The sequence below is a fragment of the Struthio camelus genome, chromosome 1 (assembly GCF_040807025.1).
Source record: "Struthio camelus isolate bStrCam1 chromosome 1, bStrCam1.hap1, whole genome shotgun sequence".
Taxonomy (NCBI): Eukaryota; Metazoa; Chordata; class Aves; order Struthioniformes; family Struthionidae; genus Struthio; species Struthio camelus.
In genome coordinates, this window is record NC_090942.1 from 138054905 (window position 1) to 138609370 (window position 554466).

Genomic DNA, 554466 nt, shown 5'->3' on the forward strand with positions numbered 1-554466 from the left:
TGCATCAAAAGTTTCAGCACGTTTCAGAATTAGACCTGTGCCTGAAGCTGAGGTCAGATTTCTAACTGGACGCTGCTTGTTTGGACAATGTGTCATTGCAAAAAACACTGCAAAACCCTTCCCAAAACTGTCCAAGAGGAGTCTTGGAAGTAGTTTGGCTGCAAATTCAGCTGAGGTGTTTTACAATTGGCTTTTTTTTTTTTCCTTTTTTTTCCTCCAAGGCAAAAAACCCAAAGGTGCTCTTCTGGCAACATGTCATGAAAAAATAAAATAGAATTTTCCCAAGTTCACAGGTCTAGCCACAAAAAGGTAGTGTCCATCGAAAACTGTTCCCTTGCTCTCAAGTCCGTTCTTCCAAGAACGTTTTTACAAGCAAGCCAAGTGCATTTAAAAGCAGACGTACAATAATGCATCTCCAGCTCATTTTCATACACAAGTGCAAAACTGTAACCTACCAGAACTTTTATTTTAATTGTACATTCACATTTCTCCATTTATGTGGGTGGCTTGTACACTGTCAAGTAACAAAGTTACATAGTTCTACTCTTTTACTGTGCATTGACTTCAGCCATCAAAGAAAATTATAAAACTAACAATGAACAACTTTTCCATATATCTGTAGTCAGGCTGGGAAAAATTATGTGACTTTTCCTCATCCCACCCCCACCCCCCACCCCCGTCGGCCACCAAATTCCCCTGACTATTAGGGTTTTCTTTTTAAAATAACTGCTAATATTACTTAATATTTTAAAACTGTTTCATATGTGTCTCTACTAACGAAAGTGGCATTAGCTGTGCCCTGGGCTGTTCTGCTCGCTTACTCTTACTTTCGTTTTCACAGGAGTTAGTTTAGGCACATCGTTACTGGCTGTTCAGCAGCGCTCTCTGACAGTGCTGTTGGACGGTATAATTTTTCTTAGCCTGGTGCTCTTAACATTTTAGGATCATCACAAATCAGTTGTAGTGCTTTACAGTTTACAGACTTTTGCCAAACCTTTTCCATATAATGAAAGCAATCCAGAAATGACAAAAATGCCGCAACCAATTAGCACGTACAAACATTTATTTTGAAATTTCCATTCTAACTGTTATGAAGAATTACATCAAAGCACTTTATGGCAGTGAAAATAGCTCTTACCCCTCTGACTCATCCATTATTCCATTAAAGCTGCAAAATGTGCAATCTGCTTGAAAAATAGGTTGCTTTTTATTCAGTTTTTCATGAAAAGTCAAAATTTGATAACAAAAAACAAAAGAAAAAAGCCCAGCTTATAGGGAATCTACATCTGATCCTCTCCCCCTTCCCCCAAAAATAACTTACAAAGATAGTTTAAAGTTTTAAATGAGTTTAAAACCAAGTGCATCTTTTTTATTATTTTTTTCATAATAATCTTAAAATTCTAAAAACCCATAATTTACTTTCTTGGAAAAAAGGCAGCAAGCCGTTGCTTTTTGATTGGAAGAATATGTATTTCTGGCGAGTTCATTTTCTTTAACTTTACACTCCTGTTTTTTACGGGCTTCCTAAGAGCTTCTGCGTTATCCCTAGGCTCCGGCTGGTTCTTCACGTCGTAACACTGCAGCACAGAGTCCTGGGGCATGTCCCTTTTGAAGGAAAAGTTTTTAGTGGATACTCCCGAGAGGCCTTTGATCTTGCCACAGAAAATAGTGGGCACAGCATCTTTGACGGACACTATCACTTTGGCTGTCTGTGACGTGCTTACTATCTCGATATTATTGCCGGCCTTTGGCTCACAGGCTGTTCTGCCCGCCTGGTCCACCAGCCACTTCTGCTGCTGTCGCAGGAGCTCGGCCGAGCTGTTACCCATGATCCGGCCGTCGACCTTGGCTGAGGTTTCGTGTGGTTTGGAAGAGGTGAAGGGGGTTGTCGCGCTGGAGAGCTTGTCCAGCACGGCATGAGCGGCACTGTCCAGCATGGAGCCGGAGCAGATGGCACCGGCTGCTTCAGCGTGGCCCCCGCTACTGCCCGTCTTGCGGCACGACGCCAGCGACAGGTCCAACGCCCCGTCTTCTGGCGGTACCTGCAGGCTGGCCTCGCTGGCCTTGAGCAAGGGTGCCGTTTTCATGGAGAGGTCCAGGGCCTCGTTCTCGTTGCTCATCTTGATGACCGTGTGGCGATTGAGCTGGGAAAACTCCCGCTGGTGGATGAAGTCGAAGGGCTTTGATTCCTCTTTCTCCAGGGGGGTCTGGGTGCCCTTGCAGGAATGCAGGGTGAACAGCGGCGGTTTGGGGTAGTCCGGGGCCACCTTGGCTTCGGCACTGTGAGGTACGGGGATGGGGATGGGGATGGGGATGGGCACCGGGACAGGCAGGGGCACAATCACGGGGTAAGGGACCAGCAGAGTGGCTGGCGGGACCAGCGGCGACAGCGGTGAGCTGAAGGCCTGGGGCGGGAGGGACGCGTAGTCGGGGGGTGGCTGGCAGGGGGCAGAGCCCAGGGTGCCCGGCGAGGGAAACAGATCCTGCAGGACGGCGGCGAAGCCGGGCGTCTGAAACACCGGTGGCAGGACAGGCTCCGGGGCTTGGCTGGAAGGCTTCGGATCCAGGAGCTGGGGCTGCCCAACGGGGGCGGAGGAGCCCTGGAAGAGATTGCTGTGGAGAGGGTTGGCGGCGCAGGGAGCACCCGGGGGCAGCACGAGGGGCGAATTCAAATGCTGAAAGACGTGCTGCTCCAGGAGGACAGGCAGCGGGACGGGGCCTTGGGTCGTCATGACGTAGGGCGTGCTGCCGTTGGCCGCCAGCTGCGGCGTGGCGCTGCCGGCGACCTGCAGGTGAATGGGCAGCACCACGGGGCTGTCCCCCAGGCAGATGGGCTGCAGCACGGTGGCGGCCACCTTGAGCGCCACCCCGCTCTGCGACTCGGCCGGCGGCGTGAGGATGGAGGGAGCGGGCACCGTCACCAGCGGGGAAAGCGCTTTCTTCATCAGGTCCGTCGAGTTGATGTTCCAGGCCTCCGCCGTTATCAGCTGCGCGACCCCGTTTTCGAGTTTGTTGTTGGCGATCGTGGAAGGCGAGCTGGTAACGTCCATGGGCAGGTTTTGGGTGTCCTTGTACAGCTCCTCCATTTTACAGGGCTTGTGAGACTCTGCAGACTCCAAGTTTACATTGCTGTCACCAGGACCCGCAGTGGCTCCGCGCTGCCAAAAGCATCTGCACAGACATAATTTGGCCTGCAAAACAGAAACACATTTTAGGCACTGCATAAATCTCCTTCTTAAAATAATATTTGCAATTGCCTTTAAAGACCCTATCACCAAAAAAAACCTGTTAAATGTTTCCACACTTCAGCGTAACGGCTCTATACTACTATACAGTGTATATACATATATGCTGTATATACATACAGCCGTGAGTGTTGTACGAAGAGTTCTGAGGAACTTATATTTAGCCGTAAACACAGATAATTTAAAAGGACTCGAGAACTGACTGCAGGCAAAGGGAAAAAACCCTCCTGTGTGCAGCGTAAAACAAGGACTCGGGCAGTCCATTTTACATTTTTAAACAAAGCTTCACGTAATGACAGTGTATGGCAGAGTCGAGAGACAGTGCACTGTTTTAACTCAACAAACGCACAAAAACAAACATTCCTAAAAATAAACCGCTAAGAAATGTTCCGCTGTGGGCAAAGGGTCCTTCGTTCCCCCAAAAATAATTCGTCCCTTTTTGGTCCTTGCAGGCTTCGCTAAAATAAAGCAGCCAATCCCCGCGCGCTCTCCCCAGCACCTCAGAAACTGCAGTTCGCAGGGTAACAAAGGAGCCCGGCCGCGGCGGGCTGCGCCGCTGGCACGTTCGGCAACGCCGCCGCGCTGCTCGCTGCGAGAAAACCAGCCAAACAAAACAAAAAAAATACGCCCCCCCCCCCCCCACCCCAAACACTCGCCCTGCTCCAGAGCTAGATGAAGACAGGAGTATGAACCAGACACCTGATTAATAAAAGATACAGAGACTAAAAATCAAAGCAACTTTAAATTTACTTTGACAGCCTAATCCTTTATCTGAACTATGCAAATGTTAGTTAAAAAAAAAAAAAGAGAGAGAGAGAGAGGCACAGATCTTTCCTGTTCAGCAGCTCTGTGAAATATTCAGTGTATTTCCTAAAAAGATCCTCCCCCCGCCCAAGAAAGTGGCAAATTAATGGTGACGTGCGTTCATTTATTTAGCAGGATAAATGATTTCCGCCGCGAGAGCTGCCGTACGCAGAATTTGCGTGGAGGAGCGCCTTGCCGCGTTGCACAAAACGTGCCACTCCTGAAGTGAGCAGCGCATCCTGCGATAATAATCACCATGGAAACTTGTCCATTTTTAACTCTGTTACCATGGGAAAGCACCAGAGCCCCCCCCAAATTTACATTTTCACCTGCACACGGCTGAATTTGCCTACCTAACACCGACACACGCAGTGTCAGCGGCAGGCTCGCGAGGCCTATCAGACCGAGGCTCTCCCCCCCACGTCCTTCAGCCGGGTTTGTTATTAAAAACGATAGGAAAGGGTGCGCGGCTCCAAAACTGGACGTGGTGGGCGCCTGAGCCTTCAGATGCTGCTCTGCCTACAGGCACACAAATAGTTTCACTGGATCTGCTACTCGCGCAGATTTACTTGCTTGCATACAGGTTTGCAGCAATGGCACTATGGCCTGCAGACTAAGAGGGGACGGGGGGAAAAAAAAACGAACAAAGGCTAAAAAATGGCCAAGGCTAGGAAGCGGGAAAGCTCGGAGCCTCTCCTGAGACTTGTAAATCCTTGGATTTGGCAGCAAGATGCCACAGCGAGCGCGAGACTACAGAAATGTCGAGCGTTAATAGCTGGGGCTGGCTGAGTAAAATTCTAATAATTTATCAGAGGCATTTGATTTCTTTTAAAGGATTTTTTTAAAAGTAAACAGATTAGTCATTTATTTTCCACTACTGCTGCTGGCTTCAGGAGAATAACTCATGATTATCCTCAGCTCATGAAATGTTCTGAAGAAAATATTCTCAAATAGAGGCTTGAGGGTTTTTGTTTGTTTCCTTTTTCAGCTTTCGCCAAAACAGAATACGGGGAGGCAGAGCCTCCCAAGCTCAGCAAACAGGAAGGGAAAAAAAAAAATCACATATTCAAAAGGTGACAGAGATTTGAAGCCCACCCCCACCCCCCCAAACCAAAAAAAAAAAAATTTGAGCCATCTTGTTTTGAAGAATAAAGAACAAATATTTCTAAAAATAAAGGCAATGAAGCAAATGCTCAGCAGATTCAAGTCGAAAAAAATAAACATTATTTCTGTTAATGAATTAGAAAGCCATTTTATACTTCTCTTATATAATTTCCCTCTTTTTATAAAAAGCATTTAAAAATCTTTAGTCTCTGTAGCTTACCTTAATATCTTCACTCATCTAGGTTCTGTAGCACAGGAAAATATTTTACAAATTACAAATTAGCTTGGCTGGTTTTGATATTTTTTTTTTGTTTGTTTGAAAAGCGTGAGATCTCTGTGTTTTCACAGAAAATTAATGATCTAGTAGGGACAGGAAATGACCTTCTATTCCCATGATAAACCCATTTAACATTGAGAAATAGAAAAATTAAGATGAAAATTATGCTGTTGTTAGAGACTTGGGGGATTAGCACGCTGTACAGACCCACGGAGAGAGACAGATAACCACAGACGATGAAAGTATAAAACATCATAAAATCCCCCATTGCTGCTTTAAAAAGCTACAGGGCTGGAGGCAGAGGAAATATCTCGATGAGGGAAAGAGGAGCTCATCTATCATGATCAGACACCTTGAAGAGATGCCTGTGGGTTTCTTTTTTTAAGGCATAGTCAAATACTGTTTTGCACGCTGAATCCTATGCGTCTCTGGGCTATCTATCTGTTTTGCTGAAAGCACTCCTGGCCCCGCTAGGGTCCCGCACTGCCGCCGGGAGGGCCCACAACGCTGCGGGAAGGAGCCAGAGAGCAAAGGTGCGCTGCATCCCGCCAGCGGCTGGAAGGGAAAGAAGAAGAAGGGTTTACGGCTTTTTTTTTTTTTTCTAATCTTTCCCCTCATCCTTTCCGTCTCGCTAGGGGCTAGAGGGAAACGGCACAGCCCTGCCAGGCAGGACGGGGATTTCAGGGTGCTGCCAAGCCCCCGAGCCCCGCACCCATGAGGGTCGCCGCTTGCTTTGGGAGCTGCTCACGCTCGTGCTGGGGCAACAGGAGGGGAGCAGGATGGAGCTGCTTGCTGGGGGGAAGGGAGGGGAGGGAGCCCCTTCCCTAAATAAGAGCCAGGGCTGGACGTTGCAGAAGCAGAGCAGTTCCCACTGCCCTTTCCTATGGTTTGGCTCTGCCTTCCAGTTTCGGGCAACCGGTAATGGTTCGAGTCCTGCTTCCAGCTGAAATTCAGGCGTCCCCGAAGGCAATGGGAAGGCTCTGCAGCTCCACGTGGGGCTCCAGCTCGAGCCCCTGCACGGCAGAGCCCTGAGAAAGCCTGCTGGGGAAAGCTTGTACAGGGTAAACCAAGCACGAGGCTTGCCAAGGTGGGAACACGCTCAGAGCACCTGGAGCAGCCTTTTCCCAAGCCTGGATTTAGGCAGGTGGGCAGGCTGAATCTCCAACTCTGTGCTCCGCGCTTCTCTGCCAACATTTTTCCTCCGATTGACATAAACTGTAAAAGCTCCTAAAACACCAAACCTCTACCTACCCGATGTGGAAACACACTTTTCCATGTTTCCAGTGCGTTTTGTTCCTGAGTATGTGCTTGCTACAGAGGAAAATAATACACACCCAAAAGGATTTCATGATATTCCAGTGCAGCGTTCGCACCCCCCCACCCCACCCCAGCCGGCCATTTCTCAGCAGCAAGGTGCAAAGCAGAGCAGAGGCCCAGCACAACGGCCCACCGCGCTTGGTACAACCGTCCTCGGCGTCCTCCGCGGGCAGCCCCACGCTTGCTGAACACCTGCCACAGTAAACCCGCATCATCGAGGTCAACAAGCAGGCAGAGGGCAAAGGATCCACGTCCCTAGTCCTCAGCAGAGGAAGATCTGGCACCAGGAGCTATTGTGAAGTTGCTCAAAGAGATATTTTGTAGTTCCTGTACTCCTTTTTTATACTGGGTATACTGACTACAGGCTCCCAAAAACGTAAGTCAACAAGGAGATGACAAACAGAAATGTCAGTATTAACAGTAATAGCTATTATTGCTGAACTATATTTCTATTTTTATAAAAATCAACCAGGAACGTTTCTACTTTTTTTTTTTTTTAAAGATTGTTACTTCCCTGTACATTAAAATATTAAGTTACCCAGTTTTCAAAACAAGCTTCATGGAGCTAATCCAGACAGAGGAATGCAATATAACTTAGTGAAAATGCCTTAGATTTCCTCTGTCCACCATACCTCAGTGTTTGAAAACCAATTAATTTCACTTTCCCTACTTACCTATTTAATATTTAATTTGTTACTTGTTTTAATTGAAAATAAGTGTACAACGCTGAAAAGCGACCTGTTGTGACTAACTCGGGTTTTCCCACTGGGGTGGTGATAAGAATTAAGTTCACGGTACTATGCAGTGACATGTGTAACTATGCGGGAAATAATATGTTAGCTGTATAGGAATGCCATTAAAAGGGGTGGCGATAACTCTAGCACTTTCTTGTTAAATCTCCTGCTGATGGCTGCGCAATGAACTTTTGTCAAACGTGCCTTACAGTGGAATCACACATCATCTCCAGCATCTCCAAAGAGTGAGCATGCAACAACCTATACTTTGCTTGGTTGTATGTACGTACCTCGGCTTGTATGTCATTATTAACACAGAATTCAAATTACATTGTGCACGCTGGTCCCGCGCAACCCGCTTGGCTGAGCAGCCACTGCCACATCATGCTCAAAACGCTGCCGAGGCACATCCAACCTGCTCTGAACATTTGCCCTGAGATCTGAGTTTCTCTCAAGGCTTCAGAGTTGGGCCTCCCCGTTTGGCATGGTCTTACCTGCCAAAGCCGGTCTCGGCTTTCTGCATGGTTAATAAACAAACATGCGGGCAACTATGAGGATGCATACTGACGCAGATCAAGAAACTAGAAATCACCTTCCATCTTGGGATTTTTTTTTTTCTGATAGTTAGAGCCATCCAAAAATAAAGGGGGGGGGGTTATCATATTGTTATTCATATGCTGGTGCTAGAATAGAAAAAGTATGTATATGAATAAAAAGAATGTTCATATACCAAACAGAGGAAGCTATTACTGCACACATAACATGCAAGTTGGAAATAAATACATTACATGGATGAACTTTATGCACCCAAACCCAATGTTATTTCATCTGAGAAACCACACCTGATTTCAGCAGTGTTCGCTTCTCAAATTTCCTATTGCTTCACACAATTTAAGGCATCTGAGACTGACAATTCCAGCTCCCTTTTATGTAGCATACTCCTCAGATACCAAAGGGAAGAAGAGTAACTGACTCATAAATAACACTAAACTAACCTTTTCGCCTTTCTTGCACCATTTGCAATGCTGTGTTTGATGTCAGCTTGCAAACCTTGGTGCTAGGCTGTCCCCTGAGGCCGGCGCTCAGGCCCAGAGGCAATGATGTGGCCACTCTGGCAGCCTGGGCACAGAAGTGGGTTGGTGGGACCCTCCCGATGCCCAGTGGAGGAGGGTGACCCCTTCGAGATACAGGGCAGATGGAGCTGAGGAGACCCAAAGGACACCTGTCAAGGCAAGCCACCTTCCCCCTTGAGGTGGGCTGACAGATGGACCCCAAACTCAGTCCCATCACCTCTGGACAGGGGATTGGATGCCATCACAGTTGTGCTCGAAAGACAACTTGCTGGGGGGGGGGGGGGGGGGTTGCACTTCTCCAGCCACTCAAGGGGCACCGCGGAAACACCCCAGTTACGCTCTTGCCCTCCCCTAGGTCCCCGTCATTCCCTTGGGTCAAATATCCAGCAACTTATGGTTAAGACCTAGGTGGCACCACTCAAAAGGAAGACGCAATATGCATCAGAAAGACAGCCACAATTTACTCTAGTGCCACCCAGAGTGAGGACTGAGGGCTATACAGGGGCACCCCCTCTGGTATAAAAGCTACACCCACATCCTTTGCTCCCCATAGCGCTGCACGATACTTGCATTCACCAGGCAACCTATGCACCGGCCCCTGCGTTATTTTTCAGTCCATGGACGCCGCGTTACAGATGAGACGGACGCTGCTGAGGGGCAGCTAAAATATGAGCATCTCCCTAGACAACTTCAGAAGATGCCACAGGAATAACGACGACCTTAATGCAACAGGTATGCTTTTATTTTCCCAGGGCCATGGCTGCATTATAGATCCTTCCAGGAGGCAAACCTATTTGTGTCAAGGCTCCCATCCAGGCTGTTAACCCCTAGGGGAACCACCAGGAAAGGAAATCATTACAGCAGTACGAAATGGCACGTTATAGATGGTACATTGACAATACGTATACACTGCTTAGGCACAAAGGATGATCGTTCTCGAACGCGCTAGTTCGACTGGCTGATCGTACTTCAGTCTTTTCAATAGTTCAGCTGAGAAACACAGAGGAGGCCTGCCTATTGCACAGGCTAATCGCCTGCAAAGAGCTGCCTTAGAGTAATATATTTGCTAACTATATTGCTGTTGTCAACAGTCTGTAGTTCGCAATCCATTCTGGGGAGGAGAGAACTCACTTTCTTCTCATTTAAAAACAAATCAGGCCAATTTAAAAAAAAATCCCATCACAGATCTGAAACCAGTGTCTTTACTCCCAAGGGCACTATATACAAGACAGACAATAAATGCTGGGGAAGGAACAGAGCAGTTGCCTGATAAATTTCAACCTGTAGTGAATTTTTATACCCAATTTGAAAACCTTGGACAAACTACATTTACAGTGGAAACTGTGACATACCCCACACTATAATGGAGATAGCACATGCCGCTGTACTGCCAGACGCATTTTCCTTCCCTCCGCTCCATTCGCCACCGATGCGGGTAGCCGGATGAAACAGTCAATGATGGAAGGTCTCCTGTTCTCGACGCAACCGCTACTCACATGGTATATTACATATACAGAGGCAGTATAAAAACATGACTACTTTGAAATTATTTGAGATTAATCTTGCAATTCCCGAATGCTCAGGTGTCTCGTATCTGTAGCACATCCGAACTCCTGCTGTTGCGGTGCCCTAAACTAACATGCTAGGAAGAGCCTTGCAGTGAGTTTCCCAGAATAAAACCTTTCAAACCATGTGGGTTTTTTCTTCTACCACAGTTTAGTACAAAAACACCTAAACAACAGCAGTTTGCTTAGCCTGCAGTAAGCTGAACATCCGCTCTGAGGGCTGAGGTAGTGTCGGAAACGTGATGTAATAAGCCTGACATACGAAGGACAAATACAAATTTGCCAGCCGTAATTACTGCTGCGTCACGTGCTGCGCGCGTGTTGTGACGCTCCTTCAGCCTGGCGGGCTTTGCCGACCCACGGCAGCTTTCGGGTTCGGGATTTCTGCCCAAACAGGGACAACGAACGAGTTTCTGCTTTGGAAAATGTTCCTAGGCCATTGCAAAAGTACCTTTTACAATCACTTAACGTTTCGGGCAGTGTGCTGAAGTCTTCTTCCGCAGCATGACAAAATCCCTCGGGGCCGGGGGAGCGGGGGGCCACAGCAGGGTGCAGGGTGAGTGCCGCGGCCCCCCTGGATGATCAGGCCTGGAAGCGACTCCAGCAGCAGGGAGGCGAAGGCAGCACCAAGGCGGTCGTGGCCGAACGCCTGCCTGGGACACACGCCACTCGCCTCCTGGCCCTGCAGCCCCGCGAGCTCCCCGGAGGAAGTCTAAGGAAGTCTGCATTAAAATGACAGTGGGGAAAAACTGGACTTGCTCCAGCGACATCTCCTGCATTGGCGTTCACGAGATTGACTACACCTTGACCTCCATGGTTTTCACACACGCAGTGTCCCACGTGTTTACTTTTCCATTGAGCTCGCAGGAAGAATGCAGACTCATGCTAGCATGGGAAGACTGCTTAGACTTGAAAAGAGAACTGCATGATTTTCCTATGGGAAAAAAATATTTTAAACAATTTTTCCTGCCATTAAATATCCCATTTAACTGATTATTTAGTATCGTTTTCAATCAAAACATTAGATTCGCCAGCAAAGCAAAGCAAAATGAGCTGTTTTGAGAACACAGAGCTAAACAAAACAAACAAGAGAGCCGTTACTTTACAGTAAATTTTAAAAACCATGTATTTTGTTTTCCCAGCAATCGATACACCAATGATAACAGGAGGAAAAGGATACCAATTAAATGTAATTGCCAGTCCCACTTCCCCCAGAACCCGAAACAAAAAGCACTCAGTGTCAGTCTGATAAAATATTTGCTTCTTTGCCAGTCAAGAGCTTTATTAAACAGTCCTTAAAGCATTTCAGTTCTTACAAAGGATTTCAAAGTTTCATGTCAGTTAAATGACTTCAAAGCCTCATTAGTTCCACGACGGAGGTTTATTCTCAGCACAGAAACATTCAACTCACTAGTTTCTCCTGACCCACTTCACTGATCCCAGACTCTGAGATATTTTTACTAAAAATGCATTTGATCTTTTCCAATATCCAGATGAGAATTTGTAGCAACGCTACAAAGCCCACTGTTCATTCCCTCTCTCTTCTTGCCTACCTGAACCGGTTTTACTTCTAGCTATAAGGGACGAGGACCCCTGCCAGACCAGTTACTAAGTCTCAGCTGACGAGTTAGCGAGGTAAAGCGAAAACCACTTTTTTAACTGCTACAGCAGTTCGGCAGGCAAAACGTCTGACCATGCCCAATTACACCGATACAGTTTCAACAACACGAGCCGTCTCTCCCGGGTACTCCTGGAGGGGTAAAATACCTTCACCAGTCCAAAACCCATCAACACTGCTGAGATGCTGCTGGCACCACGCACAGACCGATAGACCCAGCACCTGATCCCAGCCCTCGCCTTGGCCCCGCGAGTCAGGGTAAACACTGCAATCCTTTTCACAGCCCCTCCTCACGACAAGCCAACTCAAGCCAAAAAACACTTTTTCTTGGTGAAGACAAGACCAGAATGAGGGTATAACCTCTGTTGCTGAGTGGATTGCCTTTAAGCTTGCCTCGCTTTGTAGACCTTCTTCAGACACAAAGGAAGAATAAGCAAAACCCAGTCTGACTATATTTTAAAGTCATGGAGGTTAGAATAGCGAATCCTGAAACCTCTGTAACTGATCTTAAACCAACCTAAAGCTAAACTTTCACATAACCTCTCATTGTCCTAATATACCTTCTGGCTTAAATAGATAAATAATAAGAAGAAAAGCAAAACCAAGTAAGAGACTGCACCTTCTAGCTTGCAACGCCTGTTTCAGCCACTACTAACGTTAATATGTGAGACCACAGATTAGACCATGCACGGGACAACCTACACGCACTTGCGCCATCCGACTTGCTGTGGTAAGCCAAAACGGCCAAGCCCCTCTCCTGCCTGCAGCTTTGAGGGATCAGGCAAGCAGCAGCACTGATGGTGCTTTGCTCTCCAGGAAAGGATAAGCACGCATTTCAGGTGTGCCAGACTCTAGGCCCTCGCACATCAGACAATAGAGCACCAAAAAATTCCTCGAGTCCAGTCCCAAAGACAAAACGCAGGGACGGGCTAAAGAATTTGGGACTAAATAGGCTCTTGGCTTCTCATGTGGGACAGGGTCTTATCTGGAAATGCAGGCAGACAGTAAGGTGCAGGAATATCGGGGTGCTATTTGGAGAGCGGAAGGGCAGACAATTCTTGCCTCCCCAGTGCAAAATGTGTTTATTTAATACTTCCATCCTTCTCCACTGACATTAGTAACCAAGTGCCCTTTCAACTTGCCAGTTGAGGATCAGGTTTTATAGTCATAGCCTCAGATTTATTAGACTGACTCTTCCTCTCCCCCATCCCATCACTTTGCTAAACGAAGCCCTACGTTTCGTCGGCTACGTGATGGCACTAATCCTCAGCAGAGTACGACCACGTCAAATTTCAAGCCTGCCCCATTCTTGCACCACCCTATGTAAAAACGCATGGATGGAAAAACTTTCAAGTAAAAACACCCCTGCGTTTTCATCCATGCAAAATTCATAAGCAGCTGCTGCGATTTTGTTTAAAAAGGAGAAGGAAAAAGGTAGGACCTCTACGATGTGAGGAAAAACGCAGCATTTTTTCTTTTAATTTCACATCCTTTCACATACTCACTTTCATCCCCGTCTGCTGTACTGAGCACTTCCTGGTCTGATTCTGAGAAGCAGACAAATGACCTATTCTCTCTGTGGTGCTGTGATGCACGAGATGTCAGTCTTTTGATTGAATTCAAGATAACGCCAGTGTGAGATGCAGCATTACAGTGCTGATGGATGTTATGAGAAGATCTCACAACTTTTCAACATGTTTTCACCCACAGAGAGCAATTTTGCCCTCCTAGAAGTCCATATGCTTAACTGTGACATACAGATATCTCTAACAACAAATAATACATAAGTAACAGGAAATGCTGAAAAACTGCCTTGTTAGACCAGACTGCCCTTGAGTTTCTATCCCTATTCAGTTAATCGGTCCAGGTTACCTCTAAAGCCTACGAACGCACCATGTGCAAATGCACCACGGCCTGCAAGTACTTCCTCTCCCTAATACCTTTTCCCGTCTCCATTTGATTGTGAGCTCTTCCGGGGCAGGGATTGTTTTGGCATGTGATTAGCACAAAGCCGAGACTCCAGCCAGGACTGCAGTTACTGCTGCAATGCAAATTAGTTATCAGTTGCGAGTAGGGGTATACACACACACACATGCGCACGCACACCTACATAGGCATTACGTAGCTGTTTTCCCTTTCATTCCAGTTGTTTGCTACCACTTGCAATATTGTTCCTTCAGTATGCCTGCTCCTGCCTTTCGAGTGCAACTAACCTTTTTTTAGAGCACAAGCTCTATCATGTTTCTCTGCTGCCAGAGCATTTATAGCCTTCCTAAGTGTGAACATTATTGTCCAAAATTTAATAATTGGATGCTATATTAATAGAAACCTTCCAGCCAGTTCAAAGGAATTTTCTCCAGCCGGATATCCTGGCTCAGACTGATACGCTGTTCATGCTGCACAAAAGTGAGCTTATTCTACACTGTGCTCAGAATATACAATCAAGTAGTAATGCTCTTTGTGACCAGAGATACAGACTCTGACAATTCATAAAAACGGTTATTTCAGGAAACGTAGGCAGGGCAGCCAGGCTTGTAAAAATAGCGCTGTTATTGCAGGTAAAAGCAAATATTATTTTCCTGATGCTATGAACCAGTCAACATGAAAATATTTGGCAGATGTGTATTGTAAGAGGAAACAAAATCAGTACTACCCACACTTTTCCATCAAACCTTTGGAGACTACATACATCATTATGAATGCAGTACCAAATTTTGTTATTATCACTTCCCCTATCTTAATGATGGCTGCGTGGCACCGGCATAGAAGTACCCTGCTGTAGGATATAGAGTCCCTGACATATTTACTGCAACATTCTTCACAAGCAATTTCCATTGTGATGTGTGCTATTACGTGTTCTGAAAAACTTATGGAAACTGCAGGATAGAGAACGACAATTACATCTTTCCCAGATGAGACTACTACATTAATGGATCAGCGTAATCCATCATCATAGATTGTAAGTCCTCTGGGAAATGTCACCAGGCCACTCCAATAAATCTGACTGCGGGATTTTGTATTTGGCTATTCAGTTCAGCCTTAGGAAGCAGTTTAGAAACATGTTCTGTCGTGTGATTATGGCTCAGCTCTCCCAGTGAAGTACAGTTGTTATACATCCACGAAATTCTGGGTTCAGATCTGCATGAAAATGCAGAAGAGCTCAAAGAATTTAAGCCTTGCATTAATTCCATACATTTGCAGTTTTTCCAAGATATACCATTAAATCCATTTTGGTACACACACTGTAGACCATAAAGCAAGAAAGCTGATTCCACAGCTCCATTCATTTAACAACGACGACAGGAAAAGAAAGCAAAAAATAAAGAAGAACAAAACTAACAGATTAAAAAAAATACCTGTAGGCAGGGCAGACTGGTGCGGTTCTGGCAGCAAAAAATTTTACTCCACTCGTTCTTATTCTTCAGGCCACTTGGCACAAGTAGTAGACTGTCTGTTGTGAAAAGGTAAGGTGACGCGCTACTGCAGAAGAGCATGCTTCGCACAGACTCTTCCTTCAGCAAAGCCAAACAAACAGCATACAAATAAAAATCTCCTTGGCTGTACCATGTCCTAGCTTATCCTCATAACAACAGAATAAGACCTGAGGCTGTATTCTCTTGTCTCACCCATTAATACAAACACAGGAGCTGTATAAGAAAAGGCTGAAAGGAAGGTCAGTCCCATAGAAGCCCTTTTGTGAGGCCGCTGTGAGTGAGTGGTACGAGGGCACGTTTGTCTCTCGCACTTTGTGTGTATTCCGTCCCAGGCAACGATATATTTTCCTGACATGCCGTTCTTGTATCTGGAGCTAAGCATTTCCTCGTACAGTACTGGGGGTGGGGAGTCTTAACTGCATTTCGGTTCCCTGGTTTAACCATTTCAAACCCTCTCTTCCCTTAGAAAACACCTTCCATTACCGGGTGCCCCCCACCCCAAGCCGACTGGAAGAGAAACAGCGATGTGCTTGTGCCTTTTTCCCTCGTTCCCAGGTATCCCAAACTGGGGTAGAAAAAGCACAGCCCGCTCCTACCAGCGCACAAACTACTGCAGTTCTTACGGCCGTGACTATCCGCCTACAACCTGAACGAAATGTAACAGAGCCAGGGAGATTAAAAAAACCGAGAGGAAGTGGTTTTAATTACATAACAATTGCAGGGAATAAAAACCCTCTACAGCCTGTATAAGCCCTAAGAAACCGTACTCACTTGTCTTGCCTCAGGCAAATCCATATGTTGGAAGGCATGCTCAGCTATAAAAATTATACCTTCCTTGCAGATAAAAACAGCAGGAGTGCCTGTGAAGTACAAAACGCTCAATTTTTTTTTTAGAGGGGAGTTACAGAAAAAAAAACATGCTAACTTGAGGAGTTGCTGTTGGCAAAAGGGGGAGGGCTGAGGCCACTCAGCCTTGCCCCGAGCCACACAGTCCCCCCTCCACAGCCTCTGCTCCAACGCGTACCACACCTTTCACTGAGCTACTTCAGCTCTCTAACTCAGCCCAAACCATCCAAGACTTTTCTTTTCCTGGGTGATTCCCCTACCAGATTGAGCACGAGCACGCATCCAGGGTAAGCTGTGAAGGGCAAAGCCAGCAGCCAGGAGGAAATTTTGGGAAGAGCTTTTTGGTGGCAGCAACTTGTTAACCAGGCTCCAGCCACCTTGGTGAAGCTTCACCCTTGGAGGCACCGCTCTGAAACAACCAGCGTCGCCCTCGCTGCCTGCAACGGGGCTCAGCTCCTGCCCAGGCCTCCCGCAAGTGTCCTCCGCAGCCCAGGATTACAGCTGCTCACCTGGGACGGCAGCGGGCACCTGCTCCCTCTGGCGGGGCGGTGAGTGCCAGCTGCAGGGCCGTGCTGTTCTGCTCCAGAAGGCTCTTACTGGTGCGTCTTTGGTGGTATTATGGCTAAAAGAAATCCAAAATCTGAAATATAAAAGGCAGAGCAGGAACAGGCCATTTTGCAACAAGGGTTGCAAAAGAAGCCAAGAGAGCTAAGGAGGCAACCAAGAAAACCTCTGTTTTTACTGCAGGGCTCCCACAAACACAGCCCCAAAGCAGAAGTCTGTGAATGCAGTGAAAGCTGCTGCTCCTCATGCTGGTGGACGCGCTAATTTGCCAAGCTGTTGGCTGACCTGAATAAACATCTGAATAGCAAAAACCAAGCCAAGTTGCACGGTTAACTGTCGCCTGGCTAGCACAAACCCTTTGAGATCCCATCTGAATCTTCCCAAGAAAGGCGGCGTGACCCATAGTTTGAGAAATTGAGTAGACCCTTGCTTGAGCTGGCCTGCTGCAGTGGTTACAGTTAGGAAGGCAGGGTACCAGGGCAGATATGAACGACTGTAACCCAGGAGACGAGCTTTCTGCTGAGACAGTGAGCGTGATGGAGCCACTGTTACCAAAACTGAGAACCAACATTTTTCCAGTGGGGAATATGGCCCTAGCCCATAATGACTACCCTGTCTTTCTGTGGCTCCCTCACACAATGATGGCACAAGTAGCTATGGAGAGATCTCTGTTTGGTATACGTCTCAGAAAACAGTTTGCACGTATTAAACTTTAGCAGTCGTCTTTAAAGCAACACAGTCAGCTGTCGGGTGCAGAACTTGCCTTTATTCCGCCAGGGCGACTTGGCCAGACCCTCACTTACAAAGTTGATGCCTGCACACAAGTCTTCACAGGGTACATGATCTTTGATAGCGGGGCCCAGTGATTTCTCATGTACCTACCTCGCCATCGCCAGGTGGCTTCAACATTCAGTGGAAATGCAGCACACAGCCAAAGTATGAAAACTCAATAGAGTGTATTGACTTTTTATCTGGCATTAGCAATTTTATAGCTTCATGCCAACCAGAGTAAGCATGAGAGTGTGCTACTACCAAAAATTAATTAAATGGGGAAAAAAAAAACCCTTCCAAAGATTCCGCAATAGCACAGTACAATAAACGCCTGGTAAACCCTTCTCTGTCTTTATAATGATTAAAGCTGAACTTGCGTACTGCACTGTAAAGGTGTTGATTAAAATAACGATAAGGTTCTGTCTTTCCACAGCTTCTCCTCTCCCTTTGCAAGTTTGAACAGCTTGAATTCAGCTACAGGGCAATCAGAGAGAAAACCCAAATCCTTAAGCATTCTTTGCATCCAAGGATCAGGCTCCTTAGCTAGTATAAATTGTCCTCCGCTGACAATTTGGTCTGGCATGAACTTTTTCTTCTAAACTAGCGGTCAAGGGGTGAATGAAAGCAGCCACCCAGAGGCAGCCGAGCAACAGCAGGTTGGAAGCAGCGTCCCGGCTCTGGGCACCACCCGGGGCCAGGGACCGCAGCAGTGCAACAGCTAGGGCCCTCGCGTGAATCATCAGCCAAAGGAGCAGCTCGGCGCGCCGTGTCTCAGGACACGGGAAGCGGGGCGCTGAAGGCTGACTGTTTTGGTTTAATTGTCTAAACAGGCACTGAGGGATTAGGTCCCGTTATGCCTCTCGCTCTAATTAAGGGTTGTTTATTATCGGATTGTTCCTGATAGCGTATATTTCTTCTTTCTGTAAACAGAGCTGACATTTTGGTCTAAAAATTCACAAAACAAAAGGAATGGAAATGTCCGTGTTTGAGCAAGTTATAGAGTGTGAGAGATGCCATACAGCCCTTCCCACAAACATGGACCCCAGTCCTGCACGGGGACCCTTGGGAGCAGGGTGCCAGCCCCACAGCAAGCTAGGCATGCAAACGTTAACAGCTCCCGACCGACAACATACTGAGGGCTGGAGGTTTTTTACATGCCGATTATGACCAAGATAACATTTTCTAAGAAGAGATTTTTGTCAAAGCATTCATTCTTTGAGTAGTAGTTATGTGTAACCAGAGCTTAAAGAGATAGTTGGACTGAGTACGCTCCAAAGTCAGAGCAAAGCTGTTATGTGAGTGTCCCGGACATTGCTAATGCACACAAAGAAAGGGCAGAAAAAAGGGTCAGAGAGGAAAAGCATTCACTTGTAGACAGAGAAACACTCGAAGAACACCTGATGAGATGGGGTTTGGATCACAAAGTGAAGCAGCTGAATCCAGTAATTCATCAAGCAGGGATAACAGCTTTCTCGGTTAAAACAGCTAGCTGCTCTTTTAGCTCAAGTGCTAGTAGACTGTGCTATGGGGCTGCTGGCCACAGCTCTCCTACTGCTGGCAAGGAGCGCCAGCTGGCACACAGCAGAATTTGTTTCTACCCCCTGTTCTTGAAGAAAATACCTGGAACGAGTATCTGAAACAATGGGTAGAATCCAGTTTGGTGCCGTTCAACCAAAATTGTTTAGGCCCTAGGATGGGTTTACCTCAATCTAGGTAAACAAAGCCGTATGTCCTTGATAGAGTCAATGGAGGACAGGTGTCGCGCAACAGCTGTGAGGGTCAGTGTCCCCTCTAAGCCTTGGATTTAGGTGGGTAGTAGGCTCTGGTTGCATTGGACTGGGACTAGATCCTGGTCACTACGTTAAAATGGCACTAAAGTTGCCAACTCAGGCACTGGGAAGAAAGGAAATGCAATCCCTATAGTTGCCTGTATGATCTTGATTTTATGTGGCTGCATAATGATATATTCTTAAATACAGCTACCCCTCTTTTTCCAAAAGGCCTTTTTTATGCTGCAAAAGGACAGACACGGAAGGGAAAAAGGGAAAAGGTTTTTTTTTTTTCCCCCATAGGCATCTTTGTAACTTTCAAGTGCATGCCTCCAAACTAAGCAACACTCTTTTCATGCAGATTTGTACATGTAATTTAAAAGAATTAAAATTAGTCTATGAATCTGCTTTTAATGATACAATACAGTAGAATATAATCTGTAGAATTATTTTAGACTTTCTCTTGCTGCATCTTACAAAGGCAAGCATACTCCAGTTGCAGTAGCTGCATTTTTAAAATGTGTTTATCTGGGTCACTGCTACTTACAGTGTAAGAAGATTTAGCGAATCCAGTTTAGCATCAGTCTGGTGCAAAGGAAAAATTTCTTTAATTAAAACCAAATGAATGATATTGTTTGGTATATTCAAATATGAATACTTTCACATTGCAGTATTTGGACTGATTCAAGAGTAAAATAGATTACTCGGCAGATTTCATTTGAAGGCGGTTTAAGGAATTTTTTTTTCTTCTTTGTCACAAACTATTTAATGTAATTGGCAATTTCAGTTACAGGAAAGAGAAGTGAGAGCACCGGAAAATCAGGATGATTTTTAAAAGAAGTGGTAACATTTAAAATCATAAGCCATAAAAGAATTTGATTTCTGATAATGGCGATCCATTGACATGCTGGAGCACAGCTGTTTATATTCCAAATTGCCCAGAGAGGCTGTATTTCTTTCCCACATAGCGCTGACTATGGGAGACTGGGAGAAGGAAACCCATTTTGATAGCGCTACTCTCGTGCTCTCATACTTTCCATTAAGATCCAAATAATATCCCTAATTTCTATTGATCGCATACAAATTCATAAGACAGGAGAGGCACCTAACATAGTCCTCGTGCATTTCTATATCATTCACAGATATCGTTTGGAAAATGCAAAAAACAGTTAAGGTGGTGTTGGGGGAGGGAGGGAAGCTACCATTCACGCAGGAAATGACGTACGAGGTTGAAAGGCCACGGTGAGTTAAAAGTCTAAAAGTGTCTTTGTGACATGAGAACAACATCCCTTAGCATCACACTGTCAGTCAGATGATATGGAAATGACTCAGAAGATGAACAGACTTCAAAGCTTCACAGATTACTATTTTAGCTGAAGTCTATCTGCTGTGGAACAGAGACAATTTGCAAGCAGAAAGCTTCCGCTTTGCACCCGCTAGCCTCTTCCAGAGGAGTCCGTCGCTCAGAAACAAAAGCTTTCCTCCTCTTTTCTCCTTCTTCTGGTCGAAGGAGGAGGGCAGGCAAAGCAATAGCTGTCATTTGCCATTGCTAGCCTGCAGCTCCCAGAGGTGTGATGCTGCACGGTGCTTGGAGCTACCCATCGGGCCCCAGGGGCTGTCGCTGCCAAGGACTTGGGCAGCAGTGTGGGATGCTCAGCACCTGCCTTCATCTAGCCCGCAATTTCTGCTCCAGAAAGCTAGCAGTTGTCCTGCAATTACCAGGGTATTGGTGTCACAAAAGCACGAGGTTACAGGAATCATATTACTGTGATCTGTAGTTGTTCTTCAGCTCCAAACAGCAGCAACACAGCATGGAAAGGGATGAGCACGTAGTTGCTACTTTGATCCTGATATCAATCTGATGCTAACAGAGAGTACAAGAAATGTGAATTATAACATCTTTCCCATGTCAAAAACAAATAGGAAGGATGATAGATTCTCCTCAAATTACTGGGGGGAAGAAAAGGAAAGTAATAACCTCTAAAAACCCTGAAGTTTTTACTTAAGTTTTTTTTCATATATGGCAGATGTTTTTTTCAGTTGATGAAATACATTTTTTTTTCAGTTCTCCAAATCTATCTTTGGCTGATGGACAGTACTCCAGCTATTTACTGGACGTGGTGATCTACAGCTCTAGCCTTTGGCATTCCTGTTTGATTACAAGAAGCCAGCTTCTGGCACATTTAGTGATACCGAAGCAGTGGTTGCCTTACAGTCAGTGGGGCAGTTACAGATCAAGACACTGAATGAGTAATAGACTCACTATCTGGCCCCTTAGTTAGAGCAGATTTATTTTATCAAACTGTTTTTTAGAGATTTATCACCTCCTTTACCTTCCTCTATATACACAGCGAAGAAAATCTGTTTTAAACATGATAGGCAGAGTTTCCGTCAGGGAGTAAATTTGGGGGTAAAATAAAGAAAAAAGGAGCTATTTTTAAGGCAGAGCTGATCATCATGCTGCTCAGTGAAAACAAGTGTCTGAACACAAGTACCGCTTAGCATATTCATAAGACCAATCTGCCATGTGATTCTTCAGATGATCTGAAGTCACTGGAGCTCCTTTCCTTAAAAATATGGCTCTAAGAAATAATTAAATATAGGTTTGGGCTTTGTGCACATAGGCATGACCACTTTTTCCTCAAGCACCTCAGAAGTCTGCTACTGATCCTTAAAGAAAAATGCATTCTGTGCTAATATTAGGTCATGCAGGTTGTGCAAAAGCCCACATTCAACTTGGTAGGAACTTTGTGTAATATTTTCAGAGACCTGTAGTGGATCAGTTCCCGAAACGCAGACAACTTTGTAAGTAGCTAAGACACCAGTCCCACTGACAGCAGCTGCATGTCTCAAAAAATGAAACAAAGGGCAGAAAGAGAGGGTTAGGATACAGAGCTTCTGACATCTGTATTGCAGAACTTCAAGGACCTCTGGGTTGTCTCCAGATCAAAGGACCACTTGATAGCAGTCACTAGACGCCTTCTAGCAGAACACTACCATTCATCTCATCCTTTGCATATCCTCCTAAGAAAGGTCATCTCCGTTGACACTCTTCACAACCTATTCCTAAGAGTAGCTGTAATGGAAGGAAGTGGTAGCACATGGCGGCCTGGCACTGGCACAGAGATTCGGGGACCCAGTTGTGGGGACACACACGACATCTGCTACAAAAAGAGAAGATGGTGCAACAGGGTCCAACACACAAACAGCTCTGGGCATCGAAGAATCAGAAGAAAATGCATGACTGTTGTAGGAGAGATGGAGGGGGAACTGAGGAAACCGAGAGCTGCTGACAGAAGGCATGAGGTGAGGGAAGCTGTAGGAAGCACCTGAAATAGAGGGAGGTAGAAAACTCACCTTGGTGGGGAAGATATAGACGGAATGGCAATAAACAGGTACTGATTTGTGCAATCTCCTTAGCTTGCAAAAGCAAGATCCACTAAGGGATGTCGATTGGTCTTTCTGAAAGAGTAGCCAAACACAGATGAAAAATGTCTCTGACCACAAGCGAGAAAGTGATATATCTCCATAACTTTGAAAGTTGAAGAAACAGAGCCACAGAATAGTCCCAGAGGTGTCCTGGCCACACTGCAAAAACCCAGGTCATGCCAACAGGTCTCCTTTTACAGACTTCCATGGGCTCCCCAACATCAGGGTATGAAGGTCCGACTCTGGATTCAGGGCCTGAAGGAGGTGGCTGGCCAACAGAAGCAAGTTTCTATGTGGGGTCTCAAGGCATTTCCACAGTATGATTTACAAAACTGCTCTCAGCTAACATCACAGAAGTTGAGCTCTCACTGAGTACAAATATATTGAGGGCAACATTTAAGGCTCTTGAAGAAAAATACCCTACTTTCTATCTATAGTCACTTCTACATACAAATCCTCTTGCACTTTGTCTTCTAGAAGGAAAGAAATCATGCTGAAGCCATCCGTAAGCAATAATGTCTGGAGCTGACTGAAAACCAACGTCAGATGCATGTTGTCATTTACTAAGCCATTAAGAAATTCCTTATCATTGCCTTGAAGCCACAATTTCCTGTGGCCTACTTATAATTACTTTGTGCTTCAAATTCTCAAATCAGCAAAACAGCAAAAATGATTAGAAAATGTGAAGCCAGTAAACATGCAAGGCAAATATGTCCCAAGCTTTATGGACAAGGGTTGATGAAATTTAACAGTAGGCCTAGAGTCTGAGAAATAAAGTCCACAAAATGATGTCAAAAAAACCAACCAAACACAAATATTCTTTGGCCCAAATTAACAAGAGCCTGAACCAGCCAAAGAAGAGTCAATACAGATTTTCAGATTTATTACTTTGATGTAAGAAAATTCTTTGGATAGTGTTGCTTGCTCAGTATAACCACAGAAATTGGAATGGCAAATACTGCACTCCGATTTGAGGACCGAAAGGTTGTCTGATTTCATTGTGCTGGTTAATATAACAGTGCACATACTGGCTCTCAGAAAGCTATTTTCTAAATTCAGATCAATAATCAGATAACCAGAATGAATATTCACCTTCTACAAGAACAGCAGGTTTGTGTATATCCATGTGCGCGCATGCACAGGTGCACACACTCACACACACATCCACTTACATTCTCTTCTTCCATCTTTCAGGTCACAAGAATACGTGCTAAAAAACATTGCTGTATCCCAAACCAAGACCTCTGAATTTGCAAGATGCCTGGCCTTTTACGTAACATATATTTCTGCTAATTGTACCCTCCTCTCTCACAAAAATAAATTCAAGCAGAATTGCTCAGTAAAAGTTCAGTTCAATCGCTTCTTATTCCAGACCTATGAAGGTGTAACTTCACAAAGAGTTTGCAATGACACAGTTGATGGATAAATCACTGAAACGCCCAAACATTCAATCTAACACTTATGTTAAGTACATTTCTTTTTTTTTTTTCCCCTCTCTCTCTCTGTCTGAGTAGAGCATGATAAATAATTTTTTAACTAAGCTTTCCTTTCACTCACCATTTCGGAGGCTTTGCAACAGAAGCACAGGAACTAGAATCTATGCACTGACTGTTACCTACAGCATCCATGGGAGAGGACGTTGACCGGAGAGTAAAGGATGCACGCCAGTACCCGCAAAGGAGAGGAGGGAGAAGTGAGGAGTCACACATGGCCAAAGAGCAACAAGGAGCTCCCTCCTCCAGCACACCTCTGCAAGATGGAGCTTCATATCCCCACTCCCACCCCTGTCTTGCGTAACTAATCCCTCTTGGCCTTGTCCAGAAGTCTTGCCCTGTTTACTTTCCTCTCTGTCCCCCACATCACAGTTTCCACTTCAGGGTGGCCACTGCAGGGGACCAAGGTCCTGGCACCTGTTTTGCACACTCAGCAATACCTCAGAGAACTAAAAGGCGACATAACCATTTAACATGAAGAACTACAAAACTGCTTAGGGCTGCAGCCAGTGCAACAGCATCGAACCAGGTGAGCTCTTAGGTGCACGTGGACCTAGGAAAGGCGGATGGCAAGATCAGCCTTGAGTTATAGGTTATTCTGTGGGAAGTCTGCAACCCTTCACTGGAATCAGTAATATGCCAAGTATGCAAGAGGAGAGAGGACGACAGTGTACAGTCAATGACATGCTGGCCTATGAGTCATTTGTCTACCTGTCCTCAACAATGGCCTTGCACAACTTGAGTCCCCAGGGGATTGCAGCAGTAAGTCTCTGTGGGGACATATCTGTGACATATCTTCTCTCAGCTGAAGGGACAGGACAGTAGCTGGAGAACAACGAGTGTGTGGATGCATTAATGTAAAAAAGGTTGGGAGAGGACACGGAAATTGCAAAAGAAGCTCCAAGGGCATACACCCATTTGCTACAGCGGGTGTTAAAAAAACACTTCCAGGTATGATAAATAAACCAGGCCACATCCGGATTTCTGAAAAGCGCTGCAAAAGCTCGCAGGGTGATCCTTTACCTTGTCCTCCTCGATCACTGTCACCACAAACAACCACCGGCTCTTATCAGCAGAGATGTCTCTGCGAACAAGCGACTTTAGGACATAGTGTCCTTCCCCAGTTCCTTGAACCCTCTAGACAATTTACGACACTGTCACTCATATATACTCCCTGCTCATTTGGACAGTTCTTTCCTCTACATTTTACATTTTGATTTTTAAACAAATGTCCTAAAAAACTCTTTTGAGACTGTGATGTTAAGCCATTTTATTGATATTCTGGTTCACTTCTCAAAATATTTGCAGATTATAGGATAAATAGTATTTGCTTTTATCCTTTCTTTGGGAGATAACAGTTTGGTAACTTAAACATTAACCAGATGAAAATTTATTGGTTATCATTGGGAAAAGCAGTTCCTTTACAAAATTAGCCTTTGACCCAGTTAGTCTTTCATAAACAAGCAATGAATTAAAATTTCTCAGCAGATAGAGATGTTTGCAGTCCTGGTATTGACTTGTACAAATGTTAAAAGGTGTAAAGATAACAAAACTACATCATCCATATTTTACAACGTAAAGACCAGGGATGAAAAACTACTGAAAACTTCCCTAATGAAATGTCAAAGCCAACTAGCTTCACTAAAGCTAATCCGCAAATCTTGATGACAGTGCAGATTACCCAGCCTGCTAAACTGGCAAGCATCCAAGGAAGCTCATCTCCCAGGGATTGCACCTCCATTTAGGTTCACCTTAGTCTGAATTATTTGGAAGAACCCCAGAGGAAACAAATTTCAGCTTGCATATTTCATTCCCAGGACTTTTCCTATCCTACCAAATGTTTAAGTATCAAGCAACAACAGCACGTATACACACACCCGCAAAGCCCCAAATATTGACACTGATTATGCAATGGCCAATCACCGACAGATATCAGACAGAAAGCTGTTGACAGATGCTGCAATATAAACCTCCTAAGAACCTTAAGGTTTGGCAAAGAAATCCCTTGTTCTTCATCTACGCTGCCCTAATGCTTGGATCTGAAACACACTCAAAATGAAAGATTATTTTTTCTCACACTGGCTATCTATAGAAGATCCTTTTTATAATTCTCCGGGTTGTGCCGCTCCCGAAAGTCAGATCCAGCAAATCAAAACATTTTATTGTAATTTCGTATTGTTTACTTTTGCAAGCCAGGATCTTGGCAGAGATGAGCGTTTCCTCTAGGGACGAAGAGGATGGGGGCGGGAGGGGGGAAAAGGAGGGAGGCATGGAAGGAAGCACATTAATGCAGGCTTCCTCATTGTCTGTTTTAATAGGAACACTGGCTGAAATACAAAGGAAAATTAGCTAAACAGACCTTTGCTACAAATTCAGACAGACCGGAGGATGGGTGTGAAGGTGCAGCAGGGCCAACCCGCGCAGACATCCACAACAGACAGGGATCTGGCACGGCCACAGGAAAGCGCCAGTGCCTCCTTGCCATCACCCTTCTCTGCCCAACACGCTGTTGCTTCATCAGCGAAACTGGGGAAGACTGTGGGCTCCCCTTTGGGACAGGGGACAGCCCAAGGAAGGTGGCTGAGGCTGTCCTTGGGGGAGAAGGCGAGCAGGGGGACAACCTTAGCACCTTGGCTGAGCGCTGGGGCGAGCAACTCAAACTCCCCAACCCCAAGCTGGGGGCAGGCTACTGGCAGAGGAATACAGCGCAGCCCGAGCGTTGCTTTCCCTGAGCCTTACTCTCTTCTTGCTGGCTGAGCACTGGTAAAGGCACAGTGTTGCCAGCTGTCAAGAGGCTGTTACGAGTTTCGCGCTGCTTTCCTCCGAAAGGCCCAGCTCTTGGAGCTTACCGAATACGTAAAAGCAGCAGCTCTCCTAGGAAGAGGGAGAAAAAGGAGAGCTTTCTTGCACCCAGCCTGCCAGAGAAACTTGAAAGCAGCAGTGATTCCAAGCGCGTTTATTTTTCACTGGGTGGTTTCCAGGGAGATTTGACTCATAATATTCAAATGTTTAGGTAAGCAACATTTAAACTGATGAGAGCACTTAACAGCTCTAGGCTAGAGGGATAAAGCGCTTGTATTTTAACAAATTACACGGACAACTCTTACGTTTATATCGTTTCGTTCTGAACACGAGCTGCTCTTCCTGTTTGCTGCTGAAGCCATGGGCCTCTGAGCAGTATGTGGGAAACAGACGATGCAAGGAGAGTATGCCTGAAAGGGATTTTACTTATCTAATTTTGTTCCCGATTGTCCATATCAGGGGCCCAGACCTTCTCACGGTCTTTAAGTCCAGCTTCCTTCTGCTGCTTCGACCTAGACAAAGATCCAGGGCCAGATATCTGAAATGGGTATTACGCCTTTTAGTCATAATTTGACCTGTCCCCCGGGGTTGCCCGGCTGCGGGTAGGCAGAAGGGCAAAGGCATGCCCTCTGAGGCGTGCCGCTGTCGCTGCGCGCTGTCTGGCCAGCCTTGGCAGAGCCGCGCCGCCAGCTCTCTGCCAGGCATAACAAATCTCCCTGTCCTTCGGCATCGTCTTTTTCTCCCTCTCAAGCTTTGTTTAGGTAGGGAAAGTGGTTCACAAAGACCCTTACACAAACTCCTCCCAACAACAATCGAGTTTCTATGCAAAATGATTCACTGATGTTTTAAAAAAAAAAAAAAAATCACACCAACAGGAGCTCTCTCTTATTTTATTACCGACTTTCCACAAAGGCACTGAGGCTGACAATCGCTAATGCTATGTCTGGCATTAACTCGCCGTGAATACCTCTCAGCAATAACAACTGATAGTAGAGCTCGGAGCCTACACATCATGCTCCTGTTTGTACATAAATTCCTTTTAGAAGGATTTCAGCGTCCTCGCACTGGTTCTACCCAAGCATTTAGGCCGTTAAAGTCAAGTCAGCCAGACAGAACGGTGCCATACAACTACAAACAACACGGGACACTTTTTTATTACAATATATTGCACTATTATTTCCAAAAGCACTGACAGCAATACACAGCCTGTAAAAATATATGCTCATCATAAAGAGGTTAGATACTAATTCCTGCAGCTTAATTTTTTCTTAAGGGCCCCAGCCCATTTTTCAATTAAGGCAGGATAATATTATTAATCACAAAAAATTGCTGATGCGTAGAATTGTTTCCTTTCTAGCTAGCATCGGCTGAGAATCGTCAAGACACCGTGCCTCTGACTTATTCTAACTTAGCCGCAGTACTGAAGCTGCACCGTGCCTTAAATCCTGCGACCAACCTCTGCCGCGTGGAGCGGCGCAGTCCTAGTGCTGCTGGCGGCACCATCCCCTCCTCCGCCCACTTCAGTGCGCGCGGGCTGACAGGAATAAGCCTATGGATGCAGATAAAAACGCATTTGTCCCAGGCTCTCCCCTTCCCCTCGTTCCCGCGGCCAGCTTCGCAGGGCAAGCCCGCGCCGGGAGCACGTGTTTTTAACAGGCTCTGGTAGGGGCGCGTTGCTTGGGAGCCGTGTGTCAGCACCTCCCCGATGACAGAGGAGACGAATTTCTGCCCCCTCCCTCGCCTTTCAGCGCTACAGGGCTTTCCTCGGCTGAGGTGGTCAGCGGTTCTTCGCTTTAATGGTTTTTCCCTTCCTCTGCTGCTGCCAACTTCATAGGGAAGCTCACCTTCAGACCCGGCCACTGAAAGCAGCACGAAGGAAAGAGAGGAACTGAAAAAAAGTCATAAAACAGGAAGCTCAGAACGATGAAACCTCTCCTGTCCCGGCAGCCAACGGGGGAGACACCTTCGCTCCGGCTCAGTAGGCTCCAGCAAGGCCGCGAGCGAGCTGCCTCTTGCCCTGCCGTTGCCGCACCGGCCCCGCCACGTGCCGCCTCGGTGAGGCCAGCCCATGCGGCCGGCAGCTCGGCGGGATGACGGTCCCCTGCCCTGCTCCTCTGGCTGCCCAAACCGGGGTCCTCCTGCATCGCTCCCGGCCCGAGCGCTCGCGTTCCTCCCCCAGTGGGCTAAAGGCGCATGTTTTGGGATGGGATTGGCGTGCGCCGTGGTTTTGCCCCTGTACGGAGTACGTGCCAGGAGCCATTCGCTTACATGCGGCCAGAAGCGTGTAAGTGAGGAGTGTGGTCGCCCAGGTCCGTCCCCAGCCGGCGGAGGGACCCCCTCCAGGCACTTTTCCCAAGATGATGGAGTCTCTCCAGGGGCTAGAGCAAGCTGGCTCCTCGCTCAAGTGCCTGACTCCTATTTCAGTGGCACGAATCCAGACCAAACGCCTTGTCTCCAGCCATGTGTCCAACCCTCTTCCCATCTATGGGCACTTTCCCTCCTACACATCGCTATGTCATATATTCCCTGGCTTCTGCTGAGATTTCACACTCCCCCGCTCACAGGACCTCCCACGATCAAACTCACGGCAGTTATCTCCTTTGCAGCTCAACCTTTGCTCACTGCCTGGAAAACTTTAAGTATCACTCCCGACTTGTGTGCCCCTGCCGTTCATCTCCTCCCTCCCAGGCTCCCTTAATCCCTTGTCCTGGAAATTGTAACCTCCTTATTTTTTTCCCCCCAGAGTGACCGATCTTCTCACAGCTTCAGAATCCTCTTTCTGTTTTTCCCCAATTGACTGTTTTAACACTACTGCCAGTTACCTGCAGCCTTGTGCTGCTAGTTTCCTGACATCATAAGATACTTTCTTATCCAAAGCTGCTTTTATAGATACATAATAAACATACATACATATATAAAAAAAATACACATACACACATACATGGTGTATAACTGTGGAAGATGGGCATATATAGAGAGATACAGATATAGAAATAAAAGCCCATCTTCCACCATTTTATTAACTCGTGTAAAGAAAGAAAGCAAAGTGCTGGGAGCATCTTGTAGAATGTCCCACCTCTCACAGTCATTGCTTCTTGGCAAAACAGCAGCATTTCGCTCTCAAGTCTGCAGAGGCAAATCGGATAAATAGAAACTGAGAGTTTCAGCCAAAAAGTCCTTTCTGACACAAGTCGCTCTTCTTCATATGATCAGTCTTATTAAGATCAATGAGGACCAGCTAAAGCTGCAGGACAGAGTTTGTGCATGTCTCTTTGCTAAGATGTTCAGCATTATTCTTCCTCGTGAAAAGGAAAACTAACCCTGTACCACTAAAGCAATAAACATAGTGGGATTAATGGTCAGCAACACATCGAATACCGTTTTCAACAGTTCCATAGTTAGCAACTACTCACTGATAGTAATTGTTACAAAAAACTGAACTGCAAGAGAGAGATTTTCATGTTATATATACATACATATATAAAATAAATCCATGTGTTTGTACGTAAATATCACTTCATACAAACCCAAAGTATGTGAGGTTAAAGCTAATGGGCTAGCTTTGTTGAGCATCTCAAAAAAATCAAATTAACTGCAATGAAATTCAAGGCACAACTCAGGATTCATTTCATTACTATCAGAAAATTCAATCTCTGAAATCTTACAATATTAAGCTAAAGCAATGATCTTTCTGTTAAAGTTCTTTCTTTTTTCATTGCAAGGTGAGAAAAAGCTAGCAGGCCCTGTGAAGGTGAGGGTGGGGATTCCTGCTGGATACTACTGAAAGCTTGGAAAACGATCAATCAATTACTTCTATATAAGAAAAAAAATAATAAGCATCCTTTCAAACAAACACTAAAATACATTTTGCAGAATGAATTCTACTTCTTGTATCTATTCCCACATCACGCTTTTTCTTGCAAAGATTAACTACATAAACACACACATATATACGCATAACCTATATTTAAATGTAAAAGACAAATCCATTAGGGAGCTATTTAAATCTACTCATTGCTGCAATAACTAATCATCTTATCTCTGCGTCATACTGAAGGTGGGAGAGTCAGAAGTTCAAGTAAGATGCCTACATTTAAAGCAATGTTCTAATGAATCTGCCTTTTTGCTTTATTTTACAATAAATACTCCTTAACCTTACTGCAAGACCTAGATGTACAGTACTCACTGCAATTTCAGCTTCCTTTTTATTCCTTCTCTTCAGGGTTTCCAGCTATGTTTCTCTGCAGGAGTCAAGTGTGGTTTTAATAAGGCAGATGAGGCAGGGCTTCTCAACTGCTTTTGATAGAGGTGAGGTGGTCAGCTCTTTATCGACTTTCTGCAGTACTGCAGCTACGTACCGTACAGACAATCTTGCTTTATGAGCATGCACCAGACAGGAAACGGGCCTGGAAATTTCCAGTCGGTGTTGTTTGATACACTGTTTGAAAAGCTGCACAATGTGCATATAAAGGAAATGAAGGAGAGCCTTTTCTGTTGTTGTTGCTAACCCAAACTGCAGTCACTAAACGTATCTAGGAATGACTGTTGAGAAGCCATTTTAAGAATTAACATGTTTCAGCAAAATAAAGAAAAATCAATGTTGATTATTTTGTACAAGTAAGAAAGTGCTGCATTTCAGAGATCCTTTTCTAAATACTTTGAAAAAGGCTGAAAAATAATGCGGGAGGTAGCTGCTAAAGGATTTTATAATCCCTTTCTATCTAATTAATCACCTACAGTACATATATGTTGTATGCAGTACACAATTGCACTTGTAAACACACATATTCACAAGGGGATGTGGAAAAAAGGGAAGAAATCACAGAATGGTATCATGTAACTATTAAGGTTTTATTGATACTAGCAGAGCAACTGCACACTCACAAACTACACACATCTTTCCAATCAAGTGGCAATAAAAAACATGCATCCTTCTTCAGCTACATATATTACTTCTGCTATTTACCATGTTCCGATTTTTTTTGGGGGGGGGGGGGTTGCAGGAGAGGTCTACTGCATATCCCTTCTCCACCTCACATGTACACTGGCAAGATATATTCCTCTGCTTCTGGTTCTAGCACGGGAACTGGGAGATGTACGTTCATATCCTCTGCCGTGGACTGCTCACTGCCAAATGGGGATAATACCTTTCTGCCCCAGGGGAGAGTAGTGATGGTGTGTAGATCAAAGATGGCAAGGTTCAGACACTTTGGTAATGGCACCCATATAAAAAGCTAAAACAGATGTAGTTACTATGAAAATATCAGACGTGTATACGCACTCGTGGTGCTGACTGCATGACGAGTATGAATCCAGTCACCAACTCGCACCTTGAGAAATGCTAACCGCAGAACTCCTGGTGTCAAATAACAGAGGAGTATGCAACTTCCCACCCCTTGAACCATACCTGAATACCAAAGGCTGCACGGTATTTATCCTGATTTTACTTCTTTCAGCTAATTGCAAAGCTCTGGGGAATCTGCTAATAAAGTTATACACACACAAGCACTCAAGAATCTTTAACAGCAGTCTTCCAGCTATAGTGTTACGATCAGAACATGTGCCCTTATTTCACAAAGGCCTAACTACATGCTTAAATTCTACCAACTTCAGGGGGACATAAGGATTTGCTTAACTTTCATTATATGCTTAAGTGTCTTTTCTCAATAGATATGCTCTCCTGCATAAGATTTAATGTATACTTTAACATATACTAGTCATTTGTTTTATAGTTACCTGGATAATATGTCTTTCCTTTCCAAGTACAGCACTGGGCCACTTATACTGTAGGGTATTATTAGATATAAACGGAAGGGAACACTAAAAATTGGGGAAGGCTTTTCTACTTTTTAAAGTTAGTGATCTGAAAAACGTTAACAATGATAGGTAGATGACTTGGCTGCACACTGCAATATTACTTAAGCGCTCCCAAATTTTTGTCTACTAAATAAACATCAGTGGAGGGCTATACCCCATAGTCTTTAATGGAATGCAATGACATGAAAATAACCCATTGACCAGAACATTTTCACACTGTGTTCTGCATTTATATCTGAAATGCAGCTATAGGGAACTAGCATCTTATGAATTAACAGATGTTAGGATCTTACAACACAGACACTGCTTTAATTCAGATCACTTTGCTGAATTAGGAGGCTAAAAGAAACATAGATGCCCACGTTCTCTCCTGAATGGCTGTCTTGAACTGACCCAATTTTTACTGTAGTTTAGCTGATCTGTATTTCTTACGTGTCCCCCATCTGCAGCTCCCCAAAGCGTGTTCTTACAGCAGTTTGCCTTATTTTTCTGAATGAGATGCTGCTTACCTAATGGATCTCATGAATTTCCTTTTCTGATATTAATTGCTGACCACTTCATTTTTAACCCTCTTGACTTGGTAGAATCTGGAGAACGGCCTGCCTCTGCTGCTTGTGTGTGCTCTGGGTCTGGTGGGCCATAGATGCTTAGAGTTTCTAGAGATTCATATATAAATATATTGATTTCATTAATATTACAGGCAAGTTTCACTCTTTAGAGCATAACCTCAACAGTTAAAACTATTAATGGTTTCTTCAATTTTTAAGATCAGCACTTGTCTGAAACACTCCAAGAGAAGGAACAGACTGGCATTGTCTTTAGGTCTTTGCTGGCAGCAAAGCGGATTATTCCGATCATATTCTGCAGGGGTGCAGTCAAATGCTGTTCCAGGCTATGGGCCAAAATTTACCCCAGTGCCTGTACTCAGTTCCCACTGGCATTGATGATAACTCCACAATGGACTGAGAGTAGCGAGGGGACAGAGATGTGCTAGCTGCTCAAATAACGCAGTCTATGCGCTGAATAATTCATTTTAAACTGTTGCACAGATGTCAAAATGTTATTGCTGATTTCTGTCCAGCAGAATGGGCGTTTCTTCTCCTGGTATGAGCGTGTCACTCCCAGTAAGGTTAGAAAAAAAATCGAGGGACGTCTCAGCAAGACAACAAACCCTATATATGGCATGCCTGTGAACGTAAAATGAAACTCCCGAATGCTGCTTATAGCCCACCTTTTACTCTCCTTATAAGGATTTTCCTGAGGATGCACTCATTCATTGCCTCTTTAAAGAGTTTCAGAAAAGCACATAAAAACATCATGTGGTTACATACATTTAAGTATTTAAGTCCCCAACAATCAAGTCAACACCCAGTATTTTCTGTAAAAGTCCCACAAGAGGCCTCTAGGTACAGACAACTCGGGAGTCGCAGGCAAATCTGGAGGACAAACAAGCCTATGTAAATGAGAGTAAGCAGATCTATCCTGCCAATTTTTTCCCTTGGCTGCAGCAAGAGAGCCCCACGGTATAAGTCAAATGCTTCCTGAAAAAGAGAAGGTGTTTTCCTATGTCTCCTCTCCCCCTAAATCTGGAGCAGCCAATCCTTTCAGCTGGGCTTACCACCTGGATTGCTCGGGGGCCTAATCACCACGGCACCTGCCAACATCTGTCCCCAGGAGTGAGGTGGGACTTCTTTGTGCACAGGGGTGGTGGCATCAAGGGAGGCAGCCCTGTGTAAGAGGAGGTCTGGAAGAAAAGTGGGAAAGATGCTGGGGAGCCACGGGCTGAACCACTTGTCCTGGCAGATCAGAGGCTGGCCATCTCTGCCATGAGCCCAAATAGCAAAGGCACCCCTTGCGTGCACGCGTGCCTCCCTACTAGGGAAGTGTCAGCTAAAAACTGCAATTTTCCACTGGCTTTTTCATGTCAGCTGGTCTGTGTGGAAACAGACCTAGGCTTAATGAGCTCTAATTTGTTTTAAATCCATAGGATTCTTTTTAATAATTAACAGTCGCCATCGCTCAGCGAAGTCATTCCTTACCCCTGACTACTTGCTATTAGGAATGAATTCACTGTGAAATATTGTTAAAAGGTGGAAAGCAAGTGACATAATTCAAGTTTTAATTAAAAATGTATATATATCACACAAACGAAGAGCAGGAGAAAGGATCCTAACTGAATAAGCAAAAAAAAAAAAAAAAAGTACTCTTTCTAATCATCCTCTTTATTCTTTTTATGCTATTTGAATTCTTGTAATTGGTTCCTCTTACTGGATGTACTGTGCCCAGAACGTATATAACATTTTTCTCTCCGAGATTCCAGGAATACAGAATGTGTCCACATCATTACAGCAAATATTACACATGCTCACACACTAGGGTCCAGGAACTACAATTAACACATTAAGAAATAATAACTGCCAAGGGAGCAACGAAAGATAAACAGCATGTAGCTGATGTAGCAAGAATTCTGGATGGAAAAGGCCTGTCTCTTGGGTAACAGGCAACAGAGAAAAATCGAAGCACTGTGCAGTCCGGCCCTGCCATTAAGCTAAAAAATCCTGAAAACTGGTTGAACAACTGTTTATACATTAATTCCTTGAAATTTAATTTCACTAAAAGTATTGCTGGCTTTAAGCTAGATTTTGGTGGAAACTGAAAGCTTGTGTTTACAAAGAAATAACCATCATCTCCAATTTGAAGATTTAAATTGATATGGTTTTTGTGATTTAAAAATTGTCCTGAATATTTTTTTTTAAAACAGAAGCCAGAAATATTTATTGAATGACTTTTTTCCCCCCCTGCTTGCTGACATCCATTTTGATAATTTGGGATTTTTGTTTAAAGAGCTGGAAAAAGATAAGAGTTTCCATATTTTTCTAAGTATTTTTAATCAAAAAAAAAAAAAGTAAGCTTCTGAGTTGTTTAAGTTTAAAGCTTCCAGTTTGAAAGTGTTTTGTGCAAGTAGACCGATAAAACAAAAAATTACATAACAAAATTTTATAACAAAAACAAAATATTACAAAAATAAACATAACAAAAAATTACAAGAGAATGTCCACCATTTGGATATTATTTGGATATACATTTTCACTACTGTAACAAAAACACAAATCACGGACCATGTCTGCCCTTTCGGATACCAGCCCGAGTTTTGCCCCTGCTTTCAGCTAGAACATCAGAAGGCCTTAATACTTTATTTTTCATCAAAATTTTTAAGGCAATGGAAAACATGGCACAAACAAGGTTTACAAAGTGCTTTGTCTCATTTCTTTCCAATCCCATTTCCCACCTTAGAGCTGCACAGTCACAGAAAATTCAGCAAGAATACTGCTATTATAACCCCTTTGCTAAATTCACACAAATCCCTCCAGGGAAAAAGGGAGGCAGAAGAGGCCACAAATATGAGGGCAGCATTAGCAGTTGTGCTAAAACCCACCTTTTGGGGAAAGAATTGAGAATGCTTCTCAAGCTGGGGAGATGCCTGTTATCCATTTGGTGACTCTGGCTCAGTGTTTTTGTGAAAGGCATGATCCCCCACGCTGCCCTGAAGCATCTCTCATCAGTCAAATAAGACATTTCAGCAAATAACATGGCACTTTGTAAAAACATAATTGTTTTTATTTTCCAATTTTCCATGTTTTGTGTAGAGTGCTGCTGTGTTCAAGTGAACTGAATAAAAGCATAAACAGTAAGCACCATCTGGAGAACATTCTTCCAGCATGCTGAGAAATAGCAGCCGCCTGTGCTCTACCTGCTATAAATAAATGTCATTAAAAAATGTCCAAAAAATTGTTTGTTCCTATTTGATGGAACTGCAGCCAGATAAATTTTACTTAACCCAGTATTAGGGTGACTACTATCTTCTTGACCAAAAACAAAGTGCTTTTTTTTTTTCCCCTCAATCATTTATGTTAATATCTGTACTACTAACAGAGTATCAATCCCACACATTATTCTAATAACAGCATCAGAGGTTGCAACTTAACTGAGTAACACATGAATAAGATATTCAAAATCTGACTGCCTTTAGATTCACAATATGGTGATATCCCCGAATCTGCTAACAAGAAAAGGGGTAAAATTATTCTTCTTCTAAACTGACAGTATATCACAGAGTAGAAAAAAACGACATTTTTTTTTTCTAGCATAAAGCCACTCCAATCTCCTCCTTTGCTGCTCTGCTGAAAAAAATATACAGACTAAGTTGGCTGTGGGGTTTGGATGAGGCTCTGTGAAGGGTCAATGTTTGCTGTGTTTGTTTAATCACTGCAATTAGAGCTATGCAAATAATGAGATTGTTTGCTCTGGTGGCCAGGCTGAAAAAAATGAAAAGGAAATGTTTGAGTTGAGCATTTTAAGAACTATTTTTATTTTGTCTTTTGGTAAAAGGAAAAAAATAAAAATGCCTTGTTTGTTCCACTCTGAGGACAGTGACGTCTTGAGGGAAAAAAAAAAAAAAAATCAAAAAAAAAAATCAACCCCCCCCCCAAAAAAACCCCAAGCAAATTTTAAATGAAAAAGACATTTTCACACTGAAAAAAATGTTTCAGCAGTTTACATTTTTTTCCTCCTTTTTTTTTGCCAGAACATGTGGCCAATGTTTTCAGCTCCCCAATCCGGATTCTTTGGAGAGCCTACTATTTTTTTTTTGGGGGGGGGGGGGGAAAGGGGGAAGAGTTTGACTGTTCCTTATTCTAACCTCAGACATATTTCAGGCCTTTGTTTATGGGCAAAGATTGAGAACTGCAACTTTCTCTCTTGAAAGGCATCACTTCCAGTGTTTAGCATTTTTGATGTCAAATGCAGACCCAGAGCGCATGGAATTCAAAGGGAATCTTTCCATTGATACATTAGGCTCAGGAGCAGCGCACTGCTTGCCAAAACGAGTTGCATAGGCACAGTTACCAGAATAACAGCACTACCTTTTCTCAGTTCTCAACTGCACAGCTAGAGCAGACAAATCAAAATTATACTGGCCCACTTATACTGGGCCAAAACTTCACTCCAGTAAAACCCATGTGATTTTGAACTGACAGCTAATGAGGTAGATATTTGGCCCCTGGTTTTGGAAAGAGATAGTACTGATCTGAGGAAAATTACTGGGGGGAAAAAAAAAAAAACAACGCCAGCAAGAATAAAAGGACTAAATTCACAGTGATTATGTTGTACAGCGTAGGAAAAAAAAAAAAAAAAAGGGGGGAGGTGGTGAATTCTCAGAGGAAATTTGACTCCAGCACCCTGTGCACTGTAGGATGCATGGTCTCCTCTTGGAGGCAACGTTGCCTTTTTCCCCTGTAAGAGAGGGTTCAGCTGTTTGTACTGTAATGTTTTCCTTTTTTGAAGTGAACACTTCAGTCAGGTTTCAGGTGGGGAGCGAGGTACAAGCACGGCTGAGGAAGGGCGAACGGTGAAGAGGCTGAAGCTGCCCACAGGCTTGGAAAACCCGAGTACCACAGCACTGACCCCCTCCTAGCCTGCCCCTTTGGAAAAAAGGTATCAGTTTTGGTCTTTTACAATAGCAACAACTTACAGTTGTCTTTAAACAAACCGAAGTCAGAACCGACTCTGGCATGGTACGGCTCTTCCCAGCACCGCACAGCCTCTGCAGCCTGCACGAAGTAAGGATGTGCTTTGCTATAAAATACAGGGCCAAAGGAGGTGCAGGCTGGTGCAGGAGGCAGCCTGTGGGAGGCAGCCTCCATCTTCACTTTGGCTGCTGCCCGGCTGATGAACCACCAACCTCAGCGGGAAGAACGAGCGGGTGTGAGATTTGAGTTTTCTTCTTCTTGTCCATTAGTACATTCACAGAGTGGTTCCTCTACAGCCCCCCTTTCAACTCCGTCACTGTTCCCACTGAAAGCGAAGGAATCATTTCCATTATATTTTATTTTTTGTTTTCAGAAGGACTCAATGTGCCAGAAACTGTATGAATACAAATGAGGGTACAGTTCCTTCCCTGACAAAATCATCATCTCAGACACAGCAAGGGCAGGAAATGATAATGTGGTTATGGTTCACATTAGCCATATTTTCCTAATATAAATATTTTAGCTCCATTTATTTACAGAGTCCGCTCACACTAGTTAGATGAGACTTTGCAAAGAGGTACTTGAACTGTCTGGAAATGAAGCCATTTGACTATTGATTTTGCCAGGATGATGTTCTGTCTACATGAATTAGGTTTTGCTGGAGCAGGTATGGAGGGAAGTCAGGTGGTTGGTGTGTGGGGGGGTGTGTGTGGGGGGGGTGTGTGTGTGTTGGGGGTGGGAGGTGTCTTTGTTTTGTTTTTGCCTTTGGTCAAATTCAAACAATATGCAGTAACAAGAACTAAATGTCATTTTCCTCCCATCCATCTTAATTTGGCATCCATTTTAAAGCTTACCTTTGACCTTTTAAAATGTTAATACACTTAAGCAGATATAAAAAAACACAAAGCTCCTAGAAAAATTAATCATAGCCATATCATGATGTTAGTCTAAAAATGTAACATCAGTTGTTTTCCTCTTTAATTTTAAGAAGCATTTGTCATACTCAGGAGCAGTAACTACACCACAATTAGCTGTTATTTCTTTTATAAATATCTGTGTTAAAATGTTATAACAAAATCCTACCAGCAGAAGCAGCACAACTTACTATGAATTCTTTTGTTCCATAACTGCCTAGAATCATGGAAAAGGTCCTGAAAAGGACCTTGAGAAGTTGCCTAATGCATCCTTCTGCCCCAAGGCAGGATCAGCTATATCTAAACCATTCCTGACAGGAAATCTTATTTAGACTTCCTTAAAGTAACAGCCTTAAATAGAACAGGAAAAAAATGCACAAATCAAAATATACACAAATATGAAAATACAAAAAGACAAGACTGTGGTTTAATTAGCCCTGACCTAAATGACACCTCTCCGACCTCTGACCACTTCATATTCTTTAGCCAAAGAGGGCAATAAGTTCAAAAATGGAAACTATTAAAAAAACCCAACCAAATAAACAAAACAAACCTTCCTTTTTGAAAATAATAGGCTGCTAGCTTGAAAACCTTAGCTCATTGGAAATTCAGTGGCACCTCTTCCTCAAGAAAAGCAGTTTCTGAAGTACCAGGTTCCCAAATATTTGGCCTTTATGCTTCAAAGCCAAGAGCTCTTCAGCTCCACCAGAGAACAAATAGGAAGAAAGAGCGTTGATGAGCCTCTCCAATAACTAACACACACATCTAAGATGCCTGGAGCCTACTCTTGATCAATGGCATTGACCTGCTCCTTTGACTTGACTGTTTCAGAGGGCTTTTGAATTGGGGGTGGGAGGCTGTATTAAGTCCCCTCGGGACAGTCACTGCACAGCTCTGAGGGTACGTCCTACGAATGTGAAGATCCATGAGCACTCAAACATCCTCTGTTTTAGCCTACTCTCCTGTAGCATCTAACAGCATTCAGGTGAGGCCCCAGCAATTTAATAATCCCCTGCAGAAGGGGGAAAATTAGCGTGATAGCCATAACGTATCCTGAAAGACAAGTGATGTCTTCATGGCTAAACTCATGTGGGAAGACCCACGACTACCTGAGCATCCAAAGATCGCATAAGGACCTAAATGGCAAACCTAAACAAAAGGCAGATACATTCCCTTAATGCGTGGGGATGTAACTCCTTACAACTGCTTTCTTCAGCCTACCATTACTGTAGTACCAGCACAACCCTACCTCGGCCATCCGGTCTTCCTTAAACTGAACGGCTGCTTGGGTGAGACATGAGATACAGAGCCAGATACTACCAGCTCAGTGAAGAACACTACCCCTTCTAATGGATCTTGCATGCACAATGCAGAAGAGCAACAAACTGACTGCTTATTGGGAAAATCCTGACTAAAAGGATTGTTGCCCTTTCTGTTTGCTTTGCAGTAGCCTTGTGTGGATCCAGCTCTACAGAAAGCAATCCACCATCAGCAACCGGAAAGAAAAATGTGTACCCCATACACAAAAAAGTATTTCACATTTCACTTCATTTTCCACATCTTCTACCCTCACTGCCCTACTGGATCATTTAGTTTAATGCTCCTCAAATTCTTTTTTTTTTTTCCTTTAATCAAAACACCACCTAACCCCTTTTTTTTTTTTTTTTTTTAAAGTCCAAGGACTATTTGGTGCAGTATTGTTGCATAAGCTTTCAAATAAAATCAAATTTTTAAAAAATCTACTGAGTGAGTACACATTTCTCACTTCACCATTCCCGACTCTATGACATTATTTGTTTGCTGGCTTGCAAGAGAATGCATGTATGTGGTTGTCATACTTTTTGCAACTGTTTTATTCATCATCTTCTGATATTCATGGACCACAAGTTAAGTAACACTGCTCTAGTTAAACAGTTTGTTCACTAAGCATAGATAAATAACTGATGAGCTACAAAAAATTGCTATTGTTGGAGGCAATCACCAACTAAGTTGGCCATTCAACCACAGAAGCTTTCTGCTCTAAAAGGTGACAAGCAGCTATGCAATGACTACTATTATTTTCTCAGTAAATTCAGAAGAAATAGGACATTGCAGTTAAAAAACACAGCAAGAGCAATTAGCCACTACTGTCATTAAGGATTCAGAGGCTGAAAAAGAACAGTTGGTGCAATGCAGCTGGAGTGGTTTTTCAGAGTAAAGTGATTATTCTCTGGCCGTTAATGAATTATTTTTCACTGGAATGCAAGACCGGCATTCCTCCAAATAGCCTGGCTTTGCTGTGAAGACTATGCCACCCAGCAGAGCATACGAGAGCCATTGCTCTCTTGGCCCTCCTGGTAGCAACTGCATATCTCTTACTGCTTTGTTTCTACGTCACGATAAAAGCAGAGAAATAATTAAAACCTTGAAGCAAATATAGATGCTGGAGTAGAGACTGCTCTCCGGAACTAGCCTGAGTTTGGAGCTGCACTGTGGGATGCTCGAGGGGTGCCTGCCTTCATCGGTCCCCCTGAAACTCAGTGAGGTGTAGTGTCAAACTTCCTTCACCTCTTTGGCCCATCGGAGTTTAGACCCAAGTACCAGCGCCAAGATAACAAGTCTCTGACAAATTCTTAGATGACCGATGACTGTTTCTAGGACACTGTGCCTCAGCAGTGCCTCACTATAGACTTGCAGGAAAAGCTATGGATATGGTTATTGCTGGGGCTTGTTTAGAGATCTTTGCACTTGCCATGGGGAGGAATCCAAACCCCCCTCCCCCCCAGCCCAGCTTGCAATTTAACCAAATAGCAGCCAGCTTCCTTCTCCTGTTGTAGCTGCACTCTGGCCCGTTTGTCACAGTATGCTTCAGAAGTGGTGCAAGCAATACAGGCATCAGAAAGCCAAAAAGTCAATGGGCAGTTCATGCCGTGGAGACTGAAAGGGAAAACAAAACTATCCCAGGATCTTAGGTTAACTCTTGAGAACATTTAGCCTCAATATGATGCCTCAAAGAAGTGTTTTCCAAACAACTATGCACACTACTAACTAGCAAAAAAACCTGTTGGAAACAGTATGTGCAGTTTGGCAGGGTCCAGTTACTCGAGCTTGAAGCCAGCACTCAAGCACTTGAGGTTTCCCACAGCATCCTGCTCCCCCTGTGACAGCGGGAAGGGGCTCCCACTTCTCTCGCCCTGTGAAGTACTGCAAAAACCCACAAACATGACCCTGTAAATGCACCCAACCCCTGTTACAGTGTCGCTACGCAGCTGCTGTACGTTAACGGATAATGTGGACAGACCTGTTTGAAAGAGAAAGCCAGAACTAACAAGCAACATTGAAATGCTGTTGACAGAGAAGCTCCTGCAAGAGTGGCCAATCTACCGAGTAACTTGTTCTGCGTCCTAGGAAGGATGGACGAAATTGAAAGTCTATGGAATGGAAATTTCTGAGGAGAGCTGGGAAAGGTTAATGATCCTTCCTAGCCTAGGAGCTCTCATAAAGCTACCTCCTTTTTGGAGGTAGAGTCTTCTGGGACGTTTTGGGACGAAGGCTTTGAGGGGAGAGCTTAAAAAAAAGGGGGGGGGGAGGTAAAGGGGAGAGGGTAGGATTTTTTCTTCCTGAAGATAGTATTGTGGGCTTGATAGTAAATCTAAGCAATGCTACCAAGTACTTTACTGTATTGTTATTCTGTAGATGCCGTTTCTGGAGCATAACCCAGCGCAGTGTGATCTCAAAACAAAGCAATTCACAGCTAGCATCACACATTGTCAACTGAGTCCTTCCACTAAAAATAAAAAAGCAAGTACCCCCATAAATCATTTATCCATCCCAGTTTCATAACAGGAATATTTGTCAGCTCCCATTTTGCTTCTCTTTCTCTCACTCACTGACTGCTCCACAAAGCCACCATTTCAGCTGTCTGTGCATACAGACCGGCGGGCACGCTGAGCCAGTACAGCTACTGCATTCTGATTCTTCTGCCTGTAAAAAGAAAGTTAACCAGTCTTCCCCAAAGCCTCTGCAATGCTGGCTGCTGCAAAGCCGATGCCTCCTGGGTCTGAAAGGCTGAACAGGGGAGCCATAGCGAACAAGCAGGCTCCGGTGGGGTAAAAATGGTTATTCAGTACATATTTTGAATGGCATTTTTTAAAATATATTTTTCATCAGTAGCTCTGAGGCAACTATTGCATGTACTTAGCTACTGTAACAATCACGTGATTTATGTAGAAGTAATTGGGGTTAAACTATCTGCCACATCAAACTCTTCACATTTGGCCCCATCTCTGGGACCTAGAAACATCTGAAATAAATAAAGCCATGTGTCATTTAACAGGGTCTGGGCTTAATTAGGATCATTCTGATTTTTATGGGAGGAATCTTGTACTGCTAGCTTTATATGGCTAGTCCATCACTGGCAAGGTTATCTGCTTTTCTTCTTAGTACCTACATGAAAATATCTCCATTTACACAAAGCTTTTTTTTTTTTTTTTTTAAATCCTCTGACCAGCCAGATGACAACCACTCCTTATCTTTGGCTGTCTTCCATGCTAAAATAAGAATCCTGTTGTTATACCAAGGGAGCTGCAACCTTCCACCTCAGTTCTCTGTTGACTTGCACACAGCTGGCTACACAGAAACACCGAAGGTACCATTTTTTCTGGCCATTTTTCTGTTCTGTTGTTATAATGCACCCTCTAGTTATGATGCATATTTCCAAGTCACACCAGGCCTCTCTTGTGCCATGTTTGTTTTACAAACATCAAATGACAGTCTGTGTCCTGAAGAGCTGATGATCCTCAGCCCACCCTCACTTCCGTAACTTCCCTCACCTGATGTAGCCAAGCTGATATGTCGGCAAGCACACAGCAAAATATCACTCAAGCTATGCAGGGCGATTGATTAGCAGCACAGAATGACTGGATTAGAAGAAGGGTACGATTAGAGATTGATGAATTGTGGTGAGGCTGTACTACTCTGTACTACTGGCTCAAGCATTTGAATCTCAAGCCCTATCCCCTCAGACCAGCATGGTAAGGTATCGCCTATACTGGTCTTGAGACTTCTGTGTGCAAGGCAATTGGGCAAGGTAAAGGATTTGAGTTAGCATCTGAATTGAAAACACTGTAAACACAAGCCTTTAGCAGGTCACCAGCAAAGAAAATGAAAACGGAGGCAGGGAACGGTTAAACAGTTTGCCCAAACCTACACCATAAATTTGTGGCAGAAGCAGAGACAGAAGCCAGATTTTCTGAAAATCAGTTCCTCAAGCAGAAGATGAGCCAGCCCTCTTTGTTACATGCAAATGCATTTTTCCCCTGTAATTCACACTGGTGCAGGCTCTACTCGGCTGCAAGTTTCCAAGCCTGCTCACAGCGAATGTCAGCTTCCCAAAGTTGAAGCGTGTTCAGCGCTACCTGCTCATCACACGCGTCATGCCTTTTACATGACTAACCCGGCTGGCTCAGTCCTCGAGCCTGGGCTCATAACACAATCCATGCATGCTACAAACACTTATCGCTTGTGTTTCTGGTAGAAAGCTATCAGGACCCTGGAAAAACCATCATTCTAGTGATGCGCAGTCAGACTCAGATAGCTCCCGCTACTGGAGCCCCTCCAGAATTTTACACACACATGGAAACTCAGCATCACCCCAGAGCCGATTCTAGCGTTTATCCGCCTCCCCCCACCCCCCGCCCCGCTTCAAATTTGGCTTCAATCATATCGCAATGTGAAATAGATTTTACTGTCTCAGTGAGACTCCTGTCGGAGCTTCTGGCAGAAACGCTACAAAATTGATCAGAGACTCCAAGGGCAAAACAGAGAGCGTGTATAAATTGAGCAGACAGCCCTAGAAGAGTTGTGCAGGAAAACGTGCGTGCTATTGGCAGCCCGCTGGACCAAGTCCGCGCTGTAGTTATGGCTGATTAATCAGGGTCACTCGTATAGCCATCTAAAGGGGGAAAAGGCTTTTCTAAAACTACACACAGAAAGCAAAATGGGAGTGTGCCGATTTTCCTTTCTATACTAATGTTATGCCTGGAATACTCCATTCAGTAGCATACATGGGAGGAAACCTTTATTTCAAAACGTTAAGTCAATTGACACGACAGGTTACTAGTAAAAATAAGAATATTCATGCATTAAGTTTTAATGGAAAAGATCTGAAAAATTCTTCACTAACCAGATACTCTTCCCTCTTCAACAATAATCCCTATTAGATAACATACGTATTTTGGATCTTGCATTATAACTATTCTTTAAAAACAAAGCTTTCTGATGAGAATTGCATCTGAGGAAAATAACGTAAACAACAGCAAATAAACCTAAGCAAAACCAATCTCTTAAAAAAGGTGGGGGGGGGGGGGAGGAGAGAAGAGATGCGGAAAGCTGAATCACTGTATTGCAGCTCCCGCACACAACACTTGGATTCTGCAGCCTCTCTCCCTTGACAGATGCAGAACTTCTTTAGGAAAACGCTTAGGCGCGCTTAAAAACCCAACACGACCTGCGAGCGGCAGGCAAGCCGCAACAGCCTCATCCAGAAACAGCCCTCTCCACGCAGACACCAAGAGCACAGGTGACAATTTATCATCCCGGCCACCTTCGCTCAGGACCTGTCCACCAACAGCCAGAATTCCTGCCACAACTTCCCGAGGCGTGAAGTCTGCCTAGCGATCTGCTACCGACTAGGAAAGATACCCGAATGACCACCTCACTGCCAACCTTTAAATACACCCCCTTCCCCCCCCCCCCCCCCCGTTTTTCATCTCCCTTTAGCTCACGCATCCAGGCACTTAAACCGCTATTAACCGGGGTGTTTTGTTTACCGCGAGAGCGAGGCAGGACTCGTCCCGCCTGCCTCAGACACACACGGGGACCCCCGCGGCACAGCCCCGACAACAATTTTGGGGAGCTGCGCGGGGAGGGGAGGGGAAGGGCGGCTGCGCCCCCCTCCGTCCTCCGCACACCCTCTCGCCCCGCGCCGCCCTCCCAAAATCCGACAGCGCCCGGGACATCTGCAAGCGAAACACAAAGCAGCAGCTGTTTGGCAACATCTTCTCACCCTGGGCGGCCGCGGCGCGGGCACGCCGCTTCCCCGCCCGCGCCACGCCACGCCACGCCGCGCGGAACAATGGTGGCGGCCCCGCACCGCACCGCCCCCCGGCCCGCGGCCCCGCACCGCACCGCCCCCCGGCCCGCGGCCCGGCCAACCTGTCACCGCGCCGCCGCAGCCCCGTCTGCGCGGCCGGCGAGCGATGACGGCGCACGGCCCCCGGGTGTGCGTGTCTCTCTGCCTGTCGGGCTGTGCGTGGAGTGGGTGTGCTTGGGGGTGCGTGGCCGCGGCAGGACGACACCGCCTGGCGCGGCGCGGCGTTAACCGTCCCCGTCCCCCGCGCGCGCGCGCCGCCCGGCCGGAGCCGCCCCACCCCGCCGGCACCTACCTCCGGCCGCCGGTGGAGGGGGCGGGAGCCCCTAGCTGGGCTCCATGGACCGCGGCCCCTGCTGCTGCTGCTCCTGCTGCTGCTGCTCCTGCTGCCGCCGCCCCGCGCCTGTCAGCCCCGGCCGCCGCCGCCGCCCCGCGCTGGGGACGAGCCGCCCCGCCTGCCCGGCCCCGCGTCCCGCTCCGCTCCGCTCCCCCCGCCGGCTGGGCGGGGCGGGGCGGGGCGGGGCGGGGCGAGCGGCGGGCGGGCGGGGCGGGCGGGGCGGGTGCGGCGTCTCCGCCCCCCCCGCGGCCGCACATGCCGGCGACGGGGGTCGGGGGGGGGGAGGGGGGAGGAGAAGTGTCACGGGCGCCGCCGCCCCGCCCGTTGGAGGCGGGAGCGCTGCGGGCGCCGCGTGGGGTCTGCGCCCGCGGGTGTGCGTGGAGTGGGGAGCGAAGGGGGTGCGTGTGAGGGGCAGGTTGGGGTGGTAAGGGGGGGTGTGTGTGAGGGATGTGGGGGGGGTGTGGGTGTGTGTGGAGTGGGGAGCGAAGGGGGTGTGTGGCGTGTGTGTGGTGTGGGTGAGGGGAGCGGTGGGGGTGTGCGAGGGGTGTGTGCCTATGGGGGAGGGGGAGGGGTGCTTGCGAGGGACGTGGGTGTGCTGGAGGTGTGCGAGGGGCGTGGGGGGGCGGCGGGGGGTGCGGGTTGCGTGTGAGGGGGGTGTGTGTGAGGCGGGTGCGGTGGTGTGTGGAGGGGTGTGCGTGAATGTGTATACGTGGGGGCGGCACGCGATGTGTCTGTGTGCGGGGGGGGGTGCGTGTGCGTGTGCAGGGGTTCGTGGTGCGGCGGGTTGTGCGCGGCTGATACAGGAGGGGTGCGTGAAGGGGGTTGCGCAGGGTGCGTGGGGTTGGTGTGGGCGAGGGGACCGCTCTGTGGGGACGGGGCTGCGCGTGTGTGCAGGGTGGGCAAGGGGCTGTGTGCGCTTGTGTTGCCTGTAGGGGTCCCGGTGTGGCCAGGGTGTCTTTCGGGGGGGGGGGGGGGAAGGCAGGAGGCTGCTGCGAGAGAAAATCGGGGGGAAACTTGGGAGCAGCCCCTGGGCAAGGGGGGAGCCGCAGTGGGCCCGGCTGCAGCGGTGGCCGGCCCCCGGGCTGGTGCAGGCTGTACCTCAGGCTGTACCTCAGCTAGCGTCACCGACACCAGCCCCAGTGTTTGCAATAACAACCCTGACCGCCTGACTAAATGTCTGGGAGGAGGCTGCAGCAGCCAACTTCGCCCTTTCTAGTAAATCTTACGGATTTTACTCCATGCCTCCTTGAAGTTTTGACCTTGTGTCCTCTCCATATACCTGCTATCCTCAGATTGACCATTTTTCTCATTTGTTTTTTCTTTTTTTTTAAGTTTTCCCTCTTTCTTGTTTTTTCTCTGGTCTTTTCCACCCTTCTTCTTCATTTGTCATTTTATCTCTCTCGTCCTCATTTTCCCGTAAGACCCTGAATATCTGATCCTTTAACCATGGACTGTCAGTTTTAAAATGGTTTTGTCAATGGCACACAGTGTTTCATAGATTTCAAATTGCTTTTAGAGTTGCCAGCAGCTTATTGGAAGGTGCAGTGCATTAAACTAAATCCCTGTCTAGTATTACATAATATGCCCTCAATTGTACATAAAAGATGATTGTAATTCCATCTGGATTTCTGTTGATATTAACAAACCGCTCAAGATTTCCTTTTGCGGTTTATTGTACATTTCAAAACCTTTGCCTGGTTCTGGATCAAACAGATTATGATTTAAGAAATACTAAAGCACATGCACTCATTGTAGGAATTAGCAAAAGAAAAAAAATACTTAGTAGGTCGTCTGCCTAATCCATCCGCCAAAAGAGGGTAGGAATGTCCCAGGTAGTATAATTCATGGTCATTTGTCTAGTTTTGTTTCAAATGCCCCAAATATGTGGCTTCCTCGTTCCCTGTAGGAATTTAGGTCAACCTGCCTGAGAGTGAATTGGGTAGCATCTCAGGATTTAGTATCTGCTACTGTTACTCTCAATTTTTTTCCAGCAGCACAACTCTGTAGATGCAGCTGGTCATTTCTTTCTTGCTCATCAACATGGCAAGGTTGTGGTGGTCGCTTTCTCCAGGTTGAGAACCAGCAACCAAGTGCAGCTAGGAAAATGTCAGCTCAGTGCTCGGCCATGGCCAGAAGAGTGAGTCACGTGTTAGGAATTGTTAGCAAACCAATGGAGAGGAAAACAGAGATTTTATGCCATGCTGTAAATCCGTGGTGCATCTGCATCCTGAATACTGTTGTAGCTCTCGTGTCACCATCTCAGAAGGGGCATGGTAGAGCTGGAAACAGTTCAGAGAAGGCCAGCAGTAATGATTGATGGTTTGAAATGGCTTTCCAATTAGGCAAGCGCAGCCTAGAAATGAGACAACTGAGGGGAGATATGGTAGAGGTCCCTAAAATTGTAAGTGGCATGGATGGAGTGAATAGGGATGGACTGCTGTGCCTTCCGGTACAAGAAGCAGAGACCATCAAATGAGGCCAAGCGGATGGCAGGTTCAAACGACCGTAAGGAGGAGCTTCTTCACTCGAGATACAGCTGTGGAGCTCCTTGCCATAGGATGCTCAAGAGTTCAAGAGGAAACTGGACAAACTTAACGGAAGGGAAACCCACTGAGGGCGGCTAAATCACAGCTTGAAAAAAGTCCCCTAAGCCACAAATGGTTTGAGGCTGAGCTTGCTCTGTTCTTATACCTTTCCGTACGCGTCCATTAATAGGCATTGTATACATCTCGGTAGTAAATACTCCTCTTTGATTTAAAATCATATCTGAGTTAATTTGATGCTGCTCACAATTTTCTTAATGCTGGTATTCTGTAAAATGTGCTACTAAAAAGGGTAAGTGGCTTTCTGGAAGATGTCGGTAGAAGTAAGTGGTGGAGTCTTGTAAATATGTAGAGGGGCGGCTGGGAACATTTGCAACCAAGTGGGCTGTGTAGGACAGTAGGCAGGACTGTTAGGAAGACATGGTCACTCAACACGAAAAGCAGCGGTTTTGAATAGTTGAATTTAAGAGTGTGAAAATGTTCTGTTTTGGAAGAACGGAGCAGTTAATGTCACAGGATTGCCAGCTGTCACAAGTGTTTAGATTGCATTGCCACCTTCTATCACGAACTGGAAAGGATGTTGTTAAATGTGTTTACTAAGCCACACGCGGACTGCTCTTTCACTGTGTGATGTATCAGCCGTAGACTGGAACATGCCCAGTTATGGACAAGTCTGTTGTAATCTATGCACGCTATTGGAAAGCGTGGAGAAGATGACGTCTAGTGATGTCACAAACTCTTAATAGTAAAAGCCTGTTATTCAAAATTATATTCTTAAAGAAGACGCCTGCTAATTTCAGTGAGAGAATGGCAATGTTGTGCATTGTTGTACGGCAATGGCAATGCGCAGATGCACTGCGCGTTATGGAAGTTTGAGGTGTCAAAGCCCACTGGAAAAACCTTCCTTATGCATTGAGTCACTGAAGAGATGGTTGCAAACAAGTTTCTCTCACCCTTCTAAAATGTGCCAGAAATAATCAAATCTAGCAGTGGCCTGGGGACAGTGACCTTAATTTAAAATCAATCAAAAATCCCTCTGTCAATGACAGTTGATTGCCCCATTCACATCTCAGACTGATGCTCTCACAGGCCTGCCATCGCCGATGCTATTACACAAGCGGGTAAGCATTATGTCATCTTCTTGTCTCTCCATCTTGCTGTCTTTGAAGTTGAGACAGCATGGCCTCAAACACTTCTCTGTGTTACTGGGAGAGGAATTTTTTTATTCATTTGTTTATAAAACTCTACAGGTATGCCTCAGGATGCCTGTTTTATCCACACAATTTCTCCAGAGCCTGCTAGTTTAACAGTTTAAATTTTGATATAACGTCAGAAGAAAGACTTGCTCTGCTCAGGTAGGTTGATGTGCAGGAGGCAAGCTACAGTAAGCATGCGAATGAAGGAGCCCAAACTGTGTACATGAGCAACCTTGTTCAAGTGACTCACGGACACAAATCTTTGTGGGAATGATCCCATTTACTGTTTTCATGAACTAGAACGTACCTAGGCACATAAAGGTGGTCACCATTTGCCGTTAGGTATCTAAATTGGCGTTCAAGCATATGGCACTCGTGGACTCCTATATAAGCTCTGTTGTAGTTGGGTGATTATCATAATTGTTTATACAGAATTTACACGCACTGTATATACTGCCTATGCAGAGAAGCATACCAAGGACTATTAGTATTTCCTTTTGCAAAGCACGTAAAACAGTCAGCTGTATCATTCATCTTTCCCTATTGCTCAATCTCCTAGAAACACTTTGATCCCATGACGATACTATACAGTAGCAAAATAAATGCTGTCAGGTGTGATTATTAATATAACAATCCCGGATGCATTACAAGCTCTAAATTGGATTCACAAATTCTGTATAAGCATCCACACTATAAATTTTAGTTAGGGAGAATTCACAGACGGGTGCCTCCTTACTCTCTGTTGTAAACTTCAGAACATTGCAAGAGTGCTCGTAGTACGTAAAATGGAAATTCCGAGCAGAGGCAAGATTTGTGGTGACAGAAGTAATTTCCAGTTTTTCTCTAATAAGATAGAGTCAGTAGGAAGCCCATAGCAGGGCTGAATTGTGTACTAAGCAGCTTTAAAATTGTTGAAGGCATTATCTATTATAAGGAAGTTTACAAAGCTCCATCTCCATTACGCGCGTTTTCGTGAGGTCATAATCCACTTGACCCTCGTGGTTTATTTCATCACTATTGTCCCTCAAAGGAATTATAACCTTTACCATTACCACTTTCTAAATATATCAAGAGGTTTTAGTGACATTATAATAAATCACCCAGCACAGCTTTGTTGCTGGTAATGTGACCATAGCACCTTCTGATTGTTGATGTGGTGATTGTCAGCCTGGTGTAGCACGCTAACAGGTGTGAATGTATTTTGGCTTTCGTTTTACATTTTAAAAATACCTTTTTTCTGAGGTCATCTGAAACTGAAGTGCTGGCTTTTTAGACATTGTTTCTGGGACCAAACATGAAAAGCATAAGCTCAAGAATATTGAAATCAAGCACCCTGACTTCAGATAATGCTTCCTCTCGCAATTATTTCTCTTTTCAATGAAAGGTATGAATGTTCATTAGAAATCAGAGCATAATTTGATTATCCTGAAAGCAATCATTGAGATGAACAATGATATCATGGGTAAACCAGCTTCATTAGCGTGTGGCTGTTCGAAAGGATAAACCATGGGGAAGCTAGAGAGAATTTTAGATAAAAGTAGTGCATATAATTGTGTAGCTTTTATAGTTCAATCTGTTTTCCAGCAGGGAATAAGTGGGCCCCATGTCAATCCCTCAAGAGATGTTGGTAACATCTTAAAGAGAATTTGCTACATAGAAGAGGTGCTGCTGAAGCCAACTTGCAGTTGCACTTAAAGACCAGCCAAGATCAGAACTTGGCCTCAAAACTATTGAGGCAAGACATACTTTGTGAAACTGTCACTGGGATCCAGTCAAGCTGCTTCTGGATCCAGCAAGCCTTTGGCATTGCTGTTAATTAGGCTTGCTTGTTGGAAGTGCTGATGTTCGACATTGTGTGAGATTCTTTGCACAAGCAGTTCCAAAATAAGTTTGCTTATCTGACTGGTTTGATGCCATGGGGCAGGTCTGGGCATACGATACTGTTTCAGTTGATGTACAGAAAAACACTTCAGACCAAAAAATTCTCACCTGATGAAAATCTGGAAATCTGTCTTTGGGGAAGAAAAGGAAGAGTTCTCTGTCTTTATTTTGCAATTCTTTCCACTGTGTCATACAGGGATACGGGGGTGCACTTTAACATCCCCGACCTCCTCACCAACCCGCAGGCTATGGTGTCTACGGTGTATTAATTTGCATCTGAGCTAGTCATTCTTTTCATCCTTTATGGTCAGTGGAGAGAAATAGGCACTTTTAGGAGGCAATTCATTTGACCTTTCTTAGACATCTACTTTAGGAAGAGATAAATCACTCCCCCAAAGTGTCTGTGTTTCTCTATTGACTGTAAAAGGAGTAAAGGGCAATTAGTTCAGATTCAGGTATCTATATTGCAGGTTATCTACATACAATTAGAAGAATCCCAATCTGTTTTTCTACAATGCTGCTGTCACAATGGCTGCTGAAATGTTTTGCAAAGATGTGTATTTATATATAATAATGCCCTTATTGTATATAAAATAATGTATAGTATGTATATAAAATATTGTGTTTTTCTCCTTCTCTTACAGTCTTTAATTCTATTTTGAGAAGAGTTACGTTAGCAGGGTCTGCATTTTGTCTCAGAATTGATCAGGTTGGCGCTCCCTTCAGAACTACCAAGAAATTGGCAATTTTTGCCCTTTTTCACCCTCTAACTTTCCCCAAATACTTATTTGATTTAATTTACAGGTAGAGGAAGGGCATATTTTACACCAGGGAAATAAATATGGCTTTGTAAACATCTCTCATCGTTGTATATGACTAGAAAGCAAAGCTGAATACTCATACATTTTTTCGTTTTTATTTGATCACAAGGCAAGATTTTAAATAATGTTAGTAATGAAAAATCTGTAGCCGTGAGAGTCACTGTAATGCTATAAGCACACTAAGCCAGTGTACAGTACATCTCAGAAAAGGCCCAAGGCTCAGATGTCTATCTCTATGTTCTTGTATTCCCAATAAGCAGTGAATAATGCATTAGTTTTGCTTCAAGCATCCTATTTTGAATACGCTTTCGCCAGAATTATTAGCTTTCGTGTAGTATATATTGTTAACTGAGGTCATGCTCTGTGCCCATCTAGTGCTGCACAGAAAGGATTCAGTAGAAATTCTGCCTGTTGGATGTCGCCACAGGATCACAGGCTCCAGCTGGAGCCAGTGGAAATCTCCCTACCAACCCCATGGGTCTTTCACTCAGGCCTAAAATATTTAAAAAAATAGGAAGAGGGAACCATTTTTACCATGATGACGTGGGAGGACTTCTGTTGCTCTTCTCAGATTGCACTGCGGGGACCCGACCTGAGACCACACGTCTCTGTGCAGAGGCACCCCTGACGTGTGTGGGTTGACTGCTGTTGAGAACATCTGAAGCCTAGTAATAGCAAGTAACCCCTGAAGCTATCTGGCAGTTGGCTAGGGTGAGGATAGCCTGAAGACTTCTGTAAAGACTTAACTCCTGCTGAGGGCCACCAGTGCCCCAGTGCTGATGATGGCCCCAGTCATCTGCTGGGCAGGAACTTGTTTGAGAAAAGGGCTGCGGAGTTGGCTCTCAGGGATTAGAAGATATTCTTGTTCGTAGTAACGCTGTAGTGCTTTCTCCTTCAGCAACTGTGGTGAGCTAAAAAATGAATAAGCTTGCAAGGAGCTATTAGGAAAACATTATTTAAGATGCAGGATATCATTTGCAAAGGAGTAGGCATTTACCCATACATGCACACACACACATGCATACACACATACACAAACATGCACACGCACACACACATGCACACTCACATCTCTTACTTAAGTTCACACAGCTACCCCTGGTGCAATGCAGCCAGCTGTTAAATCCAAAATAGCAACGAGTGTACATCATACGCCCTCTATATTAACATTTGAAAGGGACCGTTCTCTAGGAGGATGGGAATTTGACAGGATATGAATATGTCTGAGACTCTATTAGGCACTAATTCAGCAGGACTGGCTGAATGAGATGAAGAAGCAATGAGGAGGAGAGAATCTCTTCAAATTTGAGCTGATTGGTAATTTTGATGAAAGCCCTTTAGTCTCATTCAGTGACTGTTAATTACCTCTGGAAATTAACATTTATTTTTCTGTTCAGGAAATGTTGTTCAGCTGCCAATATGGAAAGATTAATTAAATTCTTCCATGGATGAAGGTGAAAGTAGGGTCCTTGCGGTCAGTGTACATTTTGGCTGTGGAGCCTGGAAGGAATAACATGACAAACCCCCTCTTGAAAAGAGCAGTCCAAGTCATTTCTCTTGTCTTTTCAAAGGATAAATTTTGGGGGGTGAAGTTGGCATGCCAGGCACTTTCGGTGGAGAACGTGGGTGTGAAGGTGCTGTGAAGGGTGAGGGGCAATGGCAGAGATGACTGGAGTTAAACATTTGAAGAAAATCAGGGGCCTTTCCGCATGCAGGAGGGATTAGCAAAATTCAGGACAAAGGTGTCTCTGCTTAAATCAAAGGGAAATCCTGAGTTTGGGCCCATCTGCACAGAGTATCACAAAAGTTAATTGAGTCACAAAAGTAATAACTTGAATCTCACGTTCATAAGCTGCTCACAAACATGATAGCTTCCTCTACCTGTTCTCACGTATTTGATCGTGGCTCAGCCTTATAAGCTGCTTTTGTCAGTGTTAATGATGGCCCTTCCACTGCTCAGGGGTTTATTTCCAATATCCACCATTATGCCATTCACTCCTGCTGTGCAGGAAAAAAATAACATAAAATCGAAGAACAATGTCTCAGGGAAACTCCCATACATATTTGGCTTGGGCGTTTGAGTTCCTGACTTGTAGCGGCAAAATGAAGTATCTGGGCATGGTTGATAAAATCAGACAACATCATAAAAGGAAAGGAGTGCTCTGTTCCTCAATTTTTTTCTGAAAGGAAGTCTTTGCATTGAATTTTAATGATGGATTAAATAGATGGAATGTCACTTAGAAGCACAATGGGAAGAGAGATTTCAGGCCGCCTCTGTTGCACCAGCAGAGAGGAAATGAAGCAGTTCAGAAGAGAGTCAGGAAGGCAGATAGGTCAAATAGGTAGATTTTTCAGATGCTAACCTCGCAGAGAGCAAAACCAGAGGAGAAGCCAGCTGCGGTCAGTCAGACCCCACAGGGCTGCCACCTCCAGAGTTTGCTCACACTCTGCAGCGCGCGCCATGCATCTTATGGGGAGCTGGTCTGTGCTCCCATCTCCTGTACCTGACCAGCCTTGCCAGGAGCTTGATAGCTAGGATGGGAAAGTGATAGTGGGTTGTGTGCCAGCCTTCCCGCCTGCAGCCCCCTTGGCCACGCAGCCAGCCCCAGGGCAGGCAAGGCTGGCCTGTGCGCTCAAAAGGAGCCCCCAGGACCTGGCACTGGCCAGGAAAACCAACAGACATCTGGTCACAGGCTGGTACGTTCTTCAAATATATACCAGGATGAGGAACAGGCCAACGCAGCAATGAAAAATGCATCCCTCACTGACTTGGCTTGCTTTTTGCAGAAGGAACCCTTTACGGCATGGGATATGCTACAGATTTAGCAGACAGCGATATTTCCTGCATGTGGAAGAGTTACCCTTTGAGAAGTCTGTTATGGATGAGTCTGCTCTATGGATGAAGAGCCTTTTGGCTCTTCACTGTTCCCTCCCCACAGGGAAGAAGGAATAACACCTTGGCCCGCTGAGGAATCTCATACAGGCTACAGATTTTACCGCTAGTTTCCTTTATAGTGTGTTTTTAGGTCAATATACGAAAGCACAGCAGCATACCTGTCTGTTACAGTTTGCATAAGCTTTCATGTAAGAGGTTGCTGCCAGCCATTGACAGCATCTTTTGCTTACAATAAATGTAGAGATTAATAGTTGAGAATCTGTTCAGCTGAGTCAGTGGCAGGGAGGGGGATTGAAAATTATGAAGGCGGGCAGCAAAAAAAAAAGCAGAGGTGATATGAACAGAGGAGATAGGATGGAAAAGAAGAAGAAACTTGTATATATTCCTTTGGTGGCCAGTCTCAATACAAACAAACAAAAAAAAAGGTTGTGACTACAGAGCCTAACCAACTCAGACCCCTCTTTGCAGCCTTTGAGAAAGAAATATGTCACTTGCAAAACAAAGATAGCATTTCCAAAGAAAAAGAGGGAATATCTCAGTTAGGCTCTTATGAAAGTTTCCTGTTTCTTTCCCAGCTGAGACTGTTTACCAAGTATGACCCAATTTTGCAAGTGTTTTCTTTAAAACTGCATTTTTTGACAAACTCGTTATTCACCAAAACTATTCCCCCAGCCTAAATTAAAAAAAAAAGGAAAGAAAAGAAATCAGTGGACTGAAAAGAGTCCAGCAGGCTTTGGTTCAGGCCTTGTAAAGCAGCAAATAAACATTTTCTGCATGCGTCCTAGGAGAGCACGTGATTCCTCTGTCCTCCGCAGTCTCTGTGTAGAAGAAAGGAAATGAAGAGCTAAACAGACAGAGAAATACCTGGTCAGATTTATTTCATCTTCAGTTAAGAAGGGAAGCTAGACCTCCTTCAGCCTCTGGCCGTGGCATCAGGCTGTCATGATTACAGTTACAAGATCTTTTTTCTTTTTTCTCCTGAAGTGCATTGAAAAGGTAGGTAAATAGCTACATATACAAAAGAAATGAATGCACAAAAGTGAAACAGACTTAGAGAATACCGAGGATGCCTAAAATCATTCTATCTCATTTCAACTTGCTTTTAGCTTGTCTGCCTTCAGCTAATCATATTATGGCAAATAGGAACATGGAGGTGCTATGATAACAGCAAATGTGATTTTAAGGCTGATGAAGCTAAAATGCTGTGTTTGAAGTCTAATCATGGTGAGTGACAGAGAAAATGCCTATTAGATATATGCTAGATGAGCAGGGTATCCAGTTCCTAAAAATAGTGCTGTTTTTAATACCTGGAAAATTCAGGCTTGCATGCTGCCTTTTGAAAGAGAAAGATACATAGATACACAGCTATATACATATATATGTCAACGCTTGCTCTGAAGGAATGGTTGAGACTGAATCGGAGATGCACATGCACACGCTCTTATATATGCTTCTTGCTATAGCTCCCTCTTCATAGTCCAGAACGGTTCATCCTATTATTTGCCTACTTTATTTACTCTATTATTTGGCCTTCTTAAAGCAGCCTCCGTACTGTTCTGCAAAGCCCAGAGAACATTGGCTTTCTCCAGTTGTTGGGGTTTTGTGATAGCTCCTGCAAGGGCAGCCAGTAAGTGAGTAATACTCTGAGCCTAGCACCCAGTGTCATCATGATTCCCCGAGACATTATTTTATGATGCAGATGCACTCTGACCTCAATAGCATGCGATATATCAAACGTGTAATGTATGCAAAAATGATCCCAATAAGGGAGGAGGTAAATAAATTTATTATGATTTTAATGATATACAATTTAAATGTCAGCTTTGCTGAGCAATTAGGGTCTGAAGAGAGTGACCTTTGCATAGAGCCCAAATTGTCCTGAGGCATGTTACTTCTCTATGCATTTATTACTGCCTTATATGATAAAGAGTAGCTGCTGTGACCAAGTCCATCATTTGTGTTATGGACTTTTTTGTCTGAGGCACACAAACAAAGCACGGCCCTGCAGATGTTTTGCCACAAGATTACCGTGTGAGAGGGAAAGAGCATTGTTTGCTGAAATGCACTAGGCCAGTCAACCAGGGACGTATACGTCCGATCTCGTGTGAAATGCTTTGCCTGTAAGCATGCCGTTGTCCACTGTGCTCCACATATGGGGAGATCAAGCCCCCATAGCTAAGCATTGGTTAAGCAGCTCCTTCTACACACTTTACCCTGGAACAAGCAAAGGGCTAAATTCATGACCCTGGGCACATACATTTACCACCCCCAAACGCACACATGCACAGGCAGGTGCTGAAGACCTCTGCCAGGACAGGAGAGAAGAAAGGGCACCAAACCCTCGCCCACACCACAGCAGCAGCACAGCCCTTCCCACCGCTGCCGCGGTTTTCTGTGTGGCCAGTGAGGTCTCCAGAAAAGCCGGGGCAGAAGGGCCACAAAATCCATTGAGGCGTGGGAACATCATCTTCTCCTTACCTGTCCCCCGGTGTTGGATTCTGCCACGAGCCTGACAATTTCCGGAGGGGGCAGAGCACCTAGCTGTTCTCAGGGCACCGGTCCCCTGAATCAGGTTGCAGATATTTTATTTATTTAGTCCATTATTTAGTGAGGTGTGGCCCTACTGTTCTCGTATTATTCGCCGCTGCCATTTTATAGCAATTTGCAATGTAGTCTGTTTTGCAGAGAAGTGACCCATACGAGAGGCCGTTCCATATGTTGTAGGTGAGGCAGCAAAGGAAAAAAAAGATCACGTGAATGAAGACAGCAGCTTTCAACACCCTGCACATCCACTAGTGATGCTGACAGATGGAGTATGTGAACTACACACACCTCAGGTCTAAGGCTGTAAACAGCACAAAGTGCTACCTTTACAGCTGAGGGATTTTTGCATGTGGCAAAATGTAGTTGCAAGCAGGAAATATTAAAATACAGAACTCTGTTTTGGCAAGGCAGAACGTTATGGTAGTGTAGTGATGGACAAGGTCTACCCTCCAACTGCGCCTTTATAAGGGCTTCCAGAAATGCTGAACGTTGTGTGGCATCTGTTAGTTTATGAACAGTGTAATGCACCACGAGAAAGAACAATGGAGTATTTTCCCCTCTTCAATATTTTCCCTTCAATATTTGTAAAAGGTTAGTGTTCCTAAAAGCTACCAGATGATCAGTATGAGAGGTCCCCGAGTGTCGAACGGCAGGTCACCAAGGGCAGCAGCAGGACTGACCTTTCCATTTTGCCGAGGTAGCCCTTCTCCAGACTGGATGGTCAGCCCTAGCAAGGGAGATTCAGACAACCTCCATGTCTAATCCAAGCTTGGTTTTATTGCTATAAAGGCTATCAAGCTCTGGGCAGATGGCTAATATTTTCTTTCACTATCAGTCTCTGCTGGATTCAGACCAATGACGTAAATATAAACAGCTCTGGCTCTCTATCATCAAAGCCTCCTGCCATCAGCTCTCTCAGAGAGGTGTTATTTAAATGAACTAGGAAAGAGGGCATGAGTGAGTAAAACAAATCAATTTACCACACGGACTGGAGAACTGATCTCTTGAACTGAAAGTACTCAGTTTTGCCATTGGTAGCTCACATCTCTGAGGGGATTCAGTTCTGTGTTTACTACCTGTCTGTTCGGTGGCTTTGCGGGGTGGGAGAGGTGTTGGAGTATTTAGGACAGTGTGTTTTAGGCCATCTGGAATGTTTGAGCCACATACGGAGATCCTGCAGCAATAAATGATCGGATGGTTGCAGTCCAAACGTGGTGGTCTGAGGAAGTCTATATTTCCATGATGTGGGTCCATGTTTGAGACTGATTCCAGTGAATCCAGGAAAGATCCAAATAATCAATTGGCAGCTTAATAGTGCTTTTGTGCCGCTTCTTTCAAATGTGTCCGTACGTGTGATATATTACTCCCCGTTCAGTATCTTCCTCGCTCTCCCAGTCTTTGATGGGTTAAGCATGCTACTGTGGGGCATTCAACCTCAGCATAGTTTAGGTAAGGGTAAATTTACTCATGTGCCACTTACTATCACTCTCATCTCCCTACCACGCAGCATTTGGAGAAGAGGAGCTGGTTCCACCACTGGTGCAAGCTGCCATTGCACGGAGATGTGGTTGTGATGGCACATGTGCTGAGGGACTGAACCTACAGGGATGCCAGCCCTCATAATCCTCCTGACCCGGTGCGCCGCACCTCTTCAGTGCAGTGCTACCCTCCTTGGCACACCACCTCCCGCATCGCCCTCCTCCGCATTCTCATGGCTGACTTTTCCTGAGCAGCTGCATCACCAGGAGCAGCAGCAGCTCGTGAAGTTTGGGCACGCTTGACCCTCGTCACTTTGCTGTGACTTTGCACATACCATGGGAGCCAACAGAGACATTAGGAGTCTATGTTAGGAACCCCACTGGAGTTTTTTCCACTCAAAGTGTGTAAAAAAGGGAATATAATGGGGTAGAAGAGGTATGTTTTAGATCTAAAAAGGGGTACTTCCCAGGCTTAACTGTTTAAAACCTCCACTTTTGAAAAAATCGCTAGTTCCGGACTGGAGGGACTCCTAAATCATCATTCCCAATTGGGAGGGAGATCTTAAACCAGAGTTTTCTGTAGTATGAATGGAAAAAAAAAACCCTCTGATCTCCAGCAACATGTTCTAACTCAGGAACCTTTTCAGGTAAGCAGCAGTCCCATATTTTGCTGGAGAGGTTTTTCATTTTCATGGCTTTCAAAAGGGATTTTAGCTCGCTTGTTTTAAATGTCACATGTGTCAGATCCTCTCTTTTTGGATTTGTTTGTTTGCTGTACCAAATGTTAGCACATAGGGATGGGATGGCAATGGCATTATTCTGGCTCTTATTACGTCTGAAGCCTCTATGCACCTGCTCTAGAGCAATGGCTTCAGTTAGGAGAAAAATGGTAACATCTGCAGATTTCTGGATCATGCCTTAAAAATGATTCTGAAATATTATCATGGATTAATGTAGTGCTGCCATAGACAGCCTGTGTTTCAACGATCTCTGAAAAGAGAAAGGAATAGTTCATAGGGAGTAAACGAACAGGGAGACTGCTAAAAAAAGAAAGCATGCAAATTACAGGGTGAGATACTCAATACTCTCGTTTAAAATATTGAGTCTAGAAAGTCTGAGTTGGGGGGGGGGGATGTTCTCATGTAATTCTGCAGGAATACCCAGGTTTATACATTTACATTTACAGCATTCCAGGGAATATTTGGAATTCAGCCTATGTGGCTTTTTGGAGGTAAAATAAACAGAGGGAAAATCATAGAGTGAATACACTTAAACAAGGTTAACTTGGATCCAGGCTTCTGAGAGCCTGGCGTTTTCTTTCTAGCCAGAATTTTCTAAAAGCACAGGCTTTTATAGAAAGCACACACAGAATCCTTCTTTCCGCCGCTGGTGTTTTCTCCCAGCCGCCTGTGCTTTCACTGTGCTGCTAGAATAGCTTGAAGACAATTGGAGGTTATTTTTAGACTGACTCACTCTGTAAAGCTGACATTTGTAGGTTAGGCGTACCAGTTGCTCACTGCTTCTTCTTCTTCATCTTCCTTACGCATTCCTCTTCCAAACAGTCGGATGTTCCTCTCCCTCTGCACCCCCCCCCCCAGTCTTCCCCCATAAATATCAAAGTACTAAATCCACGTTGTGTCTGTCAATATTTTCAGCCGTGCCGTCTTAAAAGCATCATTCGAAAGGCAGAGTCATTTCACGTACGTTCACACGGCTGGACAAACTCAAGACACCGTGGCGCTGCCACACGTGAGATTCACCCTAAACCGAGCACATCGCCTTCAAAATCCCTTTAAAATGTACAGCTCTTGGGAGAAAACAAGCCGGCGTGGCTTGCTGCTCGATGAGATGCAGTACCTGGGTTTTGCATGGCCTGAGCCTCTCCGAGGACAACACCCCCCACAATCCCTTCCTTCGCTCGCTAGCACCCAGGAGAAAGCAGGCACAGAAAGGAAGGTGGCTGCCCGTGCCGAGCTGCCGCGGCAGCCGGTGAAGCCACGGCCAGGAGGCGGTGGGGGACGCGGGGAGGCCTCCCCCTGCCCGCAGATAAAAGGATGCCCAGAAAGCTGCGGTATTTGGCCCACGCTCCTCAGGCTCGCCTTTTGGCACGCTTTTCTTGTTTGATGGCACTGCTGAAAATAGAGCTATGTTTAAAGGTAAAGTTACTGGTGTGTCCTGTAGCAGCTGCCCCTGAGGAGCTGCCGGAGAGCAGAGCTGGGTACTCCTGGCGCGAACTTCTGAAAAAGAGGAGAGGTGGTGTACTGAGTGGGCAGCAGCCCATGGGGGCTAGGTGGGAAATCCCTGGGCTGGGTTTGGTTGCCGGCCTGGAGAGCTGGAGAATTCCTGCTGTATAATAGACTCCACGCTGTAATTATTCACCACACTTAAGCCTTGGCACTTAGCAGCATAGTGCATTTAAATCACTGAGCTTTCGACTCTGAACTCTCCGAATCTACAGAATTTACAAAAACACAAAGACCTTCTAAGCCAGAAGAGGAAAGATGGGTTGCTAAATCAGAATTCAACAGCAGATTAGATTATGAAACTGCCATTAACCTACTCTATATTATAATCTCAAATCCTTCGAATACGTTTGGCATGCAGTAGTGCAAACATTACTTTTCGACTTTAAATTAAGGCTGAACTGAAATCCTTTTTCCAGTCAACCTCTTTCTTTTCCTGGTGCTTTTTGGGGACTAATTTTAAAGTTAATATCTTCATGCAAATTGCAGCATAAATAAATCCAGGCACATAATCTTTTAGGGCAAAATGCATTCTCTCCAGTATAGAGCACACGTGGGCCCTGTGCCAGGTAAAATCTAGCGTGCAGTCTAGTGAAATCCATCCTCAGCCACCACATGAAGAAAGAGCTCTGCCGCCCGTCTCAGTGCAAAGCTGTTGTTACTGTGGTTTAGGAGCAAAGGGGTGACCACCGTCCCTCCACATTGTTTGTGCTAAGTTACTAGGACCATTTCTCCCTTCTCTGCCCTGCCCATGATAATGCCTATTTCCAATGCAGTCCATTTAGGACAACCTCAAAATCTTCTTCCAAACTGCTGAGGAGGGGGGATGAAATGCATTGCTGCCGGACCCTCATCTCCTCCCATATGACCCAAGTGTGTGAAGTGCCTGGGAGACACTTGGTTGGTCCTTTATGTTAGTATCACCTTCATTTAATGCAGCACTTTGTCTTTCCAATTTAGGATTTCTTTACCAGGAACGGGCTCTGTTCTCATCCTACTGAAAAGGAAATTCAGAGCATGACCAAAGTAAGAGCAGCTGGAGGTAGGACTGTTGGAAGAGCAGAACAGCTCAGCAAAAAACACGGATGAGGTTTAAATAGTCTTCAGAGTGAGGCATTGCTGAGCCGAGGTGGCCAAGAGGAACAGATAGTGGCACGGGTTTGGTCAGAGCGAAAGTATTTACATTAATCTGCACATTTCTGCTTTCTATTCCTGTGCTATCATCAGTTCAGCATGCCTTTCTCCCAGTTTGGAAATACCTTCTCTTAAAATAATGAAAACAAAAAAATTGCATTTCTGCTCTTCTTACCCCTCTTCCTTCTGTTGGTTTGATGTCGAATAAACTGTTATTAGAAACTCTACGTTTTAATGAGATTTGTATAGTCCCGGCAACCTAGTGCCCTGGATTGACACAGGAGAGCACAACGTGACAGAAGCAGTGTGTCAACTAAGTCAGCAAACGTGTCCTGGCTCCTGCTTGTAGAAGCTGAAGCTGTTGTAGCTCTGGCATTTTGGAAATATTCAGGCTCAGGAAGTAACGCTGTGCGGAAGTGGGGGAGCGTCTCTTGCTCTTATCTCGACTGGAGAGGAAATCTGAGCACAGTAGTGGGAGGTGAGGTCCCTCTGTTCATTTTTCCAGCAGTAAGCAGTATTGCGCTTGTGCTTAATAAACGTACACCTGTTATCTTATTTCCCAGAAGTGCTCACTGAGGTGCTCAAGACCCCACAAGGGCACGAAAGCATTCTCTGTCTACAATAGCAAAATAATATTGCAAAGGTCATGCTGATAGGGTCCCTCTCACTCATCACTACCTCTGGTTGCCCAGAAACACACCTCCTGAAAATTCAGATTCTAAAAGCAGCTAAATGAAAATCAAAAGCAGAAATTAAGAAAGAAGGAAATGTGTTAACCAGTTAATTAAATTATTGATGCTACTTTGTTGGTTCTCACCCCACAGTCAGCACTGGTTCAGCAAAATGTGTTTTCAAGAGAAATGATGCTAATTAAATACATCGTAGAATAGTTCAGGTAATAATTAGCAAGGCATGAAGTACCCATTCGTTGGGATTTTTTTTGTCAGATCCGCAGCTGATTTATATTTTTGTTTGTCTTTGTCTGCCTTAACCTTAGGCTACCTAAAAAGACTTTCACTAAATGTAATGTCCAGATCCCCCCTGGTTTAAAAAGCAGTAGAAACCCGAGATACGACCAGCATTCATTTTCTATTATGCAAATATAACTTCACAGTATGACACATCTGTAAGGCTTCATTTGGTCCCCCCCGGCACAGTAAGCATCTGCAGCTTTAATGCCTTTGATATACTGTTTTTGATTAGATTAAAGATGATATTTATAGTAATTTCAGTAATGTCATTAACTGTCACTGGAGTATCCTCCAATATTTTGTTTCCTCCATATGTTTTGCAGAAGAGCTAATGAAATTTGACTGTCTTTAGCTTGGATATAATAGTGTTGTTTGGGAGCAGGGTTACATGGGATCAGTCACTACTAGTCAAGGGAAGACTGTGACAATCTGGTGGTTTCTGCACAGTGTACACAACAAACGTGCCCTTTGCGCCACTGCAGCAGTCCTTCTTTCCCCATTGTTCGAAAGACAAGTTTATCTTCCTCATAAATTGGCTGCAAATGCGCTACTTCTTCAAGCATTCCTTTTGGCAATCTCCTTTACCTGTCCATTCGCTGCAAGCAGGCTGAAAAAAAAAAATCTTCCAGGCCATAGAAACAAGTATTCACTACAGGGCTGTTATTTGGCTGTCCAGGAGAGGATTCATTCAGTTCTAATTTTTGTGCCCCAATTCTGCAGGGAGAGGTGCACTCACACAGTCCCACTTGTGCCCGGGACCTAAGGGGGTCTTGGGCAAAGGGCTCCTCTCACAGGGTCTTGTAGCTGTTGCGCGCCCAAGGAAATGCAAGTTTGGTGGTGGATACCAAAAGGAAAGAGGGCTGAGGAAAGATTGCAGCACCGCTTTGCAAGGTAGAGAGGAGGAATTGTATCTAATACCTGAGGGTGGGCATGTAGGCAGCCGCATGGGTCTGAGCGCTGCGTATGCCTTGTCTTTGCAGTCAGGTCGGGGAGAGGTGGAAGCACAGAAGGACGGATGGATGGAAGAGGGGTATATGGGTGGATGGAAGAGGGATATATGGATGGATGGAAGGAAGGATGGGCAGATGGATGGATGGACAGACAGAAGGATGGAAGGATGGAAGGAAGGAGGGATGGATGGACAGATGAACACAAGGATGAACAGAAGAAGGAAGGAAGGTCAGACTGGAGGATAAAACTTATGATGAGAGACTACAGAACACTGGGATATTAACAATGAGAGGAAAAGTCCTAGGGAATATGATCACAGGCAATAAATACCTGCAGTTTAACAGTTTAAACAAAGGTGGGGAATTATTTATGGTAGGACAGTGAGTGTTGGCCAAAGGTCAAGGAAAGGAAAGCTTAGGTTAGACTTTTTTGGGGGAAAGTGCCTGGTATGTAGCAAAATTGCCAGGAAAAGAGGTTGAGGTACATGGCACATTGCTGTGGCCATGTGTGATTAGAAAGACTGTGAGTTGGAGCTACATGGTTATAGCCCTGAGGGTGGGTAGAGAGAAGCTGGGCATGCTACCAAGAGATTTTCTCTTGTTCTGATCCGAAGCCTCATCTTGCAGAGCACAGACACTTGCAGCTGTCTGAAGGCACTGCACTGTGGCTGTGTTCAGTTACTTGTGGGATTAAACACTCCAATTTTGGGATCGTTCTAGCTTCGAGGCACTTAAAGTTCCAAATACACCATGTTATTTGAAAGACTGTGTATAGTGCTGGCATTTCTGGTTGGCAGTAGGAACACTGGAATCAAATTATTACTGGAGAATTTTGATGTATAAATATTTGCTCCCCAAGAGAAGGCGAACATTCCTTTTTTCTCTTTTTAATATGTGTGAGGGATTTTGTTTAAGTAAAATAGATTGCTTGACTTTGCATTAATCCTTCAGATTCATTTCACAGAAAAAAATGTAATTAAATATATATATATATTCCCCAAGAGCATTTATAGAAAAAAAAATGGACAAGAAAAATATATAGATAATTTGGAGTACTGGTCTTAACAGTGCATTCTCAAATAGTGCATGCCGAATATTTGACCCACTCTAATATGGTTGTAAGCAGAGGGCAGATTGAGCCCCAGTGTTTCGAGAAATCTCTACAACCTTCTGAACACTCTGGCATTAGGAGCAGTGGGAGTGCGTACCACCCGGTGCCCCCTCTGGTAGCCACTAGAGCTGATGGGTATTTCAGACTGACAGCGCGCTGAGGGGGCCTGGGCATGGCCTCTTGAGCCTTCCTAGAACAATGTTGCTTTGATGCAATTAGCCAAAAAGTCATTATTGTTAGGAACTTGTTGTGCTCCATGATTTAATGCAAGTTTTGCCCCTAACGTGAACAGATGAAATCACTTCTGGTTTAAATAGGAATGCCATGAGCCCATCACATGACAGCATTGGAGCTGCAGTCTCTTTGCGCTGACTGTTGTCAATGTCACGTTTCTGGGTTTAGTTCTGGTGAATGCCCATTCTTCGTGCCTGGGTTGTCCCATCAACTCGTAAGGTTTCTTTTTAGACGCCTCTTGATGTTCACTGCAAAGAGCAGTTAGTATCTGGGTTCGAAAACAAACCATTAGCTTGTCCGCAAGTTCTTTAGCTGTCCCGGTGATCTCCATGAGCTTCTCACTCCCTGGCAAGTATTCTCATTATGGAATAAGAGGCTAATTTCCTATTTCTCCCTTGTCCATATGGCCTTTTAGCACTCCTAATTGGAATCCTGCATTCTCTCCTATCACAGGAAGACCTTCAGGCTTGAGGCCAGCTAGTATAAGCCTCCGTACACATGCAAACAGAACCATGGCTTCTCTTACATGAGCTCATAAGTGCTGTGTCACATTGACAATAAGCTGATACGTCTTCACTGGCGGTGCTGCGTGTTCGTGCTGCGGAGCGCAGCTTCCTAACTGCTTTTTTTCAGGTTCTTTCTTCTTTCCCTGTGCTTTCCGTTAAAACCTCCCTATTTACCTCTAGCTTCCAAGAGGGGAGCGAGTGGTAGCCACCTGGGGGTGTCTGACTTTGGGAGAGGCTGGATTCGCTCGGTTTAGCTCACACGGGGCTAGACTGCCACAACCGCTACGGGACCTCCGATGGCCTGTGCCACATCCCACACGGCGACTGCTGCTGTGGTGCGGAGAAATGTGTGATTTTTGTGCCAGTACCTGCTGTGTGAATGGGGTCAGGGATGAGCTGGTGGGGCCGGAGCTCTGCTGCCCTCTTTGCTTGGGCAGGTGATAGCAGCAAGTGAGCTATTGCACAGCGTAAGGGGAAATAACTGCCTTGCTACCCTGCATGAGAGGTGGGTTAGGGAGGAGCTCTGTCCCCTGCTCCTGGTTTGGGCCGGGTGCATTCCTGGGGGGCTGCTCTTCTTGACCCCCTGTGAAATGAAGGTGCAGTGTAGGACAAGGCAGCAAAACCATCCAACTCCACATCTGCAAATCACTGCTTACAGAGTACATCATGTCAGCTGAGAGTGGAAGGAGTTTGACTGATGCAAAGACTGTTGTTTCCTAAGAGTTCAACTATGTTGCCTGAGCCAGGCCTTGATTTCTTCTGGGGCGCTGCTCTAAGCTAGGAGCAACACTCTGGTCATCATTATTTTGGTTTGTTTCTTTTAGCCTAGAAATATAAGCTTGCCAGGAGATCATAATACAAATCCTTGAAACCAACTGAATTTCTCTGGCTTTATACTAGCATAACTTGAAAGCAAAAGATCATCTAGTCTCTGATCAGTCTAACGGCTACTAGTGATTCTGTTCCAAGAAGCAGATCCCTTGGGAACGGCATATTTTTTTCAATAAATCCATAGTCCTCCACCAGATCTCTGCACAAAGGTAAATAGGGCAACCAGCTCCTTTTTTTTTTTTCCAAATGCATTTTGCATTTATGAAAATGAGAATGTAAAATTGAAATCCTGCTTACACACTGTCAAATACAATTGTTTACTTTTCTGAAAGCTGTTCCCCCTTCCTGAATTCTGCTTCAAAAGGTATGCAATATATACTCATATTTTTATATATACTCATATACATATGAAATATATTCACGTGAGTATATTTCTTCGTATAGTCATATTTTGCAAATGGCTATTACATTACATTTGTGAATACTTTCAGTTAATTTGTAGGACATATGGCACTGTCTGTCTATCTAGCTATCTGTCTATCTATTTATCTAAACTGCGTGTACATACCTGCAATTCTAGTCTCATTTACTGCTGGCTTCCTCCTTGCATTTGTTCTTTCAAACCTGCCAGGTTCTAATTCGCTGGCACTTTCTTGTTCCTTTTTTATTCGTCTGAATCCCTGAAATACCTATCCTAGGACTCATTAATTCCTCCCCCATACAAACCCTTTCAGGTAGTTCAGCCCCAAAGGTGTAGATTTCTCAACTTTGAGCCTGTTTAACACACCTATTTTCTCAGAAGTTGCTTCCACTTCAGGTCAGTCCACGCATAGCCAGAGTGATTCGTGCATTTCCAATACACAGGAATACAAAGAAATACTAAATATTAGGGTTTTTGAAATGAGAGATGTTGATTGTTTTCAGATTCTTCAGTTCTCCTTCCTGATTAACGTCTCATATGGAAGAAGTTTATGTAAAGCTGATGTTCACAGGCTCTGGAATATGCAATATCACTCTCCACCAAACAATTCTTGTCAACACCTAAAGTCTTTTTCTTTGTTGAACTCTTGGTGAAAATTGTTGGAGCTCATGTTTTAATGTTCCCTCTTCCGTTATTTATAATAAACTGAGTTACGAGTGACAACTTACCAAAACATAGTTCCAGTTCTTGGTAGATCTTGTAATTTTCTGTGTACTTTAAGCATGAAATTTGCTCTTTTTAAAGCAGAGGATGCTTAGCCTAACAATCTCAAAATGTAATTAAAACACAATATAGGAAAATTTTATAGCTGTCCACCAGATGTCCTGAAGAATTTCTCTAAGGAAAAAAGATGTAATCTGTTTTCAACATCCTCACAGCTTTCTGGAACATTCAACCTTTTGAGCTGGCAGAACTTACTATCTACCAAAGGCAATTATTTTGGGGAAAATTTGAAGAAGAGCCTTTTAACATCTTCTTTTGTCTTTCTTTCCAGCAGAGCCTGCAAACCACTTTCCAGGCCGTGTAAGACATTCCCAGCCACATCAGCTTTGTTTGCTATCAGCAACCCTCAGCTTCTTACCCCTCATCATGTTCCTCATTAGCTTGTGTCATGGGCTGATTTATGGCCGTCCCCTTCAGCAAGGCTATCCCACTTCTCACAGCCCGGTTGGGTAGTGCACAATACATTAGGAATATCCAGCCTAATCTCTTTGGGAAAGTATTATCACATGTCATCAAGATGTAGCTCAGTTTGCCATGGCAAAATGCCTGCTCTCTGGTCCTTCTAGCGACGTGGGCCACTGGACCTTGTCTGCAGGCTCACTAGAGGGGCAATTTTCAGGGTTACCCTTCGTTCTCTAATAACTGGACAAAAGCAAGCTTTTTAGAGTGAGGCAGTTTTTCAGCACAGCCCGGGGTCTGACGGCTCCCAGCTCAGCCGGCGCGCCGCTTGCTTTTTCCATACAAGAAGCTGAACGCTGCAGCTTTGTTCTCACAGTGCCGAAGAGGACTTTTATAGCACATGAGTCATAACTAGAAAACTAGCCCCAGCCAATGTAAACCCCAGCTTGCGCACACTCACATAATCTCACACATTATCTCTAGATCTGGTCAGGAACCAGGATTTTGCAGTTCAAGCATTTACAGTGCTGGGGGGAGGGAGCAGCACTAAGCACTTGAATATAGCGCAACATGCTTTGGTTTCCCAGAAAAAGAAAATCCCCTCCAAAATAATTTTTTGGGCTGCCAAGACATCATGTTTTGGTGTGTTTAACTTCCTTTTTGTTTTCACTTGCACACCAAGGCATATTTGTACATGAAAAGGCTAACGCAGAAACATCAGATCACATGAGCTGGAACTGAGTTGAAATGGACGGTTAAAATATTTTCTCATCTGTCAACACTGATGTCACCATTACCCCACAAAACATCTACCTGCAACTGCTTTTTGACAGAGTATTTTTGGTGTTCTTTTCCCTCTAGTCTTTAATTCTGTTCTGGTTTTTTTGGAGTCCTCAGGTGTGTGTATGTGTTTGGGATTATAATAATTTTGGCATGAGCTTCTCATCTGCATGCTACACATGGCAACCGCTGGCAGATAGGCAACTGAATTTACACCTTATGGTCTACACATGATGCCACCGTGACTAGACTGGCAGGACATGCCAAGGGCAGTTGGCCCTGTGGTTCAGGGAGCTCCCACTAAATCCGTAGCCTCTTAGCATGTTTGGAAATCCTTCACCCCAGAAAAGCTCAGGGACCTCCAAGCTTCCGTGATAATCTTCTGATTATCCAAAATCACACTTCTGCGGGAGCCTGCAGCAAACCACTTGTGCCTGTACAGGCTTGGGATAATTCTGGAGTTAACCTCTTTGCTTGGGCATCCTCATCTGCAAATTGAGGAATAGCAACACACTTCAGAGGGGTAGTAGGCTAAGGATTAACTGCTATGCTGCTTTGAAGCACTATATACATGCCAAATATTATAATCATCCTAAATGTGAGGCCAGGATAATCCATGTATTTTTGCAGCCCCAGAATCCTATTTGGTTTCATCTGTTTTAATTAACAAATTTAATTTCACATTATTAGGGAAAACAAGAATAAAAAAAATAGAGCTTGCATATGCTTTATTACAAATTATTGTTATCAGCTGCCCCGCAGGACTCCAGTCGGCACTAAATATGAACAATGGTTAAATTACAGGGGTCATGGAATGAGCACAATCAAAATGCAAACACTTTTCTTTTACGTGACACAGGGAAAAAAAAAAAAAAAGAAGACGAATCCTTGGAACCTCCTTGGAGCCACTAGGACTGCAGAGAAATGTATGAAGTAAACTGTAAAACTGATTACTAGGCTCAAAAAGGCTAACATGCAATTTGTGTTCTTTTTATGTAGATTAAATGCATTCACTGCAGCTCATAGAGCTTAGATGCTCAGCAGGGATTCAGAGGGCTGGGTATCAGTCAACCACAGCCAGCCGCTAAACCACAGGGCAAAATCTGCTATTGTACATTAGAATAGTCACTTAATCTATCTTAATGGGTGAAAAACCCATGGGACAAATGTATATTAAAATCAGCAAGTTAGTTGTAACATTTAAGAAATGCTGTAAATATTTTTCGAGATAACGAAAACATTATTAATGAGTCAGAAATCCTCTTGAATGTCTTTACATTTAGCTCTTGAAAATGCAGCTGCCTATCAGTTCATGTCTATTGATTGGGAGGAGACCCGAAGGCATGAAACACACGCCGTAAGGCTGTGCATAGAATAAACAAGGCAAAAATCAAGCAGGATTTCCTTTGGCGATCTGAAGGAAATTGCATCTGATTGGTTTCTGGTAAGCACACGAAATGTGCTGCTCAGACTCCTCTGCCTCACACAAAAAGCTGCGGATGCAGCTACCCGGATACGGCTGCTGGCAACAACGGTAAAACCAGCTTGTAGAAAATTACCCTGACGAAGAGAAAGTAGTGGCTCATGTGAGGCCCTTTCCCATCCACAGCAGAACACAAAAAGCCCAACCTTCTGCTACCCTTTTTTCCAGGATTTGGGGTTATTGGAAACTGAGAAGCAATAACACAACCTAATCCTCAGCTTGAAAAGATTCCTGTTTATTTTGCTTATGTCTAGGGTTTCCTAGGCCTCGTCTAGCTTCGATTCTCCTGACAGAAGGTCTTCTCCCCCCACTACTTATATCCTATTTAGAGCTAATTGAGCCTGCCTGCCATCACAGCTCAGAAATAATTACTTTGCCATAATTAGTCTTAAATCAGGATTTTTACACCTGTGCTGAGGGAAGCTGGCCAAAACACCCTGGCATTCCCATACCTGGCCCCAGAATCGCTCTGTAAGCAAAGACCACAGCCACTGCACAGAGCGTGGGCGCACACGGGTACAGGTAGAGGGACTGGAGGTGCCCTGTAAACTGGGTCCTGATGGTATTTTGGAAAATACTCTCTAAAATCAAACCCTCCTGAAGGCTTCAAGGTCCGTTTCACCTTAACTGGATGTAGGATGGGACTTTCATCAGCTGTCTCCTCTGTCTGCCTGCAGGTCCCCATCAGACGCTGCTGCGGGAGAGTCTTTGTAAGTCAGAAAACTGCCTTTTGTGCAAACCCATGCTCCAAAAGCACAGTCTGAGACGGTCGCTCTGTGGGCGACAAGCGAAACTGCGGGGTGGTGGAAACGCATGAGCCATGGGTAGCTACCGGACATTTGGTTTGGTCTTCAAAACACCATCATCGACAGGAATCAGGAAAGCATCCCCTCGGCCCTGCATGCTGGCTGAGCTGCAGCGCTGGACCGGGCAGGAAAAACCATGTGACCTTGAAGGCCAGGGTAATAGAAAGCAAATGAAATTCAATAGTATTGAATGCAGGGTCTCGCACTCAGGGACTGAACAAGCATTTCTGACATAAGCTGGAGGCTCGTGTGTCATAAATTACACACAGGGCAGAAAAACCTGGGACAGCTACTCAGGCACAGGACGGCTGTGCGTCAGCGGGGCAATGCAGCGGTACAAAATTCAAATGCTGTTCCAAGAGGAGTTAGGTAAGATATTTCCGATGGGGCTGGGGAAATAGTAATGCTGTTGTCCAGTATGCTGGTGAGAGATAATGTTGTATGGTTCTTGTTACCCACCTGTGAGGAAAACTTTCTCTCTCTGGGCTAACAAGCAGCAGCTGCTGGATGAGTTTCTCCTATGAGGAACACACACGTATGGTCTACGGCACAGTGTAGTTTTCACACTACAATATATGCCCACATGTATTAATGGACTCACACATTTCAGATAGCAGCATTACAGCACAAAAATCTCTTTTCTTCACTCACTGTGGAGCCACCCCCCATCCTTCAAGGTCATCTCTCTAGGTGGGATATAGGCACTAGCTTCTTACTTCTCACTAGTGGTTCAGCTATCTGACATTATCAAGCTGATGCACAGGTTGGTCTGCTTGGTCAGATATGGCCAACCAAGATGGAGCAAGGCTGGGGACAGATGCCAGCACAGGACTAGTCAGGAGCAGAGAGAGCTGATTATGTGGGTCAGGCTAGGCACCTTTACCTAGGTACGCTACAGCCACATAATGAAGACAGTCCTAGTCCTAGAGAGCTTGCAGTTTTCCACTAAGGCTGTCCTAATTCTCTGTTTTATTTAGGTGAAAAAAAAAAATGCTGAGCTGCTTTACTCCTTGTTTTCTGTAGCATCCTGTTTCCTACATGCCACGTTAAAAGCAGGTTTCCAGTATGGCAATTGCACATTGCCCATAGGTCGCATGGCAAGGACACATTTCTTTCATTCAGACTATCCTATTTTCAGCATAACCTCCTAATCTTTTCCACCTATTGGTCATAACCTTCCATGAACAACAAACAGACTATGAACGGTTGTGAAGTTTGATTTCCTCACCGCTTCCATAAGGTCGCTGAATCACATACATCACATATCGACTGCATCTGCTCTGCCGTTTAATTTTGTTCAATAGCTGTATCACACATGAAGGTAAAGTCTGCCTCAGTACACGATCTTGACGATCAGTTAAAATCATTGTTATATTTTAACCTTAGAAATCTGTGAAGTCTGCATCCTCAATTCTACTGGGAAATAGGCATTACTGTAATTTATGATTAATAACCCACTGCTTAGCCCGTTGCTACACATCAACGTGTCATGAAAAATATCCTGGGATTATTAGACTATAGTATTTTTGGTTCCTATTATGTCAAAGAAGGGAAAGCTCTGAATCACATAAAGGCTTAGGTGGCTTTCAAAACCTTAGCTGTTTTGCAAGAGGTACTGAGTTTTACGTCCATTTTTGGAAAAATAATAAAATTGGCATTTCTATCGCACTGTTCAAGTATTAAGTATATTTTAAGTGTGGGATTTCTCCTGCATGTGAAATTTATCTTCCAGACATCACTTCCTTTGCTATCGTAACTGGAAGATGAAATGATAAAAGACCCTGAATTACACAGTCTGAGATATTCTGGCTAATGTCTCTATTTTAAAAGCCAATATACACAGTGGTATTTACAGCTCTTGCCTGGAGAATGGTTTATCATAATTTTCTTTTATTAAAGAAGTTTGAAGTAAATCTCACCCATTCTCGGAGGACATGAAAGTCCCCAGCGCTAAGGAAATTGCATGGATTCAGCCTTCCTTTGTCTGTATTGGTGAGGACACTGATCTTCATTTGACTCTGAATATATGCCCCTGTATAAGCCCGCTAGATGCCACCAAGGTCCCTTCAATTCCCCCAACTTTTGTTTACCTTCAGGTCACGGCCGTTGTCGTGCTGCCACAGACCTCCAAGTGTTCATTGGACACAGATCAGGTAATAAACGTTACTGTTGAATTACAAGGCATCCCTTGGCTTTCATGGTCAGAAGCGCTTCTGGACTGTGTTTATATCTAATGTGGACAGAAATAGATGACAACAGCTTATATGCACAGTCACTAGTAACGGATGCAGTAAGCTGCAACAAGTTTGAGAACACAGATGATTCGCATTAAAGTTTGCTGCCGGTTCTTTGAATTAATAATGCTACATACTTAAATGCTATCATATTTTTATATATTGCTACAAATTCACTGCTGCCTAATTCTTCATGGTCATTGCTACATGGTAAATCATGGCCTCTGAGACTTTCTGATCCTGAGAGCACCAGGCTCTAACGCATGGGCTAAAAGAGAATTAGCTCTTCGCAATAGAATCAAAAGCACAAAATTGAATCAATTTGACTTCATCCAAGTAAATTACATGGGTTGTGCTACATTAATGTAAATAAAATGTGTACACAGTGGATGATGGTGATGCTGCAGAGGCCAAACATGTTAGGGTAAAACAGGCAAACTTAGGTTAGGAAAGCTTTAAAAATACTGTTCAGCTTTTGTATCCTTTTACTCGTAAAGGCAAATGCTTCTCTTGCTATCAATCCAGTTATCCGTGGCCACAGAAAACCAAAAAAGCTCCTCTGAAATGAGCCAGAAAGAAAGGTCTCTCTTCCTTAAGTCCTTTCCTGGGAGCTCTTCCAGGTCTAAAATGAGTGTCCCTAGGAAACAAGAAAGCTCTCTTTCCCAGTGGCCTTTCATTTCTCTCTCTGAAGAATTAAATTTGAACATTGCATGGTCTGATTCTGTGGTTTCCCCTATTGTGCTTGTGCTGAGAGGCTGCCACAGCAAAAAAGGAAGGACTTTGCACCCAATTTGCACTCCTGTATGTGGCTGCAGGACAGAAAACCTTAGGCTAATGGTGATATTTTGTATTAAAAAACTATTAACTGGTCTAGGACCACATCTTGCTCATCCTGCTTTCTGGACAGGTCGCATTCTGTGGAAATTCCCACATCTGGAAGAAGGAGAAAAATCCTCTAGCAGGTGGCAGGGTTTTTTTGGTGATGGTGGGCTTTCTGAGTTAGGGTTTTTTTTGTTTTTTAAATGGTGACTGTTCAGAGGAATGTTAGAGTAAATCCTGAGAGATGGAATAAAAGTCAGAGGGCAAGGGAAGCTGTTGGGGGTGCAATACAAATTAATTTAGCACATTGCTCTGCAATTTATCACATAGGTCTCACCTCCACATCTGTGGTGCGTGTTATATATTTAGGGATAGAGATGAGACGTAGTCAGCAAATGGCTTCCCTGTTCTTCGCCCTGACAAGTCAGTTTTATTAACTGGAAGTTATTTACTGACACACGGCACTTCTGCCAGTGAGAGCCAGCAGTGTTTTGGCCCGCCGATTCTCCCCGAGGTAGGGTTATGCTGCAGGAGCCGCGTCTCCATGAGAACCACGTCTGAAACGGGCTGCCTCGTGCCAGCCCGATAAACAGATTGGGAATGCCTAAGTGCTCAAATTTAAACTTTTTCAGGAAGCACCTAGTGCTGTGAAAATACTGATGAAAGCACGAAGCAGTGTTTGTGAGCGGCTTGAGGGTGACTGGACTCGGCAATGTGCTGGGTATTTAACTATTTAATTGCTGCGAGTTTACCTTCAGAAAGCCAGGGTGTCACTGCACAGCCCCCCGGCACTTCCAGCACGTGGGCAGCAGGGTCCCCGACTGTGCTGCCATTGGGGCGGGAAAAGGGAATATGCTGGGGAAATTCCCACCCGGCTTCCTCTTGGGAATCTCAGCCAGCGGAGCTGATGGCTAAGGCTCCGTGCTGGGGGTTTTGCAGGTGAGTCGCAAAAAGGAGAGCGCCTCGCCACGAAATCTGCATGTAAACGGGGCACAAGGGGTGGGCAAAACAGGCTGAGAAATGGGTTGGGAAAGTGGGGGAACAATAAAAGGACCGGAGTCTGCAGAAAACCAGAAGTCACAGCTCGTATATGCCTAACCAGCCCCAGATGGCAGAGATTTGCAGGTATTGTGGCTGAGGAAAGTTTTCAGGAGAAATGTAAAGAAAAGGGAAAAGATAGCTGTGTGAAACCTGAAGGTCACTTTTCCTGTGCACGAAGGAACGTATGGAAGTGCCTGAGTGGGGGACGGGCATGCTGGGAATAAAAGCAGACCGAAAGACAGAAAGGAAGAAGAAGGTCAATGGCTTCATAAGCTAAAAGACATTAAAGACAAGAGCCCATCTTTCTGTATGACAAACGGCCACACAACCTGTTATGAGCCTCATCCTACTGCAGCATTGCAAATGAGTGACAACCAGCTTGCAGGTGGCAGTTGGGGCACTGCTGCCGCCTTTTTTCCCCCTTCCTCCTTAAATCTCTGCTCTTAATAGAAACAAACAAACAAAAGCTTCCTGTTCTCTAATCTATAAAGCTTTGTTAAAGCGCTGGCTTAGAATCAGAGGCTTTTACTGAGCAAAACTTTGTTTCCTTCGACTCCATTTCATTCCTATTTCAATGCGAAATTTTATTAATTTCTTCACTGGAAATTCAGAATGAACTGCCTTTAGAATATGGCCCATTTTCTGGATTATTGAACACCCCAGGGCTTGTGGTATCGTGCTTAAATCCATCTGTGGCTATATTTATTACAATTCTTTTTTTTTTTTTTTTTTTTTTTTTTTAGCTTGCTTGAACTCTGAAAGGGGGGAAGGTCAACTGATGCAACCTCATAAAATCCCAGTGCAAATGTAGGGACTGTCAAGAAATTTCATAAGTTTAGGATTTCTGGCATTTCAAAAAGAAATATTGATTGTCCTTTCCCCATTTGCCTGGAGCAGGTGAACGAAGAAACTTCTGAAGCAATAATTTATTGTGTCTTTACCGATTCACTGAAGCATTTATGAATATAGCCCAAAGTCTCTTGACATTAGCCGCTTGATATGTTATCACACTATTTCATACAGAAACTCGGAGAGCAAACTTGGCGCTCTGTTCAAAGTCATAAATGCTAGACAGCCCTGTGCATGGTGAAATAGGCTACCAGACTGTGAGCCAGGGAGGTTTTAAGGCTTTATTTAACCCTTCTCTGACCCACAATGCTCCATTCTGTTGCATCTATAAGACATGCTTTGGCACCTGCCCATGCTATAGAGTGCCCTAGTCCGCTTGTCTCTGAACAGTACCTGTATTTAAGTGAGTGAGGACATGGGGACGGGCTGGGCACACATTCTGTGTGGCCTGAGACAGGAAGGAGGGGGTGAGACAGGGGTGGCAACACTCCCAGGCAGCGGAAGGCCTGTCCTGAATTTCGTTTTGAAGACATTTTAATCATCGGTCAAAAGGAGGTTGTTGCAAACTGGAAGTTGCAGCTGAGAAGGCAAAGGAGGAAATTGTTTTAATTATGCTGAGAACATCGTGATTAAAAGCGGTGAGAGAGGTAGGGGCTCAGGGTGAAGGACAGAGGGAGATTCCTGTCTGTCACGTCTATTAGTAATCCTAACGTGACATGGTAGTGGCGGGCACATGACTGATTAAGTAAGACAGTCAAGTAATTACAGTGTTTAAGTTGGCCAAGTTTGGGAGGAGATGCTCCTGCGGCCTTGAGACTACCAAGCGCTGGTGTCTCCTGCAGTGGGAGTCAGTGAGATGCACAGGGCAGGATCAAGCCCACTGCAGGGAAAGGTCCAGCATATGTTGGGCATGACTCTGCTCTCTTCCTCCTTGCAGTGACACTGACTTTTGGCCACGGCATGGAGGCTGAAATGAAGATACTCATAGCCATTTCTCATTAACAAACTCGTTTAACTTACTCACATCACACTACAGGGGACCTCAAGAAACCTGGTGCTTAACGACAGCAGGAATCTTCAAAAATTGCATCCTAAAATCCCGAGCCCACTTATAATGCTAATCAAGCCCATTTCAAAACCAAATTACTTCAGTCAGAGCACAGTCAGGTTTGAGATGGCAGCACTGAACGTGCAGTCATAAACGTCAGTCTGATTTGGTAACGTATTTATGCCCACATTGAGCTGGTGCAAGTCAGCAGGTAAAGTACAAAGTGAAGGCTGAACTGGTCCACAAATGTAAAAGATTTGTGCTCACTCACACTGGAAAAGCAGTGGAAGAGCCCAGAAGAAAAGCTAGATCAGTGTCTGAACTTTGGCAGGGAGATCATGCTTTCCCTCTGCATAACAAATATAGATCTGAAATCCTAACTGCTGTTATCAGTAAACTGTAACTATATAAGATCTGTAGGCCTAAGTAATCTGAGCCCAAGAGCAACAAAAGAATGGGCAGAAAAGGCCTCTAAACTGTCTTTAAGCACTGGGGAAATCCTCCAAAGATAGGAGAGGGAGTGAGGAATAAAAACAAATGAAGATAAGACCAAGAAGTCCCTAAAAGCTAATGTTGGGCCAATATTTTAGAAGGCCAATAGGATGATGCAAGAAACACTAAACCAGTTATAATGGCATGGAAGCCAGGCAAAGTCATGGGAAAGGCTGATAGGGGATGCAATCAGAAAAAATTAAGAGATGGAAGTGTGATTAATGATAATCAACACCATTTTATGGAAAACAAGTTTTGTCAAACATACTTGGTGGAATATTTTTTGTGGCATTGCAAGTCTGGAGGATACAGATGACTGCATTGCTATAAAGTACCTGAATTTCTGTATTTTAGGGAAAAAGAGCACTATACGAAGCAATGCAGGCAACATTCAAACTAGTTAACTGATAGACTGAAAAAAAAATTGGAAGTAGGGAAAAGTAGGGAAGGGCAAACCCACAGAGAGTGGTTGTAGTGGGAGGCTAGTCTTGATCTAATGTTGTCTAATATAGTTTTTAAAACCTGGAAAGACCTGCATGGTGAGGAGTGCTGAGGTGAACCCCATGCACTTTCATATCGGCCTAGGCACAGCTACAAATTTAGATATAAAGGCAGTCGATTAGAAATATAAGATGGAGGGGTTGTATTCCGGAAAGCAGTGACACTAAACAGGCTCGGAAGTCATATGAGATAAATAATGGAATATGTTGCTTCCAGGGTGATACTTTAGCTGGAGGGACAAAGTGGGTTCAAGAACATCTAAGCAAGCAGAAACAGAGATATGGTATCATCACTGCATACAATGAAATTATCTGTCTGTGAGAGCATTGCCATAATGCTGAGCCCTGTCCTGGTGTCCAGACATCAGAAGCAGTCAGGACGACTTGGAAACGTCTAGGAGTGAGCCACATGCTTTCCCGGTGGAGCATGCAGAAGCGAGAGCTAATTAGTTTACATGAGAGAACTTTAAGATGAGGCTCGATAAGAATCTCTGAGTCCTGCTTAAGAAGAGCTTTCTGATGGCAATGAGCTCCCTAGCATGACACAAAAGCATAATGAGGTCCAGTGCTTGGAAGCTAAAGCTAGACACATGCAGAATAGAAATTAGGTGTACTCTTTTTTTGCACAGTTTGGCTAACCACTGGAAGGTGTTATTCAGAGATGGGCTTGCAGCTCTAGTCCTTAAACCCGACTGAGAGGCCCTCAGGAGAAATGCTCCTCTGTGAGACAGACTTATAGTCTCACTGCAGATGCTCTTGGGTGGGATTGTTTAGTATCTCCATGTAGTAGCAGAACGACAGGCTAAACGCTGTGCTGAGGCAGACCCCAGAGTCCTCTTGTTCCTCTTTGAAGCTGTGCATGCAGCAACTGCGGGCAGTGGGCCGGTAGCTGTGGGGGGGTAACGCCAGGCCCAGAGGCCAACAAACAGAATAAGTGGGAGCAAACTGTGGTAGATGCACTGCTGTCGGTGACAGACCACTTTCCACCACCACTAATAAGACACACTGATGGATGCTGCTACCAGTCTGCTTTTCATCTGCATTAGAGAACTGGATGGGCCTGAAAACTGTAAGAGAAAAGTGAGATGGATAAATGATTTTCTTTCCACAATCACTGTAGAATGAATATGCACTCAGTTGTGTAAACTCCAAGTAATGCTGAAACAGGCATTTCATAAGATAAAGCTGAAGGGCTTGGAAACAATGAAAACATTTGAGCTCTGTTCCCTCCACCCTCTCTCCCTGCCCACACACATATCCGTTCAAAGTTAAAAATGTTCTGTGAAATAAAGTTCTACATCAATGGTCTCACTTCCATTAGCCTCGCTAGATAAGTGGTATTGCCATGGAAAAAACCTAATGACAAAGTGCTTTTACTACATAAAATAGTTTACTCCGTTTATGATATACTTTAATATATAATGTGCTGAAGTAATACGCATACACCTGGGGACACACAAAACGTGCTCTGGACCTGGAGAATGTGCAGAAACATGCTCCAAAATTTCTCATGACAGAGCCCAGCAAAATGGTTGCTAGTGTGGCATTAGTGGGATCCATACCAGAAAAGCTCATTCCAACCACTAACGGTTTGCAGAGCTGCTTCTCAAATGACTAGTTAGTTTCTTTCCACAAAATAAAAGTTCTTGGGTCTGTAGGTTATTGCCTTAGACAAATGCTGTAAAAGAATGGTAAGAAATGAGCTACAGAAAGTAGGAGCAAACAGACGTGCTAGCATATGATATGCACAGCTCATTTTAAACAACTCGGTCTTAAAGTGTATCAGTTGTTTTTAATGATTATTTTGGTGCACAAAGGCGAAAGCCACAGAGCTCGGTTTTCTGTGAAAAAACCTCCTCAAAAGTTCTCCCCTACAGCCTGGGCTTCTCCCTCGGCAGCTACGTGGTGGGGAGCGACATGCCATACTCATGGTCACTAAATAGCCCTGGTACTGAACTCAGCAAAGACATCAGCTGCCTCCGCATCCTGCAGAGGGCTGCTGTCCTAAGCACATACATAACTGGCAAGTTGTAAGCAAGGCTTTCCATCAGCCACTAATAAAATAGGGAACTGGTGATTCCTTTAGGCTAAATTTTGAGTGATTGGAGGGCTGTTGAAGCATGCTACACTGGAGCAGACAGATAGGAGGGCAGATATGGTTGCATCCAAAGAGCATCTCCAAATGACCAACCCTCATCACAGTGGAACTAATATCTGCTGCATCTTAAAAGCAAAATGTTTTTTTCTGCATATGTATAGAGACAGATAATAAAATGTAGGTGTAAACAAGTGCTCATTGTCTTATTGTCCATAGATAAATAAGTTCAAAGTAGGTCTGGATTCATAAAGCAACACTCTGCTAATCTGTATTCGAGTCTCAAGCGTATTATCTGTAATTTACAACCAATTTAAATGGCATTAACAGTCTTCCCCTTATGGGAATTTAAATTTGCATCCTACCATTGAATTAAACACTGATTGCATATTTTCTATAGGGGACGTAATGCTCTTTGAAGCTTGTTTTGAATAATAAAGCATCTATTCATGCACATGGTGCAATGTGTTTCTTTGTCCTGAGCGTAATTGAAGTAAAATGTGAGTTAAAGGGATTTTTCCTCTAGCCACAGGTTTGTTGATTACCATCTATTTTCATCTTTTCAACATTTTAAAAAGGGAAAGAAAAATACAGTAATCTCTTCCTGCATTTGGAGCCTCATTTACCACTCAGCACTTCCCTGAGAGCATCTGGGCTGAACAATCAGGAGGTCAAGTTTCAGCCCATCTTTGGAGGAGGAGAGGAGAAAGAAACACAACAGTCCCCCACTCCTCTGCAAAATAAAAATAAAAATACTGCAAACAAAAAGCAGAGGGAAGCAGACCACACCACGTCTAACCCCAGGAAAAAGAGCCTGGCAACCTGTCGGGGAGCTAGCTGCCTTACGCACTCGCAACCGTTACGGGGCAAGAAAGCCACGACAGGAGCATTCAGCATCAAGGATGAGAAGAGAATGGCATAATAGTGCTGTTTAATTTAAAAGGAAGGAATAATTGAAGTAAAAAATAAACCGGTGACTCACTCCTAACTAGATTTAAAAGGCAAACGAAGAGCAACCTCAGGGAAAGAGGGCTGGCTGATGGCTGCATGGGCAGATTTTAGGAGATTTTGCTTTTTCCTAAAGGTAACGTTCACTTTTAGGCGTAAGCAGGCCTGTGTCCAATGAAGCTGCAGCTGCTTTAACAGCCCTGATGTTTGTGATCCTGGCATTTACCCAAAAATGACGGAGAGGACAAAACATAGTTGATATATTTGGCATTTGTGCACTGCTACAAGTACTGGTTTAGAGTGATGGCTTTTATTTTTCAGTATTCTCTGGTTTCTGCTTTCTTGAAAAAGTGGGGGCAACCTCTGCATAGTTTTCATTCAATTTGCATGATTTTTGGAAGCCTTTAAAAAATAGAAGAATTTCATGATGATTTGTGTCTTTCCTCGTCTTAAAAGGTGATTTTATAGCTCTGCGAGGGACAAACACTGCCTAAAAACTGACAACTGCATTTTAGGGAGAGCCAGGGAGAACTGTGGACCGTGGCCTCGATCCCAGTACGACTGAGGGTCAGACAGTAACTCTAACCATATCTCTGCTCTTACACAGTTGCACAAGATTTCTTTATGGGCTGTCTCAAATTACTGCAGGTAATATTGTTTTGGTGCTGCAAAACCAAGCACCACCAATGCCGTTGATGCAAACCCAGCAAACATTAAAGATTTCTGGAGCCGCGTTGCTGGCTTTCTGTAGAGACAGCGAGGGACAGCAGTACTCTCTTTGTTGCTTTCCAAAACGGTTTCAATCGCATCATGTGCACACAGGAGTTAGAGGACGGCCCCTGGATACTGTGAGGCTAATTGCCATTTTGTTCAATTTGCCTAAAATGAACGTTTCAGCAATGAGAAGCTTTCCTGTTAAAGCAGCCTGCTACCACTGGTAAATAGGTATGTGTAGAATAGCCTGGATCCCGACTATTAAACATGGAAATACCCATCTGCAGGCTGCAGCCCCCAAGGGCACCTTGTATTAGCTCTGTGCCCTTGCTGCTATCTGCACCGAGAGCGTAACACGGCGAATTGCACCACTGTCACGGAGGCCAGAGCACGAAACGGCGCCGAGGGGGAGGTCTTGCCGTTAAGAAGCCTACGCAGCGCAGAAGAAAACATTTGCAACGCTCAGCCCAGAACAAACCTTAAAGTGAATTAGAGTTTCATGACTTTTAACCTCGGTTTAGGAACACAATGAGTAATACCGATTGCTAGCATAGAGCGATTCATGCTCCTGCCGTCTGAGGCGAATTTTAGCCCCCTGCCACTGCTGGCTGCCTCAGCACCAGCGCACAGGGCAGCGCACCCCAAAGCCTAGGGCTTGTCACTAGGGGACATCTGAGCACAAGGGTGTCCCACACACCCCTGCCCCTTCCCAGGGCATCGCTCCCTCCCACACAGGGGTGGGTTGGCACATCTCCAGCACCTGAAATCCTCTGCCGAGAGCCCCCGTAGCCCGTCCTTCTGTGCACAGAGAGAGCAAGGCTCATTCCTCCTTCCAAAATGTGGCTGGAGGCGGTGTAGAAATGGGAGTGAGTGGTTTTCTTTGTAAATTCTCAGGGTGGAAGTTCACGAGCTTTTTTGGAAGGCCCCAAATCCCCCTGTACGGAAGCAGATGCACCACGTGGCTCCGTGAAGGGCTACGCTCTGCCTTGCTTCCCGTGCTGTTGCTCGCAGCCCTCGTGCACACGCGTAGCTCCTGGCCTCCTCAGGAGGGGATGTGCGTGCACCATGCACTGCTCTTGGTGCTCTCACGGGGAGCTGAGTAATCCAGCAAACCTGAAGCCCTTCTCCCCGCTTTTCTATAAGAAATATAGAAATTATCCAAGAGGTCAAGCCTTATTTACTTCTCACGTATGACAAGTCCAAGCAGGGAATGATGAAGTAAGTGTTTTCCATCCACGAGCAGTCAAGGACAGCGTTTAGCAACTCCAGTAGAGATTAACGTTTTGAAAAAAACTCAAACTCAGGAATTTGAAAAGAGCTGGCTGAGGACCCCGTGCCTTGCTTTGTGTTTGATACACTTGGCAATACAGGGAGAACAGAGGGACAGCACTGAAAAAAAAATAGATGTCTCATCAGGAGCAGAGGTTTCTGCTGGGGCTGCTCAGAGCTCCCTGCACAAACACTCCCCAACATGTTCATTAGCGATGTGGAAATAAATGCGAAATCCCTGCTGATAAAATACGCGGTTCATCCAAAGAAAGCTGGAAGGGTAAATAAGGCAGAAAGGCTATCTGAGTCGCACAGGAAGCTGCACCTAGACAAGCAAAATGTGTTTTACTGCGGTCAAATGGAGGGGGAAAAAAAGGGGGAAGAAAAGCACACTTCTGAGAGCGATACCTAGAAACTAGGGAACATCCTGGGAAGTTCAGTCACCTTGAAAAAGTACTGGAGGTCACAGAGGGCCAACAGCTTCACGTGAGCCCCTGGCCCGATGGTTTAGGAAAAGCGCTTGTGATCTGCTGCCCGCGGAGGGCGTGCGTGTGTGTGTGCGCAGGCGCACAGAGCGCGGGGAGAGCGGCTTTTATCTCCGAGTAAAGACATTAGTGATCTGATCCCCCAGCTCCCTGGGCAGCTTTGGTTTCCACGTTTTCAGCAGGATTTCGCCGCGCTTGGGAGGGCGCGTTGAGGGGGCTGCGGCGAGGCCGTCGGGCAGGGACGCGGCCCCTTCGTTGCGTTTCGGAGAGGCGGCCGAGGGCTTCCTGACCGCAAGCACCAGCCCTTCCTCAGATGCAAACACCCGGTCCCCAAAAGCTCGTTAGCTGAGAAAGGCGAAGCAAGAATGAATGACTGGAAGCTGCAGTCCAACCATTTCAAATGAAAACTTGGCAGGCTTTTTCTAAACTGTGAAGGGTTTCTAAGCCCTTGGATTGATTTGCGCAGGAGAATGATGGATTGATAGTTTCTGGTGTCTTCTAACTAAGATGGGATGCTTTTCTCAAAGACCTGCTTTACCGACTAGGATTTACGAACTGCCATAGGATAACTAGGTGACATTTTTATGGAAGGCTGGCTTTAGGAGATCTGATGAGCTCTGCTGGCTTTAAACTTTATTCGTCTATGAAATTGCCACACTGCTTTATCATATATTATGAATAAATAAACAAGGGATGGGGCTGAGCTCCCACAGCAAACCCCCTCCGCCTGCTTTCCAGGCCTCTGCAGCGTGAATGTGTGTTTAAAAAAAAAAATAGCAGGACAAAGGTGACAAAGCAGACTCAAACATCACCATTACCATAGCAACAGTGGCATTAGCCTGACACAGCAGCAGAAACCAAAATATACCCTTGCACAGAATATCACCCAAGTCAGGAAATTATGAAATTCTAGCCCTATATTGCACACAACATAAATAACCAAAATTTAAATGGCTGTATATTGCTCAATAAAATGGCTAATTGCTATTTAAAAAAGGGTTTTCTGCAAATAAATAGGATTTTAATAGTCTGTAAAATCGATTTCCCTTGACACTAACAGCAAAAGAAAAAACAACCACAATTTGTGTACATACTAACCGTATGTAATTGTGTCTTTGCTGAGAATCTGAAACTCTTAATGCATTAATCTTGTACGGACTCTCCAACTGTCCTTTCACCGTGGCTTTTGAGAGCCTGCCAGCGGTGCATTAAGCGACGTGACTAACATCTGTCACATGTGGTTTGCGCTCTCTCTCATCTTCTCTCCAGGGAAGAACTGTGTGTGTAGGAGAGTATTTTGCATTGGACCGTTTTTTTTTTTTTTCTTTTAACGTACATGCCGGTATGTGTTTAAATGAGAAAGTTCAGGCCACAGAAATATACTGTGTGCTTAAAGACAAAAAGATTTCTTGGTCCCCTGTGGGATTTTGTACCGCAGTCTCAGACACAAAAGGACTCAGGAAAGTCTCTCTCTTGCCCAGATGAGTTTATGAGAGACAGCTCTCTCAGCTGCAAGGAGGGGATCTTTGCTTAGCGTTGTCATTATCTTGGTGCTTTATGGATGTGTTTAAACGATGGGCTACAGGACTGCTTCCCCGTGCATGGCCTGTGTGTCCGAATGGGATCCAGATGTGCACGGCTGCGCCCTGCTGCCTGCGCGGAGCTGCAGCAGGTCTGCTGGATGCAGAGATCGGGGACCGGCACTGCTGGGCACACTGCAGACACTGCAGCCATGGTGATATTTTAGATATGTTGGGTGCTAGTTAAGTATCGAGACCTTCAGGCTGACTGTTTTGTCTTTGGGATGCCAGGACAGCGGGAAGCAGACAGCGTTTTATGTCCTTGCACCAGGCTGGTTTCTGAGATACTCTGCTGCAGTTTGCTCTGCCCGCAGAGCTTTCTTGATGTCTCTGCGCTGGTATAATGCATATATTCGTGTCCAGCTGGAAGCTACCTGCACAGCCCAGGCTCCTAATGAGAAGAAAGCAAAAAAAAAAAAAAATCCCAGGGAAACCAATGTGAGACTAAACAACCTTCCACTGCAGCTCTCAGGAGCTGGGGCAGACCCTGGTGGGTGTGGATGAAGCCCTGGGGCCCAGCTCCCCGTTCGCCTGCCGAGCAAGCTGAGGGCATCGCCGAGCTCGGTGCCGGCTGGACGAACTGGGCCAGCTCCTGCGAGCTGGCTGTGGCACCTGACCTCCTCCTGGTGTTTCCCGCACCTCCGTTGCCTTTCTGCCCAGCTGCCCCCTCTGCCCAGGCTCTGTCCATGCCGGTGTGCCAAGCTGCAGCTTTGTGCTGGCCCTGCCAAAAGCCTGTCCCTGTTCCCATCCTTTTACCTCCACTAACGAACCCTAAGCACAAATGCTCCTTTTATCCTTGGGCCTCTCCTCACCCCTCCTGGAGAAGACCTGGTTGCATCCCCCAAGTGCCCATCCTCATTGTCTCTGCCCTTTTTTCCCTCCTCGCTTCCCCTCCCCTCTCAGTCTCCCCATGAAACAAAACCCTTTCGAGCAATGCTTGCTGCCGGGGACTCTTGAGAGGGCTGGACGCCAGGTCTTAGGCTCGCTGAGGCAGAGATCGAGTCTGCTGCTGAACACGGTCCGTGCGCAGTCAGCAGGGCGGGAGGGTGCTCCCCTGCTAATGTGAGGAGCGGTACCGGAGGGAGAGATCAGTCCAGTCTCCCTGTGTAATCAAACGAGCCCAGACCTGGAGTAGATATCTGGTCATAAACCAGCAGTCCTCCCCCAACAAAACAAAGAATAAGTGGCAGTAAAGGCGGATTTTTTTTTTCCCATTTCAAACCAGAAAATTGTCAGCCATCTGCAGGTGCTATTCATCATGCAATACCCACCAGAAAACCTTTCAGAAATGGAAAAATAGCAGAGAGTTGGCCCCCAGTTACCCAGCCACAGCTTTCTAGGGGAAGAAGGCGGTCCTGATTACTGCCCAGCCATGGAAAAAGGTGGTGCTGGCCCCTACAGCAGTGACTGAGCTACCCAAAGGCAGATCCTGCCAGTGCGTCACCTTGCAGATAACCCCACCGCCCTCAGGAGGATGAGGCAGACGCTATGGTAGCAAATCCAGATAGCACGAGGAGCTATTATCCAGCCTATCCGGCTGCTAAATATCCTCTTTCATAGGATCTTTTTTCCCATGTTGTGTGCCCGTGTGCCTGTATTTAAATTGGTTTCTAAAGAACTCTCTTCATTTTGTTTAAGTTCTGCTTCATAACTAGAGATTGTTCCGCTTCATGTGTCTGACTGAGACAGATCAAACGGGTTTCATCCTGCACAGACAGGGATTTATGTTGCCAGGATGCTTGCTATGCTGAGAACAAGTCTTACAAGTGTTTGATGGAGGCAATGCGCACAAATGTCTGTAAAAAGACAGTATCTTCAAAACATATAAATCCTGAAGATCTTTTTCTGAGACACCTATAGCTTCCTATACATTTAAGATTCATTTTTTTTAATGTGTTAGCTTGAAATGTGTTTTTATTGTAATGAGATTGTAACATATCACTTTTATTTGCAGTTACATCCCAAGCCATCACTGGCAGCAAAATGAGGAAAGGAGGTCACTAAAGTTGACTTATAATAATTGTAGTAAGCTCCTATTGGTCACTAAACCTAGTATCTTCAATACTTTAAATAATTTCCATAATCAATTAATTCTGTGAAATGACTTTTTTTTTTTTTAATAGATAAACCAGAGGCATTGTCCCTAAGGGGATATAAATTCTTTCAAAGACTCAGCCCTACTCAGAGGCTTACTGCAGAGTACTGCCTCCTCAGGGAGACAAATACCATGTCCTCTTCAAAGTTATGTAAAGATAATTTCAGCTCTTGGTCAAGGAATTAGTAATCAGCCCATCATAGATGTTTAAGCTGCTTCCACTTCCTTTAAGAAACATCTGCTTCTCAAACAGATTACCGTAGTCAGTAGAAATGCTATTTTTTAATCATCTAGAATGAAAAAAGGAACATGAGCTAAAGGGGAAGAGAAAACAGTTGCTTTTCCCTCCTCTGCATGGAGTACAGAAATGCCTGGAAGGAGCCACTCAGTAAAATTCAGCCGCCCTTTCTAGGAAGAGAGATATCTGCTCAGGAATGCAGTTACAGCACAATCCACCCTTTCAACCAGGGGTGGTCAAAACCACTTGGAAATGGAAAGACTTCCAAAAGGAGAGTTATTTAAATCCTTTACAATTGCCCATTTCCTCCTTTTTTCTCCTCTATCATGTCAGACGTTGCCCACTTGTACTCATTTGAATTGCCTTTTAGTAGCTGAAGAGCGCACAGTTCATACTGCAGGCAGGCAGATGGGGAAAAAGCAATGATAATGTCTGCCTTGAGAAGCAGCTTATTTCCACCGACAGTTGGTTAATGCAAAGCACCTCCTTGGTTTCCAGAAGCCGAGATTTCTTTTGTTCCAGTTGGCAATATAGCTACAGGCTTACGAGCTTCTACATTGTTGTTCCAATTAATGGACCAGGAAAGAAAACAGAAAACCAAGGTTTATTTGATTTCCCTTTTTGTGGATTTGAGGGCCAGCCGTACTAAAAGCGATGCCATTGCCGTAGTTTTGGAGCTGTGGCTGTAGGACTTCCTGGCTTGTGGGGTGCGGGAATGGGGTCTCCCTCCACCGTGCCAGCTCTGCCCACCTCCAGAGGCTCCTTGTTCCTGGTGCTGGGTGCGTGCGTGAGGCGGGAGGGAGGAGAAACGAAAGAAAGAAATAGATTTCAATATCGTTGTTGGTGCTTTGTGCTTCTTTGGTGAAAATAAGAACCCACAATGAGGTGCTTTAATTGGCAATGGAGGAGTGTTGATGGAGGTCTCATACTCCATGCCCTGGCGACCACCAGGCCAGCACAGAGGAAGGTCAGCCAGGGTGGTAAAGGGGAGAGGTGACGGGAGCCTAAGTGCTGCCTACAAAACATGTGCTCTGGCACGTGTGGGAGGAAGACGCCAAAGCTGTTGCCCCCCTGCCACTGCCAGCGGTCCTCACTGTCTGTTCAGCAAAGCCGTGAACCCCAAATGCTGCTAGGATGGAGGAAAAATGCTCATTTCCCACATCAGCCTTGGAAAACAAACTTCACACTCTTTTTCTAGACACTTCAAAAGTAAAGCAAATCATTACTGAGTATGAAAACCAGGAGCGAAAACAAAGCCAGGCCAGCCACTCTCCACCTTTGTACTTTTGAGACAAGAATTCAAATGCACCTTTTAAGTGAGAGTAGATTAGAATGTAGAAATCCACATAAAAGGGTTTCTTCCGATGTTATATTGTGCTCCCTACCCTTGGAATAGTTTATTCAGTACTAAAATCAGCATTTTTACTGATAAGGGGAACAAAAGGTATTTATTGAGCTCCAGACAGTGAAACGTAGTGGCTTGACATATTAGATATACGGCAATGGTGTAATACCCAGCCTGCCTTGCAAAGAAATAGGCGAAGAATTTTCTAACTGTTCCTGGTTCCTCATTCCTGTACCACAGAGGATAAAAAAGGAAGCAGATAGATACATAATTTATACATTATATACCTTTCCTTGGGGTTTCCCTTAGTTCAATATTTTTGAACATTTTTCCATTAATGTGCTCAGAACTCATAGGGAACCTGCCACAGCATTTATTTCCAATTATTTTCTCTCTTTCATGGCTATTCAGAGCTTTTTAAATGTATAATACATTGCAAGGGCCCATAACCTCAGAGAAAGACGTCTGAGAGGGAGGAGACAAGAGTTCCTTCTTACAAGTTCCTTCTTACCCATGAGCTATGAGTATGGGGTGAAATATCTTTCCTTTCCAGTCCGTTCCTTTATGGAGAATAGAGATGGGGGAGCATTGCCGCCTTTTCTCCCTGGTGCACCTCCTTGAGGAAGGTCTTTTTTCGGTGGCATCACAGCAAGGAAGCTGCCAGGGTTCAGCTCCCCTCCTCACCCCACTAAGCAACCTTGTGGGGCAGCCTGCTCCACTACCCGCCTGTCCTCATGGGGAAAAAGCATTGCCTTAGACCCAGTCTGACCCTCCCATCTCAGCTTGCATCTGTTGTCGCGCATCCTCCTGCTGTGCACCACTGAGAAGAGCCCAGCTCCAGCTCCTCAGTGGCCTCCTGTAGGTACTGGGGGGCTGCTGCTAGGTCACCCCAAAGCTGTCTCTTCTCCAGGCTGAACAAGCCAAGCACCCTCAGACTTGGTGTAAAACAATGCATGGATACAAACTACCACCACCACCAAAACACAACCTATTTACAGGAACCAGCAGTTACCCTCTGATATCTCCATCAGTGTTTTTCTAAAACATCAGCATTCCAGAGATAGTTAGACGAGTAATTTTCAGTTTTGTTCAGCTTGACATCCTTTACACCGTCTTCGGATCTGTAGATCCTGCCTCAAAATTTCCCATCCAGCTAAAACCCTTCTATCTTTGATGCTATGTAGGAAAAGGAGCACAGTCTTGACTCAATAGCCTGCCAGATCCCATAGTGCAGGACCTGCAAATGGGATCATATAATGCAATACATTAACAATTTTATATTTTTCATTGACCAAAAGCATCTGAAAACTCCATTTTAGCCTGGAAATTACCAAGGCAGACTTAAATGGTTGTCTTTTTAAACACATGAAATGACAATCAATCTGTTCTCAACCCCGTCATTATAATCTCATAGAGATAAGGAGGATAATGCACATAAGGAGGATGAAATAAAGAAAGTATTTTGGAAATAATCTTTAACTAAAAAAACAACAACAGCTACAGTCATATCAAGTGAACCCTTGGAAATGTATGCAAATATCTGAAGGATGGAAAATGAGACACAGTGCTGGTAAGTGAATGAAGGGAAGTCTTTAAATGGCTTAATAATAGGAACACATTGGGAAGCAGTGAGGTTAATACAGAAATGACATAAAGCAGTGGGGGGTCTTGGACTAGATTTATTGTGCATACTAATTGGAGGACATTGAATACCAGATAATAGCTGAAAGATGGGGCTGTGCCTCTGTCAACATCCTCCTGTTCACAAAGGATGATCTGGCAGAATTTAATAGCTTCACAATATCACTGAGAGTGACACTTTAATAGGTAACAAAATGCTGTACTTCAGCACCGTATAGGAGGAAACCACAAGAAAGAGAAAGTGTAAGTGAATTTAACTGGAGGCCAGGCTGACAACCTCCAGATTTGAAAGCAGCACAATTTCCCCGTCCTTTCTTAGCCAAAAAAAGAACCCAAGCGCAGCATTTATCTAAAGTGATATTAAAACAAGCTTTAAAATAACAGCAGCAGCAACTGAGACCACAAATGTCTTCTAAGTCTTTTGATCCTCATAACCTTGTGCTGACTGAGCCCAAACACTATCTCATTAAAACCTGAAAGTTAATTAAGTAGGAAAAGGAAGCTGTCCTTTCTGATCTTGATTTTCCAAGCTGAAGTAAATGCAGAAATTACACAGATGACAAATAGATTTGCTTTTTCTGTGGTAACACTTTATTAACAATTTACAAAAAAAATCACGGTGCCATTAGTAATGTAGGAGAAACCACAGTTTGTGAGTGTGAGCCAAAGCTTTGCAATACTTGATCTCTCAGTTGCAATGCAGATTGCTGAGTAAGGAAACTATTTGTGAGGAAAGGCACTTTACGAATATTTTTCCACAGAGCTTACAATATACCAACACAGAAATACTGTTTATAGCGGTGAAACGGCAATCTCAGAATGGACGCTTGATGGTCTTTTGAAATTTTGTTCCTTAAAATCAAAGTGTGGTGCCTGAGGCAATATTTCTATCATTAACGTCAGGCACCTAAAGCAGGAGGCTAGGGTCCTGCAAGGGTCTATGGAGGAGAGGCTGGGCTTTTGACGTGGCTGCCCCCACACAGACACCTATGGCCATTTGAGATGCCCCGAAGTATCTGAAGCAGCTGGTGGGTATGCCACAAGACCTGGGAGCGCAGTGCCACCTGGGACCCTGGGCGAGCCGTCTAATGGCACCTCCAACTGTCCTAGATGCCTGTCGATGGGCCACTGACTTGTGCTGTGCTTGGCAGTTCAGAGTATTATGTTACCTCTCCCGTCTCAGCTACCTTCTCTTTGCCATTGGCACTTTTGGGGAACCTAGGGGAGCTGGTCTCAGCTCCAGGCTCAGACCCCTGCTTTAGGGGTGCTCTAGGGGACCCCTGCTCTCTCGTGAGCTGGTCGTCCAACCTCCCATGTGATCGGTGGGAACCAAGGGTAGGATCTGCCACTGGAGATGCTCTAGGGTACCCAAAGCACCTGCATGAAGCCAGTGGGCATGGCACAGGGCCAGCTGGAGACCTGCAGCCCCTGGAGCAGCAGCTGGAGGGTTTTAAGGCTACCCTGGCCAACTCAGCTAGCGCTAGATGTTTTCCAACTGCTTCCTTGCCGGTACAGCCAGTACAGCGCCAGAGGCCTGTGCAGAGGACACCTAGAGTCTGTCAGCTTAATTCATCCCTAGGCTGTTTGGTGGATTTCCTAAATGCTCACTGACCGTGGGAGCTTAAAGGCCACGCTCACATAAGCCACACTGTGAACAAGTTCTGGATGTCTAAGTGGGAAATCGAATCTCATCTTACTCTTCGATCCTAAGCACTTTAATTAAGTTAATGCAATAGATACTCCTGCTGCCCCAGTTCTTTCTTCTGTGGGTTCCCCTTTCAGTGTCAAAGAACTACGCATACTGTTCACTGTGCTATATTTATTTTTTTAAAACGCTACGGAGGTATGTGTGAGCACATGTGTGCCTGTTGGCAAAATCTCATCAGAGCACTGAGATGTGCATGGTGTGTTGTGCAACTCATCATAAATAAAGAAAAGGCACTAGCCAGCACTTGTCTGAAGAGGCCAAAGCATTTACATCTTTCCCCATCTGCGTAATAGGGAAAATCATCTTCCAAGTGATTTTTCCATGAGGTTGCACACAGTGAATCAAAGAGAGGAACACAACTCAGGTGGCATGGCATTGCAGTCCTGTGACCCCCTCATTCATGCTACCTTCTCTGTGCAACTTCACCCTTGAATCTTTATTGCCTACTTATTTTTAGGCATCAATTTTTTAACAGTTGCACAGTGTTCTACATCTGATGGGAATCAGTGAACTGTATGAGCTCAGGGCAGCAAAGAGGAACGTTAATAAAAAGCAAATTTATTAGTGAAGGATGTGGCAGGACAGTGTAAAATGCACTTGGTGAGATACTTTGCCATGCAACTAGAAACCATCCAGATAAAGGAGATCAGATATATATCTGCCAAGGCACATTACCAGGATAAGCTGAGCATGTAATCTAGGCAGATGACCCCGCATGGTACTTTTTAAACTATTTCCATTTGTATGAAAGCACAGGAGTCCGATAAGATGTCTGACTGAGCATCTATTTTGCTTAGGCCACATGGCTGTGCGCAGACCTATAAACACAAGCAGGGACAACATGACAGGCCAAGGAGGACTTTTTCAAGGACGCACAAAAAAACCCCTAACTGTACAGGAGTATTGGGTGCCCTTTGCCAGTGGCACAGGTTTTGTTCCTCGAGTCTGAGATCTCTGACCTAACCAGGATCTTCATATTTAGTATAAATTTTGGAAGCGCCCATGACTGACAACATATAGGAAGCCATACGAGATGATTTAACAATTCCTTCAAGAACTGTTAAACTCAGACTCCACAGAACTGGAAAACATCCCACAAAATCCTTGTCACGGGCTTGTGCTAAATTGATACATTTATTGCTTATTATGGAAATAACAGTGCTCATGAAATGCTCTCACTTTTGTGCCTGAAGCTTTCTTCTACCCGTGGAAAGATCCTATTTGTAGTTTCTGTAGCTGGGAACCTTCCCACAGGTTCAGCCCTCAGAGCCAAGAGCAATATAGGAAGACAACCAGATCTGAAGTTTGGCTTTTCTCCCCCCATATCGAGATGCTGACTCACTCTGTGCCCTTTGTAAGTCTCTCGACCTTCTCATGTCTCGGTCAAACCAGCTGCCAAACTGCGTAATAGGAGGATCTCACTGAGAGCCATATGTTGCTGCTGAGCTGTTTGGGGGGAAATTAAATTAAAACAATCCTCAACAGTTGTTTTAATGCCATCTCTTGTTTACCTGAAATCTTGATCTCTAATTACCGTTATGGTATGGGAAGGTACAAGCATATGATTTTCAGTAAATTGAGGGACATCCCTGAACTCAGGAACTGCTGCTGCTGCTGGGCAGTGCGGGTACTGCTAGCTCTGGGACATCTCTCAAGAGTGAAATGAGAGCAATGCAGAAAGATTCAGGAAAAACGGTGGTTTTATTTGCTTCAAAATGCAGCTGAAATCAAAAATTGTAATGCATTTCATTACTGTAGAGCTTCTCTTTCTCCAGAAAAACACCTTTAAGCCAGTGGCTGAATTCAAAACAGATATTTTTTTACTCCCTCCCTCCTGCTCCCTACCTTTCCCTGCATGGATGGTTATCATGATAAAGAAATGTCCAATTTGCAAGACCCAATCTCACCCTCAGAAATCCTAATGGGCAGATTGTCATTACTGTATGACTCGGAGAGCTGTCAGATTAGGGATCTAATTCAAAGCACAGACAAAAATTCCCAAGGAGAAATGGGTTTCTCTTTACAATGAGAAATCAAGCAGAGCTCTTGGGTGCTTGTCAGTCTGCGTAGGGGTGTATATGAAATGTCCAAAGCACCCCGCACCTCCACCGTCGCTAGGCTCAACCCCTTGACGCGGAACTCGGCAGAGTCAAGAGACACAAGCACCGTCAGTCCTTTGCTGAGAGTTAAGGCTTGGGAGCAACTAATATGAAAATATACTTAACACAAAAGGAGAGAAAACATATTTATTTGTTTTGTGGGAGCTGGCAGAGTTAGGCTTTTAATTACAGAAGCCCTTTTGGGAATCTTGAGAGAGTACAACACTTGCCAGCCTGAATAAGAGACCTTCAGTTTAAAAACAACCCCCCAAATCATAGTACCTCATTGCGCACACATGTTTTCCTCCCATGCCTTTGCATTGAATATTCCAGGGAGATGAGAAGAAGAACCCTACGGCATACGGAGAAGCAGCTACTACATGCACAGAAATGCTTTCCTTCTAATGTTGTTTTATGTATGATATTACTTGTTCGTTTGCAGCCATTAGCACTGAGATATCATTTGTACAACGCTGTTTTATCTCCTCCCTTTTATTAGCACTGAAGTTTGATTTCTCAGCTAATGTATTTTCCTCCCTTGTTATTCCTGCACTGCCCAATAATAATGATTTACACTGCGGTGAAGGCATCGGGCTCCAGCCAGGATAGTTCAGGTCCTGTGCAGAGCAGAGCTGACAGTCCTGAGCTGCTCTCCCTGGCAAATACAGCTTCTGCCCCAGAGGCGACCTGAATAGAGCAGGCAGATGTAGAGTGTGACGAGACAGAGGCACAGAGGGGCGAAAAGACACGAGTGTCAATCCGAGGTGAGAACTTCCACCTCCATGTCTCTCCCACTAGTGCATGCAGGCTTGTTAGCAAGTCTGCTTGAGTGGATTCATTTATTTGCTTTGATTTATTTGCATTGATTTCTTTGCATTTTATTTGACTGCAGCCCCTGGGCCCAGGCTGCCATAAGGCGTAGGCTTGGGAAGGGCCCACAGCAGCTGGACCCTGCCTTGCGCAGTGGGTGACTATGGGCACATCTTGGGCATGGAGCACAGCCCAACTCCCACCACCTGGTCGCATCCATGCTCTGGCCTCTGGAGAAAGAGGGCAGTGACAAGCCCACCTCTGCCCCGCCGGACAAGCGGTGAGGGGCTCCAGGGAGGGGGTGCCCCTCTGGGACACTTGTGCCTGAGTCACATTTTATTATCAACTGAGAAGGTTAGAAATTTAATTCTTTTTTCTTTTTTTTCCCCCCAAGTTTTTATCCCCTTCATTCAATCCCAGAAGCTCCAGCCCAAGGAAGAGCCACCTCTGTTCAGGCAGTGCCCGGTACCTTTGCCTCAGAGCGGTTTTCTCAACAGTGCTCCACAAAGGGCAGCCTTTGTCCAGGGTGGGATAAAGGCACTTCCCTAATTAAGTTAGCTACTTGGGAAATACAATGTTCACTAAACTCATCCATAGCCAGGCTGTGATGAGGATCACAGCTATTCTGTGGGAATGGAGCACATGTCAATTATCCCAGAATTTCAAAGCTACAAAAACCAATAGTTTCCTTGGCGAAATCTACCAGGCATGACATGACTGTTACTTGCACTGTGCACGTTTCCTAATGCAAAGAATTGGACAACCTCAAATACTGTTTCCAAGAATAGCAAGGGCAAATGAACTGCAAATTACTAAATTCCTTTTATTGCTGGGAGCTACAAAGTAATTTAAATTAGTTTCAGTCTAAAGTGAACTGTGGGGCAAGCTGGGAAAATAAAATAAGTGGTGACATTTTAGGGACACATTTTATGATCATTAAAAGAAAATATTTCATTTCACACCAACGTATTTAGTAGTCTTTGCAAAGATGTATTTGTAAAAGATCTCTGCCTTGTGTATATGCACATAGCACATTTAAACACATATGTACACACGTTTATATATTAACATAGAATATAAACTGAATAGTTTTCATTCACATAGCACTTAGCCTGTGAGGAGAAACGAACAGCAACTGAACACAAGTGAACATATGTTCTTATGGAATATTGGTATTAACATTAGGTTTTGATTACCTAATGCTTTTTTCCTTTTTCTATTTTTTAAGTTCTTGTCTTGTGAAGGTAGGTTCACTGAGCGTATAGGTAAAATAATGATCTTGTATACTGTTCTAACAGTTTCCTGCTTCAGGAACTGCTTTTGCATCCCTGCTGTGATTTTGATTAATGTCCTACCTGTGACTTCTGCAGATCTGAGCTATTTTGCTTCTGCAGGCAAAGGAAAGAGATGGAAAATAAGCTACAGCACCTGGCACTGTATCATTGTGCCTGGAACGGAGAAGTCATAAAGTGCTCTGCCTTTTCATGAAATCAAATATAACAAATAGATGCTCTCCCCTCTTACAGCATCAATGTGAAAATAACTCAGTCATGCTGAGTGGTGTTAGCTGTACAAGCTTTGCTCGTCACAACTAGAGCAGATGAATAGTAACAACAACAACAACAACAACAACAACAACAATGGAAATATTCATCCTTTCATACCATCACATTTTTTTGGTGAAGGGAGATTAAATCCTCAGCCAGCCAAAAAGCAAAGTGTGGAATTTGCCCCCTTTTCAAATAATGCATCAGCAACCCCAAACACTGAATGCAATATACAGTTTCCAAAAGCTTTCAGTCAAGTGGTGATAACTTCTTCATGGTACAAAGCACTTCTGTGACCTCAATGTCCTAAATGTAAAGCAATATAGTATCAGTGTCTTAGAAATGAGGCTGCTGTTGGGTGAATGGGTGAAGGGAGCAAGGATATAGTTTCAAAGAAAGCTTTGGGGTGATACCGGTACCGGGGTGAAGATGGAAGTGGGAGACGGGTAAGTGCCACGAAGGACTTCTGCTGGGTGGGGAACTGGCAAAATACCCTGTTCTGACAGTAAACTTGAAAGATGTAGAAATGATGCCAGGAGGGAAATTTCAGCACCTGGGTAAGGCTCAGAATGGCTTCCACAGCTGTCTGGGAAGGGATGGTGGCAGAGTGGTGAGTTTGTGCTAGGCCATCCCGTTTGAGAGGTTGGACGGAGGTCTGGCTTGTGACATCACGGGACAGAGAGCAGAGAGGGTCACAGCTTAATCCCCTGCCTCCACCCCAAGGGCTACGGAGCACCCAGAGGGGATGCAGATGAGGTGCTCCCTTCCCACAGGGAGCTCCCTTCCCATATAGCTAACCCATAAAGCCCAAGAAGACCAAAGAAAGCTCTGCAGATTTTCATGGCCCAGGAGAGGGGTCCAGGGCTCTGAAAAGCCATCTTCCCATTGCAGATGTGCTCTCGCTGGCTGGAGGTGCATAGGGTGAACAGCAGCATGTGCAATAGCCTGATTCTGCCCCCTTCGCCTGACCTCCCTTGTGTTATTTTCACTCCTTCACAGCAGTACCAAGTCTCCTACCCCTGCCTCTTCTGTGTCAATGTTAGCCTCTAGAGCTCGTAAGTTTATTTATTGCTTCGTCTGCTGGAAAAAGCCTTGATATTAGCTTACTAGTATATCAGCAGGGCTTCAGCTGGGCAGACCATGGGTGAACAATAAATGGAGTCAGGAACTCTGGGATCATAAAATACACAGTTAAAGAGCATGAAGACATGGCATCCTCCCCCTCCGGCTGAGGAGCATGTTGGGAATATTACAGGGGAACAATGACCCCTCAGACAGGATGTTTTTCCTCCAACACCTCCAGGTGTGACGGACCCTATGAACACAGCAGCCATTGAAGGCTACAGAAGGACCATGAGGGAGAGCTCCTATGTTGCCTCTATTTTCTTTGGCTAGTGCATGATGATAGGCCACGTGTTGTGAAAATTGAACACTTGAAGAAGACGTAAGACTAGAAGAGCGTAGACCATGCAGTGACCTTCTGGCCAGGTAGTAGAAAGATCACTTTTCTATAATACAGTCGGTGCAAGAGGCAGGCGAGGGACACTTTCAGCTGCGAACTATAAGCTCTTCTCTGCATTGCTCCTCTCTTCCACCACCTCAGCGCTTGCTCTGGCAGCACTTCACCGGACACGTGGCGACAGCACAGGAGCAGACTGGAGACTGTTGCAATGACAAGGTCTAGCCAGAAGCTGTGAGGGGCAATAAAATCAGAAGTTTCCTGAGTTAGGACCAAACAGAGGAAGAGAACACAGGGCAACATGCTCTGGACCCATCATCTTGGGAGGCAGAGGGGTCCTTGGCTCATTGTACTGTTACGTATCATCATCATCATACACAGAGGGACAGAGCCTCAATTTTTTGCCATGGGCCCCCAGGCATGTGTTCTGAGTGAGAAGCTCATGAGGAAGCCCAGTGCAAGAGATGAAAGAGCTATGGGAGAGATGTATGGGGAGATGGGGAGAAAGATATCAGCAGCTGGGAACCCCACGTGAGGAGGAAAAGAAGCACTGGGATTAATTTTAGGAAAAGGAAGCTGATTTTATTTTAGTTGCTCCACTAAAAGGAAGTGGAAAGAAAATGAGGGGAGACTTGGGTAGGAGCATTATTTTTACAAGTATACTTAGCTGTGTGCATCAACTGCCATAAAGCTGAGGTGAGTCTTGTGATAGAAAAAAAATATAAAAGAGACTTTTTCCTTCTCTCTGAATGGACCTGGTCCACATGCAGACAGTTAGCTGAGATAGATGTATCATAAAGGGTAATGTCAACCCAGCTGAGTTAAAGGCAGCCTTCACTTCAGCAACACAGGAAACAGCTGCCGGGGTAAGAGAGAAATGAGAAAAAATGAACAGAAATGTATTGGTGTGTCCTCAGGGCACAGTGCTTGTCCTAAGTCTGCCCTCCTTCACCTCCATCCTGACTCAAGACTCACTGTCACGTCCGGTGCTGTGCTTGTAGGCGATTCTCTGCTTGTGGCTTTGCAAAGAGGAAGCTTTATTTTGCTCATTTAAGATTGATGGGGAGACAGCAGGGAGACAAGAAGATCGTGTATATTTTTGTCTCAAGAAATATTTCTGATATATAAATTGCGTAGGCCAAGGCCCTGCAGATTTCTTTCCAAATGACTGGAGGTAGCAAATTCCTTACTTTTTTCTGCCAGCCCTGGCCAGAAGCATGGAGCCTTTGAACTCCCTCAGAACTGGCTGCCCAGACAACCTTGCCACTAAAAGAGTCAAATTGTACCTTACTAAAACTTGGATTGAGTTCAACAGCCTATGAAAAACTGGACTGATATGAGGGAACTATTTCCTAAACTAGACAGTTTTCGATTACGGCAAGCTGAATTTGTGGCAGTGACTGCAGAGTGGGAAAATGCCGTGCTACAATTTCAGTGCCCTCATCCATCTCTCTTCTGTATATTAGACGATTTAAATATAGACTATAGTTCTTTTTTAAAAATCTTAGGGTGCAAGTTTGCTTTGTGTACGTCTGTACACAATGCCCCTAATTTAAATTCTAGTTCCAAAAGTCAGTTAAAAGATATAGGGGAGTTACAGTGGGTTTAGTACTGAAGAAAATTATTCTGCAGTGGGTAAATCCAGCTGCACATCAGGCGGATGCAAGCAGAGAGCACCATTTCCAGCTGAAACAGTCCCTTTGGATTTGAGAAGAGTAGAAGGATGACAATGAATAATTTTTCTGATGGGATGAGTCTCTTGTTACTACATGTGGATGTTGAGAGAGTGGACTGTAGTTCCTTCAAATATACTTAATTATCTGAATTATATTGCAAATCTTTCTTTAATTTAGAGGTTCAACTGATTCCAAATACTATTCTGCAGTTGCTTAATATGTGAAAGCTGCAAGCTGGTCATGATTAGGCAGAAATCACAGGACACCGTTTCTGATCCCCAGATTCTTGGCACATTGATATCCCAGTGTGAATTGTCATTCCTGCCAAATGTAAGATTCATTTTTCTCTAGTCCTCAGGCAAATTCTTAAAATTCAGTTTCCACAAGCATCCATGCCAGAAAAATTCTGCTGTATGAATATGCATCCATACAAACACAGAAGAAACCATGACTTAAATGACTTTGAAGAATTCAGGGAGTTATTTATAGAAATGATTTTAATGGGATGTACTGCATCTCATATTAATGTATTTTGATTATGTTTGCACACTATTAAACAGTGTTACTGCAATGCTTCTGGATGGAGGATAGCTAATTTTGGAAGCAGGGTGGTAAGGGAAAGTCAAATAGCTCGGAAAGAGTTAAGGAGTTAATAAGAGGTTCAGTTGTTCCTATTGTGATTGATAGACGTATTTATTGCTTGTTTGCTTTCTGTAATCGTTCTGGCGCACTCGTCCCCATTCGGGTTATTGTATTTGCAGGCCAGGGAGAGGCAGATATTTGCAGCCCGGCTTTGTGAGGCGAGCAGTGATCCGGGCCGATTCGCAAGGCTGAGCTTGCTGCCGGGCTCCATCTTTGATGAAGTCGTCTTCTTCCTATTACAGGATTTTACTTTCATGCCCAGTCTGCCCCGTAATTAGGCATGGAGAACCCCAAGCAGCAGGGAAGGAGCTCCTTGGCGTGTGGGACCACCTCACCGGGGGTCTGGTGCCCGCTGCCCAGTGCCTGGGCAGAGCTGAGGTTTGGTTGGGCATGTGCAGCCGCATGCCTTGGTGGGGTTAAAACAGGTTAGGCAAAAACACGAAGTAGCCCTGAAAGGGTGGTCTTGAAAGGTTAGAGACAGAGGTCTTCCGGTCACTGCTCCCCTCCTGAGCTGCTGTGCGCTGCTTCTGAATTTGAATTTCATTTCAGGACCATGAAGATAAACTTAAAAGCAGGTTTGTATTAGGCTGAACAAATGCAAAGAAAGCAGGGTTTTTTTTAAATTTAAGATACCAGCCAAAGCGAAGTGTCTAATTTCTCTTGCCCTTTTTGGGCTCCAGCACAAACCAAACTATCTCAGCATAGTTGTTGACACCTATTGAAATAAAAATGCATGAAGTAATCTTTCTGAAGGTCACAGTGACCTCACTGCCTTAGCACAAAATTCTCACTTAAGCTGGGGTTTCTGGCACATCCTTATTTGTAGCTAGGGAGCCAGGCATTTTGCTCAATACAGTCATGATCTTCCATTGGCTTTGCTCATCCCCGCTCTGACTTGGCTGTGCCAGAAGTACAGCTGGGATGAAAAATGGCTGCTGATCAGACGAAGTGGACACAGCTCAAGGAAAATGCTGAAAAATTGCTGCATCACTTTTGAACAAAGTGGAACTAAATTGTGCTTTCTTTTTTGCCAAATTAAATAAGGAGTGGTTGCAAAGAAGTGAACGAAACATATTTTTGCTGGAGTGAGAAAACGGGGACAGCAAATAAAGGGTGATTTCCAAAAGAGCCTAGGGATTTTGAATTGTAATGAGACTTAGGGTACCTAACCTCCTTGCAGGTTATTTCAAAAACTTCATTGTAATATGTTCCTCCAACTGCAGTAGAAGTGCGGACAGCTACAAAATTTGACATCTTAAAGCTTGACTTCAACACAAATTTTCCCTTAAAAAGAAAGATTCATTTTGAATGGAGTGTAATAATTCTAATGCTAGCATTACCAGTATATTTTGGGCTAGTCTGGGTAATATAGTATTCGAATGAGGACTGAAGTGGGTCTCTCCACTGACATGTTTTTCCACCCTCCTGCATATTGTGCTGCCATTTATACTAGAATGAAATACTACCAAAAAAAAGCTCCAAACGCACTTTTGCAGCACTGCAAAAAGATCATGCTTTAGGGCAACAGGGAAGGAGGCCTGTGCTCATGTGCATGTTACCAAACTGCCCCTTTGCTGCCTCCAAGCCATGCCCCTTCCCTGTCTTGCACAAGCACGGGGTGCTCAGGGATGAGCTCACAGAAGGCGGGATGCGCACAGCTTTTTCTACAACCCGGACAACAGGGCTTGAGAGGTGAGAGAACATTCTTCTGCTCAATTTTAACCTTTCAGAAGTATTTGAAGTATTATGGAAAATGCCTGCAGCATTTCTTCAAACTAAGGGGTTTTTTAAAACCTTTTTTTTTAAGAGAATAAGAAACAAATAAACCAAAAAAATCTCCATCTCTCTTGATATATGCTCTGAATAATGAGCCCTGGAGCACAACTGCAGCTCTTCACCTTGGAAAGGAAGCATTTAAGCAAGTTGTACGCAAAAAGTAGGGTATTGTGTGGTGTTACTGATTGTGCTAAAACATACACTAAAGCAACAAGTAAATATAATGTAACTGGAGGGTATATGGTTGTTTAATAGTGCTTCACATAACGAAGACGCCAAATTAAATTGAAGCATGAGCAAAACACGCTCACGAAAGGGAGCGTGGCACGAACTAACACGAACAATAAATGCAGCGATGAAGGCTGCAGGTCGACCTTCGTGAAAAGGAGGTCGTCTCTTCTCTTGCAGCATACTATGGAGGGGGCTAGAAATGCTCTGCTGCAGTAGCAAGACCCACCTTACCAATAGGCCAAGCTTCTTGAAAGGCAGAGCCACCCTTGGGTGCACTGTGTCGACCAGGGTACTGGGTCAAGGCAGGAGGGCCCTGTTCAGGGAACCTGGCAAAAATACCAGTTCAGCTAATCAAAACATTATTTTCCAGATAACAAATCACCAACATCACTGCAGATATGTCTGCTGCCGAAGCACATTGGCGCAAATATACCAGCTGTTAGCAGCTTAGGTTCTGCTTCATCAGGATAAAACAAATACCCTCTTAGATCAGGTGAGGTTTCTCCATGGAGTTTGGTGGAATGCAGTTGAGATCTGAACAGCCTGGAAAAAAAATGCCTTGTAGACTTATTACAAAGAGTGGCTCAGAAAGTAAAACCCAATCATTTTCAGAATGTATCATTTGGTTCTGAAGTGCTCAAGAAACCTCACTTTTTTTTTCTCTACGCATGAATTAATTTGTCAAACCAGTTATCAGAAACAATTCACCTACCAAAACCATTGTTTCTGATGAACACAGAACCATACCAATGAGTTAAACTAAACTGTTAAGACAACATTGTTTTTACAGAAGAAGGAGATTTTCCACAATTACAGCCAAAAACTATACTGGAAGGGAGCTGAGGCACCTTGTCAGCAAAATCCTCTTTTTTTTGGTAAAAATAAAAAATTCTTACCAGCCACATTAATTAACATGCAATGAAGCTAGAAAGGCTGCCAAAGCATCTACAGTAGCACAGTGAATGGTCAGAAAACTTAGACAAGAACTTAGTGTTCCTGTCTCGTCATGTTTCTTTCCTCCACGTAGGTGGACGGGCTGAAATGGGCTGTGTGACCTCCTTCTGTCAGAAACTATTATTCATGTTATGCCACTAATGCCCCTGGCTAGCCTGTCTGCCAAATCCTACATTAAAAAAAAAAAAAAAGTCATGTGGGTCCCTTTCATCTCTCAGGAGTGGTCGCTGCCACAGGCCCCACCGAAGCTACAGTAATCTCAGTGCTTGGTGTCTGGCCGGTGGGGGACCAGCCCTGAGGTCCCCTTTGGTGGTCACAGTGAGGATTGCAGCGAGAATTGCAGTGGGCAGCTCAACGGCGATTGCAGCAGGAATCGCAGTGGGGATCGCTGTGGAAATTGCAGCAGGCACCTCAGTGGAGAGTGCAGTGTAATCGCAGCAGGGATTACAGTGGGGATCGCACAAGGGATCACAGCAGGGATTGCAAAGGGAATTGCAGTGGAGATTGCAGCAGGAGTTGCAGTGGGAATCGCAGAGTAGGAGACACAGCAGGAATTGCAGCAGGGATTGCAGCAGGAATCACAACAGCAGTCGCCAGCTGTAGCAGAGCTGCGGGGCTCCTGGAAGTGCAGCCGTGGTGGCTGCTGGTCCATTGTGCTGACATGGTGAAAGACGAGGGGTGGGTCGCCTCCAGAGGCATTTGGGTGATTTCCTCTGCATTCAGGAGACTCAGAGGAGCACGGAAAATTAGGCAGTGTGACTCTGTGCCGTTGCCTCCTTGGGGCAGGGGGGACCATATGACTTGTTGCAGCATCTTTGGCAAAGCCAGAGACTCCCCAGACACCAATGTGTGCGCTTGTCACCCCCGGGCTGGTGGGGCACCTGGGCAGGTTTGTGGCACCTGCAAGACCCCCAAGGGCAGCCCTGGAGCTGGGGGCCAGCAGTTCCTGGTGACCCGCATAGAGTCAGCTCTTCGCGTGGGATGCCGGTCAGCTCAAGCCTTGGTTAGGGCTGGCCCTGGATGTCTGCCCTCACTTTAGCTACTGTCTCATGGTCTGCATAAGCACTAATAAATCATTTAAAATTAAGGATGGTTACAGTTAAGCCTCTCGTTAAGTACTGTATGTATGGGAAGTGGGGTCAGCGCGGCCTTTTAAAAGGTGGTTAGGCTGGTTATGTTACCCCATGCTGGAGATTCATATTCTGAACCGGAGTTAAAAGCAGACTTTGCTCAATGGCAGGGAAGTTTATGGTCTGTTATGGCATCCTGTGAAATGAAATACAGGCCCAAGTGTGGGGAAGAGATAACTTCAGGTGTTGTAGCCTTTCAGGAGAGCAGAGGACTCCTATCTTGAGCCGTTAGCACACTCCCAGTGTTCCCAGTAACGATACATTTATCTTGTTTTCATTCAAGCTCTGAATCAGGAAGGTAATAAAAAAATAACTCTTCTGAGTGTTCTTGTACTTTGTGTGTGTTTTTACAGGAATTTACAGACACCTGAAAAGGATATTTGCAAAATGACCTATGATCCTTAACCTGCGGTACACACAATAAATCTGCCACCTTAACCATTGCCAGCCTTTTTGAATGAATGGCTGCATTATAACAGCACATGTGTACAGCTACGGGGCTGTATATCTTATTGGACCTCATTCTCCCATCAACATTTAAAAATAAAAGAAAACTTATATACAACTATCTACACATAAATTCTCTCACCGTGATTTGGCTCTCCCTTTTTCCCCACCCTTTTACGCCCTGACTGACGGCTTTATTATACAAGGGACAGTAATAAACATCCTAACTAAGCCAATGAAGCTCTTCTCTAACACGTGGATACCTCCTTGGAGGGTACTAAGTATGACCAACAGAAGAGTAATGACTTTTTCTCCCAGTTATTCAGTGTTAATGAACTAATTGGTGGTCAAAATGTAGACTTGGATAGGATAGATTCCTGATTTATATTTGGACAGCAAAATAGACTTTTGATGGAAGCAGAAACCAGGTAGCATCTTTAAAGGGAAAGATGTTCCTTGCCACTTTCAGTTCAGGATCGTATGATATGTATAACTGCCTTTTGGTTCATCAGACGACCTAAAGAAGAAGCTAAAAATAGAGTCAGATCAATCTGAAATAATTTTTATTTGTTTTTCCTCATCAAAGTAAGAACAGGAAATGGCAGTTTGTCCTTTTGGCCAAAGAACCTAAAATAGAACATTCCGATTTTGGCTCATGTCGTAAAAGCCAAGGAAATGAAGGGATGGATTAACAAAGCTGCCTGCAAAAGTCCCTTGTGCCCCAGTCCAGTGCCGAGAGCAACTGATATATCAGAAACTCAGCTTCAAATCCACCTTTGGACTGAGAGGATTCAACCCAATCCCTAGGACTATGATACAGTCATGGTGCTGCAGAGTGCTCCAAAATGAGCTCAGCCTTTTCTGCTAATGAGGTTTTGCATTAGTGACATAAAAATTCCAGAAAAAGAACTTTATAACTTATTGGTTAGGCTCCTCTGAAATGGAGAAGACCTTGGGACATTGGCCAGGAAACAGGTGCTCCACTAATAATGATCTACCCACTGATGGTATTGCCACTGCCTTCACTGTCTTAGTCAATATATTTATCTGTTCCATTTATTTCACAGGATTAGCAATACAGCATGCTTGTGTTTCCCTTTGCTGAGTTGAGGTCCCTTTCATTAACTCTCATTTCCTAAATCTGGCTATATGTATCTTATGAGATAATGTCCAGCTGTGCCCATACTCCTCTCACACATATGCAGGGATGCACTGGATGACCTGAAGGCCTCTCAGCTTTCAAGTGCTATAAAACTACAGTGAAGAACACATCATAAACAGTGAAATAGAAGGTTCCTACCATCTTGGAGTGCTGCATTTTTGTTTGACCTCATTGGATTGTTATGGTGAAAGTTCTGATTTGGGCAAAATTTTGAGACAAAATTTTAACATTTTATTTCCAAAAAAAGACGAAATTTGGAAATTGCCTATAGAATTTTTTGAAACATTCAAACCATTTTCCTTGGATACCACTGATCATTTTCTTTTGGCTACCTAAATATTTTGCATATTTTAGTATAAAAACATTGCAATCACCTTGAAGTGCAAGACTTTAGCATAGCTGAAGCATTGACAATTGACCACAAATGATCACAATTTTTCAAAACGCAGTGTTTGAACATTTTTCTATCAGAAAAAATGGTGGAAATAGTCAATGTTCCCTATGAAACAGTCTGCTTTAGACAAAATCTTGTGTGGTGTGACAAGGAACAATGCAACCAAATTTTTCGACCAGCAGTCAAGGTCAGGCTGGTTTCCCAGCAAACTATATGAGGAAAGAAATCAAAAAAACAAGCACACAAACAAATGCTGCCCATGCTGAGGGGTACCTTTACAAGGCTCAGCCATAGGGCTGAGACGATATCTTTATGCTATGTCTTGGCTTCTGGTGCAGTAAAGGGCTCGCTGGACGCTATGCTTAAGCTATCAAGGGGCTACTGCAGTTGAGGCTGTCATAAGGAGCAGAAGGTTGGCAGCTCAGGAAAAGCAGTCTATCGGGAAAACGCTGTCTGGCTGCAGTGGACTCCCTTGGTACCTTGTGGGCCCGTCTGCAAAGGAGGTCCCAGGGGAGTAACATCGCCATGTCACCTTGACGCTTTGCCATCCGGAGACCTGCTCATGCCCCTGGCATTGGCCAAATTGCAGAGATGGACAAAACGGTGAGGTGCAATGCAGGACCCACCGGTCTTGGATCTGAGGAATAACCCCCACTCCTTTTTCTGTATCGTAAGTTGACCACGTTATGGGATGGAATAGGAGAAAGCAGAAAGTCTAACCTCACTTGCTGCCACCTCAGCTTTCTGCAGTGTATCTTTAGGGTCTGCTTTCAGTTTGCCTATGTCATAGTGAAGGTCATACTATGTCACATATGAAGTGACCCCCAAAATGCCCTTTTCAGATAGAAACCCCTTTCCTCTATGGCAAGTGCTCTGACTGCTGGTTGCAGGCCATCTTGAGAGGAAGCACTGCTTGCTTTCTCTCTCTTTCTACCCTTTTTAAACAGTCAGTTTAGTTCTGCTTTAGTGTAAAAACTCCAGAAGCAGCAAATACATCAAGGAGTGGCACAGCTTTCTTGCCAGCCCTCCTTCTAGGCAAGATCATAAGAGAGTTCCCTTCCCAGCACAGATAAATTACACTCTATTTTTAAGAAATTTTCTCTGAACTTTAAGGGAAGAGGAGCTGACATCCCTCAGCGCTGGACACGAGGGTGCAAGAGAGGGCATGCACAGCACTACAGTGCATGCTCTGGGGATACTGTGTGGGACCCAGGCTGAGCCTGGATCTCTCCCCAGCCTTCGGCAGCACCTTCCTCAGCTTCCTGCGTCATTGAGAGAAGGAAAGTGGGCCAAGAAATGAGGACAAAAGCGTACTGGAAAGTAAGACGGAGGAAGAGCTCTCCAGGCGCTTCTCAGCTTCCCTGAGGAGCGAAGCCCACAGGCCGAGCAGGTGAGTCCTCCAGAGCATCTGTGGGTCTGCTCACAGGCAGCCCACGTGAAGGAAGTGTTTCCAGTGAAGATTTCCTGGCATGTGCTGCACCGATGTGCTGCATTGGGCATGTCAGGACCGCTCTGATTTACAGTATCGGCACAGGCCATCTGCAGGGGAGGCCAGCGAAAACGTGATAAACATCCCAGCCACGCGGGGCTTGCTGCAGGCACACCACGGAGGTGATTTATGTGCCTGCCGTGGCCATTTGTCCAGCATTTCTGGATGTCCAGCAGAGCCTTAAGGCCACTTGGGCTGCCAGAAAAATATCCTCAGATTCTATCTACACAACATTTCCAGGAAGAAAAATAGCCATGTCCAGGGAAAGCCATGGGAGCAATAGCCCTGCGGTCATGGTGTCACCTTCATGGTGCAGGTGTATCGCGAGGACCTGGTCCAGCAGCTTGTGCTTGCATCAACGGTTCGCTGAAACCACCGAAGAGCCTAAATGGAGTGGCCGACTGCAGGATTTACACCCCATGTGTTTTTTTCTTTCCTGGCTCAGGGCACGCATAACTCACTCACAAGCATGGCTTGACACTGGCAGGCAGAGGAAACAGCTATTGGCCAGCTGTTTTTTGGCAGGGCCTCGGCCGTCCTCCTTGACGGGGATGTGGCAGCACATGACGGCACCGTCGCCGGAGCCGCAGCAGGCGGCCGCAGCCAGCCCTACTGAGCCCTCACCTCACCAGCAGCACCGAAAAGCTTTCGAAAGCAAGTGTTTTATAATGCTATGGGGTCCTGCCTCTGAGTGACTGAGGATGTATTGCTATTTATAATCGTTGTGCGGATGATTCACAGCTTCGCACTTACACCATTAAAGGGTAGCATTAGCGCCAGGACCCTTTATGCAGCAACATTAGCAAAGGCTGAAAAACACTCCTCTGAAAGGGCTCTGTCACCTTCCCTTGATCGCGAAATGGTCTCTTACACCAACGCCATACATTTCAATTACCATACACCAGCGTTTCTACCTCTCTCCCCAACTCATAAAAATCACAGGCAATAAACACAAATCACCACCTGAAGGAATCAGTGCTTTCCTCTCGCTTTAATATACTTGCCCATACTTCAAAGAAACCTGGAGAGATTCTCATATCTGCAGTGCCCAGGCTGCCTGGTCCTAAACAAGGATTAGCCATGTGCGCACTTGGAACAATCTGCTCTTAGTTTGCTTTAACATGTTTTTTATCCCTCTAAATAATGCTCAGCCATTTGACCTGACAGCACGCTAATACATGACCTGTTTCAGGGGTTGAGGGTGGTGAAGAGGGTAGGGAAGAGCAGGAGGCTCCCTTGTTTTCTTGCTTAAAAGAGAAAATGCTGCTTACGGCTTGGAGAGGATTTCTTTTTTTTTTGGCAAAACTTTTCTTTATATTTGACTTGTTCTTTCCTAAAGGCAGATCTTTCCCAAACACGGGAATATTTTAAGATGCCGAGATATTCACAACGATTTTAAGGCTCTGTAATGAGAAGCTTAAGCAGGAACTACCAGGGGAGAAAGACAGACCCTGCTGAAAATGCGTGTAATCCCACCAAATAGAGGGAAGGTAATTGGCTTTAATCACAGTAGATGCCAATGACAGAAGAGAGGATGTAAATATTTCAGTGCCCTTCGGTGCAGCATCTCCTTCGCCCCTCGGCCGGGAAGGCGGCTGTGTCAGCCAGGGCAGCAAGGAGGTATTGCGTTAGCGCTTACTCCTCCAGCCTCTTTTTTTTTTTACCTTTCTGTATGTCCCCGCCCCGTCCCGGCCACAGCTCGAGGACCGTGATGGGAACAATGCGGGCGCTCTGGAAGAGTAAAACAAAAGTAGCCTTTCATTTGGGACTCTTCTGGAAAGCAGTAGCACTTTAAAAATTTCAAAGTGGTGCATGGGAGTTCAGCATGTGACTCCCATTAAAGTCGGTATGAGTCATGTGGCAAACACCCCCCCCCCCAAACACTTTGAAGATATACTTCAATTTATGTTTTTTTGATCCCAGTTTAAAAAAAAAAAAAGGAAAGGAAAGAAAAAAAGAAAACTATTGTAGAAGAGGACTTCAAGGACAGCTTCTCGAGAGTGATTCTCTTTCCTTATTTGCTCCTAGACATGAATCACAGAGGGGAGGAAACGCAATCAGTTAGGCTGTTATTTGATTATGGCATAGCAGCGCCTGGATAACAAAAAAAGCAGTGTGTGAAAAGCAAGTGTTGATGAAAGCTGCGTATTAATTATTTATTAAGCCTGGTGCAAAAGTACTGACTGCAAACAAAGCTGGGTGAATTTCGGCAGGTTTAAGAGCTTACCGTGAAAAAGCTGACGTGGTTAGCAGGATTCGACCTCTGCGTGCGGGGAAACGGCGATGGCCCCGGCACTGAGTCAAGGCCAACCTCTGCAGGGCCGTGGGCCACCAGGACGGCTGCAGGCGCGCGGCTGTCACTGCCCCCTTCCCAAGGAACCGCGTCTAGCAGGGCCAGGGGGCTGCTGGTGCCGTCTTTGGGGCTGGCGGCACCCTGTCCCTGCTGTTCAGCATCCCCGAGGCAGGCTGCAGCCCAGCCAGGGCTACACGGCCCCTAGAAAATAACATCTCCCCCCCCGCCCCCCACCCTCCAGCAGCCTCTCTGCACAGAAACTCGTTAAAAAGCGCCGTGAAAGATCATTCCTGCTCCTAGCCGTCCCACTGCCTGTGCCTTCGCCCTCGTATCCCCGCTCTTCTCCTCGTCCAGCCTCCCGCCCGGTGCAAGGGCTGAAGAGCAGCCTTGCGCCGACCCACATGCGTCGTCTTCCCCCTCCAAACCCGCGGCCCCAGCCCAGCCGTGAAAAGGGCGACCCAAAGACACACCTGCCGACAGCGTGGCTCAGGCTCAGCGGCTGCTTCTCCCAGGGATCCGCGGTCATACGGCATCAGCTGTCACACGCTTACCAAAACTGGGATCTCTCATTTACAGGGTATGCCAGCGCTCCCGATGAAACAAGCATAAACCGAATTTTTTCAAAATTTTCTGCGGCTTAAGGAAAAGCCTTACCTCACCCGAAATTTCCCTCTATGTTAGCAGCAGCCGCCAGTAGGTCCCCGGCCCCAAGACGGGCAGACTGGGATAGTGAAGCTCTGTGGCCCTCAGCCTGGTGTCCTCAGCCCTTGAGCAGAAAACGAGGTCAGGGATCTGCCAGGGCCCCACCGCTGCTTTATACAGGGCGCTGGAAACTTTTCCTGAAGACACTGATCCAGATCCATTCACTTCCTTGAAAACTGTCTTTCGATTAAGCGGCGTCTTCCAGCAGGAATGAAATGTGATCAGAAGTTGTCCTTCTGCTTTGTGGACTAGCTCTGCCTATGGTATATTCACTAAAACAGTCCCATGAACGCCGTCTCTGACAGTGAAAAAGTGTCTAAGGAAGAGCTCTTCGTCACAAGCTTTCTCTGGCTGCTTATACTTTCCTAGCATTGCAGTGCTCCTGACAGCCACTGAAAGCCACCTTTTTGAGGGAAAATGTTTCAGTGCTGTACTGCAAAACTTGTGTCATAGGAAAGGGTCAAAGGCCAGGTACTGGCCCCACGCATCCACTCTAACAACCCCTAATATCAAGACTGACAGCATCCACGTCTCAGCTTTGTGGACTTCAAGCCAGCATGAACTCTGCTTCGGGTTTTCTTCATGCCTAGCTGTTTCCGAGGCTGCGAAGGGGGACCAGAGGCAGCAAGGTCCCCTCTGGTCATCCAGAAGAGCGCATGGGGCAGCTTCCCACCTCCAAAATGCTCCCCAGTGTTGCAGAGCCGAGCCTCAAAGCCACAGCTGAAGGGTGCCAAGAGAGACCGGCAGCCCATGCTCTCAGTTTCTGCTGTAACGCCACGTCAAAAGCAGTGATTTTGACCTGGGCTCCCAGGTAAACATCTTCATCTAATTGATCTCAACATCCATGTCTTGATAGCCCTCAAGAAATTCATGCAATAGCTCTCTTAAAAAAATATTTCTGAATCTCACTAGCCCCTAAGGAGCCTCCATAAAAGGGGATGAAAGATTAGATTTATCATTGCAGCAGCATAATGGCAACTCTGTGAGTATTAAATAACTACAATAGACGTAGACAAGATTGTTGTGATGAATAACACGTTTGTCAAATACAAAATTCAGTTTCCAGTGAGACCTATTCACTCAGTGGAGTTAAATTCAAGGGATAAATGGAGAAAACTGGGGTGAGAAGTTTCTTGATATTTTCCTGGTGTTTGGTTTTGACAGTTTCAGAACAAGGTGTTTCAATTCATTATTTGGAGAGGATGTTTTTATTCTAAAATTCACCTGAATCAAGAAATGCAACACATTATATATTATCCTGAACCAAAGTGTGATTTTTTTTTTTTTTTAATTTAGCTACTGGACTACTGAAAAAATAATTCATTCCGATAAGGCTGAGCAAAATCAAGGTTGATAAGGGGCCATATAATGCCTTCTCCTCATGTCCCTGCCTAGCCTAAATAAAATATTTTCAGGAAATTAAAAACCTCCATAATAGCATACATGGAATATGCTTCTCTGCACTCACCTCCTCTAACATTTATTCTTCGTTTTATCTTTGCTTGTCCTTGTCTCACTTTTCATCTTCTGTGGGCTTTCTTTTTTTATAAAATAGATTTTCTTCTCAAGACAGAGTGCACAAGACTTTAATGATCAGCGGTTGAAAGATGACATCCAAAGGAAGATGCAGTACTGCACTACAGCTGATACACTAGGATGCCTCGGATTAGGTTAGATGTGGTTTTCTGAGCTAGTGAAATGCATCTGTCCAGAAAGTAAATGTCTTTGCCTTAGGCTTCAGTGTAGCCTCTACCTTTATTTCTAGATTAGAAGAATGTGAGAGGCAAAAGCAAGAGGAATGCACTTGTGTTTTCCCATCCCAGTTAAATTGCTTTGATCATCTAACTTCCCAACTATTTCCATGACAACAGATTATAGACTGACACTTTTTTTTTCCCTCCCTGGGAAGTGAATTTATAAACCAAGAATTTATGAAGTATCCCTGTTGGGAGGTGCATCAGGATTAGACAGACGTACCACACGTTTCTGAAATAACTCACGCCTGGCTGTCAAGAGAATTCGGGTACTTTGTGAAATACTGTACTTAACATTCATACCACCACTGTGTCACTAAATATCGCCCACTCACGTGGGATGCCTGATAAGTGGAGAGCAGATACAGTGCACTGTAAAACACTCACTGTATCCTTGCTTTTATGCTTTTGTTGTTTTATGGCTCTACTTTAGACACTAGCTGTTGTAGCTGAATCCATTAAAAGTTTACTAATCACGTATTACCCTTGCGTGGGAAATGTGGGGGGGAGCCCCCCCCCCCGCTGGGCTTTGCGACGCGGCGGCTCGCGGCACCTTCGCTGGGCGGCAACGTGCCCCTACCGCGTCCCAGCAGCGGGAGAGGGCAGGAAGCGCCCGCGCAGCTGGGCTTCTGAGGCCGGGAGCAACTCGTCACAGCAGTGGGTCTCCCATCAGCGCCCGTGTGGGGTACCACCGAGGGCTCCCGCGCAGAGTGAGGGTAAGCAGGAGGCAAAATGCAGCGAGCGAGCAGGAAGCAGCAGTGAGAAAGAAGCCAAACGACGTCGGCCGAGCGGGGCTGCGGCCCCGGCAGCGAAGCCCCATGGCGGCCGGGGCGAGCCGAGGGCGAGGGGGACGCCAGCCGGCTGGGCGCGGGGCCCAGAGATGGACGGGCAGTGCGCGAAAACCTCCTCTGAGTTCAGCTCTGTCCTTGGCAGTCGTGACCCTGCAGTGCTGATCCGAGGGTAAATGCTTTACAGTAAAGGAAAAAAATAAAATACAATAAAATAAAATAGAAGCCAGGCCACTCTGGGCTGCGCACTAAGGCTTTCTTAGCCTGCTGCTCCACAAGTCACCTTGGTCCTAGCGCAGCTACGAGGAGAAGCAGTTCAAAGCGCGTGCACGCAAAACGGGCGCAGGGCGCAGAGGGAAATAAAGCGGCCTTTGAGAGGCCCGGGGGCCTCCGCTAAAAGCCCCGATTTGATTTGTAGATCGGTAAGTCCGCAAGAACGATTGCTCCGAGCAGAATGAGAGGTTAACGTGCTAACGTTTCACCCCTGAAAACCTGGGTACCGCTCCTGGTTATGTCACAAGTAAAAAATTAGATTTTTTCCGATACGGGGAAAAATTAATAAGACCTTTAATGAGTCCATAAAAACATTAGAATAGCTTTAGTCACTTTCTTTTTAGTAACTATTAGGCTTGCACATTTTCTTAATGGAAGTGCAGAGCAAGAAAAGTGCTTCCTCATGAAGAAAAACGAGGAAATGGCTGCTAAAAGTGAAATAGCCGAGGATGTGGAGATGTTGCTGGCTCCTCCATCTGGGTGAAGAAACGGGACAGTCAGAGGAGCGTGAACTACTGGGTAAGGGAGACTTGAAGAGCAAGGGCATAGCTGAGACGCGCGCCAGACACTCTTTTAGGATTCTTGGATGACTCTGTATTATAGTTTTGACTCTGAACACCAACAAAACTTAACTAACTGAAGGAAAAAATATTCTGTAGGGTCTTCGCCTGCTGTACTAACAAATGCTCGTTACCTTTGCTGGGTTTGTTTCTGGCCGGTTGCATTAACGTTAGGGAAGTGTCAGAGTGTCTCCTTACCATGAACTGAGAGATGGAGGTAATGATCATACTGCTAAAATCAAAGCTTTTTTTTTTTTTTGAAATACCCTAACAGCCTCCTGCAGAAAGACTAGCTTACATCCAGAAATATCAAACTAAGGGAGATCCTTTAAACTGCTTTCTGCATCTTATTTATTATATAAGGGAGGAGGAAACCTCAGCAGGTCCCTTCCTGCCTCCCTCCTGAGGACAGACGCAGATGGCATTTAACAGCGGCCGGTGGCAGCACTGACGTTGCCAGACCTGCTGCCCAGTTGTCACCAGAGCCTCTCGGGTGCCCTCCGGAGGCATTTCCACTGGGTCTTGGGTGCTTTTGCTGGTCATACCTGTCCAGTCTGAGCAATATATCCGCAACAGAGGGGCCTGCCACTTTTCGGAGCATTTGCACAGAAAAAAGGCTCCAGGTGGTGCAGTTAGGCCACGAACGCTGCACAGCAGCTATGCGGAAAAAGCTCACAGCACCCGGGGAGCTGGGTACTGCCCGCGAGAGACAGGATAGAGTGGGAGGGTTAGTTGAGGAAACGAGGCATCGGGGACGCTTAAGACAGCAAGAAAAAAGGGGACACAGAAGTAGTCAGGGCCTCCCTGAGGAGGAGGAGAAACAGGAGGATGGAAAGGGGAGAAGAGTTGAACGGGAGGAGGACAAGGGGGCATGGAGACTGAAGGGGAGCAGAAAAACCGTCTTTGAAGTGTCTCAGCACCGTGACACCCAGGATGCTGGGCTAGCCAGAGACACCCTGCCCCTTGGAGCTCGCCGGGGTCTGACCCTGCGTGTAGCATGCAGTCCACGGCATGCTGGCTCAGAGGGTGAGGGTCCTCTCCTGGGACGAGATGATATCCTGGCTCCAGCCCAGAGTCCCTGCGGTGCACGATGGAAAAGGAGCAGCCAGGTGCTCGGTCGCACTGCACTGCTCCCTCATGCCCTGGGAGCTACGGAGAGCATGGCACCAGCAAGGATCCCAGCAGGGATTCACGAGGCGTGCATGCTGCACCCAACATTAAGTGAAAAGGCTCCCCAAGTGCGCCGGCGCTTTCTGAGGCTCAGCCACACCAGAGATTCACGCACGCGCTGGTGTGCCCTGCAGCGCTGGGGCGCTGACTGTGGCCTCTGTGCTTGCCACGAGGCGCCCAGCTCAACCAGCCCTGGAGGCAGGAACCAGGCGACCCACAGCGGCAGCAAGGGTGTCTTGCGTGCCCGGCCAGTGCTCACCCAATGCGTGTGCCTCCTAGAGAAAGCTCCAGCTTCACTGGCAGGGCTGACCAGCCTCTCCCTCCAAACATTTGGCTGCTTCTATCCATTATATCAACAGCACAGGAGTTATTTAAGCAGTAGGAGCCCTCATGCACACATCCAGCCCTGCACAACACCCCTGGCAGAGGCTGCAGCGCTACTCATGACCAAGGATACCATGAAAGCCACAGTCCTGAATCAAACCTTGTTTTTTCACATATTCAAGAATCAGGGATATGATGTCCCTGCATGTGTATACAGGGTCACCCCCTTTCTCGCACTCACTCCCTGGGAATTACTGATGTGGGCTGTCCAAAACAGCAGGATACAACAATTCACCATCGCTTTACCTTGCGGCTTGCATCTCCAGAGCTTGCCGAGCACATCCCGTCCAGTGCAAGTGTGTGGAAGGGTGACTCAGAAAGGTCCCTCAGCGCATGCTTAGGTCCGTCAGCATTTGCACGGCAGCAGGAATCCTTCACTTACAGCGATGGCAGAGCCTGTAGGTGGGCGCTGCTGCTGGCACTCAATTTGGATGTGCCGCTTGCTGCGCACGGAAGCCACCCTGGCTTCTTCACATTTGCCTTGCAGAGTTTCACTTTAGCCCACAAGGCCCTACTGCGTTCAAGATGCCAAATGTTAGAGCCCTCCCTTCCCATTTAGCATCCTTCCTCCCCCGAGAGAAGCAGCAGCCCACTGCCATTTGCCGGGCAGCAAGCCGCTCGGGCCGTACACAGCGCAGCAGCGCAACACCTGTGAATCTTTTAAACTCTGGCCTCGGGTTCTTGCGCTCACGCAGAGAAGCGGGATAAGCACAGCACGCCACAAACAATTAAATGGAGGTAGAGGAGAGCAAAGCACGGTGCAGCTCTGGAGCCGTCAGCAAGCAGATGGCTCGCTCAGCTTGCTTCGAAACAAAGCTCCAAAGTGCTGAGGAAGGCCAAAAATCCACTTTCCTAGGGGCTGGGCTTTTAAAACCTATGCTATATACACGACTGTGGCATAAATCTTAGACTTGCTAGCTTTCCCCACTTCCAGCCCAAGCCCTGCCTGCCCTCCTCGCTCGAGAGCTGGAGAAAGCCCCGCGCCACCCCTATGTACGGAGCTCGGTTAACCCGTCCCATCTGCTGCTGTGAATCAGCAAAATCCATCAGTATTTCCCCTCAGGAGTCTGGCACCTGCTAACAGGACGAGTCGACAGCCGAACCTGTTATTCCCTGCCACAAGAATAATAAGCTTGCATTTTAACAATGCTTTTCAGTGGAAAGTTTCCCAAAGCACTTCACAAACCTAGTGCAAAGTACAGAAAAGGGACTGCTCCTGCCAAAACCTGAAGCACAGTCACTCTGTTCTGGAAAATAGCAACTGCTAAATAATGAAGAGAAACAACACAGATCCTTTTAGGAAGCAAAAACAAATGGCTGGAGAAATGCGGAGAGACATGCTGGAAACTTAGCTAGAGTTAATTTGAAAAGAAGCTGTGGCTATGTAACTATCTTGGCTTTAATTTTCATTTTAAAAGGCTTCTTTTTGTCGTTTGTCTGCCAGTCAGAAGCAGGGTCCTGTTCTTTGTAAGACAATCAGCAGAGCAATTTCTGTCTTTATTTTTCAAAAAGCCAAAGAATATTTAGATCACTTAGGTGTCTTCAAGGCAGCAGGGTAGCAGGGTCAGATGAGGAATAAGGAACTTGCTGGAGCGATCTCGAACCCACTAGCGATTGTCTTCAAGTACTCTCATAGGAGGAGGGGAATTTCGGAGGCCAGGGAAGGACGCGCACCCTACAGTCGGGATTCAGGTGCAGATTATGGCCTCTGACTGTAGGTCTCCCCATCTGGGCTGGGTGCCTAAACTCCCATTTTCATCAGTGGGGACCCAGTCGATGGAGGGCAGGGAGCAATGTGGCTCACACCAAAGGGGACGCTGACAGGCAGCTCAATAGCTCTCTGGGTTATTGACTAGGGTCCAACCCCGGATACCTGGTGCCATTTGGGACTCCCTGGGGTTTTCAGGTATTCATATGGGGCTCACAGGCACGACCCATGGCCGAGGGTGCCTTTCGGGAGTGTGGCTGGAGGGCAGGGACATTTGGTGGCTGTGTTTAACCAGCTGACTCCCACCTCAGCTCTCCACCGACTGCAAAGGGAGCACAGAGACCTAGCTGACGTGCAGACACCAAGGTGTGCACACCTATGGTTAGGTGTCTTCTGCCCAAACTGCATTGTGGCCCACAGCGCTGTTAAAACCAGAAGCAGAAGGACCTCAGAGGATTATAAATGAAAAGCCCTACTAGCATTAAAGGGGAAGGAAAATCTGGACTTAAAATGCTTATTTGTCCTGGCTTAAGCTCCAAGCAGGTCCTCGCAATGGTCTGACAATTGCATACTTGGTGCCTGGGGCACAGAGGCACTGGTGAGATGTGGTGGAGCAGCAATTACTGCAAATGTCTCTGGGTTTGCAAATGGTGCCTTCAATCCCAGTAGAAAGTATTTAATCACTCTGTTATTATCTATTTCCCAGTGAATTTGATATCAATAATATCTCATTGCGTCTGGTAGGAGTCATGGATTTTTTCCAGCTAGAATGCTGCTCCTGGATCTGTAACGCTCCAGGGACAGTCACGTGAAAACACATATTGAATGCATTTTTGCATTTCCTAGAGATTATCAGATTATGGTTATCAAATCACTGGTTATGATTTAATTACTTTTCATTATCGGAGCTGCAGAGTTCTTGAACCTGAGAAACCCACTCCTTCAAAAATTAAACAAAAACAAATTGTTGAAAAATGGTAGGCTCCATAAATGTTTCTAGAAACCATTCTGGAAAAAAATATCCTCCGTGCCCTCCCCTCCTCTCACACAAAAGAAATAAGCTCTACTGTTTAAGAAAAAACTGCTTTTTCTGAAGTAAAATGCCAAGTTCCATTCTGAGGAAGGAGTTTTATCCTAAAATGCGGTGGATTTCCACACTTCTGTGGGTTTTTTTTCTTATTTCAGTAAGATCTCTCCTTTAATACTGCAGTAGATAAAGTACCTGGGAAAGGCTGTTTAATAACTGCCAAAATATCAAAGTATGTTTCTGAAAAACAAAGAGATTTTCAACAAAATGTATATTCTAGCTTTTGTTTCTTACTCTTTATTAACATGTTCAAATATTTAAACTAATCCCAGGAAAGAAGGGGAACAGAGATTAGATACCAAATTAATTGATTGGTTTAAAACAAAGACTACACTCTCGTGCTGCTTTGTGTGTCTGCTTAGCTTGTGTAAATAGTTACAGATGCAACTAACTAGCCTAAAATATTACCAACCAATAGCAACAGTGCAATAGCAAGCATCCTCAGAGATACCTGTTTGAGATGACATCTCTTTTGGAAATTGCCTGCTTTTGATTTTCTAGAATCGTATAAATGTAGGCTTAACTTAAACCTCAGGAGGTCAGCTAATTTTAATCCATCTTCCTGTCCTCAGGCGGGAGTGAACATGCTTACATTACTGATAGATGTTTGCCTTGTACAGCCCTAAAAACCTCCGCAGTCAGTCTCAGTAGCCCAGGCTGGTTCTTAACAATCGTTGTTAAATTTAACCTAAATCTCTCCTGTTGCAATTTAAGCTGATAATTTCTTGTCTTGCCTTTGGTCATAATGAAAAAATGAATAGGGTTACCTGTAGCAAGCTTGTACACATTTGATGACTCCCTAGACATCCCTATCTTCCTTTCAGTTTTCCCTTTCAGGGAACAAATTAACACAATCCTTTACTTCCTTCCTCCCTTCCATCCATCCATCCACCCATCCATCCATGCTGTGTTTCCCAGATGTCTTACAACTGTCCTTTTTGTCCTTTTTGCTCTCTTTAAGGTATCCATATCTTTCTTTACCTGAAGCTCCCAAGCCTGGGGACAGTAATCCAACTGAGGCGCTGCCACAGAAAGCTATAATGACCTCCTTTGTCATGTACTAACAGGACTGTCGCAGCTAAAAGGTTTTTTTTTTTTTTTCCATAACAGCATCACACTATAACGCGCAGATCACTTACCATGGATTTGATCTTTTTTTTTTCCTCCAGGTGCAGTATTTTTTATTTGTCTTGGTTCAAGGCTATCAGTCAATTTAAAATAAGTTTTCTAAACAGATGGGCATCCCCATTGCAAGGGCACCACTTAGCCCATGTCTCCCTAATATTCTTATGAATGTGATACACAAAAAACCATACCAGACCTGTCACAGCTACTGTACCAGTGACCCTGCCAAAGAAGGCCACCAGGTGGGTTTTTCATGTTTCATCCTCAGGAGAGGTATAATGGTTTTCCTTTCATCTCCTAGGTTTTCCTCTGTTCTAGCACCTCTCTGATATGGCTTAAGCCAGGTGAAGTGTTCCAGAGGGAAACTATCCATACGTTGGCTTTAAGGGCACTCATGAAAGATGCTAAAGAGCTGAGTTTAAGCCCTTATTCCAGATCAGCGAGACTGGAGACCTGAATGCTGTTTTAACGGGAGTCAGCCATCTCCCTGGTCTGAGACAAGTGTTTGCGTGGTGTGGAAGAAACATGTAGCTCCAGCTTTTCCTTTGTGTTCTGTGCCTGTCTGTCTGCCTGTACAGCAGCTCTGAAGAGCTTCTCTTCAGGATCCTTTCCCCTCCGTTGCTCCTGCAGAAGGAGTTTGCTACTCGGTTCATGGCTGAAGAATGCCATTAAGAGCCTGCTGGTTGGCAGCTGGTTACGTTGGGCACTGTTGGATACTACAGGGCTGTGTAAAACACAAACACAACAGACACCAGTACATGTGTAAAAGACCATATAAGCTATCAGACAAGCCATGACAGATAAATGAAATAACTATAAAGATTAATTGATGTGTTATTCTGAGAGATAAAGGTTTTTTTTCATGGAAATAGAGATTTTGAAGAGCATCTGACACAAGACTGTCAAACAGTCCCATTTCAAATGCCTTGAAGAAATTAGCACTAGAAATAGAAAAATATGAGAAACTTAATCCGGAGACATGAGAATGCAATGACCCTTTGGCACAGAATCAGAAAAGCACATCTGGGGAAAAGGAAATTCCTAGGCAAGATCAATACTTGTGTATTGTTTACCTACCATCACCATCATTTCTAATTTTTTTTTACAACATTTTGACAGAGGTGGATTTCTTAAGAGATAGATAGCTTTGAAAGTCATTCCTAGGGAAAGCCTGCTGGGTTATCAAGGCCAGTTTCTGCTGAGTTAGGAAACACTGGATCATAGGAGAAGATTAAGAGCTGGATATATGTGGATCATCTGGAAGAGATGGGAGCTATAGTGGGCATTGGAAAGTGGGGTTATATGTTTCAGGAAGAGAGAAGTGACAAAAAGAGACTTTAGTGCAAGAAAGCGTCTAAGGAAAAGCATAAATCCTTTATCACCTTCTGAAGGTCAGTGCAATCCCCAGAGTGTTTAGCTTGCCACGTTTAATTCTGAATTATTTTTTTGTTTTGGATTTTTAAAAAACCCACTCTTTTAGGAAGATGGCATTTACCAAATATTCAAAAACAGGGGCAAGCTCTGAAGTACCCTTTCGTACTGTGGTCTTGTTGGACTCAAATCTGACTCTTATTAAAGTCTAGCTAGCAGTTAATTTAATGGGAATTGAATCCAGATCATACAGAATAAAGACGGTAAAGTGAGGGCTGTTCAGTGTAGCCAGCCAGTTTTGTTTTATCAGGCTCATGGGCACTCTTCAGGTGTATTGTGATGGTGAGGCATTAGATGGAAAAGCCATGGCTTTGCTGCTATAGCAGGGCAGGGAATTAGCTTACCCAGCCCATTGGGCATGAGATGGCTGCATCAAATGAACTTTCCCATCACCTGCCTTCTTCTCCTCCCCTGAAATAGATAGCCACCTAAGCATAAAAAATATTGTTATGGAGACAGAACGTTATGACTCAGCCCCTGGAGGTACCTATCTTCCCTTACGGTATAAAGTGCCTTGACACTCACATGAGACACCTACTAAGATCAGATGATGTGAATCCTATCCTGTGTGATTTCTCTCAGATTTTCAATTAAAAACCTGTTGGTATTTCACAGCCTAATAAGGTTTAATGGATCCTTTCCAGTGACTCCAAAGGCTTGGTGTGGGCTGCAGACAGACTAGCCTGCCCCACTGAGATGCCGCACGACACTTCAGGTTGGAGCCACCGTGAACAGAAGTTCACTGCAGAAGTGGTTCAAGGGATAGGGGAGCCCAAAGTTCAAGGCCTTGCTGTGCTTGATCGAAACAAGAGACTAGAAACAAAGGGCCCATCTACACCATGCCCTGAAACACAGGGTAGAGAACTCCAACCTGGCAGGGTGTACTTCATGGCCAGTTTAAAACTGTGTCAATAGAAAGCTGTACCCAAACTGCTGGCTTGACTGGAGGCAGGGCTTGCCAAGGGAGGTGTATCAAAGGGGCTTGTGTTGGAGATGAAGGGGTGCACACGCCTGCATGTCAGACTGGGCAGTGTCCTCCTCAAAGTGTCTAAATGTCAGCAAAAGGCTCAACTCTGCTGTCTAAACAAAAGTGTTTCTTACCAGCTGGGATGTCATAGAGGCAGCAGGCCCCTGCCTGCTACTCCAGAAAGGCACAGGTCTCACATAGACGTGTTACCACATCTGCCAGTCTGATGTGGATGTCTCAGACAACCTATGTTATTGCAAATGGCTTTAGAGGCCCATTAGGCAACTGAACCAAGCCCTACAGTGCAATTGCAAATGGGAGCTTAAATATTCATCTTACATAGATCCAGGTGGCAGTATCAAACCAGATCACACCTACTGTTTCTGCAGATACTCTGTGGCTTAGCTGGCTTAGATTGGCTGTGGTACCAGCTAGAAATGATGTTAGTCTCCCAGGCCAGTGCCCTAGATTGGATTTTTGGCTATTTTGGAGTCCCTCCATGGTTTGGGCCAGAAATTGCATGCCCAAGATGGCAGTTTTCACCCCAGATCTTTTGCTTCAATAACGCAACATTCTCTAACAAAAACCTCTGTGTCAGAAAACTACCATCTGGATTTCCCTGGAGATGCTCGAGAACAGCACCGATAGCTTAATGCAAACATTATTTCTGCTGTTGCTAACAGAGGATGCCTTTTTAATTTGAGGAATAGGGGCTTATTTTTTTATGTAGCCTTTAGAGTATATTACCCCAGTCTAGATTGCCATCAGGACAAGTGCTCTATCCCTTGCTTGATCCCTTTACCACCTTGCTCCAGAGCAACACAGGAGCTGGCCACGGACTTCGGTCTGATCTTCCTACAACCCCCTCAGTAGCAAGGAAGGGCCAGGGGAGAGGAAGCAGAGGCACTGACTGGCTGCTCTAGGGGCCTCCTGGAGGTTAGGGAATGGCTTTGGGCACAGCCAAGTGGCTTGTTTGAACGTGAGCAGCCCAGGAGGGATTGTGCTTGTACTGCCATCCTTGCAGAGACGCCCAGGAAGTTCACTTTTTTCCTTTAGCTCTAAGTTGAGTGTTAACGTTGTTGTCTGCTAATGAACTGTATCTTTTTTTATCTTGCAGATGCCCAGAGATGTAAAGTTGTTCCTTATACTGCTCCCAGATGAATAGGTTTGTAAGTGGTTACTTCCTTAGCACTTTATATTCCTCAGAAAACAATTATTTTTATTTCAGAAGCTGTGAATCCTAAAAAACCTTTTCCTAGCTCAGAATTGTACCTGAAAGCATCAGTAATCTAAATTAAAAACATGATCTAATTGATTGGTTTTGCAAAAATACGAGACCCAAAATGAAGCAAGGTGGAAGCTTTCATTGTCTTGACTGCTTTAAAGCCTGAATATTTCCTTTTTAAGAGTACTTCACAATAAATACTCTTTTTAATGAATTCCAGTGATGTCTTGTGCATTGCTATAATTTTATCATAGTTGGCTAAAATGTTTTTGTTTTTCTCTTTGAAAGGCTTATATGGATGTTCAAGGTATTTGATCTTTGGGAAGGGTGATTTGGGAGGGCATCTGATCTGATGGGCCAGGCGCTAGCCAGTCCAAAGACTGCGACTCTAAAGGCCCAGGTGCTAATCTCCATTCTGTGACCTTGGGCAAGTCATTTCATCTTCCTGCTTTCTTTCCTACCTTTCATCTTCCTTTAACACTCTTAATTAAGCTGGAGTGCTACAGATAATACAGATAATAACCAATTCTTCCCTTTCATGAATTAGACATGCTCTTCTTAAAATGCCACAGAGGTTGGGCTGTGGTGAATGTGTGCAATTACTTTTAGTAAAGACAGTGGTTGTTGCACACAACCTCCCTGGATTCGTAGGAGCATCTGGATTAATTATATCCTGTCTTCAGCAATCCTCTGGAGAATGAAAATAATGAAGGGTAAATACCTTTTATTAATACAATTATGGAGCATAATATGAAAAAAGCAGAATGCATCATACATTTCAGTAACTACTTAATGGAACATAAGGACGCAACTAGAGCAAACACGCTGGCTTCAGTATGTGCCCTGCTGGCTTTCAGCTGACCGGCCCTCTTACAGACCGGCAGAGCTCCCAGACTTCCCCGGTCGCCAGCAGCACACCCCTCAGAGGTTGGGATGCGAGGTCGCCACAGGAGAGCATCCAGCAGGCCTTATGATACCGAGAACATGCAGTGAGGAGCTTGAGCTGAGTGGCAAAAGAACCAGCTGCGATGCTTTAGACGTGAAGGAGGACTGCGCTCTGCAGGCGTCCCAGAGGACCCTGTAGTCTCTGTGAGCAGCCATGGCTGGCTGCAAATTTTGGAGGGCCTGAGGCAACAATTCAGTGGCTTGAGATGTGTCCGTGAAAGTCAGTCTGCTGTGATTAGGAATGTAAAACTTTCAGTGGAAAATAATATCCCAGGTAAGCACTGTTAGTGCCTGAAGTAGACAGTGACATCTTTGTATTGGGAAAAAAGCAGTGGGAGAAATCTCGCCTGTAAAAGCCATCTAGATGCACACAGTGGAAAATGGATCACAACGGTCTGAACGTGAGAGGATGTGATGAAAGGTGCATTTTGCTTTCAAATAGATAGGGTAGATGAAATGTAAAAAATTCAGAGCCCTATTAATGCGACACCAGCACGTTTAGTTTAAAATCACAGCAATTGAAGCATTCAAGCACTCTGAGCCCCCCAGCAATGTTAATTCAGCCTCACTGCAGAGCTACACTACCAGTGGTCTGGGTGGTCTTTCCTTAATGTGGGCTCTCAGACAGACAACATACAATACATGATTATTACTTAAGAATAACTTTAACAGCACTATAAGGAGCCACTTACGCAGGACATTATTATCCAAGAAAAAAATGAGAAAAGGATGCATTGTCTGCAAGAAAGGCTCTTGAACGTAAGGAAAGTTCTGCCCTGTCTTCAATGTTGTGCTGCTCTGCTCTTTCATTCACTGAACGCAATTCACTGGACACAATTTGCTAGGAATATGTGCAATTTAAAATATTTTAAGGAATGGCTAGATTTTCACCCTCAGAGGAATTTTCAGGACACAATATGTTTTCCAGACAACAAAACGGTCTCTGTCTGCTTCTCATCCTTCTAGTGATAAGAGAGAAGAGTGAATGTATTTTGCAAATTGGAGGGTCTGATCTTTTATTCTCTGCCTCTCAGCTCATATACTTTTAGAGGTTAAAACCCTGCCAAATGAGAAATATACAACCAGTAGCAAACCCTGCCCTTTGAGCAGGGGGGTTGGACTAGATGATCTCCAGAGGTTCCTTCTAGCCTCAGCTATTCTGTGATTCTACGAAAAAGTGCACAATCTTGCTGCCAAACAGGTCCTCCACTTCTGCTATCCAAATATCATCACTCTTCCCATGTGAGTGAACCACATCAGACTCCTAATCCAGCCATCTCTGGGGGAAAATATTGTGCATCTCTACCACATAACCTGCTGTGCTGCTCTTTCCTTATTTTTTGGCTTCCTATTGTCTGAGCAGCAGGGGAAAAGAATTAGCATTAAGCCACAATTGGCTTGAATGCTTCATAAGGGCATCAAATAGACTTCTAAGGTAGCACTGACTTGTCTAGCTCTATCCACTTCAATGTGTGCCAATATTTTACACACCTGAGTGCTGTATATATTAGCAGGACCACTGGCTTTTATTTTCTGAGAGGCACATATCCTCCCATCTCTGTATTGATATATACCCTTCATATCCATGTCATTTTTATTTTTGGGTCAGTCAGAAAAGCATAGTCCACAGTGAAATATTCAGAGTGTCTGGACTGATAACTCCTTATAGATTTCATCATGGCCCTCTGAAGCTGGGCAAGGAGGGTTGCCCCAGCATGTGCTTCTCTTCTCTCTATAGAAGACAGGCCTGCTTTATGCTAGTGCTCAGCTGCCTGCTTCCTTGCCCACATCTAGGCATCCAGTCTCTTCCTCTTCTCCCTCTTGGTCGCTGTAGCCCTCCAATGCCAATTTTCCAGGTATCTTAATCTCTAAATTGCTGAGGCCTATGTGGTCCTCAGGGGCAAGTGACTTCCTTACCAGGAGGGCAGTGCATGTTCACACACTACTGTTTTCTTCCTTGGTCTATGCTGTTATCCTTGTCAAACATGCTAGTCAATCTCACCTCCATCCCTGAAAAGGTGATGGAACAGCTCATCCTGGAGGTCATCTCTAACAGCTCATCCTGGAGGTCATCTCTAAGCCTATGGAGGACAAGAAGGTGGTCAGGAGTCGTCAGCAAGGATTCACCAAGGGGAAATCATGCTTAACCAACCTGATAGCCTTCTATGATGGAATGACTGGCTGGGTAGATGAGGGCAGAGCAGTGGATGTTGTCTTCCTGGACTTCAGCAAGGCTTTCGACACTGTCTCCCATCACATCCTTATAGGCAATCTCAGGAAGCGTGGGTTGGATGAGTGGACGGTGAGGTGGATTGAGAACTGGCTAGATGGCAGGGCTCAGAGGGTTGTGGTCAGTGGTGCAGAGTCAAGTTGGAGGCCTGCAGCTAGCAGTGTCCCCCAGGGGTCAATACTGAGTCCGGTATTGTTTAACTTATTCATCAGTGATTGGAATGAAGGGACAGAGTGCCTCCTCAGCAAGTTTGCTGATGATACAAAACTGGGAGGAGTGGCTAATACAGCAGAGGGCTGTGCTGCCATTCAGAAGGACCTGGACAGGCTGGAGAGTTGGGGCAGAGAGGAATCTCATGAAGTTCAATAAAGGCGAGTGCAGGGTCCTGCACCTGGGGAGGAATAACCCCAGGCACCAGGACAGGCTGGGGGCTGACCTGCTGGAAAGTAGCTCTGCGGAGAAGGACCTGGGAGTCCTGGTGGACAACAAGTTGACCATGAGAAAGCAATGTGGCCTTGTGGCCAAGAAGGCCAAGGGGATCCTGGGCTGCATGAGGAAGAGTGCTGCCAGGAGGTGGAGGGAGGTGAGTCTCCCCCTCTACTCAGCCCTGGTGTGGCCACATCTGGAGTACTGTGTCCAATTCTGGACTCCCCAGGACAAGAGAGACATGGCACTACTGGAGAGAGTCCAGCAGAGGGCTACAAAGATGATGAGGGGACTGGAGCATCTCTCCTATGAGGAAAGGAGGAGGGAGCTGGGCCTGTTGAGCCTGGAAAAGAGAAGACTGAGGGGGGATCTGATCAACGCGTACAAGTATGTGAAGGGAAGGTGTCGAGAGGATGGGGCCAAACTCTTGTCAGCGGTGCCCAGCAATAGGATGGGAGGCAATGGGCACAAACTGAAACACAGAAAGTTCCATCTGAACATGAGGAAAAAATTCCTTACTGTGAGGGTGACAGAGCACTGGTACAGGTTGCCCAGAGAGGTTGTGGAGTCTCCTTCCTTAGAGAAGCCATCTGGACACAATCAAAAGCCATCTGGACACAATCCTGGGCAATATGCTCTAGAAGACCCTGTTTGAGCAGGGGGGTTGGACTAGATGATCTCTAGAGGTCCCTTCCAACCTCAACCATTCTGTGACTCTGTGATTCTGTGAAACATGCATGCACACAAACACAGACACAAACATAGACACAAATACACACACACACACACACACACACACACGCAGAGCTTTGGAAGGCAAAGTTAAGACCAAACACTGAATTCATATCATGAAAATAAAAGATCCCATGTTTAAAAAGCTATCATCAAAATTAAGCTGAACAGAATTCTTGTCAAGAAACAGCTAAGGTAGACAAATAATCTTAATTCTTAACACTGCACATCCCAGACAGGCTGCTACGTGCATTGCAGCAGTGCCTACAGGCCTCCCCAACTCATGAGAAAGCCTTGTGCAGGCGCACACCTAATGGCTGCACAGACAGGCCCTGGACTCTTTGATAAGCATTTCTTACCTAAGCTTGCCTTGCAGAAGAAAGATAGACCTCTCTCTCCCTCTTCCTAGCTCATCACCAACTGAGCTGTGCTCATCCCTGTCCAAACCCAACTCCTAGAGCAGTGAGGCCAAGTACGGCCTACTGAACCCTTCATTAACCCTTCTGCACGGCTGCATATGGCATAAAAGACCCTCACATTGCTCAACAGGCTTTCTCCATAATGCTAGGCTAGCAAATGTTTTGTCTACCAATAAACAAATAAAGGTGTTTCTGGCAACACAGCACCCCATGGGAAGTGGTGGGGTACATGCATCAGAGAGGGCTGGGCCTGGGACTCATCTATAGCTTGATATTCCTGAGATGCTACAACCACTCGATGAGGCACAGGGGATGGGTGTGCTTGTCATGCCCCCTGTGAGCAGTACTTGCCATCTCATGAGGAAGCTCATAGTCTGGAGTGGACAAGTGGACCAAACCCTGATCACACTGCCATTTGTTGCCCGTAGCTAGGATCTCTGCCTCTATGTAGTGTCACTGTAGGAATGTCAGACCACTACTCCTGCTGCTTAACATCAAGGGACTGGTTAGCAGCAAAACACAACACCCTTGCACTTCAACTTTATGCAGAGGCAAGAGAGGCAGTAAAAGCATCATCTTGCAAGAGACCCTTATCTTAAGAGGGAAGCTGGGAGGTACTAATAAACTGTGTTGGACGTGTGTGTCACAGCCCTCATCAAATGTCCTGAGGGCATTTCCCTGATGACTATCAGTTTCTGTGATGTCCCAGAGCATGTCTAAAGAGCTGCCAGAGGGTGCAAGCCGTGCCACAGACTAACAGGAGCAAATTTTCTCAACCACGGTCCACCTGGCTGTCTGGGTTACTTCAGCCAAACATGGTTATACAGAACATGGGAAAGAGCTGTCACAGCCTCCTGCTGGGCTTCATCACGCTGTTCAGCCTCTGCCCTAATGATCTGCCACAGAGCCCCTCAGAGGTTCCCTTAGGCAGATGACACCCACGCTTGGCCATTTTCTGAAGTGCAGACTACTCTGACTGTCAGCAGAGCCAGTCTCACTGAAAATTTTAATAGGTGGCACCCTCAAGCAAGCGCAACCAAACAGTTTTAAGTGTCTTCCATACTCAGATCCCTTCTGCTTCTCAAAAATTAAACATGATGCACAAACAACAGTGCCTAAAGCATGAGCCACAGTCAGAGCACCTGTGTTGCACTCTGATCTTTTGGAGTCTCTGAGGAATACTGTAACACCACAGGAAGTAGCTGACTAAGCCAAAACCCCAGCCTTCAAAATAGTCGGGCTACCAAAACATATGTGAACTTCAGGCTGATGCTATTCAACACACACAAAGCTAGTCCGGGTTCAGTTGTCTTTAGCCCCATGTGTAACCCACTCAATCTTCTGCTATGCCCAGGTCATTGCCACATACTTATCATGAGCTTTTTGTATGCAAATTGGTCAAGAAAAATCCATGCCAGGTTCAAATGACCGCTATATAGAGACCCTTCTGCCTTACATGCAACCTGTTTGTCCTCAGGTTGTCCTCTGCAGCATGGTAAGCCGCTCCAAGATTTGGCAGAGCATTCAGGATATGTCTGGTGAGAGAGGACTCGTCTCTTTCAGTAGGAACAAAGAAATATGCAATGTCAAGCCTTTTGTTTGCTCACCAGATTTCAGTCCACTCTGCTGCGTACTGATTTTGCTGACTGGATCCTAGCCCATCTCAGGACACTATACAGGCAAACCCCGCGGAGGAAAAAAAGCAAGAAAAACCCATCTAATATGTGGCCAAATGCAGATGCTGACACCTATTGTCAGTAAATCTTTTCTGCCCAGGCATTGATAGCCTGAAGACACTGAACACAGCAAATGCAAAAGCTGCTTTCTTGCTCAGTAAAATTCATATCTGCTAGAAAAAGGAGGCCTCAGCAGTCAGCAGAAGCCACAGCAGCTGGAGGCCTGCATCAGCTTACCCCCGGGCAGAAGACCAAAGCACAATCGTTTTTGTAGAAATCTTCTCCAAGATATGCTCCATGCTCCTCACCTGCCACAAGGACATAACTGTTTTGTTATCTGTCATTAACTGTTTTCGTGTTCTCACAAACAAACAGGCAATAATTCTCAAATAGGTGATATTCCCCAAGACTAGCCCACAGGAATAGATGAATGCATTTATTATTTTGTTTTGAAACTGAACCCGATTGATCTCTGTGTCATTGGGCTGTAAAGACAGGCTAACTAACCCAAAGGAGGTCAGTGAAGCTAAGCCGAACATGCGCTATGTAATTGATTTCCAGATTTGGTTCACTATCTGTATTACCAAAGAACAAAGGAGGAGAAAGACTTAAAATATGACACAAGACATAAATATGTCTCAATGGGATGTTTTAAAAAGTTTTCTGTAAGGCATCATCTGCTCTTTGAGCCTTGACTATTATTTCATTTTCAGAATTTATAGCCCAAATAATAACCAGATTTTCTTTCTTTTAGAAATATCCATCCAGGTTCTCAAACAGTTGGCTATCAATCTAAGGAATGAACATCGCAGAGATGGCTCTCCCAGCCAAGACCTCAAGAGATAACGAGATAACACTGTGCATTAGCTCTAAACATTCTTGAAAGTCACTATCCCTCCAAAGATCCAGTTGCTTCCCAGCACAGAGACAGCTTCTTGGTAGCTGGCAAAATTCATTCCCACAACTTGCATAGCATTTCCTGCCGTCCCTTTCTCACTTCTTAAGAAAACCAGGATGGAACAAAATAGCTTTTGAGGCCACAGTTGATTGCCATCCCCAGATGCTTTACATTCAACATGCCATCTGTGTTTTGTTTTCTTGTTAAGAGGGTTTTGTAACAGTCTTTATTATCCACTGTAAGTAGAAACAACAGCAGGAAATCATGTAGCGCCAAACAAGTATAGTGAGTGATTTGGCTTCACAATCACTGACCATCAATCTTTCACTTGAAACCTCTCCATTGCAAGCCTTTTCCATCTTTACTTGCATGTGTATGTGAGAAAGACAGAGGGTGTGAGTGTGGGGCAAAAGAACGCATTGGGAAGAAAGGCCAGAAATAGGTGAAAACACCTCCAACAAACTAAGGTATTGCAAGGTTTAATGCTGTTGCAAACATAAATATCACAAAATGCAAATTAGTTAACTCGTTGCTCATTTTCCTGCAGCAAACACAATACTTTTTTACACCTTTGGTTAGTCCAAGAAATTATCTGACTGTCCAATGTACTTTGTCCCGAGCTCTCAGCAATTTGATTAACAGCCTCATTGATTAATAGTGATTAGTTTAACCAATGGAGTTAACCTCAGAAGTAATGTGTGGTCAGTAATTTAAGTGACTAGTGAAAAAAACCCACTGCGACTGCTGTCTTGCAGCCCATCTCTCATTAAACCTTTCTTTTCATTTGTAGCATTCTGCTTTCTGTACACACCCACTGCCTCACACAAACTCCAGCTTCAGTGTCTGTACTCTTCTATATTCACTAAGTGAAGGAAAAAGGGGTAAGCAACAAGGATTATGATATCCTAGTATACAGTTACTGTAAGATTGCACTCCCTGCATACCAGGGAATAGGAAATTTCATTTTCAAGGACTCCCTGGGGGGCTGAGATAAACTACAAAAGTCACAACCTGTCATAATTAAACAGTCATGCCCATTACGCACAAAGGAAATTATGCACACTTATCTAGGTCATTGAAACATTCATATGGCAATACTATACATGAATGTCCACTAATATCCTGTAAGAATTTAGTGAAGGCATTCTCCCAGAAGCAATGCAAGGCTCTCTCGATGAAGATGCTGGAATAGCAAGGAGAGAGAGGGGGAGGGATAGGAACGGTTAATACATTTCCAGCAAGAACGTAAAAGTACTTAGATGGGTATACCCACCGTTCTCTCTCAGCCAAGTAAAGCAGAAGTACATTAATTGGATAAGCTTTTTGTATTATTATTCTGCATGGTTATGAGGCAACAGTAATGGGAGTGGTTTAAAAATAGGGGTAAACAGCATTGTTCTTCTAATGAAATTTGGGTTATTGGAAGATAGTACTGCTGCAAATTCCTACCCTCTCTTCTCTCAGATTTATAGTTTGAATATCCACTTGCTACGGGTTTATGTACATACACTGCTAAACAAGGGGATATTTTCCTATAGACACCGTCGTAGTCCATATTTCCTTTCATTCCTGATGACTCCAAGGTAGAGGGGTGCAGTAATCCCACCTTGCCCTCTGGTACTTTGCAGAAGTCAAAAATATATTTTTCCCCATTAAAAAATAGCAAGGATTGTTAGAAACGGCCATGAGTTTGGCGCTAGCATCTCCTGGGGAATTAATGACCAGGTGTCACTAATGGTTCTCAGCTTTGCGTCAACACTCCAAGTCACTCCTAATTCCCAGGACAGGCTCTGCTCCTTATTGCTTAATTAGAGCACAAACAGCTCCATGAAAATATCACTGATGGTCTGACTCCAGTCCACAAAAGAAAGGGAAATGCAAGAGTTAAGGGTTGAAAAAAATCAATCCCAGAAAGACTAACACACAGCCATCTGTGTAAGTAGGTTTTGTTTTACAGCAAACACTGTTAATAGAAATGGCTGAAAATATATTTTTTTAAGGATCTGATTCGTAGATGCTCTGCAGCTAAAAAACCTATGTTCATTTGCTTTTATTTCTAGATTATGTTTTATGTTATTTACAAGGATTTGGACTGTTGCCAAGTATGTGACAACTCTTGTATGGGAAAGTGGCATGAATTTTAAGAATGAATGAGTAGTCCTCCAAGTGTTTGTGCCAGAAGCACCTCATTCACTAGTGGTGTTTGTTTTTTTCTTGTATAAGATGTTTTATTCATCCAATCAAAAAAAAAAAAAACTTACCATACGACCAAGGAAATTTGCAACACAAACAAAGGGTCATCAGCTAGAAGAACCCACAGTCTTGACATTCCTTCAAACTATTGGTTAAAACTTTCAGCCAATAAACATATTCAGAGGAAATCAGCAGTAAGTCGTCAACCATTTTTTAATCCAAAAAGAAGGAAATTTATGATAAAATTTGAGGTAATTCCACTTGCTCTTTCTTTCAACAGGCTTTTCAAGTTCTAAAGTGTAAAATAGTTGGGTGTTTGAAGAAGTATCCCATCACTAGCTGCAGAGGTGGAAAGCTCAGCCTAATGAAGGGGGATCCAAGCAAGTCGAATTAAATTAATCATGTGGGCTTATTCTTTTAGATTCAAACTTTGTTGTTGGAAAGAGCCAAGGGTGATGTTTGTGAATATCTATAAATCTTTCTGCATGGACAAAGCAGTCCAAATTGAGCCCCATGCTCTATTTAAAATACAGCACTTGCACTGTACATCTGACTGTAGGAGAAATTTCCAGACTTGCACTAGTAAGACCTATGTCTGGATGTAGATTCAGACACATGATTTTGCTTAAGACACTTTGTTCCAGCTGCCAAAAAAGGAATTTTTATTCTTTCGTTATTTGTGAATCTGGATATACACCAGATATAACTCCACAGTAAGTAGGAACGCGACCTTTAGAACTTTTACAGAAAACCAGCGCTAAAACACAATTCAGAAGAATGTTTACATTGCATTAAAACCACCTTTCCCTCCCAAATTAGCAAACAGCTCTAGACTAAGTCACACTGAGTTTGACAAGATATTAGTGAAAATAAAACATTATTTTGCGAGGTGTTTGTCAATTGAAAAAAAAAAAGAGTTGGACCCATCAGTATTTTTAACATGTTTGGAAGATGTGCCATACCTGCTAGGAATGTTATTATTGCTGTTACCAGAGCTGCTGTGCTTCTGGCTAAACTGCCTCGGAAGGCTCACACACAGTGCATCCTGTTTCCTCTGAAAAATTGCTTAAACTGACTTTTGCTAATCCTCCTGACCAAATAGAGTGGGCTGAGTCAGGCCAGGAAGCAGAACCCATTTAATGTGAATTATATTACCTCTCACAACCCAGATATTCAGCTCAGCATTTGGAAAGTGAAAGCGGGGAGAGAAAGTCAGAAGGTATTCACAGCTACCCTGATAACAAAATCTATGTGAACTCGGTACCAACAATAACAGCAATAACAAAGAGCTTCTACTGAGTTAGTCATTTTGCTCTGTGTGTGTTTGTGTATGTGTGTGTGTGTGCAGAACTGGAAACACAGGTTTTATCAATTCATTTATAGTAAATATTAAAGATTTTGCATGTGCAGATTCATAAGTTTTGAGAGATTGCTTTGCTTCATTTCTTTCAGCCAATTGTAACTTCAGCTTTTTTGTATCCTGATATTGCAAAGTACACCACAGTCTTGCACTATAAATTATTTCCCTGTATTCATAATAGGCTTGCTTTTGAAGCGATACCTATCCAAATGTAGCAGGGTGTATTTATCAGTCAACTGTTTAATTAACTGGAAACTCTGAATAGTCACCTGGGACCAGAAACTGTTGTACAACTTAGACTGTTTGGCTACTAATATTTTGCACAAGTGATACCACCATTCTAACAATCAGTGAAGAAAAAAATAGAGCCCTCATTTTATGCACTGTATTCTCATTATTTGCTAAGCATGACGTGTTAAGTGCTAATCTTATAGTATGTCTCAACAGAAGAATAAAGTTATGAGCGTAGCATGGCTGGGCATATCTATACTTCATTGAATCTACTTAGCCTGGGTAACAAGGGGAGTGAAAGGGTGGCGTACAGGCTTCAGAATAGCGCAGCAACCCAATTATGTGCCCTCCAGAGACTTGTCAGCGGGGGCCAAAGCCTGTTCTATCACGTCCTTGCTGTTATTGTACATCTTTATAATCACACCTTCATTTTGTTATGAAGATATACTCCTAGAAAAGGAAAGAAGGCATGTTTTTTCTTTGGGGAGCTAAAAGATTAGGATACAACACCTCCTGTCTCTCCTTTCTTTTAAATCAATATATGTATCGATCGGATTTCCCGGAGGCAATGTGACAGGAGTAGGTCTTCAGGAAGGAAGGCATAAAAATGCGTAAGTAGTAGGAGGTCAGTCGTTTCCCTCAGGAAAGCTGCACTGTATTCCAAGGGCCGTAGACAGAAACAGTGCAGGGGTGACTAATGGGGCACTGACACCCAAGCAGCTGTGTTTGGGCATCGCAGCAGGGCAGAGGCCCTGAGTGGACAACGTAACTCAGAAATGCAACACATAGGGACACAGTAGCACTGTGCAAAGTTTCAAAAGTGAATATAAGGCAATTGAAGGGGGATACAGCTCAGAGGAGTCACAGAGAGGATGGCTAGGTTGGAGAGGACGGGTCAGAAAGGCAAGAGAGGCTGTTTCCCCACAGCACATTGCCCAGGCTGGAAGGGGCAGACAGCAGGGATGGCAAGTCTGTTATTGGGTTGGCCCGGGGATAAATGTGCGCCTCTTACGCACAGTTCTGTAGATTGCTGTAGAAGTGACTCCTGTTCCACCGGGTTTCTATTTTCCAGCAGCATTCCCTGGACGTTAGCATGCTCTTACAACAGACAGACTTATATGCCTTAATACATCTTCTTTTTTTTACTTATATCTGTATAAAATCAGTGTTCAAAATACTGAGCAGCTGCAACTGAGAGTTCAGCAGACCTAAACACTTCATGAAATACCAACAAAATAACTGTACATTTCAATTTTAAAATGTCCTGCTCCAAAACGAGCACAATATTTAATCTTACTTTTTCTTCAGGACACACATCATTAACTGCTAATCAACTCAAGCTTCAGAAATCCCTGAACAGTCTTCTCAGTTTTCAAAAATGTAGTCAAGAAACAAAGTACTTTTTATCCCACCCTTGGTAACAGTAACAGGTCCCAGAGGTGTCCAGGTGCAGACGCCATCACTGTACTGCACACCGAACCACGCTGCGCTGAATATACTTTGCCTGTGTTTTATGGGAGTCGCACAGAGCTGTCCAGATTGACAAACATAACAGCGCTGTAGCACATGGTGTTACATGGACCTTGGCTGTCAATTAGGCAGGGCCTGGGGAAGTCGAGCCAAGGAGTCACCAGAGCTGACTCCCATGAAGTCTCGGCAGGCGGACACAGACTCGGTGGGGGCGGCGCGCTGCGCAGCTGCTCTGGCCGGGTGGGTGGCAGAGGAGGGCTTGCTCTGCAGAGCAAACTTAGCTGTGGCATTGGGCACAGAGCAGATCCCTGTTGCTGGAAGTTTTTATTTCCCTATTACAATCTGACCAGGGAATGGTCATCCTTTGTGTGCAGAGGCTGAGCTCAGCTGCTCGCACTGCAGCGCCCGTATTTCTAAGGGGTGTGTGTGTGTGTGGGGGGGGGGGGTTGCTATTTAATTAGCCTGGTGGGATGTACAGTGCATTTTCACACAATGGGAGAACTCTGCTTTATTAAAAAGTATGTTCACAGGTGGCAAGAGGAGTAATTGGTGGATTCCCTCCCAGCATATTTCTGCTGGGGAATTTCTGACCTGGTTTCTGGAGCCTCAGGTCCCTGTAAAGGTATACTGTACATGCCCCTGCTGTCTTGAGACTACAGGCTCTTGCGCCAGAGTCTGTTCCCCATCTCCCTGATTTGTCATGGATATTTAAACAGCATGAATACAGTCTGGAAAGCAGGCAGGCTTCTTTTTGAGTCACAGCAGCTCACGTTGTGTATCTGTGACCTTGGCTACTTCCCTCCTCCTCATCTACCTCCTCCTGTCTTTTCTCCCCTTCCTTTTCGTTCTACAGCTGTTATTGCAGGAGCTTGCTGATAAAGGTACAGACGCTGGAGTCAAAATATGGCACAGTCTCTTGCACCAGATGCAAGGAGCCCCAAACTATCTGTGTTTGTGAGATGACTGCAGGATTAGATATGCAGGAGGAGCACAGTACAGGGGCATTCATGCTGGCAAAAAGAAACTCTCCCAGGTCCAGAAGCAGGTTTGGAGCATTAGCCTTCCCACTGCCTTCATGTTAATAAATCCTGTCCAGCAGGCTCAACCGGCTAGACAGCACCTGGATCTGAGCTGGCAAACCTGTGCTTCACCGTATGGTTGAATTAGCTCAGGTCTTCATGACCTCAGGCATCTTTGTACTGGACTTTAATACTTGGAGTAGATGTGCCCTCTCTGTCATTCTGCTCTTGGCCCGGTCTCCCATGGCCTGGGTCCATCTAACCTATCCTTCCTACACCTCCTCACAGTAACGGTTATGCTGCACTGCTGAGGGCATCCGCCCTGCAAGGGGTCTCAGTTTGCGCTATGTAACATACTGGCTTGTTCACCGTCATTATTATTGGTATTGGGGGTATGGGCAATCTGAAGTGCACAAAATAATGAGAGTACTGTGTTGCAGCCCTCCAGAATAGTTGTTTTATAGCCTGACTCCAAGGGGATATTGATGTGGCATGTGGGAAGTTCTAAGGGTACCAGGGCTGCCGGGATGGGGCTGGAGGACTGTGCAGCAGGATCAAACTCCTTTTGGGCTGGTCCACACTGCCTGATTGGCACTACCTCTGGCCTGGCTCCTGAGTTTTGTCTGAGAAAGTACAAGCTGGTTCACTCCAGATGAGAATCAGGTTGCAAACTGGCAAGCTGGGAACTTGGCTGTGGGCTCAGGCAAAGGAGCCAGGCTATTGAACCTGCATCTGCAGGTTCAACCCTATATCTCTGTGCCAAATGTTTCCCCAATATCAATCAATGCTGTGTGGCTCTGTGTGGAGGTGGGAGCAGGTTTTGAGGTAAAATTAATGATGTGGATGATTAGTACCAGGTACTTAAATTCAAACTTCATTTGAAGAAGGAGCTAATGGAGGGCTCTGGAGGGCTGTGCTAGTTCTGCTGAGGAGAGCTGCCTGGTGTGTAGCTTATTTTTGTGTTGGTCTGTGCCTCCGAGCTCCAGCCTAGAGGACATTACTGTTGCTGGGTTTTATTTTTGCATTCTAGAGGGACCTCTTAATGAGGCGGCATTGCCTCATAGACATCCCCTCTTCTGTTTCTGACTCATTCTGGTGTAAGAGAAATAAGGATATGGCCTAGAGGGACTAATCATATAAACAAGATTTTAGGATCTGACTCTGAAGTAATAAAGGAAAGACTAGCAATTTCGTATTATGAAACCCCAGCTGCACGAACTCTCAACTTCAGTCTAGTGCCTCTACCAGGTTCCAGCTGGCTATCAGAAATCATTTCCACTTCAGTGAAACCAGTGTTAAAACTTCCCCTTAATCCTTTTCCAAACCGTGCCCACACAATCTAGCCGTATTTATTTTTACTACAATTCAGCAGAAAAGGCAGTCTGACATCATTCTGGGAGAAGCACGGAATTCATTAGAACAATTCAACTCCGGATTCGCCCTCCTTTCATCCCCGTTCAGATGTGTCGGTCTGCGCCGCGCTCTCAAAGCACCCGTCCCTGCAGTCTGTCCCGCCAGATCCACCCAGAGCATGAGCGGGCTGACTGCCCACCCTGGCACAAGAATAAACACGGCACAGAATGAAAAAAGAAGCCTATTTCACAGGTTTTTACCACCCGTTTTGCTGAGATTTGTGAGATATGGTTATGGCTGGGCCTTCTCACCTTTCGACCGTGCTACGGTTCGTTCATCGTGAGAAGATGGAGGATATCCAAGGGGTGGGGTTTCTGAGTCGTGTTTATCCTCGTGTTCGCTAGCTGGCCCACGCTTTCAGGAGAGGGAGAACTAAACTCTCCACCGCCTTCATCCGGTAAGTGCAGATTAGTGACATTTTAGCGGTCCGGAGCGAGCACGCTCACAGGTAGATGCGAGCAGAAACGCTGCACGGGTTGGGCGCACGCGCGCCGGGGACAAGGGGGCGAAGAGGGACGGCCCTTAGCTGTCACAGCCTCCTTCCCTGAGGGTGCTCGCGGTACCCTGGGGCGCTTTCCCTATGCAGCGCCTACATCCCAGCACCCAGCAGCTTCTTTTTCTTAAAATTTATGGATGATGCTGCAACTTGCTGTGGGACAGCTGCTCCAGAGGTGGCTGTGTTTCAGTGGCAGGGGAAATCTTAACCTATTTATAGTTAAACTGTGGAAACCGTAGGGACGGTTCAGATGAAAGGGGCTATGTATAGCAAACGCAAATTGTTACTTTGCTGCTTAAACCAGCTTTTCTTCCACATCAGCTGTTTTCCTTTTTTTTTTTATCCCAAGTGGGTCAGCACGCCAATGGGCGGCCCCGCTCCTTCAGCATTTCGATACCAGAGATTTGAAACGATCAGAGACGGGAGGTGTGTGTGTGTGTGGGGGGGGGGGGGGTTGCTCTCCTTGAAGATGCCTCAGATGATGACGGGGAAAGCAGAGCTGTGTGAGGGACCGAGAGCAAAACAAGCCTTTGGAGAAGCTAGTGGGGAGGCTCCCCAGGCGCAGAAGCAAATTTGGCGGCCCCGCGGCCGCGAGGAGAGGGCGCGAGGCCCGTGGGCGCAGGGGCGGGGGGGCGCTGAAGGGAGCGCACCCGCTGGGGACGGCCATCGCTCGCGCGGCTATGAACAGCAGCGTCACAGCGGGGGCCCCGCGTGCCCCTCAGAGTCGTTAACGTCGCCGAGGCGCTGCGGTTGGCGAGGGCAGGAGATGAGGGGAGAGGGCCGAGGCCGGGGCGCAGGCCCCGCGTGCGCAGCAGGCCTGGCAACGGCCGCCTCGTTGCCTGGCAACCGCCGAGGCTGGCGAGCGGCGGGGGGGGGAGGAGGGAGCAAAAACGCGCCACTCTCTTCACTGCAGATTTTATTTTTTTATATATTTATATAAAATATATACATATACATATTTATTTATTTATTTATTTACTTTGACCTGTCTCTGCTAGTGGTGTCCCTGCTGCAGGGGGAGCCTGGAAGGTCTCCGCGCTGCCATGGCCCAGGGCCAGGGCTGCTGCTGATAGCGGGGGAGACCGGCGGCCGGGAGAGATCTAAAAACACAGTTCGCACGCGGCTTGTAAAACTCGATATTTCCTGTCTGCGTCCGCAGAAGGAACCGCAAGCTGCGAGCGATCGGCGGGATTAAAAGGGAGCGCAGTGAAAACCCCCAGGGAGCGCGAAGGGGCTGCGGCACGAGCCCCAGGTGGGAGGCAGCAAGGCCTGCGTGCCCTGGCGGGGAGGCGCATGGGGCTGAAATAACGGCCCAAGTCAAATTCAGTGCACTTCGCACCCATGGAAAAATGAACGCAGTTTGTCGGTATTAAGTGAATTACATTCCTCAGAGATCGGGGTGGGGGGGGGGGAGGCGCTGAGTAATGATGAGCTTTAGGAAGCACCATGCTTTGCTACCCCCATAATTTCAGTTCTTCCTCTCAACGGGCAGGATAGCCAAAAGAGAAAGCTGACTGCAAGGGCCTGAGCACCACACAGCGTCCAAGGCGGCAGGGAGAGGCAGCGGGGTCCAGGGGATGGATGATTCAAAGTCCAGGCTTCTCATGGCAAAAGTGGGCCAGAAACTGGCTCCTGGGGCCAGGGTTTACTTCCCTGCTGAATTATATTATTTTAACACAGCTTTGGGAAATGTTTTAGATCAACCGAAGGAAAGCAGCACAGTGCTGGATCCTGTGGCTAATCGTCATGTTTCCCTTAGAAAACAAAGGGACAGCAAGATGAATTCTGCACTTTGCTAAAACAGGGACCCACCAGATTCTGTGCTTTGAATCAAAATTGTATTCCACTCCGATGCGAAATGCCCACTCCGCCTCGACAGCAAGGATGAGTCTATTTTGGTGCTGACGACTTTGAATTCAAGTACTTTACAGGCGTCTGATCACTCAATACACATCAAAGGTCATGTGGCTGTGGTAGCATTAATGTGGCACACTCACTGTGCAGCTAATTCCATTAAATTAGTAAAATCCTTTTATTCCCAGAGTCCTCCTGCCCCCAGTGTCTTCATCTTCATAAGCCTGGGAGGATGACAGAAGGAGGATATTTTTCTTCTCTTAAAGCTGTAATTTCCTCTATTTAGAAGATAACTGACTTCAGCTTCTACAGATGAACGGTAGACAGAAAGCTATTAAGCACCGCAAAAATTTATATGCTATACCAGCACTCTCAAGTTATTTGTGCATCGCCAAAGACAGAGGTTCAGACCAATAGCTGCTTATTGGAAAAGATAGCTGCTTACAGTTATGGAAAAGATTAAACCACTCCTCAGCTTCTGGGGAAGTACAACATTCTACCCAGATTTGTAGACTATGGTCATTCAAAGATAAGTAATGACTGTGAGTGGGTCACTCCGAAGCGTGTAGGGCTTCAGAAACTTCTAGGCTTGGAGCTCTTTGCAAATCTGGCTCATTTAGGCTGCTAGAAATGAAGGCTCCCAAAATCACGAGTCACTTTTGAGAAGTTTGGCCATCATGTGCATGATGATAAATCAGTGTCAGCATATCCTGGCGTGTCAATCTTTTATTTTCCTAAAATCTAGGTCACAAATGGTAGATTTTTTCAGCTTGTTTTAGCTGGTCCACATTTTCTTTTCCTTTTTTTTTTTGGGGGGGGCGGAGGGGAAGAGGGGTAGTGTCAAAATAAGCACGCTCCTCTTCAGGGAGTATTTAGAACTGGAGACCTATTTGCAAGAAAGAAGTGTGATACGCTGGCAAAGTTTTCTGTGGAGAAGAGTAAACCATGAATACTTCATATCATTGCTGACTTTTTTTACAATAGCTATAAAAAATCCTTCAGATCCTTCTTTTTCACAAACCAGCGCCCCTCTCCCAAAACAACAACCTGAAATAATTCAGCCTCATACTTATGTCAAGCTATCATTGCTCTGCACAGAAACCCAAACAGTTGCTGCTCATGATCACGTGGGGATGGAAGCACAACAGCACGGCGCTCTCAGCGATGACTGTATGGCCGTGCCACCTGCAGGGTTTTCTGTACTGCCGCTCAGGTTGGCATAACTATGTAGTTATGCTGCCAGCAAGCTCTTCCGCCAGCTGAAGCACAACCTGATTCCAAAGAAGTGCTATAGCTCATGTCTGAGAATTGCAATGACTTTCCACAAAGTCTGTCGACGGATCAATGGCTTTTTAAGAATGGCATTGTTTCTGCTGAGTATAGCAATCTGGTATTTCCCAGTGTTCAGAACAGATTCCCCCTCACCACCCTCATTATCCTTAACGCCATTAGCTACAAAGCAGTGTCTCACTAATAACGGGTTTTTGCTTAGTACTATGAAATTATTCTTCTGTGCCATATGCCATCTGTATTCCTCTTCCAAAAACGTGCTAGGGACTCCATTAGTGTCATCCGCTGTTTATTGGGATCACAGCAAGCAGATACTGCTTGAAATGTTCTTATTCACTTGGACATATCATGTTAATATTCAGAACAAACTTCAAAACAAACAAAGAAATGAAGAGAAAACAACAGTAGGGAAGGAGCACTCCCTTTGTGTTCTAATATTCACATATTTTCTTAACAGTTTGACAAATGCAGCTTCATCCACGGTGAGCTCGTCTGAGGCGGACGGACACTAAACCAAGGGCACTAAGTATTAAACAGGAATTTCCCCTATGCTTATTTGCCTGTGCCTCAGTCCTGCTAAAACATGTAAAGCAAATAAATAAAAGCAAAGCCGTAGCCATTGTTATGCTATAAGAGTCAATAGCTACTGAGCAGTAAGGACCACAAAGAAATAAAAGGGATTCTGTGCCAGGAAGTTTAAAGGGGCAGTATCTGAAAATTGTGACTTGAAGAAAAGGCTTCAGTTTTGATGCTCAAGAGAATAGTCCATTTTAAAACCCAGGAGGGTTCTTCCTCCTGTAAAGGAGGATGGGAGCCATAAGGATTTACACTGTAGTCCCCACTTAAAAGAAACAAACAGATTAATTCCATTGCAGCACTGTTGCCCCCCCCCCCCATTCTTCCCTGGCCAGTTTCCAGGAGGAAATTAGAGTGAGGATTATTGATGCTATCTGGCTCCTATACACACTCATACACATGGAGAAAGCAAACAAGAGTGCAACCATAAAAATGGGAACCAAAAGCAGGACAAGTCCTGAATAAATCAGGTGGAGACTGGAAGAAAGATCTAGGTGGCAGACTTCGGGTAATATATGAACCCTTTCTTAAGACATATATATACAGGCAGATAGACACACATGTGCACACACATATTTATATGTACATTTAAAGAAGACACACTGAAGGAACCTAACTGCAAGCTAATAAACGTTAGGGTGATATCCTATTCACACCCCCCCCCCCAAACAGTCTCCTGTACTCTGGGCCCTGATGTAGCAGACACATATTTCCTGAATGTGTTTCATGCATAACACGTACTTCTCCATGCTTGGCACATACATTTATATGTCACGCTTCTTTTGCAAAGTTCTGCTCACCCAGAGGCAAGTATTTTCTTCTGGTGGACAAGTGACAGATCAGGCTAGTCTTTGGGCTCCTCCCAGCTCCTTCAGCACAGCTCATGTGGCTCATAGGCAAGGTCTGCTTTAAGCCATTGTAGAGCCCCATTGCCCAGCCTGCAGGTGGCTAGCCACTGGGTAAGCTTTGGCAAGAGCTGAGCAACCTGACAGCTGCTTAGCTGCTAACAGAGCCAGAGCAGCCATTTCGGTAGCTAAGCAGGCATAGAGAAGTTTGGATTATGTTTCATCTCCTCCAAATGACTCATCTACCATCTCCCTGTTCCCTTATTCCTAGAGACTACAGGACTGATGATAAGTGGCCAAAACCCTTCCAAGGAGTCCACCATCCTGAAATAAAATCATGTTGCTGAGCAGCACGAACATAGAACGGGGGTCAGAAGAATGTTTATTTTTATCCATTATCAACCATTGTGGTAAGGGATTTGCAGGTGCATTTTTTGCCTGGGACGGTAAACTCTGTGGGAGCCTTCAGTACACACCAGAATGGCAGATTACGTCCTGTGAATGAGTCCTGGGGATTCATCTGGATTTAAAGATGAAATCCTGCACACGCTTTCTATTATTCTCTGCACGCATATAGGAAGATCAATTTATCTAGCTTAATCTAAAAATTAGGTGCCCAGTCTAAACCAAGACGCCCCCTCACTGGACACTAACTCCCTCAATAGACAATGAACAGAAACAGGCACCTCCAGAAGGTGGTTCAGATCCCCTCAAGCAGCTATCCACCTAGGAGGTACTTTCTCTACTCCCATTAACAACAGAAGCTATTAAATATAAATAACTAGCCTGGCTGCTCAGCTTTCAGATGGCTGAAGTTAAAAAAAAGAGGTGAATTCCACTCACAGTGTGGAATATTTGTATTTGTTTTCTTGTTTTGTACAAAAATATATATCTATTATAACGAGGCATCTGAAAGCACACACCCACTGCACAGGAATGGACTTATTGTGTGAAGCTAAGGGAGCTCAAGACTCCTTCCTTCACATTAGCACTGGCCAAGCTGCCCATCACATGCTGTTCCATAGCCACAGCACCTGGCACTGAGGGGCTGTGACCACCTTGCATTGGGGTGCAGACCTGGCTATAGCAGTTAGGATGCATGAAACTGTCTCAGGGTCTGCCCCAGAGACAGTAGCCTTCTTATTTTTTGAAATATTTTCTTTCTTCTTACAACTTGGTTTTGCGATAAATCAAATTATTGTACTATTATCTCAATCCTTCAACATTAAACAATTCATTTTAGCTTTTGGCTTTTATGATCAATGGAAAGCTCTTAATCAAAGCTGCCAGCAGTGTGCTTTTATTTAAGGCTCATGATGATTCACGAAAATGTATATGATCTCAGTTGTGCTAATTCTTGCTAGCTATGCCCAGCACTGACAACAGTCAGGGAGGGTGACCGACTCTAGTCCACTCTGCGCACCACCAGTGCAGCTGCTGACTAAATCCCATCGACAGGGCTGTATTCTCATACTGACCCCATGGTGACAAATGCAAACACCAACCCAAGCTGCAGGGCTGCAAGTGAACCCAGGATCTGGCCCCACAGGAGCCTACATCACTGAGGGTGAATCAATCATCACCCCCCAAAAAGAAGCCAGGCTGGCAACCAGGGCCCAACGTGAGTTTGCACAGCTGGTGAACAGAGTGAGAGTAAAAAAAAGTGTTCTTTTTTTTGAATGGATCCAATTCATATATACCCATGGAAATCAATGAGAGACTAGAAATATGGAACCTCATACGAGACAAAGCGCATTGTGTGACTCCATTTCTGCCAGCTTATGGGGCAGGCAATACTAATAGTATTAATAGGGTTCACTCACTATAACCAAAACCAGTAATGACCAAGCAGCTCAGAATAATTTAATAGCTCTTCACTGTATTCTTTAAAGTGAAAATTCCAATTTAAATTTCAACTGGTTCTTATTGGCTTTGGGCAGATGGGGTAAGTCAGTAAGCAAGCACAACCAAGGGCAAAGCAAAGATTGCCTTCACACTTACTGGAGGAGATGCTGCTAAGCAGGGCTGGTCCTGCAATAGAGAAACCCAAGATGAGTCAGACCACAAGTCCCCATTACAGATCCTGCAGCTGAAATCAACTCCTGATGGTGTTTGATAAGTTATGTCAAAAATCTAGCCTGGAAAGACGAAAAAAAGGACCTGTGTTCTGGTGGTGATCTCCAGTGGTGAAATACACATTTGCAGCCACTGTGTTTGTGGGTGCAGCCAGGAATCTCTCTTGAGGCATTATCAGATTAAATCTGAGCACTTTGGCATGCCAGTGCATGGAGTTTTGTACTGTGCTACTGTGCTTCCAAGGAGGCAGACACTGTCATCCATTGTTACAAGTCTATCACCTCTGTGGAACCCTGGCCTCCTTAAAAAAAAAAAAAAAAAAAAGGAATTAAAAAAAAAGACACAATACCTCTGAACAGAAGAGCATTCTGGTTTCTGCTCAGAAATAATAATAATATTATTATTATTTTAAAATCGTACAAGAAATTGAGCAAAATCAGAGGCAAAAGCTTTAGAAGTAAATTGCTAGGTAGCTATACCACATGAGCAGATGCCATGCAATCATTCAGTAAAGCTGCCATGCAGATTGATCTGAAAAACTGGCAAGTCTTGCAGACAAAAAAATTCTAAAGAGAATAACAACAGGTCTACGATGTGAGAAAGAAGGTGGAGCTGAATAATAGGCAATACTGATAATGATTTGGGTGTGTTTGACAGTGCCAAAGAAAATTCATTTACCTTATTCTATCCACTGACATCACAGATCAAAGAGAAAAAGTAGCACTAGTAATTCTTAGAGAAGATTTTTCCATTAGGAAAGGTGATAATCAAGCATGCAGGTGGAGGTGTAAGAATTATCCATGAAGACCCATCCCGGTACCTTTTTGATGAGAGAAATAGTCTAATGGATATAAGGATGCCTTGCAATTAAGGTGTTAAAGCAAAGAGACAGGAAAATAATTCTCTTCTGAAAACAGCTGCCCCACTGATTCACTGTGTGACCATGGGCAAGTCCTGGGACTTCTTTGCATCTTAGTCATTCCAGCTGTTCAACTGGATGAAAGCAGAATGGATCACAGCATGCTCCAATGCTCAATATACTGCAGATGCTGCTGCTGAAAGAAGCATTCCTGGCTAAATAAGCTCACAATGCAAAACCAAAAGAACCAGGGAGAGCTGGGAGCACCAAACAATTGTCAACAGTATTCGTGTTGTCTCTTGAATCCTTTGTACTGTCTTAGATCTTCGTGCTCATATTATCCTGTAGCTCAAAGTACACTGGGCTGTATTAGACTAGATTTAAAACTCCTCTATCTTTTAAAGGTATTATTTGTAATAAATCACATACATATCTTCATGTAAAACAACGTGAGACTCTGGATTAGTTTATTGTACACATAGCCCCAGAATGCACACATAGCCCCCATATTCAAACCTGCAAACATGCTACTGCCTAGAACTGCCTTGAAACGGTTAATCAAGAGATAAATTATTCCTACCACAAAATATTTCTGCAAGTTGGAATCATTGAAATAGCACTATGACACATATATTTTCGAGTAAATCCCTCTTCAAGGAAGAATATCTGCCAAAGTAATAAATATTGTCTGTACTAAACTGAAGTGCACAGAAGACAGAAATATAGGTTAAAAATCTTATAAAACATTGCTGGATTTGGGAGCTGATTCATCACACCATTTAATTGTACGCAGGTACTTCCATCCTGATGCAGCAAAGCACTAATGCTTATATTTAATTGCCATGACGAGCAAAGACCAAAATAGGAATAGGCTTACCCGTTTTTAACATTCTTACTAGTTCTTCCTGTTAGGCAGATAGTTTCATGTTTTACTGAGTTGGATCTAGGCTCTAAATTTATTAACAGAAAGATTTTAAGATTCCACAGGAAATTTCAAGCACCTTCCTGAGAAAGGTCAGAGTTTCTTAGCTTCCGAAAACATCATGTAATTTCTGGAGATCCTCTGGACTATGGTTGGAGAGCAAACCGTGACACTGATTTTTAATGATGCTTTTGAGGCCACTCTGAACTGTAGCAAATGGAATCACTTCTGTCTAATCACTTGCTCAGTGACATATCGGAATCAATCAAGTTTCCAGGGGGTGTGTACCTACATCACAGACTGGCAGCTTCTTCTTCCAGCATCACTTGATGAAAGACTTCAGTGAGTGAATGGGCACTGGAGAACAGACATCCACTTATCTCAGCAGATTAGCTTTCACTTCAGCAGCATGATAAAAACACATTGCCAAGGCAGGGTGGAGTAATTTGCACCACCATTGTGCTGTACTTGCTAGGTAGGAAAAAGGTAAGCAACACCAATGCAGAAGACAATGGGGCGCACACATTTTGGTTACTGCGTGCATTTCCGGTCAGTCCTTTCCAAAAGGGATATAGAGCAATGAGAGAGGATACAGAGAAGGGTGAAGCAGATGATCAGAAGCATGGGGCTTCTTACACATGCAGAAGGACTAAAGAGGCAAAGACCCTGCTGTTACCCTTCAGTGGTCAATAAGATGACAGAGGCAGTCTATGCCTGAGGTCTATATATTACCACAGATGGCAGGAGAAGGTGAGCAGGGAGCAATTTTGCTCTCTTTCCACAAGAATTAGGAGGTGCCCCATGAAATCAGCAGGCACTAGGTTTGAAAACCAACGCAGAGAGCCTGGTTTCACACTGTGCTTAATTACAGCTCTGCAACTCATTGCCTTAAATGGCTCAGAGAAACTGAAAAAGGGATTAGAAAAGTTCATGGGGAAGAGTTCTATTGGTAGTCTCTTAAATTATATTCCAAATACAACCTCTGGCTTGGAAAATCTTATAATAGCTGGCTTGTGGAGACAGAAAAGGTGTACTAAGAGAAGTGTCACACTGCATCAGCCTCTTTTTGCATACTCTTTTCCTAGGTGTCTGCTTCCATCCACTAGATTAGGTCAAAATGCTCATCTTGAAGTAGATGAACCGCTGGTCTGCCGCAGTATTTCTGGGAGGGGGTGGGGTCATGTTCTTATGCACCTCTTAGGTGGAAATGGATCCTACTGCCACTTCTGTATCTTGTAACAGGATAAATTGCCCCAAGAAATGGTAAGAGGTGGTGTTAATCCCATTAACTCCTCTTCTTTAATAAAGCTGTTCCTAAATAAAGCTCTGGTTCTTCTGGAAACAGGTCTCCCCACAGGAAAAAAACCCCACTCTTCTATGCTCTGTAGCTTTATTGTCTTGTCTTAAGGTGGAAGAAACAGGCAAGGCATACCAACTCATTGCCAGTTTGATGGAAAAATTGAATGTACATGACCAAGAGCAACTGAATTAGCCTGTTGCAGTCCCCAACTATGGTGACTTTGAGGAGGAAATTTGGTGTCAGAGGATCTGAGTGTCAGCCCACAGGGGATATTATTGGGTCTTATACATGGCTTTCCACACACAGTTAGGTCTCAGAAGAACGTTATCATTGTAGATGCTTTCTACTCTCCTCCTTTCTCTCAGAAAAGCCGCTATCTGTAACTGTTTTTTTCTGGGCCTGAAACACAGGAGTTGTGTGTGTGTCAAGGAGCATTTTATTAATGATGCAGCAGCAGTAGCAACGAGAGTATTTGGGCTGGTTCAACGGAGAAACAGAGACTTGAAATAGGAAAACATATTATGAATCAGCAGCTAAATTCTTGCCCAGCTGATAATGCACTGCTTTCAAGGGGAGAGGGGAGAAATGTGGCTTCAGTTTTAAGCCATAGGAGATTGTGGGGGTGGGGGGCGACTTAAAGAGTGCAGTAGTTTATTTGCAGAGTGCACTACAATCTGAAGTCTCCATTCCAGCTTGGTTTCCTGCTCCTGCAACTACCTTATTAACCCCTTCCCCCACTGAAGAGATGAGTATTTTGTGCTCTGCTGAACTGCTAAAGCACAGGACACGAGTCATCACAACTGAGCAGACTTTGCCTGTTCTTCCCATTACTCAGCCTTGCTCTGAAGGAGCGTTATGCTGAGAGCTGTTGACATTAAACCTGAACATATTTTGCTGGCTGTTGCAGTGCAGGCGGCTGAAGCAGGCTCGTAATTGCAGATTTCAAGAATAAGCTTTGGGGAAGCCCTCCTCTGATTACAAATGGTGACTGCAGACGTTTCATCCAATTCAAGCACATAAAAGCTGATTTACTCAGATAATGCTGAGGGGTTACGTTTTCAAGCGCATGGCACCTACAGTCAGGATGAGACTTTTCTCAAAGAGATCAGTTCCCATGGAGGAACCTAAGGAAATAACACCAGTGCAGGCTTTCACAAGAACTGAGAAGGAAAACAGCCAGGCTTGGCCTCTTTTCGTCCCTGAAAGCCCAAAGGTCAGGCTTCTTCTGAGCCCAAGCTCAGAAGAAACTCTCCTGTTTATTCCAAAGGCCTGGGATCAGGTCTGAGGAGATGCCTAAAAGGGACCAGACATCTCAAATCTCTGGCCATGTCCATGCATGCTGTGCCAGCCATGAAGTTCTGGCCTTATCTACATGGCAGCACAATGCAAGAAGTGTCTCCAAAGCATCAGCTGCTGGTCCTGTTAATATAATGCTTCCCACCTCCACCACTGGTGTCACCATCTTTTCTCTGAGAGCAGTGCATGTGTAGCACTCCCTGTGCTGACATGAGAAAAAGCCATTTAAATCCCCTAAAGGCTGAATGAATAGCACAGGAGCTCACTAAAATGCTAGCAGTTGTTCTTTGGCAATTACATTAACAGGAGTCTGTAATAGAAAGAGAAAAACAATGAAATATATTCTCATTAATTGCTCTGTCCTTATCTGAGAGGAACAACAAAACCTTTCCGTGCTGTGGGGTTTATATTCCTCATGCTGTGACGTTCCCAGATGATACGACTTAACAATAGGGAAGAAGGGGCTTAAGCTTGCTGGTTGGCCTGGAGGGAAAGCCACATTTCAGGAAGTATTACTGCAGGCATTCCAGCTCGAGGAAAGTGTGGTAAGGTGCTCAAACTCACGACACTGCGTTTAACAGCCTGCATTCTTTCCCAGTTTCACCTTTCATTTTAATAGGCAATATTTTCTGTCCAAATAGCATTGCTGAAGAGAGAGGCATAACAGATGACAGAATTCTTTAGTGGACTTAGTCCTCCTGGGTTAAAAGAAAGCACAAAAGGCTTAGAAACAAACAAGCACATGGAAAAGAAGAAATCTCCCTCCTCTGTTTCAATTAAACAAACACTGGCAACCGGTGTCATGTAAAAACCCAGCAATTTGAGGGTCAATAAGAGAGAAGGAAGTCCTTTGTACCCATAGAGCTGAGGGTAATACGGAAAGAGGTCAGAACTTACTGGTATCCATGCATGGACACAGCAGCTCCTGGTTCTAGATCTGTTTTTTGGGACTGGAGGAGAGGAGAATCTATCTTCCTGAGTCAGGCATGGGCAGTGTGGCTCCCAGGAGGGAGCAGAGGGCAAAGCTTGCTGGAGGCAGCCAGGCTGTGATTGTAATACCACCTTTCTGCCCTACTAGACTAAACCATCTCCATCGCAGCCCTGGACAGCAACATTTATAAACATGGTGTGGAAAGGAGAAGGTCACTGGAACGGCTGCTGTGCTGCCTAAGGGTGTCAATACTGTAGCACTAGGACTGCAGTAGGACCTTGTCTCTCTGTGTGGCTCTGGCCACTTTCCCCCACTGCTGACTTGTTCTACGACCAGCAGATGTTGTGACTTAGTGGGCTATCTTGATATAGGTCTTCAGACAGAAAGCCCTGTCTGCTGCCATTGGGCTTTGGGTCCCAAAGGCAAGGGATGTAAATCCCAGAAGAAAAGGCGGCAGGCTTTTGCGTGACTGCTTTTATGGCAAGATGGTGCAGCTCTGTGTATGCCTTGCAGAAATTGCTAGGAATCACAATCTGTAAGGCCCTGGCATAGCGTGGAGCGCAGAGGCCTACTCCAACCCAAGACAGGCATGTGTAGTTGCAGCATTTCTCACCACAGATGGTCAAGGCCTTGAAGCTGGCATACGTTTATTCGCTCCAAAATACATACCTTTCTATTGTTTATTCTGCCTATAAATCCCACTCCTTCATGTAAGTTTTTGTCTGTCTGAACTAGTTAGACTGCCAATGCTTTCAGACAGGACCAAGGTACACCCTACAGTTAGTTTGTAGTAGATTTGCTCCCTGTTTAAGTATATGACTAACACAGTGGCATCCCAGTCTTACTTTGAGCTCTTTACACTACTGTAGAGCTGAGCGGCAACAGAAGTCACAAAGCTACATAGAGATATAGAGAGGATGCTTGGCAGGTCACCAAATCAGCACGGGCAGCTTTTACTTGCTTGCGTTTCAAAAGATCCAAGAAAAGGGTAAAAAGCAAAGCTGCGTGCAAATATGCCCAGATACGACCATCTTATTCCTGCCTTTTTTTGCCCCCAGTGGCTTTGGAGCTGGCAGGCAGGCAGGCAGGCAGGCAGTTGCTTCTCCACATTTCTTTCCTCCCACGTTTATGGATACCTTGATGCTAAGAGCTCTTCAGTGGCTGATGCAGCATCTATCTAACTCCATACAGTTGCTCTTTACCATCTGTATCATTGCCTCTCAGACCATGGCCAAAGGGCCTGAACTTTTCTTTGCCAGGGAATGGGCTCCTGGGCGAAGCAGACTCTCAGCTGGAAGGATCGTTTTAACCAGCTGCTCCTCTGCCCCACAGATGGAGCACAGCGGCATCCCCTTCAGTCCCTTACCAGCGCATCCTCCCCTTGCTCTGCTGGGGCGCAGTGGTTTGCTGCAGGCCAGGATCCTTTGCAGTAGCCGCTTTAGAGCCTGGGGGAAGAACTGGGGGAAGACCAGGCAGAGAGCAGTTACTTGACAACATGCACCCAAGTTCTTGTTCTTAAGCTGCTTCAAACTCACTTCCCTTCAGGATGGTTAATGCTACTGTTTTCTTGTGACGACAGAAGTGGGTGTTCCATATCCAAGGTGTCATTTTAGGACTGCCAAATGGCCTGGTGAAATCAGAACAGTCCTGCTCACTAGTGTTTTGTCCTGATAACATGAGAAGCTTTAATTTTAGCTTGTGTTATCTGGCAGCCATGGCCCCATCCTTTGTTTCAGCACCTGCCTCTGCCGCTTGGTAGTGACCAGGGTGGTTGCTCCAGCACCATCAGAGGGTTCTCCTCAGGCTCTGAAGAGGTAATTCTCCATTTGGGGTGATCTCAACTATCCCACTTTCCTCCACCCACCAAAATCACTAGCTGGATTTTGTGAAGAGCAGGTACCTGCTTTTTTTCACTTCACCCAACCGCAGTGCTCAGTCAAAGGTGCCAAGGCCACATACTGCGGGCAGTAACAGGCATGTCTCTGCACGCGTGGGAGAATGCCTGAGAGCAGGAGTAACACCCCAGCGAGCCTCAGCTCTGGGCTCTCCTGAGAGGCCTGGGGCTGCAATAATGCAGGTGGCTTGCAGGCCAGGTTGGGGATGCCCTGGCAGAGCTGTGCGCAGAGCAGTGCCGAGAGCCTGCTCTGCTTGCGTTGTGCTCCATGGATGCTTCAGGCATCTTATTTTTATGAGCTTCACGTTCCAGTGTTGCTGGGTTTTTGTTAAACACACGCTTTGCTTTGTTTTATTTTTTTCCCTTGCCAGCACACACAGCTTAGGCAAAACACTTGAATATTTTGTCTTAAGTATTTACTTCCTCACGAGCAGCCAGCCTGGCACCCAGTCAGATTCCCAAAATAATCCAGTAACGACGACTTAAGTAAACTGCCTGCAGGTGTTGCCCAGCTGTTTCATTGTGAAGAGGCCTTGAACTTTGCACCGGCCCTTTAAAGCCAGGAGCGGATGGTGCAATAGTTGCCTTTTTCCCTGCTGTTACAGCTTGATGCTCTGCTTCTACTCTGGGGCTGGGATGTGGCTGCCTGCTGCTGTGGCCTTTTTTCCGCTCTCAGCTGACACTCTGAGATCATCTCTAGCGTTGCTGTTTCTAAGATATTTTGCCATCTCTCCCCCACTGCAGACAATGGAAGAGAAAATGAAGCAATTCAGAATGGCTGCTCTGCTGATTCCCTCCAGAAGCCACCCTAAACGGAGAAAGGGGGCACAGGGGACTAGAAGAGAAATCTGAGAAATCCTAGCCCCATCAAAACCCAAAGGAGGGGGATTTTGTTCCCCGATTCAGTAAAAGCCAGAGGACCAGACTTGACATGGCTTCTATGGGAGAAAGTTTAGCGCCAGGTTTATGCTGTGCCTGTCATATGCTCAGGGATGCACTTTCATGGTGATGCAAACTTAACACTTTGTTTAACCTAACTAGCCTTAGGCATGACAGGATGACTTAAGGCACTGATTTAGGCCTTGTGCAACTGTACAGACCTGACCCCTTCCTGGGCTTTGGCTTGTACAACCCCGTAGAATCCTGTACCACCACAACTACACTGCTATTAGTAGTGCAAATTCAATCTAGGTTAAAGCAAGAGCCGTTAAATTGCTGCAAACCTACTTCCACCTACAGCTCAGCTGTAAACCTGCTCCCACTGATTCTTAAGATAGGGAGCTAGGCTAAGGGAACACTTCTGAGAGGTAAACCTCTAAAGCCAGTTTTTAAAAAGAACTTCTTTACATGAAATTTTACACATGCCTGTTTGTGTGTGCCTGCACACTACTGAAATAAGTGCTAACCGAGCTGTATTTCCAAATGCAAATAATTTTGTACACATGCACAGAAAATGTATGTACATATACATACATGTGCACACACATCCTGGGGTAGGAGGAAGGGTACTGTATAAAACTCACTGCATAAACATTAGAAGCAGATTCGATAATCACCCCCAAACACGGACCCAGACGTTCCTTCTTTGCTACTAATTGATCTAATGGATTTCATATTTGTAACCAAGCAGTGGTTTGTGTTGTTTCTTTTTGTTTACTGCTTTTGAAAAAAATAAAATACTAGAACATAACACATACCATATTTGCACATATAATAGTCATGTACCCCCAAGCAATTGCCAGTAGGGGATTACTAATAGCTTTGAGTGGTTGCACTTTGATTTAGGAGAGCAAACTCTGCGACAGAAATCCTCAGTTATTATGCGCACCAATCCAGTGATATATATACATATTTATCCATGTTAACAGGCACACAATATTCTAGGTACTGAACTGAAAACACAGCATCGTTAGGAAAGGAAAACATGATTTGCTTTTGTTCAGGCTAGAATATAAAAGACTCGTGGGGGGAGGGGGACTGAGGCAACAGATTAGTCTGGGGTGGGGATAGATCCTCCATCTCCACATACTCATCTAATTGCTGTGTAGTCCTCTCCCTTTTCAAAAGGGCATCCTTGTTTTACTCCTTAATGCTTCACTTTACCTCTATTTGTCCATCCACGCTCTTCTCCTCCCTCTCCCCGCTTTGCTGTCTCTTTTATTCCTCATTTCCTTTCCCTCTGATCTCCTACAAGTTTCAGTAGGAAGAAATCTTGAGTGAATCCCTCTTCTCTTTTTTGAGACTGTCAGGCCCAGTGGGGAAGCCAACAGCACCGCTGGCAATGCCATGCTTGTTCTGTCCACTAAAAAGAACTCAGTGCTCTACGGCTCTCAAACTAGCACCTCTCAGGAGTGCTAAATGCTCTTAATAAGTAAATAAAATGCGGGCTCTTTATCAGAGAAATCATAACAGCACCTCTGCAGCTGTTCCTGTTTCATGAGGAAATGCATACAATCAGGTAGGATTTTTTTTTTTTTTTAACTAGAAAAATTAATTTGGTATCACTCTGGTCTGTTGAATAGATAAGTATATATCTAGGCAAACTTTAAAGTATGTTTTCTGTAAGAGGTAGTAGAAAATCTCAGGAGGAGCCTCTTATAGTTGGATGCATGTGTAATGAGACAGATTTAAAAACATTTCAGTGTAGCCAATGGACCAGCTACACTATCAGATCAGTTAAATCAGATTTTTTTTTTTTTTTTAAAAGAGGTAGACTATTGATAAAGTCACTGTGAGTCAAGTTATAGAAGTCTGCTATAGTAGTTTCAGGATCAATCCAAGCTCTTCTCTAGCTAATGCCAAGCAATAAAGCATTTCTTTCTCTGTGCATTTCTGGACACAGCTATGCTCTCGTATTAGGCAAATTATCTCTAAAGGGTACCACCTCATACAGAAGATTATCTCAACACGGAAAAGCAAAAATGTCCTTGTTTCAGACATAATGAAACAAGAGCAAGGCTGCTTTACATGCGTTGTACATATAAAATGAAGGAACAGGCTTGTGCTCAAATGTTGTTTTAATTATTTTTCACTTGTAGTTCTCCATATGTTTGCACTGCAGTCAGTGAACAATGAGAGTGCTCTCCTGTGGTTAATTTTACACCTGTAAAGTCCCGTGGATTTAAACCAAGATTGCGTGGCCAAGTGGATAAAGTACCTTGCTTATTGTGCCAATGAATTCGTACGCTCTAGGGGGTTAGAGAAGATGGAGAAAGATGAGGAATTCTGTTATTTTTAGTTTTTAGCATATTTTCATTACTTTCACCCCTTTCACACCTGAGAAAAAGAAAAAAAACCAGCTTCAGTTCTTCAAGGCACACTCTTAACACCACTCCGTCTCCCCTGTGCTATGTGCAGGCAGTGATGGAGGAAGCCAGGCTTCCCTATAGGGCCTGCTGACCCTGTGGGTGCCAGAGCCAGGGGTGTGTACAGCACCTCAGGGGCACCCAGAGGCACGCTTTAGCTTTCAGCTCTGCAAGGCCCTGTCCTTTCACACGGCTCCTAGAGACTTATGAGTTGTTGTCAGGACAAAGGCAATCAAAAGACTATATGATTTTTTGCTGTTAGGACATTGGATCAAGCCACTGGGTTTTGAACGCAGAGCCTTGCAATAGGCTTCCTGAGTGACCTTGGGCAAGTCACAGCCTCTGGGCTTCAGCTCCTCCATCTGTAAACAGGAAAATAATGTTTCCTGTCACCCTCTTCTTACCTATTCAAATTCTGCATGCCGCCTAGTGAGGACTGGCTGTTATGTGTGGCGCTCACCTTCTACAGCAAGCTCAGACCTCTGTCATAGCCACTACACATTACCGTAATAGAAATTAATAGAAATAATTAGTACTCCACAATCAAGTAGATTTAATATGCCTGGAAATCTGACACTAATATATTAATAGCATAGTTTACAGTGCATCATTGGTATTCTTTGTGAGCCGTGACCTATATTCTGATATAAAGGATCTTCAAGGTTCCTTTGCAAATAAAAGTAAATGTTAATTAAAGCACTTTCTTCAAAAGGCTTTCTTTAAAATGACCTACAATTCCAATATTTATTTTATGGTGCATATAGACAGGAGGATTCACAGTCTCACAGGAAATGTCACATGAATGTAGGAAGGGAAAAAAAACTGTAAGGAAATTAATTCCCTTCTACAGCACATCACAAGAAAGACTTCAGCAGTGGGCTTCAAGTAGCCTGATGTGAGGAGGATACCTATTACAAATGGTTGAAGCATTATGTTTTTAACTGGAGAAAAGGTTTAGATCAATTTTTCTTTTTAATGTAAGGGATGGCCAGGATATACAGAAGTGAAAAGTAGTCTAACATCAGTGTTGCTTTCAAGATAGAGGTTTGGAGGTATTTTATTCTCCCTTTCATAAAGTTTTATCTCTTAAAGGAAATTCTCCTACGTAGCTTATTTCAGCTTTGAGGTTATTATCTCTTTCTACCAAGTCCTTTGCAGTATATTTTCAGTTATGTTCACAACGCACTTCATAACATAAGATCACATATAAAATGCAATGCCTTTTGGCAGACAGAAAACGTTCCTCTCCTTTTGTTCAGAACAATTCTTTTTGTGCATTTCTTCCAGTTACAGGCTTACTAAAACTCAGCTAAAATATCTAATCTCAGTGTAATATCCTAAGACATTCAGATCTCCAACAAATGTTCTTGTTTTTATTAAAAACAAAACAAAAACCAAACCCACAGTCTCTAGGGAATCAAAGACTCTGCTATTGTTCTTTCATTTCTGATGCAAGTCAGGAGATACCAGACAGTACAAATTACTAAGCCACTATTCACTAAGCTGTAATTTCTGAAACAGCTCTCCCAGCTGACCTTTTCAAGTTAGGATAATGCACATAAAGACAAAAAAAGTTCTCCGTGTTCAAAAACTGAAAGCTTTTACATAGCCAGGTAGGCTGCAAAGCTCAGAAAGAAGCAAAGCAGACTGATGTCGCAGTAGGGGAACATTTGAATTGGAGCTGATTTGGGTAAGTTTGTTCCGCAGGAAAGTGGGGGCGTGGAAAAGTGCTTCATAGATACGGGGTGTAAATAGACAAGGCGGAGGCAGACAGAGGAAAAGGCAAGGAGGCACTAAGAAAATACAGGAAATGCCTATACTCCAGCCAAAGGAGCACTTGACTCAATCCTAAAATAAGGGTAGGCAGGGCTTCACTAGTAAAAAGGCACACAGGTCTCAGGAATTGATCCAGGACAAGGCATACAATACCAAACTGCTTCTTTCAGCACTTTTTCTTTGAATACCCTAGAATTCACCAAAGAAGATAAATTATACTTTATAATATAAGCCTCCTGAGGGGATGTTGCTAAAAGGCTGTCAGCAGAAGGGAAAAAAAAAAAAAAAAGTGTTCAAAGTGTGCATCTAGGGTTAGAGATGCCACATTTCAACTCATTTGCAGCTGGAGATGAGATAAATTTGCAATTGTTCCCTTGGCTGAAGACTAAATGCTCATTACATTAAGCTATTTTGAAAAATAGCTTAATATTTTTATTCACACATAACCCATATAAAACTAAAAATTTAGCTACACTAGCAGCCTTACCTATGCTCATGAAGATCTTCAGAGATATCCCCTTTATTTGAAGCCCTGACTCAAAACCAGATTGAAACTAAAGACCAAACTCCACTTATTACTGTAGTGCTCAGAGGCTCTGTGCTCAGGAACCCTTTTGCACGGTGTTGTATATAGAAACAGAAATAAAATGTCCCTTAGCCCAAAAAGCTTATTGTCATGGTTTCGGTACCACTTTACTCTGTGAATGACAGTGTGCTTTTAGTTCATGATCACTGCCATTTCCCCGACGCTTAATTGAATAAACTTGCCTTAGAGAAATTAAGACAGGGAAACATCTTTGTAATCCAAAGTACTGAAGATGAAATTTCAACATTTTTACAAAGCGCTTAAAATTCACTGATTATTATTGTGGCAATATTCTTAGATCTGGGTGACACAGAAGCAGCCTGGGTGTTAACTCACATTCCCTAAGCAAACATTTGCAGTAGCTTAAGGCATTACCGCCCCTCTTGGTCTTGCTCTCTGCTTTCACACCGGAAGAGCACGTGGGCTCACACCTCAGCGGTTCCTGTTCAGAGCACAGAGTGCTAGTTCAGACTGGCCTTCCCAGGCAGTGTAAGCTCCCATACCAGATTGTGAACTGGAGCGGGTAACTCACACACCCAAGTTGCCTTCTGTGAGTCTGCCATGAGGATGGTAACTCCCAGGAGGAGGGTGGGAGAGCTAATTTGTCAAAGGTTGACTGAGTGCACCCCACCCCACCCCACCCCCCCATTTCCTGCATTTGTTCCCTGCCATCTTTTGATGAAATATTATACTTTTTTCCCCCCCTCATTATTTATTTCAATGAGGCTCTTACTTGCTAACTGAGACGCTGATTCTTCAGCTGTGTTTATGTTCATTTTTACTACCCTGAGTAGTCCTACATAGGACAGCAGAGTTTGAACACTTAGATGCTGTTTGTAAAAGTGGACCATAGGCACCAATATCAGTTTAATAAATTCAAAGCCAAACAAAAGCTTGAATAGATTTGCTTTCAGACTAAGCAAGACTAGTTTTTGCCCACTGTTTCTGAGAAAAGGCTTTTGTAAGACAACTACATATTTAAAATGAAATCGAGAAAAGCCACAAAAATACAAAAGGTTTTAATTGGTGGCTTGCTATAGCAAAAGTATCTATTACTGTTACTACAGTTACTAAAGGGAAAAAGGAATTACATCCCAAAGTAAGATAACCATGTAAAAACGTCTCACTTGCCAAACAGAGAGAAGTAAAAAAATTCTACAGATATCTGCATTTGTTTCTCTCTGCTTGTAGTGAACACTGAAAGTCTGTAAACTACATCCTCAACAAAGACAAATTGTGCTCTACTAGCACCTCCATGAGATCAAATAGCAGAAAAATAATCCTCACATATAATCCAAATACATGGAAAGGATTAAAATAATGTTTTATGGAACAGTATCTTACTGAAATTTAAGAATAAAAAAGTTCAATGTGTGGAAGACGAGGATTTTAATAGATTGCTGCTTTAAATGACTGAATTTGTCTTCCAAGATGGTCATGGGCATAACGTTGAAAACTAACTCATCCTCCAGAGCAGCGGCAAAAGGTGAATGGAGAATAGCTACTCTAAAATGCTATTTTTCATCTCTTCTAGAGGAAGCGGCAGTTTTGTTTACTTCTTCGTATTTTTCCCTCAGTTCAGAGTCAATAAAGTACGCGCAAAAAACATTTAAACAAGGGGAAAAATAATCTCGACAGTAATCCTTTATCATTAATTTTTCAGTATTTTCACCTTTCTGTGGCAGCAATATTTAAAAAAAATTGCCTACAGTCTGCATTTTCATACCCCAGGCGCCTGACTGCTCCACTCACTCTGTTCTCCTTTCCTATAGCCACTAAACTAAGCCTAGTAGTACCTAATGGTCAGGAATGTAACATACGCATTTAGGTTTCAGTGTTAACATAAATAGCTTCTCCAGTCCTCTTTCCTTCCGAAATTTCCTGCCTGTGTAACTGCTTAAAGGGACAGAAATAATTTTGTGGATCAGGTAACTAAACGTATGTTGCCAAATCAGAGTGGAAACTGGTGCTCTGGGCTCTAAGAGCCAGAGTAGGACATGATACAAAGACAGCTCCCAAAATCCAGCCCTAGGCCATCTCTTGTCTTCGCTGTTAACGTTTTTCAAACAGCAACACAATACAGTTCTTCAGTTTTCAGCAAGTGTTTTTCTACCTCTTTCAACTTGCAGACCCCTGAACGTTTTCCAGATCTCTGAAAGCAAACTGAAGCTTAATGAAATAGGCTTGCCTTTCTTCATCAGCTTTCATGGTTCATTCCAGTGAGGCAAAACAAGGACTGGGGAAAGGAAGAAAATAAGGTAAACAATGAAATATTGTTGAGGAGGCAATATTTCACACAGCCAAGCAGTTAGGAAGCTCAGCTGACTAGAAGGATGCTGTTACAGATGATGTAACTCAGATCTGTTCACCAAACCCTAAGTAGCCTTCTCAGTCAAAAGCTAAGAGAAGGCAACTTCAGTGAAGCAGCAGTCTGGATTCTGACAGACACTCAGACTTTGTTTTGATTCAGTTTAAAAGGTGTGACATCAGCATGCATTAACTAACTGGCATAAGAAAAATCTAGTCTGAACAAGCCATATTTGCTGGAACTTGGACTTTAACTCCTCTGGCTTGGAACTAATTATAAGTATGAACTGCCTTCTCTACACTGAGACACATTAGGCAACAAGTTTTAGATCCCCTTTCCCGTCTTAGTTCAGATAACACCTAAATTAAGCAACTTAGGGTATTTAATAGAAGACACATACCTTATTGTTTATTAGCAGTGTAGGTTTTCATCTTTGATTAGCAACTTTACTTCCAAATAGGAGATTCTGCAGAATTTCACATCTGGTTAGGCCCCTTCCTTTTCCCTGTCTTTTTGGCACTTAGTACATTTGCACTGCCACATTATTCTGAAGTCTTCCCGAGGCTCGAACTCCAGTTTGTTTCAGCTATCAAAGTGCTTTAGAATGTAGCTACTTCACATATCCAAAAATTGCCTCCATTGGACTGGCTTATTAGTCTGTGTCACACAACTGCAACCTTTCGGCTCTCAAGCTAAGCACCCAATGATACTGTTAACGTCTCCTAGCCTACAGCATTGTTATTTTTGCTTTTTGAAACCTGACACTACAAGCAGGGAGACGTCCTTCTGTGCAACCTTGGTCCCTTGCACACCTTTAAGAATTCCCAAACACGAGACCTCATGCACTCGCTTGCCTGCTGATGCCTCTGGAATTCTCTTCCCCAACAGGGCTCCCAAAGAAGATGTCACCTTCGGAAAGATAATGCTAGCAGAATAAATACTGAAGAATCTGCTAAGTCTGCAAGGCAAAGAGATACTAATGCCAATGTTCCAATCGCCCCCCACTTTTTTATTGCTCATATTCAGGCATGTGTACGCTTGTTCTATGTGTTACTTTACACAGCACCTGTAAATCTGTAACTAAAACAAAAGCTGTCTCACCTAACAAAAAAATCCAAAGTCAAACCAGGTCATTTTTAAAAGACTAAGCAGACTAAGTTTATAAATGTGTCAAGCTCAGCTAAAAGTAAAACTTTAAATTCAGGGAAAGCACCAAAATCAAATTTGCAGAATTCATTTTCTTTCTTTTGGAATACTTAAGACAGGGAGGTTTTCTGATTCTCAGAAAGACTTCTGGCTCACGGTAGGTGGTGCTATCGCCCTTCAATCTGTCCAGGAGTTTTAAATGCATAAAAAAAAAAAATAAACAAACCCCACAGTCCTCTGTTTTCAATTCCATGGAGCAGTACAGTTTATGTCACCTCACCATTCAGTAAAAGAAACAACTAATACAAAATTTCTAAGCTAAATACCTAATAAACCCATAGTTAAGATGGCATTTAAAGTCAGAAGTTCCTGTCTGACCTTATGCATAGATATCACGCATAACAAAATGCATGAGATTTCTTCTGTTGAACAAAATAAGTCAATGATGGTACAAGAGAAAATAATCACACTGCAATATATCTATAAACAAGTCACAAATAAAGAAATGCAAAAATATTTAATCCTTTCTACATTACTCTAAAATCTTATGAGTGCTCTCATCAAACAATTCAAAAAAACATTTGAAGATGATGGGAGTATTAAAGTTTTTCTAAGGAAAAAGTTATGGCTATCAAAACTGAACGCATCTATAAACTGGATAATTTAATATATACTGTGAAACCTGCAGAATTTTGTATCAGAGCCCCGAGGGCACCAAGAAGTCCTGGTTGCCCCTGGACCCCTCCCTGGCCTGGCTCCCTCTGCCTGTGAGCCCAGGAGCTCCCCATAAGGGCAGCCCTGGCCCCACTACTGACTGGACATCCTGGAGGGACCCAGCCTGACATCACAGTCTTGTCTCCAGGTCTGTCTTCGGCCCCGTCTCCTACAGGAGCCTCACGATGTTGCAGCCCTTTCTCCTGCTGCTGACTGGACCACCTTGCCTCATCTGGAGCTGTCAATGGATCCTGCCACTGTCACCACCCTAGCCCTGCTCAGATCCCGTAGGATCGTGCTGCATCAGAAAGGGCTCAGACCTGCCTGTGCTTTGGGCGCCCCGGCCCGTTCTTCCTCACAGAGGAGCCCCAGTCCTGCTGTTCCCTCACATTAAGTGCAACAAACAACTATACGGGAGACAAAAGCATACGGTGGTCCAGGTCTATAGATACACAGAAGTCACCCACACTGCCACACCACAGTTAAGGAAAACATAAAGGGAAAGCTTCATGCAGACTTACCTCTCATCTCCTTTGGAAATCCCTTAAAGGGACTGCCAACATCAGGGAACAATGTTTGCTCTGTCCATTTCACTCATTCACTCACATATCTACCCACCTTCTCTGGCAACGTGGGAAGCATGTGTGAAGAGATCTGCTGAAAAGCAGTTTCTAGCAGCGTATCTGCCATGAAGCCACCCTGCCCAAGAGTAGAGGAGGATGTGATACAGAGAGCTAACCAGTCACCTAGGATCTTAACTTTCAAAAAACATGAATATAAATAAAGTGGCCCAGCTCTACTGTACACAGGAGGGACTCATGTTGCATTAGGATCAGATATTTGGGCTACAAAGATGGAAGACGGTGAATTTTCAGTGTTTCAAATGAACAGATTACCTTATTCCTTATTCAAAGGATAAAATGGGACAATAACACAGAAGCTGCTACACCAGCGTGTGAATTAAGCCTAACCTCCTGAAAAATGCACTAGTTTATACGAGTTTCTTAAAAAAAAAAAAAAAAAAAAAAGTACCCAACTCCTACTCCTTTGTGCAAATCTCTGAATCTGTAAGTGACCTTAGCCGAACCCAAGTAAGTACATTCAAAGAGTTTGCTTTGATTTACTATATCAGTTAAGGCAGTCTAAGTTTTGAAGTCATCTCAGCACAATCGGAAGACCTCCTCAAAGCTCTAATTCTTGAAAGGAGATCAAAAGAATGTTTTCAGATGAAACTGTACCTGAACCAGAAGTCCATGATGCAAGAAATATTTGAAACACAGATAATTAGTCAAGGAGCTATATGCTACTTTTATTTGTAAAATAATTTTTTCTAAGAGCAAAATACTATAGTTTTATTTTATAAAAGTTAGCAAAATTGATACATTTCTAACAGAAACAAGAAAACTATTTCTACTTTTATTCAATTATTCAGCTCTCTTTTCAATATGGAAGCTAGAGGTATGCACCACATTAACAAATTTCAGTGCCAGACAGGTTATTCAATAAATATATCATTCTATTATTAAAATCTATGAATGACAGTGGAAAAAATTTCATATAACTACTGAAAAAATATAAGCATTTTTGGCTTCTTCTGAGGTTTCAAACTAGTAATATCTACACACAATATAAAACTATCGGCATTTACAAGACAGACTGTATATAACAGTAACAGCAGAATTTGTTGGTAGTAAACAAGAACCACCAAATTTCATATGTTACTGACCAACAGCAGTACAACATTTCTCTGAGAATTAATCAGTTGAAACTACTTCTTAAAGTCTACAAAAAATATCTGCATGGCAAGAAGGAGCTGATAGGGGAAATATTAATTTCTTATTTGATAAGGACATTGCATATCCTAACTTGCAATAAAAAAAACTGTATTGTGATCCTCTCATGTATATAATAAACACTGCCCATTTGTTATGGATAGAAGTTAAAGTGAAAACAAGTAATTTCACTCCTATTTTATCCTACTGCTAATAAAAACAACAACAACAACAACAAAAAGAAACCTTCGCCTTAGAGGACAGATCTAGTTAAATCATACTATGTACACACGCATAGTTTTGGAAGCCACAGTTAAAACAGCTTTCAGAGGTGAAGCTGATTCCTTATTGTGTCAGTCTTCTGAAGAGCTATTTTTCTGTGAAAAATATGGACATCTGAGACTAAACTCAGAGATGATGCAAATGGCAGGGCAAGTTCACGCACCAACTAGCCAACCTGTAAAAAGTGATAGGACTGTGTGACTGATGCTGGGAGAAAGAAGCAACAGGAAGGCATATATAGATTATTTTCTCTATTGAAAAAACAAAAGAAAAAACCCTTAACTTCTGTAAAACTGCTGCTGCTGAATTTCAATTTATAAACTAAATTGAGGGGGACATTAAATTGAGTATACATAGGTATTAATTTTTATTATTCTCACATCCCAGTAATTTCCAAAATGAGGGGTTTTTTTGGTTGTAATTCAGCCCATTAATAAATCTTAGTGTTGTGTAAGCATAAAGAAAGGGGAAGACAGGGATAAACTCTGAGAGATGTGCAGTGATTAAGTTAACCAGGACAGGATGACATGTCTTCAAAAATGAAACCTGAAGAGACACCAAAGTAATATGCCTAGCCTTGTACACAAGCAGCTGCAGACCTGTATACTAAAAGCTACGATCATGAGCTGGAGAAGATGTACCACTGATGCTGGTAATCTCTGACTGCATACAAGCAGTAGAATATGTGTCTCTACAATCTTAATTGGAGGACCAATGACTTGAAGCTGATGGAAACGATTCTTTAAATCTGTATCCAAATCCTCTAGATAAAAGAGTTGCAGCAGATTTGCACTTTGTGGACATCAGACATGAGATAGATACATGCCACTGAACAGTGGACCATGCCCTTGAAGATATATTTTCATTAAATTCACATCAAGAACAAACAGAACTAAGTATTGGGATGTTTGTTCCAGGTGCTTTTGTGATTTTGCAAACCAGATCTAAATCAGAGGGAAGAAAACATTACTTACCAACAACTGTACTTACGTTGTTGTCTGCCTCTTTCCTTACCCTACAAAAAAAGACTGCTATAGGAAGGGAAAAAAAGTGAGATATATATATGTCAAATTAGCTAGATGCAATAACAATTGTATTTTCCTTTCTGCATTAGGTATTATGGGTTAAAATACCCAGCTGTTGTATCAAATCTCCCTCCCCACACATAACGAGATACTCTTAACCGGCTATGAATCTTCCTCCAAGGAGGAGCATCCCTTCTCTCCCCATTCCCATCTGCTTCTGCTGACTTGACGTGCAGTGCGTCTTCTGTAATCAAATTATTCTTTCAGAGTCAATGAATCTTGAAAAGAAGGTGCCTTCGGAGGAGAGCACGTCACAAACACTAGAGGGAACAGCAGATGTCATCTCTTTGGGGAGCACAAAGCCTACTTACACAAGTAGCTAGGGTTCCTAGGTCTTCTGACAACTTTGGTCTCCTGAAATATACTATTTAGTGCTGCTGATAACTCAATGTAATAGGCTTCTGTGCGGGATTTATAAAAGCCTACTAAATTAAGATTTGAGACAGCTGTTGGCGGACTTCAGTCTGTGAGATTGATAGTGTCACTTTCATATGCCTTTATTGAAATGGGACTCTGTGGAGGACTCTTTTTGCTTGGTGGTGGCATTGCTAACAGTCTCCTGCGCATTCCAACCGTAGCCTTTTTAAGGTCATGTCTGAGACTGCGGATTGTGCTGTTTATGGCAGCCACGCATGCCTTCCAATCGTATCCAGTTTCCTTCAGATCAAAGGATGGGTAGTTCTCTTGAAGAAAGTCTAACAAGAAAAAAACATATAATAGCAAGATATCAATTATTTATGCAAGCTATATTCTCCTTATGTTTTTTTGGATGCAACTAGGCCAAAACAAGTGCATGTTACCAAAACAGGACAGCTAGGCACATTATTAGGCTTAAAGAGTCAAAAGGTAGAGGGCAGATTTCTTCCCCTTTTCCTATTTATTTTGAAATTCTTACAAGTGACCAACAGTCTAAGGATTAAAAATGAAATATACAAAAAAAAAAAAAAAAAGCACATAACCCTCACGTGGGCTGGATCCTTTAAAGCACAGAATAGCTTCGACCTCTAAGGCAGTCAACAGGAGCAAAGGAGGCTCAGCCTCGATTTCAGAATGCCCAATATTTGTCAGGCCCAAACCCTCCTTTCAAAAATCCGACAGCTACAGTCGCTAAAATGAAACACAGCAATTTAACAGAACACAGGAACAATGGTGACAGAAAAACTGCAAGAGTCCATTCCTTACTGTGCTGTAACAAGATCAGTGAGCAAATCTTGATGAAGGCAGCAAAATATGATAGATAAGGTAACACTGTTGCACCCTTCTCCCCTTCCACATCTAAAGTGAGTAGTTTTAAGAACAGATAAAAATATTTCTTATTTATTAGTGAGGACTGTCCTTGTGAGCTTAACTGAACAATATGCTTTCTCTCAGCAAGCACTTAAAAGCTCTAAGCAAGTAACAAAAAGGAATTCTCAACTGTAATTTCACATTAAAAGCATGACTGTTTCTACCTCTGATCAATATAGTTTTACCTTAGCAGAAGGAAAGGCATGGCTACTTGATACTATTTCAGTTTTGTTCTTCCTTTGCTCTCACATATCTTAACAAGTAACAATCAAACATAGTATCATTGATACAGTTGTTTAATTTCCCATTTAGCCTGCAGCTCTACATCTGGAGACCTATTTTGCCTGAAAAGCATGGGTCAGAAGGAAGAAAAGAGCTGAGAGGAAAACCTGCGCTCTCGCAGTTAGCTCTCTGCTCTGCGTGGTTTGGACCACTCAAAAGAGAAAGCTCCTCAGAGTCCTGTATTCCCAGAATGTTCCTGCAATGAACTACACTGACAAAAGATACTTAAAGGCCCGGTTGCCTTTAAGTAGCAGCCGGGCTCCCTTCCCTTCCATCCCTGAGAGCAAGTTCAGAGTTACAGCACAGACCAGTGCCTTAGTACATGGTCCACAGAACAGCTTTTTAATTATGCTTTTTCTTTTGCAGAAATCAATTAATTGTTAAGACTACTGCAAGCCTATGCTGGGCCCCTTCCTGCTCTGCAGGACCGCATTCAGGGAGTAGATGCGGTCATCCAATCAGGATATACTACAGTGTTAAAACAGGGCCAGAGGACATTCCCCCTAGACCACGTAACGCAGTCTGGTGCATCCATGCTATACATGCCCATTTGGTCTTCCTGCAGCCCTGTGACACCGTTAATACGTCTTTTGTGTGCTTCTGCAGTTTAGAATGTCATGAACGTGTGGCACGGGAGCATGTGGAGATTAAATTTAAAGGGGCCAACCCTCCTAGGTTAGTGTTGGAGAAACAAACAGTCCAGAGAAAGCCTACCTTGGCATAGTCTTGCCTATACTGTCTATTGGGAACGGTCTATGGCATTCAGTATCCCTCAGACCATGCCCAGGCATCATCCCAGAGAGTGCAAGCTGGGCCAGTGCTTGGACCAGACCCACGCCAAGGAAAATGCAAGTAATTAAGCCAAAAGGAAAACTGAGCTCGCCCATGGCCCCATTTTATCTGGCATCATAGCTGTAATCTTAGGGGCAAAACTGCCACACCCCTGAGGAGCTGTCAGCCTAAGCAGAGCTCAGAGTCCTTGGGCTGTACAATCCAGATCTTAACTACCCTTCCAATCTCCATATACTCTGGACACAAAGGAGAAGCAGTTTCAAGACCTGTTCAGAGATTCATGTTGCAAAAATGTATGATGAATCTCCCTTTGAAGAGGCTGCAGCAGAGAGCCTCTGGCCAAATATGCAACCTCACTAACCCAGCAAGCTCTCTCTCACATTGAGGTCGAAGAGGAAGGGGGAAAAAATCCTACATCAAAACAATAGCGTTGGGAGAATGTAAAAGGCGCTCCGTTATCATACTGCCTGCAACCTGGGATCCAGTCCAGTAAGTGACAACCCACAAACAAAACTTAAGAACCTTCAAAATATTTTCTCTTCATATTTATCCTAGAAAAAAAACAACAGAAACATTTTTCACAATGAAAATGAGATAGAAAAAGAGACAAATAAAGAAAAGACAGAAACATTTCCATATTGTTTGACCAAACCTTTTCAAATGCATTCAACTAAGACGGGCACAGGGCAAACGGCAGCCAAAAATCTGATGATCTTTCCCCGCCCAACACCACTGTTTGGGCCGAACATGCTTAAATCCTACCGAAGGATGCCAGCTTTTCCCCTGTGCAGTAAACCCTAGACATTTTCTACCTACAACCTGCTCCACCTTCCTTCCCACTCACTGCATAACTGCTATGCTAATTCTATTGCCACTGCCACTGCCACAGTTCTGCTTGCTTTAATCCAGCCTTGCAGGAGGGAACGACTAAGGCAAACAGAAGGCTCCCTCTAAGGAAGGAGCATGGATCACTGTTCCAAAATTCTTAATGCTGACCCAAAAATGTTGGAGAAGGCAGCATCCCTACTACAACTCCAACCATAACTTCCCCTTCCTTCGCTTCGGGAATAGGATTAGTGAATAGAATAAGGCATTAACTTCCTGAAGGCATTCTGAATTCATCTAAGGTGAGGAAATTGAAAAGTTGTCTACGTTCATACAATGGGATAGGCTGTTACATGTTTTTTGAAAAGACATGCTTCAATAAAGAACAGTTACCCGAGCTGCTCAAATAGGTCAGTTTCAAAACGCTGCCTATTCACTTGGCAGCAGCCCTTACCCTACCTATAAGCTTCTACACTACTAAATCATTTTTCCTCTCGGTTGAGCTTCTTTAGCGAACAGAGACAGCTGACCTCTCAGCCCTTAAAGGGCTTCAGCCCCCTGACTATCTTGGTGGCCCCTCTGCTGAACTCGCTCCAGTTTACCAATGTCTTTCTTGTACTCGGGGACCCAAAATGGATGCAGCACTCCAGATGTGTACTCACTAGGGCAGAGCAGAGGGGAAGGAACACCTCCCTTGACCTGCTGGCAGTGTTCTTCCTAACGCAGCCCAGGATACCAGAGGCATACTTTGCCAGGAGGGGCACACTGCTTGCTCATGTTCCACCTGGTGTCCACCAGGACCCCCAGGGCCTTCTCTTCAAAGTTGCTCTCCAGCCAGTTGGTCCCCAGCCTGCACTGGTGCCTGGAGTTATTCCTCCCCAGGTGCAGGACTTGTGAGGCTCCCCTCTGCCCATTTCTCCAGCCTGTCAAGGTCCCTCTCAATGGCAGTCCTGGGACAAACAGTTCTTGCGCTTGCAGAATGCTGTCCTTAAAGACTTGCCAGCTTTCCTGAGCTTCTCTCCTCTTCAGAGCTGTCTCCCATAAGATCCCACCTACAAGTTTCCCAAATAAGCTGAAGTCTGCTCTCCTAAATTCCAGGGTTTAACTCGATTACTTGCCTTTCTCACTCCCCTCATAATCTTGAGGTCCATTAATTCAGAGTCTCTAGAGTCAAGGCTGACACCGATTATCACACCCCAAACTATTCCTCATTGCTTGTCAAGGGCAGCAGATCCTGCTGTGCATTACGCCTGCTTGGCCCCTCTTGCATCTGTGTCAAGAAATCCCTGACGCTCTCCAGAAGCCTCCAGGACTGCCTGTGTCCTCTTGTGTTGCCCTTTCAAGCAGATGTCATCCACTTTCTTCCAACTTTTTACGCTGCTTGTACTAATATCTGATAGAGCAGTTTCAAAGACTCATTTCTGAAACGTCATGGCATGTTCATAAGATACAAAGTTAATCACTCTTGTTAATTTCCCCAGACTATCCTTTGAATAGAGATTTTCCAACATACCTCTGAGAGCATTAATTCTGTTGCAGTCCAGGGGACTCATGCCACGTTCAAGATTACCATATACATTGCTTTTCACCAGGACATCTTCCGTGAAGAGATGACGAATTAGGTAGCGAGCCGATAACTCCGGCCGAGACTTCCCCTTAGCTACATAGATGACTGAGAAAGGCAACTGAACATTGCGCCAAGGACTCCCGAGAAGTTCTAGAAAGGATGTTGGAAAGAAAAACATTTACTTCTCCAGCACTGATCAGGCTTCAGAGTGGCCATGTTACACTAAAACTAGGACATGAAATGTTTTCTCCTGAAACTACTGTACTTGCTTAGAAAGACCAGAAGAAAACTGTAACAATTGCATATATATGCATCACACTTTTCACCCTGAAAATTCTCAAACAATTTGAAAAACAATACAATAGAGCTAACACTAAACTGCAGCTGCTCTACAAACGTCACACCTCACTGGCCAGACCACCACTGAAAAGCAAGCTGAAGGTGGAGGAAAGGAAGAATTTCTGGAGAGATATTTGATCTGGTAAGTCTAGCGGCGGGTGAGGGGCAGGGGGGTGCTACTTTTGCACTTCACTACCCTAAAACAAACAAAGAAAAAAAATCCGATGGATTCAATCAGAATGCATGAAAAGCTATGTACACAACTAGATGGACTAAACCTGCTGCTCTTAAAATAGCTCGGGACCATGTAATCAAACTGCAGACAGATGTTGAAGTAGCCAAAAAAAGTCTGTTCTACAATAGCATAACAGCACTTCCGATACACTTTCAAAAAAGCTAGAAATGCAGCTTGCATTATTAATGATTGCTTTCTGTATTGTTTTCTCTCACGTGAAAATTTTATTTACTTATGTGGAATAACAGCTCCACTATTCCAATGGTGCTTAGATCCTGTAAACATTCTGAAAAGAGAATGAATATTTTTAGCTGCTTCAACTAGACTCCACTGCAACTATGACTAAGGAAAGCCAAAAGAATAGTAAATTCAGGAAGTCTGTGGAGTGAAAGTAGTCCTAACAAATCTTGGGTGCAGTAGTAAATCTGCTTGGGCCCCAGAATGATATTAACTGAATTATTTCCATGGTCAACTAACCTCAGATCATTTCCCTTGCAGCTCTCTCTACAGTCATCATATGCAATATGTGGAATTTTTTCCATTCATGCATTTGTATATTGAGCGCTTTGTTTAAACAAACAATGCAAAGGCAGCTTTAGGATTAGTTATTGTCCTAAACTGTCAGTTTTACAGAAAGATGTATTTTTCTTCTGAAATTACAATACCACTTGATAGATATTCTGAGCCAGCTCACTCCATTACAGTAGAGTATCTGTCAAATAAGAAAATGGGACAACTGTGAAATAGTTCTTGAAACAACGGGAGACTGAACAGACTATCTTACAAGTGAACTTTTCATTCTTTCAGGGCATGTGTTTTACAAAAAAATGGGTAGATGAGAACATGTGGTCTGTTTGCCAGAAAATACTCCTGTTTGCTCCCAAGAAAAAATACTAAATAGAGAGCGAGTGCCTTAAGGGGAAAAGAAGAGTCACTTAGCTCAGCAAATCCTTTTTACTACCTATTTTCACCTGCGGTACCATCTTTCTGCTTCTCACCGCTCATTTAAAATATTATACACAAACATGAAAATTTCTCAGTTTACCCATAGGTTCCAAAGACTGGAGCTTCTTGGCTGAAGGTGCTACAAAAGCTTCTGGAAATTTATCCCATCCCGAATTCTGTAGTCTGTCAGTGGTGGTCATTTTCTGAGAGTTTTGAGAATTGCCTTCGCTTTCCTCACTACAATTCAAATCTACACAAAAAGACGTATCTGGAGTGTCAGCCGATTTTTCTTCCCCTTCAGCTGTCTCCTGAAACATATAAATGAGATTAACACATATACTAGCAAAAGGCTAACAGTTTGCTAATTAGTGTTCTAGTTCAATCCCCAAACGGTACAAATTAGATTCCACAGATTTACAATATAGCTAGTCCTGCATTTCAGCCATTAAAGCCACAGGTGAAGTAGGCACTTAACATTCATGGATTTAAACAGAGCATTTTAGAAGCAGAGGTAAATGGAGTTACAGGTGTTTTGGCAGTGATATTTCAGTCACTATAAAGCCTAGAAATGCATGACTAGATACATCTGATGGAAAGTCTGTGAAACCAGTGCTAGTAGTTAACACATTTCAGCTCTCAATCAAATTTGATGCTACTTGTGAAGACATAAGATACTAAAAGGAAAGTACTGTAAATGTTGTCCACATCTCTTATTGTATGAATGCTAAACAGGACAGCAGGAAGAGACGGAGAAAGGGAAAGGGACATGCTGCCAATATTCCCGTATGGTACTGGTGCTGCAATCAGCAGACCTATGCTGAGTTATGCAAAGATAGAACCCAAGAAGTCTCTAATTAAAGCACTCATGTAAGCGAGGGGTTTAAATAGCTTACTTGAGAAAGAATTACAAGCAGTACTTAAAAACTGATCACCCTGAGATAACTTACTGAGTTTATTTTTGTTTCCGAGCGTAAACAGCGGATCATAGCGTTAACATTTGTGATACAGGTCTTCCAGTCTTTTCCATATTCACTCAAATCATAGTTCGGAAAGTTAGCTGCAAGAAATTCTGCACATAAAAGGTAGAAAGACTTTTAAGCTTCATGACAAGAAAGCAGCATTCAAGAGCTTTCTAACTTAAAAGGAGAAGGCTAATAAATGCCTATATTAGGAGCTTTCGATTTCTAGCTTTTATTAACATGAGACTAAAAAATTCATACTTTGAAGCCACGCAGCATTGCGAAATTAAGATGTACAAAAATATTTTTTGATGTGTTGTAAACAGTATTTTTATTATTCAGCATTTCCTGGTAAATTACGCTTTTCTCCTAATTCTATCATATCAACTTTTTTTTTTTTTAAAAAAAAAAAAAAAGAGCGACCAACTAATGCTGATGCTGCAACTAATTTAGGTGGTTTAAGTAACCTCCCTCACCCTTGAAACAGGAAGGGGGATATGTATAGGGATATTCATACAAAGGTGCCTGGGGATCTGGGTAAATGGCCTGACAACATTTAAAAATATGCTCTCCCCACCTTCACCATCTCTTAAACAAGCAAGAAAAGTGAATTTCAAGGATAGAGAAGAACATTTGCCACAGGTGTGCTACAGCCACATTAAAAAAAAAAAAAAAAAAAAAAGAGAAACCATGATCACCTACAAACAAGTTGTAATGAAAAATTTAGAAAAAATTAGCATGACTGAAGAACAATAAGTAAATGAAACTACGCGAAAACAGAAGCGTTTCGTCCATATCGAAGAATTCAAAATGAACACTGAAAATTATAAGGCAGATATTTCTCTCAAAACCAAAGGACAAAGCAGCGTGGAGCACATTCACTGCTCCATTTATCAGTTTAGCGCTTGTTATACAATAATTAACAGAGACCAGGACACCTTGCAAGTTAACAACTACAGAAACTATGGAAGAAGAAAGCAAGCATGTGAATTTTGGAAGGCAACATACCTCTTATTGCAGCGATTTTGTTAGGGTCTAACGTTCTGCGCCCTCGTGCGCTCACTCCCATAATGCTACACAGTAATGTTTCCTTGGGGAACAAGACACGGACCAAGTAGCGTGCTGCATACTTTGGTTTAGTCTTTTGCCGAGCTTTCATCAAATAGTTTCCAAGAACTTTTACATTTCTCAATGGGTCACCAACATACTCTTAAAAAAAAAAAAAAAAAAAAAAAAAAAGGCAGTTAAAAAGCAGCACTTCTTCAAACTGCTTCTCTTAAGATGCATCAAGTTACAGATAAGGAATTCTCAGTAAGTGTTCTCTAGTACAACGGATTACACTGTATATTACTTATCTGTGCATGTATAGAAGAAACAAAAAGCAGCTTTAAATTGGAATGCTAAAGGAAATATCTCTTCAGTTCATATTAGCCACCAAGATAGCTAACGGAAATAGTAACACTAAAGAAAATACATTAAAAACATAAGAGGTCCAAGTGTGCAGATTGGTCCATTCAGAGGCCCATTTTGCACACGTGCAGATACTGTGTATGTTTCTAAGGCAATGACCCATGAAGAATGGCACATATGGCATATCCATACATAGTACTCCTAAATCATACACTACATACAAACTTACAGATAGGCATCTTTGAGCGTTTCATCTACTATTCATTCGGCTCTTCAGCTGCATGATAAAACCGTTTTTAGACCAAAACCAACCAAAATCTCAAAACCCAGCCTTCCACACAACACAGGGCATTCATGCTTTACAAAAAAATGCAACAGATTTTAAAATGTGCTGTTATTTTTGTGTGTGCTTGTTAATTATAATGCAATAACCTATAGAATTCTTCATTTTCTGTGGAATTAAATATTTTGAAATAAACCAGACACTGAGAAATTGAGGATGGAAAGGAACTCTCACTGATAAAATGCTCTGCAGGAAGAAAATAGGTATTTCCTTCACACAAGCCCGCTAAGTTGCTTTCTTAAATGCAGAACACTTATACAAGTCATACGTCCCACTGAGCTTTACCAGCAATCTGTTTTGTCTTTTTAAACATAGGCACAGTATGTATATATTACTGATGACATGTATACAGGTCAAAATAGTTTATATTAAGAGCACTGAAAAAGAATAGGGCTTAGTCCTGAAATAACCCAAAGCACGTACTGTAAATCAAAGGCTTATGTTATTCTATATAACTACATATATACTGTACAGAGGTTTAAAGTGGCACATTAGGCATTCCTACTAATTTTATTTCAAGAATTTTAAATATTATTCCATTATACAAAGGCTTGTAAGGCAGCCAGTTCTGCTCCTTTACTTTTGTTAAATAATGACATATGCACTACTTTAGGCTATTTTTATTTATTAATGAGCAGCATTTTATTTTTCAGCCTGCTCTTCTAGGTATCTATCACAAAGAACTCACCAAGGCTAGGATTGATTGAGACTGAAGAAGACGGCAGCTCTTTACTAATATTCACATTCCCAGATGCATTTCTGTAGTTTACTAGCACAGCATTATTTCCCAAACTGGTCTCAGAAGATGGTGGCATCACTGACGATGCCACTGGTGAAGAGGCAATGTTGACAGTGCTTTCCACAACTGTAGCTGCAAGATTTGATCGTGGAGGAAGGTCAGGGATCCCGTTAGTTGCTGTGTATGGCGAATGCAATGAATGAGTAGAAACTATAGTGGGGAGTGGTGGGCTCTGCCTAAGAACAGGCTGCTGTGACTCAAGTTGAAGAGTCTGTTGAACGCGTTTTATTGTGGAGTTGACCTGAACGTGGCCCTTTTGTAGGGCAACCCTTATGACTGGGCTATGCCTTCCCTGTCCTGGTGAAGAGAGATGAAGGCTTGATTCCCTTTCCATCGATTTTTGTACTCCAATTTTTCCTTGGGGCAAGTGACTGGAACTTCTGTATGCAAAGCCAACTGGTCTCTGAAAATACGATTCAGAAAACAAATAAAAGATTAAATACTGATCTTTTTTTTTCCTTAGCAAACTAGAAAGATTGAGTTTTTGTAATTCGCTATTGGCAACAGACTCTTTAAGTAGTCATTGTCAAGAAACCAGTGCTATTCCTTTTTTCTCCTTCCCTCTGATTTCTTTTTATTCTAACTTGTAGTCCAAACACCAATAGTCTATCTGCTCAGCTTGTAGGTGTCTCAAGTTTTTTCCCCCTGATGTGCTTCCACAGTCGCTTTCTAAAAAGCCAAAGAAAGACATAATGAGGAAGACTGCTTTGTGGAGAGATTTTTGGTTTTGTTTAATGAAAAGGAATAGGCAAAAGAAAATTCAGCATTTATCAGCAATTGACCCAGTCTGCTGAATTTTAAGTGGATAGCCTCCTCTGCAGTGTAAATTTCGTTCTAACAAAGATAATTAAAACCTATTCGTTTTTTCTCCAGGCTGCCTCTTCATTCTTTACTTGCTAGCTGAAAGCATAAGAAATTCAGATCTTGTCTAAGACGGAAAATTCCGAACAGAATAAAAAAGACAAATTGAGAGATGGGCTATATTTTCCATCAATTGGAGTGCTTTTATTAAGAAAGATATGCACCCTAAAACATATGTTCTAGATGAAAATATAAGTCACTGAGCAAGATTCACCAAGTACAGTAGATACCTAGTTTTTATAGTGGTCTGATTATATTCCACCCTCGCAACCTTTAAAAATCTTTGACCTGAAGAAAGGTTTATGGGCCTGAAGGTTTGTCCATTTCTCCGTCTGAGTTAATCTAACAAGAAAATAGTACTTTTACCACAAATCTTTCTTTACATCCTTAGACCATCACAGGTACAACAATGGCAAGCCTATAAAAATTTATAGCACTCCTGACAGTAGAAATCGAGAAAATGGTTGGCAGCCTGCATCTGTTTGCTTCCCCATAACCTGTATCGCTGTATCATGTAATCTTTTTTAAAAAAAAAAAAAAAAAGCGTTCAGGTAACTTTTAACCTGGACATTATAGCAGCTGTCATCATATACGATCAGAGTGGACGATAAAAGAGCAGAGATCACAGGGACCAAGTGCAGCTGGCAGGACCAGGTTCTTCCCTGAATCTGGCTATTTTTGGATAAATGGGCCGTACAAATTTGGAGTTGTCAGGACAACAACAAAAATTCCCAAATAAAACACACCATCTTATTCGTAACTGACATGCTTGAGAATGTCACCATTTTCTCCCCTCAAACTGAACAGTCTTACTGATGTCTCTATATTTATTGACACCCCAGAATCACATCTGCCACATAAAAAGGTTTTCAGTGCTGTTGACAAAGAAAGGTCGCTACGGATTCGATGATCTTCTCAAAAAGTCATCTGCTTAGGTTTTTCCTTTAAGAAGGGTTTGTGACTTAGTTACAAACATTAATATTCTGTGTCTTCAGTTAAGAGTGGATTAAACACGTAACAAAATGTATCGAGTGTACTCTGCATCACACCTTCTTAAATAAACATAGCATTTTATTAGGAAAAAAACTATTCTACCATAACAGATATGATAACATACTGCTGAGATTTAAGAATCAATTAGTTAATTATAGCAGCCTGGGTAAGTGGTACATAAACTTTCTTCTGGCTGCAGAAGCTGAGAGATCAATGAGACAGCATGCTACACCTAGTAAAGCAGTAATGCCACTTTGAAGCCAGTCAAGCTACACCAGCACACCCAGCCCAAGAGGTAACCCAGACATCTCTCTTCCATCACTACAGATAAAGAGCTTCACAGCATCTACCACGGCACCTGAACTTGATGTGGACCACTGGCCATTCTATGAGCACTGGTTAAAACGAACACAGGAGACTGAAGTTAGGTTATAAGAAGATATCTAGAATAATCTAATTGAAATGGATGCTAAACCCACTGGTTTGCTACTAAATTTAATCTCAGTGAAAGGAGAAGGTTTTTTTTTTTTTTAAATAAGCATCAGAAAACAATGACAGAATTAAAGGAAAAAAGAACTTCTTACATCTTTAATACTCACAGGTTTGAGCAACAGTGGCTTCACACGAGTATGCTGCATTTCAGAAACCTTTCGATGAAGCAGGTCAAACTTTTTATCCAGTTTCTGAATGGCATCATACATGGCCTGAAAAAAATTAAAGTTGGAAATAATACTGTTTTGCAAGAACCTAACTTAAAGTTTAAGGCGAAATTCCCTCTCTAAAACTGGGTGAGATCAATACATTCTATATGCATACTAAAGACCGACTTTCTCACAATATGCAAGTAACAATAGTAAACATCACAAAAAGTTCTCAGAGGAGCTTACTCCTGCTACTTTACAGCTGGCAATTATCGGTCGTTCTTCCTGCTTTCCCTAAATGTTTCGTTTTCTCTAATATTTGGTACATTTCATTTTACACTGAAAAGCCACTGACAATCTCTAAGTAAGCTGGGTATCATGATATACTATTTTAAGTGACAATAAGTTTCTAAGCACGGTTAAAAGGCTCATAGGCATTCACTGAGATATTGATTTTCACGCCACTTATGGGAAATGCATTTAGAGAAATACCATCTCTAAAGTAAAATGAGATGAGGGTAACCGATGCATAGAGAGACCATCTCAGCCTTTCATCTCAGAACAAACAGTACTAAAATCAATTGAACCCACATTTTTAATAATCACAGAATAAACGATGAAGAATTTGAAAAACTACTTATTTGACTGAGAGAGCGTCTGATCTTCAGTCATCCATCCCCAAGCTCATCAAATTTTCTCTCAGAGGTTAAAAATTCATGTTGCCTTACTTATACAATCAGGTACAAACTCTTTAAAAGTATTATCCTGAAGGCTCAAGTTCTCACCCGTAAAAGCCAGATAAATCAAAGCATCCAAAGCCCACCAGTTATCAATACACATTACTCTGTGACATAGGGAAGTCCCTTCTTCAGTACTTCTAGGATTTAGCAACTTGAACTAATACTTACACAGCAATTTATCTTAGATATATACTTCATGTCATGACAGAATAAAGGAGTTAGATAAAGAATATCAATCCAATATTGAAAAGGACACTGCCAACTTGAAAATACGTATCAGGCACATGTCACCGGCTATTACTGCAAAAAATATGTAAGGCCATTAAAGTGGAACGAGTTAGAAAAAGGAAATGTGTGTCTTCAACTAACAAAAGCAATTTATTTTATTGCATGACTGATCTACAACGTAACTACAGAGAAATTCTTAAAAAAAAAAAATACATATGGCTATAAAACCACAAAGATTGCAGGATGGATTCAGTGGTAAAGAATTTAAAATTATTTTCAATTTCAGCAAACCAACTGCTAGGTTTGAAGATCACAGCTATCTTTTTAAAGACTAATTATCCCTAGAGAAAAAAAAAAAAATCTATACATCATCTGGAAACTTACTGGTATCTGAAGGAAGCGCTGTAAGGCCTTAAACACATGTCGGTGACAAGGCAATATTGAATGACTTCATGTGTCCCTAATGTATACAGGAAACTATGGGGGCAAATTTACTAGGGGGAATGGTTACTAACAAGGAAAAGGAGAAGGAACGGGGATAGCAGGCAACAAAAGAGGCTGTAGTTTCTCATTAGCACTACTTGTTAGAAGAAGCATGCTCCCAATAAGTGACAAGAACATTAGTTGCACAGTCTCACTCCATTTTCTTCCATATATTGCCAGATATATCCCTAATGAGACTTATAAGACATTTAATAGTTAGCTACAAGACACTCAGATATTATCCTCTTCAGAGTGAAAGACATTCAGCTGTACTTTGGAGTACTGTGACTCTAGTCGTTCCAGGTTCTCACCTACATAAATAAGGGATGCTTTTAGTTTTCACTGGTACAGTGATTTTCAATCTTGATGATTACTGCTTCAGAAGTCAAAAGCAAAGAGGTCAACAAAAACCAACATTACCAGGATTCTGGCACTATTCTAAAAGCAAGCCTCAAGTACATTCAAAAGCTAAGTGTATATGACAGTCAAATCTTCCCCATTACCATGAAGCCCTTTACAAATCACTGGACTTTACGTATTGCAGTAAGACTGAACATTTGAAAAGTACTCATGGCAACTGTAGGGTAAAGAGTTCAGACAGTATGAAGAAACAGATTATTTTTGATTAAAAAAAAAAAAACTATAGTTAAGTGAAAGCTAAGATTTGAACAACAGGAAATACTGAAGTAGTAGAATATCAACTACAGATTACAAATATTCCCGAAATCTAACAAAAAATTTTGTTTTAAGGTCATCTCAGAGATTAAAAAAGAAAGATACCTGGCAGTAACTGAGGACCTCCATAAGAGTTTTCTGCAGATCTCCCGTGTAGGAAGCTTCAGATACAATACTCCCCTTTTTCATTTAAAAAAATAAAAACATGTGAGCTAGTAATATCTACACAGCCTTAGGATACCACATTAAGCCAAAAATCCCAACTTCAAAGCTCACATACTATTTTATTCTGCCCCAAAACATGCATTCCCAATGCAACTTTTCAAAGTCATTCCCTCCCACCTTCCCTCCCACCTTCCCCCCCGCCCCCCCCCCCCCCCCCCAAAAAAAAAAAAGTCAAAACTTACACATTCATAGTCTGGTTCATACTCATAAATGACACTGTCACTATCTTCATATTCTCCTTCCCCCATTCTCATCTGGGAAATAACATTAAGAACTTATGTTTTGAATAATGAAAGAATTCAAAGCATAAAACTACACAGAGAACCTGTTAAGAATCCAACTCGGACACTTTCAGAGGTATTCATATTCCCTCCACTGGCTACAAAAGGGGCCTAGAAAATTAAATTTAACCCAGGCATCTCATTTACTATGTGTATGGTTAGGTCACGTGAATACCCATTTCATTTTTGGTTTAAGATTATCTTATTCTGGTTTATTATTAACCTGTTGCAAATTTATAGACTATTATATTTTTTTATTCGGTTATACTGAGAGGTCAGAACTTCATCAACTTAGGTACTACATAACCAGTTTGTATGAGACTTCATGTGGATTTTTACTCCACTTTAAACAAATCAACTCGAACAAAAATACATATTTATTTCAATGGGTATAACTCTGCACACAGATACTGTAAAAAACATCTATTCACAATCTAAAAGTAGTAATTTTTTTACTGCATGAAAACTGCTTCCAGACAGGAACCAACAGTGCCACCATCTGGTCAATTTCTACTTTTTTTTTTTTTTTTTAATTGATGGGAGCAGATCCTGTCCAGCATACATGATCAATTTTGTAATTTGGTCTTTAAGTCATATTTAATCCAGTCTAATTTTAAAAAAGGGGTTAAACATTTGTACAACTGGCAGAATTTACGCAATCTGTCCTTGGACAGAACTGTTCATGGAGTCAAATCTTTATTCAACATTAAAGTTTCAAGTCTATTATCCTAAATTACTACACAAAGACATATTTACTTCTAAATAAGAGCATCCACGTGGGAAATAGTGCAAGTCACCTTCCTGTTTGGACGAGTTGTTTTTAAACACTCATACAGTATCCAGCACACATTTTGTCCCTGCTAGAAGCTTCCAGACACTCCAGGTGGATATCCCACCCCACATTACTTCTCTTATCCAACCTCATTCCATGAGATCACTGTCAAGAAATGGCATTTCCAAAGTAGCGGCCTTAAAAGAAAGGACTATCGTTTGGCTGCACATACCACATTCTGTCCCACTAGAGTAGGGGCAAGTCGTTTTCTCTTGTTATGTGAAAACATGTAACCCATTTTTTCAGGGGTGCGAGGATTTCCTCTCTGCATACTTGCAGAATGGCTCATCTGTGATACCACTCGTTCAGCCAGCACTGATAAGCCTTCACTTCCTGGAAAAGCGGAGAGAAAGCAAAGTACATCAGCAGGTTTCTGTTACTGAAATAAACATTTGACTAGAAAAACACACACAGTCACCCACTTCTTCATTTCAAATCACTTGGTTACTTGAGATTTGTTTGCTACCATATTATTAAACATTTATTAACCCAATTTCTTTAAATTTGAATATAGGAGACTGAAATTAACATTCTTCCTTCGAAACTCTCACCAGCCTCCATTTCCATTTGCCTTGCTCTTCACTGTTGATGTTCAATTCCCACCTCCACATTCAACTATATTAAGTTACAGAACTCAAAACATCTACAAAACCAACAAACTGAAATTCAGGCAATGCACTCACAATACAATAAACGGTTCCCACTATCTGTATTTGCTCACTCCTCACCTGTCCCTTCCCCACCCTTCTTAGAAGGTTTTTTTTTTTTTTCTCTCCTCTCCTATAGTTTTGTCACTGAATGACTGTGCAATGGAAAAGATCTGGTCCTGGTCTCTTCTCTGAGGAGCTAACAGTGTAGATCCAGGATTCCCAAACTTGAGTTATTCACAACCGGTATGCAACATGCCCCTGCCTCTTAACTACGCACGGCCCAGCACACAGAAGGCATCACTCACTGCTACATCCAAGTAACATCCAAGCAACATTTGGATCTACATCTATCATCTAGGTGAAAAAACAAAAACAGACAAACAAAACCCCCAAATCCCTCATCAAACAACATCTGATAAAATTTAATTGACATGTATAACTGCAAACAAACTCAAACTGGAATACATCTAGTTTTAATGACTCTGCAGCCTTTAGTGGACTAAATGTTTCCATAATTAACTGGAAGAAAAAAAATATATATAAAAAAAAAATATATATATATATACACACACCGTATATATATATGTATCTTGAATGAGACTGCCAATCTCATTTTATCCTCAACAAACAGCTAAGCTGTAGAGTTAGACCATCAGTACATTGCAAATTGATTCTGAAGGGACAGAAAGAGAACTAAAACCAAGCATGTGAGAGAGGGCGGTTGATGCATGCTCCCGTCCTGGCCAACAGAATTTTATTTGCTTATGACAGATAAGTGCAATTCTATAGCGCCCCTTCCCTTTTCTTTAATATTTTACCTGTCATCCTCCATTTATGTTCTGACTTCATCCTGTGCTCTTCAAGGCACAGATTCTTCTCTTAAGAGCACGTGCATTGCTTAGTACATAACATAGTACGAATGCATGGCTTTAATGCTACCACTTTAAGTTTGTCACAGGAACACAGGGAAGGGGAAAGCTTGGAGAAGGTACCATTGCCATTCCTTAAAAGCATGACAAACCTCGCTATTTTAGCTTACGCAGTCTAAAAACAGTTTTTACAGTTCCTTTGTTAGAGATTGTCAATATTAGTTTAAACTGTTGTCGCTCTTCCCTCCTAACTCTTTTGAAGTCCACGCCCTTGCCAGAACACACCTTTTGAAGGCTGTTAAAGGATTTTCACAGGTATCACAAAGGGCATATTTCTATTGCTAAACCTGCTGGTCCATCGTTTACAGGTTTCTACCTCAAACTTTAAGGAAAGAACTATGGCAGCTCTTTAAAAAAAGAAACAAAAAAACCCACACTCCTCACAAAGAGCAACAGTACAAGAGAAGATGTTAAAAGACAAAGAAGGCTTAATAAGCTACACAAAACCTTGGAAGAATTCAAAGAAACAAGGAGAAAAACTTAACTAGCATAAAAGGCAGCACCAAGTCTCCACCATTCTATCTGCTGGGAAGACTTTTTGGAGCTTAGGACAAGTTGAGGTAGTATGTTGGGGGACTTTTGTGGATGCTTACAGGAAGTTCCTCCAAGTAAAAGGGGCAGCATGAGAAGTAGTACAAAGGTGTTTACTACTTTTGCAAAATAATGGAACTAATTTCATGGCCTGCCTGGAAGAAAGGAGGAACATCTCAGAAGTGAACGAGGAGAACAACAATCCAACGGATGGGGACCAACTGTAAGAACACCAGAAGCAAAGACAAGAGCTCGCGTTTTACATACTAGAGGTAGTGTCTGAGACAGGACAGAAAAAGGGTAATGTGTTCAATACCATAAACCTAAGAGATCTTTCTTTCTTTCTTTGCAGGATATATTCCTATAGGTATTTCTTGATAAGTCAAGAGTGCATTTGCCAGTATCATTTGCAAAACACAAAGCCTTTTCAATGACTCAGATACAAGTGATGAGAGCTTGGACAAGAGCTGTAGCAGAACTGGGGGATGCTGCACAGAAAACGTGCAGTAGCTAGGTTACTGTGGTTGATGTCATTTGTGATCACAACCAATAACTGAATAATAATAAGAACAAACTGCTTAGTATCTGCTCTTTTGAGTGAAGATTACGAGATTGACCTACCCCTTCCCTTCCCACCTAACTCTGGAGACTACTTCCTTTCCCAGCTAGCCCCTCCTATCTCTCCTTGCGATACATATCTAGCTGGTGCTCATCTAGGCACCCTGGAACTAGAGTCCAGGATTTAGTGGCACTCTGCGGGACACACATCGATACAGGCAAGAAAGCATGCTGAAGGCAGAAGGGGTGCAGGGCAGCAGGATTAGTGCCCAGGCACAGCAAACTCCCTCAGACTTGAAGTACTTTGAGGCCAAAGCAGAATACCACATCACCTGAAGAAACATGAGGTAGTTGGTTCAACTCCATTTTAAACTTATTTAACATAACCATAATGAGTTTATCATCTGCCTTTTACACCCAGATGTGAGGGCCTGAAGAGAAACACTAGCTAAACTGTTGCCCAGTTTTAGGGCATGAATGGATAAGTAAAAGGCATAATGGTAACATTTACAGCGTGAGGGAGAAAAAGACACAGATCTGCATCTCAGTGATGCTGAGCTTGCCCTGTCAGCTATGTATCTGTAGGCAAGAGACTGGTCTACAAGAGATCAGCCTAAGACGGTGGTTGAATAAAAACAAGCTGAGAACCTTTCTCTTCGAATAGTTAAGTTCAACAGTTACACACAAGATAAAAATATGTTGGGCTTTGGCTGTGCATCTCTACCATATAATAAGTAGACAATACTCAATGCTAGCAGTCTATAACAGAAACTGTAAAACAAGTTCAAAAAAAAGAGATCACACCCACTCTCTGCTGATAATGAAATAGTTATTTATTACCTGAAACCTAGGCAAGTAACTGTCTATGACAGTTTCCTGGTTGGATTTTTTTTTTTTTTTAAATAAACAGAGACAAAGAACAGAGCATACCATCCAAACCATCTTGCTTCTCCTCCCCTCAAATTTGTTTTCAAACATAAGCATACAAAAAAATTAGAATACGCTCTACTGGCAAGTAAAAGACACAGGCGACGTAAAGTTTTCAGAAGCACCTAATGACAGAAAACAGAGATGTGACTTGACTCTCCTGGAGAGAAATATGGATCAGAACCTCTGTAAAGTCACCTGGTTGAATAACGAGATCATAAATACTATCATTTAACTACAGACATTTTCCTTGCTAACTTGGTAATGCTGCTGCTGGACTTAACTAAATGCTCATAATAGATACGATTCCGTTCAATTCACTGTATTTTTTAGCATCCAAGATTAAAGTCTCTCAGAAGTCTTACATAATTCTTCACTAGCCTAGACAAAAATTCAGTCATCAAAGGCTACTTACAGCTAATAGTTTACCACCTTAAACAAACGTATTGCCACTACTGTACAATAGTATTGCCAGTGCTCCGCTGCACAGTTTACCTAAATGTCTCCTATTTTGGGTTAGGTTCTTCCATGACACGTATTTATCAAACATTAGCTAATTAATTCCTAGGTATACAGATGAAAGTCTCCTTGTAAACATAATATTTCAGTGAGTTCACTATTAATAAAGAGAACCTTTGAAGTAAAAAAGTAAGTAGCAGCTCATTTTTAACTTCATTGCCAAATTTTAACACACAGCCAATTTCTCAAACCTAACTTTTTAATAAAATATGTTTTAGAGATACAGGTAACAAAACATTAACGACAGCATTAAAACTAGCCACTAACCACTGGACCACAAAAAATGAACTCTAATTACCGTATGCAAGTTGAGCCACATGGTGAACATCACTGTTTACTTCAGAGTTCTGTTCCATTGACATGCAGCTTTGTGTGGACAGTCCGTTTTCTCCATCTTCCACTTCAGAATTGTCAATAATCACTGCTTCAACGTCATCCTCGACGCTCACAGAAACATAATCTATTAGCATACACAGAAAAAGAAATATATAAGACTGGATAACATTCTGCTCATCAGCTGTAATTCTAGATATGATAAAACTGTTATCTGAATTGTACCGCAGTTTAATTTAAAAGAACCAGTTTCAGTTCAGCATTTAAATGTGAAATCACTTTTAGGCACACGCAGTAAGGTCTTAACAGACACTAGCAGGGGGAGCAGCTTACTACTGCATGGCATTCCTGAAGATACTCAGTACTTCACTCTTACTACAGCATCCAACTTCAACAGGAACAGCCAATAACAAGCACTTCTGAAAATTCCCCTACCACTTACATTGAAGTACCCAACAGGGAAAGAAATACCAATTGATCTGTTTTTGAAATTATGCTTTCATAAATAAAAATGTTTAATTTGTTTGAAACACATCAGCTTGCTTAACCAAAAAAACCAAAAACCACACATGTTCTGGTATCAGAATACTTGTATTACAGCTAAATCTGGCATCTGGCAGAGGGGTTTACTCCTGATGAAACAAATTACTGAAAAGAATCATACAGTAAAGCACTAAAAGTTAGGAAGTGTAACTTACATTCAGCCAGCATGCACGCATAATGACACTAAATTATATGAACACATGCTGTATTTTCCACAGGATCTCTCCCTCATTCAGGGCACAGGATGGACTGAGGTTTAGGGATGAATCAGGGCAGTACGAGTGTAACAGTGGTTTGCTTCTTTACTCCTGTACAAACATTTCACTCCAAATCCTGCTCCCCTCCCTCTTTTCCAATTTCTCAACAGATCAAAAGGTGGGGGGAAAAAAAGCTGTATTTCACAGATCATAAAATGTTCACTCTGGTCAAAACTCCAATCTAATTCAGAAAAACTGATACAACAGGGTTTGGATTTGGCTGTCACTAGATTAGGAAAAGCTGCCTCACCAAATTGAGGTGTAAAGCTGATTTAGGCACAGGATTTAGCAAAACACTTAACCGACGTTCACTTACTGAAGTTCACTGCAGACTAACATGAGCTACTTGCAGGCTTTGATTTATCTAACAGCATCACAGGCTCAATTTTTTTGTTGATATACTTAGGGTTTTACCTATGGGAATGAGTTGACAGGAAGATGAGAAAAGTGCATCTGCAATGAAGTAGGTGTGAACGGAATCCTATCTTCCACATTCTCCCATCAGTATGCCGTGTTACCTTATGAGCTGACCTAGCTGGGTCTCTGCTGCTCTGCAATCATCTTTCTAACCATCTAGTTAGGTAATGACGCAACTTGCACGCTACTTCTGTGACTCCAAGAGGCATGAAAATTATCTATGTTCGTAATGCTTCCCACAAATCTCATGCCTCACTTAATTACTATACATGGGAAACGGGGCAGGCAAATCAAGCAGACCTGACACAAGTCTACAGCAGATACAGCAACAGGCACAGAATAAAAGATATTCTGTGCAACTAGAATGGGGCAAAGGCAAAAAAGCTCCAAGGCAAGTATGAACAGATCTCACGAGAGCTTCTGCAACTGCTTGATACTAAAAGCAAAGCTCAGTCCATCTTCCATACCCTGCACCGTTCCTTAACCAAGGAACAACAGTGGAGTTGAAAAGCTTTCAGAAATCTCCAGCCAGGAGCAATTCACAGCTGGAGGATAAATATAATTCAAATAGGGAAATACAAACAGGGCAAAGACTCAGTTTCCAAAGAGTGTTTAGTTACATTACAAAACATTTCTACAATGATATTTAACCAGTGCAGCAACAAGCACTAGTCTTGCCGTGGTTTTAATCCCAGACACAGGAGTCGGAAGTCTCCCCACACCCAGGATTTTTATCTTCCATCTCCATGGAGCATGGCTGCTCTCATAAAGGGAAAGGAAGTTATTTCCTATTCAGAATGGAACTCCTACATGGACTGTCTGGAAATTTTGAAATGAGAACTCTACATGCAACTGCTGCGTTCTGATGTCCGTGAAGGTCCATCAACATGACTGGTTATCTCAGCACTACAACATCAAGGGAAGCAGCTACAAAATAGGTAGACCCACACACTTTATACCAATCACTTCTTCCATCTCCAAAGGTACTCTACTTGCATTGGTTCTGAAGTCAGTGGACTAATTTAAATGTGATAGCTGTAGCTTGGCTACATTGATCACGAAGAGCATCTCACAGCTCAAAAATATTTTGTTTATTCTGCTTAAAAGACTTGTCAATAAATACTAGCTGGTTAAAAAGAAAAAAAAAATAGTTCTCAGGTTACTGTCCCATATATATACCTCATCCAGCCACAGGAGATCCACGTGTGATTAATTCATGTCTTGGAAAATAAACAAATAAACAAACAAACCAGAACAAGATAAAGCCATCACAATACTTTTAACTTGTGAACTGAATGGAGATACAATCACATTTCTTTTGGCAAAGAAAGTTAATAAGCTCACTGCACTAATTAACTCCACTCACAAAAGGTATCCTGACATATGGCAGAGTGTTGCCAGCAGGTGGAGGGAGGTGATCCTGCCCCTCTCCTCAGCCCTGGGGAGGCCTCACCTGCAGTACTGTGTGCAGTTCTGGGCTCCCCAGGACAAGAGAGACATGGCACTGCTGGAGAGAGTCCAGCGGAGGGCTACCAAGATGATTAGAGGGCTGGAGCACCTCTCCTATGAAGAAAGGCTGCAAGAGCTGGGCCTGTTCAGCCTGGAGAAGAGAAGACTGAGAGGCAATCTCATCAATGTGTACGAATATGTGAAGGGGCGGGGGGGGCGGGGGGGGTCTCAAGAGGATGAGGCCAGTCTCTTCATGGTGCCAAGTGACAGGACAAGAGGCAACGGGCACAAACTGAACCACAGGCAGTTCCATCTGAACCTGAGAAAAAACTTCTTCACTGTGAGGGTGACAGAGCACTGGCACAGGTTGCCCAGGGAGGCTGTGGAGTCTCCTTCCCTGGAGATATTCAAAACCCTCCTGGACGCGATCCTGGGCAATGTGCTCTAGAGGACCCTGCTTGAGCAGGGGGGTTGGACTAGATGATCTCCAGAGGTCCCTTCCAACCTAAACGATTCTGTGATTCTGTGACATGGATATTTAAAGGTTTCCAGTAAGTTTTTAAAGGGAATTACAATTACCAAAAAAAAAAAAAAAAAAAAGGCATGATTAAGAAAGTATTTTAGGTTTATGCAGTTCAAGTAGGGTTTCTACTGTGAATTACACATTATAATGAGACTTACTAAATAGGCTGGTTCATCTACTTATTGTAACAAATGGTCAGTTTAAGAAATCTCTTAATTTGTTTGAAAACTGAAATCAAAGTCATTTTAAATTTAAAAAAAATAATAACTGAACTAATTTCCTGCTCAGACTCAGTGCATGCTCTGGGTTATACAGCATAGAATATGACAAATTATATTTAGTATGGTAACTTTTAGTGAGGCACTATAATCTAAGTTAGAGTTTCCTAAAAATTGTACTGTACAGAAAGCTAGTTGTGGACAGAGCAGTGCTGTGAAATAATCAACCCTGGATTCCAAAATTGGAGGTGCTCCTATTTAACAACTATTCTCGTTATTTAGGATTCTTTCAGCATTTTTTTCTGCAGGAGCTCTTCTTCATTTCTGCACAAAACTATCAGGCAGCAGCTCTTTGTAGAAAGCAAAAGGTACTTAAACTCAGGCCTACCTTTCAAAGTGATTTACAAGCAAAACGTTCAACCGTGCCTCTAACTCTGCCTCAAAAGTTATACACTAAGCTATTGTGTTTATCCAGCAAAATAATAATTATCATAAGGAATTTACTTCCAGTAACCAATAGAGAAATATATTTAAAAGTCATTATGACTTGAAAAATCTGACGATCTTCTTCGGAAGCTCTGTCATTTGGTCGATAGCCTCCAGCTACCAAATGACTGCTTCCCTTTCCGATACTGCTCATTCACCTGTCTCCAAATCAAAGTATAGTAGTATATGCTTTGGTGAAAAGGGTTCGAACAGAAGAAAAACACGAAACAGATAACAGTCAGAGAAAGACAAACAGAACTAAGCTGCAACGCAAATAAAAAGAGAGAAAAAACTTAGTAATGAAAATATGTTGATATAAAACATCTTGAGAAAGATGTTTTCTTAAAAAACATTTTGAAAGATTTCAAAGCCAGACTGCTGCAGAGACACTATTCTGGAAATTACTAATGAAAGGCTGACCTCACACATAGAACTGAAAAGTTTCCACAGCCTAATTCTTTCAGGTATAAGGCTCCATTCATAGCCTTCAATTTTGCTATTTTCAAACATCTGAGATGAATTTTCCTGGACTAATACATTTTGTGAACACTTGAAACGTAAGGGGGGAAAAGTAGTCTACTAATTTTTCAGAAGAAACTCAAGAATAAACAAATTTGAAGTTTTTAAAAATCAAACATTAGAATTTTTCAATTAAGGGATGGTAATCTCTGAATGCTTTTGAACAAAAGCATTTACACAGGAGAACCAGTTACCTTAACTCTGTGACATACCTCTTCTATTCTAAAAAAATGAACCTACCAAGCTGTAAATATCTGAAAAGTCAGAGTGTGTAAATGACCAATTAACATCAGCTTAGTACGTCTTTGTTAATTTTTCCAAATTTTCTAATCCATCTTGGGCATATTATTAAACTCTTCCCTGGGACAGTTCCTCCTGGCTGTCAGAGATCACTAGGTAGAAACTGACCGTCTGGAAGCAAAACCTTTTCTGCACTATCCTGTGTGTCCAGGAGAAGGAGATATTTGACAGGAACCCAAGTGGAAGGGTAGGAAAGTCACAGCTAGTGGGGACAGAGCAGAAAAGATGAACTTGGGGAGCCAGGGGGAAGGAACAAAAAAACACTGTCACTGTATCCATTACAAATTACATCCCCAAACAAATCAGGCAAAGCAATCCTAATCAAAGGAATAAAGGATGTAGATTAAGGTTGATCTGGGTTAAAACTAACTCACAAAAGCAAAGACAGATAGCATTAACTTGGATCCTCTCTAGATCCTGTTTTATATCCCGTTTGATTCATGATCAAACCTAGGCCAAAACAAGAAAAGGAACTAATGCAAGGAGGAAGACAGGGACAATAGCATTATAACTTCTTTTAGCAGCAGTATCATCTTAACCCAGCTTCAAGTAATCATTTGCAACATTAATTCTACCACACTACAGACATAATTGAGGTAGTCTTTACATTTCTGCATACTATTTTACTCAAAGCTGCAAGTGCTGAAGTACAACCAGAAGTGATGCCATCAGCTGAAATGTGAAGACAGTTGAGAGACTACTTTTCCTTCTCCAAGTACATTACTAACTAATATACCACATATGCCAGTGGGATAAGGAAGGGCTTGTACTGAGCCAGACATTACCTGATGAATGCCCTTATTTATTGAGGGAGCAGAAACATGGGTAATCATGAGGTGTGGAACTGCAAAAAGGGAATGGATGATCTAAGGGGCTAAAGGAGCTGAATACCACCAAGTAGTACTGAATTCTATCCCAGCCATTACAACAGAGTTCCTGTGTACTGCTAATAAAATCTGTGCTCAGAAAAATTAGGCATCACCCGTCTAAAAGTAGGTCCTTGAATTTAGTGTACTTTTGATAATTTTGTCCTTAATCTAGACAGTTACTTACCTGGAACACAGTATTAGACAGAATACCTTACAAGAGCCAAGATGCTTATTAACATTTTCTGAACAGTTAAACAATAGTCAATTTAGAATTCTGTAGACAGAATTTGCATGACTGAAAACTGCAACAGATTTAGGAATCTGGGATCGTATATTGAGCAAATACAAACTAATTACTACGTTCAGCAGCAGTATAATGAAGTCACATTTCCTGTGGCTTTAAGTTTCATATTTGGATTATCAAGAGGCTAGTAAGAGTGAAACTCAAGGTAAAAAAAAGTCACATAAAGTATTTCTTAATGTTTAATGAGATTTTAGTCAGAGATACAGTATGATCTCAAGAATATTGTTAACGGCAGCTCTTTTCTACTGCCAAGGAACTTAGGAAAGTTTAATATCTTTCAGCTTACTAAATTACAGCCAACGGCTGTCAAGACATTGAAAAATTATTGAGGACAACGGAAAAGGAATAGACATGCAACACACTACACGCTACATTCACTTGAGGAGGACTAGAACAAGATTGCTCTGCTCCCACCCTCCTGCCTCTCATTTCCTGCCCTTTACTTCTTGCTGGCATTGCCACTTGTGCAATCGTGCAGTGAACTGGCGAAAACCTTCCTCAATCAAAAATAAAATTAGGTTTTAGCCAGAAAAGCTCCCTGAACTATGAAGACACAAAAGCATCTCAGCCATCAGAGCAAGAGGAAACTGGAACCTCTCAACTAGCACAGCAGTTGGGGCTGTGCTAGCAAAGACAAGTTAAATGAGTTTAGGCTGATGTGAGACTATGTAACAGTTATTCCTCAGGAGTGCAAGCAGAAGTATTAATATGTAATCCATACAAATACACCTGTTTCAGTACTAACTAAGATAAAGCCCACACAGGTCTAAAACACATAAGCTACACTAGACTTTGTGAAAATCATTGGATAGGTCAAGTGTCTCACTTTTAGCATCATTATCCATCTCTATTGACACTCAGACTTTGTGCTGGAGCAACTGCAGGACTTAGGGGCCTACCGGGGCTGAGGCACTGCTGTTCTTCAGCAAAGTCTTCCGACTTATCAGGATGCTCACCCGCCATTTGAAGACTAAAGAAAGTTAAAACTTTCCCCACTGCAGATGATGCAGCCGCTGCTGTCACCTACTGGCTGTGTCCCACGAGGTAACCACGCTTTGTATTCTGACCGCCACGTTACCTCTTCTTACCACACCGCTGTAACCTCGCTGAAAGACACTTGCGTCTACCCCTACAGAGGCAGCACCACGCATGGCCCCACCTCGGGCCTCCTGCACGTTGTATGCCTCTGGCCTGGGCCTAGCGGTGGAAGGAGCGACGTTGCAGAGACGCCTTGGGAGTAAGCGCCCCCAGAGAAAAACCTGAGCGACGCCGACGACCCCGGGCGCTCCCTCGCAGCCGCGACGGGGAAGAGCCCGGCCGCCGCCGCCGCCCCCTCCCTGCCTGCCTGCCTGCCTCCGAGCCGCGGCGCGCGCTCAGGCCGTTAACGGTGCCGGCCCCCTCCCCCACCCCCGCGCGGCACCTCCAACCGCCCGCGCGCGCCTCCCGCCCCCGCCCCCACCGCCAGCGACGCGGCGCCGACGGGCAGCAGGCAAAGCCAACGGCAGCGGCTCGCCGCGCCGCCGCCGGCCAATGGCAGCGGGCCGCGTAGGCGTGGCTTGGCCGGCTCGGCCAGCAGCGTTGGGGCCGTTGCGGACGATGAAGGAGCGTTTTGTAGGCTGCCGGCGGCGGCTCCTCCGCGCGGCCGGCCGGCCGGTCGCCCTGCCCTGCCCTGCCCTGCCCTACCGCGGCGGCGGCGGCCGGCAGCCTTACCGTCGGCGGACATGGCTGCTGGGGCGCGCGGGGTGGCGAAGCGCGGCGTGCTCCTCGGGCGGGTAGGGCGGCGCAGCCAGCCGGCGCTCCGGCACAGGCAGGTGTGGCCGGAATGCGGCGTTGGGAACGGAAGCGGCTTCTCCGACGTGAGCAACAAACTGTTTCGAAGCAGTGCGGCTGCGCGCTGGGCACAGGGGCGCGCCTGGCAAACGGGAGCCGGGTGGGCGGGGGCGGCGCCGCCCTCTCCCCCTGCCGCCCGCCCGCCGCTCCCGGGGCAGCGGCCTCGCCCCCGCCGCCCGCCCCGGCGCCCGAGGTGCGATGCTGGGCCGCGCCTCTCGGCGGCGCCCTGGGCCGGGCCGGGCCGCTGCGCCAACCGTCAGGGCAACCGCCAGGGCAACCGCCAGGGCCACGGCAGCGCCCGGCTGCGGCCCGAGCCCTCCGCGTAGCAGGAAAGTTAATCCAGGCCGTTGGTGGCTTTGTCTCCGCTAGCCCTTGCGGCCCCTCTCTACTCCCATGCCTGGGCTAAAGGCAGCTGGTGCCGCTTCTTGCAGGCTCCTGGCTCCCCCGGGAAACGGGGGATGGATCCGCCTTGGGCCGGTGGCCGGAGCACCTCAAGATTCACTTTTGGTGACTGAAGGCGTCTGCCGTGGTAACGCTGTTATCTCCAAGGCTCGGTTAGAGAGAAGAACAGCTTCCGAGTGTGTGTAAGGATGGTTCACGCTGTAAATGCCTCGTGGTCTTAAAAAAATAAAAGTTTTTTTGTTTCAACTGTATGAACGCGTTCTAACGGTGATGAATTATCCACAGGGGGGAGATCCTCCTGTTGCTGCTCAGATTTCATTTTGGGTAGGTAGTTTTTTTTTTTTTTTAAAACCTACCTAGGTTTTGATTGACTCAAGTTTTGATTCATTTTCATATGGATGCACTTAAACTTTCTACCAAACGTTTATAAGCATATCTTTTTCATTTTAATAGTTCAAAGCTCATATCTGAAAGATTCAGGGTAGACAGACTTCTGAAAGATTTAAAAGCCATCTTTTCTCTACCTTTAGCAGTGTTTGTGTTTGCTTCCAGTTTTGATGAGAAAGGTGGAATAGCCACATTGTATGCAGTTAATTGTTTATGTGTGGGAAAGCTTCTGTGGTACGTATGTTTATATAAAAGGACTATTTACGCGCTTAGCCTTATTTCCTCATAAACACTTTGAGAAAACCTGAAGGATTAGTTAGTGTTTTCTTTATCCTGTTACAATCTTCAGTAGATTTTAAAGCCTTTTCTCTCTTTGAAATTGATAGCAAAGCGGATGACAGGCATCTTCAAGCCCCATTGACAATCACAGGAGTGCAGTACATCCAATTTCTTGTGCAATTGGTTCTTCCCAAAAATGCATATCAGGCTTTTTTGATGCTTTACGGTTAAAACTACTGTGCTGGAAGAGCACTGAATAAGTTAATAACTTCACTTTCCCATAAAGCTTGAGATAATGGGAGAATGCCCAAGTAATAGTGAACCCAGCCAGCAAAAAAGGTGTTATCTTCCTTTTTTTTTTTTTTTACACTGCAGAAACAGAGGAAAACTTCTTTTATAATAGGACAGCGTGTTGTATGGCAGTAAGGAAGCAGACCTCAGAAAGAAAGATTTGGAAACAGGCAAGCGCTGGAAGGTGGCAAGGCTGGAAGGTGGCAAGGCTGAACGGGGAAATGAGACACAGGCTAAAAGGACAATTACAAGTGGGATAAGTGAAGTACCAGAGTAAAGGATAGGCGATACTGATGCCTATGTAAAGAAAGTATTCAGGACAAGGATAAAGAAATGTTATATTTGGGAGGAAACAGATTGAAAATATTTGTATGGATATCTGGTTTCTGTAATCTTGTGGAGCAGCGGTATTTGGAGGAGCCAGTAGAGGAAAGATACTTGGGGAAGGGCTAAGAGGAGCGCAATCTTTAGGAAGGCAAGCTAAATGAAAAGGAATTATCTGATAAACAGGAGGCCGTAACATTTCTGTGCAGAGTTACAGCATGTTGTTTTAGAAAGTCTTGGCTTGAAGATATCAAGTGGTAGGTGTCCTTTTACGTTTCTAAAAATATTATTTCAGTGGCTTACTAATCATGTGAAAGGAAGGAAGGATTTGAAAATAAAAACTGAAGGAGATGGAGCTGGGCAGGAGGCTTTAGAGGGAAGGGAGTCAGCTAATAGTTACTGCATTAAGAGAGCAAAGTCACAGTTTCAGAAAGAGTGGAAAAAACCTGATCTACAAAGCATTTATTTTTCCTGGATCGGTTTTCAAAAGAACTTTCCTGGAATTAATTTGCTGGTCAACTTTTCTGGTAGTTACGGTTATTCTATTCAATAAAATCAAAATATAAATTTATGTACTTTGTTTCTGACACTTCTTCGTTTCAGCTTTGAAACTTTGGCATTTTGTATTGTCAGACATTTCAAATGGTGAATGAAGTTCTGGACTGACTCTAGTTATACATTGGCCTTCACAGCTCCCCGTACTTGTTTTGGGCCCTGAATTGATGAAAATAACAGAAATTAAAGACAAAATTTACATTATCAGGGTTTGTTTGATGTTTCAGCTGGCTTTGCAGCGTGAAATGCCCAGAACTGGGTCACGTTATTAGCATAATATGATTTTGCCTCAGTGCTCAGAGGGTATGGTCTATATTTCATTCACTTTGCATTGGATCAGCCCTTAAAATATATACCAAAAAAGGAGGTACTTCTAAAAAGAAGTAAGAAGAAGTACTTTTAAAAACGGTAAAGGATAAACACAAGATGCTAGTAGTAGCTTAATAGTCCTGTACCAGCTTGTTAAATGTATAAACAAACTTGACAGCTCAGGAAATGAATACCTTATTCGTACAGATTTTGGATGTTCTTTATTCATATATATTCTTTTTATCCAATGATTTTTTTTTTTTTCAGCTTTGGAGGTTTGTGATAGAACCAAAAGCTAAACCAACTGACTCAGATGCGATGTGACTAGTTAGCAAACAGGCCAAGCCTCAGTTTCTACCATATTACCTTCACAATTTTCTGTCTTGGTGAAAACTATAGTGTGAATTTCCAGAGGAAACTCATTGGATGATTGCTTATTTTGTAGATGGGTGGTTTTTGAGTGATATAAAAAGGAAGCAGTCCCACTCCAAATCAAAACTGTTGCAAAACCATTATTAGAGGGCAAGGCTTCTCTTATTTGTTCAGCACAAAAAAGTTTATTTTTCTGCCTCATTAGTGAGCATCTTACAACTAAATAAGGAGAATATTGCTATAATATGGATTAACAGTCTGAACTGACTCAGGAGTTGATGCCAAATGGCATTTCATTGACAGCTGGTACTCTTCTCTTGGAACTGAGGGAGCAGTTCCTGCCTCTCCCCCTGCCTCAGCTGAAGATGACAGTGAACTTCAAAGGGAGCTGTGGAGGCAGTTATTCCCTTGCAGGAATAGTTTATGGTTTATAACCTTTTTGTGTGATGGTAGTAATAAGAAGTATTCATGTCATAGCTGGATAATGTTCTGTTAAAAACAAGCAAGCAAACAAAACCTAAACCCAGTAGCTGCCTATTTAGAGTGAAAGAGAATGAAAGCTACCACACGTGGCCATCTAGCCATAGCGCTGTCACTACCATCTCTCTCAGCTGTTTTGTACGGCCTCTTAATGCATCTTGTGGAAAAAGCAGAAAACTTCATTGTGAATGCTGACATCTTTTATAGGATACATTTGTTTCAACATAATTGTGATTTTCCAGCGCTGGAGAAGTTTAAATGGCAATGCAAGTGGATCGAGTGGAAAGATTGTATTTAGTTGCTTTTAATTGTTTTGTTACCCTGACCTTGAGCCCATGTTAGAGGATGTGGATTCCTTACAGAGGTATTTCCTCTGTTTTGTTTTGGGGGGATATAGCCAGATGATATGATGGTGAAAACCTTTCCATTCCTAAGACTGACATTTTAAGTCAGCAGAGCTGGATAACTAGCGTTCAAGAATTTAAGAGAGCCATTTGAAGAACTATCTTGACCAATAATGTTGGGCGCTAGAAAAGTTTCAGGAGAATGCTGACATGCCAGTAGTTAAAAATACAAATGGGACAAGCTGACTAATTTAAAATCTGCCAGCCTGGACTTCAATCCCAGGAAGATATCAGAGCAGTTAATACTTTTGTCATAAAGTAAAGAATGAAAGGAGGAAAACATAATTAATGCAACTGAAAATGGGTTTATGGAAAACAAAGTCTGTCAAATACTTGCCCATAGTCTTTCTGTAGAAATCAGTCCCGGAATTGCAGCCAGAACTCTGCTGCCCTCTTCCCAGGAAAGACATTTTCCCCAGGAGCTGACTTGTTACAAGGATGTGGAGAATAGATTCCTGCTGCTTGCAGGAGCTCCCAAAAGTGGCTGTGTTAACAGTGAAGTACTTCAAAGATCAAGCTTGTCACTTCGTTAAGAAAATAACTTGTAAAGCTACGTGTAACACCACTAACAGGGGACATGTGACCTGACCTAGCAATGATGAAAGGGCCAGATCCAGAAAAAACTATGATTCTGGAAACCGGATTTAAACTCCTGAAAGCCCTCACATTCTAAACAAAGGCCCCAAAGCACGTTCCTTTCTTTTTCATGATGGACGCCCAGTCCTGAAAGTGCTGTTATCTTCCTGAGTGTCTCTACCATTCATATTAAAATTCTCTGATTGCCCATGTGCATTGTACATATCCCTGCGGCTGCTGTGGCCTGTTGTTATTCAGCTTCTGGGGACAGGCCCTTTGAAAGGCCTGATCTTCCAATGTTATAATCGGGAGTGCCCCTCATTGAAAAGGCTGGGCTTCTCAAAGGCTGAATTTAAAACTGCAGTATTACGAGAGTACTGCTGTCTGTTGCCAGAATAGCCCAATGGATAGAAATAGAAAACTCACTGGACAGTGAGAATTCAACTGTTGCACCCCTGGAAGAACAGCCTATCTCCTTGCCGGCAGAATGGTCTCACTGTTCTGTCCACTGAAGATGCATTGCTGTTCTGTAAAGAACAGAGAGTCTCTCACCAGGAGAAGAATCAAGGAGATGGATAGCTTTAATCGAGCGCTCAGGCTGTTTAATTGGGAAGCTTCCAGTCTTTGCTTCTTGGACTGTATACATTTTATACAGAACAGCAGATAAAATGACCAGAAGTACTCCTGAGAGCAGGGATGAACACTCACTACTTGCAAAGAATTCTTCCATTACTCCCCTCTCTGAAATAGGATTTGTATTGTGATTGAACGCCTCTTCTTTAGTTCTGATGTAAGTGCCAACAAGAAGTGGGAATTAAGACATGCCCCACGCTTACTAACTCAAGGAGGCCGCCCCTCTTGGTTGCCTATTGTGATGGCCTGCCAACACTCTGGGAACACAATAAGAACACTGTAGGAAGGTTTGTTTGGGGGTGGGGGGAGTGCCAAAGGGGACAAAAATTTAAATGTAGCATCTATGTTTTAATGTCCGTGTGCTTTAGTATCTTCTAAAAAAGAGAGACTTAACTCTTCATAATAAATACAATCCACACACACACACACATATATATATACGTGTATATATTTGCACAGCACAATGAGATGCTTTGTTGAGAAGCAGGTTGGAACAACCTGGGAGAAGCTTGTATATGCAGCTTACTACTTCTGGTGTCTAGTTTATATGCAACTGCATGGGCCTGTCCGTAGTATGCCATGTACATGTACCCAAAGGTACACACCTAAGCCTGGATTTTGCAAAGACCACAAAAGTCACTGACTTTGCCTATGTTGTAAAGAGTTACAGTGATTTCAGTGGGTATATATAAAAAAGCCGTGGGTATTTCTTTGATAGTTTAATATTTAATCTTCTCTTCCACTGAGCATGAAAAAACATACAAGTGTGCTACAAGCAGATGAAAAACAGACTGTGCCTACCTTTGCGGGCTGAGCTCTTCCTACAGTTCTTGCTTATCTGTATTTCTGGATTGGGAGAGGCACATAAAACAACAGCAAATGACCTGTATAATCATTAACTACTTGACCATCTGGTTAAAACAAATGTTATGTAAGCTGATTCCCACTTGGACCCGACTTCAGCACCACGCCCATAAGGGAGATCTTGATATGCTTGCAAGGCCTAATTTCAAATAGCTCGGCTGCGTTCCCCAATGATGATTTTTTCCACACGCTCTAAGGCACTAGACCTGCACATTCTGGTTTCTTTCCATATGCACTTTTTAAGTACCCACATGCAGTGTTGCATAACTTCTGACAAAATGACAAATGAAACAAGTTTCATGCTGCTTATCTCCCCTTCCCCTTTTCCTGTAGATACATAATTTTAAAAAGATATGCAGGGGCTGTCACTTAAACTGCCCAGCTCTGGTGTCCAGACTTCTGAACCTCCCCCAAATCAAACTAATTTAAAATAAAGTAGCATTTACATTTCTAAGTTCTTAATTTATGGCCTGCCTTTTGACCACTGCTTGCTTTATCTGACAAAGTTCAGTCTCCGGATTCTGTACACCTTGGTGTTGTTTTCCAGCTGAATATAAGGTAGTAAGTAGTCTTTCCATTATTTTTCATCCCAGCTTCCTTTCTTTCCTGCTTACCCTCTTCTTCCCCTAAGAGACTTTGCGCAAATCCAGCAGTCTTTATATTCTGGCAAAGTTGGATGTGCGGGTAAAATTCCACTGAAAGCCAATGACAGTTTTGATTGCATACAGATTTTTCTCTTGCTTGGCCTATGAAAAAAAACGTAAGTGAAAGAGAAAACAAGATTAAATGATTTGAAAAGTGCAATGCATTGACACTTACCTTTGGAAATGCCATACCTGTAGTCTGCAGAGTAGACTTAACGTTTCATTACAAGAAAATAAAGAGAATGTGTGATTTAATTGCAGTCACGTTTATTTGCTGTTTCTATACACACTTTCTAGGTAATCAAACTTTTCCGACACATTTTTTGAGAGGGGTTCACAATGAAACTGTCACCGTTTTTACTAAAAATAAATACAAGACTTAAAGTGTTGCACAGCTCTAAAATATACAAAGGCTTGGATTTAATGTAAACTTTGAAAACATTTTACAAAAGAAACCATCTTTGCAACAATTTAAAAAGTTCATATTTACAAATATTACAAAAATACAAAATGGATGCAAGTCCATAAACCATTGTCTTTTCTGCCAGCATGAACTGGTGCTAGTACCAAAATAGTTACACTGTAACCTTCTTAATTTTTTTTTAATTCTTTAAGTCATAACCTACAGTATTTCTCTATATCTGCCACCATTGCAGCAAATGCACTCAATCACTGACCTTTGGCAAAAGCAAACGTATGCTTTATTTGCTACAACTATTCCATGTCCTCTATGCTGCCACAAAAAAAAGGGGGGGGGGAAATGTTATTTTTCAGAACACACAGCTGTATAACTTCAATAATTATTTCCATAACATCAGTGCAAACAACAGAACAATCGGCTGAAATGATGGTTCACCAGTTACCTAATGTACGCCCTGTACCCTGTTTCGAGGTGCCAGTGATGGTCCTTTTGTTTTACAGCTTGTCCTCTCCTGCCTTAAAGGCACCCTTCCCTCACTAAAGGGGTCTCCCTCCACTTGCGTTCTCTGACTCCCACATTGGTTTGGAATTCTTTTCTTGACGGTGGATTTACAATCCGTCCTTATTTGGGTTTCAATCCGTTAAACATAAAATAGGAAAAAAACCCTTTTATAGAATTTAAAAGAAGTAAAACTGTATTTTCATGTGATTGTTTTGTGGTCATTTCATATCTTCCTGCCTCACCACGCAAGTCAAAAATGCTTTTTTTTTTTTTTTTTCCAATGTATATATGTTTGTATAAGGTATCTCTGTGAAACTGTCAATTGGTAATAAAAAGTGATGTCATCAAGCAGCTCTTTCAGCTGTTTTCTCTTTAAAGTTTAGCATCATAACACTTTTAAGCACATGTAACACTTTTAAGAATAAACATGTTATAAAAGTGCTCCCGTTAAAATTGGTACGGAAAATGACTGAAGATGACAGACTAAGGATTTTCTGCCCAATATCTAAACTTCCTTTACTCATGTTCTCCAGAAAGTGTTTTGTTTCATGCTAAACATTTCCTATTAAGACATTCTCATTCATTCATTCCACTTGTGTTTAGACTTATTTTCTTAACTAAGCTATTAATGAGACTAGCCTTTTATTTCCAAAACCTTATCCAGCTTACCTTTTTTAATGCTATTTTAGACTTCCTGATTTTGAAGCCTTGGAGCTGATTTTCCACCCCTCTTCCCAACAGAAATACCACACGCATAGTGATTCTATCTCGCATACCAGACACAATCAGGCTACACAGGAGGACGGTAGGAAACCCTGAATTATATATTTCTTGTGGTCAACACTCCATGAAATCAGACATAACCTAATGGGAAATAACATTCAGGATTTGTCAAACCATTCTACCTTGCTCAAACTTTTCGGAATCGTAACAGTTTTAAGTAAAACCTTCCTCTTTAAAACATGATCTGCCTGCTTTAAAAGCTCTCAGCTTTACGCTTTACGTGACTGAAAGCAAAGAACAGTAAAAACTCATTTCACACATCCGCTTCCCGATCATTTACTTATGTTGAAGCCAGCTTTCAGTTGATCTCGTAAGTACCAAAGCACGCGCGTTCTGCCATCCTACGCACTCCGCCCTACTGCACACCACATTCCCTCTCGCACTGTTTTCTCTGCACTAACCCTTCCCGTATTGCAAAGCTTATCCTATAGCAATCATCACCAACTGCATAAATTTTGGACAAAGAGGGCCTTGTTCTCTGAGTAGCTTAGACGGGGCTACATTGCTGGAAACGATGGTGGCCCAAAGGAGAATCAGGCCTATTGGCTTTAATTTGTTTAAAAAATTAAAAGCGTAAAGCAACTTGTGGGTTGTTTCTCACTTGCACGTTCTTTCAGTTTTAAGACAAGAAAATTCAAGTAACTTCAAGTAATTCAGCTTTTATTTCCCTGCCTTCATTTTTACCAAAGCAGTTGCTTTGATTTGTCTCCTTTCCCACCCCATCCCATTCCCCCACCCTGTTAAGCATTTCTGGTAAACCCAGACAAAATCCAAACTGTATGTGGCTGGCATATGAACCAGAGCTTTCCCCTTCCCAGTTTAACAATGAATATAAATAATGCATACACATACCTATTTCCCAGCAACATTTTCACAGTGTCATTTTTGTAAATATTTAGGTAGCATGAATCTCATCAGCACAAAGAGAAAGCTTCACTGAAAACTCATCGCAGATATTTACTGATAAATTGAAAGCGCTTGTTGCATGCTTATAATTTATTTGCTTCCTTTAAGAACCAGAAACTAATCATGTTTAACGATTATAGTTACCAGGTTATGACTGTGTTATGTATCCCAATAGCCTAATACGAATATGAAAATAAGTACTATGTCTTCTTATCTAGTCTTTCTAAAGCAATCCATGTTAGAATAAAGGCCTAAGGGACACTGTCAAATGGGACTGTTAGGGGCTCTGTGTTAGAAATGACTTTGCTCTATCAGAAGCATGCTTGCCTTCCCGACCAATTATTATGGTAAAACTCACAGCTGCACTTTTCAGTTAGCTTGCTTGGAGCGATCTTTGAAAGACAAATGGTTACTTCAGTCCGTTCTTAGTTAGCCTTTACATTTCATTAACTAACATTGAGAATTTCTTTCAACTGCTAAATGTCACTTTTGAGGCTTTTCACACTGAAAGTGGTTTTTGGTGGCCATGTAAGCATTATGTTTGATTTGAAAATGGTATTCACAGAATACAGTTGCTACATTTAACTTCTTTTGTCTTTTATAAACAAAGTTGTTATGCAGTAAATCATTTGCCACATGTCCACTTTTGATAATTCTATTTACAGATTTTTATCAAAAATATGGTATTTACATATGTTTTGTTAATTTCTTCTAAATTTTGTTTCAGCTCATTTATTTTAGTGTAGAAAAATACCAATCCTCAAGACCATTTTCTTTTTTTTTTTCCCCTAGGGAAGCACTACAGTGAGGGATTTGTTTCTAGATGGGCAGCTTCTGGAAAAACAAAAAGTTGCTTTTAACTCTATGAAAAGTGAATAGCCTTGAAATCTACAGTGGCGACAGAAAAGGGAGTGGGTTAAATCAAATGAAGCTAAAAGAAAACAGACTAGACATAGCATATCTTTCTACTTTTAGAAAACGTAAAGTAATAAATAGCTACAGCTTTAGTCCTCTGTTTCCCTAGCGTCTTATAAACACAACCACGTTTAAGCATCAATATTGCCCTGCAATGTTTTTGACTGCTACAGCGTTGGCCTTTTATATTCACATCGTTACTTAACCCAAGTGGTTTCAGCGTTTTACATGTTTCACAGTCAACGGTGGGGCTCTGGAGTTCCCGCAGCCTATGCTGAACTCTGAGATGATCGGTCGTCATGAGGGCTGCCATCCGAATTCTCCGTCTCTCCTTCAGAGATAGCCTGCATCGGCGTGTTGTACAGCCTACAGCGTACGCTGTACCGGCTGCTGCTGGCTGCCGGAGGCGCCCGGGAGCGCCCCACTCTCGATGACGCCGACATGGAAAAGCTCTTGGAGGAGAACCCTTCTGCGTTGACTCTCGGGGAGCACGGAGAAAGTGGGGAAGATGCATCGGGGCTGGCTGCTTGGGGTGACTCATCCTGGTTTTGAGGGACATCCACTGACAGCTCTCCGGGAGACTTGGGCAAAATGGGGCTTTTCAGGATCTCCGTGGCAGACATCCTGTAGCTAGAATCAGACCGACTGCCCTTCTTTAGGAGCAGCAGTTTGAACTCCTCGTTGGATGTGTTGGATTTTTTGGCATTCCTGTATATAAGCCCAGGGGACCTCTGGCTGCTTATGGGAGTACCCACACTGCTGGGGGGTGGCACGGTGCTGGCAGGCAATGTGCCGCTGGCAGGTGGCTGGCTGCTGCTCCCAGATGAAGCTCTCAATCTGTTTCTTACAGAAAGGTCTCCAGAATCCTTTCTCCCAAGAACTTTCCTTTTTGATCTGTAAAAATACAAAAGAACAGACGTTCTTGTGTTACCTTCATGGAGCGACATTCAACGCTCACCTGAGATTTACAGATTCACCATCCTTTTATATTCACTATAGTTCTCTTAATTCATCTGTCAAATACTGGAGGCTAGCAGTGACTGACAGCACTTTAAACAGTAATAACTCCTGTGCAGTGAATGAGGCACTGAGTCACAGAGTCCATTTGAACTTCTCCCAGCTCTTCCAAAACGATTTACACACAACCAGCACTTTATAGAGACAACGATACGCACAGAATCTTAGGCTAGCCAAATGTTCATTGTAACCTGCTCAAATATTAAAAAACTGTCAGTTGTGAAAGCAACTGACATCATTTCAGTTGTGAAAGCAAATATCAACTGAATACAAAACACTCTAAATCTGGAGACGTGCCTTCTCTTAGGCAACTGCTCACTCCTCAAAACAGAGCTGGTGGGCAGAATGCAGAAACCACTGTGGGTCCTTTCCTTTAGAGATGTGTATGTTTTTTAGAGAGAACAGCCCAAAGGTATTCGCAAAGCATCCCACACCTGCCATAAAGATACTTGGGATGCAAAAAAAGAATGTTAAAATAAAGCAACTTTTAAAAGCTGCCTTTAAAAAAATGAACACAATAAAATAAAGAAGGTAGTTTCAGGACAGCGAAAACTGAGATGAAGAATTTCATCTTGGGTCAGCAGTTATCACGCAGTTGTCATCCCAACCAGGGGTTCTCCTGGAAATCTGACAAATAAACCTGATTGAAGTCATGGGGCCTTAAAAGGAGCAGATGTAGCTTACTGAAAAAATTAATCTCAGTGTTTCAACGAACTTAGTAAAAGTTCTGTTTGCACGAGAGGCATATCCACATGGACAGGCACGGGCAGACCCATGCTCCTCTGTTTGTACCGCACCCTGGCCACTCTTGTAGCTACCTCTGGACTGTATTAGCTCACCCCTGTACTTTCAAGGTGAGGCACTGTAGAGAGACTACAGTGCTTCCAGGACCAGCGCTAGCTGGGATACTTCTGCATGAGTCATAGCACCACACCAGCTACTGGACAGGACAGGCTTAATCCCTGAATAATCATTCTATAGCTATCATTAGCGGGCAATTGTGCAATGTAGGAGAACAGGGTTGCATTTTACAGTTTCCGCTTACTATAATGTTAGATCACCTGTGAATGACTGCAAAGAGATCCTCAGTAGTGCGTGGTTTATTTGGAGACACAAAAACATCCTCTGTCTCAGCCTGAGAATCTTCACTCAATGGTGAAATTATGGAATCGTCGCTCGGAGAAGATTCTTAAATGAGGAAAGAAGCCACGGTATGAGTCAAACCCTTGCCATGTTTTACAACAGCACTGCTATTGCAATACACAAACTCAATTCATAACTGAATTGCCAATATTGTAATATACACTTTATCCTCTAATCTAAATATCGTGTACATTGCAGCCCATAAAGTGGGCACTGCTAGGACCCAAAACCAGGATCTTCGGGTTACTGTACAGATGCTTTAAGCAGTTATGCAGCTGGGATAATAAGGCCTCTTTGTGCAAAGGGCTGGTCCTCCTCTCTTCCCTATTTTCAAATGGAATGAAGTACCAGGGAAGAAAGAAATATCAAAGAAACATATTTCTCTGAAATTATTTTTGGGTTGGCTGGTCAGCTGACAGATCAGGAGAACTCCACTACAATCTCCAGAAGCCTCCTGACACTGCACACAGGGCCAAATACTTTTCAAAGCTAGTACAAATCACATCCAAAACTGTACGACCAGTTACAATGCAGAAAGGGTTTATCACTGACCTTTCGGTGAAGGCTCTTCTGTGCTCCCCTGTGTCTCGTCTGCTCTGCTGTTGTCAGAGGCACTTTTGGTCGGAATACCTGATGCAGTGTTATTTTCCTGCTTGGAAGTTTTTTCACTGAGTGAATTTACTGTTGCTATCTCTGATTCGTAGCTGATATTCCCAGGCACATGGTGGCTTAAATCAAGTTGGTGCTTAAGCTGATCACTAATGTCAGCCCCCTCCGGCTGAGATGAGGTTTCGCCCACAGGTTCAGATTCCAACTTTTGTTCACAGCCTCCAGCAAACTCATACTGAATCTGCACTTGGTCAAGGTTGCTTTCCTGTTCTACTCCTTGGTTAGTTTTCTTTGCTTCGTAATCATTTGAGGAGACAGCTGAGCCTTTCTGAAACCCTTCTGCAGAAATGGCACAAGTCTGAGTTAGAGCATTTTCTGGCAAGTGCTCAGTGGCCACGTGCATTTGGTCTTTCAAGGGTTTAATTTCAGCCAGACCCACGTTCGCTGAAGTTACAGTTTCTTGCTCACAATTATTCTCTCCACTGAAAGAGGAGCTTTTTTCTAAAGGTGGATTTCCAGGGCCTGTTTCTGCTGGGGAAGTGTCAATATATGACATTATGGCCTCCTCAGTGGAATACTGACGTGATATTGGTTTCCTAGCCAGGAGCGGCCTCATTTTGCCTGGAGAAACATCAGTCACCATTAATGTGGTTTCTTGTACACAGAGCAGGTCTGTAGTACTAGCTTTTTGTTTCACTTCTTCAGGCTTATTAACTGATCTAAGGTGAACAGATTTTAGAACGGAAGGTGTGATAGCGAGGGCAGACGGAGGATTGGGATTTAGTGCTTCTCCTACCATGCTCTGTTTATTGTGGTTGAAAGCATGCAACTGGTGCCTGTGCGCGAAGGGTTTATTCAAGACGTTATGAAGAGCACTTAGGTCGAGATGAGTGGGAGGTATAATGGGAAGCTCTAGGTCTTTGTTTGCAGGCACAATGCCATCTTTAGACAGCGGCTGCTGCAGGGACGACTTCCTTTCTGGTACTTTTGGCTTCCTCTTGCTACCTCCGGGAGACAAAGGTCCAGAAAAGAAAGCTGTTGGAAAAGAAGAGGTTGGCGTTTCTGACTGGCTGGAGTATCCACTGGAGGGTGATGCTAACCCTGCCAACTTCTCTGGGGAGGCCAGTTTAAACTCATTATCGACAGAAGGGAGGGATGGGGTGGTGGCTCTTGATCCAGACTGAGACGTTTGGGATTCAGAGCTCTCTGGTGATTTGATGCACTCTATGACTGTAGTACCCGTAGCAGTGCTTGAATTAGATAAAGACCTGTAAGGATCATTAGATTTCAAGTCATTTAGAAGCCAGAGATCTGCATAGTGAGATTGTTCAGCACCTTCATCTTTAAATGACGGAATATCTGTGGTGTCAAACTGAGTGTCCTTTAATCCGCTGTCATTCTGGTTCCCCCAGGAGAGCTCCTGTTTGGTTGGTAGATTAGAGTTTTCCACTCTGGAAGGTGTGTTTGAAAACTCAAGCGGCAGCTTCATTTCCCTGGAAGTGTGAGACACGTGCTGCCCACTGCTTATCTTTGGTTCTTTCTTTTCAGGAAGATCTGTGCTGCTCTCAGATTTCCTCAAAGACGAGCTGCGTTTTGGTGGGGCTGGCTTTGCCTTTGGTTTCTTCAGAGAGATGCTCTGCCTTCCCTGCCTCCTGTGGTTCATGCAGTCCTGCCAGGTGCAGTCAGTGAGACTGGAGGTCACGCTCGCGTTCTGGCCACTCTCAGAGCCTGCGGCTGCATAGTTGCAAATATAACTTTTATTACCCTTGAGACCACAATCAAAGTGCATGGAGGTATAGTATCCTTCAGTATCCACGGAAAAGTGTGAGCTAGTGTCTGCCTTGTCCGATGGGCTCTTCTCTAGGAAGCTATCGTAAGTGGCCATGCTTGTGAAACTTGGGCATCCTAGGCTGTCAGCCTTTGGGCGCTCAGGGCTGAAATCCTGGCGACAGGACGCATCATGGTGATGGTGCAAGTAGTTCCACTCACTGTCACTAGTGTTGCTGTTGTTGGGGTCATCAAGTAAATCTGCTACAGTGGAGGTGAAGGAGCTTGCCCTGTGGCCTCTGACCTTATCCACGTGGTCACCAAACTGCTCTGTGATGAAGACACTGGAGTCCTCATTGGCATTGGGAGCAGTGTTCAGCGACAGCTCGGAGTCACAGTGCGAAGAGCCCGTCAGCGGAGGAGAGGCAGCAGGAGGAATGGTTTCAGACGTCTGAGAAGGACACGTGGAGCTGCTCCCACTCCAGTTCCCACTGGAGGACTGGTGGTCATCTTTCTGGTCCATGTGGCTGCTGAGCAGGACTCCTGCTGTGGAGATTGAGTGAATGGGGCTCCCAAAGGTATCCGAGTTGGATGAAATCTCACAACTTCCAGAATCTGCCATCCTTGACAGTCGTGATCTCCCTCTCTCGTTAATGCTGTGATCAGGGCTGTGCAGGTGCTGAGGACACGTTAAACCTATGGGCTGGTGTTCCTGTGAACCCTGTTTGTTCATGACCTCCTTCCCCTTTTTTGGGATCCTTTCCTGGCTTGCTAGAAAGCGTTCTGCTTCATATACTGCACTTTTGGCACTGGCATCCTGATCGCCTTCGTTGGCTCTTGCACCCTCGCGAGGAAGACTCCGTGACCGGATGCGGTTGCTCACTGTGGTAGCAAACACAGCATCCCCATTGTCTGCTAGCACCAAAATGTTGCCAGCAGAATGTGACAGAGAGGCGACAACGCTCTGCCCTCTCTGTGCTCGGATCCGTCTTCGGGATGGAGCAGCAATGAGTATTTCCTCAGTCTGACACTCCGAGTCCCGTGTACCCGACCTCCTGTTGGCAGCGCTGGAGAAGTCTGGGTTTGCATGCACAATCACATTGCGTTCTCTTGCCACCGGCGATTCATCAGAATCTAGGGTACATGTAAAGTGGGGTGAGCTACAACTTCTCACTTCCTGACAAAAGACGACCCGTAGAGCAACCCAAGAAGCATATTTTTTGGATTTTTTTTTTTATCTTGCTGAATATTGTACCAATTTATCTTTACTACAAAAAGTTTTGTAAGGCAGACCTCATCCTGGTAAGGTGGGAAATTCTCTTAGTCCTGCAATGTGATCTCAGTTCTCCTATTTCTGTAATGTGATCTCACACAGAGCTGATCTTGCCATGGTAAATATTAAGATAAACTTTTCAATTTTTGTCACTGTATTTCAACTAGTAAAGGCAGTTTTAATGAGTAACTGCCTGACAGAACACTTTTATAAACTTTTAAGAATAATTCTGTTCTGGTTATATGTCTTTTCAGAATTTCCATCAGACGCATCTTTGCTACTAAGAATATTTGCATAGTAACAGGATCTTTGTTTCACAGGTTCTCTGGTTGCTTATTCCCTACGATAAACACATTCCTGCTGTTTCTGATCAAATTTCACAGCAACTGAATGAGATATCAGAGCTATCTTCAGGTGTGAATGAACATTAAGAAATGATGATCCTGTTAGTTTAGCTTTGGGCTAATATCAATTTTACGCAACAGATGCCCAAAAGAGAGTTGCTCCTAGTTTACCTGGAAAAAACTGAGCTAAGCCACTCAATTTCATGCAAATATCCTTGGTAATAAAGAATGAAAGGAAGGAACTGAGGACAAGTGTGATAAATAAAAGGAATGTTTAGCAAAGTTTTCAGGAGACTACCAGCAGCTGTCTCTAACACGGATATCCAACTGATCAGCTGAGTGAGTTATCCGGCTGTTGTGACAGCTCATGACTTTGCTGTGCAACATCTGTCATTTCTTTACCTTAAGATCCTCTCATACAAGAAAAAACTTTCACTTAATCTAGTTACTTTTTATGCACATAACTATGGGTTTATAACAAAAATAAAACGGAAAAAAAAGGTAACTGACTGATTAACATTTACACGATAAAGAGCTGAACATGTACATCTATATTACTCGGTAAGGCCCCAGCACATTAAGGCCATATGGAGTAATATAGCTTTGCTTACTGCAGTAAATCAAAAAACAAACACATCATTCCCAAACTCCACAACCATTTATGCTTTCAAGGTTTCATGTCTTAGGAAGGCTGGCTACCAGCTCATATCCTTGCAATTTAAGTCGGTTAGAAAGCTATCTAAGGAAGATTTGTATTTATACTACACCTATTTCTTGTTGCACTCTTCTGGGGATGCCAGAGATGGTTTTCCTCCTCCTCAACTTTCGTCTCCGCTGTAGTACAGATTGTGAATGAACAAGAGAGCAGCGTATACTAGCCTCTCTGTCAAAACCAACTCCTGCAACCCATAAATAGGTCTCATTAGCCTTTAGAAATAGTAAACAAATGTTCATGGCTGGAACACAGTGGAGGTATGTGAGCTTGGATTAAGCCTGTGAATAAACATAAGGGAGCCCTTATGCAGCTCTTATGCAAATTATATTACAGTATATCACAGTTCGCTTTACATCTAATTCCAGCTCCCTCTCAGCAGTCTGGTTTGCCAAAAGTAATAGGAGTAGGAAAAAAAAAAAGAAAAAGAGAATTAGGAACGAAAATAGAGTTGAGAGCTCTCGATAGCAGGGCATTTTTTCTTATAGCTTTCTATCTATCTGTCACAGGCACAATGACAGTAACTTTTCTGCAAAGAGTAATCTGTTCAGCTATAGTCTGACTCATCTTAAAAAAACTAAGCATAAGAAAACAGTTTAGGTTGTAATGCCATATTGCAGTAGTTTGATGCTACTTAGGAGCCCAATATGCAAAGGATGCTAACATTTCAAAAAGGAAGAAGACAGCTATAGTGGGGCCAAGCCCACGGGCAAGTTTAGAGAGCATTCTTCTTTACTATTATTCATGGTAGAGAATGAAATAAATGGGCAGCTAACGTTTTTATGTATCAGTAAGTGGCCTGACGTTCCCAACTGCGCAGCACACAGCAGGACGCCATGGGAGTTCATGGTGGACAATGAGCACTTTGAGACCCAGGTCATACATTGAAGAACCTAAATTTGGATTTAGGAGCCCAAGCTCACATACACATTTATTTATAACTGTGGTCACACAGAAGAGGCAAGAACTCGTCATTTTCTTTATGCTTCCACCGCATTACCACAGGAAAGTCTCTTTCGCTTTGTTTTCTACACTGCGGTCAATATAAATGGAGGACAGCCAAACGACCAGTGCCCAGCTGTACTGGCTTTTGGCACAAGTATACCTTCGTGCTCTCTAAAGTTGGCATGGGACAGGTTGGAAAGAAATGTGCCAGGTCCATAAAAACACTAACATAAGGATTGCTGGTACAGTGGTTTGTAATCTTAAGAGAAACAAATGAAATAAACCAAACAAAATGAAAATTAAAAATCCTGATAAAAATCTCCATTTTTATAGCGTATAATTATATAAAACATAATTATACACAGACATACACGTACATATTACACTACATAACAATGTAAAACATTAAAAAGTAACTTTCTTGTAAAAGTTCTTCTTGAAATCTACTACAGTGAAATAGAGGCTTCAGACAGATGTCCTGTAACCACCAATGCCCCTGAAATAAGCAGAGGAAGAACTTTCTTTAATACGGAGCAAAAGTGCTGTAAACTCCATTAACAGTCATTTTTAAAAAGTGAACATTTCTCAGGGTTGGGAGAAGCTTAAAAGAAAAAAAGAAAAAGAAAAAGAAAAAAGAAAAATGAAAGCAAACTCTGTTCAACGAAAATCATTCAGCATCACTGCTGGTGCTCCAGCAACCGTGAGTTATCTGAACATGCTCGGTGTGCCGGATGCACAGGGTCATCGCCGAGAGGAAAGTGGCAGAGGGTATATCATCCTCCCCGTGACGCGTACAAACTATTCCCATTAGTGCCAATGAGAATGATACACATACACATCCAGAAGATTACATACCATTCTTGATCGGTAAAACTGACCAGTGGGAATTTGGTTCCAAAGTATGGCAGGTGGAGTCTAGGCAAAAATCGCTATTACTGGACAAGTTAGCATTGCTCCCAGACCTAACGCCGCGCTCTCCTCTAAGCCGCGGGACGTGACATTGGAAAACCAGCATGGCCAGGACAGGCAGGCGCACAAGTTAAGGGCCTGGGTTACACTGGGGGATGAGCAGCACCTGCACGCCAGCTCTACTGGGGGCAAACCTACCGCCCTAGCCATCCTCTCCACCGGGATCACTGTCTGGAGCGCCCGGCCTCGACCTCCACCACGTGGGCACCTGGGTGGGCGCTGGTTGGGAGCGTGGCCAGTGCCGGGTGCCCCCCGGGGCTGTGGAGCCTCTGGCTTTGCCGAGCCCCTGCGCCCTGAGGGGGGCCAGACCCTGGCCGGCCGTGACCTCCCACCCCCCTCTGGATATTGGAAAAACACAATGAAATGCAAACATTTGCTCTAAAGGCTAACTGAAACCTCTCCGCTTTTTCTTTTTTTTTTCCTGGTGATTCATATTCAAAGCTGGTAACTGTGGAAGCCAGCCCACTTTATGCTCTTACATTAATGAAAATTTGGTGCAAAATACTCTCGAGGAAAACTCAGATAAACTTTATGTTTACCATAGCCCTCTGGAAAGAGAGAAAGAGAGAAAGAGAAAAAGAGAAAAACAGCCTGGTTTTTGATTCAGGAAACAAGTTATCATCTATCACAGTTAATAAGTTATATACCTCCTGCTTATATAAACAATTTCTTCTTCAAATTAATCTCGTAAAACGTATGCAAACATTATATAAACAAAAGAAGATGCCATTACTATACCTTCAGCATAGCTGCATGTAAAGAGATCTCAGAGCGATGGTTTGCATGCTACACATTCATGACTTGCATGTTTAAAGCACTGCAAATAGTAGCCTACATTCTCTAGTTTCTCTTCTCCTGCTACACATGATAATCATATGATTAATTTCCGTGGCTTTCTGCATTATTTCAGTCAGCTACATTCAAAAAGTTAGTTGAGGTCTTTGGAAATACAGACTCTACATTATATACACAACAAAAGTACATCGCTTATACAGGGAAACAGTGTTATGTGACACTGCATAACGGGATTCAACAGCTATGGGCCAAATTAACCCCACATATAGCTTCAGTGACTTCAGTGGACATGTATGAGAGACGCATTTAGCCCACTGTCTTCTACAGTCTAAAGCCTCAAGCAAGGGTCTTTGCCCGCAGACTGTACAATCTAGTGACTTGAAATAAATTAAACAAAGTTAAGTACTTGATCTCCCTTGAATCATGCAATAAATATAAAAATAAATAGAAGAGATTTGTACCAGTGACATTGATGGGGATAATGCAAGAAGAAATCACTTGGGCGTCTTGTTTCATTTTCTCCTCTGGTGTTGGGAGAGGTAGTGCTTTACTCCAATTGGTTTGTTTATCCAGTGTAGAAGGGATATTATGTATTGGATTTTTCGGCCTCTGCCCTAACATGACATCTGTATCTTCGTCCTCTGGTGGACGGGACTGCAAATGAATACATTCAAAATCAGTGTCTACCATTCAGGCATAGGAGGCTACTTTTGAAACAAAGCGGACATACAGATCAGAAACCAATTACAGGGATGCGATGAAGAATTGTTCTGGCTAAGTCAAACAGTACAAGCTATTCTCCCATGGATAAATAGCATACAGTTAATATGAAAAAAATACCTTAACATACTGGAAACAATTCAGCGTATTTACAGTGACATTTCCCGGACATCTTTTCAGTCAGAAGGGCATGTCCTTCATGCCTGTGTATTTGCTTCAAGCACGCGCTCAGTTACTGTCAGCGTTAGACACCTGAGTCCTCCTTTGCATCTGCAACCTTTGGAACACGCAACTCTGCTGATTACCAGTGAAAGCTGGCCCCACAGCAACGTTCATTTGAGGACAAGCATCAGAAGGCCTAATGCTTTGAAAAGATCCATCCACGCTTCAGAAAATCATTTGCATTTCATTTTAACCAACTAAGAATATGACCAGAAAAAAGGTACAGAAAAACAACAGCTATAAAGTTGGAAGCAGCAGGTGTTGACAGCGTTGGCGTCAGAAGGATATTGGCCAAACAGAAGATTAGCCTCCACCAGAAGAAATGCAGAGAGTTATTTAGAAACCACGCAAATATTTAGAGCATGCTACGAAAAGCACTGCACACTGAAGATAAAGACACGGAGAAGTAAACTGTGCAGAAGAAACACAGGTGTTTTGTTGCGTTTCAGAAGCAGTATTAAATCCCCAAGCTACACCCTGTCCTGCAAAGCTGTTACCATTTCGTCTAGTAAGAGAGAAATAACCACTTTTTTATGTGGTAGCTAGCTATCCAGTCATGTTTTGAAGTCTTGTTTGTAGAAAGAAGTTTCCATTTTGTTTGGAAGAGATGGGGGGGAGAAACACTCACCTTTCCTCTGCCTAATTCTCCTCCCTTGTTCAGTTAACACATTCGTCTACAAGCCGTGACAATTCCTCAGCTAGCCTGGGAAGCCTGCCTGCCTCTCTTTTCTAAAAATAAAGTGCAATACCTTTTAGGCTGATTTCTTTTCAGTCCTGAATTCCCAGCTGCTTGACTGCCAGGGTTCCCCCTCATGACTGCTGTCTACACGTTATCGGCCAGCTTTCGTGTGGGCAGCAAGCAGGGTTAAGACAAAATCCCGCTCGGCCTCTGGTGGGGACTGTGCTCGGCAGGCAGTTGTTTACCAGCACATGCTCGCACCCAGGCTGCCCTTGCACTTCTGCCATTCCTCCTTGCAGAGCTCGCACAAATCCTGCGGGAATTCACCGTCTCAAGCTTGCCAAGGAGCATTTACGAACCAGCTCTTAGATCTTAAGGCAGCAGCTACTGTTTAAACTATCGGAGGGCGCTCGCTTACCTTGTCAGCGTGGCCTTCGGGAGCACCCCCAGACCCAAGAGAACAGATGCTTCCTCTTCCCCCTCTGCGAAACCCCCTTTTCCCCCCACGTACGATTTTAGTGAAACATTGCAGCCTTCTTTTCTCTCTCCCTGCAGCTTTTGTGCCGATCCCCAGCAGACGTGAATAGCTCATATAAACTTCAAGCACAAAAGACTTTGTTTCCTAGGTAACTCCCCCCCCCAAAAGTTTGATGCATGCACGCAAAAAAAAACCCCTACACGCACACGCACACGCACACACACACACACACACACACAGAGGGAGAGCCTGCGTTTTCTGCTGATTTCTTCCCTGAATAACAATGGCCGGCTGGACAAAGCGGGTGAAATGACCTGCCTGCCGGCTCTGTCTGCCAGAGCTCCTCTTTAGCAAACGATGGGATTAGCAACTTTCCAGAGAATAAATACAGGCTTTCGCACTGGCATCCTCTGAACCATTTCTTACCGTTCAAGGAAAAAAAAAGAAAAAACAACAGACGGTTTGGCAAAAACGTTGCAAGAGAAGGAAATGCGATTGCTAATGCTACAGAGTGTGCCCTGGGTTGGGCCTTTGAAAAAAGGCAATAGGAGGAGGTGGCCTTGTGGCCGTGAACTCCTGAAACTGATCCAAGATGAAGAATGACAGAAGGAGAAAAAAAAGTCATTGTTGTGCCTTATTGACATGAGAAAACAGCAAAGGCTTCTTTTTAACATGGCGCAGTAAAGTTAGCAAGTGAAAAGCAAGCAAGAGGAAGGGTTGGGATCCGGAAGGGAGAAGAGTGAGACAGGGCTGTTAATTGAGGAATGCTTGTTTTTCCAGTACCTTTCTACTCCATGGGGTCATGTGGCAACACTCAATTGGGGAGGGCGAGCGGGTGCTGTTAAACTATAAATGTGAAATGTAAAAAAAAAAAAAAAAGAAATTAAAAACATACACAAAATGTTTCTGGTCACAGCACATCATATTCATCTAGATAAACGAGCATCAGAGGCAAAACAAGCTGAGATTTCCACCTCTATTTCCAGCAGATATGTTTATTCCCCAGAACAGACTGCTTCTCTACAAATGCAGCCCCGTCCCATGCAACTCTGCCTAGAGAGATGTCTGGACCCATGTGAAGTCTGTGCTGATCTTGCTTACTCAGATTAGACCCAACTGCTGTGAAATTGGTTCAACCTCTGTGTGGACATGCTTCAGTTGTCCTAAAAATGCCTTAAGTTAATTTGGAGGAACTTGGACTGTATACTGACTGAAGCCCAATCAGTGCAAGGCCCTTATCCAATCACATTATCTGTTTCATAATGTAAGGAAATCTGTTGCCTGATCCATTTAAGAAATGGATGTAAATAAGGCTAGTCCTGTGGATGATTTATCAAATAGGCTGATTGTTAAGGCTTTCTTACATTACATTTTATCATGACAACTGCTAAGGTTGCAATCATTGTGTCAGGATGACAACAGCCAATTGGCTTTTTGTACCTTTTTATAATGCTTGAAAGGATAAAGTGAGATGCCCAGAATGTCTTAAGTCTCACTGAATCCCTGGAGCTCTGAAGACCTTTTACATTGGGAAATGTTTTGTATGTTGTAACGTCCTGCTTTCAAAACCTATGAGCCAAGAATGACCTCTTTTGAAACTAAATAAAAAAGATAAAGAAAACATGACTGTTGATAGCACTGAAAAGCTGTAGCAAGTGTTCCTGGCAGGAGGTGTGTGTGTGTGTGGGGGGGGCGGTTATCTGTGGCTCCCCTTGTGCCGGTTTTAGACCTGCCAGAAGATCCTATGATCGTTTTCCTCCTAATCATCATCAGCGCCACTCTGATGGATATACCACAGACCTCAGTTTGAAAGACTTTGCATTACATGGTCCCGTCTCAAAAAAAAAAAAAAAAAAAAGCTGTGTTGAGGCTTCAAAGACCTCATTCTTAGTCTCATCCTACTCTGTTCTGAGATACATAACACTTCCAGCTTTATCCTGCTCCCATGTACAAGACTAAAAGCGAGTGAAGCCTCCAAACGAGCTGTGCATAAGTCTTACAGGAGAGCAGAGGGAGAAAATAAAAAAGAATTGCTTCCAGGTAACGTTTCTAGCAGGCCAGCCAGGTTACTGCAAAACCAATTCCAAGCTGGGACAAGGTCCTTATTATGGGATAAACACTTCCATTAGTGCAGCAACAGGTGCAGAGGTAATATATCAATTTAAGCCTACTCTTCAGATATGCAAGGATGATTTCACCCTTCATCTTCCGGTCTGGTTTTCGGGAACCTGCTCTGAGCAGATTTACCACAGTTAAAAGGATCAGTTTTTGAACTGAAATTCAACTTGCCCATGGAAGGTGTCAGAGGATCTCTGTGGAGAGTTGAGCTTGGTGGAGACAGAAGCTGCTGAGGTGATGGAGTTCAGAATACAAAAAATCTTCTACATCTGCTAAGGGTTACACAGAGGACCACTGTGGTAGTGGTCCGTGCACAAGAATAAGGAGATGAGGAGGGGCCTCCTGCCCCCGAGCTCTGAGCACAGGTAGACGCACAAGCTGCCCTTGGGCAAACAACCCCTGGACAAACTGTGGGGAGCTCAGCTTTGGCCATCGGGAGACTAGCACAGGCTACAGCTGATACAAAAGCTGACTATATATCCTGTTGGTGCAGGGTTCCCATATCTGCCTGTCAGGAGTTGCTGACTCCTCTGAGAAAGCATACGTGGACCCAAAGAGATCAAAGCCTTAGGTCTCTATTTAAGCACAGCAGAACAAATTTCCTAGACTAGAGTCTCCCGTGCTTCTCAACATGAAAGCAATAAGAGCTAGGAAAATCAAGGGCTGTGAGTGTCCCTTTTTTACTGTGCCGTAGGGACAGAGAACAGGAGAGAAGGATTAAGAAGAGGTTGGACAAAAATGGAGGCAGGTCCCAAATGCAGGTTACAGGCAAAATTTCCGCTCCTACTGTCACAGTGGTGCTCCTGAAAATGCCTGTGCCATTGCTATGGCACCAAGGGGTCCCTGAGGTCTCTTACTGCCTGTTCCTACATGGTGCCCAATGCAGTGGCAGCTGAGTCCCTTTTGATTATAGCAGCAGTGTAATCATTGAAACAGCTCCTAGCTGGGGAAGGGAGAGATCTGTTTTTCTTTAAATGTTCTCGTCCAATGCAGAAGACCAGAATATCTCTAAATGTCTTGAGTAAAAACATAATTAAGGAAGAAATTATTATTATATACCCAAGGCTGTTCTGGTCTGATGGGCGAATCTGCAGTTAGGCAGTTTTCAAAGTGAATTTCTTTTATGTGCAAGTACACACTTGGCCAACAGCAATGGTGATAATCAATCTGTTAGATACAAAGCCAGAATACTTTAAAAAGGCATCTTCTTTAATGGCCTAGGATTGCTTTGAGACCAAACTGGTGTATAATTGCTTGAATGGGGATTTATTTTGCAGTCACCGACAAATGAGAGCATCTTTATTTGCCTAAGCTATCCCATCGGCTTCACTTGCAGAGGTGTCATTGCAAACGCTCTTGAATCTTTGCTTTGCAGTAAAAATCTTAGTTGCATACGCACATCATCAGATTCCTCTGTGCTCTGCATCTCTTCAGTGGTAAAGTCTTTGGTTTCTCTGCGCTACAACAAAAAAGTCAGATGTCTAAGCCTGAGCTACTCAGTTAGGCTCCCTCTATACAGAAACAGCAAGAGACATTGCCACTGAGCAGTTCAGCTCCCCTTCCTTCAGCACCTAACTTGAGGTGAGATGAATCACTTCTGAATACTCTCCTCAGTGATTTTAAGAGAAGCTTAGGGTTACTTGCAGATACCTAAGCTAGGACACATGCATCACCCTTTTAGCTAATGAAAATCTTAAACCTCATCAGTGCAGTGACAAAGAAGCAATTTTGCAGGCACAAACTTCCAGCCTGATAATTTATAGGCCAACCCCATTTATTGTCCCAGAACTGGGATCAGAAGGAGGAAATGAATGGGCCAATAACATTACAAAAATAGCATTTAATTCCCTCTTTTCCACCCCCCAAAGCTCTGAGATGCCCCTGTTGTTTAGGCTCTTCAAGTTATAAAGGAAGGCTAGTGCAAGAAGCACCCTTTGTGTTAGATGATGTATGTAGCCTACCTTATTTCTAGTGACAGCGTTACAGGAAATACTGTGATTTTGAAGTTAGTGCACAACACATATTGAACACAGTGCAAAGGCAAAGGGAAAAACATAAAACCAAGAATGAAGCAATAATTTTTCTTCAGGTAATTAAAGATGTTTTGAGAAACCTAGAGCATTTTCAAGAGCTGTAAGCATTTATCCTCAACATGTTCATCTGATCTAGACCTGATGGAGTTGATTCCTTCCCCATCCCCCTCAGCGTTAGTCTAAAAACTGTGCAGACCTTGCATGTTATCTCACAGAAATCTTGGTGGCTGACTCACAGGCCCTGCAGCACCAGGCTTAAGCTGGAGGAGCCGACAAAGCCTTGATGAGGGGAGGCGCTGGCTAACAACACATCTGTATCTCTAGAGGATTATTTTTTACTCCTGCTGCCTAAAAGTCACAGCTAAGAGAAGGGCATGTGGGAGCAATCTTATTTATGACTTCAGGCTGCTATAGCAATGGGTAGAGAAAATCTCCCTCCTAGGATGACCTTATGAATAAAGTGGGTGTTATTCACCCTGAGCACAGCATTAGCGTATAGCTTAAGCTTCAGTAAGCTTCATATATAGCCTATTTCTAGCAGCGAACAGAACACCTGCAGGAGGCCTTCACCCGAACTGAACACAGAAATAATATGTCCTCATTAACAGTACAATCTGGCTTTGCATTTGAAAACAAGCATGCGGATGTTGGAAAGGTAACATGCAGAATAAAGGTGAACTAGTGTTTAATCCCAGGATTGCCCCAATCTAAAACTGACTCCTTCCGTGGCCCTGGCTGAAACCTCCCTGTCTCAGTTTCTCTACCTGTAAAATGCAGAGCCTGCTACTTCATTAACTCACAGGAGTTCAGGAAAAAGGCATACCACACATGGTATTCCAGCAGCTGAAGGACAAAATAAAAATCTCATGCTACAGGATAGTAGGTGTTATGCTTATTGCGCACATTGTACTATGCAAGTTCATTCTGATGAATTACATCAGATAGCTTTTGTTTTTAAAGAACGATAGACAGGATTTGCACATAGAAAATGCATAGCCCCCAAAATACCTGGCCCTTAACTTGGTCGTTCTTTGCTGAGGTTAAGTACAGCTTCAACACAAGATTGTGGGAAAGTTAGTATGTGCAATTGCCTTTCCCTTGGCTAGGCAAAGCAGTCTAAGACAGACCACAGGGAATATTTCTGAATTGGCAGGGAGATGGAATAAATAACCTGATGGGTTATTTCCATTTCACATTTGCTCTAGCTAGGTCTCAGGGAGAGGCAAAACTTGCCTGGAAAACAGAAGCCTCCTGCTTCTTCACTCTTAAATCCTGGCCCAGGTTCTAATTGTAAACAAACGGATACTGAACTTTGTGCAATTGTGAATATGAGTTTCCAAGTATTATAGGTTCCTTGCTTAACTTCCCTTATTTTATTACAACAGTCCTGCCAGGAGGTTTGGGAGAAAGTGTGTTCTCATGACATCTGAATTCTGAAGCTGAGCGTTGGGCATTTGGAGCTTCACTGGACGGAGCTGGGAAAACCAGAGAAAGGAAAAACGTGAAGAAGATGAAACAGAAGTCTGAACTGCAGTTAGAATGACACAGCATCTTCATACTCAATGACTGGCCTCAGCAGTATTACAAGGAAGGTTGTCATGGGAACATGTGTAAGGAACATTTCCCTTATTTTCACAAGTCTGCACCTTCCTCAGATTATGTTTTGTTTTCTTCATTGGCAAAAATGGCTGAATGAATGGTACTTATAAATCTGTTTGGGTGTACAGAGAGACTAAGTAGGCTGGAATTTTTCAGCTTGGAAAATGAACGACTGGGATGTCCAGGAGAGTAAAATCATGCCTGCAAAAACAGATATGGAGAAAGCGAATGGGAAAGTATTATTCACTATTTGTCATAGTCTAAAAACTAGAAAGCATCCAATGAAATTATGAGGCGTCAGGTTTAAAACAAACACAGGATACATTTTCATTCAGATTGCTGAAGTCATTGTCACAGGATGCTGTTGAGGCTAAAGGTATAAATTTGCTAAAAAAATGGATTAGACAAATTAAGGGTGGACTGGTTTCTCTGTGGCTATTATTCTCTATCTGATTTCTGGCTCAGGAGCTCTGTAACCAATTACGGCATTAAAGTGGAAGGATAAATTATAGGAAGGTTCACTCTGTAATGCCCCCGTTTCCTGAAGGATCCTCTACTGGCCTCTGGGCTAAGGGGACCTTTCATCAGACAAAGCAGCGCAGTTCCTGTAACAAGTCTAGACTGTAAAGCTAGCTCCAATCATTTCTTGTCTAGGATACAAAAGATCCTATGACATGCAGTAGTTTGCAGTAGCAGTTCTCTGCTTCCTCTCCATGATAAAGTGATTGTGTGATGGAACAGTCAAAAATGGCCTTCTTGAACCACTTACGCTGCTATTAGTCATTTTGGATTATAATTTCATTTGATCTTTCTTGGAACTTGTGGCAGTTTGGCATCTTTCTCCCTGTGCAAATAGGCCACGCTTAAAAGTGACTCTTCTCTGTTATGGTTGAGTTTCTCTGTTGTTACTATAAAAACGCAGGGTCTTTGGAACGGCTGATGATAGCCACCTAACTGTAGCAAAAAAACCAGCCTAGAAGCCTGTGCTGGGCCAGACATAAGTGATGTGGTTTTCAGCAGCTTTTAGCTTTCACCGTTCACACAGAGGTAGTTTGAAGTTTTCTCAAAATCAAGCTACGTTTTTCAGTGCCTTAATGTATATCTTTAACTTGGGCGGCCAGTTTGGAAAAATCAGATCTTGTAACTTTTTAAAATTTCCAAGCTGGGAAAGTTGATTACTTTCCCAATTTATGAGACACACCTAAAGTGACTTGTACTGTTGTTTCATATTCCTTTCAGCAGCGCCTTCCCAATGCATCAGAAAAGAGGAATACAGAATAGACTGCTCTTCCACAAATAAAAATTGTTGTGGGATTTAACATCTTTAGTTCACTGATGAACAGACAATCAACTGGCATCAAATATCAAACGTAATCAACAGCCCCTGAAGCATATACACATTTGCAGGTGTCAAAAAGCTTACACTGAAAAGGGCAAGCTAGCCAGTATCAGCAACTTAAACTTTCTCTTGTAATGATATCATTAACTCATGAAGACTGGCACAATATCAACTAGCTATTAACTGTTGCAGTATCTTTTAAAAATCTCTGATTAACCCTTTACCAGATAGAGCATTCATGTGCAGTTGCATCTTGCCTTATTATCCCTTTTAACATTTGCCACCTGAACAAGGCATTCTCCAAAGAGTGGGTCAAGGCACTCTGGAGTACTCTAGCCTGGAAATAATTATAATTGCTAAAGCAGAACATTGCCAGATGACTTGAAATCAATAGCACTGCAACCTCCAAGTAACTCTCATTTGCTCCTCCTTAGGGGAACACTGAACCTGGTTAGCTTCCCAAAACAATGGGCATAAAGCTTAATATTTTCTCTCTCGAAAAGAAAAAGGTGGACTTGTTGGTAAGGCCAAGAAGTCTGTATTCAGCATGACTTAATTTTGCCAGTTGATACAGGACTCAGAGGGTTGGTCATTACTTATTATTAGTTTGTGTTACGGATGGACGTAATGTTGAAAATGCTTTGGTTGCGTTTGCACAGCAAAGATTCAGGCCTTTCACCACTAAGTATGCAATTTCAAAAGACACGCCTTGTTCCCCATATGATACTAACTAAGAGAACTTTATGTTCTATATATTGTCCAAACTATTGTTTGCAACCTATTCTGGTGCATAACCTGGGGTCATCTCTCCCGTACCTTTCAGTGAGCCAACAACAGCACTATCTTTGGTAATGCGTTATAAAGGAAAGGAAGCCTGTTTCTTCTTTATGTCTTCTTACTCTTTTCTATGCTATCTCCTAATCCCAGAACATCTTTTTCAACTGATTCGTAAGGCCTAAAAATTTAACCTGTTCAAGGCTCACAGGTGACGCTCTTTGAAATTATCCAGATAAGCAGCAAAAAAACCAGAATAGTCATGCTAATCCAAACCTTATCAGGCCCTTCATGCTTTCTAAGGAGAAACAAAACTCTTTATATTATATAGACTAACTGCAGGTTTGGTCTCCGGACAGGTGCTTTACACTGTGACTCCTTTACCATTACGGCATTTCTATATCGTTAATATAATGGATTAAGATGAATGCATTTGGATTTTTAAGCTAAGTAGGTGACTAATCAGTCAGTAGCTACATATCTATAATGTGCTCATGGCGGTAGTACTTCTGTAGATTTGAACCAATACATGGAGGTTAGATCTATCCTTACGCTGAGGGCAGCCGTAAGGCATAGGCATCACTTAAGTCAAATTCAGGCCTGACCTGTGGAATTTAAACAGGATTTAAGGAATGCAATGGATCTTAGCACAGGGGAGAATTTAGCTACAGTGAAGCTTTTATAGATCAAACACCTAGATCCATAGTGGTACCAAACTCAAAGTGAAACCAGTGGGAATTAGGGACACAATTAGAGTTAAATTTTGGGTCTGAGTGCATTTCCTTTAATAGCGGTAAATATCACTTAGTCAACCCTAACTTGATTCAAATTAGTGCAGCAGTGGCAAGTCAGCACAGACATACAGGATCGGCTCTTCAGTTGGAGTTTCCATTTGGCTGGTGCAAAAACATTGGTGAGAAATGCAGAATCTGAAAAAGTTGCATGGAAGTGGACGCTGCAGAATAAGACCATTGCCCCTCTGTGGAAACACTGGTTCCTCATGGCTGGAGAAGTGCTGCTGAGTCCATCTGCACCCACAGGAGCCCCAAGCCATTAGTCAAAGCCCTTGAATTCTTGGCTGTTAGCAGTGATAACTCCAGAACTGAAATTACAGTAGTCCCTCCTGGATGTGCTACCTTAAGCAGGAGTGAAGAGTGCAAAGGACTGTGGATCGGCGTACGAATGATTGCGTGTGTCTGTCTGCTGGGCACGTGTGAAAAATGAGAGGTTTCTTAGTGGAAACCCACCCTGGATCTTGCTGCTGGAAACTGTTACTTGAGTAACTTGGCTGATCAGTCATTTATGTCAACTGTATTTTACCTGCAAGCACTCGCTGGGATACTGAGAATCACTGTCAGACTTAGGTCCCATAATGCTAATAATGTGTTCATATGTGATAGCTGTAGTGCACAGGAAAGACTTACTGGTAGCAAGTGCCGGTCCTTTATCGCTTGCCTCTTTTGACTGCAGATTGCAGGGAAGGGAGGAAAGGGGGGAGCCACCACAGAGATGGAGCCTTGGACTTTTTGCTCTCTGTTATCACCTCGGTTTCGATGCTCTGCTTTGGAGAAGAAGAAATAAGCCATGAGTCTTTCAGAGCACTGAAAATATGTACGTGTCTTTACTAACAATGAAATTGGGAGATGACTAGGACGCAGAATCTAATGATGAAGTTTCTTCATCTCTTTTTCACTGACATTACTTATTATCATTGTTGTAATTGAAGAGGAGAAGCATATCCCAGACTCCCACGCCCCTGGAAATGCTACACTGCAGTGTGCCTACTGAAGCTGAATTCTCCCCAAATGGGACTTTACCCTTCATTCCTAGTGTCTAACTTCTAAGTGCTTGGGATCCAGGATTCCAACTGAGTCATGAAGCTTCTGTCACCTTGAAACATCGGGATGTACATTAAGGCCTGCACTTAATAACGATAAACAGTCTCAAATATACCCCTCTGAGGGGAAAGAAGAAAACAGAGTCCCAGGTAGGATCTCCTTGCTTGGCTTGACAGCTGCACCAGGTCCTGCATGCTAGCTTGGCATCTTGAAGGTTGCTGCTGTGGCAGCTCCTTGTCCAGAACTACTTCTGGTTAAATAGATAAAGAGATAATGAAATTCTGATAGAAGAAATAGGCAGGACACAACAAACATGTTTAAAGTGAATTTCAGAACATAATTTCTCTCCAAAATATGCAATCGTTTAGAAAATAAAATAAAGCAATACATGACAAAGTGCCTTGCTGCCACTAAACAGGGAGGATGGGAAGTCACCAAAACTGCAATTTGTTACTTTAAAATGATTAGGCATTTTCTGTTAGCTGCCTTCCCAGGTGGGTGTCAGGATTTTTCCTGCCCACAAGATGGCAGATGGAGATCAGCCTGCTGCTGGGACAATTGCAAAGCAGATCTGCTAAGAACAGAAAAGCCAAATTCTGCTCTAATTTTAACACTACTGTGACTGCAATTCCTCTTTATGGCTCTTTGCAGTGCTATGAACACATACGGCACCTACAAGGTGTTTCTGAGTTAAAATCTGCAGAGAGGTTCAAATGTGGTAATTAATTGGAACATTTTATCCAGCTAACAGATGCTGCACAGATCCTAGTAATCGATTATTATTATAACCTAATAATAGTAATAAATGAGCAAGAAAATGATAGCTGTTGATGCAAAACACCTCCAACACAGGAGGCTGCTGCTGAACATTTTAAAGGTGACCAGCATGGATTTTCTCCTCTTTTATTACACAGAAGAAAGAGAAGATTGCTTGCTTGCTTTTACTTACTTCCTGTTAAAAATTTTCCCTCAGGTAGGTTGCCAGTGAAAGCTAACCTTCCCCCATCTTTGGCCTTCCCTGTAGCGTGCTGTTCAAGGATCATCCAGATGTTTTCACCTAGTAAATTCCCTTTACGGCAGGGATCCAGGAGACTTTGTTTGCTCCCACTCCCTCCTTGCATCATGTTACAGTTTTTGAGGCTACAGATCCCAAGTTTGCTATCCAGTATTAGGAGGTGTTCCCTAGCTTGGAGAGAGGATAGCTACTAGATCTTGGAGAGAGGATAGCTACTAGATCAAGCCACATGGGGTATCACATCTGGCTCTCAGCTGCCACCCTTGAAGGATGCAAGTCTCCTCCAGACCTGTATGATGCTTGCAAACCCCCTACAGACATCTCAGTTTCAATGGAGCCTCTCTAATGCCACTAGGCTCCTTCCAGTTTTAGCTGTTGGGAAGTCAAGCCTTATCTGACCTAGAACTGAGGCATTGTTTAACATCTGTTTAGCACAGAGAGACAAGAAAAACATGCAGTGCCTCAATCCTTTTGGGGTAGGTGTGTGAATTTGCTCACATATACCATTCAGACATGTCCAACAAGGTTTCCAGAAGAGCTATGGAAAACCAGAGTTAACTTACTTAGTATTTCCATGGATTTTTATTTTGTTTACTTTTTTAATAGAAAAAAAAAAGAAAGTAGACTATCAAACGGAAAAGCAAAAAGTGCTTTTCAGCTCTACTCTAAATAAGCCAGAGGGCATGAGCCTTTTGAGCTGACAGAGTTTCTTCTTTCCCCAGCATGATTTGCTAGGCTGAGTGCCTAAGTACCAGCGGAGACGAGCGACACAGCCCTACCCATGTGCCTGAGCACCCCTCCGTTGCCTTCAGGGGAGCATGGCAAGGCCTCGTGCTTGCGTGGCAGCAGAGCCCAAGTGTGTGCAAGCACCTACCTCTGTGCAAGGCTCGCAGGTTCTGCTTGGCGTGGTGGTGCAGCTCCTCTACGCACGGCGGCCTTGTGGAGGGGAGGAAAATATTTCTTTGCTGATGCCAAGGTGCTCGGTAATAGACACTCACTTTGCTCTCTGCATCCAGGTTGGAGACAGCTGTAGAATGAAAACAAAACCCAAGGTAAGACTTTTAGCCCCTGTTATATCAATTTAGCTGAAAAGCAAAGGATCTTACTTGGAGTTGAAGTACCAAGAACGAGCACTGAAGATGTTACCTCTCCTCCCACTGAATAATAGTGACTATTATATTCTCGGTGTTTCTGTACTACAGAATACCACAGAGCATGTAGAGAATGCCTTTTTGCCTGATCACAAATGGCTGTAAGGAGGAAAGTAGATGCAATGATACTATATCAACATTAAATGCACGGACTAAGGAATAATAATTTTATAAATGGCTAAATGAAAACACAAAGAAGCTAAGCAATGATCACACCACAGCATCTTAAGCCATGGCAGAGAGAGGAATGGAGCCCCCATTTACCCAGGCTCCCTACCAGTTACTTAGTCTCACTGCCAGTCTGCTATCTCACTACATTATGCCGTATATTACTAATTTATGACACGGTTTGCTGGCTCATTGCCTTTCAGTGCATAAAGACAGAGATTAAGTGGCCATGCTGCTGAGCAACTTTTAACTGTAGTCTATCAAAAGGGGTTCTCTTAGCAGACCAGGATTTTTGAGGGACAGAAAATTTCAGTTCCTCTAAATCTCAAGAGACTTCCTGGGAAAGTTACATGAACTAAGTCCATTTAAGGAAGGAGAGAATTTCTCAGGAACTACAGGAACTCGTGGGAGATGAGTTTAACCTCAGTGTGTTCAGTAATTAGTTTTGCGAGGGAGAAAATACACAACTCTGCAGTCAGGAGGTCCAAAGCCCTAGGACGGCGGCAGAGAGCAGACTTGTCCCACTGTGCCCGTGGCCCACAAGAAAAAGCAATGTACTTTGTACGTCCCCAGCTCTAGTGCTGGGCTTGTTCCTCCTTCTGTAGGCTTCAACACCAAGGGTTTCTGAGCATCTCCTGCTTGGCCACGTGTGTCTCTTGTAAAGCTAAGGAGCTGCTCTATTTTGCTTACAGGCCAGCACAAAATGATTCAGGAAGACTCTCACCCCCAGAAGGAAGGATAGAGGTAACTTATAGGGGTCTCCCAGCCCAGCCGAGAAGCCAAAGAGCCAGCGTGTTTTGAATCAGTTTCTCCCTTGGGAAGCACGTTCCTCTCCCTTCACCTCATCTCCCCCAGCAGCACAGTGCACCCAGTCTTGTTCTCCTTCCTCTCTCCTACGTCTGGAAGGAGACCCAGGAGGAGCTGCAAAAAGTGGAGCACAAGTGACCTCAATCTCAGCACTGTCTGGCGCAGCAGAAGACTCCTTTCAAGGAGGTGTAAACAGTGGTTTGTAGCCACAAACCAAAAAGTGGTTTGTAGCTCTGCATTATTGACTTTGCCTGTGTGTAGCCCCCTTCTCAAGCCTCTGTCTTGTCCACTTAGAGGATGGGCATTTCACAGCACGGACCTCCCCTTATATTGTTTTTATAATTCCTGGCAAATGCAGTTCTCAGCTGCTTGCCTGGCAGAGCCCTAGGCACTGCCATGATAGAAGGAGAAGAGATGTCATGAGACACTGCTGAGCAGGAGGTGAAGTTGGAGAACAGAGCGGTTGGCAGCAGGACGGCCAAAGCAGTATATTCTCTCCAGCTATGGAATTAGCCTAGTTTGGGGCTCTTAACTCTCCAGGTTTTTGCACTCTCTGAAATGCCCTTTCTTGAGGGGAAGTGAAGGCAATATGTCAGAGAGCTGTTCTCTGGTGGAGCAGTTTTGCTCTTTCTGATTTTTTTGGTTTCTTTAATGCAAAAAACCACTCACTCAGACTGAAGGCATATTGGTGTTCGGTATTGAAAAAGGAACTGGAAATGCTACAAAGGAACTGTAAAAGTACAGTAGAAGAAGAAGAAAGAGGGAGCAGACACCAGGAGAGAAACCTAGGAACCATGCTGCCATGTGCAAGAAGTTGCCAGACTTTATAGGCTTCTGTGATGAAAAAAAAAAAAAACCAAACCCAAACCAGGTCATAAAATGTTGTGGATGTTAGAAAATGAAATTAGTGGTATAATATGGTGATGGGCCTGCTGGAGTTCAGGTTCTAAAAGCTTCAATGTCACTGAACAAAATCCAAATTCTGAGTCCAGTAGGAAGCCTCTCTTTGCTTTTCAGTGCACTTTTGCCGTTGGTTTTCACTGTTTTTGCAGTGCTACGTCCATGCAACTGGTCATGTTGTCGTACATGAATGCACTGGGGTAAGAAAAAAACGATTGGTGGTGTGGGTTTTTAGGATGAATGACAGGAATGTCTAGGTGTTAATCCTGAGCATTTACTAATTACATTGTTAACATCATAATAACATAATGTTGCCAAATGGCAAGCAGAACTTTTGACGGCTTCTCTGTCTGCCACTGCTGCAGCAGGTGAATATCTCACTATCATTAGCTGATTTCATATTTCCTTTACCTCTTGAGGGTAAGGAAGTACTATTCCTATTTCACAGACAAGGTACCAAGACACAGAGTAACTTGTCCAGATCCCATCTATCAGCCGGAGTCCTAGCACATTGCCTCTTTGGGAAGCTAAAGGCAGGACAAAAATTTCTAAGTGATAGTAATGATACTCCACTCATTCTTTATATCACCGAGGATATGTGATATTCATGATCACAAATTGTGCGCTGGAGACTAACGAAACGTCAGGCACAAACGGTTCCTTCGTGCTCCCAGAAAAAAACTGTCTAGACTGCAGCTCTAGTAGCTGTCTGTGATGGAGTTAAATTTTTAAGTGAGTGGAAAGTTTTACCTACTTACGAAATGTTCAGACACATTTCATTAGAATAGAATAGATTTCCACTGCAAATTTTAACTTGCGTAAAGCTCTCTTGGCTTCGGCAGCAGCGCTTTACAAGTGAGAGTAGGAGTTGGTTTAATATACTTTGTGTGAGGCTTAAAAGAGAAACCAAGCGAATACAATTCTTCTAGGCACCGGCTGTTCTAGGCACACATTGCTGTTCACAGATAAAATAGCACGACCTCTGCGCCATCCAAGAAGATGCACCCTTTAGCAGGCAAACCTCCAAAGTTGTGTATAGTGCTGTACCAGAAGAAAAATAAAGAGCAAATACATTGCTTATCTCCAAATGATAGGGCACTAAGAAGCTTACAGTACCTTGTGCCATGGCCCCAGCTATGTATCTTCTCTTCGTTTCCTACGGTAGCTCTGATTCAGTGTGTCAGAGAATATGCCCCACTGACACCCAGAAATATTTCACAGTGTGCCCTGAACAGTCCTTTAAAATATGGAAAAGCTGGAGTGGATTTTTCTAGAAGGCCAGAATAGAAACTAAAAGATCTGACAAGAAAGCTGCGAGGGGGTGAATGTTCTCTGTCTGCAGCGCGGGGAGAAGCTTGCAGGGAGGGAGAAATGCTGGGGAGGGTAGAAGACAATGCTGGCCCAAGGACAAGTAAGTATAAGCTTGCCACAAATAAAATTAGGCTGGATACTTGAAGACTATGTCCCAACTTTAGAGCAGCAAAGTTCTGGAACAACCTCCCGGAAAGGGGGAAGACAGTGAGAAAGCTCACCAAGAAATGACAGAGCCTGAAACGTTTCTGCAGGGGATCAAAAGACATGATGGGGCCTGTCATGAGAGGGACCAGCTTCTGCTGCGGTCTCTCCGGCTGTTATTTAGCCTGTGGTCCTCCAGTTGCATCTAGCTGGGCCCCTTCTAAGGGTTTGGGTGCAGCCCCCGGGACAATTGCTGGCAGTTGAAGCCAGCAGATGCAACTACAGGACTGGACTGCTAGCTTTCAGGACCCCTGAATGTCTTATTTTGTCTTATTACTTGCTTTCACTCAGTGATTTCCATTGCGGCTGTTTTCATAGTGCCTAGCCTGAGCGTTGCTGTAGGCTCTGAGTACCATCATCATATGCATAATAAATAAAGCAATACAGAAACTGTAAAGCCACAGTCTTTAAATTATTAACGACTGGACATCAAAGTGAATGGGAAAAACATCCTCTACATAAACAGGAAATACAGCATTTCAGGCATCACATATAGCTTGTTAATATATTTTTAGTGTGTGCTTTGATCAATTTAGAATATACAAGTGAATTGTGCAAACAATCATGTTCATTTCATTCCTGAGTTAAAGTAATTGTTTTTTTTTTGTCTTGTGGGATGACAAAACGGCAAGAGACCATTTAAATGGATTCTCCATTACATTTTGTGGTTCCATTAACGTTGGCTGGTTTCCTGACAACCAAACAGACATACTCTAATAGCTGTTCTCATGAGAAGGTTTTTGAAGGTTTCCAAATAGCTGTTCTATCAAAGTTGATCATATTTATCATTTATAGACCCTTCTCATATCCACATCCTTTCTTTCACTCTCCCTCCCACCTTTAACAAAGCAAAAAAAAAAGATCCTGCCATAGCAGAGCTGGATGTAGACGCTTGAAGGCTGTGCAGCTTTAGTGCACTCAGGCGTGCTTGTTCTAATAATAACACCACAAAGGCCAAGCAAGAAAAATTTCTGCTCTATTTATTTGATAGATGCAGGGGTTTCCCCCCTGCAACTCCGTCTGCTTCTCTAGATGCATGCCTCTCCCCATGCCTCGGCTCCTCTGTTTCTCAACTTTCTATTCTTTTTTTATGTATTACTACAGATACCATTGATACCATTAGATGTCAGGGGGAAAGAAAGAAAATTTCCTGTGCTTCCTGGTTCAGCGAGAAAGCACAGTTTGGTGTAAGGTGTGAAAAAGTGCAGAGCCTGGAGGGGATTTTAGTGGAGCAAGAGGAAGGCGCCTACACGCTGAAGGACAGAAAGCCCAGAGCTATTGTGCCACGAACTCCCACACGAGAGAAGCTGAACCTGCGGCTGCTGAATCCTTATTAAAGCATCTGCCGTCCAAAAGACAAAAATCACAATTAAAGAGGTTCAGGCGAGCGAATAAGCCTATTGCTGAGCTGAGCTATTCTCATGAGAGGTTCTAATGACTCAAGCCCACCCCTCGTCTGCAGGACCCAGAGCAGCTGGAGGCAGTGAGGGCTGCGTGCCCCCAGGAACAGCACTGCTTCTCCTGGCGGCGCCCCGGGGGCTGAGCACCTTCCAAGGCCGCTGCGGGCAGAAGCGGCGTGCGAGGCTCCATTTGGGAAGCCCTTCTTCACCAGCATTGAGGAGAGGTTGATCTGCCATTTTAGCATGTGCCCTTTTTTTGAGTCATTTTAAGTAAAAATGGTAATATGGCTCCTGTGTGAGTCAATGTAATAACACAGCTGTATATTGACCCAGCTTTGTATACATAGGCCTATGGCAGCAGCAGCAGTAGGGCTCAGTCTGATCCAACTCTTCCGCACCTGCTGCACAGGTCAATGTGATTTACTGTCTATTAAGTTCATGCGCAAAACATTGCAAGAAAATTAATTCTGAGAAAGACCAGTTCATCTCAAAGGCTAGATAATCTGGCAACACATCCAACTTCATCATGCATATTAGTGCATAAATGTTTCATTGAGGCAAGTGCTGAGTCTGATGGGAATTTTATTTATAGCCCTGAATCTCTCGAATGATTTCCCCCCCGCCACTAAGGACTTGCGACTCAGCTGTCACACCCAGGGGGTTTAAGCCTACAAGGCTGGCTAAAATCGACAGTCACTTCTCTGCTGTGCATACCCCACATTCGCACATTGTGCAACGTCTCAGCAAGTCCTGTTCTTTCAAAGCAGCTCCCTCCGCGGCTGCTGCCCTTCTCCTTGTCTCGCCGACCACATGGGGCTGCCCGGCCTGGGCAGTGGAGGACCCAGATCAGAGGGGCAGGAGCCCGGAGCTGCCAGAGCCGGGACACTCGTTCTGTTCTCTAGAGTTTGGCTCACTCCCAACCGTGCACGGTGGGCACACATCCCAGGAGGCTCCCGGGACCAGCCTTGGCGCCCTGAGCCCTCGGGGCTGCTGGAAACCCGGTGCGTCCCCCCTTGCTCTCTCGTGGGCACACTGGTGCGCGCTTCAGCTCTCCGAGACATGTGATAGCGGAGGCAGGTCACACTAGGGCCTTGGCAGGGCTTTCTAAACACGCTTCTCACAGGAGACAAGAGATACACAAATCTGAGTGAAATATTAAGCTGCATGCCAAACCCCCTGTCTTGTTCGCCTCACCCCTCCCGTGCGTTCTCAGAGATTTGTTCAGTGTTTTGACAGGATTCCCAAATCCTCCACCACATCTTTTGTTTCTTTTTTCCCTTCTTCGATGTTCTCCTCAGTGAGGACACTATTCGGTGCAGACGCTTTCTTTTTAATCCTTGCAGTGCACTGTCACAGGGCTGTAGGTGACCAATACCCCACTAAAGGTGCTCTGGTCCTTCGTTACTACTCTCTACCAGTCCAGCCTGGAAAACCTACATTGTAACGGCTTTGCCCATACTTATTTTTGCTATTATGAGAGCAGAAAGGTGGAGGTATGGAGTGGATTCCTGCAGCCCAGGCCCCGAGACACTGGCCTGGGTGACTGGTCTGAACCTGAAGCCCGGACGCTCATGTCTGCATTGCCCTCGGCGCTCACACACACAAAGCAAAGCTAGCTCCGGTGCGTCTACTCGGGTGGCAACTGCCTTCCAGAAAAAAAGGAGGAGGGACGTGACAAAATAAGTTAAGTCTTTAGCTCTACGTGGATAACAATATTAGCATAATTATTATTCTGTTCTGCACTCATGGATGGACAATTTAGCAAATAGTTCAAACTCGAGCAAAAAAGTAGAAACCTAACTGACAGGAGAAGCTGCACCTCTGGAGTCCGTAATCACAAAACTACAATCTTTTAAGCTCTTTGTATTGTTTTTTTCTTCCCCATAGCTACATTTTTCACGTTGCAACGATAGTTTCTTAGAGCATCCCCATGACATTTTGCTACCTCTAATTATGCCATATATATCTGGAAATAACAGCTATTTAGGAGAAAAATCGACAAGTGGACAAAATCCCATCCATATTCAGTGTTCAGTTACCTGGAAAGATTAAAATATTGGAAAGCATATGATTTCAATGTCATTTTCACGTGCGGATCCTTCAATTTTGCATTTACCTGGTATTCAGTTAACTGGCACAACAACAGCCATAATTCAAGAGGGTTAGGAAGTGTGTGATTCTTATACATGTAAGAAGATTATGCTGTTAAGCAATATGCACTTATGTGAAGAGCACCACATGCTAATCCCCTTCTTGGCTTTGCTGCTTTCAATCACCATCGGCGGCGTTTGAACATATTTTCAGCTGCTTTCCCTAACTCTGTCGAGCAAGTTACAGCAGCTAGAATGGGACTTGTTATTTCAAAGCGTTTCAAAGCTGTCACTGAGGGACAGACAATAACCTCTCAGAAGTACCCAGGATTTTATATATTTAAGCCTTCATTCCTGCAAAGCTCCTCTAGCCAGTGGTTTTGGCCTCTCCTTTTATTCCTGCTCTCCAGTCTATGTTTTACATGGCCTCCAGGAGCAGCTGGAAGTGAAATAGCTTCATGCTCTCAGCTACTAAATAGCAGCAAATGTAGCCATAAGACAGAAGGTTTCTTTTTTGGGCGAGGCGTTGGGGGGGGGGGGGTTCATTACTAGATTTGCCCTTCTCACCCGTGAGCCAGACTGGAGAGATGAATGGCATTTTTATTTCAGGAGCGCATGTACGCATATTATACATATCTATGAATATGCGCACGCGTGGCTGTGCGTACTCCCCAGCCCCATGACATCGGGCTCTGCAGAGGAGAAATCCCTCTGGACCTCATCCCTTCTAACGTATCGTGACAGAAAGCGCTGAAGAGAGTGCAACATACTTTTCTATTAATAAACATCTGAAATGTTCAATAATGCATGTGCAGCCACAGTGTTTCCATGGTCCTTGTTCAGCTACGGAGAGCAGGAAGCCCATCAGGCTTGTTCAGGCAGGTTAGTAAGCAAAAAGGAAAACTACAGATAAGGTCTGACTTTATTCCCAGGGCAGCTGAAGACATGTCGCTAGACAAAGTTTTCTCCGTTGTGTATGGGTGGGATAGAATTAAAATTAATCCAGTTCGTTTCTCAGACCACAGTCTGGGTGGAAAGTGACTCATGCCCCAGCTAAGTGTTTCTACCAGAGAGTGGAAGCAATACAAAAGGCAGCGCAGGCATTGCCTGCAGGGCAATGGTAAAAAAGGCAGAAAGCAAGTGAGTCCCACCAGGCAAACTTCAGGTTGCTGGCAGCTCAACTGTTCTGCAGGATGAGTCCATATTCATTTCAATTTGCTACCATGTTCCATGAGAAAATAAAAAACATATAGCCAGTAAAGTAGTGAGGGCATAAATAGTGTTAAAGAAAAAAAAAAACCCACCTACTCTAAGGTAGCTGTGCTTAATGGTAGGGATGGTATTTTAATAGCAAGGGTGATATGACATCAAACATGCACACATATATGTGTGTTTGGCTACGCACACACACCACAGCATGTACCTGGAATCAGTGCCCCAAGAGACCTCTTTCAATCCTATGTTTTTAATTAATTTAAAACACTTCTTTTAACCTCATGCACTTTCAGTGGTTGTCAACACAGACTTCTTCCCAGGCTGACCCTTCACACTACTCCCCACTCTCATTGATAGGTAGCAAGGGAATGTCTCTTATCTCCAGCAGTGTAGTATGTGGGCTCTATCATACGGTCAGTAAGCACACTTTTAGACATCCTAAGTAATTCTCTCTCACTGCTCTGCTATTTTTTCTCCTGTGCCGATTCAGCCCAAATAACTACTGAGCTTGCCACAGTTGCTCTAACAGGTCACCACAGTGCTCTCTCTTTTATCACAAAGGAGCGTGTGGTTCACTGTGACGCTGCTCTCAGAACGCATTTGCCCTGATTTCACATGCCAGCACTCAAGAACAAAGCTTTGCAAAATTCAGACAGTATTCTACCTGCCTTGGTTAATGCTTACCTTTAGGATCTTGTGACAAAACCATCCTCCCATTCCCCGACAGCCTATTTCTTCATGGACTACACTATGTGTGTTTTTGTGATAGGTCAAGCAGTGTTTCTGCAAGACAGTTTTAACCTATCTTGCCTATGCTCCTACTCGAGACATTCAATTCCCCTGCATATTTCTCTGAACTTTTAGATCTAAAGTGGTCACTTTCCAGTAACAATCTTTTGAATCTCTGCTGAAAAGAACAGAGGCTCGCACATTACAGCATCTACACCTATCAGTATCCGCTATACGATCAACCTCCCCACATTTGTCAGCACTCAGACCAGCAGTAAAACACCAGGAACTTTGAAAAGCCACAGTGGAAGATGACACTTGATGTGGGATATGTTGTGTTTGGCATATTGGAAGATAAGATTCAAATGACTTATTCCAAGTACAGCAAATATATTTCCATTTTCCTTGAAATATTCATAAACTATAACCTTCCATCAAAGGTCTAAGAGCTAGTCTTCATCAATCTCTGCACCTTCTCCATTCAGCTCTCAGGAGAGTCATTCAGCATCAATTACGCCAATAATGCTGTGATGCAAACACCTGTCTCTTAGACAAGCAGACTGAGGGCATCAACTTATTTTAAACAGGACATCAAATGGCCATCAGCAGATGACAGCATTTTGTTTACTACTGAGCTGGCCTTCATTCAAGATGATAACCTGTAAGAAAAAAGCCCTGTATCTCACTGCTTAATCTTGTTAATTCCTGATTTGGCTTTCTACAGGTAGTGATGAAGTCACTGTTTTGGAAGGGCAACACCTACCACAGCAAAAAAAAACGTTATGAAATGTGAACAGTAAAACCAAACCAAAGGCCCAGGTCACATTTTGTACCTAGTATCAATGTATTGGGGATGTTTTCCTATGAATGTTTCCCCTATTACTATTTTTAATTGTTCCAAAGATCTCACTTACCATAAGTGGACTCACAACATCTCTTATCTATCTGACCTCCAGGAAAAAAAATGCCCTTATGACTTGTGAGGAATAAATGTTACAATCAAGAGAGACTAAAGATTCAGAAAACCTCTCGGTCCCTTAGTCCCTGGGTGGGAGTCTGAGTGTCGCAGAGGCAGGAGGACAGTCCCTGCTGGAGGGGAGGAAGGGAGAAGCCTTGCCTTTCTCCTGTCCAGCTGCCCTCCAGCTTGCATGCAACAGGAGGAGAGAGAGCAGGGGGACATCCCTCTGCCACTCAGCCAGAAAGGAGGTTTGCTGGGAGGGACCTGTGAGGAGAAAGAGACTTTCCTCATTTGCACTGGTTTAACCTTCTTGTCTTCAGTGAACTGCATGGGGAGGGAGGGAGCTGGGGTCAGAAGCTGCTCCCAAGCAAAAAACAATGGAATTATATGGAAAATGAACAAGCAGGGCACCTTTTCCCTTCCACTGGCACCGCATGTAGGCTGAGAAATCAAGCCCCCAAAAGTCAGGAACAACAGCCATGTGTTAAGAGCAGAAACGGAGGCTCATATTTCACACGTTTTCTTCACCATCAGTCTTTTTCAGTGTGCCTGGCTAGATGCCCTGAACGCCGCTTAACTGCAAGTTGAGGTAAGTAGTAACATTTTTTTCCAATTATATTTAGTAAATACTATACTACTACAGCTACATGCGTTCCTTTGAATTATTCTTTCAGGGGAAGACAGAAAGTCAGTCATCTTAGAGGGACCAAAGGCAATTCTTTCCTTCCCCAGGAGAAATATTCTTGCTGCTTCTGCAGTGCCATCAGGCCCTTCCTACAGAGAGACCTCGTTCTTTCTCAGGTCTTTAATTGCTCTGGAGGTCATGCACTCTGAAGCGCCTTCCTCAACACAGCCTGGCAGCTTCTTTACTTGGGTCCGGCAACAAAAATCGTGCACGCAATTCTACTAGGTTACTCTAGTGCCACCTTGATGGTCAATGATTGACATGGCACAGGGGTGTAATTAAAGATATGACTGATTCAGTGTGTAGCTCCTCCTTTGCACCTTCCAGCAAAACTCAGACTAAATTAATACCCAAGTCCTTCGTCACCAGTCCTCTCAGATATTCTTTTATGATTTCCTTGAAAGTACAACTCTGGGCAATAGATTTTGAACTGGGTTTGTACTGCACCTTACACAGGTGGTTTCTGGCCCATGGTAGGGAGTGTCCTATTTCAACATTTCCAGGAAAACCCTCCTTCAGACAAGACCCTCCTGCAGAGTACTGAGGCAACAAAGGCCAGAAGGGTTCGGAGAACCATGCTGAGAAGCCAGCTGCAAAGAAATAATATGACTAGCTAACTTGGAGAGTTTCACTTGCTGCAACGGTATCGAATGAAGTCGTCCTTCTTGTATAAGGGGAGGGAGAGCTGCCTGAAAATATAGATTTCTCCCTCCTTCCTATGCTTTCTCACAGAAATTGATTTTAACCAAGAAATCTGCCTCGGGATGGATCCTTGTTAACCTGGTAAGGAGGAAGAGAGAGCACAACAAATTTCCCTTCCTCAAACTCTTGTTCCCTGTGCAAAACCCACTGCAATCCCAGGTACACCACAATCCCAGCACACAGACTGCAGGGCAGCAGCAGCGCTATGCACTCACTCCCAAAGGCACCGTGCACTGCCAGTGGGGTCTTCTGCCAGTGCCTGCGCTGCCCTGATGCAGGGCAGCCGCTCCTCCAAGGAAGTGTCCCTGAACCACCCCTCCTTGGGGCGCCAGCTCCTATCCAAGTACCACAGCCTCTCTCCATCCAGGCTTCTGGGCTACAGATTAGCCTCTAATGCAGAAAACACGGACGTGTGTTGCGATGAGCGGAACGGACTGTATTATTTATAGTACTTCCTATATGCATGTCTATAAAGCTGCTGAGATGTATGGATTGCTTTTTAGAAGGAACCCATCCAGAGAGTGTTTGGAAACTGCCTTTCTCAGTGATATTGCATACCTTCACTTAAAATGAATACCATAGGTCAAGGTAAGTTATTTTTTTCCTCTCTTCTTATTGTTTGAATAACATGTTCTCATTTTGTTCACCCTGAGGCACTAATATTTTCCTGAAAATCTGCATAATTTTTACTATTGTATTTCAGGTCCTCGTGTACCTAAAATGGCACACAAGCCTAAAATGGTAAATGCTAGCCTGCAAATACAAACTCATCGGTAAGAACTGTTAGCTGTATCCCCTTGCATGTACCTGCAGAGGATGCAAACCTGTTACCATGCCAGCTAGGGAGCCTCTACAGCTTGTGCTAACCCTCTAACCCGTCTTTGAATCAAGACATGACAGCCAAGATGGCATCTAGCACAGAAAATGCAGTACGCAAGCTAAAAATATATATGTTAATATTTAGCATGTTAATGTTAACACAGACTAAAATATAGACTGTATTATGTTCTTACGACTAACATGGCTTTATGAGCCAAAAACATGTCCTATTGTTTGTACTCACGTTTATACTATTAAGCAACACATTTATGCAGAAAAATTAATTGAGTTCTGATGTTTTCTTTTTTTGAACAGCCACAATTGCTGACGAGCTATAGGATTTGTTAGACGTTGCAGAGATGTGAACCATTCTCTTTTGAGAGCTTTCAGTCCAAGTATAATAGGAAAGAGCAAATTTTTGCACATTTGTAACTCATCTATGTTTGTGTGTGTATGTTGGATGCAGTACAAGGTAGTTTTCAACGCACTGTCTTCAGCACAGCAAATTGTAATACAGAGTGGAAAATAATTGCTTGGCTAACATACATATAAACTAATTATCTTTGAACTGTAGTCAGACATTTTACTTTGACCATATACTGAGTACTATACATGAAGAAGAAAAACAGAAGGCCTGGTGAAATGGATAAGTTTCATGGCATCCAGTCAAAACCATTGCAGAAATCTCAGGTGTGTGTATTTGTTAGTAACTATCAACATTACTATTTAGAAATGACACTAGCCTGGAACATTGTACAGGAAGCAGTGAGGAAAATTAAGAAAAAATAAACTGCAGGAAATATTATGCACTAAAATCTACAGGAAAAGAAATTAAAACAGGGTATACTTTCAGGAAAGGAAAAACAGAAGGAAAAAATGAGAGGGGAAAAAGGACATTGTCATTACAATTTTCAAGCAGAAAGTGTAAGTAAAAAAAATGAGGCCATCAGGTAGAAAACAACATTTGACCTTAATGTATCATGTATCAAATGGAATTGTGAATCACAGGAGAAAGTACTCCTGGGAAACTTGGTTTTGTGTGCAGGAAGCAAAGATGACAGTATTTCCAGGCATAAAGAAGCAGACAGTGGAAGGTAACCACAAAAGTAACTTTACCCAAGGGAGATCAGTCTCCCTGGAGTATTTCTGTAGCTAACAGCTATAGGCTCCTCTCTGATGTGGGGTACAAGTGAATCTTCGAGTGCTCTGAATAGTCCTGTGGAAGAGTCTAGCCCTCTCTTTCAACCATGGAAAGACTCTTAAGAAGATAAGCCACTCTAAGCCAGAGTGCCCCATGGCATCATTAAGCATGAAGAGGAGAGATCCTACTGTAATAGGCAGAGCTGAATCACCTACTCTGAAACAGATGTGGATATGCTAAGCTGCAGATGGGTTCCTACATTTCCTTGTTGAATATATTTAACGCCAAATTAAAAAATATATTGGGTCTCTCGTCTTCTGTTGAATCTGGACTCTCCTTTTCAATTTCTCTATTCTCGTGCTACTGCCAATAGTTTTTAAAACATGGGATCCAGCAGGACACTTGCAGCCAACTCTTCCAGCCTTGCCTACTCCTAGCCTCCAAGTGCTACAATGCTCAATAAAGCGAGAGTGCTCCCTGCTTTTTCTTAACATACTTGCAGCTGTCAGCTTAAGGGACTGTTTTATACGAGAGAGTCAAGGACCGTGCGGACCTCTGTGGACACCTCTGAGCTCCCAGAAAACAACATCTTTCAGGCCTTGGCTTGCCAGTGACAACCGGCAAGTGCTCAAAGACAAATGTTGCCACAAACAGGGAACAGGGGAACAAAATAGTCTTCCATCTGAACCTGAGGAAAAACTTCTTCACTGTGAGGGTGACAGAGCACTGGAACAGGTTGCCCAGAGAGGTAGTGGAGTCTCCTTCGCTGGAGATATTCAAAACCCGTCTGGACGCGATCCTGGGAAACACGATCTAGAGGACCCTGCTTGAGCAGGGAGGTTGGCCTAGATGAACTCCAGAGGTCCCTTCCAACCTAAACCATTCTGCGATTCCTTGAACCAGGGACTGTGAAAGAAAGTGAGCCAGGTCATTGCTGTGCCAGAATTCGTCTGGTTATTTGGACTGCGAGGGATAACAAGGCAGCTGCTGTTGCGGGGACCTTTCCGCTGCTATTACAGGGCAAAGGCCACAGCTAAGCCAGCTACCGAGGAATTAGATGACTTTTAACTCAAAGGGTGAGGCGTTGTCCGAGAAACTGCACAAATCTGTTCTTTTTATGAAGAGGAGAGCAAACAAGCTCAGAAACACAGGAGGAAAAAAAAGAAGCCAGACCAGGTGTCAAGTTCTGCTGTCCTTGCTCTGTCCTCTAGCGGTCCTCTAGCGGTTGCAGCTCTGTCCGACTTCACTGGAAGCTGTGGCCATGCGGGGCAGCAGGTTTGGCCCTAATTAGTGCTCTTCCACTTTACTGCGTTCTCCTCTCGGTCTCTGGTCTTTTCATGTAGATTTTCCAAACAGCCTTAAAAAAAAGAAGTGCTGGAATAGGTGCCAGACTGCTCTCGAGGCTGAAATTCTCTACATGTTGAGCAACTCAAGACAGACAACGCCCCCGGATATACCCCAACCCTGATTTGGCAGGATCTTATCTGGGGGGAGGTGGCCATCCATCTTCAATCTTATCAAATCCCGCAGCATCTGCCAACAGAGGGGGAGGGGGAGCAATCGGAGCCAACCTTTTTTATAATATGGATATTGTTCGTAAGTCAGAGACATTTTAGATACAAATACAGATCGGTTCACAGCCATCTGCTTATTTTCTATGTAGCGTCTAAAGAATTGTTAGAGTGTTACTGAGAATATGAAAACAAGCTCTTATCCCTGCTGCTGAGCTTAAAATAAAAATAAAGAAAAAAAAAAGAAAAGAAAATATAGGAATTGGGATGCAGTGAAAAGCAAAGAACCGAGATGGCATTTTCAAATGGTGGCAGTCTGGGCTGCTATTTCCGTTTGGAGACAGAGTTTGGTCCAGTAAGCAGAGCCCCCAGTCTGCAGATCTGCAGGCATGTCCCAGCTCTGGCCCTGGGCAAATCACCTCCTGCCCTTCAGAGCCCTCTACCCTTTTGTCTGCTCTTTCTACTTTTTTGCCATAAAGTCAGAGATCATTTGGGCTATCCTAATAATACTTTATTGTTGTTGTGTTTTTCAGTATTACAGTCTTCCAGATAAAAGGAGGCTTGCTGATCCCCTCCTAGAGCATACTCTGAAAAGCTGCGGTGTGTATTTCCCATGCTGTCGTTCTGAACCCACAACGATCAAGAAGAGCCTCTGCAATTTACATACAGTTCCAAAACACTGAGCTGGATAAATAACGGATGGTTCATTATCCAAAATTATCCTGCCGCGTTCAGTAAATGGAAAAGAGCCAACTTGCAGCACTGGTTGACTTCCATTAGAGACCAAACCCACGCTGCATGAAGAGACCCATGAATTCACTATCAACTATCAGATTTATTATCATAAGGGTTTTTTTAACTACTCTGTTTAAATCACAACTAACTCGGAAAATCAAGACTGTTTCCTTGACTTGCTCCATTGATAATTTCATCTTCATGTTTGTTCATATTAGCAAGTATTGATTTCCTGTGGGATGCAGTAAATCTTCTTAGCATAGTGAGGATGAGGCAATGTTTCTGTTATGCCAAGTCATTTCTAAAGTTTGAGTATTGGCATACTTAACACATTTTGATTTTATCCCCACAATGGGATTCTATGCAACAGCACAGAATAACAAACTTTTTAAAAGCACAACCACTATTTTGTTAGGAAACGGCTGTTAGGCAAAGATTACTTTGAAGGCTTGTATTCAAGTTCCACCTTTTCCCTTCTATCAGCATCCCAACTCCTTTTGTCTTTGTACTCTTTGCTGAACATTAACATTCTACAAATACTACAATCCTTCCTCATTTTACAAGGGACAGAGTACCCTCCCCTATTTTCTGTGAAGTTTTCCACATACTTCCAGGACGGGAAAGCTACAGCAAGACTTCAGCCTGTCAGAACAAAATATCTAAACATTAAAGACCCTCATTTTGACACAGAGAAAATTCCTTTTTTCCAGAAACTCCTACAGGACAGTGAGATAATTTTCAAGCTTTTAAGAAATCCCAGTTCTAAGGCTATTGAAGTCTATGGCCGCATACATGATACCTTAAGAGAAACATTTGCTAACGGCTTGGCAAGCAGATACTCATATTTCTTCCCCTTCAATACTCATCTATCTGTTTGACAGTCACTGAGTGGGATCACATTGCTCCAGAAACACTGCAACTAGAACCAGGGACTTTAAGCAATGACATAGACTCACAGAAACAAGCGTCAAAGAAGAGAGATCAGACAGTCCCTACTTTCTCATCATACTCATGAATCACTGACAGAGATATGTACACAGAACTGAACTTATTCAAGAAATCTCTGAGGTAACTCTTTGTATTCAGATATTCATTTTTGGGGTGAATGGAAATGAATTTCTCATCTGCCAAAGAAACCATCGTTTTTCAACAGCACCATTACTGTCTAGTCTGTGAAGATTACTTCAAGCAAGCAGGAAAAAAATCTCTCTTCTTTCAGCCATTTCCACACTCAGTCCAGTTCACAACCCTGGGTGAATCACAGAATCACACAGAATCGTTTAGGTTGGAAGGGACCTCTGGAGATCATCTAGTCCAACCTCCCTGCTCAAGCAGGGTCACCTAGAGCATATTGCCCAGGATCACATCCAGACGGGTTTTGAATATCTCCAGCGAAGGAGACTCCACCACCTCTCTGGGCAACCTGTTCCAATGCTCTGTCACCCTCACAGGAAAGAAGTTTTTTCTCAGGTTCAGATGGAACTTCCTGTGGTTCAGTTTCTGCCCATTGCCTCTTGTCCTGTTGCTGGGCACCACGCAGAAGAGACTGGCCTCATCCTCTTGACACTCCCCCTTCACATACTTGTACACGTTGATGAGATCCCCTCTCAATCTTCTCTTCTCCAGGCTCAACAGGCCCAGCTCTTGCAGTCTTTCTTCATAGGAGAGGTGCTCCAGCCCTCTAATCATCTTGGTAGCCCTCCGCTGGACTCTCTCCAGGAGTGCCATGTCTCTCTTGTCCTGGGGAGCCCAGAACTGCACACAGTACTCCAGGTGAGGCCTCCCCAGGGCTGAGGAGAGGGGCAGAATCACCTCCCTCCACCTGCTGGCAACACGCTGCCTAATGCACCCCAGGAGACCATTGGCCTTCTTGGCCACAAGGGCACACTGCTGGCTCATGTTTAACTTGTTGTCCACCAGGACTCCCAGGTCCTTCTCGGCAGAGCTGCTTTCCAACAGGTCAACCCCCAGCCTGTACTGGTGCATGGGATTATTCCTGCCTAGGTGCAGGACCTTGCACTTGCCTTTGTTGAACTTCAGGAGGGTCCTCTCCGCCCACCTCTCCAGCCTGTCCAGGTCCCTCTGAATGGCAGCACAGTCTTCTGGTGTGTTAGCCTCTCCCCCCAGTTTAGTAGCATCAGCAAACTTGCTGAGGGTGCACTCTGTCCCTTCCTCCAGGTCATTGATGAATACATTGAACAAGACTGGACCCAGGACTGACCCCTGGGGGACACCACTAGCCACAGGTCTCCAACTTGACTCTGCGCCATTCACCACAACCCTCTGAGCTCGGCCATCCAGCCAGTTCTCAAGCCACCTCACCGTCCACTCATCTAGCCCACACTTCCTGAGCTTACCTAGGAGGATGTGAGGGGAGACAGTGTCAAAAGCCTTGCTGAAGTCCAGGTAGACAACATCCACTGCTCTGCCCTCATCTACCCAGCCAGTCATTCCGTCATAGAAGGCTATCAGATTGGTCAAGCATGATTTCCCTTTGGTGAATCCATGCTGACTCCTCCTGATCACCTTCTTGTCCTCCAGATGCTTAGTGATGACCTTCAGGAGGAGCTGTTCCATCACCTTTCCAGGGATGGAGGTGAGGCTGACAGGCCTGGAGTTTCCTGGCTCCTCCTTCTTGCCCTTTTTGAAGACTGGCGTGACATTGGCTTTCTTCCAGTCCTCAGGCACCTCTCCTGATTGCCATGACCTTTCAAAGATGATGGAGAGTGGCCTAGCGATAACATCCGCCAGCTCCCTCAGCACTCGTGGGTGCATCCCATCGGGGCCCATGGATTTATGGATGTCAAGTTTAGACAAAAGATCTCTAACCTGATCCTCCTCAACCCTGCTGAACCCTGAACCCCCTGAAGCCCTGCTGAACCACAGCTCTGAAGTTTCAAGGACCTGCTTAAAGGCCTTTGGTCTGTCATCCTACCATCAGCCCACCGCCATGTCAATGGAGGCACGAATCCTCCTGTGGGAATGCACTGCTGAACTGAACGCCAGGCTGTACGGGATGTTGCTCCAACCCTGGCTTGTGCAGATAACCTGTCTTCTTGATTCAGCCCAGCCTCCTGTCCTTTGTAAATAAACTGCAGAGAAATAGCACAATTCCTTGCTCTATCTGAAATACGCTTAGACCCGGTGAATAGTGGCAACTGCAAGGAATTAGCTTTATTCCTACGCTTCTTATACTCAAGGCATTGGACAGCAAAGGTTCTCCCTGATTTCTGAGGCCAGTGAAAAGGCTGTCCTTGCATGCCTCGCTGCTCCAGAGCCCAGCAGGAGGTTGCTCGGACAAGGGTAAGCCCAGTGTGGCCAACTTCACAGCAGCCGCATTTCTCACTAGCTAACAGGATTTCCAGGGTCAAATTCCAGTAATGAATAAGAACTTGCATCTTGATCAGCTCCACGATACCTTTGCTTCCAGCTAGTCCAGCTCAGTTACGCATCACTTTGGAGAGTTATATAATGTAGTGTCCCACAGAAGAGACAGTCTGCACTGCTTCTTGGACCTAGGCCTACGCTTCTTTAGATAAACGTAAGCATACTGTGTAACGGCCAAGGTAGCCATATTTGACTGCAGAATCTGGTCTAGGCTTTTCACCCCTCTGAGTGTAGCAATGCTGCTTTCACTTGCATTTTCTGTTTCCTTACTCCCTTCACAGCTGATGCCTCCCTCCCTCTTTCTCCGAGAGTTCCTTCTACCAATCTGTCTCACCTCCTCCTTCCTTTTAAATTCCATTTTGCAGTGCTCCCAGCATCTTTACTGCTCACTCTTGGCGTCCATTATCTTCATATAAAGATCCTGATGTTCATGCCCTAAAAGAAGCCACTGGGTAAGAGGTCTAACATAGTTATTGCCCAATTACTCCAGCTAAGAGGTGCTGCTGAAACACATTTATTAAGGAAAGATGGGTGCAGAAGGACAATAACGAACAGTGATCAATACCACTTCAACAGTAAGAAAAGAAACGAAACTGGCAGGTTAGTAGCTGCAACACAACTAATCAATCACAAGTCTGAAGTAGAAAGGAGATAAAAATTTATTCCTTACTTTAGAATGAACCAGTTGTTGCTGATCACTTGTCTCCTACTCAGTCCTGGTCCCATAAACGCCACAGGATACACTGCGCTCTCATTAATTCCTTTTTAATGTGATTAAACCAGATAGACTTAGGATTAGCTGTCCATCAGGTACATTTCTTAGCTGTACCTAACAGTTCCAGCAAGGCATATATGTAAAGCATGCAAGTAGCTGGCTTTACTATTATAGCTGATAACAGTGAGAGTTTCATTCTGAATTTTGTACTAGTAATCTCCCAGCTTTCATGGTATAAGAACAAAGCAGAATGTTCATGTTTCATTGTACTTTTTTTACATATAAATTTCAAATTCATAAAATTTCCCAGCCTGGCAAATTATTGCATACAGGAACTCTTAAGTATAGGTGTTAGGATACCTTGATCAGTACATGGCAGCATATTTAGCACACAAGCCAGCTATACCTCTGGAAAGAAGCTAGCATCTAGCTAACTCCAGCTGTGTTATCTGAGGTCATTTTCAGCTCTCTCTGTTCTCTATGTGAAGGTTCTTTGTGTTTCGATATGACAAAATGTCTTTTGCCTTTCTACAGTACATTATACTGGTGAAGTGGTGGCAGCTACACTGACAGAACTTCATTTTAGCAGTTAGCCTATTCCCTCATGTCCCCATAAGCATCAAAGTCAAGTTGTACTGCTACATGTTAGGTAGGGCTTTGGCTGGCACAGTTCTAATGGTCAAAGATCATATACCTTTCAGAGCCTTGTCCAATATCTTTGACAAGCAGAAACGACTAGCGAAGAAAATGGACTTAAATATGCTCATTCAAAATTGTTGAGAGGAAAATAATCTTCTGGGTTTTGACTACATAAAAGTGATCTAAAAGCATGGGACACTGCTGCATTATGCTTTTCAGCCCCAACCTCTTTGTCTGCAAGAGACAGATCTTGCAGATCTGTCTTGATCTTTCCCCTACTTGACCTATTTCATAAATATTTCTCATGTCCAGGAAGTACAAATTTCCACTCAGAGAAGTTGAAAGCCTTTTCCTGAGGTCATTAGCTCTTTAGGGATACATTGCATACCAAATCCAATTCTGATAGCCCACAGACCACCGTTCATAATATAATGTTTATTGTATGTCTTGGAGGTATCATTGACTACCCAGTGTCTCTGTTTAAACCATAACTATCAGAAGATGAAAGTAGGGCTCTGCCTGCCCCCAAAAATCCACAGTTTAGAAGAGACCCCACCATGACACTGGCATAACAGTCAATCCAGGAGCTGCAAATTGGCTAGGCCAAGGAAACAACGATTTCCTTCCTCCATTTTTCAGCAAAAAGGATATTATGGGGCCACCCACAGCAGAAAAAAGACTACAGAAAGAACAAAACTGTTACTGTGATCCAGCCTTTAGTGACTTTGTTATGTCTATTAAAATATACTAGTTGATGTAGCACAGCTCCAGTACTTAAACATGGATCGTTACTTGTTTTTCCCCACACAACTTTTGCTAAAGTTGTAATAAAAGCCTGGATTGCTTTGTTTTCTCTCTCCTCCCTTTCACAGCTTGATTTTCCATGGAAAATGCTTCCTGCAGCTGGCGGGAAAACACCTCTCAGCTAATACCCTGCCTGCTCTGGGGAGAAGAAGGACCCCTTGGACGCTGGCATGGTTGGAGAGCCGTCCCTTGTGTTGATGGAGGCAGCAGCTGGGAAACAGCATCCCGCACCACCCTGATGCCTTCCTCCTGCAAGCATCACTGCCTGGAAGCAGGTCACCTCAGGGAGGGTGACTATGTTGGAAAAAGAACAAGACTGACTGAGAGGATCCAGGCAGTGAACATGACTTAATGAAAAGTTACCACCAGATTCAGGTGTTATGAAAGGGCACGGTAGGGCACGCAGAAGAAAAAACAAATGAGTCATGAAATGTAAAATTGGCGTTGTGGGAAAGCAAAGACACGTGCAGTGAAGAGAAACCCAATACAAGCTCAGAGAACGGCGCTGGAGTAAAACAAACTGACACATTAATCAGCCATTGAATAGGGTAATAAATCCAAATTGGCTAAATACTTTCTGGTACATTTATGCAGTGACGTACAACTTACAGATTTATTTATTTTTTCATTTTGCCCTTACATGAATATGCATCCGTCACTGCCAAGACAGTAAAGGACAACAGTCAGTCACATACTGAGGTAGAAACAACTTGAGGGAAAAGACTTTATTGGATCTGAGAGAACCATTTTCCTCTGAGGTATTTGCTGGACACCTCTGAAGCTGAAACAGTAAAAATTACCAAAAGCAGGTTCAGGCTGTGAGATACTTTGCTGTATCTCACAGCCTAAGGGCCGGTAAGAGCACAGCTGGAGACATCGAGCCAGGGACAAAGCCTCGCCTCTGTTCGGACTAAAAGTTTATAGCAAATTGGAAGATCTGGACCGTGACACAACCCTGTGGTTTGGACCTGTCCTGCATCGGTGACATACGTCCATGCATTACTACAGAAAGAGGAAGTGCTCGATGCTAGTGCAGGTTGAACTCAAGACTGCCATTTGAGCAGCGCGCACCCTGTGTTTAAAAGACCTTTCAACATACTCCAGAAGGGGTTCGCTTGTTTGTCTAGTCCTACAGCTGCAGCATCTACCTTTCCAAAATGTGTTAACCCAGGCCTCCAGAACCACATCCGCTACACTTTCCACTCAAACAGCACAGCCATAAATCAAGGCCTTCCTTTATATAGATCGGGAAAGAACATTTTGAGAATAACTTTATTCACCACAAACCTGGGAGAAATTCAGACCAGCAGGGAAGTAAAACTACTCGTTTTGATGAAGCTGACATCCCATCAGAACACTTTTTTAATTGTTATATGACACGCTCACTGTTTCACAGTTAATTGGAAAAATCATAAAGTCACACAGTTGTTCTGATCTGTAGTAAAAATGCAACCATGTGCTACAATTAAGTCCCCGAAACACTGCTGAATAGGGTATAATAATTATCATGGGCTTGGCTCAGCATTTGGAGTTAGACAGGCAAAAAATAGCATTTAGTAGGGTGGTGCTGAGATAGGAAGTCTGGGGCACACTAACTATGAGGGAAAACCCCTCTTTCTCTTACTGGCCTCCCTTAACACGGCCAGTTTTGAAGCAGACAGTTTGGAGTAGAGCTCTAGCAAGGGGATAAAACAAATCACACAGCTGGCATCCTTGTTGGCAAGTCACACAGCTGTAAAGCTAGGAGACAGACTTTGGTTATCAGCTGACTTGGGGCATGCCCTGAGGATCGCAGAGTGCCAAGACTGCTGGAGACGAACCACTTTGAGGTCTGCAAGTGCTACCACAATGCCGACAGTAAATAATACGTTGTCAGCAGGCCACATTATTGAATAGCAATAACTTTCAATAATAACTAATTAGTGTCACATACAGACCAGACACTTAAAGACAGAAAGTGCTATAGCTCTTTCTCTGATGGATTACAGTGCTGAGGTCAAGCTGGGAATGCTTTATTCATCTGCCGGACTGGCATGAGAAGTATCCGTATGGGAGGCAGGATCATCCCTTCAGCAGCCATGTGTCAAATTCATCACCTCCTCCAGCTCTAAGGTACTGTTATTACCGCAGCCATTCTGCCTTGACAGCATGCCCGGATCTATTTGATCACTTCGGGCTAATCATTGACTCCCTCCAGCTCCAGCTGTCCACCAGTGACCCAGCACAGTGAAAGGAGGGCTCCCAGCAGCCCTGATCCTGGGCAGGGCTCATGTTGCCCAGGAACGGCCTGGCCTCACTCCTCCCACTCTCCGAGGAAATCATGGCACCGCCAAGGCCCTGGGCCTTCGCTGAGACAAAGAGAGACCTCAGAGAAGCAAGCCCAGGCTGACTTTGGCTGGTTCGGTAATAAGGACATGATTGGTACTCTATTCTTCCAATTTTCTTGTGCATCAAACAGAGGGACATATCTGTGGTCGTTCATGTTGAGCATGTCACCTTTTCATTCATAAAAGACAGCCTGTATCTTTAATCACTTTGCCAGAATAATAGCAAAGAAACAAGCACTTGATTGCCTGTGTTATCAGACACCATTGGAAAAGTCTAGATAAGGACGCTGAGCAACCTTGGCTTATTAGTATTCCACATGCAAACGCTTCCCCATAACCCAGAGTCATCTGTATCCCAGCAACCCTTAAAATTTCATTCTCACTGAATTGCCAGATCTTTATCAAAATATAATTACAGTCTTAATTTGGAAGATAAATTTTGATTGCCTGTGCTGTGCCAAAAAAAAAAAAAATTGTCAGGTACATGAGAGCTGAGGTACAACTGTTAAATGTCAATCTGCATATTTTGACATTGGTGCATCACCTTTCTTCTTACAAAAAGTTGAGCTCTGATAACTAGCGGTAAGGTTATGTAGGGGTAAATAGGCAGGGACATGAAAAAACAGACTCATGACGCCATCAGATGAAATTTGTGACCAAACCCAGGGAAAATTTTGAAATCTGCAGCTGTATATGAAGGTTATCACTATTATGAAGATTATCTGCTATTATCATTAAGAGATGAATGACGCCTTGTGTAAACCTGGAATAAAATATTGCTCCTTCCCAAAATGAGAGGATATTGTAAAGAACTAGTCATTTCTCCAGTCGTGTTTTCTTTTCCCCTTCAAATACTGGCAGAAAACAGCACAGTATTTTACAGTTATTTCCAAAGGGTTCTCAAAATGTGAGGGTCACCAAATGGCTTCAGATTTCAGCAGATAGTTCTAGTGTTCATCTTAACTGATAGCTTTTAAGAACACTCTTAAGAATAGCCTTGTGGTTGATTCATTCCAGTGACATCTTCTGGCATTAAGAGCTTCGCTGTTACGAGGCTGAATGAAAAGGATGCTGCATGCCTGCAACGATGGTAGAGTCCTACATATATAGGCAGCCACCACCTAAATGCCTCCTGTCTGCACACTTCACAGAGCACAAAATAGCTGTTTCTCCACTTAGGTTAGCTAAGATCTTTTTTTCCTCAAAATGACTGCAGACATTAGGACGCATGCATGTATCACAGCAGACCAGAATCATCCCTCTTTACCATGTGCTGTTACAGTGATATATTTGATCCTGCTCCCATCCTCCACACTCAGTAGTATGAGGGCACAGTTGGAAATCTCATCACTTCGATCAAGCATTATTACCAAGAAATACTGCAGGACGGGGAATTACTCCTGTTGCTTCCCAGACTGATATGATTACTAGTACTTTTCCAAACTCAAATATGTAGCCTATAAAAAAAAATCCCAGAGGGACACAACCACTGCCTACTCTACCAACAGAGCCCAAATGAGAGGAGACAGCCCAGTAGGTGAGCCACTGAGGTTACCTAGTTTCTGACTTACCAGACTACAGCAGTCCAAAACCACTTCAGTTTTACCCTATTGAAATGCCAGGGGAGAAAAGATAATTACTTGGATGGCAATGGCATAAATACAATTAGATGCTTGACCTTCGTGTTTCTTGGTCACATGCACAGACTTGAACTCATTGCTAAATTTAGAACAGTGAAGAAATTTTTCTTTTGTTCCTCCCCCATACATACTCACAAGGACCATGAGTTATTTTTACTTTTTCTGCAGCACTGATGAGGATCCTTTCTTAGGACAGATGTGTTCCTATCCCTTGAAAGTGACTTCCTCAGATCTTGTGGGGGCTTTGGGTACTGAGCCTTAAACTCCTTTGTTATCTCTTTCTACAGCTTTGATCCTCATTGCATGCACTGTAAAATACCCTCTTGGACACACATGTTGGCTTGAGTTCACCCCCATGCAGCTCATGTTGCTCCCTCCTGAGAAGACCATGCGAGTTGAGAATAACGGGAACAGTAAGTAAATTTTATCATGTAAGCATACAGATGGATTATGCTGTAGACAGAAAGTCATGCCGTGTCAGAGTTACAATATGAAAAATGTGTTCCCACGTAGCAGTTCCTGGGCAGCCGTCAACTGCATCACTCAAGTGAAGTCTCTTCCCTTCATACTCCACTGCCTCAACCCTCTCCAAGAGACTACTCCAAACTAAGTGTACTTTTGACCAGTCTGTGGTGTAAGTGAACACAGTTACTAACTAGTGGTGAGACCCAAAGCCCACCAAAGTCCAGAGAGGTATTTCTACCAATTACAACATTTGTCCTCTTTGCAGACACTTCTGCACACCGGTTCCCATTTCTTGAAAACCACGTCCACCACAGACACAGCAGTGACACTTTTGCTGTATCAGTAGAAAGTTTTACAGCTGAATGGTCTCAGAGACTGAGCTGTTCTGTTCTCCTTGGTGGCGGGACCCTCTGCGGGGCTAGGTCATACTGCTGCAGCAATGGAGGGCAGCAAATGAGGCATCCACCCTCAGTTACAGAAAACGCTTCCTATAGTGAACTTTGACTGAAGCGTGACTCAGTCTGTGCTAAGAAGATCAAAATGCAAAGCCAAGCCTAATTTTGCTGCTCTAAAGTGGGACTGAGCATTTCTAGACCACCCCAACACTATTCTTATCTGTTTTTAGAAAGCTTCAAAGAAGGAGATTCCCAAAAGCTGTCGGCTGCCTGTCCCAGTGCTTCATTTCTGTTTGCGCTTGCAAAGACCTTCCTAACCTTCCCTGCTGCAAAGTCGACTGATTCCTGTGGGGGTAGCCTGCAGAAGCGGGCATGCCGGCTGCAGTCACACGCAGCTCCCCTGATCTTTGGGTAGCGGACTGCCTCTCTAGTGCCATGAATTTGCAATTTCTCACCTCAGATGAACTGAGCTGAAATAAACAAGCAGAACTAGAGCCCTGCACTTCTCCAGGCACGGGGAATATTTCAGCCCTCAAATGAGGTGGATGAAGTAATGCTTACTCCAGATTCACAGTTCTTTGCTCTTTTTTTTCTTAAATGCTTTAATTTCCTGCTGGTGGAGGGTGCCACACTAAAATCAGTGGAGAATAAAGCTCCCTATGCACAGCAGCAAATTCAGCCTAGCACTAAAGAGATGGAAAGCCTCCATATGCCATGTTGACTACTTCAGTACAGCCTGTTAACCGTTCCCTCCACCTGCCAGGCATACTGCTCCCACAGAAGCACTATCAGTGACAGGCAAGCATATATCTGGATGAAAACCAGACTGATATGAACATGTCACTTTGAAAGCCTGGCTTTTGGCTCTGAATTACATATACCAACACTAAGGCTAATGCTGGGAGGACTGAAAGAAGAAAGAGGTTACCAGATTTACTCTCCCTCTGCACCATGGCATGTTGAAGGCGAAGGAGTTCAAAATGACCTCTGAGGCCACTGCCAGCATCTTCACAATAGCTGGTACAAGAGAGCCTTATCCCTCCCAATGCTCTTCATTCAGAGCTTTCTCAGGGGGAGCAATGGGTTTCCCAAGCCTTTATCACCATCCTTCTCCTGAAGGAACGCTTTATATTCGGAAGGTGTCATGATGTTCCCATTTCTAGCCTACCTCTCTCATTCTTGAAACCTTATCTCCCAGCTTTGGGCTCACGGCTGCCATAATAGGCTACAACAGAGGCCATATGGTTATCGCATACATGTCCCAAGTTCTTAGTAAGCAAAACAAGGGTCTGGCTTCCTCAGATATCTCAGATGCTGCCTTCAGTGAGAAGACAAGCAAGTCTTACCATTGGCAAAGTAGAGGCACACCAGAGGAATATGACTTCCACAGCCAGCTGGACTCTCAGCATTACAGCCTCTGCCTTCGGACCAAACAGCACCACAACAAGCACAAACCCAAACTGCACTAGTAACACCATTAGCCAAATACTTGGAAATATAAACAGGGGATGCTCTTCCCTGTCTGCCATTTTGGCTAAGCCATTTTACCCTTTCCTGACCTATCTTGATAGCCTTATTTATCTAAAAATTGCTGGACTGCTGCTGCTGCTGGCTCCCAGAAGTGGCACGCAGAACGAGCCTCAGTGCTGCCGGCTGTCCAAGGAGCAGCCTGGCAGTCCACCGATTTCTACGAAAGACAGCAACAGGGCAAGTGCAATAGAAGGAGCAGCACACAAGCGGTTAATGCATGCCATTAAGAAATATATATGCATATATTGTCTCCAACAGTCAGAGCATCTTATGCTGCCATTTTTCCATTCAGTTTCATTAGAGTTAAAAGCCTCATAATAAAAACCTGGCAACCAAGAAAAAAGAAATTGTCACCAAAGCAAGATGCATTTCTATCTGTGCAGTTGACTACAAGTCCTTCTTCCTCTCACAATCAATATTAAATGCTATCCATTACAGACACAAATGCCAGTCGAGCCCTTTTCTTTCCACCTGTGATTTTAAAAGTACAACATTTCCCGTGGAGAGAGCTCTGTGCTTGACAGGCTCTGCATCTCCCTTCCTGACGACCAGCAAAAATGCTGCATCCTAAACTCTCATGTAATGACATGGATTCACACAGCAGATAAACATTCACAAACTACCCAGGCAAAACTTCAAATAACCTGTAAGGTATTCAACAAATCAGAGGCAAAAACTGAAGTCAGACCCTGAAAGCATAGAGAGAGAGAGAGAGAAAGAGAAATGCCCTCCGCTTGACCCAAAATAAAGGTCTACGAGAACAGCTGTGCATAGGAAAGAAAATGAATTACCATTGTGGGGACCCTCAGTCATTTAGAGCCTCCAGTCAAGGCTGAGAGCCATTCTGGGATTGCAGGTTTTTCCTCTAACTTCACTCAGCAGCTCTGAGAGGAACCAGTTAAAAATGACATCACTGCTTGTACTACCCTCCTCCCCCTCCCCATTCACTCCCTCAAAAAGCTGAAGCGCCTGCTCTCGCCCCCTGCATTGGCTCCCCGAGCCGTCCCGGTGCTGTCCAAGCTGCCCGTCCGCTGCTGGCCGTGGCGGTTTGTGTCGGTGCGGGACAGAGGCTGCACGTCTCCACGGTGCCTTGCAGCAGCCCTCTAGCAATAAGGCAGCCTGTCCCTTAAGCAAGCACAACAGCTCTAACCTCACCATGTGCAATGCATTACACAGGCAGCTCCGCTTACAGAAGGCAGAGTGTCTTCCCGAGCGAAGCAGGAGGGAGAGAAAGACTCTGCTAGTGGTTCTGCCTTTTTCCTCGTCTTCCTTAACGGAGGAGACCCTCTCGGTGGCTTGCTGCATCCTCCTTGCGTTAGGACTGCAATCTATCTTTTTTTTTTTTCTTCCCTCCCCCTCCCCGAACGTGACATCATCAGACTTCAACTCTACTTCTGTGGGGGGAAAAAAAAAAAAGCAGCCCGGGCAGAGCTACTTGGGACGAGGTCACCTAGAGGACCCAGGTGAGGCTGGAGCCGGAGCAGTGGTAGCTTGGGACCAAACACTCGGGTCTTACACAGTGTCACCTGGATTCAATAACCTTGCTTTCGCTGCAGACCTGGACACACAGCTGCCATGCTGCAGTCAGTCTCCTCTTTAGCACCACTGGCTCCACGCAGGAATAACCTGGCATTGCTGGCACGCAGGTGCCTCCGGTGCATCCCCCTGGCACCCACACTCCTCCTCGTAGCTGCGCTGATACCCCTTCCCTAGCTGCTGCACAGGATGCTGCAACACAGCCCCTCGGCCGGCACGCGGGGTCGGTCAGCACGGAGCAGGCAGCCGGCGAGCGCGCAGCGCTCACGCTCCAAACGCCCCTCCGTTTGCCAGTCTGAACACTACTAAGGGGAACCTGCTAAAAATAATGTCACCTCTGACTCACGGCCGCAGTCGCTGCAGCTCCCTGCCTGCAGCCGCGTGCCCGGCGCCGACGCGGGGCCTGCCCGGCCGCTGCCGCGGGCTCCCACGGCCTTGCTCGCCCTACCTCCGGGACCTGCTCCCGGAGCGCACCGCAGCTCGTGCCGCCTCCGCGGCGAGCCTTGCCGGGCTGCAGCGCCGGGGCTCCGCATCCACCCTCCTTCCCGCTCATGCTAACGGCAACAGAGCCGGCAGCGGTGGCAGCGGCGGCAGCCACGGCGCTGGCAGGAGAGAGGAGCCTGCGTGCATGTGCATATGTACAGCATATGTCTTTGTATACCTATTATATATACACAGAGATACATACCATTATAAATACAGCTACACGTTCTAGATCTCTTACCAAGCAATACCGCAGACGTATCAAATATTGCACTAGTAACAACGCTGGCTGGATAATGCTGCGTTTGCCAGTGTGCGCAGATTTGTTTGGGCACTACCTACAAGTGTGAAAGGCTGCACACAAATACTCCCTTGCCATTATGTTGATTGCAGACGAGTATTTGACCGAAAGCTGTAAAAGCTTTACACAAGTTGTACAAGTTCATCTAAAAGGCACACTGGTATGTAATACCCATCTCTCATAATGGTACTTCTTTGCATGCCAAAAAATGTCTTACGTGAGAGGGACTGTAGAAACCTTTCAGCGATGAAACTGCCAGTAGCCCTCTGAATTAGGAAAATGCCAGTTCATCTGGTGGTGAAACTGAGTTCCAGGGAAATGAAGTGGTATGCCTCAGGCCCCATAGAAAATCCATGTGAAAGACAGGAAGGCAGCAGGAAGTTCAAGGAAGTCAATAAAAAGCCTGCTTCAGGGTTAATTCATAAATCCCTCTCCGCTTCTTTCCTTCTCAATGGATGTGTTTTGCATATGGGCTGGGTAAGACATTTCGATCAAACACCAAAGTCATTCAGGATGAGCCATGGGTGAAAACCTGGCACATTTTGTGAACTAGGACAGAAGAATTTTGCATAACCAGGAAAAATGACGAGTTATCCCAGAAACGGTTTTCCACTGGGAAGAGTCTCTCTGCCTTTTAGCAAGTAAATGTCCCTACAAGTCCTCTTCTCTAAATCACACCTCTGTCAGGCTACACCATTTTCCTCTGGGAGCACAGTAGGCACAGGTTTCTGGGAAAAGCCTGACATCTGAGACTTAGAAAGGATGACTGTGGTGGATAGGGATATGGGACAATCTTCGAAGCTCCTCCAGTGTGAACCTCCAGTTAAATACTGAAGAGCAAGTCTTCTGCCACCACTCATCAATCAAACTTCAGTTTTCTTGCTGCTCTGATACATATATGGCAGTCAGTAGCAAAGGGGGATTCTATTTACATGTAGCGGCATCAGTAACATCTCCAGAGAATAAAATTGATTATACATCACATAATAGATCAAAAAAGAGAGAGGAGGAAAAAATGCCAATCAGCAGATAAATCTCTGTATTTCCCTACTAAATGAAGTAAGTGTTTAACCTGGTATCTTAAGGAAAGAAGGGAAGCCTGCTGTCTGTCCCCCACCTCCCATCCTCATGACTTTTTTGTTCCCTGGTCAAGTTTGCCACAATAATTTGGTTACTTTATAATAAAGTCCCTATAAATTTCAAGCAGAAGGAAGAAATCTAAATTAGTGCCATTGTCACTGAGGAGAACCAGATAAAATTCAGGTCTTTCCCTTTTCGTTAGGTACCTGCTGGGTAGCTAACTGTGGGCTAGAGGTGGCCCACTTGTCCTGGGAGAGGAAAGGGTCTCCTGCAGCTCTTGTGATGAGGAAGAGGGTTTTAAAGAGAAAAGGACAATTCACAGGAAGTCTTTACTTCTTGGTTTTCTTTGATTAATGGGACAGTTTGTTTAGTGTTTCTGTCTTCTTTTCCTAGCTCTGCTTCTCACAGGTCTATCAGCATGTTGGAGTTCAGATCTAGATGCATTTTATCCCCTGAAGAAACATCTGAACATGATGGCACTGTTTTAATCTGTAGTCTGGAGCATTAGAAAACTGCCGGTTGGTTCACTGCCTCCCAAACCAGACAAGCTCCATGCTCTTTCCTGATTGTGAGGTGTTTTTGTAGGAAAGCAAACAAAACCATCCCTGTAAGAAAGAACAAGAAAACAAAGTGCAGGACTGGAGGTGGAAAGAACCCAATATAAATAACTGAACGCTGAAACTACATCCAAAACTGCAGATCAAAGAGGAAGAAATCCTTCCAACCAGAATAAAGTGGAGTTTGCCCCCCCCCCCAATCATTTCCTGTCCTATTATATTGATATTAACTAAGAGTTTCACTTGGCAAATGCAAATTGTTTCAAATATTTGGGTGACTGAAACGAAGATCAATGTTCAAATAAATGAGCTCCCAATAACAGCACTGCCTTAGCATACGTATTTTAAAGTGAGTTGGGGTTTCTCCAAAGTAAATGGGGCAGAGTGTGCTCCATATTATATGAATTCTCCACTTGCCTCAGCAAATGCACTTCATACAGGATTTCCAATATCCTCCTTAATCTAGTACTATGCCTCCCACGAGCACAGTTTAGCAAATGTATTATACAGTATAAATAAGTGTTTCTCATTTTGAAAATTATCCAAGGGTGTGCTGAGAGTCCTGGACTACTTTTCTTCTTTGACCAGTCTTTAAATGCCATCGAGTTTGGTAACAGACATGAAGAAGTCTGCAGAAGAATGCCACACACCTAAATCCTCTGCTGTTTTTAACATTACAGAATGTTCCGAAAGGAAGAACTGACAGTCCTCCTCTTTAATGATGTCCCTACAATTTTCTAAAAATTTAAATTTCAGTATTCTTCCATTTCAAACCAAACTGGTACAAAGTAAATCAAGGTCATGGCTGTCTGCTACCTTTCCAAATTACTCCTCAGCAAAGACTGCCCTCAGTCAAATAATATCAGTCTAAACAGGAACTCAGCCTCTCTCGTTTTATTTTCCCAGGGAGGTTTAAATTTCAAAGCTGACTTGGACTACATAAAAGTTAGCTTTTAAGCAGAAGCAGTGTGAATATTCTTCCCTTCCCTCTATGTTACCTTCTAAAGAGAAGGAGGAAGAAAATAAGACCTAGTACCAGTTCTGCTGACCTGAAACAAGACGAAGAGGCAGAATAGTGTGGCATTCCCCTGAGATAAAATCTGATGGCCGTTTTTTCACTGCCTATCTTCCCTTCTGATCCACTTGACTGAGTGGTAGTCTCAAAACAGGCCACTCCAGCCTCCTGTTCCCATTTCAGTGGAGCTTGCAGTCCTAGGCAGGGGCATCCCCAAGCATCACAGCCTTCGGCAAAGGACGACAGCTTGATTAACCTTGGAGATCCTTACTCGGATTATACTTGCTTTTTATTTAGTCAGGCCCTCACAAACAGCCACAGCCCAGTAAGGTGCAGCTGGTGGGTGAGAAATGGAGAAGGAAAAGAGGAAAAGGAGGAAGGTAAGAAAGAAATCCGGAAGGGAAAGAAATGAGGGAGGAAGGAGGGAACCCATTACAATCTTCCACCTTCCATGTCTCTGTTATGCAGCTCAGATGCTGGGCAGGGACTGCATATACGATACAGCTCACATGTTCCTCATGTCACCAATGCTGGATTTAATTCACCAGTGCTGGATTTCATTTCCTTGAAGGCAGTGGCCTCAATGGCAGTCATACGCTTAATCCCAGTCTCGAAATCTTCACCTCAGGCTCCTTGTAAAGACCAGTGTTGATTTTAACATTCCTCTTTTAAGCTTTTAAAGCTCTTCAGGGAATAACCCTAGCATAGCTATTCCCTGTTTCTTTTGGTTACACGCCTAAAATGCCCTGTTGCATCCCTGGCCTGTCCCCATCTCAACCTTGACAGGCAGATCTAGGGCACCACTCGGCATCAACAGTTATCCCCCGCTGCAACGCAGTGAGGCAACGGGAAAGCAGGTCCCAGGAGCTCCTGTCTCACACTTCCCAGTTCCTCCTCACTGGAGATTTTTACACCGGTTATTGTAAATGGCAACCCGCATTTGGTCGCACACAGGCCGGAGCCATGGAGGGAATGCTGCAAATTTGGGTAGCTGTTGACAGCAGAAGAGGAGAGGCAAATTGGGGAGAATGAGCAGTAAAAAACAATTATACAGAAAAATGTCATATATTGTGGAAGCGCTGGGCTGACCGTTCCTCAGTGTGCAAGAGGGGAAGTGCCAGAGTGGTGAGGAGGGGAGATGGGCAGCAGAGAAGACACTTCAGGATAATAATATCATCTCAGAAGTGCTTTCCCCTTTGCAGAAACTGTATTCTAGGCTAACCTTCTGAATACCATCCATAGAAAACAGGTGTTGCTTTGGCACAAGCAACATAAAGCACACTGCAGGTGCTTCTCATGATGGAAAATATCACAAGTAAAGTTCTAGAAAATGCAAAAGATAATAACTATGAGCACATACACAAAGCAGTTTTGAAGGGTTGAAATATGCCCCTTCCATCAAGGAAAATAAATCACTGAGCTCTGAAAATCACAACTCCCATCTTACCACACTAAGGCAGAGGGAGCTATCTTGGCATTTGGGAGGTAAGCAGATGGTATTTCTAGGAGACAAAAGAGCACATGTATTATTAAAATAATTAAGAATAATTGGATAACCATGCAGTACAACAAACATACATCTTGAGGTTTTGGGGGATAGCACAAGAAAGATAACACCACTCAGTGGAATTAGATTAGCCCGACCGGGCTCCGCTCCCACGGTAGATGCGACTAGTGCACGGTCCTGCCTGGGGGGAGCCACGCAGGGGAACCCAGCGCTGTGCTGGAGGGACGCTCAGAGAGAGAAGACACATGTTAAGCGGCTGCCCAGAGAAAAGCTTGGAAGGAAAGACATGCGGTTTGACGACAGCCTCACGCAGCCGAAACCAGAGGAACGCCTGGGCCACGTGGAGGGTGAGCTCGGGTTTGATCGGCACCTGATGGCACTGACTTGCACCCAGAGCCCTGGCCGGCCTGGGAGTGACAGCCATCGGTGACGAGCGTCAGTGCCAGGCGGGAAGTCGTCACAGCAGCCTGATGAGGTGCACTGACTGGCACCCCTGGATATTTTACCCACCTGTCATCCTCAAAGGCCTTGTGCCTCTATCTTTCCGGCCATGGGAATTTTTTCTCACTGACCTTTTCATTAAATGTAACTTTTCAAATCTCTGAGGTTTGACACCTTCGTTTCAGAACTATCAGTTCTTCTGTCCCCAAATATCACTTGTTCTTGCAAGAATACAGACACAGCAGCCCAAAGACGAGGACAAGCATGTTAAAATTTGTTCCTGGTAAGAAAAAGAGCTAGAAACAGAACCAGCACAGAGTAAACACCGGAGGAGCCAGGCTGGTTCGGGCCAAGGGCCGTCTTGCTTGTTATCCTGTACATTTGGTGTTGTTTTTTTCTGCAGCTACAGCAACCACACAGGTTGGCGCTAACAAGGGAAAAGCTTCACAGCTATGCTGGAAGATTTAACAACCTCCTTGCTCCTCTTTCGGCCAGTTTGTTTTGTTTCTAATGCAAATAATTTTTAAAATGGGAAGCATATTCAAAAATATCAGGAGGAAACACGGTCTGGAAAGCCACCACCACCGCCAGGGTGATAATTCAGAGCAGGAGTCACTTCTGCTCACACCTCGTCACTACAAGGCCAGATCTGAAATTCGCTTTTGAGAACTGCAGCTACCTATTATCTAAGTACTTGCTGGTGAGGATTATTACAGGTTTCTGCTCGTCTTCCTTCGGTGATTACAGGGTGCTGCTCAGCGGCTTGCACGCGCCACACAAACCGCCTTCGGCCACATTTCCTACAGGCACCTGCTGCAAGCCCGGCTGGCCCTTCCTCCTCCTCTTCCCTTGGCCGCAGTGGCCAAGTGGGGCCACATCTGCCCTTAATGGATTCCCAGCCCCCAAAGTGGGGCCTCCTAATAAGAAATTATGCTAACTTTACTACCTGTTGATAGCCTGGCTGACAAAAAGAGATTACATTGCCTTTTTTTTTTTCTTTCAAATTTGCTTGTGGAGGGTCTTTTTTCCACCTGTTAAAAATACAATGTTGTACTTCTTACTTGTTTACTAATTCCATTGCCCTGTTACGTTTCCACACGGCTCTTGGGTGACACAATGTAAAATCTGTGCTTTGGGTGAATTATGATGATGTTTACAAGATTTACAATGATAAAATATGTTGCTCTGTATTTAGTAGGATCAATATATTTGCCTGGTCTTCTATCATCAGGAGCAGAATGAAAATATTTTAAAATAGGAATTATACTAGTATAAATATTTTGGGATCATAATGTACCTTTCACTCACTAATAAAGAGATTTGTTAAGGTGGCTCCATTCATTTCTATGTAATCCGGTAATGCCTCAACAGCCCTGCTATTTGGGTGCCAATTACAAAAAAAAGGTTTGCAGAAAAGGATTCTCTCATTTACCCTCCTTTGGTTCAACAGCACGTACTTAAAACACTCGATTTGTTTGTCTGAAGCTTTTGCCTAGCCATAGGTGAACATGCCAGGGTTCTTAGAAGAGGAGAATCCTGAGTTATATGAGTTTTATACTATAACTATACTATGTTTATTCTCTTTTACTAGAGTTTCTTGCCTCCTCCATCCCTCTTACAAGATTTTCTTCTTGTTTATTTCAGGAGAACTACTGGCTGTGCCATAAATATGAACGCTGGACTTACTTACTTATATTTTTTGCTTTCAGGCTTGCTGGGCTATATTTCTGCTTGCCAGGCCTCTGCTTTTCAAGCAGCCAAAGATACAGTTGTTACAGTCTAGATTAATAAATTTAGAAAGAATGTGAATTTTTTTAATATGAATAGATATACAAATCACACTCAAGTAACCTACTACCTAAAACAGTAAGTACATCATTGTCCTAATAAAATGTGTATCCCAAAAGCTTGCAAACCATCCAGCCCCAAAAGCTTGCAAACCATCCAGCATGAACTGCCCTATTCCAATGTGTTAAATCAAGGCAAACTACAATAATCTCATACTACTTGCAGTAGACTTTAGAGCAACGCTTTACCCACAAATCCAAAAAACAAACTAGTGAACTGTCATTCTGTACTGACTGCAATGGTGCAAATCACTATTACTTATCTAACAATGAATGTTGCTTGACTAAAAATAACTGAGGAGTCTGATTTCAGTAAAATACTTTCACTACTGCCTTCCTGCTTTGATACCTAGTTAAACCCTGAAGATATTTCTGCTGAATTTTACTTACAAATTACATTCATCATCTACACGCCTGTCTTGTCAGTGTAGTAGCTTGAGATGTAATACATATTAAAGTACTGCATGTGATTTTCCTGTTAGAGCGCTCAGGACATATCACTCTTACACACTGTGCTTGAGTTCCAGAATGCAAAACAATGCATCTAGTGACCCCCCTGCCCCCACCATCCAGGGAAAAGCCAAGCAATAGGATTAGTGACCTCTATAAGTAATGACCACAAAAACAAGAATCAAAATGGAATTTTCCCCAAGTGACGTTGCCATCTGTTGCCCCAAGAGAACCACCCCGATCCCTTTCAATAAACAAAGAATTTTAAACGATCATGGGAATTCTATATTTATTCCTCCATATCTGTTTTCTTCATCAGCCAGTTAAGTAGGAGTTGATTATCCTTTGCCTCGACTACATCTGTGAGCGAGGAACGCTACTTTGTGCTGCGATCAGGAAAGCACCAGCCTGCAACAGCAGGGTTAAGCGCAGTCAGTCTGGGGTTTGGGACCCCGCTGGAGAGGGCAGCGCAGAAGGCAGTGGTGAGAGTGACTCTGGGTCATGGCAAAGGACGGGGGAGAAGAGGCTGGAGAAGATACATGTCACTCTGTATTTTTCATTCTATTGCCGTTAGCTTTGTTTCTTTAATAGCAGTGTATCTCTGGTGGCTGTATTGAGAGAAGGTGGTCCTGGAGCAGTAGGGCTGATTTCCAGGTACGGCCTGTGCTCCCCAAGGAGGACACAAGGAATCCTCCCAGAGGCCGGAGGCATCAGTGTGAGATGTTAGAGGCAACTCTGCAATGCCTGAAACCTATAATTCAATTTCCTTTATATTAAGACACTCGATACCTTTGTTAAATGTTATATTGTTATATTTGGTGAACAACGTGCAGTGGAATTCCAGCTGAAAGTTAGAAACAAGAAACACTGCCATCTATGTAGGGCATCTAGAAATTGCCCTTCTGGACTGAAAGAAAGAGGAAGAAAGTGCCTAATCATGTGTCTGTGATTGAGGGACAAGGTGTTTCTTCTGTCAGGCTTTGACCACTCGTTGCTTTTGGCTGAAAAACAGCCTAAAAGCCAGGTGTCTCTGCTTGCTGAGGTGCTACTGCAAGGGGAGAAAGGTTGTATTCCATCCTTGTCCCCATCACTGCTTTAGGAACAAGAAGAAAGGGACATACCTAATCAGCTAGAAGAGAGAAATGAGTTTAAATAATTTCATGTGCTGCCAGTAACAGAAATAAACCAGCTTACAGTGGGGAAAAAAAAGTAGAAAACCTCAGCCTCTCATGTCCTGGAAATGAATGCCTGCTTTTTCAGAAATGGGCTGACTTCAGCTGGACTCTCCTTCATCAAAAAGAGAGGCAGCCCATGACAAAGTATCCTCCATGAGAGGTCATATAGTCACCTCAGCCAGAAATACTTCAACGGTGAAATCCTACCCCTGCTGGAGCCAACAGCAAAATTCCCAGTTGCACCCAAGGTGAAGCGAAGTCTTTGGCCGTCCGAGGCATGTCGGAGGTTTGCTCCCAGGCAGCAGTTGTCAAACTGTGTTACACAGGGCCATGGCAAATTGTCCGCCGGTGCTCTGCGGAGCCATCTCACCTTGACGGACCCTTCAGGCTGAAGCGTGATGAGAAGGAAACTCAACGGTGAGAAATGCTCAGTGTTAACACTAACAGGAATCTGCGACCCCCGTTCTGAAAAGTTCAGGAACTGTTGTTTATTCTCTTTTTATTCTAGTGCTGGCTTCTCCGGAGTGGAGCAGACTCCAGGAGGCTGAAGATTTTGGAGGGGTTACTAGTTGCTGAGTTTCTGATATATCAGTCGTTTCAATCCATGCTAAAAGTGCTTAGGACAGAAGACAGAAGCCTATCTGGGCAGGCCAGTGACGGAGATGTGTGTAACAGCAGTGGCAGGGCTGTAACAAGCAGTCGTAGCAATCCTCTTTGTGGGTCAGTCTTTAAAAAGCAAAAAAATGTTTGCACAGAGCCATGTGACACTATGACAGCATATCAGGCTATGTCAGTGTATAACTATCTTCCCTGAGTTTCATACGACAGCTCTGAACTTTGTGGAATTATTGATAGGCCAAACGAAAAGCCCAAGTGCCATTTAATTCTGACAGAAGGGAAAAATAATGCCTGGTACGCAGCATGATAGCTTGATGTTCTGCTTTGTCCCTTTTCATTCCTCGAGGACCAGCTCCCAAAGGCAGTAGCCAGGATAAGACACGCATCAAATAAAAGGAACGAGAAAGGCAGAGAGATTTTAAGATTAAATATTTACAAGGGAGAGTGGAAGCAGAGGGGAGGGAGGATGTATACAAAGTAAATGGTGCGGAAGAGACAGACACGGAGATATGGAATTGCCTGATGTGAAACTGAAACCCAGGCTGCTAGGGAGAAATGACCTATCCATTTCATTTATTCACCACAGTTTACAACTGGAAGCCATCCCAACAATTTATTCCAAATCCTTACTCAACTACATTGCTATTTGATAGGAAAATAGCTTCTCCCTATTAGCATCTAGGAGACCTGGCTAAACTCCTACTCATTGTAAATCTGGAATGAATTTTATTAAAGTCCTTCCTTGGTCATTGCACCCTTCTTGAAAAATACCACGCCAACAGCTACATAGACTGTATTAGCTCATACAGAGCTAATGCCTTTTAATATCGTATTGGCCACAGTGATTTAAGCTGGTTAGACAAGTTTAGTTAGGCTTTTCTTGTTTGCAAATGAGCAAAGTTGCAGGGAGCCTAGCTGCTTGCCTCTTTTCGCCTTTCCTCCACCTCCAAATGCCCTGGGGCTCAGCTGCTTTGGTCGACTGAACACGGGTCAATTCCTGCCCTCGGATGGAGTCCCACTGAGCCGAGCCCGGCCTTGGTAAGGCGCTCCAGCTTCCTGCCATATCTCTGCAAGGTTACTGCACAATCTCCATGAGGCAGGAACACAGGATACCACGCATGGGAATTACAACAGGTAAAACAATTTCTTTTTGACGGCGTTTCAGATCTGCTTCCCTGGCCCTTTGAAATATGCTTCCCATCAAAGCTCCCTGTTCGAACGAAGCCAGGGCACTCCACGGTGGATTGGTCACAGACCTCTTTGTTCTGCACCCAGATAAAATTGGAAGTGACGCTTTATTTCCATTGCAGGCCAGACATCAAGCAGAGTCATGTCCCCACTTACAGTTTATTTAAAACCATAGCTGGCTTTTTAGGGATCAAAGACAATGGGGTATTGGAGGGGGATGCTGCTGGGAGGAAGACTGCAAACAGAACAGTACAGTTTAGTTATACATGTCTTTGCCTGCTTAATGTTTGCTTTCTAAATTGCTGAAATGTCATGTGCCAAGGAAATTTAGTAAAACGTAAAAAGACACTAAGTGGTGGCCTATGAAATGGTTTCACTTTGTCAGCACTTGAGTTCTCTACGGTGACTGTCAAAAGGGGAAAGGATTAGAGTCCCATTGGGTGTAAATCAGCCCAGTCTACTAAAAGCAACGGCTGTTAGCTGACTGTAAACGCCTCTGGAAAGCTAAGCTAAAGGTTCACAAGGGCTTGTTGTAGAGCATAAAGCGGTGCTGAGATACAAAGTGCGCAGGTAGCACCAGGGCCATGGGATGGGATGTTTGGAGAAGGCAGGTTATTTTTTTATCAAAATGTGGACCCTCTTTTAAAGCCATCCCCCTGAAAACAGAAATGGGGCCCTGCGCACAGCCCCATCACCTCTAAGCTCTCCAAAGGCCGGCAGCTGCTTTTGCCATGGATAGCTAAATCTCTGCTAAAACTAGTTGGATTCTCCCCCTTTTCCCCCACATAACTGTGTTTCAAACTTACAAGTGTCACAACTGAGTTCGTTTCCCCTTATTAACTCTCACAAGTAGTCGTTGCTCCTCTAAACTACATATTTTTCTGCCCCAGAGTACCTCAGGGTATACCCCAGGGCTGAAAAAACACTTCTCGTCCAGAGCGGCTCAAACTGCTGCCTGAACGAAATGAAGGAAGGGGGCCTCATTAGAGCCGACACGGCACTCACAAAACGGATGAGGAGGATGATTAAATCAACGGAGAAACTTATAAAGGAGAAACCTGAGCAGCTTCATTTTTTCAGATAATTGTTTTCAGCAGATTTCTCATTCGATACAAGCCTCGGCCAAAGTGATATTACAAACTATTGATCTCATGCTTCCAAATTCAGTTTATTCTTCCCCCTCCATCCCAGCCCTCTACTTCCCTTGCTTCTTCTCTCAGCAGCCCAGCAAGTCCTCAGACTGGCAACTGAGATCCCGGACTTTCCCCACCACCAAGAACTGTTCTAAATATAAAGCACAGAAATCTTTTCGACCCTAAAAAACACTGCACTAAAAGCCCTGTTTGAAAACAGTCCTGCACTCAGTGTGTGCCAGATTAACTTTTGGACTGTCTCGTTGACACTTCCATTAGGTTTTCTGTCACGCACGAAGCTACTTTTCTGACCCCCACGTCCTCGTGTATTTTCTCTCAGTTAGGGGTTTCTCTCCCTCTCCTTCTGTCTCATGTGATTTTCATACCATAGGCTCACATAGACATTTTCTCAAATAGCAGAACAAATAACCCGAGGCAGCCACACAGTTAGGGCAAGACTCAGCAGAGGGATATTAACACAGCATGTGCATTTCCCTCAAAAACCCAGCACAGAAGACATAGTAACACCGAAGACTGATATAAAAATACATAAAGTATAATAAGGTAGGTGAAAGGACTTTCACCCCTCTCCAATACACAAATGACACTGTGGAGAAGCATTTGTCATCCTCTGCAAGACTTCCTTTAATGACCCTTTTCTAGTTAAGTTATTCCAAATGAGAAAAGCAAAAAGAAATCCAACCAACACTACCATATGGATATGTTCATTCCAGAGACAGGGTATGTTCCTGTGATCAAAACGCTGGAGAGCATATGAAGAGATCTGGGCTTGAGTCCCAGCTCTCACAGAGACTTCATATATGATCCTGAGCAAGTCACTTAAGGTGGGATTCAGTTGCTTAAACAAATATGTCCAAGACTATTTGAGATGCCCTAGGGTATCCAGCACATCTGTATGGGGCTGGTCGATACAAAAGAGGACCCTGGGGCAGCAGCTGGAGGCCAGGAAGGATTTATGCACCTGTATTGCATCTTGTACTGCTGAGTGTTTGCTATAGACACCCCACACAGCTTTTACAAGGCTCACAGCCCCTAAGCTAATGCACCCATTAACCAGCTTTCCTGAGCCCTAGTGCTACGCGTAGTCAAAGATAAGCTGCCACAGTGACACTGAAATAGCACCAGAATATGGCTCTTTAGACTAACTTCTTCCCTGAAAAAAGCATACTTGCATTTTCTCCTCTGACGGTTTTCTTTTTGCTCAAAAAGAAGAGTTAAAAGCTGGACATGCTCTATCAGGATGTGCCTACACAGTTTATATGCTCTAGTCCACTTACCCTTTGCGTTTAGACTCTACACCAAATCCTTCGTAGTGACTGTTTAAGAGCTGTGTTACCTCAAGCAATAGAACAGCCCACTTCTTGCATTTGTCCCTGTGATCATGCACTAGGCCTTATTAGCAAGTGCAAGAATGAGCCGTAAAACCCTGCCTGGACGCTGCATCACGATGTTTGACGTTTTGCACTGTTTGCCAACGAACTGCGACAGTGGAGTCCCACGATATATATAATGTTGCATGTTGACTGGTCACTATGCAGAAGTGCCGGCTAAGGTCGCTGTGAGACCCCATTTGCGTACTGGTCTGTTTTGCTGCTTTGTGAGGGGGTTTTGTTCCACAGGCTCACACAGGCATTGCCTAAACGCTCCACGCCAGGATCTGACCATCTGACGATGCTGGGGAAACAAACGGTGGCTAATGACCACCAACCCTCTACCGTGGTCCAGCTACTATAGCGCTCTGGATGCCAGCTGCCCAGAAGAGGGTGGATTAAGTTTGTGCCCCCACTGCTGATTTTGAAAGAGTAGCATCAGCCCTGGCTGTATTAGATAAAGATTTCTGATATTCGGCCAGATTCATAGCTTAGGGATCCACCACTGCACCTGCTGCTCGTAAATTAGCTGGGATGAGCCTTCAGTGTGAAACCTGCTTTAAGTCTGTCCCATCACAATCTTCACGCCTTGACAGGACACCCTTAAAGCTGCCTTTTTTTCTTCTCCTAATACGTTTCTGGAAAAGTTGCTTCCGTATTTAACATGCTAAACTCCACAACCACCACAACAGCTATTATTGCATCTTGGTTACAGGCTACAAAGCAGCCACAGAAACCCCACTGCCTCATCCTGCTGTACTCCTCATGGCAAGATAATCTACCCCAGTATCTTCCCTTCCAGTTACTGACACTCCCCCTTGTTGCCCCAGCCACATTATCCGCTTTCCTTTTCAGCCCTTCCTTCTACTAGTTTCATGCCACAGGATCCATGCTAGGTGACAGACACTTTAATATTCTTTATTATTATAATTGCGTCACCTGGTAATAGTTGATGCTAGAGAAATCTCTCTGTTGCACTGGGCCCAAAATCACTGGGCTGGTAGATCTGCATCTGTTTCCCAGTCCATCCCATATAAAATCTCTGGAGAAGTTAGTGGACTAGTTTTTTAAGTTCATCATAGTTAATTCTTCACCACACAGAGAGCCTCCAAACTCCACAGCGAAGTTGGCATGTCTGTCCCTGTGTGTCTTTATAACGTTGGGCGCACAACCCCCTCCCAAAATCAAGCCATCATTCCTTTGATGGTCTTCCTGGGCAGTAAAGCAAATCCCACTAAGATACACGTGCATGCAGACAGTCAGCCAGCCAGCCTTCACAGGTAATATGGCAATGCCCTTATTTCTCTGTTAGTCCAGGACCTGTTAAAATCTATTTCAACCACGGACTTGGTGTTTAACCGCACATACTCCAAGCCTGCTTTAAAGCACGATCTCATTTCAAAATTAATCACCCAAGTCCAAATTGCTGGTGAGTCTTTCAGAGAATAAAAACATTGGCAGTTGTGGTTGTTAGTGGCCAGAGGCCATTCATAGTACGTATAGCACATTCAGGGTGGTGACTGTAACAGTAATTCACTGTGCACTCAAAAAGTAAATCACAGTTTCCTCTTGACTAGTTGTGGATGTAATCATGTAAGAAGGGGAATGAAGCACTTCCATGCAGCCCTCTTTACTCCTGGTTTGCAAAAACATTTGCTTCCTCCATCTTATCAATGTCTGACATTTGCACTTCAACTGCTGTTGAGAAATTGCGACTGGGTTTCAGAGTCTAAACCAAGGCCAGGTTTAGACTCCTACACCCGCCGGCTGACTTGGACCTGCTGTTGCAGGGACAAAACTTGTGCCATTCCTGGATTAAAGGGAGCCATGGATAGCTATGATGAAGAATTGTTACAGATTAAAAAAATAATATGGGTCTGATTCGTAAATTAAACAATGCTATATAAATATCTTTGCCCACAGAAAAGTGACACAAGCGGGAAGTCTTATACAAAGCATTAAGTGAAGCTGTAACCACACAAACACTTTTCTATGGGATAAGCCACAGCATGCGATACCATTTGGTGGCAACTGTTCCCATGCTTATATGTCCATGAGGTGAACAGGGACAGCGTGCTGCTTTTCGATAGCTCCCTATGGGTGCAAGGACACTCACACAGACGCTACAGACTGGCCAGCAGGCCGTGTGTCCATCCACCCCCACATCCTCTGACTGCTGCTGTTCGCCCACATTTCATCCTCAGGCTTGTGAAAACTAGTGTATTCCCACTTTAGGTCAATGGAAACACTACCAAACTACAGGCTCTAAAAGGCATCCAAAGGCCAGACACAAAGATTTTAACAAGAAAGAGAATGACTAAATCTCTCATTTCTGAAGGCAAACACGGAACTGCTTAGTACAGAACTGCTTTAGCAACTGAGAACATTTTTAGGACGTACTGGATAAGGGTAGGCTTGAAAAATAGAAATGGGTCCAGCTGTATAGGTGGAGCTAAAGCACTGCACTGTCAGATTCACAGATTTTGCTACTTGTCAGCAGGCAAAAGAATGTAATTCAGGTGCATCAGAAATGTCAGTTCTAACAACCATACATTTGCAATCAATGACCAGCCGGCTACGCCTTCTGCCTTTCAGTGTTTTGGCCTCCAAAAGAAAACAAGCTAACTAATTCCCTACCAATGCTCCAACAAGGCCAACAAATACTGACATTATGAGAGAGAAGTAGCCCTCTGTACAGGTAAAAGTGCATTTCGAAAAAGAAAATTTCCTCTGGAACACTTCAAAGTTAATTAGACACGCATAGAAGTCATTGAGTATTTCAATACTTTGGTGGACATGACCAGCACACTCAACCTATTTCAACGGTGTAATGGGTAGGTCTGCACTTTAAATGTATGCCAGAGCCTGCCCAGCTTGCTTCATGTCCACTGTTTAGAAATAAGCTTGCAGTCTAGGCTTTTACGCCTGCCACAGAGCACACTGAAAGAAAAAGCTGAAACACAGAAGTGTCCACCTGCTTGCAGTGACCAGGCTTGAATAGACCCGCACTTACATCTTCCAGCTGCTCCTGCAGCAGCATCACGGCTATGCCAGGCCGTCACCTCCCTGCGTGTCCCAAGAGCAGCTGCGTTGCTGGGAGCCCAGGAACAGGGCGAGCGCCGGGACGCTCTGTGTGCCATGAGCTTAGGAATAATGGGCTTCAACCCACTTGCTGGCTAAGTGCTGGGTGAAAGAAGCCACTGCGTCCTGTGTTGGTCGTAAACCTCTTGCAAATCGATTTGGAGGGCTGCTGCTGCAACATGGACCTAAGGGGAAGGATCAAGTACGCAAAGGCATAACTGCACCCTCCAAATAAAGGCTCTAGTCTGGGCAGATCCTTGGGCCAGCACTTCTCTTGAGGAGAAAGTGTTTTCCCTGGACCTGTAGTCATGTGTCAGTCAAACTGAGTTTTCCACACTCATATCCAGAAGGTATGATTTTTAATGTGAGAGTTGCAACTTCCAATAGGTGTGGAAAACGCAATGCACGGTCTGGATACAATCGTAGTATTGCACAGCACAAGGTTGTTGCTGTCTCTGAGGCAGAGAGAAGAGCTAGCGAGAGCCTCCAAGAGCCGGCGCGCAGGGGGTGAGCAGACTGCCCCAAAACCCCAAGGAGTGAGAGGAATGCGCTAACGGCTGCTGCCGCCCAAGGATTGCTTGGAAGTGCAGATCTTCTTCCATGCTGCCCTTCTTCCTCAGACACCAGTGGAGCGAAGTGGCTCCCACCCCTCCCTGCCAATGCCCTGCCAGCGGTTGCAAGGGCAGTGCAATTGCTGCAATGCTACCGTGGCTGAATTAATGCAAAATCCACTGTTACACCAGCTGCTACTAACACTCTGCTATCCAACAACAACTGGGATGGTTGGCAACAGCAGAGTAAAATATTAAATCCACTGTGTTTTTGAGGGACTTCCTAACAGGCCAAGAAAAGCAAGGACGTTCAAAGCTTTCAGCTAAGCGTAGCAAGAGGTCTCGGTGGAGCGTCAGATGACGAGAAACAGATTTGCTGCATTACACAGTCATGTCAAAGGGTTGTATTGGAGCATTAGCTGATGGCAAGCCTGAATTTCTTTGCGCTCACTGGCTTAAGCCAGGCAGAGGACCCTGCAGCCATATGTTTCATACTTTGCCTATTTTCGTCTTAATTTCATGATTCAAATTTTGATAACTTGCTAATGGACTGTATCTTACTCCAGACTTGTCTCACTGCTTTTGCTGTGGAGTTCAGCATAACTATGGGAGAAGTATGGTGTCTCTTGTTATGATTAAGGGTTGGTCCTCGTATCGAATTGCACCCAGTAACTTAGAGATGCATTATTAAAACAGGCGTAGTCATAGTACAAACTCTTCATGTTAAACTGAGATGCAGGTCTTGTTTGGCTTGGAGCAAATAGATTTCAGAGACCTTTTTTAATATGGGGAATTTGACCAGCACGTATTTCTTTCCGGCCATTTTGTGCAGTTTCCCATGTGGATCCTCTATTCTATAGATTTATCCAGGAAGCACAGTACTGTTCAATTCTAAAATCCCTATTTATTATGGAAGATAGATAGTACACAAAGATAGGTACTCCAGAGTAGCTAAAGTTGGTATGGTGACATTAACCATTACATTACCTCCACTTCCTAGGACAACAGGACCTATCTGATTCATCCTAAATCTAAAATGATGCTGTTAAGGAAAAATAGGGTCCATCCCAGGGTCTACATCCCTTTAATTAGTTTAAGATTACACCTTTATGTAGCCTAGACCATATTTCTCACATAAACAAAGATTTAGAGTTGGGCTCAGTTGAACCAAAATGAGTCCTCATGAAACCAAACCATCTCCGTTTCTAGTTAAGGGTTCATCCACAATGACTTAGCAAGTATTATCTGCAGAGACGCTCCCAACACGTGCACTGCCATACAAATATTCATGCGCACCGCAAGTAGTGTGATGTAAAACTCGCCATCAAAATGGAAAGGTTTTAAAGCTGGGGTAAACGGAGGACACTGATCACAGAGAGACAGGTAGGGTTGCTTAGGCGACAGCCAGGAACTTGCTGATTTACCATAACCAGATCATATCTGAACCTCCCCAAATCCTGTTTCCAGCTGATTTAAGAAAGTGAGCCATGTTTAACTAGTGTTTCCGCGACTTACGGAGGTCTTCTATGTTCCAGATATTGTTCCAGCAGATATTGTACATCATTACACCGACAGACCGGAGAGACGGTTCTCGCGACAGGAGCCCATTAACAGCAGCAACAACATCTAGAACAGGACATTGCTCGCTTGAGCCAGAAAATGTGATTGTATTTGTGGAACTTTAATTGTACCACAATGCCAAGTCTTTAGACACCTGTGAAGAAACTTTGCATTTGCTTTTAATTATTAATTAATAGGGGGACCAGAAGTTCAGGGCAGGGAAATCAGGAAGATTTTTATAAAGAATGTCCCCACAAAGCTAAATTATGCTTTATAAGGCACAAGTAAAACGCTTAGATTCATAAACCTGTCAAGTACCAGTTCTGTATGGGCTTCCTGAAATGTTTCAGAGTGCCACTGGGAGGTGTCACTATATAGCAACACCATCCGGCCAAAGGAAAGAGCTGAACTGCGGAGCTGTGTCCAGCAAGACAGAAGACACATGTATTAATTTCATAAAGGCTATAAAGGAAAAAAAAGGGGGAGAGGGGATTAAGTCATTAACACCTGGATGCCTCACATTTCTGTCTTCAGTGCTGCCATCCACTAACAGTACTTTACGGTGATAACCTCTGCCACAGCATTAAGTGATATATTATTGTCATCCCCTGTAATCCTGTTAGTGTCAGCCTTTGCTAGTAATACATTCATGTGCACGCAAACAGACACACGTGCATCCCCCCCCCCCCAAAGGCTTACACATTAGTGTAATCTTTCCCAGACATCAATAGAGTTGACACTAATGAGGTTTAACAACAAAACAAAAACCCACCCTACCGATCCTTCAAGTTATGGAGAAAACTGCTGAAAGAGCTAACTGTCTAGCTGAACAAATCAAGTCTCATTCGCCTGTTTTATCCCTCTCTCCTGCAATCTTCCTCCCTCCAAGCATTTAGTTGGATTTCCCTTATTAAACTGATCATGCATCTGATGCAAAAATGTTTGACTGAATCTGCATTTTGCCTGGGGTCTTACTAATTTATTTATTTAATTTTGCGTTTCATTTGGCAACAAAAAATCCTGCCCACTCTGCATTTTTTTCTGCAAGGAACAGCCAAATGGAGCTATTTCTCCATGGCAGCAGAACTGAACAAATCAGAAAGCGATTACAACCCGATTCCACAGATTTTATCACCAAAGCAATTATGGTATATTAATGTTGTCATTTAAAAAAAATAACAGAACCCCCCTCCCCCCGATGGTTTGCAAGGAGAGAAGAAAAAATAAATAAAAGCATACCAGCTGACTTTTAAGGCCTGCTGCATTTCAGATAAGATTATTACACAAAGACCAGCCCTATCTTTCTCCACTGTCTGGTGAAACTATCTTCAGTCACTAAGTATGAACTGACTGCCGCGTTTGACAAACGACTAACATCCACCCATTTACCATCACTCCTTGGGGTGGGGAAAAAAAACAACCGAAAGCTGAGCACTGCCAAACTCATTCCATACCTACCAGCTACCAACGGGATTGCTCCCCCCCAATCCTCCGACAGCCCCTTTGCAGTCTGCAATAGAGCTGACCGGCTGACAGCGGAGGGCTGTTAGTACTTCATGAATCCACTGTTCGGCTAAGTCTTTCGGCCGTGCACAAACAAAAATAAAATCATAAAAATGAAATACTAAGGCATGCTTGCCAACTTGCAAAAAGCAAGGACAAACACTGAAAAGTTTGAGCACTTTGTAAATCATGTTTGATAAGAACTACCTGTTGCTGAAAGTTTTACTGCATTCTTTGGCTCCGAAAACGGAAAAAAAGAAAAAGGGAGGGGGAGACAGCCTTAAAATTAGGTGCTATTTTATACAGGAAAGCAAGCCCTGCTATGCAGGAGTTTGGGGAAAACATCCTCCCTCCACCAGCGACTCGCACTAGGAAATCCTGACAAAAAACCAACTATACCTGCATCCTTCAGCACACAGCAGCTCAGGGCCATGCTTGAACACTCTGTGATGCCTCTTAAGAAAGTAGCGCAGTGCCCAACGGGCTTCGCTTTTAGCCATAGTATTCACTGAGTCGCAGAGATACGGAAAAGCTGATGCGCTTAAACCGTGGGGAGACAGGGGCCAGGGGAGATAACCTTCGAGGAGCACGGCTGGCGCAAGCTGCGGCCAAACATCTGCACACCCTCGGGGCCCCCCTTCCAGGCAGGCGGATGGTTTAGCCCTATGCCTTGGTCCCTCTAATCTCCCCACGGTCCAGTGGGGTGGCAAATCGGGGTGGGCAGCAGTAATCCCCCCCGCTTGCCCCCTCCATCACACCAGAGGTTTAACGCTTTCCTGCCCCGGAGAAGCGCAGGCTTCTCCCTTGGTTTGTGCTTTGGCTTAACAGCAAAGATATGGGGAAACATTCCTGCAATGGTTGCAAGACATGGGAGTGTTTAAAAATTAACCCAGCCAGGAAAGAAGAAAAATCCGAACTGGCAAAATTCGCTAGCAAAAAGGGGGAAAAAAAAATCTGATTAAAATCAGACCTCTCTTCCCGGCATGCACTCACACGCTCTGCATCTCCTTCTGCCCTGAGCACAGCTGGCTGAGACTCTGCACGTCGGGCATTGCTAAATCACAGTGCAGGCACCAGCCGCTGCGCTGTCAGTGTAGAAGCCAGCAGCAGCTGACCCCGTATTTGTGAATGTTTACGCTGATCCAAAGGCTTCATATCGCAACTGCAATAGAGAGAGACAAATGACAGATGTGTCTCTTTGCAATACTTTCTAAGGTTTTCTGATCTTTGTCAGCTGAGTATTTTCGGATTCTTAATATCTGATCCCCATATAAGGAAACGATGCTGCGTAGAACAGCAAGGAGGAAAAGCTGGTTTTGAACAAGCAGTTCCTACCCCAAATCCACACACTATTCAATAGGCTGTTCCATCAGGTAATGGCACCTATGATTTTATTATTACTGTGCAGCAAAGAGAAATGTTCTCATGCAGCATTATTATTTTCATTTTCTGACCATCTTCATTTGTTCTCCTAAAAAGATTTTAAATAAAAAACTCCTAAGTTCCTTTTATGGGTCACCCCATATTATTGTTGGTAATAGTAACTGGATTATGACAGATGGACCTCCCTCCCCCACCCAAAAAAAAGTGGGAAAAGGGATTTAGGGAGAAATTTTAAAAGTATGGAAAAAAAACCACAAAAAAAGAAGTTTTCTTCTTCTAGAGAATTAGAAAGCCACTGCTTAAGGCTCGAGTTCCCCTTGTTAGGTTACCCACCTCAGTGATTACAAGAAAAGCTGAAAGGCGCAACTCGAGTTCAGAGCAGGAACTGAAGCATAGCAGAGGCTCTTTGATGCATTAAGACAGCCCAAGTCAACAGAAGGTCTGGCTGCAACGGAGGCAGCAGCCTTGGAGAACGTGACCTACATAGGAGCTTCTGCCTTCCAAACATCAATAAGTGGAATCAGTGGCTTACACAGCCGTGGACATTTCCTAAAATACTTATAATTGCAGTACTCGCAGGCTCCTTGGTCCCCTCCCTTCATGCGTAAGCCCTAGCACTGAAAGGGAGTAGACGACAGAAAAGCAGACGAACCTTTCTACAGGGTTTTACTGAGGTATGATTAGGAAGGCTTGTTTTTGTTTTAAAAAAGAAAGGTGAATTAATCCATACATCTATTCAAATGCCCTGTTCTGATCCCCCATAAAACAATGTTTCCTTCCCAAGTCAGCCTCATGAATGGAAGGAAAAGGTGCTTTACATTTTATTTTCCCTAGGAAGTAATAATAATTTTTAAAGGGTCGACATACCTCCATCCCTGCTTTCCCTTAAAATGACCCCAAGCTGCAAAGGAAAAATATTTGCTCTCAGTGCTTGAACAAACCTCAGTGAATTAAGTTTTTGTTGTTCATGGCAAGGCTGTCGTTCATCTGCACAGAATCAAACCAGATGTTGAAAACGACTGAGGGTTTGATGGCTCAACAGACCCTTCAGGCTTGGGGAAGAAGCCCTTTGGCTAAACCTGGCAGAGGTCACAAACAGCCTTATTACCTTGGGCAGGCCCAGGTTTGCAGTTTTCATCAGTGCTCACTCAGTTAGACATAGGAGCTCGAGGGCAGGTCCGACCCAGGACACCTGCGAGCGCTCCAGATGGATAATGGGGTGCTGTGGCATGGAGAAACTTCCACACAGTGTGGCCTGCTTTGAGCTTGTGATATTATTTAAGGGCAACTAAAATGAAAAAAAGCTGCCATTCAAGAGAAAATACTGTGTTCGACTAGGGTTGTGCAAAGCGTTTGCTTTCCATCAGAAAATTCACCCAGACGGCGAATGTTTGCTTTATGGCTTGTGTTGGGACCTTTCTCAGGGAGACACATACACACACACAAGTAAATAAATAAAACACACAAAAAACCCCACTCTTCATAACATTTTCTGGCCACAACAGTATTAAAACCTCTGAACCACATTTCTAACCCCAGAACCCCAAGGACGCTGCATCCTTGAGGCTTTTTTTTTTTTCCTATTTTGCCTGGGAGTTTTTCAGCCTAAGTAGCTGCAGGGCTACCTACAGCAGTTGCAATAAAGGGTATGAAGAAAAACAGGAAAGCAGAGGGAGAAGGCAAACCTGGGCAATACACGCCAGGGGGAGTCTGCCAGGAGATAGGCTGTGCTTCAAAACGGGGGGCTGAACAGAGAGCCCCTCGGGGCGAGGATATGAGCGCTGGGGTTTGCCAGGGACCGAGCGGGTGCTGGAGGAAAGAGTACGCTTTTTGCGGGCCTTCGGTTTGGTTGGTGGTAGCTTGTTTTCTCTTTCAGGTCCGTAGGCAGCCCCGCGCTCCTGACTGCATGGTCAAGACCGCAGCTACCGATCCTGCCGGCAGCTACTGCGTTGCAGCCTGCCTCAGCTCACCGAGGTCTCGTTTTCCGGTCAGCATGTGGCCCTGTTCGGGACTCAGGGCAGGCCTTCCGCCGCACACGCAGGCACGTTCCCAAACGCTAATTTTGGTCAAAGGCTTCGAATTTTTGCTCAAACTATACACGTTACCGCCCTCTTCTCTGAGTCCGGGTATTTTTCCTCCTTGCCCGCTCTGCAGGTCCGATGAAACGAGCCTGAGCGGTGCGAAGAGGGGCGCCGAGCCCAGCCCTGCCCCTGCGAGCGGCCATCGGTCAGGCGACCCTGCCGGGACTCTGCCCGTCCACGCTGACGAAGAATTGGACTGAGCGGCCCTTCTTCACCGAGTCCGCCATTTCGTTTAAACCTACGCAGGGACAGACCGACACGGGCTGCCTTACTGCCGAGCCTTCAGCCCCCTGGAGCCGGCAGGAGCTGCTGACGGCCTGCGCGGGCCTCCGGGCGGCTTCCCGGGAAGCAGGGACCGGCGAGCCGGCAGACGGAGGCTCGAACCTGGGCCCCGACCCGTAAGCGCAGGCACGTTATTTCACTTCCACGTGCCGCTCTTTCTCGTCGCGTTGGCCCGGCTTCTTCGAGGCCGGCACCGTTTCTTGCCGCGGGCCCGCGGAGGGAGATGGCGCCGGGGCCTGAGCTCAGCCGTGTTTACCCTCTGCGTGTTATCAGGAGAGAGGCAGCGCTTCACATCTTGTGCAACCAGCGAAGGGTTAAGGCTTCGTGTGACTCGGATTAGTCTAACTGCGCCCCCGGGACCGAGGCTCAAAGAGGACGCTTGGCTCTTGGTGCAAGCAAGGAAGAGGGGCCAGGAGACGACCACCCTCCCGAGACGGAGCTGCAGAGGCACCTGCAGCAAGGCCTCTAGCGCTGCAATGAGAAAACTAACCAAGGATAACCCAACCGCCAACGTGGGCACCAGCAGGCTGTCCAAGGGTCACTTCTTCCTCTCTGAGCAACACTTACATCCTTAAAAAATCCTTGCAGTTCATAACGAGGTTTGGGCCTTTCTAACCAAAATGCCCCAATACCCTCATTTCCCAGTGGTGTCCGCAAAGATGCGGTATTGCCATACTGGGTCTGCTAAACGGTTTTTTTGGCACTCACATTCTCCAAGTCCTGCTTCGACCGTTTTCCCTCCCCATGAACCGTTAGCCTGCCTCAGGGGGCCGCCGTGCGGGAGAGGTGGCCCAGCGTGCGTGCACGGCATCCCGCTCCCCTGCCTCGTGAGGAGCGGAGCTGCTCCCAGGGTTGCATGCTGTCGGTGGGAAATACCTGCCCAGCACCTCCTTTCCAAAAATTCATGCCGTTGGATGGTGCGGTGGAGTGTGGACAGCCTCCCTGTAAAACAGGGCACCCGAGCAACAAGAAACAGCAGAAGCAACAGCAGCACTGGCTTAAAAAATGCCAGAAATGAAAAAGGGGGGTGGGAGGGGCTGTTCTCTCAGTTTCTCTTTTTTCACAGAAAATGCTCGAGTAAAGCTGACATCATCCTGACACCTCCAGCACCCGAGTGGTTTGCCATTACTGCTTTGAAATAAAGGAATGCAATGATAGGCTTTCCAGAAGGAAACATAGTACCTACGTGGTGGGAAAAGGTGGCTGTGCAAATTCATTAGCACTTCATTTCAGTAGCCCTGCTCACTGCAGGAGACGTAATTGGGCTAATGAATATTACCCCTCTTCAGGCGGACTGAACCTGGTCCCCCAGGAGGCCCAAAGTCCTCTGAAGCTGTCTGCAGGCACAGCCCTCCCTGCTTCTGCCTGCAGGATGCTGGGCAGGCACAAGGCTCTGCAGTGCCTCGGCCTCCTTATTTTCATCTCTCAGTACAGATACGTCCGAATGGGATAATCTACCGTAAACTTAGCAAAGGGACCTTAAAAGCCTCTCCCGTCTCTCTCTCTCTCTCCTCTCACAGATTCTTCCCTGGGGCCAGATAATTTCCTTCTCTTAATTTCCCTTCCCATGGCACTGCCAACATCTACTGATGGTTTATCCCCACTGTTCCGTTATTCTTTAATACCCAGGCTCATGCTAAAATAGTGTGCTTTCTTGACAGAAATTCTGTGCTTTGGACAAACATCCAAAACACAGAAAATGGAGGGCAGTATTTCTATTCAGTATATCTGTGGCTGCAAGGTAGTTGCCCCTGGAGTCAGCCTTACTGCTCCTTTACCTGGCTGAGACAAGGAGGTATATGCTCTCCAGTGAGGGAGCAACCGTATCACATCCACTGGGGAGGCACGGGCAGGAAAGTCACATTATGCCCCATCTGATACTGCTGTAATGATGATCTTGCAAAGCTGCTGATCTAGCCTTATTTATTAGAATATGCATGTTAGAATTAAAAAATGCCTGTGGATTAAATATTGCTCCAGCATTGCAAGAAAGGCACATACATTTCTTATGCAGATTTGTATAGGTGTGCGTGGGTGCAGGTGTGTGTGTGTGTACAAAAGAACTGTTGATTTACAAAATCAGGTTGCCTTTGTAATGCCATGCATAGATCTCCTTCTCTCCCATCCCTGGAGAAATCAGGATGTGAAGAAGCAAAGCTTTCTCCATTCTTGATGTCTCCTAACTAGGCCAAATCACTTTGGAAGATGGCCAAAAGTTAATTTAATATTCACCGCTGACCTGTTTTATTCCTTTGAGGTTTTAGTAAAAAGTTGGGTGAAAGTCTTTTCCTCCGTTTGTCTTAAAGTGCGCCACCATTAATGCCAATCCCTGAAGCACAGTCTGCAGTGCACACAGATACGATTTATTCAGAACTAGCACTACTTGTTCTACCAATACACTCCTGCAGAAACTTGCTAGCTCCCGCTCAGATAATACTCATTAGCAATCTTAGCAGCACTGGAAAAAAAAAAGAAAGAATTAACTGCTTCCTTTTTATTTTAACACCCTGCTTCGGATCTCTTCGGAGTCATGAAAGAGATGTGGAAAACAGGTAAGAAATACCAAACTCTCAGCTCCCCTCAAGCTGACTGCATACCACTGCGCTTCTTAGACAGGAGATTATGCAGCAGAATAATCTGCAATGCAACACCGAAACTCTCGTGCTAACCATGAGTACTTGTCTTAAATAAAAAGGTGCTATTCTGGCTACTGGAACTGAGAGAGGATAAGGAGAGAACACTGCAGAGGCAGAAAGGATTTTCTCTTCTTTAATAACACATGAACATCCAAGCCCAAGTGCAATAAAGAGTGCAAATAAACTTGGAGTGAAAGCTGGCAGCTGGTTTTTGCAATTGAGGGTAACTGCAGTCAAGTTTTGCTGGACATGCTTACCACAGCTGCCCCTACAGAAGTCGTTGTTTGGACTGAATCAGGAATTTACAGATCCTGTACTCACATGTGCCTGTGTTCACACACGGTATCACTGATTAATGACACAGTAGATCCTTCTGTCTATAGACATATATACACACATATATGAAGCAAGCCTTACGCCCTTCAATAAGGCGGCCATCAGTCCACAGTAAGCCTCCTGACATTGGAAACTGCCCTAAATATCAAGCATATGCTATGTGTTGTTAATCCTCTTAGCTTCCGTTTTCTACAATAGGAGTTGTGAGTGTTCAGCTCCTTCTCAGACCTGCCAACAGAAGAGAACATATTTCTGCGCTTGCCACTAGGTGCTCGGATACCTAATTTCAGTTACTGGGTGTGACAGGGACACTGATTTTAAACTAATGATTTTGGATTCAGCCCTTCCTCTGTGCAGGGATAAACTGCTGTAGTTGCAAATGCTGGTGTCCCAACCACTTGTGGTCACTAAAGAGCTTGGTGATATGTCTCACAAAATGACTAATGATCTTTTTCTTCAAATCAAGCTGCCTTAGAAGTACAGACCCTTCTAATTTTAATTGGAATAACTTTACCAAAGTTCCTGAACAGAAACTTCGTATTTCCAGTGAGCTCTATTACCTGTGTAAAACACCAGCTGTGTTTTGTCTGCCTTGACGGCGTTTCAGATGAGGCAGTTTTAGGCAGGAGATCACTCTGGATAAAAGGCACTGTAGAAGCTAGTGTCATGCATAATTTGATGCTTGCAAAATTGTATCAATCAGAGGCAGATTTTAAAATGAACTGGAGGTGCATGCTGAAGGATACTGACAGATGCCTTGCAAGATACATTTACATACCTACATGTAAATACCTTTAAAAGGAAGGACAGGTTTTAAGCTACCCATGACTTCATTCAGACTTAGGTGACTAATCTATGGCATCTGAAAATTCCCAAGAGGTAGATATATCACCATATGACTAAATCCTGTTGAAAACCTGCCCTTTAGTGTGGAATTCAGCTCATCTAACAGCGGTTGTCTGAAAGTTAAGTGCCTAGTCTATTCTAGCACCTAGACTCCCCCACCCCCGGCTAGAGTCCATGGGCAGAAATAGGCACCTTGGGAGGGCAATTCATGTTACTTATCTTGGATGTTTACATTACAGGGGGGATGAATACATTACAGAGGGATGAATAACCATCTGCAAGCCTCCACCTCTCTGCATTGACTCTAGAGGGAGCCTAAAGCACCCTAGACTAAATAACTAACTTTTAGAGAGCTGCTATTAGTCAAGATGAATCCCACCCTTGGATATTAGCTGGGGTCTTTTACTCAGGCCCTTCTTCTCCTTGCTCCTTGGCAGAGATCCTTCTTGGGAAAGTCTCAGGCTCCCAAATCCTCAACTGAGATCCAGGTGTGCTTCCATACCACTAGCACCATTCCTCCTCTTCCTCCTCCTCCCAAATCCATTTCGGTCTCCTCAAGAGGAAATCAAACAGAGCAAATAAATAGCTGGGCAGTGCGTGTCCTATTTTCAAACTGTATGCACAGAAACTTTTACCTGATTTCATCGTTTAGTCACAGCACATAAAGAAAGATTGGAAGGCAACTTTTGCAGAACAATGGAAACTGAAAACAGAAGAGATTTACTTGTTTTTTCCTGGCTACCTCAGTTTTTATTAGACTAACCTTTACTAATCATTCCAAACACCACTTCAAAAGGTCATGCATTATATAAGCTATGTTCCTCGACTAAGGACTCAGAGCGAATATGGACTCACCAGCTAACTTGCTGCTGACACAGAGCCCGGCTCTCATTAGATTTACTTCTTTAAGCTGCTCTGATGCAAATATCCTGCAGCCCAGCATTACTGAACAACTTGTAAGAAATATCTCTTGTGGTTTCCATCAAAAACATCCAGACTAAAAGATTTTCGTAAGTCATAAATGCTAGGTTTTATCCAGATTTCTCAAGTGATGGTAAGCAAGATGTTTGCACTTATGGGATCCTGTTGAAAATTTCATTCAGCCAAAGATGTTATTTGAAAGAAAGAAAGATTTTCTTGTGTTTTCCAAATCAACACCATCATTTTGAAGCAAAGGGAAAGTGTTTTGTTTCCTCAGAAAAAATTCCTTATAAAGACATTTAGTTTCAATTTTTTTTTGGTTCAAATTTTTCTGTGGATGAAAAACAAACTAAAAATCTCTTGTGTCATCGTTATGTAATGTTTAATTAAGTAAACAACCCCTCTCTAACAGAAAGACAACTAGCTATATATTTTGGACCAAAAAATGCAGACATTTCAACAAGTACAAAGCCAAAGCAAGGAACTGCAGACACGCAATAGCAGAGTTTGTTCTGCTGGTGTTGGAAATGCTGTTCTGCTGGTGTTTTCCCTTCAAATATTAAACAGTGAATTCACTTCTTAAGGGGAATATAGTTCAAGTGATAAAGGCATCTTGCATAGGAAAGCAGAGGAGGACAGAGTATAGAGCAAGTGCAAGTTAACTACAAATCACCTCATGTAGTGTGACTTATTTATACCATACATAAATAAAATAACAACTTTCAACCCACTTAGTGACTTTTTTGTAGGGAGAGAAAGCCAACACACCTAAGTAGACATGGAATATTCAGGTTAAGTATACAAATTATTTATACTTCCTAGTTTATTTTGGAGGAGAAGAGGTCGGGGGAGGAAAGGGGAAGAAATAGAATGTACTTCAAATAGCATTATTTATCATTTCCTGACTAAATATAGCATGTGTCTCAGGAAAAGATTGACTTTGTTTTTCCAATAAGCAACAAAGGGAATTAACCCATGCTGGGTTTGGCATAAGCTGGTAAATCCTTCAAAGACGTTCCACCCCTTAAATTGAACTCCAAACTAAGCTACTGGAACTAGACGTAAAGAGAAACATTTCCCTTTTGACCATGGTTTGCCTTCAGAAAAATATTATTTTGCCTTAATGGTTGCTAAACTCGAAGTATGCTCAGGCCTTTATGGTAGAGGAGGATTGCCTACTCCCTCTTCGGTCATCAGCAACTCACAGTCAAGGAACCCAAATTAAATTTGCGAAGGAAATCAGTGCAGGATATAAACTGAGGCTAGTAAGTCAAAACAAAAGGGAGACTCCAAGAGACCTATATGTGGAGCAGTGTGAGGACCAGGAAAAAAACTAGGTGTTTCTGAAGCTGTGAGGCCCTGCATTTGTGTAAATCCAGGACTTCCCTGTCTGTTTGGTGGCAGCTGACCTTTGCCTTGTCTGCCTCCACCATTTGAGAGAATAACGTTGGCAGTGCTTTTCATTGGGAAGGGTTAGCCAGCAGCACTATTTCAGTGTGATGTTCCAGCACTTACCTCAAAAGCTATGTAAATGTGCAAAATAGTATGTTCCATTAAGTGATGAAAATTCACGTGAAAATTGAAATAATGACCTCCTTGGAACAACAACAGATATTTTACCAAGCAAAAGAACACTCGCCTTTGCACTGAGAACATCAGACTTATTTTACAGCCCTTAGAATCAACTCAGTCATTTATATTTCATCAGCTATAGCACGCTAGGGTACTATAAACATAATCCAAAAGAAGCTGCCAGCTCAGCTTCCAGAAATAAAAACAAAAAACTAAAAAAAAAACCCCAAACCCTGCTCCAAATACAGACACAGAGCAATCAAGGGGTCAGTTCCTGATGCGGAGAGACATTCGGTCCTCCTTTTCACTAGAGACAGCACCACTTCCCACAGGAAAATGGACTGCTGTGAAGGCCGTAGAAAGGTGATTGACATGTGTGCTACACAGAGAAACAAGCAGACTTCTCAGCTGACTTGACCTAGGATAATTATCTCATTTCAGTCCCAAATTTACTCCTGGCCCCAGAAACTACTGTTGCTATCCCACATAAGCTATTATGAATTATATATGTTAAGAATGCAGAGATGAAAGCCTAAGGCTCCAGATAATGTTCTTTCCACCAGAAGCCGGTCTCAAAATATCTGAAATAATTTGTATGTCAAGCTTTCTGTCCTCTCTCTGTTAGCTCTCTGTCCAACAGTGCTGTCCATGTTTGCATTGTGGTAACTTGACAGACACACAAAGAAGTAGCAAAAAAGTCTCAAGTATTTATAAAGTTCCTGTTCTAGTGTTATATTGTCCAGGCTGCCCACTTGCCTTCAAGTCCAAGGAGCCAAGGAAGGCTGCATGGCTCTCCTAATCCTACCATGTTATCAAGCCTTTTCTTCTAAATCATCAGTTCAAACACCAAGTCAGCAGTGACTGGCCATCATTTTAACTTGGTCCAGCTGCTTTGCAGTACTCCTGAAATTATTTGAACTCTTACAGAAGACATACTTGTTTCTTCCCAAACTGGGGTCTGCCCCACAACCCAAAAGGCTGCTAGCAGAAACGCACTCAGCGTTGCTGGCATGCAACTTTTGGGTTAGTTTCACCTGAAGGGGGAACTCCCCCATGCCCCAAGATGGCTCCACCATGCAAAACGAAGCACACCAGTGGGAATGGCAGCGAGCACCTTCTCAAGCCCACCTCCAGTGCTGGTGCTGGTGCACTGCTGATGCATGAGAAAATGCCACCATGGCTGGTGGCACGGCTTTTGAGGTGAAAGGAAGATTTCCGGTGCAGGCAGCACCGGAAATATACACAGGCTCCACTGATATCCAAAATACGGCCATAAATAGCATGCTGGCTATGACAGGTGTAAAAGGATGTTTTGCCATAAATAGCAGAGAAAATGGCTCCCCCTGTGCCTCATGCATGTATCCACACACAGCGTTTTGCCCGTTGACCCTGGAGCTGCGCTAGTATTTGCAGTGGATTAAAAGAAGATGGTTCTGGTCTCAGAGACCACTCTACACACTAATTTCCTTCAGCTTGATCTGAACTACTCCAAGCAATCCTATCTTCAACGTTCCTTTTGGATATTATTCCACAGGCCAAAGAAAACCTGTTGCTCAGGAAGTTGTTCCCAGGATTCAATCGACGAGTTATTGGTTGCTGCTGTGAGCAATTCCTCTCCTGTCTTGCCTTTACATGTCCTGCAGCTGCAGACTATGTCTTCTCCTTGGCTGTTGCACTGCCAAACAATCCAGACTTAATTCTTGCGAAGCACAACTGATAATCTGTCACCCTTCCAGCTCCAGTTTTGCTGCTCTTTCCTGAGCTCTAGCCAAATTGTCAATATTTTTCTAGCTACCAAGTGACTAGAATCAATCCCAAAGTTCTACCTACAGATCGAGTCTCAGAGAGACGGGAGCTACTATATCCTTTCCTGGGACTTCAAGTACCTCCATACAGAGACCTAAAACACACCACGTTTAAACCTTATTTCAAGCCAGTCAGGACAGCGCTGACCACCTTCCCGCATGCTCCTTTGACACAACCGTCCTCCACTTCCAAACACAAAAAATACGTTTCATGTTTTTCCCCAGATCCTAAACTTGTGTTTTAATAATTCAGATCTCCCTTGGTTACTTTCTGCTCGTTTTTCCAAACTGGCAAGGCCTACCAGCCTCCTTGGGCATTACTGCTCGCTGTTCTCACTGGCATTGCTGATTCTTCCCAGGTCACTGTCACTCGCAAATTCAAATTCCATGACCAGTGTTTGAGAAAGGAACTTTTCAAATAGTAAGTAAGTAAAAAAAAAAAAAAAGAATAAAATAGAATAAAAATAGACTAGAATAATAAGATAAAATAAAATGAAATAAAATAAAATGCCAGATCAAATACGACAGCAAAGCAAGTCGTGGAGCTAGGCTGAAATGACAGACTTTGCCATCTGTGTGAACACCAACCAGATATAGGAAAATGTGAACTGAAAAGGATTATTTTTTGCCTAGAGAAAATTCATTAAAGATCTCAAAACAAACGGCAATTTCCTTGCTCTTCCCCATAGCAGGCATTACTCACTGATCTTTCAGGCAAATTAAGGCATGGGGATTTTAAGGGATCGACCCAAGTCAGCACATGAAAACAATTTTTTCACATAGATATGTTTCGGTTTTTGTTCTGTAAAAGCAAAACCACACTTAATATATACATAGTTTGATTCTAGACTCTGGTATCCACATTCTCCAGAATGTGCTGTAACATGATGAATTTCAGCTAAATGCCCAGAAAAATTAATATCCATATAACAGCAGTAATAGAAAAACCCACAGCCAAACTCAGTTTAGTTTCAGAGATAAGATTTTGCTTGGACTATCTAACCTTTTTTTCAACTGATTTCATTTCTCTTTCTAATTGCTCTCTTGTTACACAATCCCCCCTCTTGGTACTGAGGTCCTACCAAGTGCTTAATTAACAAAACAAAAATTATGAACCTTTTTCCTTCTCAGACTGCTAATGAAATCGCTTCATTGACATACAAGGCTTTTCTAAAAATTATCTATTTATGGTTGGTTGTGTGCATGAGTAATGAGGTGAGTAACTGCAAAGAAAGTGAAGCAAAGCTAAAGAAAAGAAAAGAGTTTGCTTTTTTTTTTTTTTACAAGAACATTTCTTTTCATATGTGGGACTGAGAGCAAATCATTTAGTTCTGCTTACTGGGGTTTGACTTAAGCAAAGTCTCCTGTAATGAGTGCACTGCATTTCAGAATGATGCAGCCAGTTAAAAAACAAAAATTACAAAGAAAAGTGGACTCCAGCCTCTTTGGATAAAATAATCAAGAAGAGTGACAGTAAGAGAGGATTAATATTCCAGATGGTAGAACGGTCTGTAATTAAAACACAATATGCCAAAAGATTACAGCCAAACAAGAAGCCTGCCCTCATCCGCTTCTTAGTATCACTAATTGTACAGTTATTAGGCCAAACAGTCCCTTTTCCTCATTATACTAATTCCTTTATTCACTATGGAGTGCTCATGTCTTAAAGCCCAGACACCAGAAAACTGATTTATGCCATGGATAACTTGACAGAGGTAGCATCACAGAGGGGTATTTGTGCGTGACAACGACAGAGATACACAGACAGAGAAAGATTATGGCAAGGAGGAGGCTGTCATAACTCTTCCCTTCTAATCTTTGTCTTTCAGCTGCCAAGCCGAATCTTGGCCAAAACCCCCAAAAGTAAAATAAAATCCAGGCTGGGATCTTGAAGCAGTTTAGGTGCTCAGTTCTACTACACAGTACACATTTTCCTACCATGATAATCTCTTCAATGCCCCCAAAGCAGAAGCACTCTACTTGCTGGTAGGTTACTGATCTCGTACATTCCCCAGCCCCTCGGCACCTTCCCAGCTCCCCACGGACGGTCCAAAGCCCTTCGACTCACAGCCCTAATGACATTTCTGTCAACATTTTAATGACAAAAATGTCAGAGTAGAGGTGTGAATGCCACACAGTTTGTGAGGCACCTTGTAGCTGGCTAGCCTGGAGCATCTCTCTGGATGTCACATCGGATCAGCAGGTACATGGATGGGGATCCCCTGTCCTCCCTGGGATGTCTGCTCAGGGAAATCCTCAGTAGTCAGACGGTCACCGGAGGACAAAGAGGTTGGAGAGACTGAGAGGAAGGATTGCTCTGAGGAGGCAGGACAAATGTGAGAGATGGGGGAGGAGAGACCCTGGAGGGATTGTGGAGCAGCCTTCAAGCCTGGAACAGCCTCAAAGCTGTCAGCCTGCTGCTGTCAATGGCAGCAACAGTCATAGCAGGAGGCAGGAGTGTTTGAGTATCTATCCTCTCCCTCATCGGCCCACCAGTCTTCCTCGGCCCTTCTCAATCTTTCTGTCCCTCCGTTGCTCCAGCTGCCCTATGCCAGGCTTGTGGTGGCCTCTTTTCTCTCCAAGGGGAACTGCAGGAGGGATGAAGCAAACCCCTCTGAAGGTGAGCAAAAATACTTCATCTGTTGCCTCACGTGTTTGTGCTGAATACAGGAGAGGCCAGCTAAATGTATGCCATTTACAAGTCCTACCAGTTAGGAACACAGGTGGGCGGAAGTTATCTGCACACACCTTTTATAGACAGATGTTCAGACTCTCTCATGTGCCACGGGTTGCTTCTTCATGCAGACAAGCAGCAATGGGCACCAAGCATCTGCGAGGGGTCACCCACCAAGGAAAAATAGGGGAGTTTCTCCTGCGAGAAGCATATGGCCTCGAAGGCTCCTGGGTGCACAAGAAGTTGTTTGCAATTACAGAAAGAGGTCCTGTCATTGGACAGCTGGCATCATGCAGCACTGACTGCCTTCAGTATTGCTTCCAGCCTTCTTAGACATGTTGGGCAGAAAAAGATCTCCAATTCTGCTTCTCACTACCCCTTCAGCATGTCCTATCACAACCAATCGATAGCCACGGAAAAGAGGGAGGGAAGACTTGTAGATGTAAATCAGCTTATGGCAATTCCACCAGGGCACAGAAGCAAGTTCCTTTGGACCTCAGAGCTTGGAGTCCTGGAGCAAACTCTATCCTGAAAATGCACCAAGGCTCCATATCCACAGCAACGTAACACCTAAGATTTCCAGTCCATCAAAGGAAGTGTGACACCACACAGATGAACCAGTCTGGGACCTGCTTACTAGCTGTCCTTCCTAGATGTGTACAAACACACACTTAGGCTTTCAACAGGCATCCTATGCACAAGATGAAGGACACGCAGTGTTTTGTCCACATGGAAAACATGCGTACTATTTGAGTACATGTTAAAAACATTTCCCTGCTGGAGCTCTACTTTTTTAACTTCAAACATATGCTGTACTTAATCTAAACAAAGCTAGGAGAGAATGTGAAGAATTGGACATATTTCAAAGCCTCAACAGTATGGCTTTTCAAATTTCAGACCACCCTTCATCTGATTATTTGTGGGCCTAATGAAGTAATTGCAGAGTGGCGGCCTGATTTCCTCAAATCAAATGTCAACAGTCACGAATCTCCAGGAGTTTATGCAGCTTGGTAACCCAGTCATTCTGCAACAAGGGGGCCTGTACATATTTTTCATATTATGGAGCAGATGGAAGCTGTAATTCCCTCTGGAACAGAGGGATGCATTTCACCAAACAGTAGCAGATGATACACTCATTTTGGGAAATGTTTTCTACTTCTATCTAACAGATCAATGAGCTGTGGTTCAGAAGGAGCTGAAACAATCAAACATAGTTGGACAAAACACTGTAGAGCGGATGAGAAAATAAAACAACCATCTCATAACCTGTGGCTCTCTGTTTGTCTGGTGCTCAGTGTGGTTGCTCCCCACTCTGTAACGCCAACAAATTCAGTTTTTACGTATAGACAAAGAGTTCTACAAACTTGCTTGGGTTTTAGAAATGGAGATCACATTAGTGACAGCAGTATCGTGTTATTTTTCAAGAAATACACCATTTTCCACTCTGTGAGCTTTATAGGTGATTTAACCTTTCTGTGGAAAACACATTAATACACACCCACTGCAATGGCAGGATGTCTTTGGTGCCTCTGAAAGTTAGCGTGTACTTAAAACGTACAGAATACTTCCTCTTGAAGTTGGAGTTTTTGAAATCCTGCCTGCAGTAGGGTCAAGAAATCTGTCAATTGCCTAACCAAGGGAAGTAAGCTAAAAATACAAAACCTAGTTAGTCCTTTAAAAAGAAAATACACACACAGACTTGCTTTCTTTTAACCCTCTTTCAGGCATAACTGTTTGTTCTGTCAACAATTCAGAGGCTCAGAAAGGTGAGGAGCACAGGGGGCTTGGAGTATCCTCTGAGCTTGGTGAGGAGACTCTCTCGCCCAGAAAACGCTGAGGGCTTTATAATTCACTCTTTGCAACTCAGTACCTGCCAAGAGTATTATCTCCCTGCTCCGCTTCCCCCTACTCTTTAGCAAGGAGAGACTAAAGTCTGCCCTCAGGAAAATCCACTGGTAAAATTTAGAAGAACATGAACTAACAAAGGAAGACTAACCCGAGACTATGAAAATACAGAATAACGTGGTTTACGGTGGGAAGCTCTACACTGTTGTACATTTTTAAAAAGGTGTGCAGATTTCTTTCTCTTTTGTGATCCTGATTACGTCTGTTCCCAAACTCCATGGGGCTGTTTAAAAATCCATCTCCTGGATGCTTTGGTTATTTCTAATATTTTGAGTTTTGTGGAGTATTAATTTTAGTGCTTGCGCACATTGACTTAGCCCATTTCTAAGCAATACAAATTCCCCCTGGCAAACTCTGCCACTGCCTCAGCTCTGACCTACGTCTTCTTGGCTGCCTAATTCAAAGTTTCTCTTGACTAAAGATTGCCAGGCAAAGTGCAGATGCCAATCTATACACTAAGATGTAGACAAGTGATAAGTGACAGATCTAACTCCTCTCCCCAGAGGTGAAAGGCAACCAGCTGCAGCAACTATCTTTCCTGCCTTTCCTTCCTTTCTGATTGATAACAATCAGCCACTAGCCCTCTAATCCACAGCACACCGCAGGAACTAAATAAACAACTGCATTAGCACTTGCTGCAGTAAATGCCTGCTTTCTTCCCTAATTTCTACCACCAATTTGTTGTCAGAGGCAAACAACACCTCACTGGAGAGGCTTCAATATGTAATTGTGATATAACTGCCTTACAAACGAGTGGGTTATAGTGCACATTTTAAAACTAATTTAAATAAACAAAATGTCAGATAGGCTCTAATGCAATGCAAAATTTTGAAAGTCTTTACTTTTAATTCTGCTGAGCTTTTGCCAAGCTCAGGCATCCTCTAGGGCAAACAAAAGACTCTCTTCTGTGAAGCAAAAGGGGATTTTTTTTATACCTCCTTTGGCTCATTTTGAAACACCGCATGCAAAAATTGGCCTCTGTTATTTTCTAATCCTTCGAAGAATTGCACAAAAAATGTTTCTATTAATACTGTAAAACCAGATTTTGCTGCTCTGCAGACATATGCACCTTGCCTTCACTAAAAGGCCCAGACCAGAGCGGCTGCTGGGGAAGTCCTCATTTCCAAGGCTACTTTCTCCAGTGCATTAAAGGGCTCTTTCGGGAACCAAAAGGCGGCTCCCTCTGCTGGCAGCAGAGGCGATCTGTGCTCGGAAGCAGCCATCTGGCGCAGGTACGTCCGGGCAAAAACCTCCCAACTAGACACAGAGCTGGGAAAAGAGCAGCAAAGGGGAAAACAGAGCTCCATAAAGCACGTTTTCCATTGAGTGGATTTCTGAATGCACCATAAGCCCTTCCCAGAAGAGCCTTCAAACCTTTAAACTTTACAATTTAGCTTGCCTAGCATGTCTAAGCGCCCAGGAGTGTTCAGATGAGGTCGGTCCAGTCTGCTCAGTGGCGAATGCAGGGAGGGAAGGGAGGAAGAACCAGAGGTGGCGAGTGCTCTGAGTCCAGTTGCTATTTAACCATGCCCAGCTGTGCCGTGTCTTTGCAGAGGGGATGTTACCTCTACATATAGAGAGAGCTGTTCCATGAATGGCATTATCTGATGATAAGGCCCAAACCAGATATGATTAAAAGCGTTAGGAATTTCATTCAGAACTAGAAAATTGTATTCTCCTGGCAGCTAAAGGCAAAATAATTCAGTAAATTGACAAGACACCCAAAATTAATTCTAGTTTTTAGAAGATGTACCTTCTAGCAAGTTTTATTTTCCTACCAATTTGACTTTTCTTAAACATACAGCTCACTATTTATCAAGCAATATCAGAGGTTTGGAAATCTATGCAATTTTGATAAAACAGTTGAAACAAATCAGATATATGAGAAAAGTGTGACAGGATACCGATTTACTCAGCATGAAAATAGGTTTATATCAAAGTACATGACTACAGCTGAGAAGTTTTGTATCTGGAAATTTACCTTCATTTGTCTTCAATTGCTTTTGCAAATAATGCATGTGCATTTTAAAATGGCTCATTCATATATTTTGCATATATTTAATATATGCCTAACGTCTAATTGTAAAAGGGCATACAGCCCATTTTCTTGTGTGTATTGAGATACGTGTGTACTGAAGGGTTGACGATATTCTGTTTCAGACCCCAAGCATTGCTACAGCTATCACTTTGCAATGCACCGAGCATCAGCACCCTCGCTGCTTAGGGTGCAGGGGTAAACACAGCTCCTGAGTGAGGGGCCTGAACCATGCAATGAGGTGTGCACGAAAGGCACAGCCCCAACGCCCTGGAAGAAACTGCCCCCAGCATTTGCAGCAGCTCCTGCTTCTGTGGCAGGGTGCTGTTACCATAGCAAGGAGAGCTGACAAGCCGAAGAAAGTTTAAAGTGAAACCATTTCTACAGAAGTGAAAAGGCAGAGACAGACGTTTAAAAGCTCACGTTGTATCACCAAGGGCTGTAGGATTCTCATTCATATCTGCAAAGCCTGCCTGACCACTCTCCCAAATATTGCCCTTCACAAGTGGGTAATTACTTGCATGAAGATGTGATGCCTGTCTTTGCCTCTTGCTGCAATTTCCTCCTGGTGTTTTCCACTGAGCTTGATACCTAATGTGTGCACGTGTGAAGCACAGACAAGTCATTTAAAGGAAAAGGAATCCTTGGAGCAGATAGAGGTTTAAAAGTCTCTGCTTTTGAACCACACTACAGCAAGAGCAGGTGCTTCCACTCACACAGAGAGGAGTTAATTGTAAGATCAGTTCTGGCCTACAGGCTCTTTTTTATGGTTATGTCTCTAAAGCCTTTCAGTAGTCTCTGTAGTTAGCAACCGCACACACAAAGAGGTCTTTCATTAGCAGATCTCTCAATAGGAAGTCAGAGCCCTGAGTAAATGATACCTTAATGTTTGCTTTCAAAGCGAGACTGCTTGGAAAATGCTGCTTGTTGGAATACCACCGTACCTTCCTGCCCTCCTTCCTTTAGGTTGGACTTCAAGTTGCAATGACTAATATTTAGCTAGCCTCCAAAACACTGGAGACAATTGTTTCCGAGTTGTTTTGAGAAGATGCAAGGCAACAGGGCTGTGTTTGAAGAGCCCGGCTCCAGTTCCACCTAAGGACAAGGTCCTACCCCTCACCCCGCCAGGAGAGGGAAGCAGCACCTCCAAGTATCGCCCTAAGGTTGTGCAGGGAGCACGTAGGCAAACCTGACTGCCACTGAGTGCCCAGCAAGAATTCAGAGAATACAGCTGTATTACAGAGAGACAACATTTATCTGCACAAAAAATTACTCAATTGCTTCTGAAATTCCGGGATTTTTTAATGTTTAGCCTTAGATGTGATGCTGGCTTAAATCTGAGGCACGATCTGTTCATGGGATACTACCACCTACAACATAGCACAGATCAGCTCTGGTTGTAGACCTCAGTTCTTGCCTGCAGCAGCAACATCCATGACTCTGTGGCCCTAAGGAGACAATATTATTCACTCCTTTTTAATTGACCACTGTAGCTTACTACTTCTGCACCATAGATGTCTGTGTCTTTGCTTATTAAATGTGAAGCAAAAAGAGAAACACAAACAGAAATGTCTACATTTTCTACACCTTATTGGTGGACAAGTGAAGACTGAATAGTGAAGAAGTTACAGGCATTAGATCTGAAAGTATCAATAAGTAGGAGACTGAGCACTGCTAACTGACAAAGACTATCAAACCCATTCAAAAATCAAATTCGTGTGTTAAGTGAAGATGCGGTAAATATAAAAGCACTGGCAAACGGAAAATATCCCATTTCTTAAATCATATTCCCTGTCTGATCTGCTTCTCCCTGAAAAGGAAGCTCTGTTAACCCACATTAGTTAGGGCAGAGTTGTGTTTCAGTAAGTGATTAGGTACCTCTATTTTTAAAAGGCACTGTACTTTTCAAAGACTTCATATCAAAATCTGTCTTTGCGGGATAGTAAGAGAAAAGCATTGCATGAGAAATAGAAGGAAAGAATAACAAAGAATACAGTTGCTGAGTCATGTGCAAGGAGTGTTTACAAGAGAAGACCAAATATAGCCAAGTATTTTCATCGTTATTCAATTTGAGGCTTTTCTGAGATTTTATAAAATGCTTTTAGATTTACCAGCATAGATTATTAAGGTGGATTTTTTGTATCCAACCTAGTTTTAAGGATGTGACTACAAATCCTTGAAAACAAAACCAAACCAAACCAAACCAAACCAAACCAAACCAAAACAAAAAAATGCATTTAGAACTATTGAAAAAGAAGGTAATTTTCAATCACTTCTTCCATGTATTTTAGGATGTATACTATCTAATTGAACTACAGGCTGATGGAAATGTGATATAAATATTTTTATTTTACTTTTGTGAAAAAACAGTTCTTTGAGCTTGCAAATTAGCACTCACAGAGCCAGACAGCCAGGTGTTTTGTCTGTAAGAGATAGGCATCTCATCTCTCTCCCAGCTTTGTTTGACAGACGAGCACTATCCTACCACTTTCAAGGCGTATCATCCAAACAGAGATCTTCCAGCTGCACCATTATGAGCACAGAGGTAAAACGGTGCATGGGAAGTATGCATTAGTAAGGTGGTTGTCCAAAGAACACTTAGAGATAACTAAAGTTGGGAAAAGCTAGCTAAAAACACATGATACAAGTCATCCTAAATAAGAGTTGGACTGTAGTTACAGAGCATATTCTCTGTATGAGCAAAGGCAACGATGTGTGCTTTCCCCTCCTTTCCTCTCACCATATTTTCAGCAACTTATATTGGGTTTTTTTTCGACATCTTAGAAAGAAAATATTCACCCTCTGGAAAATATTCACCATTCTTTCCACTGACCATGGAGGGAGTCTAGGTGACTACCTTGGACTAGGAATCAAAGCATGGGATTGCTAAAATAGGCGATAACGGGAGAAAAATCTCTCTCTGGCTGGTTAGATGTACTAGCATGTCTTCAGTAGGACTTCACCAGCAACAAGGCCCATGCTCCAGAAGTCTGTTTGCATGATGGGCTCCTCCTCATAAGCTCTTGTATAAGGGTTTCTTCTGGAGGCACGAACCAGAAGTCTCTGGCAGGCGAACTAAAAAGATAATGAGCCTGCTCCCATATCCAGCACTGCCACCAGGGAGACTGGCAATGCATGTGTATCTCCATATGCTGGGGGCTCCTTCCACTAACAGCATGCAAGAGCTGAGGAAAATTCAGGCAGCAGAGGACAGGATCTGTAAGTATCACCTCAAATCAGCAACACGCAGGGATTTGGTTCTCCTGTTTGAAAGGTCCTACCAGCCCTGCCAAACATGGACACCCACTATGAGACCCTCCTGGATTCCCTACACAGGAGGGAGTAAGCACTGAGGCTGTGCTTTGCTAGGCTAAAAACAAATTGTCAATCTTTTGGGGTGGCTACTTCCAGGTAAACTAGCATCATGTCTGTCAGGCATTCAACAGTAAGTCCAGCCTCTGACCTTAGTTTTCATACTGCTTGAAGAAGCTACGTCTCAGCATTTCATACCTCCTTCTGTCCCCCAAAGCTGACTCAAGGTAAGTGTTTCTTTTTAGAGGCCCTCCACTCCCGACAGTTGCCTGCTCTCGACTCATGTAAGGAAGAAGTGTGGATAAGATTCATATCTAACAGAAAGTATCGTAAGACGCTTGCAAAAACTTTAGCATGTTCAGTTCTGCTCAAGACCTTGTAAATAGAAGGGAAATGTACTGAATTCCAGTGGGCAGTGATGAGAATGCCTAGCAAGTCTTTGTGCTCCAAAGACCCATCTACAAACCACATGGGACACTGCTGTCAGTCAGAGTCCAGAAGACAAAACTGTGGGTGAACTAAGTTCATGAGAGTTTGGCTTCTGATTTCACTGTGACTATGTTTTAATCCCCAAGCCCCAATGTTTCTGTCATGATATAACCACAGCCTATTACGTTCTTTACAAATTGGCTCTGCAACATTTGTCGTGTTAAAGATAGCCCAAAGTCTCAGCCATAAAAAAGCATGACATTTTGGTTCTGCCCTGATTTGCACGGGTTCAACATTTTCCCCTGCTATTTCCCATTTATCTGTCCCACCCTTTGTAACTACCAGGATGTTGCTCAGGCCTTTGTTTTTTGTCTTATCCTTTTCCTGTAAGCCTTGTCTGAAATCTTTTTCATAGCACCTCTTAACACATCTGAACCACCATATTACTGTCAGACTTTCTGGTCCTCTAGAAGCCAGCAACTTGTGTCAGATTCCCGTAAAGAAACACATCTTCCATGTTTTGCTTTGACAGCTAGGCACTGGACAGCTGAAGTCTATTTAAAAAGTGCTAAAAATAATTGTTCTTTTTGTTGTGAAAATTGGGATTAAGCCGCTGTTCTATGCTAGGAATGTGTAGGGCTTCCTGCAGGGACTCAGAGCAAGGCTATTTTTAGAGCATCCAAGTTCCATAAACATGTACTAAACAGAATTTTTTGCAATGCTTAAAGCAATGCTTCAGCAAATTTGGTCCCATCTTTGTTCTGGCTTGCTGCTTATTTACTATTGGAACATTCTCTGCCTCCCCCCTGCTTTCCCTCTGCTCTTGATGGCAAATGCATTCCTCCTGCACTTTCAAGGGATATCCCAGGGTCTGGATATCATGAACTCAGGTCTACTTTCCGTCACAAAATATATGACAAACTGCTGCCCCTTGTGAACATGAGGCAAAAGACAGTTGCAGTTTGACTGTAGCAGCAGCAAATCTCTGCTAATACCCTGGAGAGCAAAGGGAGCTCTGCAACACAGGGGACTAGGGAGATGCATTTGACAGTTTGGTGGGACTTCTTTCTCCAGCTATCAGCGCCTGGGAGTAATCCCTTCTCTTCCTCCTTCCCCACATCTCAACTATATGGCTGTACTAAACAAATATCCCAGGAAAGGGATGGAGCTGGCCACAAACACTTTTACTGCTCGCGGGGTGATGCTCCAAATCTCAGTTTTCAGTGGCCGTCTTGCCATAGGGTTGCATGCAGAACTCTTCCATTTGCTCTTTCCTGGGGAGCTGGGATATTTTAAAATTACATTCCAGGCAGCAGCAAAAACAGTAGCAGATTATGCTAGCCTTCAGCTTAATGAATCCTGTAAAACATCCAAGCAGTTTGTCTATAAAGTATTTCTGAACTAGAATGCACCCAGCAGTACATGTAGCTTAGAAAAGAGCTCTTTTCTAACACTTTCCCACGGTGGTGTTGTCAGTTCTCAGTGCCTTGGTAGGCTCATGGCTATGAATATCCTGCAGTAACTTTGGCTCCCTCGTGCTGCCATTTTTGCCCTCATGTTTCAGGCACCAAGTGGACATCCTTGAATACCTTCGAGTTTGACGATACACAGAATAAAAACACCTTCATGTCATTCACTGGTAATTTCCTTCATTAACCAAGCTGTTTGCCTGCTGTCTGGCCAGCTGGGTGTGTTTCTGTCCAGCACCTGAGGTACAATTCTCCACTTGACTGGGGACAGTGGATCCACACACTTTGTAGGGGCCATTTCTGCTCTCGCGGCTGGCCCAAACTCCTAGAAAGCCTGCTGGCTACGTCCACGCAGATGTCTCACTTCCCATCGAACGCTTTCCAGTGTAGACATTTACACAGCAAACTGACCTGCTAACATTATGAGAGAAAGTCGAACTGCTGCTCTTAAACCGAGACCTCATGGGTACGGCTGTGAAGAGAGAGTTTTGAAAGTGGGTCATCTTCACGCTGCCTGGGTAGAAAAAGCCATTCCATGGTTCATGGCCCAAGCCACTGTGCTCTCAGTCTCCTGTTTATTGATGAGGAACTCAGTGACAGAAAGCTGAATGGCCGGATGGCAGAGTAAGTCGATAAAAAGCTATGCACGAGGGCGGCAGGAGGGCTGTTCTGAGCACCTTCATTGTTCGCTCTTGAAATTACTTTGTTCAACAGTTAAATACCTGAGTCACAAGTAATGCAGGGCTTGGGTTTTTTTTTTTTTTGCATGCATACCTTATTTCATATTTTTTTCCTATGCAGCTCTGTAAACTTTTCCTTTTAACACTTCTACCTCAACTGCTAGTAACACCTGGATCACATATTTAATTTGTTTTTTATCTCATCAGCTTGTTAGCTTTAAACAACCGCCACACTCCATCAAAGGAAGCAAAAACCCCGAACAAGAACCCTATTAACCTCTGTTACCCATATAAACTAATTACCTCTAATCCCTCCCCTCCCAATTACCCCCAGAGAGGCGAACTGTTTTTATTAGCTTCCTGTTCCTCGGGAGCGAGGTCCCACCGTTCCCACGTCCGTGACCGCGTGTGACTCCCCCGGCAGCCCTCGCCCAGCAGCGCACAGCCTGCAGGGCCCAGAGGAAATGGGGGGAAGCTGCTTTTCACCACAACTTTTGGTCACACCTGGCTGTTCGGTCCACAGTTGCGGGGGTGACCTTTAGCTTCTGACCTTGGACTGCGCTTCAAGTTTTAAATGGGCTTCCCGTCTGCTGATTAAAGCTTGTTTGTTCAAAGTGAAAGGATTAAAAAGAGTAATTATAATTCTGCTAATTTATGTGATTCTTCATGCTAAACCATGCCTGCATGCATCGACATCTGTGAGCACACGTGCCTGGGACATTTTTTGTGTATTTGTTTTAAACCTGTGCCAGCAGTGAGGGAGACAGAGATTATTAACTGGCTGCTGTTAGTCCTCTCTGTGCCATATATATGTCAACACACGTGAAGGTTCTTCCTTTTTCATTAAGAATAAACTGAAAGCAGTGAGACATTTTGGGATGCTCAGCTCTTGCTCCTGAAATACTATTCCACAAGTAACTGCCGGGAAAGGTGAGAGAGACGGCGACTATCCTGTGCAGCTCCACTTATCTTTCTGGTCATCTCTGTCTTCAAATATAACCACACATCTACACATTTCCAGCGTGCTATGTACCAAATTTGCAGTGTAAGACAGTCAGATGTACATACACTGTGCATGCGGAAATGAGTAACACAGAATAGTTTGTGCTTATAGCATGCAGGCAAAGGCACTCTTGGCAAGAGTCCAACAAAACAGAAGGCAGCAAATAGGGGGAAAATGTCTGTTCCGCACTAGGAGAATAGATTTTCAATAGGAGGTCTGAGGCTGTATCCCTTCTGATGAACGTCAGGTGGAATGAGTGGATCAATTCGGAGCTCAAAGCAAGAGGGAGGTGCAGCGCTCCGGTGCCTTGGCAACACCGTCTTCGTTATATTGTGCCGAGGCAGGTGCCAGATGGACAGCCTGGGAACCGCGCGCCCCTCTCTGCAACTGGGCAGTGCAGGCAGCCGCATTCGGACCCAGCTAAAACCGAAGGCGCGGCTCATATTTATCTGAAAGGGCTTTAAGTTAGGTCCTGACTCAATCCTAAAGTTTCTTTTAGGGACTTCTCAACCTGCTTCATGGTACAGGCCAGCAGGGTTGTTTGGATCTGACAAAGTCTCAGGGGAGCCAAAGCCCTGACAGGGGTCTATGGCTGTTCTCCACCCACCGCCCGCGGCGTACCTCACGCTGCAGGACACGAACGGGGGGGCCTAGGCATGGCCAACGCGAGGGATTCGGTTAACCTCATCGTAACAACATCAGTCATAAAACTGTCCGTCTCTCTAGAAAATCTAGCTAGCGCAGCAGGCCACCGTGAGGGGCAAAAGGTATTACACTGTTTCTTCAGCTGAAAAATGTTACAGACAGGAACGGGCACCTGGGCAAGCACTCCAGAGCCCACAGGGTTTGTTTTTCTTTTATTCCATCCAGGGCTAGATGATACTCTGGTATCACCACTTAAGTAACCAAAAGCATAAAGACTTGCAGCCTTCATACAAGTGGCCCTCGTCACGGGCACCCTACCGGTGCAGCGCCACCGCAGCCGGAGCTGGTCACTGCCCGCTCCACCTGAGCTACTGAATTTGAGTTCGTTTCTTCTCGCAAACTGATCCAAATCCAGGCAGTCCCTCAACCCACCAGCTCATGTGAAAAGCGACCCCTGGAAAAACGACTGCTGGCCCTTTCTCCTCTTTGCTTTTCTCCCCCAGCCATGCTTCCTGTTTCCAGCCCGTGCCCTCCAGCACAAGCCTTGTGCCATCCTGCTTGCTGCCCAGTCAGAGGTGGCTGCAGGTGCTGGGCAGCGAGCAGGGTCACACCACCGCGGCAGGACTAATGGATGGGGCTTGCTGGACCCTTGGCAGGATGCTCCCGGTGCAGGCAGCCTCGCCGTCGCCTCTCCCGACCCCGTGGCGATCTCTCTCACGCTTCACGAACTTCCTCAGCTCATGCCTCCAAGATGCCTGTCTCCCTCTTTGGCAAATCCTGCCTTACAACATCACTAACAAACTCCATGGGGGAATGCGGCAGCAGTGAAATTAAGGCAGCGGATTAGAAATGCTAAAAAATTTCAGCCCTCTCCTCCCCCACCCCCCTGCCTGGTCCCCCTCTTTGGGAAACTGCTTTCAATCACTTTATGTACTGAAAACAAACATGAAAGGAAAAACTCTCCTCTGCCTTCAGTTGTCAGAGCAAAAACTAGAATTCCCTGAGCTCTTCTCAGAAGTGCTAATATTCTCCCCCAGGCCTTCATTATATCGCACACAGATCTGCAGTCCTCTGCACACAGACACGAAGGGAACAGCCTTAAAAACTTGGGCTGCTGTATTTATTTATTTATTTGTTCATTAAAAAAAAAAAAAAAAGCCAGTGCCAGCAAAAAGCAGTGTGGAGCCTGCAAAAAAGGGAAGCCCCTGTTCCAGTGGCAATCCAATCGGAAACGTTCAGTCACTGTTACAGGGGCACCCTGACCCAGCCACAGAAGAAATGCAGCTGCAACCCTGATCCTCCTTCTTTAGCCCAGAACCTGTAGGGTAAGTAAAGCCTATGTATGGTTCAAAGTAACTGAATTATATTTCTGTAGGGACGTAAACTTCTGCCTGCTGTGACGGAGCAAAACTGTGCACTCTGTGCTCCTTGTAAAAAATTTCCAGTGCATAAATGTTATTGCTATTCTCCCCTCAAACCATGTCAGTTTTGTCAATGACACTTTTGCCCTCAAGCTCAGGGTGATAAAATATCACGATTCTCCCCCCCCATAGGAATCTTGACTTTTAAGCCTATTTGTTCCCCTGAAAAAAAGGGCTGGTTAGTGATATTTAAAAATCTAGGCAACCTCTCAAATCACTACTAAATTTCCCATCAAAATGAAAAAAATTACTTTCAATGTGAGCAAAATGTTGCTCTCATTTCAACAACAGTGGAAGCATTTTGTTCACTTTCAATTATCTAACATTACTTCAGAAAAAAGTTTGTGTTGAAGGGAAAAGATATTTCCAAAAAAAAGGAGTAAAGATTCAGCAAGATAAAGTTTACAATGAAATTTCTTAAATTTACTGAAATACTTTAAAAAGGACTTCATACAATAAAATGAAATTGCACTTAACACATTGAGGAGAGGCTTTTCATTTTTAACATAGCAGCATTTTCAGTTGGAAAAGATTCTTGGCAGGACATTTCTGAGACTGCAAGGACAGCTTCCTCTCACAGTTATGGAGACCATTCTCTTGCTCATCTTGTTTTTCATCTATTTATAATCTGAATAGATACTGTCTAGGCCTAGCTAAAATATAACCTGAGAATGGGAAGAGAAACAACATGAACGCTCTCCTTTCTCCTTCTCAATGAACAGGTTTGACAGCCACAGTGGAGGCGCAGCATAAATATGCAATGATTGTAAATAATGGGTTTTGTAACAAGAAGAAATTCTCTTCTGTGTTGCTTAACCATTCACAACGTACTTAGCTTCACTAGAACCGGAGGACGGACGATGCAAAGAAGACCTGCAGGACAGGAATTTGCTTTGTTAGCAATATGCAAACAAGCCACTGGGTCCTTAGCCTAAGGCAAGAAGTTGCGAATCCCTTCTGTGGCCAAAGGACCTGAAAATCCAGCCCCAGACTCGACATAGCCACATTTTGCCAGCTTGTGAATTAACTTCTAGGCCTCTGCAATGCTCTTGATCAGCTCTTTATTAGTGTAGCTCCAGTGACTTCACTGGAACTACACCAGCTTTTCCCAGGATCTGGAATAAGATCGTGATACACTTACTCCTAGTGAAAGGAAATAAAGCTTAAAACCTAAGCCAAGCTTTAAAATAACAGCAGAGAGCGCTCTGATAGTCACATCCTCTGGCAGTTAAGCTTTGAAAGATCAGCAGAAACAAAACTGTGCCCACGTCTCAGCTGCTGAGGTTTGCTATCTTGCCTATCAACTCCTAGCGCCCCTAGCAGAGGGTCAGGGCAGACAAACCCTCCGGTTCATGGCCTCCTCTGAAAGAGATTTGTGTCAGGGCCCACTGTGCGAGGGATGTCTCTTTTGGTAGTCGGACACCCAAAATACAGGGCAGTTCATCCCAAATAGGACCCAATGATCATACAGCGGCAAGAGAACCCAGAGGGGCAAGAGGAACCAGACAGCAGGAGGGAAGGACTGAAGAACTGATGCAACACAGAAAACATGGAAGTGGAAACACACTTTCTGCTTTGCCTTGCAAATGGAAGGAAATCTAACAACTTCAATAAACAAACACATAATTTCTCATTAAGGAACAATGAAGAAAGGAAGTATCATTTTGGGGAGAACTATGTGGCAACCAGGCACCACACTAAACATAATGTAAAGTAATAAGGGGATGTGTGTTTAGAAACAGGCATTGGTAGTCTGAAGACCTACATTCACGTGCTTTATTTAGCTATCTATATTTAAGTAGGTCATGTGTATCTTTTTGCTCTTTTTAACTGGAGAAACTGGGAACAAGCCCCAGTATAACTGATTGCTCTTAAGTATTATAGGTTTCCTTACTAATTCTCATGTCATATCACCCACTTATAATCCCCTGCATTTTTTTTAGCATGTTACAGTCACAGGTATTGAAGGACCACACAAACTGCACCCTCCCTCCTGGAATAATTCCAGCACAGAAATAACATTTATAACACACTGCCAACAGCCATCCACATCAGCCCCCGCAATTTTTAGATCACAGTTTACAGCAGATAGAGCTTTTTTGTCTCTCACTTTATTCACACTGCCTAAAGGAGAGAAAGAAAAGGGAAAAAAAGCTCTAAAACATTACTGTATTCTGCCCTTTAAAAAAAATACTTTAACTACCATTCCAGGCAGGTTTTGCAAACACACTGAGAAGACATTAACTCTAATGTTCCATTGCTTGCATATGATGTGTATGGAAATAAAGATTCATTTGGGGGTTGCCTGCTTGCTTGGGGCATCTGTTGGGTTTGTCCACATTTATGCAAGTTACATGAATAAACTGGCATACTGATTTGAACCAAACTTTGAAAACAAGACACACGATAAGACACATGCCTAACTTTATAGCAAGGTACCTATATCACAGAAATAACAGACTTTCAACTTCCTCTGCCTCGAAGAACCCTGTAGTTTACAATTAGACCAACAGCTAAAACGTGCTATATAAATGCTAGGATATCAAACTAGAAGCCTATGTTTAGGAAGAACCTCCCACTCTTTAAAGTTAAACATATTCTTAGTGTCGTGTCTCTTGAATCAGTTGGTTGTCCCAATATTGGAAAGCACTGACTAATTTTAACTTTCCCCAGATGTCATCTCAAAGGATTAAGCCTTTTCTCCAGTGTCTGAGGCTCAGGATTTGAGTGGTACACCACTCAAAATCCCATGCACTCCCCTCATTTCTTTTGTGTCTTGATGCATATTAGAAAATGTTAGGATAAACGAACTATTTTGAAGAATGAGTATTTTGGGTACTGCCTGCTGCTGAGCATCTAATAAAACAGTCAAATTTGTTTACTTGCCTCACTGGAGTAATCCTGAGAAAATCAATAATGTACTCAAGATACAGCCATGCCATTCATGTGGAAGTTGTAGTTCAGGTAGAAGTTCAACGTGGCATCCCTCAGGCTGTTTTCCAAGCCCAAAGAATTTTTAACCATCACTACAACACCAAATGAATGCGAAGCGACACACATAATACACACCCCCCCCACCCCCCCGCAACCCACCCCTGTTTTCTTTTTTAATAGAGAAAAAAATCCTCCAAAGTTGAACAAATAACTGTATTATTTAATGATTTATATTATGCCCAGAATATGAACCCTCATCTCCAGAATATACTCAAGGCATAGGGCATCAACAAAACAACTTAATCTTATTAAAGACTCTTCTTTTGGCATACCCCCTCCCTAAAGAGTTTGCCTCAAATGACCCTCAAGCGCTGATCGCAATTTTCTCCCTCTTCTGTGAGATCAATTCTGGTTGACAACTGATTGCAGTCTCTTCAGTCTTTGATTAAGTTCGCTCTTGTAGCTGGGATACAACAGAGGTAAGGCTTGCAAGGAAAAGTAATTTCTTTTCTTAGATGAAGGCTGACTCTGGACGGAGGCAAGGCAGACAGTCTCCTAGGGCAACAGACTGCACACAAAGGTGAAATCGCTGTGGCCCTTTTGCTTACTGCGCCCATGCCAGAGCCCCGGCACACCGGGTGGCTGCTGCTTCAGAGGCTGCAACGGGCAAATGGGGCAAGAGTCCTTCTAGAGGAGAGCGCAGGAAGCATCTGCTCTCAGCGAGGGGGGCTGCTCTCCCCAGCCCTCCACATACCCCAGGGTCGCAGGAGCAGCAGACCTGTCTCTGCAGGTCTCTCCCTCTCAACTCTTCTCCCAGCTTTGGCCCCCTTTTTGCTCCAAGCCTGGCCCAGCCTTTACCTTCGAGGCAACAAAATTCATTTCTGCCTGTGCTGCTGAGCAGCTTGAGCCAGCAAAGCTAAGTAGCCCCACAGAGTTAGAAAAATTGGACAAGCTTTCAGACACTCAAGTGTTTCCCATTTGATTAAGCTACCTTCTGCAAGTAGAGTGCATTCAAATAACAGAATACCCTTTAAAACTGGCAACAAATGCACTTAACTGACAGGATATAAAAGGATGGGATGAGGAAGGGTAGATAAGGTAAATCAATAAGTTGTCAAACTGAGAAGAGCCCCGCATAAAGTGAGAAGGATTTCAGGTGTTTCTCAGTGTGAAAGGAGAGAGACAGCTAACGGGAATGACTGGTCTCTGCATTATGACCCACCCTGTAAAAGCACAACTTGGTATTAGTTTAAGTGGTACCAATGGCAAAGTGAAGTATGGCTGTCCAGCGGTTTCCTAAGCAATCAAGATTCAAAGGTCTTGAATTTAGAGGGGTTTACACCGTCAAGCATGGAAGAAGCTGAAGCTGGATTTCAAAGTCAGTCTAGTCTCATAGCTCATATAAACCCTCTAATGTGCCACTGCAATCCTGCAGGATATAGGGTAGCATTGCAGAGGACCCACTGAAAGGAAGCTGTATCAACAGCGCTTCAAATGCTTTTCTTGCAAGGTCAACATAGGGTAAGTTAGGGTACAGCATGCACAGACACCCTTACTGGAACAAAAAAACAGCTCACTTTTTCACTGCACGTAGTACACAGCTTGCCACTCAAATGGAAAGGTCAAAAATCAAGACTTGCTGATATTCTTCAAGGATGACACAAAGGAAAAGAGCCCCTGCTCTTAACCACAGCACCACAGACTCAGCAAGAAGGTTTTATTTTCCTGAGGTGGAGGGTAAGATAACTGTGATGCATCCAGCTGGCACGGTTGTCAAAGAATTTCCCCAAGGCACAGACTGAGCCTATCGACTCCACTGGGCAAGATAAACAGATGTACCAAGCACATACCGAGATCTCCACGAGTACACTAATCACGCCTTACACCATGTCTGGAAACAATCCCACTAAGGTTTCTTTCCTGGATGTGATGACCTAGATATTTGTGAGCAGCACAGTAGAAGGCAACAACGTTATTCTCCTGGAGTTGTCTGCAGAATTCCACAGCCACGTGAAGTCACTGTGCACCTAGGATAACAAATTATCCCGGCTCTTTGCAGTTAGTTATAATTTTAGTAGGCTAAAGGAAGAAGCACAGTCTCAGGAGACAGACCCAGGAGAAATCCTAAAGAAATCATCTCAGCTTATCTTCATGTCCTCCTTATGCCAAAATCTCCCTCACCCTTCAACAACCTTCTTCTTCTCCCTCCGCCACCAGCAGGGATGAAATAATCAGGTTTAGCAGATGAGCTTTATTGCCAAGAACGTCTGTTCTGAAGTGTACCTTTTCATCAGGGCTAATTGACTATTTCTAGGACGGAGTGCTTTTTAAAAAGAAGATGTGGATCTGATGCTAAAACTGAAAATAAAATAATTCACCGCTTATCATCTTTTAGCATGACAGCAGATAGGAAAACAACAGTGTCAGCAATTCCAGAAAAATTCCTGTTTCCTGATCTGTCCTTTGCTTTTCACCTTCCACGTACCTGATATTCTGCTCAGGGTTTGCTGAAGACTGAAGATTATTCATCTGAAAGTTGCAATCCCTTAATTAATGCTAATATACACCCAAGAGGATCCCATCATAATTAGTGCAGTTCTGTGAAAGTATTGGAGGAAAAAGACTGTTCTACATATAGGCTGCTGTACCATCAGATTGACAAGCAAACTGCAAAACTACTTAAAAGTCACAGAGGGCTGAATCCTGCTCTGCTTCCATGTATGTCACTTTAGTGCCGCTGTCGTAAGATACAGTGGTGCAAGCAAGAGGAGAATCAGCCCCATAATTAAGGTTGTCTGCATGCTATGAGAATGCAATTCTTTCTAGAACACTGCAACCATTCTGGTGGGTTTTGAAATGATGTAACAACTCTGACAATACAATACTGGACTGGAGCAGTGACAGAAAAACGACCTGAGTCGGTCAGAGGCCAAGTTGTACTTTCATTTGTCATTGATCTATCTGCCTTTTGCTCATTAAAAGCAACGGTGAAACTCATACTGGTTTCCATAGCACAAAATCAAGCCCATGTATGACACGTGTGACCAGCCTAAAAAGCTGCAATTAGTTGTCAGTATCTATTAGTGCTGCACAGTATCTACACACAGATAGAAAGAGATTTTGATTAAGTTTTGTTTTATTCTATGATACAAGTGCTACGTACAGCGTCCTCGTAACTGCATGGGTTACTCTTCTAATTCTGCTGCCCTAGGCAATAGCCAAATCAGCGCACAGAACATGCCTTGACATTAGATACCCATGAAGCTAGTTAGATGCACTTATATTCTGCAAGGTGCTCAGAGCGACAGTAAAAAAGGGCCATTCAGCATAAGAGAGCCAGTATGTTCAGGATTCAGAACGATTAAACCCAACAAAGACAGAGAGCACCAGTGAATATTTTAAAATAGCAGCTTGCCATGTGAACGGTGAAGTACTGATTTTGTTAACTAACTTCTAGTTAATTTACTGTCCAATGGGATTCAATAGTCAAGAGATAGCTCTTTTCATCTGCGTTAAAATACCGCAGTGGCAAACTTTGAGTAAGCATATCCTCACTGTGCTTCTGTAACAATGTAAAACCACTTGCAAAAAAAAAAAGTAGACTCTCCAAGCCAGGTCACCCTTTGACTTTGTTCCTGAGCCCCCCGAAGTGCTTGGCTGAAATCCTCGCCTCGTGGCAGCAAGAGGAAGGCTCTGCTTGGACTGCCGGAGCCCAGACTCCGTTTCCACTCTGCTAGCCCACCCTTCCTGCTTCGCTCGCTTTGTCAGTCTGCCTCAGTCCTCCCCTTTTAGCTCATGTGTTAGCACAGTCATTTCCAAATTAAAAATTAAAGACATCATTAAATCAATACAGTCTCAGGGCTAAGAAACTGGGTCCAAGCCTCACTGTTTACTCTTTTGTCTTGCTTCTGTTCCTCTGTGTTCTTGCTTTTGTGGTTTTTCATTTCTCCTGTATGTGAAATCATCTGTCCCAAAGGTACCTGATTAAGAATGGTGCACAGGCTGTACTGGGAAGAACTGAAGAACTAGATAGCAGGTAAGCAAGTGCTAATAGAGGCAAGTGAGTTTTCTGCACTTCTGTTTCAAAGGAAGAAACACTGTAGTTGTCTCATTTTCAGCCCTGCTGTAATGGTCACCTTCCAAATAAAATGACAATTGAGGCGTCTCTCTTACTAGCCAAAGATACACCTCCTCTTTTTCCTGCTGGAGGAGCACAATTGTTGGTTCAGCTTTCGGAGGACTAAAGACCTAGGTTCAATGCCAGGTTTGGACAGATCCTTCCCTAACTCTTTGTGGCATGCCACAAGGAGCAATAAATTGAAGACTGCTACTTGACCACATAGTATAGAATGGAAGACATAGAAGAATCTAAGCTACAGAGAGAACAGAACATGTATCAGTGCTTTGTCAAGCCTGGACAGCAAAGAGAAGCTGAGGCAGTTTGGTTGCTCTTAACCACTTCAGAATGATCCAATTCCTTCTACAGTAAAAAAAAAATACACTTTTTTTTTTACATAACTATATATACATGTAAAACTACGTACATGTTCTTATAAAAATTAAAATAGTCAGCATCTCTACAGTAATAAGCAGATCCAAACTTCAAACTTCTAAGCTTTTATTACTGGGAGGGAGGAAAAACATTTTCTAAGAGATGAAAGTCACAAAGGGTGTGCCTGTCTCATTTTTCTTCCGCTCCAGTTATATACAATGCACAGCATGCGGCGGTTATCTGACAGGGAGATTCTTAAAGTTCTGTGCCACTACAATGGTGAATTTGGAGGAGCATGCTACAAACAGCATGGCCCCAATTCATACTTGTTTTACTAACTCACTATGTCTATTTTTATAGCCTATTTGAGAATTCCTTGCTCTACAATGGTGACATAGTTTTAATTTATGGCAGCCAGATTCCTATTAACGTTTCTCCCAAGCAACTAGCATTTTGACCTCTGAACTTTCAGATGCTCACAAACTGTTAGGAAAAAAAAAACAAGACAAAACAAAAAATAAAGTGTGATCACCTGCAGAACAGAAAACTTAAGCAATGTCTGTGGCTACTCTATCTGCTCTTGTCTCCCAGCATTAATACTTGTAAAAGAAACGTTGTCCTCTCTGCGTGCATCTACATTATTGTTTTAGCTTACATGTGAGCTTTTGAAGCAAATCTAGTACTCATTCTCATGTCCTACATTTTGATTCACACCATAGAGTGGTCTTGGAGATTTTGAACTGGATTTTTTTTAGCTTGAAATTAAATTGGAAGATGTGCGCCAAGAGTGCACCTAGTGTTCTCCAACTACTCATTGGCATTCACCTCTCTGGTACTACACTAGAGCTAGTCCAAAGTAAAACCTCAATAAGTATAAGATGCAAACATCAGTCCTCAGCCTATCTCTTCCTTTCTTCTTGCAACGTGCTACTTGCTAACATAGGCTCATCCTCTGAAAAGAGTCTTTAACACCTGCACCTCCCCTGTGGCCTAAACAAGCATGGTCCGCTGGGCCACTGCTGGGCAAAAGCCCCAGGGCTCCACCAGCGGGTCCAGTGAGCAGAGCTGCCGGCAGGTGGATGGAGGCTTGCCTTAGTGGCCACTGCCATTCTCCTTGCCTCACCCAGTTCCTGGTCAGTCTGCCTCTCAAATCATGGCCCTTAAACATGACTTAATGGAAAACCCCTCTTTGCAACTATATAATAAAATCTGAAACATGTAACTCACATGGGATCTTTCAGAAAAACATGTTGACCTCAAGCTCCCTATGGAAAGGGTTTGGAGGCTACTGGGGCTGTCCACCACAACTGCCATAGAAGGATGTTACTAATCCAAGGAGTAATGCTAGGCTTACACTGCAAGGGATTGTTCCAAATTAATGTTTGCCTTCAACTGGAACATCTCCCAAGTTACAGAAATGCAATTTCCATAAAGACATGGTGCCCATGGATCTCTCTGGTAGAAAATCAAGTACTGCAACTACTGGCAAGTGGGATGACTCCCCACCTAGAGCTGTCTGCCAGCTAATGCTTCAGATGCGGTGGGGTGCTGAGGAGAAGCTGGGTGGGAGGGCGGCACTGACCTTTCCTATCTCTAGCGCTACAGAGTGTGTGGCAGGAAAGGGTATTGTAAGAGTATACGCACAGCAGGGCACCGAGGGAAAAATGCAGATTAATTAAATCTCAGACAAAAAAGAATGGCAATCCCTTTATTCAGGGTCAGCATTTCTGAGAAGGAGAAAACAAAACAGTTTTGCTTATGGTTCAGAAGAACATAGCGTAAAACTTATTTGAAGTTTGAGGCTAAATATCTTTTGAGCTCTCAGTAGGATTTTTACAGAGGTCAAATAATTTCTTTAAAGAAAAAAAGAAAAGGCAGGCTTAAACGCTGCAGAAAACCCATCTTTTTGACTACTCACAGAAGCAAGTGCCAGGCTAGCAATATCCTCCAGCCACCTCTTTTTGTCAGAATTCATCATCGCAAGCATTGCAGATGGCCCCTCTGCAGCTTTATAAAACCTTCAACAGAATCTCGCTCTTGTGAACTGCCTAACCTGAAACTACCTACCACAGCTGCCCAATGCGACTTCCTTACCCGGCACACGCTGGTACCTGGACATTACAAGACAGAAAGCTCCAAATGGATCAAAAGCTATACAGTGAAAATAAATATATTATTTAAAAATAGAGAGAGGCAGCAGAAATGGTATCTAAACCATGCGTTATAAACAAAAGAAATGCTAAAATATAGTACATCTTATCACGTGTCTTCACAGGATGACTTTTCCCATCAACCACAAAGTTTTGGTTGGGCTTATGGCATGCACTCAGGAACCTTCAACCACATTTACAAGTGTGTTATGGTATAGCCAAGGCCTTCAGAGTGCCTTATTTACCAATTAAATGGATGCTGGCGGGCTGAGTGCCAGCCTGTGCCATTATACAATTATATTAAAAGGTCTGGGTGATGTAGAAATTTCATCACCCGTTTGGGATTTTAACAGGCCATTTTGCTTTATTTACTAATATCAGTTTATTACAGTAGGTACTGTCATTATTGTTCAGTGAGCCAGTGCTGAATTTACAGTCAGTCCTATGCAAGCATGTGCTATTGCGTATTAATTAGTGAAGTGCTAAGTGTATCATGTGACCCATTTTTCTGAGATCTGCAATTAGCAGCTTTACAAAAACGTCTTTGAGGACCTGAATGCAAGTTAATCTTGTGGAGGAAAACAGTAAAAGAAACAATCAGCAAAACGTTTCAAACGGGATTTAATATAATACGACCTAAAATTGAAAGGCCCTGAATCTATGTGATCAGTTTTAGGATACTGGCAAAGTACCAAGTTTCTGGAATAAAAATCCCAATGGAGTACACTGCCCTTCATGTTTGCACATTTATTTCTCCATTTTGGAAGCCGCAAAATCTGACCCAGCATATTTGCATGCCTTACTGTAACACGACATCATCGTAACGGCTATAATTTGAAAACGAAAACTTGTCAGTCCTGGTCAGATACCCACTGCACACATGGCGTTTCCTTCATTAATCATTCTAAGGCCTAAAGAAAGCCAAGCGTCTTCATTTTCTGCAAAAGAAGCTGACAGATATTTTTTCATTGTGCTTGTGCACTATTCAAAATGCCTTTGCTGCTTATTATTATTTGCCTATTACAAAAGGGCAGACTCAGCAAAACTCAGCAGTCCACCTTACTCCTGCACTTAATATTATTCCCTTTGGCTAGCTCTAGGTCTTCAAAAAGGACCTAGCTGATATGCAAGTCTAGGCCCAGGGACTTCAGCTGCATTTAGTCTGGCTGAAACCCAACCTACAAGCAACTACATTTCTCCTAACAAACTCTTACATGAAACTGGCTTTTAAAAATTATTTTCGATTAATGGTGAGGGAAAATAGTGAGGATAAGTTCAGGTAAGCGCTACAATGTGGAGTCTGTCCAAATGAAATCAAACATTTTGAAGTTCTTTTCTTGTTGAAGCTGTTATCCGCTCCTGAAATTGCTGGCAGTTCCTTCCTGCCTTCTGGCACCCTTCCCCTCACCCACGAGCACAAAGTATCTTTGAGGGTTTCAAGAGAGTTGCTTCTTCCTAGCACACTCGCAGGATTTCTATCTTTTACCCAAATGAGAAATATTATGATGTGGCAAACTTCTCCCTCAGTCCACTGAGCAATAATTGAAAATAAAAACAATGCTTAAACCCCAGAGTTAAACAATACAGAGCAAGCCCAAGGAAAGGTTTCTGTAACAGTTTGGTGCAAATCAGGTTGGCTCCTGATTTTATAAAGGCTGGCTCAATTCCTAGATTCTACAGACACCTGTTAGCAGCCATTGGCCACATCTTTGGATCTTACTTCTATTACAGTGGCATTATTCCAAGAAAAATTCTCCAGTAGGTAACACAGATGGGCAATCAGCACCTACCAACTAGATCAGTGTGAATACTGTGTGCGATAACAGCTAGAACGAGGATTCACCATGTCTATCTGACATGATATTCTAGCTGACATATCAATTTAGTTAATGAGACACTCAGCTAACGTTTCCTGCACCAGAGCTGTTTACAAGCTAGGTTTGTCTCACCAGGGATACTCAATTGGCAGAAAATCCTGTCCAGATCCAGGTGATAAGTGTCACCCAGACCTTGTGGAGATCTCAGGGAGGACCTTGACAAAGTCCCCCAGATTCCTGCAGAAAACTCACATTTCTCACTGCTCTCCTGGTCTCTGAGGAGTAGCTGCAGTTAGACCCTACAATCTCAGCCATGAAAGTGATGTGAACATAGGTATAGCTAGAACCAGCACATTGTCTCTCAACCTCAACAGAATTAACCAGTAGACTTTGTTTAAAATCAAATATTTGGGGATTAGATAGAGTACGGAGCAGCCTTAGTGAACGGCAACACAGTGAAATCCAGGTCCCCTATCCCTTGAGTAGATCCTCTTCATGTCTGTCAAATGCTATGCAGGCACTGATTTGTAGTCCTCCCATGTAAAACTTTTCTTCGAACTCAAATTGTTTTACTGAGGTTCAGTAAGCCTCTCCCCTTCCTGTGAAGTTGGCTGTATGCCCATTTTGCAGATGCCTAGGCTGAGGCATCAGTAACTGCTAGCGGGGGAGCAGTCAGCCACTCTGTGATATTCCTTTCCCTAGAAAACCTTTAAACTTGATCCACATAGAGGACAGAAACATCATTTATCAGACTTGCTATTACTTCTAGGCATAGCTCCCAAGGAAAGCAACAGGAAAAAATCCTGACATTCCTTTCTCCCTCCCTACCTGCCCTGGAAGCCACTGGCAACTGAACTTAATGGAGCCAATACTCTTTGTACTATAAATTATCGCTGTCAAAGCAGTGTTGTCATTAGCTACAGGAGTGCTTCATGATGTTTGGACATGTGCCTGAGAGCAAGGATGTTTACAGATCAGTCTGTCTGAGACTGACACACTGATACTGTATAGTCTCTTACATGTTTCGGTGCTACTAGAAAACAAGGTGATGATTGAATAATAAATTATCTAGACCAGGGTAGAAAAGCTATGGCTGTGGAGCAACTCCCATGCCAACACTGTAACATGTGCCTGGCCATGAGACTGTGTTGGCTGTGGCGCTATTGGGTAACCTGCATCCCTTACTGTGATTAGACACAAGTTGATGCCTCTGAGTTCTCAGCAAAGGTGTGAGACGATGCATGTTGCCTTGCGTTTGCCTTCACGGTCTTTAGTAATAACATTCAGTCCCCTCCAGGCAAATGTTTGTAAACCCATTCAATGAACATGTCTTCAAGGCAATTTACTAGTATCCCACATTTCCATAAACTGCAGCAAACAACTTCATAGAAGCATCAAATAAGAAAGAGAGACTGGATATTTAAGATGTCTCTGACTTGAGCAGTGATCAACTGCCACACATGGACTTCTTCAATGTATTTTACCTGTACTTTCTCTTTCTTCTCAGTGTTTCCTTGTCACGCCTTCCTCCCTTAAAACACTTGCTTTTCCTATTGGAGAAATACTCACTTTTAGAGATCTCTGGGCACCTATAGTTATTGCAGAACAAGAATTTTGGATACTAAGCCCTACACTGCAATGAGGCTTTATAAGAATAAAGTCGGAGGCAGTCTACCAAGCCCTCTGTCCAGCTCACCACTACTGCAGCAGTGTTCCTGCTAATAAATTATCTAATGATTCCCATAATCCAATGATGAACTGTTCTACAGGGATTCAAGAAGGCATCTCAATGAAGCATTTTAAACTTATACACAGACAGATTATTATCACGCAAAGTCACACGGCAAATTGCTGACACTACCAACCAGGCTAGTTAGGGCATTCCCTGTTTTGGGCAGTAAAGATTATAAAAGGAGGCTTTTTTTCAGGATGGAAACTCTCTGTGGTAATTAGATTTAAATTTTCTCAAGAAATACACCTGAATACCAAAGTGAGTGTGAATTCCCAGCTGGTATCTCAACTCAAGCTACCAGAAAAAAGACCATCAGTGAGGTAAAGCAAAGAAGATGTGTGCTGGCTGAAGGGCGTATTTCCAAGGACGTTAGCAGAGTTGATATTCAGATGGAATGGTCCTTACTCACATGGCAACCACAATTTTTTCTCTTTCAAAACAAGCAAGTTATCAGCTTGAATGTTCTCGCTAGAAAAAGATTCTTATATCCTCATCTAAGGCCCACTAAAGCCAACAGAAAGATTCTTCTATCAGACAGCTGTTTTTTTCCTAGAGATTTTCAAATAGGCACACTTTATTTATGAAAGACAGTGCTCAAAGCTTCGTGAGGATAATTTCTAGCATGCTATCAGACAAAACACAGACTAAAAGGAAACATCTTCAACACTCACAAGTCTATTTTTTTTAAAACACAAACTTGACTGTTCATGTGGTTAAAATACTACCCACCCAGAATGGGGTATGCCCCATTTTGCAAAACAGCTTGTCTTAGCAACAACAGCTGTGATGAAACATCACATGTTTCAGGATGAAGGCATTTCCATCAAGGCTCTTCTGTTCAAAATGGCAAAAAAGATGTTGTAGCATTGCTCTTGTCCTTCTTCTCTCTCGCTCTCTCTCTGCCGGCTGCTAATTTGGGCTTCCCAACAGGCCTTCAACAGAAGAAGCCAAAACCAGGGGGCAGATCTTCAGTCACTGGATGTTCTTAGAGCTCTGACTGAAGTCACCGAAGCTATGACAATTTACACCAGCTAAAGATTTGCCTGCAGGGCTTGAAATGCAGTCAATTATTGTCCCTCCTTCCCCTTCCCACACAAACAACATCTTCTATCTCTTGTACAGTAATTCATTCCATACTATTGGGAAGAGGAGAGAACAGAAGGGGAGTTCCTTAGATTAAACGTTTGCTATCCAAGGCTTGGACAGAAACCCACAAAACTGTGAGAGATCAGAATGCACCACATGGAAATGATGATGGAAAACCCCAATGAATAAATATAGCAGCAGAGCCCTGCTCTAAAGAACATATTATTGTAGGTTTTCTTCTTAAAAAAAAAAATTGTAGTCGTTGCATTTTTTCTATAAACATTTCCTTAGTTCCCTGTATTCTGCTCTTCTCTCCATAAATATTTCTCCTCCCTTTACAGCCCCATATGTTCAAAAGGGAGATGGCACATTAGCAGCTGGGCCTAGTACAATTGAAGAAGTATGCAGGGGCACAGAGCGGGCTATGGGATGAATGGGAGGACTGCCTCATTTTTTTTCTTGTTGATCATCTTGTTAGTATTGAAATGAAGCTGACATGCTGTACGGCAAGTCCGTCTCAAATCACTGCAGGTTATAAAGCCACCAGTGCAGCAAACTACAGGGCGCTCAGCCATCTGTGGCAGAGCAGCCAAGTTGCCCATGCTGTTCCTGCATGGATCCCAAAGGAATTACAGTTCACAGACAGCACTGTGCAAAGACTGCTCCCTGCTTTCAGGGTCAGTCCAGCTCTGATGGGACCCAAGCCAGCCATGCACAGACCCAGCTCAAGAGTTTCTGCCCTCTAAGCAGTGGCACTCAAAGAAATTCCCACAGCCCTGGCAATGTCCCGACTGTACAATGGGATGAGACGAAGCCAAGCACCATCTGCGTCTTCCTTGTTCCCCCACTCTTCCCTCTTCCAAGGGTCTGGTTTCTGAAGAAAGGAAACTCACATGTATGTGGGGTCCCTCCACCTCGGGAGCCGCTCTGCCATCTAACGTGGTTCCTAGTCTGCACCATCAAAAGACCAGCACCATTGGGTGCACCACCAAAGGCATCTTCCCCATGGCAGCCCTGGGGAGTCCCTGTCCCAGTACTCTGGCTACTGCAAAACTGAGTGAACAAAAGTGATGGGATTTATTTCACTTGCCTAAAAGGCAGGCTCAGGTTCTTTCTAAAGTCAAGGGAGACATGCACCTCCCCAGAAGAGTTCGTCCCAGCTATTTTAGGATGGGCTGGATCGCTCTTCAGAGGTACTTGTCTTTCTCCGCTGTTTCTAGAGGACATCTTAGATACTTTTAGACAGGTAAGGAAAAACGATATTATTCCCACCCAGGTGTCAAAACTAGCTCCTTCTACTCTTGCAATTTGACTCATAAAATTAATCAGTGGAGTGAACCGACTCAGGATAATATCGAAGAAAAGGGATTAATAGGATTCAAGACAAGATAAAGGAGTCCAAGTTCCCTGCTGATGTAAAGGATGAAATTTACAGTTACTATCTGCACTGTCGTCAGGAGAACATTATACTTCTATAAAGAAAGCTTTGTATTCCAGTTCACAAGATACAGAAAATGCGTCAGTTTTGCCCAAAGTGCCAGCCTGGTAATTTCCAGTCTGGTAGTTTTGACAGTCTTATATGAATGCACTCTTTGCTCAGCAAAAAACAAGGACTGGAATATGGAGATAGCTGTATTAGGTGGACTGAGAGGATCTTTGAGAAAGACTGTGTAGGACCTGCCCTAAATGTTCTTAGTCACTTTGTGCTAGTAGTTCCTCCCTTTCTTAAGCATGAAATTCACTTATATATTCGAAAAAAGAAAAAAAAAATGGGCAAGGGGGAAGGCAGAGAAGAGGAAGAGGAAGAAATTGGCATTTTCAGTGTTCAAGCATATTTACATAACCAGGGCAAAAACCTGCATTTTAAAAATGCCCTAAATACATATTTACATGAGAGAATGCAATGATTCCAAAGAGGCTGATAAAATGCATTTTAAGTGCAGCTAACTAGATATTTACACAACCAAGACAATAATCCCCATTAAGGATTTTTTTTTACATTGCCACATTAGAAAACTGAACAGTTATTAATCCATACCACCCCACATTAACTCCTAGATATTGCATATCCTCAGGGCGTTCCAATACTAGCAAGCGAATACTGAAACCCAGAAGCTTTCTCATGAGGCAAAGAGAGTTTCTCTCTCTCTCTCTCTCTCTCTCTCTCTCTCTCTCTCTCTCTCTCTCTCTCTCTCTCTCTGGGCTTTGCTCAACCAGTAGGCTTCTTCTAAGCGACCTCCTGTAACCATAGTTTCTCTGCTGCAAGCAAACTGCCTGCATACTGCTCAAGTCACTGCTGAGCTGCCCCAAGGATAGGAGCAAGCACTTTTAAAAATCTTGATTCAGAATGTTATCTTTGAATGAATTTAGTGCAGAGGCGCATGTTTGCTTGACATGGTCATTCCTGAAGAAGATGGCGAGTGCAAAAGGCTGTGTGGCAGGGTATTCCCTTTTCTCTTCCGGAAGGAAAACCTTGTCTCCTTTGAGGCTAAGAAAAACAGTGAGCATGTGGGAACGTATGACTTGGGCTTTGACAAGGCAGAGGGAGGCACAGAGAACAGAACTAGAAAGGGTCTCTGCTGTCACCAATAACAACCTCTGAGAAACAATTGAAGGTAGTGAGCAGAAAAGCGATCTGAAAGGGAAGCTGGCTTTCCCTCCTCCATAAGTTGAAAAGATTTTATTTCCCTCTTTTCCCTTCCCTTCTCCCAGCCCCACTTCCAGTGACACAGCTATCAATGCATTCCAGCAAATGAGATACGAGATTCTGTATTCTTCTGGTAATTCTCCACTTATGATCAACATAACTATTTCAGTATATCCCTGGACACCAACATTTTTTTAAAAATCGAGTAAAAACAATAAATTATGAAACATTTTAAAAATTAATGCATGCTCCACTTTAAGTACCTGTCAAATTCATCTGCTCCTCATTCCCACAAGAAAACACCTCTTCCCAAAAATACCAAAACCCTAAAGACAGTCAAAATACAGAGCTGTGGCTCGCGCGGGAAGGACAAACATCCATCACCAAAAGTATTGGCTATCTTTCACATCTTTTTTGCATTACACCGTTTCCCTGCAACTTCCGACCTTACCCCCATCGGCAGAGTATCTGAACTGCTTCCAAAAACACACCGAGCAACATGCCAGCCATCTGTTACATGTGCTTCACCCTCTCTCTTCTCTTCTCTCAAAGGAAAGAGCTGTGTATGCAGTTGAGCGCTTTGGTAGGGTTTTGTTTCAGGGGATTAGTCACATTCGCAGATTTCCGGCCTTGATTTTACACACATGAAGACAGGCAAATGAGAAGAGCTTGGGATGGGTAGGCACAGGTGTTACCAGAATGGAGGAACCAGCCAGGCCAACTAAGGGTGACATCGCTCCTGGGATTAGTCAATAAGCTTGTATCAGTCATGTCCATGATGTTTTTACAGCACCTTCCTCTGCTGATTGAACTTTCTCAAGCCTTTGTTTTGCATTAGCTAACTTCAACTGCTATTACTCTTGGGCTCCTCATAACACTCTTTGACATCACCTCACTGTGAACTTCTAGAAAAAATTTTCCTTCTCTGACAACAGGCCATCCTACTCTTGTTCCCTTTATAATCCTCTACACGTTCTGCTCTCATTCCAGCTTCAGCTTAGCAAACCCCATCTGCGGTGATACCAGCCTTAATCAGTGGAGAGTCTAATAGGCAAAAAAGACCAAACATGGCAGGGGACTCATCATTTCAAGGCTACCGCCTCTTCAGCATCTCCAGGCACTGCTGGGATAGAGAAGGACACTGGGGACACAAAACAAACTCACATCCTCCCTGAGAGCAGTATCTCACTGTAATGCATACAAATAGCATTACAGGCCACTGGACCATGCAGAGCACAACACTGCTGAAAGATTTTTTGAGGGTTTCACCTCCTTTTCAAAAGAAGTATAGAAAAACAAGAAGTCTGGCTATCAGCATAATCCATGCTGCCTGATAGGCAAACATTTTCATAATCAGTTGAGGTAATTTCTTACTCAAATTAAGCAAACAACATTTTTCACACACATAAACACACACACCACTCGGGGAAACAACCTAAGCTGTGGGTATTCCTCCTAACTGCTTGCAGACATGAAAGCTGCTGCATAGCCTTGCTGTGGATGCTCCTGTCTGTCTGAGTGCAACCAATAAAGGGCCATCAGAACTGAGGCAGAGCAGAAAATAACAAGCCTCAGCAGGGTCATCAAAGCAAAAGATTGATCAAGGAAAAGGTTAGGCAGGCAACGCAAGCGGACTGAGAAAGCAGTTGTGCTTTCAATAGCGTACATTTCTTGGGCCATAAAGCTGACACTGAGACTGCACACTACATTCCAGTCCGACACATTTATTGGAGAAGCAGAAAGCTAATGTTTGCCTATTAACAATTGGTGTCCTCTATAAATCACTGCAGGACCTCCCTTGAAGCATATTACCTCTCCTTTATCTCACAGGCATCAAAGAACCCTTTGCCCTATTCAAATTGTTGTTTGGACATTAAATCAAAACATTGCCTTTCAGGGAGAGGACTGGTTCACAAAAGCCAGATTAGAAGTCATACAATGCCAATATGAGGTTGAAAACATCGCTTGAGGATCTGCATGATTTGATGCCAACTTGCTATGACTTTGTTGCAAAGATTGGACTTTATTTCTCTTTCTGGAAAGCACATTTGTCAGTGCTCTGGGAGAGAAAGTACAATAAAAACAAGTGGCTCTTCAGGATAGGATAGATGCACAGATTTGCCATTTTTTCAAATGAACAGCGATTAACATTTTTCCATCCTTTTCCTATGAGTTGCCCAGATGCAATTTCTCCTGCAGAGTTAATATACAACTAGAATGGCAGAATTTAATGGTATAATTATAATTTTGATAAATCTGAGTTATGCTAAAAAACTGAGAGTGCTATTTTTTCAGCTAGAAAGCATCCTTTATAATTCTTGTGTTATTCATGGGAACACAAACTGATGAGCAATTGTCATGGGGAATGGGGAGGGAAGTGTAGCGAGGAAATATTTCTAGGCACTTTCTAATCATCTGGATTCCAAGGACTTGGTCGGATACATTCCCTGATGAACTTATTGCTGCTGTGGTCAGTGTCCTCTTCTACTGGCAAAGAGCAAAAATGTGGCCCGTTTAGTGACATGGTAGGAAACTGCAATAAATGATGGCCTGGGAAGGTAGGGGAAACCCACAGGGTGGGCAAGGAAAGTGAGGGCTGCCGGTGGCCCCGGGGCCTGGACATAGTCCATCCAAAGGTGTGACGTTTCATGTTCGTACGGTAGTGATTTCCATGTGCCCTGCTCTCTCATGGGGTGGTGGGATGGGCTCTGCCACCACCAGCTGCCCCTGATGACACCGACCCCAGGGAGTCCCTGGCCTCATGGTGCCCCAGCAGGCTGTCACCACTGCAAACTCATCTCAAACCTTCTGAATGCGAATACTTGAGCTTTGGCTGTCTGAAATACACATGACAGCTTGTCTTGCTGAGTGTGTGGCAGGCTCCTTCCATCCTGGTATGTGGCCTCACCCATCTGGGAGAAGATAAAAGCCCTATAGCATGAACTTAGCTCATACAAAAATGAGAAAAAGCACTTAGTTTGTGTTGTACATACACGGTCTGAGGGACTGAAGTCAGGCATGGGCTTAAGCATCTGTCTGCACCGGACTGTCTGAGCCAGACTGAGAATGAAGGGAAACAGCAGTCTGAGAGCAGAACATACTGATGCTGAAGGGTTGGATATCTATAGATGCTGTCTTGAGTTATTCACAAATTGCAAACATAAAACAGATTTTTTTAATGTTCTGTTATTAATGTTAACCACAAAACTGGGAAGGCTCTGCATAGTCCATAAAGATAACAATATAAAATCCACAAGGGCCAAACTATTACAGCAATGTGAAGTTGTAGAAAAAGTTAATAAATTCCGGAGGAATGCTTCAGGCTTACTCTAGTTCCAAGGAATCTGGAGATTCCCAAAAAAAGCAGTTCACAGGCCCGCCTTCTCACTGCCTTGTCCAAAGGGGGCTTGGACAGACTTCAAGGGAAGCCTGGAAGTATCTCTCTGTCCACTGCCAGGAGTTGTTAAATGGTGCGGGGGAACAAAGATCTGCTGTCAATTGGCAGAAAATGGAAAAAGAGATTGGATGCATGCCTGTCTCTGGGGAAGCACGCTGTAAACCAGGGGAACCTCCCGTCGTTTTGATAAAGCAATCCGCCTTTTGAAAACTGGTTTCAGATCTTCTCTCCAAGGTGGACTGGCAACGAGCAGGGCTCCCTGATGCCATGATGCTATCATGCCATGACAACGGATTTTCCAGCACAATCCAGACCTTCGCATAGACCAGTGCTTTAAAAGTAAACATGGAAGAAATATGTTTCTACCCCTTAAAATTTTATAGAAAAGTGCAAGAATTTAAAAGGAGTAAGCGGATATAGCTTTGTTATGCTGACTCAGAGATAGCGGCTTTGTAAAACACACCTTTATTTCAATGGATACAGTAAGTCTGAAACCTAAGGTGATTATTAATTGTTTCATCACCGATCATGTTAGTAAAAGGCCCTACGCGCCTCATACTTTTCCCAAGATAGCAGAGTCTTCAGCTTCACTTGCGATATCAACACAATCTCGCATTACAATACCAAGGAGGTACATGTGGGAACGGGAAAATAAGTGAAGAAAACTGGCCACAGCTGGCCAAAGTCAGAACAGACCCATATTTCCCTGCTCTCTCTCTCTGTGCTCTGGCTACTCTTTTAAAGGATACTCTTTGAAATAGGGCACACATGGCCTTGTTTTTCAAGACTAACACTTCTACATGCCTTTGGATCTATTTGTCTGAAAAATTAAGTACAAGTTTAGAAGCATATGGAAACAACACGGCACTCCAAGACAGTATATTACCAAGAGAAGAAAAAAAATCAAACAGTTAATCTTAGCAAATGAAAAACACAACATGAGCAGGAAAAAACCCTGTGCTTCTGAGATATTAAAAAGGGGAAAAGGAAATGATAAAAAAACCCATTAAAATGTACAAATCATTTTCCTATCTTTCTTGCAATACAGGAAGATAAAAAGTTTTTTTTAGAAAGGTCTCTTAAATAATTTACAATATGCACAATTAAAAGGCTTACTTTTACCTTTCTGCCTTTAGGTAAAATATGTTTTGCTGATCAGAACAATTATGCTTATAATGGGGAATAAAAGGAATCTGTTACCTACGGATTTACAAAGCAGTGAATATTGGAAGTATACCCACTGCATATCATTCTCCTACTTCATTAAATTGGCTTCATCTGTGAGCTTTATTTCTCCCCTCCACAAAATGTAATTACTTTGTTTTTTTATTATAGGCTTTCCATCGTCCTAAGCACTTTACATTTATTTTTACAATTGTGGAATAAAGCATTCTATTTGGGGGAAAGAAAGGTAAAATAGGGCCTGCAATTTACAGATAAAAAAAAAAAAGAAAAAGTAATGTGGAAAATCCTTGTTAAACACTGACTTCAATATTGCTACCATCTGAAAACATGCCGCTTGTGATCTGTGCTATGTTCAAAACCCACTAGTATCAGCTGTTGTCAGAAACAGGGAAGCACATGACATACACTACTCCCTGTGACAGTTCCTATAGTCCTAAGATTTTATTCCACTAGTATTATGTCGGAAACTTGTTACATAATGTCTATCTGGAAGGAGTGCATTTTAATTACCCTTCAGAAGACTGGCTGGAAGTTGGGTGTCTCAGCAGTTTTGCTTGTTTTCTTAATACCCTCTCATTGCTTAAGGCTGTACAGATCCTTTTATAATTACCCAGAGCATCTAAACTATGGAAACAACATTATTGCTGGAAAAACTGAAAGCAAACCAAGAGTTGGTTTTAGGACGGCTTAATGGATCAACTTATTCATATTCTTAACATTCTTGCTCAGGCTTCAGTTTATTGGAGTCCCTGACATTTTCCTGTTGCTCTTTGATTACGAAGATGCACTTTATGTTCCTAGGGTGCTGCTGGAGCACGTGTTCTTGCAATACCCACACTTAGCAGTGTGGCATGTGGAGAAGAAACGGTGAATGAGTACTGTAAGGGGAAGAGAGGGGCAGGTTTTCACTGGCATCTAAGAGGAAGAAACCTCTCACAGGGAGAATGTCAAAGAACTGATCACACGTTTATTCTGATTTCTACATCAATAAGGAGACTCAACTGCTCCTGGAAGAACTAGGAAGTAGCTAAAGGAACCAGAAGGTAGTTAGGCAGGACTATCTGCCCTGGAGTTGACCATATCCTGGCTTTCACAGGTATGAGCTGTCAAACCAAATAAGTTTCCAGAACACAGACAAAGCTTTCCAATAAGTCTTAATAATTCAATTCAGTTCTGAACAATTCTGCCCTAGTAGGACTCTGAGGAAAATGGCGAGCAGAACACGGCAACTAAAATCAGAATTAGCCATGGTCATCATAAGGTCATGTCAAAGGTCTCAGCTTCTTCACGTGGTGAGATCACAATTTTCATTTTTTTAAAAATACATTCCTACTCCTCGCGGATGTGAAGAAAACCTTTAAAAATGAGCTAAGGAATAGATGTCGGCCTCCTCCCGTAGGAAGCTTGCAAGAAATCATTTCATAAGGTGTTAGCAGTCCCTGTTCATCTTAACCTCAACCTCAACAAATGTGTGGGAACAGCAAAGTAGGGCCACAAGGGTGCCATATGAGTTGAATGGAGAGCCCCCAATGCCTTAATTTAGCTGTGACAACAATTTAAACGTGGCTTCTCCAGCTAAACTTACAACATTTAGGCATGAATATGAGGAGGTAGTGTGTACTACCATAACCAGACACATAACACTAGTAAAACAGAAGAGCCCTGATTCTGCGCTGTCAAATTGGTAATTTGTATTAACAGTACATTCACTTCAAAATTAATTTGAAAACAAATAGCACAGGTAATGCTAATCTTGGTGTACTGTGGCTTACTGGAGCAGACAGAGAAAACAAAAGTGCACTGTGCATAGTTGGAGGTCCCACAGGATCCCAGAATAGGATCCCATAGTGCCATTTAAAACAAATTGTTAAATCAGAACTATACATGTCACTACAGAGCTGTCAGATGATACAGTTCCCAGGTTTCAACATTCTCTCTCTTTCGCACACACATACACAACTACTCCCATAGATTCAGCAAAGCTTCTGCATATACCTCTGCCAATCCCTTGTCTGTATACGTATAATTTCCATTAAAACTGGCATGAGTTCAGTGAGAAAAATAATGTATTTATGGCTGTGCTATAATGCATGCAGCAGTGCTTTCTACCATTGCCATTTGTTGTTTATGAAAGATTCATTTTATGCAAAACAATTAGGAATATTAAAAAATGAGTGGGGGCAGAACACCTGGAACAAACATAAATCTGTCCGCGAGCCTTTAAAAAAGTTAAATTTAAAACAAAGAACAACAACATTCTCCATTCTGAACACAAATTAGTCCATCAGCTATCAAAAATAACAGACTATAATTAATTAATAATATAACGAATCAAATTACTATAAGCTTACACTAGAAAATTACTTAAGCACAATCACAAAATACTCAAGGACGAGGAAGGACTGATTTTGTGACTAGAGCACTGGCATGCTGGGTTCCTATGGTGAAATCCTCTCTCCACTCAAAAACCTCCCATCAACTTCAAGGCCCTGATTTCTCTCCTGGATTCCCTTGCAGGTTTTGCTCTCAACCTATTAAATGAAAAACTGCTTGAGTTTCCAACACCTCCATTTCTGCCAAATAGGGAAACCAATTATCAAAATCAGACTACTGTTTGATACTCTCTGTCTTTGACTCAGCACAATACTTTGGCATTGTGGTTAACTTTGAATGTAAGAGTAAGAGTCATCGAAGGTATTTTTAGCCTCCTGGAAGGAAGTAAAAAAGCTTTCACTGCATTAGACTGGAGAAAGGCTTGCCTTGCTGATAATATACTAGAATACCTGTGACCTGAACTCAGTTTCTTAGTTCCCGTCTCACTAGACGCCATTATTAACCAGTGAGGCTAATATGTCTTCTTTCTTCCAAATCTGAGACAGAATGTAATTTTAGACTTTGGGAGAAGAATAAAGTGATTATGACCTGCATGCCCCAAAAGGCACTGCTGAATCAGAGTCACGATGCAAAAAGCATAACATTATAAATAACAACTTGGCATCTTCCCCTTGAGGGTAAATGAGGGTAAAATAGTGCTCTAAATACTGTTAAGGAGCAGGGACAGAAGAGGCAGGAAGATGAGGAAAACCACACCTGGACATTGGAAGTATTAAGGAAAATGAGAGGAAGTTCTCTCTGCATTTGTATTACACATTTTCACTTACTGCCTGTGCTCCCCATCTTTCTGTGTCTCTCGGAAGGATACACATCCTAGGGTTTCTTCACAGAAGCCCTCTGTAGCTGGGGACACAGCAAAAGCAGGGTTTCAGCTTCAGGTAGAAGATATGGAGCACACTGCATTTCTCAGCGATCTTCTGATGGGTGCAGGAGGAAAAGCGCTGACTTATCCGTCTCTTACCAAAACTTGCTCTTGTTCCCCTACTCATGGGGATGGGCTCCATATCAAGGTGGAGGCAGCAAGGAATGGGACAAAGCAGGTTAAAAGATCTACACAATGGGACAGTGGCACAAAAAAGGAACTCAGACAATACACAGGAAAACAAACCCCATGCACTCTGGATAAATCACTATTTTTTGTGCTCACGACAGTCTCCTGAGGAGGTGAGTTAATCCATTATTTATAATCTTGGAAGAAGATTTCAGTCTGAGGGCTGATTAAGTGAAACTGTTAGAAATGGCATGGAGCCCAAACTAAAAGCATAAGGAGATATTACTTGAAGAGATCTGCTCTGTATTCATGCAGTCTAGCTGTCGCTACACAAGATAAGGAAAAACAAGGATGCATCTTCTCTGACCACAGAGACCCTGTAGATTTATTTTCATAATGGTGTTCCAAAAACGATTCTTCAACCTCATTCATGTTTGAATCTTCACTTTTCCACATAATTTCCAGCTCCCCAGAGACCCTTGCCTTTTCAAATCCCTGCTGTTTTCATAAGGATTATCTTTCCCCAAAAGGTTACACTCCTGTTTGAGTAATCATTCTTGACCCTCTCACCCTATCAGTCCTGTCCACTGCAATAGCAATAACACTTGCTCAGAGATGGAAAACAGATCACTAAATATAACATAGATATATCTATCTGTAGATCTGTTCTACATCTATGATATAGACTTACTACAATGCAAAGTAACTACCAATATCAAATGTTCCCAAACGTAAACCCAATATGGACATAAAATACATACCTTAATTATATATACCATTCCTTTCTTTTATGTGGCCATGTTGTACACTCTGGAGCTAGGCAAAAAAGCAGCTTTTTAAACTCTTCTCTGACGTGCAGTTTCCGCATGGGCTACGCAGCATCACAGCTGGGAGACCTGAGGAGCTGTGCCCAAAGCACGAGAAGCAGTTGGGGCAGGGGGTTTCAGAGCCCACTGCCACATTTCCACATACCAGATCTTATCAAAACACTCTCTGAACAGCCTGTAAAAGAAATTACACCCAGTAGCATTTACTGCCACTCCGGGCATCTGAAGAATCATTTAGAAACTGACTGAAGGCCCAGTGTGGTGGCCTTAGGTCCTAATTCACCTGCCTTAATGTTAGACATCCCTAAAGTGCTGAGATGAGTAGCACAGTCCCTGTGGGTCCCTCCCGTAACTGGAGCAGAGAGGGGCAATTTCAGAAAGCAGTTCAGATCTTAAGACAAGGGTGACTGCACTGCTATTTTGGGACCTTACACCAGGTGGGATGAATCCACATCTCAATGAACAAGTCTCTTTGCCTAGCAGTACCTTTTGAAAAGCAGCCCTAGGCTCCATGACTGTGAAATCCTGGAATGTAAAATAACTAACTCTGCACCTACTTAATATGAACATCCAGGATGCAAAAAGATTTCAGCAAATCTCTGACTTCTTTGTTCTTCAGTTTACTCATGCTGGCTATGATCTACATTTCTTGGTGGAAAAAGACCTTTTGGAAATTCCTTCATCTCTCTGTTGGCAGATCAGTTCTACCTTTGTGGCACGTGTGCTACTTTAACAGACTAATAGCTTAATTTCCTCCACAAAGCAGAATCGTGTCACGGACTGAACATTTCTACATTTTTTAAGCATCAAAAAGTCTCTTATTCAATCTGTTTAATAGGTTAAGTGGTCATTTTGTACTAAAAAAATAATCAAGTATGCCTTGCTTCCCAATCTGTCTCTCTCTTTTTAAATCTGATGTTTTAACAGTTTCAGGATCAGGGAAGTGGTTATTTTTGGCATAATATTCAGAAAGGCAATCTTGCAATCGTATTCTGTACCAAGTGCTCAAATGAACAGAGCTTATAAATGATTAATATAACAGCAATGAGATAACCCTGACAAGTACATCTGGTGTTTGTTAACTGAAGATTATTTCTTTTAAAGTTTTAATTGGGCCATATTAATTGGATGCTTTTCTCCAGTAGACATACTTCACATCGCAAATTTAAGCCAGGTTTTGTTCAGCCAAACTGTAAACGTGCAATTAATCATAGAAAAGCATGAACCCCTCCTTACGTTTGGAACACATGAATCCTGAAAGTGACTTTCATGGGTTTTTACTCCCTAAAATGAAGTGGATTCATGTGCCTGAGATCTTGTATAAAGTTCCAAAAACTGAATGTTGTGGTCTATAATTACCATGAACGTGCACAACCCTGGCAAAATCTATCAACAGCTTTTATTGGTACAAATCCCCTTGTGTACTTCAGCAGGAGTCTCTCCGTGAGAAATGATTTATAGGATTAGGACTGTGACAGTCCTTGCTTTTGCTCGTTTGTTTGAACAGAATATTGCCTTGCATGTGCAAAGCAAAAGTTCTGCTTTTGCACCAAAGCGGTTTCAACCACTCAAGGATGGCTTTGCCAGTATTTGTGAGGAGTCTCTTACAGCACTATGTCCAAAACCAAGAAGGTGTTAACATGCAGAAGGCACGGGGAAATTTACTACCATGCCACCTGGCTTATTCAGATCAAGATTACAAACCACCTTTGGAAAAATACTGCCACGAGCCCTCGTTCTGGCCTGCAGCTGGCTTAGTTAATGGCAGGGGTAATGCAGGAAGTAAATGAAGCAGCGTCAGTCCCATCCACCCACGGAAATGAAGGGGAAACGGAAGAACTTCCCATCTAATTTGATACCTCTTCATGCGTTTGAGTTTCGGCCAAAATTTTAACATAATATTGTATTTTATTTGGCTTAACTCCTTCCTTCCTTTCTTCCTTCCTTCCTTTCTTTCTGCCTTTGTCTTTCTGAAATTTGTTAACTAATGTGTAAAAGATGCATATATAGGCAGTTCCAGTAGAAACACTCACTTTTTAGCTATGGCGTTCTTCCAGACTCTTTGCAAAAGCTCCATTCACAATGAGGACACATGGTGTTGTGAAAGAAGATGAGAAACAACAAGTACAATGCTATTTGTGGGAACAACTTCTACGGTGGTCTTAGAATAACAAAAGGTTTTATATAGCTATGATGTGGAACTACTTACACATTGTAAAATATTCATACCTCATGCAGAGGTACACACAAACTCAAGCACAGACCAGAATGCTATCATTTTATGGTTATAACTGTACACAAGAGCCTAGTGCATTATGTAGGTACGAGAACGCTTTTCATGAGTTGCTATACAGCTATATAGAGAATAGCTATATAATGTCTGTTCCCATTACGTAGTTGCTATAAAGCTCATTTGCACTGATTAACTAAGTTGCTCCTCTTACAGATTCATGCCAGCAAGAGTTCTGATTGATTAAAAGTAGCTCCAGCCATGAACTTCTTCAACGTGTGTCAAAGGTCTGTAGCTGAGAGCCCATGTAAATTAGAGTACTACAATTTGCCTTTCATTAGCCATCAGGTTTTTGTTTGAAATGCCCCTGAGGAAACTATGACCTACTCTGTGATCTGTATAATATATACTTTACTCCCATAGGCCCAGTTCAGGGCAGTGTTCAGCACAAGCCTGGTTTCAAGTTAGTGAATACACTGACTTGTCTCAGCAAAACTACTCATGAGCTTAAAGTCATGCTCCTGCACATACTTGCTGAACCTAAAGCTAAAAGTAGACCAACCAGAGAAACCAAATGTGCTCCGTGATCACTTTTAAACATTTGAAGGCTTTTTTATATTCTTACTTGGAACAAAAGGACAAATGGCAGACATGTGCAGGGGACTAAAATCCAGCAGTGTTTCATTTGTGAAACACAGTGTGTCTTCTGGATATTCAGCAGCTCAGCCAAGTGAATTGCTTCAGAGCTAAGGACCAGCTCTCTGGCAGTGCCGTGATGGAGACCATGCCAAGACCAGAGACCACAGGGTTCCCAGGCCCTGTCGACCTTTGGTTGAGGGACCCAGAACAAGCACGAAGCCTCAAAGCCCTTGGAGACCTCACTGAAGAGACGGGTCTGACAGCAAGGCTCTTTCCACAAGGACGAGGAAAATGCCAGAGGAGCCTTCTGGCCTGGGAGTCTGGAAACCATGAAGTCCGTTTCTGTGGGTCAGAGATCCAGGAGGGATATCCTGGAGCTGTGGACCCTGAAAGCCTCTGCAATCCCCACTCTGATGTTCTCTTTCAGGCAGATTTCTTAGTTGCTGGGCCTGTAAGCTGGCAGTAAGCCTGCAAAGTTTCTGAGAAAATCAGGAAAGTTTAGAAATCTGCCTGACAGGCAAGGTCACACTAGGGAAAAAGGGGCTGATTGACAGAAAATCAGCTGAAATAAGCATGTTTCCTCATAATGTTTTACATCTGAAAAAAATCAGCATATTCTAAGACAAAAACATTCTTTTGGAAAATTTCCGTCACCTCTACTTCAATGACTATCATCTGCCATAATCTAGCTTTCAGCCTTACAGAATTGGATCACCATTTGCTTGCTGCATAAAGTCCTAAGTGAAGTAATTTCTACAGCAGATTGTTTCTCAGAGCAAGCTTTGTCTGACCATGGAAAAACTGAATTCTGCCGTGGTGCTTGCTATATCAGGTCAGGAATATGATAAAAGGAAAATACTCCCATAACCCAAAATACTCCCCCTTGAAAACAAAACCTGTGGAATATGTGGGTTATACAAGGTATCTTGTATCTATCAAATGACTGAATAGTAGCAGCTCCGTGAGTCCATTCCACTACACAGCTTTCCCCTTTCCTCCTTTAAGATTCGCATGAACAGCTCACCGTCCCAGGTTGTAGTGGTTAAGAAATACCATTTGAAAGAAATCTGCCATCCAAATTTTAATAAGGTTTCAGCCACTTCAAAGCTGTTCATTTCTAACAGTTTTAATCCTTTTCAGCCGCTAGCTGTCTCCCCGCCAAAGTCAAGTCAATTAGTTAAGAAGTCATTAGAAATGCCCTCAGATATGAAAGCTATGCCTTAAAGTCCAGTTCTTTTGCAGCCTCTCTCAAAAGACAGGGCTGCTACTTTGGCACAGTTTCAGCCCCTTGGTCTACCTGAAGCACAAATATAAAATCAGTCTGACTCATCTGCTTTGTTTGATTGCATCCTCAGTCACTGCAACACGGTTTCTACATGAAAGTAGAGTAGCAAGTACCAGTAGGACAACAGCCATAGCTTTTGTGCTGGTGACTGAAGTAATGAACCAGTTGCTTCAGCAGACTTGCTGTGGCAAAGTCGCTCCAAGTTTTTAACATTCCCCGGGGCACTGCTGTGCACTGGTCTTGCACAAAAGCCTTGGTGAGCAGCATTAAGTTCAATCTCAGTAAATTCTCCGTGCCACGAGTGAGCCCTTATCCCAGGGCCAAATGATGTGTGCTGGTTCAGGATTGCTCGCAATGTGGGGCCCATCACGATTCATAGCCACATTTCCCTGCCAACAGAAACATTTGATTTGCTTCAGACTGGAGCCCAGATGCAAACTCTTATACATACAGTTGGAGTGAAGAGCAGAGCAGTGCTCCGGGGCAAACCAGGGAGTGAACCAACGTGACAGCACAGAAATGCCCAATGAAATTTATTTTAATTTTTTGTCCATCCTCTTCAGTAAGCTTATCTCGTGTTGCCACACAAGTTGTAGCTTATGCCAAGACTTCATATTTTTGCACTCCTGGGCCTGCTCTAAACAGAGTCAGGCGTAACGAGGGCAGAAATGCATGTCTTTGGGGGGGCTGCCACCACCCGAGGTGCTCTCTGGACATCCCATGGCCAAGATGCCCCACAGTTTCAGCTCCAGGAAGGACACCGCATACATGATGGAGAGACAACACATTCTGACCTGTCTAACAGGTCCTTTTACTAAGCCCATTTGCATCCTATGGCAGGCTGTCATTAAACGTGGCATTCCAAAATAGAAACTAGCAGAGACCAAAGGCGAGAGGCTTGGGCCTGCTACAATACTTCCTCACCGATCCCCACATTTTGCATTGCAACACGGCGGCAAATGGCTATATCAAGCAACCAAAAATTGCTCAAATTACACATATTTACCCCAACAGTAAGTCAGAATGGGAGTTGATTCACTCATCACTCCAAAGCAACTGGATGGTATGACTAATGCAGAAATGATCATAATTTTCCCTGCCCTTAATTTTGAAAGTGAATTTTAAAACACAGAAACTGATGATGGCAAAAGATGGGTTGCAAATATTTTGATATGGCAGTCTGAAAAAAGAGGCTGCATGCTAAAAGACATCATAGAAAAAAGCAGGAAAGGATGCACTGACTATACTTGAAATTTTCAGATGGATTCTACAGCATCAGAAAGATATTGCTAACATAGAAGAAATTTGGAAAACAGCAAAATAAGCTGAGACTAGAAGAAGACTTAGATGGAAAGAAGGTGAGAACTCCCACTTCTGTTGCAGAAGCAGTGAAAAGATAAAACTTCAAATTTCAAGTGCTGTGAAATACAAGCAAAAAACAGGTTCTGCCATAACAAGCTTAAAAACAATTACTCTCTGTTGCCTTAGTTTGCAATTTTGGCCGAGCAAGAGTCAATGGAAATGAACAAAAATGCTTCTGAGCTCAAACATCAAGGAGAAATGGATTTGATGCAAATAGCTGACATGATCTACCTTTTCTAGAGGCCTTTTCCTTCCTTTTAGATTTGCACCATCCTATTTCTCCACCATTTCAGGGGAGTGTACCCTCCTCAGCCCTCACAGGTGCGGATAGCATTGGCTCGCCACTGCCTTTCTGCTTGGCGGGGCTCCTTGTGCAGCACTGACAAAGGAGGAGGAGAGGGCTCCTGAAGAATAGCTGGAGGACACAACTGCTCCTAATCCCCTGAAAGATGAAAAGCCAGCAAGACGAGCGAGAGGAGGACAGCGTGGGGGGGGGGGGGTCATTTGCTTCTTGCCTGTTCTATTAATCTAAATATCTGTTCCTCAAATGGATCGACTGTAACCATTCTGCCAGGAATTATAAATCAGTGGGAGCATCACAGGCAGCCTCAGCCCCCTGCACGCTGCTGCCCCACGGGCCGGCTCTTTGATGCAATCAACCTGACAGCAGAGACAACTGGGAGGCTCCCAGCAGCCACGTTGTGCCTTCCTGGCCTTGCCTGGCACGTGACAGCAATCTAGGGGACGCAGTTTGGAGGAGGGCTGCAGCCTTGGAGGGTAGGCCCTCCAAGAGTAGCATGTAGTAACCATGGGGCCAAACCAGGACACCCTGGTGCTAGCTGCCATAGGAATAATGAATGAAAGAACAGTGAAAAGAGCTTTAGCCACCTGACAAGACCTCTCTGATTTCAATGCACATAGCCAATGAACTGTTTCATCTTTCCTAGCGTTGTAAGACAAAGAGGCTATATGTCTTCTAGTAAACAAAAGGTGCCAGGTACAATCTTCTGGTCCTGAGGCAGTGGCATAGCTCAGCTCACATCCAGAGAGTTAAACCTTCTTCTGCCTCCATACAGGGTGACCACATCTAAATGGGCTACTGGGTATGGCTCCTAACGCGGTAATTCCCAAACTGTGCCCAGGTATCGTTCACAGGCCAAAACTGGGGGCTGTACTAATGGTGTAACACTACGGATGATGATGTGAAAGCCATAAGGCCTGTGTCCTGGGCCTGGGTTGTTGTACTGGTAGAGCTGTAATGTGGGAGACTATCAAGGAAATGAATTAAGAGTGACCTCTCTCTTTCTGTCTATATGAGATTTCTGTCTTTCAAATGGCTGTTATTCCAAACAACATTGAGAAATAGATATGGACTGCACATGGTTGGGATGACTGCTTTGCAAAATTCTCCAAAGCTTTCACAATGTCATCCTGACCTGCAGAGAGCCTGATATTTCTATGCCAACTTTATTGAGTGTACCTCTGCTTCAGATAAGCCCCCAAACACTTTTTTTATTATGTAAGGGAAAAACATCTGGCTGCTAACGACACTGTTGTCATTGGAAACATAATTAAGACTTTTGTTTTCGTAAACTAAAAATAACGGTGAGCAGTATTCAACAGTCTGAAATCTTGATGCTGCATGTATAGGAGCCATGATTTTTCTGATGAGAAGGCTGTTTGAAGTGTGCCTATATGTCTATAAAGAGAGCTAAATAGCACGTATTGATGTTAATTGCAGAGTTGACATGTTGTTCTACCCTATTATTATATTGCCCCCTTTCACATGAACTTAATTCATAAGTGATCTGAAAAATTGTTTTGTTTTGTTTTAAATAGACCTCCTTTGGTGGGAAAAAGCTCATTGTGTTCTGTAACCAGTTCTGACATAAAGCTAACAAAAACATGGGACTTGCTCACGGCCTATGTTTTGGTGTCAGAATCTCAGTGATTTCCTGGAAGTGAAGCGGATTACTTGGAAAACGTAGCCTCACAAACCTATTATCTACCTTGTGCAAAATCTCATTCGGATTACCACCCACTTCAGGAAAGTGTCAAACTCAGCTCTTTATCCAGTCCTCAGAGAATAAAAGGCAATGGTTGGGGGAGGTCTGCCGTTTTTGTAGGCTCTATCATTGACTGTAAAAGAAATACAAATGAGAAATTCTGTTCAACTTCAGTTACAGGCTGTCTAAAAAATGGTTTCTTGGCATTATAATACCACCATGACTGTAAAAAATTAACTAATTTCTAAGGGTCTTGAAAAGCAGATTAGCTTTGAGGAAGGTCAGTTCACTCACTGCCAAAGGTCACTGTGGCTGCAAGTCAGATGAAAAGGAAAATCAGACTGGAAACCCTACCCCAAGTCTATGTTCATCAGAGAGACTGTTTGCAATGAGGAGAGGACGTCTGGATCAACAGACAGGGATGACAGAACTGCTAACACCTTCAGTCAGCTGCCAGAAAACATGTGATTGGGAAGCACCGTAGATTCTTAATTTCATTTTCATGCTGAAGAGTTAGAACGTACTTGGGCCACTTTTCTACACTGAAAGCTGAAAGTCTCACCTTATCACATGAATCCGCAAGCTGGGCCATTAGGAAATTTGTCAAATTTTGCAAGATTTGCATAGCATCAGAATTGGAAGTGCTGGGCTCACCAAGTTTGCAGTCCATGTCAGAAGGGATTTTTTGCTCATTATTAGGGAGCTACAGAAAGAAATACTGAAGTGGGAAAATAATTGTCAGGCAAAAAAAAAAAAAAAAGCAGAAAAGAGACCACAAGAGAAAGCAAAGGTTTCCACTGTTGAGGAAATGGGAAACTAAGACTTCCTGCTTCTATCTGGACCAGAAATATCACAATTTCTGTCTCTCTCAACATATTTCAGAGCTTTTGCATTTGATCTTGTCTGGAATTTTCATGTTGACAAAAAACAAGAGCATAACAGAGACGAAGGAAAGAACTACACATATTTTTTTCAACCACCAGAACCATCTCAGTCCAGGAATGCTGACATCTAGGTGACACTCTCTGCCAGTGGTTCCTTTATTCCAGCATGTTTGCTCAGTAAAATGCAGCTCCAGGAACACTATCCTATTAACAATACTGTAATGGTATTCTCTTTTCTCTGGTTTGTCCATCCTTAGTAGACAATAGCGCATTGCTAATTATCACCATGCTCTATTCATAGCGCACCCAGTACATTTAATGAATACAGACTGAAGGGGATTTTCCTTTTCCTTCTCTTGGAGAGGGCTCATTTTACAGGACTCTCTTCTCCTTATTTCAGGCTCCTCTTTCCTCTTCCTTGAGTATGAGGCTATATAACTATAGATCCCAGCTGCACAAGGACTGCAACTCCAACATGAATTCATATGCACCTCAGGAACTAGAAGCCTTTCCCTCCATTCTTTGGCAATCCTTGAGGAAATGGAGAAACCTCTTTGCTTAATACAATCAAAATAGACACTAACATCCACTTTGTGTACCATCGGTGAAGCCTATTAATTTCAACTATCCTCTGACACAAACACAAAAAAATACTACAAAGGCTCAGGGTGAAGGAAACAAAAACAGATCATCGTGGACTGCTGTTAGAGTTACAACAGAGAAAACACTTTTATTGTGTAGCCCGATGTTCAAAAGCCTCTATATGCTAAAACCTCCCCAAACAAACAAAAACCTCCAAAAACAAATAAACCTCAGACCTCTGGAGGGTCAAAATATCCCTGTTTGGTTTTAGTCTGAAGGGGATCCTTCTCCTGCAGGAGAAGAGTGGAGGAGCTGGGAGTCTCCTATATACTTCTCTTTACTCCTTCTTGAGTTAAGCAAGCTTTAGCATGTTGGGGAGGGTCACTCATTTTCCCTTCTGTTTTTTCCTCCCTTCAGAAATACTTAGATGCCTTTTTGGCATTTGGGGAAACAAAGACAGTGTCTTCCACATATGAAAGCAGAAGCTGGACTCTTCCAAAGTGATGAGTAGGTTCAATTCCTACTGACAGAACTGGCTTTTTAAATAATATACTATCTTTGCTGACTGATACATGTGCTGACAGGTTACATTATTTGAGAATAACATTCAAGGAAGTTTATTTTACCATAATCCAAATGGACAGAGTTAAGGCTAAATGCTATTGCCCGGCTTTTGAGAGATTAAGTTTAGGAATTTACCATTCTCTTATGATTTTTTTTGTTCATATAACATGTCACACTGTAACTGTATCAGTACATGCAGTCAACCAGGATACTCAGTATACACAAGAGGGTGATGTTAGGGCTTGCAGAGGTGACGGCAATTTCGTTTTTGTATTCAACAGACGTTCACCCAGTAGCACAGAGCAGATTTTCCCTTTGTTCTATCAACTTGGTTTACAGAAATATAGATGAACAATGCTTAGCTGTAATCCTACTCATGCTCTCTTCTATGGCAGGAGCCATAGCAATCATTTGTATATGGCCAAGGCTTTGGCTTAAAACACACACCTATGCCACTGCAGTGGAGGCTATCAGGAAGAGCAAGCATAACTCTTGCAGTCTAAAGAGAAACGTATAAAAGAACGTAACATGACCGACCAAGAAGGTGACTTAAGGCTAAAACTAAATGACTCTGACTATCCCGTTGAAAGGATGGCTCTCCACAACCTGTGAAGGTGAGGCTCTTCATGTACAGTCAGCCTCACAGAAGCATGACTGACTGATGAAGAGTTGCGTCGCCAGGATAACCCCAAAGTCCCTGTGCTCTATTTTTTCTAGGTCAGTGGGCAAGTGCTGCTCTTAAATTGGGGTTTAATGTCCAAACGACCACTCAGTTGTTTCTGATTCACCAGAATGTGTCTTTGTTTAAGCACATAAGCCTCCATCTGGTACCCATTACCAGGCAGTTTCTTCATGTTGTGCATGGATAACTAAACACAGGAGGACAAGCTCTGCTTGTCCACATGGCCCCGCAGCTCCAAGAACAGCTCACTCGCCAAGTCAAGGAATTGCCTCTATTAGTAAAAGGGGAAAATATGTTCATTTTATCAAAATGCAGACTCTTCTTTTCTCAGGAAGCTAGATATCTGAGGTTGGAGTACCAGAGAGGGTGCTTCAGACAGGCATATTTCAGGAATAATAAGGAGTGATCAAGGGCAGAATTGCTGAAATGGGGTGAGCCCAACCCAGAAGGTTCACATCCAGCTTCAGGAGCCCCAAACCTAGAGTGCGGTACCCATTTAACATGAACCTACCGTTTCCTCTCCCTCTCTTTCCTACCCCTATAGGTGTCTAAGGCCTGCATCCTTAGCATAATAGAAATCCACATTAAGATTCACACCCAGATATCTGCCTGAAGTGGCTAATGAACCCCAACTCTACAGTTCTGCCAGGTTCAGCAGCCTTTCCCCGTCTTTTCAGAGGTGTAGTTTTGCGTTGCTGCACCAGCTACTGCTGTGTTGAAACAATTTACTGCCATTATCTGTCTTATTGTAAGAAGGGTTTTGTGAAAAGAGGAGGCTGGAAAAACCAACCCACCCCGATCCTATCCTCATGAAAAGGTTTATTTTCCAGCTCCAATTAGGACAGACTATTAACCTGTCCTGATTATGGCTCCAAAAAATGTCTGCCCATTGTAAACCTGGCAAGATGAGATAAGTCATCTCTGTGCTCAAACTGACGCACGCTCATACGTTTATTTAAATTGCTGCATTTTGACCAATTGTATAAACACTTAACCTTTGTCTCCTCCTAAACTTTGAGTTGAAGCTCACGCTCCCTGTTGCTGAAGGTGACTGCCATTTTCTCTCCGGCCACCAGTGCGTGATGAGCACTTAGAAAAGTTACCTGGTCTGAAAGCAACTGCCTCAATGCCCTGTGCCTCGTGTCCTGCCTGAGTATGAGGCAGCCTGCTCCGAATGGCACATCGCTCCTTTGGCTCTGCCCCACTGCCATTCTCACATCATGTGAGCTGCTGGAGGCCTGCACAAATGCTTTTGCAAGCTAGGTCCATATGCTCTGCTCAGAGATGTACAGGGTGTTTCTGGGTCTAGAGAGTGGCAACTATATTCATACTGGAACGAAGAGGAGAGCAGAGAAGAAGAATGGAATTGTTCAGAAGAATGTGATTTTAAAGATAAATGACCAAGGGCAAACCCCACGTTTTTACAGTTTGCCAGCTGCTCCTCTTTCTAGATAAAGGATGACCACTATGTTAATAAATCATGTAAGGTCTACTGTTTCTTTCTCTTAAGATAAATTCAATCATTGGAACTCATCAGTTTTTCTATAGTCAAGTTAGTTTCACTAATCATCCCAATTCAGTGAATGGGGAGCTCTGCTAATAAATTTAAAAAAGGCTTTTTATATTTCAGAATCAGACCCTAAGCATTCAACACATTGGTCTGAAAAACTCACAACCCATCAGAGTATTTTTTTTCTTCAGCTTCTGTTTTTTTAGGCATTGGAGGATACTTTGTCCAACAATTCTGTGCAACTGTAAATGTCTAGAAAGTAAGAAGCAATCTCTGATGGCCACCACATTAGAAGGAATGGTGACTAAATAAGGCTCATAAAAAGAAGAAAAGTCAGCAGTGTTGCACTTAATCATGGCAATATGTTTAAGACCAACACTTGATACCAGGACTCTGCCCAAGTGCACCTTAAGAGAGAGATTTCATGTGATTAGTTGTCACACTTCATTTCGTATCAGCTAGTTTGACTTTATGTATTAGGATGAGACAAATGGCCATTTGTGTGTCAGATATTCTTGGCTTTTATATATATATATATCTGTATGCTGCAGATGTGAACATACATCTGCTTGAACAATAATGATTTTCTTAAAGCACCAGCTCCTGGAGTCAGGTGATTAAGTGAGAGCCATTGTTGTATGTTAAGGAAAACACAACGTTTTTAGCTTTCCTAGTTAAACTAAATGAAACCAAGAACTCATCTTAAATTAGTGGCAAATTTTTGGTCCATGAATAACAGGTGTTGGCAAAACTGATGCAACCAATTTGCTGGCAACAATTCTGACTCCTATAATGAGCTTCATGAAGAATCTACTGCCATCAAAGGCTGAATCAATAATCAAGTCTGCCTATTCATATCCACTAGGCACTTTATAAGAGCTTCTGCTCTTTGCTTCTCCCATAGTCAAAGGAAACCTACCCACTGTATTCCAAACACTGCAGTAAGAGTAAGAATAGTCCTGCAAATTGTGCAGAAAAGCCTTGCATCATGAGTTGGACCCCATCCCCTGAAATTAGAAGGTGTGGGAGGACACACAGCTGGTGCATCTTGTGAGCCCAACGACAGTGACAAACCACGCTATACGGGTGCAAACTAGGGAGCCACCCCATGGTGCCCCATCAGGTCCATAAGGCTGGCAGAGTGACCCACGTGCCAGCCATGCCCTCGCCTCCAAAACCCAAGCGGGCAGGCCAAAGGCACTGTGCCACCTTGCAGCTCCAATGCTCAGCCCTTTCACCAGTTTATACCCAGTCCTGCTCTTGGTCCAAGCCACGGCCATATGTGACTTCCCATCACCCTGATGAGGTCCTTCAAAACCCCTGTGCCCTTAACCAAACAAAAAACATCACAACTCTTTGTGTTACTCTACATGCCACTCACTTTGGGCTGCCACTCCGATTCACCAGAACTGGGGAGATGATGACAGATGTATTTTTTTAGTCTGTAGTCAGTCAGGAACTGAACACCTCAGAAAGGACCTGGTCTGTTTTTAAGGTACGCATCAATGAACATCCTTCTCCAGAAACCAGTACAGTATCAGCAGTTTTTGAGGGATCTCTTGCCTTTATGTATGAAACCGAAGCTCTTACACTTTGTCCTCTCGAAGCAGAGATTGCAAGAAAGGTTTTATGGGCTGGCTGGTCAGCAAAATGGTAAGGGAAGAAAAGGGACGAGCCATGAAAAATACACATTTCTAATAAATTTGAGATGGTTTCACATCCCTAAGGCAGAATCCTGTTATTTTTGGCGGGAAGGACATGAAAAATAACACTGAGTCACGAATGCTACTTGTGAGCAGATTTTCCTGTGCGGGCTTTCGATTTGGTTTGTTTTCTGTTATTATTGTTATTGCTATTAAATGGAGGTTGCAGAAAATAGCATAGGTGTGTGCAGGGGGAGAAGGAGAAAAATCTTAATCTGTCTTCTTTTAATTCAAAACATAGAAACTCACTTTTACTATAGTGTGAGGTCTGATAATGATAATCCGTCACCACCTGAATAAACAGTCTCCAGGGCAGTTCATACCACAGTTAGCGGGAAGTGAGAGGTTCTCCGTCTGCCCTTGCCACTGATGAGAAAGCTAACTGTGTGAAAAGGAAAATGGAAATGTATTCCAGCGCCTCTCCTTTCGGTAGAGCACTGGGTCAGGACGGGCCGGGACTGGGGGAGCCCAACAAATAAAAAGACGACTGCCTTGCACAGAAATGTCTGCTCAAAGGCTTTTCAGAGAGGAGACAGGGTAAGAGGCAAGGGGAAAAAGGCAAAAAATGTTGCTGCTACCTGGCTCCCTTTCCTGCTGTGGTTGGAGGGCTGCCGCCAATCTCACCCCACGAGGCCCCTGCCAGCTGTGGGTCATCCAAAGCATTGCCTTTCTGGTAGCCTCCCATTTCAAAGCTAAACATGCGGCTGAATCTCACTCCTGGCTCCTCCTGCCAAGCTGGGTTTGGGCTGACTCTTCACGGCGCTTCTTCCCTCCTGCCCCTGCATCCCCTCCATCGCGACCTGCTCTGCCAAAGATGGACAGGCCCCACTGCCTCCCTGCTCTCTTATCCCAGGGAAACACTGTGCTCTTGATAACGAGGAAACCTGCCCTTTAGCTCCTCAGTGAAGGGGAAGAAACGGCAAGAGATAATGGCAAGAAGCCTGACAAGTGTTTTCTTCTCTTCAATCTTTACTAAAAAAGGTCAGCAGCAAGATGATGTCTATAACAATTAATATCTACAAAGAGGAATGATTTCAATTTGAACTATGGAAAGAGTAGGTTAGAAAGTACTTAAACGGACAGATGCTCTTAGATCATATGCATCTGAAATTCACCCAAAGGTACTTAGAGAAATAACAGAAGCAAAGGTTAACAGACTCATTAGTGGTCATCTTGGAGAACTTGTGAAAGATGGGTGAAGGATCAGAAGGCTGCAAAAGGGCAAATGTGGCATCTTGCTTTAAAAGGGCGAGGGAAAGAAGAGCAAGGACATTCTAGCTAAAACCATGCTGGAAGAGGCTGTGCATACCCTGGAGGACAGGATTAGAATTCAATTTGGAAAACTGGCCTGAAAATAGCAGACTATAATTCAGTTTGGATCAGGGAAACCTTCCACATGTAGGCTAATACAAGATGGGGAGTCACTGAGTCAGGAACAGTTGTACAGCAGAGGAACCAGGGGGTTACAGGAGAGCACAGGGGTGCTGCGTTGCCTGACTTAACCCCAGTCTCATAGCTGATACAGGAAAGGAATTTTCAGATGAGGTAGAGAGGAAAATGAGTAGGGGAGGAGAATATTAATGAGGAAGATGGCTAACCACACCTAGCCTCTGAGACCAAATGGCAACCGAAGATGGGCAAGAAGTCTGGGAAAGACATGAGAAAATAAACTGAGGATGACCACTTTCCATCCAGTGCTGCAACATAACTCCCATCTGTCCCTGTGTCTGTCTTTCCCTTCTGCCTCCTTCCCTCTCTTGCTCTCAGTTCTGGATGCTTTTCTACACCACTCTTCATTTGATGTGAACTTTCCAGCCTGGTGTCCTTCTTTCTTCACTTTTATCAAGACTGTGTACCCCAAATGATTATTCAATTCCATCTGTCTCTCCAGGATGGATGAACAAAACAGAAAACAAATTCAAGAAGTCCAGTGTAAGCAAAACAGGATGCGTATTAACTGAATCACTCAATCACTGGGTTGTTTAGTTCAATGCTTCTTTAAGTGTTTCATCCTTTAGTTGTGTCAATCTACACAATGTAAGTCTTTGAATTGGCTAGAAAAACATGTTTTATGCATCTATATACCTGTATCATATCAGTGATGCAATTTTCTATTCATGTCATCAGATTAGCGCATGCAGGGATTTGGGGTTTATTTGTTTGGGAAGGTGAAGGGGAAGAAGAATAACAGACCAGAAAGAAGAAAACAACACAGCGCATTAAAGGCTTCCACAGGCGAAGTCAAAGAAGTAAAGAATTAGCCATTAAAGAGGAATCTCACAGAAGCAGCTGTGCCATGTCATAACCCGGTAGCTGCTGCAGACATCGCTGCAGCACGGGCTGAGAAACAGGCAGCCGACATTTCAGTTTCTTGTGGAGGACTCTACCGAGGGGGGCTCTGTACCATTTTATCATTCACGATGATGCGTCTGACATGTGTTAACATGAACAGGAGCAGCCACTTCATAAATGGAAACTACTGTATCTCAAAGACTTTTCCTAGTAAATCACTGGCACTGTAAATTACCCCACTGTGAAACCTAGGCTTTTCCAGAGACCACCAAACTGATCCTGTTCCCTCTCTGACTGCTAAGCCACCTGCTGCTCATCTTAGCCAAGACTGGGAAGAGAGGCGATACTGAACCACTGCGGGTAAAAAAAGTGATCTTCTCTTTAGGTGCAAAACCAAAAAAACACTCCTCCTTCTCTAATTAATTCAGACATTATACAAGTAAGAAGGCAGCGCTTCTTTCACAGAGAGCTGAAGATGGAAACATGAGTACAGCCACTCTCTAGGTAGGCCCAGTGGTAGTTCATCACACTGGAAACAAAACCATTAGCAGAAAAGGGTCTGGATCTGGAGAAGCCAAAGAGCTGGGCAAGCAGCATCACAGAAGCTGAGAAGTTGAGAAGTTGAGAAAGACAGAAAATACCCCAAAACTTTGCTATGAAAACCAAAAGTAATGAAACGGATGGAAGTTTTTGAAAGTTTTACAGCACACAGAGAGAGCATGAAGACTGGAAAATGTAAAAGCAATCTAGATGAATGATAAAATAACAAAGAATTACAGTTTCACAGTACCCACAGAAAGACAGGGCTAAAGATGTACTAAGTTCACAGTCTGAAACTCCCACTAGCACAAATTCAGATCAGGTGGTATCACTAACCCAGAGATCTTTAGGTCAATCATGTCTCATCTCGTATGCACCATAGGACATGAAAAGTTATACAAGTGCCCTTAGGTTCGCGTTGCCAAGTTATACCTCAAGAAAAAAAGAAACAAATCTAACCGCATCTCTCTTTCCCTTTTCCATATGAAACACGTGATGACCTCTCACTACTACTGAAGAAGCAGGAATACTTTGCTCCCTAACTCTTCTTTTCACCGATTCATGATACACCACGAAAGCTGATAGCTGTAGCACCAAACCAAGAGTTGTAGAATTGTTACCTTTGTCTATGATTTACACCGTACCTGGAAAACCACTTCCCTATCACAAAGAGCTTCTCTAAGAGCCATGGCCATACTGGCAAGCTTGTTACTCGGTCCTCAAGTTATTCTTCTTTATCTTTTATTTTGCACATGGATATGGATTTCCTCTAAAGACGTACATCTATTTATTTTTGGGAGGAAGAAGCTTTTCTGATCTGCCCTCCAAAAACTGAGGAAAAGCCTTTAACATTTTCTTTCTCAACACCTTTTCTGTGCCAAAAGACGAAAGGAATTGCCTGTAGTCTGGCCCTGATTCAGTAAGGTATTTAAGAACATGCCTAACTTTAAGGACCAGTAGTTTAACTGATTTCATTGGAATGAATTTTGTGTTTACGATTGGTCATATACACCTCGATGAACCCAGGTATAAAAGCTTTATTTTTTACAGGCACCATGTATGTTCACACAAGAGGAGGTGTGTATAAACACCCTACAACTAGAGCTATGCAACTATATTGATGATCCTGTATCTGTTAGTTAACTCACTCCTGAAAAAGACTTTTTCCTCCTTAAATAATAGGAAAAATCTGCATGACCTTGAAAACTGGTCATACTGGAAAAGAATTGAAGCATGTCCCTGCAGCACATTTCTTTCTCTATTCGCAGCCTGATTTAAACCAAATATGGGTGAGCCAACAGGCAATGAGGTAATCCTCCTGAATTTTACCTATGGACTCAAGATTTCTTCCCTTCAGCCTCTTGATGACTGTGGAAGCTTAGCCTGTCTCTTTTGAAAAAATTGTCAGCTGTGTCCTGCAGCCTATTTCAGTTATGATAAGAGCTGCTTTTCCCCTCTCTGCTTATCCAACCTTTTCTAAACTGCAGCAAGGTTCACAGGGTTTATTCGTCCTCCCAGTACTCAAAGTTGCTTTCAGTGTCACTAAGTATCATGTTTAAAATCTATACGTAAACAAGAAGAAAATGGGGAATGGGAGAAAATGAGGAAGAAAAAAATACAGATAGTGATGCTGCTTAATTTGATCCTCTTTAGGAAGTGTCCTATCTTAGCAAAAAAAAAAAAAAAACAACCTAACCAAACAAAACAGTCATCATGCCACAGGGAAGCTATGCTATTCGTGGGGCACAAACCAGGAATTTGCTGGAAGAAGAGGGGCAACGGATGGCAACATGAGCGGCCGGGGTGCAAGCTTCCCTGGAGGCCAGGGGGACAGCGAGATGGTCCCCACCCAACCACCGTTGGGGGCACCTGTGGGTCCCAGGCACCCCCCGACCCTCGCACCCAGGGCTCCCCGCTGGAGCTCACGCACCCTCTGCGTGCCACCACCAGCACGCTCATGCCCAGGTTGCCACCAGCAGCTTCTTCTCTGGGGGATGCCGCCATCTGCTGAGACACCAAATTTGTCTTTTATAGGTCTATCTCAGGCTTGAGGACAAATGCAGGGAGAAGGCCTGTTTTGCCTGTTTTCTTGTCTTTCTTCTCTGGCTTCTGGGGAAATGGAAAGAAAGAGCACCCATCCTTTCTAGGGAAAGACAGTAGAGAAAAATGATATGATGTGGACTGACAGAATTTGAAAGACTCAGTCTTGGGTGAGAGAAGGCAGAGGAGTGAAGAAGAAAATAACCGGGCCCCTATTTTATAGCTTGTGCTAATCTGTGGATATCCGTGTGGTGCTGAGCAGTGAATTACAAACATTTTTCACACTGCATGCTTTCCAAGTTTTCTTATGGGAATTAAGCATGAGTTAAGAAGAGAGAAGCTGCTACCAGAAATCTAACTAAAATTGCGCTAGTGAGGTATAAAAATTAAGTTTTCCCCTTTGCAGCTCACCTAGATGCCAGTTCCAAAAGGATCTGTAAACATTATCGTGTTATATTTTTAAAGGAAATTGTTCCATTGTGGCCCAGAACGCCACAATAAGTAAGTTAAGTTACTGGATGTCACCTCTGCTATTCGCTGAGCGCCAAAAGACCATCCTCTTGCTGAAGGTACACATCTCAACGTTTTAAAAACCAAGCTCGCAACCACTTCCCCTCCCCTCCTACAAAATATAATGAATTGAAAAACAGTGTGCTCTGGTACAACTACCAGATTCCACCCCGGAGATGGGCCACATTTTATAGGTGAGTTGTCCTTGAATATGCAAGTGGCAATGTCCTCTGAAATGAAAATGACTGCCTCCAAAAATAACATTAAACATTAAAACATGCTCAGTATGCCTGTTCCATTTTGCCTATTTTCTTGTCTTTCTGTTTCCATTTATTCCTCTCCCTGTTCTCCCTCTCACTTGTGCATGTCCCTGCACGGAGCCAGCAAACCCCAGAACGGAGTCTGTTGTAATAATAAAATTACTGTTCACCTTCCTCCCAACAACAGAGAGACGGTACCTCTTTTGCTATTTCTTACCCTAAAGCTATCAGAACAAACACACCCTTTCATTGTCTCCAAAGAGGGCCAAAAAAGAAGTATGTAATCACATATTCTGGAACTAAATGCTCCAGGGGCAAATAAACAGAAATTCAGTGCATGGCAACCTGGGAAGCGGCTGAAATGAAAAAGGACATTTGACGCTAACTTCTGGGTTTTTTTCCTCCCTTATTGGGATTGGCGTGTACTTCTGATGCACCCTGGGAGAAGTAGCTATGCACTGTGAAAATAAGTGGTCACGACAGACCGACTGATGGCGTGTATTCCAGGGTAGTCTCAGCGCCACGTGAGCGCTAAGGCGCAGACACAACATCACTGTGCATTTCTTCAAGCATTTTCTGAACAGACGAGGAGAAGCAACTTGGTGAAGGAATTATTGACTCAGGTCCACCCACTACAGACATTTTTACTAATCCCCATGGAGTACCAAGGAGGGATTTGGGGGTTGATTTATCTGTTTTCTTTCAAATCATCCTGACGTCTTGTTCCTAGGTCGTCTTTACTGAGAGATTCTCACATTCAACAAGAGTAAACTCATGCTGCTGAGTTACTGAAACATATACTCAGCAGAGACCAGTCTGCCATGCACCTTCACAGCTACAACATCCCCTGCACAAATAATACAGCAACCTCCTCCTAGATTTCTACCAGTAAACAAAATTATTCCTTGCGTCTTCTCTTCCCCAGTCTTTCAGATCTCCTTAAGGCCACCATTCTGGTTTTGCACTAACGCAAGACCGGCTACTCTCAAAAGCCTTCAAAAAAATCTTGCAAAAATGGCTGGATACCCACAAGCATGAGTCATGTGCGAACACTCACAGACAATGTATACTTCAAGTAATCAGTGCCTTAAAATTCTGTCTCACTTGCAGCCAAGCTAAATTGGGCCGGTGCGTCTCCTCCCTCCAGTTCACCCTCAGTTGTATGTACATCAAGTGCACAAATAGGTAAGGACAGAAATGAGAAAAGTGCATGGTTTCAGAGAGCTAGTGCCTGACACATTAAAATCCCTGAACTGTGCATGCTGCAAGTATTTAAATTCCGTAGGCTCTGAAGTGAGTAGGTACTGACAGAAAGCAGAGCCAGCACTGGCACATCTTTAGACAGCAATGGCATTTGTTTTTTACCTCACTGGATTTGGAAGGGGAAGCAGGGGGAAAGGAGAGCAAGGAGTGGTGAGTAAAAAAAAAGGAAGAGTTGGAAGGCAGAAATAAAGCAAACTGTTACTTTTCTGAGGACCCATCCACAGACCTATTCAGCAGTGCTCACATTTGCTCTGTTGCTCTGCTCCAACATGCATGACCTATATTATAGCATGAGGTGAATTTCAGTATTTTCTCCTGCTTGCAGGATGGAACATGCCACGCTTAGATATCCAGGCTTTCAGCTGCTGGATATACAGGGTGATCTGAGAGAAGGCCAGTGGACAAGCAAAATGCATGCACAAATTTCTCTGATGTTTTGTTGACAATTTTGGGGGGTAATCTTCCCTTTTATGCAACACCGGCAGTATTATGTGTACATGAGAGGCTGCACCAATGCATGAATTTACCCATATCATTATGAGGAAAGAGTATACCTGCCAACAGCTCCTCTCCCCAGCCCACATTTACCCATGATACGAGGTGGGCATCCTCCACACAGTGCTTACGACACAGGGTTGCACATTTTCCATATGGCTCCAGGTCTGGCTGATCACGGTGGTGCCATGGGCTGCACACCCTGAGCCACGCGGGGACGGTGCATGAGCTGCAGGGTACAGCCCAGCCCCGTTTTTGGGCAACTGGCAGCAAAGGGAAGTGGCCAAAAGCAGTAGCTACTCTGGAGGAGTTCCCGCGCGCAGAAACACCCGCAACGTAGGCCAGCCTGGCCCACACACTCATGCAGGACACTCATTTGTTCGCGGGTGAATTTTTTAGGCAGGAGTAACTTACTAGCAACATCTGCTAAAGGGATGGAAGGAAATTCATCTTGCTTTATTACACGCATCAACTTGGAATAAAGGCTTTTATCATATTTAAAATGAAAGTGGAACTAAATTTAAGGCTGAGAGGTCTGTGGCTGAGCTGTTGCTGCCAGAGTAGCTTATTCTTTGAGAAAAAACAACATCCACAAGCAACTGTAAAAAACCGTGGTATGAGAATACACAGAGGGCACAACTAAGTACAGCGACATTCCTGGAAACCCCTTCAATAAACCAGCAAAGAAGCTGCAATTATCTATATAAGCATATGGTCAAAATCCATGCCACAAGGCTAGGCTCCCTGTATCATATACTCTTTCTTTTTCAGAAATGAAGACAGAAGATGACTGATAAAATTTGCTGAAAGAAACTTCACATTTCCTTACAAAACTCCAAGCTGCATTTCACAGAATTAAATAACTATCACATGCAGTTGTCAAGTGGTATGGATCAGCAATACATTCACTGATCAACTTAAAATCTTGCATGAAATTCTCTTGTTCATTCAATTTACTTCTTCACCCTCCCCAAGCCAAAAAAACCCTCATTTATCACAAAAAAGAATACAGGTTATATTGTGTTACACTAAACCCGAAAAATTAACATACAGTTTCAGAATTTAAGGTTGAAAAGTTTCATTCAGAAAATGTAAAAATGACATGTTTTCTTGTTCAGAAAAATGCTGCAAAGAAATGTTTTGACTTTGTTAAAGCTTCGTGTTCTCCCCTTTTTTTTCCTGTTAAAAGTACTCATAAATTTAACCCATTTTCTAGAACAGTTTCAATCCCTCCAGAATTTCATTTTTGGGAGTATCAACCTTGTACTGACACAATGCCTCTAGCTGTATTATTATCTTTCTTAAGCTATTTTTGTCAAAAATATAACACTGCACTGTGTCCATTTTGTCACCTCTTTTTTAAAAAAAGTATTCAATCTTATCTAACCTTCACTGGATGCATTGGTCTTTGCATGTTAGTTTGGATCACAAGCATGCTTTAGAAGTGAATCTCCCTGTTCTCCCACTTACCATCCTATGGTTCACATCACAGAGTGGTTTGGGACCATGCCAACTGGACTTTTTTCCAATAAAACTAAAGTGCTTGAGGAACTCATCTAGTATGTTCCAGCTGCTAAAGGGTGTTTAATCCATGGGGCTAGGTCTAGTAAACCTCTGCAACATGCAGCGTGGAGCCAAGTTAGCAGTACTAAGTTTTTTCCTTAATGTGCCTGTTCCTGCTGCCCTGCGCTACTGCCCTGCTGGCAGAGCCGCAGCATCCCTGTGGGATTTCCATTCTTAGGTTTTGACATGCTTTACAGATCTGGGCTTAGCGTCACCACTCCTGCTTCACAAATGGAGAAAACATGGCAGGTACAGTGCATTCATGGTTGGTACTTCCACAGGGGCTCACTAATTTTGCAAACATCATGGTTAGGCAGGCACCAGGAGAAACTATTGATAGGAAACATCCAACTTTTGGGGGTCTAAAAGCTAGACCCCTAAGCCTGAGCTAGTCAACTAAGGGAAACAGAGGCCTTCAGAAGGTTATGACCTTCTCACCTATCTTAAACACTTACCACTGGGAAGGATGACTCTTCCACAGACAGGCCACTGATCATAACAGAAGCTGAGGTACTCAGATTAGATTGAGATGTCTAACTTCTAAACACAGACCAGAAGCCTGGTGTTCAGATAGGCTGAGTCTTCTGGAGATCGTCTACTCCAACCTCTCTGCCCAAAGCAATTGGGTTTTGAATATCTCCAAGGATGGAAACTCCACACCATCTCTGGGCAAGCTGTTCCAGGGTTAAACCACCCTCCCAGTAAAAAAGTATTTTTCTTATTTTTCTTTCTTTTCTTTAAATGGAATTTATCATATTTTGATTTCTGCCAATTGCCTCTTGTCCTTTCACTGGATACCACCGAGAAGAGCCTGGCTCCATCTTCCCTTGACAGTCAATGTTACTGTTTATGTTAAACTGACCAATCTATCTTTAAATGTGGGAATATTCTGTTTTATTCTGATGAGCAAGAATTCAGTCCTAAATGAATATATCCTCTTAAGACTTTTCTGATTGGCCCATTCAATTCCACAACAAAATCAAACATCCATTCTCTCAAACCTCAGTATCAACCTCCAACTGCCTGTGTTCAGAAACTTCACAATTACAATGTTTATTCATGATTTATAATCTGAAACTCAGCGATGAAAGACTCAATGAGGCAACAATAAACTTCTATTTATATAGTTAAAAGTTTATTGATTTATATAGTTAAAAGTTTATTGCATAACCCATTCCAATTTTCATGAGATTTCTGCTCATAACTTTCATTTTGTCATTGATGCATGTGCATAGAGAGAGGGAGAGAAGGCAAGACAGAGAAACAGCAATTTTTATGTTTAATCCCATGTAAATAAAACCTAAAATTCAAACTGACTTTGCAGGCAGAGGCTGTAAGATTCACATAATGGTTGAAAAATGTGCATGCAGAAATACATGAAACTGTGCAGGTATGAAACTGTGTAGTAGCATTAGGCACACATTTTGAATTTTTATTTTCTTTGATATTTCTTAAGAGTCCAATCAAAGTTTATGTCCATATCCATTCTTCCTTTGATAAATTATGGTTCCATCAAATTAAATTGTGTGTGTGTGTCTTCACCTCTGTTCCCCTCCCACATTACAATCTAAAAGCTTGTTCCAGAAGCAAAAGGAATCCAAAGAGTGTGTGAACACAGCTCTCAACCAATAGCAATTTAAAATGCCTGTGAGGTCAAATTCTCATGGTGGTAATTAGGACAGATTTTGGGTGCTTGCCTGCTAATAGTAGTGATTTGAGAAAAGCAGAGGAGGGGGATAGAGGGAAAAGCTATTCTAACGTTTATAAAAAGGTTTCCTTTGCAACGTGGTAGCCACCTGCCACAGTGGGCTCAAACGAACAAACTCCCTTCTTTTCCATCTTCACGAAATCCCCTGGACTTCAACCCTGACCAAGTAGGCAAGTCTCATGTGACAACTTTAAACTGCAAGTCAGATCAATACAACATACAGGCAAAATGAAAGATTCTCTAAAATGAACATCTTTTTAATGGTCAAACCTTGCAACATCTCTCCTGGCTACACCTTCTATGACGGGACTGAACCCCCTATGAGAGTCCCCCCAAGCAATGAGAGTTTGTGTCCTTAAACCCCATAAGTGTCTCTAGAAGTAAATCACCTCTTGGTGAGAAATGTCAAAAGCTTTTAGGCTGCAAACAGTCTTAGATGATGAGTACTGGAAAAGGGACAAAGTTGCACATATTTGGGTACTCAAGGCCATCTGTCAAGCCAACCAGTAAAAGCATTTTTCACATTGTACCTGCCATACGCATAGTGAAAAGCCCTGAGGCTCCTAAAAGATAGCAGGTTCTATCCGGTAAGTTTTAAAGATTGCCCACAGATTAATTACTTTTTTCTCCTGCAGTGTGTTACCTTCAAGATAGAGAGCACAGGATACTTCCAGCATAGATCACTGAGGATCACCTGTTCTGACTGGGCAGAAGTCTGCCAAGGCCAGCACCACTGAGCGGTCCTGTAGATGACCACCTTGCTGTCCTTAGTAGGAGGAGAAACAGGGAGGAGTAAGAGTGATGTTATGTTACACATTGGCAGCTGGCATTTGAAGCCTAAAAAGCCCCCTAAAACTTTAAAATGGCCACAATGATCTCCAGTAACAGGACAGGCCTCATTCAAGCTGAATATCTGAGACTGGGACTCTTGATGTCACTATAAACATGTCAAACGACTGGATAGATTATAGTCCGTGCAATGATGGCACAAGGCAGGGTTCCCTGAGTGTCTTCCATAAGACTTGACATTGACTTGAGTCCAGACTCTTGTTTTGATGATGGAGCTTGCAACTGCAGCAAAGAGCTGCTCCCCACCTGTGTCACGATTCCAAGTCCAGGCCAGACTAGAACACGCTCTGTCTTGCTCCCTCCCTGCTCCTAGCACACAGAGGCTTTAATGGAAATCAGTGAAGCTTAGGCTGTTACATCCTATTAACCTCAAGGAGTCTATGAAATCATGTCTCATGAGCAAGAGGGCCTCAGGATCAGAAATCAATCCACCAAAATTCGCACACTGAAAACTGGCCCTAGCTGAGGGGGGGGGGGGGAAAAGAGAGGAAAAGCTGTTCCACTTTCTCCCAGCTCCTCCTTTTTCCCTTTGTTTAAGGAAGCCCAGACAGCTGCCAACAGTTTTTCTTCAGCAATTTTGCAGTGAGCTCATAACCAAAAAGTCAGCTAAAAGCAGTCATAAACAGCTTAATGCTGGTCCTAATTTGCCAAGACTTGGAGTGAGTGATAAGGCTGTGCTCAGCCTTCTTCTAGTCCTGAGGCTGCCAGGAAGCTCAGCAACAAACACAGAAGTAGCATTTTGTCTTCCATGTGTCTTTTTTCCCCTGTTTATATATCTGCCTTTCAAGCAAGGAAAGACTGTTCTCCAAAAACACCAGCAGCCACTACTCCCCAACTTATCTCGGGAAACTTCTCCTTCTGACAAGATGGTCTTTAATGCTACATTTAATGCCAGTTCAAAGCTCTCAAACAGGGTTTTCCTTGTAAACCTTCACAGCTGAAGCAAAATGGAATACAATTCAGAAGCAAAACAGGAGATGTGGCCATACAATACCTTTCAGAGGCTTTCAGCGTCCTTCCTTTCATCTCTATCTTTAACAATGGAATATTGTAAAGTAAACGTTACGTGATAATGCAAAGTCTTCATAAGCAAGAGACTTTAATGACAGTTGTTGGCTATATGCCCAAGCAAGCACAATTTTCTGTGCTCAGACTCTCAAATCTCACCTGACCATTAAACATCAACCTGCATCAAGGTCATGTTAGCACCTTTGACTCTAGGGACCCAGCATATTCTCTTAAAACAAACACAGCACATCAGTCAACGAGGATGTCTTCCTTCCAGCTCTAGAAGCTTTTAAGCTCTTGGCAATACGACAGACTCAAAAACTTACCGGAGAGCTCTCAGGATCATATCACACGTCAGTATGAAGGACTCTTAACAGAGCTCCTATTAGGAGAATATACTCAGGGGAAGTATATCGGCACATTATGAATATTTACCTCTATTGCATAGAAGCACATAGACTGTCCCCAAGATGCACAACTTTAGAAAGCAGACGTAGCATGCCTTACTGCTGAGATCAATTATCTCAAAATAACTCTCATTCTGTTTACGTGAAGATTTGGGGCTGGAGTCACTAACGGAGTCCGGCAGTGCAAAGCCGTGATAAACATATTGGGGGAAACAGCATACAGCCCAAGCATACTTTCCCTTGGCCGATTCCTACCTGCTTGAGTGACAACCATTTGAATTTATGGGTAACCAGAAAATGGCACAGCAGACCTGAGACTCCTCTAATTCGTGCCAATAACACACCAGATTAAGGTCAGCTCCAAGCGTAAGATACATAATAGGAGCTCCAAGCCAACTTTTGGACCACATATTCTTCCACTGAACCTTGCATAGCTTCAGCCGAGGATCCCTCCTTTTATTACTGTTGTTTTTGTAAGCCTCTAATAACGTCCTTTGTTAGCCCTTCACAGACAAGATGGTTAGCTCCAGATGTAGATTTTGAGATCCCTTACAAGCTGCCCCTGCCCTCAAAAGCAACCATCACCCTCCACTCCATGGGAGCATCAGCCGCCCAGCCCCTGAAAGCAGGCAGACAGCACCATTTGGTTCTTCTGGCACAGATATTTCCAGTCTCTCTCTAGGAAAATAAAGTGTGCCACTTTATTTTCTGGGTTCAGCATACTGACCACCAGTTAAACCACTCTATTGTAAAAACACAGATAGAAAATAAAGCATGTTTATACACTAAATAACATTAGTTAGCCCTTGAGACTAGATTTTGAAGAAAATGGCCTTCTGGAGCTCAGGGAGATGATATTCAGCTTCCAAATGGGAGTGCTACTAAAAAGAAGCATTGCTAATGCCCGCTGAGGCTCCCGTGCTGAGCTGCCTGGAAGCAGCTCTGAGGCACTGCAGATCAGTTAGGATCACTCAGAATGAGGTTGGAAAGAGGGGGCATTTTCAGTGGCCGCTACCCTTTGCTCATGAACAGATTTCTCTTATTTCTGCGCTCATTTTTCACCGCTGCTTAAAAATTGGTTCACCCAAATGCCCTACCTTTAAAGCTGGCAATAGTCTATGCAATCAAAATTAAAAAGACGAGATGGAAAATAGCTATTTTTCTGGTTGGCAACAACATCTGCCTTAAAATGCTAACCTTTTATCAAGTGGCTTGTTAATTCCTCTGAAACCTTGTATCTCTGAAATACCAACTTCCCTAAAAACATTTTCTTTCACTTCCTTCTCTGACGGGGTAAAATTACTTCAACAAGTATTTCTCTGTAAGAGATGAAAGCTGGAGATCAGTGGGATTTCCACAGTGGTATTTGGTGTCTTTTTTTATACTGAACTGAGATGTAATTTTGATTTGGGCCTCTCTGAAATTACAAAGTTATTTGTGTTCTTTGATATAGTAAAGAGTGAAAAATAAATCAGGGGGTCCAAGCGGATATACGTAAGGCCTTGTCTGAACAAAAATGTTCTGTATAGCAATTCCCAGGCATCTAATCTGAAATATATGCATGTCCATGCGCTCTGCATATTCACAGATACATACTCAAACACGCACCACCCTCCCAGTTAATGCAGAAGTATCAGAACCCAGATGGATGTAGCAGAGTAAGACATCACAGTCCTTTTGGGGCAAGATTTCCAAGAATGCCCTTTAGGTAAGCTGAAACAGAAAAACTACCAGGAGCTGGAGACTCATGAACCTATCTTACAAGAGGAGGCTAGAAGAGTTCAGCTTCTTTTGTTTTCCATAATGAAGGCTGAAAGAATATATAAATGCCTTCTCTGAATTCATCAGGGAGATAAAAGCCAAGAATAAAGACAGACCATTGAAGCTGGCTCAAGAATGAATTGCTGTGAACTACCCAAAATAAATGTACAATAAAACTAGAAGCTCCCTGAGTTTTAGGGCAGTGAGGTACTGGAAAGTCTTCAAAGCAACCCAGAAGATCCTTTTCACTACTATTTCCCACATTCCTGCTATTTCTCTTACAGTCATCTCCTAGCTAAGTCTGACCAGCCCTTCCCCTAGCAGAGTCAATATGCTAGTGCCACATATGACTTATGCCATTTCCAGGTCAGAAGACTATATCTTGACATCTTGAAAAGAGGTACGTTGTTTCAAGAGGAAAAAGTGTGTTTGTGAACGACTGGGTTGGTTGGAGAACATGTCTTTCTTAGGTTGAGTGTTTGGTTTCTTGGTGATCCAAACAGGCAGCCATGCCCACCCACAAGCACAAACAGACCAGCTGTGCTGCTTCACTGAGAGACAAATGAATGGGGTGATATCTATGATTTCTGGGTTTAGATGAGATCAGGGGGACTCTTGGATGACCTCTCAAATGCCTCCAGGCTGTCCAGATAGTCCCTAAATCTTACCACTTTTAAGAGAAATTAGCCTTACCTGGTAGGTTATTTAAAGGACAAAATTTGGACGGCATATTTGTTTTAGATCTGCATTTGTTTCTATAGTGCATCACACTGCCTTTCCTTCATTTAGACAAAATATAGTTTGTTGATAACCACGACCGTCACGGTAGGAGACATCTTGGTAGTCAGTCACTCTGTGAAATTTGAATGTAAGGAAGATGAAAAATAATTTCCTCTCCCAATTAAAAGAAAAGAAAACCTATTTTAAATCAAAGCTCTCTGAGAATAATCTGATTTGCAGGAAAGTGAGGCAAAATATTTTGCAATGCTAATGCCTGCAGAAGAAGAGCCCTATTTTAGACTTCGAGAAAACCATCTGTAAGCTCCGTATGACAGGACTGACCTTCATTCTGTGTGTCAACAATGCCTGGCCTTTCAGTGGATCCTGCTCAAGCCTGAGGGCTCAAATGCACTACAGTACATATTAAGAGTCGTGCATTTAAACCTCTCCACTGAATGGGCCCTTCTTTACCCACCCCCTAGGAGAACCCACCTATTTACCTTTTCCAGGTTCCCACGTTATCTTTAGGCACGCAGAAGGGAGCCGAGAAAGGCACATATACAGCAGTACCATCAGATGAATAAACAGAAATACCTGACTGCCAAATCTCTCTCTTTTCCTTCTCCTTTTCCAGTCCTCTCTCTTCTCCACTAGCCACAAGCAAAACATTTGCTGCAAGGCAGAGAAGCTCTTTAATTTTTCACATGGACTCACTGTAATGCAAGATGCTCTGGAGACTGCAACTTTCCAAGAGTAGGCACAGAGCAGGCCCTGAGGGTCAGGCCTTCCCTGGCACCTTGCTCACACGCCTCCACCTCCCAAATCTGCAGGTTGCCTATAAGGGGCAAGGCACAGGTTGGCTCCCCGCTCTCTCCCCACTTGGGGCTTGCAGAAGACGCAGCTGCCAGCCTGGAGCAGCGAGAAATCAAGCGCTCAACCTGCCATGGTCTCCACAGCGACCCTGGTCATTTGCAAATGTGTTTTTACCCTTGGAACAAAATCCCAAATTCTTTGCAAGTTGAAGCATGCTCAAGGAGGCACAGAATTTGCTCTGGCGCGAACCGCAGGGGAGAGATCCTAGCAATTTCCCTGGGACCCTGTTATCCGGTATAAACCTGTTCAGTTCATCGCTAAATCCATCAAAGCAGCCTGGCAGGTACAAAGCCAACACCAGCCTCTGCTGGGATTTGCACCTTTGATGCTGAGAGACAGCAGGCGAGTCTCCTTTCATGCTCCTCCTCTTCGGAGAGCCAAGTCCCTACTAAGCCCTGCAAATTCTGCCTTCTCGCCAACCGGCCGGCTCCGCGGCCCCTCTCCGGCACCACGTCCAGGCAGTGCCCACCCGAGCCCCGCGTGCATTGTCCTCCTGCTCGCTATTCAGCAATGTGCTGTGAGCAGCTTTGCTTTTGTTTCCCCGGCTGATCCCTCCCTCTGCTTGGCGACTGCACCGATTCAGCAGTCGCGTTCTCATCTCCCGCTGCTCCATGCCCCAGCACCAGCCTGGCCATTGTCTCTCCCAGATCAGTCAATAGCCCCAAACAAAAGTCCTCAAAGCTAGGTAAATCCTTCTGACATCAGCCCAACAGTGAAAGGAGCTGAACTTGGACTTTCCCTCCCCCCGCCACCCCACTCTTTGGGAATTGTTCAGCTATGCTGACCTCTGATCAAAAAAACATGGAAACAGAGAGCAGGCCTCACCCCACCGCGCACTTAAATAGCCCTCCAGATTCACACGGAGCCTCACCAAGAGGCTGGCGAAGCTGTGATTCTGCCAAGCCCTTCTGGGCTGGCTCAGCTCAAAAATAAACAAATAACAATGCAGGAAGGGCCTTAATACTGACAAGGAGATAGATTCCCCGTGCACTAGATTATCTCCAAGCAGAGACATTTCCCTGGCGATTCCACCATATCTTTAAAAGCACTTACAAGAAACACAGGAGGTACCATACCCTGCAGATCCAGGGGCATCCTCTTAAGTCACAACAGCCGATAACTGATCTATAGCATTTGTGTGCAACAGTATCTCTGCTTTTTCTACAATAATAGATCAAAGCACAGCCATGCAGCCACAGTATGCTCATCCTTCATTTCTTTTAATCAATAGGAAAATACACGATGGAAGATGAGGGGTTTGTTTGCAAACTACAGTTCTTTGCTGCAGAGAAAAACGGAAAACAAGTAGAGAAAGGAGAGACTGAAAGTTTTGACTGTCCAAAGATCTCTAGTTTCACTTCAGTAGAGAAAAGCCCTGAAAAGAGACAGAGGAAAGATCTGTTCCATATTCCAGATGCTCACCTAACCTTTTATTTTCTTGGCCTGGAATTCTGGTTAACTTGTACCATGATGAAGGGTACCATGATGATAAGGGATTTACTTATATAGGATCCTACTGTGCCAGCCTTGTAAAAATATGTAGTGATCACCTTGCTGCTGATACCAGATGGAAAATTGAGGAAAAACCTGGACTTTACAGGAAGAAACAACAATTTCCAGCCAAAATGAGATAAACATTAGTTCACAGTGGAGATTGTAATGATTACTAACCTACTCTTGCAGAAAAAATGTATAAATAGCCAGATGGACAGGACAGTTCTGCAGCAGAGAGACACTAGACTGAATGTTGCCCATGGAAAAGTTCCTGTATGATCAGGAGAAGTAATTTACCTCTGCCCTGTACGGTTCCTTCCCCGTTTCCCAGAACCTCTGAGAGAAGAAAGCCCTTAAGAGCAGTGATATATTCAAAGGCTACAGCATCATGGGCCCAGGAAAGTACCTGGGCGTGCTGGTATTATATCATCAGCCACGCATCTCCTCACATTGTGTGGATGAAACTTGCTCAGAAGACTGAAGGGACTGAGCTGCTTCCCCTTGGGCAAGAACTGCTAGCTACGTCATGCTGTTCCTGTGTAAGCTCACTGGAGACATGGATCGCTCACTGGTCTCAGGTGAAGATGCATCTTGAGAACCATCTACAACTACAGATGTTTTCTATGAGCACTTGATCAAACTACCCAGTCTACTGAAGCCACTTACTCCCTCTGAAGCCCTCAGGACCCTGAAATATTATCTGACCCCACTTACGCAACAGGCCCATGTCCTCTCCTGTGACTACCGATGCAATGCACTGGGAATAACGCTACAAAGGCACAGCAAGGAGAGTCCAGGGGAGCTCTGCTGAGGGCAGGAGCAGGAAAGGCATTGCTCCTGGGGCAGCCGTGACAGCCCCACTAGCAGCGCTGCTCATGTGGGTCACCTACCCGAGGTGGGTCAGCCCACTGAAGTCCACAGATCCTGCTACCTTTAGATGAAGGTACCATGGAATACCACAGCTCCCGTTTCACCTGTGAACAAGGGCTTAGTTCTTATTTCAAACTACACACAGAAAAATGTAATTTAGGGCTTTTCCCTACGTTTTTCCGCTGTATGCACTGCGTGATTGATGGGGAAGGCATGAGATAAATGGGGCTCTGAAGAGCCAAGGGAGCTACTTTGCCATGTAATACATCAAAAATCTAAGAAAATTGGAGCACCTTAAGTGAAAAAAGTAGTCACCAGCCTGGATCTTAAAGAGAAGAAAGAAACAGGGAGGAAGTTTATTATATCAGGCAAATTCAGAACGAGCCAGGGTCAAGACTGCCAAGCTTGTAAACAAATAGTTTGGTTTGTTTCAGTTAGATCCGATTATCTCCCACCATAGTCACTGAGACTGTGATGATGCTATTCAGCCACATTTATGAAGCTGTGATTGAGAGATAGGTTTATTCTCTAAATTAGGAGAAGAAAAAAAAATTACAAAAGCCCTCATGGGCTCACTAATGCTTCTCAGACAAGTGCTCCAGTCACAAAAGCTTCTCAAAGTTGGTGACAATAATAACACAAGAATTCCACACACCTCCTATTTACAAAATGAGAGCTTTCAAAAAAGAAACTTAGAGTCCTCCAAGGGGAGAGAGTAGTTTGAAATATTTCCTCAGTTAGCAAATTCAGCTTTTCTCTGACCTCCTCCTGATGTGGCCAGTGCAAACTTCCTGTTTTCCCTTGAAGAGCATCATGCCTTACAACAGAAACATGAAATCCCAGGATTCAACTTCATATTGTGTTTGACATCTTTTTTGCTGGGACTATTTTTCCCTTCATAATACAAAGCTTCCTATAAAGTAGTGGCTTAGGGTCATTAGTATGTCAAGTGTATTTATTTATTTATATGTACAGACAACTCACCTTCACGTTTCTTGGGATATTAATGCTGCTCAAACACTTCAAAGAATATTAGCACTTTCAGAGCTACTTACTTCTATGATTTGTTTTCATCCTACATAAAGATGAGAGAGGGCTTTGAGTGTTTTCTCTCTGTATCTGACAAATGTTAGCAATGGGTATTTGCATAAGAAAGGCTCATGATTTATATTTTGATTTTCAATCTATAGCTAAGATAAGCCTAACCAGAGATCATTTGAGGAAGACAAATGTTTATCCCATTTTTCTTTTGACAAGCTGAAAAACACCAAAGTTCAAAATATATTAAAAGGGAGGATGCAGCCTTCCCACACTAGATTTATAGGCTACATTTTTAAAGATGGCCTTCCAATTTCCTTTCTTTCTTCCCCACCCCCCTCCTTTTCTGTGCGGAAAATCTGTACCGCAAGGATCTTGTGCGCAAGACTTTTTTTGTCAAGCTCCCAGCACTTGGTATCTGGTGGTATCTGAATAATTTATCATAATACGTTTATGTAGGGTTAGGGATGCAAACTATTTGTACCAGAAAACGACAATATGGACATGCAGAGAAACCTTGCACACCCTTTTAGGAGAATGCTTGGCTAATGGCAGACAGAAGCACAGCTTCTTTGTTCAGTATTGTCTTCTTAGAAGGAAAAAATATCTTAGCACTCAAAACCTTTTATGCGACAGTAGTATTATATTACCGGTACCTTAAGCCCTAAGAGCATGAGTTTGGACCTAGGAAGAAAAAAAATGTTACGGCAATGGTGATATGAAAGACTTTTTTTCCTCCAACCCTTCCCCTGGAAAAACTAATTTCCTAAGTCTTTTCCACCTATTTTATTTAAGAGATGCTCTCAGCAGATAAGGTTAGCACAGTACATATGTCCCTCTCCAAATCCTCACTCATCTTCCTAAGTAATCATACCTGAGATTCAGCTGGCTAGTCATGCCCAGGATTCATTCTGCATGGCTTACGGAGAATTTGTGGAAACCACAGCTTCAAAGTCATTGTTCCTTACGGTGGTTTTAGCTGCTGCAGCATTTTTTCTGTGCCCACATCCGTTACCTACAGGGCTTTTCCTAGCAATTATGATTTATGCTGCTCTGTAGCACAGCATTTGTATCTAACGGTAGGATTTTGTCCTACCTCATTCCAAACTCTCAGTTCCTACTTTCATCAGTTAGAACCAGCACACTGGCATCCCACCCAGCTCTTCACCTGACAGCCAGACTACTCACTCGCTCAAGCTGGCGCACACTGTTCCCAGATCCTGCACTGTCTTTAGGCTATAAACAGCCATTCATTGGAGCATCTCTTTTTTCCCTTCCTACCTTTATCTCCACACCTCAGCGTGAAGCTGATGGTCCCTAAGCAGCGCTCCCTTGGGTATAATGTTACAATTCCACTTGGCGTCATCTTCTCTATGTGAAGGTATCTTGGTGTCATCTCAGTGGCTGCATCTAAATAGCCTGGCAGGGCACTCCACAGTGAGCCTCAGGGGACAACCACGAGATCTGCGGGAGCAACGGTGGCTGCCATCCAGCCTGCACACCTTGGCTCCTTGGCATGGCGGGGAGCAGGAAGGAAGGTTCATGCCCTGGTCGTGCCCCGACGAGGAGCTGGGACATGGCTGTGGCACGCACCCAGGTGCAGATCCTGGGAAACTCTCCTGGGTTTAGTAATGGAGGCCTTGCATCGGCCAGAGGCTGGCAGTGCATTTCACAGCAACATTGATTTTAATATGCTGAAGAGTATTAAATGCCTCTGAAATACGTGCCACCAAGCGTAGAATTCTGTACTGGCTGCCAGAACAAACAAAACCAAGTCCTTAAGTTAACATCTATATCCCCCAAGAGTGTGAGACACTGGCAAAGGGTGATGCTGGGGAAGGGGAAGAAGTGCTGCAGAAGGAGACGGGGTGGGAAAGGGAGAAATCTTTCATTACATTCACAAATAAAAGTGAAGTCACAACCAGAGCTTGCGATATTGTCCTTTCTGTGACCTTCTCCAGCCTGTGTTTACCAAGAGCATTGCGGAAATCATTCCAATTACTACACACTCGGGTAGAAGGTTTTCACTGGCACATAAACACGCATGTGTCTGAGACGCCAGCAACACAGCTTCCCGGGCTACTGGAGCTCTCAAACATACACATCACTGCTGGGAAGGACATGAGCAGTGGGGGAGCAAAAATTCAGGATCTCACAATGCAGCTCTTCAGTATTTTTCTCTAAATGCGGTCTGTCTATGGGGTATGCTCCAGACCTCGAGTGTCTACACAGCACTTCCTACCCCCAGTTTCCATTCACCTGTCTTGCCGCAACTCTTCTCTGCTTTTGAGTAATTCTCTTCTCCCTTCCCCAACTAGTAGAGCATAATCCATTAGTACCTTGTTTTACAGCGCTCAGTAGGCTCTGACTGTATTGCGCCTGCTGTCAGCCTCTTGCTAGGTAATGCCTGTTGCCTTTCTGTTTGTTGAGCGTCTGCAAGTTGGAGCTCTCCCCCTGTAAGATGCCTAAATGTTAATTGCTACGGGCCCAGAAGATGTGTGACTAGGCAGAACAAGAGACTCTCGCTTTTTACGTGCTCTGACTATGCAGAGATAGGTGGATTCCTCAAGGAATCTCTAAAAGGCTGACATCTAACGCGGGGTGAACTAAGGGGTCAAATTAAGTTCTTAAGTAAGTGGACTATTATATTAATTGGGTTATAGCACAGAAGAAAAGAAAGCCAAGGCAAACAAGAAAATAATGTTAACTCTGTTGAAGCATGGTGCTCCAGCCACTCTTGAATGGACAAAGAGTTTTGGAAAATCTGCAAAGGAACAAATATGTGAGAGAGGGGTGAGGTCCAATACTAAATCTGTGAATCCCTGTTAATGTCTCTTTATATTTGTTGTTCGGCTAAATAGCAAATAACAATAATTAGTGAGATTTTCATCTTTCTATTTCTACAAAAATAATTGTTAATAATGCTGGAGAATTTCTTCATATCCAGGACTTCAACCTCCAGCAGAGGCATCTTTGAAAGAAAAACCCCTCAACTATGAAGGTAGGAGGACATTCAGTAAAAAAATTAGCAGATAGAGATGAGCCTTCCAGAAAGTATATCTTCAGCATATAGTTTTATATAGTATATATGCGGGATATATAGCTTCCAGAAACTGCAGTTATTATATTTGTGGCTCAGAACAAGTACAATCTTGTAAGTCTTGTAGAACACCAGCTTCTGGTGGTGGGAGGGAGTCGCAACTAGGGAGCCCAGAACAACTTCCTTCAGCATCTGGGCTCTGCAGGGAAATGCTAAAAGTCAGGTCAGGTGAGCACCAAGCCCATGTCTGCATGGATATCTCTGGGTAAACAGTCCTGGCGAGGGTAACAAGCACAGCAGCTCCACTGCAAGCAACCAGCTATTCTCAAGGTGAATAGTCTACATAACCTGAGCAAGGTATAGGCAAATATGAGTATCATTATTAAATCCCATTTATGCAAATATGAGATACTACTTGCAAAAAACTTTGCAACAGCAGGCCTCTGGTTATTATAACCTCTCCATGCAAAAGTCTTCCGAACGCCATATGTCAGAGCGCTTTGTATACTTGTTACAAGCCCTTTTAAATATAAGAACAGTGGTTTGGCAATGAAAAAGTATCAGGCAAGAGTTATAGGCACTTGGATTTACATAATGGTAATTTTAGAGTCACCTTTTAAAAAGTAAACCAAATGACTTTTTACGGCAAGGCCAGCACAGCAAAGCATTCTGGGCTTTCCTATCTGTGACATCAGAGCAACTAGAGCAAGACTTGAGTAGGTTCAGAGCACTGGAAGGGTAAGCCCCTAAAAGATACAAAGGCCACAAGCCAAAAAAATGAAAGCAGTTAGTGCATGAACTAGCAACAAAGGGAAAAAGTGGGGATTTATTTGACAAGCCTTCCTACATCACAACAACAATCTGATAAGCGTTTGGATCCTTCCCCTGGAAAAAAAGAAGGAGTCAAGCATGACTTATTTTTTAAAAACAATGTGGAACTAAATCTCTGCTCCTTGATACTGCCAAAAGCCACATTGTAAACAGAAGAGGAAAAGGAGCAGCTATTTCTGCAAAGCTGCAAGGCCTCACCGTGAATGTCAAAGCTCTAAACTTGTTTTGTGTGGATCCTGCAGGGATTAGTCCAAATTTTGTATGAAAAGTGGTAGCACTTTTACTTGGAAAACAACTGGTCAGCTATCCTTTTATGGTTACAGCTGCACTGAGAGGAACAACACATCATAGCCAAATATGGAGCCAGGCTTAAGTTGTTAAAGCCAATTCTTTCTCTGGACCCAAGCCACTGATTTTGCTTTTTTACTGCACGTTGCTTTCAGCTAGCCCAGATGTAATAAAGGCATCGATATGCAGGAACACCCGTGCTTTCCCTTAAAAACATTTCCTCTGCATGTACGGCACAGCTTAATTAAATAATGTCATTTGCAACAGGAATGATAACGCAAAAATTAGAGCAGCGTTTCAGCTTACGCGGCACCCCTCCTTGACAGGCAGCCCAAAGTAGTTGACAGCATGCAGAACGTCACGCTGTGCTCAAAGACCTGATGTGCTCAGAAAAATAAAACCCGTCCTCAGTTTGCTCTGCAGTGGAGGCAACGGGCACAGAGCGCTGCTGGGAGCCACTGGATGAAGCGCTGCATAACCCCAGCCTGCAGAGCATACCTGACCACCTCCCAAACGTGACAGCACCTGGAAGTATATGTATTTAAAGACGATGGTAGTGCTGAGAAATAAATGCAAAGCAAGGCTGCTCAGCACCTCCCGGACTGCCACCAAGGCACTATCACGTTCCCGTTCTGCACGGCTCTGCAACGGCCTCTGGCCAGAGGCAGAGCACCAGGGTCCTGCTGCCATGGCCGCGGCGCAGCGTCTCGGGCACGAGCTGCGCTGGCCGACAGCAGGTACGTAAGAGGATTTCTGGAAACATGCTCTGCAAACCCGCCAGGCACGCTGGGGAAACCGTTCGACAGCGAACTGCACTACGCCCTGGAAGCAAAATGCAGCAACCGAAAGCAGCGGGGCTGATCCACAGATAACTTGGCCCATAGGTATAATACCTATCACGTGTTCCCTTCTATAGTCAACCTGAGGAAGGAAATTAAAAACAAACAAGGAGACACAATAGCAATATCTCTGCATCAAACAAGGAGAAGCAAGCGCGAGCAAGATGCCATAACGTCAGGGTTGCGTTACACCGGTGCTACCTCTCAAAGAAGCTGTTCTGACCCCCTCCATCGCTGCCTTGTGCTGGCACAAGCATTTGCTCAGCTCTGCAGCGAACTGAACCAGGGGAACGAATCCAGGTTGAAACTAATCTAGCAGAAAATGAGAGCTGCATTGGCTGCTTGTGCCCGCACAGCAAAAGGGCAGGACCCTGCCACCAGCGGAGCGGGAAGGGCCAAATCACTTCCTCAGGGGCAGTACCGCTGCAGGGCGTCCTGACACGCCTGCGAATTATGGTATCGGGGTCTGCCTCTGCAAGGGTAGCTGCTCTCAAGGCAGTATAAATACTTAGTGTGGCCACAGGCATATGGGGACTTCAAACTAATGGCTTGCATACTTGCTAGCAGTATAGAGGGGAAAGCCCAGAGCTCAGCTCATGCAGCAGAGCTTGCTTGACACGGTGGGTAAATATTCAGGCAGTTAGCTCTGGGCTGATGCAGCTACCCAGTTAGCAGTGATTTAGTGCTAGCCCCGGTGCGCTGGCATCCATCACAGTCACCATAGAGAATTAAGCGCTGCAAATGCAGGTCGCGAACAAGAACCGGCCTCGTTTCTTCACATGCTCAGGGAAGTTCCAAATGTAAAAAGTAGCTGGAGTTTTAATGTTTTTTGGCCATTTTTCCATTTCACTTAGGAAAAGAAGAAAACAAAAGGAATACTGCCTCCTCAAAATCACTCACAAGAAATCTTTCCCTTGTGCTAGCCTCTGATCTGCCTTTTCAGGCTCCTCCAGCTTAAAACAGCATTCATTTGCGGTATAGCCATACTGGCTACCAAAGAGCTGCAGCAGAGACGAGTTAACCGCCCATGTTTACACTGCAATTAAACGCTGCGGCGTCTCCCTTTGCTTTCTTCTCCGCAGCCTCTCTGTTTGTGCCGGGCACAGCCCCAAGTCCCAGCGCTGCCTTCACTGCACCTGGGGCTGAACGTGCCGCTGGCAGAAAACGAGAGCAAGCGAAGGCTGTTAATGAGCGCTGACTTGCGGTGGTTTCTCAGGCCCCATGACGGTGTCGAGGCACACGCAAGTGCAGCGCTCCGCAGCCGCTGGAATGCGCCGTCGCCGTCCTGACATGCTTGCTACGCCAGGGAGAGCCAGCAGGGATTGGCATCAAGCTGTGCTGGCTCTGTACCAGCCGCGAATGCCCTGCAGCGAATACTCCGCTGCCCGGACGAGGTGGATTTAAGACCCCTCTGTGCTCCTGCAGCAAGTGTGAAGTGACCTCAGCAAGGGAAGGTCACTTGAGTAAACTTCATCCTTGACAAAGGGTTGCAAAAAAAAAAAAAAAAAAGGGGGGGTGGAGAAGGGGAAGAAAATTTAGAAAAAATGAATTTTCTGGTAATTAGTTTGCAAGACAGTGAAAGTAAATTATTCTTAATCCTAAATTAAATCCCACAGAGTAGACAGGAATAAAAAGAGAGTGAGAAAGAGACAAAGACGCACATACACACATGCACACGCACATGCACAGAGCATCACAGTTCACTAACGAAGGTATCAGGCTCTTTCTGCAGAGCAGCCCTGAGAGGAACAAAAGCATATAAAATGCCACGGGTGGATGCCATTTTACAGCTCTCTAAGAGCAGGGCCAGATTCTGCTGCCAGTTACACCAGTGTGAACTCTGAGTAACTCTATTCGCATCCACGAAAACGAGATCAAAACCAGGCCCAAGGTCCCTGCTCCGGAAACCTTGCTGTGTACTGTTGACAGTTAAAATCATGAGCAAAGACATCAAACCTCAGGGAAAGAGGGAAAAATAAAGGTGACCAAACAGCAGGAAAAGGGGATGGGGGAGAAGAAACACTCTTAGAAAAGCAATTATAGCTTCTCTTTCATGTTTCTTTATGCTTAGCGGAGACCAAGGGTGTTTTGCTTTCAAAAGCCAGGTGTGGCAGGAGGAAGGGAGAGACTCTGAGCAGAGATTAATGGGACTCTCAGAGACAAAAGGAATTAAAGGACTTTCCTGCAAAAGCATTTAATGATATTCAGTTCAGGGCAGTTTACTGACTTCGCAGGGCTGGCACCAGTCTTTGGCTGGCAGAAAAGCCTGTGGGTACTCTTCTACCCTGTCATACAGAAGAGGCACTTACTTTAGTAAGACAGCACATAAAAGATACTGTGCAAAGGGAATTGGCACCACCAAATCCGGGTATTCAAAAAAACAAATTTGTTAAGCTTGAAAAATAAACCTTGGGGTCGGTCTGCACTTCCATTTTCATTTGGGCACTCTCCTCCAGCAGGTACGTGCTTTCCTAACCCCCGGCACAGATCTCTGATTTGCCCATCAATAAAAATCATAGAGCACGTGCAAGATGGATGATTCAGGCACAGAATGGAAGGGTGATGTAGAATTCACCATGCATATGCAAGCGTACACACACACACACACACACGCGCGCGTATGTGTATGCACACACAAAGACACAGCTCTAGCAGTGGTAAAAAAGAGCATATGTATTTAGGAAACTCCAAATTTAATTTTGGATAGTATCTTAGCACTTCAGATGATAAAACAGCAGAAATCAGAATCCGCCAATCACTGGCGCTAACTTTGAAATGCAAAATTTACCTCCTGCCGTAACTCTCAGGTTAGAGCGCCCAGGACTTCATCGGCTGTCCAAAGTCATGCAGAAACAGGCACGACATCCTTCGAAATGAGCAGGGAGTGGAGCAAGCTGGGACAGCAGCAGTTTGCGTTTGCTAGCGGCAGGGGCTCTTCCTTTGCAGGTCATTTTGAGGTGACTGGAAGCTCACCATGAGGGCTCTCTGTAAAGTGGTGGTGTATCAATGCAAATACAATTTCCCTTTCTGCACTACGTAAATCAGCAGGAAGATGAAAAGAGCTCTGAAAGGCTGTCCTGCACCTTCCTAGTGGGTTGGCATGCCAAGTTGCCTTCCTTCTCTTCAGCTACCAGCTACCAACACTTTGTCTGCTTTATTTAGCAGGGGTGTTTCAGTGCACTTCCTATACCCCAGGGCAAAGTGCAGGGCATTTTTCCCCTCAGGACTGCACCACCTTGTGCCCTTGTGGCCAAGAAGGCCAATGGTCTCCTGGGGTGCATGAGGCAGAGTGTTGCCAGCAGGTGGAGGGAGCTGATCCTGGCCCTCTCCTCAGCCCTGGGGAGGCCTCCCCTGGAGTACTGTGTGCAGTTCTGGGCTCCCCAGGACAAGAGAGACATGGCCCTACTGGAGAGAGTCCAGCGGAGGGCTACCAAGATGATGAGGGGACTGGAGCATCTCTCCTGTGAGGAAAGGCTGCGAGAGCTGGGCCTGCTTAGCCTGGAGAAGAGAAGACGGAGAGGTGATCTGATCAATGTGCACAAGTATGTGAAGGGCGGGTGTTGAGAGGATGAGGCCAGATTCCTCTCTGTGGTGCCCAGCGACAGGACAAGAGGCAACGGGCACAAACTGAACCACAGGCAGTTTTGCCTGAACGTGAGGAAAAACTTCTTCACTGTGAGGGTGACAGAGCACTGGCACAGGTTGCCCAGAGAGGTAGTGGAGTCTCCTTCCTTAGAGATATTCAAAAGCCATCTGGACACAATCCTGGGCAACGTGCTCTAGAGGACCCTGCTTGAGCAGGGAGGTTGGACTAGATGATCTCCAGAGGTCCCTTCCAACCTCAACCATTCTGTGACTCTGTGAGTAGCACAGAGGGCAGGGAAGACTGGGCAGCTGTTGGCCCCAAGGCGCCCTGCAGCACAAGACTCCCTCCCCACTCCCCCACCGGGGTCGCCCCCCTCAGCAGCAGCAATGCCGAAGCGAGCCGAACGGGCAAACTGTCCCTGGGCGGTGGTGCTTTTGGCAGTACGGTTCAAGCAAAGCGAAGGTGCTCAGTGACTGCGCAGTCGCGTCAGGCGGCCGCGTAGCGGGGGGGCCGCAGGGTTCAGCGCCGCTCTGCCGATACGCTGACTAATGGCCTTGATTAAAATCCTAAGGCGCTTTCTGCAGCGCATAGGAGCATTAATTCCAGTTCAGTTAATTACCTGTGCCTAAAGACATCCCACTTGTACTTGCAGCAAGGCCTGAAATTCTTTACTTCCCCTCTTAAATTCGTCGCCATATACAAACATAGAGCTGTCCCGTCATCTCTCAGATCAGAGGTACCTGCCTACCCCTTCCTAGTGCACTGGGGAGGCGGGATGATATCTGTACGGCGGCTCTAGATCCATGGACCAAAGATACAAGACAAGGGCAAAACATATTCGCTGCCTCCATGACCTGATTTTGTCCTTTTCCATTTATCAGATGTTGGGCTTGGTAGCTCGTAGCTGTTAGGACTTCTTTTGTAAGTAATGCGTTTTTAAATGGGAACTCTCGACTGTGCTGCAGGGGCAGCTGCCATTCTGCATTCACGTGCAGAGAAAAAAGAGAGAGAAGAAAATTTGAAGAAGAATTCATGTTGTCTTTTTTTTTCTCCTTATTTTGTTACTGCATTTAAATATAAAACAAAGGTCATTCTGACTGAAAGGACAGAATTGCTCTATGGAAACATGTAATGCACATGCTGGATGTACAAAGGGCAAACGTCCTTTAAGCAAAAACACCATTCAAATTATATTAAAATAATTAAAAAAAAAAGCTCTTCCATCCTTACACGGTTTCTTTCTGTGCATGTCTAGAGTGAGTCAAGGTTCTAGCAACTATAAACTCAGATGAGCTGCTGCAACTGTGGCAGAGGAAATACTTTCACAGCGTAGCAGTGGCTTTCCTTGCCGAGCTTCTTTAGTCATTAAGTGGGGAATATCAGGAAAAAACCAGAACCGTAAAATTTGGAGAAAAAAACACATTTGTATGTTGTTTTACATGTTTTATGTGCTGTTCAAACATAAAGGAATTAAGCATCTCCAACATCGCTACGACATTTGCTCCTGCGAGACTTAACCCCCATTTGAAGGATATGATGATTACGGGACAGCAACTAAACACAGCAGAAAGGGAGTTAGTGGCAGAAAGAGTTTCCAGGTGCTCCTGAATCCCAGCCCAATGCCTGTTCCTCTGGCAATATAAAAGCCAATCCAAAAAATTTTTCGACCGTTTCATATTTTCTGTCAGGTGACTTCTAGGGATGGAGGTTGTAACCACCTCTCGGGAGCAGGCTCAGCGCTGCTCCTCACACGACTGAACTACGTTTTGCAGTCCTCTTCCAGCATCTCTTCTTTGAATCACCACGCGCAGAAAAGTAAGACTTTATCTGGTGAGATCCGGCCCAAACATATACCATAAAAACAACATAGCGCAGCTGGCAAAAGCCTACGCTTGAAACATCTACAGTGCTTGCAATGGCTGTTGCCCTGCTTATCTGGAAGAAAGTTATTTTATTCACGTAAGAGCACAGGTGACCGCCAGAACGAGCAGCTGCTGGCATACAAACATGTATTTTCAAGTGCCCCTTTCAAAGCCCTGCCAGCGTGCTGTGCAGGTCAAACTCTCTGCCACCCTACAAAATGTAGCAGCAGCATATTTCAGTACATATTTCACTGAAACTGAAAGAAAAATTGTGTGTTTGCAAAGTGAGAGCCACAATGGTTTCCTCTCCTGTCTTCTCCATCCCATCCTCTTCGGAGACGATCCCAACTAAAGAGCAACTGCAAGTTAATAATCGGAAAACACTACTGTGACACAAATTGTAGAAATCTGAGTTGCACTGGGGACTAACACAGTGACACACAGTTGAAGGCCAGGGACCGTTTATAGGCAGCAAAATATTTCAAAAATCCTGCTGTTGTGTGTGCTCGCCCTGCATGCTGAGTGGAAAAGCAAAAGTGAGACCTAGACGACCGAGTCAAGAATTTCACTGGAATTTTTAGAAACCCATTAAGAAACTTGTAAGAACAATCAAATATAAGCACTATTATGCAAAATGGAGTTTTCACTCAACAGATGACAGCTCTTTCAAAGGGATATACTTAAGGACAGGAAAAAGAAGGAAGCTAAAACAAATGGGAGTTGCAGATCATAATATGAGGCATGGAAGAGAAAAACAAATCCCAGCTAGAAAGAGGTTTTGAAGAATGATAATAATAGTTCATCATTAATACCACCATTTTGGGGACAAACCATTTAAATCAGCTTTATCAGTTGCATATAATGTAATAATTTTTTCTCTGTTGGTGTAGTCTGAGGATTAGAATTTGTTGAATTTGTATTCCATAATTACAAGCATAGTATAGTTATCTCTTCACTCATAATATAATCCAGTTAATTCACTTCTGCATACACATACCAAATAACGATTGGAAAATTCAAAACACATAGACTATGCAGTCTTGGTAACTTCAGGCAATCTAAAAACCATAACTTAATGGTTTTAAGAAACCATTAAGAAATGGGAATGAGAATCTTGATTTCTAAAATATGAAGTTTGGAGAAATATCTTGAGGAGATTTTCATTTATTTTCTGCCTTTGAAATGTCATGATTCCTATTTGCCAGATTTTCTTACAACAAACAGGATGAACCACATGCAGCCAGAACCTGAGACTGAAAACTATGTCAGGAATTTGAAATAAGTCATTCATCTCCAACAACTCTGGAACAGGCTGAACTCACGCGACATCCTCATTTATCTCATTTTAAATGCACACCACTCCCAAGACCCCAGCTGGGTTTGTACCTACCCAGTAACCCCCTGCAGATGGTTTCCCCAGTAAAGGATGCTGCAAAGCCCAGCAGCAGCCAGGCATAGGTTTGTGGCGCGCTATGAGTGAGGTGCTCAAATTTCATAAAGTTAATTTTCTGGAGGAAATGGGAAAAGGCCCCGTGGTGCTGCTGCAAGCCGTGACGCCTCTCCTGTGGTGGGTTGCCTCCCTTCACGCACAATAAACCCCACCGGGTGTCCAGGTCCAGCTGCGAGTGCCCAGCAGGCTGCTCCCATCGCCTGCGGGAAGCCAGGGATGATGCCCTTGCGGGACACGGACCCACACCCGGGTACCAGCACCGCACGCACCTTGGGGGAAACAACAGTGCCAGGCCTCAGCGGGCGGCAGCGCCGGGCTGACCTCCCGGGCGCAGGTGGGCAGCACGTGCCCCTGCTAGCAAAGCTGCCTCTCGGGTGACGGATGCGGGCTGGAGCCACAGCTTTGGATTTCTGTGACATTTGGAGAAGCCCAGAGAAAAGGTCACTTCCGGAAGCTATAGTGTTCAGCTTTTCAAGCCCGGTTTTGTGCATGCCCCTGCTAAGCGCGCTGCCGGCTGAAGTCACTGGAGCTACGGCAATTTGCAGCAGCAGCGTATTGGCCTCTTTGTGTTTCACATGTGCCCTTTGCAGCCTGGTCACCTTTGTCAGTCAGTGCTTGGGGACGAGATCCCTTATACGGTTCAGGCAATCCCTTGGAAGCTCTGCTCCTGCCTTACACTGACTCAAAGTTCACTCGTACGATAAGCAAGCATACAAAAAAAGACAGGGCCAGATCCTGACTGTACACACCACTGGCTGAGGAACCAGCCTTTTCAATACAGGCGATTTTGAAGCACGCAGTTGATATTTTTGGGGTGCGCAGAATGCACAGGCTGCAATCGGAGTTATTCATGCCATCAAAAAATATGGTATTACAACTTCAAGAACAGCTTTATAGACAATTCTCCTTCACCTCTGTCCCTCCAAACACTACTACCAGGAGCATGTTACTCACTTTCTATCAGATTCACTTGATGTAAGCAGGAAAAACACATCTACTGATACAGTGACAGGAATTTTACAGTTCTACAGCATCCTCTCAAGTCCTTAATTATTCATCTATTTGAAAGCATGAAAATTTTCTCTCCTCCGATCTTCTTTAAGCTGTTTTTTTTTTTTTTTATTTTCTAATGCTGCCTACAAATTCCCCCAAGTGCCTCCATGGATCAAACACCCCTTTCCCCTTGACAGGAGCTTGGGGAAACTCCTGTTGTTCCTTCACTGCTCTTCTGGCATCTTGAGGTTCTTCCCCAGGAAGAACAACATCTGCAGACCTACGTACAGTTGTGCATCTACCCTTGCCATTTTACTTCCTCATATGTGGTGCTCTGCCTAAAGCCCCAGGTCTTGACATCACCTGATTGCAAGACCCCCTTGTTTTGATTAAAAAATAAGATTTGTTTAGCTTACAACACTGTAGATTAAAAAAAAAAAAGGCCGTGAAACATTTCAAAGCATTTCAAATTTTCAAAAACAAATGAAAGAGAAAGTAAAGTTTCAGTCAATCAGTTCCGATCTCAAGTAACCTGAGGGCAAGGTAACTTGCCCTCAGGTTCTGAATACCTGAGGCTGGCAGCAGAGTTGAACAGCTATTCTCAAACCATTTCCATATCATAGCAAGTGTTGCTGGCCCACGAGCCAAGTAGCTCCCTGTTCTGAAAATTACAATGATGAGATCCATAAGAGAGTTTTGTGAAATTGAGAATTGAGCCGAGGTAAAAAGAGATTTAAATAGCATGCTATGAATCATATGACAAAGGTAGAGCCAAGCTGCGGAAACATCCTCTCTCTTCTTGGCTCCCAGCCTAGGGGCTCAATCTTACCATAACAGTCCTTTACAGATTATCTAGCAGCAGAGCATATAAATCTGCTCTTATTTCAAAGCAGTAGGTAATCAATACCCTAAATAAGATGAAAACAGGACTCTCTTTAGAAAACTGCTTTCTTGATAGAAGACAGGGAATAAATATTCCTAACAGGTACTATCTGCTTTTAAATAATAATGGCATCAGTTCAGTAATGTGAGATGCCTCAATTAGAGCCCAATTGTGCTATGAGATGTACAAACAGGTCAAACTGGTTCAACCCATTCTTGTGGTAATTTCCAAAAATAAAGAACAGAAGATGGGAAATCTTCAAAAGTTGAATGTAAAACCTCGTGGAGTTCTGTCAGACATCTTGAGCTGAGATATCCCTAGGAAAAAAGGAAGCAAGCTGCTAGGACAGGCAGTCCTTAACAAGAAAATTTCAGAAGCCCTGAAAACTGATTTTGCATTAATTCTTTTTTCATGGGTTGCAAGGGTAAAAGGCAGTAAAGGAATGTGATTGGCAAGGTAACTCCCTCTTTTGATAATGTGCATACACACACACACTCCCTCTTCCTACATACAGTAAAGAAAATCACTCAGCTTGGATTTTCGTAAGTAATCAAATGAGCCAACATTTAGCCATAAATTAACATGATTAATACTGAAGAGTAATTCAGTACTTTAAATTTGCCCACTGGCAGCTGCACACACAGTTATTTTCAGTGTTTTTCAAGTAATTTTGCAAAAATGAAACCATCTCTCGCCCTTCAACATCAGAGATACGAGCGAGAGATGGTTTGTGCCAGCAGCCTGTGATACTGTGAGCTGGCGTCTCCCAGGTCACTTCAAAACCAGGTTTGAAATGTGAAGATGGAACGAATTTCCGAACCTCCTTTCATTTTGTTTCTAATTAAACAGAAGCAGAACAGGTACTCTTACCTTCTTTACTTTCCTCACGGACAGGTTTGCCTCCCCACTATGTACACAGGTATTTAGCCTTCAACAGAATTCTGGAGGCTTAAAATATACCAGCAGCTCAGGGCTCAGCTGTTGTTATTATCTGAGAACCGATGCAAATTTTTCCCCTGGAAAACAACTATGCAGAAAAGCAGGTTTCTGCTTAAGGAATACCTCCCACAAGTTATTTTTCCATTGAAAACCCTCAGTGCTCTAAATCCCAAACAGTACGGGTGTTAAATGCTGCTGCAGTGCACCTTGAGAAGTACTTCTAGTGTGTTGCTCATGCTCTCACCTCGGGGCTGTGCCATGCATCCCTCTCGACCCCACACAGGCACCTGTGTGGGATGCACTGTGGCCCTTTGCCCCAAGGGGACGCTGCTTTGGCCAGGCTAAAGACACGAGTGGAAGCCTGGAGCGTCTATTAACTACAAAACTCAAGGAGTACCCTGGCAGTGTTCCAGAAGTAAATATTTAGGTGTTAGGGAAAATCCTTCATCAAAAATCTCACAAATTTTATATGGGAAAAAGTGCCTCCTTTTTCCAGCCAGGTCCAATTACCAGCTCATGTGATAAAAGCCCCAGTGCCAGGTACAAAGCAGATAGGAAGACCTGCTCTCTGCCTGGAGGAATTTGCGAGCTAAGTATTTCATCACTGCCTGCCAGAGTAATATGCAAAGGTGTGGCAAGAAAGATGTAAGCAAATTCTTCCAATTTGTATATCTGAAATATTATTATGAAGTGCTGACTCGTCTCATCCAGTGGTTCTCGGCTGCCTAATTGTACGCAGAAAACATGGTAAAGGCGAGTCTTGAGGGCTAGGAAAAGACTTACTTACAGATCAACTGCAGATTTCACATCTAAAGCGTGCTTGGGGCAAAAACTGAAAAATTGCCAGGCACGGTTAGCAACACTGATGAAGCAAATGGAACCGAGGACAGGGTGGAAGAGAAGCGCTTGGACAGGAGTAAACCAGTACGGCAACCAGGAGCCTGAACACAAAATGCTGAAACACAGGGAGCCATTCAAAAGGGACGGCCAAGTGGCTACAGAGAAGGAGACAGAAGCAGCACTTTTATGAAAGAATAAGTCAATTTTTAGGCAGATGAGAAACAGATGAGGTGGAAGATGGGAGCCTGACCAAAACTTTCACTGCACATGGTTTGGGGCAAGAGAGCAGGAGGAGCCACAGATGATCACAGGTTTCTGACATGAGTGAGAGGCAGGCTGGGGGAAAGGCAGGTCAGTGAAACAAGTAGCATGTTTCAAAAATAGGTGCCTTGGTGGAGCAAGGAGGCCTCACAGCAAAACTACCTCCTGCTTTCCACATGGAGCTCCAGCAACCTTGGCCCCTCTTCAGCCAGCTGTCTGAACTTCAATTTATAATGTGGACGTTTGGGCTGTTGTATTTGGGTTGTAAAATGATACGAGACCATCGCTGTACATGCTCTGTTGTTATAGTCCTTGCAATTCTAGTAAAAACACAAGAGCTCTTCCTTTTCCTGAAGGGACCACTTGACATTAATTTTCACGCCTTGCAATGGTTCCACAGCCGAAATGCTCCCTGGGTGACGCGGGCTCACACCTACAAGTCCTCCTCCTCCTGCTCTCCTGACAGGGACCTGCTTGAAGAAGCGGTGGCCTGACAGGCCTCCTGCCCAAAGGCTTATCCCTCTCTGGTACTCGTGACAAACGTGAACCACGTGGCCAGGCACTGGAGAGCAGCCTTGCTGGGGCTTTCTGACAGGAGCTGCCACGATTTGGTGGGTGGGAGTGAAGTGGGAGGCTCGGGAAGTAAATTCTGCATTCCAGCGCAAAGGTGTGCTGGGAGCACATGAAGCCCTTGCTGTCAACTCAAGTTAAAGGAAGAAAGAAAGAAACGCGTACAAGCTGTATTTAACACAAGTGTAACAATTTACCAGCGAGAGTCTAAGGTCTATTCTGGCAATGGAAAGGCCTAAATTAGTCATCAGATCTGGAAGGACTGAAGTGAAACAAAAGCTCGTATTTTACAGAGGGAGCTCTCAATTCCCATATGATTCTACACATGTGCAGTTACTTTAAAGAAAGAGAATAAACATATTCACCTTTGGAATGGAACAAAATGACAGCAGCAGCATGAGAAAACTTCAGTTCAGTGAGTCTGGTCCTTTTCCGCTCCTGGCATTTCTCCCTGAAGGATGAAGCGCTGAGCAAGTTAGGCAGTGTTAGGGAGGTACGAACAAGCAGACTACCACAACTTCTTCCACAGCTGAATCCAGGTCATGCTTCCCAATCATTAATCCTGGCTCTTTGCTCTCAGTACACATTTGATCTGGATCAGCCCAGGGCACATAATCACATTTAAGATGAATTAGCTAGAATACATGATAGGGAGTTTATGCTGGCCGTACGCCAGCTGTGGGAGGACAGACAACACTTGATCCAGCATAACGCCTGCCAGTACAAAGTTAACCCAGCAATGTTTTCGGAACAAATGGGAACCAGCAGAGCCATATTATTCCCCTGGAATTAGCCCTGTGCACGGATCGGTTGCAGTGTTTTTGAATAAGTTACTCTTAGTCAGAGTTGGACTGACTAAGTCTGACTTAATTACAAAGTCAGAGTAATTGGACTTAGACCTTAACAGCAGAGCTGGCCCAAAAGCTCAGCTTAGAGCATCTAAATTCACCTGGATGACTGGGTGTAAACAAACACACAGTGCGCTCTCAGCTACATCTCCTTCCTCGCTAGCTCTCCTAAGGCCAGGGCTGCTAAGGGCACGTCCCTCAGTTCTTCAGCGCTGTGGCAAGCCAAGTCGTGTTCTAACTCCTCCACATGTACTGTGGGAAAACTTATCTTATTCTTTTAGGTGAATTAAAAAAACTGAAAAAACACTAGAAGACTCTCTCAAGCAACACAGGGGATCTAGTTTGTGCCCTTACTCCTAACTTCGTGCTCCATTAAACTAAATACCTGGTAAACTCATAATGTTGCAGGGGAGGAGGTAAGAGACATCCAGTCCAGTGCTTAGTATTTTATTGCACCAAAGCTGTCATCATCAGCTGCTATCACCGCTTGAAAACGTGTTCCCAAAACATCGGCTGTGCATGCCAGTGATAACAACCATTTTAAAATATCATAGATTGTATGTCTTTAATTGAGCTCAGCATAGCAGTCAGCTGAAGTATAGAAAACTGGCAAGTGTTCAAAGTAGAGTGCAAGTATATACAGACGACACAATGCACGGTTTTCCTGTTAACGTCTCTGGGACAACATCTACACGCACCATTCCAATATAAGCTTGTAACCAAATGGTTTTATATGCAGATTAAAAATAGAAGAAATCGTCTGAAGCAACCATTGCACAAGTTATCTTTTACTGGATGCAATTAAATTTTACTCAAATTTCTTGGATTGGATCCCCAACAGATAATTAGGAGAAGAAATATTAAATTCTAGAAAATAAAAGCTGTAGGTATCTTACATGGGGACGCTCACAGAAATGAGATTGGCAATGAATGGAACAAATGGGAGAGAAGGGGAGCTGGGCAAGCTGGTTCATCGCCTTGCCTTCCAGGTGCCTTGTCTTTTGCCTCAGTTTCCCTATCCCTAGTAGGATAAATCATTTCTATTCTCCATCCTGAATCTCATCATTCTTTCCCTTCTAGGATGTGATAACATTACGTTATTCATTCTAGTCATAAAAGAAAGCTTTCAAGGACTTTGGTGAAACATCTTCTGTTCCAGCCTAGTTGATGCATGAGATAATCCGCTCTTAATATATACAGTCCTAAACTTGTAACACTTCAGTTTTAGATCAGCATAATAGTCACTCCTTGCTGTGACTCAGTGGAGACTGTGAGAGATGGTGCAGGGGGGAAAGTATTTTTATAGTAGGTTATTTTTATTAGAAAAAAAGTGTGTTGTATAAAAAAAGCATTATTGAATTGAGGTGTTCAAAGCAGTTCCTGCAGAGTAAGATTAGTGAGCAGTGTGCAGGTGAGAAGGTCAGAATTGCCAAAAAAATGCAATTTATTCCATTGGTGCAGAAACATAGGAATGTATTCCAAGTTAATTATAAACACATGTGGCACAAGTGTCTCACATGCAAAGATGTATATCCCACCACACAGAGCTTACACTGTACACAGCGTCACTAAAGACAACAAACATAGCAAAAAGCATAAACTTTACTATCCTCATAAAATCACACGTAATAGATAACTTTCATTACAAAAGATAAAAAAGAAGAACTACAAGGCTAAAAAGACTGCAACTGATATGTTTAAATAGAGCGTATACTGAAAACATAAAAGCATGCAGAAAAAGGTACACGTTTGGATGTGTATCCAAGTCCATTTGAATCTGGATCACAGTAATAACTAAGACAGCAGGGAGATCAGTTTGATAAAAAAATAAATCAGGTGGTACATTAAGTGTAGACAGGTAAAACAACAATACAATGCACTGGAAGTAAGCAGGTTTGGGCAGTAAAGCTGATGCAAAGAGGAAGATAAGCCATCTGTAAGCTGCCCAGGAGAAATGATGTATGAGCTCATCCTGAAATTTTAGCCGTTTGGACGCACGGAAACCAGGTGAACCATTTCTGTAGAAAGAATGATCTCACTTCCATTTTAGAATGAGATTTCTCTGTCCAGCTCCTACCTGCTCTAACGTGATACCTGATTAATTCTGTCTGCTATAGAAGTGGGCAAAGGAACATGCAATCAGGGAGTCTCATTAAAAACAGAGTTAGTTTGCAGTACAGTGAAAACGGGGGGGTGTGGATGGGCAGAGCAAGAGGGGCAGCACAGAGGTAAGTCACCAAACTGTCTGAGGCAGCCTTGTATTTAATGTGAAGGCTATACTACTCTGCAGGCAAAAACAAACTGTTTACCAGAGACTACTTTGTCCAGTGGTCTTAGTAGGCTGCATCCAGCTTGAAAAAACACATTTATGTCTATTGTCTCCTCAACAGCTACCCAAAAATCAAAGTCACGAAAATTGAGGGGGACCTGGGAAAGGAGATTTTTCTCCATTATTTTGCAGTTTATTCTGTATATTCTCTGAGTGGCATATTCTTGTCTATAGGAAGTTCATGGTTTGTCCTCTCTAGGCATGCTTAGCCTTCAGTTTCTCTGGTGGAACTGTAGTTATATGTAGACGTTTTCCCAGTGTAGATGGTATTCCTAAGGGCAAAAGACTGCACGGAGCAAGTTCACTGTATTGACATTTTATCACATTAAAAAAACTGTGAGCCCAACAAATCTGAGAGTTACATTAACAAAAATTTCTACTCAACTATACTTTCCGCTGCTTTAAAAATAAAACCAAAAAGATTTATAGATGCAATGATCAACACTGTAGAAAAAAAAGCCTGAAGAAACCCAATATATGGTAGGTTTATTGAAAGAACGTAAGAATCTCTTTCTCTGAAGAGCATCTGTATGTCAATCAGAAGCTGGAATTTCCTGCAATTAATCAATTTAATAAAAAATAATTTGACAGAGTTCCTTCAAATGCTGCACATGGCTTGGTTGCATTTCTGTTTCTGGATCTTTTGATCAATCAAGGAGGAAAACTGACTGGCTAGACTTGCTCTAATGAAAATGAAAGATGAACCGGGAAGTTCATTTATTTTTGTTGGAGGAAGAAACAAAGACAGACAAACTGATCAACTAGCCAAATCAGGCCACTGGCCAAATCAATTATTTGTGTCTTGCCAGTCATTTCACTCCACATTTGTTCCCCTAACAAAACTAAGCGGCCCATTCGCTCAGTTATTTGGCAGGCAATATTCGCTCTGCCCAGTGTTGAGGGTCATTCGTTGCACTCTGCGTCCAAGGCATAAAATACTCATCTTCTTTTCCTTCTCCACTAAGCCTTGACAATGCACAGACTCCTGTGAATGAGAGAAGCCTTAAGACACTGATTATTCCTGAAGGCACGCAAATGCCTGACGCAATGTCTCCACCTCTTCACCTCTGCTAATAATGATGAAGCAACCCAAATCCTTCTGGGATTTTTAAGACACCATTTGAATATAATTTTGTATTTTGCTCAGTTTCTAAAAGAATGAGCTGGACGCTTTCAGGCCTCCACACTTATTAACAACAAGAATGAAGCTAACTCACAGGAGAAAATGTCTTCTCAGCTGACGGAAGTATAAATTTCTGAATTTGTGCAGCTGATCTGGCCAGTGATGGCTTGTGGCTGGAGAGGAAAAAGATTTCCTGTATAAACTATGTTTTAGATTTTCCATTATCCAAACCAGAAACTACATAAGGTAGGGAAAGATTGCACAGGTAGGTAGGGAAAGACTGAACAACAGGACAAGATCCTACCGGACAAAACTAAAGGGTTTCACTTGATTTGTGATCTTACAGCCTGAGAACATACCTCACTAGTGCTGCTGCTATAGAAATGAAACCAGACTGGTATGCAGGTTTGTGTTAACAATATTTGTTGAAAGAGTTTTCTCAGTTGCATGTTCATGCTTCTGCTGCTGCTTCTCTCCTTTTTTCTTTTGGCATCTCTGTAAAGGAGATTAGTATACGAAAACAAGAAATGCAAAATCTGAGGGAAGAAAAGGTCTGTAAAGGCTTTATAAGAGAAATACATAAAATTCTGCAATTACTTCACAAAGATTAAGGACCAAAATGTTAAAGGCATTTGGGAACCTCCTACGAACTCCAGCAGCAATTTGGGCTTTGAAGAGCCTGACCTGGAGGCACAGGTCTCCCAAACTTTTAGAAATATCATCAGCTTTCAAACTAAAGTGGCAGTGAATGGGAACTGAGGGGGGAAAAGAGAGACCTGATTTATTTAAGATGTTGTCCATTTTAAGGCCCCTGGCACTCAAAGCCTTATTTCTTTAAGCACTGTGAATAGCTTCGGCTAGTGCAACCATTCACCAGTGGAGTCCCAGACACAGTGAAACGAGCAGCAACACTCCCATCAGGTTCAGTGGAGCAAAAATTTCACTTACATATGTAAAGTTAATGTGGGCTTTTGCTTTTGTGTGAACAAAGATTAAATCATATTTATGATACTGACCCACTAATTGAAAAAAAAAAGAAATTGCAGTTTGGCCTTGATTCAGCTAAGTGCCTAAGACTCCCGTTATTCAAAGACAGTGTCACATATTTCAAGTTAGCATGTGTTCTGCTGACCTGAGATCTTACAGAATACCCCTTTAATTATGACAACATTAGGAATATGACAGTTAATTAAAAAGCAGATTAGGATATTCCATAAAGGTAACTCCAGCTACTCTGACTTCTAAAGGCATGTTACACTTTTCCTCTGAGTATTTTAAAAAATGAGGAAAGCAGTGGAGCTAAATATTATCATGGTCTTTTTGAGAATGTACTATTTAGCACAGGAAACATAGGAGTAGGCATTTATTTCTAATGGAGCTAAATTAGACTATTTTAATCTAATACTTCAGAAAGAGTCGTGAATTTGAGAATCAGTGAAGAATGACATTTGTTTTTACTTGTCTGTTTTATAATGCACGTTTTCAATATTTTCTATTAAAATATGAGATAATATATCTGACACTTTATTCTTTCATTTCTCTTCTCTTTCTGTAGAGCCACGAGGAAGAACAAGGCCCCTCCACTCCTACTCAAACTAATTATCTTTCTTGGCCTTCATGTCTCACCCATAGCGGTAAGCTGAGAAATATTTATCTTTCACTCAATGAAAAAGGGGACTGGAGACCCCTGAGGATGCAGCTGAACTTCAGTTCAGTTTCTCCATGAGGGCCATCAGCCTAAAACTCAGAAAGTGTAAAAAAAATGCAGATCATTAGCACATTAGTACAGAAGAGGATATGTCTTTCTGGAGCAGGACAAATAATCTGTGATTTGGCATACAGAACAGGAAGATTCATCAGATACAGGACAATGTATCTTCTTCATCAAGAAATACAGCCTCTGCACTGGATATATTCTGTCCAAGGCCAACAGAAGATGGGAGCTACAACACTGTACCCACCCTCATGACTACTGCAATTCAAAGAAATGAGCCATCAACCAATACACTACTTTGAAGAAAGCGCAAGATGCTTCATCTTGGTGCAGGAGGTCTGAGTCATTTCTTCAAGCTCTTTCTTGAAGCCTTTTTCACAAAACATTCCATTTTAAGTACATTAACTTTGGCCTTTGCTTTTCTGGCAAAGTACTGATGTATCCTCTCAGTTATGAAAACTAGATATGCTTCTCAGATACCAACTGATTCAAGAAGGGAGCACGGTCTAAAAACCCATTAATGATCTACCTCATTAATGGGACTGTGCAAGAGCAGTGATAAAGAGGGGATAAGGAAGCTATTTTATTAAAGTACACTAAGTCTGGCAGAATTTTTTTTAAAGCTAAAAGTAGCACTCTGATTTCTTTCTTTCTTTTCTTTTTTCTTTCTTTCCTAAATAGGTCAAAAGCCAAACCAGGAAATTATAGAGCAGCAGAATTAACATCTGGCGCAGGAAACCTTTAAGGGATGTGACAGGAGAACACCTGGAAAGACAGTTTGATTAAGGACGGCCAGCATACAGTTAGACACAGGAGGTCATGCTTAACTAACCTGCTGGATATCTTTGAAGATAATACTGCGGTGACAGATAAGAAAAACATGATAGATGCTGTATAGTGTACTGAGATTAGATTTTTCAAACAAAGTTTTGAAAAGGTCCAAGATCAGAGATGACTAATGGAAACAAACAGAAAGTTATGGATTTCAAAGCAAAAGGACAGAACATTGGCTGTGGAGCAAGAGATAAAGTGGGATATTGGGTGGGAGCTTTATATTGGCAAAATGGTTACTGAGTGGAAGGGTCAGATTTACCATCCCACTTCCCCAAATACTGTTTTCATGTTAGCATCTTCCAGACAAAAATGTCTTCAGGAGCTACTCTGCCTTTGATTAGGGCTCTTAGATTACTGCGGCTATGAATAATGCATTTGAGAGGCCCTTTTAGTTCACAGTACTAAGCTTATACCTCTACACCAATGCCAATACAGAAGTACTGAAAAGAGTATCTTCACGTGCTGTTTCAGCTCTCATTTAGGAACTAAAACTAGGCAGAACACCGTCAATGCAGAAGACTGTCTCACTCAGCAATGAAGGCGTTGCACTCATAGCAAAAGCCGTTCAATACAAAAAGCACAAAGTAAATTACTCCCTGAGAAAGGAATCAGGCAAAGTTGTATATACTAAGTCCAATAATGACATGACACGTGTAGTGGTAAAGGAATTTAAGAGTTGTAGTGGAAAAAAAATAATTAAAGCTATCAATATATGGCAAAACATTAGAGTAAACTAAAAAAAGGGAAATAGGATACAAAGTTGTATTAGAAGAGATACAGCAATAACAACTAGAAATCAAGGGGTTCTTCTTGACATGAAGGCTTAACAGATGCTCTGCATTAGTCACTGTATCATAGAATATTATTGCCTCAGAGGGTGCAAGTCCAGGGCAACAAAAAGTGGAACCAGATCTTGGCTTTTACCGGGCTCTAAATTATTAGGTGGGTAAAGTGAGAGCATGTTATGTTTATTCTCATTGGAAAAGAGAATACTTTGATGTGACCTAAAAGAGGATTTTCAAAATCATGGAAGGGGGTGATCAAGGCAACCTTTACCAAGCTAGGGTGGAGGAGTATGGGGAAAGAAGGGAAGGAATGTCAAAACAGACTGCAAACATTTCAAATGAAACAACTGGGAGTAAACAGGAAAGTTGTCAGGCAGAACCTTCAATTGAAGGGTAATAAACATGTGGAACAAGTTACTAGGAAAGGCAACTGGAACAAAGAATATACATGAGTTCAAAAGACACCTGGCCTTGTTTCCAGAGAAGCGAGGGATTCAGGGATTTTCTGAAAACCAGAAGGTCAGGATTAAGGCACATCTCAAAGCAGCAGGTATGCTGAGCTAATTTAGGAAGCATAAAATTGCGCAAACGGTCATGCACCGCAAAACAAAATTCCCTAAGTTGCTGCCACACCTTTACCCTGGAGCCGTGGTTAAGAGAAGTATCTCCACTTACAAACCATCTCTCCTGCAGCTCGTTTTGGCCAAACCATTTATCTAAAGTGTAGAACAGTTCCTTTCTCAAGTATCTTCCCTGCTAAAGGCTACAACAAAGACATAGCTCATCTGTAGGAGCACCACTTAATCCTGCTGCCAGTGATCACCTGCGAAACCTGCTGCTGCTGCTGCTCCCATTTGCTGCTTCATCCTCCAGAAAAAGCAAGCAAGGTGCAGGAGAAAAGGGTGGCAAGGACCACTAGTGCGCTCACTTTTCCAGAGGAGAGTCCCAGGTGCTCAGTCTTTTAAACCCTGAAATTATCACAAGCAGGGAGATTTCCTGCTATACCCCAAAGGTGTCTCACTTGCTCTTTTAATGCCATTAACAGATGAACCACCCAAGAGAGAATGAGAGACGCAGAAAGAGAGAAGAAAAGTCACTGCTGGTGTCATGCACCAGCACACATCAGCTGCTCCACCTGGACTGCACCTTGCACTCCTCTCCGTGAGCACTGTGCTATTACAAACAAATTCTAGAAAGCCTCAAGCCAGAAGAATTTCCTTCAGCTTCTTTGAGCGGACAAGCAAACCCTTCACACATGTTAAATCTACACTAGGCAGGACCAGGGCAGCCCTGCAAGCCAGGTGAGAGCAGCAGGAGATGGGTGGAGGGAAGCGTGCAGGTGACAAAGTTGCCCGTCCTCTAGCTGCTATTGCATTTACTGAACACTCACTGCGCTGCATAAAGGCGTACTGCTTCCCTCCTACCTCCTTAGCAGCTCCCAGCCATGCAGCTGTGGCAAAAGGCTGGTCGTCTTTTTTTTTTTCCTTTGTGTAAAGACCTTTTTTTTTTTTTTTTGGAAAGGCCAAAGGAGAACTCTGGCTGTGTCCTGCAGGCTTTATACAGCTGTGCTAGCACACTGTCTTATAAATCTAGACTCAAGCCATGTTGCTGGAGCATGCATCCAAAGTACCCAATATCGAGCACCAGCAGGGCGCCTAGGAGCACCTCCACTGCCAAGGGCTCAGGAAATTTGGGTTCGCAGACCAAGAGGTAGACAGAGAGTGGTAGCTAACAGTTGTCAGCTTTTCTTTCTTATTACGTTTCTGTTAAATATACAGAGGAAAAAATTGCTGGGCATGTGCATGCTAGACATGCTCACCACCCAAGTCCTGAGGCCAGGATCTGAGCAACTTTGTGCTAGGCTTCAGTCCAGAGTAACTCCCTCGCTATCACCACAGCTATCTTAAATCTTAATTTAGACTGGAATCATGTCAAAATAAGAAGGTTAATTAAAAATGGGTAAATAAGGATCTGAACTCTTCCTGTTTACATTCCATCTGTTCTTTAAAATAGCCACCTCAGAATTGGCTTCAGTTCTGTTAAAGGGAAAAAATAGCGCTCCTAGGTTGAGATGTTTTCACTCACTAGTTTAGCTTCAAGCTATTTCTTGTGGATGAGATACAGTATGCAGAAATTAGGTGACTGCTGTGGAAATGTCAGTATGCTTCTAACAGGGAAAATACTACTGTAAAAATATTTTTTCATAACTCTACTTTTATATTTACTCTTAGTTACAGAAACATGGACTCCTGAGACTGAAGTAGGTTTTCTTACCTGATATTTCTTCTTCTACTGCTTGACATCCTGACTTCTTAGGGACAATGGTTGATGACAGATTCCTAGCAATTATTTCATTTTAATATGTTACAAAAGAAGCAAAAGGGAGAGCTGTTTAGAAAAGTATAAACAGCAACACAGATAATTGCAACTGCAAACAAGCGGAAGAATAAAGCCAGCAAAGAGACTGTCCAGTCAAACCTGAGTGCACTGTCTAGCTATTACAATGGTAATGACAGATACAGGATTTTAAAAAAGGTACAGGGCAGAAAAGACAAATGTGTTTTTTTTAAACACATTTGTGGGGGTGTTTAGCAGCAGCGCTGAATCTAAACTGTGCTTCAGAAGTTGCCTGAAGGGCTCAAAGCCACCTTTGCCGGGTGTCTGCACAGCTGAATCGCTGGCACGCTCCCCTGGCTGGTGTTGCAGCCATCCTGCTGGTGCTAACTGAGGGTCAAACCCCTGCCGTGCACGCTGCCCTGGGGCACACTTGGGTGCAGGCCTGCCGGCCAGGCGGAGAGGCTCTGGTGGTCTGTCCCTGGCTGCCACCTCTGTCTGCCCCGTCCTCGCTTGCAGCAATGCTGTATGATGGACGTCCAGCCAGCGAAACGGCCCACGGGCCTCCCCAGAGACCCAGGGCTGCTCCTGGCATCAAAGGCGCAGGACCCTGACTCAAGAGACCTGTGCCCAGGCCCCAGTTAAATACCCTACATGATTTTGAGCTAGCTGTTTAATCATTACTCAGTGCCTCTGTTCCATAGCAAAAAAAAAGGGGGGGAAAACATGTAATTTTTTAAAAGTTGTAGTTTGAGTGCTTCAGAGTGATAGTGTTCAAAGAGACAGCAGGACCAATACCCTCTTTGGGATGATATAAACTTTCTGAAGCAACTAACTCCTAAATGCATTAAATGCAATTAACATTACTAATTCTGTTTGCAATTTGCAGACTTAAGAGTCTGGCTGTCAGATATCAATACGGAAGCTCTTTCTCTGACTCACATTGTCACAACTGCTTGCTCAGAAGATCAATTAGTATTCTCCTTTTCCCCATCCTCCAGAGCTGTATTTTCCAACATGCTTTTCCCAGGCCACCTGCCACCTCCTTTTTTCTCTCCAGGAGACCTGCTGTATCGATCACACCAAGTGCCCTGCCAAAGTCCACCTAGCTTTTCCAGTTTGCAAATCTCCAGCAAAGGTTTCCTTCTCCCTCTTAATCACACCCAGCTCTGCAGAAAAGGCTTTTAACTGGCTCCAGTCACTGTGCTATCACTGACAGGCATAACAAACAGAGGTCTTTGGGGAAGGTTAATATTATTAGGCACACTGTGAAAAGAGTTACCACTATTTAGGGTGATGACAGACCGCGTTCTCTGCAGGTATAAATGGAGTTTTGACCATTTATGGGAGCAGAGAATTTGGCTTTTGGACTGTACCCTGCCAGCCTCCTCCACGTATGTGCCAGTGCTCACTATGGAAATCTCAAAGACGACCATCTTTATTTAGAACTGTAGTCAAGTCTCTTCCAAATCCACCTATTCTTTCATTAGAAAGTTCACACCTGGGTGACATTACTGGGATGACCAAATTAAATACATAGGACTCCAGGTTCCTTCAGAAGACAACTGCCATTATTCAGGACAAGAGATAATTGTTAATAAAATAGAACGATGTGCTATGTCATACACTCTTTTGCTTAAATTTGCTGCTTGTTTCTTCTGGAGTAAGCAATTTCTAGTAAAAATGTATATTGCACATTTGTTCCTTGTTTGCAACAAATTTTCTTCAAGATTTATTTAGGATATGTTTTTGACTGCCAGGACTGGGAGATTAATTATAGTTTTCCTGTCTCAGTTATCCACTGATAAATTATCTTGATAATCATGATGACTACACCACACTGCTCAGCTAGCTGTAGCTTGCAACATGTTCCTTCTGTCCTTCTAGAAGTAATTTTGGAAGAGAAACAGGAGGCCTATCTCCAGGGTAAGCCCATGACCAAAATGAAGGACGTATAACTGACAGACAGACAGACAGAAACCTTGTAAAACAACCTGAGGAAGATTAAGCCTGAAACCACAGAGATGGCTCACATTAAGTTATACTCCAGAATAACCGTAACAAGCCTCTGATCACCTGAGAACCAGCAACACTTTGATAGTTACTGCTATGAGACAGGTGCCCTGGCTGGAATCTAAAATAGTCAGACAACATCCCTGCAATAATTTTAATCAATAACAACTGCTTGTTCCCATATATATATAAATATAAATATATATTACATAAAAGTTTATATTACATAAAAGTTACACACACACACATAAAATACATATATACACACATTACGTGTGTGTGTGTGTATATACATACATACATACATATGTATGTATACACATACACAAAATACACTACTATATTTAGCTCCAAACTATGAATCTGTTTTGAAAGAGTAGGGAACAAAGTTTATTGCTTCACACCGGCAATAGCAAGCAGCAGGGAAACACGCTGTCTGTCCCACATGGCAAGGCTGCATGCAGCCAAATGGCTGCGATAGAAACAGGACTAGACGAGGAGGAGCTTGCCGAAAGACAGCGTCGGCCTGGAGCACTGGCAGGCTGTCCTTTCCCAAAAACTTCCACAGCCTCTGGCTGCAGCACAGCGGAGCAACGTAAACGAGGATTTTTCCCCTCCAAAACCAGCTCCTACGGCTTTACGACAAAGGAAATAACAGTTTGGCTGAATTAGTATCACCGTGCCATGCACCAGGGCTTTGAGAAGGTGGGTTATGATGAACTATCTGCCCCAAATTTTACAAGAAGTGTTGAAAAAAGAGTCTGACTTAGGTAGCTGGGTTTGAAGGCGAACAAAAACAAAGCACACAAAAGCGTCTGCTCTTGCTGAGATGCATGTGCAAGCTGATGGCCAAGGACAGCAGTGACAGCAAATGCCTCAAAGTAAAAGCGTAGTAAAAAAACCCAAACAAACAAGCACAGCCCAAGCTAGAGGCTTAACTGAATGCGCTGTACTGCGATATTACCCTGCTTGAACAGGGAGGTTGGACTAGATGATCTCCAGAGGTCCCTTCCAACCTAAACGATTCTGTGATTCTGTGATATTCAGGCTGTTGCCCTCGCCTGCTTCCTTCACCACTTATTTGAGGCTTGACTGCGACAGGCTCTTGCTGACCTGCCATCGAGAGCCGGGGGAACCGCTTTCTCTGCTCCTCGGCTCAGGGCTGGGAGGGGAGGACAGGGGAAATGAAAGCAGGTGCCACTATTTCACCTTGCAAGGAGCAACCCAGGCAGAGCCACCCTTGCTCCCCGCTCTGCTGCCGCCCTGTGAGTTGCGCGGGCCCAAGATAGGGAGCGCGCACCCTGCTTGGCAGTGGGACAGCGAGAAGTCCTCCCTCTTGGTTCTACCCCTCGCAGCATGCCTGCACAGAAACAGCTCCATTTGGCCTTCAGCACAGTGCATTTGTCCAAGACAGAAGTCTTGAACAGCAGCTAAGACACCTAGGGATGTAAGTAATCAATGTTAAAGGAACGATGAGGGAATCGTCGTTACAGCAAGTTGTCACCTATGTTCCTCGCTAAAAAAGTGCATGACAAAATATCTCCCCTATTTCTTAATGTGCATCACTAAAAAGTACATTTCATTTTGCTCCAACGATAAAGCAAGCGTAAATGCTCATGCGTACTCATGAGAGTGTAACTGCAACTATTCTCTCCTCATCTTCATAGTTACCTTTTTAAAGGACGATCAATGCTGACAAGTCCCCTTCTCCCCCATGTCCCAAGAGACAGATTGAAAGAACCTTTTAAAATGAACATGTCGTTATTCATACACAGAACGCACATTCCCGTGCTGCTCCGCCAATGACGTGATGCCAAGAGACAACCTCACCGTTCTCCTGTTCAGGCTGCTTCTTTTAATGGAAAGCAGAATTTTCACCTAAAGTATCTGCTTTTGGCTGAGGTTTTAAAATTTTCATAAAATTCCACCAAAGAAATTCTGGCATCCAAAAAATGAAAACAACTCAGTTTAGAGCTAAAAATTGAAATTTTTCATTTAGAAAGACTTGACAGGTGTTGTTTTGATGTTTTGACTCAAAATAACCTTTCAACTTTTCTGAAACAAGACATTGCTTGGTCTTGACTCTGTTTTAAACCAGTCTCTTCCCTCCTTCCCCACCAAAGTGGCCCATGATTGTTCATCCAAATAGTTTAGTCTCTTTTCATGAACTCTATGCTTAGATTACATAACTCTGGCCACACAGCAACACGGTGCCATTCCCGTCGTGCACATGTGGACCATGACACAGCAAGGGAGAGGCAGTCCAGCTGGAGAGCCCGGTCAGCAGGCACAAAGATGGGGAGACGAGATAAGCCATTACCAGAAAACTCCCAATGATTCAACAAACCAAAGTAATTAGTCTGATTTTCCTGATGGAAACTGCTTTTATTCCTTTGAGGGAAAAATCTGAAGTTTTCCTTGCCCTGTTCCCTCTCTAGATGACATCACCACAGCCCAGAATACAATATATTTAGACACCTGATTAGTGGGAGCTGGCCATCCAGATATTTTCAGGCAGCTGAGCCTATACTCTTAAGCTCTAGTTGCTGTGCTCCCCTTTATACACATCATATCATATTGCACAGTAACGGAGTGGGAAGGCATTTCCAGATCTCCCCAAGAAACCAATTTATTCCTGAAGGCAAAGAAGCTGAATTCACGTTACCTTAGATTACGCTAATTGCATTCAAATCATGGACCCAGTTCAGAAACAGCAGGACATGATTCAGGCCTTCATGACAAAGCCACTTCTAGGTTTCTCTGCTCTTCACATGCTTATGTCGTATTATTTCATTTTTTCCTGCTCTCCAATGGAGACTAGAAGTGGTAATGCTGAACGATGGAAAGAAAGGCCACCCTGGAAAACAAGAGCCCATTTCTGCAGCCAGAAGCAACCCAACTGTCCCAAGTAAGCTAGAATGAATCAAATAGCTCATGCAAAGGTCTAATTGTCACTAAATTTCACTCACAGAGGAGCTAAAAAAGCAACAATGAGAATTTCTAGAGAACAAGGAAGGCTCAGCATCCCTTCCTCCTCTAATCACAATTGTTTCAAGCCTGCTCGTTATGCTGTTTGCTCTTTGTTTAATGGTGGCAATTCATTTCACCAAGCGCGATGCACGTGCTTATTGAGGCAGGCACTGTATGAACACAGCGGGAGAAGCTTTCCCAGCCCTTTAGGACTGTATGGCTTGAGATGGCATAAACAGGTACGACGACAAACCCCCAGGAGAGGGGAAATGGAAGGGCAGAGAGGTGAAACGGCTTGCCCAAAATGGCAGAGTCAGTCCACAGCTTGGCTAGACCTCGAGTATTAGTCTCCCAACTCCTAATCCCCCGACCACAGCATGACTGTACTCGCATCAGCAGGAGGTTCCCAGGGAGGGTAGGCACTTCATGAGACCCTGCCCTCCCAAACCACATCATATCCCTCTCCGCTGAGGCTGTCTGCCACAAAAGCTGCTGCAAAGCCCCAGCTGCCAGGCACCACTGGGCTCCCTCTGGCAGTGGCAGCCCTGGCACTGCCATCCCCTTAGGGAGCCAGAGCTCTCAACTACCTGCAGGTCCCCAGAGCACCCTCAGGTACCTCCTACAGCGGCCACTGCAGGGTTAACAGAGAGCGCAGTGCACAGCGCAGAGGAGCGTTCATGTGTTATTTCCCTGGCCAGGTCTTTTCTGACACTCTCTTGAAACCTGGCCTCATTTGGAAGGTATTAGGATTTTGGGTAGAGGGTTTGCTCATGCCCTGGGCTGGCACTTAGAGCTTTAACTTTTCATTTTAAACCTCTGGAAGCAAGAGAGAAGGGATTTTTCCTCTCTTTTGCTCTCCTCCTAAGTGCCTTCTTATGATTTTTGCAAAGCCTCGCACCTGCTGACCTGCCTGGGACACGCTGATCCCTTCCCTCAGCCTTTTCAACAAGCAGCGAAGTTACAGCCCTTCATCTGCGCTCCTCCCCGACCAGTGGCAGAGCCAACTCTCCTGTTCTGGCTGCTGCAAATCTTCGGAGAGAAACAAGCCCGGCTGGGAGCAGAGCGGCAGGGAGGCAGCCCACCGAGAGCATCTGGAGGCTGTGAGAACCAGGTCAAAAAACCAAAGGGTGGCACCTGGCCCCATCTGTGTCCTGCCGAGGAGGAAGACGCACAGCTCTTTCAAGGCCAGAGGGTGCTGCCTTCTCAGCAGACCATGACATCAGTGCTCTTTAAAGCCTTTATTTTACAACAGCATGAAAGAAGCAGTAGGTGGGGCTGGAAAGGAGGACAGAAAAATAGTAAGAGATCTTTTATTTACACTGAGAAAAACAATGGGAACACTGGAGGGGAGGGTCCAACCTTCCTCACATAAATGCCTTAACTCCCAAGGGGAGGACTTCCCTCAGAAACACCCACCTCTTTCCCATGAGTACACAAGTAACTCAGGAGGACTGCTTCATCAGCTGCCTACAAGGGAGTTAGGTGGGTCAATCCCCCTGACACGCTCCAAAATATCCACTATAAAAGGCCTTTAATCTTACTAATCCTCCTGCAGTGAAAAGTGCTGCATCTGATCACGTGAACGTTGACTACAGCATGAGGTATATAAGTCTGTGTTGTCTGAAGTAAGGTTGCATGGAAAGTATCAGCTCTGGCACTTTACATATGTTTTCTGCAACCCTAATTTTATTCTTTCAATGAAGACATTCGTAGTTTTGTGCATTCTGGAGTGCTTTTTTTCCTTTCTTTTAGCAGGAGATACATTTAATAGATATCAGGCAGGAGCCTCGCCCTAGTCAATCAAAGGATGTTTTCTTAACCCTGTATGTACATAACCCCACCTCCAGAGCTGAGAAAATCACCTAGAGGCTTCGCTTTGGATCCCTGCAAATAGTACACCTCAGTAAAAGCTCAAAGTTTAGCTGGAGTGGAGCTGACCTGCACATTAGGGAGTGGTGACATGGGACAGACGTGATGATACAAAGTGAAATTTTGAGGTGAAGGAGAAGAAACAAGACTTCCCCAGAGGCCAGCACTGAATATTAGCAGGCTGGTGTAACACGGCTTGTTGTGCTGTTCAAATACCAGAAGGGGCACCCAGCGCATGAGATGAATATCTTGCACTCCATCTCAATGCATATTTACCTTTATGAAGAAGCTAGTTGTACAGTTCTCAAGATTTTTTTGTTTATTCTGTAGGTTTCTTGGGGTGGCAGAAAGGGCCTGCTTTGTTTGTTTTTAAACACCACGTTTCCTTTCTCTGAGTAAAGCTGGTGATGTTTATGACACTTAGCGCTCTACAAATATTTAGCAGCTTTGTGCAGTGCAACAGGCCAGTCAACTATTTGCATATTGCTATGGTTAAACTACTTCAAATGCCATCACAGGCTGAACTCTTGGTGAAACTTTTGCCTGCAGAATAATAAAGTTTAAAAGCAAGTAAATTACTTGCGCTGGGGAAAAAAAGAGGAAAAAAAAACCCAAATCCGTCTTCTTCGCTTGTCAGGTATTAGTACTCTGCTTCATTTCATAGCCATTATCTTTTCAAAAAGAAAAATAAATAAAGGAGAGCACAGTGAATGCCAAAATCTAAAAGAGATCAGTATAAAGACCTGTCTAGAACAGACTGTGCATTAAGACTATACGCAAACTGTTTCACTGACCTCCCTCTTGAACCCTGTGTTTTGGCAGATATCTTAATCTGTTTAGCACAAAAATAAGCAGTGAATCAGATTCCGAGGCCACCATATATGTGTGCCTGCAGAAGAAGAAAACAGTGGTAGTCTCTATTTTTGACAGAAGTACCAACAGCAGGAAGACAAAACAGCAACTGTATGGGGAAAATGCCACGAGAGCCGCTTAGAGTCTCTCATCCTCAGAAGCTCGAGTAGAGGTTACCCCAGGCCACCTTGGGGGCTGGAGGGCAATTCCTGCCGTCCCTGGGGTGCCCTGGACACCTACTCGTAAACCAGTCCACCCCCACCGTGCTCATGTGACACAGAGGGGAGTGCAAGCAGCCCACCAAAGTGTCCCCAAACTGGTTGCCTGTCCATACGGATCTGAAAGCCTTAAGATTTGGTAACGTCCGAAGCAACAAAACTATTGACCTTAGCACTCTAGTTTTTGGAGCCTATAAATATTTATTAATGTCATACAGGGAACCAAAACAATAAGCATGCTTGAAGCCCTTCTTCGGATCGTCTGGAGAGTACGCTGCAAGATTACAGGCTGCATGAAATCCTACAGATCTGGGAGGTGAACAACCAACTCTCATTTAGGAGCACTGTAAGAAGTTGATGCGCTCTCTCTTTTGTAACAAAGTAGCTAAAACAAAAGCTTGTGGAAAGCAAATGCAGGTAAATGCTATTCGTCAAAAGGAAGGCATGATGTGGGCTGGATAATTTCACCGACTGCTGCTTTGTGAAAGCTGGCTATCTGCACAGCCACAGCAAAAGAAGTAAAGCGTGGACCTGAATGGATGTTTAAATACTGTGTGCTACCTATACAACTGCTCCAATGAGAGGTGGCTTGGTGCAATTTCCTGGCAGATGTGTTACCAGGCTCCTCCTCTAGCAGTGGAAGGGAACAGAGCAGGGTCTCACAGAATCACAGAATCACAGAAGCGTTTAGGTTGGAAGGGACCTCTGGAGATCATCTAGTCCAACCTCCCTGCTCAAGCAGGGTCACCTAGAGCATATTGCCCAGGATCACATCCAGACGGCTTTTGAATATCTCCAGCCAAGGAGACTCCACTACCTCTCTGGGCAACCTGTCCCAATGCTCTGTCACCCTCACAGGCAAGAAGTTTTTTCTCAGGTTCAGATGGAACTTCCTGTGGTTCAGTTTCCGCCCATTGCCTCTTGTCCTGTTGCTGGGCACCACGCAGAAGAGACTGGCCTCATCCTCTTGACACTCCCCCTTCACATACTTGTACACGTTGATGAGATCCCCTCTCAATCTTCTCTTCTCCAGGCTGAACAGGCCCAGCTCTTGCAGTCTTTCTTCATAGGAGAGATGCTCCAGCCCTCTAATCATCTTGGTAGCCCTCCGCTGGACTCTCTCCAGGAGTGCCATGTCTCTCTTGTCCTGGGGAGCCCAGAACTGCACACAGTACTCCAGGGGAGGCCTCCCCAGGGCTGAGGAGAGGGGCAGGATCACCTCCCTCCACCTGCTGGCAACACTCTGCCTAATGCACCCCAGGAGACCATTGGCCTTCTTGGCCACAAGGGCACATGGCTGGCTCATGCTGAACTTGTTGTGCACCAGCACTCCCAGGTCCTTCTCTGCAGAGCTGCTTTCCAACAGGTCAACCCCCAGCCTGTCCTGGTGCATGGGATTATTCCTGCCTAGGTGCAGGACCTTGCACTTGCCTTTGTTGAACTTCATGAGGTTCCTCTCCGCCCACCTCTCCAGCCTGTCCAGGTCCCTCTGAAAGGCAGCACAGCCTTCTCGTGTGTTAGCCTCTCCCCCCAGTTTAGTAGCATCAGCAAACTTGCTGAGGGTGCACTCTGTCCCTTCCTCCAGGTCATTGATGAATACATTGAACAAGACTGGACCCAGGACTGACCCCTGGGGGACACCACTAGCCACAGGCCTCCAACTTGACTCTGTGCCATTCACCACAACTCTCTGAGCTCGGCCATCCAGCCAGTTCTCAAGCCACCTCACCGTCCACTCATCTAGCCCACACTTCCTGAGCTTACCTAGGAGGATGTGATGGGAGACAGTGTCAAAAGCCTTGCTGAAGTCCAGGGAGACAACATCCACTGCTCTGCCCTCATCTACCCAGCCAGTCACTCCATCATAGAAGGCTATCAGATTGGTCAAGCATGATTTCCCTTTGGTGAATCCGTGCTGACTACTCCTGATCACCTTCTTGTCCTCCAGATGCCTAGTGATAACCTCCAGGAGGAGCTGTTCCATCACCTTTCCAGGGATGGAGGTGAGGCTGACAGGCCTGGAGTTTCCTGGCTCCTCCTTCTTGCCCTTTTGGAAGACTGGCGTGACATTGGCTTTCTTCCAGTCCTCAGGCACCTCTCCTGATCTCCAGGACCTTTCCAAGATGATGGAGAGTGGCCTAGCGATAACATCCACCAGCTCCCTCAGCACTCGTGGGTGCATCCCATCGGGGCCCATGGATTTATGGATGTCAAGTTTGGACAAAAGATCTCCAACCTGATCCTCCTCCACCAAGGGAGAGTCTTCCTTTCTCCAGACTTCCTCTCTTGTCTCCAAGGTCTGGAATTCCTCAGGACTGGCCTTAGCAGGGAAGACGGAAGCAAAGGCAGCATTCAATAACTCTGCCTTCTCTGTATCCTTCGTCACCAGGGCACCCGCCCCATTCAGCAGCGGGCCCACATTTTCCCTCGTCTTCCTTTTGCTATTGATGTATTGGAAGAAGGCCTTCTTGTTGTCCTTGACATCCCTTGCCACATTTAATTCCAACTGGGCCTTAGCCTTCCTTGTCGCATCCCTGCACGCTCTGACAACGTCCCTGTATTCCTCCCAAGTGGCCTGGCCCCTTTTCCACATTCTGTACACTTCCTTCTTCTGCTGGAGTTTTGCCAGGAGTTCCTTGCTCATCCAGGCAGGTCTCCTGCCCGCTTTGCTGGACTTCTTCCTCAGAGGGATGCACTGATCCTGAGCCTGGAGGAAGTGACGCTTGAATATTAACCAGCTCTCTTGGACCCCTCTTCCTTCTAGGGCCCTACCCCAGGAGATTCCCCTAAGTAGGTCCCTGAAGAGGCCAAAGTCAGCTCTCCTGAAGTCCAGCGTTGCAATCCTACTCATTGTCCTGCTCCCTCCTCGTAGGATCCTCAACTCCACCATCTCATGGTCACTGCAGCCAAGGCTGCCCCCAACCTTCACCTCTCCAACTAGACCTTCTTTGTTCGTTAATACAAGGTCTAGCATTGCACCTCTCCTCGTTGGCGTCTCCACCACCTGAGTCAAGAAATTATCCTCAATGCTTTGCAGGAACCTCTTGGACTGTTTGTGCCTAGCTGTGCTGTCTTCCCAACAGATGTCAGGGTGGTTGAAGTCTCCCATGAGAACCAGGGCCCGTGATCGTGAGGCTACTTCCAGCTGTCGGTAGAAGGCCTCATCTATGGCTTCCTCCTGATCAGGTGGCCTGTAGTAAACCCCCACAACAGTGTCACCCAAGTCAGCCTGCCCTTTAATCCTTACCCATAGGCTCTCAACTTGCTCTTCATCCACCCCGAGGCAGAGCTCCACACATTCTAGTTGCTCCCTCACATAAAGAGCAACTCCACCACCTCGCCTTCCTGGCCTGTCTTTCCTAAAAAGCACATAGCCATCCATGACCGCATCCCAATCATGTGAACTATCCCACCATGTCTCTGGAACTGCAATGAGATCATGGCCCTGCGACCGCACACAGATCTCTAACTCTTCCTGCTTATTCCCCACGCTGCGTGCATTGGTATACAGGCATTTCAGAGAGCCAATCAAGCACACAGGCTTCCCAGAAGAGGTGCAAGAGGATCCTCCATAGCCATGTCCCATGCTGTCTCCCCTGGTTGTATGCACCTGCTGGAGGCATCCTGACTTGAGCGGTGTTTTACTGACTCCCCTGCCACTATACCACTCCCCTTCCCCCATCTTGCCTAGTTTAAAGCCCTCCGTACCAGGCTGGCCGATCTGTTGGCAAAGACACGCGTGCCCCGCTTGGTAAGGTGGATCCCATCGCTCCCCATCAGCTGTCGATCTTCAAACAGGGTCCCATGGTCACAGAAACCAAAGCCCTGTTGCCAACACCAGCGGCGCAGCCAGCTGTTAACTTGGAAAACTCGTCTACTCCTCCTCCTGTCCTTTCCCCTCACAGGCAAGATTGAGGAGAAAACAACCTGGGCTCCCAGACCCTTCAGCACCATTCCCAGAGCTCTGAAGTCCCGTTTGATGGTTTCCAGTTTGCCTTTCGTGTCATTAGCACCCACATGGAAGATCAGCAGAAGGTAGTAGTCCGACGCGTGGACAAGCCTTGGCAGTCTTTCCACGACATCTCTTATTCGAGCCCCTGGCAGGCAGCAAACCTCTCTGGACAAGAGATCAGGTCTCCCGCAGGTCCTGGGCGGATGGGGAAATCCCTCTGGTTCTCAGCGACCACAGGTGGTTGGAGGGTTTCAGTTTGTTTGCTTTTATTACAAATACACTTTGGGTCAAGTGAAATCTTCTGCTGGATGCCTTCTGAACTCTAACCCTCTTTTTCGAAAAATGAAAGATCATATTTTAGCTGAAATACACCCTTTCCCCTCATTTCCTGAACTTTACTGTTAACCTCAGCTCAGTGATTTGAGCACTCTAGTTTCCTATTATTAAAAGAGTAGTAAAGAAAGCTTGAAGAAAACGTGGACGTTATGATGATTTTTTGCAGCCCAATATTTTTTATATTCATTGACTAAAAATTCTATATAGCTCATTACTGTTATGTTGAATTAATAACTTGCTGATTGTGATTTCTAAGAGATGTTGACTCAAACCAAGGTACCAGGTGTCATTCCACACACTTGCTCCACTAAACCTAACTTTCTTCTTCTTCAGGTTTGCTTTGAGAAAGACAGTAAAAGAAAACAGCACAGCTAAAGGAAAGTACTGATACGGCTTATAAAACCGCAGGCCATTGCTTCAAATAAGGTAAAGCCTAGTTTTAAGGGTTAAATTTCAGCATATATGTATTCTTATTAGCCATTCCCTGATAGACAGGCAGCTCTCAATGCTGGCCGCATGGCTGAGGCATCCATCAAGTAAGTATGTGATTTCAGACTCAGCCATGTGCAAAATGGGGCCCCGTTACTGGGCTCCCACAGGTCCTACACCAGGCAAAGTTTCTCAGACTAAGGTTTTTCTTCCCATTCAACTGCACACATAAACCAAAACCCGTGGGTACATAGGACCCCTTCGAAAAAAGACAAGAGCGTAATGTTTCCATAAGTAGCATTTCAACCCGAAGGTAACAGCAAAGTAGAGAATATACTATCCCAAAAGACAAAGATCACTTACTAGGAGAAAGGGAAAGGATTGTATGATATTGGAGAGCATAGAAAAGATTCAAGAAGAGGAGAAGGAAGGGATATGCTCTTGGTTTTCGTCCCCCAAAAAAGCAGTACAGGTGGCAGTTCACAAGACAAACACTGAAGCCTCTCCTTTGCCTCACAGAGTTTGAAGGCAGGGAAGAAAGAGCCAAAGAACAAATGGTGGTTCTCTAACAGCCAACAGTGTATGCTATGCCAGTGTGCCTTGCAAGAGCTGAAGCAATGGTATCCAAGCATTAATTCCTCTTCACTGCGTCTCCGAGAGCCAGTGGCATCTTAGCAGACTCCAACTTTACCTTAACAATGTCCAGTGGAGCAGCTGCACTCCGGAGAGCATCTCGCTTCCATGTCCCCAAGCTGTCAGTTTGCAGCACATCACTCCAGCCATCCGAAAGGGATGCCAGCAGAATGAGGAAGGCTCCGTGTGACCTGCCCAATAACATTTTCTGCAGATTGGAAATCCCAGACAAATCTCATCCAGTCCCATCGTAACCTCTCACAATCAACACTGACAAGGAAAGCCAACTACAGCACACATTTCAAGCCTTACCTGAATTCCCTAGAGTAGCCCTACATGCTTTAAACATTTTGATGGGCTTCCCAAAAGGTTTGCCTGGTTAAAGTCACTTACAAATACCAATTTACAGCACATCCTTTGGAATGGAATCATTTTCCTCTGTGTTGGGACCCGAGTGCTGTATTTAATGCTGGGGGGCAACCCCCAGAAAGTCATATCATGAAGTGCAGGTGGATAAAGGAACAGCTGCGACTAGATACTAGATATATGGTAGAGGTAATTGATCATAATTTGTAGGGTATGCCAACAAATATGTTGTGATAAGGATTATTAATCTCTATAACCATCTATCAAGGTGTCCCCAGAGTAGAATTGTCTTTACTCATCACTTCTACCCATGAATCTGATAGTTTGGATAGGAAACAGTCTATTGGCAAAACTGTGCTCTCAGAGCTGTATAGCTTATCCCTGCGCCACCACTCTACCCACCCCTACACGTGCATGCCAACACAGAGAGCACAGTACTTTGCACACAGATCTGATGGCAGCATTTTATCCTTAACACAACATCTTCTGCTAATGACAAAATGAGAGTCATTTGAGGCCACTAAAACAGGCCAATTAGACAAAAATTTGGACCCAGATTCTCAGGCACAGGAAATGAGTGTAGCTTCACTGATACTAGTAAAGTTACACCAATTTATTCCTACAGCAGATCTGGTCCATTAAATGCTAATAACATCCTTGGGTTCTGCTTTTTCTCTACTTGCGCTTAGGGGAACAGGCTCAATTTTTCTTTAATAAAAACTTCCTCCTCCTTGTCAAGCATCTGTGTTTGAATTCAGTGAAAAGAGAGTGTCAGAAAATATTCCTTTTTCAAGCATATGTTTTTATCATAGCATGTGCCAAAATAAAAATGTAAGCCTACACACAAATACAAAAAATACACTTTACTTATATGGTATATAAGATATATATAGCATATACCAGAAACATACCATATATATATGAATGCACACACACATACATACAAAGATGGTATACCTGTGGGCCTGAACATTCACAGTGTGACAGTCATGGAGAGAGGGCAAAGAGAAGTCATCATGCAGCTCCAGATTTCTAAGCACGGCCTCCCCAAGGCACCAGGATAAACCTCTCTCTGTGACCTTGAGGAGAAAGCCAGCCCTGGGGAGAATAACCTGCAAACTTGACAGAAAATGTTCCCTTTGCTAGGGTTAGCTGTTGCATTTCAGAAAACATTTCCAGCCCTTTCATATACTTCAGTGAGGTAAGTCAAGGCACCTGCAGACAGGGCAGTTTTCTACTAAATCCTTTAAATTTTCAGATTTCTTTCAGTAAGGCCTGATAGGTCTCACCCGTACTATGTTTCATGCGATTCTTCCCACAGGGCAACAGAACTAGGGGAGCTGCGGCAGCTCGGTTCCTCCCCCCATGGCAAGGGGGGGGGGACACCCTGCCATGGGGCCACTGGAGTCCAAGTCACTCTTTTCACTGGTGCCACCGCTGCCACAGAGGGCTCAGGCATCCCTCCAGCATGGGCTTGAGCTAGGACAGGTCTGAGCAGATGTGTGACACCGAGGTTAGTCACAAGAGCAAGACCTTACCTTGGACCCCAGGTGAAAGAGCCCTTCAGAGAAGGAACTAACCCCGACAAACACTTCCCTTGTTAACTCCAGCTCTTTCTGATAACGCTGCAAAGCCTATTTATTCGTGTGTTGCCATCTATTTTGAAAGGAAAGCACCATTTCCAAACTGAGGAAATTTCTTCTGATCATTAATTCTGTTCCAGGAGAAACAACACAGTTTGGTGGTGATGGAGGCTTCTGGTGATGTGTGGCTCTTACATCCATATGAAGGAGGCTCAGAGCACCCACAGAAGTCGATGATCCCAACAGAACAGTTTACCGATATTTTGCTGCGCTTTTCCCACCAGAGAGCATGTCTCTCACCTCAAAGTGATCTAGAGAATTAGCATAATTAGGAATAGGCAAAACTGGATTCACTAAGAGCAAGGCAAAGCCTTCTCCTGCATTGTTCCCTCCCACTGGTTTACATAAATCAATCAACTACTTGAGGTGCGTTCATGCTGCAGCATCCCAGTACAACAGCACTTAGGAGGTAAAAATGGAATAAATAAAAGTAGTTGCATACAACACCCCTAAACATATGCCCACACTTGAATAGCCCTATTCTTCGTCTTAAGCTTAAATGCTTTGTTCAACCAACATTTAAGAGAATTTCTTTTTCTTTCATTTTTTTTTTTTCCAAAGAACAAGAAAGGAGAAGTTCTGTTGCACAGAAACAGTTGGTTTTTTCACACCAGCCTGCTGCAAGAAACTGTGAAGGTGTCCCTGCTCGCAGGAGACCGGGGTTCCCATGGATGCCGTTCTTATCTCGCACAAAGGGAGGAGGCAGGGGGGAATGCAACCAGAAGTGCCAAAGTTTGCCTTTCCTTTCTCCAAATGTCAGTGCTCATTGATCAGTAAATCACTTCAACAGCTTATTAAGCAGATGTCACAGAGAGTTACTACCAGTCTCCTATTAATTTAAAAATACTAATGGGTTTTTTTTGGAGCGTGTTTTCTCTCTGAATGAAAAATGCTCCATGTATTAAAAAGTGAACATTCTGGACCCTGCTAGCCGGCGTGTGAGGCTGTTGATATTACAAAATGCACATTTAGTAGCAACTATTTTAACACTGCAGTATGTTTTTAAGGTTGCTCTACAGCTGTTGTCTTATTTCTTTATCATTTCAAAGCATCCACTCCATTTGTTTTTTCCATTTGCAAACAAACTGGCATTCTCCTGATATATTTTATTCACAGTTTTGTGTCAATTCTAGTATAACCAGAAGCTATCAATCACTTTTCCGATGATAACAGTAAATAAATAATGCACTTTAAACCTTCAAAGCACTGCATAAGTATCAGTTTGTTTTCACAACATTCCTTTAAGCATTGAGGTAACTAGTCTAACCATTTCACTAGACACTAACTCAGAGTTGAGAATAGCTTAAGACCCAGACACATCATTTTATCTATTATCCACATAGGATGTACTTTCGGATACCTAGCCTATATAAAAAGATCTGAAAGAGCAGGGTTCCCCCCCCACCCATGCCAAAATGAAATTTGAACCTGGCTATTTCCTATTTTAGAAAAAAGCAAGGAAAGTGTTTCCACAGCAGAACTGTCACTCAGCCTTGCTAGGCTGGGCGACCCTTCACTTTGGATACTAAAAAATTCTGCCTGCCCACAGACACGAGGAGATCAGAGATATCATTGCTAGCCTTGTCTTAGTGCCCACCTTTTCTGCAGGAGGTGAGGCTGCAGCAGTAACTACAAATGCTCGCAGCACCTGTAGGCAAATGCTACCTGTGCCGTTCCACAGTCTCAGCCAAGGACAGCTCACATCCACCACATGCGGGTACATGCCCTGGGCACAAAATTGAAACCAGACAGGTCTTCACTGTGAGGGTGGCTGAGCACTGGAACAGGATGCCCAGAGAGGTTGTGGGGTCCCCTTCCCTGGATATATTCAAAAGCCATCTCAACACCGTCCTGGGCAAGGTGCTCTAGGTGACCCTGCTTGAGCAGGGGGGGTTGGACTAGATGATCTTCCGGGGTGTCTTCTAACCTCAACTATTCCATGCCTTTGCATAATGGAGTCAGCATCCTGCATTTGGACTGGTATATGCTCATGCAAAATAAATATCAATGTTTGAGGATATCAAGGCATTTTACTGCCTCTTACCTGTCTTTGGGTATAGTCAGAAATTTCATGCCCATAGCTAGAGATGGGCAGGTTAGGAGGCAGGGATGGAAAGGTGTGTTGGTATCTGCCCGCTCCTGCAACAAATGCTACGTGCAGCCAAACACATGAAAGGAAAAACACATACGGAGGTTTGGACTGAGACATCTGATTCCAATACACAATGCAGAGAATGGACTGGGGTTGTCTGTGCTTGGAAGCCTTTCAGCTCTAAAATAAAGCTACTGTTCACCCACCAACAAAAGCCTGGGATTAAATATGAAACTTTTTTCTTTTTTTTCTCTTTCTGTACAGCAACTACCAGCCGGACTTAGTAGCACCTTTCTCCCACAGTTTTCCCTCATAGATATGAAAGTTTCCTGACCATTACATCTTTGGTTTTTTCACATCCCATTGATCATTCTGCTGTCCAGTCAGCAGAAGAGTAGCAAATAAGCAAGCAAACTAAGATAAGGTTAGATTTTTGCCCCGCAAAGCTGCAGTCCTTCTGCACTGCCTCCTCTGTGTTCTTCTCTCCCTCATCCCCTCCTTCCCATATCTCCTTTCATCCCTAGAGACATTTCCAATAGCAGATAAATCAGCGCTTTGAATTCTTCTTGTGATGTTGTAACAAGCTGACAACTGGCGTGACATGTTTTAGAGAGACACATGTGAATACCTAAATCAGAAATAATGAGATTTCTCTCTCATATGCAGCGTGAAATGAGAGGCAAATGACACCACTGCTGAAAACAGAGGAGTGCAAGAGGAGATGTGGGGAAGGGAGGTAGAAAGAGCAGATGTCTAATCCATTTTGCTTACTCCAGTGCATTTTAGCAGAACAACGGTCTTGCAGGCAGCACCCTGGGAAACATAGGCTCAGAGGAACGGGACAGTTGCAGAGCACAGTGTCTCAAATCCAGGCAGCTCCACCCTACATCCCAAGGACAAGTCCCCTGCAGCCAGGCGCTGCTGTGCGTTGCGGCCAAAAAAACCAATGCTTCAAATACAAACACAGAGACGAAAGGAGGAAACAAAAGAGAAAGGGAATAAAAGGTCCCAGTAAATCAATTAATACAAAAGTCTGCTTCAGTTTATAGACAGCATTGATAATTGCTGTGTGTGTTGCCTGTGATGAATAGGGCCTGGTTACTGTTGCACAACTCATCCTTCTTAGCGCGGCTGGGAACCGGCAGAATGCTGATCTCCACTGAAAGTCCTTAATTATTGTTAAATTAATCAAGGCAGGGTGTCAGCTTTGGGTTCATGCTTAATTGTCCCTGCCTCAGACTCCCACCTTCTTCCCTCATCCTCCCATTCCCCTCCCCTGCACATGCATCATTTAGGGATCGGCCTAATGTTGGGTCCTGCTTGCACAGCAAAGAGCCGCACAATAAATCTTGAAATCCCACATTTCCACTGTTTCAAGCTTTTATCTCTTTGAAAGCCACAGTGTAACCCAAAACTTTGGACAGCAGAACTCCAGACATACTGAAAGCCACAAGCTGGTGTGCAGAGTATTTTACCACCAGTGGAAAAGTCAGAGATACCATTGTTGGTGTTGCTACTTAACATGGGGTGCGTAATCAGTTTCCAGTCCCAAACTCATTCTCTGGGGCGGAGGAGAAACAGAGATATTATGATCTTAAACCCTTTCACTCACATTAGGTAGTTCCAGCGGTAACTCCACTGAACTGTTTTCAGTCTAAAACCAGCATTAGCAAGATGAGAATCAGGTCCAAAATGCTTCTCTTTTGGGTGTTCAAAGGAGAGGTCAGGAATTTGGCAGTTAAAGATGACTTTCACAGCTAGCATCCTTGGAAGAATCTTTCTCAAAGCCTTAAGCCCCCAGTTTCTCTTCCCTATCTCCCCATAATGTTAAAGGATTTGCTGGAGATTTGACTGGGATATTCCATTCAACATTTGCAATGTTAGGCCACAGAAATGTAAAAGATTACTGCCAAGAGAGACAAACCATTCTCCATGATCAGGGAGGACTGGACAAGAAGTAATGGGACTAATTAAGGAATAATTAAATTGTAGCAGCAGACATCTAGGTTAGATGTTCGGGGGGAAAAAGCAGTGGGAGTAGGGAAGAACTGGAATAAATTTCCTAAGGAGACTGCGGAATATCTACTGCCAGAGGTTTTTAGGAAGCAGATAGGCAAACAGCTGTCAGGAACGATGCAGACATGGCCTAAAGATATTAAGATGGTCTGAACAACTTCTTCCAGCCCCACAGTGTAAACTCTGACTGGGTTAAGGAAAGGGTAATTACAGCTGAGCAAGGTGGCAGCAGGGATTCTGGGGACCTGCTCAAAATAAAACTGCAGTGATAAATATAGCAGTCAAAGATTGACTCTGTGAAAGTCTGAGACCCACTCCCATCCCAATTCCACTTTGGATCCAGCCGTTACATACAACATAAATATGGTTGCATCTTCCTTAATTCTTATAACGCAAACACGTCATTTCCAGCAAAGTCCAGAAAAAAAGGCTCATTAGCTTGAACAGTTTATTCTTTGAATAGAAAGCATAAATTCAGTCCTCCCTTGCAGCCTGAGCCCACTGCTTTCTGCCATTATGCAGAAAAAATTTGTTACTCCTCTAATGCAATTTGCACACCATAATCATGCTGCTCCCCTATCTTGCCCTGCTTAAATGAGCCACATGGCAGGGCAACAATGAAAGCCCTGAAAACAAAAGCTGAGAATAGCCAGGAAATATTTCACTATTCTAACATAGTTTAAAGATGACTTTAGAGAGATTGCCCAGAAAGTTCTTCCATAATTTTTAAATCACTGACAGGTGAGCCAGCTCACTGTTTTGAAGCATCCGCTATCAAGAGGTGCCCAACCTAAGTGAGATAAGGCATCTAAATAGCTCCGTGGAGCTGACCACAAATAACTTGACCACGAATCTGAGAGCAACAGAAGGACATGGTTTGGGAAATCTCAGGCAGGATCCCTAATCATCATCCCTTCACATTTCCATATGACTCCTTTACTTTTGGCTTCTTATCAATACATGTAAAGCTTTCAATCTACTGAAGTCAGGCTGCGTAAGACGGTATCTTAGCATAATTACATTTGATAAAGAGCCCCTTCAGAGAAAATGTGCTTGTATCATTACACTGACCCTTTCTTACTTCCTAAACATGAAGGCACATTAGCAAGTCATCATTATCCTAGGAAAAGGCATCCAGCACTTTATTGGCCCTTCCATATTTGTTTGGCTCGGTTTTACATTCATCAGGGGTGACATCATTTACATATTTTTATTTGTATTCGAATGGCAGTTGAAGATCATTGTACAATACCAGCAATACGTACTGCACCTCCCTATTGTGCTAGGAGTATGGAATTTAATATCGCCATAGTGATACAATAGCTCATCTCTACATAACTGCATTCAGCTCCCAATAACTTATTTTTCCGAGGGGAAGGGGCTGGGGAAAGAGAGATGGTGGGAAGGAGAGGGACAAGAAGGAAGGAGAAGAGGGATCACAATGAGATTCATTCCCCCTAAAGAAAACGTCTTTGTTATTTATTCAGACAAGTGAAGCAGTAGATTTCTTAGTTAAAATTTGTGCTTAAAAGCTATGTTTCAATCAGATCCTTTTTTGTGCTCAAGGGCAGATATGGAATAATGTACTTCAGAAACGTATATGTCATGATCCCATCAGAGCAGAAAGACAGACTATAGCCAACAGCACTTTTCCATCTTTTTCTTTTCAAACCCAGAGTCTTGGTTTCCTTTCCTTTCCCCTCAGTCCCCAAACTGCTCTAGACTAAGTAGCCCAGACAACTCCTGGGCTTCAACTGCCTTATCTTGGCTCATTTTTCTTCCAAAGATACTTCTTCTAAGGATGATGGAACACATTGAAACAGCATTACCTGTGTAATAGGAGAAGTTCTCTCATGTGTGTATATTGCATAAACCACCTCATTTGCCAGAGGTCATATATGTCTTACCAATAACATAATTTGTAGGAGTGTATTTAATCTTTCTTTCTTTCATTTTTCCATATACTAAAAGATCCCTCTACCCTATACATAGCTATCGCTGAGATTTTATTGATTGCTTTTTATCTAAGTGAAGCTTTTATAACAAAATCACTGAATTTTATAACATTAGGAAAGAATGACAGGACAGAGTGGGTAAAACCAATTCTGGGCACAGCATAAACCAAATCAGGACAGGACCCATGAGTTTGCTGGCACTTATTATTCTGCTTTTCTTGTTCGCTATATACATGATAGCACGATTTCTGAAAAATGTTCTTAAAGCCTTTTTCTAAGTTTGTTTACCCCTGGGGCTAGTATTTTGTACTAGAATTTTAGCTCTGCCAATAGAACATTCTTCTAGACAGTGTATTAACCAACCCATGGGTTCCCAAGCTATATTCCCAGACGCCTCTTAACACTGTAGCATTTCCTATGTTATTGTTAAATAATTGGAGGTGGTGAAGACTTGAGAAGGAAGAACAAGTAACATGTATTGGCTTCCACAGATAAGAAGGTAAAAGACAGTTGAACTTCTCCCAAATGGATAATTTCTTAATTATCTATATAGATTTTCTGTCTGTCTCGTTATTGCTACCATTGCATCTCATTAGGAGTTGTTCAGCTTCAGACAGTCTCACAATTGTTGTTTCTAGATGCTTTTGAAAATTACTATAATTTGTTTGTTACTTGTGTTAAATAAAGCTTGAATTATGAGATTTTCCAAAAAATGTTTACCAAGTATTACAGAATTCATAATGAAATTTTACTCTGTAACACTTGGTGATTTTATTTTTTATTATTATGAAGTTTTCTTTTTATAACCTGAAACATAACAAACCTACCGAACAGGTAACCCCAAGTAGAGCTTTTTAGAGTTAAGTTATGCTTAGCCTAGAGTACTGGAAGTAGAACGTCATTAATTTGAGCGGTGTGTTATTACAGCTTATATGTACCAACTCATAGCCATTAGTAGCTGAAAGTTATTACTCGATGGTTAAGCAGGATCTTGCCTCAAACAAGATGGTAGTTTTGCCTGACCTCCCAGTAGCACATCTAGCATTTTCACATCACAAACAGGTTATACCCTGTACACCCAGCAGGGAGGTCAAACCCAAAGAACTACTTTTTCTGCTCCTGTGAGACACAATGTACTGCAGCATTCTTAATTTTGAGAGTAAAAAACAAGAGACATGAAAATTCCCACTCCCAGCACCGCTCATCTAAAGTGGAGCTTGAAATGGTGACCAGAGGTTTTCCACCGCACTTCTCACAGCTGTTGGCACTGTTAGCAATGCACAGCCTAACAAAGGATAACACTGGATAACACTGGACCAACCTCCCCCCACAAAAACTGGCTATATCTTGCTTGAGCTGTTGAGCCCCAAGATAGATATGAACATCTCCAACATGAAGCTCCTGACAGGCTACGACCTCTGCTCTTTCAATGGGGAAAGCAAGGTGGTTTGTTGTGTTAGAACATCCTTTTTCCCTTTGAGAGTGCTGTGCCCCCTTAAATTTATGCAAAATCCTTAGCACACTAGCACGATTTAGGAAAGGTATCATTCTTCTCTGTTTTCAGATTGTTTTGATTGGGGATTTGACGACAAGAATTGTGACTGGCCTTTTTCATTGCACTATGGAAGGTGCGTCCTCCCCACAGGCTCTACAGTAGGATGCTTTCCAGAAACAGCAGCAGCAAATCTGAGAGCAAAAGGCCCTCAGGAAGATGAGTAATGCAGAGCGTAAAGGGAGGATTTCTGTGGCACAGGGCCCAAACTACAACTCTTTATGAAGATCAATTGGTTTTGGATGTTACTGAGCCTGAATGGAGAATGCCTCTATGGAAGAAAAAAAGCATCCACCCATCACTCACCACTGTCCCTAGGGAACGAACTCAGTCATCGCTCTGTCCAGTGTCTTTTGCTGCAGAATTTGGTGTCAAACCACATCAGCTTGAAAATTATATTTCTTTAGGCAAGCACTGACATTCATCCTTCAAAAGAAAGACTGCAGGCCTGATTCATTCTCATTTTATGCCACAGCAGTTCGACAGAAGTCACCGGAGTCACACCAGCGCAGAACTGGAACGAATCAGGCTCAGCATGTGTGGAGAGCCCGGCTCTCTCCCAGCAGGCTTCTTGGGAATGGAAGCTCCTATAGGACTTGCTTTCTCATTGCATGAGCAACAATGGTGTTTCTAAGAGTCTGTGCGTGTGATTTTCAGAAGAGAAAGATTAAGTTCCACTGGAAGTATGTACCCAATATAAGCACTTCATGTGGATATCTTGTACAGAAAAAACATGACTGGCAGGGCACTGAGCAACTTTTAGATCGTAACAGTGCTCCACAGCCACTGCATTTTGACTGTGTTGTAGCCTCTTCAAATGGCGTGTTCTGGAAATAATTTCCATTGCTGCTTTTAATGTTAATATTTTGAAATATTAAGCCAAAAACTTTGAAGTCAGCTCTGCTATGATCCTTTACGAGGTGTGACCGAATGACCTGCAGAGGTCCCTTCCAACCTATACTTTTCTCTAAATTTAAGATTCTGACATTATTTATTTTTGCTTTTGTTTATTCTGCCAAGAATCTGTTTCAAACCAGATTCTAATCAAGCTCTCGCTATCATATCCCTTTTACCGCAGAGCACTGACCTTCTAAATATTAATAGACTACTAACTAGAGTGCAAGATTATTACTAGCACCATTCATCTACATCAAATCTGCTTCCAAACTTGCTTTTACCATTTACATTTGTTTGTGTATGGAAGTCCCTCGTAATCTCCCCTTCCTTAGACACTCCTTAACACCTGACAAGCAACTGGGATTTTCCAAACTGGCCTCATCTGTCTCCCAACTATGTCCATATGGCTTACAACTCTTCACTGTTGTTATCCAATAGTAAGCGAGGAGGGCCTGATGGCAGCCACATCTCAGAAGCAAACGTCATTGTGTTTTCTTTTTTAACTAAGAATAAATACATGTATAGACTAGTGTGGCCAGATATAGACTGACGCCTCTCTCTGCTCCACATAGCGTGTATGTCCACACTGCATATATATAGAGTCTATGTAAGCAGTGTTCTTTCTCAGGAGAAGCTAGTCTAACCCCCAAAGGATTAGATACCCTGCTCCTCCCCCGAATATATCACTCAAAGGCAGATAAATTATAAATATGCATGTTCTACATCATGCATGTTTCTTTTGGCACTTTCAGAGATTTTTTACAGGGTGTGCCAAAAGTGCTTCTGTCAGTCAATATCCTACTCCCTACCACCACTGCAAATGCCAAAGAGATAGAGCAGGCACAGATTTATTGGGTGAGGATGGCGGGAGCAAGGGACTAAGAAAGGCTTCACCCCTTCCACTATGTACCTGCTGGCTAGTCCACATTTCTCCAGTTACACAGGTGTCCTCTTGCCTCCATCATTCGTATACATGTTGGCAGTGTATACACCCTGACGCTCTTCAAATGAGATGCCTCTGCCTGCCGGCGTTCCTGGAGCAAACCGGTTCAGCTGAGCTGGTAAACCTGTCAATTACCATTTAAAAGAGGTTCCAGTTTTGCAGTCTATAAATTAACCCCAACACTTCCTGCAGCGGCACCTTTACTTTTCCTGCATAGCAAGCTGCACTTGATGGGAGTTTGTAACTGCACGTAGCAAGAGAAGGACATTTCTTTGAGGAAGAATCATAAGGAAACGTTTTCAGGACCCACGAAGATGTTGCTTGTCATACACGAATGAATACACTTCAAAATTAGGGAAAGGTCAAATACCCAAGAATACTTCCTTGTATCCTTTTGATCTTTGGTCAGCCACTCAGCCACAGTAGCTTGCTGGACATGGCATTTTTACTTCTCTTACTTGCTTTGTGCAGGAGTTGCATTTCAAAGCATCTGAGCGCTGAGGGCTGTTAGCAGAAGGTAGTATTTGTGTGGCCCTTACCCTAATTAGCTGTGTTTCCACATGCCCTTTAATTCACCCAACTAATCTGACAGATAGAGCGACCTTTATCTTTCACCTCCTTTATCACGCTCAGCAAATGAACTAGTTCCCATAACCTAGGCCAACCATTACAAATAATCAGCCAGGGCTGAACTCTATAGCTTTTGTCTGCAAAACAAAAATACCTTTTCTTTGCCAAATTCAAAGCAGAGCTGGTCTAGGAGTCTGCTTGTAATGCATTTGTAGCAAATTTGTTATGCAAATTCTGGCATTTTTGTAATTAAATATTTCATCAGATATTCATCAGTTAATCCAGACTTTAACTAACCTGACTGTCAAATAATACTCTGTAAATATTTGCAGCAAATCACTGCATTTTGTTTTAATGCATTTCTGATATGAAAGCAAGGCTGGATCAAAGTAGCCATATCATGGCCAGAGATACTGATTGTGTTTGCGTTGTGCAACCAAATACAGCACCTGGGAAAAAGACAGAGCACCAGGACAGGACACCCTGCCCTACTGTACTTAGGTGCACACACAGCCTAGGTGGTATCAGCGTTGGGCCATCTGACCAGATACTGCTTAGGTGGGCTTTGGACAGCAAGTTGCAGACAGCAGTCTGCCTTCCCCCACAAGAACGAATCCAGCCTAAAGCGTGCTCTCTTGGAAGAGCAGATGATCAGGGGCCAGATTCACACAATCACAGAATGGCTGAGGTTGGAAGGCACCTCTGGAGATCAGCTACTCCAACCCCCCTGCTGAAGCAGGGACCTCTAGAGCACATTGCACAGGATCGTGTCCAGACAGCTTCTGAACATCTCTGGAGAACAAGACTCCACTACCTCTCTGGGCAACCTGTTCCAGTGCTCAGTCACCCTCACAGGAAAAAAGTTTTTCTTTCTATTCAGAGGGAATTCACTGCTGTGGAAGCTGGGGTCTGGCCCATCACTGATATACAGGCCTAGATTTTTCCCTGTAACACCAGAAGCTTGTTTTGCCGGTCTACGCAAACTAAACACCTGCCAACTCCACCCCCTAAAGCTCAAGAACGTCCTCCTCCTCCACATCTCCACGGCAAACTGGGCGATGCACAGCAGCACAGAGACCGCGGCACAACACAGACTACACGAGAAGGCGTCGACAGCCTGAAAAAACGCAGAGACCACTGACCCGCGTAACTAACTGCTGGCCTGCTCGGCGTGGCCGTGCCTCAGGAGCCGGCATCCCCGCTCCCGCGCGGGCCTTGCCAGCAGCGAGGCCCGCTGCGTCTCTCCAGTGACCCGCTGCGGCTGCCAAAAGCCCAGACGGGGCCAGTAGCCTCTCTGTTGGCATCCCAGCCCCCTTTTAACGGCTGCGGGCCTCGTTCGCACTGCCTCCCAGCCCGGCTGCCCAGCTCGCTTAAACAGCCAACAGCATTTGCTCGCATTTAGCATGCAGTTATGGCCGGAGGCCAAAGCCGAGCTGGCAGGATCCGTGGAGGACCAGCATCGTCCTATTCAGCTACACACAACCTACTTGTCATCCTTTTGGGAAGCAGTGACTCGGACGTAACTTTATTGCGGCCTGGCAGCTGGTGGGATCGGGCGAGATGGACAAAGGGAATAATACGGGCATACACTGAGACACGGAGCGCGGGGGAGAAAGTGGTCCTGCAGCCCTCGTTCAAGCCCTGGCATAATTAAAACAACATTACCATTCTTCGTGGCAGATTTTCACCTTCTGTAAAGCAGACTTCTTGCGAGTGTTTTGTTTCAGCAATTTGCTGTGTCTGAAAGTCAATGGATTATAAAACAGAAGAGCAAATTCTCTTCCTTTCTCTTGTGCTACTGGTACTAACAAAAACACCGTCATCGACATTTGGGACTGCGCATATGGTAGATGTTCGACTGAGGCAGCCCTGCCAAATACCAGGGAGAAAGCAAATCGAAGTACGGGTTTATTGTTCTGCAAAGGCTCTAAACACGATCTTTTTTCAGAAGCCTATATCTAGAAGGGGCAAGTGGGGGAAAACCCACATTTCTTATATGCAATCTTTCCTCCTCAGGTTGTGGTTCCCAAACACAAAGTTTAGAGGCCCTACAGGTAGTTCACTGTATTGCCACGTTCTCTCCTCCTTGCCCATGGCCTGCTTGCACCCAGTGCAGTGCCCTTCCAGTCCTGCTCGTACAGCTGGTTTTGCAGTCATGCTGGGACCCAGACCAGGGAACTGATCTACCTAAAGGAGGGGGAAAAAAAAGATATTAAGTAGAAAGCTAGTGCAGCCTGTGATGTGCAGTTTGCCTCCGTGCAGCAGGATTTTGTTTAGGGTTCCCACTTCTTCTCAAAGTGCTGCTCCCATCCCTCACACTGGGATGCAGTGCAATGGCACTGCAACATCCATATCGTGTACTGCAGAGATCCCATGTCCTTCTGGTTGCTTAGCATATACTCTGGCCAGAAATCCAGCTCCTTCAAGACTTTTCAAACAGTTACCACAGCCCCACCAAAACACATTACAGTTCCTCCCTAAATACAAACTTTAGCCCTGCCTCCAAACTGCAGGTACAAATAGAGGAGGAGAAGGGAAGAGGAGTTATTTTCAAGGCAGTTGTAGGGGATAAACTAAATACAGGGAGCTTTTCCCTTCTGAGGATGCAGTAGGCTGCTGTTATTACATCCCCAGAGTGGCTATTTGCATGCATGTGCAGCTAACGCCGCCTGCTCCACCCGATGCACTGCCCACTCCTGGTCTGGGCAACTTGGGCAGCCATCGCCCTTCTCCTCCCATCGCTGCTTGCTGTCCTCACCCATCCCCCGGCTCCAATCTCTGCATGCTCCTCTGGAGGGAATAGCTCCTGTCGCTGTCTCGGCAGCTGCTCTTTGCTTCCCCAAGCAGCAGCAGCGCTAAATTGACCTAATTCCTGCCGATCTCCCTGCCGCCTACAGAATTCAAAATAACAGCAGTGAAAATTGCCAACGCGCGCATCAGTTTTTGCTCCGCAGCAGCGTGGGATCGGCTTCACGTTCGCTCGATTTTCTTCAAGCCCCGCAAGGGTTAGAAACTTTCAGATTGCAAGTTTTCAAACCTGCAAAAGTGGAGAACAATTATTCTATAAAATTCCTTAGGCAGCCTCAAGGACGAGTGGATTTTTTGTACCCTACGGCACATCATCGGCACGGCTCTTTATACCGCAAACATCAGACGTGCATACTTGTAAAAAGCCATGGAAAAGTCTCCAAGCTGCTGTCTCACCTCCTTTTTTCAGATGCAGCTTGGATTTGCAGTCAGGTTTGCACTACCAGGCTAGGTTTTTTTGTTTTTTTAATGAAAACTGAATCTATCTTGATCATAACTTCAGCAAGAACAACACTTAAACTTGCATATGTACTGCATAGTGAAATTCCCTGTCACCTGCCAGGCTGTTCGAGGAACCAGTTATTTTTTGTCAGGAGTAATCTGCCTTTACAGAAGTCCACGGTGTCAAATACAAGCCTACAAAATCATTCTTTCCCTTTCATGGGAACACAAATGCCATAGCCCAGCCTGCGCAACTGCCCCCAAAACGAACCAGGCTATGCAGTGAGCAGAAACGGGAACACTTGTTAAGATCTGATATGGGATATGGGATCTGATAGCATGTCGTTAGAGGTAGAAAGCAACCCTTCCCAATGTAGCTTTTCAGTTGCTTATTGAGGCTTTCTGTTCAAACTTTCAAGTGCTCAGGCTGCAATTTTCCATGCCATAATTACTACCATTCTGGTAATTAAAGCTTGCTACAATGCACAGACACAAGGACATTTTCTAACTTTTGAGTGTGTGCCTCTGCAACCTTATACTCAATTTTTTTCCAGTTGCAGCTGAAGGGGGAGGAAGGCCTGAACCTAACGAAACAGGGAAGAGGCTGCATTCAAGTTCTACCAAACCTGACAGGCATCAGCATACATCAAACAGGGATGTAAACTTTACTAGAGTGTATTTTTTGCCCTTGCATCTTGCACGAGGTTTTTATTGCTCTTGAGATTCAAGGTAGTCTCAAACATAAGCAGAACTCCTTTATCAGTCAGACAAGCAACATCGTAAAAAATAACGGTGGCCAATCACTCTTCAAGTAATCCTCTTCGCATACTTTCGTCAATGAGAAATCCTTACCAGTAGAAAAAGACTCATAACATATCATAATGAGAAAGATCCTTTTGGATTTGAACTGAATCGAATGACACACACAGTACACCATGAACTGGGTTAGCAGATATATTACAGGATAGCTAGAGGACTTAGTTCTAACTAAACCTTGAGTTGTTTGTATTTGAATCTTTAAATAAAGATCAAGCCCTTCTGTCACTGTCTTGCTCACTTTCCTATCCCAACCCTCATCGTTACAGTGACCAGTGAATGCTGTTCATTTAAAGCTTGCTGTAGCTTCAAGTAAGAAAATCTGGCACTGCTTAAGACTCTTAGGGAACCTCAGCACCAAGCAGCCTATGTAATAACTATGAAAATTGTATTATTAGCTCCTAAACAGAAGCAGCATGACACTCTGCAAACGAAATACACAGCCTGTCAGAAGCACTGAGGGGAGGTGTCAGCTACAAATTAATGGCTATTTAAACATATTATTTGTTCCAAAGTGTTAAAAATGAGATTTTTAGCTCTGACAGCAGAAAAGGTGGTGATGTGTCAAGTCCCACATCAGCATGCCGTCTCTCCCAGCTGCTCCTGCCAGCGTTGGCTGTTGATTTGTACAACTCAGAGACTCCCACGGGGAAAGGAAGCCTCAGGAGAAATAAAAGGAGGTTTTATTCCTTCTCCTTGCTTTAGTTGATGCACAGACATTCCACTTCTGCCTTTGTTGACAAATACAAATGATTAAAGTAGTAGGACGAACTGGGATTGACTTAGGTTAGTATAGATGGACAATTTGGACTCAAATCTAGCTGATGGACTCCTATTCACTGAGCAACTGAATTTACAACTAGTTAACTATGTGTTGGCTTGACTAAGCAGTGCAATGTGGCTTCCATTTCCCAAACTCAGGATACCACAGATTTCCAAAGAGCACTGTGAAAGGAAAAGGCCCTTACAAACTGAAATTGTTACTGCCTCTTACACCAGCTCTAAAAAGCTGAGCCTCTGATACAAAACAGCCTGGGAAAATGAATTGGTAAAGCTAAAAGCCAACCCAGTGGAAGGCAGAAACCTCTGCACTTTCTGAAAGAGGGCCTGTATTGGCTACTATGCCAGCTCTTTTTTGTTGAGGGGTGAGGGTGTGGGGAAGTGTGTGTTAACCATTGCTATGGTAGATGGAATTAATCCATACGTGCTGCCACTAAAGATATTTGAGAACTATAGTATGGTACTGCTAAGCAGAACATTCACTGAAATTGTTTCAAAGCACTTACGAAGAAAGAGAGCAAGTGTAGCATGTACTGTTGCTGCATTGGCCACAGGTGAATAAGGAGTCATTGGTTTTAACCTACTCGAAGAGCTGTTTAATCTACTGCAAACATATTGATGGAAACTCGTAGGTCCAAGGTATAGAATCTGCCACTCCTGGCCACAGAAAGGGGTCTCCAATGTCACCACTTGGCATAGGCACGAAATACCTGCATTTCATGTCAATACTTCTTTAAAATCTTCCTGTGGCTCCCTGGCAGATGGGGGCAGGAGAGTTTACAGCACCCCAGAAGATAGGACTTGCAGAGGAGTTTGGCTGTCCTCAGAGCATCCTGCCAGCTGGATCTCATCACAGCCACAACTACAGACACCTGCAGCACTAGGCTATCAGGGACACAGGCCTGAGACTTCCCCACTTCTGGCTCCCATTAGCCCACTGGCTATGTGGGGGAGCTGGCAGGAAATGAGGCAGATTTCAGATCCTGCATTGCAGATGAGGTTTTCTCGGAAAGCTGCCTGGTATCTGTCAAAATCGCATGGTAACCAACCCGGTTTCACAGACTGGTCTGATTTCAAGTTGGCATTTTCTGAAGGAAAAATGCTGCATCAGAAAATTCACAACAAATAGTCCTGAAATAAAATGACGAAGGCCTTTCCCCAAGTTCACTAAGCATTGGGGCAGGCTATCTGCAAAGCCTCCACATATTTCTTAGTGATTTGTTAAGCCTGAAATCCAGTGCCAATTTCAAAGTACCAGCTCTTTTAAAACTGTTTGTGCCTACAGGACTACCACCTACCTTGTGTGCTTATGGCACAGTTCCTTTATCAGGTCACAAATGCTAACACATCACCATATTTCTGCGTCCTTGATCATGTTGACACCATCAGCACTTTAAAATTTAAAAAATGAAGATAGTGCCATATGAACTCAATGAGCTATCAAATGCCAAACAGCAGCAACCCTGGCCTAGTTACTCATTTCTCTTTTCAGTAAATTACGTCTTTCCACACACAATGTTACACAAAGCTCTCACAAGAATCTAAGTATCTTGCTAAATGTCAGTCCACGGAGAACTTAGGTGCTGGGAATAACTGAGACGTTGAGAGGGTGCCATGGTCCGAAATATGAAAGAAGAGGGCATGGGGATCAACGGAGAGACAAACACATACAGCCTGTGCTGGCAAGCACCCCAGCAAGAAACCACACCATGGAAGTTAGAAGGGGGTTTAAATTAGAAGAGGTACTGTTATTCTTAAGCTTTGTAATCAAAAGCCTGTGGTTCCAATTAGGAAAGCAAAGATGCCTGGCCAACATGCTATGACCAGCTTTTTGGCAGGCAAAGCCATTTACAACAACCAGGCTGCCTCTCCTGCAGTCAAGTATTTGTTTTTACATTCAAGCCTTCTCAAACTCTATAGCTCTTGGAACAGACTCCAGCCGCTCTTGCAGAGGGCAAAGTCCATATTGGATGGTTAGGCAAGCAGAACAAAGTATTATTACTTTGTCAAAGCTGCTGTTCAGTCACACCCCTTAGGTTATGCCTATGAAAATGAGGGAGTTATTTTAAACACTATGTAGGGACAGAAAAAAAGACTGAAAACAGCAGATGAGGGGTTTTTGTTTTTGTTTTTTAACCCTTTCAGGCTGAAGTTCAGCATAAAGATCCCTCGATTAACTCAAAGCAGTTGTATTTTGGTTTTGCTCTTCCACCTGCCTACATTTGGAAAGCATGACGTAAACCACACTGCTTCTCAGGTAGCTGGTTTTCAGTTGTATTGGACCAGAAACAAGGAAAGTATGCTGGACTGAGAGGAGGGATATTCACAAAGACTAACAATTGCCTAGAGAGAATTAGGGCTCCTGAAGTTTGGCCCCTGCTCTGCATCAGCTGCAGGAAGACCACCTCTCTCTATGTCCAGCTCTCACAGTCTCTCTTATGTCTTGATCTTCACTGATTTGCTTCCTTTGGGTGCAAGCTCCCCTCTGAGTTTCACTCTTTGGTACTTTCTTAGCCCAACGCAGAACTGCTTGTATTCACTCGAAAACATCCTCCATTTATTCTCCATGGTTATTTAAATCTCCACTTCATTATATTTACTGGTATTCGAACTTTAATAAATAATAATCACATGCTTGTTTGAGGCTCTAGGCATCTTAACGCATAATTAATCATACAACCAAAACCCATGAGCCTTCAAATCATCATTTGAAAAGGAAATCTTCCAGTCGATCACCTTGAAAAAAAGAGGTCCTCTCTATCCCCTAATTGAGCTGTGGCTGTCAGCCACAGCTCTTGCAAGCGGATGTCTTCTGCACTGTACCCACAACTCTGGTCTCAGACCAAACCAGTGAAATAAATTCCAGATATCCACAGCCCTCACAGAGGCATATCCTGCCAATATCAATCTCTCTCCGCAATACAGCATGTCAGGTTGAAGAGACTGCGAGGAGAAGGAAGAGGGAGGGGAAGAAGAATAGCCTTCTTTCTCCTCAAGTCAATTAAGAACAAATATGGAGAGTGATATTTCTGGGATGCAAACATCTCTTCTGTTAAAGGTGCAAGTTCAAGAGTCAGATTCAGAACTTCTTTGACTGTTTTTCTACCCAACACCCCCTTAAATCTAGAAAACTAAACTCAACCTAATTTCCTTTACAGTAAATGGCAGCCTTGATTTCAGCAGGAGAATCAGCATGTATCCTTAATGACAGCAAAAGTTTACTTCTTCTCTGTGCAATATTAATCATACTCCAACCTACATGAACGCCAGGGCCAAAGGCTGAGGTTCTTCTCACACCTAGCCCCAGCTCTGGGTTAACAGAAAGCACGTCCCAGTTACTGTACTGACAGGCTGTGGTAGCTCAGGACTCGGGTAAAGCTTAGAGACGTTGACTCTCTGTGGTCAGTGCTGATAAGCAAAGAGGAAGTATAGCTGTCTAGGGGCACAGGTGAAATGTCTCCAGTGGCCTCTGAGCACGCAGTCAGGCTGCTCTCATTGCACCTCCCGCAGGTGCCCCTCCAGCAGGTGCCAATATAACCTGGTTCACCACTCCCCACAGAGACCCAGCTCTCTGGCACCACTACCACACCCAGCAGCATCCCCCAAATGCCCCACAGCCATGCTCTCATGCAAGCGTCAGGCAGTCAGGGTCTCCATAACATGGACACGGTCCAGATGACTGCATGCTCTGGTTTTCCAAAAGTTAGTGACTCCACAGCCCCGTCCCAGATCACTTCATTTTTGTGCGGTTCTTGTCAGTCGCATGACCCCAGTACTTCATCACATGGCTATGCTACTAACCCACATACCCTCATGCACTCCTAGCAAGGACCTGAAACACAGTTTATTTCCTTTGTACTATTTAAATTCAAATTCAGTTTTTACTTCTGCTACACAATGAAGTAAGGTCTAATATGTAATGGATTACTGACAGGGCCGAGGGAGCAAACAGCTAACTTATTTGTTTTAGGAGTACGTAATAAAAAAAAAAAGTGCAGTCTATGTATTGTGCCTATGAACTTTATCCTTCTAACTGATGCGCAGTGTCTAAGAAAAATTTCCTGCTCCGAGAGATTGCAACCTGGGCTGGGAGCCCAAGACTCCCAAGAAGCTCCAGCAGCCGGTAACCAGCTGCGTGTCCTGGGGGAATGGCTAACCTGGCAGTGGTTTTCCTTACACTAAATCCTTATTGCTTTAACAAGGTTGCCTGGAAGTGGCTTGAACGGAAGAAAAGGGAATGCTTCTCTGATCAAGTGACTCACAGAAAGAGGGAGGGAAATCTTAAGATACTCTTTGGAAAGGATTTCAAAGCTGAGCATATTGTTCCAGGAAATGTTTACAGACTGGAAAAGAGGAAGTTTTGACTTTCATTGGCTTATTCTGTTGCAGCATGACATGTTTACCAAAAATTCCTCCACAAAGAGAAGGAAGAGAAAAGCTCCTTTCTGAAGAAGAGCGGAGCAGGAGGCAAACGAGTGCGGCTCTGCCAGTGTGAACTCTGCTTTTAAAAAAATCACCTCAGAGGAGAAAATGAACTCCGTCCGGGCAACTCGAGGCGCTCTTTTACCACAGTGCCACGAAACTCCACAAAAAAGAACAAAACCCAGGGTAAGTACAGAGCCCAGAGCAAGAAGAGGATACTCTCATTAGAGTTTTTAGGGTTGTACCTGTCACCTACCGCTGGCTACAGAGTCACCAAAGACGACAGCGCTCCCCCTGGAGATGTTGCAGTCTGGGAGCGGTTAGAGGAAGACTTTATTTGGGTTCTGTTTACAGATCAAAGACAGTCACAACAAGCAACAGCCATAGCAGGACTTTATGGATGCTCCTGAGGAAGAGCTCAGGAAAACTAGGGCATGTTTTAGGTCAGGGACTCCTAATCTTTTACAGCTGAGGTTCACTTGAGAAGACTGGCAGGGACCTGTGCCTTACTGTGTAGTCCTTCAGCCACTCAGACCCTGACCTTTCATCTCCCAAGCCCACCCAGGATTGCTCCTCCCAGCTCCTACCACAGAGGCCACTAGCATCTCCTTCCGCAGCCACCAGGCTCCAGCGGCCTCACGGCGGTGGCAGAGCTCGCACCCGCCTGTCCTCGTGCCGCTCCCGGGCTGTGGCACTGCAACGCCTGAGCTGGTCCTCGCTGTGACGAGCTCTTGCCTCTCCCAAACAGCTTTGTCCTCCCGCCTGCAAGAAAAGAGGCCTTTGGAGGCCACCACGAGAAAACAGTGCTGCAGCAAGCACGGGCTGCAGACTGGGGGGGGGGGGGGGGGGGGGGGGACAAGTGTGCTTCGAACCTCCCCTGCTCCGAAGCCTGACAACTTCAACAAGGAACAACGACAACGAAGGCATGTCATACACCACGAAAGCAGAGATCAACCAAACACCCACCAAAGGCGAAATGATATGAACTTAAAATGACGAAAAGACAAGTGGCCTGTTCCAGAAGGAGTGAAGGAAGGTTTGGGGAGAAAATAAGCGTTTCACTCCTGAAGAGGATGTGTGCACTGGAACACAATAGGAGATGCAAAAGTCAGCTTTTCCACCTTTTGCTCTTTTTTCAAACCATATATATTCCTATCCATGCACTGCGGAAGCCTAATGAGGAAAAAGAAAATTGTTTTGCAACCTTTTTAAAAAAAAAACACAAAAAAAAAAACCAGAAGAAAGCCTCTCAGACATCAACAGTACTCTAACCTGTGGACCCCTCAGTGGACTAGCTTTTGCTTTGGAAACGATGGGTCTCTGCAGTTCAGTGATTCAGAGACGTTTTGAAACGCTAACCTATTTGACAAGATATTAGTCAAAAGCAGTGCCAGAATGTGTGAATTAATAGGACCCATATGTAACTGCTTAATAGTAAACACTCACTTAATCCTGTGTAGCTAAACGGTATAACAAAAGAATTAGCTGGTGACATTCATTTAGGAAATATGATCCAATCTATATTATGATTTCTTTTTAACTGCTGAACTGGTTTTGACACATATAAAAATGTGGTTTCAATCAGACAAAATTGCACCACAAAAAAAAAGTCTTGTAAAGGAGCCCAGACCTGTGGGCTCTAAACAATGCACTCAAGTAAAGAAAATTCACAACAGGATTGAAACTGGGAGCAGAGGGGAAGAAATAGGTGGTCTCTCAGTCATTATTACCAGCCATGAGATCACACATACCTTTCATCTTATATTATCAGTCTCCCTTAGTGCTGAACTTGTAATAAAACATGTAGTGCCAGGCATAGCCCTAACAGGAGAAACAGTAAAATTCCCCTTGCTTTTCTTCTCCTGATTGCCCTCATTTACATTAACTCCTCAGCAAACAGTAATAGCTAACGGAGCAAAACGGTAACAGCCCTGGTTCAGTGACACTGCCTAACTGGGAACAGTAAAAAGATATTCAGGAACACAGACCAAAATGATAACAATTGACACTTTAGCCTTTAAAAAAAACCCAAAAAGCAAAAACCAAAGCAAAATATTCCACACATCAGGGCCACTGCAAAATTGAGATAAACCAATGTAATATTTTTATGAAAAAAAAAAAAAACAATGACTGCAGATACTCTGTATGTCCAAATAGGAGTTGAATGAAGCTTTCTCCTGCTCATGGTCTAAATCCAAAGCCCAGCCCACCAAACACAGTCATTATCTCTGCTCAGGCAAGGTGCAGGCCCCAGTATGTTCCACCTAGAGTTCGGAGATGGTATTTCATTAAACTGAATTATCTTTGTGCAAAATCTACAGATTAGCTCCCAGGTTAGCTCATGTACATAAAAACACAAATGAAGCCAATCAGCTTTGATCTCATGCAGAGATCAATGATAATGCTAACTGAACCTTTACAAATAGACTGAGACTAACGCATCTCCTGTGCACAGAAAAGCCATGGAAGAGAAACAGGACCAGAAAGAATGCAAGCACCAAACAGTGTTTTTGTGTGTGTGTGTGTGTGTGTGTGGATGTGTATTTATATGCCTGCATGCCTACCCTCTGACTACGTTTGCAGAGGACTGAGAACAAATATGGCTATGAGGTCTGCATGCACACCAAGTGCTTAAAAATTGTAAAAGCTACAGCAGTCCATGGGAAAAAAGGGCCACTTCAGTTTTACAGCTGAACATATATCATAACAACCTCAACAAAGAGGTTGCTACATTTCCTTCAACAGGTTAGTACTTGTTTTACAGCTCCTGGCATTACTGCAGTTTGCCCTAGAGCTGCATCGACGGGTGCTGTGCCTAAGACCTGAGCCTTTAAACGAAAGCTGGCCCCGTGCAGTCTTCAGGGTACAGCTGCATAGCAGGCATTGCTACATGACACACACGCCGCAGCAAGATTTATGCTAACCAGGCTTGATCCCAATAGCATTGTAATCACAGCATCAGAGCACTTAGATCAAGCAGACTACTCTGGTATTTGGCCAGCCTTTTCAGCAGGTTTTGCAGGCTCCAAAACTTGGGTTGCTGCAGCCAGACAGCTGTCAATGCTCAATACAGCTAAAAACTTATTGTATCACAGTATAGTTCTAGCAGGCCTTACAGACTGCAGGTGGTACAGTCCTCCTTCTCCATCCAAGTTAGAAGGTGGAGCAGTTAGCACTCAACCACTCAATCTACGAAACATTAACTTTTCCAAACTAAGTTGGTATCCAAAAGAATTTCATTAAAAATAATAACGAACTGCTGCTTTTGAAAAGGTTGGGGTTTCTCTGGCTCTTTCCTTTCAAAGGTCACATGGAGCAGGGTTTAAGATTCAAAGAACCTTTTTCATTTCAGGATACTGCCTATTAGCTTCACAGCTGAGGGAGGATGGATAGACATGACTGGGCTTCTCTGATTAGCTTTCTGAAATAAATATTCGTTCCCACAGATCAAAGTAAAACATTAACAGTAATGCCCTACTCAAAGAACCCATAACAACATGAAGTGTGAATGTGCGGATTTAGAAGAGTCAGTCCTTAGAAAAAGATCTGTAAGTCAATGAGAGCAGTATCTCAGAAGGGTCTTCACCCCTTTGTGCAGCAAAAGTCCCAAGTCATCCACCAATGGAAGGCAAAACAATTTCCCTGATGCTTTTTTGTACTGTTGATCTGCTTCTTCAGTTGTATTGTTCCGTATTCATATGCCCCTCATTGGCATATTACTGTGCTGGGAAGCTGCCTTTAAGAAAAAGGACATCTTGCCAGTTAAGACAATAAATTTTCACCAGAGAAAGGATGTTCACAGACATTAGCACAGTACAAATCCAGCCCCCTCACTTCAGAAAAGAAGAGACAGGAGAACAGATGTTTCCGTAAGTGAATTTTGCCCTATCAGTCAAATGCTTTCTTTGTGCCCATGAACCCCCTAGCACAAAGCAGAGGAATTGCTAGAGCTCATGTGGGAGGAAAGGACAGGGCTGGGGTACATGTTCTCCTCTGCCTGTACAACCTCACATAAAAGGGAGAGAGGAATGAGGTTCAGGAGCTGGAAGGTGTCACACCAGCTTCTGAGACTGGAGCATGCTGGAGTTTGAAGTGAGCTTAAAATAGTTATGCCACAATACTAATAACTTCAGACCTGCAGAGAAGAAAATCCCAGTGAAATGTTTGCTAAAGCTCTTCTAAGAAGTATGATTTGTTTCAGCGAAGGTTACTCCACAACCAGTTCGGCCTAGAAGCAGACTGATAATCTGGTGAACCACAACACTGTGAGGACAGTCCCTCTATTTTTGAAGGTGGAGTTTCTGAAGACTTCTGAAATGGAAAAATTAACCCTGTTATATCACCGTAACCATAAAAACAGAGCAGGAATATTCAACAGTATGCACAACAGCATGCACGTGAGCCCTCGCGTTGCCAGCCTCCACCTCATCCTCAGAAGCATCGGGATCACAACCTCAGTGGGTTTTATTCAACGCAGTCTGCCCTTCCCGCATACTGCACCGGCACGTTCTTCATTCCCCAACACAAACACGGGAGAACGAGAGGTCAGAGTGCCAGGAAACTCTTCTTTTCTCTCAAGCTCTGAGTATCACTTTAATAGGCACCTTATTTGGGACCTTATTGGAACACATACTGATTGAGCCAAAGAAAAGTTGGTTTCTATAACCAGGGCATGTGCACATTTAATAAAATGAGAGAAAACCCTCTGTTGAGAGCAGGGCCTCAGACGCTTCCCTAGCAGCAGGCATAAGTGCTGCTCAGAAAGAAGTATTTTAACAGAGAAAGAAAATATTAATATGCCATTTTAATCCTGGCATCCATACCAGGCCTTCCAGAAAAGAGCTGCCAGATGGGGTTGTGGGGAACGCGTACAAATTACAAATTTTTCTGCTGATTATCCAGACAAGACCACCCATCCATTTCATCGGGGGCTTCACAGCCGATCCTAGTGACTTGGAAAGTAAGGTTATACATCCCAAGCCATCCACTCTGGCTTTTACATTTTACAGCTTTTAATTTAGATTCTCTTGATTAATCTCCCATCTTCCTTCCTAGTCCTGTTGTGCTGGAAACTGCAATATATCATGTGCAGAAAACAGAAGTGAGGGGGAAGGCAGAGAGAGGAAAAGAACAACAAAACTACGACAGTGATCAGGTCAGCGGGCGAAAGCACCAAGAAGAATATGAAATGCTAGCAGTAAAAGTAGAGGGACTGGCAGAGCAGAAGGCAGTAGAAAACAGCAGTAGGATGTAGGGATTTTCAGCAAAAGATAATCCTTAAAACAGCAAATCAACCCAAAGCATTGTCATAAAATACCCCTTAGTATGAAAAGCAATACAACCCTCCAGATAGGGGTGGAGAATAACATCTTCCCTCGAGCTATAGTTACCCCTTAAGCTTTTCCACAAAGGACAGAAAGGGAAGCTGAAGTGACCTGGCCAAATGCTGGCAGTGAGCAGTAACTCCACCCTGCTTTTAAAGCTATGGACAAAAAAATAAACAAATAGCAGAATACAACATATTTCTGAATTATTTTTATTCAATATATGTTTTCAATATTTCTATAATATTAAAAAAGACTAGAGTTAAATTTTGTAGTGGTGGAGACCACATTATTAACCAGACCGATCAACCTCCAAGAACATCCAATAGCCACAACTTTATTAATTACATAGGGTGTTTTTCTTACAGCCCAAGCTCCTGGAGTCAGGTGATTAAGTGGAGGTTAAAATCAACGTTTTAGTGATAGGAGGGGAAAGGAAAAAAGGAATAAAAAATTCAAACCTCATAATTGTGGAGAAGCACTTGGAGATAAGCCAAAGGTACAGTAAGAAAAAGAACCCAAATGCATTACCATGTTTAAAATCTCGGTTTTTATAAATCATCTTACGGTGTTTCAAGACTAGATTTTGATTATCTGGGTGCTACAACCCACCTCAAATAGACAAATCTGGGTGCTACAACCCACCTCAAATAGACAAATATGGTCAAACATAAAGAATCCGTTTCACTGGACTTTTTGCTGGCTAGTCATTTCAGAGTAACCTTCAATTTCTGTATTCGGACCCTCTGACATAAGTGGAAACAGCAAGAGCCAGGGCTCTGCCCATCCCCCTGTGTACAGACTCTGGGATAAAGGACCGCTCTGGAACACTACTACACCATGTCGCCCTTTTTTGGCTTCTTATGTCAGAAGTAACTTCACAAATATTTACCATGAGTAGTCCAAAGAAGAGAAGTGAGAATGATGGGATGTCTTGAAAAATAACCTGAGAGCACAGAGCAAAGAAATGGCATCGCTTAGCCTGGAGAAAAGAAGGGATGTCAGACCATGGTCTTCCAATATATAAAGGCTGCTGTGGAGAAGAGAAAAATCCATTTTCTATGTCCACGATAGTCCAAAAAAAAAAAAAAGTTTAGATACCTGGAGACACTTTCTAATGATAAGACTAGTGAAGCCCTGGAATAGGCTAACCAGAGAGACCAGAATCAGAATCAACATCAGAAGCTTTTCAAAATGGGTTAAACAAACACCTACTGAGAATGAGGTGGCTACAGTTGATTTGCCTCAGGGCAAGGGGCCGGACAGTATGATCCTCTGAGGTCCTCTCTAGCCTGAGCTTTCTAAGATTACTTAGATGAATTACTTGTTTATTAAACTAGAATTACTTCTATTTTAGAAACTCTATGCTTTTTTTCTGCCACATAATGTGAAACATCATCTGAAAACAAGTTACTTTGTGGGAGAAATATCCTTTGCAAATAATTCCTCCTCATAAAAAAGAGAGAGGAATTTTCTGGTTTCCATCTTTAAACTGCAGTGACAATATATACACAGTGGTCTTATCCCTGTAGCAAGCTGGAAGGCCTACAGAGCATTCCTTTTATGAAAACACAAGCCTAAAGTGAATACTCTCTCCTTCCCTACTCTTTTGTCTGTTTTTTTCAGAACACTGGTATATGTCTTACCTGCTTTCCCTCAGATCCTCCTCCTCATAGCTGTCACACTGTAAGGGGAACCTTCCCCTTAGCTTCATTTCCTACCTCTCTGCTGCGCTCTGACAGAAGAATAAATGCCCCGCTTGCATTTGTAGCTGACTATCCTCCAGCCTCACACCTAGGGAGGAGGACAGAGGATTGCTGAAATCTCTCCCTAAAACACTCTCTTTACATCTTATTTTCAAGAACAACAAGGAGTAAAGTGCAGGCGGATCATCCAAAGGGTGGTGAATGAGATTACAGCATGGGAACAAGCCACAAGCTCATCCCCCTTTCAAAGACATGCTCAGGAAATGCAGGGACACTCAAGCCCAGCCCATGATCTGGAATCAGGACCCATCCTGCTGCACAGGGATGTCTGCCAAGAGTAACATAAACTGATGGGACAATGCAGCAAAACCGCTCAAAGTTGGTCAAGTCTTCCTGTACAGGAGTACCTCTCTCATCCCCACAATCTGACAAATAACTGAATCTGAAAATCCGTCTCGTCCATAAGTTGAGCCCAGTTCTGCAACACCAAAGATACTGTACAAAAAGCTATTATTTTTCTATCTGTTTCACTCTACACATAGGGAGAAAGAAACAGAGAGTCCAGTCATTCACTCTGTTGGGACATACTAGCATAGACAAATCTTCCTCTCAGAAGTGTCACCTTTCTTTTAAAAGCACGTGTGATGAGCAGTAAGGCAGAGGATGTGGACAACACGTCTCACACAGTTCTGTGCTCCCAGAAGAAGTTCTCAGCAGGATCAGACAGTGGCAGCTGCCAGCAAGACTGTCCTCAAAGTTGGGAAGGAGTAAAGGGGCAAGGGACCAAAAATAAAGTACTAATCTTCTGGAGAAAAATAATCACTTAACCTAAGTGAGACAAGAACATCTGGAGCACAAAGGTGAAGCTGTTGCAATCCCCAGCAGGTGAAATGGTAAATGTCAGCTCCTTTACAAATTCATAACAAATCTGAGTCTAGGACCTAACAGTTTAAGAGAGTTTCTTAGAGGCTGAAATAATGTGGTATGCCTGCAAGGTTACAAAAGCAAGAGGTCTCCCAAGGCATCCACCCTATCCCCAACCAGTCAGGATTATTTCTCACAATCATCAGTATCGGACTGCACTTACAACAAAAATTATTTTGAATACATTTGTCTTTATCGTAGGGCTCTAGAATACTTAAGCTTTAAAGGGGAAGAGATTGAAATGAATTAAGTGAGCAGAAACTATTGCTGCGTTTTTAAAATTTTTATTAAAGACTTCTACATCCTATTGTAATTAGCATGTCTGGTATCTTCAAGGCAGTTGCTATTTTTTGGAAGTCTGGACGTTTCAGACAAATGGCCTCTTGAGGAAAAATTGAAACAACAGACCTGAAAACAGCTCTATTGTGTCAAAGGCATCACATTGACCAGATAAACCTTAATGTTTTCAAAGAAGTCATTGTATTCTTGGGTTGCTGAAGCATGCACTAAAAGTTTTCTGAACAGGGTGTGCCCTCTTTGGCTCCAACAACTTTGAGAGCCAGAAGGAAGGTCTCATGCCTTTCATTTATGTTTTTGTGGCTTTCCGATTAAAATACATGCCTGACCTAAGGAAGCAATTAAAAAAAAGCTTTCCCAATTAATGTCACCTGCTAGATCAGCAGGCATTACAGGTTATCAAATATTAAAAACAATCTTTTAGAAATGCAGAGTTGGCCTTATTAACCCAAAAAGAGTGGAAGGATGTACGGGTGAAATCATGACCCCAGTGAAATAATGGGAGCTTTGCCTTAACTTCAAGGGATTTTCCCTGAAGCATTGCACCTTCACATCCTTCAGCTGCCGGCCAGGTGCAGCAGTGGCAAAGGTGAGTGCTCTGCCTCCTGAACTGTCTCAGCCTTGTTTTGCAGGCACTATCTCTTGCAGTGAGGCTGGTGGAGAAAGTGGAGGCAAAAGTATGTTGCCAAGCTAGTAACTGACTTCAGGGACAGTCAGTGCAGTCACACAGGAAGGGGGGAGTGGGGAAGGACTGTGGTTTTTTGCCCTTTGCAATTATTTTGCCCTAAGCCTCCTATAAGCAACTAGCCGATACGTGATTGCCAGCCCAGCTGCAGCATTCACTAAACAAGAGCTAAGGATTACTTACACAGGAACTGTAAACCCATCATCAAAATGTCAATAATTGCAGGAGAATCCAGCTGTCCAAAATGTGGTTTTGGTCAGCCAGGTTTGCCCACAAACGGCCACAGGGCTCTTGCTTTCACCTCCCCCCCGTGCTTTAAAGAAAAGAAAAATAACCACCCTTAGCTCAATTAGCAGGGGCAATTTCCTTTGGTAGAGTATGTCTCCAAGCAAGAGAGCAAGCGTCTGCCAATTAACTACATAAGGACAAGTACAAAATCCCAGATTATGAAAGGTTTTCCATGGTACTGCCTCTGGTACAAGCCTTCCCTTCTTACCTCCTTCTGCAGATACTGCAAAGTGCCTCATCTTTCTTTCTCTCTGCTCCAGTTTGGCTTAGCTAAGGTCCAGTAGATATACATGCTCACAAGGAGTTTTTGTTTAGGAGCAGAGTTTTTGCCAGGGTAAGTGAATACAAGAGCAGCTGTAAGCCGTTTTTTGCCCAATACTGCCTCATTGTGCTTTCCCCCTCTCCATAACCTGCCTTGCTTTCCTTGCGCCAAACAGTGACCTAACCTGTTCAGCTATAAGATCCGAACAAGCATTTCCAGCAGCTCTTAAAAGACAGAGCCAGGAACAGCCCTTGTATGTTGGTGTGTCAGAGGTGCTTGAACTCAGTAGCAGACCAGCCCACCTAGGAGTAAAAAGGAGTCATTTTTCATATACCTTCACATAAAGGAGGATAAGTGGAGGTTCACGCCTGATAAAGCAGCCATCTCAGCCTCTGATGGAGTCAGATGGCTTCTTCAACCATGACAGCATGATATTAAGGAATCCTATTTCTGTGCTTCTGTCTCTTTCCTTTGCAGTTTCACTTTGCATTTCAAGCTCAGTGTCTTATTATTTTTTTCTTTCTGTAGCCATTAAAAAAAACTATGGATCATTTGTAGCTCTTGAAATTCCCACTGAAGGGTACAGTTTGTCCTGATCAACGTTAACTTTGTTGTTTTGCAGCCGCTAAGTGAATGACACTCTATGAACAGAAAGGGCTAATTAAGGAGTACAGACAAACTGAAGGCAGCAAAGGTGGCCACGGCTCAGATGAAAACTAAATCTTCAGGTTTAAAAAATGGATGGCAGCTTATAATAAGCAGCTGGCTTGTGTCCTACTTAGATAAGGGGCTAAGAGACCACCAGCACAATCAGTGAGTCAAGTTTCAGCTCCACTCGCTCGAAGAAAACAAGATGTCATTCCTGGCCAACACTTTATTCCTTGTGCTGTTCAGAGTACCTGCGGAACAACGGAGCTGTGGTGCGGGTAAGCAAAGCGCAGAGAGACATCAAGAAACAACCAAGATCCTCATGCTGTATTATATGCATCCATCATATGCCGAGATAAGAAAAGCAAAAGCAGCATCCTGGGCTTGTGAACAAAAATAGACATTTGAGTTCAATTTTTACAGCTGTAGTGTTCTCCCACTCTTAACTCCGCGCCTTTTTTTCATACCACCCACTTCACTTGGAACAGCTTCCAATATCCTTTTTACCTAATGCCCTAAATCTCTGCAGAACCTATTTTCCCTTGAAGCCTTCCTACATCTGCCAGATTCGTCCAAGTATCTCTGCATCGTTTTAGGGCCAAATTGCTGTCCTGGTACTGGTAAAATACTTCAGACAGGGCTATATTTCCCCCAGTGTTTGTAAAGTGCTACACGCATTTATGCAGCGTTAGCAGTAATAAGAAGCTGAGAATGACCTCCCGTATTTTGTGCCATCTTATAGCATGCACTCTCTAGATTTCGTTGCAACGAACCCTAATCCTCACACAATCATGCCTAAATCTGTCTGTTGCTACAGCTATGACACCAGCCCTGCAACGAAACAGCTGTGCTGGGGGGGGCAGCAAAAAAATGCAGCAAGCTTCTTCTTTTCAACATGCATTTTATCTCCTTCACACTTCTATAACTTGCACTAAAGCAAATAATTCATGGTCTCAAATATATATATGTTAATTTTGCTGTTAATGTTATTATTAATGTTTAATTAGTCTTTGCTCTGAAGATGAAAAACAGTGAAACACATAAGTTCGGCTCCTGCAATTACTGTGATTGCACTCACAAAACCAACTAATTGCACTTGCAAATTACAAGTTAGCTATTTGCACATGCAGTCTGCCTGCACCACCATGATAACTGTATAGAGTGTCTGGGAGGGAAAAAAAAAAAAGAGCAAATTATGGTAATTCTATGGACCTTTGTTGATTCTTTATTTCGCTTCCCACATTCTAGGATTTTCTGATTCTGGTACCCACAGCACAAAGATATTCAGATAACCATGTCACACGATGCACATGAGACCCGGAGCTGGCCCGTAGGCGCTGAGAGCCACCACTGCCACATGCCAAGGCCAACGCAAGCAGAGAGAGGTCTCCAGGTGGAGGGGCTGCGGGCACGGGCACTGAGGCCCACGAGCTGGGTCTAGTGTCAGCTGGGAGAGGCATCGCCTGCCCCCTTCCAGGTGCAAAGTCCAGCCGGCTCACCTGTACCTACAGCAACACCATGGGGCGCCCCTGCTCACAGAGGGGTCCCAGCCCTCCTTCCCTGCTCTTTATTTGCAACTGTTTCCTAGCAGTTCAGTGGCCCAAAACCTAGGCATGGCCTGAAAACGAGTTTGGTGAGGCACAAAACCAAGGTCTCGGCCACATTCTGAACAGAACGTTGCATCCTGGGCTAAACCACGGTTTCAAAACACTCTTCTCGTCATTACCCGTTTCTGCTCTTCAGTCCTACACAGAGTACTTTGAATCCCCAGCTGAATCCGCGGGCGCAGTGGTGGCACGGGGGCCAAATTGCTGTCCTGGTGGGGCAGCTTGGCCCCTACCCCTCCAATCACACCATGCCCCAGGAGGAGAACTGGGCAGCTGTACTGTGCACAGCACAACAGTAGCACATCCAATCGTGCAGAGCTCCCTGACATCTCTATAAGGCAACGGCCAAACCCTTCGCACTGTCTCAGCGATGCAGAAGGGGCTAGGCCTGTCAACAGCTTCCCTGGAGCAGTGCAGGAGAGAGTCTGCAGCGTCTCTGTGGCACAGTTCTTTCATATCTGACCACCCATTTGTCAGGACACTGAGGTAAGAGTTAATGGTTGGTAATTTTTCCTAATGATTCCTTATGAAATGTGGGTGATCTGGATGTCTGAAGGTAGCAGGAACACAAGGGTTGATCAAGTCTCTTTGCGTGATGAAGAGATTTCAGTATGTCGGTTTTGCAGCTGGGTCTGATGTTCTCCAACAGCAGCAGGGCCTTTGCATCCTCTCCCCTCCCCCTCACAAAATTAAACATTTGCTTGTTTTTCTAATCTCACTACAGACAGCCTCCACAGGTCATGCACAGACATGAGGGCAGAATATTAAAAACAATCTGCCCCACACACTCATTTAAATGAACGGGGGAAAAACAGAGCCACAGAGCAGAACTGCAGGAGTAGAATAAAAACCAATAAAGTGCCCCTTCTCTAATTTCTCTGAAGGTCTAGAGTTATACTCCCAACAGGGCTCCTTAGATGCCTTGGTTCGCCTGCAGAAACACTTGATATTTCTGTAGTCCAAATCAAAGTGAATTAAACATTAAAGCACTGTGATAGCATAGCAGGTCTGCTATAGGAGCGAAACTGGTTAACACGGCACTGAAGTTTATGAAGCAGTGGACTGGACTTTCCCCCTCCTCCTCCTCCTCCTCTCAGATGTATTTACTTATTTATTAATTCATTCATGCATCCTTCAGCATGAAGCAGAGAAATCTTTCTTCCCTAACTCCCAAGTTATATTGGTCTGACGCTTCACATTTTCTGCATATTACCTGACACATTTATGTACACACTAGATGTGGCACACGCTGCAGTCTGATGTGTCCTTACAGACGGGGCTTTCCAAATAGTCCCTCTTTAAAAGGCAGTAGCTTGAGGATCTCAAACGTTCCTCAGAAGAGGAATCCTCCTGCCTTCACTGAAAAGCTAAGGGGTTCATAAACACCCACCGCCCGAACGCTATTACCACCAATCTTCTTCGGTCACGGACTATAAAAAGCATCAAAGAGATGTCTTATTCACAGGTGCAACCCTGGAGCACCTTGCACAGCCTCCAAGCCTTTCATCTGACTCGGGGAGGTGCTGGCAAACTGACAGGGGATGGCAAAGGCAGTTTTCTGCAGTCAGGTTTCTGCTTTCTGCCTAGGCTCCCTCCTCTCCCTCTTGACCATAGGCACTCCCTGCTTGCTTTCCTTTTGCCAGCCGCGCAAGCTTATAAAATGAGAGAGAAGCCAAGGACCTGTAAACACAAAGGGGAGCAGGCAGTCGCACGGGGACCGAGCGGTCACCAGAAACTGACTCAAGATTCAGACCTGAGGAAGAGGAGTTCGGCATCTGCATTCAGAGATTCCGGAAACCAAACACAACAGCAACAAAAGCGGGAGCTCAGGTAAAGAAATGAAAATCCTGACTCACAGAAGCATGCTAGACCCAGCAAAGAGAATTAATTCTTAAGGCCAACTAAAAGGAAAGAGACTCCAGCAGGGCCCTGATGTCCATATAGTAGAAATCTGTGCTTCAAATTAAGCCCAGAGGAAGTTTATTCACCAGAACTGAATAATGAAAGAAGCATTCAAAACGATTTCATGTAACTTTTTTTTTTTTTTTTCCTCCGAGAGAGAAGCTGCAAGGCAGTTTAAAGCTCAACTGTATTAAGGTTCATGAGGGCTAGGTCATCTGGAGAGGCTCTGATTCCCTCTGGGAGTTTTGATGATTTTGACTCCCCTCCCACGCATTTCCAGTTCCCTCTCTCAGCATGTCACATCCATGGCTATCAAGCCCTGACCTAGGGGAGCTAAACGGGGGAACGTGATTCAGGTCCCATCTGTATTCTCTCTACAAGCACTTGGTGGGCTCTCTAAAGATGTTTTTGGCTAATTACTGCACAGGACAAAGTTCAAAGCCTTTTTCAGCACTGGTGAACCTCTGCCTTGCCCTGTTTTCAAACTGCAGGCATGGATTTCACACCTAACTTTGTTTCAGAAGGAAGGTGTTGCACAAGCAGGGAGATTGCTCTAAATCTCCATTATGCTCCCTTAACCAAAGCAAAGAAGCAAGCCAACATATAAATATATATAGCCATCACCAGGCAATCACCTGCTGCCAGATAACATGCAGTCACGTTGCTGGGGAATGGACAAAGTACTCACACTGCTGTCACTGGGAGCAGACCTTAAGAATACCCTATTTTAACAGACGCTCACATTCGAAAGGGGAGAGGGAAGGACACACAAATATCCCAGGCTAGTGTATTCTTTTTATTTCAGCAGATGAAACTACAGATCTGAACAGGCACCAAGCCAGATAGCTCATTTATAACCCTGCTCATAAACTGGCAGATCAGATTCACTTTTTATTATTATTATTATTTTGAGGAGAAAATATTGCAGAGAGCCAGCACTGAGGAAACCGAGTATCATCTGTGTTGTAGTATTTACACTAACTTGAAGAATCCAGAGAGGATGGCTTAAGTCCATCTATTCTCTTTCAAATATTCTGCAGCATTTTTTTTCCACCTTCACCTTCCGTTAAGAACCTGGTCACAGCAAGTATGCACTGTCAATTATTTATTAAAATCCTTGGCTCCTTCTGCTCTGATATCTGACTATACGGATGAATGTGCCCTAGTCAAGATGAATAGCTTCACCATTGTTTCAAAGCAGTGCTTCCGTGACTGATAAGCAGCTTAAACGGCCTTCAGCAAATACTTATTTTTATTTACATTAAGTGCCTAAATGTCCCCCCTATCCCTGTGGTCTAGGTATTATACCAGTATCTACAAAAAGGCTACCCCTCCCCTAGCAGTTTCATAATCTAAATCAACAATGAAAAGGAGATACAGAGAGGTGAAACAACCCACCCACCACCTCAGAGCAAGCTGCCAGCCCACAGAAAACGTCATCTGGATCTCCCATGCCCTGGCCACCAGGCAACGCCGCCTCTCCGCAGGGCTGGTGCTACTTCCGCAGCGCCGCAAGCCCTGCAATAGGTTTCGCCAATGTTGCTGGTCAAGTTGACCCAGTGAGGCCAACTCTTCTTTCTGCCACTGCATACGAGAAGCTGGAGATCTATTAAATATGCTCTCACTATTACTTTCTCCCTCTAACTGGTCGGTGTTACCTCCTGAAAGAGCTTCTGCAACCGGGAGGGCAATCTTTCTATTATAATGTGCTCTAACTAGCAAAAAAACAAAAAAAAGACTGAAACCTCCTGGCCTATATTCTATTACTTACTGGCCTAAACAGGGAATATAAAAGTATGGAAAAATGTATGCATAGAGATTTGAAGAGAACTTATTTAAGCCTTTATCTTTCCAATTCAGGTATTTAACTTTGCTCTTAAGGTGTTCTCCCCCCAAATGAAGGTTTTTATTGACAGGACATATCAGGCCTTTTTTTCCCATAAAATTAATTCTGAGAAAACCTGCGTCCGTCTTAGGTAAACTGAGAATTTAGAGAGTAATGCTAGCACAGTAATGATCTAACACCTTCCCTCCCTCCCCCTAAATGTAAAAAAACATATTTCTGCTTTCCCCAAGACAGCTATGCAGGTAGTGAGGCTTTGTATAGTGTGGCTGATCCCCTCTTTTCACACCTGTAATCACTGCCCTTCTCAGCACAGAGAAGGACATGAAATTTTAATAAGCACATTTCAAAAGGCTTCTAGATGTCCTATCCACCTGAAGGACAGCAGCTCCCTGTACACATGAAGTTTTTGCCAAAGCTCAATTCCAGCTATAGGTTTACGTGCCATTTATATGCCCCCAGTGGCACTTACCTCATTTTCTCCCCTTGTGGGCACCCCAGGTTTCATACTCTTTCCTTACTGCATTTCTTTTTTCTTGCATTGCTAGCAACCTAACTTGCCACATTAGATTCAAACTATAGCTGACTTCTTTCACATAGAGCAGTAACCCTTTATTGCAAATTACAGCAGATAAGAGTTGAATGAAATGAGGGGGTCCCTAGTTGCTGCCAAGGTTTTCTCCCCTTTGCTATAGCATTACATAGGTGACTTCCACAAGACCAAAGCACTCCATAGGCAAAAAGTGGAAAAGCACCAAGAACAGCTCAGGCCTACCTTTATCTTAGACAGGATCTGTTTTGCAGTGCAGCTGTGGCATAATTTTCGGTCTTACAGTTTTTACCTTGTTTATTTTGAGGAATTACCCAGTTACATGGAATTTTATACTGGGAAAATCTAGCTTCACAACGGACCACAAGAAAGCATACTGCTAATGCAGCGATGGCCATCCGTAGTTCATATACTCAGTGCCAAGGGACAGAGACATCAGAAGCCCCATTTAAATTGCCCTCTGGGGAAAACTTTCAAAACTCGTTATTTAGCAACAGCAGAACTGTGACAAATACACAAAACACACTCAATATTACTGTATTACATGAGATAATGGAAATAATTTGCAGGAGGTGATGGAATTGTTTGTTTCAGTGGCTGGCACAGTCTTTGTCACTATGGCTTCCAAATGCTACAACTCACATTTAAAAATACAAATAAAACCATAAAGGACACAAGGACTACTATGACAGGATTTCATGATTACAAAGAGAAAGACCAAGTATCTTGGTAGGAACAAATCTGGGATAGAGCTGAGAGTTTTAAATTATATAGGCACACTTTTCAGGGATTCAGACCTTTTCAAAAATCATTTCTACCTTTCCGTTATCAGAAACCTTTTAAAATATTCAGACATGATTAGATCAAGCATTTCCCTACAAAGCCCAATGAATGAGGTATGGCATTTCAGCTGTCTGAAAGACATGACTGCAGAGTGAAGCCTAGGGGAGGAGAAGAGACTTTAAGCTTCACTGACATACACTCCATATAAAAGGCATACTAGGCAGACTTTTTGGGTCAGTGGTAATCAGCAAGAACATGAAAGCCTAGCTGTACTGTAGCAGTGGAAAAAAATCTCTGTTATACTCTAATAGCAAAAGCAACCACAATGCCTGTGGTGAGCAGCCAAGCGAGGGGCCACTTACTCCCCTGTCCTGCACAAGTACAGCCACTGGCACTAGTCCGCCCTGCCAGCCAGTGAAGTTTGCTAGCCAGAGCTCCAGGATGTTATCACATCCCTAAGCCGCACAGGCAGGCTCCTTTTTTACGCTTCCCGCCTAGGAGATAGTTTAAGCACAGATTAAGCTAATGATAATGTATTGCTTACCAGAAGCATGACAGTGAACATAAAAGGGCATTGATGATCTGTATTGAACAAACACGTCACCAGCCCCCTGACTTGCATAGTAAGGAAGGTTGTTTCATTTATGAGGAACTTGGCGTTGCGAAAATCAGCCAGCAAGAGGCTGGCATCCAATGCTTAAGTTTGCATTCTTTTCTCCTTGCTCCATCTGAAATTCTTCAGCTGTTAAAAGCAAGACCTTTGTCCAGCTGACTGCCAAGTCACTCCCAGCCTAAATTTCACTTCCCGTTAAAACGGCATACTATGATAAGAAGCAAGTCTTTATTCTACCTCAACAGAGATCTTCCCTCAAATTAATCATTCATGCTTTAAGCAATGTAAAAAATCTGTATGCAGCACTTGGATAGATACTGCACTTGAGTATATGTAAGCAGTGGTAGATGGTGTGCTGTTCGAATGCTTAGGATTTCAGTTATCTTATGATTAACTGAAAATCTTACTCAGGTGACATAGGGTCAAACTTGCATTTAAAAACAAGATCAGAACATCATCATGTTTAAGGTAGAGCAGAGGCTATTGATAACCCTTCAGGGACAAGCACATCCTTGAAATAAGTTTGGATTAACCTTCTCCTGCTCGGCCCCCCTCTGACAACTGCTTGCCTCATGGCTCAGTCAGTGATGTCTTAGTCAGGAGGCCCAAAGTTCATGGGCCCAAAGCAAGTTTGGTTTTAAAGCTTATTGGATAGCAATAGTCTCAGGAGGAGAATCATGGAGAAGAAAACTGCAGGAAAGGCTCTCTAGAGAAATGTCAATGAAAAAGGGTTCTCCAGATCCTTAAAAGATCTTGCCAGGACGTAAATCAATGCACAGGCACAACTTGCATCTCCCCCAAAGCCATCTGACAGGATGATGATGCTACAAGTCAGGATGTTTTCCTACTCATCCTGCAGTCTTCATGATAGGCACAGCTAGTTTTAGGGGGAAGCAAGGAAGCAGTCTGCCGGCACGCAGTACGTGGAAAACACACAGGCAGAAACACACAGCTAAGTAAAGGAAAGCAGTAAATAATTCAACATGAAAAAGAGAGTCCTGGGCTTTAGCATGTACCTGGAGCTCCCACAGCTCGAGTTCTAATTAGCACAGGCTTAAAATACCCAAGAGGATCACTAAAACGAACAGGATAGAAACACAATGCTTTGCCTCCATGAAAGTATTTCCTTACTTTTAAGGAGCAAGAAAATGACTTCTCTGCACTGCAATTAATGAACACTTTTCCTTTCCTCTGTTTCTGGAGCCAGAAAGCCTGCACACCCTCACAAGAACGTTACAGGTCTCATTTGGTGTGTTACGAACACTGTTATATAAGACTTGAGTTCACTGTTCCCTCCTGGAAGTGCTCAGTGTTTTGGGAAGCTATCTACTTGCTTGTAACCAGTCAGGACCAAGGCATTGAGCGTAATAAGATGCTGCTTCTTGAGCAAGTAAAGAGGCTCTTGCTGGCATAGAAGCAAATGAGCAGCTTTCCCAGGAGTGTTTTTACAGGACACCAGCTCAATATTAAAAAAAAAAAAAAAAAAGAGTCAAGGATTATGTATGATGAACAGCTGGGGTATGTTAAACATTTTACTTCAGGTTTGGCAGGGTTTAGTAAATCATGATTTAATCACGCTCCCAGGCCATCACTGTAAGCAAACTCTGGAAATGCTCATAAGACATGAAGAAAGGATAAACAGAAGAATGGAAAAGACATTTCATGAGGAAGGACACTGCCATTTGTTATTTAGCTTCAGAGTGAAACAAATGTGAAGAAATCTCAGAAAGGAGACAGGAAGAAAGGTGTGATAGAACACCATGTCACCTTCTTCCCTTGATGATGGGCACACTTAAACTGCAAACCCAGGTTGGATATCTGGGGAGGTGCCCCCACCCTGCTGCCACACACACACAGAGGCAGCAGTAGGCTCCATAATGCTTTAACATGAATTGCCCATATCCTTAACAAAATAAAACTTCAACGTCAGGAAACACTGCCAGTTTTTTCAAACAACAAGGCAGTGCATATGCATAGATAAATTTAAATTAGTTCCAGGCAAGTTTGGAGGAATACTATTGTATGTTTTACTGAAGATTAAGGGCCGAGTTAATGAAAGCTGTGAAACTGACTTCAGTGGCACAACGTCTGGGTATCCGGGCAATGCATTTACCTTATTCAGTCAATTGTATTAGTCAGTATAACTAAGCTAAGGCTCTGGTTTATTCTTTATTAACACCACTTGCTCATTTTTCATGGTTTCATTATGCCCCAGAAGCCAAAGGTTTATAGGTTCTGGGCCAAATTCCGAGGCAAAGCTTGTAAAACTGATGTAAATTGTATTTTGGTGAGTTATAGTCCATAAGATCTTCTTATCTCCCGAGATGCTAGGAAAGGAAAATGGTAAACTGGAGGTTAATGTGATTAGGTATGATTCGCTGCACAAGCTACAGCATCTTCTGCCCATCTATTCACTTCTGCTCAAGTGAACCAAAGAACACAAGAAGATCCATACTGGATCAGCCCAGCAGTCTGTCCAGCTCAGCACCCTGTCTCCCACCCTTTGACTAAGCTTCCGAGGTTGAGGACATTATATTACATGGAGATGCGAGATAGCCTAGCAGCTTGCTCCATCCTCTCCAATATATACCTGGCAGGGCCTCCCAAAAAACTAAACAATGGCAACAGCAGTTGACTGAGGCAGCACAGAGGAACAGAGCGGGCATGCCATGGCCTTTCTCCAAAGCACCCCCCCCTGTTTCCAGCACTGTGCTCCGTGGGGACATCCCAGGGCAGAAATGGTGCCTCTGTGTTGAACAGCGCATAGATCTCCCTTCCACTAGTGGAGCCAGTTGTTTTAGTTTCCCTATGTCTTTTTAGCATCCCAAACTTTGAGGTGAGGAGCATCCCAGCTGCACAAGGACACACCTCACTTAACTTGTGAACTTATCGCTTCCTAGTTTGATTTATACCCCTAGAATTTTTCTGCTGTATCCAATTGTTCTAGCATCTTTGGCCACAAATTATACCAAGTTAGGGTTCTTTTCAGCTACTTAATAGCATAGCTTTTACACTTCTTAAGTTTGGTCTTTCCTTCTTAAATATTTTTATTTATTTGCATTATTTTATATGAAAATAATACAGAAAGGAAGAATCAGTTTTCAGGATCCATTTTTTCCACATACTTGTCACGACAACAAAATTTTACAATAAAAAGAAGTTTGCAAAGCATTCTACTTCAAGGGATAGTGTGAGATCAAGTGGAAAATACCAGTTCTTACCAACACAGCTAAAACTCCTAACAAGAAAGCTAGATTGTCTTTAATTAGTTTTATAAAACATTCATGCATGGCTGCTTGATAGCTTCTTATGGTTTGGCTTGAAAGAACATTCTAAAAATCCATAAAAGTGAGGTCTTGAGGGCTTTTTTACCTATATGGAAATGGGCTCTTTTTTTTTTTTTTCCCAAGCTTACTTTTATCGAATGTATTGACTTCACAAATTCCAAAGCAAGACAGCACAGTTGGCAGAATACAGTAAAACCAGCCAAGAAGGGAAATCCCATGCAAGCACAGTTCATTACTTGTGGAGATGGCAAATGACCCATGCTTTGAAACTAAAGAGTTGTTCCAAGCAGCTCAGAACAAGAGAAGGTCAATTGTGATGGACTTCCATGTCAGCTGTGTAACAAAAACGGTGCATTCTGAAAACACTATCATTTTTCCCACATGGAAATGCAGGTTTCTAAAACGTAACCATCAGGGGAAGAATTTCAACTCAATTTATCTTGTCTTGGGACTATTTGTGCTGAGTCAGATTCCTGCTAGGAACTGGCTGGGATTCTGGAAGAAAGGTATTAAAGACTGCTGTGGAAGCTAATCCTTCTCATTTAAACCTACCTTAAAAGCTGCTGCCAGCTACCGAGTATAGAACAATAAATATCATGTTTTCAAAACAGAAAACTGGAAAAAATATAACAAGGAAAGGAAAAGCCACAAATCTCAGATCCCATGTTTATCATTATGTGGACAGCAATGCCAACCATGCTGAAGTATGAATACTCTTCATTAAGAGCTAGTCAGTTTTTCACTTCAAAACATGTACTTCAAAAATCAGCATGTTTACATTTTCAGGACCTAAATACAGTATTTCCTGCCATTGTGAACACTGAACTAATTGCTTCAGTTTTGACACATGAGCTCAGACTACATGTACAAGTCTTTCCCCTAAAACTTCCGGGCACTGCCAATACTGGTTAGTGTTAACGACAGCAGCAGCAGTAATAGCGGCAGCCATAGCATAGAGAAGATGACGTCAACAGGCAGCTTTCCCCCATCCCATCCAAAGCCAGTTACAAGAGGCCCACACCATCCGATGATGAAAATGGCCCATGTGGGATCATTCCTTAAAACTGTCTGTGCAGATGAAGGCCAAAATTGTGGCTCCACTGAAATCAATGGCAAAATTCCCAAGGATGTCAGTGAGCCCAGGATTTCACCCAAGGCCTCCTCCTCGTGGAAGAGGAGACAATAGTGGAATCACTTCAGCTGGATTAGAGACAGTGAGAGACAGAAAACATTAAAAATAGAACTGAAAGGGGATTTTGCTGTGAGGTCTTAAATTAAAAGAAAAGAAAACTCTTTTAGAGAGTGATAAATATAATTCACAGCTTTTATCTAAGCATCAGCTCAAAGTATTTCCTTCTTTTCTAATTAAAACAGAGATTTGAGTGCCAGAACAATGATCTCTAGTTAAGAATCTCGCAGACAGAGGGATCACACTAACTCATTTCCTATTTAAACAATGAAATCAAACCAAGGTTTGAAAGACCATGGTTTGTTGCTATTATTTGAGCTGGCACCATGCACGCTCTGTAGTACTTTGATGTGGCTGCCCTAGGCAGCTCATAACAGGAATAATAATATTGTAAAATATAAGCAGTCGCAGTTAGCAGTTGGGGGGGTGGGGGTTGGAGAGAAAGAAAAAAGCTGCTGCTTTTGCAGTGAGACATAGCCTACTGTCTTTCCTGCTTGCAAGGTCAGGAAAAACCAAGCCCCGATTCTGGCCGCCAGGGCCCGTCCGGCCGCCCTGAGGGCGCACGGCCCCGGACGGGCAGCCAGGGCAGCCCCAGCCCCAGGTGGGGGGCATCGGGCACCGCTGCGGGGACAGACGGGGACCGCGATGGGAAGGGGGGGGCAGGGACAGCGAGGGCTGCCAGGGCCCTCAAGGCCCTGACACGAGCCTGGGCACTTGATTAAAAAACAAAACAAACCCAGAAGGAGAGCAATAATACTCAGGAGTTGCCCACCCCACGCATCCTCCTGACTGGCAGTTAAGAGGGTTTGCCTACTGGCCTGGGGGCTATAAAGACTTTAAATTGCCAATGCAAATCCATGGAAGTGATAATCATGAAAAAACGTAAGGGCTGAGAACATACTGCGCATATGTCAAAGGATCCCTGATCATTTTTAAATTCGCTTACTGCTTTTCAAGCACATGTTGCAATGAAAGCAAAAAAAAAAAGCAGACATTAAAAAAAAGCAGCAGAGCATACCTAATAGAAAATAAACCCATACATCCTGTACCCCATGGCCAGCCAGGCATCCATGATCTGAAATGAATGAAAAGCAACGCAGACATACTGACCGTTTAGGAGAATCATTATTTTCTTGATTCTGCACCAGTTCCCTTTTCCTTTGCTGCTCCTCAAGTTCCGTCTTTTTATTTTCGTACTGATCCAGCGACTCTTGAAATCGGTGGGCTTCTTTCTGTTAGTTTTAATGGCCTTTTGCTAAGACTCGTCACAGCTTAAGGCTTTTAGCACTCGCAATGACTTCTCTTCTTCCTCTCCCACCTTACCCATTACAAGCAAAACCCACAAAGTTGGGAATTTTCATTACGGGACTACCCATGAGAAGGTATGGCAGACAATACCCAAAGACAAGGCCTGCCACCTTTGAGCTAAAGTAGAAGTAGGAAAAGAATGATTAAAACCATGGTAAACCCAGTTTAGCAAGGGAAGACATAGCCTTATCTTGAGATGGGAGGGCAAAACAGGCTTTGTTTTCATACCTTCGTTTTTGCTGGGGACCAAAAAAAAAGCAGCATATGTCATAAAAGCAGAATAGAAATTAATATTATTAATGTTAAGAAACAGAAGACTCCCACTGAATCCAGTTGATTCATCCAGTTAGAAGTGGTTATTGTTCTTTTATTATCTATTGCTGCCTTTTATTATCTATTGCTATCTATAGAAGCCTTTTGTATTTCAAAGCCTGAAGCCAGGCTCATAGGCCTTAAGATTCACCAGATCAAAGGAAATGGTTTATACAGAACCAGACAGACATTAACACAGACCCAAACATATCTATTTACAGGTCTAATCCTTAAGACATTGGTTGTATTACTAAGTCCGTGCATGAACAATGATACCGGTGGTGGTGTTTGTTCCCTTGCTAAAATGCATACAGATTGATCCCTAAACATCACGTGCTGCGTTTTCTAGAAGTAAATTTATATAGAACAGATATCTGTTAACAAAGGACAGTATTCCTTTCTTCCTTTATCACATCATTTCCAGATAGATGCTAAGCATAATACCAAATGCTAGCCAGAAAATATTCAGCCGCTGACTTATAAAATGCAGAATGGTTGTGAGTGAGTCTATTCAGTAGCTTAAGAGTTTACAAGATTTAAACAGGAGCGCTTTGAGAAAAACTGATGCTGGCTCCTTAGCATTTATCTAGATCCCCCTCATTTAGAAACCAGTTAATAGAAGGACTGTCAAGAGAAAAAGACCTAAACAGTATCATATGCATTGGCCAGTTTTGAAAGAAAAATATCCGAATTCAACCAATTTTAACTGCTATTCTTCCATAATTTTCCACTTTCTTTGCAAAAACAGAAGGCACTATGACTGCCAGATATACTACGGCTTTCAGATTAAACACCAAAATCTACCAAGATCTCCTCTAAAGAGTGAGAGGAGGAAAAAACAGGGAAGTACACAGAGAAGGGCGCAGCAATAATCCTTTGAGTAGGATAGAAAACTGCCTCTTTATTCTGGACAGTTGCAGAAAACACAGCAATATGCCTATCAGGAACTCCTCTGGACAGACAACCCATCATTTGTTAATATTTGGACTTATTTTAAGGTGCTGAGATCAGTTCCAAATGAGTTTGCCTTAAAGGTGGACCATACGCTAATCTCTGACCATTACTGCCAACTCCAAGTATTCAAAACTCAGTAGTCAAATGCCACTGTCTCCTAAAACAAAGTTCGCATATCTATCAATGTGATACAAATATGAGGGCTGTGTGTTGTTTTTTAAATGACAGTTTGGTCCTTCTCATTTACCCTCTCAGGGCTGTGAACTTCTAGAGCTCAAAATGCTGATGTTGACAACTAGACAAGCTAGTATAACTTGCTTCTTTTTAAATAGTGAGAGTCGATGCTTAAACGCACACATGACTCCATTTTTTGGCAGTCTAAGATAGTCAGTAAAATCACAGAAGCTGACAACACTGCCCACATACTGTCAGCAAGCCATGAACCAAAGGCGACGGTTCATCTGCCATTTCACAAGGTCTCCTTCCGTCAGTGTTTTTCTGAACAGCTAACAGCAGCTCTCAAACAGCGCAGCCTGAACACACACAGCCTAGTACACACCTAAAAGGTTAATAAAATAATTGGTAACTGCATTCAAGGACAACAACGTTATAACAAATAAGATGAGCACAAAATGCTTTCACTTCATTTGCGCACTGGAGACTTAGTACAAAGCACAGTCTTTCTCTCCTGCACAGCTTTCACTTAAATGCAGTGAAGCCTTATAGAGCACCCTAGCCTGCAATGTGCCATTCATGCTCATCTTTCTGAAGCCACAGCCCAGTCCTAGGGTACCCACTTCTTCCCCATGTTATGCAGTGACAAAGAGGCAGAAAACAAGCCAGCTGTGATTTCAATACAGAAGAGGTGAGCAGCGGGATTACCTGCTTCTTTTTTGCTGCAAAGCAGTATTTCTTAAAGTTTCAATGTTGTGAGTACCAAACTGTTTTTCTGCTTGCCAAACAAAAACAAACAAACAACCCCAAGGGGAGGTCATACTGTGGGCAAGGAAAGCTTTAGGACTGTGCTACAGGCTGTGGAGTGGCCATACTGATTTGCCATGCCTTGCCAACAGCAGACCTCTCAAAGTCCAGGGTCACGTCATGGGAAGGGGGGTGTGCCCCAGTCACTTGTTGGGAGAGCTGTCCCAGCCCTCAGCTGTGGTGGGCAGCCTGTCACTGAGCAGTCCCCTCACATTAGCAGTCCCCCACTATGTGGCACAACCCCAGCTGCATCACAGCAAGCCCCTCCACTAGACCCAGCTGCTTCTGGTACGTATGGTCAGCCACAGGATGCCACTGAAATATGTATGACGTACAGGCCTGGCTGCTAGGAAGCACCAGGCAGAAGTAAAGTATGGAGGCTCACTGTAAGAGTCTGCTTTAAGCTAGGAAGAAATTACCCCAGCCCTTTCAAACCGTAACTTCCAAAGCCAGGGAATGCAGGCTTTCTCCAAAGGAAACTTTTGTAGCTAGGAATTCCATATCTAGCAGCACTGTGCTAGGGGTGAAAAATAAAATAAATGTGGTCCCTTCCCCAAGCTCGGAGGAGGTAACAAGGTCTTACCCAGCAGCACTGGGAAGCCCTGCAGAGCCAATCAGTCTGATGTTCTCACCCCTAAGCTAGAGGATCTCAGCTGTACAAAAAGGTCAGAGAGGAAAGAAGTTAGCACCAATTTGCCTCGCAGTCCGGTACAAAGCCATTATAATTCTAGTCTTTAAGAAGAAATGTCATTCAAAGGAGCTGGCTTCCAGAAAATGATGGGAGCACACACCAAACGTGCGGCCTTGTGCTGAATCACTGCTGCAGCACCTTCCAGCCCCCTCAAAAGCTCGGTTCAGGTCCACGCCTGGCTCTAGGCCTGTACAGTGATGCAACCCCACTACCCATGCTTGCTGTCTCATTCCAAAACTGGCTGTCAGCTTTGCTCAGCTATAAAAATTTGTAGGCATTATCCCCACTCCCCCATCACTGCTGTGCACAGTTTAGCAAACACCCATGCAAAGCTGCTCTTTGAGGGTAAACTCTCTACCCTCTACTTCTGAAAGGCCCTCCTGCTTGTCTCTGGTCACCAAAATGAGAAATCCCCATGTGCTGGTGGCTGTTCTGCTATGGGACTCATAAAGGGATTTAGGCCATTCAGTAATGCAGTGCCCCATAAGCACATAATTCATAGCTGGAAACACATAATTCATAGCTGTATACTGCAACAAAATGCCATGTTAACATCACTGCTGCCTATGTGCCAAGTCAGGACAGACACTTCTCCCTGCAGTACCTCCCAAAACATACTGCAAGGCAAAACACTGTTAAAGAAATGCCTGGTAGAACTAGAACTTCATTTTGTTTAATTTGCATCAACACAGGGACAATAACACAATTGCAAAAGAGTAAACCCTCCCAATGCAGGTATTTTTCTTCATCTTACCTTAGCTCAAGTGGGAAAAAAAGATCACAGAATCACAGAATCACAGAATCGTTTAGGTTGGAAGGGACCTCTGGAGATCATCTAGTCCAACCTCCCTGCTCAAGCAGGGTCACCTAGAGCATATTGCCCAGGATCACATCCAGACGGCTTTTGAATATCTCCAGCGAAGGAGACTCCACTACCTCTCTGGGCAACCTGTTCCAATGCTCTGTCACCCTCACAGTGAAGAAGTTTTTCCTCCTGTTCAGGTGGAACTTCCTGTGGTTCAGTTTCTGCCCATTGCCTCTTGTCCTGTTGCTGGGCACCACGCAGAAGAGACTGGCCTCATCCTCTTGACACCCTCCCTTCACATACTTGTACACATTGATGAGATCGCCTCTCAGTCTTCTCTTCTCCAGGCTCAGCAGGCCCAGCTCTTGCAGTCTTTCTTCATAGGAGAGACTCTCCAGTCCCCTCATCATCTTGGTAGCCCTCCGCTGGACTCTCTCCAGGAGTGCCATGTCTCTCTTGTCCTGGGGAGCCCAGAACTGCACACAGTACTCCAGGTGAGGCCTCCCCAGGGCTGAGGAGAGGGGCAGGATCACCTCCCTCCACCTGCTGGCAACACTCTGCCTAATGCACCCCAGGAGACCATTGGCCTTCTTGGCCACAAGGGCACACCGCTGGCTCATGTTTAACTTGTTGTCCACCAGCACTCCCAGGTCCTTCTCTGCAGAGCTACTTTCCAACAGGTCAACCCCCAGCCTGTCCTGGTAGATGGGGTTATTCCTCCTGAGGTGCAGGACCTTGCACTTGCCTTTGTTGAACTTCAGGAGGGTCCTCTCCGCCCACCTCTCCAGCCTGTCCAGGTCCCTCTGAATGGCAGCACAGTCTTCTGGTGTGTTAGCCTCTCCCCCCAGTTTAGTAGCATCAGCAAACTTGCTGAGGGTGCACTCTGTCCCTTCCTCCAGGTCATTGATGAATACATTGAACAAGACTGGACCCAGGACTGACCCCTGGGGGACACCGCTAGCTACAGGCCTCCAACTTGACTCTGCGCCATTCACCACAACCCTCTGAGCTCGGCCATCCAGCCAGTTCTCAAGCCACCTCACCGTCCACTCATCTAGCCCACACTTCCTGAGCTTACCTAGGAGGATGTGATGGGAGACAGTGTCAAAAGCCTTGCTGAAGTCCAGGTAGACAACATCCACTGCTCTCCCCTCATCTACCCAGCCAGTCACTCCATCATAGAAGGCTATCAGGTTGGTCAAGCATGATTTCCCTTTGGTGAATCCATGCTGACTACTCCTGATCACCTTCTTGTCCTCCAGATGCTTAGTGATGACCTCCAGGAGGAGCTGTTCCATCACCTTTCCAGGGATGGAGGTGAGGCTGACAGGCCTGTAGTTTCCTGGCTCCTCCTTCTTGCCCTTTATGAAGACTGGGGTGACACTGGCTTTCTTCCAGTCCTCAGGATGGATGAAGAGCAAGTTGAGAGCCTATGGGTAAGGATTAAAGAGCAGGCTAACATGGGTGACACTGTTGTGGGGGTTTACTACAGGCCACCTGATCAGGAGGAAGTTGTCGATGAGACCTTCTACAGACAGCTGGAAGTAGCCTCACGCTCACAGGCCCTGCCAGTCCTCAGGCAACACGCCTGATCTCCAGGACCTTTCCAAGATGATGGAGAGTGGCCTAGCAATAACATCCACCAGCTCCCTCAGCACTCATGGATGCATTCCATAGGGGCCCATGCATTTGTGGATGTCAGGTTTGGACAAAAGATCTCCAACCTGATCCTCCTCCACCAAGGGAGAGTCTTCCTTTCTCCAGACTTCCTCTCTTGCCTCCAAGGTCTGGAATTCCTCAGGACTGGCCTTAGCAGGGAAGACTGAAACAAAGGCAGCATTCAATAACTCTGCCTTCTCTGTATCCTTTGTCACCAGGGCACCCGCCCCATTCAGCAGCGGGCCCACATTTTCCCTCGTCTTCCTTTTGCTATTGATGTATTGGAAGAAGGCCTTCTTGTTGTCCTTGACATCCCTTGCCACATTTAATTCCAACTGGGCCTTAGCCTTCCTTGTCGCATCCCTGCACGCTCTGACAACGTCCCTGTATTCCTCCCAAGTGGCCTGGCCCCTTTTCCACATTCTGTACACTTCCTTCTTCTGCTGGAGTTTTGCCAGGAGTTCCTTGCTCATCCAGGCAGGTCTCCTGCCCGCTTTGCTGGACTTCTTCCTCAGAGGGATGCACTGATCTTGAGCCTGGAGGAAGTGACGCTTGAATATTAACCAGCTTTCTTGGACCCCTCTTCCTTCTAGGGCCCTACCCCAGGAGATTCCCCTAAGTAGGTCCCTGAAGAGGCCAAAGTCAGCTCTCCTGAAGTCCAGCGTTGCAATCCTACTCATTGCCCTGCTCCCTCCTCGTAGGATCCTCAACTCCACCATCTCATGGTCACTGCAGCCAAGGCTGCCCCCAACCTTCACCTCTCCAACTAGACCTTCTTTGTTCGTTAATACAAGGTCTAGCACTGCACCTCTCCTCGTTGGCGTCTCCACCACCTGGGTCAAGAAATTATCATCAATGCTTTGCAGGAACCTCTTGGACTGTTTGTGCCTAGCTGTGCTGTCTTCCCAACAGATGTCAGGGTGGTTGAAGTCTCCCATGAGAACCAGGGCCTGTGATCGTGAGGCTACTTCCAGCTGTCTGTAGAAGGCCTCATCGATGACTTCCTCCTGATCAGGTGGCCTGTAGTAGACCCCCACAACAGTGTCACCCATGTCAGCCTGCCCTTTAATCCTTACCCATAGGCTCTCAACTTGCTCTTCATCCACCCCGAGGCAGAGCTCCATACATTCTAGTTGCTCCCTCACATAAAGATAACTGCAGTGTAGGTATATGCTAAGCCAAGTGTCTGCAAGGGGTAATGTATTTTTGCCTCCAAATTATGCATTGCACAAAATTTGTTTTTATCTCGTCTTACAGTTAAGGGGATTTTTTAGAGCTTAGTTGTTTTGTTTGTTTGTTTTTGTTTGTTTTTATGTGTTAATACGAAAAATGCGAAATTATAAAACTGAAGGTTTAGGAAGTCATTTACATGAAATAAAGAATCCCACACTGTTTTAATTTTCTTGCTGATTTTTATGTGGGCTACTCATAGCAAGTTTGTCAAACATTACCCTTTAGATTAAGACCTTGGCAAGTATGATAAAACACAAATGCAGGCTGCAAAATATCATATTCACAGCATAAACTTACATTTATAGCACTTAATATAATTAATACAGAAAGCAGCAACAGTGAGGTACACATATTCTATGTTCCCTTTGACTGGGGAAATTGTAGCAAGAGCGTGATTTTGTATGTCTGAGGGTAAAGATGTAAATGTTAGCCCCTTTGATACAGATAGGAGGAGTCTTGTGCATACTAGTTGAGTTCATAAGGCTCAGCAAGAAAATATGCAGAAATGAAACAAGTATCCCAGTTTCTCAAGGAAAGAAAGATAACACTGTTCCCAAGTTCAGCAGCACTGATTAGCAGAATATATCCTCATTTATTGCTACTGTATAGCCCAGACACAGTCAAATTCCATAATTAGCGTCCTCTGCTATAAGGATAGAGTATACATTCATTTCAGAGTTGAGAGGAGAAGAGGAGGGGTGGTTGGGGGGAAGACCCTTTTTTCCATATAAAAGAAGCTACTGTGTTTCTGCTGTTCTCCCCAGAACGGTTCTGTAGGTGGCCATTTAAGCAACAAAGGAAGTTCAAGGGTTCAAAACAGATTTCTGCCGCTGAATACCCAGAAATCTACATTTTTAAACTCCATCTCCCTGCTGTGCAATTATGTATGAATTTAAGACTAGTCATTTTCTTATAAGGGGCCGTGTTGTGCAAGTGGGAGAAAAAATCAGGTCACTCAATCATGAAAAGTGAATTTCCCCAACCAGCTATTGTACTCCACGGAGAGACAAAGACAGATAGAGAAAGGCAGACTTTATTCCCGCCTCAGACTAGTCACATTCCTAATCATATCCTTTGGAGTTTTGAACACCCTTTCCCTTTCCCTTCAGACCCAAGGACTAAAATGGGAACCTAATTAAACCTCAAGTAGCACCACGCAAAGACCAACACTGTGTTACGATTTGTCTGAAAGAAAGAATCATCTAAGGCTGCCTTTGTAATACAGTCCAAAACATACATCTCCTGTGTAAAAGAAGGCGCCTTCCTTGAGATGTCGACATCCAATTGCCCTCTCTCTCTTTCTATCATCTGCCTTCGAACATTTCACTTAAATTTGCTTTTTTCCTGTGAAACATTTCCTATATCTACTCAGTATACACACAATGGTCCATATGCATAAGAGGTCCGTGCCCTTCTGGAGCAAAAAAACCTAGAAAAGAACAGAGTGATCCAAATTGCTGTGGTTTGCCCCATTCCTCACCTCAGGACCCCTCAAACCGTCCGCAGAACCTGCTCTGATTTCCTTGGGGCTTTGCACAGGCAAGAGGATCCAAAGCAGCAAAAGCCCAACCCACCCTTCAGCCTCCTTGACCTGCTACCGTGTGATGAAATCCACATACAGAGAACAGGACTATTTTATAACCCTCCAAAGAAAAAAAACAACCTATGTCCTGCTGTTGGACCAGAATTCAATATTAGTGAACACCTCTGAGACAAAATTTTTACTGCTAAAACCCGCTGATTTCTCATATGCTTTTACAAACAGACAAACCAGTAAACTAGGTTAAGACTTTTGCCAGAAGGATATGGTTAAGGAAGTAAATCAAGCCTGAAGAATATAAAAGCTATGTGGCTATGTCTGTGTTTTTATATGTCCCCACACATTCTTTTCTGTGTGATCGTGCAAATAAAAAGATGCTTACAAGATTCAACCTGGTAAGAAATGACCTCCTTGACTACCTTAGAGGTGGCTTAAACTCAAGCCAGCAGGCAACAATTGCTTCCATAGGAAAGATATGACCCAGGTCTGTCTGCTTTATTTATATATGACCGTTCTGCTCAGTGAACAGTTATGTTATACGGGACAAATGCAAGGTATGCTGTCACTGCCTCACACAGGCTGGATTCTTCCAGGGCCCACAGGCAGTGTCTTATTTGCTTTATGAGCGCTCACATTTAGTTTATATATTAAAAAAGAGAAGATGTACTATTGGACATTTGTATTTATAAGGCATTTTAAAAATCTCTGTCTTCAGTGACCAAATGTTAACAACAACTATACCTTGTGAGTTAACAGCAACTATACCTTGTGAATCAGCCCTGTTCAACAAAATACATTCATGCTGTACACTAGAGGTTGTAAAAATCTCTCTGTTTGGCTTCGACACATGCAATATACTGCATCAGATCAAACAAAAAAAAACAAATCAAAAGGTATGTTTTCCTATACAGATTCTCTAACAGTTTCAACCCTGACCTAGAGTAGTTCAGTGCTGAAGACCTGTGGTCTAATTCATGGTTAGTGAGTCAAGCAAGAAAATCAATCACTGGATCACAGTAGTATCCTTTATTTGGAAGCGAGAGGAAAAACATTTGTCTTGCCTTTTTTTCCGCCATATGCAATAAAATATAAATGGCTACAACAAATCTTGAAAGAGAGATTAAAATATGTGAATAACTGAAGCTATTAAAATATTAAATACATGGATGGATAGATAGATATATGCTCTCCTAGCTTCACGGCACTTTTCCTGGGCTCACAGAGGTATTTTTTGTCCGAAAACAGAGAAAGTAAGCAAACAAGAATTTTGGAAACAGTCTTTTCTAGGGGGGGTCTAATTTGCTACTTTCTCTCTCTCTCTGAGAGATATGAAAGGAGGAACCAGTGCATGGTCCATTGAAAACATCCTTTTTTCACTGACCAATTGATGGAGGAAATATTTTTCTTCCTGTACAGGGCAGGTATCACAGACTCTGCTCTCGGAGAAGGGAGACCTCAGGAAGCCACAGAGCAGCTATAAAACATCTGTGCGTGACTTCAGCTGAAAGGTTCTCCTGATATAAGAGTAAATTCCACCACCAAAGGCCCAAATGCTTTTTTTTTTCTTACACAAGACTCAGCAGAAATATGTCCCTCCACTGATAGCTGGGGGCCTGCATAACTACTTCTCTGTGAAACTTTCATCTTCCAAGCACCAAGCAAACTTTGCTTTTCCATAAGTGCTTTGCAAGGTCCGCTCTTCTCCCACCACAAAGCGCACTGAGCAGCTTTTCTAACAGCCCATTTTTGTAAGAAAATGAAAGTTATTCACCAAGTACCTGTGTATCTTTTCCTGGGTGACATGCCCCCTACTTTGTTTGAATCCAGAGGGCCCCAGCAGTGAGGGGGACCTCCCAGGTCTGATGCAAGCCTGGCATAAACATGGGGACTATAAAATTAAGCTCTGCCAAGCCCAGGCTGGCTTGGGGACTGCAGCACAAACATGCATCTTGAGATGCAGATTCAGCAACATCCAGCTGGGCTTATTACCTCTGTTGTGGAGCCAGCACCACTAACACCAGAAACAGGGATAGCCTGAAGGAAAAGGAAAGCATCACCTGTGCTAGCGGCAGCTCAGGGAAAGGAAGCGGTGAGGTGGGGTGAGAAACCACAGAATCACAGAATCATTTAGGTTGGAAGGGACCTCTGGAGATCATCTAGTCCAACCTCCCTGCTCAAGCAGGGTCACCTAGAGCATATTGCCCAGGATCACATCCAGACGGCTTTTGAATATCTCCAGCGAAGGAGACTCCACTACCTCTCTGGGCAACCTGTCCCAATGCTCTGTCACCCTCACAGGAAAGAAGTTTTTTCTCAGGTTCAGATGGAACTTCCTGTGGTTCAGTTTCTGCCCATTGCCTCTTGTCCTGTTGCTGGGCACCACGCAGAAGAGACTGGCCTCATCCTCTTGACACCCTCCTTTCACATACTTGTACACGTTGATGAGATCGCCTCTCAATCTTCTCTTCTCCAGGCTCAGCAGGCCCAGCTCTTGCAGTCTTTCTTCATAGGAGAGATGCTCCAGCCCTCTAATCATCTTGGTAGCCCTCCGCTGGACTCTCTCCAGGAGTGCCATGTCTCTCTTGTCCTGGGGAGCCCAGAACTGCACACAGTACTCCAGGTGAGGCCTCCCCAGGGCTGAGGAGAGGGGCAGGATCACCTCCCTCCACCTGCTGGCAACACTCTGCCTAATGCACCCCAGGAGACCATTGGCCTTCTTGGCCACAAAGGCACACTGCTGGCTCATGTTTAACTTGTTGTCCACCAGCACTCCCAGGTCCTTCTCGGCAGAGCTACTTTCCAACAGGTCAACCCCCAGCCTGTCCTGGTAGATGGGGTTATTCCTGCCTAGGTGCAGGACCTTGCACTTGCCTTTGTTGAACTTCAGGAGGGTCCTCTCCGCCCACCTCTCCAGCCTGTCCAGGTCCCTCTGAATGGCAGCACAGTCTTCTGGTGTGTTAGCCTCTCCCCCCAGTTTAGTAGCATCAGCAAACTTGCTGAGGGTGCACTCTGTCCCTTCCTCCAGGTCATTGATGAATACATTGAACAAGACTGGACCCAGGACTGACCCCTGGGGGACACCGCTAGCTACAGGCCTCCAACTTGACTCTGCGCCATTCACCACAACCCTCTGAGCTTGGCCATCCAGCCAGTTCTCAAGCCACCTCACCGTCCACTCATCTAGCCCACACTTCCTGAGCTTACCTAGGAGGATGTGATGGGAGACAGTGTCAAAAGCCTTGCTGAAGTCCAGGTAGACAACATCCACTGCTCTCCCCTCCTCTACCCAGCCAGTCACTCCATCATAGAAGGCTATCAGGTTGGTCAAGCATGATTTCCCTTTGGTGAATCCATGCTGACTACTCCTGATCACCTTCTTGTCCTCCAGATGCCTAGTGATGACCTCCAGGAGGAGCTGTTCCATCACCTTTCCAGGGATGGAGGTGAGGCTGACAGGCCTGGAGTTTCCTGGCTCCTCCGTCTTGCCCTTTTTGAAGACTGGGGTGACATTGGCTTTCTTCCAGTCCTCAGGCACCTTGCCTGATGATGGAGAGTGGCCTAGCGATAACATCCACCAGCTCCCTCAGCACTCGTGGGTGCGTTCCATCGGGGCCCATGGATTTATGGATGTCAAGTTTGGACAAAAGATCTCTAACCTGATCCTCCTCCACCAAGGGAGAGTCTTCCTTTCTCCAGCCTTCCTCTCTTGTCTCCAAGGTCTGGAATTCCTGAGGACTGGCCTTAGCAGTCTGACCCAGCTGGGCCCAGAACCCACTTGAAGTTGTTTCAAGTGTGGCCTGACTGCATAAAGATTGGTAATTATTAGCTGGAAAAAATAAAAGCAAGCACAGCATTAGGAGTTGAGATGTTAAATCCTTCCAGATGGGACCTGTGCACTACTGTTCTTACTGTTCCTTCTCCTGTTACAAAGGACCAAAGGCACAAAAAACTGCTATCAGATCGCACACATCTATAGTGAACTAGCTCCTCTCTGAATTCAATTTCAGCAGGTATTAAAGGGAAGGGATTACTCTTTCAGCCCTTGTTAGTATTTTCACCCCATTTTGGAATTTGTCTATCATTTTTATCTTTTGATTTAGAAGTGTTAATAAAGATTGAGAGTCTCCCTGAGGAAAAACAGGTGAGGAGATAGAGCAAGTTGGATTATATCACCCCAATAAATCTGCCTTTCAAAACAAACACAGCTTTCTCTTCTTGCAAAACACTTCTCTTTAAAGGCTGCACTTTGTTTTTGAGTAAAGAAAAAAGTCTTTCAGCTGTGTTAACGATTAGCAAATGAATGTGGCAACTAACCAAGATGCCCAGCCTTATAGCTTTAGTCACTTTATCAGATTAATAGGTAGAAATGAAGGAATCTGTAGTCTTCACTTACAAAGGCTGAAGTCACTGGGATTAGATGTCACAAGGAAGCAGAGCTGCCACATTGAGCCCAGAGAAAGGGAGGGCAGAGAGAGAAACTAAAGAGAAACCAACTCACAGCATACATGCATAGGCACATTGCTGTCCGCAGCCTCATTTGAGTGGTGAAAGACATAGGGAAATAAAAGAGTTCCAGAAACAGCTTAGAAAAATAATTAGTGGCATGAAAAGATCTATAGATGGAAAGAGACTGAAGGGGTCTGATGTGTTTAATTTAGATATAAAGGCACATGAAAGAGGTACAAAAAGTAATGAATAGCACGGAGAAAGAACACTGGGATTCTTTAACTATCCAGCCTTGTAATGCAAGAATAAGTGGGTATTCAGGGAAATGGAGTTCCCAGGCAATGCACAGGGAACCTGTGGAGCTGCTGGCCACATTTCATCACTGAGGCCAGTAATTTAGGTAAGACTAAACAAACAAACAAACAAAAAGGTTTAACAGTAGCATGTACAATGATAATGCGCAGAGTGAAAAAACAGCACATAAGAGCTAGAAACTCTGATGCTTCAAGGGATCTGTCCAAACCAATCCTTCCTTCTCTAGGATAGCGCTTCATGTGTGGGCAGCTGTTACTAGCTTTTACTACGCTACTTCCTGCACTTTGCTTGAACCATCTGGTACCTGCCACGATTTTCTCTGATCAAAACTATTTTCCTGAGCGTTTTTTTCCCCCTCCTTTCAACAGCGGATTGCCACGAGGCTCGCAGCAGAAAGAATACTCCTCATCCCCCTCGCCCGGCGTTACTTCAGATTGTAACAGTGCCGGTGGAGACCCTGGGCTGCCCCCCGGCCCCACCGTTACAACACTACCACAAACGCGGCCGAGCCGTTATTCGCATGGTCCTGTAACACCCCCACGGGGCATTTCCTGCCCCTCTCAGCAGCAGCAGCAGCCAGCAAGGCTGCGTACAACATCCCAGACCGGCTGTCACCCTCAGGCATTTATTTCCACAACTAGCGGTGGGTGCACGCATGCACACAGCTCCCTGGCTTTTCTTAACAGCTGATAAAACGAAGGAGTTAGTTAATGTGGGGCTACTGCTGCGGGCCAGACCCGTGGCGTCCTCCTCCAACGGCAGAAGCAATTAAAAAAAAGAGTCCGGGTGGACGCGGGGTGGGGGGCAGCGGTCTGTGCTCGTTTCAGGGTTCAAAAGAAAAATTGAGTTCTCCCAAGGGCAACGCCTGCGGGAGCAACGGGAGCCTGGCCCGCATCAGAGCCGGGGAGCGCTGGACAGGACGGGTATCCCTGCTACAGCTCGGGCCACATGCCGTGGGGCAGTTTTTTGCCTCCAGAGGGCAGAGAAACGTTAACGGAGACAAGCCAGCTTTCTGCGACGGCTCCGCGCACCAGCTCCTTTTTTGTGAGCTACCTCAGAGAGAGAAAGAGGGGGGGGGGGGAACCACCCCACACAGAAGTGATTCATGAGGGCACGAAGCTTTGTCTGCCTGAATAATGAACTAACGGTCGACCGGCCTCGCTGACAGCCCGGCATCTTTTCACAACCTCCTCAGTCTCCGCTTTGTTCTCCGGCTCCGCTCAGGCATCGGCGGAGGACGCTCATCTGCCTCAGCAGCGCACAGTAACGATATCAAGGGTTAAATACCACTCGCACGGAGGTACAAAAGGGCGGTATAATTTCATAAGAGGCCAGACAGCTGGTTTGTATAATTCCAGTTCGCACAGTGTGTTTTCTTTCCGACGGCTATTTCTTTCCAGTGCACCACCTTAAAGAACTCTTCTCCCTGTGAGTTACTGCTCTCGCTGAGAACGCCAGGGCAGCTCCAGTCATCAGTGGCACAGCCCAAGGCGAAGCTCACTGTCAAACGCGGGCTCAGGCTAAGGCTGTAGGAGAAAAACTCCTATAAAAGTCCCCGCCGTTAAATCATTTAAGGCCAAGGTAGAGAGAGTTTGTGTAGTGCCTCCTCTGTTTTGTTTTTAAAAGCTTATCACTATCTTTTTCTAAGAGCTTCTAAATAAGAACATCTGTTTTTAAATAGTCTTGGTGCTGTTAGGGGGTTTCTACAGTGTACAACGACATAATCAGCTGCTTTTTATTAACTTGCTTGTTTGTGCAACGGCACTGGTGAATATTCATCCATTCATCGCTGCTCATCAGGCAACCGGAGCAGAGCCGGTAGCAGGAGCGTTCAGAGCTTCTCAATTCTGGTTCAACATCAACACTAACTAGCAGCTAAAGCGTCCTTCCCTTGCCTGAATAGGCACTCAGTGAAGATACACACACACACACACACACACACACACACACACACACAAAACTGTTTACAGAATCCTCTTTTCTGCATATTTTAACAGCTAAAAAGTGAGCCAAAAATGTAAGCCAATGGCAAGGCATTCAAGGCACAGCTGAACCCCTTCCTCATTCTCCTTCTTCTCTCACCTCTAAGATTCTCCCAAATCATGGAGAAGTGGCTTTTTCCAGAGATACCCCAGCATGTACCATGCTGGGGACGACACTAGCACTGCATGGAGCTGATCCATGAGGGCTCCAGTAAACAGATTTTATACTATCATGCACAGCTTTGCAAAGCTTTGAAATGCCATCCTAGAAGCACTTGGGATTTCTCATGGAGCATGAATTAACAGTTGCCGATTTCCAAAGAGCTGAGGGGAAGGGGGCAGAGCAAAGCAAGGTGCCAAATCTACTACATGCTGTGTGCCCCTCACCTCGGCTTGCTACTTGAAGCATTAGGTACATGTGTCTCCTGCTGAGGAGAGGTTTAGGACACCGGATGCCTACAGTCACAGTGACGCTATCCAATGCACAGGATGACTGGGAAGGAACAACGCCGAGAGCCTCAGGTGAAGGCTCGAGGCACCACACTGAACAGCTTCACCTTTTCAACCTTTTACCATGTAAAGGAGAAAGTTCCTTCACTGCGCTCAGTCTGACTGACAGCAAGCAGAGTTTGTCTTCTCTACAAGTCCTCATAATGGATCAGAACAGTGAAACTGGTGTCTATCCTCTTAGAGGATAAATGAAAGAGCTTCAAGCTTTTAATCATGGCACCTGAAGCTCTTAAACGCTTCAAAGACTGGATTATATAATGGTAAACAACAGAAACAGAAAATCCCATGGAGTTCAGCCTGATATCTGGGATGGTGCGTTTTGTACCTACCCCTCTGACAGCACTAGCCTATCTGATCTGATTTTGACCCTTTGCAACGACTAGACACGGACAAGCTGCTTGGCTGCCGTGAAGAAGCGGCGTGTGACGGAGCAACGGGGTGGTTCAGTGGAAGGCAGGTCTCAATTTGTCCTATGGTGCCTGATCATCTTGCAAACACGGATTAAAAGTTGTTTTGAAATATTTGGACCAAGTACAATCATTATCCCTGCTGGAAACAAATGTACCTTGTAATCATGGCACAAAACAGTAAGTTTTAAAACAAGCCCTCCCCACTACCAGTCTCACATTGTAAATCCAAGAATGGGGATCTCCCCCCCCGAAAAAATGAACAGAGCTGTAGATTCAGGTTTAAAAGGTAAGAAGGATCCAATTACACTTTACAAGCCACCTGCAGAACCTTAGTAAACTGCTATTTAATTGAATCATTCTTCCCAAATTTTCTTTAAAGAAAAGGAAAGATACTGACTCATTATGGTTTCTTTGATCCTTTCCAACACAAGCAGCTATAAGAAGAAGGCAATTTTCCTTCCCTGTGTCCTCCCCTATTTGTTTCCTGTAGTGTCAACCTGCTCCAGCAGGCAGCCCTGGCTTGTGCCATAACACTGCTTATCCTGCCAGCAATCTCTTTTAAAGACACAGCAGTTCTGATTAAACAGTGCACCATCAGTGCTAATGATGAGGTAGCCCTACTGTCATGGGTGGCTAAGCCAAAATGATTTCTAATCCGTCCCCAGATGCAGTAGAGAACTGCTGTGGGCAAGGCACCGCTTGCTGCTTTACCAGCCTCTTTTCTAGGGCCTTCGGGGAGGGCGGATTCCCAGTGAAGTCTACTCAGGCCAGTTCCCCTCAGGAATCTCCATCAAATTTAAGGTTTCCCCATATCCTTTCATGCTGGAGCATCCCTTTCTTGAGCAACTTCATCCACTAATGATCATTCAAACATCCTTTCACAGGTGAATATCTACACTGCCCCTACTGTACTTACAAATTATGGAGTAAAAGAAAATATTAGTTTAATAGCTGCAATAGGATGACAGTAACAGAAGCAAACCTGCAGCTTTCCATAACTCTAGATTTATTATATTAAGATTTCAGTACTGTGAAAGATTAAAAACGACAGACTCTGTCACGGACTAGCAAAAGCTATATGCAATTCTTGCAACTTTCACATTAATCACATTCAAACATGCTGCTAACAGATGGGCATCACGGAGTGCTAGTGTCTCTCACAAGCCAGTACTAACAGAAAGCATGTCTAGGAGATCTTGTGGCTTCTACAGTTCAGAGAGATTGCCTATGCAGGCCTTTTATTATTGTTTTTGTTGTATATTCTCTGTGATTATTAGAAAAACTCAAGTTAAATAGATCATAGAACTCAGTATATGTGCGCAGGAAGGAAAAGGGAGGGGGGAAGAAGCAAAACAAGACCACCCACACAAAGTTCCTCTGAGTCCACATTTCACATGCTTCCCTTCACATGCTTGATCGTGATTTTTCCACTACACAAGGAAAGCCTTAAGATTCTGCACTGCAAGTTTTCCTCTGACACTACAGCTCGCACAAACCTTTTCCCAAAGCCGAGAAACAAGCCCAAGCTGTGAGAAGCGCAATGCCAGACACTAGCTGTATTGGACAGATAATGAAAATCTATCCTCCCCTTTCATTAGTACGGATGTCGAGCTCTGTTGGCTCTTCCTGACTGAGGCTGAGAGAGTACCTAAGGAGAAGTGCAGTGTTAGCACTCAGCAGCCGGAGAGAACACATCAGACATTTATTAAACTTCCCAGCACTGTTTTTTAATTAAACCAAGTCCCACGGTACAACTTCATCTTTACTTGACTGTAATTAACCAGGACATGTTGTCTGTAACGTAAGAAAGCTCACTCTCCTCAAAGATAGAGGCCTCCGGAAGAAAGACTGGCAACTGCAGACTTCAGTCCAACTTCATGTTGGTCCTCACGAGACAAAACCTGCAGTTCTCAGTAACAAGAAATCCTGCTTACTGAAGGAGGAATGGAAAACACCACCTCGAGGTACTACCCTCACCAGGCAGAACTGTGCAGCAGTGGGAAGCATTTGTCCATTAGGGGCAGAACGACTCTCCCTATTAGAAAGGCTCAGCCTGGCAAATAGCTGGACATTTACAAGGCAGGCCTGTGCGCCTGCGGTACCTGAACAGTGACCTGTTACGGGAGAATCCAGCTCCTCTCATCCTTACTGCTCCTGCTCCTCATTCCCAACCCACCACGGGAGGTGCTCCTCACCGGGCTGGATCTGGGTCTCCCCTTCCCGTCTCCCAGCCATATATAGAGAGCAGCTGAGTCTGCCCAAAAGCCACCTGCTATTTTTTCTCGTAAATGAAATGGTACAAACGTTTCATACTGGCAGAAAAAAGGGAGAAAAGATGCTTTCATTTCCATGTGGCCTTTCAAGATGCCAGGAGCTAGCCGTCCTGCAGGGCACCTACGCAGAGCTGCTTCAGAAAGGGGTCAGCTCCTGCAATTATGGTCTGTGAACAGTTTCCTTTAAATCATATCGTATCCCATGAAATGCAATGGTTGCTCAGGATGGAAGAGTAAACTCATGTTTGGACAGCTAGATGACAGTTTGATCTTTAGCCTAAGGTCTATATCCTGTAAGACTTATTTTGAGGGCTGCAGCAGTACTGAAAATGTCTCACAGGCTTTGTCCTGGCCAACTGCTGGTGCCACTGAGCAAGTTTCAGCATTATTCAGGCCCAGAATACCCTGCTGGAACACACTTGTGATTGTACCACATAAGGGAGACATCAGCCCTGTTCCACAACAGAAAACTTCCCTGGCTGTGAAAAAAGAGACACTGGTCTGAATTTCCTTCTGAGGTGGCTCTTCTCAGGATAACGCAACTGCTCTGGGATAACTCTCCCTCCGTCTTTCTTCTTCTGTAATTATCCCCTTGCTCTGCACACACAACATGATCCCACAGTAACATTACGGAGCAATCAGCACTCCAGCCTCAATGTTTCATTTGCAGTAAGTGGAAGGCAAAGAAGAGGAGGGTGCTTAGGGGCCAAAAAAAATCTCCTTTTGATCCAGCTCTTTCAGGATGAGCCCGATCCTCAGATGCAGGCCTGCTGAAAGGATAGGTCAGAAGCATCCAAGTTATTTTAAACAATCCACGTTGTGTAGTACAGCTTCTGCAAACACAGCTTTAGTGAGTGGTCTTTCAGGAATGACAGAGACAACTTCTTCACCCACTCCATTCCCACTGCCAACTCCTCTCCCATGCACCCTCCTCTGGCACAGCCCTTCCAAAGGTTGAACAGCGCCGAGGTAAGACAACATGAGCTGCCAGTAAACGTTACGCACGGGAACCTATTGCCTCAGAAAGCAACTAGGATGCAAAGACGAAGCAGACAAGAAAGGTCAGCTGCTCCACATCCTCAGAGCTGCATAGCTGGTATGTCAAGGAAGGGGAGCAAAAGGGGAGGTGGGAGACACAATTCACTTGCTATAAATGGCATAGGGAGCCAGGAAGGAAAAAGGCTGTGGTGTGACAGAAATACCTCTGACGTGGTTTCCCGGTCAGCATGAAACGAGGCTCCTCAGCCCCCAACCTCACAGTGAGAAGTGCAGAGCCACATCTTGGTGTCTGCAGGGTGCTTTGCTGCGACTGCGCAGGCTGCCAAGAAGGACGGGTTCAAGTGATGCTCACAATTGACAACCAAGAGTCCAAAACATAGCAGGAAAAGGGCTTTACAGATCTGAAGGAAAAACGCATGTGGGCTTTCACCTTGCTTCAAGGTTGTAAAATAATCCCGTTAGCACTATTAGGACACAGAGAAGTAGGGATTGCTTTGTATTACCCATATGAAAATATTTTTAGTATCTGATTTAACATCCTCAAACCTAAATAATAGGGTCTGAAAGAAAAAAAACAAAACACGCTTTGACACAGCAGATGTATCTTGGACTAAAAAGCATTGAAGTTTTGGCCAAAGTTTGACTCAGTCAGCTCCAGCCTTCAATACTAGACCATTTAATTAGGCTGTCCGGCATTTAGCTCTAGGGCTCTGTCCATCTGGCTCATGCCACTAGAATCAAGATGCTACAAAAGAACAGACCGCAGCAAACAAGGTCAGTATGTGCCAGCTTCTATACAGACATATTTAACAAGCCCAAGGTTGGACCGTTTCAAAAGGGAACAAAGGAGGCTATGCCTTTCTTTGCAATAGTAAACAGGAGTACAACACTTTCCTTCAGCGAGTCTGCAAACTACTCGCATCACTTTACATTTCACTTTCCCATCTGTTCTCTCGAAAGAATCAATTTAATGAACTAGGCTGAGGTTTTCTAGGCTTTTTTATTTTATTTTTCAACCCTTGCTGCAATACAGCAGGGGCAATTCATTCAAAAGCAAGGGTTTATTCTTGCAAGTCAGAATGATAAGCACAAGCAAACAGCATTGTCCCCACATCCTCAAGCAAGAAGTGTCCCGCCTCGGGGGCAGGACCACCCCTTACATTCAGTAGAAGAGTTTCCATCAACACCACTGTGACCCCCTAGGGCCAAGCCAGCCTTCCAGTTTGGGAGAGAAGAGATGGGAAGGAAGTGAACTCAAGCACAGGATGCTTTTGGACAAAAACACAAAGTCAAAAAAAGGAAAGAACATGAGAGATATCAATTACCTTGAATGTTTAACTTTGTAACGAGGGCTACACTGAGTGTTTCCCCCCTTGTTTAAGCAGATTGCTGCTGATTTGGTTGTAAAAATTCTTCCTCTCTCTACAATATTTTTCTAAGCTCAATGACCAATATTGTCTTGCCCAAATTTTCCAGTGACCCTCCTCCTTTAACCATGTGCTCATGTATATACACAGATACATTAAAAAGGTGTTTCTTTTCCAGTCACACATAGCATACTGAGAAAGAAGATGCTGTTCAGGCCTCGTCTACTTCAATTGTTGTTAAAAAAGGTCTGCACACAGTTGGGCAGACTCATTTATTTTATGGTAACAGACCCTTTCAATCTCACAGTCCAAGATGGTGCTTATCAAGGCAGATCTTCCTGGAATTTCAGCTCCTATTTGTCTGTAGGAGAAAAATAATCACCCCCAGCTGCAATATTTTGCAGTTCCCTCTCATTTCCTTTAACGAATTGCCATTCTGCTAGGTTCTTCAGCACAGCACTTAGGAACAAGCAGATAAATGAAAAATACTTCTAATCTACATTAATAATTTGTGTTAAGTTCCACTTGGACGACTTCATAAATGAATAGCCACATTACAGCTGCCGAAGGTAGCTGTAACCCATTCATTCAGCAACCTAACGCGCCTCACATGGGGCTTCTCCTTTCCCCACCGCACCTCATTGTACACTCAGGACTGAGAACGAATTACCCTGTGAATTCTGCATGCACTGCAGAGCTCCCCAGGAGAGTTACAGCACAGGGCGGCTAAATATACTGGGTAGCACGTACCCCTCGTGCGGGAGGCCAAGGTTGAGGGGACCGGCAGGTCAGCCAGGGATGGCGGTCAGGATGCAGCCGCGGTGGCAGCCCCCATGCCCTGGGCACGTTGCTCGGCCTCTCGGGCTGCGCGAGGGTGAAACCGGAGATATCCGCGAGCACCTTAGCATCGCTTTGCCTCTCTGCCTTGCAAAGGGACAACTCCCCAGCTCCAGGCACCAATTCCCCAACTGCTGAAGTGCCACTTCCCAGCAGGAGACCTTCAGATGATCCAGAATACAGCTTATCCAAACTCTGGCTGGGCAGCTAGGCAAAATCAAGCCTGTGGTCGCTATAATAGAGGCCAGAAAATATTACTGAAATCACAAAGTAGTGAGTCTTATTTTATGCTATTAGCAAAGTAATAACGAGATGATTGCCACAAAATATACTTCAACTAGAGCGCAATTTGAAAGTAAAGGAACTTCATATAATGATTTTAATGTGCCAGGCACAATGAATGCGTTTACAACATGTATCAAAAGCAGGTTATTGGGAGGGGAGGTTAATTAAATCTTAGTAGGTTGTCTGTAGGCTCTGTGAGTACCCTGAACAACATTGCATCACATTAAAGATAATCAATGGAGAATAAACCACAGTTGTAAAAATTAATACTGTTCCTTCTCAAAATGAGGGGAGGTCGCCTTTACCATTAAGACAGAGGTAGAGACAAAGCTGCATCCCCTAAGAATCTGTTGTGAAGAAAGGTGCAAAGGACAGGATGGCCCAAAAGAAAAGTCATTCAAGGCATACATTTTCCAAAAAAAAAAAAATTAAAATTGAAGAGAAATAATCAGTAGTTCTAGAGGGAAAAGAGGAACACGAGCAAGCAGTTTTGCAAGCAGTGGAACTAATGAAGCCTGGATTTCTCTAGCTTTTATGTCATGCAAAGGACTGACTTTCACATTGAAGAAAACGTGAGCTCCAACTGGAGCACTCTCTTTCTTTATTGGGTTGGGGTATTTATATGGGATTATTTTCCAGTGGATTTTCTACTGTCTAATAAGGAACAAGTCCTTCCTTCAACTGCAGTGCTAATAGTCTGTTCTTTCCTTTTACCTGGCAGCCTCTTTTTAAGATTTCTACCCTGTGGCAATGTAGTTGAAATTGTAGTTGAATAACAGATACAAAATTTCTGAATGGCTGGTGTGAGATTCAGAGATATGCCTGCCACCTCCCCTGCTACACACACACAGTGTACTATTCCTTAATACTTGCTTCAGTAAGAAACCAGGCTAAAAATAGCATTGACTGAATAATCCATCCTATGGGGAAAAATTAGCTTTGGCATGCTAACTGCCTGCAAGACTTCAGGCGGTTTGCTGCAGAGGCCAAGACTTCAGATTGCTGCAGCAATGCTTTTTGCAGGGGACCGGAGTGAACATGGGTGGGGAGGCTGGATATCTGCAGCCTGCTGAGATAGGCACCTCTATGATGAAGATGACTACTGTGGTTTAGGACAACCAGGGCAGCTGTATTTACCATAGACTGAAGCAGCAGAAGCTAAACAGCGCAGCAGGACCTTTGGTAACGTAGGAGAAATCTCCCTTCCCACCCCCAAAACAAGGGAAAAATAAAGATGCTTGCACTGAAAACTTGGACAATGATGAGTTATGTAACTTCCAGGGTAAGATGTGGGCATGTGAAAGTCAGCGGTCAATCCATGATATACGCTTTTCCTTTTGAGAAATGAATTAATATACAGCTCTTGACTATCCTCCTGTACACAGCACTTCACCAAAAACAGGACCGTACTTATGTCAAGAACCTTCCCTCTTTTTCCTACAGGTCACACAAACTTGGGGGAAAAAAGGAGTTGGGTAGTACCTCCTCTTTGGACCCATTCTGATCTGTGTGATAAGTATTCAAATGATAATTAATTCATCATTTCACTTAAAATTAAATTCCCCCTTATCAGTGAACACTGTGAAACATATATACCATGTCACAAAAACTTTGCCTCTCAGCAGCCCAGTGACTCACTGCTGCCTAGCCTGAGTTTCACCCTCGAGAAAATCTGTTTGCTTCAGTCACGGGCAAGGACTGTTGAAGAGATACAACTCTTTTTTCTATTTTTTCAAAAACGAATTTTTTCAAAAGACAAAGGCAAAATAGAGCATGCAAAGAGAGTTCGGTTTAGCCTTTAAAGCAATCCAAAGCCTATGCCTAGAGAGGCATTTTTCAATGCACCCCACATATCTCATTCTGATGAGAACAGATCTGATCAGAACATCCTGATTCTGCAGCCACTGAAAGTCACTCACATCTTCACGGAGAAAGATCAGCACCTTTTCCCCCCAACTTGCCCTCCTGCCAGCCCAACTGAAAGGTCTTCCCAAACACCGGCAAGCTAACAATACAACTTTGAGAAGGCAGGGGAAAAGCTGCAGAGGCCTGAACAAGCCATGAATATTTATAGTACAAACACACCGCCCTATGCTCATTCTCCTTAATCACATGCACACGCTAGCAAGACAGCTCCTCCGAACTTTCTCAGGAACTCAGTCTGAGTGGCTATAGTTCAAAGTCCAATTGCCTTTGCAGCTGAAAAGAAAGAGAAAACCACAATGGCTTTGTGAGAATTACAGTGATCCTATTAAAATAAAAAAAAAAAATGTCATTCTCTGCTGAGATTTAACATGGCAGAGCCACATAGCACTCATTGAACCTAGCAGCGTTTCAAGTACACAACCCCTGGTGTAATTAAACCACAGGCTTAATTAGGTTCCCATCACTACTGCTTTCTTCCTGCCTTCAGCCAAGAAGGTATAAGAACGGATTGTCCAATACAGATACAGCAATTTGAAGTCTCAAGTTAAGAACACAGTGGGTGTATATCTACTATAAAATCTACCCTAAAAACATGCCAGTTGTTAAACTAAGCAGTGCATTAGAAGCAGTTAGATATAATGAGAATGTAAGCGGGAAGTATTCTAGGGAGATATTTCAGCTAAAAACAGCACACACTGTATGCTATCTTTTATTCTAATCATGCTCTAAGCCTTGCCTTTTTGAACTTTTTATAAATTCTGCTATCTCCCTTTGCAGTTACTTACATATTGGTATATAAATTCAAAGACGAGAAGCAATTAGGAATGAAGCTAAGACTCCCTCTCTTGATGCTAATACATCAAAGGAAGTGGAAAAACTTCCCCCCACATACACACTCAGTAACAGACAGTTTCTCCTCTTCACAGCCTAATAGCTCAAGTAGCTCCAGCAGAGAGCCTGATGTCAGACTCCGATTACAGGGAGATGCCAAGCGATTGGGAAGAACGGCTTTTGAAAATCCCAGATCTCTTACTCAGAAGACCACACAACTGTGCAACCATGCTTTTAAAATGCCTATGTGTATTATTCACATACACTGGTCCTACTTCTTCTACCTTGGGCATGGTAACATTGCTCTAAAGAGCTCCCTGAGGTTCTCTGTTTGATTTGGGGGCTATATGTCTTTGATTTGGGGGCTATATGTCTAGGCATATAGCCTATAGCGAAGAAAATGCGTCAGATTAGGGGCTTTTTAACACAGCCGGGGTTCCCCGGCACTGCTTCTATTTTGCTATCCAGCTTGGAGGGAGGAAGAGCCAGGTGCTGCCTTTAAGCAGCCACACTTAGTAAATCTGCCTTTGCAAGAGAGGATAAAGAGAAGTTGTGGCTGGCTCATGCCAGAGAGTATTAAGGACTGGCTTCCCACGTTTTCTCCCTACCTTTGTGCATCTGTGCCAGACCGGCCATAATCCGATCCTTGAAATTTAAGTCACAGGACAGGCAAATCCGTGCAAGAAATGTCAACAAAACCCGATTCCGCTGAGCCAGAACAGCAGCTGAGCGGCACCATTATACTGGATACTTATATTTGCTTCCTCCAAGTCCTTCCCTCAGTCCAAGGACATTTGAGAACTATGCAATAGTTTTTGGAAACACTCCAGGCCCTTCATCTTTCATAAAGAGAAACTACCATCTTTTATGTATGCGAATAAACAGGTGAATGACCTTGCCACGTCCCCAGCAAGTTACCAGAGCCTGCTCATTTCTTCATCTGCAGACCTCACCTGAATCAGCAGCAGATCTAAGCAGAAGTAGGAGTGACTCCAATGATTTCAGTGGAAAACTCATCTTACATATCCGTATGAACACATACATTAAATACTATGGCTCTTAAATAGAAGCATGGGGTTTTAAAGGGGCTGTGGGAAGGATTTATGTTATGCCATCAGATCCATGCTAAGTGTAAGTCTCTTGTGGGCCTGATTCCATTTTCTCTGCAGTTTTATTCCCGTGTAAAGGAAACCTCATTGGTCTTAAAGGAGTTAAGCTATTTATACCAGGATTTCTAATAAACACACCAGAGAGCTTTGCTTGGCTCTCGAGTATAGGCCAGAAACAGTTCTACTAACGACTATGATATTACACAGCTACATAGCTGCAGTGAGGGGGGAATCCAGCTCACGACACGTTCTGAGTATTTCTGGATCTCAGGTGCTTTGATTAGAAGGACTCTCCATCTAGCAACCAAATCCCCAAACAGTTCAAGCCTGCTACATAGGTTGAAGTACTTTTTGTGGGATGAAAAGCAAACAACAGTAGAATAGGCCAAGGGCTTCTATACCACACTGATGGCAGACCAAGTGAATGCGATTCAGCAAAATTCCTGAAGATTTACATCTATATAGCAGGGACTGACTTCAGAGGAAAACCGCAGCCATCTGCTATTCATCTGTTATCAGGTTATGCCAGAGAATGGTCGAGCGATCTACCTGAGCACTGAGCTCTTGGAGACTTTCCACTGAAAGTCTCATCGACTTCAGCAGAACAAAGGCTTTTATGCTCTACTATTAATTGCAGAGAGGCCAGAGTCCGCATCATACAAGTCAATGTGACTGAAGGTGACAACCACAAATTCCCAAGCATTACATCGCTGCCACAGCGATCTGACAAATTTATTCCTGTTACAATCTATCACTTTCTAAATGGATGAAAAAAATCTCTCAACCCCAGACTCTGCATGTTTGTTTTCTTGAGTAAAAGCTCTCCTATCTCTATGCTGTAAACAAAGATAAGGAGTCTTCTTCCTAAATGACTGTACGCTATCTAATGATACAGTAAGGTCTGAATGAGATTCAGTTAGCAGGTTTTTCTTCTTATGTTTCTTTGCTGTTCTGACTGTAGTAAAAGGTAAATAGGAAAACTAATGGTTTGGCCTCCCACTCTTTCAGACTCTGCTAACTTGACATCAGCCTTCTGCATTTAGAAGAAGGCAAGCACTGAGGAAATTCTCCAACTTTCCCACACCCACCACTGGAGCTGTTTGCATTAATGGGAAAACTACAGTTAAGTGCATCAGAGAGGAAAGTTCTATGAAACAAATGAGTAAGTGGCAGCAAACACAAAATCAAAAAACCAAATCTGGCAAATAAAGACAAAAGCCTTTCTCCGTTTCCAAAGGACAAATGAAGAGCCTGTGTCATTCACTTTGTGCGGGTGTAGGACATAATGCTGAAGGCAATTGATTACAACATCCAATGTACATGCTGTTTTTCTTTGGGGGTTTTATTATGCACCCAGGAAGGATTTGCTAATTAGTATGATTTCAATGTACAAAGGGAGTTCTAAATACAGTCTTGTGCCGCACGTCCCTAAGACCACATTAGCGTATATTTCTAGAAGTGCGACTACCTTTGCACTTAGGTATGGTATGCTTACGATCTGTCTCAGACACAGAAAAAACCCTACACTAGAGAGTTAACGAAAGGTAGAAATCTGTTCCGATTTGTCTCTAGCAGCGTCAGAGGCATTCTGGTGTAAATGCATGCATCCTGTGGCAGTCTACAGTTGTGCCCCAGCACAACAGCAAATCCACAGAATGCAAAATTGGCTTTAAATTCCCTAGACTTTTGCGAAGCTGGGAGAAAGTACAGCCCTTATTTTCCCCAGCTGCGCTTCCGTCTTTTTTTCTTTCAGTACCGCGCCTACTCTTAAAGCCTTATGCACTTGTTTGAAGGTCTCTGCAAGCATGATGACCAACAGCTAGCCATGGGATGGCCTTAAAATGTAGCCATATCCTATGACTGTAGCATTAGAGAGGAAGTTTACAGATTCCATTTTAGCGGTCATTGAGATTTCAGCATGTTAAGTCAAGGAGGAGGAGAGGTATTATCCACTGAGCTTTGGATCCAAACATATGGTTTGTAAAAATGGTAGAACTGTGGCAGAAGGCACATAACAGCCTTATAATTGATTAAACATTTCCCTGCAGTTCTCAAAACTCAAACAGAAGATCGGGGTGTAGGAAAAGGAAAAAAAACCTAAAAACACAAAGAAACAGGCTAAAAATAAAAGTGAAAATAGCCAGGCTGTTTTCAGTAACTGCCTTCAATGAAATGGAATAAATTAATGCATAGCCTGAAATGGTAAAAGAGTCACAGCTGTCTTTTTAATCTCAGTATCGTCACTTCGGTAAAGAAGAAAAAAGTATAAGGAAACTCATTGCAGAGTTGAGCTGGGGACTTCTGAAGACCATGTGAAAGCCCCCCGATGCTAGGTGGCTATAACACTAAACGCAAGCACAATAGAAAACCAGGAATGGAAAAATGGCATGTTGAAGATATAGCAAGCAAGTCCTGGAGAGGATTCAGCTTTTAGAAAGATCCACTTCTCGTAACATGTTGATGCTTTGGAAAAAAAGCCTGGAACATACAGAATTATCCGGGACACTAAGATGTGAACAGAATCTTTTTAACTAGGGCTTTAAAAATCTGCTGCCTAGTCATTACCAATTATTAAGAAAGTAACATAGGTTACATCATCAGTTTCTGAAAAGTACAATATTCCACGGAGACTGCCAGATCTGTACTTCCCTGGACTGAGAAATTATTTTTCCAAATATGAACGGAGGCACGGAATCCCAAGTCTACACACAAATCCAGCCCTTTTCCTAGATTTCTGACTTACCAAGATAATAAAACTAATATCACGCTGCTCAGTTGTCTTGCAAGTCTAAGAAAAGTCTAAGCAATGGCAAGACTGACAACGATCATATTATTCCCACATGGTTCTGCTTTAGAAGTACACTCTGGAGCTGCTGCTGACGAAAAGCAGTAAACTACTTGGAGTGGCAGAAGGGCAAAGTAGTTAGTTCAGGAGCTAAGCAGGAAAACATTTCTCACCCTTGTTTCTTTTCCAGTCAGAGGGTGGGAAAGGATTCATATTTGCAGGACGCTAGCCGGCCAGAGGCTTATAGGAAAGATGAAAGGGCAAGCAGCATCTGGGAAGGCTGGGGGGAGGGACCTAGAGTTTTTGAAGATGACCTGTTTGACTTCCCAGATTCAATCCTTTATGGTGCCTCACAAGATTTTCCAATCGCACTTTTGCAACTGTGGCAAAAACAAGAGGAACACACAGCTAAATACCTCTAAGAGCAGCTCAGTAGAGAAGTTTAAAAGCCTTCCTTAAAACAAAGCACATCCTACCTCAACAGCAATGAAGCTGGGAACATTAAGGCCTCGGGAAAATGAAAGCAGTAGTGACAAGCATTACTAGAAAAATGCCATTTTGAATTCATTTCAAATTTCTGTTAAAATTCCCTGATCCCAACATAGATGCTTTATTTGAATATGAGAATCCATAATTTTCCGTGTAAAATGAGTCAGTGTTATATGAAATTTTATGATACGCTATTTTTAAGAGAGCTCCTTCTCTCCTGCTCCTCCCCTCTGTATCATCTCTGTGATTGCCAAAGAGTGGTGCTCTGGGCAGTGGATTGGGTTAAGGACCCCTCTTTGCAACTACTGACTCCTGGAGCACTGAAGATGGAGTTAGCCCATTTTTCCCTTCTCCTCCTCAGCCAGCCTGTCCCTTTGCAAGGGAATCTTGGAATCCAGTTGGCTTATGAGGCGGGGAGGAGAAGGCCTTCAAATGTCACAGCTCAGTATGTAGGGTTACAAAACGCATGGTTGGGCTGCGCTGTCATTACACTAACATACTACTACAGAGCATCTCAGTATATATGGCCAGTTCAGCACATCCAAACTCCTGGTATGCAACAAGTTCAGCGTTAGCATTACAGCCATGACATGGGTGCAGCGGCTGTATACCTATTGCCCTCTTGTCCCATGTCATGCGATTTCAAATCTCCGGCCTGTTCTGAGTTGGTCTTAGATGTAAGTGAGCAATCGGTCATTTGGGCTGGACAGCCACAAGGCAGCCCAGGGGCCATCTGGTCATTCCCATGTTTTTTGCTGAGTGCAGAGGTCAGCATGCCTAAACAGGAGGCCGGTGAGGTCCTGGGCAGACCTGTGACCACCTGCAATTGCTCTGCTGGTTTCAACAGAACAAATGGATGCTGTGACTCGCTTGGAACGAATTGCGCCACCAATGAATTGTATAGGCACTTTATGCTTAAAACCAACATTAGCATAGTCTTATTGAAAGTACTAACGAAGGAGGAGGTGTCAGTCCAGAAAGGACAAAGCATGCTGTATTATGCGCTATCACAAGGATGGGCAGTTTCCTGCCACGCAGTTTCCTGCGGTCCTTGGGAACACTGAACTGTCTGCAGGCCACAGGGAGGTGTTGCTGTGGATGCATGTGGTTTTGGGGGGTGCGGGAAGAAGACAGGCCAAATGGTGCAGTCCAGGTCCCATTTGAGATGTTAAGATGCAGCATTATTCAAATGCAGCTGTACTGGTCCAGCACTGGACTGAGGCTAGAAGCAGCCTGAGTATGCAAAGAAGTTGACTCTCTCTGCACATCAGCTCAGTATCGAGGCACTCAGATTTAAAGAACGCCTAGCACAGCGCTGCACAGACAGAAGTTATGTCTAGAAGACATGCCTGTGAGCAGTTGCATAGCTGGAGGCAGGACGCGCACCTACGGCAGGTCAGCAGTGGCACGAACTGACACTGTGAGGAGCCCTTGGCTATCAGGCCAAGGGACCTCTGCAGCTCTCTTAGCGGCACTGCGCTGCGCACGGTGCGTATAGAGGGGGAGCAGAAGAACGGTGAGACGGCGCAGGGAAGATCATGACCAAAAGCCTCTCCCTGCTAAAGAGAGAAGGGTTTAAAAGAAAACGGAAGAGCACCAAATCATCAGCGTAGGGATAAAGCCAGAGTCAGTCTCTAACTAAGCACTCGAAATAACTGTGCTGTAACACCATGATTTGCACTGTGATTTGAAAACAAGCTGCACTTGCACAGTCCACAAAGAAAAAAGCCATCCAGACTAGCAAGCCTAAACTCTGCTCTCACTTACACTAGTGTATAAGCACAGTTATTCAGCTCAAAAGACTTACAGATGAGAATGTGATACGAGGAGTTTCATTTCCTCAGACAGTTCTCTCTCGCTATACCATCCAACCCTCCTTCTCACCGCAGTTTCCAATCAGAGCCCAGCACTCCACTCTGATTACATACTAGCCCTGAAACCACTGAAAGCCTCCGTGGGTCTGATCTGCAGTTGATGTATATTAATATATCACCACCAAAGTCACTGTGCAGCTGCCACGAATCTAGTTTAAATACCTCTGAATACTTAAGGCTTGATTCTGTTAATCAATACAGCCTTGCTGATCCTAGAAGGGCTACATGTATGCCTCACTGCTCCAAAGGGGAGGAAACCCAGAGCAGGCAATTTTAAATGGTATGTTCATTAAAAACACCTAAAAGAGGGCATGTTCTCATTTATCGTAGTGTAAATTCACTCTACTCTGCTCAGTGGAGATACTCAGGATTTACAGAGGAGTAGCAGAAGGCAAAAACGGAGCCAAATTCCCATTTGAAGCCATTGCTTTTCCTAAGCCAGATACTAAGAAGAGGACAGGACCGACACTGATCTCCGCTATTCCAGACTCCCAGTCGAAAGCCCTACCTATGAAAAAGATACATACTCACAAGCATTTGGGAAGCGTATGCATCAGTGAGCGTATAAAATCATTACACTGCTGTGAACGTGAGCCAAATTCAGCAGAAATCGGCAGCTGTTAGGACGACACAGCCTGTCACTGCTTTTGTAGTTTGGGTGAAGAAGAGGCAGGATTCAAGCGCTTACTGCTCACAACAGAAGTCACATATTGCCTTGATCATTTTCTTCCCCGTCTCTTCCTCCCCTCCACCCCCGGCTCTTCAGGACCACTCTTCAAACAAAAAGAAGTCATTAACGAAACTTTCCTACGTTATGGCCCCGAAAGCTGGCCAGAGACGCAGCAGTCTTCCTGATTCAAATTTTAAGCTCTTAAATAGGAATAAGAAGTCAGAGACACTTCTGAGGGGACGGGAATTTGCCCGGGAAGGCGGACAGACCGGCAAACGGAGAAAAACCAAAGACGCCCGTGGGGGATATAAGCACACCACCACCGCCGCCGTCTGGGGGACGCGCACGCAACCCTTGACCCTCTCCCCTGCCAAACCCGCCGCGGCAGAGGATGCAGCCCCCGAAAGCCCCGTCAGGCAGCTCCTTACGTAAGGCAGAAACCACTGACATCATCCCTGCCGCTGGCATCACAGCGGCGCGGAGCGGCGCCCACCCCACGGCGCCCCACGGCGCCGGAGCCCGCCCGGCGCGGCGCGGCCCCTTCCCACGCTGTCGCGCCGGCAGCCGGAGCTTTCCGCCAGCCCGGGAGCCCCCAAACTTTGCACGGGGGTTTAGGCTTGCCCCCGCCCGCCCGCCCGGTGCGTGCCCCGCACTTAACGCGCGCTCGTACCCGCGCACCACCACCCTCCCCTCCGCGGGGAGCCCCGGCCGAGGCGGCGCTGCGCGCCCGCCCGCGGTACTTACGCACTGCCTCCTGCTTGGGGTCGAGGCCGCGCACGGCGCCCTGGAGGGCGGCGATGCGGCCGTGCAGCGCCCGGGCGCGGCGGTGGGCGCCCTGGATGTCCGCCTCCACCTCCTGGAAGAGGGTGCAGGCGTGTCGGGCCACGTCGGAGAGCTGCCGGAGCACCCGGGACAGGGCCACGTTGCTGACGGCGCAGAGGTCCAGCACCATCAGCACCGCCGCCGCCTCCTTCTCCGCTCCGCCGGCCTCCGCGCCCTCGCCCGGCTCGGCCGGCGGCGGCGGCGGGTCCCGCGGCGGCGGCGGCGGCGGCTCCGCTCCCAAACTCTCCTCCAGCGCCGAGGCGGCGGGCTGCCGCCGGCACAGCCACTGCGGCTCCACGGTCCGCTTGGCGAAGGGCATGGCCGAGCCTCGGCGCGGCCCCGCCGGGCTCTCCCGGGCTGCCGCGGGCGGGTCGCGTCCCCCTCGGCGCTCAGCCCGGCCCCGGCCGCCGTCACTCGCGGGCCGCCGCCGCCCGTGGGCGGCTCATGGCCTCGGCGGCGGCTCCCTCCGTGCCTGCGCGGGGCTCGCTGCGCTGCCAAGTGGCCTCCGCGCCGCCGCCGCCGCCGAGCATCCGCCGCCGCTGCCCAGGGGAGCCGGGGCGCAGGGCCACCGCCGCCGCCGCCGTCCCGCTCCGGCGGCGGGTGTGAAGGGGCGGCCCGAGAGCGCGGTGAGCGGCGCCCCGCGAGCGCCGTGCCGAGGCGGGGCGAGCGCGGCGGCGGCGGCGGCGGCGGCGGCGGCGGCGGCAGCGCGGGGGCGGGGGAGACCGCGCCGCCCTGCGCCGCCCGCCGCGGCGGGGCGCTGCCGGCCCCGGGAGCGGGAGCCGCCGGCCGGGAGCGTTATAGCCGGGGCGCCCGGCGCCTTCTGCCCGCCGCGGAGCCGCGCTCGGGCCGGAGCGCAGGGGGAGGCGGAGGCGGCGGGTGCGGGTGCGGGTGCGGGTGCGGCGCCTGCCCTCGGGCCGGCGGCGCGGCTTCCCAAAGCCGCCCGGGTTTGGTGACGTGCTGGTCAGGGAAAGGGAGCGGGCGCAAAACCCGAGCGTGAGCTGCAAGTTATTGGTGGTAAACAGGCAAAAAACAGACAGCCACCGAAAGAGCTGCCATAAAAGGCTGCCACTTCAGACGTTGCAGAGTTAGGAAATATTAGATTAAGTTTGCCCGCTTGACCTTAATTTGTCCTCCTCGTGCACGTGTGTTATGCTACGGTCTTTCATTACATGACCACACACAGTCAACTCTCAATTATTTGCGGTCGAATAATCTGAGTTGCAGCTTATCCAAGCCATAGATGCAGGGTCACCCCTAGCCCAGTGGTATACATTAGTGCAGGCACCCTGTGAATATGGTGACTCGCTTCTGGAACAAGTTTAGGTCTGCAGGCAGATAAAGCTGCCTTTGCAGAGCACAAAGTCTGAGCTTAATGAAGTTTACTGGACCCACTGCTGGCTTTTGACATGGACCGCTCATGTCCTTTAACACTGTACTCCTGGAAATGGGAGTGCACAGCTGCACCGAGCAAGCGCACGTCTGCCGCTCAAGTTTTGGACTCGCCTTGAAACCCACAGCAGCCCCAGGCCCCGTGGCATGGCAGGGGCAGCAGTGCTGCGCTGCTTGCCTGCGCCCCTGCCCTGCCACAATCCCCACCCCTCTGTGGGCTTTAAAATTCAGGTGTGACCTAGCAGGAGCGAGCAAGGATTGCAGCGCTGAGACCCATCGCAGATCTTCCAGGCCAGCAAAGCTAGTGTGATCTGCTGGACCTGAGCGGAGCCGCCGTTAATATCCCTGGCACATTTGCACCCTCTGCTCCCGAGCTGCTTCTGCAGTAGGTGGCCCAGCAGCCCTTCTTCCTGGTAAGGGAGCACCGACTGTACAGCTCTTCCTGCTTGTGGCGGTCACAGCACAGGATTTATAATCCACTGAAAGGTATTTTAATATTTCACTTGAGATTCATAAATGGGGAGGGAGGGTTTAAGTTGTAATGCTGCAGAAGGAACATCAGCCATCCAAACTGGTGTGGAATCACAAGAAGAGGGAGTCAAGGAGTCAGGCCCATTGGAAACAGCACTGCATCACTACAGCAGGCAGGGATAAGAGCTAGCCGTTAGGAAAGCAGCTGTCAGTCACTCATCCAACGTCTCTCTCAGGCACCCCAGTGAGCCACTGGATTGGACCATTCATAAAAGAGAAGAGCTGAAGCAAGCAGGATTTTAGGCTGTGCCTTACCATAGTCATTCAGTTGTATATACTGTCTGACCAATTCAGATAGGACAGGAGGCCTCTCAGCCCTTTACCTCTGTCCCATACAGCTGTCTTCCTTCCCTTGGAGAAAACATTGATTCCTGCAACACATCCGTATTCATCTAGTTCCTCAGCAAGACTGCAGCGTGTGCTTTTCCCTTACTCTTCCCCATCTGTTATTACTACTCCATGTAGTACTCCATAGGCCCCCGCATTTGTTAGCGCCTCTTTCCTTGTCCTAGGCCTGGTAATATAGAGCTCGTCTTGGGAACACAATTAACCCCATGACTACTGAGTGGCTTCTGTGTGTAGCAGTGAGGGATGTGCACTGTGCCAAAGACAAACGTGAGTTACCTTGTTTAAAAGAGGCAGGTCCTACCAAGTTTGTGACTCTCCAACACGGTGAGTGCATCTTCCTTTTGGAGGTTTCGTTGCATTTCCATCTCTCCTTCCAAGAGTATTGGTGTTGCCATTTTTCTTAGTAGTTTTTCATTTCCTAGCTGCGTTAAGAAACAAAGCACACAAAATTAACTCACGCCAGACTCCATATGCAGTTTGGGCTTGGGGCTTCAGCACTTTTCACCAAACATGTGGAGATCACATCTCTGTTTCCTTTGGTCAGAATATAGCTTCTATCAGCACAGGCGCTGTGTGGTCAAGTAACACCTCCCCTCAGTCACAAACCTCCTAAATGTTTTCCGTCAATAATATCGGATGACACATCCATGTTCAGCAGCTTCTCAGCTGCCCTCAGGATCCTTTCGGTGTGTCTGTTCCATAAGAGGCATAATAAGTGGAGAGTATTCCCACAGGTTAACGTAAACTTCAGGAGGCGAGTCTCCAGAGGCTTCCTCTGTAACCACAGGAGGTGAAAGATTTCTTTCATGCAGGATTTCGGATGCTTAAAGTTAGGCCTCAGCTCTGAACTGCCCCTTAAAAGGGCCTATCTCTCTGCAAGGGAAGCCCAGGGAGAATAGCTTCCCCAGGCTAACATTAAACTTCAAGAATATTCCCCAGAGTATTAATTTGTGAGCATATCAGTCTGGACCGACCTTCCACATCAGTAGATTTCGAGAAGCACTTGCAGACCTCAGGGACTGAGATATGCCAGAAAGAATATCAGTCATGAAGAGAGACGAATTTGTGAAACATTTATTTATTATTTTTTTGCAGAATAAGCCGTGCTGTTTTTGTCGCGTGTCTGTGAGCTCTATCTTGAAGGTTGACTCCAGTCAACAGAGTTTGGGATGCTGCTGTAGATTGCGTTGGCTTTCATCTATGGTTGTGAAAGGCTGCAGATTTGTTATGGGAATGGGAGAGAGGGGCAAATGTGTACAGGAAGGTCCTTACTTGACCTCTCACCAGTGCTGCTATGACCATAGGCAGGCCCATGGTCATAAAATACGATAGCGGCTGTTCATCTTCACAGTCCCCCACATCCATGTGTGGCTGTATTCACACCCCCCCCCCCCCCCCCGCTTTCTAATTGTTGCTGAAGTCCTTGCTGAAGGACACCCTGTCATGCTGATGGGCTTAGAGGGCAGGGCCACTGACAGATCAGAAGGATTCAGTCGTCTCCTGATACAGCAAGATACATGAAACAAGCAGGTGGGCTTAGGCAATCTCACCCAGTTTGGTAGGACTGCTCTGGCCTGCTGCAATATGTCTTGCTTTGCAGTGGCAAAAAGGGAGGAGAGGCTGATGAGTGCTTTAGGCTACTGTCATTTCCTCCTCTTTCCACATCTGTCAGGAGGTTGCCTTTAGGCATCATATTAATGAAGTTGTGGCCTTTTGACCATAATGTGATGTCTGTCATCGTTGATGCCAGCCTTCCTAAGCATATCACTTATTTATTCTCAGCATAGATGTCGCGGAAAGAACATTACCCAGCCTTTAGCCATTGTAGGCTAGCAAAAATTATCCTTGTTCAGAAACTCTCTTCAAGGTTCAGCTACCATTCTGCACTTAGACCAGACAGTGATATTCATTGATCATGCCAGGGCACATTTAAAAAAAAAAAAAAAAAAAAAAAAAGCAAAAGCAACCCACAAGCCAGAAAAGTTGCATAGTCAGGGCAGTTCATTATGAGTCTGGACCTGTTCATTTAGGACGTGTAGCCCTGCCAGTTTGTTTCAGCAGAAACATGTTAAGGTCACGTCCAAAACAGAATTTTAGCTGGGTAACAGTTTTGCTGAAGAGGCCCGCTGGGTTTAAATGGCAAAAAGCTGCAGTACAAGCTTTTTTGTAGTTCATCTTTTCAAAAACATGTCCTACATTCCCCCAAACACCCTTCTTTTCAGGACAGTAAGGTGATTTCCTCCTTCATTGTGATATTCCATCTTGGGTGGCCCATGAAGGCAACACCACTGACATACAAAGGCACACATCTTGCTCCTACTTCTTTGTTCCTACTTCCATGCAACTTTATTGGCCCAAACAGTTGAGTAAGTGTTGTCAAAGCATGCGAGACAAGTCTCTTCTAACAGCTGCTACATATAAGTACGACTGTTCCCTGCTCATTCTTGCCTCCTTGACCTCTTGCAATACTCACAAATATACTGTTGCTGTCCATTGGTCATTACCAGTAATACTGTGCTGTCTGGGTTTTCTCTCCTCCAGGCCTGCACACCGTTTTTCTCACTGCCTGTTGAGACGACCTATTTTGTGAATCTCAGTAAAGCTGTTTCCTGACCTTCCTCACACATCGCGGCGAGGAAGTGTGCGGACGTCAGCATAGCGAGCGTTTCTCTGTTAATCTCTCTTTCCTGCCCAACAGGATTTCTCCAGGCACACGTGTGCTGTCACCAGCTTACATTCTTCTTCAGCCTGCTGCTGCTGTTTCTGGTATTATTAATATTTGTATTACTGTAAACCTTTTCACTCTTACACTGTGACCCCACTGTTTTGGGCACTCTTTTAAATGGGAAGAATGCAGGGCCTTCAGGAGTGCTGTACCTGCAGCAAAATGAGTAATTGGACTACATGCAGTGCTGCAAAAACACACGGTGCAGGCAAAACAAAATTTAAAAAATGGAAAGTTAACGCCTTTTCTCCAAAGTCTCTTAATTAGAGTTGTCATAGAGTTTACTTGTAATCAGAGTAGGGGTGACATTTCAAACTGAAGAGTGATTATTAAATTGACACTTCCTTTAAAATGTGCCTGAAGTCAAGGCTGATATGCTAATGGAATTTTATTACTAAGAAATGTCTGTTTTAGTAAGGAGACATCCTTTTCTCTCTTCTAGTAAGTTCATGTCAAGGGCACACCTGCTAAATGTTTTCCATCAGTGCTATCTGGCATTGCAAGTCAGAAACAAAGTTCACTGCAGTATCCCCTTGAATAGTGAATGTCTTAATGTCCTTTGATATTAAAATTGATTTCAAATTTATACAATCCAGAAATAGGTAGCGACTACTAGCACTGTTAGGTACCAAGGGGCAAAGAAAGGAAGCTGTTTAAATACTGTTATCATTTAAGCCTTTAAAAATAATAATGGTTAAGGACGTGCAATAAATCAGAGAACCAAATCAAAATGAAGTTGGGAATTGCTTGCTGGCAAACTTCAGGGTTCAAAATAGCATTAAACTCTTTCAGCTGCTGTCAGATGATGAGGGTAAGTATCCACTTCATTATTCTAGAGAATAGTAATTCTCAGATTCATTGGCTCAGAAAAAGGGAGTTACCTACGGCTGGTTTGGGGGACTTTTCCTACTCCCATATGAGAACACAGCCTACAAGGATAACTGATTGCAGAGGTGGAGCGGCTTCCAGCTGTGAACTGAGCTTGAGTGCAGCAAGGCTTTAATGCATGCATGGGCTGTGCTGCCATGCTTTAAAAGTGGGCAGATGGATGCTTCTTCAGATGGCAAACCTCTCAAATTAAAGTCATACTCTGTTTTATATAGCAGAAATCTGCTGGCTGAAGAAGAGGGCAAAATCGCCTATGACTTCAGCTGGAGCACAGTGAAGCCTGTCTCTGGGATACGCAGAGGGAGTGGTTAGTTTGATCTCTACAGTACCAAGTGGGAACGTTCAGGATGACAAAAAGGTTAACAAAAAATGGTTATGCCTTAGGAAACGATGATAAAAGAAGAAGCAGACAAAAATATACTATATTCTTTACAAAGAAACACAATTCACTAAAGGGAAACGGAAGAGAGAAAGTAGATGTTTTACTTCCAGTTTGACAACCATCCATCCTTTTTTGTTGATCTGACTTCTTAACTATCCTTGATTTGATAGCAGTAGGGGGTTAAACCTGCACATCGTGAGTGTTTTCACTGGCGTCTTTAATTTAGCCTGCTGGCATCAGGCAGTTTAGGCACATCAAGCCAAGTCTGCGGTCTTGGTTCGGGACTCAGGTGACCTCAGTTGACATTTGGCCTGTATCGGGACAGTGGGAGCAACAGTAATATAAAAGAAAGAAGTTTTACTGGGAACAGAAGGTGAAAACCCCATCATCCACAAATGATCGTTTGTTCAGTACTAACAACATGCATTTTTGCATTTCCCAAAATAATTTGGTGCGCGCTGATTGCACGCTGAACGTGCTCTGGCTCTCTATGATACAGTCTAAATGTGGAAGTAATTTCACGTTTCCGTATTCTGGTGTTTAATCCCTGTCTTCCTTGTTTCAGACTCTCTTCTCTACAAAAAAAAAAGCTGCCAGCAGTGCATGTCACCAAAACAAGAGCAGCTGAATGTCAGTTTTATTCCTTACACTCACGGTGAGTAGCTGGGAGGGAGTTACTCTGGGAGAGGATAGGTTACCTTACCACCTCTGTGCTTCCCGCTGCATCTCTCAAAGAGCTTCGATTCGGATCAGATGGTTCAGCTCGCTGGTGGGGATCTGTACTGTCGCCTGGCCTTATCCCGCTGAGCCCTGGGTGCGATGAGGGTAGCTGAGCTCACTGGGTGAGCTCGCGTTGCGTTCCTGAGAGAGCCAGGTAGGTCCATGCTCGCAGGGCCTTACACTGGACAACCACCTCCCCGGGGTTTTGCGGCAAGTTTCTCCTGCTAGGCTCCCTGGCGTAGTTCCAAGAGGGGAAGACTGAGAGTGAATCTCAGTCTCTTAACCTTCATAGACTTGTGAGGGAAAGCGTGCGAGGGTGTTTCAAGCCCTCCAGTGTGCATAGGATTCTCTTTGTCCATGTGCCAGCTCACTGGGGCAGAAGTTTAATTTATCAGAAAGTCCATGCTCCAGGGGTCCAGAATAGCAAAAAAGGGAGCAAATTAGATGTGAAGACCACTGGGGCAAGTGAAAGAAAAAGCTCATGCTGCCCTGCACGTACTCTATCCAGCTGTATGATTTCCATTCTGAATAAAAGTTTGTGTGCCAGGAGGAACTCTTTGATTTTTGAAAGAAATAAAAATAACAAGAGGTAAATAATTACTTAGTAGGTGGGCTAATTCCTTCTTCTTTCCATGTCTTTGCCCATAATGGAGACAAAAAGCAGCTTTCTACTTAGTGGCTTGGCCATGCTTCCAACTCTCCACCAGCAGAATGGAAAGGCACCCCAAACATTAATATTTTAACTCTTACCCTAAAGTAGTGAATTCTGGCTTGAACTTTTCACAAAGCTAAATGGTTCTCACATGTGGCAATACCAATATAGGAAGTAGGACCATCAGGACTGGCTTTTAAGAAGAATCTTCATCTGATATAAATCATTTTTAATTTGAGAAAACTTGTGGTCTCATCATGACCAGTCACATCAGCTTCCCTGTTTTGTTTAACTAGCAAGTAATATTTTAAGTGCTCTAAAAATACTTCGTAAAAGGAAAAGTCTGACAAAGTAACAGTGATTACTATTTCAAAGGGAAACATGTTTATAGAATCGTAATTAGTCTTCTGCTCTTAAACAAGAAAAATATGGTAGGGAAACCGAAAAGATATCTTTGGGGTTTTAGGCAGATACGGAAGCACATTAAATAATGGAATGTCATTGGAGTCTACTTTTATTTTAAGGATTAACAGAGCTATTATGTAGCTACCTGCCTTTGTATTTTTCTGTATTCTACTTAATGGGCTCTGTTCCTTGCATATAGGAGAAAAAGAAATCAGCCCTATCCTGTTTACAGCTGAGCTGCAATATATTTAAAATTATTACTTCAGATTTTTTGCGTTAACTCTGTCTGCTGGCAAGAGGAAAACCCTCTCATATTATATAATTATGTCTTCAAGCAGTACTAATGAAGAAGTTGCGCAGGCTGGGGCCTGCTCTCCCTTGTCTGCAGGCGTCGACAGCAAGTCTGTGGTTGTGGTTGCACAAAAATTGAAGGGGAGCCCTAGCCTGCCAGTCAAAACAGTGCGCAGGATGAAGATAGCGCACGCCATCATTCCCAGAGCACAAAAGTTGAGTCAGGTCCACATCCCCCATGCAGGATTGCAGCATTTATTTGCGAAACTGAGACTCTGAGCAGCAGATCCATCCCCCCGGCAAATTCAGCTGGAATCCACTGAACCGCCTTTCAAACAGGCGAGGTGTGCAGCCGTGCAAGCGCAACCACAGCCCATGTCAGCAAGCGTGTTCCCCACACCGCGGTAGGTGTAGCTGCCGCCCCGCTTCAGGAAACTCACGTCTGTTAGACGGGGAGACGCAAGAATATATCCACTAGAAGCAAGTGGGCTACCCCTGCCGATGTGAAATACGGGAAGGTCAGTGGAGAATCTGAGCAGACAAGCCAGGGGATGTCTGCACTCACGGCAAGGGCTGACGCATGGGGCAGAGATCGGTGAGCTTGCTAGCTGGGTTGATCAGCAGCAATTCAGCGATGTCAGATCAGAGCTGCAAGCCCTCCTGTAAAAGCCCAATTCAGAAGTCACTGCTGAGCTCCATGCTGCCATGCCTGACCTCTTTACAGAGCCCAAAGCTAGCCAGCCCGGGGTTAGCTTTACTGCTTTGTAAGCCCCATTGAAACCCTGGCAGAGGCACATGCAGAGTCACCTGGTGAAGAACAGAAAGTTGTACAGAAAATAGGATTCCAAGAAGTATCAGAAGAAGCTCCACCGATAGCTGGTCTACGTGGAGAGAGAAGAGGCCCAAGCTCATATGTGTTTTCTTCTATATCTCATTAACCTCTGGGATAGAGAATCCAGCGAAGCTGTGATTTATTTACCATAGCTGCACTCAAAAGATACCACATAACTTAGTGTTCTGGCACTGTGAAAAGTTATTTGCAGTAATGAATTTTTAAAATTCTTTGGAGAAAAGTGAGTGCGTTTCCCCCTCCCCCACTGAATTAAAGAAAAAAATTGCAGAGTAACATTCAAAGGCTCATTAAAAGCAGCCAGGGAAAATAGATTACAGAGACTTCAAAGACTCACGATACCGGTTAAGAATCAGCCCTCTTTTTCAAAGAAAATGTTATTAGCTAATCCTTGAAATTTGTTTTTTGGCAGATGACACAGTATTTCCTGCAGGTGCAGAAACAAGAGGGTATTAGAAGAGTTTTGGTAATGCATGAAACCCCCACCAACTAGACTTACAGTTCCATCTGTTCCAGCCAGCCAGCCAGCCGATTCCTCATACCAGCACTGAAATGCAGCGGCATTTAAGGAGGAGGCTATAACCTGCATAAAACTGTGCATCTCATGCTGATATATGAGTCTCTTAAGGTAATGCCTGTTTTTCAAAAAAAGGACAGAGAATGCCCTTTTTACTGTTATCAGTGACATGAGAGGAACCAAGGAGAAAAACCAATGCAATGCGTAGCAGAAACAGTATCTACATACAGGTAACAACTGCAGTAATAAAACACCACAAGCATGCAGACAAACTTCATTCCCCACCACTTTCCTGTTTACATCACTTTGGAGATGCCTTGACATAATCTCTCTTTTAAGTTCTTCCTTACAAGGTCCTTTGTGTGTGTTTGTGTGTGCTTTATCCTTGGCAAATCCCAGCTCCTTCGTTAGTTTCAAGTCCCTGGTTTTCTGAAAAGACAATACCAACCACATCTCAGTTCAAGCCTTTTATTAAGCTGAGAACCTGTGGCTTTGATTTAATACCCAGCTATCTCACAATGATGATTTTCCCACTGAGATTTTCACCTAGAATTTGGCCCAAAAGATGCCCAAAGCTATGCCTTACTGTTTCCGTGGCAACCACTTGCTTGAAGTCAAGTAAGTGGACCTAAGATGCCCCTAGTTGGTAGCAATCTGAAAAGAAACACCTGAGTCAAGAAGAGATGATGGAGCAGAAGCAAAATCTGCAAGGAAGCATATTCCCACTCTCTAGCATCGAAATTACTTTCTTTTTCTGTTCATTTCAAGATACTTAGAATAATTTTATTTTGTAAATTCAGTCCAGACACAAATAACTGCATGAAATTCAAACCATGGCACCACTGAAGTTCACAACTTGTAGAAAAGAGACGATGCAGGCTTAGTTCATGAAGTCTGTCATTAATGATAGAGATTAATGTCTATGTACCTTATCATAGGTGAGTGAGTGTTACAGGGAGGAACTGCCTATCAAGTTTATAGTTAAAGTTGCCATTTTTATTTGTAATGCAAAATATACTGGAGAAGCTGGTTATCTTTTGATAGTTTAACAGGCAGCTCTGGTTATATCAGCTTAGACAGATACGAACTAGTTAACGTAGTATCCAAAGATCTTATTAGCAGAAGTCAGGCATGGCCTTGTTCCACAAATGTTGAAAACCCAGATAAGTTTCACAGCTCATCTCAAATAAAGTTAATTGCTGATTAAAAAAAAAAAAAACTAGTAAAGCATACCACTTTACTAAGTACTTTGCATCTGTCCTGAAGAAAGTATTTTAAATCATTTTTGAGATCTGGAATATGGTATATAGACACTTGCATTTGCCTAGAAGAGGCAGTATGTCTTATTAATCATAATTCCATTCTCTGATATGTCTTTTTCCCCATATATGGTATCAAGCATACAGTGTTGAGGCCTAATATCAGAAAACCTGCTATGATTAGAGTAATTATGAGAGCTACCAGCATATCTAGTGCAAAAGAGCCACAAGATATCATGCCTAAGGTTTAAAACGGTTCAAAACTGAACGTTTGTTTGTCTCAGATCTCAAATCAGTTTGCAATGAGCAGAGTATTTTGGCCAAGGGTGGCTTGTCCATTTTCATTGAGGACCTACAACGAATAGGTGTTTTCTAATATATACTTTTAATCAGAGCTCTCTAAACTAGCCCTGATAGAGCTGGAGCAGAAAGTGGAGTATGGCTGATGACATCAAATGTAAGTAATGCAGGATTATTAAATGGGCATCAGCAGCATTATACAACTGTGTGTCCAAAAGAATTAAAAATAGGCACAAAATCCACCTAGGTCCACTCTAAACACTTTGATTTTCAAAAGCTTCTCTTATTGGCCCACTCTAAGTTTATTGGCATTTATGCAGATACATCAAGATGCCTGCCAAAAAGTTTAACCCAATATATTACTTTTCAGAGTACAAGAAGGCTCAGAAGATCAGATTTTTGTTAGACGAGAGGTTTAAAACAACACAGGCGTAAGGGACTATTGCTCAAAGAAAAACAACCCAGAAGTTAGTAAGTGAAATTAATGTTTCTGGAAATAAAAAGTCCTGAGGGCAGGGCGTCTGAGTAGAGTTGTGTAACTTATTGAAGTTCTCATTTCCTTTGCATGGATTTATTTCCCTGAAGGTGGCAATAAAATGATCGTGGGTGTACTGCAGGATCAACCCCCTGCAGGATCAACCCCCATACAAGGACTTTGTCCTGTAGGCAGAGGCCCCTGACAGCAGGTGGGAGTAAGCAGTGGGGAAAGTCAGTGCAGAAAAAGCAGAGGGAAGGAGGTACTCTGACCCTAACTTGAGGCTCCTTACTGTGACTGTAGCACTAAGAAAGGGGTCTTGAACCCTGTACTCCCACTTTACTTAATTTTGTGGGTCAGTGAGTTATTCATCTTGCTAAAGACCTGAATCAGGCTCTGAAAATGCCTCTATCCACCCATGGGTTATAGAGGCCCTGGCTTCCTGACTTGGACGTCTTCATTACAAACTAGCATCAAGAGTTAGGTGGAAGGAATCCAGGCCCTAATTTGTCTGCTTTGTAGCAAAATACGCTCTCAGCACCTTCTGTGTTAGATTAGCAATATCAGGGTTTCCAGTGAGTTTCCGGGAGCCTCTTGCTCTTCCTAGCTGGAAGGCAGAGAAACAAAGACCCATGGAAGATTTGGAGGGAGCATGAGATACAAGAGAAAAGAAAATATCAGAAAAGGAGAGTGGCTGCAGTGAATTATAAAAGCCTCGGTGGTTGTAAAGGACCTTGCAGACTTCAATGAATCTATCTAGGTAGGAGCAGGGAGCAGCACAACCACAGTTTAGAGGAGCTGATACTGAATCACCATTTATCTGCTGCATAGAAACTATTTTTGAAGGCACTGTAGCATCTGTTTATCACCCATTTTGTTCAACAAGAAACTCTCTCCTTTTCCATTGACCGAAATGGGAGCTCAGCTGGAATCTCCACCTGTGAGATCTATGTCAACACCCTCAGAGTTGCCCCTTGTACTTCCAAGTGCTGACTGAAAGTTTTATGTAGATTTCTTCATGGCTGCTGTTGTGTCTGTTATTAATGTTAGTTTCCAAATGATGTGTGCTTATGGCTACTTTAATAAAAACTTTTGGCTTGATTAGGTATATTTACTTCTTTGCATCTCTCTTGGCAGCAGCCAAGGTTATACCAACAAATGAAAACGTTCTGGGTATCTAAATAATAACCCAAAGGACTCCCTCTAGTGCTTTACAGCATAGTCCAATGCTAACCACACCAGGGTCCCCTCTGTGCTGTTGCAGTGATGCTGTTGATTGCAGGATGTATCGGGGCAGAGAGAAGATATGAGAAAGGACAACAGTGTTCAAATGAGTAATGCATAGTAAGTAATTAGTAATGCAATAATCCAGACTATTCATAAGATGTGCACCTATACTACTTCTAGAGTTGTATCTAATCTGTCATTCAAAAAGCTTTGATAATCAGTCAAGAGGAAGAAGAAGCACAAGAACACTGTTTTTAAAGCTTGTTCTTACAATGTTGCCTACATTTGTTACTATTTTAACATTTGTCACAATACTTAAAATCTTACCACAGGCAAAATGTCTCAACAATGTTGTTTCAGTTTCAAAACTATAGATGCAGAATTCCACGCCTGTGAGTCTGCCTTGACAAGCCTACAACACTGACTGAACACTGTAAAATAAAATCAAAATGAAGTGGCAATTCAGAAAAATCCACGTGCGGAACACATTAAAAATTCACTGTAACATAACTGATCAAGTGTGAGGTCTTAGGTTACGTGAAATGAGTTAGTAAAGCACAAATTGTTCCTGAGAGCTACTTATCTTGCTCTCCATAATTAATTTAATACCTTAGATGAGGAGAACAAAGGTTAAGGCTAATTCTCCGGTGGGGGTCACTGTTGAAGAATAGCCTCTAATTTTTCTTCTGTGGAAGTTCAAAGGCATCCTAAAAATGCCAGGAATAATCCATAGAGCTCATGCCAATGTATTGGAATTTGATTGAAGCAGTTCACAAAAACTGTCAAAGTGAATCCTGTGTGGAGACTAAGTGTGTGGACCATAGGAAGTAAATTGTCAGGTAATTAACACACTCCATGCGTAACAAAGAAGTGAAACAGAGAGGGAGGCAAATGTGAAAGAACTGTTGCATCTGACCTCGGACTGCCCTCAGATCTATTGGATCAGGTCAGATCTATTGGATCACTCTATTTGCAGAATACTGAGTTACCAAAAAAAAGTCAGGAGCCCTCCTTCCCAACACGGCAGAATTTAGAAACCTTGAAATCCTGGTTATCACATTTCACAGTTGCAAAGCCTTCTCACTCGAACTTGGCTTTATTTTTGGCAGAAATGGAAAAGCCAAAGAAGCCAGGGAGCAACCTGGAGAGATTTCTGCACTCCACAGACCCTCCCACAGCGAGTCCACAGGAGGTGCAACATCCTGGGGAAGGAGCGAGGGGCTAGGGAAATGGGCTCTGCATTTCAATGCGGGCACCTGTCCCCTTGTTCTCCAGCCTTCCTGGGGTTAGCATTTTCCTAGAAGGAGCAAGAGCCTAGTGTAGCTGTGAAGAGGAGAGACTGCCCATTTCTGGGTCATGAGTTGAAGAGCGCATGCGGCTATGTCCTTGTGTCAGTGTAAAGTGGCGCATCATTGACCTCAGTGACACGAGGCCAGTTTATACCAGATGATTGTCCAAGGTCACTGTATTTTCCCCTTATTAAACTCTTGATATTGGCAGCTGGTACCCAGCCACAAGAATTGGATGGAAAGTGATATGTCCCTGGCGGCTTAATGGACGAGTTCTTTAATAATGACGAGCAGTGAATGAAATCGGTACTTGTGCCGTTCTACAGAGCTAGGCTTCTTCTGTACCAGCTGACTGCCTGGCCCATTAACTCTGCTTTGGTAACATTAATGTAGGCCTGTATCTTCACAAGTATCACTTAAGAACTGAATTTCACCCTTGGAATGATGTTTACTACTATTCACTGTTGGTATTAGATTTCTTACTGAACCTGCACTAATGCTTCTATTCTGGACTGAAAAAAATCCCATAAAACTGAAAATATCCCTTTAGAACAGCACCACTGTTATGTGATATGCTCTTTCTTGAGAGCATGATCTTTATTCCTGGTCGTATTTGGATTAAAAAGCTGGAATGACTCTTAATTTCCAAAGGACGGCAGCGGCATGTTTGGGGCCACAAGGGACATACAGAGTTCCAGGCAGACCTTATCAACAGACATCTATTCTTAACTACACTGTTTTAACAGAACAAAATAACTGCATGTGGGTCAGATCTCTCACTCCTGTAAATCAGAGTGACAGCAGTGGAGCTCTGTCATTTTTAATGACTAACATTCTAGCTCAGAAACATTCAGGCCATAAAATGGGGAGTAGATAATGCTTTGCTTTACCCAGCAGTGTGAGCAAAGAATTGATGAGGTAATCAAACAGTCCGAAATATAAAGATGTTAATCCCTGCCTGAAAGGATTATGAATTTCAACATTTTACAGTGTGAAGAGCAGCCTCTACCAATGTTAATTGTCCTAAGAAACACTTTACTGCCAATAGATGAAGAGGTCTGTTAGTTTCAGTGAACAGGTAGTTGGTGCTTCAAATAGGCCTACTGTAGCAGGGCAGAATCAGAGACATTCAAAATACAGACATTGCGTTGCCTACCTACTACAAACGTTTTGTGTATCTTTTAGCCATTAGCATTTGTCAAAGTCAGCAGCGCCGCAGTACAGAGAAGAAGTATGGAGTGTAGGACAAAGGCTGTTCATTTGTTCTTGAACTAGGACAGGGTTTTCGAGGCACAGCTCTGCCTTAGAGCCATGCTGGTTCAGATGTGGTTTACATGGGATGGGCTTCCTTCTGGTACTTGAAGAGGATTCTTTTATTAGCCATAAGCACAAGAGCTACCAGGACTGTAGGAAAACGCAGAGAGAGCTCTAAGAAAGAAAATGGCATTACTCTGAGAAATAGCACTGTGAAAAATCGGATTTAAATCTGCCATTTTTAGAAATGGAGTCTTTGTTTAAAGAGGAAAATTGCTGGCAAAGATAATTCAAAACCTCAGCATGTTCATTTAGCTGAGGGAGCCTCATGCTTTGTTTAATGCTTGTAATCTTGGTGTCTTTGTGACTGGGAAATACCAGCTGTTTCACTTCTGTGCATACCTGTGTCCTTTCTTGTCCTTTAACCTCCTGACTCCATTGCTTCCGAATTAGAGTTGAAATGTCAGCCAATGTTCATGCGTAATTAAATACTTATGGTACAAAAGGGGACATCAATAGTAATACAAAGTATGTCTTCAGGAGGACTTGGATGTGCTGTGAAGAGAAGATGTATATGACAAAGATGAAAGAAAATACTCCTTCTGCCTCACTTGAACAGACGTAAGTGTGTATCTGCATGATGTGGTTCCATTGTGGTCTGTTACAGAGTGCCAGGTGAGTGTTTCGGTTCTGGTTCAATTTTAGCACCCCTCCCTAAATAATACAGAGCACTTCACAGATGCTTTGAGAACATCTCTTTTTAAAAACTGTTTATGGAAAAAAAATTGACACACCATCTTGCAAATGGCAGTTGCTTTGTTGACCAGATGCCAAACTGAAATTCAGACATGGATGGCCAGAAATAAGATTTACTTTAATCCCACTAATCCTGAGCTGTTGATTGGTACAAGGCACCATTATAGCCAGGCAAGCTTCCCAGGCTTACCGTTTGATTCTGTTTGGTGTCGTGAGATCTCTGGATTCTGAGTTTTTCCCTCACAAAGGGTATCATTGCTGCCTATGTTTCATTTTCTGCTGTAAACAGTAATGAGGAAAAGAAATTACACACCTTTGCCAGTAAGTGCAGAAAACTCGAGGCAAGTGGTTTGTTGATAACATGTTCTACCAGGGACAGTGGAATAAGAAGACACGGGCCTGTCCTCAAGGCAGGAGGCCTGGTCCACCTGGTCCGCCTGGTTAATTACTGGGCCTTGTTATACTGACTTCACTGAAGCCTCAAGGCTTCTTCAGAAGCTGAAATCGTACTTCAGGTAGAAAAGCTTGCTTTTGTTCTGCTTCGGAAGCAGGGGAAGAAATAGGACTTCCAAAACATTTTCCAGAGGATGTGAGGACCACTGGAGAGCTAACAGGAGCTTATCGGTACCTCTCTTCCATCAGCCCGTGGAAGCAGCTTACAGATATCCAAGAGTCTGTGGCTTACAAGGCTGAAAATCACTTTATAGGCATGAAACACTGACCCAGTCCTGTTAACAGCTGCAAGCTGTGCAGCCACAGAGAAATAGTGTATTCAGGCCTGAATGCTCACACTACCTAGCTGAAAAATGGGTAGGTTCTGTACAGTAAGCTGGTCTCTTAACTAAACAGTCTATCTATCTATCTATCTATCTATCTATCTGCTTTGTTTACTTTTTTAATGCACTTCAGCAGAGTTGGATCACAATCTAGAACACTATATTTGGTTTGTTTTATACTCATTGGGATATTATCTGTATCTCTGTTGTGTCATCCAAGATATTTTGGAAAATTCCTGCCCTGGAAGTCTATCTAGTTGTAGGATAATTAGAGGGATTCAGATTCCAGTATATCCAAAGTATCACAGTGTTATCAAGGTAGCACCATAACACCAACAATGCAGTTTAAGTTGAAATGAAAAGGTAGTTTTCAGTTTTAGGCTTAACTTTGTGCAGTGGTTTTTAGATAAAACTTGAAAGAAGAGAAGAGGATAAGTAACAAAAAGCTTCTAAGTCTTAGTTTCACCTAGAAAGAAAAGGTGAAAGTTTTAGAGAAGTAAGAACAGTTGCGTTATGTTGATTTTTGCTTTAAGATGCCTTCAAGGATTCATGCCTCAGAGGAGTTTTTGAGATTGTGGCTTTTTTTTTTTTTTAATTCTATGTTCACAGCATCCCTGCAATGGACCCCCTTCCATTTCTGAGGCTCGTAGGTGCTTTGGCAATACAGATGATAGCTGGTAGTAAACAACACAATCTCCTATACACAATGTCATCTGTAGAAAGCAGATGATTGAGAACAGCTCTTATGGTCCCTTTAGCTGTGGATGAAATTAATTTGTTAACATTTCCCTGTAGTCTCACAAAGAAACTGAACAACATGGAAATATAAACCAGATAATAAACGTACGTTGTTGATCCAACTCAGCGCTAAGATGTTATCCATCATTTATAGTGGACATCTTAATATGTTTTGAAAGGGAATCTATCTGCATTCTTGAGACGATGAAGACCTTCCAAGCATAATAAAACGTGCTGCACCCCTGTTGCCATGGCAGAACTTAAGCACTGCTTAATAAAGGTTAGTTGCTGTAGTAGTGAGATGTGTAACATTGGTCAACACCTCTATTTATGTGTCTCCAGCCAACCCAGCTCCTGTTACCTTCCAGAGGAATTTTTAAGGGTATTGATTTATCGACAGAAGTATTATTTGCAAAATGATTAGCTTGGGAATTGGATGACGGCTGGCCATCCTCTCTAGAGTCCAGCCTCCCAGAGGTAGGATGTGATGAAACCCGCCTTTGGAAAGGGCTGCCTGGCAGAAATGCCAAATGGAAGCACGTAGGTGAAAAGCATCAGCTCCCGGCTCCCTGAGAGCTCAGGATGCTGCAGAAGCAAGAAATTCCTGCATCTGTGGGAAGCTGCTTGGGGGAAGCAAAAGAAAGTGGCATCCTGCCCCATATATCTTAGCCCTCTAAATGTGGTGCATATCTCCATTGCAGGGAACAGGTTCCTTAGAGACTTGCAGCCAGCACTTACTTGCAGTCCTGACACTGCGCTGCTGCAGTCAGTGAAATTCTCTGTGTTAGCGATGGTGGAGGCAAAGCTGATTCCAGTGGTAGGAACTTACAGTGCTGGAAAGATACAGAGCATTTTAGCTGCTGCAGTTAATAGAGCAATAACAATTTTCACTATTAAGAGACTGCCCCATTATACTGGAAAAAGCGCCTGTGAACACCCTTAATCTGCAACAATATTGTCCTTGCAAGGACTTATGACAGTGGGATCAGAAAATTGTTCCAGTAAGTTAACTGAACTTCTTTTAAAATTGCTCTCCTAGCAATTTTACTGGTGATCTCCTTCTCCCATTGGAGAGTAGGCATCTCTGTGTTTGTTACCGTCAAGACCGGAGCAGCTCCGAGATCTCTCTCGTGTTCTAGCTTCTCGACTTCTGATTATATACAGCTTATGCGTCTGACAGTTCACATAAATAGTCTTATTTAAAGCAGACCTGATGATCTCTTAATGCTTTTCCAGGCTAATGTTTCAAAAGAGTTTTCCCTCCAATTCAGTTTATGGCAGCAGTGCATTTCACAGCTGGTTTTAATGTATTTTTGGAGACTATATGGAATCAGTACTTGAGTTATAAGGTATGTATATCGGAAGGAGCCACAGCCACCATTCCCTGGCAAACTGTTAGACCAAATGAACTGAATCTCCTCTACTTTATTGCCTATTTAATTCTTGAATGATCACTGAATCGCAGGAGTAGGAAAACTGCCAACTTTGGTAACACTCTTTATAAGGTTATGCCATAAAGGACTGGAAAGTGAGGGTTTTCTGTAATCCGGGTTCAGAGAGTGAAACCTCCAGGTAGGTGGGCAGGGACTTCATTTTCCTCCTTGCACAGATGAATAGCAGAAGGAAGCAGCTCTTCAGCCTATGGTCAAAATCTCCAGGGAATATCAAATCCCACTGGGGAGCAGGACCATAAAAGTGCTTACATTCCTGAATGCCAGCTTGCTGCTAAACAGGATTGGGTTGATTATCTGCAACGTAGTCTTCCCTGGATCACTAGGCCTTTTGTAGTTTTTCCAAGCACTGCCAGAAGTAGGACAGCAGATTAGCTGGAGAGGTAAGTCATGGACTGCTCTTGCTGGAGTCACATCACAGAAAAATGTGACTGAGAACTGAGTCTGAGGAATTCAAGTAACAATGTATTGGGAAGAACATCGCTGTTGACATGGTGGTGCTTGGAAACAGGTCTGCAAGTGCAAAACTTCTTATATTTTTCCAGGGCAGCAATTACACATTTTTTTTAATGCTTTGTTCTGCTTTAGAGCATAGGAAGAATTTTTTAGGTCACATGGCGAGTTTATTGCCTGCATACTTCCTCCAGAAAAATTAAAGCTATGTATTTATTCTATGGCCATGGGCCTCCAGGAACACTGATGCACTACCAGATGTGTGCAACTGGAGGCCTCACTTCTGCACTGTTTTTCTAGGCTATGGTGCTCTGCAGTGGTAGCTCTATCTGAAAGGAGCTTCAGCTAAGCCATTGAAGTGCTTTGCAGAGCTGAAGAGGAGGGCTGCTTATATCTTTCTTTGCTTTCTGTGCAGGCTAGCTTGGATACCAGAAATTATATGACCACGTGGTACTCCACCTGTGCTAATAATGCTAGTAACAGAGCGTATGCTGCCTCAGGTACATGAGCGGCACCTACAAAGCTATCTGTCTTGGGTATCTCTGCACAGGGCTATACCGCGTCTGTTAGCCACGCCTTAAATGTCCTAGTAGGAAAGAAATAAGAACATACGAAAAGATCAATGGTGTCAGACCAGCAACCCACCTATCGCAGTGTTGTCTCCAACAGTGGCAATAGTAAATGCTGATCAGGGAGAGCATACAAGCCAGGCCACTTCTTCCTCATACCCCAGCATCCACAGCAGTTGTATTTGGGGTGCCAGAGGGTATACCCCAGCCTCCTACCTTTCCTATTTGTTTATATAACCGTTGTCCATGAATTTGCCCAGTCTGACTAAGGCAATAGGGTGGAAGCATGTTGCTGGTGATATGACTGGCGAGAAAGATACAGTTGAGATCTTATGAATGAATGAGATCACTTTCACTTCATGTGTAAATAGACTCAGGTCACACCTCACTGAGGGTTTACTGGGGTCACTGATACAACCCGTTTGTTTTAATGGGCATAGTAAAATGGCCAGAGGCTAGTAGAAAATTCAGGCACTGAAACTTAGCAGCTGTTGTACATTTGCATGGCAGGCAGTCAACTTTTAAACTGCTATCCTGGGCATTGTAGACCGCTTCTTTTCCAGTAGACTGAAGCTACTGGATAGGAGTCGGTGTGGGCGTTCAGCACTGTGGCGAAGGCGAGAAGTAGACCCAAGAAAAAGGCCCTACAACAGTATTTGGGCAGACTTTGTGCTTCTGATGATTTGTTGAGCTGTTTTCTGGTTTCCAGATGATTTCATCTCAAGTATCACTGTCCTTTGTTCTGGCACATGGCTTCTGTCCTCATGCCAGCATCATCCCTGTGTTGCACAACCGTCTGAGGATTAGTTGGTGATCTCCTCAGGCAAGAAGTAATCTGGAGTTTCCCTGAATGCATGGAAACATCGCTCCTGGAGCAGAGGTACTCAGACAGCATGCGGGCAATGCTTTCCTTCCAGTATCTTGGCTCACATCTACAGTGGTTCCCTGGAAGCCGCTTTCCCTCAAAAGCTGTCTCTGACAGGCCACCACAGCAAACAAAATTCTGCTACTGGCAAGACTTCTGCAAGAAGCTCCACTATCTTTTCTGGAAAACAATCTTATAAAAAACACAATGTAACAGCACAGCATGGCTGACCACATCCTGAGAGAGTCAGATCCCAAACAAATAAATGAGAAAGATGACTTGGAACAGCATCACCTAATGCTGTCTACCATTACTGCAATGACAAAAAACACCAGCAGTTTTTCACTGCTGTCATCCCTATTTGGCTTCTCAGAGCTTCAGAAAAAGCCATGGAGAAAAACAAGCCTGTCTCTAAGTGGATTTCTATTTGTTACATGGGGGTCTATATCTCCACTGGTCACATTATCCGGGGATCACAAAGGAAAAATCCATATTTAGTCCTATTTAATCCATGTCAGACCTGTGCAAAACCAGAGCTGTTCCAAAACCCTTCTGGCATTTGGGGCAACATGTGGGTGCGGAGGTGAGGAGACTATTCATAGCAATATTCTTCCTCCTTGGCCTCTCAATGGCCTGAGGGAGAAAGAGGCTGAGCTCCCCCTGCAATAGGGAGCCTGTGGGAAGGTGGCTGCTCTCCGAAGTATTTTTACCTGCAGGAGTAATGCCCATGGGAGCTTGTGGTGAAGGTATGGGAGGAAACGTGCTTGTTCTTTTGCTGCCATCATAGGAGAAGCTCTTTGTAAGGTGGATCTAGAGAACATTGGGGACACCTATTTCCTTTCAGTGTTTAATGTACAAAGGAAGGGAAATAGTTTATTTTTGCTGAAACAGACTGATCAAAAATCACCGCAAGTACAAAACACTAAGTCTTCTGGTATTTTCAAATGTAATTGTGAGGTCTTTGCACGGAACCAATCTGGATAAGCACAACATTAAATTAACTCTACAAAATCACCTATTTCTTTTCTTACCACATATAAAGTACGGAAATAACCATATCACTTCAAAGAAGAAATTGAAGGGAGACTACGTAAGGCTACTCATATGAATAAAGTAAATCATATTATATGCTCATTTGCAAACTGAAGTCATTCCTGCATATTTCCAGAGTGCTCAATAGCTTCTCAGTTCTTTTAACACCGCCTGTACTTAATTGTGGATATGTTATCCTTGGAGCAAGGCTTAAGGAACTGCAATGCTCTCTCCCCAACCCAATGTGAAGAAGGTGAGGGAGAGATGGGTAGGGAGGGTGGAAGAGAGTTGTGAAGTGAGGTGGCACCTCTCCAGGGTGCCAGGACACCCTGGGTTTGTAGCAGGGCCACCCCACCACAGCCTGCCGAGGAGCACCACACAGTACAGGGAGGATGGTGCATAGTGCAAGGAGGGAAAAGTGGCAGCAGGTGAGGCTCTGGCCCCAGCCGACCTGTCGTGCAGTGCCCCCGCATGGCTCACTCTGCCAGGGCTAGACACCCCCTAGCCCCGCACAACTGAGGACACCTGCTCGGCTGGTCATACGTCAGCATTGCTGGGGCAGGTTCCAAGAGGTCTTGCCTGTCCCAGTAAACTCAGTCCTCTGTGGTTCACGTTGTGATAAGTCTCCACTGACAAAATTGCACAGCAGTGCCATAAGTGAACTGGAGCACAAGGAATGCTTTCATTCTTGGAGCATTTATTTGCTTTGGCTGCATAGCTCTCTCCTGTGTCTGTAACTGAATAGCCTTCATCAACAGATACAGATCAGCATTTGTATGCTCAGCACCTTTACTTGCATCTGAATTTTTTCCAGACCAACAAAGTTACATACGCCTGGCTGATGTGTTTAATGCTTATAAATGTCCTCTTTTCTGTTCCTAACTGTAATAGCTGGCTGTCTGTGATTAGTCTCCTAAATAGCAAGGGTGGACCAAAAGTGCTTTTAATTCAAGGACGTAACCCCCAGGCACATTATTCAGGGATCACCATCTCCTCAGAGAAGTTGCTTGCCCTGTAATACACATATTTACATTTCACATGGCATGCCATCTAGCACACAATCTTTCCAAAGAGTTAAGTACAGCAGAAAATTCTACTTAATATTTTAATGACCTTTAACAGTGAGCTCACACATCAATGCCATATAAAGGAAGGGACCCAGGAAAAAAACATTTACATGTTTTTATATGTTTTAAAAAAACACATAAATTTAGAATAACTATGTGATTCACCCAAAATTATTGCAGATTTTCACCTCTTTAAAGAAGGTAGGTTTGGTTCATTGGGCTTGTTCATGCAGAGCCATCTGAAGTTTTCGCGCGCTAGCAGTATGAACGCTGATGCTCACCCACAGAACTTCCTCTCCAAAGCGCAGAACCCTGCAGCGCCACCGCAGCCTTCCACACTGATGCTGTCCCTGATTTATATCAACTTTGCTATATCGACTTATGACTTATTTTTTCCTCCAACGACGGTCCTCAAGATTTAAAATTCAAGTGGGAGAGGGTCATCATGCTCTGAAAAAGCCACTTGTCCCTCAATTCCCCCAGGCTAATCTGGAAAATACCCCAGATTGGACCTGTAAGGCTCTCCTCTCCTTCCTTGCATGGGTTAGCAAAGAGAAAATCCAGCTGTAGCTTCACAGCCCCAGTGGAGAGCAAGCTAACAAAGAGAGAGAAGGCATGCAGGCAGCAGTTGCCAGCCGAAAAGGACAGCTTTTGTCCCTCGACTGAAGAGATCTTCCTTTTCCAGGGTCCAGCGGACTCTCAGGAGGACTGGCCTATGTCCTCTGACAGGCAAGGGAGTATTACAGCTATCCACGTTGAACTCTCCTTAAGAGCTGTGTAGCAGGAAAAAGATAAATTTGGTCTACTGAAAAGCCTCTCCTTCCCCACCCTGGGCGAGCAGAGAAGCGGTAGAAAAAGCTGTGGGGGGACAGAGCAGCAGGGAGCAGAAGCAGTGGGGAGCAAAGAACATGTGCCCTTCCCCAGCTGCACGAGCAAGGCTTCATGGAGCGGTCAGGTGCATCTCAGGGCTTTGCATATTTGTACTTCTCTTTTCAGGATCTGCGGATCACCATACTGAGATCCCTGTGAGCAGCACACCACATCAGCGGTGCTGCAGCTTACGTGCCTCCCACTGAGCACAATTTGTTGTAAGTTCAGAGTCCCTCTCATTTGCATTAAAATTGTGCCATTACCAGGCCTGAGGACACTCACAGTGAGATTGCTGGGTGTAAGAAGAAAAAAAAAAATTACTGTTTTCTTAACAGCAATATAGTATGCAGCCTTTACAGCTCAGTGCATCTGAGAGCTGACCATGCTCAGAGAGCGCATATCCAGAGCACATCTATCGCTCCAGCGACTCTCCCTGCTTCAGGCAGAAAAGATGCAAGAAGTACGTTTCCCATTAGCAGGGTACCCTGAAGGACCACACAAGCACATTCCTCGCCATCCCCTCCAGAAAAACGCGGCCTCCAGCCTTTCACTGTGTCAGCACAAAGAGTAATTCACATGCATATGAATGCATTTGGCTAATCATAGTGTAGGGAAAATTCTCTGTATATAATTACATGCTGTACTAGGCAGTTAACACTGCGGGGATGTAAAGGTCTGTGTATATGTAGAAAAGGGGACGGAAGGTTATTATGCAATGTTCACAGGGCAAATGGACAGTTTCAGGCCTGCTAGTGTATTTTGCATAGATATTGAGCCGAAATCTATATTTAAATCAGTGTAGTCCTCCTTAAAACCTAAAATAGATGTTGCTGGTAGGGTACAGTTTAAACTCTTTCCCCTTATCTTTCTCAAAAACTTATGTCTTTGCATGAGTATCTCCATCATATTGGTCACTGAGGCTACTGGACTTGCTAGAGTACTAAAAAGTCTGGCCTTATGCACCAGGTTCACTGCCTCACTTCCAGAAGGTTTGAACAGCTGTATATCCCACAGATGGCAAGGATTAGCAAGTATCCAGTACCTCTGAGTATCATGACACCTTTCTCTAGGATTGAGGCTTTCTGAAATCTGTGAGCAAAGGAGAAATATGGAGCCTTTCAAGTAGAAATAAAATAACCTCAAGACAGAGCGCCCCTTTCCCCATTTTTTGAAATATATTAAGAAAAATACAGTCCAAACTGAAGAAAAGTTGAGAAGAAAAGTAGAACAAAACCCTTTAATTAGATGTCAAAGGGAAGGCGAAGAAAGCAGTTCACAATATGGGGGATAAAAGTTACCAGAAAATTCAGAAGTATCAGCAACTCGGCAGCAAAAGTTCCAAGCATTCACAAAATATGAGGCTGGTTTCCAAAGCTCAGGAACTGAGCTAGAAAATTATGAGTTTTTAAAGAACAAAAAAGTCTATTCCAGCTTCTGAGCCTGAGAAGATACACCAAGTTTCTTTCATTCTGATTCATTTTTGCTCTGCTGTCGTCACCCCTAGAAGCTTAATTCTCACCAGTCAAGCCTGAAATTCTTAAACAATTAGCTGTCTTTCTGAGACATACCAAATATCAATAGACTATGAGAAAGTCTTAGAACTGGCCAGACTGAATCAGGAACCCCTAGTGCCAGAGCAAACCCAAACAGAGACAACATGAATTGCTGACTGAAGTCAGGGCAAGCCTCCCTCTAAATCCTCTGTGAGCCAGTCATTCTCTCTGTGACCCTTGGCAAGTCATTTGGTCTTGGAGTGTTCCTCTGTCTGCTCAGCTGGAAAGCTAGGTTAAAAAAGGAGAAAAAGCAGGAGGTGACCAAAAACCAGATGCTGAGTATGAGCTAAGCTAAGCCCGTCCAGGTAAACACATTATTTTTAAAATAATTATAACAGTACAAAATGTTCGACATGCCTCATGTTTTACTTTATAAATTTACTGCTGGACCTGAGCCCATTTACTCCAAGAGGATGAATATGATGACACTTGAGAGGAGGGATCTGGTGCCAAATCCATAGGGTGAACCATCAATCCTTGCAGGGAATATCGGACTGCCAAAGACAACACTGTGATAACAGTGAATCCCACGGACGTTTCCAACCCAGCTCATGGCCAAGGCCAAGCACAAGGCCAAATTGTTTTCTCCTACACAGAAAGAGACGAGGAAGCCACTGTGGGACCCAGGAAAGCCCCTGAGCGGATCTCTGGGGGTTGGGGAAGCCCCACAGAGAGTTCAAGGCAAGGCTGCCTGCTGGGCAGAGACTTGGTTGCACCCTGTGAACTGCTCCTGTGGTTTCGGCCAGCCAAGAGGCAACTTTCACTAAATGCCACCTAGCTCCAAAATAACTCAGACTTGATAACCTTCTAGTCACATTGCAGAAGCCTTTTGTTAGATGCAGTTTTGGGGAGAGGTGAGGACATATTCCAGAAGCAAGGGGGGAAAGGTTTTTTTCCTAGTAGCTTTGATTTACTGCTGGAGCTCACTTACCACCATTTATTTACTGCTGCTGGCAGACTGAATGTACATGTTGCCTAACAGATTTATCTGTAAACTGCTGGGTGGTCACTATTCTTGTGTTGTAAGATTAATTGTCGAGACTCTGAGGGCTTTTGGTACTGGGAAGTTTAAGCTACCTAAATAAAATAATAATGCCTTTTTCTCCATGGCCCCATCCATCTGCACCAGGAAAGTTAGGACCTGTAACAGACTAGCGGTGCAACTCGCTTAAGCGATGGGGAGGAACAGCGGCAATTGCAGAGCAGAGAAGGCCGTTTTTACCTTATCAGTTAATTCTCCAGGCACAGCAAGGCAACACAGTGCTAAAAATGCCTACTGAAAACTTGTCTTGTTGCTCCCCTGTTCCTATGGGAACATCATGGCCATGGGCTGTAAATATTTCACTCCTATGGGTTTCTAGACCTACTGGCTCTATTTAGCCCCCAGTGATGAGCGTGCAATACTTGCTTAGTGGTTAGCTTAGAAACGAACACCTAAGACCTCAGAAGGATCTAATTCTTAATTTGGCACCTAAATATTATTGATATCCCTTGGTTTGATGGAAGGCAAAATGAAAATCCTGTTTGGGATCTGTGCTAAAAAGCTGATAATCAATGACAAATATAATTAACTCTTTAATTGCAAATGATCTGGCCTGAGCTGTCCTTTGTTTCCTACTCCAGCAGTGACAAACAAGTGAAAAAATTTAACAGAAAGCACTGAGTCGGCACTCATCTGGCACATTTCTCAGTACAGCTATCAGAGGTAGGTGATTAGGAGTGGTGGGGAAATTGCCGGTTCCCCCTCCTCATGGCCATCCTGCAGTTATAAAATGCAAGCGCAAGACTTTCAGTGCCTGCCTGTGTCACCCATGCTTGTGGCTTCTCTTCCTTGAGCTGTGACCAACACCTGCAAAGCCACAAGTGAGTATTCTCACAGTGTGAGGCCAGTGAACACCACTGGCTTCGTGGCCTTGCGGTGCAGTCCTTGTGCCCACGGTTACATGCACCCAATGGCAAGACAGGAGCTATTTGGGACACCACGTGTGCTCACATCAGTGCTACAGGAGGTGAGTTTCAAGAGCAACAAAGGGTTAACACAAGTCCTATTCCCTGGCAGGATACAACAGAACATACAGAGCAGATGCATACCGCAGGATTAAAGTACCAGTAATTATTGTGTTTATTTTTTAAATAATTCTTAGGGTGAGAAGATAACTATGCTATACAGGGCATTTTTATACCGATTAATTTTATGGGTTCGCACTGAGTAAGAGTAAATTTGCCTGCCAAATCAAATATCAGTTTTAATAAAGCTTTCAGGATGTTGCCAGTCTAGGAACATAGGGTGCCGCTTTTGGGGGGTGTATAGATTGCTGGCTGGGGTTTTTTTCTTTTTGTACTTCAGTAACCCCTTTTCTGGCACGAGCATCAGCCTCTCATTTCCTTACAACTGAGTGGGCAATAACAAGAGCTTAGACACACAGATACTCCTACTAAGCTCACAAATACATACATACAACAAGCAGAAGCTTCACAATAGCATGGCCAGACTCTGGCTATTGCTATTTGAACAGCAAATAGCCTCACTGTGGGGTTTTAACTCTCCAGTGGGTTTTTAACCCTCAGCCAGTCTGCAGTACAGAAAGTCCAAGTGCAAGCTAAAACCAGGGCTGAGAAACCTGCCATGCCAGATGAAAACAAGGATGCCTCCAACAACGGAAACGCCCACTTTTCCTTTTCTGATCGCCTGTCTGACACAGGACTTGCACAGCAGCCCGTCAAGGAGCAGAGGGTGGTTTGTATGCAGTGGCTCGCGAACCGCCCCAGTGCCCAGGGATGACCCTGGCTCCCCACACATGCAGACACCCTTTTTTTCCTTCCACCAATGGCACGGCATGGGAGGAAGGGTGGAAAGGGAGCAAAGGACTGAAGCAAAGTTTCTTTTACCGGTCCTGGACACCCCTACTACTTTCTACAGGCCAGACCAGCCCTGGATGATGAGATCTCTCTGGAGATCCCTGAGCAGGAAGGACAGGTGAGATCTCAGACAGGTAATTTATCAGCTACTGGTAAATGGAAGGATCTAACCAGCCAGCTCCAGAGGTTTGTGGGAGCTGATCTTCCCTCTCGCCCAGCCAAACTGACCAACTAGATTTCCTGCTGTAGAGCAAAGTTCCAAGTGTCACCTCTCCGTCAGAGGTGGAAGCCACTTGAAAACCCTGACAATCTGCCAAGGATTAGGATTGCCTAAGTAATGGCCACAGACCAGCTTGCCCCAGGCTGGAGGATAAAATTAGTTTGGACTTGGCCACTCAAGTTTTTAGAGATTGTTATTGCAGGAGCTTCACACTGAGTGCCAAGGTCTGCCCAAACAACCTGTAAACGCTGCCCACCAAAGAGACCCTGTAGGCCATTGGGAAGGCATGGCTGCTCTGGCAGAGGCTTTTTGTATGTCTAACTCGCAATAGTGAAAAACGGTGACAACAGGCACTTTATTCTCTGTAAGTGATGGCCAAACCCCTGCAACACAGCCCCAGAGTCCCCTCTTCCTCCTTCTGTCATTTTGGAAATACAGGTCCAGCTGACTGTACTGTATCTGGGACAGACTGAATAATCAGTGAACGCATTTGTAGTTTCAACACATGGCAAAGTTTCGCTCCTGGCCTTTGAGCACAGTTTATTAGCGAGAAAATCAGATCAGAAGATGGGGAATACAGCTCTGCAAGAGCTCAACTCCAGTTTCTTTTTTTTTTTTTACAGTAAGATAATTTTCAAAAGCAGAAAGTTGTCTTTCTTTTTTTTTTTTTTTAACAGAGAGACCTTTTTGCTTCTCTCAGCAAAATTGGAGCATTCTTGTCTGTTAAAATGTCACATTTTCACCTAGGGCAAATTCACGGAAATTTACAAAGATTTACAACAAGAAGCAAAGTTTTAATTTTCATGAATTTGCCCCAGGTGAAAATGTGACATTTTTTCCAGAGGGGAATATACCATTCGCCTCGACAGAAGAATATTCTCTTAAAGAAATAGCTGCCTTCAATTACTTTTTTTATAGCTACAAAAGGAAAGAGTAATGCACTCATAAAACCTTCTCCTTTCCCATTTTGCCACAAACAGGAGCTTCTCAGTTATATAGACAGTATTATTTTTATTGCAGCTACATTTAGGACCCTTAATCATGGATCAAGGCCCCATCTTGCTAGGCACTGAATTCAGAGAAAGCATATGGCTCATTCTCGCTTGAGAGAGCTGAGTCCCCATGGCAAGAGGCAACAGCGTGGGGGAGCATAAGGAAACTAGATAACAGATCATCAGCGGAAAAAGTTTGAAGTCAATGTACTGAGACCTTTTGTCTCGAGCTGAGAGAACGGGGTCACCACCAATTAAACTCCAAAATCTTGAATTCGAATTGAGGATTAGGGACAGACTTGGAACGACCCCAGTCAGCTTCAGCAGTCAGAAAAAGATGAGGTGTGATGCCATTAATGCAAAATTTTGTGCTTATCCTTAAGTATCATGCTGTCAGGCAGAATAGGAAATGGATCCAGATCCAGGGGTGACTGTGGGGTGAGAAGCCTATCACGAGCGAACAACGCCGTGCTGCTTCAGAAACTGCAAATGTCATGCTAGGGTACGGCACCAGGAGCATCAGTTATAAGCCATCTGACAAACCTTTGATCTTCTCTGTGCTAGTAAGGCCTCAGCTACAATATTTTGTTTAGTTCAAATACATCTTTTTTTCTTTTAAGGGAAAAAAAAATTTGCCCTAAATTCATGTCTCCAAAGTTGCAAAAACAATTAGCGATCTAGAAAACACAATTTATGAAGCAAAACCGAAGGAAAGGGGGTTGTTTAGTCTAGAAAAAGACAAAACCAAAGGGAGATGATAACAATCTTTAAATACATCAAAGTTATCTACAAAGATGAGGGAATAATTCCGTTCTCCATGGTCACTGATGATGGGATGGGAAATAGTGGGCTTAGATAGTTGCAAAGCAGATTTAGGATAAACAGGAACAAAATTCTAATAGTAAGAATCATTAAGCACCAGATAGATTGACTGGGGAAACAGTTACATCTCCATCATTTTCAGTTTGTTTTTGAATAACAGCTTAGGCAAACATCTGTTGTGAATGGCTTAGGTACAAGCTGATCCTGCTCTTGAGCAGGGAAGGGATCATATCCAGAGCAAGCCATCGAGGTGCTCTGAACCACAGAAACCCGCCTGCTGGAGCTGCCTTCTCCTGTAAGGCACAAGAAATCCCTATGGGACAGAGAGGAGGCACGGGTGAGAAACTCTGAGAAATGCTGGGCAAGACCATCGTTCATGATCCTCTCAAACCTTCTTTGTAAGATTTACGGCACGTAGAGCGTAATATATTCTCTGGTATGTATTATAGCTTGGGACCATTGGTATGTACATGTGCTGGAGTTTAAGGAATTCAATGGTGATTCTGAGTGCTTTGAAATTTGGTGTGATCCTGCAGCTTTTTGGAAATGCGGTGGGCACCTGCCCTCTGGAAGCCAAAGAAAAGGCTTTCAGTCTTTTAAATGATTACTTCTGTTGCGCACCCCGATTCACTCATCTTGCCTGAAAATTCAAAGGCATCTTTGCTTTGCAGTCTTTTCCAGACTAATTTGGGGCTAGACATAATCACCGTTCATAAAAAAAGATGATTGCTCTAAGAGAACGGAGAAACAGAAAACAGGAAACACGTGGTTACATACATTAATGAGAAGTTCAACCAGCAAGGCTTGAGTATGAGACTGAATCATAATTATAAAAACACAAATAGAAAAGAGTCTGTAGACTTGCAGAACAACCAGAAACTTGTACTCTCCTCAGGTTTGTTCCTGCGGTTTAAAGATTTGAATTAGACCACACAGATCACAGGCAGTTTGAAATGACAAGGGAGGGAAGCAGAGAGACCTGCACCACAGCAAATGAAACTCTAGAAGGGATTTGTAGTAAGTATCTCAGTTTTGCCGCTCTGAAATCCCTTTTACGTGGAACAGGAGAGGGAGACTATGGTTGCCACACATCCTGCTGCTTCAGTTGTTGTAGGTACCACGGCATGGCTTTGGAAAAGGCATGTCGGGCACTGAAGGCATGAGCAGATGAAGAAGAGACCTCAGAGACTCTGCAGCTCTTCCCCTGTGGTACACAGCTGATCCTACAAATGGGGGAGAAGATACTTTGCTGTTACGGGAATAGGAGCATGCACTTGGGCAATTACCCAGTAAAAAGACACACTGTAGGATGCAGTCCTTAAACCTGATGGTACCTTGTCTGTTTCTTACAGTAAGGGGGAGTTTTTGGCTTGTTTTTTCTCTTTTGAGTGTTAGACCTTGGCACATGAAGACTTTGCTCCCTCGAGAGAGAGAAAGCCACCTTACAGTTCAGCATGAAGAAGGGACGGTCAAGAGACACTCTGTGACACAGAAAACACTTGAATTCTTGCGCTGCCACTCCTGCAGCCAGCTGCAACTGCAGCTTGCCACAGAGCCGGTTAGAGGCAATAACTCATTGCCATAACTCTTCTGCAAAACATCTGCTCAACCATCCTGGCATACAGACACATGTGTGTCTCCATACCTGTCCTGCTAAAACCCACAGTATTTGCCCAAGCCCAGCCTTGAAAAGGCAGAGCAATCACCCACCATTGCCCCAGCTGGGGAACAAAAGGTCTGGAGAACACGCACTCAAGTGCCTCACTCCATCAGCTGTAACGCTGCCCCCTACAGTGTATTTCTGCCCAGAGAAAGAAACTGTAAGGACTAGGCATACAGCAAAAAAAAAACTTAACCAATCTCAGAGCTGTCCTGCCTCGGAAAGACGATGCACTTAGGCTACGAGGAGCTTTCCCTGAAATGCTGCCTTTCTGTCTAGCACCAGTGCAGCTCTGGTGACAGATAAGACAACGGGAGAAACATGAACATAGGCAATGGTGGGAGATTTTCAGAAAGTACACCCACACAGGGACCAGGTTTCCAGCAACCAAAGCAAGAGTGTGTGTGCAGTGTGTGAGGCTGCACTGTCAATGCTTTCACGAAGATTAGAAGAGGGTGAAAGATTTGTCTATGTGTACACAACAGTCTGAGTTTTCTTCCAAGATTTTCAGGGGAAGCGTAATTCCCTACCTTTCAGGAAAATGACTAATTACTACAAGATGTGTGTTTTGTGCTTGAGCTCCCTTCCCTCACAGATTTTTTTTTTCCTTTTCTAAGGAATCATCGCTTCTTTTCTGGGGAAGGGGGAGGCAGAAATACCCGGGACAATGCCTATCCGGTGGAGAAGAGAGGTCCACACAGGGAATATTTTTGCTGCCATCTGTTCTCCTGCTTCTCGACTTCATGATAGCCCTGAAAGACCTGGATAGATGTGCCAAAGGTGTGTATATGTACATGTGAGTGGAGGATGAGGGGAAAGAGTAGAAAAGAGGAACAAAAATTTGAGACAGATCTTTCACAGGAAAACGCTCTGGAAGTTTGGTTGCCTGTGGAGACTGATTCATTTCACCTTGAAGCACAAATGTGGTTTCTAGTTTAATCCCCACAAAGCCACAAAGAACTTCCACTATAGAGTTCTTTAGGCTTTGACAAACTATGTGCACTGGCTTGCGTGTGCTTGCCAGGCTCTCCTGAGACAGTGGAAAGTATTTAATACACAAGCAAACATCTTATAAAGGAAGGTATCCTTTCCTCATATATTTCCACATAAAGCATTTCTGAGACATTTATTCAGCCTAATTTGATTGTCACCAAGCTGCCCTGGAGCCCCCAGGAACAGTTTTGACCTTGGCTAAGGATGGGAAGTCAAGGAATTCAGCTCTGAAACAGCCTTTCCAAAGCACTCTTGAGTTTGGTGGCACAAATTTAAGCAGGAACTTCCCAGCTCAGTGCTCATGTGGACAAAAAAAAAAAAAAAAGAAGAAGAAAAAGCATGTTTTTATTCACCAGCTCAGCCCTCACAAAGTATTACTGTGTTTCCTTCCCAGCTCTGGGAAGTGCCTAGGGAATTAAGAGCTTATTTTCTTAACGGGTACCTGCTGCAGTTGGTTCCAATGATCTATTTTCAACTGCCTTTTAGCCTAGGCTAATTCACTTCATGCAGTTAAGGGAAAAATAACAATCAAATTAGATCATATTGTCAGCATATGATAAAATAGTGGACTTTTTAAAGCATTTTATCTCAATGGCACAATTTGGATCAAATCCAAACACTCACAAATTCTGCAAATTTACTTTTAAGAGCCCAGTAGGTGGGTTTCATGGAAAGAGGTCTAGTGTATGAAAGAATTTCTGAACAGTCAAGCCCATTTACTACAAGATTTAATATGATTTTTTCAATGTGACTTGTGGAAGCCTATATTTCTGTTTGCTACTTCCCAACTTTATGTTTGTTATAAAAATGCAGGAAAGTTTTTGCTTTTTTAAAAAAGTTATTACACTAAATAGCAAAATAACTAAGACTTTAATATGACTGCTATTCTAGATTTAAGAGTCTGAGCTTTGTGGGGAAAGTAATAACTGTTATTAGAGCTACTGATATGCCTTGGAAAAATAGACAAGAAGCTGGATACGCAAGCCCATTTCTTCAGCTCTCAAGTGGAAACAGAAATTTTCAAAGCCTAATCCTAGTTGAAGGTAGTTGCTTCAAGTTTAACCTATATAAACCTTACCTCATCTTGAAAATTACAGAAATCATGTTCTCAAATGGCCTGGATATCTCAGACCTTGTAGAGCACAGTATGGGACACAATTAAAATTTTAATCCAAATTTTATTTTGATGAAAAAATTATGATTCTGGACCCAACAGTAAACTCCCATTGTTAGAACCTAATGAATCCTTCCTTTTTAGGCTGTGTTACAAGCTTGTCTAACCTGCTGAAGTATCCTCAGCAAGGAGCTTCTGGCATGTCAACCTAAAGCTGGAGAAACACCAACCCTAAAGAAAAGGCTGAGCTCATCTGAGCACTGGGTTTTCTACACCAGTCTTCCTGGGTAATATCCAGTTCCACCTCCAGCTTGGTTAACTGCTCAAAACAGCCTTTCCGTCCCAGCAGCAGAGTGAAGAAGAGCCTTGGCAATGTTTGATCACCCAGCAAAAGCCGCATAAGCCAGACGCTGCAGGAAACAAGGCCCATGCTCGTCTGTTCTCTTTCCTCTTTCCTCTTGCCATAACTTCTCAACCTACCAGGCAGCTTTAGCTGAAGCTGATGAGGACTAGAAATCTCAAAAGTCCATTCCTACTAATGCTGTAAAAACAGGCAGCCAGGTAACAGAAGCACCCTAGAAATGCCCCACTGAAGAGGAGGCTTTGCAGTCCTTGCCAGGCTGTGGGGAACCTCAGGTCAGAGCGTCCCGAATGGCTTGTGCCCTCTGTCGGCGTCTGGCCTCCATTAAGCACCAAATAACTGACCGCACCTCATCAGTCCATAGGAAAACGCATTTCACGAGTGCTGCTGATCTTGGGAGCAGTTGCTCCTTATAATGCCTTACTACACACATGCCACAGGACTCTAATTAGGAATGAACCCAGCAGAGATTGCAGTCTGCAATGTAAAACAGCACTTGGCCTTCAAACCTGGCGCTCGGGCTGCCGTCCAAGCAGTACAGCCTTTTTGGCTCCACCAGTGTGCCCTGAGGGAGAGGACTGCACAGGACACAGCCCCAGCAGTTTCTAAGTGCTTTTTGGCTGAACACCAGTGGATCATCACACTGCTGATGAGCCATGTAGGGATGGCATAGTCTCCTTAAGAACAATAGGAAAGAATACATTTTCATGCACTTTCTTTTTCCTCAGGTATGCATATACAGAAATACCAGTTTTAAAAAAGGAGAAAAGAAGTTTACTGCATTGAGAATTTGAGCATGCTCTTTAAAAATGTCATTGCTAAACAGTAGAATAACAAATGGAGTTACTGCAGTGGGATAGCAGGAACAATAATTGACAGTCAGTACAGAAACATGGCAACAACCATCACAGGTTTGCCTCAAGCTCTCGCATCAGCTCTCTCCGGTTCTTGGTTGCTACGGAAAGGGTAGAGAGATATAATCCCTCATTCAAAATTATTCTTTCCTCTGAAAAATATCTATGAGTGCTAATGCCTTCAGCTACCAAAAAGAAAAAAAAAGAAATTTAAGCAGTAGTTTACCTTCAACCCATTAGCCACAAATATGAAATACTCAGCAAATGCCTTCTTTTGCCCTCATAAGGCACCAGCTGGACACGTGGGCTTCGGTACCTACGGATCACGACTTCATTAGGTGGTGAGGGAGGGGATGCCTGGTCCTGCTTGAGCAATCAGGGGTTTCACCCTGCCCTGTGCACCATCTGCCCCCTCCTACCCCTCGCTGACGGGGACTTGCTCTGTACCTCGCAGCAGTTTAGCCTCGGCTGCGGAGTTTTTAGCAATGTTTAACGGTGTATGGAAAGCCCGGTGGTGGCATAACTGCCAAGCGCAACTGCAAGCTTTGCCACACCAAGGGCCAACCTGGCCATTAGCCAAGACCGTAAGTGAAGCAGTTAATTTGCATCCAAATTGCTTAGGATTTTAATCAGGGATTAATAAACAAAGGTTTCTATAATTATTTATATAGACCACAGAAGCAGTGCTTCACACAACACAGCAGCCAGTATCACTTGCTCTTCAGGCTGCAGAAGAACATGACTGGAAAAAAAGCTCACCTTGCTGCTCCACGGGAGCAAACCTCTCCAAGCACAACGCTTGTGTTAGAAGTGGCCATACCCACACTTTTTCCCCTGCGGGGACAGGGACCCCGTCTCTGCCCACCTCTGTCAGGTCCCTCGCAGGCAGGATGCACGGCCCCCGCGGTGAGGGTGGGAGGGTGGCTCTCGGGCGGAGGTGGCCCAGCACAGCAGAAGGCTTCAGTTCTCCTCTGCAAACACGTTGTGCTGGAAAAATGAAAGGCACACTGCCCACAACGGCTCAGGGAGATTTATACTTCCCCATATCAGCCTTGAATTGCAGGTTTGTCGGTTGGTTTGTCCTGCTGGTTCCTCCCTATAACCTCTGATTTTTTATCATGTAGACATGCCACTTATGTTTGCATATGCTGCAGCTCAGCTAAAACAAAGTTAGAGATCAGACTTCAGGATCTCTCAGCAATCTTGACCATTTGCTGCTATAATTAGTCGTATAGAAATAGAAGGTTCTATTCTAAACAGCCAGCACTGTTTAGAGTTTTTGTTCTATGCAGGGGAGAGGAAGAGGGATATCTCTTGTTAGATGAAAAACTACAAGACCCCCAAAATTCCCTGAGTGCGGAGGTGATCCATTCTGCACAGCCACGTTAGTGCAGTTTGCAGAGCAAGGTTCAAGAGAGGCTCCATTATACAGTAAAGAAGCAGCTCGCTTGTCCCTGTTTAAAGAGTTCAGCACACAGATTCACAGCCCAAGACACTGCTAAAGAAAAACTGTTCTAGCAGGAAGGTACTGGAACACATCACTATCATAAAGCACATAGGTTTTTTCTAAGAAAAAAATTCAGATTGGTCCAGGCTTTAAGTTTCATTTCCTGCAGCAAGGCCAGGCAAGAACAGGCACAGCAAGACAATTTTAGCTTACTTTTTGTTAGCTGCTTGCAAACAGAAACTCAACAGCTTAACAGTTTAACACAGCTGGGGATATTCAGCTTCAATGACTAAATACGCCTGAAAGATGTCATAGCTGACCTGGAGGATTTTACATTTATTCTATCCAAAGACTCACTGTAACACTGTTTGTCACTGCAGGTAATTGGCCCTGCTCAGTCTCTGCATTCAACAAAGAAAGGCTCTAAATTTTCCTGTCTCTAGGTGAAGGTGAGAGTGTTTTTAATCCATCTTGGGGGTGGACTTCAAGCTGTCTTTTCTTAGGATTTAGGCAAACAAGTCTACAGCTACTTCTGAAAGGGCCTACCAGCCAGGTACAGGTTCACAGGGATGAGTGAGAACAGGGACAGGAGGGGGAAAAAAAAAACATTTTAAGAAGTTTGCAGCTTCTCTCTCCCGCTAGCAAGCCACTGTGCAATTCTGGCCAGACAACACACAATTTTCCTCCCCACCTGCTGAAGCTGTACCTGTCCTTACCTTCTGCAGGCACCTGCCTTTGACGCTGCCTGTTGCCTCCAAGAGGTTGCTGACAGTCAGCACCTCTCTGCTGCCTCCTCCTCCTCCCAGCACCCCTTGGGGGCTGATGGCCCTTCCCCGTCAGCTCTTGTTTCCCCATGCTGAGCACATGGTGGGGCCCGGCTCTGGAGCAGGTGAGGAGCGTTCCTGGTTCAGGTTACTCTGCTGAGGGAAAAATCCCATTTGTCTTTCTAGCGCTGTGTTTCAGCAAGCTCAAGGTACCACGTGAGCACTGTTTCAAAACGTTCCCCTAGACAACCCTTTGCAAGCAATTGCTGACCTTCAAGAACAGGTTTGCTGAAAGGTTAATGTGGACCACGCAATCGGATGCTTTCTGGTGTTCCCAGCCTGTGGTACCGCAGCCGTGCTGGATGCCAGCATGCGATGAGGAGAAAGGACCAGAGACAGCGGGCTATTGGTCTGGCCCCCCTCTGGCATCTCACAGTCCTTCACTTCTTTTGTTCACATCCATCATGAACGGGAATGAGAAGTCAGAAAATTTCCTACAAGCCGGCTGCAAAAATAGAGTCAAAGTAGGACATTTTCTCCACTACTTCAGGGCTCACTCTTTGTTACTGAAGCACATCATGTAACAGTTTGCAATTAAAACCATCAACAGCATGGAAGGCCACACCACAATAGCTTTGTAGTCAATTATTTGATTTATAATTAAACATGCAGAATTTCAGCTTACTGACTAGAAAGTAGGGCAAGTACTTTCTGTTTGCCTGGTTCTAAAAAAAAGCCAGGAATCCAGGCTGCAGCTTCTATGGCGTGTATAATTTCTTTTCTCCAGCGCAGGCTGTCTAGACAAAGAACAGGTTAGAACAAGGTAAGTTTGAGAATGCAAATTTAAAGTATTACCATAGCAACAATAAGAACCCCCCCCAAATAAACAAATATGCAGTGGCTATGAAAACCTCCAAGCCACCTGCGAAGGCAAGAGCCGTCGCCAGAGATGAAGTCACCGGGCTAAGACACATAGAGCATTGCAACGCGTGGGTCTGGTCTGAGCACAGCCTTCAAAGAAGGGCGCTTCACGTGGTGACGTTTTCCTGGTTTTATGAATACCGTAGCCAGCTGAAGGGCGCAGGTTTGTGCAATGAGCCAGGGCGTTGAATCAACCCTAAAGGCAGCAGTTTCCAACTACTTTTTCACATGTCCATCAAGGCTGTATTGTCCATCCCTTCCTTCCCTTCCCGCCTCTAAGAGAAGGAAACTAGGATGACAGAAGATACACAGGAGAGAGGCCTTGGGGCCCTTGGGAGCCCCAACTGCTCCAGGTATCCTTTGTAGGTCGAAGCTGAGCTGCTCTGGGAGTACACTGAGGAAGATTTGAACGTGGTCCTTGTGCTGCAGTCATTTATATGACACAACACGTGTTGTCGAAGAAAAGGCCAAATATGTGACGACTCTTGACCTGACTAACGTACCTGACTTCGTTTTGTTTAACCCTCCAAATCCTAGCAGCTTCCAAGCCAGACAAATACGCCTGGGCTTGTACCTGGCTCTGCTGAGCAGATCAGTGACGTCTTTGCCGTCAGGCCTTGTAGTTGTCAACTGGATCTGTGTTTGCAAACACAGATAAAGTGAGGCTGCACAGGAGAGCATATTGCACAGGAAGTCTCCACGCGATATGCAGTTTTGCTGGTGCTAGCAACGATTTTGTGCCTCACTGATGAGTATAGCACTGTACTAAATCTAGGCAATCCATGCTGGCTTTACTGAGAAGCACTGACAGTATCTTGAAGGGTGTTACACATTCCTAATCACTTCACACAATTAGTCTTGAGGGTCTTCTTACAAATTTTCTGTAAAATGTACTCTTTCCACTACTTTCTTGCATGCATTAGATTACTTTTTTTTTCTGAAGCTTTCTAGGAGACTACTAGAAACTTACAGATATTATGCCTCCATCGGGCACTCCAGGAGGCTTATGAAGGCCGGCAGCTCCCAGTTTCTCTGAGTTTTCCATGTTCATGTAATGACAATGAATGCTGAGCCACAGCTCATTGCCCAAGATCCTATACATCTGTTTGTGGGAAGGTTTTTTGTATATCTGTACAACTTCTAGAACTGACTTTCATGTGAACACAGCGGGATTTGGGCTCATGACCTGAGTCTTGGGTGCTTTTTCATCCACAAGCACCATGAGTAGTGCCTACAATATCACTGAAGCAACAGAAGCACTTCAGGTTGTGAGTGGCCAAACACTCACACGTGTATCTGCGGAATTTTTTTTTTTGGTCTTGAGAGTAGGCTGAGCTACCTATGTAGATAAAACTATCATTACCTTTCCCATATTCCGACTTTGAAACATATCTAACACTTATCCTTGCAAAACATTAAATATGACAGTGAAATAAGATCTAAGTAGTATATCTGTGTTCTCCACCTCTTAAGAGCAGAAAAAGGGCTTTACTTGATGATTTGTGCGCTGTGACATTTGTATGCCTGCCTGCCACTCTGGCTTCCTATAACCATGGTGAACAGTTCTTCGTAGACAAGACTACCATTTTGGTTGTCGGAAGAAACTACCTCTTTGCATGTGATACTTCAGGAAAGAGAAGCAATAATGCCTCCCAAGGGAGTGAGTACGCCTTAGCGCAAAAGTAGCTGTTCTTACCAGCCTAACCCAAGTGTAACATCCAAAAGCTTGCATTATTTCGGGATCAGACTGGTTGCACATGCAGAAGAGGTAGATTCCCACCCTGAGAAGGTTGCAGTAATTGGCCATATTCCTGACAGAAGTTCAGTGGAGCTCAAAGGTGTTCAGCTTATGGGCCAAGCTGTGAGACTGGAAACTCAGTGACATTTGATAAATGCCAAACAGGGAATATTCTTTTTGTGTGTCCTTTGCAATTAGCACAAAACTAAACACTCAGCAAGGTTACAGCTTTCACACAGAAAAGCAAACACGCATCTGCCCAGATAACTGGGTTTAAATACAATAAACAAAAAAGGAGAAATTGCCACATATGAAAACATATATTTTACCTGATGCATTCTTGCAGACTGTCACCAGTGGGGTTTTTTTTGTATTTTTAACATTCAGTGCACAAAAAGACATGCTTCTTGACCACAAATATCATATGGTAGAGTTCTGAATAAAGAGCACTTCCAGTGTTACTACATCCATCAGTGACATCAACTGCTAAAAATAAAATTAAGATCAGTTAACCATATTTTCCAAAGCCTGTCATCCTGCAATTTCCCCCAGAGGTGACTTTTCAGCTGCACAGGGCATCGGTTTAAGTAGGAAGCAACCTACTGGGATTTTTCTATGACTGTATGTTTTCCCCCAGGGTCTGGGAATTATTAGTATCAGCTGTTGCCAAATTCTGCCTGTCTCCCAGACAGTGCAAGGACATGGCCTCTTGCTGAGGAGGTGGAGATGCTCCTCTGAGCCCACTGAATTGGGCATGAGGTAAGCCAGAGTGGCACGGAAAACTTCTTCCTCCGAAATAACTGCATGGGCCTAACTTCATACTGTATTTCTACTATGCAGCTGTTTACCCAGTGAAAAATGAAACTTCACCATGATGGCCTGACTCAGCACACAGTGAGGGTAGCTGCAACAGACACTGCAAAATGCAAGGCTGCTTTATTAAGCAGTTGAAGAGAAACGAAGCCTGAACTTGAACTGAAGTCTTCTCCCCAGGCCACTCCCTGGCTTGTGCTTCTTTGCAAGACTGGAGTATCCTAATATTTTTAAGATAAAGAGCCAGAGCACAAACAGAAAATAGAAGCCACTGACTGGATTTTGTTTTCTGGAAGGAGGCTATCAGCACATCTGAATTCCCAAGAAGACCAGTGTGTGTGGGCAGGCACTTCAGCCAGGCAGTAAAGCTGCCGGCCTGCATTGCAATGCCTCATCGATGTATTGTGGGGATGATTTTACATGCACCTGTTCAAGCAACAACCTTATGAGTTTTGATCATATACTTTTGGCATGAGAAAAAAATCAAAGAGAACTTGGAGTTCCTCTCCTAACAGTGCAAGAGCCTTCCCTGCAAGTATCTCCTCTGGTGCTTTGTCCAGCCATAACTAAATCGTGTGGTCTATGGTGTGGGACCTGCGTGACAACCTTGTGTCCACAGCTACTGACTGTGGCCAGAAATTCTGAATCCTACTAGTTGTGATCATAGTATTGCCCTTTGCTTTCCCCGTGCGCTACTGCACTTTTCCCTCACTAGCTTTAGGCTATTTTCTTAGGTAGACAGGAACAGTTTTTGTTGTTCTCCCTCATTACTGTTCTTGCCCTCCAGGAAAATGCTGAGACGACTCCATTCATCATGCCTGTCATTTTACCCGTTGTAACAGGAAACTGTGATTGCTGGCAAACACTGAATGTTTCATTTTTGCTGGTTTGCTTCTCTGTGGACCATAATTTCTCATGAGTGGTAGGTGGTTGCCACTTGTGCCTGCTTTAAAGCTTCCTGTACCTATCTCTAACATAAGAACCGATTCCAGACAATCTATATCTAGCACAGAAGTAGAAAGTCTGTAAGTGTTAGCTGATTCCTCCATAAAGCTAGCCATATATTTTCTTTTCGTTGGCCAACGCGCATGAATCGTTTCACACAGCCAGGTGTCTGATTCTTACCCAGTGTGGCCTGGCTCTCTCCCAACAAATCAGTGCTCAGTGCTCTCATTTCAAATCTGAGGGGCAATTTGTCTCTGAAAGCATGTAGAAAACCCAAGCAGTTCTCATTCATTATTGGCACCGAAAAAACGGTTGTCTTTTTTCCACTCTTAGCAAGGCTTACTAGATCTCATTACTGGAACTTCATTTCTAACCACCACACTGCTGAACACTGACTGGCACATTAAGAAGTATTGAAACTAACGTGGCAAGTGTCAAAATCCAGCCTATGTCGGGAAGCCTTACGCCTTGCTTTTTCATTATGTTCATTCACTTGCAAAATTCACTTGTGTCTTTGCAGGGAGTGTGAGAGCCATTAGGGAGAATTAAAGCGGATCTACTGAAACCGAGGAAGAAAAGCTTAAGCATCTGCACAGAAGGGAAGGAGGGAGGGAGGGAGGGAAACCCCTGTGTGTTGGTTTAAGGCTGTGCAATGAGGCCTGCAATGTATCCCTCAGAGAACCGAAATTGTCTGGAATACAAGTCTGTGGCCCAGAAGCAGCCACGTCCTGGAAACGCTCGTCTTTGCCGTGCGGTTTTGCAGCCCCGGTTAGGGTAATTCAGCCTACAGACTCACGAGCATGGCGAAATCGGTGAAGAGTTTGCGGAAAGCGGGGCGCCGTTGCCGTTTTGTTACCACTTGGCGGAGGCAGTGAAGGATTGAGGCTGATTCCCCATGCCGCAACTGATCTTCGGTTCCCCGGCACCTGCCTCTCACGGGGGCTCTCGTCGGATAGCGAGGAGTGACACGGGGTGTGCAGTGCCAGCCCTGTCTAATCGACACTGTCATCGCCGCGGTCAGAGGGGAGCACTATGGGAGACAAATTTAAAGGCAACCAGTGTTTAGACGGATTCAGAGGCTGTTTGTTTCCATTTTTGTGCAGATCCTCTAACAAAGAGACTGGAAGGGACCTGCTGAGTTACAGGTCGTGAGAGACAGTTCCAGTCAGTTAGTGCTTCTGACTCAAATTAGAAGAGCATGCTATTTTTTTTTTTCCGGTGAGATTTTAAAATGCATCTTGCCGGGTTTAGTCTGATGTGGAGGACTGGTTATAGCTGCCAGACTTAGCATCTCACTACCTGGTTTTGGTGTCTGCTTTGTGAAACTCGTTTAACTCTTCTTGTGCAGTTTGCCCAGATGAGCTTTGGCTCTGCAGACAGGCACAGACTTTCTTTAGCGGCACTGTCTGAGCTCTCATGAAAAACTGAATGCAACAAAATAAACGCATGAGTGGGCAACTTTTGCCTTAAGGAATCAAATTTCGGTTTGACGCTTTCAAGAGATTATTATAAACAACTGTGGGAAAATTATGAAAAATTGTGTGTAGACTGCCTTCATAGCACTTGTACTGAGAAATATAATCAAAGAAAAAAAAATCCCCTTTTGTCCCTATTTTCTTGCATAATCCTCAGCGCTAAAGCTGTGCTTATATCTACAAAGCGTTTTCTTAACAATTGCTAGTTATAATGTGCCAGCCCCCGTTTGCACAGATAATAGCCTCAGATCTGGCATGCAGAGGTTTACACGCTTGCTTAAACTCCTGTACTTTGTACAGCCTCCTTGACTTAATGGGAACTGCTCTCTGGACAGAAAATTTGAGCCTGGACTGGAAGTCGGGATCTTTCAAGTATTTCCACCCAGCTCAGTTCTACCTCAGTCTGCCCACACAAAAGCAAATGGCACAATTTTGGCCTTAAGCTGTGGTAGTTTAAGATGAAAAGTTGAAAACGTTTTCACATTTATTTTTCCAGAGATGGTGAAAGGAGCATTTGACTGTTTGTGGTGTTAACATAAGTTAACATTTTGGAGTACACACAGTCTTTGTTATGCTTGTAATGACTGCAATTACTGTTTAAAGGACAGAGAAATGAGACTCTTGGAAGCTAAACTCTGGCCGTTCTCTGCCGCCTACAGCATCCACCCGCATGTGTCTGTAGGATACTCTGCTGTCATGGCCGTGCTCTGTTCAGGGGCCCCTGGCATGGGATGCAGCGGGCACACGGAGCAAATGGCTGTGCCAGCAGTAGAGCGCTTGCAGTCGTAGTTGTGTTATATCAATCTCCACCCTACTGGTAAAATCTTGACTTCTGAACAAGGGCACCACGTGAGATGTGATCCTGCGACCAACCTTACACCAGAGAGTACCAAAAAAAGAGCTTGGAGACATCCATGCTTTCCTGTGGCAGTCGGAGAAATCTCCCAATGACCCTCAAATGTGAACTGCAATTTTTCCTATAGACAAATGCAGGGTGTGCAGAGTACAGAGGCTGTGCACCAAATAGGCCGAGCTGCTCTGAGAGCAACAACGATGCAGCTTCCCCAGATGCAAGTCTGAAGATATTTTTGGATGAGGAGAAAATCAGACTAAACTTTCTGCGCAATGAATTGTGTCAGCTGATTGCAGTGACAGCCTGAAGCTTCTTTCATGATCCATGTGTCCACCAACAGCGTCTAAACTATGATTCTGGGTGGTGAAACCCTAAAAGTGAACTGACATCCAAATCTCTCTTCAATCAAGCAAATGTTTAAAAAGATGTTATCGTATTTTGTTTCAGAAAAGGAAAACATAGAATGTTTTGTGTTCTGTGTTGCTACACAACATTTTTTTAAAATAGTCATGCCCAGACATTTTGGCAAGCCTATTACTACGGAAATTTTGCATAAAAACATCATGCAAGCTCTGCTCCCATTCACCCCAATCAGTAACTCCACGGATTAAAAATGAAACATTCACGACCAGGTCAAGACCATGTGCGGATTTTGGTATATTCCTTCAAAGAAATATATTACAGTGCATGAGGTACAGACCCATTAGCATCCATGAACAGCTTCCCAGGGGTCTATGAGAAGAAAAGAAAAGCTATCGTCAGCATACTCACATTCCCCATGCAGGGATCCCTACCGCAACAGGAAAATTCTTAAGAGTCCGGAAACCAAAATACTTTAAAAACGCAGGTTTATAAGACAGGTTTGCTGTTAAACCTTGAGACTGTCTTGTGTCTGGGGTATAATATCAATTAATGACAAATAATTATAATGTCATAAAGGACTCTCCTGCACAGTGCAGCGGAGTGGATGACGTCAGATAGTTTGCCACTACTGTTCTCCCATCAGTCGAGAGTCAAAATACCCACCGGGTCCCATGGGGGCTTACAGTTTGCAGGAGACACAGTGCCATGCGCCAGTGAATGTGTACTGGGAGCAAAGGAACTACTAAGAAGCAGAGGTCACATTTGCATGCAAATGTCCCCAGTGATAAATGAGGGCGGACAAATAATAGATTCAGATCAGTATTAAACTAAAAAAATTCTTTTCCAAAGTTTAACAGGGTGCACCTTTTGCCCTCTCAGACATCTTTCTTCATGACATTCCTAAAATTCAAGTACCTCCTTTATTACCTGTTTCACATCTTTCTGTTGGAAATGAACCTGAACCAAAACCATAAGTAGGATTACTCTAAACATTGTTTGACTATGACATCATATGACTGAAGTATATTCTGACACGTCCAGGTTTCTATGCGTTCCCTGTAGCTTAGGCCCAGGTCTACTGCCCTTGTCCTTCCTCCCTATTTTTCCAGTGTGGCATGACAAAAATACAGATGCCTGGTTATTTTTTCATTTGTGCCATGACCTCACAGTTAACCTCCACTTGTTGCTGGGCAGGCAGTTAATTTTAGCTTAACAAAGGTGACCAAATAGTTGTTCTAATGAAAAATAGCTCTGTGCTTTTCAGAGTTTATCCTCCAAAGCTAACTAAAGAGTTAGGTCAACACAAGAAATGTATTTGCAATATGTTGTGTGAATTGTGAGCTATATCTTGATCCGTGCTCATGTTTCTACAGATGGAGTCGCGTTTGGGAAAATTTTGGATTATAAGCATGCCATTTACTCCTCACAGAGGAAAGAAATTCTTTTAAGATGGAATCAACGTCTATTTGTAAAAGTGGAGGTAGAGAAACTGTGGTGGGGGGTAGAAGTGACTAAGCACTCCCCTCAGATACTCACTCAAAGGAATCCTCCCCACAAAGAAGCTGTTAATAATCCAGAGTTGCAAATCTGGGTGTCAGATCTCTTTGCCAAACTTTTTTGAAAAACAAGCAGTGCACCGGTCACAGCTGGATCTACTTTTTTTTTCTGTAAATCCAACCAAGAGACTTGAGTGGGCAAAGAATACAAACCATTGCATTGGAGAGGAGGAAATCTGTATTGTTGCCTTCCAGCTATGAGCTAGAATAGGGTGACAGCAGTGTTCTTCAGCATTTGGTGACAAATTATGTTATTCTCATCAAGTAGGAATATTAAAGCTGTTCCCCTGGAGAGACCAGGGACTCCTCCTCCACTGTCTTTGGCTGAGGGAGAAGCACAATTTAGGCACAGGGAATCCAAGTCCAAGTATTTGAAGAGAAAAATCGAGAATAACGTGGATATTGGCACACTAGTTTGTAAGTGCTGCTATCAGTCTGTTTTGGGATCACCAATTGCAGTTGCGTAGAAGAAAGCTGGAGGGCAAGGGGAAGGGTACCATCCCGAGAGGAGTAAAAGTGGACCAGCTGAGAAAGAGGCAGGGGACATCGGGAAGAGCACTGCTCTCCCAGGAGTCTGTCCACGTATTTGGAGGCACAATCACCACAAATTCCCGGTGACCCTACCAAACCCCCTAATTAATTTTCTTCCCAATACCAAACGAGTAGATGCTGAAATGAGTGCTGTAGTAGGGTGGATGTCCATGGAGGCCTCACTAACTAACTAACTTCAGTGTCTGTCAACAGAAAGTCTGCAGGTGAATTTTCAGCCCTGTGAAATGGATTTGCTTCTGAGAAGCGCTATCTCTCCTCAGGTCCCTGCTAATCCAAATTCAATAGTAAAACAGAGAGATAAGAGAGGCATAGTCAGCTTCATAGGCTGCACTGTTACTTCTGAGACAGAGAAAGAAACACGGATGTCTTGGGGAAAATGAAAACACTTGCTATCGTTCCCTTCACCTTCTCATAACCTCTTCAAGATTGCAACTTCTGGCTCCCAAAGCTGGCTAGCTCTCTGCTCCGTGACACCTTGGCTTTTCGGGTACAAACCACACTGTTTCTGTTTCAGTGGCAGTAACTCCAAGATGGGCAAGGGGCTGCACACCTGGGCAGGGCTGCATAGACCCATGACAACACCTCACCTTGCCCTTGGCTGCTTCTCCTCTGCAAAAGGAAAGTGCCAAGGTAGCTACTGCTAGCAGGACTACAGCAGTGCACAAGGTTGTCTGGCATGGAGGGTACCTATAAAAGAAGGAAAATTGGTGGTGAAAAGAGAGTTACGGTGTTGGTAGCCTATTCTACCTGTGGTGCCTGGGCAGAGTGCTGTGTTAAGGCACGCTACAAGTTTCCCGGTACAGACCAGGACAGCCCTGTGCCTCTTGGGAAGCCTTGCCTGCCTGGGAGCCTTTACAAACCCTCACTATTTGGGACCTGCCTGTCCCTGTAGGGTTTTTTTTTCAAACAATTTTTCTTCTCTGAAAAATTAAAGGCCCAACAAGATGAATGATTAACCCCTTGCATGGATGCTGGCATGCCGCCAATCTCTGTGGTGAACAAGACACTACAGATTGCTAGACTTGATCAGAAATCAGGGATGAACTAGAATAAGCTGCAGAAATGTGAAAGTGCAAATTGCATTATGAAGCCAATTAAAGGGATTCACGAACTGTGTTATTTTAGAGACGGGAAAAAGGAGTATAAAATGGGCAGAGCTACACTAGTTTTGAGTGAAAGTTTAAATACTACTTTTCCTCAACCACTTGCAGGGACTAGTTGTTTCTGCTGCCTGAAAAACTGACTCTTTCCTGGGTATAGCTGGAGGGTCCCTTTGAAGGGGTTAATTGCAAGATTAGTTTCTGCAAAGGGGAAACAACCTACAGGGAAGACAGAGTGATCTGTATGCATAATTTAAAAGGGGAGATTTATGAGAGATTAGTGCTGTCTCCTGGTTTTATACAATGTATGCAATTAAACATCAGATCTGTCAGTGTTTATGTTTTCATGCGTAAGCAGAACACAACTTTTCTGAGCTGCTGTTTACCGCTCATATCACACTACTATGATTTAAAAAGATACATGTGGACCAGCCAGGAAGCCCCCTCAAATCACAATACATTAACACATGGAGGTCAGTACTTCTTTCTGATACGCTGACTGATCCCTGAGAAGGAGTGTGTCCCTCCTTACAGGGCCTGGGGAGAAGATCAGTAAGGGGATATACTCACCTCAAATGATAGATAGGTCCTAAAGTCCTTAAATATAACTCCATATAAACCTACCTGTCCTCTTTTCCTGTGGGGTTTAAACATGCATCTACTTATGCCCAAACACATATCACTTGTCAGAACCGAATGTTTCACGTGCTTTTAAGACTCCCAAGATTTGTGTTGCCTTGCTATGTCTCCAGAGTAGTCCAGCCTGGAAGGCACACTTTGAACATGCCTCATGCAAATTTATAGGATCCAATCAGCACAAAAATCAGACAGTTTATGCTGCTGAAAATGACAGTGTTTTACACAATAGCTGATTCACTGGAGCAGGGGGTTACCTTTGGGGGACCACCCCTAAAATACAGGAGATCTGCATTCAGTCATCGTTTAGTCTCATTCAGTCCCTCAACCTGAGGGTTTCAGACTCATTCCTACCAAGAGATGAACCGTACTGGTGACATTCTTCTCACCACAGAAAATTTGGAGTGTTTGGTGAGAGAAAATAGGATCTAGGCCTTGCTTCAAAAAGTGTTCATAAATTTCATAAAAAGTCCACTCTCTCCATGGTGAGAGGGTTATCTTTTTACTCTCTCTTCCTCTCTCTCACCCAATGAATATTTAATGATTGCATGCAAAGCAGAACAGCTGCAGCAGAAAAGGTTGAGAGAGCTTCTCTTGAAAGTACTTTCTCACTGAGAGATTGGAGAATACTGTCGTATGTCCAAATGCCTTCGGTGCAGGAGGGCGTCCCATGTCCTTAATAAGATCTTGTTTCATCATCAGACTATCAGCAAACATATCTTAGCCCAGTTTGAAAGGGCTATTCCTTTCTTGGGTTTTGCAGAAAGACTTAGAGCACTTAATGCTAGGAGAGGGACTGAGCAGTGTCAGTCTGAAGGCTGGAGTCAACCTCTCCGAGAGGACAGAGTGTAAGACTCACTTCCTCCATCAGCCTTCCCACTGGTAAGAAGTATGCCCTTTTACTGATAAAAATCTGAGGCTAGAAACCAAGGAGAAATGTGTCAGCATCCTCTCCCATTCCACAGGGAGACCCATGTGCAAAGCCTGCCAGGACGTCCTGTGTCCCTGTAGGCGTTACGGGCCCAGGTACTCCTGCTGGTGCATGTCACTGTATAAATCCCAGCTCTGGTCAGTGCTGTTGCCTTTCCAAGTAGCCTGCTGATGGAGTGAGAGATGGGAGTTGGAGTTTAAATGATAAAGGCCTCTTTCTTCTCAATGCTTGGGGCACCCCTGAGTGCCTGTCTTGCTAAGGCGAGGGGTGAGCTATAGATTGCTCTGCATGAATGTCAGCTTTCCTATCCTAAATTCTCCCTCTGTCAGTGGGCTTCTCTTTCTGGAGCATGATGACCACAAACCTGATAGCCAGCCTCTCTGGGGCCCTGCTTCGCCTAGCTTCTGTATTTACCAAAGTGTCTAGTAAGGCAGACAGCTCCTCGTGGCGCACACATCACCTCACTATCTGCAGTCCATAACTAGCCAGAAGTTCTCACAGGGATTAGGGATGTTGCCTACATCTCCAGCTCCAGATTTAAAGATCCCCTAGCAGGCATGTTGCTGGGTGCCAGCTGATCCTCTAGGAAACTGGTCTCTTCAAAGGGAAGAAGGCAAAATGTCACAGCGGTCTTGCAGCGCTGAGATGCAGCGTCCTGGGACTGGCACAGGACTTTCCTGGGACTTTTTCCAATATGAAGTCTGACCTTGGTCTTCCTTTCCTTACCTAGAGGACCAACCCCTAAATGTTGCCACAGTGCAACTGGGCTGGCATCCTAAAATGCTCCAGAGACACCAGTGGAGAAAGGATCACAAGGGAAACTTGAATAAATATGCAAAGTACTGACCAACACAAATGCTGTTTTGCATATTCACTTATTCAACAGTAATGTATTCTGGTCCAACTACATACTGAGGATGACTTATCAATGTCTTCATGTTACAATCCTCACCCTCACCTTGCTTAGCATGCTGGCTTTTGAGAAGCCCTACTGAGGTGGCTGACCCTCCTCATGCATGTTGCAGAAAACCTAATGTCTCACCACAGCGTCCATCATGTAATACTAACCTTGGACCCAGTGAATAGACCTGGACTGTAATATTTAAAACCACCTGTGGCTGGCTATGAGGTACTGAGCTGTTTTGCCCTCTCTTCTCTTCCTTTCCATAATTTTTCAGCTTCAGCAGTGAACGTGGCAAAAGCAAGAACAAGGTTCAAGTAAGTCAGTGGGATCCACTCAGTCCTCCTGCAGTTTGCGTCACACACGCGTGCTCCTGAACACTGCTCTGTTTTAGCTGCCTGGGTTTGGGTGGAATAAGCTGTGTCCTACGCGTACCTGTTTCTCTCCATTACCTGGAGTCTGGTGTGACTTGCTCATGCTACAGGCTTTCATCCTTATTCATCTTTAGTCAGCTAGATTGCATCTATATCTCTGCTATCGAAGTTAGATATCTAACCACTAATCTGCGCATTTATGCCACTTAAACAAAAATGAAGTGTCCCATTAACTCCAACTGGAATAACTGCATATGCCAGATTAGACACGTGAAGAGATTGTTGCAGGGTTAAATCTTGGAAAGCTGAAGAAATGTGGCGTGATTTTCCAGAGAGTCTGCTGAGCGCTCAGACCGCCCGTTGAATTCAAAGGAGCTGTAGGTTCTCAGCACTTCAGAAAATCAGTACGTGCCAGATTTTTATAACAGAATGATGCCATGCTGCACGCAAAAATAAACATTTTTCCCCCTTACCCCCCCTGTGTCCCATTTTAACTCCCTTTTTTCCATTGGACTTTATTCCTAGCTTTCTCAATATGAGCACAGGAAAGAGAGTGCATAAGTTTTAATTAGAAATTAGTCTTTCAACCTACAGTGCAAGTGAGGCTTTAAAATCCAGAAAAATTGTTGCAAAGCCTGTTATTCTTAGTTACAAAATAAATATGCAAACTATGTCACCATACTCTTCATAAATATCTTTCAGCTGTTCTTTTTAATAAAAAACAATATGAACCCTTCTATATTACTTTGAGTTTAAAGAAGCTCAAATGTTTGGTCTACTGACTTTGACAATGTCCCTTTAAGTTTTCAGATTTTTGTGGAGGATCTAGCCCTGGGGTTTTTTGGCTTAGACACAGTGCTTGTCAAAACCCTTCAGACTCTCTTACTGAAGTGGCTGATGCTGAGCGTTTTTTTTGGTTTTGTCTTTTTTTTTCAGAATGACCTTGTTTCCAGCTCCAATTTCATGAGAAAATGTGATCGTGTCAGATTTTTCCTTTGGAGAAAATTTTTATTTTACGGATCTTGACAGATTTTCAATTTCATGCTTTGATTTGAAGTTTCTCTGATTCTTTCTCCTCTTATGTTTTAATCTGACAGCCTCTAAGGCTGGAGGGACCTATTCTCTAACGGTTAAAGCAAAAGATTTTGCATCAGGAGATCTGGGTTCTATTTCTGGCATACTCTCCAATCTTGGTGTGTAATTTCACCAATATGAATATGTGCGTGTGTGTATGTGTGTATTTTGCTATGCCTTGTGCCGTAAAGGTATGAATAGTTATTTAAATAGACAACTGTATGCATAAAAGGCAGTAATGCTTATCCATCCTCTTTCCATTAATGCTTTTGAGTGTTTTAAGCTTTGTGACTGTGAAAGGAAATAAAAAGATATTACATTACTGCATATGAGCCTTACAGTATCGGTTAGTGTGTTCCCTGCAGCGTTTCGATCCTGATTTATTTGAAACTAATGATGCATTTGCCAAAGTCTGGCAACTTTGTGCATTCATGCAATATCCTAAACAGGCTTTACCTCAGTGAATACCTAGAGAGGGCTTCGGGCTGCATGAATGAGAACACCTTACTTTTGCCTGTATTTTTGGCTCCTGCTGATGGAGTTCCTAAAATAAGTTTAGGCTCCCTGGTCAGTGTGGACTGTGTGACATCTCTAAAGGAGGCTCCAACCACTGTCAAACAGGTGTCTCCGACGAATATTGCCCTTTGGAATTCCCCATCCCTCTTTGCTGGCTTTAGAGCTCCAGTTTCATCTAGCTGGACCAAATGCTGAAGTGTTATAAGGCTAAATCTGAGCTAGATGATTCCCACCTTAAATGCCAGTTTCCTACTCAGCTGATGGAGAGAAATGTAGGTACTTCTGTTGCAGAGAGTGTTATCTTCTTGGGAGGTCTTCAAAGGCATGTACTTCTCCCTAGGGAAGTGAGATGGTTACTTTAAAGAAGACTATTTCATTAGGTGCCAGAAATGTAAACATAATTTGCATACTTATATTGATTGGATCCCTGTCATAGAGATGCATACACCTGGCACTAGATCTTCAGGTTTTGGAGCTATTTGTAATTTTGGATGAGGAATTCTATACTAAGAAAGTTATTTCAAAATTAAAAAAATGATACATAGTCCAAAAACGGATGACAGATCAAATTGCTGAACAGTGAAAATACTCTTCCATGAAAATCAATTATCAGTGCTCCCGATCAGGCTCAGAAGCTCTGAGCTTGCAGGCTGTGTCATGTACTTGTAATGGAGCCCAAAACTTTTCTCTCTGAGCTGTCAGACAGAACTGGGGAGAGAATCTGGAAAACCACAATTTTATTTTTGCAGTTCAGCTCTTTTCCCATTCATGAATCAGATAGGAACTAAGGGCTATTTATTATTTGGTTATTACTGGAAATGTGATCTGTGTAATTGGTCATATCGGTCATATTTATTCTCTCCCTGACCAAACCATTCCCAGACCCCATAAAAGAGGTTTCAGTGTTGCCCCATCAGCCTCGTCAGTGAGACGCTGCGTGTGACCACTATCAGATATGTTTTCATGTGATTTTATAGATTTGTTTTCTGACAAAAAAGGTAGCATACTTGAATGTTGGTTGAAAGCACATAAAAGGAGATCTGATGCTACAAAACAAAATTTGCTATTGTCTTCAAATATTGCTTTTGTTGTCATTTGTTCATTCAGAGGCAATCTGGATCCTGCTCACACAGAGCTTATCAGATTTGATGAACGATCTGATCCATTTTCATTCACACTCGTTTGAAGAAGAAGAATAAGGACTCAAGAAAGAAATGTCATCTCTTCCATCTCTGGCTACATACCCAGAAGTCTAGCGACAACGGAGAGACTGGTTCAAGTGCTGTCAGGAGCTGAACGCCAAAGGAGCTCGCCCCGGCCTCGTGCTGAGACAGTGAGGTCTGTTGATGTTTATATAGTGTCTTCTGCAAGGAACTAGAGCACAAAGGCAAATGACACACCATGAGAATAATACTCATTAGTGAAAGGCACTACACAAATATCACCTAGACAGGATTAGAAGTAGAGAGGGAAATAAACGTGGAGAATAAGAAGGACATGAAAAACATCAATTCAACCCGCTTTTTAAAAGCTAGAAGTAGTGTGTTCAAATTTAGCTACCTTGCACTGTGTCAATAACACTCTTCTCTGAAAATATACGGAAAATGACTGCATTCTCAGACAATCTGTTGCTGCTAGTGGGATCTTTTCCTCCTGGGGAGGGAGTAGATCCAACAAAGTTCTTAGCTCTTGGCAGGGACATGGAGCTATGGTGACGGAGAGCAATGGCATAAGCATGGCTTTTAGGGGTAACTACTTACAAGCAGCAGAGACCATGCTCACACTGCTGATGGTGCGTGTCCCCAGGGAAGGAGCCACAGCGGCCAGGGTGAGGGCGTGCAGAGAGGTATTCATGCTGCTCAGGGCTAGGTCCCTGTGGAGCAGCCTGGCCGCGTCCACCCCATGCGACACGTGGCACCTTGGTTCGTGGCCCTTGTGGCTCCAGGGGAGGGATAAGTCCCAGGCTGCCACGCTCTTATAGTGGGACACTATGGCTAGGGATGCCTGGGAGGCGTGTGGAGGTATTTGAGAGTATTAGGCCCGCTAGGTCAGGGCCTGGGGACTGTCCCAGGTGGCAGGAGCCAGGCTGGATGGTGTAGCTCTGTATCACCTGCAGCAGACCCTGGAGCAAACTAGTCAATCAGCTGTGGCCTCATTACAGAAGAGGATCCAGGCAGAAATGACCATATGAGCAGGGTGGGTTACAAGGGCACTGGGGACCAAACTGGGAAAGGAAGTGATTTGATATTATAAATGCCCCCTAACTTGGTGGGATAAGTGATCCTTCTGGAGGCATTTGCAGCTCCAGACACACTAAACCAGGCCCCAGACGGCAGGCTGAACTCTACACCTCACTTTCAGGCAGCTATGGCTAGATGAGAGGAGCCCCGCTGGTGTCTCAACCCTTTCCAGCCTCCACAGGTTTGAATTCCCCCCTCTTTTACTGTGTCTTCTGGGAAACAAGCCAAAGCCTCACAGAGCTGGATCTGCTCCTGATATTCCTCATGTTCCCAGTGTTCATCTCTAGTGTTTGAGGTTGGACCTTCAGAGGAGCTGAGGCCAGCAGGGAAATTTGGAGCTTGGTTAGCTTCCTAAAGCAGGGGAGTTTGTTCAGGAGGCGTTGTTTCAATCCCATCCCCACCAGTGTTTGCTGAAATAACAAAAACTAATTTCTTTCCATTAGCTTGACTTGCATTTGCTGTGTTGGTGGTCTCTGTTTCTCCCCTTCATTACAGTCTTTCCTTATGAATTTAATCAAAACAAGTTTTCTAGATTTGCCGAGCGAACCCATTACATTTCCTGACCTCTCTTTCCCTTCTGCTTACCTCTCTGCCTCTGCTGCTCACTGCAGGACTCTCTAACGCACCCTCCTGAGCGTATCCCATCGCAGTCCTTCGGTGGTTCCTTCACAAGTGCTAAAACAGGCCGAAATTGGCTTGATTATTTGACAGGGGGAGATGGCATTTGACAGCGAGATGGTGTCCCTCTGCTGCTCCGAGGGAAAAATCCTTTTCTGTGACTCTCAGATGTGATTTACAGCTCCTGTCTGATGGCACCAGCAGCCACCCATTGCCTTGTTCCTCTCTTTAGGCTGCCAGTTTCCAGACAGCAGCTCATCATGTCTGTTTTAAGGTACTTTAAAATTTACGAAACTTGTTGTGTCACTTTGACAGATGGCATTAGAGGTGAAAACCAACAACTCCTCCAGGGGTCTAGGCCAAGTGTGGAGCCCCAGACCCGGGCATGTCTGAAGTACATGAGTCTGGACTTACATGAGCACCTGGCACCGGGGGCTGCTCTGGCGGCTGGGCGGCCGCAACTCTCCAGAAAGGTTTGCGTTGCACCTCTTCATTCCTTGAATAAATATAGCCTACCTTTCTGAATCCTTTTCCTTCTTTATAGCCAAATGCCCTTTTCTAACCTTGCAGGAATGTGAGTGCATACTAACCAGGGGGGGATATATAAAATATGTCAGCGTGTACATAATACCATGTGAAAGAGCTTACCTGAGACACTGGGGCATGAAAACTACAACATGCTGGTGGGAAACAGGAACATTTATTGTTGGCTTTAGGCCTAACAATCATTGATGGCTGTCAAAATGGCAGGGAGCAGTGGCAGAGACAGATTTGTGCTTGGCCCCTTCCTTAACGATCGGGAATTTATTTTTCAGTCATTAACTTATTACATAGAACCTCCTTCCTCCAAAGGCTGTAATTATTAGCGAGAGAGAAAAAATCCTTCTTTTCTTGTTCCTTATTTCTTTAAAAAATATATATATCTATATACTGTGGAGCATTTGTTTTGTCTTAAAAGCCTCTGCAACGGGAGGGGGAAGAGTGTCAGAGAAAAAAAATAAAAAGTCTTTCTTACAAAAACTCAGTGGTTGCTTTTTGGGTTTTCTTTTTTCATTATGTTCCAGCTGAGCAGCTGTGAACTTTATTTCGTGCCTTCATTGTTGTTTTTACTGTCGTTGGCTTTACACTTGCTTTCTGCTCGGACTTTTCTTTCAGGCGTGCTTCCAGCAGTAAATCGGGGCCACTCTTGGGTCTATTGATCTGGGTCTTCAAATAATGAAGCTGAGCATTTATCTCTCTCCTTTATCCAGCTGTCTCTGAGCACTTTACAAACACTAATGAGTCAGGCCTCTTGACAGTACGGAGACAAACCGTAGGTTACTGCTTTCCACATTTAAACAGAGGTTCAGAGGTTCAGGAAGACTTGCCCAACACAGCCAGGGAGGCCAGCAGCGCTGCCAGAGCAGAGTGCCGAGCACCGACTCCCAGCACAGCCACTCCAAACTGACTCCCCCTGGTCTGATAATAGCACTGGGAGGGAGGTACCGAGCCATGGCAGATGTCATGGTTCCTTTGTAGGTGGAAAGACTGGTCATAATGAGCGACAGATGAAGCGTGCTTCATCTTTGAAGCATTTTAGAAAAGTAGTTCAGCAACTTCCCAGGTACAAATTCTGAGCTATATACTTTGCCCTGTGATCACTGCTTTTGCCGACTGCAGCCACTTATCTGCGGTGCTCTCCCTAATAGCTCCTAGAGCACACGACATTTTTCCCTTGGGAATTTAGGATGCCTGTAAGAGACAACAGGAGCAAGTGAAAAAAGAGAAAGGACTAGAACTCCACCCTCTTAAAAATTTTCCTTCTGCATCGTGTCCAGTCTGCTCTGGCGCACGCTCTCTGAAGCCTCCTGGCGTACAAAGATTGCGACTTTGCTGTCAGGGACCCAGGAGGCCTAACGGGGCTGAGCTGTCTGCAGCTACAGAACAAACCAACGGGAAAAGTAGCTCCGTTGGTGGCAAGGGGCATGTCACTTTGACACAGCTGCCCAAACTCTCTCACCAAAATGCTGGCTAATGAGAGCCCCATTGAAAAATGACGTGGAAGTCAGTTCTTAGAGACCACACGATCTAACAACTGTCCAAATGCAGGTGGGTTCAGAGCCACTGCTGACTTGTTTTCCTGTTGCCTCCAGAATCTACAATCACAGTTTTAAGAAATGAAAGGTTGCATACGCCTCCTTGTTACGGTGAGAACTGTGCCCAGATATAGCTTCACGCACAGCTGTGCTTTTAGCCGGAGGGTATGGTTTCACAAGACGTCTTGAGTTGAATTAATAACTCATGGCTCTGCTGTTTTAGTGGGCTGAATTGCACTATCTTTCAATCAGGTAAGTGCCAGAGCTGGCACAAGAAGAGCCAGGCAGGTGGGGACTGGGACTGGGAAGAGGACAAGGAGGGGAGCTGGGGATGAAGGGGAGGGGGACCTCCTCTCCTCCAGCGGCAGCTAGCTGCTAGTTCAGCTGATGCATAAACCCAGCCCTTAGTGACCAGGGAGAGGTTAGGCAGCAAGGGGATGTGAACAGCAAAATCGCTTCTCCTTCTCTGCAGTGAGAAAGCTCCTGAAGGCTCATGTGGCAAACTCAGTACTTCAGTCTGCCATCGCGAGGACTGAAACAGCAACCTCCAGAGAGGTGTCAGCTTGGAAGGCTAATTACTCAGGAGAAAACAAAAGTTGCTCCACTATCAGGCAAAAGGTATTAGACTCCCACAACAAGGGGTTCAGGATCTAATAGGCATGCTGTGAAAAGTAAGGAAAAAATAAGGGAAAGAAAATATGCATTCATGAGCCAGGTTGGTTTAATAGGGTAATAAATATTTTATGAATGATGCTCTCAAAACGTAAACAGCCAGAATGGAAATGTAGGAGAAAATGCGGACACTGGATGGTTGTGAAATTCCAAAGATGAGCCTAAGGATGGGAAGGCAAAGGGAAGAGCTGTTCAGAGATTTCTACTGACTTCTGTCTCTAGAGTGGCTCATAATAGACTGGATAGCTCAAATTATCTCATTGCAACATATACTTTATAAAGACAAACCTGTTATTAATGGGAAAGCTTTCCTAATATGAAAGGCAATATGGGGTTGATCTTGTTCTTGCCGTGTGTCTTCTGAAATGACAGATAAAGACATCTGAATTGCCTCTCAGTGCTAGGCAGTGGTTACTGGCTAAAGAGATTTTTTTTACTGAGCAAATGAGTATATTCCCTTCTGTGCTAATACAATTCTCCATGACATTCATTAAAAAATGCTAAGACTTCCCAGGTAGCCAGTGTGCCCTGCTGTGAACACAGTGCTTTCCTGTTTTTCACACAAGCCCAAAAATGTGTAATGATAGCTGTATACTTCCAGTATCTTTGCAATCCTCCTGTAAGTGCATGTTATTTGTCCTCCAGGCATAAGTCTAGGAGTGTCCTGAATGTTCCTGAGCTGATTCTTGTGCTGATTCTTGTGATTCATCTTCACTCCACTATTTTTTGTCAATTCTCAAACCTGCCTGCTTTTCAGTAGTGTATTTGCTCAAAGTTACCACTTAATTTCTGTGGTCTGGAAGCCAGTAGCTATTTGCCACAGCAAGGAATGGGGCTAATTTTTTTTTTCTCAGTTGGTTTAATCCTGTCCAGTTTGCCTGGATTAAACTAGCTGTGAATGAAAGACTGAAGCATAAAGCCTGGCAGGCAGCTGATGCCGGCGGGACACGGTGCTGCCACTGAAAGTTCTGGTCTTGCCGGTCCCCAAGGTGCAGTCCCGAGGGGCATCTTGCCCGCTGGCAGCACTTGTGGGGTCGCGCAGGGTCCAGTGCTGCTCCCAGAGTGAACGCAGACCTCCTCGAGAGTAATGAGGCGTACTGGCACTACAGCCCTTGCTCAGGGGAGCACAAGGAGGGGCTGCTGCCCTTTGCGCCATCCGTACTGCTGTGGAAATCCCTAACCTGAGAAACAGAGCTTTAAGTGCATTTAAAACTTAATTACCTTGAGTAATTTAGGTGGCCTGTGAGAGGATTCAGAGATACCTTCTGGATTTGAAATAGTCTGGTATGGACAAGGACAGTCTTCTGCCACTGCTGGGAAAGAGGGGATACAACTAGGAAAGGGCACGTGTGGTATTTACAGTAGAAAAAGTCCATTTTAATTCTGGGAAAGAGCCCCTTTAGTGGAGACAGCCAGTCTCTGACCTTGACCCAACGGCGTGGCCATCCTCAGGGGCACTTCTACAAATGCTCACATGTGTTAATGAGGTGCTGAGTCTGAAGAATAATGGCAACAATTTACACGTCAACACTTTTAATTTGATGAGGATCTTTCTCAGCCCCAACTCCTGTTCCAGGCCCCGGGGTTTGGCCCAGGAAGGAGTGAGCACAAGTGGGCTCCTTGGTCTACAGCCTGCCAGCAGGTCCTTGGCTCATCTGGGGTCCGAAAAGGTTGATCTTGGCGGTGCAGGTCATGGAACCATCATGTGAACTGTCATCAGTGGATGAAATCTGCGATGCCACTGTAGAGCAGTATTGTCATTTTGCTGCAAATATAGCAACATTTTCTTACAAAGGCAGAAAAGTTTCACCTTGAATCAAAACTAGGACAACTCACACTGCGTTTGCTGGAGGAAATACAGTGAAAACAAAGCTATGATGGCAGAGATGGGCTGGATGTTTTCCCTCCCATCTCTGATTCTGTAAAGTGTGGCAATCTCACTTAGGGTCATATCTGAGCATCTTTGTGGATATTCACAAATCTGTCAGATTTTGCTCAACAAATACTCAGCAAACACCACTGAGTTGTTCAGCCAAGACAGTTTGAACCCATGTTCTTCCTCTGGTAAAGGAGCTGGGAAGCACATTTCAGCTACTGTGTGATGGTTTATGCTTCACACTCCAATGCAAACTGTGTGGGTTTGCACTTTTAGGAAGGGCCTGCCCTCAAGGAAGAAAGTGAGGTTTATGTGAGATGGCGCTGTGAACAGCGTTTGGCTGCTATAGCTGCCAGTTTAATTTAAGTGCAACGTAAGCTCACGTGCTTTACACAACTGCAAATGCTGTGGGCATGGCAAACATCAACAATTGCTGACAACATATCTAAGGATAAACCCAAATCTAAGCTATTCCTTGAAACTTGAACACTGAACTCCCGCTAAGTGCCAAACACTGTTATACAGGATACATGCAGAATCTTAATGCTGATTATTCTTACAGCTAGAAACTTATTTCAAAATGGTTCCAAAATAGCCATCTTAAAGCCCTCAGTACTTTACCTTTTGGGGGTTTCTTTCTTCTGCACTCCTGACTCAATAACTTGGCAGCAAGACTGCTATTCTCATTACACAGGACAACAAGTTTAATGAAACTGGAACCAGTCACATTGGTTAGGTTGCTCTGGATGAACTACCTCATCTAGCAAGAAACTAGGTAGCCAAGATAGTTTATTGGTGATAAATCTCTCTCATTTCTCTTTTAACCACTGGAGAAGACTGGCCAGAGCAACAGGATGATCAGGCTACTGAGCCTCCTTTCTCCAGCACAGCGGCCACCGTGGCCTGCAGTGGGCTCGGTGGGTACAAGGCTCCATTGAGGGTGTCCAGGCTGTCCCTGGCCACAGGACAGGGGTGCAGGAGGTGACACAGCTGGGGCTTGCACCATGGAGAGCTGGGGTGTGCCTAGCTGCGGGGCTAGATGTGGGCTGCGTGCAACCTCCAGCAACCTGCATTTCCCAGCTGGTAACACAGACGGGATATAAGTCTATTCGCCTTAAACACTGCTGGGTATTCAGGTACTACAGTGACAGAAGTCCCATGAGTAGATTATATACTGAGAAGACTTTGGCCATCCATGGCATTATCACCTATCTTAGCAGTACCCAGGTATCTTTAGACCGAGAAGGGCAGCTAGCAAAGAAAGGTGAAAAACCTCTGAGTAGGTTTTACCACAGCAGGTAAAGCCAGTGCCAGCAAATCCCTCAGACAAGACAGAATGAACTGCAGAAGAGTGTTTCTTGGTGTGTCCTAGATGTTTTCATGTGCCTGTATCAGGGCTTACCTATATATAGTACCCCTGCACACACACACACACACACACACACAGAGTTGTTCGCTGGAGATCATACACACGCAAGGAAGTTGACTGCAGACCCCTCTTTGTACCCACCGCTCACTGTTCAACCATTATAGCCTACCCATCATTTTCCTAGGACCTTTATCGGCTGCTCTCCCTGCTTGGATATCTCCTGCTATCTGCCCTGTTTGCAATGGGCGCAGGTCGCCTCATTCTAACAGCAGTGCTCCGGTTGAGATGTAGCTTATCTGGGCTGTGGCTTACACATGAAAACATGGAAATGTTGCCCAAAGAGCAAAGACTCTTGGTTTTGGAGCTTGAACATGGTTTCATAGGAGCTGGGTGCCCCAACACGATGGAGATTTGTAGAAATGTGTGTGTCTGTGTGTGTATATGCATGTGTGTTTAAACAGGCAGTTGACATGATTTCCCTGATCCCATAAGGCCACATCAGTGCTCATTTTCTCTCTTTGGGAAGAAAGCCCCCCTGTGGGAGAGGCAGAGGTGCAGAAGCGACACATTTTTGCTGCAGGCCCACTTTTATAGCCAAAGCTGGAAGACATTAACTCAGCCTCGCCTCCCAGACACCCAAAATACCCAACCAGTTTCCAGGAGCTGACTAACTTGAGGAAACTTTAATGTACTCAGTGGAAAGAAATGAGAACCATGAGAAATGATACCATCAAACAGGAGACTTTAGCACTATCAGAGGGATTTGTGTGGAGTCAATCAAAAAAAAGGCAGTGATGTGGTTAAGAGATCCTGGTCAGCAACCAGCTCGCTTTGCCATTGTGGGACACAATTCGCAATACAGATCTGCGTCACCATCACAGCTGCCCGGAGGTCAGCAGGAGGTGGGGGGATACGGACACGAACGTTGTTTCTGTCTGTGTAGAACAGCAATCAGAGACACTGATGAAATGGGGAGCAGGATGCAGGCTGACATTTCAAGCACTGCCAAAGTTTGAGTCTGTGGATTTGGATCCAGTACTTAGATTACTGTAGCCCTTTTCCCTCCCAGTCTTGGTCCTGATGTAACTGAAAAGACACCAGCTAGGCTTAGTTGCCAAATTCTTTGCGTTTTTTTTGTCTTGTCTTTTTTTTATTTTTTTTTGAGTGTGTGTTATTCACAGGCTTCAAGGTTTCTGAAGTTTTCTGTTAAAACAGGCTCTGACCCCAAAACTAAAGTCTCTCTGCAGATCTATAACTTCAGCATGGCAAAATGGTGAAGCTGCATGGGCCAGCGAGCCCTGCCCGGCATGCGTGCAGCTCACACAGGTAACTGTGACGCTGATCTGCGTTGGATGCAGGCTGGCAGGCGGCTGGCTGTCCCCACCACTGTCTCCCACCACGCCACGACCTTGGCTGCGCCCGCACAGCTCTGCTGGGAGCAGCAGGGAGCGGAGCTGGGGGCTGAGCCCGGACATCTGTGCTCACGCTTCTTCCCGCTGGCTCCGTTTCTTCATCTTCCTCCGACTGAGGTGAAGGGAGTAGCCAGGAGCCCGATAACGGGCACAAAACCCTAACTTCACCCTCTGTATCTGTCCATATAGACAAACCAAAGGTCTTTTGTTTTCGGAGACTCAGGTCCCTCAAATTGAAGTGCCTTTAAGTTGTCTTAGATTGAGCAGGCAAAATGCAAACAGCAAAAATCTCAGGCCACTCTTGAGAAAGTTAGACCAGATTTATCTGATGTTTTCAAAAAATGTATTTTAATATTATCTATAATTTCATCTGCAGGGGATATTTCTAATGGGTTAAAACAGTCACGGTTTGCATTTGGGGAAGAAACAGCGTCACTATGCTTTTATTTAAATTTGGAAACAACATGCAGCTTTCCTGGCCCTTCAGTCAGCACTAAATCAAGGAGGATTAAGCGGTGTGCAGTGCATTTCTCACTCGTGTCCGTTTCGACTTCTTTTTCCTAGCAGGTTATGGCCTCTCCTCTTGAGTCGACATTACACACCAATCATCACCATTGGTGCTGAAAGCTAGGCTAGCATTTGTGGCAGCAGCTACTTCTCGACTAAATCCCCATGTTTACCTTGAAAAATGCCAATCATCCTCTGGTCTCAGTACCCAAACCCTGCGGGGCTGGTTAACAGCAGCGTTCCCCAACTGCAGCGAAAGTGTCGCCTGAGCTAACGTTTTACCAAAAAGGTAAGTGGGACATGGGACAGTAATTGCAACCCAGGGACTTTTTTACTTTTGGAAGCCAAGACAGTCCTGCTTATGTTTTCTGCTCGTTAAAGTTCACTTTTTCAACAGCCAGAAGCTAAGTGCCGGGAGGGGAAACTATTTTAGCTCTGGAGACACGCGACCTCCCAGAGCCTCATTGAGAAGATGGAGTCACCAGAGGTGATAACAGACTGATTGAGATTCTTGCTAAAGTCTTCTATCATTTACAGTTTATAATTGCAAGGGGAATTTGGCCCTCTGTCTTGAGAGGGTTGTAAGCTAGAACCAAATTTTCCAGCAAATTCCCTAAGTTCTGCAGAGCTCTAATATAAGAGCTTGGGAATTTGTCAGCCAATCACTGAAAAAAAAAAGAAGAAAATGAGAGGAGGTTTTAGTAAATAAAATACAAACCAGAGGAATAACATAAGCATGGTAGCTCCAGTGTTACTTGTTTTTGTATTAATTTTATGCTGCCCCCACAAATTCAATATACCACTGCTTTGCATATTGAGAAAACATGTGCAACGTGGAAATTATTAAGGAAGTGTGGTTGCAGAGGTTGCATTAGGGGAGGATTGGTGCTTATGGTCGTCTGCAAAGCTGTCTGGAATTGAGGAATGTGTGTGTCAGCTGATGGAGGCCGCAGAAGTGATTAGTGAGGAAACTGTTAACAACATTACATGCCAATGCACATCCTTAGGTTAAGGAGTTAATCACCTTTCTCAAAATTGCCTGTCTTGAAATTTCAGTTTAAAGCTCTCAGTGGACCTTGGAAGAAAACACTGTGATAGTTTACACTTGATTCACATTTTCCAAAATCCTTTTCGCAGTTATAAAGGCCAGACACTTTTCTTTTTAATTCCTGTTGAGCACTTTAACGTCAAAGTAAATTGCTAATTCTGAGAAGGAGGTAGCCATGAACTACCCCAGTGTTTACCCATCATCTCCCCTGTGTGTAACAACTTTTTATTTCTAGAGAAGCTTTTTCTTGATTTATGAAGGATACTTCTAAGAGGTCAAGCGTGTGTACAATGCAGTATCTGCCTCCAGACTGCTGATGTACAGCATCCCTTCGAAATGCTTCTTGTTCCCTTGGAGCAGACACTGGCCCTTCTCCCTTTCAATCATCCTTACTCCACTCGTTACTCATAAACCTGAAGGAATAAATATGGTCCAAATGAATAGCTCAGGATTTTATTGGATAAAAGTGGTGGGGGACTCTTCACGTTGAAAATGCTTTGGTGCTCTCTCTACTTCCATAGGTGAGAAGCTGGAGCACCTCTACTTGGCAGAGCCACCCGGGCCCCTGGTGCAGATGCCCCTGGATGGCCCTGGGCCAGGATGCTGGCTGGCCCTGGGCCTGCTCTGGCCTCACAGGTGCTGCTTGGTGAGCTGTCCTGCCCATGGGCGGGCAAAGGCAGCCCGGCCTTCAATGGTCTGGGTTGCCCTGGCAGCCTGATGTATCTCCTGGACCCTAGGCTCTCCGCCAAACCCACACCGCTGCTCTTAAGCTCAAATGCTACGGTGTCACCCCATGAGAAAATCAGGTTGTCTTTTAGGAAACAAGGTCCCAGGCCATATCAAGCTTTCACAGATCTGCCCCGAGCAGTAAGTAATTTGGAAGCAAAGGGTAAGACACAACTCGGAGAGAGCAGGACTTTCCAAATGAGAAGTACTCAAGCGAGCTGGCTGCTACACCCTGCCCTTCACTGGTACCTCAGGAGGATTGCAAGCTACTGAGCCAAACTCAGGGGTTACTGTTCACTGTGCCGGAGTCTGCAGACAAATTAAAACTAGCAAAAACTTGTAATCAAACACAGATGAAAAATAAACAGTTTAGTTAAAGTTTGTTTAGTTCAGCTGCTCTGTTCTGCTTACCCTTTGCCCAGCTCTCCCTGCTTTGCAAATCAGAGCAATACATGACAGACATAATCTATAATCAAGTGAGTCTTTTCCTGTTGATAACATGCAGGCACCATCAATCCTATCATGGCTGAGGCCAGCTGGCTCTCAGTGAAATCCTAATCTCAGCCAGGCTTGAATGAGCTACCTTTTCCTCTAGCTGCAGTACTGCAAATACTGATCTATACTCATGCATTACCTCCACGGCTGGATGCTGGAAAGAGGCAGGCACAGCGTAAGCTATCAAGTTCAGTTAGCGCCTGGAGAGACTGATGTTTTTAAATGATAGACGCTGGGAGCGACAGCCATGGTGGCAGACGCTTTGCGTCTCTGCCAATAGCTGTTTAACACAACTACAAACTCGCACAGGAGTCAGGGACCAGCAGGTTTAAACAATAGGCAAAGAAGTCCATCATGACCTCAGCTAAATCTTAACCTGAGAAGAACAAAACTGACCTTGGTTTGTACAAACACCTACAGACTCAGATGTTTATTTCAGTAATTTTTTTTTTAACAGCTGGGCTTGTCTTCTCCAGATATGAGATTTTTCTTGAGATATTCTGTATTTAATTATCAGCTAGGATGGAAGGCTTGCAAGCACAGCTGCTATTGCAACATTTCAGTGCTTTGACTTCCCGGCCCAGATGGAATGAACTGTGCAAAAATGAGAAATCAAGAGTAAAGCAAACTTTCTCAAACTTTCAAAACAGCTCGATGTGAGAAACAGGCTGGGATGGATTAAACACATACACGGACCAGATCAAGCGCTGTGGTGATGAGTCACAGCGCCACAGTGTTGTAACACCAAGCCACGCTACTCTGTCTCTGCAGACATGCCAAGGGAAAAGGCTCCTCTGCAATGTGAAGCTCTGGGCCTGGGGCTGCAATAAATCTTGTGGAGTCGGGTGAAGATTTGGTCCTGCCCTTATGTAGTCAAAAGCTGTGAAGTCTTCTCATGTTCAGAGCCTATCAATCACAATTATTGATGTTATTCGCAGAAGAAGGTATTTGGCTATTGAGTGTAGACGTGGGGGACGGCGTGGACTCTTGGCTCACTTGCCCAAGAGGTGGCAGTGCCAGCGGGAGGCAGGTCCTCTCCATGGCCCACCTGCCATGGGCAGCCACCCAAAACCACCGCAGAAATCCCGCTGACGGAGCGATCACCCGCAGAGCGCCCACTTCACGCCATGCCACTGATTAAGGAAATAAGAGAGCACTGCTCCTGTTACATACAGAGGAAGCTACACCTGCACTGTTGAAATTACTTTATATTAAAGAAGGAGGAAAAGTGAGTGGCAGAAAAGCACTGTGAAAACGCCCTGTGTGCACGTGCACGTGCCTATTTGTGTGTGCGCGTCTCCCTTTTCCCGCTGTGACGGACAAGCTGGACCAAGTCTAACGAGATAACAGCAAAATATAGGTATGTGGTCAGATAAGACTTCTCCCTTTGTTTGCTGCTAAAACACTATATCCCATGACTTTAGAAAGTTAAAAGGCTTCAGTTTGAGAAGAAAAACTAAAATGGGATATGTGCCTCGTAGGCCTTCTCACTCACTCACCTCTGACATTTCCTTTCGGAGATGAAAACTGTGCTTGAGCCCCCCTTGCACTGCAAGGGGGCACCTAGGGCTCCCTCCAGGTTACCTGCCTACGCTGTGCATTGGCCGTGCCAAGGACTCTGCCCTGCAAACCAGCACCTGGCTGTGCCTGTGCAGTGCACACGGCCCACTGCAGGGGCCTTCGGTTCATGTGGAGAGTTTGCAGCCAGGTACTCCTCTTTGCTCAGTCCCTGCCCTAGGTTGCACTGCTGGGGGGGGGGGGGGGGATCACACTGCTCCTTGCTGAACCCCCAGCTGTCCCAGGGGTGCCGGCAGTCAGGTCTCACCCTGCCACCAGCCTCTCTGCCCCTGCTGGACCCAAAAGCCATTGGGGAGGGTTGTGCTGATAACGTTTTTGGTGTCTTTGCTCCCCTGCAGCCACGAGGATGACCAGTCTGAGTCGGTATTGCAGGACTTGGAGGGTTTCCCACCCCCTTCTCAAGGTCCATGCCAGGGGGGACCCCTTCCTTACCCCATGCTGGGGCAGACCCCCCCCACTCCAGCAGCACACGCACCCTCAGCGGGCAGTTCGGAGGGAGGGAAGCCCCCAGGCCAATGTAGAGAGGCTAATGGAGGGGTTCATCTCCCCTCACGGCACCCGCTTAGCAAAGTCTCCATTCCCGACAGTCCTGCTCTCCGTGTGCCCGCCACCCCCAGCCGGTCCCACCTCTGCTGCCACGTGCCAGCACAAACGGCCTCGCAGCACACCAGATCTGCTCTGGGTGAAAAGCAACCATTTTTGCCAAGTTGGTTTTACCGCAGTTTGGGTGGCAGCAGGGCCAGCACAGCAATACCGAAGAAGGCAGGCATCTGAAAGCAAGACTTGTCTGCAGCGCCAGTGGCAAATACTCAAATGTCACAAAAGTAAAGACAGCCTAGAGAACTTTTTGCTCTCAGAATTAATCAGACTATTTCCCTGGGATAATATCTGATCAATGCAACTGCAACTCGTTCCATTAACATGGTTGTTTACGAGTGGCTGACCATCGCCAGGGCAGTACATCGCCTTCCAGGGCTCTGCTCCTGCCCCAGGAGCATCAGTGGAGGTTCCCAGTTGTCTTCATGCGAACACCGGATAAAGTCCAGATGCCTCCGCTTCCTTCTCAGCTGGTTACAGAGAAGAGGGAAGGGTTTCCTGGATCCCTCTGGAGGGCCAGAAGATGCAGCTTACAAGCTTAAAGGAGTGGATATCTAAGAACGCAGGATTTCAGACAGTTTTATGGAGCTCTCCCCATTGCCTCTGCGAGAAAATAATCTCTTTGGATAGCTCATCCCGTATTAGCTTCCTGATTCCTCTCCCAGACTCTTTAGCCAGAGAAGGCCATACTTCATTAGTTCACTGAGCCCTATTGCACCTGCCAGATGCATGTTATTAGGTCACCACTGATTAAATAATTCAGCCTCTCTGAAACGACAGTCCTCAAGAAAGTGGGTTACGTGCTGAGGTCAAGCTTGTTTGCCTCAAGGAAGGCTGGTGGAAATGGCCAACGTTGTTGGGCTGGGAGAGGAGAAGCAATTGCAATAATAGGCTGACTTTGTCAGAAATGCATGCTGTGTGATATGTGCCCCCAAAAGGCTTTCAAAACGAAGATCACAGCTCTCCAACCGCACTGAGACACAGCAGCAAGAATTCAGCTTCGCAAATTTTCCCAGTAGAAACACCCAGGTTGATAAATATGACAGGTAAAATACATGATATGAGCTAAACATTAACTATATGCAGGTTACAGCTCATAAATAAAATACAGCAAGAAATGTCTTCTAATTCCTTTTATAAAGCTGGATACTGTTGCAAATATGGAAGTGATATTCCCATTTCTAATGGGACAGTATTGACCTTGTGCTAGTAGTCCCAGCACTGTGGCAACCTTAGCAGAGCACGTAAGCCTTGGAGCAATAGCGAAAATACAGCGACTTTATATACATACGTTTTCTCCTTTATGGTGGGTCCTTTGAGGTCACGATTACTATACCTTCAGCCAGCGGAAGGAGGTTTAGAAGAGAAGCTGGAAACATTCCCTGTGTATATAAAAATGGGAGCTCCATTTCCGGGCATGTGGGTCTGACAGCTTTCACAATCTCAGCTAGATACCAAAGAGAGGACAGGTTTGAATAAAATATTAGTGATTTTGATGCTTAAAATATTTTAATTTGGAAAAAAAAAAAAAACTGCACACAGTACTGAAGTACTCCCCGAAACTTTTTTGTTTTTGAAAATGAAAAAGATAATATTGAAGCTGTTTGAGGTTTTTCATACTGCTATTACTTAAACATTGGATACAATGCTTTAGGAGGGCAGCAATGCTGTTTTGTGTGTATCAGCATCTGAATTCCACTCCTGCCTATTTGCTCTCTCCAGGTATTGATTGTATTTCTTAAATCTCCAGTTCCTTGAAGCAAGCGATTACATAAAAGCAAGATTAGATTTAATTCTGAAAAATCTGTGGTCAAGGAGTAAAAATATGACCTGAATAAAAACTAAAGATTCAGGAAACAGAAGCCAAATTAAAAGAACTTCCCATTTCATTTTCAGTTCTCAATGTTTATAAGCCCACCTTATGATTTTGAAAGCTTGATTCATAAACTTGAACCACTGAGGCTTGTAACACCTTGGCTGACAAGACACGGTGAAAGTGAAAAATCAAATCCTTCAAAGAAAAGTCCTTTTTCCCACTAACTTCTTAATTCTCTAAAGAGACTAAATTCTAAGATTTGATATACTTTTCCCCATTTACAATTTGTCTTCACTTTCACATTTCACTCAACTTGCACAATTAAAATAGATGGGTCTTTTTGAGTGCTACGGCTACGGCTTTTTGAACATGACCTGCAGAAATCCTGCTGTAAACCTTTAGCACCTGACTATAGCAAACTCATACACATGGCAAGCAGATTCACATTCCCCAACACATCATCCAGTTCCTGTTGTATTAAAAAGTATGCAACAAAATTGTCAAAAAATAACAACTACTAACACACACATCTAGGCTGAGGATTAACATAAATAATCTGTACCCTTCTAACAGATCAGAGGATTATACCGTATGCTATTGTGTAGTCAATAAATAATCAACCTGATTTTTTGTAGACAAAAGCTAAATTTGAGGCCTGAGTTATTACTTCTTCCCACATGATAAAAGGCTGTTATAGGAGGCTAAACGTGTAGTGATTTCTGAGCACAAAAATGAGAGCAACTCTCAAAAGGATTTGCAAAATTCAAAGAGCAGCAATAAATACACCTTTTTAAGGGAAATAAAAATCGAGATATTTGTTAATTTTATTAGTGCAAATTTTGAAATCTCATTCCTCTCCTGCCTTTGATCCTGCCTCTTCTTCTTAAGACTAACAGATTAGACTGCTAATGAGATACTTCAGGATGTAAAATTACTTGCAAAATTGTCTTTCTCTCTGAGAAGTTCCCAAGCCCGCCTCAGCTTTACCGCTGCCATAAGCTGCCAAGTAACTCCAGAGGTTGGGATTTGCATTCTCAGGAGATACACACAGTGATGCTGTTATCTGAGGGAGCAGAAATCAAAGCACACAAGGTCAGAAGACAATCTTTATCTGTCTGAAGACACACAGTTTTTTAGCACTATTTTTCAGTGAGATATGGGCTCTCAGCCAGCTAAGGCCTGAGGTTTACTCTCCAGTTTAAGGAGAAACTTTTCCATGCAATTCTCCAAGAAACGCATGTGCAATCTCATGGGACAGGGTGGCTCACATGTGCTTCTGATGGTTTAAAAAAAAATTGCTACTTTAAAAATGATGCCTCAGGTCCAATGAAGCATTGAGAGAGAGAGTGAGAGACAGACATTCATTCATATCTCCTTTTACTGAATTGTGGAGTTCTTTACAAATTCTCAATCAACTTTGATAACCCCCTTCCCTTCCAAGGTAGGGAACGTGTAAAACAGGAGGCAGAAGTTGGGCTAACCAAACCTCTGCTGTTGATGAAAAAAACCACGAACCAGCTTCCAGGGTCCCAGCTTATCCTTGCTTAGCTGCCAGTTAGGGAAAAAAATGATAAACTGCTGGGTGACACGATTTATTTTACAGAGTCACTGCTTTAGAAATGAGGCGACCACAAACTGGCTTCAGTTCTGGCTACCCTATTTCAAAAAACAATATAGGGAAGGAGAAAAGATCCAGAGAGAGGCAGCAAAAATAATAAAGAGAAAGAAATGTCTGGGAAAAGATAGACAGAACAGATGGAAATTCCTCTGTTTGTACTAAAGAAAAGTAACACAGGAAATTATATATATATATATATATATATATATATATAAAGCATGTATATATCAAATAATCAATAGCAAATGGAAAGTAAAGCAGAAACTTCTGCAAACACATTTGTATAGAATTTATACTGCTGAGCGTGTATTACAGGTATTTCTCTGTCAGTTTAGAGAAGACAGAAATTGCCACGGTCAAAAGTGAAGCAAATGTAGGCCTTTAGCAGACTGTAGCAGTTTATGCTTTAAGTCCCAGAGATGCTGGAAGAAATACCAATGTATTGGCCAAGGTGGTGGTCATCAAAGGCTTATTTATTGTACCATTTTTGCCAACTTCATGGTTCTTCCTGTCGCTTCCGAAACTTTTTGATACTGCCCAATGTCAGAGTGACATACTAGATTAGAGGGCCCAATCTGGAGCAACAGTTCTGCATATTCTGCATTAGTATTGTTATTATTCTCAAATATTATTTCTATAACTTCTCCCAAACTCTATCAAGCACCCCCATGTTTCTATACTTACAAGTCTGAGCTCAGTGCAGGCTCTGTCAGACGGTTCCCATACACACTTGCAAAGCTGGAAGTCTACAATGAATGGCCCAGATTAACTCAACCCACCCAATACTTAATCAAGAAGCCACTCGACATTTAATCACCTCCTGCCTCCTCAGCCAAAGTCACCTCCCAAACCAGAACAGAATCATAAATGCAACCAAACACTTTGTACAAGAGAGCAAAAGCAGGCTTGAGTCTCCCAGGCTATGAGTTGCAAGCAGGGATGGCCAACGAGCATCTCTATTCTGTTCAGTCTTTTCAGTTCACGCAAGAACAAGCCTCTACATAACAGCACCTTCGTTTCTGTGGCTAAACCATCATTATTAATTATTTCCATTCCAGAGATGTCCCACGCTTAGGCTCTGATGTTTAGGTTATGGTACCGAGCACAATGTGAGATCCCGTGCAGGCCTGGCCACCTCCTTGCCTCACAGCAACTGCAGGATGCACAATAAATTCAAAAACCAAACCAATGAATGAAACACGAAGGAAGAGTAAGAAAGCACGGGTGAGTGACAAATGCATAAAAAGTTAACTTTATAGCTCAGATGGGGAAAGCCAAACTGTATTTTTCTTCCTCAGATTAGAGCATACCCGAGCAAGAGGAAGACATTGCTGGTCTGTGTCTCTCTCAGCTCCTGAGCTCCTGCGCTGGCCCTTTGGCATGCCACATCTGACACAAATACCTGTTTGTTGCTCACTCATGCTTTGAAGCAGCACCACATGCATTTAATGGCCAGTGGAGCAGCTCTAACTGGAGCACGATCTACCTGCAACAGCAGTTTAAATTACTGCTTTAAATAACACAACTTTCAAATAACACAATTGTTTTAGTATTTGGAAAGCAATCAGAGCAACAGCTCTTTTTTGCCATCTGGTATGGTACAAAACACCGGAAACAAACTTTTTCCAGGGAGCGCTCTTTTAATCCTAGGGAACATTTTGGCTGATAGCTTCAAGTGACTGAAGCCTCGCTTTCTTTAGTGCCCAATCTGAGATACCCTAAAGGGAGTTGCTTTTCTTTTGGTGTAGAATGGTATCTCACAGTAAGGTTCCCCCCCAAGCGCTAGTCACTTTTGAAAACGCACACTTCAATGACCCAGGGTGATTACTGTAAAGGGAAATTACTGTAAGAATTCATCAATGAAACAGGAAGCCATTATTTTTCATTGAGGGTTTAGTGTCCTTTAGGAAAAGCACAGATCTGTGAAACAAGACACAGGTGAGATCATGTGCTTGCCTTTCTCTCTTAGATAGGAACGTGGAAATTATAGGAAACAATGCAAGCTCTGTATCAGCCTGCTGAAGGCAAGTATCACTGACCTAACGTACCACAAATCTGTGACAGACAGCATGAACTACCTAATTGTTTAAAAGACCTTGGAACAAAATAATTTTTATCATCTCAAGTGGCAGTCCTACGGATAAACCTCCTCCAAGTGAGGTATTCAGCAGAGCTTTTTAAAGCACGTTATCCCTTTGTGTGGAGGTAGAACAAGACAGTGGACGTGCAGCGGCTTTTCTGCTACCTCAGAAGCACCATTACATCAACTTTTCCACATTCATGTTTTCCTTCCACCCTCATCCTACCAGTACCGGAGAGCTGACATAGTTCTTCCTTTTTCTCTTTTCTCCTTGCCCATCCCTGAAGGTTACTTCCTGTCATGTGGCCGGACACACTATCACTATTCCACTACTGCTCTTCTTCATATGGTGAGGACGTCCTGGCAGAGGGCCCGCGTGGCAGCATGAAATTTGGTGTTTTTTACCCGCACACTAACCAGCTACTATATCTTTGTACCAGTGAAGACCACAGCACAACGATGGGTAAGTTCCTTATATGAACCAAGGACACGAAGTAAAAAAAAAAAGGCCTTTACTGCGATGTGTGGGAGCAGCCTAGCTGAAGAAAGAATTCCACCTCTTCCTCTCTCCCTCCTTCAAAAACCAGACTAGATGCAATACACAGCCTTGATCTTGTCTGGCCCATCACATTTCTGATGCATAAAGCATCCTCAAAATGTTCACAGATAAGACATTCTTCCTAGCTCATGCTATTTAAGTTAGCAATCAATAAATGTAAATCAATTCAGGATTTCACTGGGAATACAGATCTGGCATTAATCACCGAGCACTACTGGGATAACAGCTGGGACGCAGTTAATTTCACTGCTTCCAGACATGTATCCAAACTGGTGCGCACTGAGGGAATACTGGGGAGTTGAAAGTCTACTGCAATCTGATCTTAAATGCCCAAGGTCTTTCCCTCCAAAGGGCATTTGTTTGAAGGTCTGCAGTGCCCATGAGGCTGGCAGGGAAGGCTGAACAGGAGGAGTGATGATGCAGAGGACCACTAGGTGAAAAAGCTCCGGCCCAGCTATGGGCTATGGATAGCAAGGGACTTTATTGTTTTGTCTTATTCTGCTTGGCTGCAGAAGCCACGTGAGCATCTCTAGGTGCAGAGGCACCATTGACGGAGGGAGAACCTGTGGGATCAGCCCACGTGGTATGCTGAAAGGGGGCAAAACATTTCAAGGAGAGTAAGAGGGAAGGAGTGGAACTCTACCAGCAAAAACTGCTATAGAAAAAGGAAAAGCTTGTAAAGTAGCTCTATCTCAAAACAGTAGAGAGATAAAAAGGTGTTTTGAAGCTTCTTTCTTTCCTGTTCCATTTGCACTAAGAACTATTTTTCTAG

At 44.1% G+C, this 554466-nt stretch overlaps 3 protein-coding genes across 13 annotated transcripts; all 3 read right to left on the reverse strand.

Annotated features, from left to right (window-relative positions):
• Positions 1-1045: 1045 nt before the first annotated feature.
• Positions 1046-46676, reverse strand: RAI2 (retinoic acid induced 2). 7 transcript variants are annotated; one of them, XM_068918914.1, is made up of 4 exons: positions 46299-46473; positions 16527-16639; positions 15094-15188; positions 1046-3191 (listed from the first exon to the last, which is right to left on the reverse strand). In XM_068918914.1, the coding sequence occupies exon 4, from the start codon at positions 3084-3086 to the stop codon at positions 1416-1418; it is 1671 nt and encodes a 556-aa protein (XP_068775015.1). In that variant the 5' UTR covers positions 3087-3191; positions 15094-15188; positions 16527-16639; positions 46299-46473; the 3' UTR covers positions 1046-1415. The 7 variants fall into 7 exon arrangements, 5 of the variants coding, with proteins under 5 accessions (XP_068775015.1, XP_068774998.1, XP_068775007.1 ...); XM_068918897.1 differs by lacking the exons at positions 15094-15188; positions 16527-16639; positions 46299-46473 and adding an exon at positions 46529-46676; XM_068918906.1 differs by lacking the exons at positions 15094-15188; positions 16527-16639 and having other exon boundaries at positions 46299-46500.
• A 120050-nt stretch (positions 46677-166726) lies between these two features.
• On the reverse strand, positions 166727-195326 carry BEND2 (BEN domain containing 2). Of its 3 annotated transcripts, none has more exons than XM_068918946.1 (12): positions 195075-195326; positions 187445-187606; positions 183205-183365; positions 182102-182173; positions 181800-181874; positions 179527-179631; positions 176963-177476; positions 175530-175730; positions 174510-174631; positions 173663-173870; positions 171990-172193; positions 166727-167985 (listed from the first exon to the last, which is right to left on the reverse strand). In XM_068918946.1, the coding sequence occupies exons 1-12, from the start codon at positions 195085-195087 to the stop codon at positions 167750-167752; spliced, it is 2073 nt and encodes a 690-aa protein (XP_068775047.1). In that variant the 5' UTR covers positions 195088-195326; the 3' UTR covers positions 166727-167749. The 3 variants fall into 3 exon arrangements, with proteins under 3 accessions (XP_068775047.1, XP_068775039.1, XP_068775031.1); XM_068918938.1 differs by lacking the exon at positions 195075-195326 and adding an exon at positions 194321-194760; XM_068918930.1 differs by lacking the exon at positions 195075-195326 and adding an exon at positions 194264-194760.
• A 6638-nt stretch (positions 195327-201964) lies between these two features.
• Positions 201965-480261, reverse strand: NHS (NHS actin remodeling regulator). 3 transcript variants are annotated; one of them, XM_068918959.1, is made up of 9 exons: positions 479865-480261; positions 228504-228656; positions 226201-226334; positions 217697-217759; positions 215276-215468; positions 212161-212292; positions 207953-210910; positions 207319-207445; positions 201965-206134 (listed from the first exon to the last, which is right to left on the reverse strand). In XM_068918959.1, exons 1-9 carry the CDS (start codon positions 480259-480261, stop codon positions 205510-205512), a joined length of 4782 nt encoding a protein of 1593 aa, XP_068775060.1. In that variant the 3' UTR covers positions 201965-205509. The 3 variants fall into 3 exon arrangements, with proteins under 3 accessions (XP_068775060.1, XP_068775076.1, XP_068775067.1); XM_068918975.1 differs by lacking the exon at positions 479865-480261 and adding an exon at positions 256849-256921 and having other exon boundaries at positions 226201-226337; XM_068918966.1 differs by lacking the exon at positions 217697-217759 and having other exon boundaries at positions 479865-480142.
• Positions 480262-554466: the final 74205 nt, after the last annotated feature.

What these genes read in the sequence shown, in the direction of transcription:
- RAI2 (XM_068918877.1), bottom strand. Translation starts at nt 15,231, where the DNA reads ATGCTCTTCTGCAGTAGCGCGTCACCTTACCTTTTCACAACAGACAGT. An exon ending in CCAGTCTGCCCTGCCTACAG is followed by an intron (nt 3,192 to 15,093) that starts GTATTTTTTTTA and finishes TCTGTTTTGCAG; the next exon opens with GCCAAATTATGTCTGTGCAG.
- BEND2 (XM_068918930.1), bottom strand. Translation starts at nt 194,327, where the DNA reads ATGGCGGGTGAGCATCCTGATAAGTCGGAAGACTTTGCTGAAGAACAG. An exon ending in AGGTCCTCAGTTACTGCCAG is followed by an intron (nt 179,632 to 181,799) that starts GTATCTTTCTTT and finishes AATTTTTTTCAG; the next exon opens with GCCATGTATGATGCCATTCA. An exon ending in CTCAATCAATCCTAGCCTTG is followed by an intron (nt 175,731 to 176,962) that starts GTGAGTTCTTTG and finishes TTTTTTTTTAAG; the next exon opens with AGTATGTTGGTGACCCATTG.
- NHS (XM_068918959.1), bottom strand. Translation starts at nt 480,261, where the DNA reads ATGCCCTTCGCCAAGCGGACCGTGGAGCCGCAGTGGCTGTGCCGGCGG. An exon ending in AGGACCGGCACTTGCTACCA is followed by an intron (nt 217,760 to 226,200) that starts GTAAGTCTTTCC and finishes TCACATTTATAG; the next exon opens with TTTAACAGCACCCGCTCGCC. An exon ending in TATCCCCATCAATGTCACTG is followed by an intron (nt 212,293 to 215,275) that starts GTACAAATCTCT and finishes TATGGGTTGCAG; the next exon opens with GAGTTGGTTTTGACAGAGAG.